General features: G+C 39.7%; 3 protein-coding genes and 1 pseudogene across 3 annotated transcripts; 1 reads left to right on the forward strand and 3 right to left on the reverse strand.

Moving 5' to 3' along the window:
• Positions 1-14,940: 14,940 nt before the first annotated feature.
• On the reverse strand, positions 14,941-408,253 carry LOC124798932 (myosin-VIIa-like). The gene is made up of 54 exons (XM_047262466.1): positions 408,243-408,253; positions 407,552-407,618; positions 407,411-407,431; positions 407,223-407,369; positions 388,561-388,745; positions 373,072-373,193; positions 367,647-367,903; positions 360,970-361,135; positions 358,395-358,525; positions 337,978-338,162; positions 331,034-331,244; positions 317,942-318,077; positions 294,525-294,769; positions 292,104-292,259; positions 283,506-283,696; positions 245,704-245,878; positions 243,695-243,747; positions 243,470-243,571; positions 243,291-243,380; positions 243,123-243,189; positions 242,978-243,037; positions 242,385-242,439; positions 242,223-242,283; positions 240,077-240,185; positions 239,845-239,938; positions 239,443-239,474; positions 239,193-239,301; positions 238,331-238,506; positions 238,047-238,123; positions 237,906-237,993; positions 237,584-237,661; positions 236,683-236,793; positions 227,621-227,764; positions 227,249-227,437; positions 216,555-216,719; positions 216,016-216,248; positions 204,166-204,412; positions 179,652-179,825; positions 177,911-178,138; positions 170,252-170,428; positions 156,303-156,420; positions 143,708-143,834; positions 137,741-137,907; positions 132,907-133,097; positions 123,723-123,835; positions 112,133-112,391; positions 92,797-92,934; positions 72,419-72,601; positions 68,847-69,048; positions 61,058-61,186; positions 34,318-34,414; positions 34,132-34,229; positions 26,837-27,006; positions 14,941-15,635 (listed from the first exon to the last, which is right to left on the reverse strand). The coding sequence occupies exons 1-54, from the start codon at positions 408,251-408,253 to the stop codon at positions 15,426-15,428; spliced, it is 7,527 nt and encodes a 2,508-aa protein (XP_047118422.1). The 3' UTR covers positions 14,941-15,425.
• A 48,946-nt stretch (positions 408,254-457,199) lies between these two features.
• On the reverse strand, positions 457,200-468,773 carry LOC124798329 (inosine triphosphate pyrophosphatase). Its single transcript, XM_047261678.1, has 3 exons — positions 468,553-468,773; positions 467,696-467,846; positions 457,200-457,803 (listed from the first exon to the last, which is right to left on the reverse strand). Exons 1-3 carry the CDS (start codon positions 468,649-468,651, stop codon positions 457,475-457,477), a joined length of 579 nt encoding a protein of 192 aa, XP_047117634.1. The 5' UTR covers positions 468,652-468,773; the 3' UTR covers positions 457,200-457,474.
• Positions 468,774-489,863: 21,090 nt separating this feature from the next.
• Positions 489,864-489,981, reverse strand: LOC124799791 (annotated as a pseudogene).
• A 4,170-nt stretch (positions 489,982-494,151) lies between these two features.
• On the forward strand, positions 494,152-559,422 carry LOC124797970 (26S proteasome regulatory subunit 10B). The gene is made up of 9 exons (XM_047261139.1): positions 494,152-494,387; positions 494,505-494,584; positions 524,425-524,464; positions 530,326-530,561; positions 532,714-532,863; positions 533,746-533,869; positions 534,025-534,125; positions 556,087-556,249; positions 559,134-559,422. Exons 1-9 carry the CDS (start codon positions 494,273-494,275, stop codon positions 559,322-559,324), a joined length of 1,200 nt encoding a protein of 399 aa, XP_047117095.1. The 5' UTR covers positions 494,152-494,272; the 3' UTR covers positions 559,325-559,422.
• Positions 559,423-575,616: the final 16,194 nt, after the last annotated feature.

The following is a 575,616-nucleotide window of genomic DNA, read 5'->3' on the forward strand; positions in this document are numbered from 1 at the left end:
ACCTTGTGCGAATGCTCTGAAAAGCTAATCATTTGCATATCACAGCATGTTCTTCCTGTCGGTTAAATTTCCCCTCTGTAGCGCGTCGTCTTCGTGGTGTAGCAATTTTAATGGCCAGTAGTGTACATTTGCTGATATTCCCTGTATATTCCATGACACCATATTTTACATTGCAGTAGACGTAAGTAACTTTAAATGGTTCCATTATTTTATAAGATATACGAGGTGCGTTTGACAAGCAATGTGACTGGCGACACTGTACATGAACCGATAACGCTGTTGCCATCCCCTCCGCACAATCTTACCTTTGGCTCTGTACCAGTACGACCTTGCTGCAGTTGCTGTACAGGTATTGAGAGCGCCTGAAGTGAAGTTGTGTTTGTCAAGTGGCTTCCAAACAGGGACCATCACAAGAGCGAGCATTCCATGACACCATACTTTACATTGCAGTAGACTTCAGTAACTTTAAATGGTTTCATTATTTTATAAGATACACGAGGTGCGATTGACAAGCAATGTGACTGGCGACACTGTACATGAACCTGGGTTTGAACTGGGGCCCTAAGGTGTGGAGTCTACTGCTCTAGCCACTAGACCACTTCACTTTTTATGTCAATGTTGACGAAACCAGTACTGTGGCGTGTAAAAAGTTACAATGAGTTTATGGCGCTCATTCTCTATCGAGGGCATGTGTATTTAGACAGCACAAGTTCACTTAAGCATACCGAGAAGAAATGAAAGAGAGACCTCCTGCACAATGACCAACCTCAAGAACGGATGACAGTGTGGAAAGAGTGAAGAGCCTTGGAAGTACATCGCCATTCTGTCACGCTGTGAAACATCTTGTAGTAACATCGGTAGCACATTACGTAGGAAATCAGCATACATTGCACCATTTAGATTGCCATCAACAAAATGGGTGCCAATTATCCTTCCTCCCATAATGCCGCACCTTACATTAACCCGCCAAGGTCGCTGATGTTCCACTTGTCGCAGCCATCGTGGATTTTCCGTTGCCCAATAGTGCATATTACGTCGGTTTACGTTACCACTGTTGGTGAATGACGCTTCGTCGCTAAATAGAACGCGCGCAAAAAAATCTGTCATCGTCCCGTAATTTCCCTTGTGCCCAGTGGCAGAACTGTACACGACGTTCAAAGTCGTCGCCATGCAATTCCTGGTGCATAGAACTATGGTACGGGTGCAATCGATATTGATGTAGCATTCTCAACACCGACGTTTTTGAGATTCCCGATTCTCGCGCTATTTGTCTGCTACTGATGTGCGGATTAGCCGCGACAGCAGCTAAAACACCAACTTGGCATCATCATTTGTTGAAGGTCGTGGTTGACGTTTCACATGTGGCTGAACACTTCCTGTTTCCTTAAATAACATAGCTATCCGACGAACGGTCCGGACGCTTGGATGATGTCCAGGATACCGAGCAACATACATAGCACACGCCCGTTGGGCATTTTGATCACAATAGCCATACATCAACACGATATCAACCTTTTCCGCAATTGGTTAACGGTCCATTTTAACACGGGTACCGGTAATATATCACGAAGCAAATACCGTCCGCACTGACGGAATGTTACGTGATACCACGTACTTATACGTTTGTGACTATTACAGCGCCATCTGTCACAAAGCGAAAAAAGGGGTCCAACTAAAACATTCATATTTCTTTACGTACTACACGAATATGTAACAAAAAATGGGAGTTCCTATTTGAAAAAAGTGCCATCTGGTTCCCCCTTCAAGCTAGACAAGTTTCGGGCTTTGTAGTTTTTTCGCTTGACGCTTATTTCGGGAGATATTTGGCCCGGTCACGATCAATGGACCACCCTGTATACCTACTGGAACACCATGTGACATGTACGTAATATATATTTAATGAAAGGGGAACATTACAAAAATATAAATTTTAGTTTGTTCAAAATTGTTACCTCTGAAAGTTCTTGACCGATTGCTTCGAAATTTTGACACAACATAGAATTCTATCACAGGCATATTTTTAGGTGTCTAATTATTTAATAAATGATTTATAATGTATTTATATGTAACTTTTACATATATTTAAAACTAAGTAAATAGAAACACGGACATTTACCAGTGGAACGTTGTGTCAAATTTTCGAAGCAATCGGTCAAAAATTTTCCGAGAATTGAGATTAGGAACATTCACGTTTTCTATATAAGTACAATCGTAGATATTCGTTTCTTCAGAATCTCAAATCTCTGGAAGTTCTTCAAGGATTGTTATATTTCATTCTAATACCCTATCTGGTATACATGTAATAAAAGTGGAAGCGTTATAAAAATTTAAATGCTGTTTTGTTCAAAATCATTAATTTCCAATAGTTCTTGACCGATTGCTTTGAAATTTTGACACAACGTTTGATTCGTGCAAACAAGAAGTTCTATTTATGTCTCGTTGGTTTATGATTAGAATACTACTACACTATCTGATTTTACAATGACAATAAACAATGCTCTTGGTCAGAAAGACGGGTAAGACGTGATGGGCAGAGGATGGGAGGCAATGTGCGTAGAAAACAGGAAAGTGGAGATGGACAGAGAGATGTGGCAGGATGAGATGAAGACAGAGGAAGGGAGAAGAAGACAGAGGGAGAATGGGGGGAGGAGATGACGGACTGAGAGAGGGAGAGAGAGAGAGCAGGAGGAGGTGGAGAGAGAGAAGGGGGGAGGAGAAGATGAACAGAGAAAGGAGAAGGTAGTGATGGAAACAGAGAGGGATAAGGAGGAGCAGATGTACATAAAAAGGGGAAGAAAAGCAGATTAGGACGTGTATCCGGTTGTGATACATACTAGAAATTTGTGCTTTCTCTTTTCTTTTTTTTCCATTTAAGCAGCCTAGGCGACAGCAAAGCATGACTGCATACAGCTAGTCCCACACATTCTTTACTATACATATTGTCATTTATTATTATTACTACTACACACATCAAAAAATGTTTTGCATCACCCTGGTTCCCACAACTCCTGAAGATAGATGTTGACTGTGGATATTATATCACAGACACAGTCCCTTTGACTGTTTGGAGATGTCACTAAATTTGCCCAAAGATGTAAACAACCTTGCATGAGCAACACCTATTAGTTGGAGGGGGTCCGAAAGCTGATCAGTTCTAGTCATTCCACCAGGAAGGAGGCACACAGCTTGTGTTGTCTTTAGTTCAACCATGCCTAGATGGTCAATACCACAGTTCGACCATGTCCGCATTGTTACTTTGTGCCAGGAAGGGCTCTCAACAAGGGGAGTGTCCAGGTGTCTCGGAGTGAAGCAAAACAATGTTGTTTGGACATGGAAGAGACACAGAGAGACAGGAACTGTTGATGACATGCCTTGCTCAGGCCACCCAAGGGCTGATTATGGCTCAGAGGAACCCTAACAGCAACGCCACCATATGCTTTTTGTTCACTGATGAGCATCACCCATGCCTTCAACCAGAAAATCGTTGGAGACGTGTTTGGAGGCAACCCGGTCAGGCTGAATGCCTTAGACACACCTTCCAGTGAGTGCAACATGGTGGAGGTTCCCTGCTGTTTTGGAGTTGCATTATGGGGGGCCAACATACACCGCTGGTGGTCATGGAAGGTGCCGTAATAGCTGTACGATATGTGAATGCCATCCTCTAACCGATAGTGCAACCATATCGGCAGCATATTGGCGAGGCATTGGTCTTCATGGACGACAGTTCGCGCCCCCATAGTGCTCTTTTTGTGAATGAGTTCCTTCAGGAACTTCACTGCTCAACTGGAGTGGCCAGCATGTACTCCAGACATGAACCGTGTCGGACATGCCTGGGATAGATTGTAAAGGGCTGTTTAAGGACAAAATGACCCACCAATCACTCTGAGGGATCTACGCTGAATCGCCATTGAGGAGTGAGATAATCTAGACCAACAGTGCCTTGATGAAGTTGTGGATAGTATGCCTCGACAAATTCAGGCATTCATCAATGCAAGAGGATGTGCTACTGGGTACTAGAGGTACTGTTGTGTAAAGCAATCTGGACCACCTCCTCTGAAGGTCTCGCTATGTGATGGTATAACATGCAATGTGTTGTTTTCATGAGCAGTAAAAACGGCAGAAATGATGTTTATGTTGATCTCTATTCCAATTTCCTGTACAGGTTCTGGAACTCTCAGAACCTAGGTTATGCAAAACTTTTTTGATATGTGTATTATATGTTGAACATGTAGCATACAATTTTAATGTTGACTCAGTTAGAAAGTCTTTGTATATATAAGAGAGAGCCTGAAGACCATAATTTTGCCAAGTGAAATATAATGCCTGACAAAAAGTGTGAAACTCCTAAAAGACACGGTCGGATGTCAATGCAACTTCGTACATGTGCATCTCATCAGTGGATATGTAAATATAAGGGGCAGTCAATGAAAATGAGACAGATAGATAAAAGTAAGTAAACTGTGTCTTATTTCAGAAGTATTAACTGCTGTGTCATTCAAGCAAGACACAGCCAGGGCAAAAGTACCACAGGCACAAAAATGCAAGCTGGTGCCAGTGCCTTAGAGACTCATCACTTGTGTGAGTTCCACCAGCGCCATGGGCGGCGGTGAGGAAGAAGATATTGACTTCACCTTGGCCAGTTGCTGGGCGAGTACAATCTGACAACGATCAGATGGCAATGGATAGATAGCAGCCTACTCAGGAGAGAGAAGAGCAGCTCTTGCCCACTTGGTTATAGATCATTATCCAGGGCTGGCTTAGACAGGGAATGTTGGAGTGTTGTAGAACTTTCGTTCTCCTATCCTTTTACCTGACCCTGGAGCATAGCTGTGTAATAGTGGCAGGGAGAAATAGTTTTAGGGGTATATTGCACCAGAAGCCGTTTCACAAACTCACAAAAGTCTGCCTACCATGACAGCAGTGGCAACTCAGCCTCAACAACAGTAGCAATGAGGCCTTTACAATAGCTGGTGAGAAGGGGTTTACAAAATTAACCATAGCTATTAATACATTTATCCCACTGTGAGATAAGATTATCAACACTTTCATGGAAAAATGTTTGAGGTTGTCTAAGAATCCATAATTGTACCCAGACATTTATGTCTTTCTCCGAATCAAATCTGACTGCCAAGAATGTCTTTCTTCAGGACACAGAAATGAAATCGCATGGGATGAGATCAAGATTGTATGGAGTATGTGTAACGGCTTCCCAACGAAACTTCTGCAGCATAGTCGAAACAACCTGCTATCAAGTCATCAAAATGCCAGCCCACATGTTGCCGAGGTTGTTTTGAGTATGCTGTGGAAGCCCTTGCGCATCCTCCATAGTCTTGATCTCTCCCCATGTGATTTTCATATTTTTGTAGCTCTGAAGAAAGACATCCACAGCCATCAATGTATACAACCATGATTATGTATGCACCCATAAACATTTCTCCATGAAGGCTTGACCGTTTTGTCTCACATTGGATAAATTTATTAACATTTATAGTGATTACTTTCTTCCCCCCATGAACCATAGACCTTGCCATTGGTGGGGAGGCTTGCATGCCTCAGAGATACAGATAGCCATACCATAGCTGCAACCACAACAGGGGGGTATCTGTTGGGAGGCCAGACAAACGTGTGGTTCCTGAAGAGGGGCAGCAGCCTTTTCAGAAGTTGCAGGGACAACAGTCTGGATGATTGACTGATCTGGCCTTGTAACACTAACCAAAACGGCCTTGCTGTGCTGGTACTGCGAACGGCTGAAAGCAAGGGGAAACTACAGCCGTAATTTTTCCCGAGGGCATGAAGCATTACTGTATGGATAAATGATGATGGCGTCCTCTTGGGTAAAATATTCCGGAGGTAAAATAGTCCCCCATTCGGATCTCCAGGCAGGGACTACTCAGGAGGAAGTCGTTATCAGAAGAAAGAAAACTGGCGTTCTACGGATCGGAGCATGGAATGTCAGATCCCTTAATCGGGCAGGTAGGTTAGAAAATTTAAAAAGGGAAATGGATAGCATAAAGTTGGATATAGTGGGAATTAGTGAAGTTTGGTGGCAGGAGGAACAAGACTTTTGGTCAGGTGAATACAGGGTTATAAATACAAAATCAAATAGGGGTAATGCAGGAGTAGGTTTAATAATGAATTAAGAAATAGGAATGCAGGTAAGCTACTACAAACAGCACAGCGAATGCATTGTTGTGGCCAAGATAGACACGAAGCCCATGCCTACGACAGTAGTACAAGTCTATATGCCAACTAGCTCTGCAGATGATGAAGAAATTGAAGAAATGTATGATGAAATAAAAGATATTATTCAGATAGTGAAGGGAGACGAAAATTTAATAGTCATGGGTGACTGGAATTCAGTAGTAGGAAAAGGGAGAGAAGGAAACGTAGTAGGTGAATATGGATTGGGGATAAGAAATGAAAGAGGAAGCCGCCTGGTGGAATTTTGCGCAGAGCACAACTTAATCATAGCTAACACTTGGTTCAAGAATCATAAAAGAAGGTTGTATACATGGAAGAAGCCTGGAGATACTGACGGGTTTCAGATAGATTACATAATGGTAAGACAGAGATTTAGGAACCAGGTTTTAAATTGTAAGACATTTCCAGGGGCAGATGTGGACTCTGACCACAATCTATTGGTTATGAACAGTAGATTAAAACTGAAGAAACTGCAAAAAGGTGGGAATTTAAGGAGATGGGACGTGGGTAAACTGAAAGAACCAGAGGTTGTACAGAGTTTCAGGGAGAGCATAAGGGAACAATTGACAAGAATGAGGGAAAGAAATACAGCAGAAGAAGAATGTGTAGCTTTGAGGGATGAAGCAGTGAAGGCAGCAGAGGATCAAGTAGGTAAAAAGCCGAGGGCTAGTAGAAATCATTGGGTGACAGAAGAAATATTGAATTTAATTGGCGAAAGGAGAAAATATAAAAATGCAGTAAATGAAGCAGGCAAGAAGGAATACAAACATCTAAAAAATGAGATCGACAGGAAGTGCAAAATGGCTAAGCAGGGATGGCTAGAGGACAAATGTAAGGATGTAGAGGCTTATCTCACTAGGGGTAAGATAGATACTGCCTACAGGAAAACTAAAGAGACCTTTGGAGAAAAGAGAACCACTTGCATGAATATCGAGAGCTCAGATGGAAACCCAGTTCCAAGCAAAGAAGGGAAAGCAGAAAGGTGGAAGAAGTATATAGAGGTTCTATACAAGGGAGATGTACTTGAGGGCAATGTTATAGAAATGGAAGAGGATGTAGATGAAGATGAAATGGAAGATATGATACTGCGTGAAGAGTTTGATAGAGCACTGAAAGACCTAAGTCGAAACAAGGCCCCGGGAGTAGACAACATTCCATTAGAACTACTGACAGCCTTGGGAGAGCCAGTCCAGACAAAACTCTACCATCTGGTGAGCAAAGTGTATGAGACAGGCGAAATACCCTCAGACTTCAAGAAGAATATAATAATTCCAATCCCAAAGAAAGCAGGTGTTGACAGATGTGAAAATTACCGAACTATCAGTTTAATAAGTCACAGCTGTAAAATACTAACGCGAATTCTTTACAGACAATTGGAAAAACTGGTAGACGCTGACCTTGGGGAAAATCAGTTTGGATTCCATAGAAATGTGGGAACACTTGAGGCAATACTGACCCTCCGACTTATTTTAGAAGCTAGATTAAGAAAAGGCAAACCTACATTTCTAGCATTTGTAGACTTAGAGAAAGCTTTTGACAATGTTGACTGGAATACTCTCTTTCAAATTCTGAAGGTGGCAGGGGTAAAATACAGGGAGCGAAAGGCTATTTACAATTTATACAGAAACCAGATGGCAGTTATAAGAGTCGATGGACATGAAAGGGAAGCAGTGGTTGGGAAGGAAGTGAGACAGGGTTGTAGCCTCTCCCCGATGTTGTTCAATCTGTATATTGAGCAAGCAGTAAAGGAAACAAAAGAAAAATTCGGAGTAGGTATTAAAATCCATGGAGAAGAAATAAAAACATTAAGGTTCACCGATGACATTATAATTCTGTCAGAGACAGCAAAGGACTTGGAAGAGCAATTGAACGGAATGGACAGTGTCTTGAAAGGAGGATATAAGATGAACATCAACAAAAGCAGAAAGAGGATAATGGAATGTAGTCAAATTACGTCGGGTGATGCTGAGGGAATTAGATTAGGAAATGAGACACTTAAAGTAGTAAAGGAGTTTTGCTATTTGGGGAGCAAAATAACTGATGATGGTCGAAGTAGAGAGGATATCAAATGTAGACTGGCAATGGCAAGAAAAGCGTTTCTGAGGTAGAGAAATTTGTTAACATCGAGTATATATTTAAGTGTCAGGAAGGCGTTTCTGAAAGTATTTGTATGGAGTGAAACATGGACAATAACTAGTTTGGACAAGAACAGAATAGAAGCTTTCAAAATGTGGCACTACAGAAGAATGCTGAAGATTAGATGGGTAGACCACATAACTAATGAGGAGGTACTGAATAGGATTGGGGAGAAGAGGAGTTTATGACACAACTTGACTAGAAGAAGGGATCTGTTGGTAGGACATGTTCTGACGCATCAAGGGATCACCAATTTAGTATTGGAGGGCAGCGTGAAGGGTAAAAATCGTAGAGGGAGACCAAGAGATGAATACACTAAGTAGATTCAGAGGGATGTAGGCTGCAGTAGGTACTGGGAGATGAAGAAGCTTGCACTGAATAGAGTAGTGTGGAGAGCTGCATTAAACCAGTCTCAGGACTGAAGACCACAAAACAACAACAATAACAACAGTGATTACTTTCAAAATAATAAACAGTTTACTTCCTTTGTTCTATCTGTTTTGTTTTCATTTGACTGCTCTTTATAATATTAGAGTAGTGATTCTCTATGACAGTTGGAATATACACCAGAGTGCATTAGTGTTTATATTCAATTATGGCACATGTATCTATGAACTACTTGGATGATGAAACTTCCTGGCAGATTAAAACTGTGTGCCAGACAGAGACTTGAACCCGGGACCTTTGCCTTTCGCGGACAAGTGCTCTACCAACTTGGTAGAGCACTTGCCCACGAAAGGCAAAAGTCCCGAGCTTGAGTCTTGGTCCGGCACACAGTTTTAATCTGCCAGGAAGTTTCATATCAGCACTCACTCCGCTGCAGAGTGAAAATCTCGTTCTGGATGCTTGGATGATGTTGAGGTACTATTAAGGCCAATAAGATCCCCAGATCTGTCCCCAAAATGGCGTGTGAGATCAGGTCAGATGGCAGCTCTGGCCTAGTGCCAGTATGTAGGACATTTAGGACTAATTACAATAGTTGTGGGCCAGCTTGCCTCGAGACAGGATACAACTGCTTTGCAACCCCTGTCCCAACCAAATCAGTGTTTGGATCCAGGTCAGAGGGGGTGTAACGTCATGCTAATAAGTGGCTTCATACTGTCAAGTTCTTTGTAAATTTGATTCAATTTTGTAATCATCGAAATAATGTCACATACCCTCACAACCCATGAACTTTCATTTAATTTCCTTTCCAACTCTGCTTCTAGACATTCCACATTTTTGTCAGGCAGTGTAATAAAGACTTTTGTTACTCTTCATATTGTCTGTTCACTTGTCTGTATGTCCCACCTAATTCTGTTTCAGTTTCATTACAGCAATTATGTTAACCATTCAGGTCTTTTTCATAACCAACAATCTATAGGAATGAATATTAACACTGAGATGTGCTACAGTTTCTAAGTGCTGTTCTAGTAATATTTTCACACTATACCCCATCATCTACAAGGACTTCAGGTTTACATAAAGCTGATTACATATTGGTATCCTGAGCCTTATATTGTCCTCACAGACAGCTCTCTGCGTGAACTACACAGCCATCTATGAACCTCGAGAACTTACAAGATACTTTAGTAAATAATAATAAAAGCATGTTTCTTCTGTACAACTTATTTTTAAAAAATTTGTAAAGACAAACATCTGCCTTGTTGAGATTGGAAGCTTTCCTTGAAATTTTTCTCATGTTTGTGGATTAAATTTGAGTTCCGCCTTCTGCCACAAACAACCTACTGGTACGGCATTTAGTTTAGTTTTTAAACAAACATATTTTGACACCTATGTGTCAGCTCCTATAGATCTCAATTCATTTCTGTAAAATATTACAAAAATTATTGTTGTTTTTCTATTTTATGGCTAAAAACTAAGGCATGTGCATTTTACTTATTTTCTTTCGATTGCTCAGCTGAAACTATATTACCGGTACTTGTGAAAAGTGAATTTCTTCAGATTGACTTATGCTATGCATTTTTAGTTTAAAAGCATGTCATTTGTAAAGTTGTCATAAAGAATTTGCTTATTTCTGAAAATACTTTTTCATCAGTAGTAGATGTATGTCCTATACTGACATATTTCATCCTGTTTTGCATCTTTGGTGTGTTTTATTTTTCTATTGCAATTGTATACACTGTTTTCCATACCATTTTATACTTCATTCTCATCTATTTTCACACAATTTTTGCACAGAAATGAGATCTGAGACATATGTGTTCCACCAGTGCAGTAGTGCTCTGTCTTACTGAAACCAGAACCGGCTGCAAATCTTTTCTCTGGAAACAGCTTTTGGGAGTCTCTCTTCTGCCTGACTATGGCACGATATTCGGTTTCCAAGTTCCCCAAATTCTAACACTGCAATGGTTTATTTTTACATTTAAACATATGTAGCCATTTCACAGAACACTAAACATGAAAGAAAATTGTTATTTTCCATCTCCAGTCCCAGAATGATTTCACAGAATACTACACATTGTTGTTTACCACCATCACTGTAGTTATTGATTCCTGCATGGAGTATATAAAAAAATTAAAAAAAACACATACATTGTAGTTCACTACACAGCACCAGTGGTGCATCGAGCAGACCCCTTTTAATTTTATTGGAGGAAAACAACATTAAAAATGGGATTTTCCATTAAAACTTATGAAATAAAATAATTACCTGTCCTACCTTTGCAGCACAGCGGTGGTGGAGGTGGTGGTGGTGGTGGTGGTGGTGATGGTGGTGAGGGGGGGGGGGGTGTTAATTTGAGTCTCTGGACAGAATTTTGAAACATATGATTCAGAGAAAACATATGTACTTTGTGCTGTGCTGTAAAATAAAAAATGAGGATTCCCATCAAAGATTTCAAAGTTGCCCCCTTCACACACACACACACACACACACACACACACACACACACACACACACAGGTTGTTGGGGAGATGAACAGATTTTAATTATAAATTATTTGGATCTGATGTGTAGTTTTTGAGATATTTCAGTGTCTTCAGATAAACTGAACACCCTGTGTATATATAGGGTGAGTCACCTAAAACTTGCACCACAAAAATTGCAGGAATGGAAAATGCTATTGGTGTGTGGGTTTTCACAAAATGGATTGGTAGTTGGGGTTCGTATTGTTAACGAATCAACAGATTGTAATAATTCTAAGAAAGTGTATTTTTTGTGCAAACATACACTTTTTAAATGGACCAATGCCTATTGGCACTAACAGAATAAAAGTAGAGTAAATTAAAATGTCAGTGGTGTCTATTACAGGATTCTAGTGTGAGTCATTTGGGAGATATCATATTTTGAAATGTTCCCACACTGACACTGGTAGAATACTTGTGGTAGTACACACTAAAGAACAACAAAAGTGCATACATTAGTTATGTGAATTCTAACCAGTAATGAGACAATTGACATTGCAGGATGTGTTCAAAGTGACTGCCAGCAGTGGTAATAGATGCTTCCAGTCTGCTATGGAATGAATGTTGCATTTCAGCAGGAATATCTGGATCAATGCTGGGCTATACAAGAAAGGACAGGAAAAGGGCAGATGACATCCGGTCTGTGACGAAGGTTGATGACATCTTAGAGACAGTAGGTTCCTTGAAATGGCAGTGGGCTGGCCACGTCGCAAGAAGAAAAGACAACAGATGGATGAAATTAGTACTGAAGTGGAGTCTGAGAGAGCACGGGAGGCCTAGAGGAAGACCACCAGACAGATGGGACAAAGACATCAAGAAGATCGCTGGTAACACCTGTCAGAGAACTGCCCAAGACCGTTCCACTTGGAGAAGACTTCTGAAAGCCTACCTGAACCCATGACTCGAAGAGGCCACATCATCTAATGATTGAATTGGCTGCTGCTGCTGCTGCTGCTGATGATGATGATGATGATCTGAGCAGGCTGCAATAATACATTCTTGCACATCATCAGGGGCCAACCAAGGTACAGATCCTCTGCATGCAATACAATGATTTGGAAAGAATTTTATGGAGACATGCTGTAGTAATTCGTGCACTATGGGCTGGACAGCCATCATGTTGGTACCATAAGTTCCTCCTTTTCCGCAGAGGAATGTCTGCTAGCATCTGTGGAGGAAGCTAGGTCTCTTAGGAGGCTGCAGTACTTGTGCGCATTCAGTGTTCCATCTATGAGAAACAGACCTATGAGCTGACAGTTCACTATTGCAAACCACATATTTACACCCAAAGAACACTGACATTCCACCTGAAGAAGCCAACAGGGAATGTCAACAGACCAACAGTGCATGTTTCGGCAGTGTACCTGACCATGATTGGTAAGATACTTGATACATCTGGAATATCCTATCTTAATAACCATGAACAGAAGTTAACATGATCCTCATAATCATTTCCATGCAGCTCTTAATGGAGAGAGGTGTGATAGGGATGGAACCTATCTTGATGAATAATGCATAGGACACTAAGCTGACTCATCCCACTTCCTCATTCAATTGCACAGGAGCTAACATGAGGATCGACTGCAACAGCAGTAAGAAAACTAATTTCCTCCACTTCTGTCGTCACTTGTTTCCTTCTATTATGCTGTCTAGGTATCACACTACCAGTTTCGCATAACTGGTTGAAGTTGATAAATAATTGCCAAGATGGTTGATATCTATTGGGGTATCTTGCCTCATACACCATACAAGAGTGAACTGTATTCTTCCTATGCTCTCCAGACACCATGAGCATGTCAGCTTTTTCTCCGTTGGTAAATCACATGATCCATTCATGGCCTGCTGCTTGGACTGTCACACACACTAACCTTCAAAAACATACATTTTTCATATTAGGTGCATTGTGCTGCCACCTCCTGCTAGGTACTCCACATCAGCAACCTCAGTACTCAGTAGACATCATGAGAGAGCAGAATGGGGTGCTCTGTGGAACTCACGGACTTCGAACGTTGTCAGGAGGCTGGGTGTCACTTGCATCATACCTCTGTATGTGAGATTTCCACACTCCTAAACATCCCTAGGTCCACTGTTTCTGATGTGATAGTGATGTGGAAACGTGAAGGGACAGGTACATCACAAAAGTGTACAGGGCAACCTCATCTGTTGACTGACACAGACCGACGACAGTTGAAGAGGGTGGTAATGTGTAATAGGCAGACATCTATCCAGACCATCACACAGGAATTCCAAACTGCATCAGGATCCACTGCAAGCACTATGAAAGTTAGGTGGCAGGTGAGAAAACTTGGATTTCATAGTCGAGCGGCAAAACAGTGGAAAAATGTTGTGTGGTGTGACGAATCATTGTACAGAATGTGGTAATTCGATGGCAGGGTGTGGGTATGGTGAATGCCCGGTGAACATCATCTGCCAGCGTTAGTAGGACCAACAGTAAAATTCGGAGGCAGTGGTGTTATGCTGTGGTCATGTTTTTCATGGAGGGAGCTTGCACCTCTTGTTGCTTTGCATGGCACTACCACAGCACAGGCTTGCATCGTCCCAGTGTTGAAGAGCAATTCGGGGATGGCGATTGCAACTTTCAACACACTCAAGCACCTGTTCATAATGCTCAGCCTATGGCAGAGTGTTTGCACGACAATAACATCTCTTTAATGGATTGGCCTGCACAGAGTCCTGACCTGAATCCTATAGAACCTCTTTGGGATGTTTTTGAATGGTGACTTAGTGCCAGGCCTCACTGACCAACATCGATACCTCTCCTCAGTGCAGCACTCTGTGAAGAATGGGCTGCCGTTCCCCAAGAAACCTTCCATAACTGACTGAATGTATGCCTGTGAGAGAGGAAGCTGTCATCAAGGCTAAGGGTGGGCCAACACCACACTGAATTCCAAAATTACTGTTGGAGGGCACCACAAACTTGTAAGCCATTTTCAGCCAGGTGTCCGGATACTTTTGATCACATAGTGTATGTCTCTGGTGCCTTTTGGTCTACAAGATGATGGGAGAACTATATTTCATGTAAAGAAAAGGAAATCAGTTTTTTGTCAAATTTGATTTATCAAGCACATAAATGGGGTTATAACTGTGATTTATTTAAAGGTGAGCAACAGAATACTGTTGTTTAATTCTATATGTATTTATTCTGCAACGCAGAGACTTGCATAACAGCCTTTTGAAAGTAATACTTCTGCTTAGTTAAATTCTGTCTTTTATAAACATATCATAAATTTGAGAAATCTCTGCTAATAAATTCTTGAGTTATTAGTTGTTCAGGCTAGAAATGCTCTTCTAGATACATTATTATAAACAATTATGTGGCATACTGCAAGAATAAATGTAAAAGTTGCTGACAGTTTTGAAAGAAGGTTTCATGTGTGAGGAACTACCACACACAGCTCTACACATTTTTAATAACAGCATATTTCAAGCAACTTATATTCCTCCATTAATGGCAGCAGAAGCCAGTGTTTATAAACATTTAACTTACTTGTCTTCTTCCAGAACAAGCAAACTTATTTATCATTAGATGGAAAAAATTAGTTTCATCACCATTAGTTATCTCATATTTCACAAAAAATATAAGAGAGAGAGCTAAATATGCATGCTATGTATGTTTTTATGGAAATACTAGAGGGATGAAATGAGAACTTCCCTTTATTTCTATATTTGACATGCTGCAAGAAATAGAACTTACAAATTTGCTATAGCCACAGGAGATGTTTACTCTCATTATGACAGACATGCTACAAAAAGGTCAACTTACTGAAGTTTTAACCACAAAAATAGAAAGCACTTAATTGCAGGCAGTCAGTAATGAGTGATGAATGTGTATGTTGATATATGGTAAGTGAGACATCTGTATACAGTAGCAATCAAATGTAGCATTGACACAACAGCAAAACTCACATATCAAATCAATCTCTGTTGTCTCACAAAGTTGATGTGGAAAACTGTGGAACTAGGAACTAGAACATGTAGGAATAATGCAAAAATCTAAATTTATGTTTTCAATACTGAGGACATGAGTGGCAGGTAATTCAAAATGTCAGTTTCCATCACAACTTACATCATATCATCATTTAAATGTAGTGATAATGAAGTATTTAATAATTTATAAATAATCTCTTTATAATTAATACAGCAGGTACTTCAATTCTGAATCAAAGTTGAGTAGCAACTCTTGTTTTCTTATGTACAGCAGACTGTATTACAGATGTGTATGAAGAGAGGAGGTCATCCATTTTGTATCCTAGAGACGTTTCACAAAGTAGCTTAGAGCCTCTGACAAGATCACCAATAGTAACATGGAAAAATGTGTTTCCAGATGACCAGTTGGATATCTGAGAATATGGATGAGTATCCAGCAAATCCTGAAAATCAAGGAAGAGTTATTTTTAGATAATCCATAAAACTTCTAAATCAAGAATTTGATACAGATTTCTTACATAAATGCTAACAGGGTAAAATAATAAAATAAGAATTTACCGTTATTTCTAAATTTGTTCCCCCATATATAATGATGACAAATGACATTTGATTATAACATGGCTAATATTTTAATTCTTACAAGATGAGAAAGAAGCCTGGAATGGATCAAATATATAAAAAATGCTGAATAACAAAAAAGAAACAGACAATAAATCATATTACAGAAAGAAGTCAAATAAGAACAGCAGGAATGGTCAATACTCAGGAATACGACAGGAATGATCCTTCAATCTTAAAAAAACTCCAGTAAACATGGGCTCTAAAATGCATGCATTAAGAGCTAGGAGTCCAAGATACTGCATTCTTTTTGGTTTCCATATTTTGAAAGGAGGTAGTAGGGACTAAAAAAAGAAAAAAAAATTCAGTAAACATGGACTCTAAAATGCTCACTTTTAAGAGCAATGTGCACTTGTTTAGTATAAGAGAAGTGTTTCAAAGTAGTAAAGATGAACAAGTACTCATAGGTCTTAAGGTATGCACTTTACAGCCCATGTTTACTGGACTTTTTTTCTTATTTTCGTCCATACTACCATCTCTTTGAATATGGAAAGCAAAGAGCCTAAGTAGAAGATACTTTTTCACGTTATCAAGGAAAGAAGTGTTCATAGTTTTCAAGGTATGCATCTTAGAGCCAATGTTTACTAGACGTTTTTGCTTCAAATGATCATTTCTGTAATATCCCTGAATATTGACCGTTACTCTTATGACACCCTTTCTTATTATTAATAAATAATATTTATGGAATATTCCATTGGTTCTTGGAGGAACATAGACAAATTGATTACTTAAATACAAAGTATTAATGTTCCACAATAATATTTATTTAATAATTCATAATGAACCAGCTTTCAGCTTCTTAGGCCATTGTCAGATTACTTTATATTAAACAGATAATTCACACAACTTCAGAAACAACTTAGAACTGTACAAAGATTTCTGTACAAAAATATGTGACGGTTTAAGACTATATGAACACAAAACACAAGCCTAATGTAATATCTAAAGAGACTCCGAACAAATAAATCTTATATTACAATATATTCAAGTATTAAAACTATGTGAATGTATAAGCCAAAAATAATCTACATGTGAGTAAGGGTACAGGATACTATGTCATATGGACAAACTGGTGAGTGAAACGAACAGAGTGAGTAAAGGGAGGAGGAGAAAGAAGTCTGTAGAATGTGAGCGTGGAACTGTTATAACAAGCATATTATCTAATGGTGAGAGAAATAATGACTGGTTGCTACTTTAATAGAGATGAGTTATTGAACTATGTTTGATCAATAAGGACCAGATCAGGACTCTACACCTACATCTACATCTACATAGATACTCCACAAGCCACCTTTGCTGAACATGCTCTGAATGGATGTCATTCATGTGATGTTCTCCATAAAGGAACTAACAGCAGAAAACTAACATTACCTCAAATTCTGACCATTAATAAACACCAAGTAAACCAGACCTGGTCCTTAATGACCAAACACAGTTCCTTTACTCACTCTTATTTAATCAGAGCCAGTTATTATTTCTCTCACCATTAGATAATAAGCATGTTACAACTGTTTCATACCCACATTTCATAGACTTATTTCCCCACTCCCTTTATTTGGTCTGTTCATTACATTCAGCAGTTTGTCCATATGACATAGTAGCCTGTGCTGTTACTCATTTGTAAAACATTTTTGGCTTACACCTTAACATAGTTTTAATAGCTGAATATATTTCAGTATAAGACTTATTTGTTCAGTCTTTTTAGGTATTACATTATGCTTGCATTGTATCGATATAGTCATCAAATGTCACATATTTTTGTACAGCAATCTTTGTACAGCTGTGAATTCTCACTTCAGTTATGTGGACTCTCTGTTTAGCATTAAATTATCTAATGATGGACTAAGAAGCCAAAAGCCAGTTCATAATGAACTATTAACTAAATATTATTGTGGAACATTAATATTTTGTATTTAAGTTATTAATACTAATAAATATTTTTTAAAGAAATTTCTGCTGTATTATAGTCAAATGGCAGAAATTTCTTTCAAAATTTTCTACATGACTGTGGTCTCCCATGAAGGAAAAAAACATTATTAATAAATAGTTGTCATTAAAATACAAGGCTACTTTTCTCAGCGCTGTGCATTACTCTGAGAAAATGCAAAGAACATTACTCATTGATTTTGAATACAAGCCACTAACTCTCTTTCAAAATTAATTTATTTAGTGCTTTTACCTACTAAAGCTGCAGCCTTGTTATCTAACGCAGGTTTATATTCACTTTTATTTTCATATTCATATTTATTATCAATCACTGACCACATACATGATATGGGCTTCATCAGATGTACACAGATAATAAGTAAATACTTTTAGACACATACGTAAGTGATAAATATACAAAATATATAACACTATTATGAGAAGGAAAGTTGCTATGCACCATATAGCAGAGTTGCTGAGTTGCAGATGGGCACAACAAAAAGACTCTCACAATTAAAGCTTTCAGCCATTAAGGCCTTCATCAACAACACACACACATACACACACTCACGCGAATGCAACTCACACACATAAATGCAGTCTCAGGCACTGAAACCACACTGTGGTTGATGTCTTGCAATATATGTGGATGACATAAACTGAATCACTTGAAAATGGCATAAAAGGCCAAAACCTGGGTCATAATTAAATAAACAACAATAGTCAAATGGCAGTGTGTTCATTTAAAAATTACTGTATGACTGTTGCTCAGCAACATCAAAAACTGTTTACAATAAACAATATTACTAACTCAGTAGAGAAATAGATGAAATATAAAATATACATAATGACAAGTTACCTACATGTAACAAAAATGGTTTCAGTACATTAATTTTGCACATTGATGTTAATTGCTACCTTTGTTACATTTCGTTTAAATACCATTTCACTGTAAAACAATTTTTTGATGAAATACTTTTATGTATTTAGATAATTTATTATACAGCTTTAATCCCTGGTATCCATACTGTTGCTTTTTCCTACAAGCTGCAAACATTCGCCAGTTCTTATGTTGTATTTGTGTATAGAGCTGTTTGGGGCAAAGTAATGTATATTTTTCCTGACATACACTAATGCCTGGAAAATATATTCACAGGGACATCGAAGATCCTTAACTCCTTAAATAGTTCAAGGTAGTCAGACCACATACTCTTTTCTTAGCAAGCAAACTTGTCAGTATGACTTTGAGGTTGTGGGATCACAGTCAGTAACTTATTTTATTACTATAACTCAAGATGTTTCCAAATGTTAGCTGTCTGTCCACACAAGAGACAGTTCCACATTCCTGTAGGTTCTCCTTTTTGATAGCATCTGTAGAACACAATGAATGAATAATATGCTGGAGATTCTTCCATCTTTTATGTGTAGATAACGTCTCAAAAACTTCAGTCTTCTTCTGGCAACAATTTTGTGCAGACTTGTAGACCAATTATTCTCAGCACTTCATAATCTGAAATTTTTTCACAACAGCTAATCTTCAAAATTCTTCTCAAGTATCATTGATAAAAAATATTGAGCTTTTGTGCTGATTTTTATGGCATTTTCCTGGTCTCACACATTCATCTGGCCATAGGCGGATGACAGAGAAATAGAGCCAAAATTCTGTGGGCATACTTATAAAGTCTAATTGCTGTAAGGATCATATTCATTGGAAGCCTGCAGAAACTTTCCCAGTTCTGTGGGTGATGTCTGCATCTACATCCCCATTATCACAGATAAGGCTGCCAAGATATGGAAACTGATCAGCATCTTATGGTGCCTTCCGTTGCACTATAACTGAGATATGAGGGTGGTTTGAAAAGTTCTCAGAATGGAATAGAAAAAAAGTACTTACATCACTGAAACTTCTTTTATTTTTCAATGTAGTCTTGTTGTAGATTAATGCACTTGGTCCAATGATGTTCCAGTGCCTTGATCCCACCTCGAAAATAAGTTTCCTCCATGCCTGCAAAATAGTTGTCAACTCCGACTCTCAATTCTTCATTTGAAGTGATTTAGCTATGGCGACAGCACATGTGTTTGGCCGCGCAATGGCTTGATGGAAGATGATTTTCTTCCTTTTCTCACGAATCTTTTGTTGCAAATTGACCAGGAGGTCAGCATAGTATTTTCCAGTAATTGTTTGCCCAGTGAGGAGATAATCTAGAATCCCCTTCGCATCCCAGAACACTGATGCCATGACCTTTCCTGCCGAAGGAATTGTCTTTGTTTTCTTTGGTGGCAGAGAATCAGCATGTTTCCACTGCTTTGATTGTTTTTTTTGTCTCTGGGGTATAGTACTGCACCGAAGTTTCATCTGTGGTCAAAAGCAGGCACAAAAAAATCTTGTTTGTTTCTCACAAAATGGGTCAAACTCTGTCCCGATATGTCCGTTCTCATGCGTTTTTGATCCAGCGTCAAGAGTTATGGCACCCATCTTGCAGATAATTTTTTCAATCCAAATTCTTCAGTTAAAATGTGATACACACTTTCAGATTACATCTGGCAAGTGTGAGCAATTTCACACTCTTCCAATCAGTGATCGTCCATGACCATTTTGTGCAATTTTGCAATGATTTCTGGTGTAGTGTCACGTCTTGGCTGACCACTGCACGGATCGTCATCTAAGCTCTCCCAACCAAATTTAAATTCATTTGTCCACTTGGCAACAGTTGAATATGAAGGAGCAGAGTCCCTCAGTGTAGTATAGAAATCAGCATGAATGCCCTTTGCTTTCATACCTTTCTTTATGAAGTACTTAATCACTACTCGAATCTTGATTTTTTCCATCTTCACAAATCACTACGCAGGAACAACAGAGCCACGTCAACACCACAGCTCTCTTCCAAGAGCACTGATGTAGCACCTATTTACAGGCAACAGTCCAGTGAATATCACGTGAACGCACTAGCACTAACCTCTCATGGCGATTCTGAGAACTTTTCACACTACCCTCATAGATACATTCCCACTTCTTATGGACATGGTTTTTTAATAACAACAGTGTAAAACATAGCTCAATCTGTGGTTTTATTTGGTGTAACACATCTGCAGAATTGTTGTTAGGACCAGGTGTCCTTCCTTTCTTGAGTTGAGAAATTGTTGTGGCCTCCTCTTCTTGCACAAATGGTTTGACTGCTATTGCTGCAGCATGGGGTGTGTATATCATCACTCTTCAATTTGTTCTGGAGTTCATCTTCCTCATCTCATATTTCTTCTGGCAATAGTGTCTCAAGTATATGTTCGGCATAATCCTTCTAATTGACTGTCATTGAGTTGTCAAATTTCTCAATGGTCGGTAGAGTTAGACTTGATTTAACTCAATTACATCAAATGATGAGCTGTAGTTGTGGAGGAAAAGGAAGTGAAAGTGCAAGGCAGTTAAAAAGTGTTATGCTGGTGTACATTTTGAAGATCATTTAGGGGTCTACCATAACCAACAATCATACTTATTTATATATGAAACAACTCACAGCAACTAACAGGGTATTTAAATATGTTGTCATTGGGTTAGCCCTTCACTTGCAATTTTGTAAGGAATGTCCCAAATGTTTAATTGTTATGGATTTTGAACATTCCAAGCTATTGTTCAGTTTTTGTCCATAAGACTCAATCCTTATTGTTGGGTAGGAATGGTTGATTTTTGTGACTTTTGAATAATCTTAACTAAGATCTCTGACATTTTATTTACATACATCCTCATTTTCTGAGGTGTTGGAAGTTGAATTTCAGGGAGGACCTTGTTCCAGTTTGTGCATTAGATGTCCAACAACAACTTCAACAGCTAGATATTTTCTCCATCAGCTGTCTCTGTTCCCTTTCCCAAAAATAATCATATTATGGTAACCTATCATTATGCTATCAAACAAAAAATTAAAATAGAAGCCACCTGTGAGTTAGCTACTTTACTGAACATTTTTATGAAATTATGATAGGTGCTGAAATGAAGTTTGCCAAAAATTCTGCACCCACAAGGTCAGCTCAACTATAAGCCAGAATCTTAAAGAGCTATAATCGCTTATGATAAAAGCTTTTACTAGAATTTTCATTTAACATGTCCTCCCGTTTGATTTTAAATTTTTCTTTTATTCTTTAAATGAATTTTACCTCATCACCGGCCTTTAGTAAATTCATATTTAATTCTCATATAATTTCAGTTTTCTTACACTGAAGTATTTAACTGATGTGATATCCATTTCATCAGTCTCTCGCAGCTTCTGGTCATTATACGCATAATGCAATGAAGTGAGACGGCAGCTTGTATAGACACACATCATGTTCACGTGAAAAAAATGAAAATTATTCCAGTAAAAGTAGCATGTGCACAAATTTTGATCATATACATAGTCTTCAACTAACAATTAAAGTTCTAATGAGTGACATGAAAAAACTTACATCTGAAAAGTGTGAACCTTCATGAAAATTGGATGTACTTTTGCGTGATAACCAAACTGTTCCAAATATGAGTATGAAAAACTAACGTCTAAAAAGTGTGAACTGTTATTACTACGAAAATCTTGTACACTTATGGATGATAGTCATACTCTCCCAAATAAGTGTACTGCATTTGCTACTGAAACAAGTGCTAATGATAAACATGAAAGTGTGAAGTATGATGGCAACAAAGTTTGTAAACAGCACAGCAGTGGAGCAGACGAAACAACGAGACACTGTGACAACAGAACCAAGAATCAATCACGAAAAAGGTACAATGTTCTTTTCTTAACAATCAACCATGGCAGAAATCTGGTGAGTATTTTACAAGACAATAATAAAGACTTCCAAGCAATGGGAATAGTAAAACTGTGTGCAAATATGAAAAATGTTACCGATGTCAACCTGCAGGAAAAAATGAAACATGAAACTGAATATGTCATGTGATAGCGGTTCCAATGATGTCACAAAAAATGAGGCACAAAATTGCATGGGTCAACAAGGAGATATGAAAAATGAATATCAAAGTCCAACAGATTTGTGCTTCATTTGGAAATCAGAATAGTTACAGGTAAAATGGACAGCAAATAATGAATAAAACAGAGCACTTAGGCGTATACTCAAATCAATCAAAATTGCAGTTTTTATAGTGAGTGAATTAGATGGGTGCAAGGAAGAGGAAGCATATGGCTACAAGCTAAGCAATTATGAATTCATAAACTTTTACTGTAGAAGGGCACATAGAGGTGGGGGGGGGGGGGGGGGGGGTATACATCTGTAGTGGAAATGATATAGCATGTGAAAAAGCCAAATAGACTGATGATATGAGTAAAGAAATGGTACTTGAGGCTGTGCAGCAATAAATTTGAAGATAGGAAACAACAGCCTGATTATAGCAGCTCTTTATAGATCACCTAGAAGCAATAGTGTAGAATTTTTCAGTTGTCTGGAAGACCTGATGGAGAAGACATCAGCATGTAAAAAACATGTGCTGTTAGAAACATCAACTTAGACTCTTTAAATAATAGCAATCATTATTTGTGTTGTGTTGACTTACTTCAGTGTTATAACTATCATCACATAAACTTAGAACCTACAAGAATAATGGTTGAAAAACAGTCATGCATTCACCACATTCTCACAGACATAACAAAGGAGGACAAATGTAACCGCTGTAGAAAACAACATATCTGAGCAGAGCCCTTATTACTGAAATTTATGTAGGTTGAAATGGCTCTGAGCACTATGGGACTTAACATCTGAGGTCACCAGTCCCCTAGAACTTAGAACTACTTAAACCTAACTAACCTAAGGACATCACACACATCCATGCCCGAGGCAGGATTAGAACCTGCGACCGTAGCAGTCGCGCGGGTCCAGACTGGAGCGCCTAGAACCGCTTGGCCAAAATTTATGTAAGGACAATAGATATAACTAAAAGTGATTCATTTATGAATAAAAGAAAATTTAATTATAATAAACTTAAGAGGGCACTAGGCAATGAATAATGGGAACCAGTTGACAATGCAACAAATGTGAGGGATAAATGAGGAAATTTCAACAAATTATCCAACAAAACTTTAAATGAAACTTGTCCTTTAGTAAAACAAGTAAACAAAGCTATTAATCACAAAGTTGAGAATTTCCCTCTAGAAATCATTGAACTGAGAGAGAACATGAGAGGCTGTTACATACTCTTTAGAGATACTAAATTACTAAACTATTTAACAAAATACAAACTGTTCAGAAAAAAATACAGTTATTCCTTCACTAACCTTAAAGCTCAGAAATATGCCTATCAAATAAGCAACTCAACCTACAGTAGTAAAATAGCCTGGAAAATACTGTATAAAGAATGTGGGTAGCAGCAATCTCACAAACATACCAGCCCACCAATGAAAGAAAATGACAATATAACAAATGATCCAAAAAAAGTGTGTGAAAATTCAAATGGATGCTTAATACATGTGGCACAAATGAAACACATGATTGGGCACCCAGTTTAAATGTTACAAAAAGTGGCCAATCTTTTTTCATCCATGGCATTACAGAGAGGGACCTCGTAGCAATCATTTCAAAATTTCAAGCTAAAATGTCTTGTGGCTGGGATGACATTTCACTTAAGTTGCTAAAGGAAAGCCAAGAAGAATTAGTGAAGCCTCTGAAAACATCTAATACATATCTCCCTCTGCTTTGGAGAATTCCCTAATCTTTTGAAAATGACTGAAATACTACTGGTGTATAAGAAGGGAATAAAAACTGACATCAAAAACTGTAGACCAATATCATTAACTTCAGAGGTTGGGAAAATATTAGAGAAAATAATATTAAATCAATCTGAGACATGTTTCATCAAACATAATCTATTTAACAATCTACAACATAATTTTAGAAAAGGAAGATCTCCACTGTAACAGCAGTAGCAACTTTTATACATGAAATATTAAAGAAGCTAGATGAAGGAGACAAGGTAGCAGACACCTTGCTGGATATGAGTAAAGCTTTTTATATCACATAACAACGAAAACAATCAATTACTGATGAAATTATTTAATTGGGTAGATAAAATATCTACTCACCAAGCGGCGGCACAACACACACAGAAAAGACTCGTGACTGGCAAGCTTTTGGGGCCAGTGGCTCCTTCTCCAGGCAGAAGAGTTGAAGGGGAAGGAAGAGTGAAGGAAAAAGACTGGAGAGGTCTAGGAAAAGAGGTAGATTTTGGGAAAGTCCCACAGATGCACAGGTTAGGAGAGACATACCATATGGGATGAGAAGGAAAGACTGATTGTTGGGGATTGTATTGGACAAGCAGGAAACAGTGTGTCAAGCTAACTTGAAAAAGGAATGAATAGTTCGTAACCAAATCAGCCCACAAGATACTTCAATGTGGTGTGCCCCAAGGAAGTATCTTGGGGTCTTTTCTGTTTCTTGTGTATTTAAATGATTTAATTGAACCCCAAAACACCAAGTTCGTAAGCTATGCTAATGACACATCTTTTGTCAGCTGGGGCCATGATATGCAAACTACTACTTACAGTCAATTATAATTTTCTGTCAGGTTATCTTACTGCAAATAAGCTATTCATAAATGGAGAGAAGACAATGGCAATGCAATTTATGTTTAGCTATAATTAGAACATAACTTTATCTACACCTCCATTGGCCCTTAGCTAACAAACGAACACAAATATTTGGGTATAATTGTTGATGAGCACCTGTCATGGAAATAACATATAGACTATATTTGCAAGGAAATCAGTACAAATGTGTATCTACTGAAAAGGGTCTCAGCCTTCCTGGACCATGATAGCTTTAGACAAATATACTTCAGAATGATACATCCAGATCTTCAGTACAGTACTGAGATATTGGATGTGGCACCAGCTATTTATACTGACAGACTCTTTAGACTCCAAAAAAGGTAGTAAGTAGCCAAGGTACACAGGAGAGAGCCCTGTGGAGAAATCTTCAGAAAATATAAAAGACTAACCATCTGCACTGTATACATACTGCAGTTAATAATGTTTGTGAAACAAAATCCAGAATATAATGTAACAAACAGTAATGTACATAGGAACAATACATGGGGAAAAAAAAGACTGCAGAGCATAGTCCACATACAATAGGAGCCGTCTTCTACAACAGACTTCTGTCTGACCTCAAGAGAGCTATGGTAATTTAAACATTTTAAAGAATAAACTTGAGCATTTATTACTAAAGAAAAGTTGTTATTCAGTAGAGGATTTCAAGCTGTAATCTCCCTTTGTGAAATAGTGTATATAGCATAAGTTTGTTTTTGCACCAAAAAGATGAAAATTTCTGACCACTATTTGTATCAATGTGGGCACTTATGTATGCTAACTAAACCTTTGTATGTGTGAACTAAAATCTATAACGATGTCCAAAAACTGGTTGTTATATGGACAGCAAACAAACAAATAAATAAACAAAGAAATCATAATGCAGAATGTAAGTGTTGGCAAAATTGAGTGAGAAGGAAAACCACAATGACAATAACTTTTTGTCTTTTCCTTTACTCATGGAAGTTCTTGGCAAACTGGAAGAAGCCTTGTAGCATGTGTTACAGCTGTGAAAATTTCACTAAAATCAAAGTGTTATTGAATGACAGAACTGATTTGAAGGAGCTTCTGCCCAATCTCAACAATGATTACATTCTTGTTGTCAGTTAGTTTAGTCTCAATACTTCATCTTTTGCTCATTTAATTAAATTAATTCTAAGCATGACTTATAACTAAATATTGTCCTTGGAAATGTAATAAACAAAACAGAAGCTCCCATAATTTTGCGTATTTCAAGAGCAATCCGTATCACAAATTTGAGCATATTGAGGCTAAAAAGTAGAAAAGAAATTGAGAGGGCTGAAAAAAACAAAACAAAAAAAAAAAAAAAAAAAAAAAACAGCAAAGCATGCAGGTTTCTTATTAGCTAATCCGAAATTCTTGCAATTCTTTTTGTTCTTTTCTTGGATTAAAAGCTTCCCTTTCTCATGTTCTGTTGACTTGATGAAGATACTTAACCTCATGCGCCAGCAAACAGTGTCTAGGTGATATTCTGTTATACCTGTAAAAAACCTATACTATGTAGAAAGTGATTCATTGCTCACCTTTGTAGTTGGATGTATAATACTAATCCCATTCTTATTTATTCCTACTATAATTACTTCAGGATACTTTGGTTCTGTGGCTTGTTTAACGTCAAAGAAAGCAGAACCAAATGTTGGCCACTTATAAATGTATGTCAGGAATGCTTGTTTTGCTGCATCAGCTGTCATACCTAGATATAAAACATGAAATAAAAATTATAGTCAGTAAGTAATGGTGTGTGTGTTTTAACATACATCTGTTAAAGCTGCTTTAAAATAACCCATGCAAAGGCATCAACTTGGTTTTCCTATTTTTTCCCTTACAGTTGCAGATTTATTCTTTAGGGAATAACAGGTTCATTGCATAGAGGCATAAATCTTTTCTGCGGGTTTCTGTTCAAGAATACCTCTTCCTATCTCTTTACAAAATAACAGGTTCATTGTACAAAGGAATAAATCTTTTCTGCTGGTTTCCATATAAGATCATCTCTTCCAACACTATCACCTTAGGAAACAATTCGTTCTCACACTACCCCTTCTTTATACTCATCATTGCTCCACATGTATGTTTTTATTGTGTACCTGTTTACAATAAATTTATTACAAATCTGATGTAACTCCCTTTTGGTGGCAGTAACACCTCTGCCAATCCCAATTAGTATTGCTATTTATTTTCCTAACAAGGAAACATCATCAACTTGAGATCACATTTTAAGGGGAAAAAAGCACACAAGCAAGACATCAGCCATAGCAATTGACCACACATGAAAATTTGGACCATAATTCTCATAGTAAGCAGTTACAACTATCTGAATATACACCGTTTAAACTTTTGCATACACTGTTTGTCATTCGCACAGCCCCTCTGGGGCCACTTAATGTCCAAGTACAAAGCACTTTGCAGTGGAGTAAGTAAGAGGTTTGTGAAATACTGTTTTGACATTGGTAACATGCTTTCTATATTGTGGCAAAGTGTGTGGTTTTTAACCTATAGCTGGTGCCAGAGATTTCTTTGGTTTGAACATTTTTATGTAGCGATGCACAAATACAGTGTAAAAGAATGAAATGAATGAGTGTGTCATTAAAAAGTAGTGTAGCACTATTTAATTATTAACATCACTTGTGTACATTATTTTCTTTGAATTTTAAAAATGCCATTGTTCAAGTGCATTTGCCAGAAATGCACTATTCTTCAAGGTGACTGGTATTATTAAATTGTAAATCGAAAATCATTATAATTATCATTAACCATAAGAATTATTCAATTGCTAAGGTTTATTCATTTTATTTATTTTGAGGCATGAATACAGCTGTAGCAGTCAACACAAGAATATTGTTAAAATGATATTGAAAGTATATGTGCATGAGGTTGAAATATTATGTCCTCTTATTACTTACTATTTTTCAAATAAAATAACATGTATGCTTGAACAAAATTTCACATTACATCTTCTCCCTCCTCTTTCCTAGCCCTCAACATCCCACGAACAGGAGAGCTCTAGTCGGCCCTCCAGTGCATAATACTTCACACTGGGGCTTTAGGCAGCTGAAGTGGGGCAGAGCGAGCGACAAAAACAAACTGCAGACATGAAAGTTTAGAAGTTGTACTTTCAGAAGGTGATAACTGCATACTGCCAGAATTATCGCCCAAATTTTCACATGGGACCGGCTACCGGGCCTGATATCTTGCTATTGTGGTGTTTTCTGCTTAAAATGTGTGGTCAGTTTGCTGATGTTCATAATTTGATGAGTTCATAATTTTTCGAGCTAATGCTCTTGCTACTTGGTCCCCATACAATGTTTTTCTTAACTGAAGTAGTTTTTCAGGAACACAGAATTGCTCATATCACCTGTCTCCCTCATTAAATGAAATAAATCTACAATGACATATGCTAGTTACAAGGCTTTAACCACCTTGTACGTAGTTCTAACAAAACTCTGAAGATTAGAAAAATTCCTCAAACATTAGAACAGACTATAATCCATCCACTCTACATTAAAGGAGATTAAAAACAGCCCAGGTAACCAGAGGTACATCTTTCTTAAACCACACATACAAGATTTTCTCAGAATTCTACAAACTTTATAGACTTTAAGAAGCCATATGAATGTGATCATAGCGCTATGGTTTTGAAGAATCTTTAAAAAAAATTGTACTCCAACCAAAATTAGTCAGGTTGATAGAACCCAGCAAAAAATGTATAGTGAAGTTCAGAGAAAAATGCTCTGAGCTGTTTCTCATAAAAGCAGCTGCAAGAAAGGGATACTGCTTGTTACTACAAGTATCCATCCATGTATTTGAATATACAGGGTGGGTCAAAAAGGACTTTGCAATTTTGAAATGATATAAAAATTTATTGAGACAACTTATAGGATAGGTAGTTGTGTCATTTTGTAGCAAACAACCTTAAGTTCGATTCATGTAGAGGATCAAATCCCATTCTGCCACCAGGAGCACCAATGTAGTGAACAGTTAAAATGTATCTAAAAACACAGATGATGTGACTTACCGAACGAAAGTGCTGGCAGGTCGATAGACACACAAACAAACACAAACATACACATGAAATTCAAGCTTTCGCAACAAACTGTTGCCTCATCAGGAAAGAGGGAAGGAGAGGGAAAGACGAAAGGATGTGGGTTTTAAGGGAGAGGGTAAGGAGTCATTCCAATCCCGGGAGCGGAAAGACTTACCTTAGGGGGAAAAAAGGACAGGTATACACTCGCACACACACACATATCCATCCGCACATACACAGTCACAAGCAGACATTTGTAAAGGCAAAGAGTTTGGGCAGAGATGTCGGTTGAGGAGGAAGTACAGAGGCAAAGATGTTGTTGAAAGACAGGTGAGGTATGAGTGGCGGCAAATTGAAATTAGCGGAGATTGAGGCCTGGCGGATAACGAGAAGAGAGGATATACTGAAGGGCAAGTTCCCATCTTCGGAGTTCTGACAGGTTGGTGTTAGTGGGAAGCATCCAGATAACCTGGACAGTGTAACACTGTGCCAAGATGTGCTGGCCGTGCACCAAGGCATGTTTAGCCACAGGGTGATCCTCATTACCAACAAACACTGTCTGCCTGTGTCCATTCATGCGAATGGACAGTTTGTTGCTGGTCATTCCCACATAGAAAGCTTCACAGTGTAGGCAGGTCAGTTGGTAAATCACGTGGGTGCTTTCACACGTGGCTCTGCCTTTGATCGTGTACACCTTCCGGGTTACAGGACTGGAGTAGGTGGTGGTGGGAGGGTGCATGGGACAGGTTTTACACCGGGGGCGGTTACAAGGGTAGGAGCCAGAGCGTAGGGAAGGTGGTTTGGGGATTTCATAGGGATGAACTAAGAGGTTACGAAGGTTAGGTGGACGGCGGAAAGACACTCTTGGTGGAGTGTGGAGGATTTCATGAAGGATGGATCTCATTTCAGGGCAGGATTTGAGGAAGTCGTATCCCTGCTGGAGAGCCACATTCAGAGTCTGATCCAGTCCCGGAAAGTATCCTGTCACAAGTGGGGCACTTTTGGGGTTCTTCTGTGGGAGGTTCTGTGTTTGAGGAGATGAGGAAGTGGCTCTGGTTATTTGCAGAGATACGTTCTGTGGGGGCTTATATCAACACCTTCAACCCATTACATGCCGTCTCCCATCCTTCATCAAAGACACCAACCACTTTCTCGAATGCCTGGAATCCCTACCCAGTCTGTTACCCCCGGAAACCATCCTTGTAACCATTGATGCCACTTCCTTATACACAAATATTCCGCACGTCCAGGGCCTCACTGCGATGGAGCACTTCCTTTCACGCCGATCACCTGCCACCCTACCAAAAACCCCTTTCCTCATTACCTTAGCCAGCTTCATCTTCACCCACAACTTCTTCACTTTCGAAGGCCAGACATACCAACAATTAAAGGGAACAGCCATGGGCACCAGGATGGCCCCCTCGTACGCCAACCTATTCATGGGTCGCTTAGAGGAAGCCTTCTTGATTACCCAGGCCTGCCAACCCAAAGTTTGGTACAGATTTATTGATGACATCTTCATGATCTGGACTCACAGTGAAGAAGAACTCCAGAATTTCCTCTCCAACCTCAACTCCTTTGGTTCCATCAGATTCACCTGGTCCTACTCCAAATCCCATGCCACTTTCCTTGACATTGACCTTCACCTGTCCAATGGCCAGCTTCACACGTCCGTCCACATCAAACCCACCAACAAGCAACAGTACCTCCATTATGACAGCTGCCACCCATTCCACATCAAACGGTCCCTTCCCTACAGCCTAGGTCTTCGTGGCAAATGAATCTGCTCCAGTCCGGAATCCCTGAACCATTACACCAACAACCTGAAAACAGCTTTCGCATCCCACAACTACCCTCCCGACCTGGTACAGAAGCAAATAACCAGAGCCACTTCCTCATCTCCTCAAACACAGAACCTCCCACAGAAGAACCCCAAAAGTGCCCCACTTGTGACAGGATACTTTCCGGGACTGGATCAGACTCTGAATGTGGCTCTCCAGCAGGGATACGACTTCCTCAAATCCTGCCCTGAAATGAGATCCATCCTTCATGAAATCCTCCACACTCCACCAAGAGTGTCTTTCCACTGTCCACCTAACCTTCGTAACCTCTTAGTTCATCCCTATGAAATCCCCAAACCACCTTCCCTACCCTCTGGCTCCTACCCTTGTAACCGCCCCCGGTGTAAAACCTGTCCCATGCACCCTCCCACCACCACCTACTCCAGTCCTGTAACCCGGAAGGTGTACACGATCAAAGGCAGAGCCACGTGTGAAAGCACCCACGTGATTTACCAACTGACCTGCCTACACTGTGAAGCTTTCTATGTGGGAATGACCAGCAACAATCTGTCCATTCGCATGAATGGACACAGGCAGACAGTGTTTGTTGGTAATGAGGATCACCCTGTGGCTAAACATGCCTTGGTGCACGGCCAGCACATCTTGGCACAGTGTTACACCATCCGGGTTATCTGGATACTTCCCACTAACACCAACCTGTCAGAACTCCGGAGATGGGAACTTGCCCTTCAGTATATCCTCTCTTCTCGTTATCCGCCAGGCCTCAATCTCCGCTAATTTCAATTTGCCGCCGCTCATACCTCACCTGTCTTTCAACAACATCTTTGCCTCTGTACTTCCGCCTCGACTGACATCTCTGCCCAAACTCTTTGCCTTTACAAATGTCTGCTTGTGTCTGTGTATGTGCGGATGGATATGTGTGTGTGTGCGAGTGTATACCTGTCCTTTTTTCACCCCTAAGGTAAGTCTTTCCGCTTCTGGGATTGGAATGACTCCTTACCCTCTCCCTTAAAACCCACATCCTTTCGTCTTTCCCTCTCCTTCCCTCTTTCCTGATGAGGCAACAGTTTGTTGCGAAAGCTTGAATTTCGTGTGTATGTTTGTGTTTGTTTGTGTGTCTATCGACCTGCCAGCACTTTCGTTCGGTAAGTCACATCATCTGTGTTTTTAGATATATTTTTCCCACGTGGAATGTTTCCCTCCATTATGAACAGTTAAAATGGTTACTTTCACTGGTATTGTGTCTCTGGATACACTCGAATACTTTGTAATTCCACAGATCAATGCAGATGACCAAGAGGGGATAGTTTACTATCAGCAGCACAGTGCACCATCTCATTTCCTCATAGAAATTTGAGGTTTCCTCGATAATCGCTTCCCAGGTCGGTGGATTGGCCTTGAAGGGAGAATCGCATGGCCAGCTCGCTCCCAAGATTTGATACCACTGGATTTCCTTCTCTGGGGTTTCATTAAAGACCAAGTGTTTCTTCATGCCCTACCAAACAATTTAGTTGACCTGAAAAGTTGGATCTACACTGCTGTTGCACAAGTTATGCCCAATTTTCTGTAATGAGTATGGGAAGAAATTGACTACTAGTGAGGTGTTTGCCACATCAAAAATAGTAGTTACACTGAACCAAAATGACAACTGACACTTTTACGTGAAACTTGAAGTTGTTTGCTACAAAATGACATATCTACTGATTCTGTAAGTTATCTCAGTAAGTTTCTTTACCATTTCAAAATTGTAAAGTCCTTTTTGACTCACCTTGTATAATGAGAGAATGGAATTGTCTGGAATTCACTAATGTCCTTGCTCTCCTGTCCAAAAATGTTCAGGAAATTACTACAGAAAATAGCACTGAAAATTTGTCTCTGAATAGCCTTCAAACACAGAAATTATGGTAACTGATCCATCACTTATAAAAATAATCACAATGGAAGAGCAGGGAATTAAAAATGTAGATAAATTTACATATTTAAGAGAAATTATAACTTAAATCTCTGTGAGGTAACAGAATAAACAAACTAACTAAAGTACAGTACATCACCAAGAAAAAATACAACAAAAAAGGCTGCTCAATAGACAAAATTAAAACACTACAAGACAGATACACAAATAAAACAGCATCCAGATGTAACCATTTTCAAAACAGCTAACACTACAGAAATATAGAGAGTACTCAAGGTAGAAACAAGGCAAATCAGAACATACATAAACAAAAAATACCAAAGAGACTAGCTTCTAATGAAACAGTGTACAAGGAAATGTAAGCAGTAATGGCCACAACAAGAAGAAACATATTATAGTTTTCTGACATCTAATCAGGGCATCTAACAACATCTGGAGGATTAATAGAGAAAGTATGAAACAGGAAAAGCAACATTAGGTGGATTATAGAAATCGAGGAAGATATGAGGAAACTACAAATTACAGTAGAAATTAGACTCCGAACCTAGGTCAACAGACAGAGCAATGGGAAGGGTGATTTCAGACAATGAAAGATAGAAGAGATCCGAGGGAATCAAGATATACCAGGTTGAAAGGAAACAGGAAAAATCTTATTATAAAATCAGCTTAAGTGATCCAGTGAAGGCCACAGAGTGAATTACAATGACTATATGCACATTAACAGGTTTCACTGCATGAACACCGGACATACTGTTCACTTAAGAGCATTTAATACCTATTGCTTACAAAACTGATTAATTCTTGACTCAGTCACTGCAAAGTATAATCAAAGTAAGCATATGTACCAGTCATTATCATAGTCAGTGCTACATCAGTGATAGCAATTCTGGAACACTGTGTGGTTGTAAGTGTACAGATCTTGTAGTATTTTAAGTATACACAAAATACTGTCATCAGTTGCAAACAAACAAGTCTTTTCTCTATCTTAGTCCACAAGAAAACTTTTCCATTCCTGAAATATTCTGTAATAATATTTGTTGAAGAAAAAGTCAATGGACTGATAAATGTACTATGCATAGTTACCAGCATTTTGTTTGTAAGCTGAGCTGATGCTCTTCTTCCAGTCACTTGCACTTTGGAGTTTGTGTAAATCATTGGGTACAAGTGTAGATAACATGTCACTGCAAATCAAGATGGTATAAATTAATGTCATCCCATACAGATTAAACTACATTGCTTAATTCCTGCTATATATTTCATGCTACTTACGGAATAAACTGAAGTTGTAGTGTATTGTCACCAAATTTAGCTCTGTATATCAGAGCAGCAAGCTTAATTGTGTCAGCCTTGGAACATTTGTGATAACCTGCAAAACAAAAAAATCGACATTAAGGATTCCTTATCATTATATGTCTAAAAATTTTGGAAATAAAATCACTGTTCATTAAATATACAGTGTCATTAGCAGAACAACTTTGTGAGGTAGGGAGGTCTGTGATGGGGACCACTCAACCTTGAGAGGCCAAATGAGGGGCTACTTGAAGAAAGGAGTGGCATCATCAGCTTCATATAACGGTAACAACGGCTGGAAGAACTGGTGACACATTGATCACATGACCCATGATCATAGATCATTCCTTTTATTGTCTTATAGGCAGCAGACCACAAATTCAAACATCCATGAGTGGTGTTTATATTTTACATTTCTCTCATTAGTAATGACCCGCAATTTGTTTAATAGTTACATTCCCGACAGAATTCATTTGTCAGCAATTTTATGGAGGAAAAATCACTTATAGAATTCACAATCTAAATTTGAAATGTGAATTTCCAAAATTAATATCAAATCTACATGCTAAAGAAGTACTTAACTGCCAAAATGGGAATAACAAAAGCACAGAAAACCAATGAACACTTGTTAAACCAGAAACATTAAGAAACTTCAGATAACTACTTCATCAAAAGAATATGATACACAGGTAACAGCAAAAACATAAAGATAATCTAAAAACAGGAAACACCAAAGAGAAGTAATGATTTTTTTTATGGATAGCTCCAGGGCATTCCCTGCACCAGCGCCTGGATCAAGCACCATCAAGGAGTCAGCAGCATGTATGATTAAGCCAACTACAAGTAGCAGAAGGAACCACAATGGAAGTTCACAAACTAATATATAATTTCAGAACAACTTAGTCCAAACATCATGTAACAATGAATCACTTTTATTTGTGCATTTAAATATCATGTCTTTAAAAACTAAAACTGATGACATGAGTATTCCTTTAGGAAAGAATAAAAACACCATATTATGTGTTTATGATTGTTGGTTAAGTGAAGGTCAGTTGGATTTGTGTGTACCACCTGGCTTTGATTTAGTCACAGACTTTTATACAAAAACACAACAGTGTGTTGGAGCTTTAATATACATTAGTAGTTACCTAGATTTGCAGTATAGTGTCTTTAACCTTGCTGATTAACATATAGGAAATGTGTTTGAAGCAGCTGCAATGCTACTTTCAACACTAAAACTTATTATAGTATCGGCATACCATACTCCAGACAGTGACAATGAATTATTTACAAAGGTCTTAGAAAAATGATCTTACACTTTGAAAAATTGAGCAAATACAGAATATTAATCTTTGGAGATATAAACATTGGTATGAGGCTATAGACATCAAAACAGCTTTATCAACAGAAAATGTTAAGATCCCATGATCCGTATTGTGTTAATAACAATCCAACAAGGTAGTCATCCTGTCTTGATAATGTCATAACCAATGTTGAAAAAGGCCTGTATGAGTTGGGCTGTTCAGTATTTACTTTCTTTTAGACCATAAAAGTACACAGTGAAAATAAAAAATTAATAAACTTATATCTGACTGCCACAAAGCAAAGCATATTAGGCTATTGGATGATGAAAATATTGACAACTACACGACACTGTTGCAGAGTATTAGATGAATTGACATCCTGCTTGAAAGTGAGAACATTGTGAATGCATTTTCAGTTTTTATCAATGTACTCACAGACCCTTTTAAGACCTGTTGCCCAAAGATTCTGAAAATAAATATGTTAACAGCCCAAAAAGATGACTCTACATCCAAGTGGTTCACACACATTCTCCAGAGGCTTAGAATATTAGTTATGATTTATTGTGATAAATATAAAAACTATGATGCCAACAAAGCTTGTTACATTAAGTTAAAGAGCAAATACACATCAGAAATCAGGTTGGCAATGTGTAAAGCAAATGACAATTACATTAGTAAGTCCCACAAGAAGTTTAAAGCTGCTTGAAATGTTTTAAAGACTGAACTGGGGAGAAGCAAGAATTATAAGTTACGACTTAATGTCGGTATCGCACCATATGAATTCAACATCTATGTTGTTAATGCTTGCGACATAAGTTCCTCTACTGCATCTGAGTCAAATAATAAATATGAACATAACCTAAAGGACATTATCTATATTCTACAACAATCTGAATTTCTTCTACATGTGAATGGAAAGAGGTTCATTTAAGTGATATCACGAAATCAACTGCAAGACGTTTATGGTTTATCTAATTTTGTAATTAAAATATAGGAGACATAATAACATACCCTCTCTATTTATTTGTAAATTGGATATTTACTGGTGGTTGTTTCCTAGCATGTTTAAAAACTACAGTGCTCATACCACTACAAAAAAAGGAGATAAGTCAAGTCCAAGTAATTGTTGACCAATTTCTCTAATACCCTTCTTATTGAAAGAAGATCCAACTCCAAATCCAAAAGCATCTATCTGCCAAGAACATTCTCAGTAATTCTCAATATGGATTCCGACCGGGCTTATCAACTGTGAAAGCAGTGGAAAATATTATTTCTTTCAGTTTGCTTGCGTTTGAATCCACACTTTCTGTAATTGTCATGCTTGTTGGCCTAAATAAAGCTTTTGACTCTGTCAGCCACAGAGTTCTATTAAAAAAGCTCTTCCCTTATGATCTCAAAGACAAAGTGCTGTCTCTGATTACATCTTATCTGAGTGAGAGAAGACAAATTGTACACATTAACAAAAACAACTCAGATATTCTGGGTGTCACACAAGATGTCTCACAATGTTCCGTAGTTGGACCTTGCTTTTTGTAATTTATATAAATGGTTTGTCCAATATGCTAGGTTAAGACCACACAAAATGCAGATGACACCACATTTGGTACAGTTGCTAGTGCCTTGGACACACTCAAGCAGAAGTGCAGAACAACTCATATTATCCAATACATGGTTCAGAAAAAATTAATTACAAATTAACCACTCTAAAACTGTAATTATCCTTTTCATCCTATGTAACAATGACAACTGTAGTGTCTCAGTAAATTTTCTTAGCATTCATCTCATTCCAAAATTAACATTGGAAACTCACACTAACTATGTATGCAAAAAGTTAGCCTGAGTCACCTATATTTTAAATAAACTTTAGATTTGTGTGAAGGACAAGCTGCTACTGAGCTCCTATTATGCCTTTTTCACAGCCACCTCACATACCCACTACTCTTATGGACAAATCCTCTGGAGCGAAAAAGAATTTTTATTTGGCGGAAAAAGGCCATTACCTGCGCTGCTTGAGTAAGAAACCATATATCACGTACAGAATACTTTCAAAAGCTCAACATACTGACAGTTGCATCATTGTTTATTCTTAACTGCTTGGTGCATATCAAGGAAAACAAAAGACAGCCATAAACTATGAGAGTCTATACATAACCAAGACACACAATAAAGGCAAATGATGGACATCCCAGTTACCAGACTTAAAAAAATAGTTACACATACATAAGGATACAATTATTTAATACTATGTTAGCTCCTACAGCATACAGTGCATCACTGAATGTCTTCAGAAATATTACAAAAAGGTGGCTTGAACAAAAAGCCTTTTATACAATGGAAGAATTTAAAATGTGCTATAAAAATGATATGATCACTATATTACTTGAGCTACTCCAAAAACATTATTTTGTCATACTGTTGTGTTTTATTTTCATACTGCTTTTATACTTAATGATTAACATGTATCAAGCTTGTCTCATTTATACTTGTTAAACTGTTTTCTTTGACATGTGTACTGTATTACACACACTGTTTTTCCTTGTCATTCTACATGATGCATTTATATTTAATGATTACTGATTGTGTCCAGTAAAAACCATATATATATTTCTTCAACATGTTAAAAATGTAGGACTTCTTATACAGCTATACAATATATGTAAAATGATGACATCAATTGCATGGGAAATACTTAAAGATGGATAAATAAATCAAATCAATACATCAATCAATAATTGTCATAAATTACAAGAAAATATAGATAGAAGTTAGAGAAGAATTCAAGGAAGGAAAAAGGAGCAAGAGAAGTTGTGTAAGAGTACAGAAAAGAACAATTGACAAAGAAACTATGGAAACTAAGACCATATGAGCAAAAAATGCCAAGTAAATACCATGTAGTACATTCCTTTCTTAAAAGTTTAACAACACTGATTTTGGAAAGGAAATCAATTTAATGTGAGCTATGAAATGAGTATCTAATTCCACACTGTTATGTGGCATGAGTTGTCAACATGGAACATTGTAGTGGAAATTGGTGCAACAGAGTTTGTAAGTTTATCAAAAGTGAAAATTTGCTTCAGAATTTGTAAAATTACAAGCAGACAGAATTTCTGGCCAGTACTTACCATCAGAAGGCAAAATTCCACGCACTGCTACAGATAAACTTATATAAACATAGAAAAATCAATGCCTAGTTTTTGGAACTGTTAGTTCCCTCCTCAGGGGCAAAAGAGTAGTAACATTCTCACACACTGGAAAGCTCCAGCATATAATTTTAATCAATGAGCAGTAAGAATAAAATAATCTTTATTTATTTTACTATAAGAATGACCCCCCTCCCCCATGAACCATGGACCTTGCCATTGGTGGGGAGGCTTGCGTGCCTCAGCGATACAGATGGCTGTACCGTAGGTGCAACCACAACAGAGGGGTATCTGTTGAGAGGCCAGACAAATGTGTGGTACCTAAAGAGGAGGCACAGCCTTTTCAGTAGTTGCAGGGGCAACAGTCTGGATGATTGCCTGATCTGGCCTTGTAACACTAACCAAAACGGCCTTGCTGTGCTGGTACCGTGAACGGCTGAAAGCAAGGGGAAACTACGGACGTAATTTTTTCCGAGGGCATGCAGCTTTACTGTATTGTTAAATGATGATGGCGTCCTCTTGGGTAGAATATACTGGAGGTAAAATAGTTCCCCATTCAGCTCTCCAGGCAGGGTCTACTCAGGCGGACGTCGTTATCAGGAGAAAGAAAACTGGCGTTCTACGGACCAGACCGTGGAATGTCAGATCCCTTAATCGGGCAGGTAGGTTAGAAAATTTAAAAAGGGAAATGGATAGGTTAAAGATAGATATAGTGGGAATTAGTGAAGTTCAGTGGCAGGACGAACAGGACTTTTGGTCAGGTGAATACAGGATTATAAACACAAAATCAAATAGGGGTAATGCAGGAGTAGGTTTAATAATGAATTAAGAAATAGGAGTGCAGGTAAGCTACTACAAACAGCATAGTGAACGCATTATTGTGGCCAAGATAGACACGAAGCCCACGCCTACTACAGTAGTACAAGTTTATATGCCAACTAGCTCTGCAGATGATGAAGAAATTGATGAAATGCATGATGAGATAAAAGAAATTATTCAGGTAGTGAAGGGAGATGAAAAATTAATAATCATGGATGACTGTTATTGGAGAGTAGGAAAATGGAGAGAAGGAAACATAGTAGGTGAATATGGATTGGGAGTAAGAAATGAAAGAGGAAGCCATCTGGTAGAATTTTGCACGGAGCATAACTTAATCATAACTTAACCATTCTTGGTTCAAGAATCATAAAATAAGGTTGTGTACATGGAAGAATCCTGGAGATACTAGAAGGTATCAGATAGACTATATAACGGTAAGGCAGAGATTTAGGAACCAGATTTTAAATTGTAAGACATTTCCAGGGGCAGATGTGGACACTGTCCACAATCTATTGGTTATGAACGGTAGATTAAAACTGAAGAAAATGCAAAAAGGTGGGAATTTTAGGAGATGGGACCTGGATAAACTGACTAAACCAGAGGTTGTTCAGAGTTTCAGGGAGAGCAGAAGGGAACAATTGACAGGAATGGGGGAAAGAAATACAGTAGAAGAAGAATGGGTAGCTCTGAGGGATGAAGTAGTGAAGGCAGCAGAGAATCAAGTAGGTAAAAAGATGAGGGCTAGTAGAAATCCATGGGTAACAGGAGAAATATTGAATTTAATTGATGAAAGGAGAAAATATAAAAATGCAGTAAATGAAGCAAGCAAAAAGGAATAAAAACGTCTCAAAAATGAGATCGACAGAAGTGCAAAATGGCTAAGCAGGGATGGCTAGAGGACAAATGTAAGGATGTAGAGGCTTATCTCACTGGGGATAAGATAGATACTGCCTACAGGAAAATTAAAGAGATCTTTGGAGAGCAGAGAACCACTTGCATGAATATCAAGAGCTCAGTCGGAAACCCACTTCTAAGCACAGAAGGGAAAACAGAAAGGTGGAAGGAGTATATAGAGGTTCTATACAAGGGAGATATGCTTGAGGGCAATGTTATAGAAATGGAAGAGGATGTAGATGAAGATGAAATGGGAGCTAGATACTGCGTGAAGAGTTTGACAGTGCACTGAAAGATCTGAGTCGAAACAAGGCCCCGGGAGTAGACAACATTCCATTAGAACTACCGACAACCTTGGGAGAGCCAGTGCAGACAAAACTCTACCATCTGGTGAGCAAAATGTATGAGACAGGCGAAATACCCTCAGACTTCAAGAAGAATATAATAACTCCAATCGCAAAGAAAGCAGGTGTTGACAGATGTGAAAATTACCGAACTATCAGTTTAATAAGTCACAGCTGCAAAATACTAATGCGAATTCTTTACAGACGAATGGAAAAACTGGTAGAAGCTGACCTCGGGGAAGATCAGTTTGGATTCCATAGAAATATTGGAACACGTAAGGCAATACTGACCTTACGACTTATCTTAGAAGAAAGATTAAGGAAAGGCAAACCAACACTTCTAGCATTTGTAGACTTTGAGAAAGCTTTTGACAATGTTGACTGGAAAACTCTCTTTCAAATTCTAAAGGTGGCAGGGGTAAAATACAGGAAGCGAAAGGCTATTTACAATTTGTACAGAAACCAGATGGCAGTTACAAGAGTTGAGGGGCATGAAGGGCAAGCAATGGTTGGGAAGGGAGTGAGACAGGGTTGTAGCCTCTCCCAGATGTTATTCAGTCTGTATATTGAGCAAGCAGTAAAGGAAACAAAAGAAAAATTCGGAGTAGGTATTAAAATCCTGGGAGAAGAAATAAAAACTTTGAGGTTCGCCGATGACATTGTAATTCTGTCAAAGACAACAAAGGACTTGGAAGAGCAGTTGAACGGAATGGACAGTGTCATGAAAGGAGAGTATAAGATGAACATCAACAAAAGCAAAACGAGGATAATGGAATGTAGAAGAATTTGCTGAGGGAATTAGATTAGGAAATGAGACACTTAAAGTAGTAAAGAAGTTTTGCTATTTGGGGAGCAAAATAACTGATGATGGTCGAAGTTGAGAAGATATAAAATGTAGACTGGCAATGGCAAGGAAAATGTTTCTGAAGAAGAGAAATTTGTTAACATCGAATATAGATTTAAGTGTCAGGAAGTCGTTTCTGAAAGTATTTGTATGGAGTGTAGCCATGTATGGAAGTGAAACATGGACAATAAATAGTTTGGACAAGAACAGAATAGAAGCTTTCGAAATGTGGTGCTACAGAAGAATGCTTAAGATTAGATGGGTAGATCACATAACTAATGAGGAGGTATTGAATAAAATTGGGGAGAAGAGGAGTTTGTGGCACAACTTGACAAGGAGAAGGGACCAGTTGGTAGGAGTCGTGTGAAGTTAGCACCCCTTTTTCGAGAAATATACATTTTTTTCACAGTTCTTGATAGATGTAGCATAGTTCTAGAGTTCTTTGTACAAAATTTCAATAGTTCTGCAGGATTTAGCGACCAAAACAACAATACTCGAAAAAATTTTCGTATCGAAAATGTTCTTTGGCAGTTTCCGCAAAATGTAAATAAGTACAAGAGTTCTGAGCACAGTTCTGAACAGAGCTCCAAGAGTTCTTTCGAAAATCCAAGTAACATTTTTTTGTGCAGCTAATAGTTTACGAGATAATTGGATTTTAATGAGAAAATCTTTTCACTTACTGTGAAGTTGGCACCCTTTTTTTCAGAAATATATATATTTTTCAGATTTCTTGATAGATATGGCATAGTTCTAGAATTCTTTGTACAAAATTTCAATAGTTCTGCAGAATTTAGCAAAAAAAACAACAAATTTCGAAAAATTTTTCGTATCGAAAACATTTTTTGTCAATTTTCGCAAAAATTAAACTTGTACAAGAGTTCTGAGGACAGTTCTGAACAGAACCCCAAGAGCTCTATCGAAAATCACTACAACATTTTTCTATGGCGATAATGGTTTGAGATAAATTGATGTAATACGTGACACACTTTCTTTACAGAAAATATAAATATATTCGTACAACAGTTCTGATGACAGTTCTGGACACCACGTGAAGAGTTCTATCGAAAATCCTAGTGAAATTTTTTAGTGCAGGTAATAGTTTAAGAGGTATTTGCAACTTAATTAAGAATTCCATAAGAGCTCCTATTGTGAAGCTGGCACCCTTTTTTTCAGAAATATATATTTTGTGCAGAGCTCTTGATAGATAAATCATAGTACTGGAGTTCTCTGTACAAAATTTCAATAGTTCAGCAGAATTTAGTGACGAAAACAACAATACTCGAAAAAATTTTCGTATCGAAAACATTCTTCGACAATTTTCGCGAATTGTAAATAAGTACAAGAGTTCTGAGCACAGTTCTGAACAGAGCTCCAAGAGTTCTTTCGAAAATCCAAGTAACATTTTTTTGTGCAGCTAATAGTTTACGAGATAATTGCATTTTAATGAGAAAATCTTTTCACTTACTGTGAAGTTGGCACCCTTTTTTTCAGAAATATATATATTTTTCAGAGTTCTTGATAGATATGGCATAGTTCTAGAGTTCTTTGTACAAAATTTCAATAGTTCTGCAGAATTTAGCGACGAAAGCAATATTCGAAAAAATTTTCGTATCGAAAACATTCTTCGTTAATTTTCGCAAATTGTAAATAAGTACAACGGTTCTGAGCACAGTTCTGAACAGAACTCCAAGAGTTCTATCGAAAACCCAAGTAACATTTTTTTGTGCAGCTAATAGTTTACGAGATAATTGCATTTTAATGAGAAAATCTTTTCACTTACTGTGAAGTTGGCACCCTTTTTTTCAGAAATATATATATTTTTCAGAGTTCTTGATAGATATGCCATAGTTCTAGAGTTCTTTGTACAAAATTTGAATAGTTCTGCTGAATTTAACGAAGAAAACAACAATACTCAAAAAAATTCGAATAGCAAACATTCGTTATTAATTTTCGCAAAAAGTAAATTCGGACAACAGTTCTGAGGGCAGTTCTGAACAGAACCCCAATAGTTCTATCGAATATCCTAATTACAATTTTTTGTGCAGCTAACATGTTACGAGATAATTGCAATTTAAGGAGGGAACCTCTTCACTTACTGTGAAGTTGGAATCCTTTTCTTCAGAAATATATATTTTTTCAGAGTTCTTGATAGAAATGTCATAGTTCTAGAGTTATTTGTACAAAATTTGAATATTCCTGCAGAATTTAGCGAGAAAAACAACAATACTCGAAAAATTTTTCTTATCGAATACATTCTTTGTCAATTTTCGCAAAAAGTAAATTCGTACAACAATTCTGAACAGAACACCAAGAGCTCTATCGAAAATCGTAATAATATCTTTTTGTGGCGATGATAGTTTATACGGTAACTGCTTTGATGTTAGACACACTTTCTCCACAGAAAAGCCGTGCGGTTAAAGGCGCTTCAGTCTGGAACCGCGTGACCGCTACGGTCGCAGGTTCGAATCCTGCCTCGGGCATGGATGTGTGTGATGTCCTTAGGTTAGTTAGGTTTAATTAGTTCTAAGTTCTAGGTGACTGATGACCTCAGAAGTTAAGTCGCATAGTGCTCAGAGCCATTTCCACAGAAAAAGTAAATTCGTTCAACAGTTTTGATGAACAGTTCTGGTTAACACCTCAAGACTTCTATCGATAATCATAATAACATTTTTTGTGGTTATAATAGTTTGTATGGTAATTGATTAATTGTGGGGCACTCTTACTAAAAAAAAAAAATTATGTCTGTTCGTATGCTCTGATGCCAGCTCTGGATAGCATTGTAAGAGTTCTATCGAAAATACTAGTAACATATTCTGTGCAGGTAATTGTTTACGTAGTAACTGCCTTTATTTAAGGAATGCTTATGAGCATTTCCCGTGAAGTTTGAACCCCTTTTACGATAAATATAAATTTTTTTCACAGTTCTTGATATATATGCAATACTTCTAGATTTCCCTGCTCAAAACACGAATGTTCTACAGAATTTCGGGAAGAAAACAATAACTCGGCAAAATTTTGGTATGGTAAAAAATTATTTGTCAGTTTGGAAAAAATAAATTTGTATAACAGTTCTGTTGGCAGTTCTGGATAGCACCGGAAGAGTTGCATTGAAAATGATAAGAACATTTTTGTGGCGATAATAGTTTATACAATATTTGTTTTAATCTGATACTCACTTTATCTAATATAGCAACATTCGTAGAATTGTTCTGATGACAGTTCTGAATATCACCCACAGATTTCTACCAAAAACTATAATAACATTATTTGTGACGATGACATTATATGAGATAATTAATGTGGGACTCACTTTTGTCATGTAAAAGTAATAAATTCGTACAAAAGATCTGATGGCATTTCTTAATACGACCCTAAGAGTTCTACCGACAACTGTAATAACATTTTTTGTGGGGATAACAGTTAATGAGATAATAGCATTTTCGAGAGACCCACTTGGTCTACATTATAATAAATTGGCACAGCCCTGTTGCTGACAGTTCTGGATAGCACCGAAAGAGTTCTTTTAAAAACCCTCATAACATTTTTATGGTGCCAGTAGATTATGAAATAGATTGTGTGTTCACTCTGCAGTGGGTGTGCGCCGATGTGAAACTTACTGGCAGATAAAAACTGTGCCGGACCGGGTCTCTAACCCCAGGCTGTGACGAAAGAATATCGTCACAATATCCTTTCGTCCAAGAGTGCTTCTGCAATTTTCGTAGGACAACTTCTACGAAATTGGGAACGCAGGAGATGAGGTATTGCTGGAAGTACAGCTATGAGGACGATCGTAAATTCTCACTTTTATTTTGGAAAACCGAAAATCGAAAACCCGGATGTATATTCTACTAAATACAAAAAGTCTAAATGTTCAGCACTATACAAATGCCAGTACACCTTCTTAAGACTGACTGTAGTAACTGTAGGTGGAAGCGTGGGATGTGCACGCTTAGATGATTCAAGGAGAGAAGGCTCGTCAGTGCAAAACAAACAGATGGCTGAGAGAGCAGATACATTCACACGCGCCACTAACCAGATGGTGTCACACCTGTCGAGAATCGCACCAGAGGTACAATGAGCTGTGGTGGAGTGCTGTTGGCGTGGTTACTATGCAACTTACTTGTTGGGCATCAATACACAGTTATATTAATGTACAATACTTGAGAAACAATGTCATTCACACACTCCGAGTTCCTTATCACTCAGTACTAGACTAAATTACCAGCCTAGTGATAAGCAGCCTGTGTACCTCACCGACTACACATCTTCGTGTTATAAGAAAAAAAGAGAAAAATACCAAGGGACACAAAATATGAATCCGGATAAACCGGAAATCCGGATTACTGAGGACCAAATAAATGAGGTTCTTATTTACAAATTTCGAACTTGTTATTAACTTTAATACTGTATCCCCTCAACATTATAACACCTCTATCAGTCATGTATTGAATTAGGATTTAAACATACTACTTAGTTCGTTTGTACGATATATTCAGTAAATATACTTACATTTCTATACATTGTAAAGACTTTTAACTCTCGCTGTAGTGTAACTCATCAAACTTCCACACTTCCTTTCTAACTAGAACAAATGTTTGCAACAATATTAACGACAGCAATTTCAAATTTATTCGTTACACACAGCACATGTTTTTATGTATCCTAGCGGCTGGTGATGTTGCCACGTAACTTTCATCCATGAGGGTCCTGGGCATATTTTTAGCTGTTAGTGGGTCCTGGATGTCATGAGAGCTCAAAACAATTACTGTTTTACGTAATAAAATTCATCTGGTTCTTCCTGATTCTAAAAATATACACTTCATGTGTGCCTTTCAATGTTGTATGATTCAGTATCGACGCTAATGCTCTCTTGATGAGATATGAGCCGATTGCTCGTTTTTATCCACTGCGCCCTTTCGAATTTCATTTCAGCGATTAATTTATTTGTTTATCAACGTAGTAAGTAGTACAAAGGTAATCCAGAATGTAAACTGCACTTAAATTCTGTTTGAACTGTTTAATAGTCAGTGTCCGCTGTCTGAACGTCAAATTTCAGATTAATAGACTGCGCCTGGTTGCGTTATTTTATAGGAATTTTATTATTGTAAGTGGGAAGTACTAGATAATGTTGAAGAAATCCAAAGCATATTGTTCGAAGAGCATAATATTATTCAAAATTTACCTGTACCAACAGGTGCAGCCAAAGCAGCATTTGTGATGCTGTAATTACCTCATAGATAACGATATTTGTCTATTGTAGTTTTGTATTCCAATCAGAATTTTGAGAGCATCAAAGCCTCATTTCAGCGTGAGAGAGCGGTAAAATTAATAGATGATATTGAATTGAAAGCCTTCATCAGTCTCTTGTTTTTAATTGTTGTTAACAAAAGTAACAGATAAAGCCTGGAAGATCTGTGTGGAACTGATGGTGATGGCATTGAAAAATTTCACCTTCCAAATGAACATAAAACGTTTCAAATTTATTCTGGAGAACCTTAGATTTTACAGTCGCGCTATTCGTGATGAAAGGAGACAATTAGACAAGCTAACAGCTATTCGGGAAATATTTACTGTGTTTGTACGCAACTACCACAAATCTTACATCCTGGGAGAAAATGTTACAGTAGACAAGAAGCTGGAAGGATTCTGTGGAAGGTACAGTTTTTGCCAATATGTATCAATCAAAACAAACGAGTATGGATTCTTAAGTGTGGATTCTTAAGTATTTTACCTGTACAATTTGGAAATATACGCTGTGTTGCAACCAGAAGGATTTACCAACTGAGCAATAAACATTTTGATGTTGTTCTGTGACTGTGTAAACCTATATATCAGTCAGGTCGAAATGTGAAAGCGGACAACTGATTTACTAGTACTGGAATGATAATAGAGCTATGAAGGGAGAATTTTTCTTTTGTTGGCATGATGAAGAAAGACAAGCGTGGAGATTTCTCTAGAGTTTGCTATCAGTAAAAGAAGGGCTGCCCACATTTCCTTTTTTGGCTTCCACAAGACTGAACTCTAGTTTCCTCCGTACCTAAAAAGGGGAAGTGAGTAATCCAGGCATCACGTTTGCATGAAGATAATTCGATAGATGCTGACATTGTAGATAAACGGAAACCATCCACCGTGAATTTTAAAATAGCGTTAAGTGTGGTATTTTCACAGCGGATAAGCCGAATGCTTTGTACAACGCTGCAAGAAATGTGCGCCGGTGGTCAATGGTTGTATTTTTGTAATGATCAGTACAGTTGGAATCTATGCACAAGTGATTTATTGTGGCAACAGTAAGAACTGTATCAGAAGGAAAGGGTTCCTGAATCAGCTTTGTTATACAATGTTGTTTTCTTCGCTAAATTCTGCATAACTATTGAAATTTTGTACAGAGAACTCTATAACTATGACATATCTATCAAGAACTCTGAAAAATATATATATTTCTGAAAAAAGGGTGCCAGCTACACAGTAGGAGCTCTTATGGGGTTCTTAATTAAGTTGCAATTACCTCTTAAACTATTACCTGCACTAAAAAATTCTACTAGGAATTTCGATAGAACTCTTCACGTGGTGTCCAGAACTGTCATCAGAACTGTTGTACGAATATATTTATATTTTCTGTAGAGAAAGTGTGCCTCACATTAAATCAATTTATCACAAACTATTATCGCCATAGAAAAATGTTATTAGGGTTTTCGATAGAGCTCTTGGGGCTCTGTTCGGAACTGTCCTCAGAACTGTTGTACAAGTTTAATTTTTGCGAAAATTGACAAAAAATGTTTTCGATAGAAAAATTTTTTCGAGTATTGTTGTTTTCTTCGCTAAATTCTGCAGAACTATTGAAATTTTGTACAAAGAACTCTAGAACTATGGCATACCTGTCAAGAACTGTGAAAGAAATATACATTTCTGAAAAAAAGGGTGCCAACTTCACAGTAAGTGAAAAGATTTTCTTCTTAAATTGCAATTATCTCGTAAACTATTAGCTGCCCAAAAAAATGTTACTTGGGTTTTCGATAGAACTCTTGGAGTTCTGTTCAGAACTGTGCTCAGAACTGTTGTACTTATTTACAATTTGCGAAAATTGACGAAGAATGTTTTCGATACGAAAATTTTTTCGAATATTGTTTTCGTCGCTAAATTCTGCAGAACTATTGAAATTTTGTACAAAGAACTCTAGAACTATGGCATATCTATCAAGAAATCTGAAAAAAGTATACATTTGTGAAAAAAAGGGTGGCAACTTCACAGTAGGTGAAAAGATTTTCTCCTTAAATTGCAATTATCTCGTAAACTATTAGCTGCACAAAAAAATGCTACTTGGGTTTTCGATAGAACTCTTGGAGTTCTGTTCAGAACTGTGCTCAGAACTGTTGTACTTATTTACAATTTGCGAAAATTGACGAAGAATGTTTTCGATACGAAAATTTTTTCGAATATTGTTTTCGTCGCTAAATTCTGCAGAACTATTGAAATTTTGTACAAAGAACTCTAGAACTATGCCATATCTATCAAGAAATCTGAAAAAAGTATACATTTGTGAAAAAAAGGGTGCCAACTTCACAGTAAGTGAAAAGATTTTCTCCTTAAATTGCAATTATCTCGTAAACTATTAGCTGCACAAAAAAATGTTACTTGGGTTTTCGATAGAACTCTTAGAGTTCTGTTCAGAACTGTGCTCAGAACTGTTGTACTTATTTACAATTTGCGAAAATTGACGAAGAATGTTTTCGATACGAAAATTTTTTCGAATATTGTTTTCGTCGCTAAATTCTGCAGAACTATTGAAATTTTGTACAAAGAACTCTAGAACTATGGCATATCTATCAAGAAATCTGAAAAAAGTATACATTTGTAAAAAAAAGGGTGCCAACTTCACAGTAAGTGAAAAGATTTGCTCTTAAATTGCAATTCTCTCGTAAACTATTAGCTGCACAAAAAAATGTTACTTGGATTTTCGAAAGAACTCTTGGAGCTCTGTTCAGAACTGTGCTCAGAACTCTTGTACTTATTTACATTTTGTGAAAATTGTCAGAGAATGTTTTCGATACGAAAATTTTTTCGAGTATTGTTGTTTTCTTCGTTACATTTTGCAGAACTATTGAAATTTTGTGGAAAGAACTCTAGAACTATGGCACATCTAACAAGAACTGTGAAAAAAATTTATATTTCTCGAAAAAGGGGTGCTAACTTCACACGACTGTTGGTAGGACATGTTCTGGGGCAGCAAGGGATCACAAATTTAGCACTGGAGGGCAGCGTGGAGGGTAAAAATGGTAGAGGGAGACCAAGAGATGAATACACTAGGCAGATTCAGAAGGATGCAGGTTGCAGTAAGTACTGGGAGATGAAGAAGCTTGCACAGGGTAGGGTAGCATGGAGAGCTGCATCAAACCAGTCTCAGGACTGAAGACCACAACAACAACAACAACAATTAGCAAATTTTTTTCATGAATAATTCTGGTTTAGTGTATAAAAAGGTAATTATATCATAGATGTTTAGAGAGAGGACTGTTGAAACATTCCGGTCTTTTAAATAATTAACAACAAAATTCTCTAGTGTAACGTATACATTTATGATGGCTCTTTTTCTTGATCTTCAGCATATGCAGATAATGTTACAGACCGTATGCAACAGAAGAGCCAAATTGGGCTTGGTGCAGCTGCTTTGCGCATCTACCATAACCATTCACGTAATGTGATTTTGTATAGGTCTTTGTGGCAATGCCTCAGACTTGCCGCAGCTCTATAGATGAATTCAGTACTACCAGCAGTCTTTTGTGCTTGGGAGTTGAAAATGGACAGCAGCACTGTCAGCTGTCAAGGTTCTCCTTTTACCATCTGAAGTATAGAGCTTCCTCAAAAAGAATGGCATATGATACCTTATTGTTCATTCAAAATAATTTTAGTATGCCATTTTTTGTGTGTCCATGTCAGTGTCACTGGGCAATATTTGCATTTCAAATGCAAAACAGCACCGTTCACTTGATAAGTATTCAGTATGCACATTTCAGTTTAAATTTATGTCTAGATCTTGTCATAGAAATTATGGTCTCAGTGATAGACCTCTTCCATAACCTTTCCCTAATCTATCCTTATTTTCTCCATGAACAAGAAACTTAAGAGTTCTTAAAGTTATCTATTTTTAAATTTATCTGTCTGTGTTACTTGTAATTTCTATCCTAGTCCTAAGTATAGACCAGAATTTATATGTGGCCAATCATACTGACAGTCCTACCAAGGGGAACAACTTGTAGATTAAAATGCCTAAACTCATGAGTCACTCTATCTTTCATTGTATTTATTTTGGCAGAATGTAACTGGATTGTTTTGAACCACACAATGCTTGGAGCATGTGCTATGAGAAACCCACTCACATTAAGGAGAGCCACTGGATATGCTTTTAGAGATAACAAAGGATGTGACAAATATAGCTCTGGAAGTGGTATGAATGATGAAAGATGATGGAGGAAAGGGTAGGGAGAGAAGGAAAGAAATGTATTCTTCACCTATGGAGTCTGATCAGAAACTAGGATTACAAGACCAATATTCTTGGAGTGCAGTAATTCTGATACACATGCTTGGCAACTGTGCAGAGTTTCAGCCACTTACCACCTACAGCATTAGTTATAGGTAATCACAAATGGTGAGTCATTTGGAAAACTGGTCTCATGAAGAATCCTGCTCAGTTATTCAATTTCTGCGGGTGAAAAAATTTAAAGCAGCAGAAATTCATTGGCCACTAGTAGAGATTTACAGAGTGACTATAATGTCTCATCACTATGTCACATTATGGTGTCAAAAGTTTGCAGGCTGTAGAGAAAACATTAGTGATGAGGGCTGCAGTGGCTGACCCAGCACGGCATCAACAAAATTAACTCAGCTGATATGGAGGAGCTGATTCAGGACATCAAGAGGAGCACCTGGGAGGCTGATGATTCACTTCAGATGAGAAGGTGAAACACTTCATGATAACATGGCTGAACATGCAAGGACAGAATTTTTACCAGAATGTTATATTCAAACTCATCCCAGAAGTGACAAATGCCTAAACCAGCTATGGAGACGATGCCAAAAAATAATCTAATGTATGTACTATCAGTTGTCTACATTCATTGTACGAAAAAAATGTATACATTTCACTGCAGGCTTTGTAACCTTAGTTTCAGTTCACCCATCATGATTTTAGCGAACAAGTACATACTGAGAAAGTTTTCTAGTTATAACAATGGAAAATATTGTACACCATATGTTGTTATAAAACCAATAAACACTTGTAAATTTACCGCTTTTATACTCTACTAAGAAAGCACATTACTCTTGAGCCAGAATATTGCAAAAAAAAGTCTCTCATTATTGTTACACTAATAAATTTACTCAAAAGAAGAAAGGAATATCATGTGAAAATAATATTTTTATCCAACACATTATATATTTAAAAGATACTAACAAGTAATAAAAGCAGAGATAGTGCTTGTAATGGTCATGTGTTATTATTATTATTATTATTATTATTATTATTATTCCTTCCTTTCCAGTGTCCTTTATCCAGCCAATGCCAGGCCAGGACTAGCATGGTGCTTCTCCAAAATCATGGAGAATCAAACACATCCACATTTAGGCTATTATTATAATGTGGTTACGAATCCGAAAGGCATTTTAAAGTTACTGCCAGCCAGCCTCCCCTCCCTTCCCCTCTAGAGAGGAATCTATATATCCCTTCTGTCTGCATCTAGTGTGACTGCATGGTCAAGTGACATTGTTTTCCAAGTTGTCTGCACATTGTGTATCTCATGTGAGAAATAGCCCAGTATTTACCTAGATGGATGTGAAAAAATGCCGAAAAACCACATTCAGGCTTGCCAGCAAAACCTGACACTACTGTTAATGTTTGGGGCAAGTTCAATCTAAGGTCAGAGTGCCTCCTTATGTCCTAGTAGCAGGTGCTTTAACTTACTCAGCTATCCAGGTAGGTATTTTTATTATTATTGTGTAATTTTGACCAACTTGGATCACTTCAAGTCTTATCACAATGAGCTTAGAAATTTGCTTTATTTTGCAACCTGAATTTCCTTATTTCTTAAGCATGTTGACCAGTCCAGGAACTATTTCATGCGGTCACAACCTTTCTTCAGAGGAGATCCCTGTCAAGCTTATCTTCAAGTTTGACGCCTAGTTCTTAGAGGTCTCCTTTGCTGCTTACAAACCTATGTATCATGATTTTGAACTTTGTAGCAAAAATCACAAAGACTTTTTAACATTCTGTTGGTCATTCATTTGAAGTGGGTATATAAGTTTACTTGTCCTTTGTGTGGTTTCAATTATATTCTCTCTTTTATAGTAATTTCTTTTTCAAAACATTTTTGTTGGATTTTCTGGCAATTGGATTTTAGAGCTGGTTTTACAACTGCTTCACAAATCTTTGTGTTTCCAATGATGATGTACATGTTTGTCAGATGCTGCAATGGTGCAATTTTAATTATAGACAGTGTTCTCAAAGGATATATGTAAGCTCAAATATACAGTGATTCTTTTAGGAGATTGATTTAGGTCATAATTGTTTCTATTAAAATTGACAACATAATGACATCATCATCAAAGGCTAGGCAATCTGCTTTGTTCTCTTCAGGTTTGGTCTCAAGTCACATTTTGTGCATTAACTGCTGCCTCCAGATCTTGTGAAGAAACATTTAAAAAGCACAGGAGAAAAGTTGTTATATGGTCTGACAACTGCTGTAACCTTAAAGTGACAGACACGTATTATAAGTGACAGACATGTATTATAAAGACATGTGTATGAAGGTAATATTAAGAGATTGGAACTTTTGTACTGTTGAGCATCTTTTCCTACCGCCATATTGGTATTTGTCTATTTGGTGCTTTATTTTGTTCTCCAAGCAAGAGAATTCTGTGTGCGAATTGTAGGAAGTAGAGCCTGCCGTAATTGGTAACATTTTTCATGGTCTTTATTGTGCAATCAATGGCTAAAGACAGTTTTCCAGAATTCACATAGTTTCCTTGCTCTAAAATTCTTCTGTTAGCTTTTTTTTATCTCTAATTAGTTTTACAGGGCTTCTTCCAAATTTCTGTGACTTCTGAATGTCACAAGGGTGCCTTATTTTCAACTGAATAATGTGGCAAATTCATCTTTGTAAGGTCAATTGGATCGCAACTCCTCAGTGTGGATTTTTCAGTCTTGGGCAATTAGAAAATTCTTAAATTAATCAATATGAATCTTATAATTTTCTTCATTTGACATTTACTATATATCATCTTTTCACTGGCTGCACCATAACCAGGGTTGTAGCCCCTGAGTTTCTTTTTGAATCATCTATAAAACTTTCTTGCTTCATTCTTCATTACATTTTTTCCCCTTATTGATTCCAAAAACTCATTTCATAGAAATGATTTTGAGTTCTAATTAATTTAGCTGTTTGAGCTCATCAGATTTTGGAAGTTCTATACTAAATGTAGTTTAATCTCTTCTTAGTAGTGTCTTTTCTTGAGAACTGTGTTATAGATATCATTTTTTTTATAGATATCATTCCATCTAACATATTCCTTGTTTCTTTTGCTTTTTTGTGTAAGTTCCTTGGTAGCATCATTAAGCATTTGCTAGTGTTATTAAAAACTATGTAATTCTTAGCTTCAGTTTGTTAATGTGATCTGTTCAGAAGTGTTACTGGTATTTTTAGGGATGAGATGAAACTTTTTGTGGGTATGCAGTGATCCAAGTCCACATTTATGTATTTTATTGTGTTTAACATTCATGACTTCAGAGCTTTCTTACTCAAAATCACAACGTGCTATTTGAAACTCACCAGTTGTTTGGACAATGGATTGTCATGTAACCTACCATATAGTTTTTAGCCAACTACAGCTTGTCTTTTTTCTATTCGCTAAAGAGATACTACAAAATAGTTAGTCAAGAACTTTTTATTTTTAAGCTCAAACACTTTGAACTCAAATATCTAAGTCAGTGCAAAGAATAGTAATAAAAATTAAAGCGTAAAGGAGTCTTCCCATGTGATCATCACCACAGAATATTGCTTCATTTCACTGTGCATTCATAGATGTTCTTCTGGTGACTCCCACACAGCCTTCCCCTCCTGCTGTAGAGTGTAGCTCCAGGAATGTAGGGGCATTTATATTTCACCTGACACCCAGCTCTCATCTGTGCTGAAGGCATTGCTTGAACTTCCTCAGCTTCCGGTGTTGGCAGTGATGGTACCACATCCCCTTGTGGTACCAAGATGGTGTCATCCATGTCCAGTAACATGGAAGATGAAACTTTGTGTTCAGCATGTACATTCCCTTTAGTTGGTGACATATGTGCATGTTTGATCCATTCCAAGGATATCACTTGGCTCTTCCCATTTCGATCTATATGCATGATATGTTCGTCCCATGAGCTCACTCTGTATGGCCCAGAATATGGGGGCTGCAGCAGTCACTTGACAGCATCTATCCATAGCATCACATGGGTACATGACATTGTGCATGAATTTAATTACTGCCCCATGTCTTGAGACATCGGATGGGCAAAGTCTGGCCATATGCTCGCGCACCGTTTGCAGCACATACAGCAATTCAGTGTGTCATGCCCCAGTTTGATCAGTGAAGAATTCTGCAGGTAGTCATAATAGTTCACCATAAACCAATTCTGCAGTGGATGTTCCTAGGGTTGGGGTTGTTTTGGGAAGGAGACCAGACAGCGAGGTCATCAGTCTCATTGGATTAGGGAAGGATGGGGAAGGAAGTCAGCCGTGCCCTTTTCAGAGGAACCATCCCGGTGTTTGCCTGGAGTGATTTCAAGGAATCACGGAAAACCTAAATCAGGATGGCCGGACGCGGGATTGAACCGTCATACTCCCGAATGTGAGTCCAGTGTCTAACCACTGCGCCACCTGGCTCGGTGGATGTTAAAACAGTATGAAGGCCCATCAAAATCAGTGGCAAACCTGACAACCAAGATTGTGCATGGCACATTAACATTGCTTTTAACGTCCTATGCCAGTGTTCCACCATTCCATTGCTTGTTGGGTGATACGCCATGGTATGATGATGGTGGAAACTGCAGATGTTGGCCAATTGTGAGAACAACATCGATTTGAACTGAAGCCGCTGGTCTGTGGTGACATGCAAATGGCAGTTGAAATGTGCATTCCACTATGAAAGAAATACTTGCGCCACTGTTTCTGGGGAAATGTCCAACAATGGAACCACCTATGCCCATCTGGTGAAGCAGTCCACTACAGTGAGGAGGCGTATTTACTCGAATCTAAGCCGCACTTTCTTTCCGGTTTTTGTAATCCAAAAAACCACCTGCGGCTTAGAATCGAGTGCAAAGCAAGCGGAAGTTCTGAAAAATGTTGGTAGGTGCCGCCACAACTAACTTCTGCCGCCGAATGTATGTAGTGCTACACAGGCATGCTGTGTAGGCAACGAGATAAATACTGGCGCCAAAACCTCTGCGTCAGTAAATAAATTTAAAAAAAAGGTGGAAGACGAGCTTTTTTCTTCTCCGCCCCGAGTTTCGACCACTGCATTTTCATACATTATCCAACGAAGTAAATACAAATTACGTATTGTTCATCTTCGAAAGTAGCAGAATTTCAATGTACTACGAAAATCTGACTGGCAAGACTGTTGCTAATAGGAACCTGATGAAATGTGAATCACATGCAGTATTCTCTTCGCCATAAGAATAATACGAATATAAACATTTTGCCATGTATTCTTTCCTGTTGTTGCTATCTCATTTAAATCCTGTCTGCCTAATAAACTACGAAACTAGAGTGAGACAACAGCAAACGCGGAAGAAAATACGTATCGTGTCCTGTTTATATTCGTATTATTTTTATGCCTAATAGTGATACAGTCATAAATGAAGCACGGCAACTGACTAGATTTTTAAATCTAAAATGACTAATTTCTGTGCAGAATTTGATTTACTAAAGAAGCGGCCGCAAAGATTTTCAAACGGAGAAAAATTTTCGCCTAACTCTCGTTCAGAACATGTTCTATAATACGCAGTCTATTATTTGGTTCTTGTTGATCATCATCAAAGAAAGCAGCAGTGTAAGTAACAACAAGTAGCAGTCACTTGCCATTGTTTCGATAATGAGACAATTCCTCTCTTTTTTTAATCGTAAGCGGCGGTAGCGCGCACAAAAGCAAGCCATGCCGCGGGCGGCGACAGGCCGTAAACACGCACTATCAGAATGCGACAAACAATGCATGACGCAGTACAGTAATGCATTTTCAGCTTAGAGTGACGTAAACATCTATAACAAAGAAAACGGCACTTACCAGATCAAAGCAAAATAAGCAATCGATTCACACCAGACGAAGCACGTGAAAAAGGAAGGGTACCCGTATAAATACGGACGGAGCGCCTGACGCATAGCAATGGCTACCTGGTAAAGCTTAACTGCTAAGCTTACGACTCGAACCAAACTATTGTAGCTGTATCGTCTTTTATTCGATCTAAATTGTGTCTCATATTACAATGGACCAACTTTGTTTCGATCTGAAGGTGCGGCCTAAAACTTTTCTCTCCCCTTGAATTTCGAGTCTCAAATTTCAGGTGCGGCTTAGATTCGGGATTTTTTTTTCCCTTGATTTCGAGTCTCATTTTTCAGGTGCGGGTTAGATTCGAGTGCGGCTTAGATTCGAGTAAATACGGTAATGGTATCCTTCCGATGGCAACAGAGGTCAAATGATGTCCAGGTGCACATGTGTGAAATGTTGTTTTGTGAGTGGGAAGTTCCTACCGCTTTGTGTACATGTCATCCAACCTTGGTCCTCTGACACTTTAAGCATGTTTTTGCCCAACTACGACAGTCCTTATTTATATTGGACCACACAAATCTGTCCACTATCAGTTTAATGCTGGCATTTATTCCCAGGTGAGCAAGCCCATGGATGCTGTCAAATAATTGTCATAGCAGTTTCTCAGGTTTTCCCTGTGATAAGTCACATCAAACTCAGAAATAATTCACCAGCAGATTGTATTTGCCGCAGACATAACCCAGATGTACTATTGCAATTAAATTCAGCAAGTTTTTGGTCTGTCTCTTGTGCAGCAGCTAACTCCTTGTAGTCAATAGTCCGTTCGATTGATTCCAACTAAGACAGGAAATTAGCCACAAAGTTCTCTGCTCCTTTTATTTGCTGCAGATCTGTCACGAATTGGGCAATGGATTCAAGTTCTCTAAATTGTTGCAGTGAGCAACCACCCTTGTCCCTACTGAAGATGAAAGTAATTGGCTTGTGATCTGTGAAAACCGTGAATGTTCTGGCTTCCACTTGTGGCCTTAAGTGCCTCACAGTTTGGTAAATTGCCAGCAATTCCCTATCATAAGCACTCCATTTAACTTGTGATAACATAAACACACAGGAGAAGAAGCCCAGGGGCTGCCAGTGGCCTTTGACATGCTGGTGTAGAGCTGCGCCAATCGCTTGCTGGCTAGCACCCACAAAAATTGTCAGTCACACCTAGGAACCTGGTGTGCCAACATCATTGCCTGACATGGACACGCCTTGATCTTATCAAGTGCCATCAGCATCTCTGGTGTCCACTGCTGACATTGTTTGCCCACTGTGTCCTTGCCACCTAGTGCTGAAGTCAAAGGTCCCTGGTTGGCAGTTGCATTAGGCAGATGTCGCCTGTAGAAATTAACTGCTCCAATAACTGGTGCAGCCAGTGATAATCAATGTGGTGAGCCATCTCTTTGATAAGGGCAAGTTTATCTTGCAGTGGGCTGATACCAGCTGCTGTCACTGAGTAGCCCAAGAATGGCACCTGACATCATCGAAGCAAACAGTTTGATTCATTGACCAAAATGCCATATGCATCAATGTATTGGTAAACAGTCTTTAGATGCAGTTCATGCAATTTCTCGGCTGCTGAAAAGAGCAGGACATCGTCCAGGTATGTGAATCAGTATGGTAAAGCTCTTAGTACTTCATCAACAAACTGCCATCCAGTTTGTGCCACAGTTTTCAAACCAAACAGCATACAGAGGTATTCGAATAAGCCAAATGGTGTCATGATAGCTGTCTTCGGTATATCAGCCGATGTGATTGGTATTTGGTGATATGCTCTCCAGCAATTAATGCCAGTACATGCATAAAATCACTAATACATTGTATTGGATAATGATTGGGAATGATTCCAGTACCGAGTGCCCAGCAGTCTCCACATGGTCTCCATGTCTTGTCTTTCTTTTTTACTAGATGAAGTGGCAACGACCACGGACTGTCGGATCTATGGATGACTCCTGAGCACAATTGTTCTTCGAATTCTGCCTTTGCTGTGGCATAATTATCAGGAGCTAACTACCATGGCTGCTAAGACACTGGTTGATCAGGTGTGGACTTGATGTAATGGACTGTATTGTGCTTAACTGCCTGTGTACACGGCACGGATTTGCAGTTTGCTACATGTGGCATCACCCTCTGTCTGTCATCAAATGTAAGCACAGAACTTCATCCTAAGGTGCCTTTGATGCACTGCATACCCCAGTGGATGCTTGACAAACCAATAGCTACTCCAACTGCATAATGAAACATGAAATCCGCACCCAATATTGTGTCTGACACATCAGCAATCATGAAAGTCCATGGTAAATGTTCTAGGAAAGCAAGGTTTACAGCTATCTGACATTTTCCATAAGTCATTATTGAAGTCTGGTTCACTGCTGTGAGTTTTGAGATGCAGGAAGTTTCACATTGCAACTTCTAACAGGCAATGCACTGATGTCTGAACCTAAGTTGATTAGATAAGTGCAGCCAGATTTAACATCCATGACAAAAAGTCAATGGGACAGTGAGGGTAAAGGAAAAAAGGAAAACTCACCATTAGTTGCCCATCCACCATTAGTTGCCCATCATCACTCTCACCTCACAGTGGTAAGCGCTGGTGCTCATACTCATGACTAGGGGCACTTATCACCGGTTGTTGTCACCATTTGGGTGAGAGTAGGGTGGTGTGCACCGTGTCATCTTGTTTCCAAAGTGACAGTGGTTCCAGCAGATAGACATGTTGCCATCTCCTTGCTCTTGTTATATGTGCCTGCCTTGCCTCTGAGCATTGTCAGTATCTGTCGCTGAAAGCTGTCAATGTGATTTCCTATCTCATCCAGTTGTTGATGTTGTAGTATCACTGCAGATTCCTGAAGGTCTGTACTGCCGCATCCGAATGTCACAGACGACAATAACATGAATCTAATGAGGCATTGGCCTTGTTAGCGACTGAGAGCAATGGTGAAACATCACATGCCTTGGAAAGAGCCGCAGCCACTCTAACTGCCTCTGGCAACTGTGCGTACCAAACATGTTGCAGTGTCATATCTGTCAACTCAGTGTCATTGACTAAGGTCCACAGGTGCTACCAAAATTCCAAAGGTGACTTATCTCCTCTCTTCCCGCCATGCAGTGCTTGTTGGATATGTTGTTCCATTGGCCGATGTAGCCTCTCAAGGATTAACTGTTTAAAATGCATATACTTCTACCTGGCATGCAGGTGGAGTATTATATCTGCACTGATCATTGGTGTTTTATTGTCAAGCACACTAACAGCAATAATAAATTTAGTATCTTTGTTTACAGTGCCATGATGCTGGAATGTCAGATTAAGCACTGTAAGCCATAATTCAGGTTTATCAGGAATGAACTGTGGTGGGTGTATTTTCATCTTGCTACTGTTATCCAACAAATGGCTGTTCCTTGATGCAGTAGAAAGGTTCAGCACAACATTTTCCTGGTTTTCAGCATTGTGTCATAAATCTTTGATGTGCTTCAACAAAGTGTCGTGCCGATCCATAGTAATCTGTGTGATGCGCGGATGTGGCGACTCCACAGTAGACAATACTGAATGGTGCTACATTTGTTCATCTACAACAGAATTCAATATACAGGGCCACCACTTTGGCCAACTACAGCTTATCTCTGTCCACTAAAGAGATTCAATGAAGTAGTTAGGCAACAACTTTTTATTTTTAAGCTCAAACAACATGAATTGAAAAATCTCTGTCAATACAAAGAATAATAATAAAAATCAAAGAGTAAAGAAGATTTTCCATGCACTTGTTGCCACAGAATAATACTGCACTTCACTGTGCATTCACAAATATTCGTGATTTTTGAAAAGGGAAACGTCTCCACCTTTACAACTGGTTCTTTTTTAAGCAGGATAACTTCTGATGATTTTCCAGTAATTCTTCTTTCACAATGAAGCAAATTCAATAAATTTACTATTTACAGTTTCCATTGTAAAAAGTAACAGCAAAATTTCTTAAATGATGTAATTGTATATGAAACACAAATATTTTTTAAAATGTTACATAACTCAACTAAAAACATATACTGTACCTCTAAGATATTTTGGTATCTCCTGAGGATAATGAAATATTGTGTCAGCATATTTGTCTTTTCCAGGGACAACATTTATCCAGAGCTTCCTCATGAAAAATATCTGATACTGAAATTGAACAGCACTCTCTGCAACAAAATCAGAAGTGTAATGATAACCAAACTGTATAATGTTATAATACTCACTCTCAAAGTCATGAAGAACAGATCTTGATCAATTACTGTGTGATATCTTGATAGTAACTTTACAGACTAGTTCACACAAAAGCTTACTCAACATAGAAAATATTATGTTCTACTGATACATCAAATATTAAATATATTCATGTCCACTGTTATAGGCTGATTTGGTATCTAATTCAATACAATTAAGTCAAGAATGCCTTGACTTAATGAAATTCAAAATTTCCTTAAAAGAAGTCATTTTTGTATGTATGGTGTTATTTTATTTTGAAATGAATCAGCTAATCAAGCTGTAGCATACTAGAGTTTTGTTATGCTTATAGCAAGTTATGATCCACCCATCAGTCTGGGACAAATATCATCTGATGATGTTCCTAATAATGTGGAGGCACAACTGTAACAAATGTAAAGGCCGCAAGCAAATTGAAAAAAGGTGCAATTTTAGTTGAACTGGCATTAGGCCATAGTCTAAGCAATTGCTGCTGAGTTTGTTTGAGTTTGAAAAGCAAATAATGAAATCTTTATAGCCTCTGGAGGCTAGTCTATCATCATAAGGATACAAAAATCAGGCACAGAACATGCCTCACACCACAGTCTAATGCCCGTAAAACTAAAATACCCATAATGTAAATACCAGCCATCAAAGTCTACACCGTATGATAAATTGGGAATATCATTACGCAAATGACAGGCCACAAGAAACTACAAGACTTAAAAATGAAAACATGAATAAAAATGTTTCCAGAATGAAATTTTCATTCTGCAGTGCTGATCTGAAACTCCTTAACAGATAAAAACTGTGTGCCAGACTGAGACTTGAACTCAGGACCTTTGCCTTTCGCGGGCAAGTGCTCTACCAACTGAACTAGCCAAACATGAATCACGACCCATCCTCACAGCTTCAATTCTGTCAGTACCTCATCTCCTACCTTCCAAACTTCACAGAAGCTCTCCTGCAGACCTTGCAGAACTAGTATTCCTGGAAGAAAGGATATTGCAGAGACATTGCTCAACTAAAGCATAGGGGACATTTCCAGAATAAGTTTTTCACTCTGCAGCAGAGTGTGCACTGATATGAAAGTAGGAGATGAGATACTGACAGAATTCAATCTATGAGGAGGGGTTTTGAGTCATCCTTGGGTAGCTCGGTCAGTAGAGCACTTGCCTGCAACATGCAAAGGTCCCAAGTTTGAGCCTTGATCCGTCACACAGTTTTAAGCTGCCAGGAAGTTTCATGAATAAAAATGTTTTAATCCATAATTCAAAGAATATGGTTGTTGTTGTTGTTGTGGTCTTCAGTCCTGAGACTGGTTTGATGCAGCTCTCCATGCTACTCTATCCTGTGCAAGCTTCTTCATCTCCCAGTACCTACTGCAACCTACATTCTTCTGAATCTGCTTGGTGTATTCATCTCTTGGTCTCCCTCTATGATTTTTACCCTCCACGCTGCCCTCCAGTACTAAATTGGTGATCCCTTGATGCCTCAGAACATGTTCTACCAACCGATCCCTTCTCCTAGTCAAGTTGTGCCACAAACTTCTCTTCTCCCAAATCCTATTCAACACCTCCTCATTAGTTATGTGATCTACCCATCTAATCTTCAGCATTCTTCTGTAGCACCACATTTCAAAAGCTATTCTCTTCTTGTCTAAACTATTTATTGTCCATGTTTCACTTCCATACATGGCCACACTCCATACAAATACTTTCAGAAATGACTTCCTGCCGCTTAAATCTATACTCGATGTTAACAAATTTCTCTTCTTCAGAAATGCTTTCCTTGCCATTGCCAGTCTACATTTTATATCCTCTCTACTTTGACCATCATCAGTTATTTTGCTCCCCAAATAGCAAAACTCCTGTACTACTTTAAGTGTCTCGTTTCCTAATCTAATACCCTCAGCATCACTGGACTTAATTCAACTACGTTCCATTATCTTCGGTTTGCTTTTGTTGATGTTCATCTTATATCCTCCTTTCAAGAAACTATCTATTCCGTTCAACTGCTCTTCCAAGTCCTTTGTTGTCTCTGACAGATTTACAATGTCATCGGTGAACCTAAAAGTTTTTATTTCTTCTCCATGGATTTTAATACCTACTCCGAATTTTTCTTTTGTTTCCTTCACTGCTTGCTCAATATACAGATTGAATAACATCGGGGAGAGGCTACAACCCAGTCTCACTCCCTTCCCAACCACTGCTTCCCTTTCATGCCCCTCGACTCTTATAACTGCCATTTGGTTTCTATACAAATTGTAAATAGCTTTTTGCTCTCTATATTTTACCCCTGCCACCTTCATAATTTGAAAGAGAGTATTCCAGTCAACATTGTCAAAAGCTTTCTCTAAGTCTACAAATGCTAGAAACGTAGGTTTGCCTTTCCTTAATCTAGCTTCTAAGATAAGTCGTAGGGTCAGTATTGCCTCACATGTTCCAATATTTCTACGGAATCCAAACTGATCTTCCCCAAGGTCGGCTTCTACTACTTCTTCCATTCGCCTGTAAAGAATACGCGTTAGTATTTTGCATCCGTGACTTATTAAACTGATTGTTCGGTAATTTTCACATCTGTCAGCACCTGCTTTCTTTGGGATCAGAATTATTATATTCTTCTTGAAGTCTGAGGGTATTTCGCCTGTCTCATACAGCTTGCTCACCAGATGGTAGAGGTTTGTCAGGACTGGCTCTCCCAAGGCCGTCAGTAGTTCTAATGGACTGTTGTCTACTCCCGGGGCCTTGTTTCGACTCAGGTCTTTCAGTGCTCTGTCAAACTCCTCACGCAGTATCATATGGTAAACTATGTGAATGAATATTTTAGCAGTAACTATTAAACTGCAAAACAACTCATAGAAACACATAGCGTGACACTGAAAAACTATGTACCTAACATAATGCTGCTGGTACCCTTCTCCAAGAAGTAAGTGAGTGGTATGACATACTAATAAAGACAGCTATATGAGCTTTCAGGGTATTTGCTGAAGGACTCCATAAGCATTACTAATCCACCTATATAAGTAGTCTTAAAGCATTCTCATGTAACATGAGAAATGATCCATTAACACTTTATTGCTGTTGAGAGCAGCTGAAACGTGTCAAAGTGAAATAAGTGATGCAAAAAACGTTGAAAATCACAGACCTGTTTCTCTGTAATCCTTATCAAAAATAAAACTCAGGTGATGGGTTACTGATTTTGAAAGAACCAGCTGCAGCAAAATGTACAGCACCCATCTCCACAAACTTGAGCAAACTGATTGACAAATAGATTACTTAGTAGTGTTTTAAAAATAATAACAATAATAGAATATAAAATTTAAAAAAAACTTTATGCACTGGAAACAAAGGGAGTATTCAATAAATGACTTCAATCTTAACTAGAAAACAGTGACAGAGTGCAATGGGTAGAGATACTTCAAATGGATCTAAATGTATACACAAACATATTTTTGGATCAAAATACATGGTCCAATCACATCACTGTGCCCATCTCCTATGTTCGATGTCAGTAAGCCAACTCACAGACAAGAAGTGACAGCACTAGCAATGGAGGGTACATAAAGCATGTAGGGTGGAAGGAGAAACAGTGCACTCGACATAATGTGAAAACAAGAATGATTTATCTGATGTCCAGCAGGGCATGATCATTGGCTTTCAAGCCGTGGGTGGAAGCATTCCCAAAATGGACAAGTTTGTAAACTGTCTGCATACTGTCATGGTTAAATTATACCATGCATGGCAGAATGATGCTATCTGAAACTGGCACCAAGGCAACTCACCATACGCCATAGACGACAGGGGTGAATGATGGCTGCTGAGGTGTGTCCGGGCAAACAGACATACAACTGTTGAGCAACTGACCACCCAAATGAACCAAGGAGCTACCAACAGTGTCTCCTCATTGCTGTTCACTGTTCCGTAAACACTGGTGCATATAGGCCTCTGCAGCATGTGCCTGGTTAGTGCATGCATGCTGTATGCTGTTCATCAGCAACAAAGGATGGAAATTGCATGCCAATATCACAACTGGACATCCACAGAGTGGTGACAGGTTGCCTTTTCAGATGAATGGTGTTTTATTCTCCACTGGACAGATGGACATTGGTGTGAGCAGCATGAAAAATCTGAAAGCAAACACCCTGCAACAGTCATCAGAAGTGGCCAGGACAGAGGGCATTCCCTGAGTACTCTTGTCTTTCTGGAAGACACAATGAATCAACATTAGTACACATTTATCCTTGGTCACCATATCTTGTTTATTCTCATCATGATGGCATCTACCAGGAGGGCAATGCAAAGTGTCACACAGCTTGCAGTCTATGTGTGTGATTCGAAGAGGACCAGGATGTGTTTATCATAGTCCCCTCTCCACCAAATTCATCATATTTAAATCCAATAAAGAATAGCACTTTGATTGAACTGTTCATGCCATGGATCCTCAATCAAGGAACCTAATAGAACTGGTCATGGCACTGGAGTTGACATGGTTCCAAATCCCTGTTCGTACCTTCCACAGGCTCACTGACTCTCTTGCTGTATGTTTCGCAGTGGTCTGCACTGCAAAAGATGATTATTCAGACTTTTGCAGGTGGCCACGTTAATACGACTGGACAGTGTATGTACAGCAGATGTCCTTGAGGGAAATGAATGTAATCCAGTATTGTTCTTAACTTACACTGATGAATTCCAAAACAAACTTACACTGATGAATTCCAAATCATGTCAGCACAGTTTGCTAATGACATTAAAATAATCACTGCTGAGTTATTAGCCATATAAAGAGAGAAGGGTGATGAAGCATTTACAGTGATAAATGAACGATCAATAAATAACAAAGTATCCTTCCATGTAAAGAATGTAAATAGCATGAACTTCTGCATAAATGAGGCTCTATAAAGAAGTAAATTAAAAATTAATGGTGATCCCACAGATCAACACAACTCTTTTTTGGATATACATTGACCATCAACTAAAATTAGATCAACAAGTCAATATGCTACTTTGGCAAATAATTTTCAAATCAGGGTATGTCCTTTGAATATTGGAACAAGTGCATGACAGTTTGTGTGGAAAAATAACATTCTTTGGCCACACAGGGTGGGCAAAATAAAACTGGCCCAGAAAATATTTATAAGACTGGTGTGGAGTTGGCTTTTGTTAATGAACAGGAGAAATGCCCATCACAGAAAATGCTGGAAGCTGTGATTTCAATGCATCAATCAGTTACTGTCAGACGTCTGCATATGTGCATCTCCATCATGCTCAGTCCTGAGCACTTCACTGTGAGTGAGTGAGTGAGAGGAACAGATGTGTTTAGTGACCAGTGGAATGCAACACAGAATTGTGTTCATAATAAATCAATGTGTGTTCTTTGTTGAATGTTATATGATGCATAGTTGTGCAAAATGTGTGCAGAACTGTTTGCACAAGAGATTAAGACTGATCTGTTTTGGCAAAACCTCCAGGAAAGCCTGAAACGCAAAATTCAGCAGCAAAATGTTTTAAAATGGGCTCTGTAGCCAATAAAACCATAACTATTTGAAAAGAGTTCAAACACCACAAAAAACTGCTGGAGTGAAGTTCTGGACCAGTTTTATCAAATGTGTCAAATGGACTTCATTGTTTTCAATTGCTTAAAACATTTGGTATTTTTGTTTTTTAACATGATTTATTTTCCAAACCATAACTGTCATAATGATTCAGCCCCTTATGTCCACCTCAACCTTTTTTCCCTTTTTCTTTTTTTTTAAGTTATCAGAGTCATATAAAATGTCCACCTTTAAAAATCTTATTAAATAGTGGTTGTTAAAGCTATTATACTCACATTACTCATACTTTAGTTGTTCCTCAGGACTAAGTATAATTTGTTTTAGTGAATATGATACAGAATATCAGGGGCAGATGGATAAGGGCATATGTGTCAGAGTTTGAGATTAGGAACCATGATTTGCATGATTTCAATGGGTAAGCACACAACTCTGAACATATGATGCAGCAAAACTGTCATGAAGTTCACAATTTCATACTTTTATGGAAAGCATGAGAAAACCAAAGTATGGCTTTTGTACACAAAAACATTGTGAGAATAGCCAAGGCATTGTGAGCTAGTGAGAACAATCCAGAACAACAACCAAGAGAGAAACCTAGATATAATAGTGAGATCAATACAGCATGAAATGAACTCAGCAAAGCAATAGGGTCAGTAATTGCAGTGTAGCTGCTTGGTGGTGGCTAGTACTGTGATTAAATAGCAAGAGATACTGCCTATCTCCATATGGCTTCAGCATAAAGTGTTTTCACTGGGCATAGTGCAAATTGGTGTTGGTACGAGTCAACCGCATGCAGCTACTCTGGCAGGTTCAGCATGTTCATTGCCATACCACCAACTGTGGGAGACACAAATGCTTGGAAACATAAGGGTCAAATGTTATGAAGTCAATGTGTTGTAGAATATCTGTGGAAGTGGTATCCAAGAACCCCTGAAACTGATTCATTATGTTTATAGATGCTAACATTAGATAGTAGGCAAGCCTGACCAATTTTAAGCTGCAAGTCATGAAAGCTGGTGGTAGGAAGCTCCACTAATGCACTATAGATTGGAAGATCTTCACATATGTATTTAGCTGCAACATGATGGAGCACCTGCTCACTTTCACCTCTTGCCCATGAAGACCTGTGTCACGAGAATGAGATGGTCCTGATTCATGCCTGGACAGTCTGTTCACCTGATCTAATGTAACTACGTTCATTCTGGTGTAGTCAAGTGAAAAGGTTTTTTTTTTTTTTTTTTTTTTTTTTTTTTTTTTTTTTTTTTTTGTAGAAGATGACCATTCAGACAGAAAAAAGAAAAATTCTTACTGCCTATGATATTGTTTGAAGAACCATAGTGGTTGAATGGATATGACAGACATTTTTGCAAAGATCTCATGCCTAAGTAGAAGCTGGGGGATGCTTCTTTGGACAAGTAATGTGAATTAAAAATTTAGTGCAAGTTTTACACACAAATAAAATTATTGTCAAAATATGTCGTTTTGATTGTTCGTTAATTAATAGTATATCTTAATTTTCTTCATAACTTGCAACTCAGTCATTCCCTGACCAAGGTTTCCTACCTCAAACTGATACATTTTCCTTTCTCAATCACCCACAGAAATCTGTATCATCATCATCATACAAACAATCTCATGTGAGATATCATTTGAGTACTACTATCAGATAAAATGCTTGTTACAGAAGACTACAGAGGAAATTCACTCAGCATTTAAAATACATATTGTCTGTTTTGTCTGGTCATCTCAGGTGTTTTTAAGTCCAGCAGTGTATGTCATTTAGTCATTTACTCTTCTTAAAAAGTATTTCCATGCCTCTCTTCTCTGTTCTGCAAGGATGAGCCTTTGTTCCAAAAAGTGATGGCTCATCTTTTCTTTGTGCATGACTATGGAGGCCTTGCTACATTTCATGCCAAAAAACAGACTTTTGTCAATAATTATGCGGTTTGAAGATGCACTTGTTACTAATTACTTATCAAAAGATGAACTTATAGGTTTTTATTTTGAATAGTAAGATGAAATTATACTTTAAGTTACACAGTAAATTATAATATAAGCCATACCATTTCTCGATGGCCGTGCCTTCCTCATCCATTGAGTTAGCTCATGTACAAAGTCAAAAAAGAAATCATTCTCAGGCACTGAGAAAACTTTATCCCAGACTTTCACAAAAAGACTGAAGCCTTCCCAGGATTGGAGTTTCAAGCGTTCTGCCACATTTCTACTGAAGTCTTCAGCGCGAGTTGTTGAATCTACTTGGAAAGCCTAGAAAAGACAGTTTTCATCACTTAAAGACAACACCTTAGATAAGCAAGCAAAACTAAAAATTAGTCACCTCCAGAAACCTTGATAGTGGTCACGGTCCATTAAGGAAGAGAGTTCACAATCTGCTTCAGTTATGCCATTACCAGCAGGGGCCACTCACTGATGAGATCCCACAGAGCTACCAAATAGCATGGATGGTGACTGCTACTCTACTTCTGGTTTATGTAATCTTCATCAGTGAGAAGTGATCAATACACTGCAGTCTACATGAGGTGACAAAAGTCGTAGGATATCTCCTAATATCATGTCAGACCTCCTTTTGCATGGTGTACTGCAGCAGCTCGATATGACACGGACTATCAAGGTGTTGGAAGTCGCTGCAGATATACTGAGCTGTGCTGCTACCTCTACAGCTGTCCCTAATTGCAAATGTGGTGCTAGCAAAGGATTTTGTGCAAGAATTGACTCTCAATTGTGTCTGACAGGGATTCATGACAGGCAGTCTTGGTGACCAAATTATTTGCTCAAATTGTCCAGAATATTCTTCAAACCAATCACAAACAATTATGGCCCACTGATATTGCACATTGCCATCCACAAAAATTCCATTGTTGTTGGGAACTTGAAGTCAATGAATTGCTGCAAATGGTCTCCAACAGGTTTACTTGGACAAGAGGCCCCAGTCCATTCCATGTAAACACAGCCCACAGCATTATGGAGCCACCACTGCTAGCAAAGTGCCTTGTTGACAACTTGGGTCATTGGCTTCATGGGGTTTGCATCACATTTGAACCCTGCCATCAGTTCTTATCAGCTGAAATTGGAATTCATCTGATTAAGCCATGGTTTTCCAATCATCTAGGGTGCAAACAATATGGCCATGAGCTCAGGAGAAGTGCTGCAGGCGATGTCGCACTGTTAGCGATGTTGTCTGCTGCCTTAACCCATTAATGCCAAATTTTGCCACATTGTCCTAACAGAGATTTGGTTGTCTGTTCCATATTGATTTGGCAGTTAATTTTACACAGTGTTGCTTGTCTATTAGCACTGATAACTCTATGCAAATGCCACTGCTCTCCGTCGTTAAGTGAAGGCTGATCACAGCGAGAGGTAATGCCTGAAATCTGGTACTCTCAGCACACTCTTGACACTGTGGATATAAGAATATTGAATTCCCTAATGAGTTCCGAAATGGAACATCCTATGGATGTTCTCAACTACCATTCTGCATTCAAAGTCTCTTAATTCCCGTTGTGCGGTGATAATCATGTCAGTAATCTCTTCACATAAATCAGCTGAGTACAAACAACAGCTCCACCAATTCACTGTCCTTTTATAACCTGTGTACATGATATTACTGTCATATGCATATATGTGCACATCACTATCTGATGACTTTTGTCACCTCTGTGTATTATCTCATCCTCCTGGGGAGACGTTTAGCAATGTTGGCAAACATGACAACAGGAAAATAGTTTTATGATCAGAATGTACAGCTAATTACAGCTCATTTTGATGTTTTCTCTCATGTTAAGCACTATTTTGCATTTTTACAGCAGATTTCACTTTGGAAAGCACAGAATTCAAACAAATGCATTATTATGTTTCCATAAAGGTTATTCAGATTAAAAAAGGTGACCACATTATGTTAAAAAGATAGATATTTTCTAAAAATGTAACTCATTACATGTTGTTATAAAATTATGGGACAGAATTAATGACCAGTACTTACATTCAGAAGGAAAAATGTTTAGCACTGCCAGCAGACATATATAAAAGTACACAAAATTATCCTAGATTTTGAAACTAGTTGCTTCCTCAGAGAGGAAACAGGGACTGGTTGGGGAAGTTAAAAATGAAGTAAAAGTCACTCATGCTCCAGGGTGGGAGGGTCCTACTTAATGTATGCACAAAGGGAACTAACTGTTCTAGAAGCTATGATGATTTTGTGTACTTTTATACAAATTTATTGGTAATGCTAAAAATTTTGCCTACTGTAGACAAGTTATGGCCACCAGTTGCACCTCATACATCATTAGCAACTGGATTTTCTTTTTGGCCTGTAGCGGATATGCTGAGTCGCAGATAGGCACAACAAAAAGACTGTCACAAAATAAGCTTTCAGCCAACAAGGCCTTTGTCAAAAATAGATCTCTCTCTCTCTCTCTCTCTCTCTCTCTCTCTCTCTCACACACACACACACACACACACACACACACACACACACACACACACACGACCGCAGCCTCTGGCAGCTGAAGCTGGATAATGAGCAGCTGCAGCAACAGCAGCAGTGTGTGATGGGAGAGGCAACTGGGTGGGGATAAAGAGGAGGCTGGAGTGGGCAGGGGGAGGGGTGGGTGACAGGGAAGTACTCCTGGGGAGTGTGCAGGGATGAGGTGGAGAGAGGGTAGGGCAGCTAGGTGCAGTCGGGAGGCTAGACAGAGGGCAGTGGAAAGAGAGGGAGGGGGGGGGGGGAGAAGGTAGTGGAAAAGGAGAGAAGTAAATAGACTGTTTGCGTTAATGGAGTAGAGGGCTGTGTAGTACTGGAATGGGAAAATGGAAAGGGCTACACAGATGAGGACAATAATGAATTAAGGTTGAAGCCAGGGGGGTTATGAGAATGTAGGATATTTTGCTACGTTCCTGAAACCCTCCTGGCCTCAACCTTCGTTAGTCATTGTCCTCACCCATACAGCCCCTTCCCTTTTCCTGGTCCAGTACTACACAGCTCTCTATTCCACCAACACACTCAGTCTTTTTACTTCTCTCCTTTTCCACAACATCCCTCCCCCCCCCCCCCCCCCAATCCCTCACGCCTGTCTCCATCTAACCCCCCAACAGCACCTAGCTGCCCTACCCTCTCTCCACCTCATCCCTGCATGCTCCCCAGCAGCACTTCACTATCCCCCATCCCTACTATGCTACCCCTCCCACTCCCTTCCCCAGCCTCCTCCTTACCTCCACCCAGTTGCTTCTCCCAACATGCACTGCTGCTGCTGCTCATAGCCTGGCTTCAAGCTGCAGGAGACTGTGGTCATGTGTGAGTGAGTTGCATTTGCACGAGTGTGTGTGTGTGTGTCATCTATTTTTGACAAGCTCATTTTGTGACAGTCATTTTGTTGTGGCTATCTGCGACTCAGCAGCTCTGCTATATAGTGAGTAGCAACCATGATTTTCATAATATTGTTACATTTGATCCTGGATTTTCCATTGTTTGAATTTTATTTTTGATATCATTATAAGTTACATAAGATAAGATCTGTAGCATTACACTTTTAATAACATTCTTTACGTTTACATATGAGGTTCCAACAAATGAACATGTTGCATGGTATAAGTTTTCATTCAAACGTGGAAGTCAGCTTACCTCATCACTGTCATCAGGGAAATATACTTTATGAAATATTCTTGTGGTCTTGTGCTGTATTGCCTCAACCTCAACCTGATGAGGAGGATGCTTCCTCTGGCCATATCTCATTGTCCTCTGTAAGCGATTTATGCAAGTTTTGGCAATTGGATGGCTCCGTGTCATTAAAAATTGCATCAGATCCTGAAACATTAAGATTTAAATATATTATATAGATCTCCTATAATATTGGGCTGATGCATAAGTTTTTAGTAGTTTCCTTAAGTGTAATAAACATGACAGATACACATAACAGAGGCTTAAGTCATCAATAATATATTCCCCTTTGCTATTTACAACAGTCTGCCAATGCTGGGGGAACTTCTACAACTGTAGAAATCACATGGTTTTGAGGTGAAGAACTCGTCGATCCATGTTTGGACCACATTTTCATCCAGAAAGGAAGTTCCTTAAAGATTGTTTGATAGAGAGTGGTAAAGGTGAAAATCTGAGGATGCAAGATCAGGCGAATAAGGTGGCTCTGGAATGACCTCCCAACCCAGCTCCTGTATAGCGTTTTTTTGTTGGTCTAGTAGAATGTGGGCAGGCATTATCTGGTTGTTAGTCTTGGACTGTGTCTGCAAGACATCTCAGTTGTGGACAATAAATGTCAGCAGTGATGGGTACACTCCGGGGAAGCAATTTGTTGTACACCACACAGTCGCTTTCCACCCGATGCATAACATTATCTTTTGTGGATGCATACAAGTCTTTAAATGGGGAGTTGGAGCTTTGTTTGGGCTCAACCATTCCTTTTTTCCCCTTACTTAGCATAAAGACACATTTCTCAACACCAGTAATGACACAGGATAGAAATGGTTGGTGTTGTTCGTGAGCCAATTGATAACAAGCAAGCAGAGATGCACATATGGCCACCCACTAATTTTTGTGATTTTGGCTTAGAGAATGCAGTTTCCATACATTGGGCAATTTTTGTATCTTCCCCATTGCATGAAAATGTCAACGATGATCACAGTTCATCAAATTTGCCAGCTCTCAAGTACACTGACTTGGATCACTGTGGATTAATGCATTTAAACAATCATCATCAAACCACAAAGATCTTTCTGAATGTGGAGAGTCACTAGCATCACAACAAACCTATTTAAAACAAAAAAACCATTTTCTTGCCTTGCTCTGTCCACTGGCATTATCCCCATACAGGGTGCAAATGTTTCTGGCTGCCTCCACTACTGTCACCCTTCCACTGAACTCAAACAGAAGAATATGTATGAAATGTTCCAATTTCTCCACTTGGGATTCCATTTTCTAACGTCCACAGCTCCACTCATTATCTCCAAAAGACAAAATGACATCATGCAAACTCAGATAGCAACAGTGAACTACAAATAAAAAATGACAATCAATAAATTAACCTGTAGCAACCAGAATACATACATATGATGACTCAACTGACTTGATGTTTTTAATCATCTGATCAGTAGGCAATATTTGCAAATGACATATATGGTATGTGATAAACTTATTTTAATTATTGATTTTAAAATCTTAGGTATCCTGCAACTATAATCAGAACTATAGTCAATGGAACACCACTCAAAACTAGTTTGTAGACAATTACATAAGAAAAAGGCAATCACTCACCTATAGTGGACTGATGTGTGGAACATCGATACACGTAACAGAAAACAGGATTCACATTATCTTATGAGCTCTCACTCTTTTTATAGTAAAAGTACACACATTCACACAAACAACCAAATAGACACTCCCATGGGCACAACAAGGTTGATTATTGAGTATTGATAGTAGTTGTATGGGCTGATGGAAGTGAGCAGGGGGTAGGGAAGGATTCAGAAGGCAAGGAGAGGGTAGCAGGTTAGAGGGAGACAAGTCTTTTCACAGATAATTCGCTGGCACTAAAACAATATGGAGTTCAGTGAACAGGGTGTACAAGATATATAGAGTGAGGGAGTGTTCTGATTTTCCCAAAACCTAGTCACAGTAGGTCTACCTCTGACCTGATTAGTTGTACTTGACTATTGAGAGCTTTGGTCTTTCTGATGTACATCTGGTTTACATATATTGAAACTGCATTATTGGGAGCTGCGGGTGTATTTAATTGTTATAAAGAAGCATAATAATTCATGAGCGAGGTGACATCTGAGACATTTATTTGCATGCCTAGTGGTCCTGGTTCTTGTGAAGTACCACACATATAACTTCTCCTTGTTTGTTTAGTTCTGAATTAATGATATTCAAGACCTTTTTTAATTACATAGTCTGTCCTCAACATACTCAGCTTAAAACCTTGATCAGTGTGGAATCTTTCTTCTAGAGAACTTTTATCAAAAATGTATCATTTCCAATGCATATTCTTTGTCCTTTCTTATTTGCACTTTCCATATTGGTGTTTACAACAGACCATTCAAATAAGTCATAGCAGCATGAAATGGAAAAATATCAATTTTGTATTTCTCATTTCAAGAAGCCTTTTCTTAAGAGAGGAGCATGTCTTTAGTTTTCTTTCTTGCAAAATCATTTGTTATTGAAAGAAAGACAGAAAAATCATTGCTCTTCAACAGCAGAATTTTTTCTCTGTTTGGAATCAAACAATTGAATTTTGCAGCTGGTTTGACTATATTCGTTATTTTATGGTTACTACCACCATGAAGTATTGTGGCTAAGTTTCAGCTGTCACTATATAAATTGTTTTTACCTACACTTATTGCTGGAAATTTTCAGCTTTTTGGCAATTTTCTCTGTGGGAGGAGTTTTGCTATATATTATTTATTGCCACTGTTTTTCTGCTGCAGCTCCCAGTGCATCAATAGTAAAATGTTTGCAGCTGATTTTGATTTATTGTTGTTTTCTGGAGAAGATTTTTTTGTCCAGCTTTGTTAACACAGTACTTTTCCTTTCTGCATTTTGGGCAATAACTATTCACTGTACTGAACATTTACACAACTGAAAGCAATTCAAATGGATTTTCATGCACAAAATTTACACTGTTTACACAATTTACCACTTTCTGAATGTTGTTTTTGTTTGTCACAGTAGCCCACATATCTGCAGGATTCCTGTTTTCTTGCACAGATTTTGATGTGTTTTGCTGTAGCATGGTTCATGATTTTGTGCTAGAAGCTTGTTTATTTCCATTTGCTGCACACTGATTGTTAATTGCAAAGTCAATAGTCATTTCATCAGTTTCCTAATTTCATCCTTACATTTTAGATAGGTTTTCATTTTGTCACTAGTATCAATGTTTTTTTCTTAGGGAAACATTGAACCTTTACACTTATTACCACTGAGCAAGCAGTCTCTTCTATGACACTCCACTTGTGTGCAGAACAGAAAGATGGCCTAACTTACACTAACAATCAGTTTAATAAAAGATAGCTGCTGTGCTGGAGAAAGAATGTCTTGTCACCATAACAAATATAATAATTTGTCATGTAAAATGATTTAGTCATTGTTGAAATAATAGACAACCCTCAAGACCTAATTTGTGGTGTAAGCATATTTAGCCATGGCCAGAAAATGACTGATACATGCCTGGGACACTTCATCTTTGAGATCTACATCTACATCTACATTGATACTCCGCAAGCCACCCAACAGTGTGTGGCGGAGGGCACTTTACGTGCCACTGTCATTACCTCCCTTTCCTGTTCCAGTCGCGTATGGTTCGCGGGAAGAACGACTGTCTGAAAGCCTCCATGCGCGCTCTAATCTCTCTAATTTTACATTCGTGATCTCCTCGGGAAGTATAAGTAGGGGGAAGCAATATATTCGATACCTCATCCAGAAACGCACCCTCTCGAAACCTGGCGAGCAAGCTACACCGCGATGCAGAGCGCCTCTCTTGCAGAGTCTGCCACTTGAGTTTATTAAACATCTCCGTAACGCTATCACGGTTACCAAATAACCCAGTGACGAAACGCGCCGCTCTTCTTTGGATCTTCTCTATCTCCTCCGTCAACCCGACCTGGTACGGATCCCACACTGATGAGCAATACTCAAGTATAGGTCGAACGAGTGTTTTGTAAGCCACCTCCTTTGTTGATGGACTACATTTTCTAAGCACTCTCCCAATGAATCTCAACCTGGTACCCACCTTACCAACAATTAGTTTTATATGATCATTCCACTTCAAATCGTTCCGTACGCATACTCCCAGATATTTTACAGAAGTAACTGCTACCAGTGTTTGTTCCGCTATCATATAATCATACAATAAAGGATCCTTCTTTCTATGTATTCGCAATACATTACATTTGTCTATGTTAAGGGTCAGTTGCCACTCCCTGCACCAAGTGCCTATCCGCTGCAGATCTTCCTGTATTTCGCTACAATTTTCTAATGCAGCAGCTTCTCTGTATACTACAGCATCATCCGCGAAAAGCCGCATGGAACTTCCGACACTATCTACTAAGTCGTTTATATATGCAGACAGAAGGCTTTTGACTTGCCACCAAGTCATCGATGAATCATAAATACTTTTTTAATAAACCTGTAGCTGCCATTGTCAACTGCCATATTCAGCAACATGTTGATAACAGCGGCCCAATAACTATGGCAAATGGTAATAGTGGGCAGATGGGGTATAGCGCAATATGAGCTGATGATTCAGTATTAGACAACAATTAACTGGTGAAAAGCTGCACTGTCCAGAATCACCCCTTGGCTATGTGGCTATGAAGTCTAGAAGTAGTTGCCACACATGTGTAACTCTGCTCATAGTACATCAAACAGAGCAGAAACTAACATGGGTGAAGGAACACTGCCATTGGATTATCAAAGTACACAGAAAGGTCAACTGGACTGTGCAGTCTCACACACATTGGTATTCACTGACAGAAGACTGAGTACATCTAAAACCACATGAGACAAGCCTGCCAACAGGGCACCATTGAGGCATGTGGTGCAGGTATTCTCATTTGAAAGATGTTTACATGGGATGAAATGGAGTGCCTGAAATGTCTGTCTTTATCTCTCACCAGTGAACAATACATGTTCTTAATGTCCAATCATGTGTATCCATTTGTTAGCCTACAGCACCAAGCAGGCAACCTATACCTTAGCAAAATACTCCCTAGCTCCCAGACTGTATCATAATGGTTTGAGGAAAATCCATGTACATGAGGTTACTTGTGTGGCCTCCTAGAGCTTCTTATCCTATTCCCATCAGCACATTTGGTATACCATTGAACTAGATGTATGCAACTCGGATCTAGTTCAAACCAGTCTTCTTGAATTCTGGGCAGTGGTTGGGTGATCATGGATCAGAAAGGCTCCTTAAGAGTTTCAATGTTTCATAGAGTTCACAATATGATATGCCACCATAATCATGATAGTGAAAACGGATAATACCTGTTATTAGATAGGTGTCTGTAGTTCAGTTGCTAATGAGTGAATGGTATAATAAAAAAGATACATAGCCATGAACATGATAGTGGAATGGGTTGCAGAAATAACAGATCAGTACAGACAGAGCAATCAAATTTGCAGTTGATCTACTCCAAAACTCAATGAAAGTTCTCTGAAATTCAAAAAATGGGCGTTCACAATCATTGATGTAAGTAAGAGTGGGTACCTGTACCTCCATAACACACAATTGGACTACATTCTAAGAGCTTTACTCATGATTGAGTCTATTAACTGTTCTATTTCATACTGATACAAATTGAAACACCCAGGTGTTTGTATAAGTTGAATAATTTTGGCTGTGGCTCATTGATATTGTAGTCATAGGCTGCTACTTTTCTATATTTTGTGAGATGTATGATTTTACATAGTTGCCAATATTCACACCACTTTGAAATCTTGTCAACATCTGGATGGATATCTGAGCTGTTTTTCACTTCCCAGAGAGTACTTCAGTACAAATAACTGGATCATCTGCAGAACAAACAGATAACATAAGTAGCAATGGCCCAACACAGTTGCCTGGGTCACACCTGGAGTTAGTTTTACTGCTGTCAATGATCTCCATCCACAATAACATGCTGTGTCCTCTCTATAAGAAATCTTCAACCAATTCATAAATTTTATTTGATACTTTATGAAGATAGTGGAACAGGAGGAGAATATTCCTGCCCTTCAGGTGGAACTAGATAAAGCAAAACAAGATCTGGAAAGTTTGAGGGAGCAGAAGGGAAATGGTGGTGGAAAGTGACAACAGGTCATAGGAGAAGTAGGAATAGGACTTTCTCAGACAGTTTTGCTGTCAATGTGGATCTGTTGTCACAGTTGGAAACTGATCAGCCACAAGTAGATTTAGGGGTAGACAGGACACAACAAACTTTCAAAAAGTCTTCAAAAATTAAGAAGTCGGGAAAAGTTGTGAAAAAGAAGAAAGTTTTGTTGTTAGCTAGTTCACATGGTAGAGGCGTTGGCCAACTACAGCATGAGCAAGGGTCAGGTTACCAGGTCACAAGTTTTTTTAAGCCTAGTGCAAGTCTGGGTCAGGTAATAGAGGGTGTGTGTTCACTTTGCAAAGACTTCACAGAGGAAGACACTGTGGTAATAGTAGGTGGGGTGGGCAACAGCATAGATAGGAACCCTAATTATTCAGTTGAGAGTGACCTGGTAAAGATAGCTTCAGCAACAAGACATGTTGGTGTTGGACGTGTGTCTGTTCTGAGGCACCATGGCCAGCCTCAATAAAACTCTTCTGTCAGTAGAGTTAATTTAGAGGTGGAACAGCTGCTTGAATCAGATATGGGGTCTCATGTCGGAGTGGTTCCTGTTGACTCTATCAGCAGGTGGGACAATACTGGGCATGGCCTTCTCCTCAACAGGAAAGGGAAGGGGAAACTGTCTGAGCTAATATCAAATAACCTATGGGGGACACTGTCACAAGTGGTAAAATACCAGTGGTTGCAAATGACAGAACAGCAGTTTTTTCAGGGTAGGGAGGGCAGAAACAAAAGATGTTCAGATACAGGCTGAAAATGACATTCACATTGATAAAACAGGCAGCCAGAAAGCAATTCATGCAGACAGCCTCTGACTGAAACCAGAGATGCTCAAAAATTGGCAGGAAAATTAGGTTCATCCAGCTGTAATTCAGCCAGTGCACAAAATCAGTTATTATTATTGCATAAGAATGTTCAAGGACTAATGGGTAAGCTTAATGACCTGCTTATTTGTGTTGAAGAATTAGAGTTGAGCAAACTAGCTGATATAAACTGCCTCTTTGAACATCACGTGACCACTGGTATAGATATGTTAAATGTTGCAGGATTCAAGTTAGATTCTTACTTCTGTAGAGATAATATGGAGAAAGGAGGAGTTGCCATAATTGTCAGAAACTGTTTTCATTTCAAGAATATTGATATTAATAACTTTTGCTCAGAGCAGCACTTAGAAGGTTGTGCAACAGAAGTAGTATTTCATGATAAGTCCTTTATAAAAATAGGTATATACAGATCAACATCAGGAAATTTTAATCTCTTTATAAAAAATCTGGAAGCTCTTTTGTCCCATCTCACAGAAAAAAAAAACAAGGAAATAGTGGTTGTTGGTGATTTTAATGTGGATTTATTGAAAAGCTCTGACAGTGAACAATTATTGCAGTAACACTATCATTCAATTTAGTCCCTACTGTGAACTTTGCAACTAGGATATGTAAATGCTCTGAGACTGCTATTGATAATATCTTTGTAAACAAATCAAGGGAAAAAAGTCATAACACAAAACCATTGGTAAATGGGCTATCTGATCACAACATGCAGCATCTTGCATTAAATGTTGAAACTTGTCAGGATAAAAAATCTATTAAATATGATTACAGGAGGGTAATAAATACATCAAAAACTGAAAAATTCAGGAAATTGCTCAAAGACATGAACTGGACAGATGTTTACAATACTTCTGACTCACCTGGAAAATACAAAGCAATCATTAACAAAGTTACCTCGACTTTCGGAAATTGTTTTCCCCTAAAGGTAACTCAAATCACACATATGTCAAAAAATAAACCATGGGTTACACAAGGAATAACAGTATCATTTGGGACAAAAAGGAGACTGTATCTACTATCTAGGAACAGCTCTGATGTTAGAATTGTAATGCATTACAAAGAATACTGCAAAATATTGAAGCAAGTACCCCAAAAATTGAAGCAGCAGATGATTACATTGGGCAATGAAATAAAAACTGTGTGGGATATAGTGAAGACAGAGACAGGTGGGGCCAAAAAGGAAGAGGAACAAATAGCTCTAAAAATAAATGAGACTTTGGCAACAAGTGCATGTAGTGTTGCAAACCTGGAATATCTGAGACCAGTCATTAAAAGTAACTTCAGTGAAATGGAAATGACACTCACATCTCCCAAAGAAGTAGCATCCAACATAAAATTCTTAAAATCTAAGTATTCTAGTGGTTATGATAACATATCAACAAAGTTAACCAAAGAGTGCTCATACGAGTTGAGTTCTATCCTAAGTTAGTTATGTAATCAATCTCTTATCAGCAGAACATTTCCAGACTGGCTAAAATTCGCTGAAGTTAAGCCTCTTTACAAGAAGGGGGATAAAGAGATCCATTAAACTAACGACCAAGTTCACTTTTGCTGGCTTTCCCAAAAATAGTTGAAAAGGTTGTGTTCAAGCATCTCCTAAAGCATCTGACTGCAGATAATATATTGTCCATGTCACACGGCTTGGATTTCTTAAGGGTTCTGATATAGAGAAAGCTATTTACACTTACAGCGAGAATGTTCTTAATTCAATAAATAATAAATTAGAGGCTATTGGCATTTTCTGTGATCTGTCAAAAGCCTTTGACTGAGTGAATCAAGCCATTCTCTTAGGTAAATTAGAATATTATGGTGTCACCAGTAGTACTGCAAAATGGATTGAGGCTTATCTAACTAACAGGAAACAAAGGATGTCATTGCGAAATACCTGTGCAGTAAGCAGTCAGTCTTCACCTGATTGGAAATTAATTACATATGGTGTTCCTCAAGGTTCCATCTTGGGTCCATTGCGTTTTCTTATGTACATTAATGACCTCTTATCTGTTACATTGCCAGATGCTAAATTTGTTTTGTTTGCAGATGATACAAACATTGCAATAAGTAGCAAGTCAAGTATAGATTTAGAAATAACTGCTAATCAAATTTTCACTGACATTAATAAAATGGTTTAAAGCTAATCCACTGTCATTAAACTTTGAAAAGACCCACTATATGCAGTTCAGAATTCGTAAGAGATTTCCTTCCAGCATGTGTATAACATATGAAGGCATGCAGTGTTAAATTTCTGGGATTACAGCTTGATAAGAAATTCAGTTTGGAAGGGCATACCACAGAATTGCTTAAGTGCCTAAACAAGTCTGTATTTGCAGTGAGAATGATGTCAGATGTAGGAGATAAAAATGTATAAAAAATTGCATACTTACTTTCATTCTATTATGTCATACAGGATCATATTTTGGGGTAACTCATCAAACCAAGCAAAAGTTTTTAATGTGTAATAAGAATCATTTGTGGTGTAAATTCAAGAACACCATGTAGAACCTTGTTCAAGTGTTCAAGGAAGTTTGTATTCTAACCACTGCTTCTTAGTATATTTAGTCCTTAATGAAATTTGTTGCAAGTAATATATCTCTATTTCCAACCAATAGCTCAATACATAGTACCAATACTAGGAATAAGAACAATCTACATAAGGACTTAAACTCACTTAACTTGGTCAATAAAGGACCCCAATAATCAGGAACACACATTTTCAATAAAAAAAATGCCAGCAGCCATTAAAAACTTGGTTTCAGATAAAGCATGATTCAAACAGAGTTTGAAAGACTTTTTGATAGCCAACTCCTTCTATTCTATAGATGAATATTTTAACAGAGACTGTTAGGCCAGTTTAAGTAAAAATATCTGTTAGATTTCAGTTTCGACAGCACTTTGTCACAACAGTTAAGATTAGGTATTATCTGTATGATAAATTTATTAATAGTGCATAACAATGTTTCATTCTGACAGTGCATTAGCTGTTACAGTTTACTGCATTGTATTCACCTATTTTGACAATCTCCGGAGAAATGATCAGAGTAGTAAGTATTATATTCAAATGTCTTATGTTTTTTACGTTATACTTTCTGACATGTTTCACACAGACAAGAATCATCTCATTTTTTTGGGTCTATGGAACTAAATCGATAGAGGTACTCAAGGTACCCTCCACCACACACCATCAGGTGGCTTGCGGAGTATGGATGTACATGTAGATGTAATCTAATTTAATTTTTTGTTAATATGAGGTCTGTCTAAAAAGTATCTGACCTTTGACTGTCCAGTGCAAAATCGAGATGATAGCAAGGCGCCACTGTACACAGAAAAGGAAGAGACCTTTATTCGCGTGCACGAGTTTTGTCCCAGCCTTCCAGCATGTCAGTCACTGCCTGTCAGTTGCTGAGTGAGGTGTTACACAACATGTTCGTCAGATTACCAATTCTCTCAAGATGACTGAACATGTTGGGCAATGATACTGCATCAAATTTTGTCAAAAGCTTGATGATTCTCAAAGCGAAACAATTCATAAGATTCAGCAGGTGTTTGGAGAAGATGCAATGGGTGTAACACAAATTAAGGAGTGGTTCAACTAATTCAAAAATGGCCGCACATCAGTGAAGAGTGACCAGTGTTCTGGCAGGCCCCAAACTGCTCGGAGTGCAGCTGTTGTTGAGAGGCTGCAAAATTTGGTGATGGCAGGTTATCGTTTCACCCTGTGGGAGATTGTTCAAGAGGTTGAAGTGAGTAAAGATTCTGCACATGCAATTTTGTGTGATGATTTGAACATGCACTGAGTGGCTGCAAAATTCATGCCCAAGTTGTCACCAGAACAAAAAGACCTCCATTTTGACATTGCACAGGACCTTATGGACACCACCAACACTGATCCTGGGTTTCTGAACACTGTTATAACTGGAGATGAGTCAGGGATGTACAGGTATGACCCAGAAACAAAGATCTTCTCTGGCAACTTTGTGACGCAGTTTGGCACAAAAGACCAGACATGTGGACAGCAAAAAACTGGCAACTGCATGACGACAACGACCCCGCACATTCATCCCACTTGATCCAAAATTTCTAGGCCAAACATGGAATTACAGCCATTTGCCAACCTCTCTCCTCTCTAGACATGGCTCCTTGTGACTTCTGGTTGTTTCCAAAATTGAAGAGCCCACTGAAAGCATCCCATTTTGATAGTAGAAAAAAGATAATGCAGAACACGATGACAGAGCTGAACACCATTCCGAAAGAAGACTTCCAGAGGTGTTTCCGGCAGTGGAAGGATCAGTGGGCTAAGTGTGTGCAAGCACAAGGGGCCAACTTTGAAGGGGATTAAGGTCCCAACCCCATCAGGTATTATAAATATTTATTCTGGCCAAAGGTCAGATACTTTCTAGACAGGCCTCATAAATGTTGGTATGGTACCAAGTCAAATGTTCCTCAGAAGTCAAGAAATATTGCATCTGTATGATAACCTTGATCCATGGATTTCTCAATGACATGCAAGGAAAAAAAATGCAAGTTGGGTTTTACAGGTCAATTTTTCAGAACCCATACTTGTTGGCAAGGTGGAGTTAATTTTATTCCACATGCTTTATTAAAATGTTTGAGCTCAGAATGTGTTCTAGTATTCTATAAGAGATATATTTCAATAAGACTGGACAGCACTTTTGCTGACCACTTATGCTACTCTTCTTGTTGATGGGTATTTCCTGGGCTTTTTTTCAAACCACTGGAATACAGAGTCTTTTGTTCAAGGGCTCTGTGGTACATTGTGTGTAAAATAAGAGGAAATTCGGCTGCAGATCCTGTATAAAATCTAATAGGCATTCCACCGGACTCTGAAGCTTTGGTCAATTTTAAAAATTTCATCTGTTTGTCAATGCCACTGACACTAATATCTAGGTCACTCAGGTACCAATGTGTCCACTCACACCTTAACTGTAATCAGTGGAAATCAGTGATTTTTCTGACCAACATTGAATATTTTGGACATGTTGTTTTGAAGGACAGCACCAAACAGATGAAACACCAAGTATCAACAATTGATAACCTCCATAAACTGTGGAAGCTGAAGTAACTCCAATTGGCTCTGGGTAAAGTCATCTATTATTCAAAATTTTCCCTAACATGGCAGATATAACTCACCATTGAATGAGTTGCAAAGGAAAGGTGTTCCTTTTGTTTGGTCAGCAGACTGCAACAGATCATTCACCAACATTGCAAAAGACACCAGCATGCCTCAGTATCTTTACACTGCACAATCAGCTCATCCTAGCAATGGATGCTTTCCATTTCTGTATTACAGCAGTGTTAGCTCACAGACATACTGATGGCTCTGAGCAGCCTCTAGCGCATGCCTCCAAAACGTTAACAGCCACTCAATGCAATTATTATCAGATCGAGGAGGCTTTAGCTATTGTGCACACTGTCCTGAAGTTCTGTGTTTTCCTCATAGCAACAAATTCCATCTCATCATGGACCATAAGCTGCTTCTGGCACTGTTTAGCCCACTGTTCCAACATCAGGACAGGACACAATGGCTCCTGCTCTAGATTTTGTTTTTGAGTGAACAGAAGTGTGAGATTCAGTATAGGTCAAAAGCAAAGCATGCTAATGCAGAGGGGTTGTTGCATCTGTGCTTGGAACCCAACACAGCCTCTGAAAAAGTCAAAGATGTCTGTTTCCAGATCGATACTCACTTGCAGCACATGGTGGACAGTCTTCCGGTGATGGCCCATCACATAGCACAGGCCACCTGGCAAGCTCCCATACTCTGACAGGTGGCCAATATTGTATATAGTGGTTAGCATGAGCACCTGCCTGCCAAGGAGTCTCATCTGCTCTGCATCTATTTTCTGCTCTGTCATCAGCTGACAGTAGGTGACAGAACTCTCATCCTTAGCACCACCCTGGATGACTCCGAGGGCGTGATCACTCTAGTCCTGTGGACATGAACCCCGACTGTCTTACATTCTAGCCACTGGAGAATTGCCCATATGACATCCACACCATTTCACCTGTACACTGCCAGTAGCTGAGTGGCCAGCATGACAGAATGTCAATCCTCAGGGCCCGGGTTCGATTCCCGTCTGGGTTGGAAATTTTTCTCCACTCAGGAACTGGGTGTTGTGTTGTCCTAATCATCATCATTTCATCCCCATTGATGCGCAAGTCACCAAAGTGGCGTCAAATCGAAAAACTTGGATCCGGCAAACAGTCTACCCGCCGGGAGGCCCGAGTCACACGACCATTCCACCTGCAATTTAATGGGTGGGTGGAGTGTGTGGTGTGCATTTTTTTAAGACATAGTTAGAAATGTGCTTGGTGGACAGTAGCAGACTCAGTGTTGCCTCTGTTTCTCAATACCTATGGACCAAACTACCAAACTCCTGCCTGGCAGAAGCCCGGTGGAGATACTCCATGGTCAACAGCCCCGGACTCTGCTGCTCCTGCTCTGACCTACACTACAGTCTGAGATGTGCTTACACCCTTGAAGATGTTGTTGTTGTTGTGGTCTTCAGTCCTGAGACTGATTTGATGCAGCTCTCCATGCTACTCTATCCTGTGCAAGCTTCTTCATCTCCCAGTACCTACTGCAACCTACATATCCTTCTGAATCTGCTTAGTGTATTCATCTCTTGGTCTCCCTCTACGATTTTTACCCTCCACGCTGCCCTCCAATGCTAAATTTGTGATCCCTTGATGCCTCAAAACATGTCCTACCAATCAATCCCTTCTTCTAGTCAAGTTGTGCCACAAACTTCTCTTCTCCCCAATCCTATTCAATACCTCCTCATTAGTTACATGATCTACCCACCTTATCTTCAGCATTCTTCTGTAGCACCACATTTCGAAAGCTTCTATTCTCTTCTTGTCCAAACTAGTTATCGTCCATGTTTCACTTCCATACATGGCTACACTCCATACAAATACTTTCACAAACGACTTCCTGACACTTAAATCTATACTCAATGTTAACAAATTTCTCTTCTTCAGAAATGATTTCCTTGCCATTGCCAGTCTACATTTGATATCCTCTTTACTTCGACCATCATCAGTTATTTTACTCCCTAAATAGCAAAACTCGTTTACTACTTTAAGTGTCTCATTTCCTAATCTAATTCCCTCAGCATCACCCGATTTAATTTGACTACATTCCATTATCCTTGTTTTGCTTTTGTTGATGTTCATCTTATACTCTCCTTTCATGACACTGTTCATTCCGTTCAACTGCTCTTCCAAGTCCTTTGTTGTCTCTGACAGAATTACAATGTCATCGGCGAACCTCAAAGTTTTTACTTCTTCTCCATGAATTTTAATACCTACTCCGAATTTTTCTTTTGTTTCCTTTACTGCTTGCTCAATATACAGATTGAATAACATCGGGGACAGGCTACAACCCTGTCTCACTCCTTTCCCAACCACTGCTTCCCTTTCATGCCCCTCGACTCTTATAACTGCCATCTGGTTTCTGTACAAATTGTAAATAGCCTTTCGCTCCCTGTATTTTACCCCTGCCACCTTCAGAATTTGAAAGAGAGTATTCCAGTTAACATTGTCAAAAGCTTTCTCTAAGTCTACAAATGTTAGAAACGTAGGTTTGCCTTTTCTTAATCTTTCTTCTAAGATAAGTCGTAAGGTTAGTATCGCCTCACGTGTTCCAACATTTCTACGGAATCCAAACTGATCTTCCCCGAGGTCCGCTTCTACCAGTTTTTCCATTCGTCTGTAAAGAATTCACGTTAGTATTTTGCAGCTGTGATTTATTAAACTGATATTTCTGTAATTTTCACATCTGTCAACACCTGCTTTCTTTGGGATTGGAATTATTATATTCTTCTTGAAGTCTGAGGGTATTTCGCCTGTCTGATACAGCTTGCTCACCAGATGGTAGAGTTTTGTCATGACTGGCTCTCCCAAGGCCATCAGTAGTTCTAATGGAATGTTGTCTATTCCCGGGGTCTTGTTTTGACTCAGGTCTTTCTGTGCTCTGTCAAACTCTTCACGCAGTATCTTATCTCCCATTTCATCTTCATCTACATCCTCTTCGATTTCCATAATATTGTCCTCAACTACATCGTCCTTGTATAAACCCTCTATATACTCCTTCCACCTTTCTGCCTTCCCTTCTTTGCTTAGAAATGGGTTGCCATCTGAGCTCTTGATATTCATACAAGTGGTTCTCTTTACTCCAAAGGTCTCTTTAATTTTCCTGTAGGGAGTATCTATGTTACCCCTATTGAGACAAGCCTCTACATCCTGCACATTTGTCCTCTAGCCATCCCTGCTTAGCCATTTTGCACTTCCTGTCGATCTCATTTTTGAGACGTTTGTATTCCTTTTTGCCTGCTTCATTTACTGCATTTTTATATTTTCTCCTTTCATCAATTAAATTCAATATTTCTTCTGTTACCCAAGGATTTCTATTAGCTCTTGTCTTTTTACCTACTTGATCGTCTGCTGCCTTCACTACTTCATCCCTCAGAGCTACCCATTCTTCTTCTACTGTATTTCTTTCCCCCATTCCTGTCAATTGTTCCCTTCTGCTCTCCCTGAAACTCTGAACAACCTCTGGTTCTTTCAGTTTATCCAGGTCCCATCTCCTTAAATTCCCACCCTTGAAGATATGCCACAGAAACCCCTATCTTGGCACATAGTTGATCTCCTGCATGGCCACTTACAACAGTGCGAGTGATGCACAGTCAGTGAAAATTCACCATGGACACCAGTAATGTCACTCTCCTGTTATCAGAGCCAGTTGCACCCTCAGTAGAGTGCCAATCTGCCACGACACCCACCCACAGCCAACACTGGCAGATGGTCCACCTGCAAGCACTGCTCTTTCCTGGGGCTGGACATGATGGGGGTGCCTTAGCTTCAGGAACTGTTGGGCACTGTCACTATCAAGATGTGGCTGCCAGCTGTGCCGTGTCTTCCACTAATGTCAGATAGCAGCCACGTGGACGCTGGTCTCCTAGACGAGCACTCATCAGCCCTCCCCCAACTGTCACTGCACTCGCTCCACGCCACTGATGGCATGATTTCCACACCACTAGCACATGTGATGTCATTGTTCCCATGCATGGCACCCTATTATCAAGCCGCCTCTGGCCATGTGCCTCACTGAGTCAGAGACAGCTGCCCAGTGGCACAACAGCAATGCCTCATCAGTTGTCATCAAGCTGAACATCATCAACATACAGCTGCTGTTCCACCATTGCTGCTGGTGCTGCCCCCAGTGCCACTGCTGCCACCATTGCCACACCACAGCCTCCTCTGAAACACCATTCTGTCTATGGTGCCACTCCTGTCTTCTCAGCCTCCTGCATTTTCCCACTGATGCTGGTGGCACCAGCTCCCCAAAGGGGGGTAGAGATGTGGAGCCTTGTTATATATGCTGTGATCATCACAATCGCAGAAATTTCATTTGATGCCACTGTGGAGAAATTGATATGAGAGGGCCTCTTTCATTTGCTGCCAGTGCCACCACTGGCTGAGTGGACATGGTGGCACACCAGCAGCACATCCCACTCTCTTCTATATTGTTCCCGCCCCATTGAGGTTCTGTCTGCCAAGTATGACTGTTCCGTAATTTATTATGGTGAACTTGCTGGTTATAGGACTTGGCCTGACTGTTTTTACCATTGTGCCTGACATGTGTGCATAAACTCTGGTGCTTAGTCACTGCAATTGTATTTACTGTATACTTGTTATTTGCAATAAAACTATAAATACCACACTTTTTGGCAATGAGGTTGGTCATTTTCTATGGGTGTTCCATGAGAACAATGGATTCAGCATTGATTCAGTTGTTGTAGTAGCAGTTGCAGCTGCTACTTGAACAGCAACAACAGCAGCTAGACTTGCTTTCTAAGTTGGTTACTTCAGTGAGTGTCTGCAGTCGCCCTTGGCACAGATAATCATGCCCCCAGCTTTTCCACCATTCCAAGAGGAGGAAGAAAAGTGGGATTCATACATGCAGTATTTACAGCAGCATTATGCCGCCTTTCATGTAGCAGACTCGGCTGTGCAATAATCATTTTTCTTGTCTTGGATTGCGCCCAAAACTGTTTTTTTCTCTCTTCAGAAATTCGTTCCATTAACAGACCCTGAGGTATTGTCATTTTCTCAGATGTGTGATTTTCTCCATGCTTATTATCATAAGCAAACCCACCTTTTTGCTCCCCATGTGGACTTTCACCAGTAGCGACTGCAATTAAGCCAGTCCTATCAGGCATGGATAGCTGATCTCCGGGGTTTAAGTCATAAGTGCAGATTTACTTGTGTTCAATGTCAACAGTACTGTGCTGACTCTCTGATACAAGACATCATTGCCACACAGTCTCAGACACTATTATGTTATGTATTTGGATTAAAGAACATGGATATATTGCTAAATTTACGTTAATGGCTGTCTGTGCTTTGTTTACATTGTTTTAAGAAATAAAACCCATTCACCTTGCCAAAAGCCAAGAAGCAATTTTTTTTTCTTTTGGTGCAAATCTGGGTTCTTAACACAGGGCCCTGCCTCTTGGATGCACACAAGATTAATAAGTTGTTGAAATACACTGTCACTCACCATGTGTGCACTAGGTTTGCTTAGTACACTTATCCAGAACAAGAGCATTTCTGACTTGCTTAAAATTTCTAAGTCCATTATCAGTTTGATCTTGTTTATGTTATCTGAGTAATCACACAGTCATAATATCTGTCAGTCATTAGTTAGTCATCATCACATTGTTCTATTCATCATGTTTATAGGTGGAATCCTACCATATACAAACAGATTTATAACACTGATACTGATATTTTATCTTTGCTACCTCTGTTGTTAAATGTAAGCAGTTATTCCATGGTCCTGTACCCTAACATGATATTAAATTTTACTTTGCATTGATGGATATTGATGTTAACAGTGATCAAAACTGGGTTAGTATTGCTGTTGTTCATGTTTACAAGGATAATGTGTCTGTAATTACTTCATTGGAAAACATTCAACCCTGAGACATAGTCACTACCAAGAGGTTGGGGCTGTGTGGCCCTATTCTACCTCTCCTAGTGCATCTCTTGCTGTTGAGCAACTGTTGTGTATACATTCTAGGTGTAGTTGAAAATAAAGTCATGATATGTTATGTATTTGGATTAAAGGATGTGGAGATATTGCTAAATTTAATTTAATGCGTGTCTGTACTGTATATACACATATGTCTTAAGAAATAAAATGGAGTGATCTCGCCAAAAGCTGAGAAGCCCCTATAGGAGCTCAATAAATCATGTAAGCTGCTGCAACATGCTGTCACTCACTGCACATATGTTAGGTTCACTTAGTGTCCAGTCAGCATAAGAACATTTCTGACTCTCATCAAATTTCTAAGTACATTTTCAGTTTAATCTTGTGTATTGGTGTCATAATTTCTACCAGTCAATAAACTAGTTAACATCTTCCCACCATATCATTCTATTCACCATATTTATAGAGGCCTCCAACCACATGCAAACAAATTTATGAAGTTGATATTGATTTTAGAGTGCTACTGGCAATGTTATATATTAGCAGTTATTCTGTGGTCCTGCAGTCTGTCATAATATTAAATTTGGCTTTGCCATAACAATAGAGAACTGTTTACAAGGAATATTGCTACTTGCTGTATAGCTGAGGGGAATTTTCACTTTCTGTATCTACAAGTAGATAATTGGATAATTTCTTGGAGTAGCTGAGCAGGTACGTTATTTGCATTTGAAGTTCAATGATTTCCATTTTCTTGTTTTATAATCAGTGGAAGGTTGTTGAAAACCTTTGCATTAAAGCACAGAAACCTTCTCAGAACCTAACACAAGGAGGCAAAGTCTGTACGAAAATTATTTTTATTTCTGATGTTATAGTTATATGAATCACAGTTCATATGGAACTGATTTTCATCTCAATAACGTACACAATTAAAATGTAATTTTAGTACAAAGTGGGGTATGAATTTCATTTTATCTGAACAAGCTTCTACAAGATATGTGTTTATATACACTATTGACTTTAACTTCACTGATAATTCCATGAAACAAAAGGTGGAAAATGTATGCAAATTGAGCCAGCACCCTGATCATAAAGACAACACGGCGAGGCATTCTTCAAGCAAAATATACTATGAGCACCATTATTGTTTTCCTATGTGTTGGCTCTATTTTAGCTTATTGTCCAGCTATACTCATTTAATGTGTGGCTATCAGTGTCAATTTATAGAACCAGGAGATCCTTTTCGCTTGTCTGAAATTGTATGAGTCCCTGTGAGATTAAAATATTAATTGAAACTTCCTGGCAGATTAAAACTATGTGCCCGACTGAGACTCGAACTCGGGACCTTTGCCTTTTGCGGGCAAGTGCTCTACCAATGGAGCTACCCAAGCATGACTCACGACCCGTCCTCACAGCTTCAATTCTGCAAGTACCTGATCTCCTACATTCCAAACTTTACAGAAGCTCTTCTGGCAGAATTGAAGCTGTGAGGACGGGTCGTGAGTCGTGCTTGGGTAGCTCCATTGGTAGAGCACTTGCCTGTGAAAGGCAAAGGTCCTGAGTTTGATCCTCAGTCCAGCACACAGTTTTCATCTGCCAGGAAGTTTCATATCAGTGCACACTCCGCTGCAGAGTGAAAATCTCATTCTGGAAGATATTGTTTGCCATTAAGCCGTTGTAGGACTGTCTAGCTATAATTTTCTAAGCCATTTCTCTGTGAGTTTTTAGTCAGCCAACAGGGGCAAGTATAATAATGAAGTGTTCAAACTACAACATACTATTGTATTCACTAATAAAGTGAGTTCCTGGGCTTAGAAACAAACGATTTCATGCAGATATTTCCACCCCCTCTGATATTTGGCTGCAAAGGCATTGGAGATGCAATGTGACTATTGATAAACACAAGTTTTTTATAGTCTGTCTCTATAAAAGTTATTTCTAATGATAGTGTATACTTCCCTAAGTTATTATCCCCATGACCCAAAGATAGCAGAGGCCTCAATTTAAGTATTTCCAAAAGTAATTGTTATCAGACAGTTAACATGCAACACAGTGACACACTACGGGATCTTAACTATACATATTTTAAAATTAATTTTGAATGTAACATTCATCAAATATTATACAAAAGCCTTATGAACTCTGATGCTGATATATGAATCGTACCACAAACTACTACCTTTTTAATTGTGAGTTTCTGCCTGATTTCTGTCCATACAATACAGAATAATTCTGCTGAGTCACTATGCTCAAATCAAACAAAAAGATGGAGATGATGAGAAGGAAGACAAAAATGCATCACAGCTCGTATACTGGAAAAATATCTACACCATATGAACTTACCTTAAGTAATATCTTGCTGCAACAGAACAAACCTGTTGCCAACCACATGAGTTCCCAACCACGTTCTTCACTCAAGCGGTTTTTATTGTCAGTCAGCTGTCGCATTATCTGACAGTAAATTTCATCCTTCAGAATATCCTAAAAAGAAAATTAGATGCATCACATACTTAAAAATAAAATGCAGAAATTATGATTATAATTAAACAGCTGAAATCTGCATCACATGTAGTATGATATTTTATGCATTTCATCCTCTATTCTGCATGATACTATCCTCTGTCTAATACTTTATTCCCCTTATCCTCACAAAAGGTGGGTCCCCTCATCCTGTGATCTGAGTGACTTATCCTTCCTTTTTAATTTTCCCCAGTCTACCACTCTCTCCACTCTTAAGAAGGAAATATTATTAGTTCCAAAATCTAGGACAGTGCATGTGTGTTTTCAAACATTATCTCTCCATGTTAAACCTATGTGTCCAGTTTACACTTAATATCCTTCTGTAACATGACATTTTAATTGCTTCCAGTTCCCTCTTTTCCATTTATCCCAAAATCCATACTTCCCTTTCACAGATTTGTGTGCCTCATGTAGACTTGCAAAACATTTTTCTCAATATTTGTTTCCAGTATACCTTTTGTTGAAGAAACTTTCTTTGAATCTGTCAACCTGCTTCAGAAATCCCACATCACTTGACCATCTTTTCACAGGGTGTCTACGACCTGGGACAACTGGGAAATCTGGGAAAAACCCAGGAATTTTTTCATCTGGGAGAATACCGGGAAAAACCTGGGAATTTTTTTGAATTCTGGGAATTTTTCATTGCTTTTGTTCTCAGTTAAATTTTTGTAATTTTGACTGGTAAGAACCAATACTCTAACAAAGGATATTACTGTATCCTGCTACTGCAGAATAATACTGCAGTAATAAAACATGAACGAGAGAAAAAACTAAAATAAAACTTAAATTGCGAAGGAAATGCGCCGTATACAGCAACAAAACACAGTGCTCATACAAGCGTCTACCAGCAGCAAAACATGTCAAAGGCTTTAGGAAGACTATGCAATGCTTCGTAACAACAAATTGCCTCCAATGAGCATGACGTCACAACTGTTAACATTAGATTTGTTTTAGCAGTTACGAGTGGGATCTCTTCCGCTTCTGGCTACAGAAACATGACGTGGCTGTTGGCTGTACTGGCGCCCCCAAGCTGCCAGACTGTACAGCAGCCCTGGATCTAGGAGACTGTGCGAGAGGGGGAGAGGGGGGGGGAGGGGGGGGGAGGGGGAGGTGGGGGGGCAAGTTCATATTATTGAGGAAAAAACCTTGTTTCACAAAGCGCAGCGTACGGTGGTCTATCGATTATTCGTATGACTTTGAAACTGTCCCTGTCGGTTTTTGAACATTATTGAACACGTTCTAAGTTGATTTATGAATGAATCATAAGTTGATTTGTGAATGCATGCATAGTGTATGTAGTGTACGCGATGTCTCTGTTGGTGGAATCCTCGTCCATCCTGCAGACAAAAGGGGCTATATGAGCTGAGCAGAGTATAGCCGAACGAAAGAAAGCCAACCACTGTCTGATTATGTGGTTGATTGGGTTTTCGAATGATGAGCATTGTTATGATTACCAGTGAAATCCATAGGTTCAGACGACAAGAGTACGAATAAACAACTAACAGGAATAACAGGTAAGAAAGATTACGTATTATCTTCTCGGTGTATCCAAGAAAATGAAATTTTGACAGAAAATTTTTGGCCAGATCGCTATACTAGCAAGGCCAGTTGTATGGTCTCCGGCTAGCAGCCGCTTTAAGGTCTATTCTGGAAGTAGAGCGGAAAACGCATTGTACGAACACGTAACAATGCCTAACCAGAGATTAATCGCGGGATAACTAAAATGGTGATTCTGGCAGAGTTAGTGAAGTTAACCGATGAATAAGCTTTGACATTGGCAGGAATAGGTACGGAATTAGTGATGACATCATTGTTTGTTAGAACGAGGAAGGAGAAGAAACGGTGACATCACTTAAATTATGGAACAATATGACGATTCCAAATTTATATAAAAACTTCGCACTACTACTTTTCGATCTCATGCTTGAGAAACTGGAGCGTATGCATGAAGTGTAAACTATTTCGTAACGCAAAGCTTTTTGCTTGTAGTTGGCCTAATAGGCATTTGATATTGGTACTTTGTGAATTATATTCTGCCGTGTTATAAAAAAGACCATTTCTGCTCATTTATTTGGCATGTGTTACAATTGTTGCAGTATTACAAAGGCCTATTTTGTTTTATCTCGCAGACAGTGACAAAATACAGATAATCAGGTCGAGAAACCACACCAGTCTTGGGCCTGTTTGTAATTACAGCTTTTTTCAGTATTAGACGATGACATTTCGATTTTCCATGCAGCAAAATGTTTGATGAACTTTGATGAGGTAACAGATCCTTTCGCAGAAAGGAAAGTATGCCGTGTAAAACTGTACCAAGATTAGAGAGAAAAAAATTCTAGGAGCTAAGGATTCAAGAAATGTGTACTGTCTTGCGTGTCTCTTCTCTTTACTGGTTTTATGTATCCTACACTTAATTTTATGTCACACAAAGCAGCAAGTTGTTAGTTAATAGGGAATAAAGAGTGCAAATTTTCTGAAGACTTTAAAAAAAAGAGGGGGGTGGGGGGCAGGATGTCAAACCGGCTGACTGGAAGCAGGAGAATATAGTTTGATGGCATCCAGTATAAAATATACATGTTTCAATTCAACAGACTGAAATACGGTGACGTGCGATAGAAGAATGCTGTGTGAAGAGGTGTGGCACTACACTTTGGCACACTTAAGATCAAATAACATGTCTTACAATTCCTCGGACACGTATGTTTCGTGTATCAGACTCTTCAGAAAGATGTGCGCTACAAAATGAACATATTTTTGAAAATTTGATTTTTTTAAGTTTTAGACGTCCTATCTCAAACGCTTGAGGGACGCCACCATCTACTATTGCCCCGGTTCAGAAATATCGTAGATACGGGTCTGATGCGCAGAGCAGTCTGAGTTATAATGGGGAAGCGAGTAGTCTCCATGTGACCCATGTTTACATTTAGTGGTTTTGCTGTTTCCTCTTTGTCTACTGCACTCACGTCAAATGAAAACAAAATTGATTTCTTTGGCCGGGAGCTATCATTCACATAATTACGGAAGGCTAAAATACATTATTAGTTTCAGATTTTATTTTATTTCCACCTTTCTGACAGTCAAGCATTAATTGCCATGCAGAACAATGAAGCTATTTTTATCGGTTTGCTGAAGAAATTTTCTTTTATTAATCTTTCCGCTGAGGCAGGCAATATATTTGAAACAAAAGGTTTAATTTCAAACTATGGGCTAGTTTCAATTGCTTGGTGCATTTCAAGTGTACGTTTTCATCTTCTAGCATGTATGGCATTACGCCATAACAAAGAACCAGACATGAGATAACAAAGTACTGGTACCCAAGGAAATTTACATCCCGAAACCATATTAGAAAGCTTAATATCAGGTCGATGCCTACTTCACTGGGAATCTGGGACTCATTTAAAAATCAGATCTTTGATGACAAGCCATTTTGAAGAATTTATAGCCCAGAAGATCACACTTTTATGTCATCATTAAAAAATTTACTGGCACATTTGTGTGATATATCTTAAAATGTAATATGTGCATAAAAGACCAACATTATATGTGAAAGCTTAGCTTCTCTTGCAGCGTATTGGCCTTAGAGACCAATATTATATGTAAAAGCTTTGTTTTTCTTGTAGCAACATTATATATATATATGTCTGCTTGTGTCTGTGTATGTGTGGATGGATATGTGTGTGTGTGCGAGTGTATACCTGTCCTTTTTTCCCCCTAAGGTAAGTCTTTCCGCTCCCGGGATTGGAATGACTCCTTACCCTCTCCCTTAAAACCCATATCCTTTTGTCTTTCCTTCTCCTTCCCTCTTTCCTGACGAGGCAACCATTGGTTGCGAAAGCTAGAATTTTGTGTGTATGTTTGTGTTTGTTTGTGTGTCTATCGACCTGCCAGCGCTTTTGTTTGGTAAGTTTCATCATCTTTCTTTTTAGATATATTTTTCCCACGTGGAATGTTTCCCTCTATTATTTTTATATATATATATATATATATATATATAGAAGGAAACATTCCACGTGGGAAAAATTATATATAAAAACAAAATGAGGTGACTTACCGAACGAACGCGCTGGCAGGTCGATAGACACACAAACAAACACAAACATACACACAAAATTTAAGCTTTAGCAACAAACTGTTGCCTCATCAGGAAAGAGGGAAGGAGAGGGGAAGACGAAAGGAAGTGGGTTTTAAGGGAGAGGGTAAGGAGTCATTCCAATCCTGGGAGTGGAAAGACTTACCTTAGGGGGAAAAAAGGACAGGTATACACTCGCACACACGCACATATCCATCCACACATACAGACACAAGCAGACATATATATATGTCTGCTTGTGTCTGTATGTGTGGATGGATATGTGCGTGTGTGCGAGTGTATACCTGTCCTTTTTTCCCCCTAAGGTAAGTCTTTCCACTCCCGGGATTGGAATGACTCCTTACCCTCTCCCTTAAAACCCACTTCCTTTCGTCTTCCCCTCTCCTTCCCTCTTTCCTGATGAGGCAACAGTTTGTTGCGAAAGCTTAAATTTTGTGTGTATGTTTGTGTGTCTATCGACCTGCCAGCGATATATATATATATATATATATATATATATATATATATATATATATAGAGAGAGAGAGAGAGAGAGAGAGAGACACACACACACACACACACACACTCCTGGAAATTGAAATAAGAACACCGTGAATTCATTGTCCCAGGAAGGGGAAACTTTATTGACACATTCCTGGGGTCAGATACATCACATGATCACACTGACAGAGCCACAGGCACATAGACACAGGCAACAGAGTATGCACAATGTCGGCACTCGTACAGTGTATATCCACCTTTCGCAGCAATGCAGGCTGCTATTCTCCCATGGAGACGATCGTAGAGATGCTGGATGTAGTCCGGTGGAACGGCTTGCCATGCCATTCCCACCTGGCGCCTCAGTTGGACCAGCGTTCGTGCTGGACGTGCAGACCGCGTGAGACGACGCTTCATCCAGTCCCAAACATGCTCAATGGGGGACAGATCTGGAGATCTTGCTGGCCAGGGTAGTTGACTTACACCTTCTAGAGCACGTTGGGTGGCAAGGGATACATGCGGACGTGCATTGTCCTGTTGGAACAGCAAGTTCCCTTGCCGGTCTAGGAATGGTAGAATGATGGGTTTGATGACGGTTTGGATGTACCGTGCACTATTCAGTGTCCCCTCGACGATCACCAGTGGTGTACGGCCAGTGTAGGAGATCGCTCCCCACACCATGATGCCGGGTGTTGGCCCTGTGTGCCTCGGTCGTATGCAGTCCTGATTGTGGCACTCACCTGCACGGCGCCAAACACGCATACGACCATCATTGGCACCAAGGCAGAAGCGACTCTCATCGCTGAAGACGACACGTCTCCATTCGTCCCTCCATTCACGCCTGTCGCGACACCACTGGAGGCGGGCTGCACGAGTTGGGGCGTGAGCGGAAGACGGCCTAACGGTGTGCGGGACCGTAGCCCAGCTTCATGGAGATGGTTGCGAATGGTCCTCGCCGATACCCCAGGAGCAACAGTGTCCCTAATTTGCTGGGAAGTGGCGGTGCGGTCACCTACGGCACTGCGTAGGATCCTACGGTCTTGGCGTGCATCCGTGCGTCGCTGCGGTCCGGTCCCAGGTCGACGGGCACGTGCACCTTCCGCCAACCACTGGCGACAACATCGATGTACTGTGGAGACCTCACGCCCCACGTGTTGAGCAATTCGGCAGTACGTCGACCCGGCCTCCCGCATGCCCACTATACGCCCTCGCTCAAAGTCCGTCAACTGCACATACGGTTCACGTCCACGCTGTCGCGGCATGCTACCAGTGTTAAAGACTGCGATGGAGCTCCGTATGCCATGGCAAACTGGCTGACACTGACGGCGGCGGTGCACAAACGCTGCGCTGCTAGCGCCATTCGACGGCCAACACCGCGGTTCCTGGTGTGTCCACTGTGCCGTGCGTGTGATCATTGCTTGTACAGCCCTCTCGCAGTGTCCGGAGCAAGTATGGTGGGTCTGACACACCGGTGTCAATGTGTTCTTTTTTCCATTTCCAGGAGTGTGTGTGTGTGTGTGTGTGTGTGTGTGTGTGTGTGTGTGTGTGTGTGTATATATATATATATATACCCATTAATGTTTCCTGTTCGTGTGTTCGCGCTACTTAACAGTGATGTTGTTTTGGCTGGCTACACCACGTGTCTGAAGCTCTGAATATCCACTGTCATCGGCTGGCGAGATCACGTGACATGAGCTATGACTGGCTTACAAATACACATTGCAATCTCAATTTCACTGCTTCGGAAAATAACATGCGGTGTTTGGTGGAATTCAAATTTATACTTTCGTAATATGAAAATATACAGCGTACATGTTACTGCTCATCAAATATCTTTCCAAAAGATGTTTTTTCCCCTGAGTTTCGTTTTCTAAAGCGCTGGGAAATTCTAAGCCCATGTATAAAACCATAACCATTCAAAAGATTGATAAGTTATACAGTTCCGAGAGAAAATATACTGTCAGTTAACAGGGAAAAACTATGTTTCCACCCGGGAGAAAGTGTATTTTTAAGCGGGATATCTGGGAGAAATCCGGGAATTTTTTTCCTTGTTTACATATACACCCTGTTTCAATAATGAGGATATGAAATCAATATTTTATACTGCAAAATTTTTCCAAACTATATTATATAAGAAAACATCATAAGATAGAAGATGGATTAACACAGACAGTTAAAACAGTTGTTAAATTAGCTTTGAAAAATGTAGCTCTACGTCATCCTGCTGTTTTAAAAATGAGTATCATGAAGCCAATCAGAAAACAGGAAGCAATGAAGGTGTCTTTAACTACAGACCAGTATCATTAACCCCCACCTTCAGTAAGATAGTTGAAAGTATTATCTTATCCTGGCTTAGTACTCACAAAAAATGAACCACTTATAGATTTCTTTACATAAGGGCTAAATGTGACCATAGCAGTTACATAGTTCTTCCAAGAATTTCCCTGTCTGTTGGACCAAAGGATGCAAACTGCACATATATCCTCATGCCTGACAAATAGTTTGACACAGTAAGCCTAGGTTACTTCTAAAGAAACTTAAGTCATATAATATAGAGACTTCATCCGTGCATCTTACATCATCATACTTTTTGATCTGTAAGCAATGCACTAAATTGATTTACAAATTTATGAAAAAATTATAAAATTTCACTCCACCAGTGAAACATTAATACAAGATATAACTAATGGCTCAATCCTTGGTCCCTTTCTCACATATATTAATGACACTGGACAACCCATTAACTCCCACATTATAAGCTATGCAAATGATGCCTCAGTCATATTCTATGGTACAGAATAGCTTTGTTAACAGAATTAAGAGAATACTTTAATGATCAGGGCCTCAAGGTAAATGTCACCAAGTCTCAGTTACTGGCAGTTATCACCATACCAATGTAAAGAACGTATGTATCATCTCAGCAACAGAAACTGGCAGCTGCAAATTTCTAGGTGTGTACACTGATGAAGTCTGTGGTGGACAAACTACATTAACTTTGCATGTGGAAAAGTCAGTGGTGGTTTATATCTCATTAGACACCTTGTAAAGATAGTTCCCAGTCAGACTTTAAAAATATTTTACTCCTTTCTTAACTGAATTGCATGGCTATACAGCTAATATCCACTTAAAAAGATTGTTGCTATCATGGAAATGAGTAATAAGACTTATACATGAGATAGGCCATACAGAACATGTCATGAGGTGTTTGTGCAGCACATATGCTTAACAATATATTCTCTATACATATTTAAATTACTTATATTTTTTTTAATAAACAAACTGAAGTTATAAAGTGCAGTGACATACTTGAGCACAACAACAGAACAAAGTATAATTACTTTTGGAGAAGAACAAAATTCAAAATGACAGACAGAAACCCATACATCAATGGTTTGTGCTATGTCTCAGCTACTCATCAATGAATTGTACACCCATGTCCCTGGATGGTTCAGCTTTGGTCATCATCTGCCTTTACCAGCAATAGGGCCTCCAGGCAGACACCAATCTGTTCTCACTGCACATGTATGTAAATATTCCAGACAGCAACCAAACAGGTTGGTAGGTTGTCCCCCAGAATCTTCAGCAGGTGCCACCTCTTGTGTGCCAGGCTCATCAACAGCACTGCATGTGCATCCATGGACACAGCACTGCTATTGTGAGCACTATTTCACCTCAGCATGACATGTGCTTGCAAGTAGGTAGCACAGTATTCATGCACATGACCATATTTATAACAGCACACAACCACAAAGAACAAAAGCGGGCCTCATAAGCTGGCGATAAGAAAAGGAATTCTGCATGTATTAGTTTCTCCATGTGCTATGTAACTGCATTTGACTTCAATTCCCCTTCCACTACAACTATGTAAACCTTTATTAAAAAATATTTTTAGCCTCTTACTTATACAACATGCAAATTCGAATTTTTCGAATATTTCAAAACATAAATTGCTATAAACCCAAAGAATAATTATAATGTAATGATCAAACAATGGAAAATCCAGGATGGAATGTAACAGTTATGAGAAGGAAAGTTGCTCCTCATCATATAGCTTTCATGAGGTTGTCTCGATACCCATACATGTCCATCTGCTCAATGCAATTTGAAATGGGACTTGTCTGACCAGGCAACATGTTTCCAATCATGAACAGTCCAATGTTGGTGCTGATCGGCCCAGGCAAGACGTAAAGCTTCGTATTGTGCAGTCATCAAGGGTACGTGGGTGGGTCTTCTGCTCTGAAAGCCCATATTGATGATGTTTTGTTGAATGGTTCACATGCTGACACTTGTTGATGGCCCAGCATTGAAATCAGCAGCAATTTGTGGGAGTGTTGCACTTCTATCACGTTGAATGACTCTTCAGCCATCATTGGTCCCATTCTTGCAGGATCTTTTTCCGGCCACAGCGATGTCAGAGATTTGATGTTATACCAAATTCCTGATATTCATAGTACACTTGTGAAATTGCCGTATGGGAAAATCCCCACTTCATCACTACCTCGGAGGTGCTGTGTCCCATTGCTCAATTTGCAACTATAATACCACATTCAAACTCACTTAAATCTTGATAACCTGCCATTATAGTAGCAATAACCAATCTAACAACTACGCCAGAAACTTGTTGTCTTATATGGGTGTTGCCAACTGCAGCACTGTATTCTGCCTGTTTAAATATCTCTGTGTGTGAATATGCATACCTATACCATTTTCTTTGGCACTTCAGTGTAAAACAACACTTTATTATTGGTAAATATATTCATTTTTCACTCTCAAAGATATGTGGATTTCAATTATTCACAATGTAAAATAATGTAATCACATTCTGAAATTATCAGAACATTCTATATGATAATTTTTCCTGCTCGTATATAGCCCTTATTGATGCCACATCCAGCAAAAGTCTCTAGAGAGTATTGCTACGACAGATGTTCCTGAATGAAATCGAAAGCAACAAGTCACACATAGCTTATTGGTCCATCACATTGAGACACAACAGCAGCACAGAGGTGTTGCTTGCTACACCTCTCTCTCTCTCTCTCTCTCTCTCTCTCTCTCTCTCTCTCTCTCTCTCTCACACACACACACACACACACACACACACACACACACACACACACACACACACACGGGTGGATGCATTTGGTGTTTGTAAGAGTGTCTAATTAAACCAAAGAAAGAGTGGAACATTGAAAATTAGTAATAACTTTCCACAGCTGGATTATGCAGCATCAATCAGCTACAGGTGATGATTCCCCATCCTCATTTTTGTTAATGCTTTTATAACTATTTTGATTACTTGTATAAAATGGAACACAATAATGAACAAGCAGAGAGGCAGTGTATTCGCATTTGGAAGTTCAGCTGATAACGAAGCTACAGAAGGCTTCAATGTAGTCCAATTGAGAACTATTAGGTTGGTGCATAAGTTCATAGTGTTTTTGTTATGGATGTTGACATTCCAGTTGCTATGGGTTTATTCTTCAATTGTCATTATTTTTAAATTTATAGTTCACTGTTGCTATTTCAGTCCACACATTGCCATTTTGTCATTTGGAAATAGTGAGTGGACCTGTGGACACTAGAAAATGGTGTGCCAAGGGAAGAAATTGGAATATTTCTGACATATTCTCCTGTTTGACTTCAGTAGAAGGATGACAGTAGCAGAGGCAGCCATAAACATTTGCACCATGTATGAGAATAATTCCATTGGACAGAAAGACAAAGAAATGGTTTTCTTGATTTGAGGATTGTTTTGACATTAGGAATTCTCTGTCCTGTGGCACACCTACCATGGAACAGTAGTGGCTGAATGTCTGGCCACAATATTCAAACACCCATGGCTCTGCACAGTAAGGTGAGGAAGCCAGCAGGGAGGCCAACAGAGGGCAATTCCAGAGGTTGCACTGACACCACAATCATTACATGCATCTGGAATCAGTATGCTCAGATTGGCACTATGTTCTGCTACTGCAGCCCAGCTCTGCAGCCAATCAAAATGAAGTAATCCTCTGTGAAGCGAGGATTTAAGCTCCCACTGAAGCAGCAGACAGCAGTGATATCACTGCCAAAAACTGATAATCATCACCAGAGTCACCGCCACCACAGCTGTCATTGTCCAGTCCACCATTCACCTCCGCTCTTCTGGCCAAGACATCGCACTAGCGAGAACTAGAAACTACCAGCTAGGCGGATCTTGACTAGGACATCATTTTGGGGATTGTAATGAGGAAATTTAACTTGAAATCACTTGTACTCATAAAAGAACAGAGCATTCACGATGACTGGACAAGTAGCATTTCAGAACTTAACTTTTATTGTTTCCGCTATATAGGGTAACGAGTGACTTCATTCTTGGCAGTGGCAAGAACAGACTTTTATGCCCTCTAAGAACTACAGACGAAGTGTTTATTTGCTGTTTAATCTGGAAGACTCTCCAAGTACGTTTAGGTTGTTTGTTCAAATCAACAGAAATTTGTGAATAAACAATTCATCAATTCAGTCGAGTGTGTGTGTCCTGTGGTGGACATAAAACTCTACATTTAGAAAGACCTTAGGGGTTTGATGAAATCTTGTAAACACATTAATCCACAATGATCCACGTCAGCATATGCAAGGACTGGGAAATAGGATGAACTGTGATCAGTCCACCATCATGCGACATTTACATGCAATGGGGAAGATTCAAAAATTGGGTGGAGTGTATGGGTACTGCAAGCTCTAAGCCAAAAATCAAAAATTCTGTGGGTGGCCTTATGTGAATCTCTCCTTGCTTGTCATCAATTGGCTCATGAGAAACACCGGCCATTCCTATCCTGTATCATTACTGGTGACAATAAATGACGTCTGCATCCTAACAAAGGAAAAGAAAGAAATTGATGGGTCCAAACAAAGCAGCAACTCCCCATACAAAGACCTCTGCTGACATTTATAGTCAACAAACTGGGACATCTTGCAGACACAATCAAAGAACAATGACCAGGAAGACTGCATGAAGTGATACTTCTTCACGATAATGCCCCTCCCCCCCCCCCCCCCCCCCCCCCAACCCCCCTCCCCGCAGTCTGCTAGACTGACAACAAACACTACACAGGAGTTGGGTTTGGAAGTCATTCTGGACCCACCTTATTCATCTAATCTAGCGCTCTTAGATTTTCACCTTCCCCGCTCTCCATCAAAGAACCTTCAAGGATCTTCGGATCTTCCCTTCTGGATGAAAATGTGTTCCAAACATAACTCAATGAGTTCTTCACCTTAGAACCACATCATTTCTACTGTTGTGGAATTGAAAAGTTACCCGAGTGATTGTAGAGTGTTGTAAATAGTAAAGAAGAATATATTATTGATCACTAAAGTCTCCATTATGTATATCTGTTATGTATATTAAACTTATGGAAAAATGCTATGAATTTATGCTCCAGCCCAGTACTTACTCGGAATGCAACCCAAGGGACAAATTAAAAAGAAAAGCACATCTCACACACCCATGAATGCCAACTCTGGCAGCTCGGGCCAGAATTCAACTATCAAGTGAGATAGAAGCACCAATCTGGAGGGAGCAGGAAAGGGATAGCAGTGTGTATGGGTGGGGGGAGAGAGGAGAGCAGTCTGAGAATGTGTGCGGGGACTAGGATGCCAACAGGTACAGGGTCAAGAGGCCATGGGGCAGAGAGGTGGGGAAAATGGAGCAAAAAAGGAGAGGAGTCGAGAAAGATTGACTGGTGCTTTGGCAGTGGGTGGCAAACAAAGAGGGTTGGAGATGAGAATGGGAAGGAGGTGATAGGACAGAGTGGGTGGAAACTGTGGCGTGGAGGGTGTGAGGACAGTATGCAACCGTAGTTTGAGACTGGGATAATTACGAGAGCAGAGAATGTGTTTTAAGGATAACTCCCATCTGTGAAGTTCAGAAAACCTGCTGGTGGAGGGGAGGATCCATATGGCTTGAGTAGTGAAGCAGCCATTAAAATCAACCTTGTTATGCTCAGCTGAACATTGTGCCACAGGGTAGTCTATTTTGTTCCTGGCCAATATAAAAAGCTGTGTAATATTTGCAAAAGAGCTGATAAATGACATGGCTGCATTTACAGGTGGCCCAGCCCCTGGTGAGGTTGAATAAACCTATGACAGGACTGGGATAGGAAGTGCTGGGTGGGTGGATTTGGCAGGTCTTGCACCTGGATCTTCTGCAGGGAAATGATGCTTGTGGCAAGGGGGTTGGATTGGAAGTGACGTAGGGATGAACTGGGATGTTGTGGAGGTTATGTGGGTGACAGAACACTACTTTAGGAGGGGTGGGAAAGATCTCTGGTAGCATGTCCCTCATTTCAGGACATGATGATAGGTAATTAAAGCCCTGGCGAAGGATGTGATTCAATTGTTCCAGTCTGGGGTGATGAAGGGGGCACTCCTTCGTGGCTAATTCTTGGGGGTGGTGGATGGATTGGGAGCATGAGGGGAAATGGTGCAGAAGATCTTTTAGCAGACTAGATCTGGGGTCTAGCACCTGTCTGTGAGACTCCCAGCATACTGGGCAAGGGAATTCTTGTCACTGAAGATACGTCATCCCTAGGTGTTCATGCAGTATGGAAGAGATTTTTTGGTGTGAAAGGGGTGATAGCAGTGGAAATACTGGTAATGTTGGTGGGTTCAATGTGGGCAGAGGTTCAGATGGAGCTATTGGAGAGGAGGAAAGATGGAGCTATTGGAGAGGAGGAAAGATGGAGCTATTGGAGAGGAGGTGGTGAATGTCTAGGAACATGGCAGACTGAATTGAGGAGGTCCAGGTGAAGCAGGTAGGAGAGAAGAAGTTGTTGATGTTGCAAAGGAATGAAGATAGGGTGTCTTGACTCAGAATCCATATCGTGAAGATAACATCAATGAACCTTAATTATGGCTTTAAGCAGAGATTGCAGGTTGTATTGAACTTCTGGGATGAGATCACTCTAGCACAGGTTACAGGCAGAGGAGTCATGTAATTGGCAGAGGCCTTCTACTAGGTAGTCACTGTAATTCATAACAACAGGGGTTGAACCTTTCTCTGCAGATAGGATGATTAGGTCAGGACTTATTTTGAGATTGTATATGGCTATTGTTTCTTCTGCTGAAAGGTTTGTGCTCTGAAGAAGAGATCTGCAGAATGATGGCAAGGCTAATTTGTAGGTAAAGACTATCTGTTGATAGTAATACAGTTGACACTGATATGTTAGGACAGGTTTGGACCAAGTAAAAATATTGATTAGATACTGTATGTGCCACAAGGGAAGTGCATGTAAAACTCGACTACAGAAACAGAAAAAATCTTTTTGAGGTGGTGCATCAGAAAACTTTACTCTTTTATCTAAGTTAATTACAAGATGAGTTGTACGACATTGAACTTGCAAAGTTCTGTACTTTAGAGGTTTCTCTGTACTTGCTATTACAACACAAATTTTTGGAAGTTCCACTATCAATTCAAACATGTTTTTAAAAGTATTAAACTATGATTTTATTTTTTCACAGCTATTCTTCTTGTCCTTGGAAAGTGCTTCATGATCCTTTCCGTAATATTTAAGGAATATAAGATATCATTTCAAAATTTTAAACCTGTCAAAATTGATATCTGTCAAATTTAACATGACAGCTTAAAAATGTAAGGACATGTTAGCTCATTGGCAAACATCACAATATAGAGACTCCATTGGCTGTCATTCTATCATTCTTTCTCTTTCAAGTACACACTCACGCGTGAACAATAATGCAGACACCTAAATATACCCATCCACAGTGACAATGACTATTTCAGTAGTTGGTCAGGCCAAACAATGACTCATATACAGACAGCATCATCACAGTGATTGGTGGGTGGCCTTTGTTGGTGGATGAATGGGAGCATGTGTAAAAGAGAGGAATATTAAAAGCTCGTAAAGTAGCTATACTGTAAAATCATATCTATGAGCCACACATAAACATAATGCAGGTGAATGGTTGAGTCATACCTGAAATCACATTGTGTTTGCTGTCACTCGCATGTCAGCACTGAGAGTTCTGACAACTGTTGGAAGTAGCCACTTGTTGTTCTAAGTTAATGAAGATGTGTGGTTTGTGTTTTGTATTGGTTTGGAAAAAGAAACGCTGTACTTATGTAAATAGTGCAATTTTTTATTTATATCTGTGAAGAGTTACCTCTGAAGTTGTAAAAACAGAAACTTAATCATCTTGTAAAGAAATGCTGCAAACTTTATCTTGGATGTAACGTTGGGAACCAAGGTAAAAGGATCAGATCACATGTGACTTTTGATGTTCCCATGATTTGGAGGGAACCAATAAACAACACAAAGAACTGCTATTTTTGTCAGAAAAAAACACACAGAATCATCACAATGAAAAAACGGAAAACTGTGCAATATTTTAATTTATCATCTGCTATAAAGGTTGTATGTCACACTAAAGAATTGCTGATACCAGTTTCTCCAGAGAATTTGACAGCAAGTGAAGATCAATACAATGACAAACATACAGAAAATAACAAAGAAGATATGCAGGCCTGTTGAACATTTCAAGGCCACTGTGAATCATATAAGTCATACTTTTTGTCTCAGAGGAATTTCAACAACACTATTTGTGATTTAAATTTGTTGAAGCAAAAGGCTCAGCTTTTAGCTTAATGATTAAAAGGATGGAATCTTCTTCTTTGCAATACAAAAATGAGTGGTTATCATGACCACAGAGCTGTCTTTTTCTGAATGTTGTTGTTGTGGTCTTCAGTCCTGAGACTGGTTTGATGCAGCTCTCCATGCTACTCTATCCTGTGCAAGCTTTTTCATCTCCCAGTATCTACTGCAACCTACATCCATCTGAATCTGTTTAGTGTATTCATCTCTTGGTATCCCTCTACGATTTTTACCCTACACGCTGCCCTCCAACCCTAAATTGGTGATCCGTTGATGCCTCAGAATATGTCCTACCAACCGATCTCTTCTTCTGGTCAAGTTGTGCCACAAACTTCTCTTCTCCCCAATCCTATTCAATACCTCCTCATTAGTTATATGATCTACCCATATAATCTTCAGCATTCTTCTGTAGCACCACATTTTGAAAGCTTCTATTCTCTTCTTGTCCAAATTAGTTATCGTCCATGTTTCACTTCCATACATGGCTACACTCCATACAAATACTTTCAGAAACGACTTCCTGACACTTACATCAATACTCGATGTTAACAAATTTCTCTTCTTCAGAAGCACTTTCCTTGCCATTGCCAGTCTACATTTGATATCCTCTCTACTTCGTCCATCATCAGTTATTTTGCTCCCCAAATAGCAAAACTCCTTTACTACTTTAAGTGCCTCATTTCCTAATCTAACTCCCTCAGCATCACCCGACTTAATTCGACTACATTCCATTATCCTCGTTTTGCATTTGTTGATGTTCATCTTATACTCTCCTTTCATGACACTGTCCATTCTGTTCAACTGCTCTTCCAAGTCCTTTGCTGTCTCTGACAGAATTACAATGTCATCTGTGAACCTCAAAGTTTTTATTTCTTCTCCATGGATTTTAATACCTACTCTGAATTTTTCTTTTGTTTCCTTCACTGCTTGCTCAGTATAGAGATTGAATAACATCGGGGATAGGCTACAACCCTGTCACACTCCCTTCCCAACCACTGCTTCCCTTTCGTGCCCCTCGACTCTTATAACTGCCATCTGGTTTCTGTATAAATTGTAAATAGCCTTTCGCTCCCTGTATTTGACCCCTGCCACCTTTAGAATTTGAAAGAGAGTATTCCAGTCAACATTGTCAAAAGCTTTCTCTAAGTCTACAAATGCCAGAAACGTAGGTTTGCCTTTCCTTCATCTAGCTTCTAAAATAAGTCGTAGGGTTAGTATTGCCTCACGTGTTCCAATATTTCTACGGAATCCAAACTAATCTTCCCCGAGGTCAGCTTCAACCAGTTTTTCCATTCGCCTGTAAAGAATACGCGTTAGTATTTTGCATCCGTGACTTATTAAACTGATTGTTCGGTAATTTTCACATCTGTCAGCACCTGCCTTCTTTGGGATCGGAATTATTATATTCTTCTTGAAGTCTGAGGGTATTTCAACTGTCTCATACATCGTGCTCACCAGATGGTAGAGTTTTGTCAGGACTGGCTGTCCCAAGGCCGTCAGTAGTTCCAATGGAATGTTGTCTACTCCCGGGGCCTTGTTTCGACTCAGGTCTTTCAGTGCTCTGTCAAACTCTTCATGCAGTATCGTATCTCCCATTTCATCTTCATCCACATCCTCCTCCATTTCCATAATATTGTCCTCAAGTACATTGCCCTTGTATAGGCCCTCTATATACTCCCTCCACCTTTCTGCTTTCCCTTCTTTGCTTAGAACTGGGTTTCCATCTGAGCTCTTGATATTCATACAAGTGGTTCTCTTATCTCCCAAAGTCTCTTTAATTTTCCTGTAGGCAGTATCTATCTTACCCCTAGTGAGATAACCCTCTACATCCTTACATTTGTCCTCTAGCCATCCCTGCTTACCCATTTTGCACTTCCTGTCGATCTCGTTTTTGAGACATTTGTATTCCTTTGTGCCTGCTTCATTTACTGAATTTTTATATTTTCTCCTTTCATCAATTAAATTCAGTACTTCTCCTGTTACCCAAGGATTTCTAATAGCCCTCGTCTTTTTACCTACTAGGTCCTCTGCTGCCTTCACTACTTCATCTCTCAAAGCTACCCATTCTTCTTCTACTGTATTTCATTCCCCCATTCCTGTCAATTGTTCCCTTCTGCTCTCCCTGAAACTCTGTACAACCTCTGGTTCTTTCAGTTTATCCAGGTCCCATCTCCTTATATTCCCACCTTTTTGCAGTTTCTTCAGTTTTAATCTACAGTTCATAACCAATAGATTGTGATCAGAGTCCACATCTGCCACTGGAAATGTCTTACAATTTAAAATCTGGTTCCTAAATCTCTGTCTTACCATTATATAATCTATCTGAAACCTTTTAGTATCTCCAGGGTTCTTCCATATATACAACCTTCTTTCATGATTCTTGAACCAAGTGTTAGCTATGATTAAGTTGTGCTCTGTGCAAAATTCTATCAGGCGGCTTCCTCTTTCATTTCTTAGCCCCAATCCATATTCACCTACTACGTTTCCTTCTCTCCCTTTTCCTACTACTGAATTCCAGTCACCCATGACTATTGAATTTTCATCTCCCTTCACTATCTGAATAATTTCTTTTATTTCATCATACATTTCTTCAATTTCTTCGTCATCTGCAGAGCTAGTTGGCATATAAACTTGTACTACTGTAGTAGGCATGGGCTTTGTGTCTATCTTGGCCACAATAATGCGTTCACTATGCTGTTTGTGGTAGCTTACCTGCACTCCTATTGTTTTATTCATTATTAAACCGACTCCTGCATTACCCCTATTTGATTTTGTATTTATAACCCTGTATTCACCTGACCAGAAGTCTTGTTCCTCCTGCCACCGAACTTCACTAATTCCCACTATATCTAACTTTAACCTATCCATTTCCCTTTTTAAATTTTCTAACCTACCTGCCCGATTCTGAATATTTCTACAAAAAAGGTGGCATGGCACTCCTCTTGTTGACCCCATAATTGTGTATCTACCTACACAGAACAATAAATTGGGCCTAGTTAAAAACGTTGTGAGAGCCATGGACAAAACTTCACATGAATTCATGTACTTGTGAGAGATGTTTCCAACAATTACTGAAGTGAAAGGAAAGGAGGACATTTTTGCAAGACAGAAAACTATAGAATTAATGCCTCATGAATATTTGCTTAATTTGCTGAGTGATGTTGAAAGAGTGGTGTGGCTATCTTTCACAAGCATCTGTGCAAACATTTTAGGCAACTGTAAAACAGAGAGTTATCACAAGATTGTACAAGAGCTACTGGGATAATACTAACATACGGTATGCAGCATATCACTTAAACTACATTTATTGAATAATCATCTGCAGTTTTCTTGGAAAATCTTAGTAGTGTTAGTGACGAACATGGATAACAGTTCCACCAGGTCATTTCTCAAATGGGAAAGTGTTACAAAGGCAAATGAAGTACCTCAAGGTTGTCTCACTACTGCTGGCTCTTATGAAGTGATGTTCCTGAAGCAATTATCAAAGAAAACCATGAAATAAATGTTTCTAGATACGATTCTTCTTCACTTTTTTTAACTCTTATATTACTCATTTAATTACTCATTTATTACATTCTTTAGTGTACCTACAGATTTTTTGCTATTTGCATTTCAAAGTGTTTTTGTGGGAGAATGTTATTTTGCCAGATACGTAGGCTGCTGCAAGCATTTGTAAAAACCATTATTACATGAAAATTGAGGCTGGTTCAGAAATTATGAAATAAGATCTGGATTCAGGGGCAATTTATCTTCCAGAATCAGTGTGTATCATTCTCAAAACTGATTTTTTAAAGAGTTTTATTGTGCAGTATACCACATTGATGGAATTTTACATCTGGAAACCCAGTGATAATACACTGAGTGACTAGCTAAATGACCAGAATGTGGAGTATTTAAAGTTACATAAAAAATGAAATTTAACTATCATTTGATGTAATATACTTACATATTTCAATGCACAGCTAAATATTTTGTCTGTGAATTCACTTCCATTGTGGGGTCTTTTGCTTGGTTGATCACCCATGTATTTGAGAATATTTGTGAAAGCTATGCATGCAGTATTGGACAGGTCACTGTTGTCAGCCACCTTCTTCAGCAATGCTAGCTTGATAGGCTCTCTGGTGTGGCGCCACAACTCCTCAATACCAACTCTGCGAGCTTCCTTAAGTGTTTGACCTTTTGGTGGTGCCACACTTTGACTTTCCCTGTGGAAAGATACTCTGTATTACAGTATTATACTTATTGTAACTAAGTCAGTTGTGATGGTGTTGATAAGTCGATTTTCTTTCAGAACCCAAATAACAAACCCACAGATAAGAAAGGAGGCTACTTAAAAAGCAATCATATACTAATAATCATAATACCATAATTACTCAGCCACCAGGGTCTATTGAACTACTTTTTAATACATATTCAATAATTGCTTCACTTACAGAAGTCAATGAAATAAATAAAAATGTAATTATTTAGTTAACAGGTTTCCAGCTTACAAGGTCATCATCATTTTCCACCAAACATATATTTACAAAGGAACATTGTTTATTTGGCCCACATTAATCCAACTTTCCAGTTATCTGGATTTATTTTTTTTGTTCCCTTCTACAATCAATGGACCAAGGCGTACTGAAGAACATCAAACATGTACACACAAGATTTTATTTATTTTTTATTTATTTATTTATTTGGTCCTGTTGATTACATATTATACAGCCAGTGTACAAGTAATATAGGACAAGTCAATTGATGCAATTACAGTAGTACATTAACATTTATACATCACATTGCACAGACATTGGTTTATTTTACAAGAACAATTATCTGCATGCAGGTATTAAAGCCTGCATTATGCCAAAAACAGTTTAAGTGATTGTTTAAAATAGTAGAATAAGTGACAGTGCATATTTTTATGCTACTGACATATATAAGGCAGTAAATTTTCTTCATGGTCATGGTTTGAATGAATACAAGTTTTAACTGCATTCCTTAAGAAGAGGTTTAAGTGAATGCTCAAGAGAGTGGGATACATGGGAGTTCACATTTTCTCATAATGAAACAGATAAATTTACATTTTATCACCACATTTTCAGTTAAACTACAAGTAACAGCATCACACTTTATCTTTAAGGAAGTGTTTTTCTTAGGCAGTTTCCCCCACTCTTGTACATCATAACTCATTCATTTTATAGAAAGTTTGTTCGATGAGAAATAATTTTAGTTTCCTTTTGAAAACCTGTACATTATTTATTTCCTTTTTCATATTGATGGGGTGTTTATTGAAGACCTTTATACCTGACTCAGTAACTCCCCTATGTACTTCAGTGAGAGATGCAGAGCCTTGAAAATTTTTCACCTGTCTTGTGTCATCGTTGTGGATGTCACAATTTTTCTGAAACAGTTCCCTGTTGTTGGCTACAAATAACATCAGCGAGTATATATACTGACCTGTGATGGTAAGTATCCTGAGAGATTTGAAGAGACCTCTGCAAGATGTCCCATTAGGGACCCCACATATTAGCCTCACTGCTCGTTTTTGTATTCTGAAGACTTTTTCAACACCTGCAGCATTTCCCCAGAAGATTATGCCATAAGAGAGAACAGAATGGAAATATGCAAAGTATGACAACAACATTATTTCTCTGTCTACTAACTGATGGAGAGCTCTTAGTGCAAAGCACGATGAGCTAAGTTTCTTGACCAGCTGATCAATTTGTTCTTTCCATCTTAGGTGACTGTCTATCTGGATACCTAGGAATTTTGTATGTGTGGTTTCATTAATTTTGTGATTGTTAACATGTATTTCAGAAGCTTTAATTTTTTTATTTTTTGTCAGAAACTGTATCATACTGGTTTTTGATATTTAAGGTTAGGCTACTTGCAGTGAACCATTTGTGTACTTGAGTAGAGACTGTCATGGCTGTATCCTGCATTGTTGAGTTGGGTCCTTTTACGAGGATACTTGTATCGTCAGCAAACCTTACTATTTTTGCTCTGTTGTTAATTGTGATTGGTAGATCATTAATGTAGATCAGGAAAATTAATGGCCCAAGAATTGAGCCCTGTGGGACTCCATACTTTATATTTCCCCCGTCTGATGTTAATGCTGTTCCTGTCCCCCTTAAGACAACCCTTTGCTTCCTGTTCTGTAAGTATGATTCTAACCAAGACAAAGATTTGTCTTTAATGCCATAATGTGGAAGCTTTTTTAAGAGTGTGTTGTGATCTACACAATCAAATGCCTTGGCAAGGTCACAAAATATCCCCACTGGATACCTTTTGTAATTTAGATCACCTATAATTTCATGTGTTAGGTTAAATATAGCTCTGTCTGTGGAGGAGCCCTTACGAAAGCCGAACTGTGTAGGAGGCAGTAAGCCATTTTGTGTAGTGTGACTACAAATCCTATCATACACTATTCCCTCAAATACCTTTGAGAATACTGGTAGCAGGGAGATGCGCCGATAGTTGGATATTTCATCCCTTGCTCCACTTTTGTGGATTGGCATCACTACTGCATGTTTTAACTGGGAACACACCAGTTTCCATAGATTTGTTACACAAATAGCACAATATATAACTGATTAAGTCTGCACATGATTTTAAAATCCTACTTGATATGCCATTGTATCCACAGGAATCTGAGTTTTTGAGTAATTTTATAGTTTTTTCAATTTCTTTAGGTGGTGTACTTCTGAAATGAAGTGCTACTTTAGATGTTATTTGCATGTGGTTAAGTAGTTCAATAGCATCTGTGTGAGCCTGTTTATTATGGTTCACTGATTTTTCAGCTACAGAGAGAAAAAAATTGTTGAAATCAGAGGCTGCAGCTTTGTGTTTATTATTGTCAGGTTTTATGTTCCTATTTGTCTCACTTTTTATGATGTGCCATATGGTTTTTATTTTATTGTTTGAATTGCTAATTTTTTTTGCATAGTGCAACTGTTTGGCCTTCTTGATTACACTTGTTAGAATTTTACAGTATTTCTTGTAATTACTTTACTGCTGGGTCTGTACTAGTCCTCTGTTGTACATTCGGATCTCTCTTTTTGTTACATGATACTTTTATGCCAGTAGTTAGCTATTCTTTCTTTTTACTACAGGTTTGTTTGATTTTGATCTGTCTTTGGGGGAAAGAAGCTTCAAAATGTTTAAGGAATAAGTTCAGGAATGAGTTGAACTTCTTATTCACTGTGTCAGCCTGGTATACTTCCTCCCATTGTTCATGGCATAAACTATTTCTGAACAAGCAAGTAGATTCAGCATTTATTGATCTAACATGTTTAACTTGGTTACAATGGCCACGTGTTGTTTTTCTGCTGGCAAATTTTAGGGTTGTCATTTGACCGTCGTGATCAGACAGACCATTTGTTACTGCCCGTGTCATCACTTCATTGTAATTTGTGGGATCTAGGAACAGATTATCAATCAGATAGCTGCAGGATAAATTAATTGAGCAAGAGGGAGAAGTTGGTGTGATGTCTGTATTGAAATTGGTAAATATCAAAGATGTGATTTTTATGATTGCATATTCTTGGGATCAAGTTACGGAACTACCGATTCTGAAGTCATGGAAAACAGTACGGAGTGCACATTGTCATTTCACTTCTGAAGTTTGTGAAGTTGTCAACTCCCCTGAATTCCTGATTGTTCAAGTGTAGGTGATAGTGATGTAGTTGACTGGTTGCACAGCGGCAGTGATGCTAGATACAGCATGATAACCGATGATGAAATTTCTATTGCCTCTTGTTGTACTACAGAGAACGACAGTTACAGTGAAGTGGACAATGCAAGTGGTGTTTCAAGGGAAGAAATAATGCATGATGTGGTGGCAATGGCACACCGAGAAAAACTAATGGTTTGTCTAGAATGTCAGCTAGAAATAGCTCCAGGTACTGAAACATCTACACAGTCCTGCTACTTCAAACACTACCGAAGCTTGAAACAGAAGAAACTTACACTCTATTTCAGTAAATAAACGTGAATACACCACAGTAGCTATAGAGTTTAAGGGCAAAAGGTTTGCATATTTGCAGCACACATTAGAATTATTGAATTTAGTAGACTCTTTCCAGATTATGTGGATTTTTGATAATCTGGATCGTGACCAGTTTCACCTAATCTGGATAAACAAGGTTCTTCAATATAGATAAAAGTTTGTGTTCAAGAACTACAATATCTAAGAAATAGAATTCAGCACTAAATACATAATTTAAAGAAACAGTTAGAAGATGAAATTGAAACAGAAGTAGAACTGAGAAAATAATGGTGGAGATGATCTGACAAATGTACTGCCATAAGAGGGAAGGATAAGGCCTCTCTCATCAGCAGTAACTATAAATATTTTAACTCCAACTGCAAGGATAGCTGTTCCTGAAGTGAAACTACAACAGAAAAAAAAACACAGAAAAAGACTACCAACCACATGAGAGTAACAGGCACAGAAAATGACACAAGTCTATCAAATGGAATCAGTGATCTCTTCATCCAGCAAAATAAAAGAAAGTTTGGTTGAAAATTGGTACAAATGTGACAGATTGGCCTAATAATATATTTCAAAATGCTATGCATAAAAATGTGAGTTTTCCAGGCCACATACCTCAGGTTATGTTGGTGACAGAAAAGTAGATTTGAGTGTACTGAATAGCCATTGGGCTAGGAACCATTTGTATACCCAACAGAAGGATCATCTTACTGTAGCTATCCTACAGTAGGCTTACAGGGTCAAAGTTTGAATACGATACATTTCCTCCAGCTTAGGCAAATAGAGGAAATCAGTTGGTTCTTTTTGCATGAAATGTGGTCTGTGGTGCCCCTTAAGAGGCCTATGATTTAGTTTATGGGTGGTTTCTGAGAAAATCCAAAACAGTGTTTTTCACCACTTTTTTCCATCAGCACTGGATATCTAAATAAATATCAGCAGCAAAGTGCTCAAATTATAATAACATATTCTCCAGGCATTTACGTAGAAGTGCCATCTTCTCATTTTCAAAAATTTTGATCTGTTATCAAAAAACATCCCAAAAAAATGATTTTTGGGTACCAAAACCAAGCTGCAGATTCCAAGACAGCTATGTTTATTTTTATCATATATGTTCCTAAGATCCCAATCACAAGCAACTTTGAACATTTTCATGATGCCTTTATCTGTTCCCAAGATACAGAGGCCCAGAGCTACCCTAGTTGCACACATAAAATCCAGTGTGAGGTGAAAACATAGTTTATAAATAGACACAGCACAGAGATAGTGTCTTCATTATCATCAGAAGGGTTATGAGAAGTCCATGTTGCAGAACTGAAGCCCATGCAAAATTTTTGTGTACTTAAAATCTGGTCTGATGTGTAAAATTAGTTTTGTGTTATTTCAATTCCATGAAAGTAAATTACCATTTTACTGACCCATAAAGTTCTTTTCATACACCTGACATGTGCAGCTGCAGCAGGGAAAAGAAGAGAACTGTGGAAAAATGCTCCTACTGGAGCACAGAAAAAGTGAATATTCTGCTGTTTAAAAGACACTGAAAGAAAAGTGGGGTACCAGCTGCCTCATTCTACCTACCTCAGCACCTTCAAAAATTTTCCCAAAAATTTTGGCATGAAAATGTATTACCACTTCTTATATGCTGACAGAGGAGACAGCAGCACTGGGAAAGAGATGGCAAAGTAATAAATACTGGAAGACAGTAGACAGTGGCTGTGATATAGAAAAACAACAAAAGTAATAAATACTGGAAGACAGTACACAGTGCTAGTGATATAGAAAGAGCAAAGGAGACAATGATGGTGTGAGAGAAAGAGAGGGACAAATTAGCCGTGGAACACAGTTTACAATGACAGAACAGTGCTAGGAAAAGTGTGAAGGAGATAGTACCAGTGGCAGAGGAATAAAGAGAAGGAGAAAGAGGAAATGGGTGAGAGCCAGTGACAGAGAGACGGAGCCAATGAAAACGACAATGAGGACAGTGTGACAGTGACAGTGAGGAGTGGTAGAAGCAGTGGGAAGGAATGGATGAGATAGTAGCAGTAAGAGACAGTGTTAGTGAGAGGAGGCAGTAGTAGCAGGACAGAACAGAGGAGACTGTGTGAGCTGAATGAGTGAGTGAGAATGCGCAAGTGGGAGTGGGAGTGAATGAGTACAAGTGGCTTACAGCGATGGACTAGTAGGTGTCGACGGACCAGTGGATGTGAGCGAGCTACAGTTAGGGGTGCTCATGGGATTGAGAGGTGGGTTTCATGTAACGTGAATATGTTCGCAAGGCAAAATTTTGGGGAAAATTTTTAATGGTGCTCAGGATGGTAAAACGAGGCAGCTGATGCCCCAATTTTCAGTCAGAGTCTTTTAAACAGGAGTATATTCCCCTTTTTTGTGCTCCAATTGGTGTATTTTTCCACTGATTATACTATTCATTAATTGTGTTGGAGTATCTGTATAACTCAAACTATATAGATAAAATTTCCTTTTTCCTTCTCATCCCATATGGTAAGCCTCCCCTGGCCCACCGTTCTGGGTGACTTTCCCAAAATCTACCCCTTTTCCTAGACCTCTCAAATCCTTTTCCTTCACCTTTCTTCCTTTCCCTTCAACTCTTCTGCCTGAAGCAGGAGCCACTGGCTCTGAAAGCTTGCCAATCACAACAGTCTTTTCTGTGTGTGTTCTGCCACTGCTTGGTGAGTAGATTTTTTATCTATCCAATCAAATAACTTTATCAAACTATAAAGAGTTGTGTGTGCCCCTTCACACATAATTTTCCATTGAAACAGTCATGAAGTGGAGCCAAAGATAACTAATGACTAAATAATTAGTTGGTGGTCATACCATACAGCATAATATTCAGTAGCCGCATCAAAGTTGGTACATGACATTCATCTGTCAGTCTTGGAACAGTAAACACCAATTTTATGACTTAAATAGAAAGTGGCCTGTCTTTCTTCCACGGAGATATGATGCAAAGGGTTGACAGCAGAAGCAACATGGTGATGGACAAGGCTATTACAAGGGTGTGATGGGCTGCTGAATATCACTGTGGGAGGGAGGGAATAATGAAGGAGGTACACTTCTCCTTTCAGAGCACCATTCACAAGGTGAACTGCCACTACCAAACAGTAGCCAAGAGTCAACTGGAGCACTTTGATGAACGCCCCCCCCCCCCCCCCCGCCACCCACCCACCCTCTCCTTGACAACAGCTCCTTTAAATTGTGCAGTTGATTCTGCCCCGTTAGTAATGATTGAAACTTGGCAATCAGGTTGCACAATGTAGGGAAGTTTAAAATTTGTCACAGTGTTGACCACCCATCTTACACCAGCAAAATGTGTGTTATTCTCCGAATATAGGTGGTTTTGAAAGCCCATGCCACAGTACGGGTCTACATTGACTCTACAACCAGATTTGGAAGTGAAACAAGCAGCTCCATGTTTTCATGGGCTTACATGAAGCTGTTTGGTCTTTTTGACATATTGCACACAAGTCAATTAAATAGTGCTGAAGCCAGTAGACGAAAGCTGATGCACACCATACATGAGAAGTACCTGGAGAGATATGTTGGAGAGAACTGACTGACAGTTTCTGAAAAATGTTTTCCTTCATTTGCAGAAATCCAGGTAAAAGTAGAATCCAAGTATTCTATCTAGCTGATCAATTTCCTGGAATTTCTGAATATGGGTTTACACTTCATAATATTTCCCCTTAACTATCATCCAGTATCATCAACCAGTGTCATTTCAAGTATTTATGGCTAGATAAACACAATGATACATGGCAATCAACAATGACTTAGATTTATATCTAGTATAAGATAAGAGTAAATCATTGTTTGGAAGCATCCTAGCCAACAGTTGTTACAGTTTGTTGTTGAAAACATCATCTCCAGAAGGCTTGGTATCATGGACCAAGAATCACAAATCACCACAATATTCATCCTTGAAACATGACAGCTTACTACAATGTTGAGGCTATCCTGCAACTATGCTACTTGATTAAAAGTATTTGGATGCTTGTCGGTGAACATTAATATGGGGTGTGCCCATCCTTTGCCTTTCTTACAATGATATCTTGAACTCTTCTGGGGACACTTTTAACAATGTGTCGGAATGCCTGTGGAAGAATCACAGCCCATTTCTCCTCAAAAGCTGAAATAACTGCATTTACGTTAGGATTCTGTGTGTGTGTGTGTGTGTGTGTGTGTGTGTGTGTGTGTGATTTTTACTCTCCATGCTGCCCTCCAATACTAAATTGGTGATCCCTTGACGCCTCAGAACATATCCTACCAACTGATCCCTTCTTCTAGTCAAGTTGTGCCACAAATTCCTCTTTTCCCCAATTCTATTCAGCACTTTCTTATTAGTTATGTGATCTACCTATCTAATCTTCAGAATTCTTCTGTAGCACCACATTTTGAAAGCTCCTATTCTCTTCTTGTCTAAACTATTTATCATCCATGTTTCACTTCCATACACGGCTACATTTCACACAAATACTTCCAGAAAAGACTTCCTGACGCTTAAATCTATACTTGAAGTTAACAAATTTCTATTCTCCAGAAATGGTTTCTTTAACATAGCCAGTCAACATTTTATATCCTCTCTACTTCGATCATCATCAGTTATTTTTCTCCCGAAATAGCAAAACTCATCTACTACTTTATGTGTCTCATTTCCTAATCTAACTCCCTCAGCATCACCTGATTTAATTTGACTACATTCTATTATTCTTGTTTTGCTTTTGCTGATGTTCATCTTATATCATCCATTCAAGACACTGTCCATTCCGTTCAACTGCCCTTCCAGGTCCTTTGCTGTCTCTGACAGAATTAGAATGTCATTGGCAAACCTCAAAGGTTTTATTTCTTCTCCATGAATTTTAATTCCTACTCCATATTTTTCTTTTGTTTCCTTTACTGCTTGCTCAATATACAGATTGAATAATTGCCACAGTATAAACCATAATTCATTACTCCAAACCATTTGTTTCCAGTCATCCACTGCCCAGTGGCATTGCTCTTTACACCACCATAAGTATCAGTTAGGACTGACTACACAGGAATGTGTGGCTGATGATGAGCTGCTCAACCATTGTACCACATTCTTTTAACCTCCCACATACAGTCACTGTGCTACCTGGACTTCCGGCAGCGTCCTTGCATTGATTTCAAGGTACTTTTTACAGTTACCCTCCTCAATGGTCAATCATACTGATCCATCACACATGAAGTCTGCCTGTTTTTGGTACAGCTGTGGTAGTTCCTTCGCATTTGCAACTTCACAATCACATCACCAAAAGTCAAATTAGGTAGCTTTAGAAGGGCTGTGAAATGACCCTGATGCAGTTGTTACACAGGTGACAACCAATGACTTGCCCATATTTGAAGTCATGGAGAAGGAGGAGGAGGAGATTAGTGTTTAACGTTCCATCAACAATGAGGTCATTTGAGACAGAGCACAAGCTCAGATTAGGGATGGATGGGGGAGGAACTTCGCTGTGCAATTTCGAAGGAATAAAGTCACTCAGCTTTTGTATTCTGTACTTATTACTTATCTAGTGACAACACAATACTCCCCACCTACTTCTATACTGGCAGGTCTGCCTCTTGTGACATCTACTGGTCAATTCCACATTACATAAGGATGTCCAGTTAAGCATGGTGAAAGAACTACACTATCTCGTCAAAAGTATGATCAATACTGTAGTTGTCCTACCATGCTTGATCTCATTTGGCCAAAGTTACAGTAATGCAGCAACACAAAAACTGACCTCATTCAACTGTCATACTGAAGGCAGCATTGCAAGGTGTACATTATATCCTTGGTGGAAGATATTGCATATAAAACTGAATGTGCTCTGCAAAATGTACCTGGAAATGTGTGGAGTGATTCAAACAGCCTAAAATGGATTAGTAGCACTAAACACACTAAAAACCCATAGAAATACTTGACATGAGGCATGGTCAGCTGTTACTAAATACAAGTAGGGGCACTTTTTACTAAAATCAGCCAACTAGCAATGAATTGTGCAAAACTGTTGTTAACCAACCAGTGAAAATTTAATCATTTCACATTATTGATTTCCTCCTAATCCTCCTCCTCCTCCTCCTCCTCCTAAAATTTCCCTCAATATGGGGGTATTTTTCTGTGTCCATGCATACATTTATTTGTTGATTTCAGGCAGTAAATTTATAAGTTATTTGTTATATTTCATCTAATTGCTACTTCAACAACTCAGTGTTCACAAATATCTCAGGAATTTTGCAATATAAACTATCCGACAAAAATAGTGAAGCATCCAGAAGGGTAGGAGGAAACATAAGGAAACTTTACAGATTGAGAGGGTATGTGATGTTTTCACAGTGATTATAATACGAAATTTATAAAGAACTTGGCAGTAAGAGCCTATTTAACAGTATGACGTCACACACAATCTAGCCTGGATGCACGCACTGATTCAGTTGGGGTGTGTGTTATAAAGCCATTATATTCTCTCTTGAGCCAAGCTGGCCCACAATTGTTGTAAATGGCCCTTGATTTTCTAGATACTGGCACTGGGATGGAGTTGTCATCTGGCATCATCCCATGCATGTTCTACGGGTCTTATTGGCCATCATAATACACACAGTTCATAGATGTATGTTTCATGTATGGATGAGTATTGCCTTGTTGGAAAAAGGCAACATGATACTGTCACATGAGAACACAGGATGTCTGTCACATACTGTTGTGCCAGCAGACTTATCTCAATCACTATTCACTGTGACCGTAAGTTCTACCCAACAGCTCCTGACACCAGAATACCAGGAATAACACTGCTGCACCTCTCCAAAACATTGGAAGAATGGGAACTCTTCTAGGACAGTGCCATACTCATAAAAATGGCCGTATGGGGTAGTGCAGAATGAGTATGCCTGCCCTCACATTTCCATGCAGTCCAATATCCGGTCACTGTTACATCCAAATGCTCCACAAGTCCTTATATTGCACAACTCAACTAGCTGGGCATATGAAGATCCACAGTAAGGCCCTTTTCAATCTCTGCCAGGTGCTGATAATACTGTCTCTCATGAATAGTGGCATCTCCATGCCCTTCCATATCCTACCAGGCCTGGTACAGACATTAGACACAAAAAAACACTAATCCACTCTGATGGCCATTCTACCTGTCACAGAGAATTGCAACTTTAATCAATTACATTCCCTCTGATGACGTGTATGTGTACGAAGTTATGTTGATACCTGACCATTTTGTCAGGCATTGTGTAGACTAATATCTATGTCCACATATACAGCTTTTTCTCTATTTTGTTAGATTATATCTGTGATAGTGATGGAGCTACAAATAGTTCTTGTTTCTCACATTGTATATACTACATATTTATCATGAGACAATATACATTTAAATAAACTTATATAAATGAAGGAAATAAAATGCACTGACATATCAGTAAATGTGCACAGAATTTTTCTTTATGTATTAAACTTCTGGAAGACAATTTGTTTTTCATTATTCCATATGCTTGGTTATGTAGTCTATTGCAAAAAAATTGGTCACCATACCTGAAATGATCTTTTGCGAACTCTTTCAGCACATACATGCGCTGACGAGTAACTGTATTAATCCGAAACTGTTGCTCTTTCATTCGCAGAACGGGATCTTTCTCAAATATAGCCTGTTCTCATTTAAAAAAAAAAAAAAAAGAAAAAGAAAAAAAAAATTAAAAAAAATAATAAAATTAAGGACTCTATGTTAGTAACAAAATATTTTCAAAACATGACATGCATATCAGTGACATTAAGGAACAATTCAAACATAATTAATGTTAGTTGTAAACTTTGTTCATATTATTAAAAACAGAATTGTTAGTAACATAGGAAACTGAAGTAGCTCAGAGAAGGTGAGGCTGACACTAAACGGAATACCCAAGAGATGCTTTCACAGTTGTTATTAGTGAGTCTAGATGGTATATTACATGAAAACATAGATTTTGTCTTTTGAACAGCATACTGTTAGAGTAGAATAAAAGAAAAGGAATGTGTGGAAAAGTGTAATAGAAAATGAAGAATCACTAAGAAGCAAGGTGATTGGAGACATTGCTAATATTTGGTTTAGGTCAGATATGCCTTTAGTTCCATGGATCCACAGTGAAGAGATCACCAATAATATGGAATATGTCATGAAATAACAAAGAAAGGTAAAGTTGTCATCAACATGAAGATTGGTTTGAACAATACAGTGGTTTACTAGGCATTCTTCAACTGAAAGTTGTATGTCAGTGTGCTCCCCAACTCTTGATCTAACATACCCAGGCAATTATAGGGGGACCTGCAGCTTACGGTAATGTGGGCTCTGAACCATTGCAATTTGACATTGTTGATTAACAAAAATTGTCAGAGATGAAAGTGGCAGATAAAAATCCCAGGACTGATAGGGGCTCAATGTTTGGATTTGTAGTCTGCTACTTTATCACTGAGGCACATAGCCATGCACAATACATATTTACAAAAGAAGGGGGATATGATAATATTACTTTTACAGATCACAAGTAAAATGGTCCACATGGATGTGAAATCAATAAAAAGTCTTAAACAAATTTGTGTTCAAGAGGTGACAACAGTCTGTCAAAAAATATGTAAATGCAAAACACATTAAAGCGCATGGCCTGTGATATGTTAAACGTACGGAAGTTTGCTTCAACAGGTATCAGTTTTTTTCATTTTAAGTTGTAGCATTCAGTTTGTCACAAAATTCAGATAAATTATTACAGATTTTGAAATAGGGAATGCATAGATAATATATTATGTGTGAAATCAAACATGGAAAATCCAGGATGGAATGTAACAATATGATGAAAAGGATAGTTGCTACTTACATTACAGTGGAGATGCTGAATTGCAGAAAGTCACAACAAAAAGACTGTCTGAAAGTTAGCTTTCAGCCAATAAAGCCTTTGTCAAAAATAGACAGACACAACCATCCCCCCCCCCCTCCCACACACACACACACACACACACACACACACACACACACACACACACACACACACACAAAGAGCCAGAGTCTGGCTCCAGCTGCCAAACTATCCTTTTCATTATATTGCTATTATATGTGAATACCGTCTAATCAAAAAGAAAAAAATAACCATTAGTAAATTTGTAAATAAATATAGGATAGGAACATTACAAAATAACTATTTTATTTTACAAAATTAATTTTCATAATTTTATGTTAATTTAGCAAGTACACAAAAATCTTAAAATCAACAAAAACGTGGAAAGGATAGATTGCTACTCACCATGTGCAGGAAACACTGTGTGAAAGACAGGTACAGTGAAAAAGACTGCTAAAATGTTTAAGCTTTTGGAAGAAGGACTTTGAATGCTAAACATTCTAGCAGTCAGTAGGTCCTCAGTGTGATGAGTAGTAATCTATCATTTTTTGTTCCATCCTGGACTTCCTACTCTTTAAAAGTAACAAGTATTATTTTATATTTACTTGAATAAATGTTTGTGTAGTATTTTCTTTGAATTCTATTCTCTTTCACTTGGTGTCATGAATTTTTGGCAGAGCTTGGCAAGCAGTGCTTCAGGTGTTCTCAGTCATCCAGGATGGTGAAGTATTCTAACATATGAACAGTCAGCACAACTGTGTGATGGCTGGTGATGTGAACGGATTGAAAAGTGAGTAAGATAGTAAAAGTTAATTCAAATGTTTGAGTTGGGGCAAAAAAAAAAAATCCTGATCCACACAAAGTTCTCACAGCAAAAATTAACCCACAAATTTTCTGCAGATAATGGATGAACTATGTTCAATAATCAATAAGAGGATCCAAAGTGACTGAAGAATGAACGAATGGCGAATCCACATGTAAGTGGCAGGTTGTTAGAGATCTATGTCCCACCACAGAACATGGGGGTTAGTTCTATAAAGCAGAACAGGCAGTGATCTGTGGTAGATCAGACTGCAGAGTGCAGTGCTGGTGCAGGCACACTTGTTTCAGAGCACACCATTCAGTGCAGATTGTTGAACAGGGGACTCTGCAGTATGTGATCCCATGTTTTCCCATGCTGATCCAACAACATTGTTAATTATGACTGCAATGGTCACAGGCTCAATGGGTATCTGTCTCCAGGTCCGATGAATCACATTTCTTCTTACACCAAGTCCATGGTTGTGTCTGGATACAACATGACCCAGGTGAACAGCTGCTCAAAACATGTACTGTGCCAGGCTGGAGGGGGCTGTATTCTGGTATGAGGAACTTCCACCCAGGTTTCCATGGGATGTGTTGTAGTAATCAAAGGCCACATATGCATCCATACATGTTTGGTGACTTCCCCAAAGGTGATGACTTCTTCCAGCAGGATAACTATTTGTGTCACAAGACAGGAATCATGATACAGTGATTTGAGAAGTGTGATAGTGTTGTCCACAAAATTTGATTAATTTGAACCCAGTGAATAAATAATGGGACATATCAGGTACCATCATGACACACACAAACTGCCGGACCATAATACAGGAACTGTGTGACCTCTGCATAGACATCTGGTGTCATATACCTCCAGAAATCTACCAAACACATCTCAAATCCTTGCAATGTGGAATCCCTGACATATTCCATTTCAAAGGTGAACCAACACGCTTTTATACATTAACTGGTTCTACTAAGAAATTTGCCAATGGTGTTGGGAGAGTTGGCCACGAATAAATCTTTTAGGTTTGTTCCTCTTAAACTGAACTTCATCAGGGGCTAAAGTTTTTATGATTGCTAGCAGTTTATTTAATACATTATTCTTATTTCTACTATTGATTTCATGAACTGAGCAGATCACAGAATGCATCAGTAGCCTGTAATATATTGTCTATGGCATTAAGTACATTCCTGCTGTAAGTGTAAATAGCCTTCTCAATACTGGAACACTTTAGAAATCCATATTGTGGTTTTCACAATCTATAAATGATTGTTAGATGACTAAAAAGGCACTTGTATAATGCCTTTCCTAAAATATTTGATAGCCTTGATCAAAGCTAAATTAGACAGATGTTTGATGGTATTTCGTTGTCTTCTCACTCACACACATGATTGACTTCAGCACGTTTCAGCCAGTTGCAAAATGTTCCAATAATAAACATCTGGTTACACTAGTAACTTAATACATTACGAAACTCAGAAGGCCACTCTATAATTAACTTTGAACTATGGAAAAGCTAATATGGAACATTGACAATGTTATGAAAGGAACAGATTACTTACCATATAGTGGAGATGCTGAGTTGCAGACAGGCACAACAAAAAGACTGCTAACCAAGTACACATTCAGCCAAAAGGCTTGTTTCTGAATGAGACAATATATACACGCACAAATACACACAAATACAGCTCACGCATTCATGACTGCTGTCTCTGGCTTCTGAGGCTGGACTGCAACCAACAGCACATGATGGGAGAAGCAATCTGGGTGGTGGGGGTAAAGAGGAGGCTGGAACAGGGAGAGAGAGGGATAGTAGGTAGGGAAAGAGAACAGTAAAGTGCTGCATCTGGGAGCATACAGGGATGAGGTGGGAGATGGTAGGGTAGCTAGATGCAATCATGTTGTTAGACAAAGGTTGGGGGAGGGTGGAGAAGGAGAGAAGGAAAAAGATGATGGGTGTGTCTGTGTAATAGAAGGATGTGTAGCTCTGGAGTGGGAACAGGGAAGGGTATAGGTGGGTGAAGGACGGTGTCTAACAAAGGTTGAAGCCAAGAAGGTTATGGGAACATAGGTGATATTACAGGGAAGTTCCCACTTGCATAATTCAGAAACACTGGTGTTGGTAGGGAGGATCCAGATGGCACAGGCCATGAAGCACCCATTGAAAAGAAGAATCTTGTGTTGGGCAGTGTGCTCAGCAACTTGATGGTCCAACAGTTTCTTGGCCACAATTTGTCAATGTCCATTTGTGCGGTCCAACAGCTTCTTGGTTGCCACGTAGAATGCAGCACAGTGGTTGCAGCTTAGCTTGTAGATCATATGGCTGGTTTCACAGGTAGCCATGCCTTTGATAGAATAGATGATGCTTGTGACCAAACTGGAGTAGATGATGGGAGGATATATGGGATCAGTCTTGCATCTAGATCTATTACATGGATATAAGCCATGAGGTAAAGGGTTGGGAACAGCAGTTGCATAGTGATGGATGAGGATATTGTGCAGGTTCAGTGGGCTGCAGAATGCCCCTGTCAGAGAAATGGGAAGGATTGTAGGTAGGATATTCCTCATTTCAGGGCAAGATAAGTGGTAGTCAAAACTCTGGCAGAGAATGTGATGCAGTTGCTCCAGTCCTGAGAGGTACTGAGTCACTAGGGGAATGCTCCTCTGTTGCCAGATGGTGGGACTGTTAGAGATGGTGAATGACTGGAGAAACTCTCCATGCCCTGAAATGAGGACTGTCGCACCCACAGTCTTACCCACCCCTCCCACAGTGGTACTCCATCACTCACTGAACTATATTCTCATCCATCCCTCCACAACCCCTGCTCCCAACCCCTTGCCTCATGGCTCATATCCCTGTCATAGATCTAGATGTAAGACCTGTCCCATACACCCTCCCACCACCACCACTCACCTCAACACGGTCACGGCATCACCTAACCCATCAAAGGCAGGGCTACCTGTGAAACTAGTAATGTGATCTACAAGCTAAGCTGCAACCACTGTGCAGTATTCTACATGAGCATGACAACCAACAAGCTGTCTGTCTGTCTGAATGGCCACCGACACACTGTGACCTAGAAACGGTTGGAACACGCATTTTTGATGACTGCTTCACAGCCTGTGGCATCTGGATCCTTCCTACCAACACCAGCTTTTTTCTGAAATACGTATGTGAGAACTCGCCCTGCAATATAACCCACATTCCTGTAACCCTTCATTAGTCACTGCCCTTCACTCACCTATCCCCTTCTGTGTTCCCACTCCAGCATTACATATGCTTCTATTCCATCAATGAACCACAGTCTTTTTACTTCTCTCCTTTTCCAACCCCCCCCCTCCCCCCGCCTTCCCCCACCCTCTGTCTAATGTCCCTAACCTCCTGACTGCCCGACTACACCTAACTGCCCTACCCTCTCCCCACTTCATCCCTGCATGACCCCACAAGCAGCACTTTACTGTCCCCCGCCTCTACCAAGCTATCCCCTCCCCCCTCCTCCCATCCCCATCCCAGCCTCCTCCGTACTCCCACAATCCAGACTGCTTATCCCATCATGAGCTGTTGCTTGCAGTCTGGCCTTGGCAGCTAGAGACAGTGGTCATGTGTGTGTGAGTAGTGTTTGGATGAGTGTGTGTGTGTGTGTGTGTGTGTGTGTGTGTGTGTGTGTGTGTGTGTTTAATTCAGAGGAAGGCCTAATTGCTTGCAGTCTGGCCTTGGCAGCTAGAGACAGTGGTCATGTGTGTGTGAGTAGTGTTTGGATGAGAGTGTGTGTGTGTGTGTGTGTGTGTGTGTGTGTGTGTGTGTGTGTTTAATTCAGAGGAAGGCCTTTTGGCTGAAAGATTACTTGTTTAGCAGTCTTTTTGTTGTACCTGTGTGTGACTCAACATCTGCACTATATGGTGAGTAGCAATCCACAACTACAATATTTGTTTTATTTTAAAGATTTAATGGTGGATATCACTCCTTCTGGTGAAGTGAGGGTCATGTTCATATTACTGAAGGCATTTGTAATGGTTGATCTTAGATATTTCATGACAACAACTAATGAACCTGACATTTCATCTTTCCAGTAACAGCTATGAAATACTTGTTAAAATGTTTTGCAACAATTCACATGAAACAGATGTTATGTAATTTACTGACTCTTGAGTATTGCTAAATCACTCAAGGACTCTTACCAGCAGGATTAATTGTGGTGATAGAAAAATCAAAAATTTTATTTTTTCATTTAACATGATTGAGGATGTGTAGAGATGCTCATCCAAAGCAAATAAGATGCTACAAGAGAGGTGTTGTGGAATATGAAAAGAATTGTTGCTCATATTTTGAGCATTTTCTTTCCAAGAAGAATCTTCTCACATATATCACATACAGTGACCACGACTATAAAATCAGAGAAATTCAACATACAGAGGGTTATGAAAAGTCATTCGCTTTGTGCACCTTTTCTGAATGGAATGGAGGGAGTAAAAATAATGGAACATGAGGCACCCTCTTTCACAAACTGTAAACTGGCTTAATGAGAACAAGTTAAATGTTTACAGTAAATGAATTCCATGTTACATATAGGAACAATGTTTTATTCTCATTCTTTACCTTCTTGGTCATAAGATGATTTTTTCCTCCTTTTTGTTTCTTGTTTGTTGTTTGAATTTCTTTTTCCTTAATCTTTTATTTTTTCCTCTTGTGCTTATTTTTTTCCTATATTCTCAGTCGCACAATTCAGTATAGCGAAGGAAGATGATGTGCAGCTATTTTTCAAAATACAGAGCTACATAAAAAAAACTACTGGCACCAACACATTCCCAGATTTCATAAAATTTATATTTTGTTTGATTTTATTTCATCACACTCTTCTTGTTAAATACTGTAACTTCAGCTTTTCTAACAGCCACTGTTCTCTTACAAGTTAACTGCCTTTTATCATATTGCACACCATCGACTCTTATAAAATTCCAATTACCTTCATTCACTGGCATCTTTTTCATTCTGGATCTTTTTCATTATTTCCCTAATGCAATTTTCGTGCATTTCTTAGTGCAACTATTCACAGGGGTTAGTTCTTATCTCTGGTTAATTTGCCAGTTCATGGATTCATAATGAAATTACGGTACTGGGAGATTGTTGTAACACTCCTAGCTCTTTACAAACAGAAACTGTCCACAGTCAGGTTATCAGAAGATGCTGCAGAAATTCAGAACTGTGTTATTGGTATTGCAACTGTCTAACATAATCATAGTTAGGTTTCCATAGTTTTGTCTTATGTCTTTGCCATCAATGGGCAAAGATACATCAATGACAATGGATATCATAGGTTTAGCAGTTTCACCGTAAGTGGTGGTAATTATGCCACACGACGACTGGCCATGTAAGTTGGATACCTATGGAACTATGACAATGGCAAAATAACAGGCCACAGAGCAGGCACAAGTCAGTTTCTCTTCTGGCACTGACCTTTAGCTGATTACCAGCTATGCTATGCCACCATCTTCTCACTACCACTCCCACTGGAACTCTGTTACAAAAGTGCTACATTCCATTGAACTATGCCAAATTTGTCATGTGGCTTTGACTCTGTTGGCAGTGTTTCACTACAGAGGATAGACGCTGAACATTCCCTCATGATATTTGTACTGTTGTGGCCTACATTATGTAGAAATATCTGAAATTGTTCATGTTATTATCAAGAGTCATTCAATATTGTGACAGACACATAACTTCTGAAACGTTAAGTGTCTGTCCCTACTACTTAACTTATTTTCTGGTGGATCTTGATTGTTACCTGATTACAAGTTTCTGGTGACTTAAGTTTTATTGATGTCTGATGGCTACTAAATACTGTAGCCATAAAAATGTTAATTTGTTTGCTGTAGGTTACAGCATTTCCGTAAATTACTTCAAGCTACTTCTGGGATGGTCCCTTTGGAAAGGAAATGATTAATATCCTTATCTGCTCCAAAAAGCTTGTGCTCCATCTCTAATGACCATGTCATCCTTGGAACATTATATCCTATCTTCCTTCCTTCCTTTCTTCTTTCCATAACACATGAACCTTAATTGTGAGACATCCCACATCATTTAGAGGCTGAAATTAAACCTGCATTCAGTTTATTATGGGTTATCACTATTTTACAATTGGGTACAAATGTTCAAAAAAAGAGTGTATACTGATAACGCATAATACTCATTTGCCAGATTGTGCTCTGTGATGCAAAACCATACTCTTGGTGCCTGCTTCATCATTACAGGCAACTTATATACTTCCCACAAGCTGTACCATAAACCTTCAAGGATGGTAACTTATTCTATGGCATGATCTTGACAAATACTACCCACCTGGTCCCAATTGTTCCTTTTGTTGTCTACCTGTTTTTCACTTCTTTCGCTCCTTCTCTCCTCATCTCTATCAAAGTGTCTGGCCATTCAGATTTCTGCTCTCATTGCAGGTGGGTCCCTCTCATCCTGGGGTCTGAGTGAAATGTCCTTCCTTTTAACCTTCCCCAAGCTACCATTCTCTTCTTTTCAATGAAGCAACTGTTAGTTCCTAAAGCTAGGTTATGTGTCACTTTTACTTTTATACATCTCCATCAGCAGCATTACATGTTTCACTTACTGAAGATAAGCACTGGACAGAAATTTTGTCTCATAATTTATTAGTTTTCTTGACTGAATGTTTCTTTTGATAGTAAAAACCTGATATGTCAGGCATTTGAATATAGACACTAACTATCCCACAAAAACCTACCCACAAAGTTTTAAGGAGCAGTATTAATTGAGGAATCCAGGAATACACTATGGCATCTATATCCTTCTCCTATGGCAAGACAAAGATAAAATTATATTATTTACAGCATGCAAAATACATTTAAGCCATCATTCTGCCTATGCTTCAAAAGCAAATTGAATGGTTGGTATCCCAATATGTGGTACAATGGGAAGTACCCTCTGTCATGTACTTCAAAGTGATTTGTAGAGTATAGATGTAGATAATGCTTTGTGGAATAATAAAAAATAACTAAAGTGAGTTAAAAGTTGCTTAACACTCACCACAATATTTGGTGCTGGCCTAACTACTGCAGGGAGCACATAAATCACTTCTGTAGGGAAATGACCCCTCTGTCCAGTCCTGGCATTGATTCCATTTCCCCACGAAGAGTTCATTATTTTATCACCATCAAACTCCTCTTCAAGAATCAAAAGATCTCCCCTCTTCAGTATTAGGAAAGAAGATCCCGAATCTTCAACAACAGAAAAACATAGAAAATGAGACCAATTTTTATTGGCTAACTTTAATTTTGAACAAATACAGACATCAAAAAATGTATTACTTTTGAATACACTGTGGGAGTATGCAGTGATCAATGTTATTATAAATATTTACTATCAAAAACAGTCTTGATCACAAATTATTTATTCCTGTGACTGGTTTCGACCACAACTGTGCTCAATTTCACACTAATAAGTAAGAACCTCTTTCTAGTGGTAAATCACTACTTTACCATCAGAAGGAGGTTCTTACTCATTAGTCTGAAGATGACCACAGTCACTGGAATAAATAATTTGTGATCAAGACTGTTTTTGATAGTAAATATCAAAAAAATGTGTTAAATAAATGAAAAATTCTGAGATTTCAGGTTTCTAGAACCTGTTGTACAAGAAAATTCAAATCCAGAGAGAAGGAGTTGCATTCTGTCACAGAAAGGGAACAACTAAGCCATGGTTCAAAAGGTAGATTGACCATAGGCATGTTTATTAATTTCTGTAGTGCAACTCTGTAGCAGAGTCATGGAAGAAAGGCAATGCCCTCATTTATGTAAACACTGCTATTTGGAGCCGTACTTTTCTTGGGCTCCTGAGTATCAGATAGCCTTTTCTCACTTGAGGCTGAATAGAAAAATACCAAGTGTCCTGTCATACCTGTGTAATGTGTGTTTCATTACCTCTGTTATGAAAGCGCAATGGAATATTTTTGGACTGGTAAAACTGGATGTGTTTGATACTATGTTGGTGTGAGTGGATGTCTGAGGAAACAATCTCTGTAAATCATTTATAGTCTGTTTCAAATAAACAGTATTAGGTTATGGGCCCAGGCCACATGTGAACTACTGCAAAATATTTGTTTTTGCTAGTGAGTAAATTATTGTAAAATAACATGAACTTGCCCATAGGTTTTTCATTTGATGAAAATGGCAGCCAGCATTGATGATTACAAAATACAAGTGAATAAACTCAAAGCACCTGACGACAGGACAAACGGGAAATGGCACATCTCAATGCTGTTGTGGGGATATGCGCTTGAACACATTGTTAACAGTACATTCAAGTGTCCTGAACTGGTTGAAGATGTGACAGTGGAAAAAAAATGCATCACATCAGCAGTGGCTGAAAGAAGATGAAAAAGTGGAAAGTTTATTAGCAGGTACACTAAGAAAATCCATTGCTGAGCTCATGTTGACATGAGCCCACACGTGAAATTTGGGATAAGTTACATGCACAATTCGAACACAACAGTATGCAATGACTGAACACATTGAAGAAATCATTCTTTCATGTTCAGCGTGATGACAAAGAGGACATTAGCAAACACATCACAAAGTTGCAGAAGCTTTTTGTGGATTTGAGCAGTGTGTTGTAGAAGCACGAGGAAAATGTTTTGTGTCAAAGAATTTTAAATGGTTGAATTTTTTCCACACTAGGCAAAGACTATGACAATTTTAAACATCTGTGGAGCTCAATCCCAACTGAAAATCAATATGTGAACCTTTTGATAGGAAAATTGTGCACGGTTAAATTCTGAAATCAAAGTATGGTTAATGAGCCACATTTGTTGTATACAGAAAAGTCAGCAAAATGAAGTTATGAAGCAAAAATTTGAAAAAGAATCTTAAGGGTGCAAAACAAAAATTTCCTTCTCAGAAATGTGAGCAAGTAGGCCATAGGGCAGCAGAGTGTCCAATGAAAAAGACGAACAACAGCATTTGCACCAATCACTCTGAAAAGCATGTTGAATTTTTGTTGCACATCTTTGGTGCCTCAGTCAATAACTGTGCTGAAGTCAACAGATGGTACAGTGACAGGGGTAATACAAATCATATCACAGCAAATGATCAATAATTTGTATAACACAGAAAATTCACTTTTCTTGAAAAGATTTCTATTGGGGAAAAAAGTGTAAATATGTTGGCTATGGACAAGGAACTGTGAAAATTCAAATGCAGTTGAATAATGAAAAAAATGCTGAACTGAGAGATATAGTTCATGTTTCTGAAGCAAGTGCTCACTTTTTCTCTGTAAAAGCAGCTGCACAAAATGGTTTTTGCACAAGATTTGATAACAAAAGTGTCAAAACTGATCATGTTTGCCATTGTCTCTGTTCTTGACATATGCATCATTAAACAGGCACAACCGCTTAAAGTGAATTTTCTGTCAGTGTTGGATATGCTGAAAGTTTATCATGAGAGGTCATCAACACAAACAACATGTGAAAAGTGTCTTGAAGCAAATGAACATCATCCTAGGTGGCAGCAAATTAGAATTCTACGACACATGTGCTTTGGGGAAAAATTCATTGATTGCCATTCAGGAAATATATCAACCACTGGTTACTTGTGAACAAATCCATGCCAATGTAAATGGACCTATCTCTATGGACGCTCTTGGAAAAGCTGGCTACTGTGTAATTTTTAAAGATGATTTTAGCGAGTTTCATAAAATTTTCTTCCTGGAGAAGAATATTGAAGTCATCACTGTCCTGGAACAGTTCTTGAATTAGGCTTAGACAAATGCTCATGCAATGAAACAGTTCAGGAGTGATGGAGGAAAAGTATTTGATAACAAGAAAGTCTCAGAATCAATGGCAAGCAGAGGCTTAGAGTATCCACCCTATGCACTACAGCAAAATGGTGTTGCAGAAAGGGAAACCTGCAGTGTATGTTAATGGGTTTAGTTGTGAGCAGCAACAGAACAGATATTGAAAAATTAATGAAAATGTTGAAGCTGGAGTTTCATACAACTAGAGGGGCACCCCACAATTTTTCACACATGAAGATACAGCAAAATGAAGACAGATTGACAACAGCGAACCAAGAGGACTATACAAAGGAGATTCTGGAAAGTTTTGGAATGGAATTTCTACTCAAATTGGGCGTGAAGAAAGTAATGTCAAAGAGATTTCAGCCAAATTTCATTACTGCAAATTTGTGTGTTGTCTGGTGTATTCAACAACAATCTCACATCCGGCTACTGCTTTCACAGTGAACAAAGTAGCTAGAATCATGGAAGATCCTACACTTCAATACTAGAATCAAGTGAAACAAATTTTTAGGTACTAGAAGCATACAAAGGATTATGGAATTATCTACAAGAACAAACAAGGTTTATAAGTCTACAGTAATGCCAGTTGCTGATGACAAGAATATAAGATGTTCAATGAGAGGTGTCATTGCAACTCTCAGCCAGGGAGCTGTATCAAGGACTAGTCAGTTCAAAAGACAGTGGCAACATCCACTAAGGGAGCGGAAATAATATCAGCAAGTGAAGCAGCAAAGGAGTTGGTCTGGCCTGAAAAGAATGCTGTATGAACTGACTGGAACTTCCTAACAAGTAAAACGGCCCACACTCTACATTGACAATACAAACAAGTGAAGATGTCTACTAACCAGTTAGCTGTTCTATTAACCAAGCCATCAGAAAAGATTTGACTCAAGATGCTGTATAAAAGAACCAGAATGCAGGAGTTTAAATCCATGTGAAATTCAGTACCCATTGTTATAGTTTTCTTTGGAGCAAGTATTAACTCAAAATGAAAAATAGACAGTGTATTGTCATATTTGTGTAATGCATTTTTGTGTCTTTGTTATGAAAGTGCAGTGTAATCTTTTTGGACTGGTAGAGCTGAAACAGTTTAGTACTACATTTTTGTGAGTGTATTTCTGCTCTGAGGAAGGCAATGGCAAACCACCTCCACTAGGACCTTGCCTAGTAAGGCAGCGCTGGTCTCCCGCGTCGCTCCCCTACGCTCTGTAAAGAAGTATGGGACTCATCATCATCATCATCATCATTTCTGAATGGTGCTATGTAAATATTTTGTAGTTTGTCTAAATAATTTACAAAGACAATTTGTGCTTTTGTACCTTTTCATGATATAGGTAGCTCATACTAGTTTATCATATTTTTCACTTCTGACGTACATGAGGTCAGCTACTGAGACAGCTCTTTGCTCTGAACTTGGATAACAACATAACATTTTTGTAAAAACTTCAGTCATGATTTACAAATGAAATGAAAATGAACTGTTTGGAAATAAGTGTACATTTTTTCTTTAAAATAAGTGAATGAAGTGAACTATAAATTCCAGTACAGTCTCAGACTTTATTTTTGTTTCAGTAGTAAAAAAGGATAAAAAGAAATTTATCTAACTAAGACAGCAGTGGAGTTTGTAAATCACAAAATTTTTATGTACACATAGCATCAAAAACTGATTGTGTATTTTTTATGTAAAAGCATAGCTTATTAAATGTGAAAAAAAAAATGATTCACATATGTACATTCCTTCACAACATTCTCCTAAGCAAATATAGATTTTTTTAGGCTCCTTCTCCCCAGACATTTTCAAAGAAGGCATATGTCATCAATGTTTATGTTTTTATACTTTTAGATTACAGCGACTGAAGTTAACTATGATTCTTCACTTTACAATGTAATGCATGTCATTGGTAAACATTAAACCCCATCCCATATGACAGTTGTGAAATATACTGATTATATCACAGTATTGTTGGATTCAAAATGAATTGTATGAAATCACGCAAAAATTTATAAATATTCAGTAAACTAATTATTTTTTCTATTTTCCTACCAAATAATGGGGACATATTCTTACCTGGGATGTAGTCCTGTGTTGCGACAACAAACTTAGATCTCTTTTTCAAGCCATCAAGTAAAAAGTTGATAACTGATTCTACTTCTGCTGATAAAGGACTCTTAAATTCAAAGCTAAGTCCTTGAGTTGTTGTTAATGTAAAATTTTGTGGTATTCCATAAATTTTTCTGTAATTGATCAATTGCAGAAATCATGGTATTTTCAAATAACAATTGCAACACTGAACTAAAAAACATCACAAGGAACACACTTCAAATAAGATTTACAACACTGAACTAAAAAACATCACAAGGAACACACTTCAAATAGAAATGCTTAATAACACACTAGACCCATAACAGTCACTATACAAAAGGGTTTTGAGCTTTATAAAATATTACCTGTTACTTTTTTTTTATTTTGTTTTTCCTCAATACATAGATATAGTTTTTGAGTGAGGAAAAGACTGTGCCCTAACTCACCACCTGTATCAGGTTCTACAGACTCTGATACATGCATATTAAAAGTAATTAATATTGTGAAGCGTTGACTTGTGTCCGTGCACTTGCGATGACCACTTTGTCCAGATGGTGCAGTGGTCAGTGCAGTGGTCAGCGCATGTGGCCAGTAAGCAGGAGACCCAGGTTCCAGTCCCAGACTGGCATGAATTTTCAACTTTCCAGATTGATTTAACTCAGTGTCCACTGGCAGCTAATGTATATGATTTCTTTGTGTCTTTTCTCACATTGTGTCATCAACCTTGAGCTGGAGCACCATTTTTTTATAACACAAGCAGGCATGCAGCACACTTTGTATACATGTAAAGAATAACTGTTTCTATTTTACCAAGGTAAACATTGCACATGCAAAATCACAGTTTAATCCTAAATAATGGAAAATCCAGGAAGGAATAATGAAAATATTATCGAAAGGCTAGATTACTACTCACCATATAGTGGAGATGCTGAGTTGCAGACAGGAACAACAAAAAGACTGTCAAACAAGTAAGCTTTTCACCAGTATCTTTATGGCAGAAAATTTTACTTGGTCACTGACCATAAACCTCTACAATCTTTGTTTATCCCTTCTCAGTCAGTCCCAACTTGCACAGCGCAAAAGCTGCAACAGTGGGCTCTTCTTTCGCCAAAACACAAATATGACATAGTATATTGATCCACTTCTAAGCATGCTAATGCAGATGCTCTTTCTTGCCTCTCTGTTGGCCCAGAGTCAATGTTTGATAAGTTCTCTGCTACTTGTTACTACATTGATGCTTTGCATAGCTTCCTGCTTAATCACCATAAAATTGACCAGGCCACAGCAGCAGACCCTAATTTGCAGATTCTGTTGCATTACATCTGACTGCATTCAACCAGACAGATTTGTAGCTCTGTGGTTCATCCATATTTTTTTGCCATTGGCATGCCCTTGCAGCCCAGCAAGGTGTCTTTTAGCTTCACACCAATAACAATCAGTCAAGTGTTGTAGTTCCCCAGGTTCTCCAGTCTGGCATGCTTTGTTTGCTACACCAAGGTCACTAAGATGTCTTTCATACCAAGTGGCTGGCGCAACATCATTGCACTTGGCGTGGCCTGGATGTGCAAATTGAACAACTGACTTCTCAGGGCCACGACTGTGCTGCACATCTGTCAACTCTGCTTTAGCCATTCTTTGAATGGCCCAAACCTCAAGCACTTTGGCAATGTTTGCACTGGGATTTTGTGGGTCCTTACTGGAATACATGTTGGCTCATTTTCATTGATGCTTTCAGCAAATTTCCCTTCATGGTTCCTACGCACTCTTCTACAGCTCATTCTACAATCCAGGCCTCATTGTTGATCTTTTGCCTCAAGGGATTTCCAGAAGTTACTGGGACTGACAATGAATCTCATTTTGCTGCTGCAAAGTTTAAACAGTTCTGCACCACCTCCGGCATCAGTGATATTGTGAGTGCATCATTCCATCCACAATCGAAGAGTGAAGCTGAGTGCTTTGTATAAACATTTAAGCAACAGACGGGCAGACATCTTGCCTCCCACACTTGGGATCAAGCTCTGTTGCTCTCCTTGTTGCATGGCTTCAGTTGCCAGAGGCTGTGGTCATGTGTGTGAGTTGCATTTGCGTGAGGCTGTGTGTGTGTTTGTTGCATGGCTTCAGATGCCAGAAACTGTGGTCATGTGTGTGTGAGTTGCATTTGCATGAGTCTGTGAGAGAGAGAGAGAGAGAGAGAGAGAGATAGAGTGTGTGTGTGTGTGTGTGTGTGTGTGTCACCTATTTTTGACAAAGGCCTTGTTGGCCGAAAGCTTATTTTCTGACAGTCTTTTTGTTGTGCCTATCTGCGACTCAACATCTTCACTATCCTTTTCATAAAACTAACAATTCAGTCTTTTACCGATTGTATGGAGGATGGAAGCACTGGTAGCAGGGCTTTCGTACAACGACAGTTGCTGAAACCGCACTGTAACCCCTCTCTCCTTACTGTTGTGTACAAAGTCGTACACAACACAGACCATTTACTATAAAGTGTGCCACAATAATTTGTTCACTGTCAGCAAATTCCTTCAAAATAAACTAAATTATAAGGAAACTAAATACCATTCATTCATATTTGGAGTACAGCTTTATTTTATAAATGAATTTCATCTTGAAAATTAAAATTTAATTAATGTGACAAGCAGACTAAAATTTTGCAATTTTCTTTTTAACATAATCCTGTCCTTATTATAAAATTTTATTAGCTGTGTCATTCTAGTTTTTTACTTATACACAGTGATTTTGCTAAATGGGGACAAACTGGAGGAAATTATCCTGAGAGGACAAGGTACAAAAAATAACATATGGACATACGGTCAGAAATGTGTTCGAAAGATGGTACACCCCCTTCAAGATGGAGAAAGAAGATCTTTGACAGTGAAACCACACAGGAAAATGCAACAGGCAACTGGAAATATTCTGACTGTACTAATGTATTAACTCTGCACGTAAGAGGGCACAGAGCTGGAGCATTGTCATGTGGTAGTCACATTATACCTCCTACAACCAAAGGCATGTCTTCCAGCAGGGGAGGCAGGGTCACCCACAGAAAGTGCAGATATGACTTGCCTGTGAGGAGGTGTGCAAGGATGTTTGGTCCCATGAGGCGATCACCAATAATTCCCGCCAACTCACTGAGGCTGAACAGGTGCTGAAGGTTCACAGCCACAACACCATTGGGATTCTCTGCAACCCCCAGGTGGTTGCTGTGGAGATTGATAATACTGTTCCTCCTAAACATGAACAGGAGACATGACAGAAATCCCAGCACCATGGTGGTCTGTGTGATGAACCAGTGAAAACCGTTGCAGCAAAGGCAAGTCTGTTGGTAATAATGTCTGCACGCACTGCAAGTGATATGGGTAGCGGCAGTTGATGTGGAGAATGTTCCACACAGTTAGGGCAGTCTGGCTTACCTCATGCTAGTGGGCCACCTGCTTGGTGCTGAGTCACCACCAAAGAACTTTTACCTGCTCCTTCAAGTGAGTGTACCTTCTGCTTCCATGTGACCTTTATTTTTCCTTATCCTGTCAGGGATCATTTCCTGCAGTTTGATCCCTTTTACCAAAATCACTGATTAACAGAAAGGAGAAACTACAGAAAAAAGCAAAAACAAAATAAATGAAGTGAAGGATCTGTGAGAACTATATCATGGGCAGTTCTTCTACCATTCTCTTGAGTAAAATTTTCTTCTGCTTCTTTTAACTGTGCTGCTTCTAGTTCTTTACTGCTAATTTGGTGAGCCTAATTCTTTCTTGCCCAGCACACACGAAACAAATCTTTGTATCAACAGAGTGAGTTTGTAGGTGACATATTTTCAACACCAGGGATGGGGTTATAATTTGTTTACCAATATTATAAATTATTATAAAAAGATGAGGGCTAGTAGAAATCCTTGGGTAACAGAAGAAATATTGAATTTAATTGATGAAAGGAGAAAATACAAAAATGCAGTAAATGAAGCAGGCAAAAAGGAATACAAACGTCTCAAAAATGAAATCGACAGGAAGTGCAAAATGGGTAAGCAGGGATGGCTAGAGGACAAATGTAAGGATGTAGAGGCTTATCTCACTAGGGGTAAGATAGATACTGCCTACAGGAAAATTAAAGAGACCTTTGGAGATAAGAGAACCACTTGTATGAACACCAAGAGCTCAGATGGAAACCCAGTTCTAAGCAAAGAAGGGAAAGCAGAGAGGTGGAAGGAGTATATAGAGGGTCTATACAAGGGCGATATACTTGAGGACCATATTATGGAAATGGAAGAGGATGTAGATGAAGATGAAATGGGAGATACGATACTGCGTGAAGAGTTTGACAGAGCACTGAAAGACCTGAGTGAAAACAAGGCCCCTGGAGTAGACAACATTCCATTGGAACTACTGACGGCCGTGGGAGAGCCAGTCCTGACAAAACTCTACCATCTGGTGAGCAAGATGTATGAAACAGGCGAAATACCCTCAGACTTCAAGAAGAATATAATAATTCCAATCCCAAAGAAAGCAGGTGTTGACAGATGTTAAAATTACCGAACAGTCAGTTTAATAAGCCACAGCTGCAAAATACTAACACGAATTCTTTACAGATGAATGGAAAAACTAGTAGAAGCCGACTTCGGGGAGGATCAGTTTGGATTCCGTAGAGATGTTGGAACACGTGAGGCAATACTGACCTTACGACTTATCTTAGAAGAAAGATTAAGGAAAGGAAAGGCAAACCTACGTTTCTAGCATTTGTAGACTTAGAGAAAGCTTTTGACAATGTTGACTGGAATACTTTCTTTCAAATTCTGAAGGTGGCAGGGGTATAATACAGGGAGCGAAAGGCTATTTACAATTTGTACAGAAACCAGATGGCAGTTATAAGAGTCGAGGGACATGAAAGGGAAGCAGTTGTTGGGAAGGGAGTAAGACAGGGTTGTAGCCTCTTCCCGATGTTATTCAATCTGTATATTGAGCAAGCAGTAAAGGAAACAAAAGAAAAATTCGGAGTAGGTATTAAAATCCATGGAGAAGAAATAAAAACTTTGAGGTTTGCCGATGACATTGTAATTCTGTCAGAGACAGCAAAGGACTTGGAAGAGCAGATGAACGGAATGGATAGCGTCTTGAAAGGAGGATATAAGATGAACATCAACAAAAGCAAAACAAGGATAATGGAATGTAGTCAAATTAAGTTGAGTGATGCTGAGGGAATCAGATTAGGAAATGAGACAGTTAAAGTAGTAAACGAGTTTTGCTATTTGGGGAGCAAAATAACTGATGATGGTCGAAGTAGAGAGGATATAAAATGTAGACTGGCAATGGCAAGGAAAGCATTTCTGAAGAAGAGAAATTTGTTAACATCGAGTATAGATTTAAGTGTCAGGAAGTCATTTCTGAAAGTATTTGTATGGAGTGTAGCCATAAATGGAAGTGAAGCATCGATGATAAATAGTTTGGACAAGAAGAGAATAGAAGCTTTTGAAATGTGGTGCTACAGAAGAATGCTGAAGATTAGATGGGTAGATCACATAACTAATGAGGAAGTACTGAATAGGATTGGGGAGAAGAGAAGTTTGTGGCACAACTTGACCAGAAGAAGGGATTGGTTGGTAGGACATGTTCTGAGGCATCAAGAGATTACCAATTTAGTATTGGAGGGCAGCGTGGAGGGTAAAAATCGTAGAGGGAGACCAAGAGATGAATACACTTATCAGATTCAGAAGGATGTAGGTTGCAGTATGTACTGGGAGATGAAGAAGCTTGCACAGGATAGAGTAGCATGGAGAGCTGCATCAAACCAGTCTCAGGACTGAAGACCACAACAACAACATTATAAAACATTACACAATTTCATCTTGCCATACCTTAACACAATTACTCTTCATACCTACCAGTGAGAAGTATTACTTGATATTATAGCTACTGTTATGAGAAACAGTCTGCTTAAAATGAGTTACATTCTGTAACTTACTTGTGGGATGTCACACTGCTGACTTCAGGGTAGGACAGCTCGAGTATTACTTCTTCTTGATCATCAATAAAATATACACCTGTCCAATTCACTGCAATTATTATATTGTTTTTGTGGAGTTCTGATCCTGAAAATAAAATTGAATTTTATGTTATTGACTTAATAAGGTTTAAAACAGAATATAACTCTTTAAAAGTAAATATGAGGGTTGCCTCTTAACTTTTTACAAATAAAAAGTAGACGGTGCTATTGAGATGTGAGATTAATATTACTTTAAAATTTGTTATTTAATATTTCCTGTTGTGGAGCAATGGCAGAACAAAAACTGAATGGGTAGTATGGTGACAGCCAGCATTCAAAGAAACAATTTTGGGGAAACTGGAATTTCATGCCAAGCTTTCAGATGGATAACATTTTTAACATTTTTGTAAAGGCCTAAATCAGCAACAATGCTTTGAATAATTTCATTCAAATTTTAGTAATCAATCACCTCCATAAATGATTGTTTACAATAATCCACAGAATTTATCATATCAGCCATTAATTACATGGAGTTTGAGCACAATTAGTCCCCATTCCAAACAACAATGAGGCTATAAACAATATGATTTAAGAAGATTGGCATGTGACTCACTGTAAGACAGAGGCATTCTTATGTGTATCAAAGACTGCAGGACATTTAGTTTTTCATGAATATTTAGCTGTGAAAAAGATCTGTTTCCAATGGATTCCAAGCACTTAAACAGAATCTCAAAAATGAGTGCATGTAAACTGGTGCAAAGAAATGCTCTAAAAATTTGACTGAGGAAATGAAAAGTTTGTATATGAGGTTCTAATAAGAGAAAAATTTGGATATATTCATATGAGTTGGTAATGGGGCAGTACTCAACTGTTTTGGTTTATCAAGAAGAACCAAAATCGATAAAAGTGTTTTACTTGCCAAGCTTTCCCAAGAAGATGATTTCTTGTTTCTTTGGTTATAATGGATGTGATGTAACCATTTATTTATAGGATCAAAGTGCAGATAATAATGAATTGTTCACAACAGTTTGTTTTTCACAATTCGTCAATGACACACAGAAAAACAACAAAAAATAATATGTCATTCCTTGTCATGAAAATGCCAACTGTCACACAGCACATCACAAACAACTGAATCTGCAATAAAATTTTCACTATGCAGTGGAGTGTGTGCTGATATGAAATTTCCTGCAAGACTAAAACTGTGTGCTGGACCAATGATCAAACTCAGGACCTTCGTCTTTTATGGGCAAGTACTCTACCAACTGAGCTACCCAAGCATGACACACAATCTCTCCTTGCAGCTTTACTTCCACCAGTACCTTGTCTCCTACCTCCCCAACTTCACTCCTGGAAGAAAGGATATTGCAGAGACAAAGCTTAGCCACAACCCAGGAAATGTTCCCAGACTAAAATTTTCACTCTGCAGTAAAGTGTGCACTGATATGAAACTTCCTGACAGATGGAAACTGTGTGCCAGACTGGGACTCAAACTCAGTACCTTTGTCTTTTGCGGGCAAGAGCTTGGGTAGCTCAGTCAGCAGTGCACTTGCCCATGAAAGGCAAAGGTCCCAAGTTCAAGACTCAGCCTGGTAGACAGTTTTCATTGAATATCTGGTGGAGGAAAACATTGAATTAATGCCTCATAGCCCATATTCACCAGATTTATCACCTAGAGACATCTTTTCATTACCTTATGTCAAGCAAACAATATGTGGATTGTGATTGTCATCAAATACAAATACAAATGTTTTATTCCACCGTTGAGCATATTTACATGCAATTGGTGTCATCAGTGTTAACACAATAATAATAACAATAATAATAATATAAACTTCAACATGACAAATTTTATTAACTACAGTATAATAATCCAATATATACAACACATATTTGTGCAAATATCAGGAACAACAAGAAGTTTCCTAACAGATCAATTACAATATAAATGAACTACATAATTCAGTGAATGACACATAAATAATCAAACAGATAATTAACAATAAATACATGAAACAGTAAAAAAATACTCGCACAGTGTGGCATATGTATAGTTTGCAGTTAATTTATAGTTCATTCTTATAAGGAAAGTGGGTCATTTCTCACATATTCATGGAACTCTCGAGCAGAGTAAATTACTTTACTTTTCATCCACCTCGAAAGGTTGAAGTAGACAGGACCAAAATATTTGTAACTGCTATGTGTCTTAGCAAGCCTAGCATATGGTATATTAATTATATGTCCACTTCTTATGTGATAGTCATAAACTGTTCTCCTTAAGTCAAATTTACTCAGTTTCTCTTCAACGAAGACAAGGCAGTTGTAAACATACAGGCCAGGTACTGTCATCATATCTAGTTTCTTAAAATAATCTTGACATGATTCATATGGGCTAAGTCCTGCTATGCACCTTATGGCTTTCTTTTGCCATTTAAACACTAATTTTGAGCCTACAGAATTGCCCCATAATAGTATTCCATAACTCAGGTGCGAATGGAAGAATACAAAATATGCAAACAACAGAAGTTCTTTACTGACACTGCTCCTAAGCTTATATAGCAGATATATGACACGTGCCAATTTGCCACACATCTTCCCTGTGTGGATATCCCAGCCAAGCTTTAGATCTATATGAAATCCTAATAATTTTACTGTTGTGTTATCATGACTGGGAGCATTCAGACTGAATACAATAGCTTCAGTTTTACTGTCATTCTTCTGCAGTACATTTGCCTCAAACCAAGTAGTGCCCCTCTCCATTGCCAAGGCCATGCTGTGTTGCACATTTTCAAGATTGGTATCACACGTGACGAGTGTTTTGTCATCAGCACATAGCACTGCATCACATGATACAACTGCAGGTACATCATTCATAAAAATAACGAAAAGGAAATGTTCAAGAACAGATAATTGAAGTACACCCTTTACAACTGGGAGACATTCTGACATTTGATTATTTACCTTAATTGTTTTCTATTCTGCATTAGGCATACTAGTGGTAGAGCTTTTTTATGAGAATGTTGTGGGAGACCATATCAAAAGCTTTCCTTAAGTCCAGATAATATCTTTATTTTCAAAACAATTGTACTGGTATATTTTTACTACCATACTCTCAACTGCTTTGACTGTAGAAAGGCCGGATCTGAAACCATACTGTGAGGAGGTGAGTATATCATTATGTTCAAAATGTTGACTCATCTGTTTATGCATGCAGCATTCTAACTTTATATATTATTTTAGTCAGTGGCATTACAATTTGATTTCTGGTATATTTAATAACATAATTTGAGAGACCATAGTAATCCTCTTCTCTAGAATTACTGAGCTTAGCTATTGATGCATAGACCATCTTCTCAGTTACACAAGTCCAGTGAAAGCTGTCTGTCTGCTTACTATTCATTTCTAGCAGCAGTACCTCTGCCTTACTCACATTCTCCATTATGCTGTTATCTGACTGAGGACTGACAAAATGTGCCGTTAGAATATCAGGTGGAATTGGAGTCTGGTACACTTTATCATTACAGTTAGTTTCTGTTTTAATAATTTCCCATGCACCTTTGCATTTATTCACTGAGTTCAGTATATATGTATCATTTGCTTTGCACTCAACTGCCTTGATTTCAGACCTGTAAATCTTTTTCACTTTCATATACATTTCTTTGTCAGCATTACTGTGCTTGCTTGGACCCATCATGGTAAAGTAGCATTATGATTCTTATTCTACTTAGATGTGGTGTATACCAGCTTTTTAGATTTTGTGGTTTGGTGTAACAATTTTGCTTTGATATTTTCTTGCAGCATTTAGGACAACATGCTTCAAAATTTTCTAGAAATTTGTTGGTAGATTCATTTGCACCTGCAGTGGTTATTATTTTATCCCATTTTATTAAATCCATTTACTTATCAACTTGTTTAGCTTTGATTCCTTAATTTGTCTTATAACTGTTCTACAGTCTGTGGAAGTTTCAGTTGCTTTACTGTTAAGAGTTTGTCTGAGCCATAGTCCCTCATGATCTGAAATACCTAGCTTGATTGTGTTGAATTTGGTTTTGTTTAGATGAAAATTACAAATTATGTTATCTAGACATGCTTCCTGTCTTGTGGGTTTGTCATTTACGCAATTGAAGCTAAGGGATCTTAATGAATTTAGCAAGTGATCAACCTTTTTATTCTTAAACATAGTGTCTATATTGATATCACCAAATATTAGTATTCTGTAATCTTTGTATTTGAGTAGTAAGAGTATCAGTTTCTCCATAAGCTCCACAAACAGGTCTTCATTGTGTTTTAGGAGGCAGTATACTGAAGCTATTATAATTTCCTGTTCTGGCAACATTACAGCTGCAGCTTCAAATTTTGCTTCTATGCACAGTCCACTTACACCCATAACTTCATACATTAGGTTCACACTATTTTTAACATATACAGATACACCACCATGTTTAACATTTGTTCCATAGTAGCTGGTTGCCAATTCATATCCAAATAGTACTCTTAATTTTAGTTCCTCATTGCTAAGTCAGTGTACATTTATTGAAATCACAGTGGAATACTGAAGTGGAATACTGAAGTTCATTAAGTTTGTTCTTAAGAGACTGCACATTAATATGTAAGAACATTACTGTTGTACTTGTCTTACTGTGGTTTTCCTGTAGCCCTTCAGCAAAAAAATCAATGAGATGGGATGGAACTGCACCTTTCCTCTTCCTCAGTATACAACCATTTGATGAGTTTTCCAATGTTGACTGCTGCTTCAGATGGCATGGTAGTGAAGTTCTTGTCTTGATAAGGGGCTAGTGGCTCCTATTACTTCTGCCACTGTTGATGCATTTTCTGTTATTGGTGTTGATTCTTTCCTTGTTGCCTGTGTTTCTGACAATAATGATTCTGGGGATACTGTTCCCATTGGTGAATGTGTCTCTTCTGCTATTGCCAATGGTGGTTGTAGTTCTGCTGTTGACTGGGATGATGATGATGATGTTGCTTGTTCCAACACTGCTGTTAATGCTGCACCTGTTTCCATTTGTGTTGATTCAGTGTGGTCTATCTTATTTTTGGAGTGTGATGGTCCAGTTTTTCCATTTCCCTGGTTTTTTGATTCTATAGAAGATTTTTCTACCACTGGCATAATGGTTACTGCTATGTTGTTTCCCATGACTACAATCTGTGTTTTGGTTGTTATTGCATACTTTAATTCTCTGCATAGTTTCTTTCTTTCTGTTTTGTTTATATGCAATCCTAATCATGTGAAATCTTTTCTTCTTAGGAATCTGTTTACATAAAGTGCTGTGGCATGACTGTATTGTTCACATGCTTTTACAATGTGCTTGTTCAGATGATATATGTTATAATTTGTCTGTACACTGTCTTGCTGGTAAGGAGCTGTACACAGTATCACCCTTGTGTGCAATGTATTCCTGATTAACTCTTCTACAGCATTTCTGAAATTATAGGTCTTCTTCCAGTTTCTGTGGGTCATTTGATCCAGCAGAGACGATTAGAGTGTCTTCTTTTCCTAGGTGTTTGATTTTGCTATGAATGTATCTAGTAACTTCATTAAACAACTGATAATTCATTTAACAGGCTTGCACAGTTTCCGCCATTTTTGTCAGCCAACATAAGAACTTTAGTTACTGGCATAGCTGTATTACATTGATTCTTGGTTTCTTTCGCTGCTAATTCCATTTCTGTTTGTGCAATATTTCCTTTTACTGGGACATGTCATGTAACACAGTTATTGGAACATTCAGCAGTGTCACTGTTTTGTTTTTCCGTTTCACCTTCCAAAGACCTTATAGCTCTTAAGATTATAGAGCTCCCTTTTTCACTCTTGAATGCATACAGTAATATATATGTGCAGTAGTGTATATATGAGGGGTATAGTCAAATGAAAATGAGACACATGGGAAGAAAATAAGTACATTGTTTATTATGAGGGTTATACAGAAAGTAGGGAATGATCAGTCACAAAATGGAAACTACAGTGAAAATCCAATGAAGTTTTGCACATGTGTGTGGGGCAGTGTCTCTAGTGTGCCCATTGATCACATTACATTGTTATTTTTAGTTCTGAGCACACAGGGAGCACATAAAGATACCTAGAACAACAGTGTCTCCTGCCAAGTGTGAGGGCCTGGTGAGAATTTTTCACCTGAAGCTATGCAGCCAACATTACATACAGTCGTGTGTTTTCTTCTTCAAGACAATTCTTAGTTGCATTCTGTAGGGGCAATGAAGATGCTCCTCCATCGTTTACAATTGGAAATGTTTGATTAACCACAATACAGCCTGTAATTGTCTCCTTCTGAATTTCATCTCTGCTCACATGAAGAAAACATTTTCGCACAGACATCAAGCTGTAGGCCAGCATAGAGAATTGGCAGAAAGCACTGGTGGCTGCCTTCAATGCAAATAAAACAGTTTTTATTTTGATTGTGGTTTCCATTTCATGTCCTATCATTCATAACTATCCGAATAGTCCTCGTATTTCAAAAGTAATCACTATAACTGTTGATACATTTATCGCACTGTGAGACAAGATGGTCAATGTCTCCATGAAAAAATTTTTGCAGTTGCCTACAGAATCATGACTGTACCCAGGTAAGCACCTCTTCATCTAAACCAAACTGATGGCCATAAATGTCTTTTTTCAAGTTTCCAAAATTATGGAAATTGCATGAGGACTGTATGGAAGATGTTGAAGGGCTTCTGAGTGAAACTTCTGCAGCATAGTCGAAACAACCTTGGAAACTTATGAGCTGCCCTTACATATCCTCCATTCAGTCCCGATCTCTCTCCATGCAATTTCCATATTTTTGGAGCCCTAATGAAAGATATTCATGGCCACTGATTTCCTTCAAATGAAGAAGTGCACACCTGGATACGATCATGGTTCTATGGGCAACCACAAACATATATCCATGAAGGCATCAACCATCTTGTCTCACAGTGTGATATGTGTGTTAACGGTTATGGTGATTACTTTTCAAATATTAAACAATTTACTTACTTTTTTCCATCTGTTTTGTTTTTATTTGACTGTCCCTTATATCAAACTAGTTTAATGTAACATTTGAATATGTATTATAACATTAATTTGTGATACCATTACATTTCTTTCTTTTAAATTAAAAGTACTGTACATTATTTCATAAAATATCATTGTTCATCTAGATTTTAATTAACCAATACATAGTCCACATGTTGTATTTCTAACAGCTTTAGAGTAATTTGGACTATCAGTAATTCAGATTTTGACACATCTTGATTAGACAGAATCAGTGAGGTTCCACTGCACTTAAATCTAACGTGTTCTGTAACCATTTCCTTGTTTCTTTTTCAAATTCGTGCTTTTACAATGATGAACCCAAACATAACAACCACTGTCTACTATGAAATTGAATGCTGCCTGGTGGCACTATGGAAACTTGACACAATAAGTAAGGTACATAAGCAAAGCAGAGATGGATGGGGAATCATCCTAGCAATGACATGGATTGCAAATGGGGAAATTGACTTACATAATGGACTTTGACCAAAGGCTGATTGTTATGACCCAGAACCTGGCAACGTGTATCTCGGAAATGGTGATACTGGTCAGATGTTCACACACTACCATTGTGAATATCTATGGGAAGTGATTGAAGGATGGTGGAATCACAAGTAGGCAACATGATGTTGGATGTGCGTGCTTCATCCTAGAATATGGAGATCCCAGTCTTGGCCACTGTGTAAAGCAGGATATGAGGCACTCTGTGGTAAATATGACAACTGAGTACAGTACTGATACAGGCACAACTGTTTCAGAACATATTGTTCAGCACAGATTGTTGAACACAGATCTTTGCAGCAAATGACCCCTATATGTTCCTATATTGACCCAGCAGCATCATAAATTACAGTTGCTCTGCGGATGGAATCAATTGATATGCATCATCTGGTTAAATGAATCACAGTTCTTCTTATACAGGATTGATAATTGTGTCCAGATAAGTTGTCATCCTGATGAACGGCTGCTTGAAACATGCACTGTACACAGATTGGCCAGTGAGCATGGTATTATGCTACAGCACAAATTCAGCTGCACCTTTATGGGATTAGTGGTAATAACTGAAGACACTTTGATAGTTATGAATTGTGTGAACATTATTGAGAACCACCAGCATCTTCCTCATCTTCATTGATGGCAATGTCACCTTGAAGCAGGTTAACTCTCCATTTCACATGGCCATAATCATGTTATAGTGGTTTGAGGAGCATGATAGTGAACTCACATTGATTTTGGGGCCACTAAATTGGCTAGTATGGATCCCATAGAATACATCTGGGACACTATTGTGTGCCTGCTTTGTGTCTTGAAACCACTGACCCATAATTTAGGGGAACTTTTTGACATGTACATAGGCACTTGGTGCCCCATATCTATGGAAACCTTGCAAAAACTTGTTGAATTCATGCCACACAGAATCACTGCTGTACTGTGTTGCAAAGTTGTACCAACACATTGTTAGGCAGGGGCTCAAAAAGTGGAAAACAGGATTCAGAGTAGTATAAGGAAGTATATAATAATTTCATCTCCAGTGTTTGCTTTGTAAGTATATTCTGACTATATTTCCTGCAAATTCTCTTTGAACATTCTGTTTCTCCCATTAACTGTGATTCTTTAGTAAATTCATTATTTTAAGGAAACTGCCTGTTTTATTGTCTATCCATCTGAGTCAGAGGAAACATTAATTATTACATGTAAATCATATGCAACAGTTGATCAAAGAACAAATTTATACACTCCTGCATGTGTTCAGACCAATTCTTTCAACACATTTTCCACTCTGGTGTGGGTATTTTTAAACCATACCTTGTAAGGCAATGAAAATCACCATCTTCTTCATCTTCAACAGTGTGAAACAAATCTCCTCTGCTGCAGTCTCTTCACTTTCCATATTTTGGGAGGAGATAGTATGGACCAAAATAAGAAAAAGTATGAAGGTGGGAGGGTGATCCAACCTGCATGGATACTGAGACAGCTATTAACGTCACTCATGTTCCAGGATGTGCAACAACAGAATAGTTGGTTGGGATTATCCACAGTTTGGCATTGGCACTTCCTGAGTTAGTTGTCATACCAATGCAGAACATTGCAAAGTAATTGGTACACAGCTCATATGTGATACAGGCACTTTCATTACATCTGACAAGTAATGCTTGAAATGGGTTCAAGTAAAAGGTAGTAGATATATGTATGTATGGGACACACCATGTAGATGGATCATCCATTCGGGAATTATCTGTAGAGTACAGGATTGGGAAATGGAAGCACCCACAGATAGACTGGAGTGTCGTATAGGCTGGATAGGCAATGGGAAATAAGAGTGGGTGATGTAAAATAACTTAGTAAGATGAGAACTCCAGGTAGGAATATCATCAATGTAGGAAAAGACAGATTGATACTTATCATAAAGAAGACAAGTTAAATTGCAGACAGGCACAATTAAAAGACAATTACATAAAGCTGTTTTACTGATGAAGGCAGTGGCTGAAAGCTTTATATAAGTGTCTTTTAATTGTGCCATATGCAACTTAACATGTCTTCTTCATGGTAGGTAGCAACATGTCTTTTCCCACATTGTTAGTAGGATGAGAGTGATATGTCCCCTAGCATGACTAGAGGTAGTTAAAGTCATGGTGAAGGATGTAGTAGGATCTTCTTATGGTTTACCTAGGGGAGTCCTAGTTGATGAGTGGTTACCAATTGTGGAATGTTTGTTGTGATTATGTAAAGGAATGTTGTGGGAGCACTGCACAGGGTTCCCTCTTCCAGTAAAAGCTCTGGCAAAGTTGTCAACATATTTGAGTAAGTCTTCATTTCTGTTATATATTCAGCAACTCACATGCCAAGACTGTAAAGAATAACTTAAAATGAGTGTCATCAAAGAGGTATATTTGCCATTACTGGATTCGATGTGGGCCGATATTTTTTATGTATCTATCAGGGAAATGGAGAGCAACATTCAGGAACGTAGTTTGTTTAGCTGAGTAGGTGTCAAAATTCCCATCTCTACCAAGTGTCCAGACCATGGAGTTATCGACAATGGATCTGAACAGGACAGCAAATATTCCTGTAGCTAGGCATTAACCAGTTGGCACCGTAAAGTGTCATAGATGTGCACATGGTGACTGCACACATTCAAAGTAGAACTTAATGACAGTCCAAAATGTGGTTGGTCAAATGGCGTACTAACAATGTGGTTAATTCATATGTACAATCACTTGCATACATACAGGTCTTGTTTGTCAAGGATGGGACAGGTAGTCAGCCTGGCCTTACAGTATGAATCATTCCAGCATTTTACTGACATAATTTAGTGAAACTGTGGAAACAGTTGGTGGGAAACTCAAAGTTCCATGGAAGCAACACTTCAAAAATGGAGTATGTATCTGTACAAGAGCATAGCATCCCCAGTGACAAACAAGAAGCCTGGTGGTAATGGGATAGGACCTGCAGGAAGGTGACGAGGGATGTGTTGGTTGTATTGGATGTAGGAAAGGAGACTGCAAACAGCAGGTGTGCAATTACAGTCTAAGACAAAAAAAGAAGGAATTAACCAAATAGGATGGAAATCAATGGATGTAATGTCCATGTACAGACAAATAAATTATTATAACTTCAGAAAAACTGGATAATTTACTCAAGAGAAAGAGCCTCACAAACTGAGCAATTAATAACACATGGATTCACCTCTGGCCCTTACGCAAGCAGTTATTCAGCTTGGCATTGATTGACAGAGTTGTTGGATGCCCACCTGAGAGATGTGATGCCAGTTCTGTCCAACTGGCATTTTAGATCATCAGTACCCTTAGCTGGTTGGATTGCTCTGCAAATAATGGTCCAAGTATCCTAAATTGGGGAGCGATCTAGTAACGTTGCTGGCCATGGTACGGTTGCATGAAGAAAAGCAATTACAGATTTCATGGCAATTACAGATTATTTGTCTATGACTAAAAATACATTTACATATGAATATATATGCAAGCACGCCCCCCCCCCCCCCCCCCCCTTCTATACACACCTTGATGGCTTGCCATGAAAGGCAACAAAATGGAGCATAGAATATTGCCGAAGTACCACTGAGCTGTAAGGCTGCCATGTATGACAACCAAAGAGGTCCTGCTATGAAAAGAAATGGCACCTTAGATCATCACTCCTGGCTGTCAGGCCATATGGAAGATAACAATCAAATTGGTACACCATCGCTGTCATCGGCACCTCCAGACACATCTTCAACGAGGAACCTCATAGACCGGAATAGTAGTGTCTTCAGTAATGATGTCCACTTTGAACAGCTCCCTGATGATCAGCAAAGACATGTCTGGAGACACCCCAGGCGGTGGTGAGATACCAACCTGACTGTCACCCTCAACGCAGCTCACAACCAGGAGTGATGGTCTGCAATGCCACTCCTTTTCACAGCAGAACCCCTTTGGTTGTCAGCTGTGACACTTTCAACAAGATAATGCCTGCTTGTCCACTGAGAGTTTCTACTGCTGGTCTTCATGCTTGCCAACCATACCTTTGTCAGCAAGGTTGCAGATCTCTCCCCAGTTCAGAACACTTGGAGCATTATGGGCAGGGCCCTGCAACCATTTCAGGATTTTAATGATCTAATGCTCCAGATGGACAGAATTTGGAATGATATCCCTCAGGAGGACATCCAACAACTCTGTCAATCAATCTTAAGCTGAGTAGCTACTTGCATTAGGGCCTGATGTGGACAACATGTTACTGAGTTGCTCAATTTGTGAAGCTCTTTCTCTACAATAAGTAATCCATTCTTTCTGAAATTGTAGCCATTTGTTTGTCTGTACATGTACTCCATGTCTACCAATTTGCATCTCACTTCGTTAATTTCTTCATGGTGTGTCTTTTTTAAGGTTCATATGATTGCTAAAAGTTCCTGTGCAACACACATTATTCATCAACAAATGAGCAATTACTTCTCTTTGTTTGCATCCTGCCTAGACTTTCTGTTAACATAATATAGATATATGTAGCATATAAAAATAACTCCAGAGGTACTGAACTGTAAGGTAAGTAACCATGCACAGCTGAATTTTTTTAAATATCCATTGTACGTAAAGTGCTCAAAGAAAATATGTCATGCAGTCTCCCTGCATGTGTTTTGAATTCTTGCCTACTGACATCCTTTCTTAGCTTTCAGTTTCTATAATTATTAGGAGAATACACTCAGTTGTCTTTAATTAGTTTGCTGTCACAGTTTTAATCTGTTTGATATATGTTGTGAAATACACAAGCAAATTAAGGAAAATACATGAGCAAGATAAAATTTAATGCATAATGAAGTGTGTGATCTTTGACATGAAACTGACAGCTGAGAGCCACAGAAAGAAGTCTCTGACACACACACACACACACACACACACACACACACACACACACACACACACACACACACATCATAACAGCCTGAAGCTGCACTAAGCAGAAATGCATTATGTTCATGATCAATACAAATCAAGAACAAACAAAAATTTATTGCAAATTTAAGTATATTCTTACCACCAACTCTCTGTGCTTGAAAGAATTTTGAAAACAGGAGTGGCCATTTTATTTTCGCAAAGGTCACAACATCTTCTTTCACTTTACTTGCTGGAACTGTGTCTTTGACGTAGTAGCTCTGAAAATTAGAAATTTATTTTGAAAAGTGGACCTTGTTTTTTATTTCAACACAAAATATGTAAAACAGAGTGAGACTGGAATGAACCTGAAGTTCCCCATGTAGCAACAACTCAATTTCCATAGCACCATTACATACTGATATACCACTGAGTTGTTGTATTGAATCATATTATTTTTTTGTTCTTTTCTTTTCTTATTTATAAGCTATATGTAAACTGAATGCGTTATAGGCTGTGTCAAATGTAAATTAATGAGTTGTTTTGTGGCAAGGATAATGTTTTGATACATCGTTAAATATCTGTATGAAACAAAGTAAGAAATATGCTCTGCAATTTATTAATTCATATATCTTCACCCTTTTGTTTCTGAAAGTGGTAGTGTACGGACATATGCTTGGATCCATCATACCAGCATTGCTAAATATGCATATTTTAACCATTCATTAAAAGTATTATAAAAAGTTATTAGAAATGGAATATTTATTTGCTTGATTATGAGGTCAACTCCTATCTGTTCATCATTTCACTTGCCATCCAGATCCTGCACCAAGAGGCTCGGTGCAGACAAGAATAATGTATCCTGAGGAGCGTTCCTGCATCGACATTGGCACAATCAAGACTAAACACAATGGAATTAATGTGAAGGTAATGACTCAGACTTGATAGGCACCTATTGAACTTGGTTTAATTATACTAAAAATATTGTGCTTCATGTGACAGATCAACAATTTAATGGGTGTGGTGATTATTTGGTACTGCACACTACTGGAGGCAACAGTACATCATTATGCAAATTATGTTCATTGACCATGAATGTAATGATGTTAAAGGTCTGTTGATATTGGTATCAGTTAAAGTTCAACCAAGATTACGCACATATTAATAAATTACCTTCAAAATTTTTTCAACTATTCTTTCCAATCAATTTTGCAGTTATTTAAGCAATTATTAATCCATTTCCATTTCTACATCCCTATTCATTGTAGATTATTTACTTCCATCTATTTATATATTCATAATTAAATTATAATTTAAATTAAATTTCATACATGTAATGATAGACTAGAATATAAAATAAGTCAGATTTTTACACAATAAAATTACTATACTTCAAGAAAGTAGAAATGTATACTGTTAAGAATAGGAGGCTTACGTGTTTCCATTCTTGAGTACAATAAACTGGAACTTAACAAGAAGCAGAGGTGAGTATAAGCACACAGCAATGAGGACAGAACATTAAATTATACTGAAACTTTATATTGGGCAAGAGGAATGCTTTGGTAGCCAACTACAAAGGAAACAGAGGAAATCCTGATCCAAATCCTGGTTGTGTCACAATTTCCACGCTCATATTGTCATGATGAAACAACAATCAAGTTCAAATCTGAAGACAAGGTCATCAATGGAGTACAGCACTTAGAACTGAAAGAACATTTATTACTGACACCAACATACAGCCAGAGCAGAACTGATCTGCTGTATGGAGAGTGCAGCTATTTACACAAATATCATACACTCCCAAATATACAAACATTGCGAACATAAAATATTTCAAGGATCTTCCAGAAATGACAAATACTAAATTATAAATAATTGCAAGTGATCAGGTGACCCACAGCATGCCAGCCTGTGATGCTAACCACTGAAGGTGCCACAGCTCATGGCAATATGAATGTAGTTTGTGTGACAAGTGTCTATTTGGTCGGACAAAATCACTAATTTTGTTTTATACTACAATTGAATATAAAAACTTTTAGATGATAACGACATTTCAGAACTTACAGTAAACTAACAGCCACAAAGTGTCAATGATACAGAAACTGTACAAATTAAAAACATGTTACTCAAACATATCAATTAATTTTCTTCATCAGCCATTTGACATTATTGCTAGATGAAGTCCTCTCATAGACCTGTCTGTGCATTGACATTTCTATATCATCAGCTTGTTCTGTGTTTTTTTTTTTTATTTTTTTTTTTTTATTATTATTTCATGGAAACCAGCAAAGTACTTCCCTGACACATCAACCATGCATACACCTGGCTACCTGTCCTATTTTCATTTCATTTTCATCACTGTCATAGTTATGTCTTCATTTCCAGTGTGTTTCTATCTCTCTCAATAATTCTCATTACAAATCTCTTCATTGTTCATTGGACAGCTCTCAGCTTGTGATTGGTTTTCACATTTAGAGTCAGTTTCTCACTGTCATCAGCTAAAACTGGTAATACTAATTGCAAACTTCATCTCTTAGGAACAATGAAAGCTTCATTTTGAAAACACTGTTCATTTACCAAACATGCTCCAGGCAATTTCTACGCTTATGTTTAGCACTTTATAAGTTCATTTAACTGTTGGCTCCAGCTGCTCTAAATATAAAAACTTGTCAACTTGATCTACAATTTCATTGTCCATCTACATTACTTTATTTTTAGTGTACTGACTGTACATTGACTTAGACTTATTGTAATTTATTTTCTGTCATTCCTCCAATCTTTCTCTATTAAGTTCTCCCATTTGCTATTGAAGTTTGTCTATTCTACGGGCAAACAGTACAACGTCACTACCAAAAAACAAGTGGATCAAATATGCTCCACTAATATGTATTCCTGATTTGTGTTCCCAGTTAAAGATCTGATAACTTTCTCCAGGACTGTAGATAACATAGGCAGAGATCCACTCATCATCCTGAGGTGGATGCTCGGGTGAGATAGACCAAACAACACCTTATAATCAGGAGTTCATTTATTCACCTCTTTACACAAGTAAGGCTTACAACAAACCGGATGGCGAAACTACACAGAGATAATGTTTTGCTTAGTTCAGAGATGATGCCCAGATTGATACTGGTGTTGACCTCATCGGCGCCACATAGCCCCCACCCCCCACCCCCGCAGTACAGAGTACTCTTGAGAGGCTGAGGGGGGGGGGGGTAACTATGGCATCGGCAGGGATGGTCCGCAAGAGCCACACCACAGTCAGCTCGACAGCGTCGTCGGGGAGCTGTGTGGGCAGATGTCGTGAAGGAAAGTCTGGCCACCGAACCTGGAAGTCGTTAAAGTGTGCTGGGCGTCGTACTGGGTGTGCTGGTCGTGCGACGACAGGTAGGCCGGCGGTTTGTGGGAGGAATGGAGTGACGATGACGATGTCTCCGGTGGGCATGGCAAACACATGAAGCATGTCCAGGTCGACGTCGGGCGGGCGGGAAACACATTTCACCCGGTGGCCGGGAATGGTGGAGGTTCTGTCATGAGCACCAGATGAAGGGAAACACATGACGAACAGTGTGTCATTGTGTAGTATTATAGAGATGTCATGGATTATGTCTGGGGATACAGGCACAAACACCTCGAGCGAGGGCACGTTCAAGAAAGGCGATGGGGGAGAGGTTGAAGGGCCCGGCGGCGAGGGCGTGATCGTAAGCAAGCTTGACGTGGGGAGCATGTGATCACTCGACGGAGTGCGTGGGACCGGAGTAGAGGGTGAGGTTGGAGAAGAGCTTGATGACTGGAGCTGGAAGTCACTCGACTGAGTGAGTAAGTCCGATGTGGAGGGAGTGGTCAGAGCGTCGCGAGCCATGACAGTGAGTGGCGTGGTCGTGGCCTGAAGGGGGGTAGAAGCGGGCTCGACATGAGCAGGCTTAAGTCTGTTGAAAGAGACTGTAACAGCTGAATCTTTTATCTGGATGTCATAGGTGTTGGCTGAGCGCTGAAGAACTCGGTACGGGCTGGTATATGGGGGTTGGAGTGGAGCACGGACAGTGTCATCTCGGAGCATGATGTACTCGCAATTGTTCAGAGATTTTGGGACATGAACCTTAGGGTGGGAATGGCTGGCGGGCAGTGGAATGTGGAGGCTGATGAAGTGGCGTCTGACACGGTCCACGAAGGAAGGTAAGTCAGACTGAGGGAGAGAAGCGGAAGGGCTCACAAATTCGCCAGCGAGAACAATGTTCTGGCCATATACGAACTCGGCTACTGTGCCTTTGAGGTCTTCCTTACAGATCACACGAATGCCGAGTAGCACAAGGGGAAGGGCCTCCATCCAAAGAGAGTCGTGGCATCGAAGAGCCGCCTAGAAAGTGCAGTCCCAGCGCTCAACTAGCCCGTTACTTTGCGGGTGATATGCTGTGGTATGCATGTGCCGGGTGCCGCAAATGTTACAAATCTCGTTGAACAGGGCCGACTCAAATTGTCTGCCCTGGTCAGTCGTGATGATAGCTGGACATCCGAAACGCGATACCCATGACTCAACGAAAGCTCGAACATCAGTTTCTGCTGTGATATTGGGGAGGGGGACAGCCTCGACCCAGCGAGTTGTTCGGTCGATAGACAAGAGAACATAACAAAAGCCGTTAGAGGGGGGGAGAGGGCTGACAGTGTCGATGTGAATGTGCTGGAAACGCCCAGGAGGGATCGAAAAGCCGCCGAGGGGGGTTGAAGTGTGCTTGTGTACTCTGCAGCATTGCCACATGACGCAGGAGCGTGCCCATTGCTGGCAGTCCTTGTTGACATTTCTCCACACAAAGTGCTCCGCTACGAGGCGGGCGGACACACAAACACCGGGGTGGGCTAAATTATGCAATGTGTTGAAGACAGCTCGACGGAGCGTGGTTGGGATGAGAGGGCGTAACGTGCTCGTACTGTCGTCGCACCAGATCTCACCAGAAATGCCAGGGAAGGTGGTGCAGACGAAGTGTAGTGAAGAGGTAGAGTCCGAAATCAGGTTTTGTTTGTCCTTGTCAGCGGGTTGGAGGTTAGGCACTTCAGAGAGGTCTAACAGTGAATGAACGGCGTCAACTTGTGAAAGGAAATCAGCAACTATATTGTCAGCACCCCTTATGTGTCTGACATCGGTGGTGAACTGAGATATGAAGTCCATGTATCTGAAACGGTGAGGAGGCGGGTCAGCTGGTGGGTTTGAAATGGCCGCAGCCAGGGATTTGTGGTCTGTTAAAACACAGAAAGGGCGTCCCTCAATGTTGGTCTTAAAATGCTTGATCGCTTCGTAGACCACGAGAAACTCCCTGTCAAAGGCGGAATATTTCCGTTGTGAATTGGTGAGCTTGCGCGAGAAGAACTGCAGAGGCGAAGTTTAGCCGTCGACTGTCTGGCTAAGGACAGTACCAACGGCAGTATCACTTGCATCTGTGGTGATGAAAAGCTGCACATTGGGATGAGGATGCACGATGGTGCAGGCCTTGGCAAGAAGATTTTTGAGGGCAGTGAAAGAGTCAGTCATAGCAGGGGTCCATGGAATGGGCCGAGATCCAGAAGTCTTGGTGCCTGCCAAGGTGTCTGTCAGTGGAGCCTGAATCTCCACAGCCCGAGGTAGATGACGGTGATAATAATTAATCGTCCCCAGAAAGTGCCGAAGCTCTTCGAATGACAAAGATCTGAGTAGGTTTAGTATTGTTTGTACTTTGTCAGGGGGTGGTGAAATGCCGTCGTCAGAGACCCGAAAACCAAGAAAAGTGACAGTGGGTTGATGTAGCTGCAATTTGTCCTGGTTGGTCTCGATGCCTGCTGCCGCGAGAGTGTCCCTAACAGTTTGCACATGTCGAATGTTGTCCTCAATGGAGGAACTGAACACAACAATGTCACCAAGATACACAAAGCAGAATTTTAGTCCGAATAGCACTTCATTGATGAAGCGTTGCCAGGTCTGGGTTGCATTTTTCAGACCGAAGGGCATGAATCGAAACTGAAATAACCCAACTGGGATGGTGATTGCTGTCTTCTCAATGTCTTCAGGACCATGGGGATCTGGTGGTAGGCCCATTTGCAATCAATGACATAGAACGTGGTCGCACCTGCGAGAGAACTGGTAAGGTTGGCAATGTTGGGTATGGGGTAGGTGTCCATAATTGTTTGTGCGTTTAGTCAACGGTAGTCTCTGCACATGCACCAGGACCCATCTTTTTGTGTGTCATATGATTGGGCGTAGACCAGCTGCTGGCAGAGGGTTCAATGATGCTGGAGCTTAGGAGTTCAGAAATCTGCTTTTTAAGGTTGGAGAGGCACTCGGGACAAAGTCGACGTGGTTTATTGGAGATCGGGGGGCCTGCTGTGAGGTGAAGCTTGTGAACCGTGCCGTTGGTTATGACAGAAATGTTGCCGGTGGCACGGGAGGCGGTTTGTTTACAATGTGAGGCAGCCGGGGCAGGCGAGGTGAGGTCGTGGTGTTCGGAGCCACTCGGCAGATCCGACGGGAGCCGAGGCGGCAATATGTCCCAGGAGTCAACGTGACAAGATGGCTGCCGGCCCAAAGCAGTGGCACCGTGGTCAGGTGTGCTCGCTAGAGCTCATGGAGCGTTAGTGAGTCCATTGTCCGAGGGCACGGCCTGTGGCAGCACAGTTGCGGGAGAAGCGCTAGGCGCGAGTGCACTGTTTGTGTTGTCAGTGGATCACACTGCAGTGTGCAGGAGCTGAATTTGCATAGTCTGAGGTGCTGTCCACGAGGGGAGGGGTAGGAGCTGTCAGTACAGGAACATGTGACACTTGTCGCGCATGTGCACTCATGTCCGGCCGAGTGTCAAATGCTACCGTGTTAGGTGGGTGTGGTCCTGTGGAACTGTCAGTACACATTATGGTAGACTTGATAGCACAGTTGCGAGGGGTAGTGGGAGGTAAGCACACGGAGGCTCGATTGCTGGGACTGCAAGCAGATTTGGCACACTTATTAACCTTGCTTTGTCCTTGCTGCTGTGTCTGTAATTCCTTTGCTGCATCGGATAGCTGGAGCCGAGTTTTGTGGAGCTGGAGGGAGAGCTCGAAGTTTTCCTTGTGTAGGCGAGCGACGTTTCCAAGCTCGACAAGGCACTTGTGCATTGTTTGTTGTAACATCGTCGACAGAGCTGAGCATGTATGGATGAGATGAGCCCGGACCAACGTGTCACGCGGGGGTTTGCTTGACGGAGCACAGGGGAAGTGAGTTTTGGATGGGTGATGAAACACGGTGTTTCACACTAGGTCCAATGAAAGTTTGTGGTGTCGCAAGAAGTCAATGCCTAGTATAGGTTCCTCAATATTGCACACTAAAAAAGTCCACTCGAGTTTGCAGTTTGGGGAGAGTGAGACGACGTAGCATTGTAGTTTAGTAGAATTCACAGCTTGCAGTGAAGTATGATGAGGGTGGATGTTCAACGATACTAAGGACGTAGGCAGCAGCGAAACATCGGCGCCAGTGTCCACTAGGAAAAAGTGTCCCGACGAAATGTCTTCAATATAAAGTCGTCCGTAATTATCCGATTGTTCCTGGACAGAATGGAGCACTGGGAGGTGCCTGTCATGTTGTGCGCAGGAGGCGACACCCGGACCTACCTGCGATTTGCATTTGGGTAGCAGCAGGGTGGGCTGCAGTTCCGTGCCGCCTCACCAAACCGTGTGTGTAAGTAACAGTATGGGTAGTGTGGCTGCATTTCCTGTGGAAAGTTCGTTGCCAGAGGCAGTGGCTGAGGTTCAGTGGCCACAGCCGTTTCGTTTGCAGGAGGGGGCCTGACCGAGGGCAGAGCCAGTGACATCCCAGCTGTTTGTATACTGCGTCCCGGAGCGAGCGGAACAGTCGGTACAGTGCGGCCCCAGCCGCATCCAGCCACAGGATGAGGAGCCTGAACCTGAGACTTGGTAGGTAGGCAGTGGTTGGCGAAATAGAGCAGTGATGCATCATGTAGTTTGTCAGCAATTGTCATTCATTGTTCGACAGGTTCAGGAGACCTCTGAGCCAGAGCAAAGCGGATGTGGGGAGGTGATTTATCTGTCCAGATGACGAGGAGAGCTGTGTCAGAGAGTAGATCGTCACTGACCAGGGCCCATAGCCATCTCCAAAGTTGTGAAGGTTTGTCATTGCCTAGTTGCTCGACATGGAGCGCTTGCCATATTGCTGTCTCAGTTGCGCATGCAAGCCAACGTAGAACTGTCTTTTCGGCTAGAGTGTACTGGGTAGCTGAGTCCAGGGCATCGACCAGGTCAGCAATCAAGTCCTCCTGGTCGTGCAGGTGGGTGATAAGCCACAGAAATCTGGTTGATTCATCGAGTTTGAAATGGTCACACACTTCGCCCACAATTTTGAACCAGGTTGTTGCCCTGTCGGGATTGAATGGCGGCAGCGTCGGTAAGTATTGTAGAACCTTCGGAAGAATAGGGTGAGTTGAATTCGTCAGGGCACTGCCTGAAACGAGCTGTTGTTGCTGCAGTATTCCAGGAGAGTGTGCCTCCAGGGTATGTGGCGACGACAGCTGGTTGGGTGGCAGCATGAAGGTGACGCGTTGTGGTTGAGCGTGATCCATCACGACGCGGAAGGCCAACGCGGGTGAGACACCGTAATGTGTCAATTGCGATTGCGGAAGTTTGACACGTTGTGGGTGTGTTCAGATTGACATGTCATGGAAGACTGACGTGGATAAAGCACTGAGATGTGCTGAGAATTGGAGCGGAAGTTCGACTGGAGCCGACGCGGGGGTGACAGGTGAGAAAAAGTTCAAAGTTTTAAAACACGTGCCAGTCCGCGGAAAACTCGACGTGCAATCAGAGTCAGCGCCACCTGTTTTGCAGGGAGGCTGTGGAGGTGCGGACTGTCCAGAAGCACAGTGAGAAAAATGATGTCCAACGATGGGCAGAATGTGTGAATGTTCACTGTTCATAGTCACTTCACTCAAAACAGTGTGCAGATAAGGTGAATGTCGTGGCACTAACCACTGAGGCATAGCAGTAGAACGGAGATGGAGGTCAGGCACAGATAACAAGCCATTGTTCCTGTTGCAGGCTGAGGTACTGAAGCAGGAAGGCATGAGCTGATGCTGAACCGAGGCAGGTGCGGGCGTGGTTGGATGCTGAGGAGGGTGACCTGTGAACAAAGTAGTTCCGGCCACGTGGCAGGAATCCACATGGTACTGCATGGATTGCAGCATGGCAAACCATTGTCCTCGCGGTGGTAGGTTATCCAACAAAGCATTTGCAGAAATCGGCATTGATCCCCCACTGCACGGAGATCCGTAAGAGGTAAATGCACCGTCAATGAGGGAGGGCACATGTGGCAGGAACAAAGGCATCTGATAGCCAGAGTCATGCACACTTCTAACCTCACTTATTGTTGCAGGCACAAAAACATCCAGTGAAATCGGCGTAATTGACAAATGAGAGGCATCGTGTTGCAGTCCTGGCGGGAGTACATCGCCCGCAACATGATGCATGTTGATCACAAAATCCGGCGTTAGGCGTTGGGCTGAAGCCATTGTTTGAATGTTGTGTTGATATAATACACGTGAAAATAACTGATGCGGAGGCTGCGGACACAGTAAAACGGCGAAAACGGAGGACGTTACAACTCAGGGTCACCAGTGAGGTGGATGCTCGGGTGAGATACACCAAGCAACACCTTATAATCAGGAGTTCATTTATTCACCTCTTTACACAAGTAAGGCTTACAACAAACTGGATAGTGGAACTACACAGAGATAATGTTTTTCTTAGTTCAGAGATGATGCCCAATTTGATACTGGTGTCGACCTCATCGGCGCCACAATCCCAATACACTGCTACTCAGCTTATAAGGGGTTTAAATTTTAGCAAGTCAAAGAACAAGGGATAAGCAAAATGATTCTACAGCTAAAAAACAAACACTCAACTGTTGGGATTGTCTTTCCAGCGCAGTAATTACAAAATTGCACAAATGCTGTGGTTAAACCAATTACACATCTCATCAGTCGTAGCATCAAGGAAGGTATGTTTCCTAATGAACTGAAAATGGGCGTTGTCAGACCAATACAAAAAGAGATCAAAGAAGAAAGCATCAAACCACAGAATAATGTCACTGATTCCTACATTTAGTAAGATTTTTGAATCAGTGATGCTAGCACAGTTTAGTATCTTTTTCACTAAAGTCAGTCTCTTGACAGATGGATTTTTGTAATGATCACACCACCCGAGCATACTGTAGGCATATTTTTAGATCTCACAAAGGCTTTCAATCTGGTCATCCATGCACTTCTCTTGCAGAAACTGAGGAAATACAATATCACACACATATCTCTTGAACTCCTATCTACTTACCTAAAAAATTGTGAACAATGCTCAGATACAAATTATCAAAATGTGATAAAAAAATCAACATTTGAGGGAATGAAATATCACACATATATCTCTTGAACTCCTATCTACTCACCTAAAAAAATTGTGAACAATGCTCAAACATAAATTGTCAAAATGGGGTGAGAAAAATCAACATTCAGTCTGTTACTAAAACAGAAATGCAGGGTGTACTGCAGGGGTCAATATCGGGACAATTTCTTTTTCTTGTGTACTAGTATGTAAATGATATTATAATTGCTAATGCTGATGACATTTCTCTACCATTTTATGGTGACAATGAGGATGATATAACATATTTTTTTACACATGGGATATCTGAAGTACCATAAGCTTAGGCCTATACCATAGTTACCGGTGTTCAAATCAGACAACTCATGTCACAGATGTGTAGGAAGTATTTGTGGCAATTCACATACAGACAATGAAGACAGTAATTTCATTGGTCTGCATTTGGATGGGAAAACCACGCTAACTACATATGCAGGAAAATAAGCAGGACATTTTAATTGCTTAGCCAACTGTCCAAAACTGTATGTAATAAAATTCTAAACACAATATACTATGGGAAGAGAATATGTCACTGAGACCCACGATCTGAGTTGGGGGACTCATGTTAGTACCTGGGAAAAAGCAAGTGAGAGGAAAAAATGAAGTACAAATTCTTACAAAATAAAATTCAAAACTATCGGAAAATTTTCTTATTAATCACCAAATATAGTGATACTATCACCTGTAATAAGTACCAATGATGTACAATGTTCTTAACTGAGAGAATATAGTTTTATGAGACATGTCCATGTTATTTTAGTGCTATGTAGGTAACATTCAGGTACAAGTAAGTACTTTCTCTACACAAATTTTTAATATTTCTTGCCATTATCTAGTACATGACAAAAACGGCAAACTACAGGTACAACTTCACTACAAGCATCTATAATGTAGAGCCATCTGGGATTTTTAGTTGCAAGGAGAATAGCAATGAATGGCAAAATATTTTTGATATCTTATGACATATATTTCTGGGCACACTTTACATTTCATGTTATAGCTTTCTTCAAACTGATACTGAACTGATTTAGTAGTCTATGTGAAGTGAGAGGGAAGGAACCAAGTTCAGTTTGTGAAGACATAATTCTTTTTCATCTGGATGGGGGGAGTGGGAAGGGGGGAGGCAACAGCTTCTCTCCACTTCCCCTTATAGGTGGTATGCCCCTGTGCAGGTGAGTGGTAACCACTTATGTGTTAGCCCATTAGAGATCAGAAAAAGCAAAGAAGGTTTAAGTTTCATTTTTCATTGAATTTTCATTAGAAGTGGAACATGAGTCCAGTTATTGCAGTATTGCCAGTTCTGTGTTAATTGGACTCATGTTCCATTTCTAATGAAAATTTCAATAAAAAGTTAAACTTAAACCTTCTTTGCTTTCTCTGAGCTGTGCTACTCCTGACTATGGATCTTCCACCTTTGCCAACTTACTCACCACATAGAGGTCACAATGATAACATTACATCAACTTAATTATTTTCAAGATTATAGCAATTATCAACTAAAAAAGACAAATGAATATTATTTTTCATGTAGTCAGCCCATTAATTGAATTAATATAATATCTCACACCATCTCCCCAAAAAATAGTTACCTCCCTGTTACATATTTCATAATGTTTTTTTTTTTTCAGAAAAAGTAAAAGGAATGTAATGAACAAATCATGAAGGGATTATAAACAAAAGAACAAAATAAGTCATCTTGGTAAGAATTTTAATAAGTAGAGCCTGGGAACCTAGATGGAGACATACCATGCTTGACAACTTTCGCCACACCAATATGAGGCCACAAGCATAAAGAAACCATTGATCTCAAGCTGACTGATTGTGAATTGAGGGTAAAAATGTGACGCAGTCACATACCATTTATAAGCAGAAAGCCCCTACTACAGTTTGAGAGTTTCTGCCAGCAGATGAGCCTCAGGTGTCGGGTCAGCCGACAGCAGAAAATAATGTGATTGTGCACTAAGAAGGACTTGCATTCTTACCTGTACGTATCTCTGGACTTTGGTAGTTAGTCTATCATGGCTTACATGTACCTATGACTCAAAGTCACTTACGTGTAATGGAAGCTGAGTGTTCAATTTGAGCAATAAGAAACAGGCTTCTTTTCATGATTCAAGTCAAAGTGATAGGCCAGGCAGGTTATTTGTTCTGGTAATATGACTATCTAGTAAGCCTCATCTATGTTCTATGCTCATTGAAATTATGGCCCAGTGTCTGTGCTCTTTGACATGTTCATGTAAACTCAGGAAGAAGCAATAAAATCAAATCAAGGTCCCAATGCAGAAGCTTGTTTCTTCATTCCTGCCTCCCTAGCCCGATACCCAAGTCTTTCTGTACTGTCTCCAACCATAGAGACCTGATAAACCTCAGTTAGACCCTGTCACCAACTTACTCCCTTGCAGAAAGCCACTCGTGCCAAAGAGTTGGTAGACCTGAAAAATCCCACATCACATCCTGTTCAACTGAGGGTTCACATAAGTATGTTACCACCCCTGTCAGGTGATGACAGGAAGGTAAGGGTTGAACATCCTACTGATGACAAGATCGTTACAGAAAAGTAACCTTCTTGGCAGTTGTTTTAATTGATTTACGGAACTCATGGAGAATCTTGATGTGAATGGTTAATTTTCAGATTACTAATGTAAATTCAGATATAGAATGACATTTATTAAAGTTATACTTCATGAATAACATACACAGGTATTTCATTCTTCTAATACTCTTACAAATTAACTGACATGTTCATTAATCCACTGTTCTAATTTTACAGTCCAAAAAGTAATGAGTCATCATTAGCAACTGTAGTCGTCATAATAAGGATCATTAATACTGGCAGTAAAACTGAACATGCATCACTGTATAAGTGATATCCATCATTCATGGAATTGTCATAATTAGTGAACACCAATATGAAAGAAATGAACTACCATATCAGAAGCCAGACACCTCAATATAGACAGGCACAGAAAAACAACAATCCTATCCTGGGTCCACAAAGAATCACAATGATAATAATGAGTAGAAAATTTGTCTTAAATTGAATTATATTTTAACAAGAATGAGGAAATGCAACAACTCATCTATAGCCATAATGCCCCCTTCCCCATTTCATGCTCTCTGTCACCCTTTTATTCCTCATTTTGCTGCTATTATGTCTCCAATCTCCTCTCCTGCGTTATTTCCCCACTCCCACTTTCTCTCATACATCTTATCCCCTCCCATTTGACATGCTCCCTCCTCTCCCATGCAACTTCCCCATTTCCAACACCTTTCATAACAATTCACCGTGATCACAGTCACATTTGGGTGTATGTAATATTGTGTATGTGTGAGGGGGGGGGGGGGGGGGGATTTGGTGAAAACTACAAAAGGAGTAAAAATCTTCTTTAAGTTTCAATAAAAGACATTTTATATGTACTATCAAACAACTGCTACACATTTTATTGCAGCTCTTTGGTGGTCTGTATAAAAATCTCTGCAAAATAAGTGATAGTTTGAAAGCTAGTAAAAGTATGAGCAATTACAATGCACCTATGCACCACACACCAATCAGCTACAAGTGCGTGGTTAACTTTCCTAGTTTTTGTTTATCTTTTCCATCCTGAAATTTTCATTATTGTAATACAGTAACATACTTCACTTAAAAAAAGTGCAGAACTAATATATACACACAGAATCAAGCCTAGAACATACCTTCTGATAAGCATCCAAAACAAGCCTTCCCCAGTGAGGGAGTATATTATCAGGGTCAATCTTCCAAATGTGAGATGGTATGTAATTGGGTAACTGTGTGGACAGAATTTTTTCATCCATATTTGTTCCATACTCAATATAATACTGTTGAGCTGCCATCATTGCTATATCACTTTCCTGCAGAAAAGATAATTAAAATTTTGAAGAAAATTATTATCATTGATCATAATGCAATTTAAAGTTTTCTTTCACAGAACCTTCAACTTTCCAGTTGATGTCACATTAGGGACAGAAGTCACTAGTTATTAAACTTATCATTTATTCACTTCATCTATCTCTTTTTTAAAAAAGTCTAGTGACTGATTGTCAGATAAACAAGATTGAATATGTTTCCAATCTAGTCTATATGCCAATTAACTGGTCAACTACATGGCGAATTTTTAGATCATCATATTTACATTATATGAGAAAAAGTCGACAAGTAAAACTGAGATTTCAAGAAGTTTCAATATACTTACAAATTATACACCAATTATAAATCACATACTGCGTAAAACCCAAGGTTCATCAACTACTGTACTGAACATAAATATTAATTTTGTAATTGAAAAAAGGAAATTTAACCTATATAGATGGTTTGAATTTATGAAGATGTTATTGTTAATCAGTGCTGTTTTTCTGGGGGAACACTGGGGGATGTGTACTACTGAACTTTTTTATCAACAAAGTAATTTTTTTACAATGTTGAGAACTTGGAAGAGTGCCAAAGATTTATTTCATGGATGTAAATTTTTTGTTCCATTTTTTCGTGCTGTTAATTGCAATACGAACGATACCAGTGCAGTTTTGGGTGGGAAAATCGATGTCATTGACTGTTTCAAGCATTTCAAAGCTGTGGCAACTATTCTCGACAATCAAATCACTGGCAGCCAGTTCTCCAAGAATGTAGTGCCCTCGCCCGCTAATAGTGGGTGATGGTAGTGCTAAACGGATATGCATACGCCTCAAATCGCATGCTTCATTTGAGGAGATATAAACTGAAGTGTTTGATATCACATTCTCTCGTATGTTTGTGTGTTTCCCGATGTTGCCTGCTTCATTTGAGCTGTAGTAAAGTCAGCTGAAGAGTCCTATACTTTTTTTTTATTTTTATTTTTTAGTTCGATATGTTGATGACGTCATGGCTAAAAGCAGATGGGTGGTATCCTATGCTTCAGTTATAACTAATTTTCACTGCATTATATCCCATATTGGAGTACCCTCAAACTTCTTTTTAGAAAAAAAGCACTGTTGTTAATGTAATGGGCAAGTATCAACTCAAACTAAAAGTATTCAGTGCACAAAAAAGTGGAGCACAGATGATACGTAGCATGCAGGTTCATCATTACACCTGTTTCACATACCTCCTTGAGGAACAATACAATTTAGTAATATTCTCACAATACAAATACAACCCCCTCCTTTTGTTTCAGAAATGTAACACATTCCAGTCACATTAATGTGACCCCCAGCCTTGTTCACTGTCATGTCATGTGGCAGCACTAGCTTTGGAGGGTATGTAAAATGTGTTGGAAAACAGTGCAGTCATTGTCGTAAATCGGAAACAGCGATTTATGTGACATCCAACAGGGCATGATCATTGGATTTTGGGCCAAGGTTGGAACAATTTCCAAAATGGCTAAGTTTATAAACTGTTCATGTGCTGCCACAGTTAAAGTACAACAATGAAAATAATGTGTTTTTGACAATCAAATTTAATTTGATAGATGAAAAGTCTACTCACCAAGCAGCGACAGGAGAACACACACATAAAAAAGGTTTTACTTATGCAAATGTTAGGAGCCAGTGGCTCCTTCTGCTGGCAGAAGGGTTGAAGGGGAAGGACGATGGATGAAGGAACAGGACTGTAGAGCTTTAAGGAAAGAGTGGAGCTCTGAAAAGTTACCCAGAATCCTAGGTCAGGGAAACTTACCAGATGAGATGAGAAGGAAAATATGGTTAAAGTATACTCTATGTGGCAAAATGGTACTATCCAAAACCAGCACCATGGCAACTGTAATGTACCATGGGCCATAGATTACAGAAGTGAACAATGGTTTCAGAGATGTGTACAGGCGAAGAGATGTGCAACTGTCGAGCAACTGATTACCCAGATGAACCAAGGAACTACCAACAGTGTCTCCTCAATGACCATTCAGCAAATATTGCTGCATTTGGGCCTCCACAGCAGGTGCTTGGTTCATGCACCCATGCTGACTCCTGTTCATTGGCAAAGATGGCTGGAATTTGCACAGCAATACTGCAAATGGACTTGCACTGAGTTTCAATGGGTGGCCTTTTCAGATGAATCATGTTTCATGCCACACTGAATTGAGAGCAAATACACTGCAACAATTATCAGAACAGTCTGGACTTAAGGAGGGAATGTTATGGTCTGGAGAATGATTTCTCAGCACTCCCTGGGGGATCTTGTCATTCTCAAAGGTACAATGGATCAACACAAGTATGCATCTATCCTTGGGGACCACATCCACCACTATACACAGTTTGTTTCTCCTCGGCACAATGACGCCTAATAGCAGGACAATGCACTGTACCACACAGCTCACAGTGTATGTGGATGGTTTGAAGAGCACTAGGATTAGTTTACCTTGCACTCCTGGCCACCAAACTTCCCAGATTTAAACTCAATTGAGAATCTGTGAGACCACCTCAATCAGGCTGTTTGTGCGATGGACCCACAACCGAGAAACCTAGTGCAGCTGGTCACAGCACTGGAGTTGGCATGCCTGTTGGTACCTTTCACAACCTCACTGTCTCTTCCTGCATGTACTGCAGTGGTCCATGCTGCAAATGCTGGTTATTCAGGCTTTTTTGACAGGCGGTCACATTAAGGTGACCAGATAGTGTATGATAAACATTGGTCTACATCTAAATCTACATCTACACTCTGTAAATCACCATGGGTTGTCTGGAAGAGAGTACATGGTAGTGTACCAGTCGTTATGGTTTCTTCCCGACCCATTCAAGTATGGAGTGTGTGAAGAATATTTGAAGCCTCTGTGCATGCAGTAATTATTCTAATCTTATCCTCACAATCTCTGTGTGAGCAATACAGGGGGTTGCAGTGTATCCCTAGAGTAATCATTTTAAGCATGGTTCTTGAAAATTTGTTAATAGACTTTCTCAGGATAGATTATGGCTTTCTTCAAGGGTTTGCCAGTTCAGTTCCTTCAGTATATATGTGACACTCTCCCATGGATTAAACAAACCAGTGACCATTCGTGTTGCTCTTCCTTGTATATGTTCAATATCCTCTGTTAATCCTATCTGGCATGGGTCCCACACACATGAGCAAAATTCTAGGATGGGCCACATGAGTGATTTATAAGCAATCTCTTTTGTGGACTGATTGCATTTTCCCAGTATTCTACCAATAAATCGAAGTCTACCACCTGCTTTACCCACGACTGAACCTATGTGGTCATTCCATTTCATATCCCTACAAAATGCTCCACCCAGGTATTTGTATGAGTTGGCCGATTCCAATTATAGTCGTTGGATACTACATTTTTTCATTTTGTGAAATGTAAAAGTTTATGTTTCTGAACATTTAGAGCAAACTGCCAATTTCTGTACCATGTTGAAATCTTATTAAGATATGACTGAATTTTTATGCAGCTTCTCTCAGATAGTACTTCATTGTAGATAAATGCATCATTTCAAAAAGCCTGACTTTACTATTAATACCGTCTGCAACATCACTGATGTACAACGTGAACAGCATGGGTCCCAACACCCTTTCCTTTGGTGCGCCTGAAGTTACTTCTAAATCTGATGATGACTCATACAAGATAACATGCTGTGTCCTCACTACCAAAAAGTTATCTTAACCAGTCATAAATTTCACTTGGTCCCCCATATGATTATATTTTGACAATAAGTGTAGGTGTGTTACTGAGTCAAATAAACACTGCTTCTACCTGGTTGCCTTGATCCAAAGCTTCCAGTATGTCCTGTGAGAAAAGTGCGAGTTAGGTTTTACATAATCGATGTTTTCAAAATCCATGCTGGCTGGCATTGAGGAGACCAGTCTGTTCCAGATACCCCATTAAGTTTGAGCTCGGAATACATTCTAAGATTCTGCAACAAACTGATGTCGAGGATATTGGACTACAGTTTTGTGGATCACTTCTACTACCCTTCTTGTAAACAGGTGTGACCTGTGCCTTCTTCCAAGAACTAGGCATGGTTTTTTGTTTGAGGATCTAAGATAGATGGTGATGGGTGAACACATCTGCAAACTTAGTATAGCATCTGACATGGATTCCATTGGGGCCTGGAGCTTTGTTCAATTTTAATGAGTCCAGAATTTTAACAATTTCAGCTGTTTCTCACCACTGCTGACATTAATACATATTTCAGTCATCTTTTCAGTGGTACAAGGAAGAAATTGGGGCACTTCTCCTCAATTTTCCTTTGTAAAGGAACATTTGAAAATGAAGTTAAGTATTTCAGCTTTTGCTTTACTACCCTCATTTTCAGTTCCTGTCTCACTCACTAGGGACTGAACACTTACTTTGGTGCCACTAACAGCCTTTACATATGACCAGAGTTTCTTTTGGTTTTGTGAAATACACTCCTGGAAATGGAAAAAAGAACACATTGACACCGGTGTGTCAGACCCACCATACTTGCTCCGGACACTGCGAGAGGGCTGTACAAGCAATGATCACACGCACGGCACAGCGGACACACCAGGAACCGCGGTGTTGGCCGTCGAATGGCGCTAGCTGCGCAGCATTTGTGCACCGCCGCCGTCAGTGTCAGCCAGTTTGCCGTGGCATACGGAGCTACATCGCAGTCTTTAACACTGGTAGCATGCCGCGACAGTGTGGACTTGAACCGTATGTGCAGTTGACGGACATTGAGCGAGGGCGTATAGTGGGCATGCGGGAGGCCGGGTGGACGTACCGCCGAATTGCTCAACACGTGGGGCGTGAGGTCTCCACAGTACATCGATGTTGTCGCCAGTGGTCGGCGGAAGGTGCACGTGCCCATCGACCTGGGACCGGACTGCAGCGACGCACGGATGCATGCCAAGACCGTAGGATCCTACGCAGTGCCGTAGGGGACCGCACCGCCACTTCCCAGCAAATTAGGGACACTGTTACTCCTGGGGTATCGGCGAGGACCATTCGCAACCGTCTCCATGAAGCTGGGCTATGGTCCCGCACACCGTTAGGCCGTCTTCCGCTCACGCCCCAACATCGTGCAGCCCGCCTCCAGTGGTGTCGCGACAGGCGTGAATGGAGGGACGAATGGAGACGTGTCATCTTCAGCGATGAGAGTCGCTTCTACCTTGGTGCCAATGATGGTCGTATGCGTGTTTGGCGCCGTGCAGGTGAGCGCCACAATCAGGACTGCATACGACCGAGGCACACAGGGCCAACACCCGGCATCATGGTGTGGGGAGCGATCTCCTACACTGGCCGTACACCACTGGTGATCGTCGAGGGGACACTGAATAGTGCACGGTACATCCAAACCGTCATCGAACCCATCGTTCTACCATTCCTAGACCGGCAAGGGAACTTGCTGTTCCAACAGGACAATGCACGTCCGCATGTATCCCATGCCACCCAACGTGCTCTAGAAGGTGGCCAGCAAGATCTCCGGATCTGTCCCCCATTGAGCATGTTTGGGACTGGATGAAGCGTCGTCTCATGCGGTCTGCACGTCCAGCACGAACGCTGGTCCAACTGAGGCGCCAGGTGGAAATGGCATGGCAAGCCATTCCACAGGACTACATCCAGCATCTCTACGATCGTCTCCATGGGAAAATAGCAGCCTGCATTGCTGCGAAAGGTGGATATACACTGTACTAGTGCCGACATTGTGCATGCTCTGTTGCCTGTGTCTATGTGCCTGTGGTTCTGTGAGTGTGATCATGTGATGTATCTGACCCCAGGAATGTGTCAATAAAGTTTCCCCTTCCTGGGACAATGAATTCACGGTGTTCTTCTTTCAATTTCCAGGAGTGTATCATTTGATAATATTCTACTATGGTAATCACTGAAGGCATCATGCATTGCTCTCTTGACAGCAAAACACATTTCATTTAACATCTCTCTATCTAAAGCCCTACACTTTGTTTTACACTTATTATGCAGTAATCCCTGTCTATTTAGCAGTTTTGTTAGAGTGACTGTATACCATAGACGTTCACTCTCATTATGAACTGTTCTACTGGCTACATATCTAACCATTGCGTGGTTGCATGGACAACTATTCTTACTTGAGCCTGAGTTCCTCTACTTGCTCCTGACCTGTGCTGAAAGTTTCGAGGTCTTCACTGAGATATGACATTACTGATTTTTTTATCTAATTTACTGAACAAAAATATATTTCTGCTTGTTTTAGTTGTCCTTTGTACCTTGGTAATCATTGTTGCCAGAACCACATCATGGTCACTGGTACCAGTTTTGAAGTGGGCATCCTCAGACAGGTCAGGTCTATTTGTTGCCATTAGATCCAATATATTTTCATCATGAATGGGATTCCTAACTACCTGTTCTAGGTAGTTTGCAGATATGACATTTATTAAAGTTTCACAGGATGTCTATGCCCACCATTAACAAAATTGTAATTTTCTCAATGAATTGTTGATAATCAAAGTCTCCAACATTGATTACAGTATGACTTGGGAATGTACATAAAGTGAACTGAGGTTTCTCTGAAGTTTTCAGTTACATCATAAGATGAGTCTGGTGGGCAATAGAAGGATTCAATAACCATTTTATGCCCACCCCTGATACTATATCTTTCCCAACAATCTCACATGTAGCTTCAATTTTTATCTTGGTGGATTTCAGTTTTTTTCTACTGCGACAAATACACTGCCTCCATTTCCCCATTGTCCTTTCCTTTCAATATACAATTAAATTTTTCCCAAAAATCTCATTGCTATCAATTTCAGGTTTCAACCATCATCAGAAGACCACTGTGATATTGTTATTTCATTTTTCAGTGGAAAATTGTGAAGTGAATAAATTTCTAGCTACCATGAAGTAAAGCTTCTAGGTACAGCTGCAGGTACATTTGTCTAAACACGAAAACTGTAAAATTATGAGAGTGAATTGCTGACCAGTATTTTTAATCGTCCCCAACCTATGTTCCTCTTCTCCCTATGGAAAGAACTAATATCTCTGAAAGCTATGATCATGCCAATGAATTTTATACGTGTCTATTGGTAGTACTAAATATTTCAACTTCAGAAGGTAAATAATTGCCCATAATCTTGTTTCATAATTTCATAATATTTGTTCAAAATCTGATAACTCTCTCTCTTTGCTTAGCTGATCACTCTTCAACACTCTTGCTTTATATCATACAGTGGGCTATTTTCATTTACCTTCTACCTTGCACTCTCTACAATTTGACATGTAATTACCTGACATATAAAGATTATCTCAACAAACTGAAAATAAAGAAAGATAGCAAAACCTTCAATCGACCAAAGATGTTAAACATGAATGAAGTACGCATAGCAGTAACATTTCCCAATTCTGTAAGTAAACAACAGGTCAATTGATGCAACTATTAGTGATTTATGAGCTCAATAAGTTCAGTAAAAGTTTCAATGATACAATATTTTACCTTGTCACACCTGTATTCCCCAAACATAGCACCACGGACCACCTGATGGTATATCAGATTTGTTGCAACACTATCATCAGCTGTATTGTGCCAGGGTGCAAATATTTCTTTGCGGAAATACAACCTCCATTGAGCATTTTTCTCTGGTACTCCCTTTTCTTTTGCATACTGTTCACATTGAGAAATGACATCCATCACATGTTCTTTGGTGCTTCCTATTGAAGTTACCTGTGGACCAAAGGCAACACAAAAATTAACAAATAAATATTTAAGGCGGTATTATAAGATTCAGGATTCTTTATTAACCAGTTACCACCTGAATGGAATAGATTCTATCATGAAATAAGCTGTGAATAGCATGAGTAACTGTTCCAACAATAACCGTTAAACATAAAGCCTACATTAATATCCATATTTTCCAAAATTTCATGTCGGCATGATTTCACTCCAAAATTTCTGTCAATTTTTGAAACAGCTGTTCCAGTGAACAATTATCAATATCAGTTTTAAAACTATTAAAATCTGTTGACTGAGTACATTGTGGTAGTTCATAATTAAGTTTTAGACAATGTTATTTGGTGAGATATGTCAGTCATGGTCACTCTATGACTTGAGAGAGCAGTGTCCACTTTGTCTTTAGTGGTATGGCTTAGGATTCTCTTCTGTTTCACAAAGTAACTTATGTTGATGTCAACATAAAGTAATATCATACAGATAAGAAGTTTCACAACAGTAGGTAGCTTTTAGGTTGCTAAAAATATGACTACAGTGCTCCTTATGATTGACTTTACACATTATTCTGACTACTGTTGTTGTATTTTCAGAATTTCACTGATTTGATAAGAATGCCTCCAAATTGGTATTCTATAAGAAATGTGTCCCGACTATGCCATTTTCAGGTGATCACTATTGATTACACCAGCCAGTTTCCACATGAGGTAACACATTCAAACTGTTCTCCCGCAGAGATGACAGGTTCCTCCCAGAGATAATACATTCATCCCAGTTTAATGTGCTGGCCGTATAGAGGCCTAATAATTTTTCTGATTTTCTTTTTACTGCTTTACTTAATCTGAGAATAAGTTCCTGTGTTATCTTTGGAGTACACAGAGACTCATTACATGAAAAGCACTTCACTGTCAAGTTCCAGTTTTGCATGATGTAATTCTATGACACAATGGTGTATAAAAACCATTGATGTGTCATCTTAGTAACATCTTTGCTCCTTTTTTGCTAGGTAAGACATAAATTGCAACTATGAGAATGAATGTCCCAAGATATGAGCTCCTCCAAACAAGAATATCTGTTTCTAACTGAGACAAAGAGTCACCCATCACTCAACTAAGACTTGATTACAGTTAGAGATAGGTTGTGTTTGACACAAGTCTCAAGTTGTGCAAGTGGAATATAAAGGGGCAACAGTCAAAAGATTTATTAAGTGTGTAACCTGTAACTAATTCAAGGATAGCAACAGTAATGCTTTTATCTTGCTGGAAACCAGACACATTGTTTGATAGGATATTAAGCAATTCAGAACAATTGCTCAGTTGAGTCTGTGAAACAGACTTCAAGATTTCTTTAAAGTTTGTAGTTTTGGGATAGATATCTTTCACCCATTTTGAAGAAATAACTTAATAAGAAAAGGGAACAGATCTCATGCAATATTCTAAGCATCTTTAAAAATAAATATAACAAAATGGATACGATAATCTTCTTCTTTACATTACAGCCTTTCACTTACCTTATCCATAACAGAAACAAAAACTGAGAAGCCAAATGTGTCAGTCAAACCAATATTTTGGCTCAGATTGTCACACAGTTCTTCTGCTGTGGTTGCTGAATCTATTTCAACATTTTTATATGAGCCATCCATAAATGTGATTTGAACAATCATAGGCTTCTTTGCTTTGGTTGCCTATAAAATAGAAAGGAATTTTACAATTAAAAATTCTGAATCCTCAATTTTCTATTATAAACTAGAGGACTGAAAATAAATGAGTAATGCCATTACAAAGATCATCTCTGGTGGCATGTCAAATCACCTTACATGCTGATGATGGTATTACTGAATCATGGAGGAAAAAAGGAAGATTAGGATTTAATGTCCTATCAATGACAGGATCATTATGGATGAAGCACAAACTTGGAATTGGGACATAAATCACATGTGCCTCTTTCAAAGGATCCATGCTGGTATTTGCCTTAAGCAATTTAGAGAAATCACAGGAAACCTAAATATGAGTACCAGATATGGATTTGAACAAAAGACTTCCTAAATATGAGTCCAATGACTTACCAGTGCACCAATTTGCTAGGTAACAAATCATGATCTGGATTCTTCAAGACACATAGAATGATTGATAGGCCATCATTTGACATGGTGCTCCACTGCAGACTGTTAACAATGGCATGTGCACAAGTCACAGGTTCCCAGATATGTGAGTGGCTTAAAGACATAGTCCTTAACAGCAAGTGTTCATCAGAGACAAGGGTATTGTTGGAAGATCCCAAAGGAAGTGTGATAGGACAGCTCTCATTTTCTATATCTATACACGATCTAACAGACAGGATGAGCAGAAATCTGTGGCTGTTGCTGATGATGCTTTGGTTTTTCAAACCAACATCTCAGTTCATGGAATAAACACTAGAAATAGGAGTAACTTTCAAAAAGATTTAAAGTCATTTACTTTGGTTCAGAAAGGTGTCCACTATTCAGCAACACACATTTTCAATAACATGCCAGTAGCCATAAAAAGTTTAACTAATAATAAAGGTCAATTTGAGAAGAGTCTAAAGGATTTATTGGTGGCAAACTCCTATCCACTGATGAATTGCTTAGCAGAACTGACTGATATGTGTGTGTTATTAATATTATCTCAGAATGTGAATACTATGTACAGTCCAACTTCTGTACACATTTTGTACAGTTATGCAGTCATTGTAAATAAGTGATATACAGCACTTTTTTATGATGAATGCCTGCAATAGCCTATGCAACTAAGTGCATTTTTTTTTTTTTACTGATTTCACATCCACAAGGGTAATCCCATTTGCAACTGGGATCTGTGGAAGCAACTTTAGCATATCCGATCTTATTTTGAAAATATTTATTGTGTATTCTTGTTTTCTGACATACTCCACATCCCAGAGGACCCTTCACTATGGATCAGTTGGAATGAAAAGTACATCTGATCTAATCTGTATGTGGATGTATCAGCATGGAGTGACTGTAGGAGGATACAAGGTGACTTTACTAAAAAATTTTAGTTGGTGTTATGAATGGCAGCTTACTCTAAATGTAGAAAAATGTAAGTTAATGCACATGAGTAGGAAAAAAATTACATATTATTTGAATATGGAATTATTAGTGTGCTGCTTAACTCAGTCATGCTGACTAAATATCTTGGTGTAGCACTGCAATGAATATCGAATGAAACAAACACATAAGGATGGTGGCAGGAAAGGTGAATGGTCTACTGCAGTTTATTGGGAGAATTTTGGGAAGGTGTGGTTCATCTGTAAGGAAAACCATGTACAGAATGTTAGTGTGACCTATTCTTGAGTATTGCTCAGACAGTCTACTATTGAAAATATTAAATTTTTATTTAGTTGAACCAATACATACATATGAAATTATCTGTATGCACCACACTAGTTTCTAATGAAAACAGATTATGTTAATAATAGAATTAATGTTGAATGATATTTTTTAAAGAAATATGCTTATTTGGAAAGTCATCCAACAACTTGAGAGTGATCTTGCTATATACACTCTTTATGTAATGCTTTTTGGCAGCAATTCTTGGTTGGCTTCCATGTTGTATGGCTGTTTTCTTAAAGAGTGTGTATTAACTGTACTGGGATAATGTCAAATTTAAAAGAGGAATAAAATCTATAAAATAAAAAACCATATGGCCTTTGTCACTTCATTTAAAGAATAGATGACTTGAAAATGAACCCAAAAATTCTTTTCGCAGATGTGTTTTCACTTAGACTACTGTTTCAAAATTGTCAAGGACTGATGGAAACACAGCTGCAGGTAGGTAGAAATAATAATAATAATAATATAGCTAACTCTGATTCTTATTTCAACTCAAGATATGAGAGCATATGTCACAAACCATGACACTGGAAATACTTTTGAGATTTGCAAAGTAATATTTTAATCATCAGTCAGCATATAATTAATATGACATGGGTTTGAACCTAGGTGACAAGAAAATCTTAAAGGCAGCTGTGTGCAGATTTTTAATTAGTATAATGCAGATAGTGAAAATAGACAAAGGCAACTGTCAAATTAAGGACAATTTTGAACTTCATTAGTGCCCTGTAAAAAGAAAAGGAAGGAATGACACTACCTGACCTGTCGTATTTACTGAGTTCCAATTAGAAATAGCTCCTACTGAAGTGATGTTTGCAGTAAACAATGTGGAAAACAGAACTCTGCCTGACTGCAACATCAATGTCTACATGAATATCTTTTTTGATGTCCTGAAGCTTTTGGGTCAGGAAGCTATAATAGTTTCCCCTTTCACAGCGAATCGGTTTCACTATCATGGAACACCGTTAAGATAAAACTTTCATGAAATCACAGTTAACATATTTATTGCTGTGAGGCTGCTGGCAGACATAGCAGAATTTCACATATGACACTGGTGGCAGCCACATACTCCATCTATTTAACACAGTTTATCTTTCGATGGTGTGTAAAGTTGCAAGAAGCAAAGGTTCATATACTGAACAAGGTATTGTACCCAATTTCCTGTACAATGGCATCAACTTAATTAATAAATACAAATTAATGCACTGTACTGGATTATATACTGTACTAAACGTTGTCGAGCATGTGGGGCCAGCAGGGACACTGTACCAGGTGTGAACCACTGCTGTGCCTGCCAGCAGCCCTGTAGCAGTTGACATGTTGAACAGAAGTCATTCCCCAATCCTCTGACTCAGTTCAACCTATTAAGCAAGCAGGATTCTGAAGTGACACCATATTCTACAACAAGTCATATGAGTGTTTTGTAATCTGTCTAATTTGTAGACCATATTTTTGACCTTTGAGAGAATATCAAGACTAAGTGTAAGGATAACTAGATCCACATCTACATATACATTTATACCCTACAAACCACAGTGGCTGAGGTTCTGGCTGTTACAGTCTTCTTTCCATTCCATCTGTATATGGAATATGAGAAGAATGCTTGATTAAATGTCTCTGTGGATTCCTCACTTAAAAGCGCTTCTTGAAAAATCTATAGGCCTTTACAAATGTCTGCTTGTGTCTGTGTATGTGTGTGTGTGTGTGTGTGTGTGTGTGTGTGTGTGTGTGTGTGTGTGTGTGTATATACCCCTTTTTTCCCCCTAAGGTAAGTCTTTCCGCTCCCGGGATTGGAATGACTCCTTACCCTCTCCCTTAAAACCCACATCCTTTCGTCTTTCCCTCTCCTTCCCTCTTTCCTGATGAGGCAACAGTTTGTTGCGAAAGCTTGAATTTCATGTGTATGTTTGTGTTTGTCTGTGTGTCTATCGACCTGCCAGCACTTTCGTTCGGTAAGTCACATCATCTGTGTTTTTTATATATATATATATAAGGTGTATGTGCGGATGGATATGAGTGTGTGTACGAGTGTATACCTGTCCTTTTTTCCCCCTAAGGTAAGTCTTTCCGTTCCCGGGATTGGAATGACTCCTTACCCTCTCCCTTAAAACCCACTTCCTTTCGTCTTTCCCTCTCCTTCCCTCTTTCCTGATGAGGCAACAGTTTGTTGCGAAAGCTTGAATTTTGTGTGTATGTTTGTGGTTGTTTGTGTGTCTGTCAACCTGCCAGCACTTTCATTTGGTAAGTCAAATATATCACTCAAAGATTGCTTGTTACATCACAAAAACACAGTACACAGTGCTGCATCTGTTTGCATAAGCTGCACATATTTTAAATAGTGAAAATGCACTTTAATTGGCACATAAGGTAAAATCTTTAATAAGACTTGGCTGTGGTAGTCAAAAAATCTTCATGCATTGCCCTTTTTACAGCTAAATGCATTTTCTTTAATATCTCTCTACCTCTATCACTATGTTTTGTTTTACAGGTATCATGTAGTACTGGCTGTTTCTACAAAAATGTATTTACAGAAACTGTACACCATGAAGAGCCCCATCATGAACTGTTCTACACAGTACATATTTACCCAGAGCTTAGTCAATTATTGTTCTAAATCTGAGCTCAGTTTCTCTACATGCTCTTGCTCAGAGACAAATATTTTGAAATCCTCCTTGAGTTATGAAACTACTGCCTCATTATCTATTTTATAGAACATGTTTATTTTTCACCTCAATTATTCAACTTTCAGTTCATCAGATTATACAAAATTTAAATGACAAAATACTGTTAACTTGTATTTTCTGTGAAATGTCAAAAGAATTTGATTTCACAGTCCTCAGCATTTTTCTACAAAATTTCAAATATCATGTCCTCAGATATATTGCTCATAACTGGTTTACATCCTATCTAACTAAAAGGATGCAGTTTGTTCCATTCAGAAACTTGGAAAGTTTGCACAATGAAACAGCATCTTCAGAAAGGGAATAGTAACTACAAGTGTAAAATATAGATTGACATTGGGTCGGTTCTTGCTATATACAAAGGAGCTTCATTGATATACCCAAGAAACAGAAATTTTTCTCTTTACTGAATATGCACATATTATGATCAGGTATAATGCAGAACCTATTTTAAATGAAAACAATATTTTCTTGAAAAGTAGCAACTGGAAATGGACTGTCACTGAATTAATATAAAACGCAATACATCCAATACAGCACTGCACAAAACCTGACCACATCAAAAAAATAATTTATGCAGCTGAATTAATAAATGAAGTTGTTGTTGTTGTCGTTGTCATTGTTGTTGTTGTTGTTGTTGTGGTCTTCAGTCCAGAGACGGGTTTGATGCAGCTCTCCATGCTACTCTATCCTGTGCAAGCTTCTTCATCTCCCAGTACCTACTGCAGCCTACATCCTTCTGAATCTGCTTAATGTATTCATCTCTTGGTCTCCTCCTATGATTTTTACCCTCCACGCTGCCCTCCAATACTAAATTAGTGATCCCTTGATGCCTCAGAACATGTCCTACCAACCGATCCCTTCTTCTAGTCAAGCTGTGCCACAAATTTCTCTTCTCTCTAATTCTGTTCAATACCTCCTCATTAGTTATGTGATCTACCCATCTAATCTTCAGCATTCTTCTGTAGTACCACATTTCGAAAGCTTCTATTCCCTTCTTGTCCAAACTATTTATCGTCCCTGTTTCACTTCCATTCATGGCTACACACCATACAAATACTTTCAGAAATGGCTTCCTGACACTTAAATCTATACTTGACGTTAACAAATTTCTCTTCTTCAGAAACGCTTTCCTTGCCATTGCCAGCCTACATTTTATATCCTCTCTACTTCAGCCATCATCAGTTATTTTGCTCCCAAAATAGCAAAACACATCTACTACTTTAAGTGTCTTATTTCCTAATCTAATACCCTCAGCATCAACTGATTTAATTCAAATACATTCCAGTATCCTCATTTTGCTTTTGTTGATGTTTATCTTGACACTGTCCATTCCGTTCAACTGCTCTTCCAGGTCCGTTGCTGCCTCTGATAGAATTACAATGTCATCAGTGAACCTCAAAGTTTTTATTTCCTCTCCATGGATTTTAATTCCTACTCCAGATTTTTCTTTTGTTTCCCGTACTGCTTGCTCAATATACAGATTGAATAAAATTGGGGACAGGCTACAACCCTGTCTCACTCCCTTCCCAATCACTGCTTCCCTTTCAGGCCCCTCAAGTCTTATAACTGCCATCTGGTTTCTGTACAAATAGTAAATAGCCTTTCGCTCCCTGTATTTTAGCCCTGCCACTTTCAGAACTTGAAAGAGAGTATTCCAGTCAAAATTGTCAAAAGCTTTCTCTAAGTCTACAAATGCTAGAAACGTAGGTTTGCCTTTCCTTAATCTATCTTCTAAGATAAGTCATAGGGTCAGTATTGCCTCATGTGTTCCAACATTTCTACAGAATCCAAACTTATCTTCCCTGAGGTTGGCTTAGTTGAGGAGTTTTTAAGATATATGGGCAAATTAGACTTAGCCTGGGAAAGAAATGAAAGGCAAGATAACACTAGAAATAGAAAATTCAGAGCTTTCAATGATCATTTCGAACATAGGGATAGGAGGGGAGATTTTAGAAATTAAAATTATAGGGGAGAGTACCAAGGGAACAGTAGATTCAGAAATGATGACAGAAGAAATGGGGACAGAAATGATAGGCACAGACCATAGAACTGAAATCTTGAACCAAGAAATAGGCAGTGAAGACAAGGTCAAGGAAATAATGGTAACAATTTTGATAACAGAAGGAATGGTCCGGAAAACAGGCCTGCCTCCTTCGGAGCCTGGCGGAGTGAGGCAAATAGAAATGGTGTTTATAATCAGGCACATTGTGGTGATTTCAGAAGGGGAAGGGGTAGAACAAACAGGTCATATCAAAACTATGTATCCAGAAGACAACCTGAAGTGAACATAATGAATTTTGATAGAGAATTTTTGGAGAATTTTTTATCTGAGAACAAAGATGAACAAAAATGGAAAAGAAAATCTGAATTTAAAATAGAGGAAAACATTTTGACAAATCTCTTTGATAGTAGTAATGTAGTAGTAGTTACTGATAGTGATGAGAACAGATCTGATGAGTATGGTTTAGTGAAAATGTTGAGTGATTGTGAAATGGGTGAAAAAACTGATACTGGTGATGTATGTATGGAAACTGATGATCAAGTACTTAGAAATGAAAGTGAGGATGACAGTGTTATTCCAGATAAAATTTCAGTATGCAATAAACAGGAAAAAGATGACGATGTAGAACAGAATGATCATAGTCTTGAAGTTGTTTGTGTATTTGAAGAAGTGTGTGAAGATGGAAAAGAATTTAGTGTTGAGAATAATATTAAGTGTGATGATAATGTTCTTGATGATAATGATGAGGTTGATGATACTATATTGCTCACAGAATTGGATGGAATGGTACATGCAGAAGTTAAGGTTGATGATTGTATGCTGAATGATTCTGGAAATTCTGATGCAAGCTTAAGTGATTATTTTGAAACAAGTAGAAAAGTACATGATAGTTTAATCTTGCCAATAGATGTTCAGTGACATTGTGTGTGAATGTAGTGGCTATAGTAAGATGTAACCATAGTAACCAAAGGTTTAAAATCATAAATGAAATTTGTCAAAATGTGTATTTAGGGAAGAAAAGTTGTTTTGCAAATTTGAAACAGGCATCTAACAGTAATTCAATCAGTGAATGTGTACAAGTGGTGGAGGAAGGGAATGTGTGTATGTTGAAATTAGTAGCTTGCAGACAGATTTGAGGGACATTTGCAAAAGTAATTACCCAGTCAGTGAAAGTGCTACAAAACCAAATGAACAACCAGCAAATAATAAACTTGTGCTGAAGAATTTATACTCTAGCTACACAGCCAAATCTGTGTTGTACACCTTGTCATGCCATGCTATGAATATTTTGATCCAGTAGTAATGAAAAAACTAATTGAAAGAAAATTACAACTCATAAGAAGTGCGATTAATGTCCACTGCTTTCTGTAAATTCAAACACTGAGAAGTGGAAAACCGGATAACTGAGCACATTTGAAGCTAATACAGTAATATATTTTTTTTTTATAGTTTACATTTATACATTTTTTTGTGAACATTCACATATTTGCCTATATTTTGTCTATTCATAGAGTGGGGGTTGAAAAGTGAATGTTTGAACATTTGTGTATGCTTTTACTTGGCATAGATTGGAGGTTGTTTAATATTTATGTAGAATAATTTGAAATTGTTGAAAACACACATCCAAATGCATACACATTTGTATATCCAAATTCCAAAAGGTTATTTGGACTCAGGAATGTTACACATCTGAAATCTTACAGACAACCTTAATTACCCATTTAGCACCATGATATTTGTTCTTTGATATTTGACACACCATTGGAAATTTATTTGATAAGCATCTTACATTACACTGTCATATCATACAGTATACATTAGCAAACCCTATGGTACATACTTTAACCCAGTGAAAGTGAAGTAACTAATAGAAAGAAATTTATTCTAATCTCTGTTATCACTGAACATTTGAATTTTTTAAATTCTTATATCCATCATGAATTACGAATTAAAAAGTGATTTGAGGAGTTGAAATAGTTGAAACTACATTCTGTGCACTGTATAGTCAAGGCAAAATCTGGGGGTGAAAATCCTCTCAGAAACATTTTTTTCAGTAATTTTGTAGTGAAATGCAATGGGTAGGGCATCTGTGGTACTTTCGTAGAGACACCATGTTGCATATGGTGCCTTACCCCAGCTAGTGACTTCAAGTTTATTTTCTGGAATCACTTCTCTTCTACTATCCTTTGCTACTGTGTACCAGTAATATAGGAACAGAGTAATTTAGTATATTGTCCATGTTGCAATCCAGTTATTGTAGGAAATGAGAGCAATCATGATAGGATCTGACTGACTGTTTGTGCAGTATGGATATTAAATATCTGATGGATGTTGTTCAAAAATATTGTTTGGTACCCTGAATAATGAATATAGCTACCAAAGCAAACCTAAACATATGTACCATAACTCCATTACACTATAACCACGTAGAGTTCCATTTTCAAAGAAGAAGGCAAGACATAAACACAATCTCCATATTTATTCTTTCATGACTATGAATTCTGATGAAACATGTAGTGACAGACATAACAGTTTTGTGAGGACAGTAAGAAAAGATGCTATTTCAAATGGTGACAACCTCAAAACATCCTGTCAAAACTTCCTCAGGAGGTTACAAGCTCTTTTTTGCAATCTGGAAGTGGCGAGTCCAAGGCTCCAAGCTGGTATGACTCTTTCTTTTTTCAAGTCACATCCTCTCTTACTTTTCTGTCCAAACTGACCCTTCTTCCACTATCCATGTTCTCCAATAGTTAGTAAGTCAATGATTGGTTGATAGAGAGAAAATGTTGTTTAAATGAATACAGCTGGTCAGAAAACGTAATAATGCAACATATGTATGATTTTTGAGGAGAGTAGGTCTGAAGTTTGCTTATGATGTCTGTGTAGTTATAGTGAAGTACTGTTACTTTACATTTTGGATATTATACTCTCATTGTGCTGATAATTTTGTGAAAAGTTGAGGAAATGTTTGAGTTGATGTGAAGTTTACTCGTGATGTCTGTACAGTTATAGTGAAATTCTATCACTTTACATCTTGGATGTGATTACAGTTAGGTTAGACTGTTTATTGTCTTCTATATGCGTTCTGATTTAAACATTAAGACTGAATAGGGATGCTAGTTTGTGCGGTTATTATACCAATTATGTGAAAGTCACTGGATACAATATCGATTAACTGTCAGATATGAAAATATTCAATGTCATGATCTTGCCTATATTATTCACTGGAACTACTGTGTACATGGCAAAGGAACATTTCTCAGAAAGGAATTTATTATGTTTATATTACTTGAATGGCTCCATCTGTGGAGTACGAAGAAAATGGAAATTTATGTTGGAGATAGTTATTGGGAAAGAAGTGTTTCTGATTCTCAGGTTTTGAGATTCCTGCAGTTTTTCTTTTAATGTTATTTCTACTGCCTCAAAGAGCACTATGGTCATCTTTTCCTGTTTATTGCATACTGAAATTTTATCTGGAATAACACTGTCATCCTCACTTTCATTTCTAAGTACTTGATCATCAGTTTCCATACATACATCACCAGTATCAGCAATGGCTTATTATAGCTGAGCAGTTTGCCAATTTGAGCAGATATTATGACAAAAGTAATATACATAACACCTTAAATCTACATCAAACAGATAGTATAATATATACTCAGTGCTGTTTTTCTGGGGGAATCCTGGGGGATGCATACCCCTAATCTTTTTCATCAACAAAGTAATTATTTTACGATGTTGAGAACTTGGAAAAGTGCCAAAGATTTATTTCACAGGCCTAAATTTTTTATTTAATTTTTTCGTGTTGGTAATTGCAATACGAACAATACCAGTGCAGTTTTTGGTGGAAAAGCGATGTCATTGTTTCAAGCATTTCAAAGCTGCTGCAACCGTTCTTGACAACTGAATCGCTGGCAGCCAGTTCGACAAGCATGTAGTGCCCTCGCCCGCTAATAGTGGGCGATGATAGTGCTAAACGGATATGCGGACGCTCAACTCCTCAAATCACTTTTTAATTCGTAATTCATGATGGATATAAGAATTTAAAAAATTCAAATATTCAGTGATAACAGAGATTAGAATAAATTTCTTTCTATTAGTTACTTCACTTTCACTGGGTTAAAGTATGTACCATAGGGTTTGCTAAAGTATGTGTGTGTGTGTGTGTGTGTGTGTGTGTGTGTGTGTGTAGGTTTCCAAATACTTTCCACAGACAAGTGTTGGCCTATAGCCTGAAACTGAAAATTGTCAATCTTAACATATGAATAGATTGTAGGATTTTAAATGGTTACATTCTTGTATGACACCAATCTAGAAACTTGTATATATTTTCTCCAACTGAAATACTTCACAGAATTAGGTTTATATCTAATGGGATGTACTTAATGAAAACCAGTTCAATTTTATGTTTTTATATCAATTGAATTCTGATGGTCATAAACAGTTCCTATGTAATAAGTAGCAAAGGCAAAGCTATGGCATGAGGATTTATATTCATGGTAAAGCTGTTGTCCTTGCAGACATCTGATTTCAGATGGAGCCTAGATCATTCAGTAATCCCTACATGATAAGGAAATGAATTAATCGTACCTACAGAATGGCTGAACTAACCATTTTTAGTCCTAACTTTTGACCCATTCAAATGTAACCTGTGATACTTCACCCATTGTCCTAACCTATGTTGAAACCTACCCTTACCTGTGTCCAATTTTCTTTGCTGTCTGATCTGATGTAGCTGCATCATGTTTAATGTAATGATGATCAACGAAAAGTCTGTCAACAGGTTGTGAAGCAGTATATGTTCTGGAAGTAATGTGCTAGTACTTAATTTATCAATGTAAATCTGATTCTATGGTTGCATGTGGCCATGTTGGCTCACAGTCTCTAGGTGGAAGATGCTGAAAATTTGGAATGACAACATTTAAGCTATGAAAACATGATATCTTTGGCAATTATTGTGGGCCGATTCCTTTATCTGTCCTTGTGGTTTCCTGACCTGAAATGTTCATGTGGGTTCAGTCACTCTAAAGTCTGAGTTCGACTTTTGGACTTTTGGTCCCTCAGGTGGTACAGTCATTATTTCTTGGTGTATTTCAACTGTTGAAAACTGACATAATTTTTCCATAAAAACTGATGTCTGAAAGGCCAACAATTACTGTTTCTTGTCCAGCATGAAATGGGAACTGGATTAATTTTCTTTTTAACATTTCATATTTGTATAGATCTGAACTTATTTTATTCCTGTGACTAGTCTTAGATTTTTTGGTATGCCTACTTGTTAGGAAAGATAGCTAAGCAGATTAAATTTTGAAAATGGATTTTGTGTATATAAAACAGGAATTTATTTGAGTATTTGATGTAGTATAAGTAGTTTCATAACAGGAATTTATTTGAGTATTTGATGTAGGATAAGTAGTTTAATTTTTTTTTTTAAGTTGTGTATGTAAGCTCTTAACTCAGAACATATTAAGTAGTAAGTAGTAAGTGAACAGAATTACAGGGACATTGGGATACCCAGGGTAAATGTGGGTGATGTAAGCCCAAAGCTATTTAAATCATTACTGTAGTAATGCAGGAGTAGGTTTAATAATGAATAAAAAAATAGGAATGCGGGTAAGCTACTGCAAACAGCATAGTGTACGCATTATTGTGGCCAACATAGACACAAAGCCCATGCCTACTACAGTAGTACAAGTTTATATGCCAACTAGCTCTGTAGATGGCAAAGAAATTGAAGAAATGTATGACGAAATAAAAGAAATTATACAGATAGTGAAGGGAGACAAAAATTTAATAGTCATGGGTAACTGGAAGTCGGTAGTAGGAAAAGGAGAGAAGGAAACATAGTAGGTGAATATGGATTGGGGATAAGAAATGAAAGAGGAAGCCGCCTGGTAGAATTTTGCACAGAGCACAACTTAATCATAGCTAACACTTGGTTCAAGAATCATGAAAGAAGGTTGTAAACATGGAAGAACCCTGGAGATACTAAAAGGTTTCAGATAGATTATATAATGGTAAGACAGAGATTTAGGAACCAGGTTTTAAATTGTAAGACATTTCCAGGGGCAGATGTGGACTCTGACCACAATCTATTGGTTATGAACGGTAGATTAAAACTGAAGAAAATGCAAAAAGGTGGGAATTTTAGGAGATGGGAGCTGGATAAACTGACTAAACCAGAGGTTGTTCAGAGTTTCAGGGAGAGCGTAAGGGAACAAATGGCAGGAATGGGGGAAAGAAATACAGTAGAAGAAGAATGGGTAGCTTTGAGGGATGAAGTAGTGAAGGCAGCAGAGGATCAAGTAGGTAAGAAGACAAGGGCTAGTAGAAATCCTTGGGTAACAGAAGAAATATTGAATTTAATTGATGAAAGGAGAAAATATAAAAATGCAGTAAATGAGCAGGCAAAAAGGAATACAAACATCTCAAAAATGAGATCGACAGGAAGTGCAAAATGGCTAAGCAGGGATGGCTACAGGGTAAATGTAAGGATGTAGAGGCTTATCTCACTAGGGGTAAGATAGATACTGCCTACAGGAAAATTAAAGAGACCTTTGGAGAAAAGAGAACCACTTGTATGAATATCAAGAGCTCAGATGGAAACCCAGTTCTAAGCAAAGAAGGGAAAGCAGAAAGGTGGAAGGAGTATATAGAGGGTCTATACAAGGGTGATGTACTTGAGGACAATATTATGGAAATGGAAGAGGATGTAGTTGAAGATGAAATGGGAGATATGATACTGTGTGAAGAGTTTGACAGAGCACTGAAAGACCTGAGTCGAAACAATGCCCCCGGAGTAGACAACATTCCATTGGAACTACTGACGGCCGTGGGAGAGCCAGTCCTGACAAAACTCTACCATCTGGTGAGCAAGATGTATGAAACAGGTGAAATACCCTCAGACTTCAAGAAGAATATAATAATTCCAATCCCAAAGAAAGCAGGTGTTGACAGATGTGAAAATTACCGAATTATCAGTTTAATAAGTCACAGCTGCAAAATACTAACGCGAATTCTTTACAGACAAATGGAAAAACTAGTAGAAGCCAACATAGGGGAAGATCAGTTTGGATTCCATAGAAATATTGGAACACGTGAGGCAATACTGACCCTACGACTTATCTTAGAAGCTAGATTAAGGAAAGGTAAACCTACGTTTCTAGCATTTGTAGACTTAGAGAAAGCTTTTGACAATGTTGACTGGAATACTCTCTTTCAAATTCTGAAGGTGGCAGGGGTAAAATACAGAGAGCGAAAGGCTATTTACAATTTGTATAGAAGCCAAATGGCAGTTATAAGAGTCGAGGGGCATGAAAGGGAAGCAGTGGTTGGGAAGGGAGTGAGACAGGGTTGTAGCCTCTCCCCGATGTTATTTAATCTGTATATTGAGCAAGCAGTAAAGGAAACAAAAGAAAAATTTGGAGTAGGTATTAAAATCCACGGAGAACTAATAAAAACTTTGAGGTTTGCCGATGACATTGTAAATCTGTCAGAGACAGCAAAGGACTTAGAAGAGCAGTTGAACGGAATGGATAGTGTCTTGAAAGGAGGATATAAGATGAACATCAACAAAAGCAAAACGAGGATTATGGAACGTAGTCGAATTAAGTCCAGTGATGCTGAGGGTATTAGATTAGGAAATGAGACACTTAAAGTAGTAAAGGAGTTTTGCATTTGGGGAGCAAAATAACTGATGATGGTCGAAGTAGAGAGGATATAAAATGTAGGCTGGCAATGGCAAGGAAAGCGTTTCTGAAGAAGAGAAATTTGTTAACATCGAGTATACACTCCTGGAAATGGAAAAAAGAACACATTGACACCGGTGTGTCAGACCCACCATACTTGCTCCGGACACTGCGAGAGGGCTGTACAAGCAATGATCACACGCACGGCACAGCGGACACACCAGGAACCGCGGTGTTGGCCGTCGAATGGCGCTAGCTGCGCAGCATTTGTGCACCGCCGCCGTCAGTGTCAGCCAGTTTGCCGTGGCATACGGAGCTCCATCGCAGTCTTTAACACTGGTAGCACGCCGCGACAGCGTGGACGTGAACCGTATGTGCAGTTGACGGACTTTGAGCGAGGGCGTATAGTGGGCATGCGGGAGGCCGGGTGGATGTACCGCCGAATTGCTCAACACGTGGGGCGTGAGGTCTCCACAGTACATCGATGTTGTCGCCAGTGGTCGGCGGAAGGTGCACGTGGCCGTCGACCTGGGACCGGACCGCAGCGACGCACGGATGCAAGCCAAGACCGTAGGATCCTACGCAGTGCCGTAGGGGACCGCACCGCCACTTCCCAGCAAATTAGGGACACTGTTGCTCCTGGGGTATCGGCGAGGACCATTCGCAACCGTCTCCATGAAGCTGGGCTACGGTCCCGCGCACCGTTAGGCCGTCTTCCGCTCACGCCCCAGCATCGTGCAGCCCGCCTCCAGTGGTGTCGCGACAGGCGTGAATGGAGCGACGAATGGAGACGTGTCGTCTTCAGCGATGAGAGTCGCTTCTGCCTTGGTGCCAATGATGGTCGTATGCGTGTTTGGCGCCGTGCAGGTGAGCGCCACAATCAGGACTGCATACGACCGAGGCACACAGGGCCAACACCCGGCATCATGGTGTGGGGAGCGATCTCCTACACTGGCCGTACACCACTGGTGATCGTCGAGGGGACACTGAATAGTGCATGGTACATCCAAACCGTCATCGAACCCATCGTTCTACCATTCCTAGACCGGCAAGGGAACTTGCTGTTCCAACAGGACAATGCACGTCCGCATGTATCCCGTGCCACCCAACGTGCTCTAGAAGGTGTAAGTCAACTACCCTGGCCAGCAAGATCTCCGGATCTGTCCCCCATTGAGCATTGTTGGGACTGGATGAAGCGTCGCCTCACGCGGTCTGCACGTCCAGCACGAACGCTGGTCCAACTGAGGCGCCAGGTGGAAATGGCATGGCAAGCCGTTCCACAGGACTACATCCAGCATCTCTACGATCGTCTCCATGGGAGAATAGCAGCCTGCATTGCTGCGAAAGGTGGATATACACTGTACTAGTGCCGACATTGTGCATGCTCTGTTGCCTGTGTCTATGTGCCTGTGGTTCTGTCAGTGTGATCATGTGATGTATCTGACCCCAGGAATGTGTCAATAAAGTTTCCCCTTCCTGGGACAATGAATTCACGGTGTTCTTATTTCAATTTCCAGGAGTGTAGATTTAAGTGTCAGGAAGTCGTTTCTGAAAGTATTTGTGTGGAGTGTAGCCGTGTATGGAAGTGAAACATGGACGATAAATAGTTTAGACAAGAAGAGAATAGAACCTTTCGAAATGTGGTGCTACAGAAGAATGCTGAAGATTAGATGGGTAGATCACATAACTAATGAGGAGGTGTTGAATAGGATTGGGGAGAGGAGAAGTTTGTGGCACAACTTGACTAGAAGAAGGGATCAGTTGGTAGGACATGTTCTGAGGCATCAAGGGATCACCAATTTAGTATTGGAGGGCAGTGTGGAGGGTAGAAATCATAGAGGGAGACCAAGATATGAATACACCAAGCAGATTCAGAAGGATGTAGGTTGCAGCAGGTACTGGGACATGAAGAAGCTTGCACAGGATAGAGTAGCATGGAGAGCTGCATCAAACCAGTCTCAGGACTGAAGACCACAACAACAACAACAACAACAACAACTGTAGTATCAAGGTAAGAATGGATGTGACATAAAAACTCTAAGTAAAAATCATTTTTAGCACTTGGATGATCAGCCCAAGGAGGCATTCCACTCTGTTTCTTTATGGATCTGAAACTTGTAGTGATTTGATGTGATATTTCTGTACCTTATTTCTATATTTTCATGTTTATGTACTAATTATGTTTGATTATGTTTAGTTAATATTTTGTCTAATCTAGTTGAACCTGGTACAAAATAATTTATGATAATTTTACATATTTGGTTGAGAACATAGTTCAAATTTCATTATGATGTATGAGTACGATTCATTCTGGAGATTAAGCAGAAATCTGATCTCATATCTTACATAAATTGCTTGTCCTTCCAATTGATTGCAAAGTGAGTACTGTTAAGTTGACCTGCCAGAAAAGGTTTTGTACAACTTTTTGTTGCACAAACCCTTTTTGGGGTGTTGAAATGTAACAGTCCATTTGAAACCAATTTAACAAACACATATTTTTCAACGATAAACAGTAATTTCTGATGTAGGGGTGCAGATAAACGTGTACTTGTGGAATGGATACAAGGAAACCAGTTATTATATTATAATTGCATTGAAGGGTGTAGGTCCAGAAATTGGTAGGAACATTCCCCGAACCATGAACCTTTTTTTAATTGATAAAAATAGTAAGAAGACTGTTAACACCACATATCTGAGTATTTATACACGGTTAAGTTATTATATACTTGAGAATTCAATTTTGTATTCATTCTATAAGAGCTATTGTAGTTGTTGAAATGTGTCATTGGTTTTAAAATGAGAGCTTTAATCGTAATTTTGTTAAATAGCCCTTTTTTAACAATAGCGAGGACAAGGATTGCTTGGAATCATATATATGTGTGTGCGAGTGTATACCTGTCCTTTTTTCCCCCTAAGGTAAGTCTTTCCACTCCCAGGATTGGAATGACTCCTTACCCTCTCCCTTAAAACCCACATCCTTTTGTCTTTCCCTCTCCTTCCCTCTTTCCTGATGAAGCAACCATTGGTTGCGAAAGCTTGAATTTTGTGTGTCTATTGACCTGCCAGCGCTTTTGTTTGGTAAGTCACATCATCTTTGTTTTTAGATAAATTAATAGTAGCTTTTTCATGATAGAAACTTTTCAATTTGAGTTTCTTATCTACTATTTCTTATCTACTGTGATCAATATACCACCTCCATTTTCCAATTGCGTACCATTTTAATACCCACTTGGATCTATGAAAAAATGTTGCTGTTGTCAATTTTGCGTCTGGGGTGGCAGATTCTGTTGCAAGAGTTCAGTCGATATGTGTTGCAGTAGCCACCGGAAAGATTGCAGTAGGTGCACACCGGCATGGCACGTCACAGACAGTAGTTGCTGCAAGTAAAGTCCTGTCCACCAGAGGGCACATGAGAATTTGGCTGCGCCCTCTGCCGGCGGAACAACAACAACTCAGGCAGCACGGGCCGTGCCCAGTCAGTTTTACATCGGGCATGCCTAGCAGACAGTTCCCGGTCTACACTATGTGAAGTGCGACGGACAATGTGAATCGTGTTAATACACAATTGGCGACGAGTAGGGTCGTTCTTTCGCGTGTTACATTGTTGTTCTTGTTTTGCAGCTTATCCACGGCGTGGAGGATTTAGTGCGGGTTTTGGTTGAGCAGCAGACGGAGCTCATGGCAACCACGAAACAAGCGCTTCTGGCATTGCTCTTCACGCAGTCTGCTCCAGCGCCGTTCCCTCCTCCATTTCCCCTGTATGACGAGATGGCGGAGGATTGGGATGCATATGAACATCGCCTTCGGCAGCATTTACAGGCATTTAATGTTGCCGATTTGGAGGTATGTCATGCTCTTTTCTTGTCTTGGATATCTCCCTCGCTGTATCAAACTTTGCAGCAGCTAGCGCCATTGCAGGAACCCTTGTCCTTGTCTTTTGATGCACTGTGTTCATTGCTGTCTTCATATTATCGCCGCCGCATGCATGATGTGGCGGCTAGGGTCGAGTTCTATCAATGCAAGAAACAGCCCCATCAGTCTTACCCGGTGTGGGCCACTACCCTGCACGGTCTTTGTCACAAGTGTCATTTTGTCACGGAGCAGTCACGAGAGTCGTATGCCCATGTTATGGTGCGAGACGTCATTGTTCGTTCGGCCCCTGATAGGGAGGTCCGGCAATGGGCCCTGCAGTTGGAAGACCCTTCCCTTGAGGAAGTCCTGTCCATTGCTCAATCTTGTGAAGTCACTCACGCCGCAGGTCAACAGTTGGAAGCATGGTGCGACGTCGCGGTTCAGGGCAGCGTGGCCGCGTCCACCGCATCTGGGGTGGACGACGTGCAAGTGGTACAATCTGGCCATTAAGGCTGCTCCCGCATGGCGCGTAAACAGAGTTCCGGCCGCCGGCCCCTGTTACCGTCCTGTGCGTCATGCTATATACATCATAATCGGTCAGAGTGCCCCCAGCATAGGGCCGTTTGTTGCAAATGCAATAAAAAAGAACACATTGCTAAAGTTTGCCGCTCAGCCTCCGAAGAATAAAAGGAAGCAGGTACAGAGGACATGGACGTTGACGTTCAGGAAGTTTTATCAGGCCAGGCTCCCGACGCATTGGCACACAAACTCTTTATCGAGGTGTCCGTTCGGTCACGCCGATTACAACTGCAAGTAGATACGGGCGCGGCAGTTTCCTTGTTGAATGCACAAACTTACTCCAACCTTGGGTTGCCCCCATTGGCGCCAGCTTACCGGCATCTCTGTGGTTATGGTAAACAGTTCATTCTCCTACTGGGTCAATTCACTATCAACGATACTTACAGTTCAGTCACTCGGCATCTTACTTTTATTGTTGTGAGTGATGCGAGCTCCACTAACCTTTTTGAACTGGATGCCTTTCAAGCTTTCAGTTTTTCTATTGCAGACAACATACGGTTGGTCTCCGAAGACATTCCCCATCAATCATTGGAATCTTTGACCTCTGACTTCAAATATATCTTTGAGGAGGGCCTGGGGCGTGTTTCAGACTTTGAAGCTCACTTAACATTGAAGGCATCAGCTTGCCCGTGTTTTCTACGTGCAAAGCAGATCCCCTTGGCTCTCCGCCCTCAGGTAAAAGCAGAGCTAGACCGGCTGACAGCCCTCGGGGTCGTTCTTCCCATTTCTTCTAGTGAGTGGGCTTCACCCCTCATTATTGTCAGGAAACCCTCGAGAAAATTACGTCTTTGTGGCGATTTCAAGGCCACCGTTAATTCCCAATTGGTGGTGGACACCTATTCGTTGCCTCGTTCTAATGAATTGTTCTCCGACTTGGCGGGAGGCCAATATTTTTCGACAATCAATCTTTCGGAGGCTTATCATCAGATACCACTTGATGATGACTCTAAACGGCTGGCAGTATATCAACACGCCGTTTGGCCTTTACCAATACCAGCAGTTGGCCTTCGGAATATCCAGTGTCCCAATGATATTTCAGCGTTATCTTGAGAACGTCATGTCAACAATCCCTCATTGTATTAATTACCTGGACGACAAAATTGTCACAGGCCGCAGCACAAAGGAACACTTGCACAACCTTCGAACCCTCTTTCTCAAATTCAGGTCCGTGGGCCTGCGTTGCAACCTATGTAAGTCAAACTTCTTCCAACCGTCCATTGAGTATGTGGGCTGCACCATCTCTCGGCATGGCATCCAGCCGCTAGAAAGTTTGGTCCAAGGTATTGTCGACCTTCCATGGCCCGCTTCACTGTAGGAGTTACAAGCTTTTTTAGGCAAGATTGCCTATTACCACTGGTTCATTCCCAGGGCTTCCACCATAGCCCACCCCCTGTACAGCCTTCAGCGCAAGGGTGTTCCTTTTGATTGGTCGTCTGCATGTGAGCGAGCATTCACCTTGTTGAAGGGCCTCCTCATGTCAGTGCCTTGTTTGGTTACTTTTGACCCCAATAAGCCGTTGGTCCTGGCTACAGATGCTTCGCAGTATGGGGTGGGGGCGGTCCTGGCCCATCGCAATGCTAATGGCTCCGAGCAGCCACTGGCATTTGCATCTAAAACTCTTAGTCCTGTGCAGGCCCATTACTCCCAGGTGGAAAAAGAGGTTTTGGCCATTGTCTACACTGTTACCAAGTTTCACCCTTTCTTGTATGGCATGAAGTTACAGTTAATCACTGACCATAAGCCATTAATATCGTTATTTGGCCCTGCCTCTCAGATTCCAGATAGAGCAGCCCACAGACTGCAGTGCTGGGCCTTGTTCCTCTCTAACTACCGTTATGACATTCATTTTCACCCTACCGGACAGCATGCCAATGCCAACGCTCTTTCCCGTCGTCCGGTGGGCCCGGATCCTAAGTTCGATCGGGAGGAGATTATGTGTTTTCATTTGGATGTGGCGTCCCACCAAGCGGTTCATGGCTTCCAGATCACTAATTCTAGAGTCACCAGGGAAACAGCAGCTGATCCGGTTCTCAGGCAAATAGTTCACCTCGTTCAGCAGGGGTGGCTGTCCTGACCTCCAGGCCGGGCCTCGGACCCTCTTCGTAATTATTTTGTTCTATGCGACCACCTCTCAGTCTTGGAAGGAGTTCTCCTTCTGACTACCGATGATACAGCTCCTCGTGTGGTTTTTCCTGCAAGTTTGCGAAGGGAGTTCCTCACGTTATTACATGAGGGGCACTGGGGTGTTTCCCATACTAAAACCTTGGCTCACAGACATGTGTACTGGCCCAGTATTCACAGAGAAATTGAGCACTTGGTGGCCGCCTGTTCCCAGTGTGCGAGCCAACAGGCATCTCCCAGGTAAGTGTTTTCTTCATGGCCGTCTGCAACCCAGGCATGGGAACGTGTTCACATAGATTTTGCGGGCCCGTTTCTCAATGGCTTTTGGCTCATTGTCATTGATGCTTATTGCCGATTCCCATATGTGGTTCGCTGCTCCTCAACTACTTCACAGGTTGCAATCCAGGCACTCACAAAAATCTTTTCTGTGGAAGGTCTGCCAGTCACCCTGGTATCGGACAATGGACCTCAGTTTATTTCACAGACCTTCCAGGATTTTTATAGGTGCTTCGGTATTTGGCACTTTTGCTCTCCCCCCTTTCATCCACAATCGAATGGGGAAGCCGAGCGCATGGTGCGCACATTTAAGACGCAGATGAAAAAGTATGTGGACGAATTTCCTGCAGAGGAGGCATTGACATTTTTCCTGATGGCATACCGGACCACACTGATGGGAGAACGCAGCCCCGCAGAGCTCCTCCATGGGCGCCAACCTAGGACTCTGCTGCACCTCCTCCGGCCTGGTCCTTGCCAGTCTTCGCAAAATGAGGTACCTGCTTTCCACCGGGTATGTTGGTCTGGGCATGTGGGTTTGGCCGCAATCCACATTGGATACCGACGGTGGTCCTGTGCAATGGCCGCCGGCTGTATACCTTGCAGGTGGGGGACCAGGAGGTACGTCGTCACCAAAATCAGCTGCGTCCACGTTTGGGCACCCACCCTCCGACACCTCAGGTGCCGGCTTCCCCATTGCTGGCACCCGTGTTTTTTTTCTCAGGGGACGCTACCGCCCCTCCCACCTGTGACTCCACCACACTGCGATGGTTCTCAGCCTTGGCGGCCTCCAGTAGCTCCAGCTCTCAGGAGCCTGGTTCACCTGTGGTCACGCCTTTCCCATCGTCCCCACCACTGGGTCTTGCCCCTCCCGAGGTGGAACGGGATCCAGAGTTCGACAGCTTGTCACTCGTTCTGTCCCGGGCTCTGTTGGTGGGACGACGGGGGCCTCTTCATGTGGGTCACTTCTAACCATATTCGAAGGTTCCAGCTCGAGGGTTGGCAGATTCCCCCGACTCCAGCATTCCCATGGATGTGGAGGTCATCGCTACTGCACGATGCTCCACCTTCCGATGCAGTGGATCACAGTGGCTTCACCCCATGAAGGAGGAGGAGTGCAGTAGCCACCAGAAAGATCGTGGGAGGCGCACAACGGCACGGTGCATCACGGACAGTAGTTGCCGCAAGTAAAGTCCTGTCCACCAGAGGGCACACGAGAATTTGCCTGCGCCCTCTGCTGGCAGAACAACAACAACTCAGGCAGCATGGGCCGTGCCCAGTCAGTTTTACATCGGGCATGCCTAGCAGACAGTTCCCGGTCTACACTATGTGAAGTGTGACGGACAACATGAATCATGTTAATACATGTGTGTTTCTAATAAACTACAAATTTTTCCTGTAGTAGCTGTCAACCTCCTGATGAGATGAAATCTTCTTAAATCTTCATTTGGTGCCAACATCTACTAAATAAATATTCTAACAACTTTGAGTTGCAATTGGAATTTGTTACAAGCTGACAGTATATCAGATAGGAGATTAGCATGCATCTGTATGTTAGACTGATGTCCAGTTTAGATTATGACATTCCACCCAATAAAAAAAAAAACTAATACAAAAAGAGTCAATACATATATTGACATTGTTGCTATACATTATGTTAGAATCATTGACATCCCATAGAGTCACATATGGCACAGCAATCTCCTTGCCCTGATGTCAAATACAGGACTACAGCTCTCATCACAGCATGAAGTCCACAAGGAATATCTCACACAAATAAATAGAATAACCACAACAGAATGCACTCTGTAATAAACCCTTAAACATAATAAAGATTTCTAGTCAACTTCACCAAAACACACGACTATGTATGCTTGTTCATTTATATGTCAAACTATAGTCTGATCACAATTACTTGATAGTTGATGTCTGTCACTTACTGCTACAGTGTTGCCACCCTGGCTGCCTGCTAATGCTCGGTTATGGGTGAGACATGAACAGGGTGAGTCACTTCACAAATGCTGTTACGCGCAACACGTAAGAATTTTGGAAGTGGCCGCTGCAAGTTATGTTGGAAATGCTCTTTATAGCTCTAAATTTAATCTCATGTCCTAAGCTAACCATAACCTCATGGTGTGCAATGTATCCAAGAAAACGACGGACAAAAATCTACAACAGAACTAAAATCACAATCACTTTGTTAACGGTGACTAAAGATAACCTCTGCAAGAAACTCAAGGTGGAAAAATTTCAGTTTCAGCTCTAAAAGCAAAATGTAATTTCTCACTGTCATTGGTTACCTGAAACTATCCTCACACAAGTTATATGAGCTGCTGAATTACCAACCAATGAGCAGTCTTCATTGGCACTTGCTTGCAGTATATAGGTGACTCAGACAGATTCCAAATGAAAAAAAATGATAGGAAAGAAAGGGCAACTAAATCAATAGAATAATGATAATGACATGGTAAAGAATTTGAAATACAAAAAATACATTTGATTCAATTACTTAAATAAAAATAATAATCAAACTCTTTTGATTAGTTTTAGAATTACATAGAATGTGCTACGTTTTGTGAGATTCAGATTAATGACCTTCTGCATATTAGGTCAATGGGTATGATCTGGATGTGGTAGCACTCTGTTATGCTGAATTTTTAACCCGTTCATTCTATTTGTAACTGTTACAAAATATCATTCTCATACATCATGCTGAGGAAGTTCATTCACCAAGAGACAAAAATACAATCTGCCAACATGGCAATTATTCTCAACTCAATTTTCTGACCTGACTATACACTTTTACAGTTGTGTATGGGAAGTAGGACTCTGAAGTGTTTGAAGTCAAAGCAATGCTCGCATTCTGTATCACTTACATTTTTCTAAGCTGAGATATAATTACCTGCTATTGTTACTCTTATGGGTGTGCAATTCTGATATTATTGTACAATTGTTATTTCTGTAATATCTTCTATATGTACCATTTTGGTTCCAGCACAAATATGTGGTCTCCATAACAATTTGATAACAGCATTTTCATACTCTTACATTTTTCATACTACTAAGGCTGCTAAGGTAACAACTCCACAATAATTTCTCATACTATACGCAACTTGTAGTATTTCAAAACTGAGATGTAAATTTATAAATTGTTAACATAATCAATTGGTTGTCCTTTTTGCATATTTTTATTCTTTTCTCTTCTTTATTTTTTAGCCATAAGCTATAGTGCAGTTGAGTTCTATTACAAAAAGCTGTTTCATCCTGCTGTTCATAAATTATTGTACAAATGGCCTCTCACTAATTACACTACTGACCCTCTACAACATCATAATCCACAAAACCAATCACTAACATTAAATGCAGCCAAGCACTGAATGATTTCTATAAATTTAAACTCAAACACTGAGCTAACAGTTTATACTAAGTAGGTAAAATGGCATATGGATATTCACCTGCATTTCAATCCAACTGGGTGGCTGTGTGCGACTGCCATTAGCAACTGTCCTGTTGAGGCGTCGTTCACAATATGGAGCATAGCCAGGAGGACCATCACGAATGAATGCCTTGAGATACATTGCAAAGTTCTCCGATGGTGGAAAGCAACCCACACAGAGAGACAGTAGCACCCATCCACGAGCATGTGATGCTTTTGTAGGATTGTTTGTAAGTTGCTTACAAATTTGACAGAAAATCTCATCCCTTTAAACATAAAATGCCAAAGAGACATAATTCAACACATCAGTTTATTTTTAGCTACAATCCCCTCCCCCTACTCTCTCTCTCTCTCTCTCTCTCTCTCTCTCTCTCACACACACACACACACACACACACACACACACACACACACACACATCCCTCATGGTCCTTAAACCCATTCTCCCACTTACTAGCAAGAAATGAACAAAAAGACAATATGTATTGCAGTCTAATTGAAATTGCTTGATAGTTAATATCTGTCACATGCTACTGCAGCACTGTTACAATAGTTGTCAGTTTCCCCTGGACTGAGACTGTAACCTGCCGGTCACTACACCTACTGCCCACAGTGAATGTAAGTCAAGCCACTACAGCAAACATAGTGTGTACTGACATTCAAATTGTGCCCTGCAACTATGCATTGTTGCCATGGCCAGCTCTACCACCAACCACTGTCACCACGTCCGCCATATGCACACAGCACTACAACCAGTGATACCTGGCATGGATATCATCTTTATAAGGGCATGCATGGGCCTCCAGGCGTTGAATTGTTAATGTGTTCAAGAAGTGTTAATTACTTTCATTGTATTCTTGTTGATGTCACTTCAAGACCCAATAAATTGTATCTCTTTCATGGCTGCATGTTCCCTTCTGTTACTAGTTAGAATACAAGTGGCAATGATGAGGGTCAAATTTTCGTGTGTTTTGGATTCTGTGGTTTTTCTGCAACAACAGCAGGCACAAACAGTCATGTTGGAACAGTTGTTGGCTGCACTGACCCAGGTTCAGCCAAGAGTTGGGCACCCTCCACTGCCCCCCCCCCTCCTCCCATCCTACCCCCATCCCTACTGTGACATCGTAGAAGACTATAAAATGGTCAACGTGGAGATCTGTAAAGTTCTTTTCTTATCATGGACACCCCCCCCCCCCCCCCTGTATGTATCACTTACTGTGCCAGTCAGCTCCTATGAAAGAAAAAATGTCACTTTTTTTGGCAATATGTGTTGTTTGCTGTCCTCCTATCACCACAAGCATATGTATGTGGTCACTGCGTATGATGAATTCTACCAATATCACAAACAGCTACAGCAAGCATATCAGGTTTGGGCAGTTGAGCTTCACAGCCTCAGCTGTAAGTGTCGCTTTGTCGTGGCTAAGTTTTAGGAGTCTGGACACCATGGCCAGAGACACAATCATTAGTTTGGCCCCAGATAAGGTGCATCAATGTGTCCTTCACGTTGAGGACCCTACATTAGAAGAGGTTTCAAATGTTGCACAGTTGTTTGAGGTCTCCTGCACTGCAGGCCACCAATTTGAGGCTTGGAGTGATGTTGCCACTGTTGACACCATGCAGCCCTGGCAATAGAGCCTAGGACACTAGGGGAAGAGGAGGTAGCCACTGTAGAAACAAGCCAACCACGCTGATTATGACTAACACATTGTCAAACACATTGTTGGAAGCAGCAGGAACAGCAAATGCCAGTTCCCTCATACCTATTTTGTTTTGTACAGCACAACAGGGCAGCCTGCACTGAGTGGTGGGTGTCTTGCCACAAATGTAAAAAAAAGGTTTCATAGCAGTGGCACGTCAACTCTACCATCAACTCCTAGACTCATCTTGGGCCAGCAATGTTATTTTCAGGTGCAAATAGAAGCTGTTGCTATTGCCTAAGTCTTGAAAAAGGCATGTGTTATTTTATGGTGCAAAATTTTATCTAACTACCAACAATACACCATTGGTTTTCCTCTTTAGCCCTTTGGCATTCTTACCAGACAAAGCCATTCATTGTCTTCAATGGTGGGCTCTGTTCTTATCATGGTACAATTATGAGATTTTTTCAGCCTGTTTTGCAACATTCAAATGCAGATGATCTGTCCTGACACCCCATGGGCCCTGAGACCTTGTATGACCAGGAGAATCTGCCCAGCAGCACCAATTTTGCCAATGTTTGCACTTGGCACATCTTTCTAGATCTGAGCATTAGTACGGCACCCTTACTGGATTTCAGCATCATCAACAGTCAGCATGGTCACCCCGTCTTCATGGTTCACACCAAAGATCAAATAGTGGCATGCCACTAGAAATGGTCCAATCCCAGGATTGGCATAGGGATCCCTCCTCAGGCCATGGGCCCAAAGCCTCATTCTTAATTGGTCCTCACCCCTCTGGCCTGGTCATGCCCACCTACCCCAGCACCTGGGGCTTCATCAGCATCAAAGACAGATTTGCTTCCTGTAGCCAGTGTGGGTACTTCTGACTGCACTGAGCAGGTGCCACTGTCAGTGGAAGCCAGTCTCCATCAAGGGCCTCTCCGCTCCAGTTCACTGTCGTCACTGTCCATGTCGGTGCCCCTTGTCATGGATTCTGATGTCCAGATAGTACCCACCCTCCTGTCATGGGTTCTGTCTACTGGTCACCCCAGGGTCCACAGACAGAAGGGGTGCCTTCGTCCCACTGGGTGCATCAGGAACTCCTTTTGCCTTTGGCTGCCACCCTGGCATAACCACAGACACTGCGGACATCTCTTTAGTAACAGCATCACAGATGGCAACACCTGATCATCTCCCCAGCAAAAGAAAAGGAGTGTAGTGACCCACCAGTTACTGCACCTACCATCCGCAGTGGACATAAGTTGGGCCAGTGAAGTAAGTGTAGTGCACACTGACATTCAAGCAGCAGACCTGCAACTATCTGAGATGGCTGCCAGGCACACCCCTGTCACCAACCACCATCACCAGGTCTGGCGTGTGTGCATAGCATTACACCAGCAACACCTGACATAGATAGTGTCTTTATAAAGGCATGCAAGCCCCTCAAGGTCCTCAGCTGTTAATGTATTCATGTGCAGTCCTTAGTATAGACTGCACACCAAACAGTGCAGCACTGCAAAATGGCATCAAGAATGTGATGACCCACTTTCTGATGGAAAGAGTGGGCAGTGCCACACCTCCAGGAAGACAGAGTTCAGCGCCCCCTGTCAACTCTGACTTTACCAGCCACCCATCACTGATCAGCCCCAGTTCGGTTGCAGACTTTGACAGCATCAGTAGTGAGTAGTAGGAAGATGATACTTATCCTGCATTCTGCAAGTAGCAATAGTAAGTAAAATATCTGCATGTAGGTGGCACAGGATGCTCATTAAGTCACCTCATAACGAGAAGTTATGACATGTTTCTTTTCTCTTTAGAAATAAAGTGTCATATAATTAGAAAGTTAAATGCATAGATCATTTTGGATTCCTGCCACAGGCCAATACAACTTCTCTCTTTTCTTGTTTGTGTTGGTGCTGCCACCCACACTAGCTGACACAACACTCCATGATCCAATAAATTGTATCTTTTTTACAGGGATGTGTTTCCTTGTGTTCCGGCTTAGAGCAATGCAGTCAGCCAGGGAGTTGTTTGCCAGCATGAAAAGAATGTGCTATAGTCTGCTGTGGCTGGCAACAGTAAACAGGCCACAGGTAGGGCTTGATAATGTATTATCCATGTATATATCACTACTAAAACATGGAAAATGAACCGACACTTTTCTGTGACAATTTGACAATTCAAGACAATGCATGCATGATGCTGAGAGCTCTTGTTGGAGGAACTGCATTCAAAGGCATAAAGGGTCAACTTTTAAAGTTATTTTAATTATACCAGAGGCAATTTTCAGCACCTGTTGAAATATACATTTTCTTTTTTTACAATAATAATTTTATACTGCAAATTACAGGATGGATTTAAATTAGAGTGAATATTAATATCTTATTGACAGCATCATAAAAGTAGCAACAACTGTTACACATATTTCTTAATTGTCAAGTCCTGTAAATGTTCCTCAGAATGTTGTAGGGCATCTGTTTATTGTCTGCATGTCTAGTGCCAGATACTCTGGTATTTTGTATGCACAAATTGTTGCTATTTTTACGAAGTTTTTAATTGTAGACAGTGCTTCTGAAGACTAAATTGGTAGGTCTATTTTGATTAGAATGGAAAGAGTTTAATAGATGGGCAAGATAATACTAATACCCTTAGTTCTATTTACAGTGGATGGCATGACTCTATGATTGTAATGCTTGTAATTCTCCAGATTGCTTTCTTTTATCACACAAACACTGTTTTGTGCCATCTGGGGTAACTCTGCTAGAGCCAGATGAGTCTTTATTTGGCAAAAAAAGCAATTAAGCAATTAGATACATATATTACCTAAGAGCAAACACACCATGCAAAATATATTTCATTGACAACAAATTAATAACTGTCCCAAGTCTATACAGGGTGTTACAAAAGGGTACAGCCAAACTTTCAGGAAATATTCCTCACACACAAATAAAGAAAAGATGTTATGTGGACATGTGTCCGGAAACACTTAATTTCCATGTTAGAGCTCATTTTAGTTTTGTCAGTATGTACTGTACTTCCTCAATTCACCGCCAGTTGGCCCAATTGAAGGAAGGTAATGTTGACTTCGGTGCTTGTGTTGACATGCAACTCATTGCTCTACAGTACTAGCATCAAGCACATCAGTACGTAGCATCAACAGGTTAGTGTTCATCACGAACGTGGTTTTGCAGTCAGTGCAATGTTTACAAATGCGGAGTTGCCATGGCGCGGTACGTTTCTATCGAGACAGATTTCCAGAACGAAGGTGTCCCGACAGGAAGACGTTCGAAGCAATTGATCGGCATCTTAGGGAGCACGGAACATTCCAGCCTACAACTCGCAACTGGGGAAGACCTAGAATGACGAGGACACCTGTAATGGACGGGGCAATTCTTTGTGCAGTTGACGATAACCCTAATGTCAGTGTCAGAGAAGTTGCTGCTGTACAAGGTAACATTGACCAGGTCACTGTATGGAGAGTGCTACGGGAGAACCAGTTGTTTCCGTACCATGTACAGCGTGTGCAGGCACTATCAGCAGCTGATTGGCCTGCGAATGGTTCATCCAACAATGTGTCAATCCTCATTTCAGTGCAAATGTTCTCTTTACGGATAAGGCTTCATTCCAACATGATCAAATTGTAAATTTTCCCAATCAACATGTGTGGGCTGGCGAGAATCCGCACGCAATTGTGCAATCACGTCATCAACACAGATTTTCTGTGAACGTTTGGGCAGGCATCGTTGGTGATGTCTTGATTGGACCCCATGTTCTTCCATCCACCCTCAATGGAGCACATTATCATGATTTCATATGGGATACTCTACCTGTGCTGCTAGAACATGTGCCTTTACAAGTATGACACAACATGTGGTTCATGCGCGATGGATTGGTAGAGGCGAACCAATTCCATGGCCTCCACACTCTCCTGACCTCAACCCTCTTGACTTTCATTTATGGGGGCATTTGAAAGCTCTTGTCTACGCAATCCTGGTACCAAATGTAGAGACTCTTCATGCTCATATTGTGGACGGCTGTGATACAATATGCCATTCTCCAGGGCTGCATCAACACATCAGGGATTCCATGCGACGGAGGGTGGATGCATGTATCCTTGCTAACGGAGGACATTTTGAACATTTCCTGTAACAAAGTGTTTGAAGTCAGGATGGTACATTCTGTTGCTGTGTGTTTCCATTCCATGATTAATGTGATTTGAAGAGAAGTAATAAAATGCGCTCTAACATGGAAAGTAAGCGTTTCTGGACCCATATCCACATAACATATTTTCTTTCTTTGTGTGTGAGGAATGTTTCCTGAAAGTTTGGCCGTACCTTTTTGTAACACCCTGTATATACCTCAACCCCTTATGTACACCAACACCAATTGGCATAAATATGTGCAAGACAGAAAGTTCATTCTTATAGAACTAGGAACAGGAAATCTTTGAATACTTCCTGGACTAGACTTACGTAAATACAAAAACAACTTTCTGCACACATGATGGTATCTTTCGAGCAAATTGCCATGGGTTTGGGGCAGTTAAAAGCTATTAAGTTGAGAAAGATTATAGAATACTGACTGAGAGATAAACCTTTCTACACTGTTCATGAATTTGTAAATAATGATGTAAGTGATCTATTAATTTCATCCCAAACGAAGTGTTGCTATCCTTATTATCTGTAATTTAATTATAAAGAAACAGCCTCCATCCATATTATTCTTAGCAGTGTGTATAGAAAAACTCTGTATAGATAGTGTAACTAAATTTAAGTGCAGAGTAATTATAGAAGTGTTCAACTGTATACTGTGGAAAACAACTTGTATTTCAAAATATATAATATTCTTGTATATGCATCACAATGTCAGAAATTTCCAGCCAACTGGTTGCTGTTACTCACTCACGTCCTATACCATTGTAGTGCCCTTAGTGGCACATTTATGTATTGTTTTAAAATTTTGACTGTACCTGTTATGTTGTTGTTGTTGTTGTGGTCTTCAGTCCTGAGACTGGTTTGATGCAGCTCTCCATGCTACTCTATCCTGTGCAAGCTTTTTCATCTCCCAGTACCTACTGCAACCTACATCCTTCTGAATCTGCTTAGTGTATTCATCTCTTGGTCTCCCTCTACGATTTTTACCCTCCACGCTGCCCTCCAATACTAAATTGGTGATCCCTTGATGCCTCAGAACATGTCCTACCAACCGATCCCTTCTTCTGGTCAAGTTGTGCCACAAACTTCTCTTCTCCCCAATCCTATTCAATACTTCCTCATTAGTTATGTGATCTACCCATCTAATCTTCAGCATTCTTCTGTAGCACCACATTTCGAAAGCTTCTATTCTCTTCTTGTCCAAACTACTTATCGTCCATGTTTCACTTCCATACATGGCTACACTCCATACAAATACTTTCAGAAATGACTTCCTGACACTTAAATCAATACTGGATGTTAACAAATTTCTCTTCTTCAGAAACGCTTTCCTTGCCATTGCCAGCCTACATTTTATATCCTCTCTACTTCGACCATCATCAGTTATTTTGCTCCCCAAATAGCAAAACTCCTTTACTACTTTAAGTGCCTCATTTCCTAATCTAATTCCCTCAGCATCACCCGACTTAATTAGACTACATTCCATTATCCTTGTTTTGCTTTTGTTGATGTTCATCTTATATCCTCCTTTCAAGACACTGTCCATTCCATTCAACTGCTCTTCCAAGTCCTTTGCTGTCTCTGACAGAATTACAATGTCATCGGCGAACCTCAAAGTTTTTATTTCTTCTCCATGAATTTTAATACCTACTCCGAATTTTTCTTTTGTTTCCTTTACTGCTTGCTCAATATACAGATTGAACAACATCGGGAAGAGGCTACAACCCTGTCTCACTCCTTTCCCAACCACTGCTTCCCTTTCATGCCCCTCGACTCTTATAACTGCCATCTGGTTTCTGTACAAATTGTAAATAGCCTTTCGCTCCCTGTATTTTACCCCTGCCACCTTTAGAATTTGAAAGAGAGTATTCCAGTCAACATTGTCAAAAGCTTTCTCTAAGTCTACAAATGCTAGAAATGTAGGTTTGCCTTTCCTTAATCTTTCTTCTAAGATAAGTTGCAAGGTCAGTATTGCCTCACGTGTTCCAGTGTTTCTACGGAATCCAAACTGATCTTCCCCGAGGTTGGCTTCTACTAGTTTTTCCATTCGTCTGTAAAGAATTCGTGTTAGTATTTTGCAGCTGTGACTTATTAAGCTGATAGTTCGGTAATTTTCACATCTGTCAACACCTGCTTTCTTTGGGATTGGAATTATTATATTCTTCTTGAAGTCTGAGGGTATTTCGCCTGTTTCATACATCTTGCTCACCAGATGGTAGAGTTTTGTCAGGACTGGCTCTCCCACGGCCGTCAGTAGTTCCAGTGGAATATTGTCTACTCCGGGGGCCTTGTTTCGACTCAGGTCTTTCAGTGCTCTGTCAAACTCTTCATGCAGTATCATATCTCCCATTTCATCTTCATCTACATCCTCTTCCATTTCCATAATATTGTCCTCAAGTACATCGCCCTTGTATAGACCCTCTATATACTCCTTCCACCTTTCTGCTTTCCCTTCTTTGCTTAGAACTGGGTTTCCATCTGAGCTCTTGATATTCATACAAGTCGTTCTCTTATCTCCAAAGGTCTCTTTAATTTTCCTGTAGGCGGTATCTATCTTACCACTAGTGAGATAGGCCTCTACATCCTTACATTTGTCCTCTAGCCATCCCTGCTTAGCCATTTTGCACTTCCTGTCGATCTCATATTTGAGACGTTTGTATTCCTTTTTGCCTGTTTCACTTACTGCAGTTTTATATTTTCTCCTTTCATCAATTAAATTCAATATTCCTTCTGTTACCCAAGGATTTCTACTAGCCCTCGTCTTTTTACCTACTTGATCCTCTGCTGCCTTCACTACTTCATCCCTCAAAGCTACCCATTCTTCTTCTACTGTATTTATTTCCCCTATTCCTGTCAATTGCTCCCTTATGCTCTCCCTGAATCTCTGTACAACCTCTGGCTCTTTTAGTTTATCCAGGTCCCATCTCCTTAAATTCCCACCTTTTTGCAGTTTCTTCAGTTTTAATCTACAGGTCATAACCAATAGATTGTGGTCAGAGTCCACATCTGCCCCTGCAAATGTCTTACAATTTAAAACCTGGTTCCTAAATCTCTGTCTTACCATTATATAATCTATCTGATACCTTTTAGTATCTCCAGGGTTCTTCCATGTATACAACCTTCTTTCATGATTCTTAAACCAAGTGTTAGTTATGATTATGTTGTGCTCTGTGCAAAATTCGACCAGGCGGCTTCCTCTTTCATTTCTGTCCCCCAATCCATATTCACCTACTATGTTTCCTTCTCTCCCTTTTCCTACATTCGAATTCCAGTCACCCATGACTATTAAATTTTCGTCTCCCTTCACAATCTGAATAATTTCTTTTATTTCATCATACATTTCTTCAATTTCTTCGTCGTCTGCACAGCTAGTTGGCATATAAACTTGTACTACTGTAGTAGGTGTGGGCTTCGTATCTATCTTGGCCACAATAATGCGTTCACTATGCTGTTTGTAGTAGCTTACCAGCATTCCTATTTTCCTATTCATTATTAAACCTACTCCTGCATTACCCCTATTTGATTTTGTGTTTATAACCCTGTAGTCACCTGACCAGAAGTCTTGTTCCTCCTGCCACCGAACTTCACTAATTCCCACTATATCTAACTTCAACCTATCCATTTCCCTTTTTAAATTTTCTAACCTACCTGCCCGATTAAGGGATCGGACATTCCACGCTCCGATCCGTAGAACGCCAGTTTTCTTTCTCCTGATAACGACATCCTCTTGAGTAGTCCCCGCCCGGAGATCCGAATGGGGGACTATTTTACCTCCGGAATATTTTACCCAAGAGGACGCCATCATCATGTAATCATACAGTAAAGCTGCATGCCCTCGGGAAAAATTACGGCTGTAGTTTCCCCTTGCTTTCAGCCGTTCGCAGTACCAGCACATCAAGGCCGTTTTGGTTATTGTTACAAGGCCAGATCAGTCAATCATCCAGACTGTTGCCCTTGCAACTACTGAAAAGGCTGCTGCCCCTCTTCAGGAACCACACGTTTGTCTGGCCTCTCAACAGATACCCCTCCGTTGTGTTATGTATTCAGGTGGAAAATGTTTTAATTGTGGTTTTAATGTTTTGACTAGAGCGATGTTACTCAAATTTCCTTTCAACCACATGTAAGGTAACAGTTTCTCCTGAAGAAGGCGCCCCTAGTTGGTGCTGAAAACTAGTTAAAGAATTTTAAATTCTATTTGCAACCAGTTGGCTGGAAATTTGTGACACTGTCCCCCGCCCAATCCCCCCACCCAGTTGGTTGGCTGGAAATTTGTGAAATTGTAATTAATTATGGTTGCTGATCACAGCCATGTTCAAAACAATGAAAAACGAGAGTTACCCCATGAACAGTTCTGTGTACTAAATGAGAATGAAATTTTGGTCTTCAGTCTGAAGATTGGTTTGATGCATCTGTCTAAACTGTGGTCTCTCCTGTGTAAGCACCTCCATCACTCTATAACTAATGCAACCTACATCCATTTGAATCTGTTTACAATAACCAATCTTTGATCTCCCTGTACTACCCACATTTCCCTCCATTAACAAAGTTATGATTCCTTATGTCTCTGACTGTGTCTTATTAACTGATCCCTTCTTTTTGTCAAGTTGTACCATAGATTTCTTTTTCTCAAATTCACTTCAGTATCTCTTCATTAGTTATCCGATCTATCCATCCAATATGTAGCATCACATTTCAAAAGCTTATACTTTCTTCTTATTTGATCTGTTTATGACCCACATTTCACTTCTGTACAATATCTTCAGAACAGACATGCTAGCATTTAAATTTATTAGCAATCGCATAATGAAGTACTTATTTTTTATTTTTGACTGTAGATTTCAGTCAAATTCAGACCATTCTTGGGCCATAAAACTGTGCATTCCACAAATGCAATGACTAACCAATTTTAAATGTTCCATTTAGGTAATTATTATTGTAGTTGAGGAATGCACAATGGAATAGTCTTTTATGGCTTGAGTATGGTCTGAATTGTATTGAAATAGATAATCAAAAACAAAAAACAAATACAGCTGTGTATTACAAAATGCAGTTCCTAACATTTATGAATGCTCTCCAACATCACCTAAACAAAATACTTATGTTTATATTTGATGTTAACAAATTTCTCTTTTAGAAAACACTTTTATTACTATTGTCAGACTGCATTTTATATCCTCATTACTTCAGCCATTAGCAATTATTTTGCTGCCCAAATAACAAATCACACCCACTGTTATTAGTGTCTCATTTCCTAATTTAATTCCTTCATTTTGCCTGATGAAATGAGACTACATTCCATTACCCTTACTTTACTTTACCTACAAAAACTCATTTTAATAGACTGACAATTCCATTCAGCTGATCTTCCAGGTTCCTTGTCATCTCTGGCAGAATTACAATGTCATCAGAAAGCTTCAGTTTCTATTTCTCCTCCCTGAACTTTAGTTCCCTTTCCAAATTTCTTCTTGAGTTCTTTTACTGCTTGCTCAATAAACAGACTGAATAACATCAGGGATAGCAACACACAAGAAAATACAGACCCTGCCAATTCTCTTAGAATACAGACAGCAGAATGGGCAAACATAAATTTAAAATATCTGTAAATGCTGTCCCACTCCCATCTCAACTATGGCTTCCCTTTCATATCCTTCAACTCCTACAACTGCAGTTGGTTTCTGTACAACTTGTTAATATTGTTTTGCTCTCTGTAGTTTAGTCCTGCTACCTTCAGAAATTCAAAGAGTGTATGTCAAAAACTTTCTCTAAATCCATATGTGCTATACATGTACTTTTACCTTTCTTCAGTCCATCTTTTAATAAAAGTTTTAAGGTCAGTACTGTCTCATGTGTTCCTGCATCTCTAATGGATGCTTCAATCTACAGATCAGGGATTATGACATCATTGTGGCTTAGCACAATGCTATATTGTGAATGTGAATGTGTGTGTGTGTGTGTGTGTGTGTGTGTGTGTGTTTTTCCAATCCTTTTCTCTCTTTTGCCAGATGAAGGAACATCCAGTTGCTAAAGCTAGCAGGTTAGCAAATATACTCTTTCATGTGAAAAGTACTTGTCACTTACCTTAGGTCAGGCCTTAAAATACCATGCCCAATAATGAAGTGCAGTTTTTCAAGATTAGTTGTACGTCTTGATTCCAGCCAGTCGCTGTAGCCGTCATCCAGGTATTCATCACTGAGTAGCCCTCGACGGACATGTGCAGCCAATTTATTAGTATTTTTCAGTGTCATGGATATCAGTTTCTTACGTTTATTTTCAGAATTATTTTTGCTCTTGAGATTCTCAGTACCAATATCCTACATGTGCATGAACAAACCAGAGTAATATGAATACTAATCTTATAGATGGAAAATGTTTTGTTAAATGAACAGATAAACAAAGTAGGTAACTGTGCTCTTTCAGTTAATTCTGGCTATGAATGACACACAAAAATTTAAAATTTCAGTTTCCATTTACTGTTCCATCATAACACATATATATTACACAATGAAGTTAGTGAGTATTCTTCCTTTAAATTTTAAATCAAGTACCAGCTCTGTTTTGTATACACTTCACATTTACACAATTATTTCTTTTGCATTTCTTTGTGTTTGATTACTAACCTGATATATTGCTTGAGCTTTTTTGTACTCTTTGCTGTTGATAAAGTTCCTTGTAAGAGTAGTGGTCACTCTTGACATAACAGGTGTATTATCTACTTCTACATTGCGTGGTTCAGGGAGATCCCCCATAAACCTCAAAATAGTAATCCAGAGGGCCTTTGCTGCCTGCAGTAAACACAGGAAACAAAATTAGACAAAACAATAATTACTGGTGCTCACATAAATGGTATATAATATAAGATTTTGCCATATCTTAGCTGGCCTTGAATAAATTGGACATAATGCGCATTACTTTGTTAGATTTCATTGCAATTGCTGAGCTTCACAGGAATCCTTGATTATTACATATAGGTACTCCTTGTTTTGGTTTTGGTCAGCATTTCACCTGTGATAAAGCTCTGCAGTACAATTTTCATAAATAGTTGTTTTCATAGCAATTGCTTCATGACTTGTAATGTCACTTTACATAAAAGTAGAAAGGTTACTGAAGTGTTTCTTGCTTCACACAAGACAAGATCAGTATCAGGGGATGTGAGCTATATGAAATAGTGAGAATAACATGTCAAAAAAAGAAGAAACAATATGAAGTACAGAGAAAAACGTTCATTGTGTTGCTAGAAATCTTGTTGCAACATATATATTAGGTGCTTTTAATTTGTTTGAGAAATGCTGGGTAAAACAAAATAAAACACCTAAAATTCAAATGAACAACTGACAGCAACTACCAGCACAACAGAGTGAATTACCGATTTAAAGTATTTTAAAGCCAGTGTTGATCAAAATATTTCTATCAGGAGCTAACTTTATGTATTTAGTAAGCTGTTTTCTCACAAGATGATTCTCACATGCTGTGCCTCAAGGCTCCATTTTGGGGCCAATCCTGTTCCTATTCCATGTTAATGACTTACCCATAAATATAAATTTCCCATCAGATCTCTTTGCAGAGGATACTTCTGTTTTAATTGAAGATGACAATGCAGAAAAAATTCTGAGCTTCATTGTAAGCACACTAAATACCTTAGAAAACAGGTTCCAGTCAAATGGATTCAAACTGAACATTGCAAAAACCCATATACTACATCACAAAACCAAACAGTCAAAATGTGTGGAACTTAAAATACAACATATCAATCAATTTATGAAAGAAGTTCACATGGTCAAATTCCTGGGGCTAAATGTGGGCAGTAACTTAAGCTGGAATACACATATTGACTTCCTATCAAATAAACTAAGCAATTTTGCATTTGCAATACAAATACTAGCAAATTCCACTGACTTGAGTACATGGAGAATTGCTTATTGTAGTTATTTTGAAGCTGTTATTAGGTATGGGATAATTTTCTGGGGAAGTCCAAGTAGTGTGTATCTTGAATACTGAAACTGCAAAAGAATTGATTAATGTAGCATAAATAATTTGTTCTTGTAATGTAAACACTAACTAATCTAGTAACTTCTTATGTATCTTGACATCATTATAAAGCCTATATCACTACATGTAGTCAATGGTAAATTAAGAATCTGAATAAATATCAACCGAGATGGTTACACCTTGGGGAAGCAATTCATAGTACACCACACCAGATGCATAACATTATCTTTTGTGAGTGCATGCAGGTATTTCTATGGTGAGTCACTGCTTTATTTGGGCTCAACCAGTCCTTTCTCTTCCATATGTTAACACAAAGACACTATTTCTCTTCACTAGTAATGATACAGGATGGGAAATGCCAGTGTTGACAATGAGTCAATTGATGATGAGCAAGCAGAGATGCACCAGCTGATTTTTGTGATTTTGGCTTAGAGCATGCAATACCTACACACCTGAGTTTTGAACCTTCCCCACTGCATGTCAATGTCACATGATGGTGGAATGATTACAGTTCATAATGATCTTCTTCAAACCTCAAAAGTGTTCCTGAATGTGAAGAGTCACTAACGTCAAAAGAAACCTCCTTAAAATGTGAAAACCATTTTATCACCATGCTCTGTCTGGTGGCATTATTCCCATACATTGCACAAATGTTTCTGAGTGTCTCTACCGCTTTCACACTTCCATTGAACTCAAACAGAAGAATATGTCGGAAATGTTCAAATTCCTCCAGGTGGCATTCCATTTTCTAGCATCCACAGCATTATTCACTATCTACAGATGACAAAATGACAATAAGTTAGCTCAAATAGCAACTGTGAACTGCAAATAAAAAATGACAATTGATAAATAAATCCATAGTAACCAGAATACCAAAATGCAAATTCAAAATGCTATGAATGCATGCACCAACCTAATACATTGCAAAACTAACTGTGGAAACATCAGTCACCTACGTGCAGTATAGAGCAATGTCCAACTTATGGACATAAGATTGGCAATGAGGATTATTGGCTTCCATTCCACAGTGCTATCTTCATGCTTCTCATGGTTGCTTCTCCATGATGCCTTCCTTTGAACTGTTGCCACCACGCTGTGGCTGTCCTCAGGCTTGTCTCTGCACAATCGTTCCTGTTCCAGACCATGCAGTGCAACATTGAGGGCATGCAGGAAAAAAGCCACACTCTCCCTGCAGTGGTCTGCACACTCAGTCATGTCCCCATCAGGGAAACCAATGCCAACGCCCACTGCTGTCCTTCGCCTGCAGCACCTCACCCATTTGGCTCACCTCCAACATTGATGCAACAGCACCGACACTCTAGGTTTTTGGCAACACCTTGGAGCCACAGTCCCCTTTCCTCATTGGCTGCAGTGTTCACTTTCACTGAGGACTCTCACAAATGAACCCTTCTTCTCATCTCGTGCAGCACTTCCACCTATCAGCTCCTTCTGCCCCTCAATCCTGCACTCGACCTTCTTTCCCTCTCATGTGTTCACTTACAGGGCCAGTTCACTATGCTATCCACAATGGGTCTTGTGCTTCTGCACGCCTTCTTTCTTCAAGAGCTTCTTCCCTGTCTCCACTGGATGCCTGGCTGGATCCTTCTACTTCCCCTTTCCTTTAAGGTTTGTCCCATTCTCAGTCATCCCAGACACCATTGTTGCAGATTTCAATACCAGCTCCAGCACCAGCAACCCTGAACCCCCTACTCTGGTTCCACTGGCCTTGGCACACATGCTCCAGTACCATCAGCATCAGTACCCCCTTTTCCTGTACCATAGTCTTCATTGGGTCCAGTAGCCCAGTCTCTGCTGGTTCCTGTGCTGCAGACACTGTCACTCTGAGTTACGAGGTAGCCTCCACAGGCTCCAGCACCATCTGCTCCACTGACACTGTCTGCTTCAATGCCACCAGCGTGTCCAGTGCCAGCCTGCTAGTCACCACCCAATCTCGCTGCGACCCTGATGCTGCTCCCATCCTCCTGCCTCAAGCATGCAGCCAGAGCTGGCCTCTGTTTCAGGGGTGGTGCCCAATGTATTCTGGCACCCATTTCTCCTGCTGTTCTGCTCTTGTTTTCCACTTCTTCCTTCCCTCTCCCCCTGGTGCTCTATATCCTCATGCCCCTCCATGAGCTCCATGCTGCCAAGCACTGTTACACAATCACCAACTGGTCCCAATGCAGATGAACTCACCTGTGGTCAATATCTTCTGCCTGTTCCTCAAGCCTTAAATTTTCTGCTCCATTCCATGATGTGTTCTTTCCTGTCTGGCTGTCGTGTTCCATGCACACTCGGTGGCGACATCATTCCCTCTGCCCCTGGCCACCTTTTTGCCAACCCACTACGTTTTCTCAATGTACACTGTGTTGATGTCGTTCCCACCATCCCTTGGGCAGCCCCTCTCCTCTCGTGTATGCTCCTTTGTGTGTTTCACATTGTGCATCTTCCTCAGCCAGCTCCACCACCACATCCACTGTAGCAGCCTTGCCTGCATTATTGGAGGGGCCCCTGTTGAGGCTAGCCTTCCTGTCTTCACCAGCCCAGTCATTGCCAGCCTGGTCACAGCTGGCCCCATCACTGCTGACACCATCCCTATCCACATCAATGCATCAACCAGCATAACTAGCCCAGTCATGACCAGCCCTGTTGTCACCAGCACTGTTCCTGCCACCACCATTTCTCCCAACACTGTGGCCAGCCCTGTGGCTGGTCTGTGCGTCCCATCAGGTGCCATCATATGCACCGTTACACACCTGCACGCTTTCTATCATTCTGTCTCAAGTACCAGCACGCAGCCCTGTGTGCTCCATCTCAGCATCCTGTGCACCTGCACCATCAGGATTTTTGCTTGTTTCCTTGTGTTCCCTGGCTGCCGTGTTGTCTGCACTCACATCTCCACCTATAGCATTTGAACCACATCTCTTTTCTCTTTCAGCAGGTATCTCTCAGGCATGCACAAGCACCTTGTGCAGACTCTCATCTTGCACTGCTCTGGCCCGGCTACCATCCCCGGCCTTCCCCAACTGGCCAATAGCAGCTTCTTATGGCACTTCCAGTGCTGCCCTCATGGTAGTTCTGTCACCCACACCTCTCCTGCCACTTTCAGGTGCCCAGCTGGCCTTACACAATGATAATCCAGAACCTCTCTTCTGTCCCAGACAGCTTCATGCTACCTGTCTCATTACTGACAGACCCTCTCTTACAATGGCTGCACCATCTGTGGGAGGAGGAATGGAGTATACACAGAGCTGGGCCCCTGCATCCTCAGCAACTGCTGAATATACAGCAAGAATAATTTGACACAGTACTGATAGGCCTAAGTGGAAACAAGGCATCTGGAGTCAACTAAAATCCCTCAGAATTACTGAGATCAGTGGCAGAGCCAGCAGTGACAAGATTATTCTAAGTGGTATGCAAGATAAATGAGAGATGCAAAATACCCTCAGACTTCAGGAAGACTGTAATAATTCCAATTCCAAAGAACGCAGGTGCTGACAAGCATGAATACTACTGAACCATCAGTTTAATAAGTCATGGCTGTACAAGATTACCATGAATTAACTAACTTTTGACAGTGTTGACTGGAGTACAATTTTTGAAATTTTGAAGGTAGCAGGGGTAAAATACAGGGAGCAAAAAAGTTATTTAAAACTTGCACAGAAACCAGACTTGAGTTATAAAAGTTTCAACATGAAACAGAAGCCATAGTTGAGAATGGGATGAGACAGGGTTGTAGCCTATCCCCAATGTTACTCAATCTCTACATTGAGCAAGCTATGAAGCAAATGAAGGAAAAATTTGGAAAGGGAATTAAAGTTCAAGGTGAAGAAATAAAAATTTTAAGATTTACCAGTGACAATTAATTCTATCAGAGATGACCCAGAACTTGAAGGTACAGTTGAATGCAACAGATAGTGCTCTGAAAACATGATGAGATGAACATAAACAAAAATAAAACAAGGTAATGGAATGCAACTGAATTATATCAGGTGATGCTGAGGGAATTAGATTAGGAAATGGGGTACTAAAGGTAGTAGATGTGTTTCATTATTTGGTCAGTATAATAACTGATGATACCTGAATTATGATGTAAAATGAAGAGTAGCAATCGGAAGAAAAGCTTTTCTGAAAATGAAGAATTTACTAACACCCAATATCAATTTAAGTTATAGGAAGTTTTCTCTGAAGATATTTGTCTGGAATGTAGCTTTGTGTAGAAGTGTAACATGGATGGTAAACAGTTCAGACAGAAAGAGAGTAAAACTTTTAAAATGTGGTCCTATAGAAGAATACTGAAGATTAGATGGATACGTAAAAAAACAAATAAGGAGGTATTAAATCAAATAGCAAAAAAATAACTTTGTGGCACAACTTCACTAAAAGAGGGGATCAGTTGAAGGACACATCCTGAGGCATCAAGGGATTGTCAGTTTGGTAACAGAAGGAAGTGTGGGAGGAAAAAAATTGTAGGGGGAGATCAGGGCTTGAATACAGTAAGCAGGCTCAAATGGATGTGAGTTTTAGTAGTTATACAGAGATGAAGAAGCTTGCACAGGATAGAGTAGTATTGAGAGCAGCATAGAAGCAGTCTTTCCACTGCAGATCAAAACAACATATAATTATCATTACATATTTCCAATTTACTATCCACATAGTCATGTTGAGTAACTAAGGATACATGGATAGTTGTATGAAGTTCCCCAAGGCCCTAATCTTGCCAGGCAAATAAATCCACGAATGAACAAATAGACTAATCTCCAATAGCTCAGGAAGTATCCTGTCAATGGATCCCTTCTTTTAACAAATTTGACTGTAACACGCTTTTGTCCACAGGTCAAATCAGCACCTGCCCATTAGTATTCTGATCTACCCAGTGAAATATGGCACTCATCTTACACAACACCTTCTCATAATTAATTCTTTGTGTTAAATGCACCATGTCTTTTTATTCATTCATCTTGCACAAAGGTTTCTCATAATTAATTCTTAATGTAAAATGCACCACACTGTCTCTTTTGACATATGTGTGGCACCAAATATGCCATATATATTTAATTCCTGATCATAGACTGCACACACTCAATGTTCACATCCTTATATTCAGATCTTGGAAGTCCTTCACCTTGACAATTTTCAAGACAAATAAGGCTGCATTTAAATTCTGTTACCTGTTTCTCACCCACTGAGAATGAAGGCACAGACTCTTTACATACCTTCATCAAATTTGTATGAATTTTTGTTGGCAATAAAATATCCAAAAGAAAGAGTTTTATGACAGCATAGTATCCTATTTTACCCATTTTAGTAAGACAAGCATTATAGAAATATTTTAAAAAGCTGCCCAATCAATATTATTCCATATATAAATTTCACACTTGACCTTTTTGCTGAACACAGTGTAACAGCAACAGTAACAACAAAATCATTGATTTCCATGTTATCTCTGTTTCAGGCCAAGAAATTGTCTCCCTGTCTTAACAAAAAAATGAGGAACCTGCTCAGATTAACAATGTAGCATAAATAGACATAGCTTGTCTCATATGAGGATTTCCTTGACATTTTCTTTGATTATCATAACTTCTAACTGAAAACAGCAGGACTGGTATTCAAATCATGCTGACCATGACCATGAGTCATGGTTTTATCACTTCACCCCTCTCTAGGGAAAGGAAGATAATGAGTATTAGAAGATTTCAACTTGATTTTGTGCCACGTATCATAACAAAATACATATACATCCACAATGGAAATTCCTGGATAGAATAATGTGTAAAATAAAGGAACAGCAACTGCTCACCTTAGCTGACCAATGTGTGGTACACAGGAATACATAAAAGAAAACAGTATTTACACTAACTTTCAGGCTCTTGATTGTTCTCTAGAAAAGCTCTAAAGCTGTTTCCTTTTGTGTGTTTCTACGCACCATGCATAAGTCAGCTATATGTAAATAGCTACTTTTCCTTTATTTTACATGAACTACATATACAGTAGATACTAAATACCTCTGAAAGACAATTAACAGAGCATTTAAAAAGTGGCTGCATACACCATGATCATATAATCCACATAGTAACAAGCTATTGTCCACTAATTTCTGATGGATTTACTGTTGTTTTCTCACTCTACTGTCACATATAACTAGCAGGAGAAAAAGCAGATGCCAGATTGAGATTAACTGGAAGAATTCTAAGGAAATATAATGCATCCACAAAGCCGTCAAACCTTCATTAGACTTATACGTGAATGTTGTTCATCAGTTAGGAATCTTGATCACTAGGATTCGATTAAATATGTATGAAAAAAGACAACATAGTTACATATAATATAGGCCTGAAAATATAAAATATGTAAAAAATATGGAGACGAAAAGCTACTATTATCAAATAAACCAGACTTTATTATACCGAAAACAAAAACAATTTTAAGCTTCTTCAGTCTCACTGGTATCATTCATACTGTTACAATACACAATCACATTTTTCTTTTTTTTTTTTTTTTTTTTTTTTTTTTTCAAAATTAAATCTAACTCTGTTTGAATGGAACAACGCTTTGTACTGACCGAAAGATCTTTCAACATTGCATGATGTGATTGGAGAAAACTTAAATTTACACAATTCTTCCACACAGCATACTGTTACATTTTGTCAGCAAATTAAAACCTTCGTTTTTCTGAAGTTCATAGTTCAATTTTTGTTTTAACAACACAGCAATGGGTCCTTCTGCTTCGCTAATTTTCATTTCTATGCCTTCAATAATCTTTACATTGTCTTTCAGTGCTACTGAAGGTTTTCACTGCCTTAATCTGACATGACAAAAAACATTAATTGCTTTTGATGTACACTAAATCACTGTGCAGAGTACGATTTTCAAACAGTTCTTCTGCATTTAAAATACAAACAGACTCATCTTCAAATTGAACAATAATTCTTTAAATGTCACTGAAATGCTCAACAGAATATTCAACTGCTTCTAGCCATATACCCCAGTAGTGGTTCTGGTGACAAAATAATATTGGGATACAGCTCTTTAATTTTTGAGGGCCTACTGGGAGCCTTCAAAAAATTTTTTTCACATTTGATATTAAACTAACAACATTTTTGTGATTTATCCTTGTGCATTCAGCTAATCTATTAATTCGAGGTGGCAAGTATGTTACATGAATCATTTTAGGGTATAAAACATTCAGGTCTTCTGCAGTTTTAGCCATATAAGGAGAAGCATCGGTAAATAACAAAAAAAACTTATTTGTCTCTGATGCCATTAGGCCATAAAACAGTCATAGCATCATTAAAGGGCTTTGATGATGTTTGGTGGTTACATTTAGAAAGTTCTTCACATGCCAACACAAAGGATTTACTCGATTTATCTTCAAACAGTCACCCAATTACTACTTTACCAATGCACCACCCTTGGGTGGCTGTAGTCTCATTGACTGTGCCCCACATATGACCATCCTGAATTACACCTCAAATCAACACCAAACAATCCTCATAAATGCAGTTGTCGTAGTTTTTTCTCTGTGCAGATTCATCACAGATATGTTTTCCTGATTGCTTCTCATGAAAGCTACTAAACACTGGGTTACTTAATTTCCATAAAGGGATACATGCACAAATCATAGCATAACACAAATCTTTCAAGAAGTTAGAACTTTGGGAGCCACTGGCTGTTACATCAGAAAAAGATTGTTGTTTGAATTCTTTCTTGTATTATTTACCTTATGTTTTGTGGTATATATGTGTTGTGAGACTAGAAACCATTGATCAGCTGACACAGATTTTTCACAAGCATTACAAAACAGTAGTTTAGCTTCTGTACCCAAAACACTTGTTTGGGAAATCTTCAACATATATTTGCAATTTAAATATAAAAATGTAGATGTGTAAATAACACAATGACACATAGCAACAAACCTCATTATTGTCAGCAGTGAATGACACAGATGTGAAGTTACACTTGGCTAGTGCACTACTTGTGGAGTGTGTGTCAGATGTTGTGCATTGAACATAAAACTCCAGTACAACAAAGAGGAAACGTTTAAAGCTGCAGTGTTCTTGTTGGCATCGCTGGCCTGAACTGCCCACTTGATTGTAAGGCCTAATTGCTTTGCATTTCATGTGAAAGACAATCGAATGACAAAACAGAAAACATCAGGGAGTAGAAAGCATGTAACATATCTATGATGAAGACAACATATAAGGTACCATCTGTAAAATTTCTTAGTGAGCCCTTACACCCTAGTCAACTGGTATACATTGAGGGTACCAACAAACAATGCCATAAAAAAATTGCTTTAGCTCCCTTAATTTAACATCCTATTCATTACTAAAAACAAGTACCACATTTGATAATAGCACATTTATAAATGTGCTTTAATGAAAACTTGTAACTTTGGTGACACATTTTCGCTACAAGAGATGACTGGCAGGGAAGGGCACGTTGACCGCAGTGGACAACATGTCAAAAACTGCTCCCCTCCCATCACTCCAAAAACATATTTTTAATATTTCACTCTCTAGAAGAATGTTTGCTTTCCTCCCTCTTCCCATAATCCCTGATAAGCAACATTATAAAAGGCTTGCAGGCTATCTGAAAGGCTAGTCTGCCTCAGATGGTGCAATTGGTGTTTTTGGCTCGTCCTTTTCCGAAGCCAGGAATCATGCTTTGGAGGGTCATTCAATGATTTTTTAAATGCTGTTAAGCTTTAAAAAGATTGGTTCTATATAACATGGTGTTGAAAATAAGGATTTATGTAATTCTGATATAACAATATGGACTAAACTTTGAAATACAGAAACTGAACGTTACATTTTCAAACTCCAAATGCCAAGATTTATGTAAAAAACTACAAAAAGATTGAAAATTACTTAAAATGGAAATATGTATTTACATATTAATTTGTGCCCTATTTATCACATAGGATCAGTACAGAATATTAAAAGAAGAGCAGTATATTTTGTTATGTGTTTGTGTAGTTAATGCGAGAGCATACTGGAAATGCTCTACCAACTTCAGTGGTTAATGTTACAATATGGACATCACACATCACAAAGAGGCACACTATCAAAGTACAGGTAACGTGTAATTTCCTTCCAGACGTATCTCACATACAGACAATGATGGTAGAATCAGAGAAAAAGTTTAAGCTTCTGCAAAGGATCAGCAGCAGTCATAAATGAAACTGGAGCAGGAGTGAACATTTGATATGATTATACCCTCTACCAAATGCTGTACTGCATCTTGTAGAATTATCATTTAAATGTTCTCCTACAACTATAAAATCTAAATATTTGTAAACACTAAATAGGATTAGTCTTTCACTTACCAGTTCATCTGCCTCCACTGGAAGTTCCAGAAGTGAATGTTTTATGGGCCTCCTCGAATACTGATATGTTATGTTTCCTTGAAAATATGTAGCAGCAAATTTTCTGAAATTGTATTCAGACAAATCTTCTTTAGGACCCTCATCTGGCTGTAGTATGTCAACTTTCCCATCAATGTGTTTATCTGTAAGCTATGCACAAAAAATTAATAAACACTTAACAATCTGAAACTTATGTTCAGCATATTAGTTAATATCCACACCACATTTTTGTCATACGTCATATAAGTATCATGAAGCTGTTATGTTTTCATTACTTATCTTCAGTTTACTATCTTCATCAAAGCATTAACATAAACAAAAAACAATTATTACCTCTTGGGTTTCTTGGTGGTCAAAGTCAAACAGCTCATCAACAATGCGACTGTATTCATTTGAGTCTTCATCAAACGCCTCAGGTTGAACTGCATGCCCATATTCTCTTGTTTGCATCTCTTCCAGGAATTCTGATAGTCGTTTCTGTTGAAATACGTTAAAACAATCAACATGTGCTACAGCAAATATTAAAAAAAAATGAGGAAGAAGATTTTTATGATTAAAAGATTTAAAATTTATGTTAGGTGCTTACTGTTGTATAGCTCATTGTGTATGACACAGAAAACATGAAAGAGGTTCTTAATGAAAGGAACTGCAGAGACTGAAATAGTCTCATTGATTATATATTTCAAAGTAAATTTTGACAATAGTAGGTATTTACTGTATATTACAGTAGTAGTAGACTGTGTAGCTCATATATTGTACATAACAACTACATATACTGATAACTTACATTTTAACAGACCTCTATCTTCTTTTGTTGTTCCATAAGGTAAGTAGGCAATGTTTGCATACATATTTACCAAAGACATAAGTTACAATGTCTACTTCCTATCCAACAACAGTTTAAGTTCACAAAGTGATATTCAATCATTTTATTTTATTTTATTTATTTATTTATAACAGAAAAAAGAAAGATGCCTTCATAGACCACAGATCTCCTACTGAAAATTCCACAATTTATCAGCTATTTCAGGTGACAGCATGACTCCTGTTTTGCTTTAATCATTTATTTTTCACAAGGAAATAAAATTTAACATAGTTGAGTGTATTCACGATCAATATTATGGTACACACAAGATGAATATATTCATCCTCACACATAATTCTAATTGCAATATTCTGAGGATTGGTTAGTTCCTATCTCAATACTGAGTTACCAGAAACTATTACTGTAAGGACACCAACAACAGAAAATAAGTAAAATATGGTGACTTCTTGGTATCTATGGCCCCCACAGCTGGCAATTAATTTTAGCAAAAGTAGCTGAATTTAGTTATTTTATAGGATACATAACTGTTCTTTTCCATTTCAAATTTTCACCAATACATACCAATAAATATATTACAGTTTCTGAAAAACATGTATATTTAAGAAAAAAGAACAAGAACAGTTACTAGCTTTCACAAAACATCATACATCATTTTCTCTTTTAACCCTTCTTCCTTTGACTTACAGTGATATGCTAATCATCTACAGACAGAAAAGTATAAAATCTATATTAGAAGCACGTCTAGGACTTTTTGTTATTAATGTCTTTGACAATAGGTGCCACTTCTTCCTAAGTTACTTGAATTACTTATCAGAGGTTTCTGCACACTTTTCTTAAATATGGGGTAGATCAATCTGTTGATGCTCTCTTAAAACCAATAAAATAAGATTATCTAATAGGAATCTCACAATCAAATGTCTTAGACAAATCATAGAAACTTTCATATCAAGTCTTTCATATCAACATTAGGACAGACCATGTCTTAAGACATTAGGGATTGCTGCCTGGAGCACTCTTGTTTATGTGTACTGTTCATGCTAACACTTTATTTGCAGCTTGCTCTCATATTTATACTCATTCAGTTAGTTTCACTTTTGAATATAAAGTTATTCAGTATCCTCTTTTTATTAAACTATTAATCAAAGTTTGAATGTCATATGATACATACTTTCATTTTACTAAGGGGCATCAAAACGAAACGAGCTGGAGGCATAATTACAGAAACCTGTATGTTAGAAGTATTGACCCTGACTGTTGAGACACTTTTCTGACTATGAGGCAAGGCGGTGATGGCTGTCTCATAAAATTCCCTGTGTTGCAATGTTAACCAGTTCCGCACATACAGCTGGACGTCGTCATATGAGGTGAAGGTTATGCTGACATTCTTTGACCAAGGTGGCCCGTTTCTGATTCCCTTCCTGCAGCTTGGGACAACAGTGAATGCCCAGACTAACTCACAAAACTTGACCACCCTTTGCCAAGTGATCAAATCAAAACAACCAGGCAGTCTCACCCATGGGGTCATTCCGTTCCACGACTATGCAAAGCCTCATACGGCCAACACAGTCATGGCACTCCTGCAGAAATTCAAATGTGAGGTTGTCAGCCACCTTCCATACAGTCCAGACCTCTCTCCCTGTGATTACATCATTTTTGGTCCCCTTAAAAAGTCTCTGAGGGGCAGACAATTCACCTCGGACGACGACGTTCAGCTGTATGTGCGGAACTGGTTAACATCGCAGCCCTGGGAATTTTATGAGACAGCCTTTCACCACCTTGTGTCACAGTGGAACAAGTGTCTCAACAGCCAGGGTCAATACTTCTAACATAAAGGTACTGTTTCTGTAATAATGCCTCCAACATGTTTCTTTTTGAACACCCATTATATGCTAACAGGTTAAATTCTTCATTGCTAGATTAACAAATTGAGATCATGAAACTAAAGAAATAAGTGACATAAAAATGAAATAGTATAAGGAATATGTAAAGATTATTATATTGCAGTTGTGAAACATCATGGGCAGTTAGCAAAGTTCCCCAGATACTGTTTTAAAGAAAAGCAAATAATTGAACCTTCCTGGAAGAATAAAACTGCATGCCATGGAGCACATGGTATTTATTTGCCAGGAACTTTTAAATAGCACACTTTCCTCTGCTGCATAAAAATTCATTCTGGAAGTAAATAATTATTTAGTGCAATGTATCTGCCCACAAAAGCTCTTCAATGTGTGAGCTGGCACAATGTAACATGAGAGAAAGAAAACCATCATGATTCATGTAGTCACTATGTAATCCTGCCCTAATGACTATATAAAATCAAGAGTTTCCTTGAAGCAGAACATCCTAGCAATAGAAATACTCATAGTTGCTAGAATTCCTTTGTTTGCTTTATCAGGATTTCTAGTTTCAATTTACAGATGTCTGTGGCACCTGCAAAACTGAATATTTTTTCAAGGCTTCCTAGTTTGATACATACAAACATAAGGAAGTTTATAGCTGCTGACAGAGTCAGAACTCTCTCAGGAGTGGTATATTTATACTTACACTATCTTTATAAGCTGTATACCTAGAAATTCTTTGAGATAATGTTTACGATGCTGTTATAACACAAAAGAATTTCTGGATCAATAAATATGCTAAAACTTTCAACACAGAAGATGTGTAGAGAAATACTGATTGCACGTATAGTGTATTAAGAGTCATTTCACATTTTTGTTTAACGGTTTGCTCTGTTGGATATCTGTGGGACAAACTTATGTGGTCAGTTAAACTGGTAAATAACCATACCAATGTTACAGCTGCGCAATTTTAAATTTCAGACACTGGAATAAGCAGACATAGCAACATAGATGAGAATGTATTATTGTTCATCTGAGAAATTTACAACTAAAATCTCAAATTTGTTTAGCTATTGTTATTCAAGAGCTTTGTGTGAGACTAAATTTTTGTTCCATTTCAGGTCTCATTCTGATGCTACCATATAAAGTGTAGTGCAGGTGAAGTTCATGGAGGTGGTACAAAACTGGTGAGTGGGAGGGGAGGGGTGTGATGTCAGGCAGAAAGTTAGGTGCATTATTAATTGTATACTGTAATAGTTGTGAAAAGCAGCTTGCTGCCTTTTGCTGTTAATTACCAGTTTAGTACTGAAATCTAAGGAAAGGTATACTAGTTACCAGCCCCCACCTACTTTTTGAAATTTATACTTCACTGACTTGTTTCTACAGATTACGTCTCAGGAATCTATGATATGAATAAATCTCTGTTAGCTGCATGGCAAGCAGCAGCTTTCGTTGTAAAACTGCATCATCAGCCATAATCTACTATAAACAGAACTCTGGGTAAATATGCCAACCTAATCATGTAAATATTTAACATCAATAGAAATAAACAGTAACTACTTAGTATAACTGAGGAGGTTGCAGAAAGCAGCAGCTTTCTTTCTAATTTACTTGATTGGGTGTAGATGGAAAAGGCATGAAGGGAATTAAAGAGGACAGCTCATTGTTAATACAGTGTACAGATAAAAATTTCTGTGATTTGCTTGTCTGTTGGTAATATATACCTAGACTCTTTCTACATCCCTTGTTGATGGGATCCATGTAACATGCTGACTGAATGAATACAATAATCTAGTCAATAATGTGCTTTTATGTGAGGAAAAGTTCCAACTCATCTGTATCTTGCTAATGCCTTTATTGTCTCAAATGACTAGTTTTGGTGGCACATTACCACATCCTCAGGCCCCACTACTGCCAAAAGAGTATTAGATTTCCTTTGCACTTTTATTGTGAAGTCCTTGTTACTAGCACATGTGGGCTAGCTTTCCTCAGGAGTCTCTACTTGACACTGTATTGTCTCCAATGCAATCAATGGATTGTGATCAAAATTGGGAATGAGTGTTTTAGAAGAAGTTCAAGAAATCTACTATCTAGGAAGTATGGCTATACAGGAAGATCAAAGCAAGGACCATATCAAAAGCTTGACAGATGAAGAATATTCTTTCAGTAAAAGAGCTCAACCAGTGTCAGATACTGATGGGAAAAAAGGAAGAATTTCTGGAAAGAGCATGTCTAGAGTACAGAATTGTACAGAAGTGAAATACTGATCATTGGTGATTCAGAAAGAAAGTGGAAGCATTTGGAAGTGGTGCTGTCATAGAATGCGAAAAATTATGTGGATAGATAAAGTACACAATGAAAAGTACAGAAGGGGCATATCAGTGGGAAAACTGCTACAGCAACCACTATAGTGAACTTGGAGATGTAGTTAAACTGTGACATTGTCTTTTTCTGTCAAAATAACATTTCCAGTGCTTTTCCTCTGACTTAAACTTGTATAATAAGAAACATAGTCAAACAACTGAAACTTCTTATTCATTGTTCAGCTGGTTACATCACTGGATGGTTTCAGTCTCCTAGACTTTCATTCTATTGTTCACGTGCTGATACTGAGAGTGGTGTTTGCCTCAGTTATGAGTACACTGTACAAAAGGGTAATAGACAGAGGATTGCATGACAAAAGGATTAAATAACTAATAAGACATTTATATAGTTTTTTTTATTTGATAAAATGTGTTCCATGCATCAACGAATATTTTTTTTTTTTTTCACGAAGCTCAACTAGTTGCAAGTACAAACTTAGAAAAATGCTATGGTGATGAACATTATATATAACTTAAATACATGCTTTCAGCAGCATGAATTGAAGTCTACATACAATAATTGGAAGTAAAATTTAAGTTACAAAGATTTTAAGCCACATCTTCTCCTTTTTTCTATATTTTTATTGAACTACAATGAAAAATACTGCTTCAATGTAGCGTTGATATTTATAGATAAATGATACTCAGATCTTAGATCTAAATAAATCATACAAATGTATTATGCACTTGCATATTGTTTTATTTGCAACAAAATTTTAACTGGTGTAAATGAGTAAACAACATTTATATTATACTGACACTTATGAAAAAATGTCATAATTGTCTACACAATTGATAATAAAGCTGTTTACACAATCACAAACAAATGAATAACAAAACTTATCACAAACAGCACCATTAATGCTGAAAGGTGCCCTTGATTCTGATAAATTTGACAAATAACACAGACATATACATTACATGAATAGTCATTGAGTATAATGAGCAAAAATTTACACTTAAATATCCACATAAATCCATAAAACATAAGATAAGGATGAGACATGAAGTTCTTTAGTCAGCAAAACAGAAATAGAGTCCACCAACACACAACATGTAAATGTATTTTCAATGACCAAATGACATCAAGCAAGATCATAAAAAATGTATCTCCATTTTGCTGTGTAGTATGTAGTAGTATGCCACATTCTACAAAATGAAGTACATAATATTGTTTGATATGTCTGCTCCAAGACAGTCATACTCTAAGAACTAAAACCTTTCAAGGTAAAGACTCCATACACCTTTAAAAAGAACTTTTACCCAATACCTGAGCTGTAGTGCTTTACAAGTTGGTTTCTGTGTATAACATATTTTGTTTACAGCCAGCCTGTGGCACTCAAAGTGTCCTATAACTTATATACTCTTTGCAGCGACAAATGTAGACTAGTAGACATGCTACAATCAACTATTCACATGTATCTAGCAATATATGCTTCGCCATGGCAGAACCTATAATACTGCAAATCATAGTTAAGATCATATCAATAAAATACAAAAAGGCTAAATTTGAATCCATCCAATAATATAACAACAGTGGTCGAGAGGAAGAAAGATTTCTACCAAAACATATTAATTTTCTGGCAACTAAATACACTCACCAGTCAAAATATGATTTAAAACAGAAGAATAACATCAAAGGTAGTGAACTGTCTTTGGAGAAAGTTCAGGTAAATAATATGTTAACATTGGGTATATCAATGTGCAATGTATAATGGAAAGAAATCAATTAAACAAAGGAAGACACACAGAAATGACACAGGAGGAATCACAACAGAATCAAAGAAATTTGGAAAAAATCTTACAACCAAGAGACAAACACAGAAAATGAGCATTTAGGGGAGACATGAGATATCATGTTGCTGTCCAGGGCAAGATCCTAGACTAGTAGATTTTGGTAGCAAAATCTGAAATTTAATGCAGGACAAAAGCAGAAAGTAAAGGTCCCAACACCACCATCTATCCATTCTTTTCTGGCCAAATGCTGGCAGTGAAAACTTCTTGCACCATCAGTGAACAAATGGGTTACTTTTGAGTCCAGCTGCACTTCAAAAGCATCTATTGATGACTTTGGCAGCAGAGATGCATAACAAACAACTACTTAACAATACTTCAGTAATTTGATCATATTGTAAGAATGGAAATTAAAAGATCTAGAAGAAAAAAGCACACTTAATTTCATTCTTTAGAAATGCTGAAGAAAAGGAGAGGTAAAATGCAATTCTCACTGTAAACATAAGCTAATTCCATAATTAACAAAAACTATATTCATTCATTGCCAAAAACTTATTTACTTATGAGGATGTAAATATTAGTAAAAAAAGAATGAATAAAGTTGTAGGGTACTCTCAATAAATAGCAAGAAGACTACTGCTCTGAATAAAAACAAAAAATAAGAGAAACTGTCAAACTAAAGGCTGTTCTCAAGAATATTTATATGTAATATTGTTAAAATTTAAATCTAAGACTTTTAGAGTATGATACAGCTTTCTGAACCTTGGGAATGGGACTTCAGACTGAAGTGTTGCAGTGACCAATTTGAAACACAAAAAAGTTTTATGATGTGGATAAAAATAAGAATCTCTTTTCAAGTTCTAAAGGTAGATAATAAAATATTTATGCAGAAGAAATGTCTGGAGGAGAAAAAGAAAAGAAATTTGAAAAGATGTGTCGAAATAAATTAAAAAACTGAGGAGTAAAGGTAACAGTGTTGCTAGCAAAGTTTTCAGTATTGTTTTTGTGCCTTTCAATGAATCAGTGCCTCTACTATTCAGTGAGTTGTTATGTTTACTCATTAAACTATTTACATTCACCCAGGAGTTTCTATTACCATAACTTTAAAGGAATCCTGAATCCAAAGCAATTGCAAGATACAGATCTTTCTGTCAGCCTTTCAGTTTCTATACCTTAACTGCATAATAATTCAATGTTCTGATAGTTATTGAATGCTACTGATGACAAATGTAAAAAGGTTCACTGTTAGTGCAATTGTGGAGATGGAAAAAATAAAAATACAATCACAGCAACTGATCAGGTTCTGAGCAAAATATTTATCTGCTGTAAATCACACAAGCTATCAGCATGTGGTATGGAAAATTCCTGGAGGGAAAGTGGCCACATACAGAGCTAAATAAAACACTAAACATCACAAAATAAAAACAGTACTATGCTTGTCATATATTTAGAATATCTCCAAGGGACATAAAACAGAAAATAGCTTGTTTAAGCTACATATAAAATATTTTCATACATCTGAAAGATAACCCACAGACATTCTTGCAATGTTCAGTGACTGCTAAGTAGGAATGAGAGGAAACACATATAACACTCCAAAAAGCATTTTTAAGTAAGATAATCACAACTGCAGTGAAAACAAAAGTTGGCTGACATGACACATTTACTACACATATTTGGTTTGAGCCAGTAACTTCAAAGCACAGAAAACTGCAGCTAAGTACATATGGATGTACAAGCAGCTTACCACAAGGCATACTTACTGCTTCAATTAAGATTTATGAGAGGATTCAAACCTGCTAAATATTCTGTATATATTTCCTCACCACTAAAATATGAAGTTTGAGTAAGTAACTCAAAAATGCTAAGCCAATGAGTTGATTGTGAAATCAGATTTTTAGGGTAGGAAAATGTATTGCAGTAACTGCCTAGACTGCTGTTAACTCCTGACTTTCATTCACCTCTCTCTTAGCCTTGTTCTCAAACCTAATTTTTCCTTTTAATCTTAAATTCTGGAGAAAGAAGGAAGGGATAGTGCAGGAGAACAATAGTCAGTAATCAACTGCTCTCAACCTAATAGGGACACTCTGTCATCAAAACAATATCTTGAGTATACTTCGTAAATTTAATTTTTTATGTTTACACATTATAAAAACTATTGTATGTCAAGAAGAAACAGTTATGTAAAATAATTACTGTACTTACTATGAAGAACTGTCACTAACTTAGTACAATATGAACTACAATAAGAACGTGAAGTTTCCATTCACAATTACAGAATTAAAGATGCTGTAAAGATTGAGGGAAGGTAAAATTACAAAACCATAGCTCATTATAAATGTTAGTTTATGGATATGTAACTACATAACTTGAGTAATAATTTAAATAAAATGCTTTTGGAATGGAAATCATAACTACAAAATAATCTCACTTCCACCAGGGAAAAAGATGTATGCCTAAAATCAGGTAAATTGTAATAAACATACGCTTTAGGTAACTGTTGTGCAGCTCTAGCATAACAACAACATTATGCACTGCAAATTGTTGAAGAGTCTCATTATAAATTTATAAATATTATTTGACACGCACACGAGGTAACGAGTAACGTGTCCTAACATGTTTAATATGTGGTACCTTATAGTTCTGTTCAGCAATGGCCTTGTAATTCTTTGTACCTGAGTTCTTCAACTGCATTTCTTCTTTCTCTCTCAGAGTGTATAATTCTTGCTGTTTCTTCTTGAACAGCTACAAATGTAAGAAAAATAAATATTAAGATAAGTAAATAATCTTCCTACACTGGAAAATCTCATTATTATTATGTGAAGTAATGGCAACATTAAACATAAAATTCTAAAGCTTCACAATACTATTTGGATAAAGGAAGGAAGAAAGATTGGATTTTAATATTCCATAAAAATGAGGTCATTACAGATTAAGTGCAAGCTCAGATCAGAAAAGCTTGGAAAAGGAAGTTGGCCACCAAACTATTTTAAAGGAAGCAATATGGTATTCACTTTAAGTGGTTTAGGAAAATCACAGGAAACTTTAAGCTGGATGACTGAATAGGTATTTGAGGCACAGTCATCTTGAATATGAGTCCACTGTCTCATCACCGTGCCAGCTAGCACATCAAGTAGAGGCATGTCATTACATGTCAATACCAAAAGTGGTAATAGGATGAAAAATACCTGAGTACCAACACAATGAAAAGAAAACAAATATTTATTGCATGATAAAACAGCCATATGGTCAAAATAGATTAAAATTAAGTACAGAAAGGAGAATGGTTTTAGGATCTAATCTGAAAATATTAATTATTAAAACACAACTTTGGAGTGGTTACAAGTTCAACAGATAAAATGAGGGATAAAAAGAAATTGGTTTGTGTGAGTGTGTAATAACTGATGTAAAGTAGTCATTGCACTCTGTGATTTCAAGCATCAATTTGTGAATGTTTGAATACAAATGGAGAGTGGACTTCACATGTCAGTCACCAACAAGCATCTGGCAACATGAATTAAATGCAAATTAAGACCACAAAAATTGTTGCAACATGGTTGTTTAGTCTCAATGGCTTTAAAAGTAGTTTACTCCAAGGATGACAACCAGTGACCTAAACAATAAATTCTGATGCACATATAGACATTCAGAACAATATTATATATAATCTGACACAATATTTGCAGGCATTTTTACCAGGGACTATAAATAAATTTTAGATAAAACTTCAGCTCAAGCCTTAATCTATTGTTATAAATGTGGCTGAAGAGTATGAGTCTACACCAACATACTGACACAAAAACTGGGTAAGGAGCTTTAAAATAGATATGACCTGTTCAGCTACCAGCGTACATTACTTGGAAATTGAACTGTTTCTCACATTCAGCAAGAATTCTTCCACTCTTAATGGAAAATGGTGTCCATGGAGACACTTTCAGAAGCTGACTGTGTAGCGATGTAATGTAAATGATTCAGAAGTCTGTAATCTGTGCCCCTACACTGAACAAAGATTGCCAAACAAACCAGTAGCTGCAATATGAATTACTTCCATCAATTCCAAAACTATACTAATTAACTGTTTAGAACATTAGAGTGTGAGTATCACCAAAAACATTGTGAAAAGAAGCAAAATAAGTAGAGCTGATCTAGCTCCACCAAAGGCCAAGAACACTCCAAAGAATACAAAAGTAAACATCCCATTTCCAGAGTGCTTCAATTACATCAAAACACTGTCCTTGACAACCTGCTTTAACTGTAAATTCTATGACATATGATGCAGCACTTCAAGAACAGGCTGCTGGAAATAGAGAGCTAAAATAGTAAACATGTATGATGCCAACTCCAAAATCCTTGTCTGATACACCAACAAAAGTTGGTAATATGGCACAATTACACATTTTAACTGTTCTACCATCATTTCTTGGTAGAATAACTTTATAAGTAAAAATCTTTCTGAATCTGATTGCATGTGTATAACATCTCCAAGCTATTCTTCAATAGTCTTGTCTTGTATTACACATGTTAACTGTCCTACCATCACTTCTTGGTAGAATAACTTCATAACTAAAATTTTTTCTTAATCAGCTTCCACATGTAACACATCTCCACGCTATTCTTCAATACCCTTGTATTAATTTTATTTTACTGTGATTGTTAATTTAATTTAATCAGATATATAGTATAGACACTGTTGTTTTAGGTTTAGTGTTAATGTTTTTCTGGTTTGTTCCCTTAATATTTATTTAGTATTTAAAGTTTAACCATTTTAAGTACATTACCACTGCACTGTCAAAGATGACATTTATTTTGTGTTGATACCTCACTCTCGATGCGTAGCAACTTTTTCAGTGTTGTTCATGAATATTGTATCCTCATTGTGATGATAGTTAAAGTCTGATGATGGCCTTGTAAGCCAAAAACTGGTTAACCCTGTAAATCAGTACTCTAGAACATACACAGCCCTGTACTTTTCATTTATAATCAGAATTCCACAATTTGTGATGGCTCGTTCATAAAAGAGAAAGAGACAGTGAACCTATCTACCACAGTATCACAGTATCTGCAAAACAGACATCAGTGTCACAAAAACAAGAGGAAACAAAACACCAAACAAAGGACTATGTACAGCAGTTCTAGTGTATTACATGTCTTAATGAGTAGAACTTCCAAAGTCATCATATCTGCAATCGAGCAACTGAACATAACCCAAAAAGACATCAGTGTTGTTCTAGACGTAGATGAGGTAAACGAGTGCTGCAGTTTAACACTTACGTGAAATCTCAAATGAAGTGGAATAGAAATTAAACATGTTACTTAAGGTTTTAAAAAAATAAGTCAGGTGTAAGAATATGTCAATGCATTCAACCATTAGCAGCTAACTATGTTTACACACACTGTAAATGAGTAAGTGCAGTTGTAATGGATGTCTAGTATTTTACAATAAAATTAGTAAGGGCATTCAATCTCTTTAATTAGTTACCATATCTGCAATATACATACTAACTAGAAGCAAAAAATGTGTAGACAATTACTGTAGTTCATTTTCTACAAACATAATTTGGTAGAAGTTACTAGCTATTCTGTAATTTCCCGTAGATGATTGAGTTATCTATAAATAAGTTTATTGTAAGACCAGTGCTTAAACATACTCAAAAAATGTGGGTCAATTCCTAAGGGACCAAATTGCTGAGGGCATCGGTCACTAGACTTACACACTGTTAAAATTAACTTATGCTAAGAACAACACATACACACCCATGCCTGAGGGAGGACTGAAACCTCCTGCAGGAAACATACTCAGCATTCTTGTTAAGGATTTGGGATGTTCACAACAGGCTCTAACAGTGAACGTAACCAACTTTATAAAATTAGATAAAGTAAATGTATTCAACTACATAATAATTAATCAAATGCAAAAAACTTAATTATTAAAAATACCTCGCAGTAATAGTGCTTGTATGTATGATATAAAACTGCTTCATAATCATAGTTGGGAATAATGGAAGTATGCTTGAGTTTGCTACAATACACTGAGGAGCAATAGCTCAAGCACAAAAGAACTTTTCAATGAATGTTTCTGTGAACTAGACTGTAAAATTATTTGTGGCTCTGAGGTCCCTATCAAATTGCATTCAATGCTGACATAAAGAAAACGACAACACATATAATGTATAGTTGCGACATTGTCAGAGAGAAGCTGAACAATGTGAATTGGTGGATGCCTGAAGACATACAAATTATATTCCAAAGTATTATTTACAAAACCATAAGAGCTCATTTTTAGTGAGGAATACAGAAATAGTCTGCAGCCTAGAGTCTAATACCCATACCGAATCATGAACACAAGATCATATTAATTACAGTGTATGCAGAGGTCAATATGTAATCATTCTTGTACACACACCATCCATAACAACACACACAAATTATTGAACAGAAGTGAAACATTTGGAAGATTTCCTTTACAACATGTTTTATAGTGTTTTGAGTATTATAGGTAAATTGCCTGAAACAAGATAAATAATAATAAGGCGTAAGTAAGCAAGCTTCCAGTAATGAGTAAATAAGCAGTAAAATAAGTATTATGTATGTATATGCATGACCATATTGTTTTATTTTTATTAAATACTAAAGTTATATTTTAAAATATGGCCATATTTCACTAATAGTGTTGTTTTGTTCACTTATATTGTACATAATTAAAAGAAGCAGCATTATAAAAAGTCACGTAAAGCAACTGAACTGGCACATGTAATGTATACATGTGGGATTTAATCTACCCATGTTAAAACAAAAGAGGTTTATAAGTCAACTTTGCTACAGTCACTTTATGACAGTTTCTGTAGGCCTGACCAACAACCAGCTGCCTACCTGTATTGCTCACCACCACTAAGTTATGAGATGTTTGGACCTCCCAATTGCAGAGTGTACTGTCGGGTACAATATGTTAATTTTCAATGCCTGTTTCATAGTTGCTGCCATATGGATCCTCCCCACCCCCAGCCCCTTCTTCAAACACAATCTTACATGAATTATGCAACTGAAATGTGTTCCTCTAACATATTCTTGAATTTTGCAATCCATTGGGACTTAATCCATGCTCCCTCTATCCACTACCTATCAATGCCTCTTCTCCACTGTCTTCTGCACCCCCCTTTTTCAACCTTCCTTTTGCCTTTCACATTAGCTGTATTTATATCCTAGACCCACTTTCCTGCACAGTATCGCAATGTATGCTAACACACAAAATGCAGTTATACTGTAAGTACTTGAATGAGCTGTCACTCTCCAAATAATCCCTCATTCAAGATGACCTATATCTACTACTCAATACTTCCTTTATGAATCCAGGTATGACTTTTCCTACATCCAAGCACAATAACAGCCACAATGGGCAGCCAGTGTAGTATAAATGTCTTTCTTCTACTATAGTTACAAGAACTACTATGAGGTAAAAACAGGCATCGGGGGGAGATACCTATTAATCTATGAGAGTCCTAACGTATGATGAATGTAGCCACATTTATGGAAGTGAAAAGAGAAGGGAGACAATGTATATTAAGTTTTCATGTCTTCAATGAAATGAAGACAACCCCAGCAGCAATTAGAGGCACATGATGCAACCAAGTGTCAAATCTGGCTTACATCAGAACATATAAAGATGGATTACAGTACATCAAAGAAACGGTCATACCTCATTTGAAGATTAGTGTCATTTTCTGAGCTATTGTGAATATATATGTGGCGGCTTTCAATCAAATCAACTGCAAGTAAGTGGTTGGTTGGCTTTCCTGATTTCCATTAGAAATGATGTGAAGAAAAGTGAAAATGCTAACAGTACTGCAAGGAAAAGTGCACAATAAGGTCATACCAAGCTCTAAGAAGATTACAATGGACCTTTGCAATCTAATGGTACATATTCATTAAGTCAGCTTCTGCTAACATCCATTCTTACAAACAGTAATGAGTTTTTGCTTTTAATAACTCATTATGATATCATGACAGAAAAGTTATATAAAACCATATAATAGAAAGTCAAACACAGATAATAACCTGTCTTCTTCATACAACAAAAATAATCAACTCGTGGAATTTATATATTCATTTTTAATATTGTAAAGGGCTCTAATAAATGAATGATAGCTGCCAGTGCAATTCTAGCATCAATAGCTTACCTTGAACATATACATTTAAAACAGAAGTTCTTGGGAATTATACATACAGATGGGACAAATCCTACATAAATTTTGTAATGTTATTGAAGCCAAATAAATACTACTACAAAAACTAATCTTACTTGAAATAATTATTTTAGATTGAAGAGAAATGTTAGTTACTTGCCTGAGATTTTTCCTTAAACATTTTGCGAGCAAGGTATCCTCGACATCTTGCCTGAAACAAATAAGAATTAATAAAACTGAAAACCATCTTTTGTACATATGAACCAAAGAATGGAAGTTGTTTGCATATTAGAGGATCAAATTCAGTTCTTCCATTTAGCTGTTATTGATGTATCTGCCAAAGACAGATCACTGTCTTGCTTCTCTCTCTCATTTCTGTTCTACATCTAGAAGTATGTACAAAGGTTTGCAATCAGTCCATTCAAACTAAATGTTACGATATACTTCAAAAATTGATGTGAGTGACAAGTTCACTCCCCAGTGTAAGTCTTTATTTTCAGTACATTAAACATATACAAAATTGACAAAACTCAATGCATAAGTTGCAAGTAGATAAACAATATGCATCATGAGTCCTGTCAACACATCAAAAGAAACTTGGAATTTGGTTAACACTTGTCACACTAGCTAGAAGTTATCACAACAGATAATCTTGTTTAAGAGTGGATATCAGCAAAAATACAAGATAAAAGATGTCAGATACTAACAACGTGTAAAGTGCAGCTAATAGCATGTTTTCATTAGTGTACACTTGAGACTGTTGATATGGATTCATAAACAGATAGCATCATTTTTATTATTAGCATGTACTGCATAGTATAAAGTCAAACCACAAACATTCTTTTCCTCATATCCCCCACCATCCTCTTTAATATGCGTTTCATTCTGTTAAACTATTATCATAGCAGCCAAATCAGTCTCATTGCCTACATTTTCATCCACATTTAAAATGCTGAATAAACTGTAAAAACATACTTTTTGCAGTAATCTGATATTTGTTTAATATCTCATGTGTCAGGTGGATAAGTCCTTTGCAGATTTGAATTTTGACGAATCACACACAAAGGAGATTCACACTTTTTGTTGTAAATAGCCACATCAACTGCCAGTAAAAATCTTTTGTCTGAAGGCTGCTTTATAAACCAGAAAATTCTGATCATAATAATTTAATAAATCATGCCTGCTAAATGTTTGTCTCTATGCCTGAATTATTTTATTATTTTAGTGTTTAAATGTGCAACCTATAAGAGTACCAAAATGTAACTGTGAAAAGAAAAACTCTGGAATCTAAATCCCAATTATAATTATTTCTCTCAATGCCTTTCCTGCATTTCATGTCTTCCCTGATTCAATATTTAGTGATTTAAGTACACACTTAATATTAGAGCAGCAACAGAGGTCAAAAGACACCTTTTAGTTCTTATTTCCACAATGACAAAATCAATTTTAAACATCTTTCCATCAACCATTTTGGTTTTTCCTCATTTCTTCTATGTTTGACAATAGTGTTCTGCAGTTCCTGAATGTTTACAATTTCATGGAAATTTCATGAAATACACCTTGAACAATGGGAGGGGCCAACTGACCCCTGGCATAACACCTTTATAGAATATTAGTGTTCTCAGGACCACTAAGGTACTTTCATTCCATTTTATTTTGGACAATAATCATTTCTTCAAATAATTTTGACACTTTATTAGAAAAGTTTCCAGGCTGGGCACTGTAACATAACTTTCCAGTCGTATTTCATGTGCTGTTCTTGTTGCTCACATCATCAGTGAGACATGTGTTTTCAGTTATGTTGTGTCAGCATGGTCTTACTAGAGAAGAGATACTGCATATTCTGGAGAACGTAAATATTGAATCAGAAGGCAGCTTATCAGATTTGGATGGTGATTTTCTGCCAGAGACAACTGACGATGAAGTGAGGAGGTGTACTACATCAGTAGACGACTCCCCATCTCAGTTCTTTCTGCAACTGTCCCAGCAGACAAATTGTGCAACGATGAAGATGATAGCTAGATATGGAACAGAATAGAAGGTTGATAACTTGGCATCACATAGTCAAAGAGTTGCTTTGAACTTCTGACAAAAAAAGTATGATATCCTGTATATGCCAAGTGGCTGACTCCATCAGTACTTATTGACTTCACTTATCAGATACCTCATCTTTGATGAGAAGTCATCCCAAACTCAAAACATTTCTGCTGACAAGTTCATTCTTATTTCTGAAATATGGAACAAGTTCATGCAAAACTGCCCACACTTTTACTGCCCTAGTGACAATACCACTGTTGATGAACAGTTACTTCCAAGCAAAGTAAGGTGCAGGTTTACCCATTTTATGTCAAACAAACCTGGCAAATATTGGCCCAAATTTTGAACAGCTGCAGACATGGCATTGCAATGCCTTCCCATACCTGTGAAAGGAAAAAGTCCAACCAGACAACCAGCCATCAGGAAAGTATGTCATTCCTTGCCTCATAGAGTCATATTTAAACCAAGGAAGGAACATAACAGCAGATAACTTCCTAACAACCCTTTGGCTTACCAAGAAACTTTAACAGAAGAAAACTTCATTAGTGGGTAGAATGAATACGATTGTTTGAAATCTCCCCAAATGTGTAAGAAGAATAATTCTGACTTACATTCCACCACCATCTGGAGGAAGACTGATAAGCCACATAGCACCCTGACAGTGCACCAAAGGAAGAAGAATAACACCATCAGTAATGTCAGCACATTAAAACCTGAAGTAGCTGTGAGTGAAGAAGGAAGAAACCTGAACTGTTACCTTTTATAATGTGACAATGTATGGTGCAGTCATTGTAGATTAAATGATTCATTAATATTCAACTCATGTCACTTGCAGGAGATGAATGATGCATATCTTTTAAAAAATCCTAGACATGATTGAAATAAACATGTGAATCATCTACAGTCATATACCCAAAAATAATCTGAAGGGATCCATTAGATGAGCTCACAAATGGGGAACAACAAAGAGTAAGACAGGAGCAAGAAAGTTAGGAGAAATAAAAAAAACAAAAAACAAAAAAACATTTCAAATTGTTTGTGCAAAGAAAAAAGACCAGTGGCAAATGAGAGAAACGCATAAATCTGCTTGCAGAAAAGTGTAAGAAAAATAACAATGTCCAGTTTAATTTCAGAGTTTCAAAACAAACAAGTGAAATAAACGAAGAAGTTAAGAACTTTGGAAGTACATCACATTTCTGGGTAGATGAACGGAAAATATATAGGTTTAACTCTAATCATGTTGTGGATTGTAAATGCGTATCTCAATTAGGTGTCAAAAGACCCCTTCCTTCCATTCTAGGGATGTCACATTTTCTATTGTTCTAGTGTTAATGAGGTAATAAAGTTAGTTTCACTGCCTTACGTTACCTTACACCAGCTGAAATGCTTCATAATTTCCAAAAGTGAAATAAAATATCAAATACTAATAGTCACTGACCTGTAATCTTGTAATATGTGTGCTAACTAATTTGAACTGATGCCTTAGTTGTCTGGAACGAATTAGTGCCTGTAATCTCAGGTATCCCTGTCTTATAGTCCTGTAGTGAATACGTGGTCCGCGTGCTCTCCAGTGCTTCTGGAATACAACTGCAGCCTTGCGTAATGCTAAGTACCTGGAATGAGGAAAACCACCATTTATTTAAGAAGAAAACAGAAAATAGTCCATTATTGTGAAAATAAACCAAAATAAAAATACAATACAGAAATACACTGCAGAAAAAAAATCACAGTAAGAAGGTGTTGTGCAGCATAAATGAAACTTGGTAGGTGTGTTTCTATATCAGAAACATGATGTCTATTCAAATTTTGTGCCAGTTGCATAAGAGTGGCGCTATTAGTGCCACTATGAGGATGAAAATCAGGTTTGTTTTAAATACATGCTGTAAAGGTCATGAGCATTAGTTATCTTTGAGATTGGATGTGGAGTTGATGTTAGCTAAGAATACCTTTAAGGTGACATAGATGCAATTATCAACACCTCACTGAGTTTGAAAGAGGCATGTAATAAGACTACAGGAAGTTGAATGTTCCGTGTGTGACATTACAGAAGGACTTGGCAGGAAAGTAGTTACTGTACATAGTTGCTAGCAGCGGTGGTCAAGAGAATGTATGGTTGCAAGAAGTAAGGGCTGTAGATGGCCACATGGCACTAGTGAGAGGGAATATCATTGTGTTCGGCGTGTGGCTCTGACACACTGAACTGCATCTGCAGCCATACTCTGAGAAGCAGTTGGCACAACAGTGACACAAATAACTGTTACAAATCAGTTATTTCATGGACAGCTCCCTGCCAGATGGCCAATAGTGTGACTCCAAACCACCACCATTTGTAAGTTCATTGGTGTCAAGCAAGAGCTCATTGGAAGGGAGGGTGGAGCTCTGTTGCATTTTCTGATGAAAGCTGGTTCTGCCCCAGTGCCAGTGATAGCCATGTGTTGATTAGGAGGAAGCCAGTTGAGGACCTGCAACTAACTTGTTTGCATGCAAGACACACTGGACCTGCACCTGGAGTTATGATATGGGGTGCAATTTTGTATGGCAGGAGCACTTTCATGGTTATCCCACACCCCTGACTGCAAAACTGTATGTCAATGTGGTGTTTTGAGCTGCTGTGCTGCCATTCATGAACAGCATTCCAGTTGGTGTTTTCCAACACGATAATGTTCGTGCACATACTGCTGGTGTAACCCAACATGCTCTACAGAGTATCAAAATATTGGCTTGGCCTTTTTGATCACCAGATCTATCTCCAATCAAGCACATATGGGACACCATCGGGCAATAACTACTCTGGTATCATCCACAAACAGCATTAACTATCCATGTATTGACCAAGTGCCACAGGCATGGAAATCCATCGCACAAACTAACATCCGGCATCTTTAAAATACAGTGCATGCAAATTTGCATGCTTGCATTCAACATTCTAGCTGTTACACTGGTTATTAATGTGCTAGCATTTCACGTTTGCCATGGCTCATCTCACACTTATATTAACCTGTGATCTTGCAATTCTAATCACTTAAATGTGTTACACAGGGAAATGATTCCCAAAATTTCATTATTCTACATTAATCATTGTTTGATGTTGCAATATTTTCCCGTCAGTGTATATTAATAAAGACTTTAAATTTATAAGAATGAAAAGTTTTCGATGGTGCTGAACAGGGTCATACAGTATTTTACGAAAGGATACACCACCATTAGACTGTATATTAACATATGCATGTGCTCGTCTTGTATTTACCTGCTTTGGGCTGATTTTACCAGGTATGATGTGCTTGCACATCAATGAGCTGTATTCCTAGAAGACATTATTTTCGTGCCACTTATGACAATGTTAAGCAAGTATGTTGAATCATGTATTTGTCATCTTGCACAGTACATAGCAAAATGATGTTAACAATATAAGAACATTGCACTTGATAATGGAGTGAAGCTGAAATCTAGACTGAACAGAAAAAATACAGTAATATGCAGACATATAGTGATCTACTCTTCCAAAAAATTATAAAAATGATTTTATGGTTTCAAAATGAATGATGGTTTCAGGACATTTCTCATTACTACCATTATATAAGTACAGCAACAATAGAATGCATTCTCACAGAAAGAATCTTTCACTCTGCAGTAGAGTGCAAACTGTTTTGACACTTTCTGGCAAAATAAAACTGTGTGCCACATTGGGACTCAAACCTGGAATCTTTCCTTTCATGGACAACACTCTTACTGGATGTGAAATATGGGTGCAGCTCACAACCTGCCCTCAAAGCTGCATACATCAACAGACTAGTGCTTCTTTCCTCCAGCAAGGTATGCAGATACCTTGTACAAAGGGGGATGCTTCCAGAATGAGATTTTCACTCTGCAGCGGAGTGTGCACTGATTTGAAACTTCCTGGCAGATTAAAACTGTGTGCCTGACCCTCAGTCTGGCACACAGTTTTAATCCGCCAGGAAGTTTCATATCAGTGCACACTCCGCTGCAGAGTGAAAATCTCATTCTGGAAACATCCCCCAGGCTGTGGCTAAGCCATGTGTCTGCAATATCCTTTCTTTCAGGAGTGCTAGTTCTGCAAGGTTTGCAGAAGAGCTTCTGTTAAGTTTGTAAGGTAGGAGACGAAGTACTGGCAGAAGTAAATCTGTGAGGACGGGGTGTGATTCATGCTTGGGTAGCTCAGTTGGTAGAGCACTTGCCCGCGAAAGGGAAAGGTCCTGAGTTCGTGTCTCAGTCCAGCACACAGTTTTAATCTGCCAGGAAGTTTCACTATGTACAAAGTTTGGAAGGTAGGCAGAAGAGGTATTGGTGGAAGTAAAGCTGTGAGGGCAGGTGATTGGATAGCTCAGCTGGTAGGAGTGTTGCCCACAAAAGCCAGGGTTCAGGCTCAAGTCTTGGTCCAGCATGTAGTTTTAATCTGCTTGGTAGTTTCAGAATGCAATCTGCTTATAAAAGATACTATTAATTTCACGGATTACGAAGTAAATGTGAACAAGAAAATAACCTGGCAACAAAGTTCTGAATAATGTATGATGTCTAAAGTTGTAAAATAAATGAGAAAGCACTACCCCACCTCCCCTCCCCTCCCCCCCCCCCCCCCCCCCCCCCCCCCCCCCCCCCCCCCCCCCCCCCCCCCCCCCCCCCACACACACACACAGATAGCTGAGCAAGTTAAAGTGCCCATTTCTGGGACACGGCACACCAGCCCTGGATAAAAACTGCCTCACAGATTAATGATGGGAGCTGGTGTGCCAGCCTGGATATGGTTATAGGCAGTTTTCCACATTCTGATTCAGTTACATGTTGAACAAACACTTTGTCGCATTTGGCTATGTGAACTACATGTAGACGAAATGGGAACATGGATTCCTCCCAAGGCTGAAGGGGGGGGGGGGGGGGGGGGGGGGAGAGGAAGCTGGCAGCAGCTATGAAATGACCTTGAGAGAGGCAAACCTATTACAAAGTAGCTTATTTGTACGTATGGTTGGTTCTTGATGATACTGAAGATGTATCATACCAATCTGGACCTGGCATTGGCTGTATAAAGGGCGCTGGAGAGGAAGGAATGATGGAAAAACACTATGAGGTAAAAAAAAAGGTGATTGGTCGCAGAAGTAACAAATATCATGGTGTCAACTACTGAACAGCAGAGAAAAAAATGTAAAGATAAAGAATGTGCGACAAAGTTTGAGATAAAGAGTGTGCAACAAACTTTGACTAGTGAAAGAATGAGTGCACCACATTTTTCACAAATTCACTGCTGGACACAGTAAGCAAAGTAACAACAGAGATGACAGGAGAAAATATGCAAAAATTCTATGAAATAAAATATTATTAGTAACACTATTTCTACTACTGTTACTATTACTAATTCTGTTAAATAAATACTATTAATACATGTTCTAGAAGGGCCGAAAAACATGCATTTGACTTATTGTAAATGCAGAATTTCTACAATGACATTATACTGGAAGATTATGCAAGTAAAAAAATTGGGACATAGAGAGACAGTATGTCCATACTGCCTGCCTACTACTGAAGTAAAAATAATACACATCTTTCGCCACCAATGGTGTGTGTCAGAGCCACATAGTTGATAACAGAAATTATACAGATTAACACCTCTGTCTCCTTATCAGCATATAATTTTGACACATATATTTTTTGAATAATATTACAATCAGTTTATCTCACAGTATATTTCTTTGTAAGCCACACTGTCACTCTTCAGTTTAAAAAATATCAGAAGACTTTTTTAGTTGCAAATACTTCAGATCTTTGCAAATGTAATGTGTTTTGAAGCATTCTGCTTAATGAATCTGACCTACTGAACTTGGTTTAACCTACAAAAGAAGTGTTAACAACTTCCTGCTGTATTTGTCGCTAGTTCCAAACTCCATGCATTCAGATTGTGGTTGATATTTAACAAACAGAAACTTAAATTACTTTACATTTAGCTCTCATTGTCAATTATCAGGCATAAATTTTAAAACATCAAGATTTCTAGGGAGTCACAACTGGAACAACATTTCTATTTGTTAGAAAGTTCCATTTCAGTGTATACTTTACTACAGAAGAAAAATTCATACCTATTCTAAAACTATTACATCCTTAATATCAAGAATACGAAAGCATCTAGGTACCCATGAAGTACTGTCAGATTCAAGTTTTAGGCAGGACATGAGGTGTACTTGATCAGATCATTTTGTCTCCACTTCATAATGGCTTTCTGTGAGACTGAAACTGGTTCTGATTTGTCAGTAAATAATAAATATTGCAACTGTTACTGTTATGTTCATCATTAAAGTCACCAATTTTGTTACTTTTGTTTCTACACACTAATTCACATATATTATTCTTCACAATGAATTTACAGGTAAATAATGATACCAAGAACTGTGCTGGCTGTAGTGTGGCATATGATTAATGTCACTGGTTGGCATACTGTAGAATGCCATCTCAACCCCACTACCAGCAATTATCTGTTATTCAGTATTTGTTCTTTCTGGAAGGTCCTTGAATTTTTTTATGTTTGTAATGGTTTCATGTTCAGGAATATTCTACATTTGCATAAACAGCAGCACTCTCTATCCAGGAGTTCAGTTCTGTTCTGCCTATACATCACTGTTCACAGTACACATTTTCTGTGTTAAGTAGTGTACTTTGTTGATGATCGTGCTTTCTGATTTTGACTTGATTGTGGTTACAGCATGACATCAATTGATGGAGACAATGAGTGCTTCAAAACCTCCACATTACAACCAGGCAAGACAGAAGTTGTCACTACATGGACAGAAACCAATATACATGTAGTACATTGCTCCCAAGACCTGTACATTTAGGGTTTCTAAGCACCAGCAAGTCAGCTGCACAATCAGTATCTGTCAGTGTTTTCTGGAGATGCTGATCACAGCCTGACAAATAGGCTCAAAGGATTCAACTGAGTCACCAAATAAAACACTTAGGATGACATAATGTGTTTGCCAAATGCTTACTTTTACTCAGATTTCACAGCCCAGCAGTGGATTAAGAACAGCGAGGAGTAGCTCATTAGCTGGAGTAAATTCCAGGTCAACTCAGGAAAACATTTGATGATAATCAGCAACAAGTCTGCTTAGTGGGAGAATAACTGAAGATCAGGGCCAAACATCATGGGGAAATGACACAGTCTAACGTACAGAATGTTTTGGCCCTATAGCACATTGTGGATCCAAATATGACAGAAGTCGACAAAATCTCACCCTTGATGGAAGGAATCGCAGACAACATGTACCAAGCTCTTCTGGGAAAGGACGTCACAACAATTGAGAAGTACATCAAGTGGTGCCATAGCATCAAGGAAATGAAGAAAAAAATCTGATGAAATAAGTATGACAAACCCCCACATGTGACACCTATGGCAGTTATGGAAGACTACTAAAACCTCAGCTCTCTCATAAGCCAAGCAGTAGGGGAAAAGAAACAGTAGTACATGGCAGCCAGAACCATCAGACCAAGCAAGCAAGAGAGAGCAGCCATGCTAATAGAAATTAACTGGCAAATAGGAAAATAATACGCTCTTTACTCCACATCCAACATAAGTCCACTTTTATCGGTTATGGCGTCCATATACCACAAATAAGATCAACTGCTAAAGATTGAAGGAATTTTAAAAAAGTGGATTGTCTACAATATGTTGTAAACTGGATGTGATTGTTGAACTAGTTCCTGCGCAAATTACTAATTTATTAAAGCTGTCAAAGAAGCAAAAAAAAATAAAAGAGTGAAATCCAGTGGAAACAGGATGATATGGATCAGTATGGTGAGTTATATGAGGACCATCCAGTTACACATTAAAAAAAAACAGCAGATGAACTTCTCCAAGTCTTAATTAGCATAGGAGAGAGAAGTGAAGAAGTTACAGAGAGTCACAATTTCATGCACTTAAGTCACAAATTTTGGCAACTAAAGAATGAACTGGATGCATATTCTAAGCCTGAGTGATATCAATGCAACATTATTCCAAAGCCACAACACACTTTTTGCAAAAGTCTGAAGCAGTTATGAACAAAAACCAGAGTAGACTTGTCGGGACACAGTTATGATTCAAGTGCCCTCAGCTACTCCCCCATACAGAGATCTCATGCAAGTTCACAACTGATGAGCTGGAGGAAGCTTTGAAAAGTGTGGGTGTAAACAAAGTGACTGGTTTTGATGAAGTGAATACAGAGTTCAATGAAAAATACAGGCCTGAAATCTAACAAGGGAACCTCCCCATCGAACCCCCTCAGATTTAGTTATAAGTTGGCACAGTGGATAGGCCTTGACAAACTGAATACAGATCAATCGAGAAAACAGGAAGAAGTTGTGTGTAACTATGAAAAAATAAGCAAAATATACAAACTGAGTAGTCCTTGCGCAACATATGTAACATGAAGGGTAATGTAAGCTAAGGAGTACCGTGGTCCCGTGGTTAGTGTGAGCAGCTGCGGAATGAGAGGTCCTTGGTTCAAGTCTTCCCTCGAGTGAAAAGTTTAATTTTTTATTTTCAGACAATTCATTTGTTGCAGTTTATGTGACAAACTCTTATGTTTTCATCACTTTTTGGAAGTGATTATCACATCCACAAGAAAACCTAAATCGGGCAAGGTAGAAGAATCTTTTTACCCATTCGCCGAGTGTACAAGTTAGGTGGGTCGACAACATATTCCTGTCATGTGATGCACATGCCGTCACCAGTGTCGTATAGAATATATCAGACATGTTTTCCTGTGGAGGAATCGGTTGACCTATGACCTTGCGATCAAATGTTTTCGGTTCCCATTGGAGAGGCACGTCCTTTCATCTACTAATCGCACGGTTTTGCGGTGCGGTCGCAAAACACAGACACTAAACTTATTACAGTGAACAGAGACGTCAATGAACAAACAGACAGATCATAACTTTGCGAAAATAAAGAAAGTAAAATTTTCATTTGAGGGAAGACTTGAACCAAAGACCTCTCGTTCCGCACCTGCTCACCCTAACCACGGGACCACGGCGCTCCTGAGCTCCCACTATCCTTGTTGTTGCATATCTTGCGCATGGACTACTCAGTTTATATATTTTGCTTATTTTTTCATAGTTCCACACAACTTCTTCCTGTTTTCTTGATTGATCTGTGTTCAGTTTTTCGAGGCCTATCCACTGTGACAACTTATAACTAAATCTGAGGGGGGTTTGATGGGGAGGTTCCCTTGTAAGCAGTGCTTGTTACAGCCATATAATATGATTCTGATTATCTGAAAACTGCCAACAAAATTAAGGGCTGCAAAAGTAATAACTGCCAAAAAACCTGACAAAGTTGGCAATGAATCATCACATTAAAGACCTATATGACTACTTAGTGTATTTTATAAACTGCTATAATGAATGTTGCTAAATCAAACCCAGTCATTAAAAGACAAAGTAATTCCACTCCAACAAGCTGGTTTTCAAAAGAATCGCAGCAGCTATGATCAGTTCAGTTATTGATTTTAACAGCCTTTATCAAAGCAGGCTACCAGCACAAACTACGGACAGCAGTAGCATTTGTTGATCTTATGGACACATTTTATACCTTACGGTGCCACAACCTGCTACTTAAATTTGCAGGGACCTTACCATGCAAAGTATTGGTTAATCTAATGGACAGCATCCCTATCAACAGGTGATTCCAAGTATCCCTTGGAGTAAAATGAAGTAGATGGCAAAGGTTGAATGATAGGTTACTGCAGGGCTCTATGCTATCACCAATCCTTTTTAACCTTTATACTGGCGATACGTCCAACATAAATGTTAAAAAGATAGAATTTCATGTTGATCTAGAACTAGCTTATCATATCAAACAGGAAACCTGACGGAGTATGAAAGAGTTTTTATGACAGATTTAAATACAATGGATAATTACTTCAAGTACTAGAGATTGAAGCCAAATCCATCTCAAAAAGAGGTAAATTCTTACCATCATAAGAACTGTGGAGCAAATCACAAATTAAATGTGATCTTTGAAAATGTCCCTCTGGAACATAGCCCACACCTAAAAACTTGGGAGTCATTTTGGACTGGATCCTTGCTTTTAAGAACCACCAAAAATATAGTAAAAAAAGTGAACACAAGAACTGATATTATTAGAGAACTAGCTCAGTCAGGATGGGGTGCAAACGCAGATACTCTTTGTACTGCTATGTTGGCGCTGGTCCACTCTTCAACATAGTACTGTGCTCCAGCATGGAAAAAACAGTGCACATGCAAGCAAAGTTGATGTTAAACTAAATCAAGCAATGAGAATAATTAGTGGCGCTACTAATCACCACGACTTCCATAGCTGCCTGTATTATATAATACTGCATCACCATCAATTAGACAATCAGAGAGTTCCAAAAGTGTATTACTTATCAAAACCTACTTCTGTGTACCCAGCTGCAGAATATACCCACCAGCAGTCTTAAATCCAATAAGCCACCATGGTCAACATGAGGTGCGATTCTTGTGTGTGATGTGTGCCAAGAATGGAAAAAGGTTTGGCATCTATACCTACATCTACATAGACACCCTGCAAATCACATTTAACTGCCTGGCAGAGGGTTCATTGAACCACCTTCATAATTCTCTATTATTCCAATCTCGTATAGTGCGCGGAAAAAATGAACACCTATATCAGAAGTTTCCTCCAGCAAATTCTCACTTTGTTACTGATCCTAACAAAACTGTGAGTTGATTTGGTCCTTCGAGGAAACTATGGACAGCTCTGATTCTGTACATGGCATGGAAGGTGTGGTATCTGTTCATATGAATGGGGATTCAGGGATGTCCTGATGTGCAACTGTGGGATTGTTGTGCAGCACCTGACTGAAGAGCATTTATTATCAAAATTTCGTGGTAGAGTCAATAAACTGCAATGAATCACATTAAAATCTGTGGATTGGTTAAGGCACCTAGATATTCAGTCACAAAATTTTTATGTTTTGGTTCACTTACACACTGCCGGAAAATTAGTACATGTAGAAAGATGACATCAATTTTGATCAAATAACATTTTGATCAGATACATTCACAGAAGCACAGCTTGCACACATGTCCACTCCATCTAGCTGCTGAGGCTGAATTGTGTATAACCTCTTTAGTCCTGCATCCATCACTTTTAGTGAATACATAATGAATTGTTCCAACTTACTCATACTGTTCTTCAATATTTGGTCATCAGTTGCCATTAGAGTGTAATTCAAGATGGTGGAACACATGGACTTACTGGTAGATTGCACAGTAAATATCAGTAAATTACCATCAGTAAATTGTCTACTATGTGAAAAAAGTGATAAAAGGTGTCAGAACACGTGTAGTGACACACAAATGGTATCATTCATGTTGCTTCACGGAAGCAAATCTTAGTAAAAATTTGTGTGATTCTGGAACTGAGTCCAAAGGTCCTGAAGCTGCCTTAGAGATGTGTAATGCAAGACTTGAAATAAGTGTGAGGGAAGAACTACAAAATGACTTAACTAAAGCCAGACAATAAGCTGAAATGCTGAAAAGTTTGATTCAGTATGTGGACATACCGACAGAGACGCAAAGCTGCGAACAGGAGTGTTTGTTTATTAGGCCTAAGAAATGCTCCCGCCCTGTGTTAAATATGAATGTTTATCATGTTCCACTAATGAACAGATATGAGGTGTTAAATTCAGACAGTCAAATGCCACAAAAAAAAATCTCAGTGCTGCAGGAAACTGCTCATACACGTCTATGGACCAAAAAAATGTCTGTGGCAAATTGTTACCATTATGTCCTGTTAAACATAAACATGGTGTTAACATAATATGTGACAACAAGGAATGGAAGACAGAAGAACAAACAGTGAAGGAAAAAGAAAAAATTTACATTCTATCAACGTGTCATGGTAAGGGATTAGCTACAATCATGTCCGATATCCAGTCAGACTATAAAGTCACTGGATTTACAAAACCTGGAACTCCCTTATGAGAAATGCTGAAAAACTGTGAAACTGCAGTAAAAAGTGTTGTGAACTGTGTCATAATTGGAGGAAGTAATGACGTGTATAAAAACGAGAGTAGCCTTACTGTAAAAGCACTGAAACAATCACTAGGAAAAATGTCACAAGCGAAAGTATTTGTATACTTGGAAGGAGAGACAGCATTGGTCATATATTTTTGTTTATTATCACAAAATCGATTTTCGGTCACTTAGAGACCATCTTCAGTGCTGTAATTATAACTTAAATTAGTAAGCACTGGTGTCAATAAGCTTACGGCTCCTTCCAAGTATACCCATTATCTGGTCGTAGTGCACAGGACATTATGGAGTCGCCAATCAATGAAAGTATTTGTCATAAGCATTCCTCACAGACATGACTTAATTCAAAACTAATTTTTTAGATAGTTAACTCATTACAACAAACCAAAAACTCAGAAAGGTCTGCAGCAGTTTTGTGCACACAACCTTCACTGAGGCAAGCAGTTCTGACAGAGGGTACTTTAAAAGACATGGACTGCATAGAAATCAGCTAGGCAAGAAAGCGCTGACCAAAGAAATTCTCCAAGCAATAAAAGTGGTAGGGGTGAGCATGCACAAAAAACTTGCACTACCTGCAATAGGTTCATTGCCAATGACAAAACAAATGGAGACTGCACCAACAGCACATGAGGAAGAAACATCTCTGGCTACGTCTCTAGAATAAATTAGGCCTACATCAGCATCAGAATGGGAACCATCATCATTACCATTGACATCATCAGAAGCAGTAGTAGATAATGTATCAACTATAGAAGCACCTTCACAAACTACAGCAGAAGTTACACCAGCAACGATAACTACATCCCCATCAAAAGGAGGGAAGACAACTACAGCAGAAGAAGCAGTATCAAGTGTTGTGCGTAAGCAGAAAACAGTGCCCCCTCTTCACCTACATGATTTTTTAGTGGAACACAGCAAGACGAAGGAGCCCATAAAATTGGTAATGTAAAAGATTTTGCAGCTCCTAACGAAACTGCTTATTCTAAAGACAATAACAATTCTGATCTTAAAATTTGCTATCTGAATGTTCAAGGAGTAAAAGACAAAGAATTTATTGTAAATAATTTTGGACTAAGGAGCAAATTTGATATTTTTTGTCTGAGAAAACACAGGGCAACAGAGAGTGAACTTACAGCTATCAAACTAGATAACTATAAAATAGTGAATGGTTACTGTATAAAAGTGCATAGAAGGAGTGGTGTGGCATTGTATACTAGCCAGTCACTCAGCCACACCATCAATAGGTTGGATCTAGACTATTTGTGTGATGAACAGAATTTTGAAACCACTGGTATTGTTTGTGATAATTTTAAGTTACTGATAATAGCCTTATACAGATCACATAAGGGTAACATTAGTGTTTTTTTTTTTTTTTTTTTTTTTTTTTTTTTAACTGAACATGCTGATAGATGTATTTAGAAAGACAAAATAGTTACATTATGACATTGTAATAGGTGGAGGTTTGAATGCAGATTTTGATGTAACAGCAGCCAAACATAGTGTTACTAAGCTCAATAATCTTCTAACACAGTACAATCTGCACTTTATCAATAATAGACCCACAAGAGGTGAAGCATGTCTTGACAATATCTTTGTCAGTTTCAATACTACAGAAGAATCATGTGATGTGACAGTATTCCCATTCTCAGACCATGATTCTGTATCATTAAATTACATAAGTAGGTTATGTGCTGATAAGTGTAACACTGATAAGTCTGTCCCAAAAATGGTAATCACTAGACCAGTCAAAAATGATAAAATTGACAGGTTTTGTAAGTCCCTTACTAATAGAGACTGGTTTGGTCAATGGTCTGGTGACACAAATTATAGTCTACGTAAAGATCTGTCAGCAAAACTAATATTTGAAAGATTTTTCTGACTGCATTCTGATAAATAAATGCAAAATAATCGACAAAGGCTCCAAAGGCAAGGGTATAAACAAACAAAACCCATGGTATACTGCAAAACTAACAAATCTGAAAAACTAAGTTGTGTTGTTGCACAGTACACATAAAAATCTGAAGACCAACCATGCCAGATCAGCCTATGTTCAATGTAGGAATAAGCACAAAAAAGCCATTGTGGAAGCCAAAAGAGCACACGATTTCAACAGTATTGAGAATTACACAAATAAATGCAAAACTGCATGTAAACTAATAAATAGAGTTACTAAAGATGAAAGAAATACAAAAATCAGTGTATGCCCTCAGAAATTCAACAAATTCTTTATTAAATCAGTACAAGAAGTAGGAAATGCTATCACCAAACGTGTCATTAGCTCATTTGAGATTCTTTCAAAAAATGTCTGTAAATCACTAGTAAATACAAGTATGTTTATCTTCTCTGAGGTCGCAACTAGTCTTGTCCTAGAAATAGTTAAACATTTGAAACCATCTGAGAGTGTAGACATATATGACACTTCTTGTAACATTCTAAAAAAAGTAATAGATAGTATTGTGTATCCTTTAACGTACTGCATAAATAAGTGTATATATGAGGGATATTTTCCTGATGAGCTAAAAGTGTCTAGGGGAGTTCCAATATATAAAAAAGGAGATATCAACTCACCTTCAAGCTACAGACCAATTTCCACAGTCCCAGCTCTCTCTAAAGTGTTTGAATGTGTAATATACCAACAGTTATACATGTACTTTGAAAATACATGAATAATTAGTGAATCACATATGGTTTTAGAAAAATCTTGTCAACTGCTGATGCTATAGACTCAGTAGTCAAACACATACATCAAGTGTTTGAGGATAAAGGATTTGCTCAAGTCACCTTTTGTGATCTAAATAAGGCTTTCAACTGTGAAGAGCATAAAATACTCCTAGAAAAAATGGAGTACTACAGCATTCGAGGTAACAGCCTTAAACTATTAAAATCATACCTACAGGATCGCAAGCAAGCTGTTTGTGCAGGTAAAGAAAAGTCCAGTATTGAATTAGTTACACTAGGTGTGCCACAGGGATCTATACTGGGGCCTTTTATGTTCCTGATAACGATTAATGATCTCCCATCATTCACCGAGTCCATGACAGTACTATATACAGATGATACAACTTTCCTCGATTGTAGTAATGATTTCAGTAGCTTCAAAGCTTGCGTTGCAGAGACAATGGCTCAAGCATCCTATTGGTTTAAAGTAAATGGCTTCCTACTGAATGATAACAAAACGCAGCAGATTGTTTTTAGTCTAAAAGACAACCCTCCATCAGATGATCCTAGTTGTGTTAAGTTTTTAGGGGTATATATAGATGAAAAATTACCCTGGGGTCAACATGTAGAATATGTTAGTGGTAAATTGTCTAGAGTGATGGTTTTGCTACAGCGACTTATGGACTGGGTACCTCAAAATTATGTCAGAATATCATATTTTGCGTTTTTCCAAAGGATCCTAACATACAGTATTATTTTATGGGGAACTTGTGTTCAGTGTGTGACGTCCTAATACTACAAAAGAAAACCATTAGGATAATTACTGGTTCTCCATATAAAGCACATTGCAAACTCTTGCTCTGTGAGCAAAAAATCATGACTGTAATAAACCTATATATTTACCATGTTTTACTCCACCCAAAAAAGAAGTTACTGGAAGCAAAACATAGAGAAAATATACATTACTACACCACAAGAAGGATTAGATGCATTTACACTCCTTACCACAGACTGTTAAAGTCACTTAACAGCTATGAACTGATGGGGCATAAATTATTTAATAAGCTTCCACAATATGTACAAGAACTGCCTGAACAAGCACTCAAACAAAAACTGTATGAATGGCTAGTTGCTCACCCATTCTATGACATACATGATTATTTAAAATGTAATATAATTTTGTAGTATTAATGACATGCTTCTTGTTTTCTTTGAATTAACAGTTATATTGCATTATTTGCCTGACACTGTCTACTGCTGTAATGGCTGAATGACAATAACATTACTATTATTATTATTATTATTATTATTATTACTATTATGCCACCTAGGGGATTGTAGATGTACTTATAAAAGTTTCAACATTGTCCACCAACAGACAGCATAGTGGCGCTCATAGCCAGAAGGCTCAGTGTGGTGCAAATGTGTGAAGCGAGCAGGCAGCCATGCCATGGAAATGCACTCGTGCTTCCCACAGACAACTAAACAAGCTTGAGAGGGATCAAATAGTGACCTTCAGAGTGGCAGAAGTGACCTTTGAGAGAAGTGCCATACAAGTTGGACATTCTGTGTCAGTCGTCAAAGATTCTGATATCAGTGGTCACATGAACCTTCTCGCATGTGTAGACAAGGTTCTGGACACCCACACAGTATTAGTCACCAGCCAAGATTGTTGCACAGATAAGAGGGTGCGTGAACCAGTTCACAGCAGTGGGACTATGGTAACGCAAACCTCTAGCCCACCTTCCACTAACATCACAACATCGATGTGCACGGCTCGACTGGTGCCATAAGAGGATCACTTGGAAGGTGGAACGGTGTGCTGTGGTCTTCAGTAATGAAGATTCTATCTGTTTACAAGTGATGGTTGTTTGTGTGTGCAGTGTAGACCTCATTAGTTCTGTCTCATAGAGTGCATTCATCCAAGATACACTGGCCCCAACCCAGGCCTAATGGTCTCGGGTGTGATAAGGTACAACTCTCACTGACCTTTTGTGTTTCTGGAGTGGACATTAACCAGTGATTGGTATATGCAGAATGTTATTATACCCATCCTTTTGTCATTCTTGCAACAAAAAGGTGATGTGTTGCTCCAACAGGATAATGCTCGCACACATATTGTCTGTGAAACATAATGTGCTCTGCAATATGGGCAGCAACTTCCCTGTCCAGTACAGTTTCCAGACTTCTTTCCAATCGAGCATGTGTGGGATATGAGGGGGTGAGAAGTGACTCATATGACTCATCAACAATAACTCTTACAGGAACAGGTCGAGCAGGTATGGCATAACGTAGACAGTATTCACAATCCATACAATCGACCAGATGCCAGAGTCAGTGCCTGCATTGCCACTCATGGAGGACCATATACTAATATCAATGCTTCAGTCTGAGTCGATCATGGTACCTCAGAATCGCCTGTGCTATTGATCTGGCCTTGTAACACTAACCAAAATGGCCTTGCTGTTCTGTTCTGGTACTGTGAATGGCTGAAAGCAAGGGGAAACTACAGCCGTAATTTTTCCTGAGGGCATGCAGCTTTACTGTATGATTAAATGATGATGGCGTCCTCTTGGGTAAAATATTCCGGAGGTAAAATAGTCCACCATTCGGATCTCCGGGTGGGGACTGCTCAAGAGGACGTTGTTATCAGGAGAAAGAAAACTGGCGTTCTATGGATCGGAGCATGGAATGTCAGATCCCTTAATCGGGCAGGTAGGTTAGAAAATTTAAAAAGGGAAATGGATAGGTTAAAGTTAGATATAGTGGGAATTACTGAAGTTCGCTGGCAGGAGGAACAAGACTTTTGGTCTGGTGAATACAGGGTTATAAATACAAAATCAAATAGGGGTAATGCAGGAGTAGGTTTAATAATGAATAAAAAAAATAGGAGTATGGGTAAGCTACTACAAACAGCATAGTGAACGCATTATTGTGGCCAAGATAGACACGAAGCACATGCCTACGACAGTAGTACAAGTCTATATGCCAACTAGCTCTGCAGATGATGAAGAAATTGATGAACTGTATGATGAGATAAAAGAAATTATTCAGGTTGTGAAGGGAGACGAAAATTTAATAGTCATGGGTGACTGGAATTCGAGAGTAGGAAAAGGGAGAGAAGGAAACATAGTAGATGAATATGGATTGGGGCTAAAAAACGAAAGAGGAAGCCGCCTGGTAGAATTTTGCGCAGAGCATAACTTAATCATAGCTAACATTTGGTTCAAGAATCATGAAAGAAGGATGTATACATGGAAGAACCTTGGAGATACTAAAAGGTATCAGATAGATTATATAATGGTAAGACAGATATTTAGGAACCAGGTTTTAAATTGTAAGACATTTCCAGGGGCAGATGTGGACTCTGACCACAATATATTGGTTACGAACTGTAGATTAAAACTGAAGAAACTGCAAAAAGGTGGGAATTTAAGGAGATGGGACCTGGATAAACTGAAAGAACCAAAGGTAGTACAGAGTTTCAGGGAGAGCATAAGGGAACAATTGACAGGAATGGGGGAAAGAAATACGGTAGAAGAAGAATGGGTAGCTTTGAGGGATGAAATAGTGAAGGCAGCAGAGGATCAAATAGGTAAAAGGACGAGGACTAGTAGAAACCCTTGGATAACAGAAGAAATATTGAATTTAATTGATGAAAGGAGAAAATATAAAAATGCAGTAAATGAAGCAGGCAAAAAGGAATACAAACGTCTCAAAAATGATATCGACAGGAAGCGCAAAATGGCTAAGCAGGGATGGCTAGAGGACAAAGGCTTATCTCACTAGGGGTAAGATAGATACTGCCTACAGGAAAATTAAAGAGACCTTTGGAGAAAGGAGAACCACATGCATGAATATCAAGAACTTTGATGGAAACCCAGTTCTAAGCAAAGAAGGGAAAGCAGAAAGGTGGAAGGAGTATACAGAGGGTCTATACAAGGGCGATGTACTTGAGGACAATATTATGGAAATGGAAGAGGATGTAGATGAAGATGAAATGGGAGATATGATATTGCGTGAAGAGTTTGACAGAGCACTGAAAGACCTGAGTCGAAACAAGGCCCCCGAAGTAGACAACATTCCATTAGAACTACTGACAGCCTTGGGAGAGCCAGTCCTGACAAAACTCTACCATCTGGTGAGCAAGATGTATGAGACAGGCGAAATACCCTCTGACTTCAAGAAGAATATAATAATTCCAATCCCAAAGAAAGCAGGTGTTGACAGATGTGAAAATTACTGAACTATCAGATTAATAAGTCACAGCTGCAAAATACTAACGCAAATTCTTTACAGATGAATGGAAAAACTGATAGATGCCAATCTCGGGGAAGATCAGTTTGGATTCTGAAGAAATGTTTGAACACGTGAGGCAATACTGACCCTACAACTTATCTTAGAAGAAAGATTAAGGAAAGGCAAACCCAAGTTTCTAGCATTTGTAGACTTAGAGAAAGCTCTTGATGATGTTGATTGGAATACTCTCCTTCAAATTCTGAAGGTGGCAGGGGTAAAATACAGAGAGCGAAAGGCTATTTACAATTTGTACAGAAAGCAGATGGCAGTTATAAGAGTCGAGGGGTATGACACGGAAGCAGTGGTTGGGAAGGGAGTGAGACAGGGTTGTAGCATATCCCCGATGGTATTCAATCTGTATATTGAGCAAGCAATCAAGAAAACAAAAGAAAAGTTCAGAGAAGGTATTAAAATCCATGGAGAAGAAATAAAAACTTTGAGGTTCACCGATGACATTGTAATTCTGTCAGAGATAGCAAAGGACTTGAAAGAGCAGTTGAACGGAATGGACAGTGTCTTGAAAGGAGGGTATAAGATGAACATCAACAATAGCAAAATGAGAATAATGGAATGTAGTCGAATTAAGTTGGGTGATGCTGAGGGAATTAGATTAGGAAATGAGACACTTAAAGTAGTAAAGGAGTTTTGCTATTTGGGGAGCAAAATAACTGATGATGGTCGAAGTATAGAGGATATCAAATGTAGACTGGCAATGGCAAGGAAAGCGTTTCTGAAGAAGAAAAATTTGTTAACATCGAGTATAGATTTAAATGTCAGAAAGGCATTTCTGAAAGTATTTGTATGGAGTGTAGCCATGTATGGAAGTGAAACGTGGACAATAAATAGCTTAGACAAGAAGAGAATAGAAGCTTTCAAAATGTGGTGCTACAGAAGAATGCTGAAGATTTGATGGGTATATCACATAACTAATGAGGAGGTATTGAATAGAATTGGGGAGAAGAGGAGCTTGTGGCACAACTTGACTAGAAGAAGGGATCGGTTGGTAGGACATGTTCTGAGACATCGAGGGATCACCAATTTAGTATTGGAGGGCAGCGTGGAGGGTAAAAATCGTAGAGGGAGACTAAGAGATGAATACACTAACCAGATTCAGAAGTATGTAGGCTGCAGTAGGTACTGGAAGATGAAGAAGCTTGTACAGGATAGAGTAGCATGGAGAGATGCATCAAACCAGTCTCAGGACTGAAGACCACAACAACAACAACATTGATCTGTAAATGTAATCATTTCGTGTACTCATGAACTCCACATGCACTGTTGCAACAATAAATCTCGAGTGAATTGTAAACCTCTAAAGGGATGTAAAATGTTTTTCCGGCAGTGTATTATAAATTTTCATCTATATTTAGCCATGGGCATGTGCAGAAATTTTTCCACAAGGAGACAAGATTCAAAATTTAACAGCTTGGATATTATTCAGTAAATCTGAAACCATCTCATGCCTCAAGAACTAAATTTTCTAGAAATACACAAAACTTACTGTATCTTAAAAGATTGATAGTTATCTACTTACTATTTTGGAGGTATATTACTTGGTACCTAATTGCCAAGCATATTTCTATAGTATACGGGAAGTACATCTTTTTATGTTATTAATATGACTACGAATGCCATCTTTAAACGATCTTAAATCACAGCGTTATCTGATTAAACCAGGGCTTCCAATGAGTTATAAAATAAAGCTATGAAATTTTCTCAAAAATAATTTACTCATACAACCACAATGTTAGGGTGAAACTGGAAATGAAAAATCTGAAATAGTAAAAAAAGCAGACTGATTGGAAAATATCGCTAAATGTAAATACAGCAAAGTTACTAAAGAACTACTTGGGCCTTAGCATGACCTTCCTCACTTGTCAGACATCACAAACAAATTCGAGAATTATGTCCAAACTTTGGTCTTCCGATTTGAGCTCCAGAGATGGTGGTCATGTTTGTGTGAGGTGTGCTTGATTGTATAAACGTGTGTGTGTTTTCTTTTCAGAAAAAGACTTTGGCCAAAAGATAAATGCATAACAAGAACGGCTGAGCAGTACCTATCTTCAGAAGATGAAATTGCAATATGCATATAAAAGTGCAATAAACTGCCTTAGTTTTTGGAACTGTTAGTTCCTTCTCCATGGATGATAGTGGGATAGGTTGGGGAAGGTTAAAAAGGATAGACAGGTCACTCAGACCTCAAGATGAAAGAGACCCACTTGCCATGTAACAATGAGGGGAGACGGTCTATCATTTTTCCATGAACTGAATGAGGTGTCCACCCCCAGTAGCTGAGTGGTCAGCATGACAGAATGTCAATCCTAAGGGCCTGGGTTCGATTCCTGGTTGGGTCGGAGATTTTCTCCGCTCAGGGACTGGGTGTTGTGTTGTCCTAACCATCATCATTTCATCCCCATCGTCACGCAAGTCACCGACGTGGTGTCAAATCAAAAGACTTGCACCAGGCAGACAGTCTACCGGACAGGAGGCCCTAGTCAAACGACATAATAACTGAATGAGGTGGCTTAATGATTAATACAGTAGACTTCTATTCAAGAAGAGCTGAGTTCAATCAAATCTCTAACTATCCTCTTCTTCCCCAAATCCTTCTCTAACTTATCTCATGTTCTGACTCTGACAAGTTGTCACACTCCCTGACAAGTTGTCACACTCCACTCTTCCTTTTTAATTACAAGAAATCAATGCAGACATACAGTTACACAAGTATGACAAATATTCTCTTACTCATACATCTAGTTTATATAATGCTGCAATAAAATGCATATGTTATTATAGCTTGTGGTACCATAGTAATAGCTAATAACAACAGTTTAATCTCTTATACAGGGACAAACCAACATTTATAGGTGTTCTATCCGTAAGCAGTACCCCCTAGAAAATCACCTGTAGCACAATACAACCAGATGGCCAGTGACCATCAAACCACAGCTTAAGCAACAATGATAAATGCTGGATTGGTGGAAGACCTCGTGTCTACTGCTGATACATATGAACATGTTTACTGGCAGGCTTCCAAAAATCTCTGCACAACATCAAGGTGTCATTGTCATCCCAAGTGGCACCACCATCACAGAACAATTTTTCTTTGTCAGTCACATGCTGCCTTGCTGGATGGTGCCTGCCATATGTTTTTCAGACCACCCAGCCATCATCAGGTTGAGGCACCAGTCTTGCTGACCACTGCCTTGTTAGGACTGTGAGATACTTCCTATTACTATGAGGGAACTTAGACTCTGTGAGAACTTTCTATTGATGGGGTGCAGTGTTAACCTTACAGTTACACGTATCAAGCAGTCACTCTTAATTTCTTGTTGTGAAGCAGCGACTCTTACTTTGTTGTGTGGTGGGTTTCTATTTTACCTGTTCTTCATATTTAACATTTGGTTATATAATAAAAGCATTATTCTTCACTAACCAGTGAAATGTCAAGTAAAGTGTGTTGTTCCCTTGCACTCATGGGCACAGAACTGGTGATGTCTGACGATAATACACATGTGACATTTTCACGTTGTGAGGTTACAAGGGATACTGTAATAGTGTAACTAATTTGCTGGATGTGGTAATGTTTACTGTGGAAGAACAGTTGGGGTGTAGCAAGCACAAGTCAATATATTTATGGAGTCACCTTCTTGATAAAGAGAGGAGGCAGCATATAACAGTTTCACATTGAATTACTTAGTTACATAATTGCCTATGTCTCAGTGCATAACTTGGTACATATGTTAATAATGTAAGGTGTGCTTGTCTTGCTAATCATTAGATTTGCTGGGTATCTGATAACTGAAATAAGAGTACTCCATAAACATAAGAACTCTTCAATGGTTCAAAACTCAAATTTAAAGCATAGTAGCAGGGAAAATATTTTGGACATTAAAGAACATGTTTTATATAAAAATGAAGTTGTAAGGATGTTTGAGATCCTCTGCATAATAAGTTATTGTCTTTTATTGTGATGGTACTGTTCAGTTTTCGATCTATGTAAAGCAAAATGAGTATTTCGTAGGCCACACCTTTTATGCAAAGACGTGATTAAACAAAAGAAGAGGGGTGAAACTGCCAAAAAGTGGAGTGCCCTTAAATATGCAAATAATCTGATGATTGTCTACAAAATAATATAAGGTATTTAGTTTTACGTATTTTAATATTGTAACATTGTAAATGCATGATGGCCATGTTTAGAAATAATATATTTGACTAATGTAGAGTCACATGACCAGACACAGAACAGAGGATAGGGGACAAAGGTCATGGTCTTTTGATCGTGGTCCATCGTTGTGGTAAGGTCGGTGCAGCTAAGAGCTGGCGACATAGTATCACGTGGCCATCAGTTTGTTTTGTGGATGTGATTTAGTAAAATAAAAACGTTTTCATTCTAAACTTTTGTCAGTGTAAATCATTTGTGAATGATCGTGATTTAGACAAATACTTGAATTCATTCACTGCTGGGCGTGAATGCAACTGTGCACAACTGAACCCCTTTTGCAGACGAGTCATGATAAAAGTTTGTGTACAAGCCCGAGTTAAGTTGCAACATTTTCTTTTTAAACTCAGACAGTACACTACTCTTGTTCATTGGTGACCGCTGTGGACCTGGCTTTCCTGCAATGCTGGCAGAACTGGTTACACCTCCAGGAACAAGTGCTACATATACAGTGGGAGCAATGCTGTGAGCAAATTGTGGAATTCAAGCCCACACATACTACACTGGTGACAGGTCAGGCATGTGGAGAGATGCTTTTTCCTCCACCATCCCCACCATCATTCCCTGGTTCCAGTGAGTCTATGGACAGTGCCTCTGGCTCTTACACATCTAGCTCCTGCACCTCTGACTCCCACAACACCAGCTCCTGCACCACCAGCAAGGCCATTGCAACCACTTCAGATAAAGCCTATCAGCCCCTGCCAGTGTCACACTGGCCCACTGCATTCTGGTAGAGCTGTTCAGTGCTCTGACAACATACTAATGACCTCTCCACCCACTGATGCTAGCCCCATCGACATCCCACTGGCCCGTCACCATCTGGCCAAGCCTGTCGGCTCCCTGCCACTGTGCCACTGGTCTGTCACTAGCCAGTTGAAACCATTGGTTCCTGCCAACTACCCACCAGTCTGCCACATGTTGATGCCAGACCCAATGATGCTGGTCTCATTGGTGCCCAGCCACATAGGCCTAGTTGTGTCCTGCATCAGCAGCAAGACCTCCAAGGACCATCAGTATCATCATACCGATGGCCTTCCCTCTGGCCTCATTTCTTCAGTTGTTGCCTTCAGCTTCCTGCAGCACTCTTCACCCTTCTCCCATGCCACATCACAAAATCCCCTTCTTCCCCAGTTAACCACAGATGTCGCACCTAGTGCACTCAAATCCAATCAGCTGAAGGCCCACCTATCTGCCTCCAGCATTTCTCATACATTTCTCAGCGGTCCTCCACCTTCTAATTGATCACTGCTGACATTTCCAAACTCTGTGTCAGTCCTTAGGTCATGTGAATGGAATCACAGCACCCTACACTTTCCGCTCAATTCCATGCATAAGCTTGTCACTTGCATAGCCCATCTACTGGAGCTCACTTCAGCAGCTCAGTTCCAGCTAACTGCCTTCAGTCATCTGACAAGCGACCACCATTGGTCAAGTCCTGTTCCCACGGGCCACAGATGTCCACAGGCAGTTGTCATCCTTGTGGTCATGCTGGGCTCTTGCGACACCCACACCAGGCCCCATTCCATATCCCCACCTCTCCTTCCTCACGCATCTGGTCTTGCTCCTACAGGGAGTGTAATATTGTCTGGTATATCTCATATACATAAAATTTTTTCAAGGATAGGGCCCTGCATGATGCAGACTTCCATCTGCCAATCTCTGGCTGGTGACACTCTCTCATAGGCACACTCTTGACTATCCCTGGACTCTGATCAAACTGGTCACCCATGGGATTCATCACTTTGTGCAAATGGCCACTGCCATCCACCAGGACACCTTCCATGGCCCCTTTGTTTGCTGGTAATAAATGCTGGGTCAGCAGAATACTCCTCATCCAAGGTACAGTTATACAAGTATAATAAATTATTCTCCTCTGTACATTTAATTTATATAATGCTGCAATAAAATATGCAGGTTATCATAATAGCTAATAATGACAGTCTAATCTCTTAAACAGAGACAAACCAACATTTATAGGTATTATATTCATATGCAGTACTCCTTAGAAAATCAGTTGTACCACAATACAATCAGATGGCCAGTGACCATCTCACCACTGCTCAACCAATGACAATAAACACTTGATTGGTGGAAGACCGCATGTCAAATGCTGATAAATATAAACATGTTTACTGGCAGGCTTACTGAAAGCTCAGCATGACACCAAGACACCAACTTTCACCACCCCAAGGTGTGCCACCATCACAGAAATATTTTCCTATGCTGGTCATGTGCCACCTGGAAACCAATAGAGTAGGCTTCCACTGGGTGTATATATAACCAGCTGAGCTCCAGTCCTTGATATTAGTCATCTCCCTGGTGGATATAGACATACCACTGCTGACTGTAGCCTCATAGGACTCTGTGTGCAGCATGCTTTCCACGCTTTCCCCTTGTGGTTACCACTTGCTACTGACCACTGCCTCATTGGATTCAACTTCTCTATTGTTGTGACAGTGCCACGACATTTAACAGTGCCGCCACAACAGTACACGCAAACGGCGATAGAGGCGCTCCGCAGCTCGGCTTAGTGCGGGAGAGCCACCTAGCTACGAACGGCGCCGGCCGCATGTCACGGCACGGCAGTCGAATAAGAGATACTGAGTTGTTATCATGTAACGAGCTATTGTTCCTAAGTGAGTGTGTTTGAATATCCACTCAATTATTGGTGATTAAAGGTTATAACACTTTTTGGTGACGAGGTGGGATATTTTCACTGTGTTGTGGATTTGTGTGTTCGTGACGTGGCAGACATGGAACAGCTTATGCAAGCGCTCATTGAATAACAAACACAGCTGACGGCTGCTATTCAGGCACAACAAACACAGCTGACGGCTGCTATTCAGGCGTTGTCGATGTCGCTTACTCATCGTCTGTCTTCCTCTTCTCCGCCTCCATTCCCTCCTTACGACGAGGCCGCTGAAGACTGGGAGGATTATGAGAAGCGTTTGCGGCAACACTTCTTGGCTTTCGGCGTTGTCGATGCTCCTATGTATAAGTCGTTATTTCTATCTTGGATTTCCCCACGGATCTATCAGCTGCTATCTCAGTTAGCTCCTCTGCAGGAACCTGCCTCTCTGTCCTTCCAAGAAATGTGTGACTTATTGTCTAACTATTACCAAAAAAACACCCACGTGGTTGCTGCCCGCATGGCGTTCTACCGGTGTCGTAAACAGCCCCATCAATGTTACCGGTCTTGGGCAGCGGAACTACACGGTCTGAGTAGGAAATGTCAGTTTGTCATGGACACTCATCATGAGTCTTATGCTGATTCAATGGTTAGGGATGCTATTCTATGGCTTGCTCCTGATAAAGAAGTTTGGCAACGTGCCCTCCAACTGCCAACCTGTCGCTGTCCGAAGTTCTAAGCATCGCTCAATCCTTTGAAGTGTCTCATGCTGCTGGTGTGCAAATAGACACATGGTGTGATGTAGGCGCTGTACAGTCAACTTTCGACACGGACAATTTACCTGTTTCACAGGAGAATGAAGATGTGGCGGCAGTTCACTCGCGTAAACAACGTTGCGTTGGGCCGCAACTCTCGCAGCAAAAACAGCAACCACAGAAGCAGGTTCGTTCCGCACTTCCTTCTTGTCCACGTTGTTTCGTACAGCATGACAGGGCCACGTGTCCAAAACGTTGGGCCACTTGTAATTCATGTAGGGAAAAAGGCCACATTGCTTCTGTGTGTCAGTCCCCTAAAGTTCCTGTCGACAAGGACGAGGCATCATACATGGATGTTAACTGTGTGCTTTCTCAAACAAATAAGTTGTTTGTTACTGCTCGCCTTCTGGATACAGACATTCACATGCAAGTGGACACTGGCTCTGCAGTAACTCTCATTAATTCTCGCACGTATTTGGAGTTGGGCTCCCCTCCCTTGTCTCCAGTTACGCGAAATCTGAGAACTTATAATAAACAGAAAATTCCTATCATTGACCAGTTTGATGCTTCCACTGCCTACAGGTCTGTTGTTAGGCCCCTCACGTTTTATGTCGTGGATCATGCGGACACTGAAAACCTGTTCGGTTATGATGCTTTCCAGTTGTTCGGATTCTCCATTGACGATGATGTGCACCTCATATCTGAGGATATTCCATATCAACAGCTGGATGGATTGTGTTCTGAATTTTCGTCCGTGTTCTCTGCTGGTCTGGGTCGTGCCAAGGATTTTGAAGCCCACATTATTCTTAAATCTACAGCTCGCCCTAAGTTTTTCCGGGCATGCCCTATTCCGGTTGCATTGTGTGCACCTGTCAAGGCTGAGATAGACAGGTTAACAGCTTCAGGGATTCTCCTTCCTGTTACCTCCAGCGAATGGGCATCACCAATCGTGGTGGTTTCTAAACCAAATGGGAGTCTGCGATTGTGTGGTGATTTTAAAGCCACTGTCAACGCTCAGTCCTCTTCCCAGTCCTGAGAAGTTATTTACCAAGCTCGCTGGGGGCCAGTTGTTTTCCAAACTTGACTTATCGGAGGCGTACCATCAGTTTCCTTTGGATGCTTCTTCCAAGGAATTTCTCCTCATCAACACTCCTTGTGGGTTGTATCAGTACCAGCGGTTACCATTTGGCGTCGCTAGCGTGCCGGCCATTTTTCAGCGGTTTTTGGAACGGCTCACGGTTTCCGTTCCTGGCTGCATAAACTATCTGGATGACATTGTCGTCACGGGGGCCTCCACTGAGGAGCGCCTTCGCAATTTGCGTTCACTGTTTTGGGTTTTGCATTCAGCTGGGTTGAGGTGCAATCTGGACAAGTCACAGTTCTTCCAACCCTCCATTGTGTATCTTGGTTTCCATTTGTCCCGTGAGGGTATACGTCCTATACATCAGCACGTTGTGGCCATTAACGCCCTACCCCGGCCGTCTACAGTCAAAGAACTTCAGCATTTCTAGGCAAGATTGCTTATTATCACAAATTCATTCCATCCGCGGCGGCGGTAGCTCATCCTCTGCATCAGCTGTTACGCAAAACTGTCCCTTTCTGTTGGTCCGACGAGTGTGAGCAGGCTTTTGTCCGCCTGAAGGCTCATTTGCAGTTGGCGCCCTGTCTTGCCACATTCCGTCCGGGTCAGCACTTGGTTCTGGTGACTGACGCATCACAGTATGGCCTAGGGGCTGTTCTCGCCCATCGGTATGAGGATGGGTCGGAACGACCCATCGCCTATGCTTCCAAGACCCTCAACGATGCGCAATGGCATTACTCTCAAATCTAAAAGGAGGCGCTCGCTATCATTTATGCTCTAAAAAAGTTCAGCATTTTTTTGTATGGTTCTAAGTTTCACCTCATCACCGACCGCAAGCCACTGGTCTCTCTGTTCAGCCCATCGGCGTCGCTTCCGGATAAGGCAGCTCACTGCCTGCAACGTTGGGCCTTATACTTGTCTCGTTTTCACTATGAGATTCACTATTGCCCCACGGCCCAGCACGCCAACGCTGACGCATTGTTGCGATTGCCGATGGGCCCCGACCCGGTTTTCAATCATGATGAACTACTCTGTTTCCACATTGATGAGGAAGAACTTCGTGCAGTCGAGGGTTTTCCCCTTACAGGTTCGCAGGTCACATCGGCTACTGCGCGGGACCCGGTCCTGCATCAGGTGATCGGTTTTGTTCAACGGGGTTGGCCGGACAGGACCAAGGGCCGGGCATCGGATCCCCTTCGCAACTACCATGCGTTGAGCCTTTGTCTGTCTGTTCATGATGGTGTTGTTCTTCTGGCCACGGATGGCGCATCTCCACGGGTCGTGGTGCCAGCCTCTCTTCACAAAGATGTTCTCAAACTGTTGCATGAAGGCCATTGGGGTATTTCTCGGACTAAGTCCCTGGCCCGCAGGCACGTTTATTGGCCCGGTATTGATTCGGACATCGCCCACATGGTTGCTGCATGTGGTCAGTGTGCTCAACAACTGGCTGCACCTCGTACAATGCCCTCTCCATGGCCTGATCTGGCGCAGCCATGGGAACGGGTGCACGCTGACTTTGGCGGCCCCTTTCTCGGTACTTATTGGCTACTGTTGATTGACGCCTTCTCGAAGTTTCCGTTTGTTGTTCGATGTCCGTCACCCACCACTGCCGCGACGACACTGGCTTTGTCCAAAATCTTTGCGCTAGAAGGTCTTCGATCCACGATCATCACGGACAATGGCCCTCAGTTCTCTTCGCAGGCCTTCCGTGATTTTTGTACTGAAGAAGGGATTCATCATGTTATAGCACCGCCCTTCCATCCGCAATCGAATGGGGAGGTCGAGCGCCTTGTACACAATTTCAAAAGCCAGATGAAAAAATTCCTTAGTGATTTTTCCACAGATGATGCTCTGCTGCAATTTCTGAGTTCTTATCGATTCATGCCTCTGGGTGATCCCAGCCCTGCTGAACTCTTGCATGGCCGCCAACCGCACACTCTACTGCACCTGCTTCACCCTGTCAGGCCTGGTGCTGTCCCCCCTAGTGCGGGAAAATACTCGGTGGGCGCCAACGTGTGGGCACGAGGGTATGGATCTCGCCCTAAATGGATTCCACGGGTGGTCAAGGCTATTTGCGGCCGCCGGCTTTGTGAAATACGTACGGACGACGGCATGGTTGTTCACCATTACGACCAGATGCGCCCACGAGTGGTGGCCACACCGGTGCCACTGCCCCTTCCTTCGCCTCCACCAGCCCGAGAAGCGAGTCCTGTCACTGCTGCCGATCTACTGTACGTGTTGATGCAGCCAACGTCGCTACTGCTTCCGGGTACGCCGGAACCAGCCCCAGTCGCAACACCGCCTTCTCCGGGACCCATCTCGCTGGAGCACACCCCCAGGTCCACGACACCTATGGATGCTGCTCCGGAGTTTTCACCCATCATCTCGTCCAGGAGGCACATTCCATTCACGAGCTTCCGTCCTGGACATTTTCGACCATACTCTCATGTCTCTCTGCGGGATCTTCTCGGGGCCTCACACGAGGCCATGGATGTTTCCGCACTGTCCATGTCTCCAAGGAAGTGAGTATTTTTTTTTTCAAGGGGGGAAAAGTGTTGTGAAGTGCCACGACACTTAACAGTGCTGCCACGACAGTATGCGCAAACGGCGATAGAGGCGCTCCGCAACTCGTCTGAGCGCGGGAACGCCACCTAGCTACGAACGGCGCCGGCTGCATGTCACGGCATGGCAGTCGAATAAGAGATACTGAGTTGTTATTATGTAACGAGCTATTGTTCCTAAGTGAGTGTGTTTGAATATCCACGCAATTATTGGTGATTAAAGGTTATAACATCTATATCCTCAACAAGCCCGTAAGGTACAAGAGCTGCTACGGCATCATTCTATGCACCCACTGCTTGCCACCAACCACGGCTTTACTGGACGCTGCCTGCTGCATGTTCCTCAAGCTGCTCAGCCATCAGCATGTGCAGACACTGCTCATTGCTGACCGCTGCCTCGTTGGAATTTGGCATTTATTGACACTGTGAGAAACTGCCTGTTCCAGTGACTGTACTAAGGCTCTGTGAGAATTTCCTATTGGTGAGATGAAGTGTTAACTTTGAAGTTGCAATTGTCAAGCAGCGATCCATTTTCTTGTTATAAAGCAGTGACTCATATTTTCTTGTGTAGACAGGTTTCCATTTACCTGTTGTTGATGTTCAGTGTTCAATGACATAATAAAAGCATTGTTCATCACTACTAATAGAAAGTCAATCAAAGTGAATTGATCCCTTGCTGTCAAGGGCATGAAAATAGGATTTGTGTATTTAGACTTGTATTTGGACTACAGTCTTTGGAATTTTGAAGGTAGCACAAATAAAACACAGGAAGCAAAAGATTATTTACCACTTGTACAGAAACTAGAGTTCAGTTACAAAGAGTCAAAGGATATGAAAGGGAAGTCATAGTTGAGAATGGGGTGAGGCAGGGTTGTAATCTGTGACTGGGCAAGCAGTAAAGAAAAACCAAGTATAAATCTGGAAAGGGAATTAAAGTTCAGAGAGAAGAAATACAAAGTTTCATATTTGCTTATGACACTGTAATTCTGTGAGAGACAGCAAATTTAAATGAAATGGATATTGCCTTAAAAAGAGGTTATAAATCACATACCAAGAAAAGAAAAAGGTGTAATGGAATATGCTCAAATTAAAACATGCAATGCTGAGGGAATTAGATTAAGAAATGAGACACTGTAAGTGGCACATGAGTTTTGCTATCTCAGCAGAAATATAATTAATGATGTCAGAAGTAGAGAGGACATAAAATGCAGCTGTCAGTAGCAAGAAAAGTATTTCTGAAAAATGGGAATTTGTGGACATCTATATTTATTATAAATTAAAGTACTTCTACATATTTTCTGTCTCTATCTGAAGGCAAATCTCAGGAAATATTGTAGGGATATTGATACAGGTTTCTCTAATAGACAGACTGGTTCATGAGCAATGTTTGTGTATAGAACATGCCAAACAAGTTATCTGGCTGTAGCACTTAGTGCTACCCATCCAGTGCCTCACCAGCTGACTAGCCTAATAAAAATTTAAGTGTAAAAGTCTTTTCTGAAGACATTTGTGTGGAACATACCTTTCTACATACATTAAATATGTATTCTAAGCTGTTCAGAGAGAAACACAATAGAAGCTTCTGAAATACAGTGCTGTAAAAGACTGCTGATGATTAAATGGATAGGTCAGTAACTAATATGGAGGAGCTGAATCAAACTGGAGAGAAAAGAAATTTATGACACAACTTGAATAAATGATGTGACCTATTGATAGGACACATACTGGGGCATCAGTAAATAGTCAGTTTGGTAATGGAGGGAAGCGTGCAGGGGTGAGATAAAAACTGTAAGGGAGGATTGTGTGCAAATACAGTAAGCAAGTTCAAATGGATGTAGATCACAGCAGTTGTCCAGAGATGAAGAGGCTTGTACAGGATAGACTAGCATGCAGGCTGAATCCAACTCGTATTTGCACTGAAGACAATGGAAACAAAAGCAACAACAATCATCTCCCAAGAACTCTGGTAATTTGCTCTCTAAGAAGCTAAAGAGGAAAGGAACAGAGCTGTCTTATTTTACTTACTTTCATTCCACTTAGCAGCCAACTCCAGTCACTACATCTTAACATGAATTTGTAGGTATTAGTCAATCTTATCAATTTTTAGTGTCTATTTTATATTGTACAACGTTTATAACTACTACTTTTGTCCAAGCACACTCAAGCAAGCTCCAAAGCCTTACCTTGCAAATTTCCTCTGGATATATGGGTTCAAAGGGGCATATCATCACCAAAAAGTGGAATAACTACTAAGAACTTTCAAAGCCATGTGAATGTGTTTTATTGATCCCAGTTATGTATAGTTATCAGATTTATGTCCACACAACTAAGGGTATTCTGTGTAACTATGCTCAAGTAAAAGACCTATATCTGTTTACAGTGAGGTGAAAAAAGTTATGGGATACCTCCTAATACATGTCGGACCTCCTTTTACCCAGCATAGTGAGCAACTTCAGGTGGTATTGTCTCAACAAATTGTTGGAGTCCCCCTGCAGAAATATTGAGCCATTCTGTCTCTATAGCTATCTGTAATCACAAAAGTGTTGCCGGAGCAGCATTTTGTGCATGAACTACCTCTTGATTATGTCCCATAAATATTCGATGGGATTCATGTCATGCAATCTGGATGGGCACTCATTTGCTGGAATTGTCCAGAATATCGTTCAAGCCAATGGCGAACAACTGTAGCCCAGTGAAATGGCGCATTGTCATCCATAAGAATCCCATCATTGTTTCTGAACATGAAGTCCATGAATGGTTGCAAATGGTGGCCAAACAAAGCCATTTCCAGTCAATGATTTGTCCAGTTGGATCAGAGGACCCAGTCCATTCCATATAAACAGCCCATACTATTATGGAGCCACCATCAGCTTGCACAGCATCTTGTTAACAATTTTGGTCCATGGCTTCATAATGTCTGTGTCACACTCAAACCATACCATCAGTTCTTACAAACTGAAACTGGGACTCACCTGAGCAGGCCACAGTTTTCCAGTCACGTAGGGTCAGCTATGAGTCCAGGAGAGGCACTACCGGTGGTTATGTGCTGTTAGCTAAGGCACTAACATTGGCTGTCTGTCACCAGAGCCCATTAATTCCACCTTTCACCACACTGTCCTAATGGATAAATTCGTCATATGTCCCACAATGATTTCTGTAGTTATTTCATGCAGAGTTGCTTGTCTGTTAGCACTGTCAACTCTACAGAAATGCCGCTGATCTCCGTTGTTAATACAAGACCCTCGGCAATAGTGTTGTCCGTGTTCAGAGATAATGCCTGACATTTGGTGTTCTTGGCACACTCTTGACACTGTGTATCTTGGAATACCGAATTCCCTAACAGTTCCCAAAATGGAATGTCACATGTGTCTTGCTCCGACCCATTTTGTGTTGAAAGTCTGTTAATTCCCAAAGTGCAATCATAACCATGTCAGACACCTTTCGCATGAATCACCTGAGTACAATTGACAGCACTGCCAATGCACTGTCCTTTTATATCTCGTGTACACCATACTACCACCATCTGTATATGTGAATATCACTATCCCATGACTTTTGTCACCTCAATGTATTTACTAGGTGAGTGTCACATGCAGATTTGTATTCATAATAGTTTTTCCATTCTTTCTCCAAGGCAGAACTATTATTCTTTCTTTCTTTTGTGCAATATGACAACGTTACATATGGTCACTGCTGTCTGTAGCTCCTGATGTATCATAAAAATTTTAAGCTATTTTCATTGTCAAATGAATGATGACAAATCAGTCAAGTTCTGTATCTGGCTATCAAGTATTTTGCTATGGAATCCTATCATAAAAAGTTCTTGGTTTATTCAGATAAAATCCCAGTCTTTTGACGGTTGCTTCCATCACTGTCATTGGACACTAGTGCTGACAATGACAAAACTGCTGAGGCTCCTACTTTTACAGGAGAGGTTATTGCTATATCAGAAATCCATGAAAAAGAGAGCAGCAAACCCCCAGGCACCTCGGGCATACATGCAGTCTACATGGCTGCTGCACACCTTGGCATCACAAGCTCTCCATGTCATACTCTCAACTGGACACCACGCAGCAGTACCAGCACTGCCAGGGGTTGTCACTTCCGAGGAACCTATTCATGTCTGCACAACATGTGACAAGAAAACAGTACCATAACTATACTCCTGAGATAAACTATAAAGGCTGGTGTATGCACTACACGAGCCAGCTCTTCCAGTTTCAAGAGTCTCTCCTGACCTCCGGGTGAGTGCTATCCATCGCATCATCTCAGGACATTCCTCAAGCCCATTGTACGGATTAATGCTGCTGTTCTCAGCTTTTATCATTGTTTCCTCTGTGGATTTATAATGCATTAAAGATAGACTTTTCTGTGCCTGAGTTGGACCTAACCAGGCCGACATTCTCAGAAATCAGATTATTTCTCTGCAAGTGTATTTCCCTATGAAGCTCCTAATGGTATTAGTACAAAGTAGAAACAGTTAGATGATTTTTAAATACCAGCTCTGTTATGCCTCTGTACCTGTACCAAGTGAGGTGCTGTATTTTGTGCCTTTGTTCTTACCGTCGACACAGACATAGTTTTGTTTGTCAATAAACTTGTTGAAACCTTATCACTTTTTTCCCTGTGTCCCTGTGAGGGCAACATCAACTGTAAAAGTGGGTGCATCACCAGTTTCAGGGTTACTGTCAGTCTGACTGTCATGAAACTAATGAGGCTCCCATTTTTATAGCCACTTTTTATAAAAGTAGGAATCTCGTCTGTTTTACAACAGTCATACTTGGCCCCCAATGATGATGATGGAGGCATTCATCAAAAGTTTGGGATTTTATGCACATTTGATGAGGCAAGTAAATGAGTACGTTTTAAGCAAGTTCTGTATCTTCTTTCCTTGGCGGGTATTTTAATATATGAGGGACTGTCATAAAGTTTTAATTAAGGCTGTGAAAAAATAAAGTTAAATAACTAATTTTTAACTACATATTTAATTTTTAGTTTGTTTGTAGTTTGGTAGACTGAAAGCCCCACACAACACTACTGTAGCATTATGCTAGATGTGGTGAAACAAAATGCTCAGCTCATGAATAAAAGAGAATATCTAACAGTAATCTGTTTTCAGCAGCAGTGAAAACATTGCTGCTGCACAAACCAATTCTGATGACTTTTTTCACCATCTACAGTGAACAGACACTCCTACAACATTTCTGCTGCTACTAAAAATGAAATTCTTAATCCCCCCCCCCCAATGAAGGGAGTAGAGGATGTTTGACATGAATTATCAAAGTGTATGGCAGACTCTCTTAATGGAATGACTGTTACAGTATCTACAGCATTCAGTTCAAGAAGCTAGCCTAACAGGTATCTGAAGATGAGACAGCATTATCCTGAAATCAATTGCATGTACACAAGATAAAATTCAAAATAAAATATAGTTGTACGGAAACTGACTCTCACTGGAATAAATAAATAACTGTTGAAAATCCAATGGACATTCCGTAATTAGCCATAAAAAGTACCACTCAATACTCCACTGTATCAATGGGCTGCAATATTTTGTTTTGATTCACTAGCGGTGTGCTATGGTACTGTGGAGCAAGTTTATTGATAGAATGCTGGGAAGCGAAATCAGTCTACAAAGAAGATTGCTTAGAAATCATGCATGTGACCATTCTAGAATATTCCTCAAGTATATGGGACCCATACTAAATAGGACAAACAGGGGATACTGAAAGTATACAGAGAAGGGCAGCACAAATTGTCATAGGTTGTTTGATCTGTGGGAGAGTGTCAAAGAGATACTGAAGGAACTGAACTGGAGCCCTTGAAGATAGACGTAAGCTATCCCAAGAAAGTATATTAACAAAGTTTCAAGAACTGGTTTTAAATGATGACTAGGAATGTACCACAAGCCCCTATGTGCCGCTCACATAGGGATTGTAGGATAAGATTAGAATAATGACTGCAATCACAGAGGCAATCCAACAATCATTCTGCCCATGTTCCATAAGTGAATGAAATAGGAAGAATCTCTAAAAACTGCTACACTGAGACATACCATCTGCCATGCATTTTATGGTGGTTTGCAGAGAATAAATATAAATGTAAAAAAAAATGTACTTCAGTGTGTACTGCCTGCAGACAACAAAAAATTAATTACATACCTTTATTTTTTGAGGCAATAAATAAAACTTACAGATTAGCCCTCATACACTTTTGGTGAGAAGTACTACTAAAATCTGCACTGAGAATATACTAAAACATGATGTCTGATTAGAGTCTTGCTTTAATAATGTTTCCTGACATAGTCACGTTTTTCAAATACATATGTTAAAGATCTGTGTCACAAACACATAAATGGAATATAAATGCAAAATATGTAAATTCACTCAAGAAATTATGGAAAAGGGAAAATATGATATGTAAGGGGGGAAAAATCATGTAGAATCATTTTCAGTAAATACCTCACATTTAAATGTGGGGTAATGTCAAATGTGATGTATCATGAGATTAATGTTCCCACCTGTCTAGAATACTTATATTCCACCATGTGTTCAATGTCACTTTTGTGTTTCTCTACCCTTCACTTCTTTTCTTTCTGATTTTTCTATTCCTTTAGCTGCTGTTTGAAATTAATATGGTACCTCAACATACCAAGCTTTTAAATATCTGTTTGTTCACCTCCATATTTCCTCCAGTAAGCACAATTTTTACTTCCTTTTTCGAAATTTGCAATCACCTCATTTTGTAAAACCTTTCCCCCTGAAGATGGATTTTTAGTCCTCAAGGCTAACAAAAGAACGAGAGGGTTTCCTACAGTCGATAGTGATAGTGTGATTTACGTTTCTGTATAAATGAAGTAGGTCCCTCCCCCCTCCTCCTCCCCCCCCCCCCTCCTTCCACCCCACCCAAAGCAAGATTTTTTCAATGTAGCAGCCCTGAGTATTTTTCAGTTTTTAATTGTGCTTCTCTGTTTCATATCCATCATTAAAGGAAAAATCATCTCTAAAGATTTCTGAAGCTAATGATCAAATGGAACAGACAGTATCTTTCAGTGTATGAACCTGTATTCCCATGAGTATGAGTCCACCAATGCAAGCAGCAGAGCTTCTGAGGACTTCGTAAGGTGCAAAAGAAGTACTGGCAGATGGATGCTGTGAGGTGGCCCATGATTTATGAAAGGTTAACCCTGTCAGCAACAGTATTGCCCATGAAAGGCAAGGGCCCAGGTTTGAGTCCTCATCCAACAATTAAGAAGTTACATCCCAGGCAATTCCAGTCAACTAAGTTTAGTATCTGAGGGTGGTTCATGTCCCCCACCTAGCCAGAATACTGATAGAGAGAACATGTCTGAGATACTCGGATCCCACAAGACAGCCCCACAGCTTGAGGCTACATGGGGTGCGGCTGCTGTGGTAAGCACGCGACGTGGTGCCACCATCTAATAACTCTTTACCAACATACCACCATGTGTTCAATGTCACTTTTGTGTTTCTCTACCCTTCACTTCTTTTCTTTCTGATTTTTCTATTCCTTTAGCTGCTGTTTGAAATTAATATGGTACCTCAACATACCAAGCTTTTAAATATCTGTTTGTTCACCTCCATATTTCCTCCAGTAAGCACAATTTTTACTTCCTTTTTCGAAATTTGCAATCACCTCATTTTGTAAAACCTTTCCCCCTGAAGATGGATTTTTAGTCCTCAAGGCTAACAAAAGAACGAGAGGGTTTCCTACAGTCGATAGTGATAGTGTGATTTACGTTTCTGTATAAATGAAGTAGGTCCCTCCCCCCTCCTCCTCCCCCCCCCCTCCTTCCACCCCACCCAAAGCAAGATTTTTTCAATGTAGCAGCCCTGAGTATTTTTCAGTTTTTAATTGTGCTTCTCTGTTTCATATCCATCATTAAAGGAAAAATCATCTCTAAAGATTTCTGAAGCTAATGATCAAATGGAACAGACAGTATCTTTCAGTGTATGAACCTGTATTCCCATGAGTATGAGTCCACCAATGCAAGCAGCAGAGCTTCTGAGGACTTCGTAAGGTGCAAAAGAAGTACTGGCAGATGGATGCTGTGAGGTGGCCCATGATTTATGAAAGATTAACCCTGTCAGCAACAGTATTGCCCATGAAAGGCAAGGGCCCAGGTTTGAGTCCTCATCCAACAATTAAGAAGTTACATCCCAGGCAATTCCAGTCAACTAAGTTTAGTATCTGAGGGTGGTTCATGTCCCCCACCTAGCCAGAATACTGATAGAGAGAACATGTCTGAGATACTCGGATCCCACAAGACAGCCCCACAGCTTGAGGCTACATGGGGTGCGGCTGCTGTGGTAAGCACGCGACGTGGTGCCACCATCTAATAACTCTTTACCAACATACCACAGTCCAGCAGCCAGCCAGATTCTTGCTAGTCTCTGAAGCCTGAGTATTGCACCATTAAATAGCACAGCATTTTGAGCTTGCCTGGTTACATTTTGAGATTTTGGTTTTCCCTTGAATTATAGTATATGTTTAGACAACTTGGTAACACCTTGGACTTGTGCCAGTTGCTTGTTCACCTTGTGATCACCATTGTCATTCACCTGCAGACCTGACTTTTCATTCCACTGGTCGCCACATTGTCACCAGCAGGAGTTGTTATAAACCATTTTTCTACCTAAGCAGAGTAGGATAGGAAACTAAGAGTAACATGTATGTCCCAGTATCTGCATCTCGAGGATAACAACAAAACGCCATGTATAGCTCATCAACAAATTAAAGGCAATCAAGACACCAAAAACTGCTTCAAGAAAACAGCTCATTGAAACTTATGATGAGAAATGATTACATTTATTTACAAATACTGTGTGCATTTCCCCTTCCATTTTCCATCTAACTCGAACACAAAAAGGGGAACCAGGAACTGATAAGTGCACTGTATACTCAGTCAGTTATAAGAATATATAAGACAAAAACAAATTGTAAAGGAATGGAAAATATACTGTATGGTAGTATTATGTAAGAGTGAATACCTTCTTCTCTGTACCCAGCCACGAACATTTCGTTGCAAGACCAGGATGCTATTTGCCAAAGCTTTCTCTCGTGCTTCTTCAAGAATACTATCATGAGCATCCTTAAGAAAAACTTTAGTGTGGCCAAGCTGATAATCTTCTTTTGTAAGAACAGCAGCACATATCTTTCCTGAAGCTGCCTTGCAGTCAGTCTACAGGACAAAAATAGCCTTGTGACTAGTAAAAAGAAAACTTAAGAAATCTTTTGTGTGTGTGTGTGTGTGTGTGTGTGTGTGTGTGTGTGTGTGTGTGTCAATTTGCATAAATAAATGTAAAATTTTATTATTATATCAGATTTTCAATTAAGATGTAAACAAAATCTAATCTGACAATATTATGAAAAGGATAGATTGCTACTCTCCCTACAGAGGACATGTGTTGAGTCATAGATAGTCACAAACAAACATACAAGCTTTCAGCCAAAAGGCCTTCTTCTAAAGTAGACAACACAGACACATTCACACAAGCACAACTCAGCATAATCACTGAGCAAAACTCAGCTCATATGTTTAGCAGTCTTTTTAGTTGTGCCTGTATGTGACTCAGTATCTCCTCTATATGCACAGTAGTAATCTATCCTTTTCATAATATTGTCATTATTCCATCCTGGATTTTCATTGCTCAAACATCTAATTTGAATTTATGGTAGAGATGCAGAATGACTTCTAATCTTTCATGCACGTAATTCATCAAATATAGACTTCTCTGTAAGACTTGTAATATTTTTAATTAGTTACGTTGTCATAAGTTCTGTCATACATTATCCTTTCAGTGACTTTTGCCAAACCTGTCAGGACTGACATAAGTCATTAACTTTATTATGTTAGGTTCCTAACAATTTCTATAATTCATTTAGCTTATGTAGTTAAAAACAGTCTTCCATGGTATAGCTTCTGGTTTTAAGAGCCACGGTTCCTTTCATATAGAGCTCTAACAATTACTAAGCTAATTATTATTATTGTTATTATTATTATTATTTCAAAACAAGCTTAAACAACTAATAACAATATTCCACTATCAGAATTGTGATATCAATATTATCACACTTGTATGAGCTTTCATTGATAATTTTACACAGCTGAATTTGTCTTAGGTTTTCAGTCCCATCAATTTTTTGAACAAAAACATTTACACCATGAATTGAATGATTTATCATAATTTTCACAATTGCAATTTTTACTTTTGAGTCATTTTCAAGTGGTTAAGGTGTCGAAAACACAACAGTTTATTAATGTTGACAACTGTTGTGTTTTCAGCATCTTAACCACATAAAAATGACTTGAAAGTAAAAATATGTAATTTTGTTTCTAGGTATTATTTCCTCAATTGACTGCTTTGCTATTTCTTGAACAACTGAATTTTCCCTCTATAATTTTCACTACCTATTACCACTTCTCTCTGGCTGCCTATCCTTTTATCTTGATATTGTTAATGTTTTGTGCTAATAAATCTGGCATGCTCCAGTCCACTAACTGAAAGTGTTCCTTATACAATGTTTAATTATGTCTTGGCCTAATTTCTTGACAATTTTACCAACTTTTGGTATACTCTCTATCCATCTGCCCCTATAGATGAATATGCTGAAGCAAGTTGTGCTCTTTTTGGAGGTTTTGTTATGAGGTGCAGTTCAAATGGTTCAAATGGCTCTGAGCACTATGGGACTTAACATCTGAGGTCATCAGTCCCCTAGACTTAGGACTACTTAAACCTAACTAACCTAAGGACATCACACACATCCACGCCCGAGGCAGGATTTGAACATGCGACCGTAGCGGTCGTGCGGTTCCAGACTGAAGCGCCTGGAACCGCTCGGCCACTCTGGTCGGCTGAGGTACAGTGCTCAAAGAAATTTTCATCACCTAGGCTGGTTATGTTAGAAGGGGAGATGGTGGCAAACATTTCCTAATCACCTGACTGTATTCTAATATCTTGCATTCAGTTCCTAATTTCTCTGTGTATCTGGAGGAAGTGACTGAATTTGACAGTATTTCTAGTGATTGAGCTATATTTCAGCACTGTATGTTACTTTTTCCCTGTCTGATACACAGGTCTGTACTCAACACAACACATTACATTTATACACATAAAACTGATTTATTTAAGAAACATAATGAAGGAAAAAGTCTGTGTGTACAACAAAAGAAAAATCTTTTCGAATTAGAGAACTGAATAACCTCTCATTCCTTCTCAGCCAACAATGACAAGTGATCCCTTATTTCTATAATATAATATGACATCAAATTTTTCACTTGAAACTGGAACAAATGCCAAACATAACAATAGCAAAATAAAAAGACACTGTCCACCAAAAAAAGTGAAGCACCCAGAACAGGAAGAGGAACTGAAATGAAGCTTACCAGGTTGAGAGAGTATCTGATATTATTTCAGTGATTGCAATATCAAGTCAAATTTACATAGAACTTCAAGTATGACCTAATTTATCAGTATGACCTTGTGCCCCCTCTGGTCCAGATATGTGGATTGTTTTGGTTGGGAAGGATGTCATAAAGCTGTTGTATCTTTCCTGGGCCATGGTGATCCACAACTGTTGTAACTGGTCCTTGATATCCTGGATTCTGTCACTGGGATAGAGTTGATATCTGCACTGGTCACACACATGTTCAGTCTGAGACAGATTTGGAGATCTTGGTGGCTACAGGAATACCTCAACATCATGCAGGTAGTGAATAGAGACACGTAGTATGTGTGGTTGAGCCCTGTCCTGTCGACAACTGGCTCCATGGCACTGTCACATGAGAGGTGAGATTTGAGGATGGAGGATGTTTGTGACACACTGTTGTGCCATCAATCACTACCAGCCACGACCTGAAGTCATACCCGATGACTCTCCACATCATGACACCAGGAGGAACAACACTATAGCGAGCTGGAGTGGCCGAGCGGTTCTAGGTGCTACAGTCTTTAACCACACGACCTCTACAGTCACAGGTTCGAATCCTGCCTCGGGTAGGGATGTGTGTGATGTCCTTAGGTTAGTTAGGTTTAAGTAGTTCTAAGTTCTAGGGCACTGATGACCACAGCAGTTAAGTCCCATAGTGCTCAGAGCCATTTGAACCATTTGCACAACACTGTACACCTCCAAAACACTGAAAGAATGGGACCTCTCCACAAGTCACTGCCACACTCACCGAATGTGACCAACCTGAGTGACACAGACTGAAATTCATTACTGAACAAAAAGCAACACCATTTACCAGAATCCATGCTTCCAGTCATGGTATCAGTCCAAAACCAGCCATTTGCATTGTGGTGTTAATGGCAGCCTATGCATGGGATGTTAATTCCCTAGTCTGGGTGCTGCTAGTCTTTGACCAATGGTGCAGGATGACACAGGCTATAGCAGGGAGTTCTTTACTTGGTCTCAAAATGCAGGCACAGATGTGAATGGGTCACAATGCACTTGGTGAATAATACAGCAATTCCCCCTTGTGGTGATCAGATGTTGTCAACTGGAACCTTGGCGACAAATTTGCCTGCTCTCATATACTCACACTATCAAACATCTAGCCTCTGTCTCATCCAAATGCCCCACAAACATTGATACTGTACAATTTGATCAGCCAGCCAAACTGATACCCACAACAAGGCCATTCCAAACTCTGCCAGGTGATGATTAGTCCCTAACACACAAATATGGAGCATCTTCATGTCCAGTTCCACCAAAATGATTGTACCCCACAACCATGATGTAATCCATGACAGAAAGATGGGCAGCATCAGTCATAATATCATCTGTCTTTTTTATTGAAATGCAGACCTTTATAGGTCTTAAATGGCTACACAGGATAATTGAAATGGCCTGGGAGTCGGGACAGGTTCCATCAGACTGGACAAAAGCAGTAATCACACCAATCTTGAAACATGGAAACAGAAAAGATTGTAACAACTACAGAGGTGTCTCTTTAATCAGCGTTGTGGGTAAAATCTTCTCACGTATTGTTGAAAGGAAAGTGTGAGTATTAGTTGAGGACCAATTGGACGAAAATCAGTGTGGGTTTAGGCCTCTTAGAGGTTGTCAGGACCAGATCTTTAGCTTACGGCAAATAATGGAGAAGTGTTATGAGTGGAACAGGGAATTGTATCTATGCTTTATAGATCTAGAAAAGGCATATGACCAGGTTCCTAGGAGGAAGTTATTGTCTGTTCTATGAGATTATGGAATAGGAGGCAAACTTTTGCAAGCAATTAAAGGTCTTTACATGGATAGTCAGGCAGCAGTTAGAGTTGACGGTAAATTGAGTTCATGGTTCAGAGTAGTTTCAAGGGTAAGACAAGGCTGCAACCTGTCTCCACTTTTGTTCATATTATTTATGGATCATATGCTGAAAACAATAGACTGGCTGTGTGAGATTAAGATTTGTGAACACAAAATAAGCAGTCTTGCATATGCTGATGACTTAGTTGTGATGGCAGATTCGATTGAAAGTTTTCAAAGTAATATTTCAGAGCTAGATCAGAAATGTAAGGACTATGGTATGAAGATTACCGTCTCCAAAACGAAAGTGATGTCAGTGGGAAAGAAATATAAACAGATTGAGTGCCAAATAGGAGGAACAAAGTTAGAACAGGTGGACGGTTTCAAGTACTTAGGATGCATATTCTCACAGGATGGCAACATAGTGAAAGAACTGGAAGCGAGGTGTAGCAAAGCTAATGCAGTGAGCATTCAGCTATGATCTACTCTCTTCTGCAAGAAGGAAGTCAGTACCAAGACTAAGTTATCTGTGCACCATTCAATCTTTCGACCAACTTTGTTGTATGGGAGCGAAAGCTGGGTGGATTCAGGTTACCTTATCAACAAGGTTGAGGTTACGGGTATGAAAGTAGCTAGGATGATTGCAGGTACTAGTAGATGGGAGCAATAGCAGGAGGGTGTCCACAATGAGGAAATCAAAGAAAAACTGGGAATGAACTCTATAGATGTAGCAGTCAGGGCGAACAGGCTTAGATGGTGGGGTAATGTTACACGCATGGGAGAAGCAAGGTTACCCAAGAGACTCATGGGTTCAGTGGTAGAGGGTAGGAGGAGTTGGGGCAGACCAAGGAGAAGGTACCTGGATTTGGTTAAGAATGATTTTGAAGTAATAGGTTTAAAATCAGAAGAGGCACCAATGTTAGCACTGAATAGAGGATCGTGGAGGAATTTTATAAGGGGGGCTATGCTCCAGACTGAACGCTGAAAGGCATAATCAGTCTTAAATGATGATGATGATGATGATGATGATGATGATGATGCAGACCTTTATTGAATGTGATGTGCTGGAAGGTTTCATGTCCTTCACAGTGATCACAAACGATCTGATACTGTTTGTACCTCTTATGCACCCCCCCCAGGCCTGGTAACAATGCAAAACATGAACAATACTAATGCACTCTTATGGCCATTCCACCTATCACAGAGAATTGCAGGTCTAATCATTTACATACCTGCCAATAGGGAGTATGAGTACAAAACTACATTGACACCCGATCATGTCTTCTACGTGCTTCATGTTTTTGGTAAGGCAGTGTAACTACAGCTAAAACAGAGCATGACATCATTACAAAAAATTGTAGAATTCTTCTTATGATTGCCCATTTCCTTATATAAAATCAAAGTTTCAATTTTTTCTATTACTCTTAAACACACACAGACTTCCAATGTTACTTTATAAGGTACTGCTATCCTTACAATGTAAATGACAAAAACATAATATTTTTTCCTAAATTTCGTTACCAAAGAAGATGAAGTAAATATTCCTGAGTTCATATCAAGAACACCTGACAATATGAGTAACTCAGAAATAGATATCCTCAGTGTAGTGAAGCAACTTAAATCATTTAATAAAGGCAAGATGTCCAGCCCATATTGTATACCAGTCTGGTTCCTTTTAGAGTATGTTGTTACTTGGCAATCATGTACAATTGGTCACTTGTTGAAAGATCTGTACCTAAGGACTGGGAAGCTGCACAAGTCATGCCAATAGCAAAGAAAGGAAATAGGAGTAATCCAGTAAATTACAGACCCATGTCACTAATATCGATTTGCAGTAGAATTTTTGAGCATATACTGTATTCAGATATTACGGGTTATCTTGAATAGAGTGATTTATTGACAAATAGCCAACACAGGTTCAGAAACTATTGACCTTGTGAAACTCAACTAGCTTTCTATTCTCATAAAGTAATGAATGCTATCAACAGGGCAAGTCAAATTGATTCCACATTTTTAGATTTCCAGAATGCTTTTGACACAGTTTGGGGCGTATTTTTCCTTCTTTCCTGCTGTTGTTTATTTTCTAAGGTTTGTGGTAGGTTCTATATCAGCACTAGCAGAAAGTTGCATCCCTGGCCAATATATCAGGGCAATATTTTCCAAACCCAATACAGTGCAAGATGAAAGTAGTATTACCTTTATCCTCTCTTCTCAGAGTGGTCCGGATCCTTCTGTGCCACTTCATGTTGATCCAACTGTGGTGAAGATCCCTGGAATGCTTCTGGAAGTTCTCTCTATTGTGCTACTAAATAAATAGCAACACTTCTCACAAACAGGGATATATTTTGTCCAACATTTTCATTATTACTTTTCGCAACACAACTAACAATTGCTATGGTAATACCACTCTCTTGCGTACATTCAAACGTCCATACAGGACCTGAGAGAAAAACCAGAAAAACAACTACCACTCTTCAATTGTTCATTATGTCCTTGTTGGTGTGTCATTAACTCCATGACCCTTGGCTTCAGGTGCTTGTTGCACCGTGGCACAAATGACTCTCGAATGACCAGTGGTTGTAATACTGTTTTTACTGGTCCCCTTCTTGCTGGCTCCACCACTGCTCCACATTCACTACATACAAGAAAGGAAAACACACAGTTTCCCTTTCCCAGTACATTTATCCTTCTTCAATTTACTCATGAGCATCTCTTGTCAACAGTTTTCCAATGGTGTGTTGGGATGTTTACAAATATCCTCACATGTGACTTCTAATAAAATTGTGTACCTACAGAGTATTGTCTTAGTTATGGAACTGGATTCATGATTTCCTGTCACAAAGGTCACAGTTCATAGTAATTGATGGAAAGTCATCCAGTAAAACATGAGTAATGTCTGGCATTCCCCAAGGAAGTGTTTTAGGTCCTCTGCTATTCCTGATTGACATAAACAATTTAGGGAACAATCTGAGCAGCCATCTTTGATTGTTTGCAGATGATATTGCGATCTTCCATCTAATAAAGTCAGCATATGAACAAAACAAATTGAAACTGATTTAGAAAAGATATATGTATGGTGCAAAAAGTGGCAGTTGACTAAATAATGAAAAGTGTGAAATCATCCACATGAGTTCTAAAAGGAATCCCTTAAATTTCGGTTGCAGGATAAAACACACAAATCTAAAGGCTTTAAATTCAACTAAATACTTTGGAATTACAATTATGAATAACTGAAACTGGAACAATCATGTAGATAATGTTGTGGTGAAAGCAAACAAAAGACAGCGATTTATTGGCAGCAGAATGCTTAGAAAATGTAGCAGATTTGTTAAAGAGACTGCTTACACTACACTTGTCTGCCCTTTTCTGGAGTATTTCTGTGAGGTGTGGCACCTGCATCAGTTAGTACTGATAGAGGACATCAAGAAAGTTCAAATACGGACAGCTCACTCTGTACCATCACAAAATGTAGGAGAGAGTACCACGGATTTGATACATGAACTGAGGTGGCAATCATTAAAGCAAAGGCAATTTTCATTGTGGCAGGATCTTCTCATGAAATTTCAATCACCAACTTTGCCTCAGAGTGAGAAAGTATTTTCTTGCCAACCACCTACGTAGGGAGGAATCATAATAAAATAGAAGTTAGAGCTTGCATGGAAAGATTTAAGTGTTTGTTTTTCCAACAATCTGTTTGCGAGTGGAACAGTAGAGAAATAGATTGAAGGTGGTTCAATGAACCTCCTGCCAGGCACTTAATTGTTAATTGCAGACTAATCATGTACTTGCAGATATAGATTCAGTTTTTATATATCCAGACAGCTGTCTTTTTTATATATAAAAGTTGTCACTTTTATCTCCACAAAATCTTTTCCACAACTGTTTATGAGCATAAAGCCCATTATATAATCATAGTGTATATACTGTTACATGAACTTGTAATAGAAATCACTACAGTTTACAGTAGTTAACATTATGCATTTATTTACAGCTCTAGAAGTACATTTAGCACTGTAAAAAAAAAAAAAAAAACCTAATACACTTGACAAATACCCTTTTCTTATTTGATTTTAATCAATTACAAAGAAAACTGCAGATTCTTTAGCAGTATCCAGTTAGCATACTTCTTACCAGCAATGGTAAAGCTGTATATGACAACTTCATTTTAACTAATTCTTTCCCTTCATGGATTATGAGAAATGCTCTCACAGGGAAGTGGAGCCACACTTGAAAGGAAGAAAATTAATCCTTACACTGATCCTGATAGAAAGCACAATAATTTCACATCATTCTAATTAGAAGTGAAGTAAGATAAAGTAATAAAATCAGAAATGGAATAATACCTTATTTGATGGTGGGATTCCTGGAGCAATAAATCTGTATCTCTCAACAAATTCTTTGAATGTATGTCTTATGGGATACCCTGCACGTCTTATTCTTGCTGTTTCCATCATACCAGAGTATCGTAGCTGACGGACAACCAGCGTTCTGTCAAATAACTGAAAGATAGGAAATAAAATAAGATGATGATCTCGAGAAGAATAATTTATGGAATTGTATTGGAATACAGATCAAATGTATCATTAGTACATAGCTCATGATAATTTTGTGTGTTACAGTCATCATAGAAAAATTGTATTTCAATTGAAAATGCTACTGCTATTAAGTGAAGTCAGTTTACTGAAACTGTAACTGCACAGTTTCACATGTTTCTGGACTGCCTAATATGCAATATATGAGACTCACACACTTAATGAAATATCATATTTGACAAATTTTAATCAAACAATTCTGTCTCTGCTATAATTCTCCAGATAAATCTAAAATTTAATTCCAATGAGTACCATAACTCAGCACCAAAGTTGATGCCCCAAACACGTAAGTGTGTAATTAAGACTGTGGGAAAGAATACAGCACATCAAAGAGCAATGACTTAGATCTTTAGGACCTGATTGAAAATCAGCAGACAGGATATAACAGGAAAAGATGGTGAGTACCACAGTAAAGGACAATTGACTGTTCATCAGTTAGATTTGGGGACATAACAAGAGCAGAATGTTATTCATTTAACGCGATAGACAAATTAATGTTGTTACAAGGGTTTTCTTTTAAAACTGGCCACCTAGATTGTTTTAATATGATGTTGCAGTACTATTTCTACGTCTCTTGTTATTGTTAAAATAGCGGCATCTCAGATATTGGCAGAACGGTTTTGGTTACAGTGAACAATAATGGAATGGTATTGTGAAAAAATGTAAATTTCATGTGAGGGTTTTTTTTAGATTATCTGTGATTTTTGTAAAGTTTTAAATCAACAACAATTCTATGAATCACTTTGTTCAACTTCTGCTAATCAAACACTTTCAGGAAAAAAAACTGTCTACAATTGCTTTGCAGACTTTCATCTGAGTTTTGATTAGTTTCATGGTAGTCAACTGAAATCAGTTACACCTTGGTCTACAGAGCATTAATACTGTGCACAACATGACTGAAGACAATTAACGTGTGACCTACTGTAAAAAAGATGAATACTCTAGACTGCAGTATATCCAATTTTATGAACAAATGTCTTACTGCACACCATTTTAAGCAAACTATAAGTGAAGACAAACTATAGTTTTTCACACATGACAGTGTTTATGACATCACATCTCCTAAACTGTGTGTCATACAATGACACAATTTTGCAGATGCATTCAGTGGTATAAGTGCATACTGCCTGCAAAAATTGTTGCAAACAGAGTCAGTAGTAAAGCAGTAATAAATTAAAATGCCATGCCTGATGTAGCAGTTCTATTGCATTATCAATGACAGTGTAGTAAGAGGAAAACTTTTTCCCTTTTGTAATTTTGTGGTGGGTGTTAGCAAGAAAAAGTTTCATAAATGTTTGCAATTATACATAAAGTTTATTGTAGCTCACTAAGTGTTCTCATTCTCAAATACTGGCTCAGTATAGTCTACATATTTGCACATTGTAAGTTCCGCTGCCTCAAGTTCCTAACTAATTCCACTTACAGTGTTAAACCTTTAACATATGATTATACCTCTTAATGAGTAGATTATGACACCACTTTCAGTTTTTAAACTGGATCAATAATTATACGAAATGCTGAAAATCAAATTTTGAAGCTGTTACATAGGCAGCCTGCCCTGCAACTCAGACAGTGCACAATGAGTGACGAACCACATACCATTTAGTAATATAGATACTTTTCTGCATAGTACACATTTCCATTGAAACAGTTTCTTCCAGAACAAGACATAAGTTGTTTATATCAAAGGGCTGTGACTAATACAATGTGAATTTGTGTGAATGAAATAGCTTGCTAGAAAATGACCTTATAATAAGAAAAATTTGTGTTTAATGTCCTGTCAACATTGAGGTCATTAGAGACAGAACACAAGCTTGGATTAAGGAAGGATGGGGAAGGAAATTGGCCATGCCCTTTCAGTGGAACTATTCATCTTAAATTATCTAGGCAAATCACAGAAAACCTGAGTCAGGATGGCCACATGGGGATTTGATCCGACTTCCTCCTGATCTCAGTCCACTATGCTAACCACCATGCTACCTCACTCAGTAATGATCTTATTAGCTATCTGATCTGAAGGAATGCCAGTGATATATAAAGATAGCTTGAAATTGTCATGATTATTTTGCTGCAGTCTACCAGTCATCTACAACAACACTTCTATTCCAGAAGCTTATTCAGAGTTACAAGTTAAACATTAAGAACAATGACTATCACATTACATCCAAATACCTTTGGCTTCTTGAATTCATTTGGTTTCATGCAGCGGACAAACCATGGATGACAACAACTCAAAGTATGCATTAAAGCTTCCAGTGATTTTCTGAACTGCACTGATAATGTAAGATTCCTTTTCCTAGTGTCATCTGTAAGGTTGAAGTCTTCAGCAAACAATGTTTTCAGGAATTTGTTACTAGAAATATACACAACTTGCTTAAGATCAGCACTGAATGTATCACGATTCTTCTCAAGAAAACCTAAAAAAAATAAAAGCCATATCACTATAAGAACTGTGTAAGCTACATGCTGTGAACAGAATTTTTTTCTTTTCTTTTTTTAACATATTAACCACTATTTACAATTTAAGTATACACAGTTCAAACAAAATATAGGCTTTCAATAAGAAAAGATCAAATGCTTACTTATTATAATATTAAATATAAGTTCAAACATACACAGAAGAGCCAAAGAAACTGGTATAGGCACGTGTATTCAAATTCAGAAATATGTAAACAGGTAGAATACAGTGCTGTGGTTGGCAATGCCTATATAAGACAACAAGTGTCTAGCACAGTTGTTAGATCAGTTATGCTGCTACAATGGCAGGTTATCAAAATTTAACTGAGTCTGAATGTGTATTATTAGTTGGCCCACAAGTGATGTGACACAGCATCTCCGAGGTAGCGATGAAGTGGGGATTTTCCCAAATGACCATTTCACGAGTATACAGTGACTATCAGGAATCTGGTAAAACATCAAATCTCTGACATAACTGCAAGAATGGGAGAAAAGACAACTGAAGAGAATCATTCAACATGACAAAAGTGGAACCATTCTGGATATTGCTGCAGATTTAAATGCTAAGCCATCAACAAGTGTCAGCATGCCAACCATTTGATGAAACATCACTGATATGGGTTTTCAGAGCCAAAGGCCCACTTGTGTACCCTTGATGAGTGCATGACACAAAGCTTTACACCCACCTGGGCCTGTCAACACTGACAAAGGACTGTTGATGACTGGAAACATGTTGCCTGGTCAGACGAGACTAACTTCAAATTGTATCGAGCAGATGGACGTGTACGGGTATGGAGACAACCTCATGAATCCATGGACCCTGCATGTCAGCAAGGGGACTGTTCAAGCTGGTGGAGGCTCTGTAAAGGTGTAGGGCATGTGCAGTTGGAGTGATATTGGACTCCTGGTACATCTAGATATGACTCTGACAGGTGACACGCACATAAGCATCCTGTCTGATTACCTGCATCCATTCATGTCCATTGTCCATCCGACAGACTTGGGCAATTCCAGTGGGACAATGTGACGCCCCACACATCCAGAATTGCTACGGAGTGGCTCCAGGAGCACTCTTCTGAGTTTAAATACTTTCGTTGGCCACAAAACTCCCCACACATGAACACTATTGAGCAAATCTTGGATGCCTTGCAATGTATTGTTCGGAAGAGATCTCCACCCCTCGTACTCTTACAGATTTATGGACAGCCCTGCAAGATTCATGGTGTCAATTCCCTCCAGCACTACTTCAGTGCAAGTCCATGCCACATCATGTTGTGGCACTTCTGCATGTTCGTGGCAGCCCTACATGATATTAGGCAGGTGGACCAATTTCTTTGGCTCTTCAGTGTAATAAAGTATATTACAGTACAGCTGAACAAATAAACTGACCATAATGCACAAATATTGCTAACAATTGAAAATAACTGATATTGTGAGTGATATACAACAGCACCAAAATAACAAGAAAGAGGTATATGAGAAAATTAGGGTACACTAGTGTCACAAAACAGCTTAAATTGCAAAAATTAAACAAGGCTCCAGTGTCCAATGGGATTCCTGTCAGATACTGTACATAATTTGCAGATGACTTGGCTCTCATTTTAACAATAGTGTACCACAGATTCCTCAAATAAAAAATTGTGCTCCGTGGTTGGAAGAAAGCACAGATCAGACACATCTACAAGAAAGGTATCTGAGTTCAAACTTAATATTGTATAGAACAGAATGACCTCCTCGACAGCAATAAGCGGGGAGTCTAGTCATGCAAAACCCAATCCAGACATTTATGACATGACATCCTGAAAATGATGGATCAAGGCAATAAGGTGGATCCAGTATATTTTTTACTCCCAAAAAACACTAACAAAAGTGCAGTTATATAGAGATACAAATGAAATTTATAACTGGAATGAAAATTTCTTAGTAGAGAGGATGCATCATGTTATCTTCAATGGACAGCCACTAACGGATGCAGAAGTAAAGTCAGGCAAATCCTGTGCTAATGTCTTGGCATCCTTATTGTTTGTGTTGAATATCAAAGCCCTAACATTATGCAGATGATGTACTTATGTATAATGAATGTTGTAGGAAAGTTCTTGCAGAATGTAAATACTTTGGGATTAAAGGAGAGCACTTACCAAAAAGCAGAAGCATTGGGTCGTTGACAGGCACTTTCAAAAGAAAGAAAACTTGTTAACTTCCAGAGTTATCCTTTGATGAGCTAAAGCAAAAAACACACACACACACACACACACACACACACACATACCTATGCCCTTACACTGTGCTGGCTGGACTAACACTGTACTTTGGCAGGTGGACTGGTTGTGGTGGGGGTGGTGTCAGGTAGGGTGGGTAAAGGGAGAGGGAGGAGAGAGGCAGGAAGAGGGATTGGAAGTGAGTGGCTAGTGGCTCGGAGGGAGACAGCCAGCTTGCCAACTAGGACTGTGGGAGGGAGGGGTGGCTGTTGCATGGGCTAGGCATGTGAAGCACAGTTGTCAGAAACGGTGGGGAGCAGTGCACGCTGAAGGAGGTGTGGGAATGTGAACTGGGAGGGAGTGTCAGGATAGAGGAAGGGGAAACTGTCAGGTGAAGTTTACATGGACAGTGGGTTACCTGAGATTGAAGTCAGGACAATTACTGGAGCAGAGAATGTGTTGTAAGGCTACATCCCATTTCCGTGGTTCAGAGAAGCTGGTGGTGGAAGCAAAGATCCAGATGTCCTAGTTTGTAAAGCAGGCACTGAAATTGATAATTTTATGCTCAAATGCATATTGTGCCACTTTGTGGTCAACTTTATTCTTGGCAACAGTTTGGCAGTGGCCATTCATTCTGGTTGATAACTGGTTGGTAGTCATACCAACATAAAAATCTGTGCACTGTTTGCAGCAGAAGTGGTATATGACATTGCTGGTTTCACAGGTGGCCCAACCTCTGATGGAGTAGGATAACCCTGTGACAGGATTGGAATATGAGGTGCTGGGTGGGTGGATAGGGCAGCTATTGCACCTTGGTCCCTGTGGCATATGGACAGACTAGCATGTTGTGTAGGTAGGGTGGGAGATGGAATACCACTTTATAACAATGAAAATAATCAATTTTTGACAATATAATGTACTTAGGTAGATAAAAAAAAATCTGTTCAAAAAGCGGCAGCAGAAGAACACACAAGTTAGAAAATGTTTTTTTTTCAGAAGGATTGGGAATGATCTTGGGGCAGGATGTGCCTCATTTCATGGCAGGATGAGCCTTGGCAGTGAATTTGCCTCACTTGTTCCAGTCCAGCACGATAACGGGTGACAAGGAGAGTGCTCCTTCGTATCTGATTCTCGAGGGTGGTGGGAGGATTGGGGATGTGTGAGAATGTGGCACAGGAAATCTGTTTGTGGACTACGTTTGAACGGGGGAAAGGGGGGGGGGGGGAGGGAGGGGGAATATGTATTACCTGCCTATGAAGATCTGCATGAGGCCTTCAGCATATTGGGCAAGGGATTTCTTGTCACAATAGACACGTCACACACAGGAGGTTAGGCTTTATGGCAGGGATTTTTTGGTGTGGTAGGGATGGCAGTTGTTGAAATGACAGTACTGTTGATGGCTACAGGGTTTAATGAGATTGTGAAGGAACCCATATGGGGTGTCACAGCCCTGTTCTCACACCCTCCAGTCAGCAGTTTCCCCTTCTTCTGCCCTGTCAACCCACCCCAACCCACCCCATGTGCTGCTCCCCACCGGGATCTATAATTGTCCATTATGTGCCGAGCCCATGTACCTGTCGCCCTTCTCTCCAGCATTCCTAGTCAACAAACTGGCTGCCTCCCTCTTACTTACTAGCCACTCACCTCCAGTGTCTCTCCTTGCCTCCTGCCTCCCTCTCCCTACTCAACACTATCCCCACTACCCCACCACAACCATTCTACATGTCCAAATACTGTGTTGGTCCAACTAACATCATATAGGGCATAAGTGCATGCGTACGTGTGTGTGTGTGTGTGTGTGTGTGTGTGTGTACTTTTTTTACTCTAACTCACTGGGTATGAAACTGCAGCCTACAGGCCGCATTTGGCTCGAATGAAGTATTTGTATGGCTTGCGGTTCTCAGCCGTGTTTTATAATAATATGCATCCAACAACTAATAGCTAAATCCAAAAGCTTCAATTAATGTTACGAGCTTTTTAAGAGTGTAATTTTTCTGCTCAGAATCAAATAAAAATTCAAAGACAGTAAGATGTGCTTAGTTTTAACCGACGGTGGCGAATTCTGCCATGAGTTAAGTAAAGTTGGTTGCTTACCTCAGGGGTTGACGGATAGGAAGTGCAGCCACTTTGGGGTTAGATGATGAGAGAGGGGGAATGTTTTCTTGTTTTTCTTCCAGTACTGACAACACACAGTTGTGAGCTGCTATGTCATAAATTTTGAAACAGAAGCAACACTGATTTGTGAACATGCAATTAAGAGATGGTCATCTTCAAATGCGGTACATATTTTTACCAATGAACATGAAATTAAATTATGGCTGTTGTAATCCAACTCAATGAGTAGAAGAAACATGACATTAAAAATGTCAGCAAACATTTGTGATCATGTCTCATATTGCATAATGCATTTAAATCATATTGCATAATGCATTTAAATAAGCACAATCACTGTTATTAATCAAATAATCATCCATTCATAGAGAAAACACAACACTTCATTAGACAATTACAGTGTCCTAACTTTGGGGCCACTAAGGGTGGCAGCAAACTGGAAGAGACAACAGACGACAGATGACAAATGGTGCAAACTTTTAATGATCAGTACCTGCGTCCGGCACTTATCGTGCCCTTACTATAGCTAGTTAGTCTACTGGGAGCTCATAACATACAAATTTATGTAGGTCACCAAACAATAATACATACCTCAAAAAAAGTTTTGCATCATCCCGGTTACCAGAACTCCTGAAGATAGACATTGGATGTGGGTATTGTATCACAGACACAGTCCTTTTGACTGTTCAGAGATGTAACTAAACCAGCCGAAACATGTAAACAATCATGCATGAGCAGCACATATTAGACAGCGGGGTCCGACAGCCAATCAGTTCGAGTCATTCCACCAGAAAAGAGGTAAAAGACTCATGTTTCATTTAGTTCAACCATGCCTAGATGGTCAACACCATGGTTTGATTGCGTCCACATTTTTACTTTGTGCCAGGAAGGACTCTCAACTAGGGAAGTGTCAAGGTGTCTCAGAGTGAACCAGCGATGTTGTTGGGACATGTACGATATACAGAGAGACAGGAACTGTCGATGACATGTCTCGCTCAGGCCACCCAAGGACTACTACTGCAGTGGATGACCGCTAGCTCCATGTTAAATAACACTTTTAGTGCAGCCACCGGATGTCATGTTACGATTAAAACTGTGCACACTACGCTGCATGATGCACAACTTCACTCCCGGCATCCATGGTGAGATCCATCTTTGCAACCACAACACCATGCCGCATGGTACAGATGGGCCCAACAACATGCCGAATGGTCTGCTCAGGATTGGCATCATGTTCTCTTCACCAATGAGCGTCGTATATGCCTTCAACCAGACAATCGTCGGAGACATGTTTGGAGGCAACCTGGTCAGGCTGAATGCCTTAGACATACTGTCCAGCAAGTGCAGCAAGGTGGAGATTCCCTACTGTTTTGTGGTGGCATTACGTGGGGCTGACATATGCTGCTGGTGGTCATGGAAGGCACTGTAACGGCAGTACAATACATGAATGCCATCCTTCGACCAATAGTGCAACCATATCGGCAGCATACTGGCGAGGCACTCATCTTCATGGACGACAATTTGCACCCCCATTGTACACATCTTGTGACTGACTTCCTTCAGGGTAATGACATCACTTGACTAGAGTGGCCAACATGTTCTCCAGACATGAACCTTATCGAACATGCCTAGGATAGATTGGAAACGGCTGTTTATAGATTATGTGACCCATCAGCTACTCTGAGGGATCTATGTCGAATTGCCATTGAGGAATGGGACAATCTGGACCAACAGTGCCTTTATGAACTTGTGGATAGTATGCCACGATGAATACAGGCATGCATCAATGCAAGAGGTAGTGCTACTAGGTATTAAAGGTATCAGTGTATACAGCAATATGGACCACCACCTCTGAAGGTCTTGCTGTATGGTGATACAGCATTCAATGTGTGGTTTTCATGAGCAATGAAAAGAGCGGAAATGATGTTTATGTTGATCTCCATTCCAATTTTCTGTACAGGTTCTGGAACTCTCGGAACCAAGGTGATGCAAAACTTTTTTTGACGTGTTTATATGCAGTCCAAGGTGCCAAGCTACAATGTCAGGATTGGCTCTTGAGCAAAAAGGTGCTCAATGCGTCTGCTTTTTGGTGATGTTAAAATATTATCTGAAAAAAGTTGCATAAAATATTCAGTCAGACCACAATATGGTTTCAAAGCAGTGTACAGGTTGGAAAGTTGCTTTAAATAGTGAAAAATGTTTACTGAATACTTCACAAAGTGCTGAAAAGTAGTTTCTAATGGCTACAATATCAGTTAGTTGCAACTGGTATCAATGTGGCAGTAAAGGACTACAAACTAGCTAGTTACTTCTGCAGATCTAAATATAAGGGTGGTGGCGTTTGTATGTATATTAAAACAGGTACTCTATCAAAGAATGTAAACAGTGAAGCTGCTACATTTCCCATAGCTAGAGAAAAAGACTTTGAAGTTACTGGTATAGTGGCAGAGGATTTTAGAGTGTTTTGTGTGTACAGGTCACCATGTGGCAATATTAGCATCTTTCTAAAAAAAGTTGCTAGCTTATTGAGAATGAATATGAAGAGAAATCTTATTATATGTGGAGACTTCAACATTGACATGGGAAAAGACACAAAAATAAGACAGGATTTTGAAGAATTGTTAATACAGCAAAACATGAAAGTGACAATAACTGCACCAACAAGAGTGACTTCACAAAGTGAGACAATTATTGACAACATAATTACTAATATGTGTAACTATGAGTCACATGTAGTTCAGACAGAAATATCTGATCATCATGGACAACTAATCAGCTTTTGCAGAAGTAATGACACAGTATCAGAACCAAAACAAACAACCAAAGAAATTAGGATCATCAGTGAACAAAATATCAACATCTTTAGAACAATGTTAAGTAAGGAAACCTGGAATGAAACCCTACAGGCCCAGAGTGTAAATGAAAAATATGATGCATTTATTTCAACAATTAAGTACCATTTTAATGTAGCATTTCCCAAAGTAAAGAGACAAGAAAGGCATCAAGATCAAACACAGTGGATTACGAGTGAAATACTAGAACAGCGAAGGAAGCTTCAGGATGTGAGACGGATGGGCGAAGCTGAAAACTATAAAATGTTAAAAAAGAAGTATAGAAAAACAATAAGAGAAGCGAAAGCAAGAGCAATTGACACCGCTATAGCGAACTCAAAAAAACAAGGCAAAGGCAGCTTGGAATGCAATCAATGCTGAAAGAAAGGAAAAAGATGGGTCAAACAAAGAAGAAGGTATTAGGTCAATTAAAGTAGACAACACAGTGGTCACAGATGGTATGGAAATAGCAAACATACTGAATAATAACTATATCAGTGTAGTAGAAAACCTAAAATTGGAAAGAAATAGTCAAAAACAGAAGGATATTAAGGTACCAAAAAGATCATGCAGTACTATGTTCTTAAGACCAGTCACGGAAGATGAATTGCGGAAAACTATACAGAAACTGAAGTCCAAGAAATCAGCTGGTGATGATGAAATATCAAATCATGTAATAAAGCTGGTATGTGAGGAGATAATAACACCACTGCTGAACATAGCAAACTGTTCTTTCAGAGATGCAATTTTTCCAGAAAAACTGAAGATAACGAAGGTAGTGCCAGTGTACCAGAAAGGGTGTAAGGATGATCCCAAAAACTACAGACCAGTTTCACTGATATCAGGTTTCTCAAAAATCCTAGAAATGCTTATGTATACCAGATTAGTTAACTATTTGGACAAACATAACAGTCTCATGACCTCACAACATGGTTTCAGAAAGGGTAAATCTACAGAATCAGCAATTCTCAGTCTAACAGAATACATTTTACAGTCCTTAGATGAGAAAAAGGTTGTCTCTGCAATGTTTCTGGATCTTTCAAAGGCATTTGACACCATTGACCATGAAATGCTGATACAAAAATTAAGCAACTATGGCATTCGGGGGCAACCAGGTGAATGGATAAAATCATACTTGTGCAACCGCAAGCAGTATGTATCATTAGGAAACTCGTACCAATCAGAAACCAAATCCATCAAATATGGAGTGCCGCAGGGTTCGGTAATGGGGCCATTGTTATTTAATGTATTTGTTAATGATATAGGTGTTGAGGAGGAAGAAAAGAAAATATTGTATGCTGATGACATGACAATACTAAATAGTGACCAAAATATGGAACAGCTTGAGAGAAGAGCATACATATCTGCAAATGTCACAGCTCAATGGCTGTTGGAAAATGAACTGGTTATAAATCTAAAAAAGACTATGTATGCAGTGTTTAAAAACAAGGAAAAGGTTGTAGACATGGATTTAGAGGTTGACGGAACAAGGCTGGAAGAAGTAGAATCTGCTAGATTCTTAGGTATTCTTGTGGATAATGAACTGAAATGGAAAAAACATATTAATAATGTCTGTAAGAAACTGAGCTCTGTCATATTCTTAATGATGCAGCTATCACAGTATTCAGACAAGAACCTTCTGTGTACAGTGTATCATGGACTTTTCGAACCACACTTACAGTATGGAGTGACGGTGTGGGGAAACTCAAACAAACAAGAGACAAAACGAGTGTTCACATTACAAAAAAAAGCAATTAGGACCATTTTAAGAAAAAAGACCTCTGAAACATGCAGAAACTGTTTCAAGAATTTAGGTATCTTAACTTTTTCATCATTATATATATACAAAACAATAATGTACATCACAAAAGGTAGTGAGGACTGGATTACAAATGCTAGTGTACACACCCACAATACAAGAAAGAAGAATGAAGTACGGAGCATACCCCACCGACTGGCAATGCTAGAAAAAGGACCCCAGTACTCTGGTATCAGACTACTAAGAAGTCTGCCCAAAACCCTGCAAGATAGTGTACTTGACAATGAATTTCCAAAGAAACTTAAAGACTATCTCATTGAAAAAGAGTTTTACAGTGTTGCAGAATACTTATGCCATTAAATTTGTATATATTGTTACTCATTATCAGTGATGTAAAAATGTAAGCTAAAGGTGTAGAAAAATAATTGATAAAGAATTTTAATACTTTGACATGTCCTATATTACACGTACATTTACTGTACACGATGTAATCTTACAGGATCAAATAAAATTCAATTCAATTCAATTCAAGCAGACTTATACAAATATTGGTTGTTAAAGTTTAAGAGAATATGAAATGTTTGTAAATCAGGTGACAGATTTCAGCTCATTGACATAATACTTGGAAAATGCAGTTAGTCTGCAAAAGATACTGCTTAAAAAACTCTTGTGCATCCCATCCTATAAGATTGCTGTCAATTTTCTGAAACCCAAACCAAATAGGACTAAGAGAAGGCGGACAGAACAAAGTGTCACAGGTCATTTGACATACTGGAGAGCATCACTGAAATCTTAACTCCAGACACCTGAAGATAAATGCCAACTAGCCTGCAAAAGCCTACTCACACAGTCTCAAGAACAAGTATTAAGTGAAGAATCTCAGAAAACACTACTATCCCCCTCCATACTGCTTTCTTCAGAACTTCAAAGACAAGATTAGACTGATTACAGAGTGTGCATAGAGAGACTTCATAAGCAAATGCAATGGGAAGAAACTCTGACATGTGGCACAATGTGAAGTACAAACAATGGAAAATTCAGGATGGAAACAATGTGAAGTACCCTCTGCCATGTATGTCATGATGGTTTTCAGAGTATGGGTGTATATATAGATGAGGTTATGAACAAACAAATTTTTCACAATAGCATGGTCCAACTGAACCACAGTCATAACACACAATCTAGTGTTCCAGCTGGACATTGGATATAAAAGACACCAAAGGAGACACAAAATCCTAGGAGTGCCATGTCAGGAGAGGCAGTGTTGGCTCTATTGATGCAACTTTGTCATTTGAAGGGATCTTTAGCTTCCCTGTCCTCACAACAGGTGGGCCATTCTCAATCTGGTGTCTGAGTGGCATACCCTCCTTCCCAAATGCATCTTTCTTTGCTCCCTGAGAAAGAACTAACATTTCCAAAAGGTAGGAACAGTTATTTTTTTCTTTTAAATACATCTATAAAGAGTACTGGGAATTTTCCTAATGAATATAAGTGTTGACTTGTGTGTCTTCCTTAATTTTACAGATTTCTCAAAATTATTATTGTTTTGACAAAAAGTAAAATAATACTAAGAAAAATCATGACTGGAATGAGTTGTCCTCTAATGTAATTACCATCTCCTTACCTACAGCTTTAAGTTTTGCTATGCTAGGTATTTTTTTTCCAATGAAGGAATAGTTTTTAAAGTTTCACAAGCTTTAAATCTATTTTCTCCTTTATATGTCCACTAATCATGTTTCTTTTGCTGTTTACTCAAGAGTCTCTTTTTCTCTTTTATTTACTGAAGAGTTCTTATCTCAGAGGTCAAATTCAAACAGTGAAATTTGTTAATCTTTAGTTTTACACAGTAGAGTATTCTCATGCCAACCTCTGTAACATATTACTCACATGTTTCAAAATGATGTACAAGCTTTTTGGAGAACAATTGCAACTTTATCAGTAGTAAAACAACGAGATATTGTCACTATTGATAGATAATTCTCTTTTTACTAATTTTTTGTATTGGTTTTACTATTTCTGGTTAATTAATTAAATGCAGCATCACCACTATTTTTTGGCATGGCTGAGTAATTGCCACTGCTGCAGGTAATGCAAAAGGCCATGGAAGAGGGTCACATCAGAGCTGGATTGACACAGTTTCAACAGGGGCTACCTGCTGATAAGCCAAGTACTTGCTCCAAGGCATCAGCTCAATTACTACATGCCACAAATGAGCAGAAGCACCAGAGACATGACAGCAATGATGTAACAGAGAGGCAGAGCCACTGTGGCCTGGATGACCTAGTAGCTTTCCATCCAAGCCAGGTTTGTTGTTGATTGTGTGATAGAAACTGATGCTGCAGCAGAACAAGGACAGGCCGAGTCTGTATAAATATTTATCATTTTTAGCCAAAGTTAGCGCAGACAATCGGCCAGCAGTCCCAAGGAGGCACCTACGATGCTCTACATGTCTACACGGATCAACATGTCACCACCTCCAGACCCTGCTGCTGCTAACTGCAGCCCTACTGCTTGTGCCAAGTCTGATGCTGTGGACTGTCTGATGCATCCTCCAATCAGCAGGTCACTTAGGGTCTGCTTCAGCTGCTGCCAGCCTCCTACCCTGGGAGTCAACTGTTTGAGCCCAGGGCTGAGCAGCCACTCAACTGTCATCGCTTTTGTGGGCAAACTCCTTGCTGCCTACCTCTACTCATGTGTGCAGACACTGACAGGCTGTCCCATCTATGCTGGTACCCCAGTATGATTTGGCATGCCTCATCACATCGTGTCTGCTGCAGTTGGGAAGCCTTTAGTCTGCAGTGTGGGCAAACTTCATGCTACTGACTGTTGGTTCTGCATCCATGCAGGCTCATTGTCATCACCATTTTAAAAGCTCCAAGGTGCTGCTGGTGGTAGCACCTCTTCACGGGCCACCTACAACTTGCGTCCTGGGGATGATGACTTCCCTAAGCAGTATCAAGACTGTTGTAGTTTACTGTGTAATAAATGACTGTACTAAGACTGGTATTTTCATATTAATATTTCAGATGACTACCAGGTATCCATCACTGTTCCACTGGTACTCCACCCACTGTGGCGTACCACCAGCTTCCTGACACTAACAATTCAGTTCCTCTACCCGCCACAGTAGTTATCCACTCCCAGCCATTAAACAAAAATCAGCAAGAGTCTGTCAAATAGTCTGATCTATGTAGCCATTGAATAATATTTTCTGTTAATAATCTCCTACCTTCTTGTGAAATTGCTATTTGCTCTGTTTGTTGGTTTCTCTCTACTTAGTTTGAGTTCCTTAGTCTATGCAAGCTCAGTGTTTTCATTCTACCTTTAAGATTATTTGTTTCATCATCTAATACTACAAAATCATTCAGATTCACATTGCTGATATTTACTTTTGTTAATGGGACCAAGCTGATTATGAAATGTATTTGCAGTTGCAAATATGAACCACCTCCAGCTGTATAATTGAATTACAACAATGAAAATTTGTGCCGGACTGTGCCTCAAACCTCGATTCCCCTATTTACGTGAGCGGTCATCTTAACCACTTTGGCTATCCATGTACAAAGCAAGGCCAGACCCAAACTACCATACATTGTCATCCATTAATGACATTGTCATCCCATAAATTAGAGCTGCTGTGAAAGACATGAAATGTATTTGCACTTGCGAATATGAGCCACCTCTAACTACAAAGGAGGAAATCCTGGATCAGGTCCGATTCAAGCACAAATCTTCATTGTCATCACTCCATAATACAGCTACAGATGGTCCATATTTGCAACTGTGAATACATTTCATGTCTTTCATAGCAGCTGTAGTTACCAAAGTGCCTGTCCCTTTGGACATGCATGCATGTCTGAAGCAACATTGCACCTTTCTTCTTCACAGCAAGGCACTGCAATTTCACATTCATAAAGATGATTATATTTCCAGCTAAATTTCTAAAGATACTTTTGATGCATTTTTAAATCCATCAGTCCACATTTGCTATATTATTGTCCTGAACTCTGTGTTAGTATGGTATGTTATTCTCAGATACTACTCACATAGGCTTATGTGCTTTTCATGGTTTAAACTCAATTCCGCACACGTTTAGTAAAACCTGACCTAGATGACTGGAGATGTGTATGTAATCATTTATAGCACCTGCTGACATCATGTTCTCTTATAGTGTTATCATATGAGCTACTGAACTGTTTATTCTGTTGTGCAAAAGACAGGATGCAATCAATGAATGCTTGCCTCCATGGAAGTCATGTAAATTGTTTGCATTCATCTCTCCAAATATGAAGACTGTTACAGTTTCATGTCCGGAGGTTAATTTTCATTTAACTCATCCAATGTATTGTATCTGCCTGGGGTATACAGCTAAGTACAATATATGTGTCTTGCAGGCTGCCGTCTCTCCATCAACAGCTCACATTGACAAAACTCACTGAGCTGTTTACCTCCTAGCTTTGCACAACTCAGGCTGCTTATGCCATAACCTTACTCAGTGCCTCTGCTGAAGGGTATTTAGGCTGCTGCCCAACTACGCATACTATGGGCTTCACACTGATCGCATCTGCAGCCCAGTGATCAGAGTTGCTTTTGCCACTGCCCTGTGCACCTGTCATCAATGCTATGTTGAACTTGCATGAGCAGCTCCCAGGTGCGATGCTTCGCTGGACTACCTCATGACACCTTCCTCTGATCGAATGCGTGCCACACTCTCAACAGATGCTGATGCCCGATGTCACCTCGCTGGATCCTATGACCAATGTTCTTTGGTATCCTTCTCCTCCACCTCCTACTATGACATTATGGAATTTGTCATTGTAGGCACATTCCATGAAACATCAAGAACTGACTTTCCTGTTCATAATTACGTAGTGCAGACTTTCATATGCAGAAACCGTATTTTGAGTTCTGTTTCTTAGTTCAATAAACAGTTGTTATTCTTCCTTGCAAATTTCAATCATTGTTCATTGCACAGCTTGGCAATGGAACTAAACAGCAGTTTCAAGAAAACTTTACAATCTCCAATGCTCTGACCTAGGTATGTGAGGAAATACTGTACTAATTCAGCCACTATCCATATGAATTATGAGCAACACTTACACACATGAGCTATGACTAGCATGTTGCTGACCAGGGCATTTGAATAAATATTATTTTGGGCTGACACTGGCACAGCTGATGAGGACTTCATAATTTCTTGTGAACATTTGGCAGTCAATTCTTATGAAAGCCATTTGCATACTTACAACACCTCTGCTACAGGTTACATCTCACATATATTGTGGACATCATTTGGGTAACAATGTGCTGGAAAGTAAGTCAGAACTGTAATCAGTGAGGTTTATAACTGAAACAGCAACCAGCCACAAGCAAGGTTTAATAAGGTTTATTTGGATCAAACCACGACCAGTTGAAACTTCTATGGTCAGAAATGTCGTTCTTAAAAAACTATTCTGGGATATTATGCTGAGGTTGAATTAATTTCTTGGTGAAACCCAGTGTTTCATCCCATCTGTAGAGGACACCTTACAGAAGCTGCAAAAGTAGAATTTGCATAGTTATGTCAGTTACTAACACACTACTACAGTCAGCAGATGCTGCCCACATGTGATTTAATTAACACCAAGAAGAATTCCAGACAGTCCTATGTGGCATGGGTAGCAGCTGACTTGCAGGGTATAGGATTAGATGTCACTTTGAGTGTAAAAAATGTAGCACATTCTATGCAGACCCTCTCATCTGTGATGTGGCGTGGCTGGCATGAGACAGCACAGTACAGACTAATGCACATTTCGATCCAACATTAGATGACGCAGCACAAATTGTAAAATCATAGGAGTGGATTGCTCCAGCACAGAATGTGTTTTTGAACTATTGACAGATGGTCAAAATTGATGAGTCACATCAGGGGAACAGCTCCCAATTGGGGCTATTCAAGCTTTAGTGAGCATGTTATTGAGTTGGTCAACTGAGTGTAACAACAGAGGCGTTGTTCTGCCATCTCGACACTGACCAGCTACAGATGGAGGCCACAGCGGACCACTTTTGGTCACGGTAGCATGAATTTCCCAATGAGTTCCCAGCGGGTGCACACATCCTCCTTCCTGTACTCGACTCATGATTGCAGGCATGGCAGTCTTGTCCAAATTGTTGGTCACTACATGAGAGGAGACAATTTCCCTTTTCCTTTGCAACTTGTCAAGCCTGCCAAACACTAGGACATTTAGAGGCTGCCTGCAGAAAATGGCAGAGAGCAGAGCCGTGGGACAATGTTCTAGTGTTCACAGTTATGTCCATAAACATGTCATCAGGCTTACAGCTGCATCATATTATGGTAGACTTGGAGGTAGCTGACTCTTGCACAAAGTTTCAATTAGCCACAGAGGCCTCAGCCAATCTGGTCAATCTAGATATTTATCACTAGCTAAGATGTCCCCCCCCTCCCCCAGCAATCTAGCACCAACTAGTATCTTACAGTGGGCAACAGATTCCTTTGTGGCCAAATACAAAAGTGTGGAATGCCAGCTCATGCTTTTGGTAGTAAATTCACAGTTGACAGAAAATATTTTCAGACTTGATGTTTTTGCTATTTGTGAAACTGAAGTAGTTGATAAAATTAATCTTGTCTCTCAGATCATGCCATTTCAGAACTTGGAGGCATTGCAGCAGTCATTCAACCTACTTTTTGGTAAGGCTCTGGGTACAGCCACCAATTTTGAGGTACATGTTACAGTGAAACTGTCAGCAGTTCCTAAGTTCTGTCTAATCCAACACATGCCGTATGCTATGCAAGATAAGGTGAAGGTGGAACTTGACATGTGAGAGAGTCTTGGGCTGGAGTCACTGGTCATGATCCAGAAACCCAATGGCAATGTTTAACTTTGTGGCAATTTTTAGCGCACAATCAATACACAAAGCATCAACTATATGGATGACATTTGAGTAACTGGCTCCACCAGAGAAAAGCATTTGTAAAATCTGCAAGCAGATTAGACAATGAGCTGCACTGCATGCTTGAGAAAGGAAGTTTTTTTGCTCCTTGAGTGTATGAGAGTTTTGTGTAATTGGCATTTTTCTCTTAAAGTTCAGAAGACAAAGTTCTTAGTGCCAATATTGCCATATATTAATAAGTAATCATGTCATTTGTTAATATTATGCCTTACCATAGGTTTCAGATGGCACACAGGCCTGGAGTTTTACATAGGATATGCTATGTTAGAGCTGATATTTTGTTTGTGTTGTATTGTTGTTTGATGTACTCTTTGGCAAAATGCAGCAGTTTGAGTTTACCAGCAAATGTTTTCACATCACATCACGTATGCCATGGAACACTGCACAGATGCTGAAGCAGCCTCTCAGAAAAGAAGAAATCGAAAATCAGCAAAGAAGAATGTCTACAAAAATTGTGTTCATGAAATGAGCTGCTAGTTTGTATGAGTTGGACTCATATACCCACAGTGAATGTAAACTTGATAAAGCTCAGACAATACATGCAAACTGTTATACTATTCAGCAAAAATTCATTGGAAGTAGTTAGAAGACAAAGAAATTAATTCAAATAATACAATGGGAAATAGTTCAAGAATAATTTTTCACAATTTTGCCACCCAGAAGTCTCTGTCTCAAATGCAGTACTTAGGGCACATGTTAAGTAAGGACAACATATTTCCAATAGTAGAGCATGTTGCAGCAATCAACAAATTGCCAGTTCCTAAGGACATTCGGTAGTTGCTATTGTTTTTATGGTAGGTAAATAACTTAATGAAATTGATTCTATGTGATGCGCAACTCTGTCATCCATCAAATGCGATTTGGAAGAAAGGAGTAAAGTTCAAGTGGTTGGAGACATGTCAGTTGTAATTACCAAAATTAAAGCAACACCTCCACTGCATTCCCTATTTGGCAATGCTCACTTCCTGTAAACCTTTAAATCTGGCCACAGGTGTGTTGCAGTTTAGCATTGGTGCCATTCTCTCTCATAAAAGTCCTGATGGCTCATAGTAGCCTACTGCATTTGCCTCAATGGCTTTGTCGGCACATGGCGAAACTACTCCCAGATCGAGAAGCAGCTAGTCACCATCATATATGGTGTGAGAAAGTTAGTTCCATGTTTTGTTGTATGGTACTAAGTTCCACCTACTTACAGAGCATAAGATGTTCATCTCTCTATTTGGTCCTCCACACCATAACAGCAAAGCATTTACAGCATTGGGGCTTATTTCTCAGTAGTTATTATTATGACACTCACTACCAGCCTACCTCCGAGCATGTGAATGCAGATGCCTTGTATCGGTTACCAGTGCATCCCTGAATGTGATTTTGACAAGTAGGATACAATTTGTTTTACACTATAACAGAATCTTCAGGGCACCCTCAACGAATTTCCAATGACAGCATGGGAAGTCACAGCAACCATGAGTGAAGATACACTCCTGTGCAGAACAATTACAACAGTCTAGCAGGTATAGTCAGAACATTTTCATGTGTTGATAGGTTTAACATTGTAGAAAGTGTATTATTGCTAGCTACAGAAGATCAGAATTGCTGCAGTGTTGTCCCACTGTCTGTGCAACAATACATACTACAGATGTTACTTGCATCCCACTGGGGGATATTTCACATGAAAGCAATGGTCCAGCGACATGTCTATTGGCCAGCAATTGATTATGTCATTGAGCTTGACGTGCATACCTGTTCAGCGTGTGCCCCATCACAAAAATTTTCTCCATGCCCATGCCAAAGCACCCATGTGAACGTGTTCATTTAGACTTTGCTCATCCCTTCTTAGGGGCCATGTAGCTGCTAGTGATGGACACCTTGTGTAATTTCCCACATGTTGCTCACACACTTCAATTCGCACCCTAGCTGCCATTTTTGCTATTGAGGGAGCACAGCACTCCCTGGTCTCTGAAAATTGTTGCCAGTTGGTATCTGAGGATTTTGTGATATTCTGCTGCCAAAATGGATTCAGCACTTGACCACCACACCTTCCCATCTGCCATCAAATGCAGAGGTTGAGCAGTTGGTCAGTACATTCAAGTCTCACTTAAAACAGTCTCAGCAGTGCTTTAATAGGATGCCCTGTCCAAGTTTCTTGTGTTGTCTCAAGCAACCCTAATCAAAAGGTGTACGGGAAGGTGTCGTCGTTGAGTGACTGTAGGAGGATAGAAGATGACTTGGACAGGATTTGTGATTGGTGTAAAGAATGGCAGCTAACTCTAAATACAGATAAATGTAAATTAATGGAGATGAATAGGAAAAAGAATCCTGTAATGTTTGAATACTCCATTAGTAGTGTAGCACTTGACACAGTCACGTCGATTAAATATTTGGGCGTAACATTGCAGAGCAATATGAAGTGGGACAAGCATGTAATAGCAGTTGTGGGGAAGGCGGATAGTCGTCTTTGGCTCGTTGGTAGAATTTTGGGAAGATGTGGTTCATCTGTAAAGGAGACCGCTTATAAAACACTAATACGACCTATTCTTGAGTACTGCTTGAGTGTTTGGGACCCCTATCAGGTCGGATTGAGGGAGGACATAGAAACAATTCAGAGGCGGGCTGCTAGATTTGTTACTGGTAGGTTTGAACATCATGCGAGTGTTACGGAAATGCTTCAGAAACTAGGGTGGGAGTCTCTTGAGGAAAGGAGGTGTTCTTTTTGTGAATCACTACTGAGGAAATTTAGAGAACCAGCATTTGAGGCCGACTGCGGTACAATTTTACTGCCGCCAACTTATATTTCATGGAAAGACCACAAAGATAAGATAAGAGAGAGTGGGGCTCATACACAGGCATATAGCCAGTCATTTTTCCCTCGTTCTGTTTGGGAGTGGAACAGGGAGAGAAGATACTAGTTGTGGTATGAGGTACCCTCTGCCATGCACCGTATGGTGGATTGCAGAGTATGTATGTAGATGCAGATGTAGATGAAGTCTGGCAGAGGCACTACACAGTCATCAGCAAGGTGGTATGTTTGAGCTGTCACATCCCATGCCTCATGCAGTCTGTCCCATGGTATCAGCCATCTGGGCACACATGTTTCTGCAGCCATCCAGCTGGCTGCAAGGAACTGTGATGGGAAATAAAGCACAACAACTTTATATTGTAACAGAGAGTCAGCAGCATCTGACACACCTTGTGAATGAATTACACCTATGTCAAACTGAGTACCGCAAGCTATGGCACACAGGGGGCCTTAGCACAGGTGAGAGGGACCACTGAACCCTCATTTCCAGCACCCAGTGACACCCACAGCCACCCATGTTTAGCTCACATCACAATTGCACCCTTTCCAGAAGACACCCCTCACCCAGAAGAATTGCTTGCCAAGTGAGTATCTGATGGAACTAGAGCACCTCCCTTCATCTATGACTCAACCTGCAGACAGTATCAACCCTACTCATCGATTCTCTGCCATTAGTCTCTGGTGGAAAATCAGCCTGTCACTGCCCCCAGCATTGCCCCTGATGTCCCAGTGTCCAAGCAGAGTGCTCTTAGGCAGAACTGCTGATGGAGATCTCTGTTGCCATTTATCCATTGACTCCATGACCGTGGCAGAGGTTGAGGCATTTTCTGCCCTACATGCCTCATAAAGAGGGTGAGGGATTTGGTACCATCACCACACTCTTGTTAGTTGGATAAGGAGTTGTTCGCAGTTGAGAGTCAAAGTGATCCACAACTCAGCTGTAAGCGGTGGGAGTGTCACACAAACTGGGCAGTGCCTTTGGTACCATAGGTTTCCTGATGCAACTTTGTGGACTCTAACCTTAGTCACATGCTAGCTTCAGCCCAAATTCTTGTTGACTAGGCTTATGCTCATTGTGTTTCATTTGTGACTTTTTTGTACTGTCACACTCAGGTAAGTCTGTAATTGTCCGTGAAATATCTTTCACACTCTTTGCTTACTGGTTACAACACTTGGTGTTTATCATGGCATCATGCATTGTGGTACTCTGCACTCATTCTGGGTATGTTAAAGGATGCAAACATCTCATTGCATGAGACGTAAGACATTATTTATGGTACTTCACCACCTTTTACTAATAGTTGACATCATCATGCTGAGCACCAAATTAAAAAGTGTACTGTCAGATCAATCTACAATATCTACAAAGTACAATTTTGGAATGCCTGCACCTGAGCCAGTGGGAGATGAGCTTCATGAAGGATCTTGTTTAGCAACACGTATGTTGGTTATAGATCAATAGGGACATGGAACACATGATCCATGATGTGGTAAATGCATACAAAAAACCAGTCCTCACCTCCACAGAGTTTTGCCCCCTGGTCAACAGCCCTTAAACTATGGGATGGTGTGTGCATGGTCTCCACAAGCCCATCCTTTACATAAATTTGGTTTCAGGGGTGGACATTGTTCCCAACTGCCTATAATTTGTAAATATGTTGTCCACCAACACTTAGGCCATCCTCAGGAGACTAACCAAGTTCTTGGATATAGAAGCCAATGACAAACAATTGTGACAGTGGTGTCAAGTCTTATTTCTGTTATTCAAATGGTTCTACTATGATTGAAAAGCCAAACAACACTCTATGGTGACACCATTCCACCCAAAGTCAATGGCAAAGCTGAACTGGTGATCATGACCTGTAAGCAACTTATGTGGATGGTCACAGGTGAAATGAAATTTCCTGTCAGTTTATAACAATGTGCTAGAGGAAGGCTCAATACAAGAACCTTCCAAACAGTGTGCTAGAGGAAGGCTCAATACAAGAACCTTCCCTTTTGCAGAATATGCTCTTACCTGGTGAGCTATCCAAGTACAACTCACAACTTGTCTTCACATCTTCAGTTTGTAAAGTAAGAGATAAGTACTGGAAGAATTATCATTGTGAGGGAACATCATGGAACAGGTCAGAATAGCTCAGTTGGTAAAACCATCACACATGAAAGACACAGTTCTTGAATCAAACCAAATCCCATATACAATTTTAAACAGCCACAAAGTTTCAAAAAGACACACTCCATTGCAGAATAAAGGTTCATTCTGGCATGGAAGAGATGCCCACAGATGCAGAGCTGGCAATAGTCTAGAGTACATAGGCAAGGGCAGTAACATGTTTAAGATTTTATCCAAGCTTTGTGACTTGTCACACAATATACATAGCCACTGCCACAGCTACTACTCTTTCCATTACAACCATCATTGCCACCTCTGCCTCTACTGTGTCTGTCACACCTGGAGTGGTCCCAACCACTGTATCCACTGGTAACATTGCTGACTCTGCCATCACCACTGCAACCACCTATGGTACTACTGCACTGACAGCTAGTTTCTTGGTGGCCCAACCAACACCAATGCAATATCTCCAATTGCTCACACTGACATGGCTCCTTCAGTTTCTACTGCCATCACCATTAGACTTCAGAAATATTAATACTGTCACCACCTGTTGTAGTGTAAATGACACAAAACTAATAGGTATCATCTGTACTCTTCAGCTAAAGATGGAAGTGACTTGGTGTCTCCATTGGACAGTTTTAACGCTGAGATCATACTAGAATCAATGGTGACATTCTCCATTCAAAAAACACAGCTCACTACTGGCAGCACAACATTTATCAGTGATGGGAAACTGTCTGGCCTGAGTCTGCGTGTGTTGCTACACTACCTCAGCTTGGGCATTAGTTTGTTGTTGACCAGTGCTTTTCAATAGATGTTATTTGAAATGCTACTTGTACAGTGGGTGATGTTTTTCTGATTTCCCAGGAACTTATCTTGGTACATTCTTAAGAGGGACATTTGTGTTGTCTATGGGATAACATGTTTGCTCTCAGATGACAAGATCTTCATAAATTGAGTACTGAACTCCAGGCCTTATTTAAATGGAAACTTTAATCCCTGTTTATTAGGTTTTATGACACCTTTATTTCAATCTACATGCATTTGATGCAAATTTGGCATGTCTTAGATGTGATAGCCTATTAGAACAGTCAATGAGAGAGAAAAGGAACATCAGTGACATATCCAATGAACGCAACTAAGCAAATTAGCTGTTGCTGAGCACTGCTTCAAACGTAATCATGAAATGAAATATGATGAGACCAGTATCAAGGTGCAAAGTTTTTGGGATAGCATAATTAAGGAGTTTATCAAAATAGAGGCACTGGAAAACCTAATAACATGGAGAGAAGTTTAAATTTACACAATGTTTGGGGTCTGGCACTCACTTTATTAAGATTTCACTGGCCTTTACAACCATCAGAGCTGGCAAATGCTGAAAGAATGTGTGATACATGGAATATCAGAACATCAAAGGGTGTAGTGGCCACTGGGAGGCGAAACTAGCTATAAATGGTGGCACAAGATCAACAGGAGTTCACAGTCTGGTCCAAACAATGAGTACACACAACAGCAAAACTCGCAGACCTGAAGAAGATGACTAGGTCAGACATTGAATTATTGTACATAAAATGGAAAAAATTCAGCTGTACACCCAGAAGTACACCATCAACCAATTAATATTTTCATAGACTTTGTATGTTTTGCAAAATCAGCTACACAGTGAGATCATTATGTAATAGAAGCATTAAAACTACATTTTTCACAAAAAATGACACTTCACTCTCATGTGAGCATAAGTCTTCATCAGGTATACATGAACCAATCCCATCATAGATGTCTAAGTTATGCTTTAAAACATCCAAAATTACTGACATACTAAACACAGGGAAAACCAGTAATGGCCTAGAAAGTTATTGCCCAACAGCACTCCTGAGTATATGTTACAAACTGCTCAAAACTGTTACATACAGCAGAACATACAAACACATTGACACAGTTATGCCTCCTGAACAAGCTTGCTTTAGAGTTAACCTCTGTTGTTGCAAACAAGTCCTAGTGTACACTGTACAGTGAATCAGAATTCCAGAAAGTCCTAAAACCAGAATTTGTCTTTGTGGGACTTGACTGCTGCTTGCGGAATGGTGTGGCTAGAGGAACTCAGGCTGAAACTAGAGCAAATTATTACTTGCTCAAAACTTACCAGATTTGGGAGAACAGAGTCACTGTATTATGAAAAAACTAATAAGTCATTCTCTAGCACAAATAGACTACGATAAGGATCCATATGAGTTTCTCTTCTAAATAACTTTTTATTTTTATTTTTTAACTGCAAACAGCACATTTTAACTGTTAATCAACATACAGAGTATTAATAAGAGATACTATAAATGCATTATGTTAACAGAATGTGATAATCTACACTCACCATTAACATCATAATACACAGTCCCTGCAAAATGGTTCAAACCAAATACTTGTTCATGTTCTGAAATAGGTTTGAGAAAATATTTGTCACTGCCATGATTTCTGTGCACTTTATTTAACATGGTTTTATCAGTTCCCTGAAACAAACACAAAAAAGAAGTAGTAAGCAAACAAGAAAAGAAAAAAAAAATCAAATTTTTTGATAATTTTAATGTATAAATAAATGGAGTGGCTTATTAAGGTGATTTCTTGGAGTCTTTCCACAGGATGAGAATCTATCAACATCTACTAGGATCAGTGAACATGAATGCATAACTGAACTAACTAAAACATTTTACATGGAGCAAAAAACCTTTGCACATCATATGAAAATTTCCCGAAGGAGTTCTGAACTAGTACAAGTGTTGCATCAACATTATGTATATTTAAGAGACTTTCATTTCAGAATGGAGATGGGTAATTTCATACACAATGATCCATGCCTGAGATAGACATGCAGTCTAAATTTGACAACGTTTAATTATTTTGCTCATTTTGTGTGTCATGGTAATGACAGTAGTAATGACGTGTGCAAAGGTAAAAAAATAGACGTCTTAGAATTTTACAAATGGTGCAGGGCCATACTAGCCTTGTCATATTAGCATGCATTTCAACACAGCAGTATTTGAGTTTTGCGAGCTACCAAACACTTTTTCCACTCTTTTAGGGATTTCTCTTTTAGCCAAATAGGCTTCAACAATGGGGGTAGGGCAGCATTTTAACAGTAATTTCTACATCAGTTTTTATGAATTCCAGTGCTATGTTGTCTAGGCCTGGAGCTATTGTATTTTTGGGCTTCTCAAAGCAAACTAATTTTGTATATTGTGGGACACAGCAGATTTATATCTTGATCATCTTTGACTTCCTCTGGAAGATTTCTCATGTGTTCCTCACAGTTGTCTACACAATTTAATAATTTGTTGAAATGCTCCTCCCACATTTGTCAGTTGTGCCTGTTGGGTTGTAATCATCATGGCATCTTTGCTCTTAACTGGTCCTTCATGTCTTAAGTTCTTCATTGACAGCCATTGGATGATATTGTACAGACCCATAATATTCTCTTGTCCTGCAGCTTCTGCTAACCATGCCTGCTCATCTGTCCATTTCCTTTTATCTCTTCTTTTCCCAGTCTTTTGTTTGCCTCAGCACACTCTTCATCTTCTGTGCTCTTGTCTTACAAAGATGTAACTTTTGTTTCAGTTCTTTCCTACAGTTAATTTTATTTCAAGTGTTATTAGAGGTCCTTCTTTCTTGTGATATGTCTTAATTCCCAGGCTGTTCTCCCCAACATCTAGATAATTGTCTCTTTAAGTTTTTGGAGAAGAGGAATTCAGTGGGGAATCCACTAACCTCTGGAGGTTTTGAACTTCACAGACAACATAGTTTTATTAGCTCAAAGGCTGACAGATATGAAGATAAATTAAAATCTTTGAAAAAAGAAGCAGAGACTGCTGGCCTCTAGGTAGATATAGGTAAAAACGGAAATGATAGTAAATTCTAGGAACATGGAAGAGCCTCTGTTTTTAAGGGAGCAACATGTAGAGAATGTCAACTCATTCTTGTATGTGGGCAGGATGGTGACAGAAGATGGTGGAGCTGGAGAAGACATGAAGAACCACTTAAATAAGGCAAATGCTTCCTTCACACAATTGTGTCCAGTATGCTGAAACAGAAGCATCACATGCAAAATAAAAATTAAAAGTTTAATACAAATGTCAAGGCTGCCATCCTGTGTCCCAGTGGAAGTTGGGAAGCAGACAAGAAGAAAACATCACAGTTACAGCGCTTTATTAAGAGGTGTCTACAGTGCATCATGAATATCTAGTATTCAGAAAAAACGCAATGAGGAGCTCTGCAGGAAAACAAATCAGATACATACAGAAGACCAGATATGTGAGAGAAAGTGGAGATGCTAGGGTGCACACTGAGAAAGCCAGATGGTGCAATCAAGAAGAAGGCATTGGAATGGAATCCTCAGGGAACAAGGAAGAGAGGCAGACCCAGGGGTACATGGATGAGGAGAGTAGTATGGTAAGTAAGGAGATTTGGCAAGAACTGGTCGAACCTGAGGGTAGTGGCCAAAGAGAAAGATTGATGACGAGTTCTTCTGGATGCCCTATGTCACCATGGGAGCTAAAGGAATTATATCAATATCTGATTTCGATTCAATCCAATGCCTGTGGTAGATCAATAAATCACCACTATTACTATTACTATTGCTGCTGCTGCTACTACTACTTCTGCTTCTGATCTGTTTTTTTAATTTAAGGTTGTCAGCTTAATAGCAATAACAATAGTACTATAAATTATTCTAGCGTAATCACAAGATAAGATACATTATTTTAAGATTATACACATGAAACATGAAATTTCATTATAAGGAAATATTTTGAGTCTCTGACTTTTGGTGCCAGTTATTACTGAAGTGATTGGTATTTCTCCCTTGACGTTGTAACAATCTAAACTAGATGCTCTCAACTCCAAATTGAATCTACCAATCTGCTAGTGTTTCTGACACTCTTTTGAACACCTTTCTGTGTTTCTTGGTTTCTGTAAGAGAGCTTGGTTTATTAATATGCATTTCAGTAACTATTACTCCTTTATCATTTTTTATATTGATAAGAATGTACAGTATGTTTTGAATCCAAGATTATGGAAACTTTAAAGAATTAGTCATACTGGTACATACACTGTTAATTTAAACACAGAAACAAATAAAACCAGGCAGAAGTAAGGCTGTGAGTACCGGGCGTGAGTCGTGCTGCGGTAGCTCAGTTGGTAGAGCACTTGCCTCGAATGGCAAAGGTCCCGAGTTCGAGTCTCAGTCGGGCACACAGTTTTAATCTGCCAGGAAGTTTCATATCAGCGCACACTCCGCTGCAGAGTGAAAATCTCATTCTCAAATAAAACCAGTTTCATAAATAATCTGTTCTGAGTCATGGTTCAGTTGACACAAGTGTTTTGACTGTAACTAATATGGAAATGGAACCTTGTGTCAAAAGCAAATATGCACAAATTATTTTAATCTCAAAATCACAACCTGGACAATTCTTAACAGAATTTCATAGAAGATATGTCCCCTAGACAGTGCTGTCAAAATTAAGTAATCATCAATTTTTCATATAGTCATTCTCTCACTCAAATATACTAATGCTGCAAAATCAGTGACGATTCACTTCAACTGCATGCTAACCTTCTTGTTTATGATAGCCATATTAATTTTGTGAGAGGTGGCTATAACATGAGCAACAAATCACATTGCTGCAATCTGTCATGCATGCAGTGTGGCACAGCAGTCAGTGTCATTGGCTGATGTGCTACAGGTTGCCAGTTTAAATATTTACTTCTTATTTAGTATTTATCATTTCTGGAATGTTCTTGAAATATCTCATATTTGTAATGTTTGTATATTCTGGGATATTCAATGCCTGTATTAATACAAGCTTTCTAAAATATTCAATGTTAGTTTAAAAACCTGCACTCTCTATCCAGGAGGTCAGTTCTGTTCTGGCTGTACACTGGTGTTCATAACAAACATGCATTAAGTGATAAGTACCGTATTTCACTGATGGCCCTGCTTTCGGATTTTGACTTGAGTGTGGTTATGATATGACTCTATTTGATGGAGATGCCAGGTACTTCAAAACATTCATATCACCATGGCTCCAATTAGGCAATGTACAAGCTGTCTCCTACAGGGACAGGAACTGGAATGTAAGCAATATATCATTCTCGTGGTCTGTATATTCAACAATTTATTTCAAGCCACCAGTAGGTCAGCTTCATATCAGGCATCCATCAGTGTTTTCCGTAGATGCTAGTCAGGAGCCAACAAAGGATTTTACTGAGTCACCAAATAAACAAATGGGATGACATAATGTGTTCCACAAATTGATGTTTTTACTTGGATGGCACAGCCCAGCAGTGGTTCAAGAACAAAAACAAACAGATCAATAGCTGGGATAAATTCAGTGCTGAAGTGAAGAAAACATTTGGCAACAACAAGCAGCAAGTCCACTTAGCGGAAGAACAACTGAAGAAAAGGACCTAGCATAATGGGGGAAAGATACAGACCTACAAACAGGATGTTTTGGCCTTATACCACATATTAAATCCAAACATGATAGAAGCTGACGAAACATTACACCTGATGAAAGGAGTTCGTAAGACATGAACAAAAGCTCTTCTGGAAAGGATTTTGCAACAACCTAGAAATTCACAAAGTGGTGCCAGCACATTGAGTAAACACTTGGATGCAAGGAGTATGACTGACTCTCAAATGAGATCCCTGTAGCAGTAGTGGAAGACTAGCACAGCCTCACATCTCTTATGCCAGGTAGTGAGAAAAGAAATACAGAATTTTAAGGCAACTAGAACTGTCAGACTGGAGTAGTCATGAATGTTTACATGATATGTCAGGACATAATAGAGACTGATGACAAAGAGATGTATTGATCTTTAGTACCAGTCTCCACCATCAGCTGGTCACACCAGGAAGAATGGACTTGGCCAACTTGGACTTATGCCACAGCCATCAAATGACAACCAGCATTTGACCAACGCAAATAATACCAACTCCTACACCAAGTATAGCACCTCAAAGAAGAACAGTCATTTGGAGGACACACGCTGGTGTGCTTTCACTGTGGATGCCCTGGACAATGTAAGCTACTGCAGAAAAAAGAGGGAGAGTTTTTGACAAGAGAGAGAGTTTTTGACAATTAAGATGCTGCCAGACTTCAACCATGACAGCAGGTCTATTCATACCAGTCAAATGCAGACAATATTAGTCAACCTGTGGGATGAAGCCCATTACCATAGCGAGGTCACTCTCCAACACACCATAGCCATTATCCATCCCCACACATAGATATCAGCCACTCGACTAGCTGTCGACATCTAAGCAAGCCAATCATCTATGGTAGTGAGGCCACCACAGATGTAAAATCTCCATGGACAACAGTCAGCAAGATGTCAGGAAATTTTATTTATGTCAAACTGACAAACAGAACAGGGAGTTCTGTGCTCATAGTTAGCAAACCAAACCTAGTACATATTCACCGCGGTGCTCGGGGCCACAGCACAGTTGCGACAACTGAGGATGGCCTTATGAGAGCCCAAAACCAGTCACAATAATAAAAGAAATTTACAACTGAAGTGGTATTTTCAACCTCTAGCATCAGTCTTCAGTCAAGATCATCAGTAATATTGTGAAGTTTTTCATTTATTACAAAAGGCTACTTAGGGTTGCAAAATAAGTCTACAGGCCAGCAGTGCTCACAAGTATTGTAGGTGGTCAAAGCGAACCTTGGATCACTGACTGTCATGAGCAGCCACAATGTATCCCAAAAGGAACATGTGCAGGAACAGCCAAAGCAGTCCTGGAAGGGCAGCTTAGTGTTATCAGCGAAGAATTGTGCTCCAATACCAAAACACAGGGAAGGAAGCTATCAAACTGCCAATAGAACTGAAGAACAATGTCGATTTGCTTCCAAATCCAGATTCCAGGGGAAGGGGGGGGGGGGGGGGGGGGACAGGCCAAGCAGCCTATTGGCCTATTGTAAAACACTGTAACAATGCTGGGAATCATCCACCACTTAGCCAGAATTCATACAGACTGTCGCCAACTAGGCAAGGGGTAGTCCAGGAGGCATTGTAAACCATGTTAGCAGTTATGGGTAGATTCAGTTTTAGTGCAGCTTCAGAGAAGTGCTTAAAAGGAAATAGCTCACAATTCAAAGTTCGAGGTGACTTACTGTACAACTAAGAAAGAGTGCTTTGCAGTTATTTGGTCCATCAACAAGTTCTGACCATATTTATTTGGCAAAGCATTCACCGCAGTGATAGAGTGCCATTCCCTATGCTGGCTGACAAGTCTGAAGGCTCTGTTGGATTGATTGGAAAGATGGGCACTGAGGTTTCAGGTGTATGATGTAACCATAGTATACAGAAACAGATGCAAACACAAGGATGCTGACTGTCTTTTAAGGAATCCTTTGGTTAAACACAGCAGCATGGATAAATCTCAGTCCCCACTGCATTAAATGCCATTGCTGTTGAACAGACAGAAGATCCATCATTGCCAAAAACCATAAAAACCTTGAAGAATGAGGAACCAACCAAAGGAGGATTCCAAGTAACAAACAGAACACTGTATAAGAGGAACTATGATCCAATGGGGCAGAAATGGTTGCTCATCATCCTAGTTCATATGCAAGTAGCAATCCTGGAGCATTTTCATCAGACACAGGTACCACTGGCCAGGTCTCTACTGGCTCATGGAACACTATGTGTGCCACTGTAAGAAATGCCAGGGTTGGATGCACATGTTGCAGTTACCTCTGGAGCATCTGGTACTCAGTTTGCCTGCGGCAGTGACATTCCACTGAACTGGAACACACCTCTTGGAGAGGTTTCTGAAGATGACAAATGAGAATTGATGGATCTGGACTGACTACCTCACTCATTATGCTGTCACTGAAGCTGTGCAGTCTGCCAAAGCTCCAGAAATTGGAAAGTTCCTTGCAGACAGTGTCATTTTGAAGTGCAGAGCACCCGATGTGATGATCTCCAACTGAGGAGAAGTTTCATAGTTGAGACTAGTACCAGAGGTAATTTCAAGTTGCAAAGCCACCCACAGGATGACAACTGCATACCGCCCACAGACAAATACTGTCACAGATTGCTTTAATAAGATGTTAGCAGATTCACTCTTAAAATACACTGATGTCAAACAGGGAGACTGGGGAACAGCACTGCCATCATGACACTCACATACAACACAGCAAAGCATAACATGACAGGATTCACAATATTCTCCCTGTTCCAAGGTTGCAAGGCTGAAACAACAATAGAAACACTGTTCCAGTTTCAACTAGGCAACCCTCAGGATAATTACACGAAGAACCTCATCACTAGGACTGAACAAGCAAGGCAGCAAGTTCACATACAGACACTGCATGCCCAGGAGATAGACAGTGAGTGCTATAATGCCAAGCACCAGTTAGTTACGTACAGCTCAAGAGACTTGGTATGGATTTTTATGCCTGTGAGAAAAGTGAGAGTTAGTAATGTGCTACTTTGGACCATATCATATCCTCTGTTCTTTTTTGGACATAACATATGAGGTCAAGAATAATGATACTTCATCAAGAAGATAAAAGTGCAGAAACCTCATCTGTGTCCTCTGTAAGAAGCCCTACTACAGTCCAGAGGCACAGATCAGTGACTGGAGTTTCATGGGAACTAAAGCCCCATTAGACAATTGCAAAGCTTTGACAGAAGGGGTCAACTTTGATGCTTATCATAGTGAAGAGGAAATACCAACATGAACAGAATGTAAGGATAGCCAGTGCCACCATACAGAGGACCATTGACAAGATCTTGATCCAGATTGCTACAGTTTGCTTCAATGAGAACTTCTGAAACAGCAGGTCACTGTTTCTTCAAGAGAGGGAGCAATGACACAAGCTGCGCTGCATGCAGAGTGGCATAGTGGTTGACATCGCTACACTCAGGGTGGGCTACAACCCTGTCTCACAAACTTCTCAACTACTTTTTCTCCTTCATGTCCTTCAGCTATGGTAGTGCCACTCTGGTTTTTGTATAAGTTGTAGATAACCTTTTGCTGCTTGTATTTTATTCCTGTTACCACCAAAATTTCAAAGATCATATTCCAGAGGACATTGTTAAAAGCTTTCTCTAAATTTATAAATGCTGTAAACAAAGGTTTGCCTTTCTTTTGAAATAAGCATTAACACATTGGAGCTGATGGATGTACTAGATACGTTCACTGTGTTTCAACCATAAATTCCGACAGACGTATGTCATACCTTCCTCACTTCCGACTTATTTATTTGTGACTTAAGCACGTGTTTTACATTTGTAAGTGGTGTGACTAATTATTTTGCTTGTCATAAGTGCATTGTTGATGGCTAGCACATGCCAGTCTCTCATGAATGGTACCAGTGTTATGTGAACTGCATGGGTGCTTGGAATATCGTTGAAGGTTGTTTTGTTCTTTATCAGCTGCCATGTTGTGCTATTGTGTGCATCCTTCCCACGTGTAAAAACATATAAATAGTGAATATGGCTACCAGATATCACTTGTCAAATTCAGAGATTTAAGAACTCTTGAATAATTGCTCAAAACTTGACGATCTTTAGAACAACATTGGCAATTTTTCAGAAAACAACAATGACTCATGTGAGCTGGAGAGCAAAACCTGTATTGCTTATAGAAACAATGGTAGTGAGCATGAAGAAGCTAATGCACAAGTTTCTAATAGTCAGGTTTGTCGTTTAGTTCAACAGCCTGCCCTTCATAATGAATGTTGTCATTTTGATGCAGTCACTCAATTACCTGTGTTTGAAGAAAAGAGTGGAATTCAGGTTCCTGTTGATACAATATCAACAGAACCAGACTGTTTGTTGCAATTTTTTGATCACAGTATGTTTCTAAAAGTAAAGTCAGAGACAAATATATATGCTAATGATATTATTTCTGAACTTTGCTGTCAGAAAAGGATCAAACCAAAATCTTTATGGAAGAAATGGAGACCAGTGAGGATACATGAAGTATATCAAGTTTTTGTAATTGTTTTGCATATGTGCGTTGTAAAGAAACCTAAACTTAGGGATTATTGGTCTGAAGACCCTGTGCTTACTTCATCATTTGCTTCTCAGCTAAAGTCATGAGACAGATTTTTTTCCATATTCAGGATGCTGCATGTAAACAATAATGTGCTATGGATACCTCTACAAGAACCAGGCCATGACCCTCTGTATAAAATAACACATGTTTGGGACTTTTTCACATAAAGATGCACAAAGTCTTTTATCCATCATGAAATATGACTGTGGATGAAGCAATATGTCCTTTTTAAGGAAGAATTGGATTCTATGTTTATATGAAATAAAAACCAGAGAAATATGGAATAAAACTGTGTGTCGTAAGTGATGCTCAAACAGATTACATGTGAAATGCTGAAGTTTATACTGGAGGAAAAGAAAATGTTGACAATTCTGTCAAATCCCTGCTGCTGAGGCTATGTTCCTCGTATTTGGGAAAAATACATGTGAAGTCCTGCATCCTTGAAGAACTATGGGAAAGAAATACATTGGGAGTTGGAACTGTGATGAAGAACAGGACAGATCTGCCTAAAGACCTAATAAATTGATAACTAAAGAAAGGAGAAATGACATTTCATTGTAAAGGACACCTTTTCTGCTTGAAATGGAAAGATAAATATGATGTACACATGTTGCCAACATAGCATAAGATGACTGCTTCACATATGAGTGTAAAATCCAGGTGTGGATATGTTGAGGTGGAAAAGCTACACGTTGTACTAGACTACAACTTGTCTAAAACACGTGTTGACAGAGGAAACCAGCTGATGGTTACTATCCCTTCCAACGAAAGACTGGAAAATGGTGAACAAAGATTTTCTTCCATATTTTTATGAGGGCAGCAGTGAATGCCAACATTATTCACAATATAAAAATATCAAAAAAGTGTACATTAGCACATTTTTCTCTATAAATTAGCAAAGCAATTGGTTCAAAAAGGAGGAGCAGAACTAAATAAAGACATACATTCAGTATCTTGAGTTGCAAGTGCAAACAGACTCACAGCATGTCATTTTCCTGAGAAACTGCCACCAACAGAAAGAAACCAAACACAGCTAGAAGATGCAAGATCTGTTGGGAAAAAGGGAAATCTCAGGAAAGGTAGGGAGCAGAGAGACCAGATACTACTGTAGGCCATGTTACACAGGCCTTCATGTTCACAAGTGTTTTGAAAGATTTCATACCTGAGTGAAGTTCTTTAATTTGTAAAAATGAGGAAAAAAACATTTCACAATAAAAAATTTTACCTATAAATGAAGCATTTAGTATTTCCTGCCGACAAGTGATTTTAAATGAATAGCCTACCATTCCGTACGACTTACAAAAATTTTGTGCCCTTCAGGGAAAATAAAAATGCTGAAAAACATTATCTTTAGAGTAATATCTACAAATCCCTGTATAATTTATTTGTGCTAAATGTATACATATTCATAAAGAGGAAGGATGGAAGGTTAAGTTGATATACTGCCTAAAGAGGTAAGTGGATTAGTAAATTTACTAAAAAATTGTAAATTGTAGCAAATTTCATCAGGGTCCAAGTATTAACTGGATTGCCAACCTGTTAGGCTCCAATGTATTAAGGTTAGAATTGCCTTATTTGCTTCTGCATTTCTCCAGACTTCCAACAGCTTTTCCATTCTTCTGTAAATAACAACATAGTCAGTTTTAATCCTTCCTCTCTCCATGTTTTTCTGACTACCACAAGTAGAATCTCACTCTATGACATGTGCTTCATTATTTACCATCAACCTGGCTTCAACTTACATTAATTCTGTTGTTGTTCTCTCTGTCACTTGTAATACGGGATTTGCAAGACCATATTGATGCCAAACATTTTGTCACATGGAATGCCTCAAAGAGGGTTGAGACAAACAAGAGAAAATTTTTGGCTGTACCAAAAAGTTTTTCATAAGACAATCCAGGTACTCCACACTGTTTTCCTCCAGACAGACTGGTCAGGAGAGGAGCTTAAGTACACAATGTATATTTTTTCCATTTTGTCAACTGTCTTTTAATCCAGTAGCTATGTTCATTTATTTGCTGTTTTCTGATGTTGTTGTGGACTCATTGCCTTTTCCTTCCTTGGATTCTGTGTCATGACAATTGGTTTCTTCTTTCTCTTTTCAACATTGTTGCCACTTCTGTCTCACTTACACTTTTAAGTATCCTACTCTTATCTCAAACTCCTCATTTTCCCTCTCTTCAGGTCTAAATTCTTAGGTTTTCAGATCTCATTTGTTGCTAAAATTTCACTGTTGATTCCAGTCCTGGTTTACATAGCTGCATCTCCACTAACCTGAGATACTATGTGACTTACATGCATACTTTTTAACTGCCTTATAGCCTCTCATACTTAGGCCTTATATGCCAGATGAAGGAAACCTGGTTACAAACTTTATTATTTGTGAGATTTTCTGTTGGCACTTGTACATGTTTCTACTTGATAAAAAGCATTTTCCACTGTCTTCATTTGATAAAAGAGTATTTGATGTTAATAAATTACTTGTAAGTTAACAAACCATACAACACCAGTTGCTCTATTTGACAAGATCCCTAAAAGTGTAGCTAACACCACACTTCAGTATCCTGCATTTTCACTAGGTTTCTCAGAAAATGATTACCTTCATTTTTTACTAGTTTTTGGCAGAGACAAGTCTGAGAAATGAAGCAATATTTTAACTAAGTTGTTCCAATGAGAGCATCTAATTTCAGTGAAAGTCTACAGCAAGGAATGACACCTGTTTCTATTAATTTAATTTTCTTTCCTATGAAATACATTAATTTGAAGAATGAATTATATGCACAAAATGTGTCAATTTGCAATACAATAAAAGGAAAATAAAAATGATCTCAAGTAACAAACATATCCTATAATCTGCAGTCTGTAAAAATTAATTGTTGGTTGACATTTCCTCCGATCAGACCTCTCAACATCATGACCAAACTGTTTGTCCTTGCCAGTCTTCCAGAACAATCAGTCAGTAAATATCCAACTGCTTGTCCAGCTTTCTTTCTTGATCTATTTGGAATTTTGGTACCCAATTCCTGAGCCCACCCCTTTTATTTTGCATTTCATCAGACATCGTAGCATACACACAATGATGGTAACGTAATGCATAGCACTAACCAAACATTACTGTATCCTTTTGCACAAGATGTGACTCTGCATCACATACTGGTGTACAATCTTTGTCATCACATAGATTGACCTACATAAGATAATCTTCCGACTTGAAGTCAAACGTTTTTAAGGCAGCAAATCACCATTGCAAAATGTTCTGGAAAGTCATAAATGTACCAGTGTTGCAGTACAGTGGTGTAGTGTAGTGGTCACAATACATACCTGATGATGGATGTGCATTCAAATCTCGCTGCATGTTTTGCAATTTTTTATTTTTAAATTTTAAATCTTATCAAAGTGACTTATTATTTTTGTTCAATATATTGCTGTAAATGCAATTCTTTTTTATTTCAAATACTTTGCCACAAAATTTTCATCAACATACTATCATTGTGTATTTTTAATTTGCTCTTAGTTTTTCTTCCTATCATTCTTTTTTTTTTTCATTTGGAATTTGCAAGTGTCGCCTATAATCTGTAAACAGGACTGCTCATTGGTTGTTACAGTAGCAGCTCAGGTAACCAATGAAAGTGAGAAATAAATACAGTTTGCTTTTAGTGCATCAACTGAAATTCTTCCATCTTAAGTTTACTCATAGAAGTCAGCTTTAATCGCCATGAACAAAGTGAGCACGATTAATAGTTCTGCCACAGATTGTTGACTGCCATTTTTTGGACACACTGCACATCATGAGGTTTTGGTTGCATTAAAACATTAGTTTAAATTCAGGACTACAATATGCTTTGTCTGCTGCTGTTCAGTCATTGCTCATTTAAAAGCAGCTACTGAAAGAGCATATCACATTCCTGTCGTGCCTCACAAAGGCCGCTTCTAACATTGCTTCACATTAAATGTTAAGTAACAGCACTTGTGAAGTGACTCATCATGTTTGTGTGTCTCTCTTAACCAATCAGTAGGCAGCAACTGATGTGGCAACAAAACAAAGTGGGAAGTGGCAGACATCAACTACTAAGTAATTTTAATCGAACTATAGTTATGTTTCTGTACAATTATGTCAGTTCTCATTCATTCTTTTATTTGTAAAGAATTACATTTAAAAAATCCATTTCTTGCCCCACTTAGTTAAGCATAAAAAAAAACCACTGTATTTCCACATGTTGGAACAATGTATGACTGCAGTACACACAGAAATGTAATCAAATATCTGTTACGAAATTTATGCATATGGTTTAACTTTATATTCTTATCACTAAAGTTATGCACTCAAACAAAATATATTACAAAAATATTGTAACTGCATTTCCCCCTGTGTATTTTAAGCTGTAATATAAATAGCCTTACCTTTGGAAATTTAGATTCTTCATCAATGAGTGCCATAATATTGATAGGTTTCATTCCAATTAGATCCAAGATCTCCTGATTGTCCACAAATTCCATGTGTTTCCAGTTTATTCCTTCTTGTGTATATTCTTCCTGCTCTAATTTAAATATGTGTCGCACAAAGAACTGTTGCAAGTTTTCATTTGCATAATTGATGCACAGCTGTTCAAAGCTGTTGAAGGAGAATATAATAGTATAATTTAGCATATTACATTGTACAAATACCTGTAACTAATTATGTATAAGGTTCAGTCAAATGAAAATGCGACACATGGAAAATGTAAGTGAACTGTTTACTGTTTCAAAAATAATCACCATAACTGTTAGTACATTTATTCCACTGTGAGACAAGACAGTAAGCACCCACATGGAAACACTTCTGCATTTGCCTACAGAGCAATGATCATACCCATATGTGCATCTCTTCACTTGAAGCAAATCAATGGCTATGAATTTTTTTCTTCAGGGCCTCAAAAATATGGAAATCTCATGAGCAGAGATTGGGACTGTATGGAAGACATGTAAGGACTTTGCAGTGAAACTCCAACAGCACATTTTAATAGACTGTACTTTGTATTCAGACAAAAGGGCATCAGCTCATTTGTCACCCAATTTGACCTCTATTTAAAATTTTTTAAGGATTTGTGTGATGTTCAGCATGATTTTAGGATGAACTTTTTAATTTGTCACCAGAATGAGAGAATCAAACCGTTTGAGATATGGTGCTACAGAAGAATGTTGAAAATTAGGTGAACTAATAAGATAAGGAATGAGAAGGTTCTCTGCAGAATCAGTGAGGAAAGGAACATATGGAAAACACTGCCAACAAGAAAGGACAGGATGATACGACATCTGTTAAGATATCAGGAAATAACCTTCATTGTACTAAAGAGAGCTATAGAGGATAAAAACAGTAGAGAGAGGCAAAGATAGAAATACATCTGGTGAAAATTGAGCATGTAGGTTTCAAGTGCTACTCTGAGATGAAAAGGTAGGCACGGGAGAGGAATTCACGGCAGGCTACATCAGACCAGTCAGGATACTGATGACTCAAAAAAAAAAAAAAAAAAAAAAAAAACTGTAATGATCAGCCACCCACATTTTCCTGTGATTCTATTTACGATTTCCTCTTGTCTTATCTATGTTTTAATTACCAATTTTATAACATCTGACCATTTTTAACATGGTCTTATGTGATGTGAGTTAATGTGATTGTGTGGGTGATTATGGGTGAGATTGTGAGAGGTTGCAAGCAAATTTATCTCGGACTGCTTTTTATTTCTTCTTTCACATTTTCTACATTCTCACCATATTTGTTTCTACTCATTTTCATATAGGTGCTGATAACCTTGTCATTGAACGTTGAGTGCCCCTAACGTGCAAAACACACACACACACACACACACACACACACACAGGCACAGGCACAAAATAATACCTATGATAACTTATTTTGCCTAGTCATAACAGGCAGAATTAGTAGCACATTCACTGCTAGACTGGAGACCATGCTGGACATGCCCCAATTACGTCTTCTGAGTAGAACAGAGGTAAGCCAGGGGCAGCCAGGTTGAAAACTGGAAAAATATTGTAAATCTTTAGGATATCCAGAATTTCACACTAATGTAGATAATGAATGTAGTAAATATAGGAATGGTCAGATAACTGCTGGCTTACTACCTAATAGCTTCCAGATACTTCAACAAACTTTTCATTGAACAATTGCAAGCAAGGAGCAATGCAATAATGAACCATGACACCATTCAAGAGACACAGCCTTGCTTGCCAATGAGCTGAAACTGGTGAAGGTGCTGGGGCCAGAGTATAAAGTGTACAAGGGAGCTTCCTCCCTAGGGAAGCTGGCTATGGCATTCCAGGTGGAGATCTGCTAATAGAGTGTGTGCGGGGACAATCTACATAGGTGCTACAAGGATAGTAGCATCTACATTCATTCAGACAGCACAGCAGCTCTGAAATTTCTATCACCCCCTGCAACAAAATCAAAGTTCATTGCAGAATAACACAAATCCCTTGTGAGGCTCAGGGAAAGTATTAGGGCAAACCTGCTGTGGGTCTGTGGTCATTCAGGTATGGCTGGCAAGCTGATAGGCTAGCCAGGACAGGGGCAATGACCCAACCTGACTGTCACTACAGCGATGACAAAATCTAAACTGTATAGTATCAGGAGGCAGAACACAGAACTTTGGACTGAGACCCAAAAACAAAAACATAGCAAGCTAATGACATCAAAAAACATGTTTTAAGAGAAGTTCTGCAATCTTGGGCTTGAATAGGAGGCAGATTAAAATTATGGTAAGTTCAATCACTGGCCACAGGAACTTCAAGAAACATCTATCCGTGATGGGTACACTGAAAAGCCCCTTCGTGTAAACTATGTGGTGTAGGAGATGAAACCCCACTACATATAATCTTCCAGTGCAAAGCACTGAAGACCAAAAGACTCAACATATTTGAGTTGCTAATTCCTGAAGAGATTGTCTCTAGCAAAGATCTGGTAAAGGGAGACCTACAACTCTTCACTGATACTGGCTGGCTTTACTTAAATGACAAGGAGAGATACTACACAATGAACTTAGTGCAGGCTAAGACCATGTTGTGTTTGTTTTTCTAATTACATAAAATCAATGGTCAAACTGGATTCTTCTGGTAATTAGCTGTGCAAGCAGCCTCTTACTAGAAACATTTAGACACAAACAATGGCACATGTAATACAGTTGGATGAGGGTTAATGCATCAGTCATTCCCAGTTGCGAGTTCCACTTTGATTTTTATTGCTGTTCTGTATTACTTCCCTCCTTTGTTGTTTGTTTGACACATTAGTTAAAGAATCTATTTCAATACAAACTTTTCTTTTTCATATTCCACTGTTACTACTCTAACTTGATTTTTACATATATCACACATTATTCAGCTGTCTCTGTACTTTATCCTCATTTTCCATAAGATTTTGAATATTATATTCCATTTGTATTGTTGGTGGCTTTCTCTGGATTCAGTAACATCATTTTTGTACCCATATTTTACAACATTATTCCTCCAAATACTAAGAAGTGATAGATATAATAATGATCATTCAGCATTTCTCATATTCATCACTGAGTAGAATCATGATAATGTTTATTTCTGTAAATCTTATCATTTCCCATGAAATTATAAATCACAAGGAAGAAAGATTCTTATCACTGGCCTACAATTGTGTGTCACCACCATGACTGTGGCTCCAAGACCTATCATGTACAATTACACCTGCAGTGATGCGCCAACATTTGAGCTGTACAACTGATTCCTCATAACTGTGTTTCCTCTTTCATACAATTTCTTGCAACTTCATCCTGTAATTTCAGTTCCCTATTTGCTAGTTCTGAATCAAAACCAACTAAGCCACTAAGTCACTTAAACACTAAAGAATGGCATCAGGAGTACTAAAAACTAATGGTAAAAGTATATAATATTAATTTAATGATATGAATATAATAGAGGGAAACATTCCATGTGGGAAAAATGTGTATGTGCGGATGGATATGTGTGTGTGTGCGAGTGTATACTTGTCCTTTTTTCCCCCTAAGGTAAGTCTTTCCGCTCCCGGGATTGGAATGACTCCTTACCCTCTCCCTTAAAACCCACATCCTTTCGTCTTTCCCTCTTCTTCCCTCTTTCCTGAAGAAGCAACCATTTGTTGTGAAAGCTTGAATTTTGTGTGTATGTTTGTGTTTGTTTGTGTGTCTATCGACCTGCCACCACTTTCGTTTGGTAAGTCACATCAACTTTGTTTTTAGATATAATCTTAATTTAATTTAGACTTGACTTAAAGAAAGGAAAAGACTAGGCCACTTTCATTGCAGAAGATGAAAATTGACTCTTTACTTTGAGTCTCTCAACATTGTGGGTACCATGAGGGCCTAACTTGAACAGCTGCCACCAACACCCTGAGTGACAGGTATGGCAGGCAACACATTTCAGGAAAACTCTGTGATAAGAGAGCCTGCACTACCTAGTCACGCCAGTGCTGTGTTTACCTTGACCATGGTGCATCAGCCTCCACTTACTGAACTGTGGTTTTCTGTTGAATTTGCTCTATGAACTGGTTGTGATACTCTGTTGTTTGATCTTCAGCTATGGACACTGACTTTGAAGTGGTTTTAGGTATGCTCCCATGGAGCCTGTGTCTGTTCACTGTAATAAAGCAGTTGTATAAACACCAATTTTACTTACTCCACACACCCTGTGATGAGATTTGAATGAGAAGTAGCAGTGTCAGTTTCATAAGCCATCTTTAACAACTGCCACATAAGTGTGTTAACTTTAAGACCTTCCAATGAATGACTACTACAGAGGCTGATGCATCAGCTATTCAGCAGGACAAGATCCCACACAGAATCTAGAGCCAATGGGTTCTCATCTTTTTTCCTCATATCAAAGGGGACAAAATGAAACACGGAACTCAAAGTTATGTATGAAATGTTTCTAAATGGTTAAACTGTATTAACAGAAGACTGACCAGAAAAATAATTATATCGCAAGGGAGAGACTTTGATAGCTAATTAGTTAAAAATCCCACATATCTTACTAAGAAGAAAAATTCTGAGTGGTCAATTGTTCAAAACAAATGGAGTTGCTAAAAAAAGTATTATGGGTGTATTCTTCAAATGAAAAATATTATTAAAGCCTAGACATATATTTGAGGGTTGGAACTTTAATAGTGGCAACTACTTATTTACAATTTATACAAAATAGATACTTGTTTCAAAGTTCTACTGTCCTTCAAAGTAGTCACCAGCACTGTGTATAAACCTATACCAGTGATGTGGAAGTCCTTCCTACAACCATGAATAACCAAATTTTTGTCTCACTTTTTCATGCTATATCTAATGCACCTGCACAAGCAATATGTAAAATGTATCTAAATGAGTCAGATTGTTATTTATGCAAAATTCCATTTAAATCTATAGTTCAGTTGGTTATATTTATCGACCTGATTCAGATGATACAATTAGTTTCACTAGAAGCTCAGTTTATTAAAAGTTATGGCTACTTGAAATTTCAGCTATAGTAAGTAATGAGGAAACACTTTGAGCTAATAGACAGAATACAATGGGCTGTTAATATTCATTCAAAACTAGATAATACACTTCAAATTATTTGTAACTAATAATCTTCCAAGGTAAGTGATACTGAAAGTTCAGAACCTCATAATTTTGATTGCCTTAATGCTTACAAGATACTTAATTTCAACACTGTACTTTTCTTACTGTATTTTTTTTTATCGGGTGAAGCATCTTACTAATTAATTAAGACATTAACTAAAATTCTGGATAATTTGTAATTATAAAATATTGTTTTCAAGATGAAAGCCATACTTGTGAGTATGGGATTTATAACTCGGTAGCTTAACAATGTTCCACATACTTTTATAATTTACTAACATTCAACATTTTTCCTATGTTCCACATACTTTTATAATTTACTAACATTCAACATTTTTCTTAAACTAGGTAACAGTAAAATCTTATGATCCACACTAAATAGCAAAATCTAATCCATCTGATTTTCAAAACATTAAGTAGTTTCAGAAACCACTGTCTTTAAATAGCTACCCCTCCTCCAAAATCGCCTGTCTGCAACTGACAAGCAACCACGTAACTTCATTGTGTCAGAAACCATCTTCAAATACAAAATGCATAACATGTATGCTGAAAGATGCTGTAACAAGAAACTGCAGATGCAATAACTATATTGACCTGTACAGGAAGCTTCACCTAATCAGACCAGTAGAAACAGGGTTAATTAGTGCCAATAGTTTTCACATTTTGCCACTCAACACTGTCACTGTGCTTGGATATTTAAGATGACTGTCCTTTTATTTGAGCAAGAATATGTTTACTGCACAAAACATTGATATCAAGAACAGTAACAAAGTGCAGTATATACTTTTCTCTTACCTGCATACAACAGAGAATTGTGAAACTTGAACTGACCATTGTGCACAAATATGTCACTAGTGAAAGAAAATGAGATGGATTTCTAACATTACATATTGTACGACATACATCACTGGAACTATCCTTTTTATCACTGACAGTTTTCAGTCTGTTACAATGATCAAGAGAAGAAGTGTCAGCTACAGAGATCAACAAAGCAGGTAAAATGGATTAGCTACAAATTATGTTGATAGTTCAAGTGGAGTGGTCTATTGCCTGACAGAACTCTGCAACAGTTCTAAAGTGAAAGTCATGAAGAGGTTTCTTCAATTTAGGAATCAAGTTGAAGTCACAAGGGCTTAAGTCTGGGGAGTATAGTGAGAGGTACAGCATTTCACAACTTGTGGCATACGCACCTGAACATTGTCCTTTAAAATCATGGGTGGATCCTACAAGAAGAGTTGCTACTTCTTTCAATAAACTAGTCACAGCTGTGTTCCAAAAATGAACAGCTCAAGTAAGAAGTGGCAACACATTCTGCAGGACCTACCCATCATTTTGCAGGACAATGCTTAGGCATGTATGGTGCAAGTTGTGGCTGGCTGTTCTCAATGGGGCTGAGATGTGCCGTACCACCTACCACCCTACCCAGACTTAAGGTCTAGTGACTTCAACTTGATTACTAAATTAAAGAAAGCACTCCACAGCATTCACTTCAGAAGTGTTGGAGAGATTCATCAGGCAACAGACTGCTCCAATCAAACTATCAACACAACTGGCAGTGCTAAGGGTGTCCTATGACTTCTACATCACTGGCAATTGGTCATACACAATGCAGGTGATTTCTTTGAAGGAGTAAAACTTTGAAACATGAGTCTGTTTTGTATAAGTTGTAAATAAGTTGTACAGGTATGTGCATTAGATCTAAAACTCCTATATAATTACATCAAATACAGATATTCTTACCTATTTGACTTAAAATTCTCAAAACCAAAAATATCAAGGACACCAATTGAATTTTTTGTTGGTATATCCTGTTTATTTACAGTGTTGTTGATTTTGTTCACAATATAGATGAAAACACGACCATAAATTCCTTTAACAAAAGCATCTCTCACTTCAGTTGCTTGTGTTTCTGAAAGTGCAGATACCTGAAAAAAAGTAAAATATGTCAGTGATCATTAGACAACAATGCAAACTCACACTTTAAAGATTTCCCAATCAATCATTTAGAGTAGTAGAAACATTTAAGAAATATAAACTAGAAACAAATTCTGCTAAGCTATTTAAGTCTAATTCCGAATGAAACAAGAAGATTTAAATACACAGCCACTCACAAACACTTTTGGAGTACCAGCATTATTGCCATTAGTGGTAAGACAGGTGATGATGAGGAGGGTGGAATGTCAGGACAGGTAAAAGATGAAAAAATACTAGGAGACATTATAGAACAATAAGAGTAAGGGAAAGCTGATACAGCAGATAGAATGAATCCAGATATAAGTAATGTCACATGTAATAGCTGACAGAGAAGGAGATGGCAAAAACTGATTGTAGAGAAGGAAAAAGAATGTGGACAAGGATCAGATTAAATAAGAAGCATATAATAAATAAAAGAAACGGAACTGTTGCAAGAATTAACAAGCTTGCAAGGATGTGGGATGAAACAGGATGCTGCAAGTTGACAACATCTTTAGTGAGGAATTAAAAAAGGCACAAAAATCCAGTTATGAGTGTAAGAAATTAGTGATTTTAATGGATTTTATTGCAAGAGATGACATTTATATAAGAAAGCACCCATCAGAGAATGATCAGTAGTACCAAAGGCTATCTACAACCACATAGTGCAACAATGATGTGATTGCATAGAGGCATGTAATAATGGAAAAAAGCAACAAGCAAGTGTGCATGCATGCCATTATTGGTAGCCACAGCAAAAGAAAGATATAGAATTTTATATTCAAATTTATCTACCTTGCAAGAAAAGCATGAAAGGATAAAGACCAAATATAGCTTTTCAAATTGTACTTGAATCAGTAGTAAATTTCAGAAATTGTGGAACTCAATATCATGGTACTGTTTCCCGTCACAGCCCAAAATAATAGATATAATTTGTCTATCAATGATTATTTCTCTCATGATTTTATTATGATACAAATTGAAAACATGACCACTGAGACTGTTGCAAAAGCATTCACCACTCAATAGTACAGCCACTTGGGAGTTCAGAGGCCATTATAAGAGAATAAGGAACAAACTTTATTTCCTGTCTGATGCTACAGGTATGTTCAGTACTTGGAACAAAGATATGGAAAACTATGCTGTTTCACTCTAAGAGTAATAGTAGTGCTGGACGGGAACATAAAACAGTAGTCAAAATGATGTTGTATTATGTGAACAGCTCGCACTCAGACTGAGATCATCTTTTGACATATGTGATTTCATCATACTATGTTAGCTAAATGATTAAAGTTTATTTGGAAGAGGTTTCAATAGAACAATGCTGCCACAACACAGAAGCTGTAGTTGAAAGAATGTCTGAATGCTGCTACAGCAAGTAGGAGATAATGTGATGTTACAACAAACCACTACAAAACTGGGCACAACTAAGAAATTCACTTGACCCTACCAATGTGTAGATGGATATGTGTGTGTGTGTGTGTGTGTGTGTGTGTGTGTGTGTGTGTGTGTGTGCGCGAGTGTATACCTGTCCTTTTTTCCCCCTAAGGTGAGTCTTTCCGCTACCCTCTCCCTTAAAACCCACATCCTTTCGTCTTTCCCTCTCCTTCCCTCTTTCCTGATGAGGCAACAGTTTGTTGCGAAAGCCTGATTTTGGGTGTATGTTTGTGTTTGTTTGTGTGTCTGTCGGCCTGCCAGCACTTTCATTTGGTAAGTCACATCATCTTTGTTTTTAGATATATTTTTCCTACGTGGAATGTTTCCCTCTATTATAACTATATATATATGTGTGTATGTTTGTGTGTCTAACGACCTGCCAGCACTTTCGTTCGGTAAGTCACATCATCTGTGTTTATATATATATACACTCCTGGAAATTGAAATAAGAACACCGTGAATTCATTGTCCCAGGAAGGGGAAACTTTATTGACACATTCCTGGGGTCAGATACATCACATAATCACACTGACAGAACCACAGGCACATAGACACAGGCAACAGAGCATGCACAATGTCGGCACTAGTACAGTGTATATCCACCTTTCGCAGCAATGCAGGCTGCTATTCTCCCATGGAGACGATCGTAGAGATGCTGGATGTAGTCCTGTGGAACGGCTTGCCATGCCATTTCCACCTGGCGCCTCAGTTGGACCAGCGTTCGTGCTGGACGTGCAGACCGCGTGAGATGACGCTTCATCCAGTCCCAAACATGCTCAATGGGGGACAGATCCGGAGATCTTGCTGGCCAGGGTAGTTGACTTACACCTTCTAGAGCACGTTGGGTGGCACGGGATACATGCGGACGTGCATTGTCCTGTTGGAACAGCAAGTTCCCTTGCCGGTCTAGGAATGGTAGAACGATGGGTTCGATGACGGTTTGGATGTACCGTGCACTATTCAGTGTCCCCTCGACGATCACCAGTGGTGTACGGCCAGTGTAGGAGATCGCTCCCCACACCATGATGCCGGGTGTTGGCCCTGTGTGCCTCGGTCGTATGCAGTCCTGATAGTGGCGTTCACCTGCACGGCGCCAAACACGCATACGACCATCATTGGCACCAAGGCAGAAGCGACTCTCATCGCTGAAGACGACACGTCTCCATTCGTCCCTCCATTCACGCCTGTCGCGACACCACTGGAGGCGGGCTGCACGATGTTGGGGCGTGAGCGGAAGACGGCCTAACGGTGTGCGGAACCGTAGCCCAGCTTCATGGAGATGGTTGCGAATGGTCCTCGCCGATATCCCAGGAGCAACAGTGTCCCTAATTTGCTGGGAAGTGGCGGTGCGGTCCCCTACGGCACTGCGTAGGATCCTACGGTCTTGGCGTGCATCCGTGCGTCGCTGCGGTCCGGTCCCAGGTCGACGGGCACGTGCACCTTCCGCCGACCACTGGCGACAACATCGATGTACTGTGGAGACCTCACGCCCCACGTGTTGAGCAATTCGGCGGTACGTCCACCCGGCCTCCCGCATGCCCATTATACGCCCTCGCTCAAAGTCCGTCAACTGCACATACGGTTCACGTCCACGTTGTCGCGGCATGCTACCAGTGTTAAAGACTGCGATGGAGCTCCGTATGCCACGGCAAACTGGCTGACACTGATGGCGGCGGTGCACAAATGCTGCGCAGCTAGCGCCATTCGCCGGCCAACACCGCGGTTCCTGGTGTGTCCGCTGTGCCGTGCGTGTGATCATTGCTTGTACAGCCCTCTCGCAGTGTCCGGAGCAAGTATGGTGGGTCTGACACACCGGTGTCAATGTGTTCTTTTTTCCATTTCCAGGAGTGTGTATATATAAATATATATATATATATATATATATATATATATATATATATATATATATATATAAACAAAGATGATGTGACTTACCATACAAAAGTGCTGGCAGGTCGATAGAAACACAAACAGACAATTTCGAAATCTTTTCTGTCGTCTTATTTTCTCTTTCTGTTCTTGCCAGTAGTTTCACTTTGTATTCACCTTCTCCTTTTTACCGTAATCTGCTATACAATTTTATCCCGCCTATGTATACTCAATAATACGTAACCCACTTCCAAACCATAACCAGAAATATTTTTTTGGCGCTTTCAACACTACCGCCGCTATAAAATCCACCGTTTCTAGTTCACAAACAGTTCCTTTCACCTTTTAAACAACCATTTCGGCTAGTTCTAATAACTTTCGCTTTATTTCCATTTCCGTTTTTCCCACATCACTGATAATCTTTAGCCGCTTCCCACGGGTTTTAACGTCATTACTTCTTCGTCAGACAATTGTTAGCCTCATTTTCATAATCTGCCACCACAAAACCACTCCTTTTAATATATTACACGCAGTTTTTTCGAAATTTTTCCGAATTTCTCCGTCCTCTAACGTGTTTTGGGGGCAACACAACCACCTAACCTTTGTGCACATCATTGTCTACCAACCCAAGTCCAACATAGCCCGGCTGTAACCAACACTTTTTCGCCTTTTTTCACACCAGATCTCCTGTTACTTTCCAGTCCACCTTTATCCCTCCCCATATATTTTTATTTTCATTTCCATTTCCTCATGTTACACTTTCCATCTTCTAATACCATGTCACCCTCACAACACCCCCACAACGACCACATTAAGTTTTATTTACATTCCCTCCGCAAACATGCCTTCGCCCTAGCCAGATTACGCTCCCATATTCTATTTTCTCTGGCTTGTCTGACATTTGGCATTACCCCCAAAGACCTCACACTTAAAGTTCCCATCTCTGGCTGCAACCCTTCTTTCCATCAGTCCCTATACCAGTTCCAAACTGAACAATCCATTGCCCTCACCCACCTAATCCTTCACCTACACATCAACTCAGCCAATGAACACACCCGTCAACTCCTATACTTAACAAAAGTCCTTAATCTTTCCTCTCCCACATCCACACCGGCTGTTCAGAGCATCCTCCTACAGGCCAATCGTAAATTAGAACAGCATGCCACCCTCCACCTCAAAAAACTATCCAATCTCCTGGTTTCCCACCTCCGCAAAGGCAACTCACTCACCCTTCACAACCTTTCCAGCAAACCTCAACCTCCTCTCATTGCACACAAACCCAATCTCTCCCATCTACTCAATCTCCCACTTCCAGCTCCACTCCCTCCAAAACCTCAAAATTCCAATCAACACCATCTGGAACCACAACACCCTAATTCAGTAGTTAACCTTTCCTCCAAACCTCTCTCCCAATCCGAAACCTTTGTCCTAGCCAAAGGCCTCACCTTCAGCCCCACTCCCAGATTCAACCAAACAGCCCTCGTCAAAGATTTACTGTCCTACACTCGTACTCTCTGCTGGAAATATCACTTTGCCTCGAAGAAAAATTATCCTAATCCTACTCCTAATGATCCAACTCCCCAAGACACCATCCAAATTGAACCCTGCCTGGAACAGTTCCATCCTCCGTCACAGCGGGACCCACCTCCTCTTCCTCAAAATCACCCTCTCCAAAACCTTCCAGGAATTTCTGACTTGCAGCCTCGCATCTCAACCCTTCTTAAAAAACCTTAATCCTACTCCCAACATCACCACTGCTGAAGCCCAAGCTATCCATGATCTGAAGGCTGACCGATCCATCGTCATTCTTCCGGTGAACAAGGGTTCCACGACCGTGGTACTTGATCGTCGGGCGTATGTGGCTGAGGGACTGCGTCAGCTTTCAGACAACACCACATACAAAGTTTGCCAAGGTAATCCCATTCCTGATGTCCAGGCGGAGCTTCAAGGAATCCTCAGAACCTTAGGCCCCCTACAAAACCTTTCACCTGACTCCATCAACCTCCTGACCCCAACGACACCCCGCACCCCTACCTTCTACCTTCTTCCTAAAATTCACAAACCCGATCTTCCCGGCCGCCCCATTGTAACTGGTTACCAAGCCCCCACAGAACGTATCTCTGCCTACGTAGATCAAAACCTTCAACCCATTACATGCAGTCTCCCATCCTTCATCAAAGACACCAACCACTTTCTCGAATGCCTGGAATCCTTACCCGATCTATTACCCCCGGAAACCATCCTTGTAACCATTGATGCCGCTTCCATATACACAAATATTCCGCACGTCCAGGGCCTCGCTGCGATGGAGTATTTCCTTTAACGCCGATCACTTGCCACCCTACCTAAAACCTCTATCCTCACCACCTTAGCCAGCTTCATCCTGATCCACAACTTCTTCACTTTTGAAGGCCAGACATACCAACAATTAAAGGGAACAGCCATGGGTACCTGGATAGCCCCCTCGTACGCCAACCTATTCATGGGTCACTTAGAGGAAGCCTTCTTGGTTACCCAGGCCTGCCAACCCAAAGTTTGGTACAGATTTATTGATGACATCTTCATGATCTGGACTCACAGTGAAGAAGAACTCCAGAAATTCCTCTCCAACCTCAATTCCTTTGGTTCCATCAGATTCACTTGGTCCTACTCCACATCCCATGCCACTTTCCTTGACGTTGACCTCCACCTGTCCGATGGCCAGCTTCACACGTCCGTCCACATCAAACCCACCAACAAGCAACAGTACCTCCATTATGACAGCTGCCACCCATTCCACATCAAACAGTCCCTTCCCTACAGCCTAGGTCTTCATGGCAACTGAATCTGCTCCAGTCCGGAAGCCCTGAACCATTACACGAAAAACCTGACAACAGCTTTCGCATCCTGCAACTACCCTCCTGACCTGGTAGAGAAGCAAATAACCACAGCCACTTCCTCATCCCCTCAAACCCAGAAACTCCCACAGAAGAACCACAAAAGTGCCCCACTTGTGACAGGATACTTTCCGGGACTGGATCAGACTCTGAATGTGGCTCTCCAGCAGGGATACGACTTCCTCAAATCCTGCCCTGAAATGAGATCCATCCATCATGAAATCTTCCCCACTCCACCAAGAGTGTCTTTCTGCCGTCCACCTAACCTTCGTAACCTCTTAGTTCATCCCTATGAAATCCCCAAACCTTCTTCCCTACCCTCCGGCTCCTACCCTTGTAACTGCCCCCGGTGTAAAACCTGTCCCATGCACCCTCCCACCACCACCTACTCCAGTCCTGTAACCAGGAATGTGTACACGATCAAAGGCAGAGCCACGTGTGAAAGCACCCACGTGATTTACCAACTGACCTGCCAAGCTGTGAAGCTTTCTATGTGGGAATGACCAGCAACAAACTGGACATTCGCATGAATGGACACAGGCTGACAGTGTTTGTTGGTAATGAGGTTCACCCTGTGGCTAAACATGGCTTGGTGCACGGCCAGCACATCTTGGCACAGTGTTACACCATCCGGGTTATCTGGATACTTCCCACTAACACCAACCTATCCGAACTCCAGAGATGGGAACTTGCTCTTCAATATATCCTCTCTTCCCGTTATCCACCAGGCCTCAACCTCCGCTAATTTCAAGTTGCCGCCACTCATACCTCACCTGTCATTCAGCAACCTCTTTGCCTCTGCACTTCTGTCTCGACTGACATCTCTGTCCGAACTATTTGCCTTTTAATATGTCTGCTTGTGTCTGTATTTGTGTGGATGGATATGTGTGTGTGTGTGGGAGTGTATATCCGTCCTTTTTTCCCCCTAAGGTAAGTCTTTCCGCTCCCGGGATTGGAATGACTCCTTACCCTCTCCTTTAAAACCCACATCCTTTCGTCTTTCCCTCTTTCCTGATGAGGCAACCGTTGGGTGCGAAAGATAGAATTTTGTGTGTATATTTGTGCGTCTATCGACGTGCCAACGCTTTCTTTTGGAAAGTCATATCATCTTTGTGAAACATTCCACGCGGGAAAAATATATTTAAAAACAAAGATGATGTGACTTACCTTACTAAAGCACTGGCGGCTCGATAGAAACACAAACAAACACATACATACACACAGAATTCTAGCTTTCGCAACCAATGGTTGCTTCGTCAGGAAAGAGGGAAGGAGAGGGAAAGACGAAAGGATGTGGGTTTTATGGGAGAGGGTAAGGAGACATTCCAATCCCGGGAGCGGAAAGACTTACCTTAGGGGGAAAAAAGGACAGGTATACACTCACACACACTCACATATCCATCCGCACATACACAGACACAAGCAGACATTTGTAAAGGCAAAGAGTTTGGCCAGAGATGTCTGTCGAGGCAGAAGTACAGAGGCAAAGATGTTGTTGAAAGACAGGTGAGGTACGAGCGGCGGCAACTTGAAATTAGCGGAGGTTGAGGGCTGGCAGATAACGAGAAGAGAGGATATACTGAAGGGCAAGTTCCCATCTCCGGAGTTCTGACAGGTTGGTGTTAGTGGGAAGTATCCAGATAACCCGGACGGTGTAACACTGTGCCAAGATGTGCTGGCCGTGCACCAAGGCATGTTTAGCCACAGCGTGATCCTCATTACCAACAAACACTGTCTGCCTGTGTCCATTCATGCGAATGGACAGTTTGTTGCTGGTCATTCCCACATAGAAAGCTTCACAGTGTAGGCAGGTCAGTTGGTAAATCACGTGGCTGCTTTCACCCGTGGCTCTGCCTTTGATCGTGTACACCTTCCGGGTTACAGGACTGGAGTAGGTGGTGGTGGGAGGGTGCATTGGACAGGTTTTACACCGGGGGCAGTTACAAGGGTAGGAGCCAGAGGGTAAGGAAGGTGGTTTGGGGATTTCATAGGGATGAACTAAGAGGTTACGAAGGTTAGGTGGATGGCGGAAAGACACTCTTGGTGGAGTGGGGAGGATTTCATGAAGGATGGATCTCATTTCAGGGCAGGATTTGGGGAAGTCGTATCCCTGCTGGAGAGCCACATTCAGAGTCTGATCCAGTCCCGGAAAGTATCCTGTCACAAGTGGGGCACTTTTGTGGTTCTTCTGTGGGAGGTTCTGGGTTTGAGGGGATGAGGAAGTGGCTCTGGTTATTTGCTTCTGTACCAGGTCGGGAGAGTAGTTGCAGGACCTGAAAGCTGTTTTCAGGTTGTTGGTGCAATGGTTCAGGGATTCCGGACTGGAGCAGATTCATTTGCCACGAAGACCTAGGCTGTAGGGAAGGGACCGTTTGATGTGGAATGGATGGCAGCTGTCATAATGGAGGTACTGTTGCTTGTTGGTGGGTTTGATGTGGATGGACGTGTGAAGCTGGCCATTGGACAGATGGAGGCCAACGTCAAGGAAAGTGGCATGGGATTTGGAGTAGGACCAGGTGAATCTGATGGAACCAAAGGAGTTGAGGTTGGAGAGGAATTTCTGGAGTTCTTCTTCACTGTGAGGCCAGATCATGAAGATGTCATCAATAAATCTGTACCAAACTTTGGGTTGGCAGGCCTGGGTAACCAAGAAGGCTTCCTCTAAGCGACCCATGAATAGGTTGGCATACGAGGGGGCCATCCTGGTACCCATGGCTGTTCCCTTTAATTGTTGGTATGTCTGGCCTTCAAAAGTGAAGAAGTTGTGGATCAGGATGAAGCTGGCTAAGGTAATGAGGATAGAGGTTTTAGGTAGGGTGGCAGGTGATCGGCATGAAAGGAAGTGCTCCATCGCAGTGAGGCCCTGGACGTGCAGAATATTTGTGTATAAGGAAGTGGCATCAATGGTTACAAGGATGGTTTCTGGGGGTAATAGATTGGGTAAGGATTCCAGGCATTCGAGAAAGTGGTTGGTGTCTTTGATGAAGGATGGGAGACTGCATGTAATGGGTTGAAGGTGTTGATCTACGTAGGCAGAGATACGTTCTGTGGGGGCTTGGTAACCAGCTACAATGGGGCGGCCGGGATGATTGGGTTTGTGAATTTTAGGAACAAGGTAGAAGGTAGGGGTTCGGGGTGTCGTTGGGGTCAGGAGGTTGATGGAGTCAGGTGAAAGGATTTGTAGGGGGCCTAAGGTTCTGAGGATTCCTTGAAGCTCCGCCTGGACATCAGAAATGGGATTACCTTGGCAAACTTTGTATGTGGTGTTGTCTGAAAGCTGACGCAGTCCCTCAGCCACATACACCCGACGATGAAGTACCACGGTCGTGGAACCCTTGTCCGCCGGAAGAATGACGATGGATCGGTCAGCCTTCAGATCACGGATAGCTTGGGCTTCAGCAGTGGTGATGTTGGGAGTAGGATTAAGGTTTTTTAAGAAGGATTGAGAAGCAAGGCTGGAAGTCAGAGATTCCTGGAAGGTTTGGAGAGGGTGATTTTGAGGAAGAGGAGATGGGTCCCGCTGTGACGGAGGATGGAACTGTTCCAGGCAGGGTTCAATTTGGATAGTGTCTTGGGGAGTTGGATCATTAGCAGTAGGATTAGGATAATTTTTCTTCGAGGCAAAGTGATATTTCCAGCAGAGAGTATGAGTGTAGGACAGTAAATCTTTGACGAGGACTGTTTGGTTGAATCTGGGAGTGGGACTGAAGGTGAGGCCTTTGGCTAGGACAAAGGTTTCGGATTGGGAGAGAGGTTTGGAGGAAAGGTTAACTACTGAATTGGGGTGTTGTGGTTCCAGATTGCGTTGATTGGAATTTTGAGGTTTTGGAGGGAGTGGAGCTGGAAGAGGGAGATTGAGTAGATCGGAGAGACTGGGTTTGTGTGCAATGAGAGGAGGTTGAGGTTTGCTGGAAAGGTTGTGAAGGGTGAGTGAGTTGCCTTTCCGGAGGTGGGAAACCAGGAGATTGGATAATTTTTTGAGGTGGATGGTGGCATGCTGTTCTATTTTGCGGTTGGCCTGTAGGAGGATGTTCTGAACAGCCAGTGTGGATGCGGGAGAGGAAAGATTGAGGACTTTTATTAACGATAGGAGTTGACGGGTGTGTTCATTGGCTGAGTTGATGTGTAGGTGAAGGATTAGGTGGGTGAGGGCAATGGATTGTTCAGTTTGGAACTGGTATAGGGACTGATGGAAAGAAGGGTTGCAGCCAGAGATGGGAACTTTAAGTGTGAGGCCTTTGGGGGTAACGCCAAATGTCAGACAAGCCTGAGAAAATAAAATATGGGAGGGTAATCTGGCCAGGGCGAAGGCATGTTTGCGAAGGGAATGTAAATAAAACTTAATGTGGACGTTGTGGGGGTGTTGTGAGGGTGACATGGTATTAGAAGGTGAAAAGTCTAACATGAGGCTGAAATGAAAATGAAATACACTCCTGGAAATGGAAAAATGAACACATTGACACCGGTGTGTCAGACCCACCATTCTTGCTCCGGACACTGCGAGAGGGCTGTACAAGCAATGATCACACGCACGGCACAGCGGACACACACCAGGAACCGCGGTGTTGGCCGTTGAATGGCGCTAGCTGCGCAGCATTTGTGCACCGCCGCCGTCAGTGTCAGCCAGTTTGCCGTGGCATACGGAGCTCCATCGCAGTCTTTAACACTGGTAGCATGCCGCGACAGCGTGGACGTGAACCGTATGTGCAGTTGACAGACTTTGAGCGAGGGCGTATAGTGGGCATGCGGGAGGCCGGGTGGACGTACCGCCGAATTGCTCAACACGTGGGGCGTGAGGTCTCCACAGTACATCGATGTTGTCGCCAGTGGTCGGCGGAAGGTGCACGTGCCCGTCGACCTGGGACCGGACCGCAGCGACGCACGGATGCACGCCAAGACCGTAGGATCCTACGCAGTGCCGTAGGGGACCACACCGCCACTTCCCAGCAAATTAGGGACACTGTTGCTCCTGGGGTATCGGCAAGGACCATTCGCAACCGTCTCCATGAAGCTGGGCTACGGTCCCGCACACCGTTAGGCCGTCTTCTGCTCATGCCCCAATATCGTGCAGCCCGCCTCCAGTGGTGTCGCGACAGGCGTGAATGGAGGGACGAATGGAGACGTGTCGTCTTCAGCGATGAGAGTCCCTTCTGCCTTGGTGCCAATGATGGTCGTATGCGTGTTTGGCGCCGTGCAGGTGAGCGCCACAATCAGGACTGCATACGACCGAGGCACACAGGGCCAACACCCGGCATCATGGTGTGGGGAGCGATCTCCTTCACTGGCCGTACACCACTGGTGATCGTCGAGGGGACACTGAATAGTGCACGGTACATCCAAACCGTCATCGAACCCATCATTCTACCATTCCTAGACCGGCAAGGGAACTTGCTGTTCCAACAGGACAATGCACGTCCGCATGTATCCCGTGCCACCCAACGTGCTCTAGAAGGTGTAAGTCAACTACCCTGGCCAGCAAGATCTCCGGATCTGTCCCCCATTGAGCATGTTTGGGACTGGATGAAGCGTCGTCTCACGCGGTCTGCACGTCCAGCACAAAGGCTGGTCCAACTGAGGCGCCAGGTGGAAATGGCATGGCAAGCCGTTCCACAGGACTACATCCAGCATCTCTACGATCGTCTCCATGGGAGAATAGCAGCCTGCATTGCTGCGAAAGGTGGATATACACTGTACTAGTGCCGACATTGTGCATGCTCTGTTGCCTGTGTCTATGTGCCTGTGGTTCTGTCAGTGTGATCATGTGATGTGTCTGACCCCGGGAATGTGTCAATAAAGTTTCCCCTTCCTGGGACAATGAATTCACGGTGTTCTTATTTCAATTTCCAGGAGTGTGTGTATATATATATATATATATATATATATATATATATATATATATATATATATATTGGGGGGAGATAAAGGTGAACTAGAAAGCAACTGGAGATCTGGTGTGAAAAAAGGCGAAAAAGTGTTGGTTAAAGCTGGGCTGTATTGATCCTGTGGTGAACTTGGGTTGGTAAACAACGATGCGCACAAAGGTTAGGTGGTTGTGTTGCCGCCAAAACACGTTAAAGGGGGGAGAAATTCGGGAAAATTTCGAAAAAAATACGTGTAAATGTATTAAAAGGAGTGCTTTTGTGGTGGCAGATTATGAGAATGAGGCTAACAATTGTCTGACAAAGAAATAATGACGTTAAAACCTGTGGGAAGCGGCTAAAAATGATCAATGATGTGTGAAAAAACGGAAATGGAAATAAAGCGAAAGTTATTAGAACTAGCCGAAATGGTTGTTTAATACGTGAAAGGAACTGTTTGTGAACTAGAAACGGTGGATTTTATAGTGGCGGTAGTGTTGAAAGTGGAAAAAAATTTTTTTGGTTATGGTTTGGAAGTGGGTTACGTATTATTGAGTATATATAGGCGGGATAAAATTGTATAGTAGATTATGGTAAAAAGGAGAAGGTGAATACAAAGTGAACCTACTGCCAAAAACAGAAATAGAAAATAAGACGACAGAAAAGATTTCGAAATGCAACAGTGACAATAACAAACGTGATTGTTGGGTTCAAATTAATGATATGAATATAATAGAGGGAAACATTCCACATGGGAAAAATATATATAAAAACAAAGATGATGCGACTTACCATACGAAAGCGCTGGCAGGTCGATGGAAACACAAACAAACACATACATACAAACAGAATTCTAGCTTTTGCGACCAATGGTTGCTTCGTCAGGAAAGAGGGAAGGAGAGGGAAAGACGGAAGGATGTGGGTTTTAAGGGAGAGGGTAAGGAGTCATTCCAATCCGGGAGCGGAAAGACTTACCTTAGGGGAAAAAAGTACGGGTATACACTCGCACACACACACATATCCATCCGCACATACACAGACACAAGCAGACATTTGTAAAGGCAAAGAGTTTGGCCAGAGATGTCTGTCAAGGCGGAAGTATAGAGGCAAAGATGTTGTTGAAAGACAGGTGAGGTATGACCGGCGGCAACTTGAAATTAGCGGAGGTTGAGGCCTGGCGGATAACGAGAACAGAGGATATACTGAAGGGCAAGTTCCCATCTCCGGAGTTCTGACAGGTTGGTGTTAGTGGGAAGCATCCAGATAACCCGGACGGTGAACACTGTGCCAAGATGTGCTGGCCGTGCACCAAGGCATGTTTAGCCACAGCGTGGTCCTCATTACCAACAAACACTGTCTGCCTGTGTCCATTCATGCGAATGGACAGTTTGTTGCTGGTCATTCCCACATAGAAAGCTTCACAGTGTAGGCAGGTCAGTTGGTAAATCACGTGGCTGCTTTCACCCGTGGCTCTGCCTTTGATCGTGTACACCTTCCGGGTTACAGGACTGGAGTAGGTGGTGGTGGGAGGGTGCATTTGACAGGTTTTACACCGGGGGCAGTTACAAGGGTAGGAGCCAGAGGGTAAGGAAGGTGGTTTGGGGATTTCATAGGGATGAACTAAGAGGTTACGAAGGTTAGGTGGATGGCGGAAAGATGCTCTTGGTGGAGTGGGGAGGATTTCATGAAGGATGGATCTCATTTCAGGGCAGGATTTGGGGAAGTCATATCCCTGCTGGAGAGCCACATTCAGAGTCTGATCCAGTCCCGGAAAGTATCCTGTCACAAGTGGGGCACTTTTGTGGTTCTTCTGTGGGAGGTTCTGGGTTTGAGGGGATGAGGAAGTGGCTCTGGTTATTTGCTTCTTTACCAGGTCGGGAGGGTAGTTGCAGGACCTGAAAGCTGTTTTCAGGTTGTTGGTGTAATAGTTCAGGGATTCCGGACTGGAGCAGATTCATTTGCCACGAAGACCTAGGCTGTAGGGAAGGGACCGTTTGATGTGGAATGGATGGCAGCTGTCATAATGGAGGTACTGTTGCTTGTTGGTGGGTTTGATGTGGATGGACGTGTGAAGCTGGCCATTGGACAGATGGAGGCCAACGTCAAGGAAAGTGGCATGGGATTTGGAGTAGGACCAGGTGAATCTGATGGAACCAAAGGAGTTGAGGTTGGAGAGGAAATTCTGGAGTTCTTCTTCACCGAGAGGCCAGATCATGAATATGTCATCAATAAATCTGTACCAAACTTTGGGTTGGCAGGCCTGGGTAACCAAGAAGGCTTCCTCTAAGCGACCCATGAATAGGTTGGTGTACGAGGGGGCCATCCTGGTACCCATGGCTGTTCCCTTTAATTGTTGGTATGTCTGGCCTTCAAAAGTGAAGAAGTTGTGGGTCAGGATGAAGCTGGCTAAGGTAATGAGGAAAGAGGTTTTAGGTAGGGTGGCAGGTGATCGGCATGAAAGGAAGTGCTCCATCACAGTGAGGCCCTGGACGTGCAGAATATTTGTATATAAGGAAGTGGCATCAATGGTTACAATGATGGTTTCCGGGGGTAATAGATTGGGTAAGGATTCCAGGCATTCGAGAAAGTGGTTGGTGTCTTTGATGAAGGATGGGAGACTGCATGTAATGGGTTGAAGGTACGTTCTGTGGGGGCTTGGTAACCAGCTACAATGGGGCGGCCGGGATGATTGGGTTTGTGAATTTTATCAACAAGGTAGATGGTAGGGGTGCAGGGTGTCGTTGGGGTCAGGAGGTTGATGGAGTCAGGTGAAAGGTTTTGTAGGGGGCCTAAGGTTCTGAGGATTCCTTGAAGCTCCGCCTGGACATCAGGAATGGGATTACCTTGGCAAACTTTGTATGTGGTGTTGTCTGAAAGCTGACGCAGTCCCTCAGCCAGATACTCCCGACGATGAAGTACCACGGTCGTGGAACCCTTGTCCGCCGGAAGAATGACGATGGATCGGTCAGCCTTCAGATCACGGATAGCCCGGGCTTCAGCAGTGTTGATGTTGGGAGTAGGATTAAGGTTTTTTAGGAAAGATTGAGAAGCAAGGCTGCAAGTCAGAAATTCCTGGAAGGTTTGGAGAGGGTGATTTTGAGGAAGAGGAGGTGGGTCCCGCTGTGACGGAGGATGGGACTGTTCCAGGCAGGGTTCAATTTGGATAGTGTCTTGGGGAGTTGGATCATTAGGAGTAGGATTAGGATCATTTTTCTTCATGGCTAAGTGATATTTCCAGCAGAGAGTACGAGTGTAGGACAGTAAATCTTTGACGAGGGCTGTTTGGTTGAATCTGGGAGTGGGACTGAAGGTGAGGCCTTTGGCTAGGACAGAGGTTTCGGATTGGGAGAGAGGTTTGGAGGAAAGGTTAACTACTGAATTGGGGTGTTGTGGTTCCAGATTGCGTTGATTGGAATTTTGAGGTTTTGGAGGGAGTGGAGCTGGAAGAGGGAGATTGAGTAGATGGAAGAGACTGGGTTTGTGCGCATTGAGAGGAGGTTGAGGTTTGCTGGATAGGTTGTGAAGGGTAATTGAGTTGCCTTTCCGGAGGTGGGAAACCAGGAGATTGGATAATTTTTTGAGGTGGAGGGTCTCATGCTGTTCTAATTTGTGGTTGGCCTGTAGGAGGATGCTCTGAACAGCCGGTGTGGATGCGGGAGAGGAAAGATTGAGGACTTTTATTAACGATAGGAGTTGACGGGTGTGTTCATTGGCTGAGTTGATGTGTAGGTGAAGGATTAGGTGGGTGAGGGCAATGGATTGTTCAGTTTGGAACTGGTATAGGGACTGATGGAAAGACACACTGGACTCGCATTCGGGAGGACGACGGTTCAATCCTGTCTCCAGCCATCCTTATTTAGGTTTTCCGTGATTTCCCTAAATCGTTTCAGGCAAATGCCGGGATGGTTCCTTTGAAAGGGCACAGCCAATTTCCTTCCCAATCCTTCCCTAACCCGAGCTTGCGCTCCGTCTCTAATGACCTCGTTGTCGACGGGATGTTAGACACTAACCACCACCACCACTGATGGAAAGAAGGGTTGCAGCCAGAGATGGGAACTTTAAGTGTGAGGCCTTTGGGGGTAACGCCAAATGTCAGACAAGCCTGAGAAAATAAAATATGGGAGGGTAATCTGGCCAGGGCGAAGGCATGTTTGCGGAGGGAATGTAAATAAAACTTAATGGGGTCGTTGTGGGGGTGTTGTGAGGGTGACATGGTATTAGAAGGTGGAAAGTCTAACATGAGGCTGAAATGAAAATGAAAAATATATATATATATATATATATATATATATAATAGAGGGAAACATTCCACGTGGGAAAAATATATCTAAAAAGAAAGATGATGAAACTTACCAAACAAAAGCGCTGGCAGGTCGATAGGCACACAAACAAACAAACAAACACACACAAAACATACACACAAAATTCTAGCTTTCGCAACCAATGGTTGCCTCGTCAGGAAAGAGGGAAGGAGAAGGAAAGACAAAAGGATATGGGTTTTAAGGGAGAGGGTAAGGAGTCATTCCAATCCCGGGAGCGGAAAGACTTACCTTAGGGGGAAAAAAGGACAGGTATACACTCGCACACACACACATATCCATCCACACATACACAGACACAAGCAGACATTTTTTTTTTTTTTTTTTTTTTTTTTTTTTTTTTTTTTTTTTTTTTTTTTTTTTTTTTTTTTTTGTCTGCTTGTGTCTGTGTATGTGTGGATGGATATGTGTGTGTGTGCGAGTGTATACCTGTCCTTTTTTCCCCCTAAGGTAAGTCTTTCCGCTCCCGGGATTGGAATGACTCCTTACCCTCTCCCTTAAAACCCATATCCTTTTGTCTTTCCTTCTCCTTCCCTCTTTCCTGACGAGGCAACCATTGGTTGCGAAAGCTAGAATTTTGTGTGTATGTTTTGTGTGTGTTTGTTTGTTTGTGTGCCTATCGACCTGCCAGCGCTTTTGTTTGGTAAGTTTCATCATCTTTCTTTTTAGATATATATATATATATATATATATATATATATATATATATATTGGGGGGAGATAAAGGTGAACTAGAAAGCAACTGGAGATCTGGTGTGAAAAAAGGCGAAAAAGTGTTGGTTAAAGCTGGGCTGTATTGATCCTGTGGTGAACTTGGGTTGGTAAACAACGATGCGCACAAAGGTTAGGTGGTTGTGTTGCCGCCAAAACACGTTAAAGGGGGGAGAAATTTGGGAAAATTTCGAAAAAAATACGTGTAAATGTATTAAAAGGAGTGGTTTTGTGGTGGCAGATTATGAGAATGAGGCTACCAATTGTCTGACGAAGAAATAATGACGTTAAAACCTGTGGGAAGCGGCTAAAAATGATCAATGATGTGTGAAAAAACGGAAATGGAAATAAAGCGAAAGTTATTAGAACTAGCCGAAATGGTTGTTTAATACGTGAAAGGAACTGTTTGTGAACTAGAAATGGTGGATTTTATAGTGGCGGTAGTGCTGAAAGCGGAAAAAAATTTTTTTGGTTATGGTTTGGAAGTGGGTTACGTATTATTTAGTATATATAGGTGGGATAAAATTGTATAGTAGATTACGGTAAAAAGGAGAAGGTGAATACAAAGGGAACCTACTGCCAAAAACAGAAATAGAAAATAAGACGACAGAAAAGATTTCGAAAGGCAACAGTGACAATAACAAACGTGATTGTTGGGTTCAAATTAATGATATGAATATAATAGAGGGAAACATTCCACACGGGAAAAATATATTTAAAAACAAAGATGATGTGACCTACCATACGAAAGCGCTGGCAGGTCGATAGAAACACAAACAAACACATACATACACACAGAATTCTAGCTTTCGCAACCAATGGTTGCTTCATCAGGAAAGAGGGAAGGAGAGGGGAAGACGAAAGGATGTGGGTTTTAAGGGAGAGGGTAAGGAGTCATTCCAATCCCGGAAGCGGAAAGACTTACCTTAGGGGGAAAAAAGGACAGGTATACACTCGCACACACACACATATCCATCCGCACATACACAGACACAAGCAGACATTTGTAAAGGCAAAGAGTTTGGCCAGAGATGTCTGTCGAGGCGGAAGTACAGAGGCAAAGATGTTGTTGAAAGACAGGTGAGGTATGAGCAGCGGCAACTTGAAATTAGCGGAGTTGAGGCCTGGCGGATAACGAGAAGAGAGGACATACTGAAGGGCAAGTTCCCATCTCCGGAGTTCTGACAGGTTGGTGTTAGTGGGAAGCATCCAGATAACCCGGACGGTGTAACACTGTGCCAAGATGTGCTGGCCGTGCACCAAGGCATGTTTAGCCACAGGGTGATCCTCATTACCAACAAACACTGTCTGCCTGAGTCCATTCATGCGAATGGACAGTTTGTTGCTGGTCATTCCCACATAGAAAGCTTCACAGTGTAGGCAGGTCAGTTGGTAAATCACGTGGGTGCTTTCACACGTGGCTCTGCCTCTGATCGTGTACGCTTTCTGGGTTACAGGACTGGAGTAGGTGGTAGTGGGAGGGTGCATGGGACAGGTTTTACACCGGGGGCGGTTACAAGGGTAGGAGCCAGAGGGTAGAGAAGAAGGTTTGGGGATTTCATAGGGATGAACTAAGAGGTTACGAAGGTTAGGTGGACGGTGGAAAGACACTCTTGGTGGAGTGGGGAGGATTTCATGAAGGATGGATCTCATTTCAGGGCAGGATTTGAGGAAGTCGTATCCCTGCTGGAGAGCCACATTCAGAGTCTGATCCAGTCCCGGAAAGTATCCTGTCACAAGTGGGGCACTTTTGTGGTTCTTCTGTGGGAGTTTCTGGGTTTGAGAGGATGAGGAAGTGGCTGTGGTTATTTGCTTCTGTACCAGGTCGAGAGGGTAGTTGCGGGATGCGAAAGCTGTTGTCAGGTTGTTGGTGTAATGGTTCAGGGATTCCGGACTGGAGCAGATTCGTTTGCCATGAAGACCTAGGCTGTAGGGAAGGGACCGTTTGATGTGGAAGGGGTGGCAGCTGTCATAATGGAGGTACTGTTGCTTGTTGGTGGGTTTGATGTGGACGGACGTGTGAATCTGGCTATTGGACAGATGGAGGTCAATGTCAAGTCCAACTCCAGTCCTATAACCTGGAAGGTGTACACGATCAAAGGCAGAGCCACGTGTGGAAGCACCCACGTGATTAACAACTGACCTGCCTACACTGTGAAGCTTTCTATGTGGGAATGACCAGCAACAAACTGTCCATTTGCATGAATGGACACAGGCAGACAGTGTTTGTTGGTAATGAGGATCACCCTGTGGCTAAACATGCCTTGGTGCACGGCCAGCACATCTTGGCACAGTGTTACACCGTTCGGGTTATCTGGATACTTCCCACTAACATAAACCTGTCAGAACTCCGAAGATGGGAACTTGCCCTTCGGTATATCCTCTCTTCTCATTATCCGCCAGGCCTCAACCTCCGCTAATTTCAAGTTGCTGCCGCTCATACCTCACCTGTCTTTCAACAACATCTTTGCCTCTGTACTTCCGCCTAGACTGACATCTCTGGCCAAACTCTTTGCCTTTACAAATGTCTGCTTGTGTCTGTGTATGTGCAGATGGATATGTGTGTGTGTGTGCGCGAGTGTATACCTGTCCTTTTTTCCCCTAAGGTAAGTCTTTCCGCTCCCGGGATTGGAATGACTCCTTACCCTCTCCCTTAAAACCCACATCCTTCCGTCTTTCCCTCTCCTTCCCTCTTTCCTGACGAAGCAACCATATAGATGATTGGGCTTACAAAACGAAAGTGCTGGCAGGTCGATAGACCCACAAACAAACACAAACATACACACAAAATTCAAGCTTTCGCAACAAACCTCATGCTGTATATATGTCCAACTCAATTGTGCATGAATCTACATTTTTAATAGTATTGGCATTATACACAGGATCAAAAAAGGCTGCAACATGCTGCCACTCATACACACCTCATGTTGGGTACAGATAATGTGTAAATGTTACAACATATTTATTTAATTTCAGAGATGTGTGTTCACAATAATATTGTAAGAGAGACTAAGGTTTAGTTCACAAGTACTCTGCAAATGTGAAAGAAATATGGAGTTTTTCAAAGTGATATACAGATAAATAGAGAACAGGAAATACAAGCAAATTCACAGCTGACAGATCTGTATACACACCACTTTTTCTCCATGAGCAAATATTGTTTTATGGGTGAGTGCTTCTATAAGTGGTTCTATTGGTACACCAAGTATGTCAGCAATTTTCTTGGCATGTACCTTATCAGGTATCTCAGATGTATCAATGTTAGCTGCAAACAAGAAAACATAACTGTAATAGAATGCCTGAAAATTCAACAAGTGCATTCATCACATACAAATAACTACATTAATTCACTAATCTACAAATAAAAGAAGATAATGAAGTAACATGCATGCAGTTTCTTCTGACCTCATGATTAGAAGATATCTCAGTCTTTATATGCCAGACATCAATCACATTCAAAATACACATCTAATGAGCGTACCTATGCTGTGAACACAGCAACTATCACAGTGAGCTTCCACAGCAGCCAAATAAAAGACTTCCTGGCATCATTCTCTTCCTCAGTTGCTGTTATCCAACTCACTTCTACATACAGACTACACAATGCTTTGATTTCATACTGTGTGTATAGTGCTGCAAATCCTGAACTTATGATTTCCATTACCACTTACTTATGTAGAACTTTCATTAGGAAATACTCATCTAGCTAAGCCATGCTTGGACTCTATTTCACTATTATGGAACAAGCCCATAATAGTTTCTATTGGTGGCTTGCATGGATATTTTGACAAGAACTATTACTGTTTGGTACAAGGACTAACTGACAATTTATGTTGATGTTACGTAAGTTATTTATGCACAATAAATGTTGTGGCCTGAAGTGAGAATCACAACAGTTAACTTATTTAGGTGATAAGCATTGAGTGAATAAGCAAAAGTATCAGAAAAAAATCAATATTATGGTTTAGTCTGTGAGGTGTGCAGAGGGACATCAACAGGAAAAGACAATGTGGATAATGTCATGGATCTAGGTTAGACATCTTCTCTGACGAACAAACTACGTCCATTACTTGCCCTTAAAAGTGGTCCCATGTATTCTATTTTCATCAGATTTATTGTAACAGGTTTAGAAGTACACGTAAGATCTCCTATAGTGTGAAACATATGTCATCATCAGAGGGTGATACCACGTAATCATCAACTGCTATAAACATTTCATTCAGTATTTTGTATTTGACTTTGTGTCCAGTTCTCTATCAGAACAGAATTGCCACAAATTGACAGACCAACAATAGCCAATATCATTTTGCTGGCCACGAAGTAGAATTCAACAGCAGGATCAGGGCGTGGTTACAACACATAGTAGATTCTCACCATATGCAAGGACTGGTCTACCATATAAATGAACTAGACAGTCATCTAGAGTGCCTGAATGTTGTGTTTGGAATAGGAGGGGGAAATCTGGATTTTTTTCCCCTCCACTTACATAGTTAACAGTTTTGCATCCAGACTAGCATGATGAAAAGTCTTTACTCTTGCGGCAACACAACAGCAGTCACATGCAGTTTTGTTCACCAGTGCCCTAAAAGCTGGTAGTGTCTTTTCATACAGCAGTAAACTTCTGTGGGTGCCAACTGCATTACTCACTTAAGGTGCCAAAACAACTAAGTCAACAGTGACTATATGCCTTGTCGCAATCAATTTTTTAACATTGTACACTTATTGCTCTAAATTCTTATCAACAGTTTTTTCTGCCTCCTTCCTCTTCTGTTAGTAGTTGCCTTCTGCCTCTGTTTTATGGAATCTGCCTATTTTTCCAAAATTCACTTGGAAAATTTTTTTATCTCATCCATTTTACTTTTTAATTAAAGTTAAGTTCTTACCACATTTTCCACAGTACTTTTTCCCATGAGTTTCTTTACTTGTCTTCATCTAAATTAATTAATTGCTTTACTATTTAGCTTTCATGTTTGAGATATTAACTGCCTGCCTCACCTTCTTACTGAACACTTTGTCAGAATGCGGCCCACCTCTGAATTGCTCTGTGGATTCATCTTCACCAACTCCCATCAGCTAATGAAATTTACTGTTCCTCCAGAAGTATTGCCATGAATAGCACTGGATGTGATAACTGCTCTCCTCCAGCCTATGGTGCAACCATACTTCAGTGCTGGTACAATGTTATTCATTGTTGTGTACAGCAAAACTGCGGAATGTTTGGCAACATGGAAGGTGTCTGTCCCCTCTGGCACCATGGGTAAACAAATCTCATCTCCATGCTTCTCTATCATTTTTTCTCATTGCACAGAGATGCCTTCCAACATGCTACATATTAATACTTTTTCTTCAATGTTCGTTTATTTTGTGTTTTTGCTGATTAAAGGTATGGGACAGTATTACCTGCCATCCCGTGTCTGTAAATATCATATTTAGTTTCTCTCCCAGTATTCTATATATGAGTTAATTTTCTGAAAAAGTAATATTTTTTTGTTTTTGAAAGGTTTTTTCTGTCCTTGATTCAATGGTTTCTGTTTCAGCTGTTAGTAAGCAAACTCTCCTTTTCTGTCTCAAAATCACACATATTTAAGTTTCTACAAGACACTTGCCGTAAATAATTAATCTTATGTAAATTCGATATTGATTTGGTTGTATTAATTACCAGGTTATTACTTCAAAGTATAGAGGAGAATTTTATAAACTGATACAAACCTATAACTCTGGCTTTGTACTTGATGTTTCCCAGGTGCAGAACCACAGCCAAAAGTTTTATAATTTCCCAGACTTCATTCTCATTAAAATTTAAGACTTTCATAGCTGCTCTGACTACAGCAAAATCTTTGGCATCATCACGGCCTTCACAAGTTAGAGTGCCTCCCTTGAAATAGTAAATAAACAACAAGAATTGGTCAAAGTCAAGAATAGATGGTGTATATGAGTTCAAGTCATAAGTTGAAGTTTTCTAGCAGGTGCAAAGGATGAGTAGTGAATAATCTTATTTTTTCCACCCTGAAACCTTAGACTATATAAATGCCTAAATCTTCACACATTAGTATTGATCAATATTCCAGACAGTATTTTTAAACATCTCCACTACACGAAAAGAGTATACAAGAAATGGGAGAAAGAAGAAGAAAATCTAATGGATAAGTAGTGAGATGGATTGCCAATAAAAAAAAGGTTTGCATAAATGTGAATAATAGTTCACGGAAAGAGTCATTCATTTTTGAAATCATGTTAGTCCTCAACAAGTAAGCAAACAAACTACAGCTGGTGATGATGTGTATACTACAACAGTAGGACTACATATTTGATTAAGAAATGAGAGTGATAAAAGATTCAACTGTTAATAAAAGGTAACAAACACAGTACATGAAGTAACTGTTACTTTTTTCCCTCTCCATCTTAAATGCATGGCAATTTAAGAGACTGTTATCATGTAACACTCTTTTAAATTGCATCTGCTTAAAAGAGGAAAACACATACACAAAAATAACCAACTACTGCAGAAGATACTATAAGAATGTATTACAAAGAAAACATGGAATATATAGGTATCTGTGATACACCATAATAATGCAAGTTAAATAATATAGAAAGAGTACAGTATATAATTTTAGTACTAGGTCATTCAGATAAATAAAATAATATGACCCATACATTTTGCCAACTTCATAATTTGATGTATGTTTCTTACATTACCAGTAACTGTAACTTAATTTGCATTGTGTTTAACTCTTCACATTGTAATAAACCACAGACAGAATTGTTCATAATAATCAGTCAGCAACAGAAACAGACATAAAAACATGGCATAATCCTAGCTTTCAGAATCAAAGTTTCCTTCATATAGCCTAACAATTTCCTCGGGCATCATGGCAATTGTCATTTCTAGCAACTCTTAAAAAGCAATATGTTATGGAAATAAATATGGTCATAGAAAGTTTGTAGTGGAATATAAGTAGTGGAAAAAGTAAAGGTGACAAGTCAACAAATAGTTGAGACACTGAGCACAAACAAGACTAAAGACGTTGCTGAGCTACTCGAAAATGTCCTCCTGCAGAGTTAACTAGTACGAATAAAACAATGGAAAGTTCAGGATGGAATACCAACAATTTAAAAAGGATAGATTGCCACTACTTATATATTTCTAGCATTCTTATTCATTGTGCCTGTCTGTGACTCAACAAATTCTCTAAGCCATGACTAGCAGTCTATCCTTTCCATAATGTTGTAACACAGAATAAACATACACACAAGAATACCTGCATGGATACATGGTCCTGGCCATTTAATTCTAACAGCATTGCAGCTCAGTTGGAATGAGAGGTTGTATCAGATAGAGGGGGTGAGGGAAGAAACAATACAGGACGGTGGAGGGAAAATTGAAGGGAAAGATGGTTGATGGGTAGGAAGATGACACTCACCATTGGATCTCCATCCAGAAACTATCTTCTCTGAACATGTAGATGTGACCTGACTGACTGGTATATGTCAGTTCAGTAGCAACTTGGTCACCAAGAATGTCAAAATGAAATGTTCATTGTAACATGAATAAATGGCACCAATGCATGGAATGGGAAACACACCTAAAATATCACAGAACCAACTCAGTGACCTACTCCTCCACATACTGCCTGTTAAATGACTCATTGATCTGTTCCCTTTTCATATTATCTTATTAGAAATACCATTTTATTTGTTTTCAGGTACTTATTAACTGGATAATTTGCATACAGCACTGTCATAATAAGCATGATCACTGTGGTACTCCATTATCTCTGCCTACCACAGAAGTCGACTTTTCTAAATGAATATACTTTCTGAAACAACAAACATACAGGTGAACATAAAGTCCGGGAACACTTCCAATTATTTACTGCACAAGAACCAAACATTGTACAGGTATCATACATATGTCATTTTGAAGAGAAACCCTGAAAGCTTGTTTTCGTGTATACTGCCATAGCGTAGTTTGTAATTTGCCGATACTCATCGCTAGTCGCAAACATGGACAGTTCAGGTGTGGAGTGAGGTTTCTATGTGTTGGGCATGTTGCAGCAATGGCTGGTGCCTCAAATGAAATTGGACTCTCCATTCATCTTTCAACGAGATGGGGCTCCACCCCATTTTCATACTGAAGTTCATGGGTACCTGAACAAGGAGCTGTGGTATCAATGGATTGACTGTGCTACAGAAGGGATGGCTGTTTCATGAAATGGCCTCTCCAATCACCAGATCTCACTCCGTGTGACTTTCTTCTGTGGGGACACATTAAAGATCTGGTGTATGTACCGCCCCTACTATGTGATGTAGCAGAGCTCCAGGAGAGAATACAGGAAGTGACTGCCACAATCGATGATGCCATGCTGGGGTGGGACAGGTATGGCAAGAATTTGATTATCATATTGACATCTGCTGAGTCACTCATGTTTCGCATATCAAATGTTTGTAAAAAAAACTTTCATGGTGTGGGTTCCTGTAGTCATGTCCTAGTTCATGAACCACGGGCAATGTATGAGTGGCCAAGTAAGTGGTCCCGACAGTCAGGATACCAGTTACTTTGGAATAAGGCTGGGCATCTCGGACATATTCTGAGTCGTGGTCACCTTTGTGCTCATACGGCAAAGACTACCAAATCCACCGGTTAGTCCCTCAGCTGTTAGGGGTAAAGCCCAATGGGACTCGGGGCAAGTAAGGCTAGCAACCTGCTTCCCTGGTACTTTAAATATGATGCTGGCAACAATCAGAGCAAAATGCCTCGGACCTTTGGAGGTGACGGAGTCCCACCTCTAACTGACAAACCAGGGACTCCTAAGATACGACTTGGCAAACAAATGGTAATGAGATGGGGAGCTATTAATATCAATGGGGGCTACTCTTGGAAGAAGGTAGAGTTGGCAGAGGCTGCAAGTAAGATGGGGCTGGACGTTTTAGCTGTTAGTGACATTCGGGTAAGGGGTGAGAAAGAAGAAGAAGTGGGAGAATACAAGGTCTACTTGTCAGGAGTCAAAGCAGGAATAGCACAATGGGGTGTAGGGCTTTACATCAGGAAAGAAATGGAACCCAGCGTAGTTGCAATAAGGTATGTAAACGAACGACTGATGTGGATAGATTTGACAGTGTCTAGCAAGAAAATTAGGATTGTGTCAGTATATTCGCATTGTGAAGGGATTGATCAAGATAAGTTTTTATGAGGCACTCAGTGATGTAGTTGTTTGAGTAAAGGACAAGGACAGTGTTCTGCTCATGGGTGATTTTAACGCCAGGATTGGAAATCGAACAGAAGGGTATGAAAAGGTTATGGATAAATTTGGAGAGGATATGGAGACCAACAGGAATGGGCAGCAACTCTTGGATTTCTGTGCCAGTATGGGCTTAGCAATCACAAACTCCTTTTTTAAACATAAGAACATTCACCGGTATACTTGGGAAAGCAGGGGAACCAGATCTGTCATTGACTATATAATAACAGATCAGGAATTCAGGAAGGCTGTGAGGGACACACGTGTATTCAGGGGATTCTTTGATGACACTGATCATTATTTAATCTGCAGTGAAATTGGGATTGCGAGGCCGAAAGTGCAGGAGGTCAGGTCCATATGTAGGAGGATAAGAGTGGAGAAACTTCAGGATAAGGAAATCAGGCACAAGTACATAACAGCGATCTCAGAAAGGTACCAGTTAGTTGAATGTAGTCAATTACAGTCATTGGAAAAGGAATGGACAAGGTACAGGGACACAGTACTAGAAGTGGCTAAAGAATGTCTTGGAACAGTAGTGTGTAAAAGTAGGAATGACACAGTCAAGGCGGCCTGTAAAAGGAAAAAGAAGGCGTATAAAAAATGGCTACATACTAGAACTCAGGTAGACAGAGAAAGTTATGTTGAAGAAAGAAACAAAGCCAAACAGATAATTGCAGCATCCAAGAAGAAATCTTGGGAAGACTTTGGGAACAGGTTGGAGACATTGGGTCAAGCTGCTGGAAAACCATTCTGGGGTGTAATTAGCAGTCTTCGAAAGGGAGGTAAGAAGGAAATGACAAGTATTTTGGACAGGTCAGGAAAACTGCTGGTGAATCCTGTGGATGCCTTGGGCAGATGGAGGGAATATTTTGAAGAGTTGCTCAATGTAGGTGAAAATAAGATCAGTAATGTTTCAGATTTCGAGGTAGAATGGGATAGGAATGATGATGGAAATAGGATCACGTTTGAGGAAGTGGAGATAATGGTCAATAGATTGCAGTGCAATAAAGCAGCTGGGGTGGATGAAATTAAGTCGGAACTCATCAAGTACAGTGGAATGTCAGGTCTTAAATGGCTACACAGGATAATTGAAATGGCCTGGGAGTCGGGACAGGTTCCATCAGACTGGGCAAAAGCAGTAATCACACCAATCTTTAAACATGGAAACAGAAAAGATTGTAACAACTACAGAGGTATCTCTTTAATCAGCGTTGTGGGTAAAATCTTCTCAGGTATTGTTGAAAGGAAAGTGCGAGTATTAGTTGAGGAGCAATTGGATGAAAATCAGTGTGGGTTTAGGCCTCTTAGAGGTTGTCAGGACCAGATCTTTAGCTTACGACAAATAATGGAGAAGTGTTATGAGTGGAACAGGGAATTGTATCTATGCTTTATAGATCTAGAAAAGACATATGACCAGGTTCCTAGGAGGAAGTTATTGTCTGTTCTACGAGATTATGGAATAGGAGGCAAACTTTTGCAAGCAATTAAAGGTCTTTACATGGATAGTCAGGCAGCAGTTAGAGTTGACGGTAAACTGAGATCATGGTTCAGAGTAGTTTCAGGGGTAAGGCAAGGCTGCAACCTGTCTCCACTGTTGTTCATATTATTTATGGATCATATGTTGAAAACAATAGACTGGCTGGGTGAGATTAAGATATGTGAACACAAAATAAGCAGTCTTGCATATGCGGATGACTTAGTTGTGAGGGCAGATTCGATTGAAAGTTTGCAGAGTAATATTTCAGAGCTAGATCAGAAATGTAAGGACTATGGTATGAAGATTAGCATCTCCAAAACGAAAGTAATGTCAGTGGGAAAGAAATATAAATGGATTGAGTGCCAAATAGGAGGAACAAAGTTAGAACAGGTGGACGGTTTCAAGTACTTAGTATGCATATCCTCACAGGATGGCAACATAGTGAAAGAACTGGAAGCGAGGTGTAGCAAGGCTAATGCAGTGAGCGCTCAGCTATGATCTACTCTCTTCTGCAAGAAGGAAGTCAGTACCAAGACTAAGTTATCTGTGCACCGTTCAATCTTTTGACCAACTTTGTTGTATGGGAGCGAAATCTGGGTGGATTCAGGTTACCTTATCAATAAGGTTGAGGTTACGGATATGAAAGTAGCTAGGATGATTGCAGGTACTAGTAGATGGGAACAATGGCAGGAGGGTGTCCACAATGAGGAAATCAAAGAAAAACTGGGAATGAACTCTATAGATGTAGCAGTCAGGGCGAACAGGCTTAGATGGTGGGGTCATATTATACGCATGGGAGAAGCAAGGTTACCCAAGAGACTCATGGGTTCAGCAGTAGAGGGTAGGAGGAGTTGGGGCACACCAAGGAGAAGGTACCTGGATTCGGTTAAGAATGATTTTGAAGTAATAGGTTTAACATCAGAAGAGGCACCAATGTTAGCACTGAATAGGGGATCATGGAGGAATTTTATAAGGGGGGCTATGCTCCAGACTGAACGCTGAAAGGCATAATCAGTCTTAAATGATGATGATGATGATGATGATGATGATGATGAAAAAACTTTGAGGGTTTCTCTTCAAAATGACATATGTATGATATCTGTACAATGTTTGGCTCTTGTGCAGTAAATAATTTAAAGTGTTCCCAGACTTTATGTACACCCTATATTTGTCATAGTTGCCATGAATTGTGATTTACATGATGCTACTATGGCCTAAAATGCTTACTATAACTGAAAACAGATGTTGAGTTAAAGTTATACATTATGTGGCCCTCCTGACAATCTCTGATCTCTGTCTATTGCTCGGGTCCCTGATCTACTTTGATAAAACAACAGATCTGATGTCTGCCTACAAGATGTGGTCATAGTCAAGTCACCATAACTCCTTTCTGCCATTCTGTCACATCCCATCTTATTACACTGATTCCATACAACCAACTGGCACATACATGCCACTTCACTGTCACAACTTATACCAGCATTGGAGGGTGACATGACTGACTGGTACAATTGCTACAACGTCTACAGTGCTGCAAAATGACCAGGGAGTGACCAGTACCACGTCCAATGAGCTTATCTACATGAATAAGCTAATCATTGCCAAAATATTCTAAGCTGAAAGAAATTTCTCTCTTTTTTAGAAAATTATTGACAACTGTTACTCACCCCTGTGAGGTAACGATAATCTGCAGGTCCTCTGAGGTCAAGGCTTATCTTCTCATCAATTGTCAAACCAGCAAGCATTTCATAAAATATGTGGTAATTACGTTCACCATTATTTTGCGAAACAATACGAGACTTTTCCAAAAGATACTGCTCAATTGCAGCACCTTCAATGACACATTCTTGGCTGAAATTGATGTTGATATATTTTCCAAATCTGGATGAATTGTCATTGCGTATCGTCTTGGCATTTCCAAAAGCTGAAATGATGATAAATTTTGATACATTAAATTTGTTATTGTCTCTGAAATTGCATTCATACCTTTAATCACACACTTGTTGTTTTAACTCTAAGAAGAGAGAAATCATGAAATAACAAATGTTTACAGCTGACCATTATAGCAAACGTATGTTATTGTCTGCAAATTTATAAAATCAATACTTTTTGTATTTCCTTTCCCTCATAAACTGTAAATTATAGTACTTGCAAGTTATTCAATTCACATGAAAAACACATGGATAAGTATTGTTTTCTTAATTTTGTACAAAGAAACTTAAGCTCTCCAGTTTGCAATCCTATGTACTATTTTTATTAATGAACACATCAGTTGGACTTTTGGAGTGCCATGACTACAAAGCAGTTGCAGTTTTGTTTTTTAGTTGCTGTTATGAAAGTTATTGAAAGTCATTGTTCCTAGGGTGTATCCCATCAAACAAGTTCCACTATTTTCATGATTTGGTAAATTTATTTTATTTTAGCTTTGTGGCTGGATGCTACCACATTCATTAGTTAACCTATGGGAAGGAAATGCTATCATCAATTGTCTGTAAATCATGTAATCTTTTTTCTATGTTATCATGTTTCAATTATTTGAATACAATATTTTCTGAGGCAGAAATAGCAATAGCCTAGCATTTGCCTAAACAAGAAACTTAGGCCAGCCAGTGCACTAAACATGTGATCATTAATCTGTCACGCAGATTCAATCCTGGTCTGCCTCACCTCTCTGTCTCACATGCTACTCTATACAAGCAGGCTGAAAGTTGTTCAAAAAGTAATGCCTTCTAATTTCTCTATCAGCTAATTAACAAGAAAACAAAATGAATTATCCATATTTGGTGTAACATTTTGGAAGTAACTTTCACTTCTCAATATAATCTCCATTATTTTAAACTGTTTTAATCCATCTTTGAAGAAAGGTATGAGAGTATGCATCCCATGTAGCAAAAATCAGTGTCTCTACTTTTCATACACTTGTCCAAAGAAAATCCAGTCACCATGTCTTCAATGTCATGAGTACAATGAGCTTTGTTAGTGGCCTGAACAGATGGTAATCTGATGGCACTATGTCTGGAATACATTGCAAAAGTGGTAAGACTTCTCCCCATTTTTGCTATCCTGAAACAGACTACGCATCATGTGTGGACCTTTATTGTCATGGACAAGTATAGGAGTTTCTAATGATGATGTTACGAAACACACTTTAACCAATATTATAAAGACAGTTTGCATTATTGTATTAAGCACTCAGGGCTTGTTTTTATGCTTTACCAGAGTCCATAATTAAAGATGAGGTGTAATCATTTGCAGTCATGTTGGACAAGGCATAAGTGGAAGAAGTTCCATGTAGACATAATATAAAAGTATACATTTGTTATGCTTATGTGAAAGCCACTTTCATGCAGGCTATGAAAAAAAATGTAAGTGAATGAGCCTTCCATGCAGACACCAACTAGAAATACATATTTTACTTATTTACATAAACCTCACAAAAATGTTTACTAAAAGCACATGATGTGTATAGGTGTAGAACTTGGTTGGGCACAACTATACACCATACTCTAATGGTGGCAGGAAAGACATCCTGTAACAGGATAAGCCCCTCAAGCATTCATTTAATAAGCAATTACATTACATTAATACTTGTTACATAGATCATGAATATGACATTTCGTAACATGTCAGTTTAATTTAAGTTTTCATTACACTTTTTTTTTTCATTCCGACTTCATCATTCATATACCTGTGAACATTTTATGACTAAAATGTAAATCACTGTGATAATATCTTTCTTCCTCAAATGTATTTTTCTTATATTTCTTTTGTTTTGTACTGCTGCTTCTGACAGTGTCAAAGATTTGTTTTGTTCATTCCACAACATACTGAGATATGAAACAGCCTTTCATATCATCAAATACAAAAATGATTAAAGCATAATGGTTTACATTTCCTGTTAAGTCTGGTGAACTGAAAGCACATAATTTGCAATCATTGTTTTTCACTCTATAGTCTTGAATACAATTTGTATGTTTACCTAGTTTCTTGAACATTCAGAGAGCTTGTAATGAGGAAAACACTAAGGAAATGTGTGTATAAAGTGGAATACACATAGCACAGTAGGAGTTGAGAAGATGTGCAAAAGTGAGAGGGACTGTATCAGAAAATGCAGCAGCCCGCAGCATCATTTTGCCACATCTCTCAGTGGTGGGTACTTAGACATGTGGGCTGACATTTGGCATTGCTTTTAGTGTTGATGCACGTATAATGATGTTCACTGTTTTACCTTTTGCTATGAGTGACATACAGAAACACAAAACATATTTAATGAATGAGCAAGAGAGAGGATTCCATATACATGAATTTTCCAAGGCGGAATTTTTCAGGGCAAGAAACAGTGCATCCATGTGGAGTTTTCTCCAATACTGGCAGCTGGTAGGAGAAATAACAGCTACAACAACAAGAGTGGAACATAGAAAGTCAGCAAATTGAAGACCCCCATAAAAAATTCTCTGAGTCTTTCTGATCAGAACACATCATACACCATGCATCTGTTTTGTAACATGCACACTCTGTACTAGCAATAGCTACAAAATCTTCTTTGAAAAGAAGAGTAATGTAAATGAAAAGCCATGGGTTACTACATGGATAAAAATATCTTGTAAACAGAAAAGGGAAATGTATCTTATACCTAGGAGGAGTAATGATCCAGAAACAGTGAAACATTATAAAAACTACTGCACTGTATTAAGAAAAGTTATTAAAAATTCCAGAAGTATGTGCATTATGTCTGAGATTAGCACATCTGATAATAAAATCAAAACAATTTGGAATATCGTTAAAAGGGAACCAGGGCAACTGAGAGCACAGGAAGACTGTATTTCTATCAGACTCAATGAAAACTTTGTTAACAAGAAGTCAGAAGTAGAAAAATTTAATAATCATTTTGTAAGTGTTGTAGAGAAAATGGGATCCAGCTATTCATTAGAAAATGCAAGGCAGTATATGGAAGAGGCAATACCTATGCAGTTTGTTAAAACTAAACTTCAACCCGCCTCTCCTACTGAAACCAGGAAAATAATAAAGTCACTCAAAAGTAAAAGCTCACATGGAATTGATGGCATTTCCAACAGAGTACTAAAAGCTTGTTCCAAACAGATAAGTAGGATTCTCAGCCACATATGTAGTAGCTCACTGAAACGGGGCATTTTTCCAGACAGACTGAAATATGCTATTGTTAAACCATAAACCATAAAAAAGGGGATAGGTTTGATGCTAACAACTACTGCCTAATCTCACTTCTGACAGCTTTATCCAAAATTCTTGAAAAAGTAATGTATTCAAGAGTGGCATCACATATTTGTAACAATAAAGTACTAACAAAATGTCAATTTAGTTTTCAGAAAGGCTTTTCAACAGAAAATGCTATATATGCTTTAACTGACCAAATATTAAATGCTTTGAATAACCAAACATCACCCATTGGGATGTTTTGTGATCTCTCAAAGGCTTTTGATTATGTGAATCATGAAAATTTAAGTATTGTGGTATGAGTGGGACAGTGAACAAACGGTTTAATTCATATTTAACTTGAAGAATGCAGAAGGTTGAAATTAACAGTACAGATAGTTTGCAAAAATTAGCAGAGTCCTCTAATTGGGGAGGTATCTAGTATGGTGTCCCACAGGATTCAGTCTTGGGTCCCTTATTGTTCTTAATATACAGTATATTAATGACTTGCCACTCTATATTCATGAAGATGCAAAACTAGTTCTTTTTGCTGATGATACAAGTATAGTAATCACACCCAACAAACAAGAATCAGTTGAGGAAATTGTAAATAATGTATTTCAGAAAATTATTAAGAGGTTCTCAGCAAATTGACCCTCACTAAATTTTGAGAAAACACAGTATATACAAGTCTGTATAGTAAATGGCATAACACCATTGATAAATATAGACTAGGAACAGAAGTCTGTTGTTAAGGCAGCGTATTCAACATTACTGGATGTGTGTACTGATGAGAAATTAAATTGGAAGAAACACATTGATGATCTACTGAAACGGTTAGGTTCAGCTACTTATGCTATTAGGGTAATTGCAAATTTTGGTGATAAGCATATCGGTTAATTAGCCTACTATGCTTATTTTCATTCATTAGTTTCACATGGCATCATATTTTGGGGTAATTCATCCTTAAGAGAAAAAGTATTCATTGCACAAAAGCATGTAATCAGAATAACAGCTGGAGCCCACCCAATATCACCTTGCAGACATTTATTTAAGGAACTCAAGATATTCACAGTACCTTCGCAATACGTATATTCACCTATAAAATTTGTTATTAATAACCCATCTCAATGCAAAAATAACAGTGAAGTCCATAGCTATAACATCTACATCTACATCTACAGCCATATTCCGCAAGCCACCTGACGGTGAGGAAAGGTTGATCTTCACTATTCCGAGTTAAAGCTGGCTTTGGCAGAGAAAGGGGTGAATGATGCTGCCACAAAAATCTTTGGTATTCACCAAATAGCATTAAAAGTCTGACAAATAGCCAACCAACATTTAAAAACAAATTAAAAGAATTTCTGAATGACAACTCCTTCTACTAAATAAATGAATTTTCAGATATGAAATAGTAACTGCAACAAGTATTAATGTTGTATGTATGTAAAAAGATCACAGGTTAGAATTTAACATCTATGACCTCCCAAAAGGAACAACCTTAGCATTTCTTGAAGCAATTTAAGGAAACCACAAAGAACCTTAACCTGGATAACTGGATGAGGATTTGAAGATTGCTCCTATTGAATACGAGTTCAAAACCTCAGTGTACCGCCTCACTTTCCAGTATATAACGAAGCAGAAGATGATGCATTACACATATAGCACTGCTTTTAATTATTGAAACTTCTTACAGAAGCATATTAAGTGAGATAACACAACACAACTGTGGAGTATAACTGCAAGGAAACACATTATAACATCTTCTTATGCAGCAAACAGAAATGCTTTGCAGTAAAGCAATATTCTGCTACTGAAATCCCGATAAACAATTACTTATTTTTAATAAAGTGTATGAATGTACAGAAATATACTGTTATACAAAAGCTATAAACAACTTTTTTTCTAGAATCTGCTTACCTTCCAACACTGGGTTTGCTTCCAAGATTTGCTGTTCAATCCAGGAATGTTTGCCACTTATAGCAGCTAGATATTGAAGAATTAATTTTGTGCTCTCTGTCTTGCCAGCACCACTTTCACCACTACAAGGAAAATGAACAAGTGAGATAAATGTAGAGCCACAGGAATATACAGAGCAAACACAGGAAATCCTATTGTCTACAAATGCTAAAACTGAAAAATGAAACTTTTTTTAATTCGTCACCTGAAATTTGGTTTTAGTGTGTTTATTTAGAGATAAAGACAACATATTTTGAATTAACTAAAATATCTGAAATACTTAACACAATGTATTTCTGACAGTCAACTGTTACTTTTCAACCAATTAGTAATCTGGAAACAGAATCATGAGTAGTATTCTTCACACACACATATCTCAATGAGCTGCCAAACTACGGGCAAAACAATAACTGCAGCCAATGCTTACATTAGCTTCCATCTGCACCTACCACAGGTAGATTGATTTAACTTAAGTGAATAATCTTTGCCCTTAATCTGAGTTTCCACAAGCAATCAAAGTGATGTCACTCAAGTAGTGTCATCAAAGATGCTTGTGGAAACATCTAAATTCCAGTCAAGTGATGCAACTTTTTGTCACACCACTAAAAGTTAAAGTTGTTATAACTTTTTGATGCCACTTGCCTTCCTCATTTAATGGACTGCCAAAAACCTGTTTACATATTTGTCAGGTATCACAACAGACAGGTAAAATTATGATTCATTGAAAACAAATTGAGACTCAGTTTGAAGCAGTGTCTTTTGTAAAGTTATGACTAATTAATAGCAGAGACGTAGTTTTCCAGTAGCTCATTTCATTCCTAAAATGGAGAAAATGAAAAAGCTGCATGTAATTAAACCTCTCATTCAGTACAATTAGCTAATTCAGATGATAATAATGATAGCATCATCTGGTTACAAAAGCCAGACTCTACATATTTAGTATAAGTTTCTGTTATTAGTGGGCACTTAATGACAGAATGAATGAGTGAATTTCTAGTTTTTAACTTGCATAAATGATGACACTTGTAATTTGTATACTGAATCTTCATGTATGTCAGCATATTCAATACTCAGTTGTATTGCACATCATTCACTTTTGAACACTAATGTTTTCTATTCCTTTTTCTTAGGTTGTAAAGCAGCATTACTGCTGTAGCCCAGGTGATGACATTCACATCCATTTATGCAATTTCGGCTGATGCCTTATTGAAAAACATGCCACACCAGTCCATGGCATCACACAGTTTGAGTCATCATGCTACTTTCTGTGGTCTTATTTTAGTGGCATATGGGAACTCAGCTTTACAAATGCTTTTCCTCGTGTCTATCAAATGTCTCTTAAGCAGGATCATTAGTTTCTGGCTCCTTCAGCATCTTTTAAGAAAGTGAAAGACATTTTTGTTGAATTTGTTGCACATGGCTCCTAATAGAAAAGTAAGAAGCAGTAAATCAAGGCAGTGCCAACAGGTGTATATATTCATGTCATGCAGTCTGGGTGACTAGAAAGGAGAATGTCATCATTTGATTCCTGATTTCAATGATTGTAGTATAGTGTTTATAGAGCAAAAAACTACCAGTTGCTTTGTTAGTCACACATAATTGTTGCACCATAAGCCTCAGCAACCATTCATGGCATATGCAAGCCAACTACCTACATAATTCTGCAGCTTGCTGCTGCTATAAAGCTCAAATAGCATTCTGCATTTTGGCATGAACGAATTACTACATGCTCTGGAACCAAGCAGAATTTCCATAGCCGACTGCATGACGGGATATAATCTCCTTTCATAACATCCCAAGCTGGATTGAGTATATATATTTCCAACTCAGCCACAGTAGTATTCCATTGCTGCTGTGCATTCAGTCACTGCAGTATAAACATACCTGTTGTCAGCTCAATATGTGGCCCATCAGTTATGGTGTCATTAACTGGGCAAAGCCACTTGTCTATGAGCCTTCAGCTAGCCCTGATGGTTCCAGGCTTTGAACTGGATTTGCTGAGATGACGCCACCTAGTCGTGCCATCTCCTCACATTCTATCTAGTCTCCGAGGATCCTGTTTTCAAGTCAGGACATTTGCACATTTGAGGCAGCCGCCTTGGACTGTGTACATTTTATATTAATCCAGCCATAAAGTTCACAGTACCAAGGAGCTGACCCCAAACTTGTGTCAGCAAGGCCACCATTGTTGCCAGCTGCTGTTATGCTGCCTCTGCATTCTGCTACCTTAGCATATTAATTAACTGCCTGCTAGCCACAGCCAACTCCCGGACTGTTCTCACTGACCTCTTGTATGAAAGCATCACATAATAAAGAATGTTATTGTTGAGTAAGCATTCATGCCTCCCTACATGCCATGGTACTGGCGAGCTTATTCCTTAGTCCCCCTGCTCCCACAGGCACACACACAAGCACTTTAGAGGCAGAAGTGACCATCCCCCATCCTGCCACATTGGTTTCATCAGCTGAAACAATGGTATCAGCATAATGATCAGAGCACAATGTGACAGCTACATTTGGTGTCACAAGAGCCAGTAGAGGGTATAAGGAATCAGTCCTCATCTAGTATGTCAGTATCCATCCTAGACACTAGTACCAATGACCCAATCTCTCCTCTTTTGAGTAAGGCAAGAGAAATTGTACTTAGAAAAGCTGTTGACAGCTGATAAGCTGGGATGTTGGTTGCAGGAACAGATTTTGCATTTGGCCAAATTATGTTATGTGGATAATGCAAAAAGGTACAGAATGTATCATGAGGAGCTAAGAAGTGCAAAAATAGTTGAAATTCTGAAAGCAAGCAAGGTACAGTAATAAAGGAGAAAAAAATAGTTCTAAGTATTATAGGGAATGGCTGAATAATGTGTCACAAAAACCAGGGCAGTCCATTGAAAACTTTGGAGACAGGACTCAAAAGGTGAATGTCAATACACACAATCTGACAGAAAACAATGATACTAACAATGTCCTTCTGCAAGAGGCACAACAGAGGGCACTGGATACATTTCTGTGTCAAGAAAAGTATGGGTAGAGATCTCTAAGAATTCAGCTGAAGCCATAGTGACTGTAATGGCCTTAGAGAAGATAGATCCACTGACTAGGCTTTGGGATAGAAAATGAATTTTCACCACATGTGTTAAATGTTACAGGTGTGGATGAATGAGCCACGTATGTAATGTATACCATGAACCACAGTGTATACATGGGGGCAAATAGGGGAACCAGGTGGGATTGCAGATGAAAGCCTAACAGGGGACATGATACATGGACACAGGATGTTAAACAACTCTGTTAAACAACAATGGCAGCTCAGAGCAGCCACATGGCATTCCTGTGAATATAAACACAGCCAAAATGAGTGCACTGGCAGAATTTTGCTTACATAGCTTAAAGTATGAAAGGAAGCACAAGATTTTATTGGACACAGGTAGGTGTCCTCATGAGGTTTAAAAGAAAGTTAGACCCACTATGATGTAAGTTAAGTGGAGTGGGTGGAAATTTGGTGCATTCCCTGGGCTCAGTAGTGTGGAGATTTTGGATTGAGGCAAAAAGTCACCAAGTTTGTATGAAAATTTGGCCTCATATAGAAAATGGTTGCTGCCTACTGTTAGGGTTAGTTTTTTTTTTTTTTTTTTTTTTTTTTTTAAAAAAAATCATGCTAAAATTGACACTGCTCGGTGCATGGTACAACTTGAAGGGACATTGTTCCATTTGGGGGAAATTGCTGACAGGATCACATTGTTGCAAGGTTCATCCCTAGAGTAAGGGGAACAAATTAGACTGCACACATGGTCACAAAGGATCATTTTGCACAAATATGTACTGTAAGGTCAGGAAAACCACAGTTGGTAAGTATTGGGACTAATCTGATGGTAAATGTATTATGTGTAGTGGTGCCACTACAGCAAACTGATGAATTGGATCAAGTATAATGTTTCATATGCAGTAGTGTTCTACACATAAAGGAGTTGACTATATGCAGGTAGTGCCTGTTGAGTGGGACAGATAATTTTAGAGTACGAACATGGAATTGTCCAAGGACTGATGGTTGCCAGTTTTAAGATTTTGGAGGGAGGTGATTTAGATAGAGCAAATTCAGACTTTAAACTTAAGCAGGCTGCTAGTTTAGTCACATTACGGGAGAAGATAGTACACATGGAAGGAGTAGAGATGATAGTAATGGAGAAGTTATTGTTAGAATATGAGAATCTGCTGAATCAACATGGGTCTTTGCCACCATTTCACCTGCAACCAGTAAGGGAATAATTTAGTAACCAACACTTATGAGATGTATTATCAATGAAAGTGCCAATCCTTGGGAAGTCTCGTGTGACTATCATGAAGAAAAGTGTAGGTAGAATGAAGGCATATTGTTTTTGTTGTGATTATTGGTATCTTAACAAACATACAGTTAGAGCTTCTTCTCCAGTTTCAAATCCACACATCAAAAAAAGTTTTGCATCACCATAGTTCCGAGAGTTCCGGGACCTGTACAGAAAATTGGAATGAAGATCAACATAAACATCATTTCCGCCCTTTTCATTGCTCATGAAAACCACACATTGCATGTTGTACCACCAAACAGCAAGACCTTCAGAGGTGGTGGTCCAGATTGCTGTACACACTGGTACCTCTAATACCCCATAGTACATCCTCTTGCATTGATGCATACCTGTATTCATCCTGGCGTACTATCCACAAGTTCATCAAGGCACTGTTGGTCCGGAGTGTCCCACTCCTCAATGGCAATTTGGTGTAGATCCCTCTGAGTGGTTGGTGGGTCGCATCATCCATAAACAGCCCTTTTCAATCTATCTCAGGCATGATCAATAGGGTTCATGTTTGGAGATCATGTTGGCCACTCTAGTCAAGTGATGTCATTATCCTGCAGGGTGTCATTCACAAGATGTGCATGATGGGGGCACGAATTGTCATCCATGAAGATGAATGCCTTGCCAGTCTGCTGCCAATATGGTTGCACTTTCAGTCGGAGGATGGCAGTCACATATCGTACAACCATTACAGCTCCTTCCATTGCCACCAGAGGCATACGTTGGCCCCACATAATGCCACCCCAAAACAACAGGGAACATCCACCTTGCTGCACTCACTGGACAGTGTGTCTAAGGCTTTCAGACTGACTGGGTTGCATCCAAACATGTCTCCGACGATTGTCTGGTTGAAGGCATATGCGACACTCAACAGTGAGGAGAACATGATGCCAATCCCGAGCAGTCCATTTGGCATGTTGTTGGGCCCATCTGTACCATGCTGCATGGTGGCATGGCTGCAAAGATGGAGCTCGCCATGGATGTTAGGAGTGAAGTTGCACATCATGCAGCCTATTGCACACAGTTTGAATCCTAACACGACGTCCTGTGGCTGCACAAAAGGCATTAGTCAACTTGGTGGTGTCGGTGTCAGGGTTCCTCCAAGCCATAATATGTAGGTAGTGGTCATCCACTGTAGTAGTGGCCCTTGGGCAGCCTGAGTGAGGCATGTCATTGACAGTTACTGTCTCTCTGTATCTTCTCCATGTCCGAACAACATGGCTTTGGTTCACTCCGAGACACCTGGACATTTCGCTTGTTGAGAGCCCTTCCTGGCACAAAGTAACAAAGTGGATTCAATTGAACCACGGTATTGACCATCTAGGCATGGTTGAACTACAGACAACACGAGCTGTGTACCTCCTTCCTGGTGGAATGACAGGAACTGACTGGCTGTCGGACCCCCTCCGTCTAATAGGCGCTGCTCATGCATGGTTGTTTACATCTTTGGGCAGGTTTAGTGACATCTCTGAACAATGAAAGGGACTGTGTCTATGATACAATATCCATAGACAACGTCTGTCTTCAAGAGTTCTGGAAACCTGGGTGATGCAAAACATTTTTTGATATGTCATAATTGAAAATTTGGATAATTTTGGGCATTGTAGATCTTTTCCTACCATGGTTCTGTGGAGCACTTATCATCAGATAGAAATAACAGCATAGCAACAGAGAATCACCCAAAGACAGCATTTACAGTCCCATCAGGACATTATCAATATTAGCATATGCCAATTGGTTTAAAAAAATGCCCTAGTGGCATTTCAGTACCTCTTAGAAGCAGTTTTGGGGAACTGAAACCCAGGCAATTTATGGCATATTTAGATGATGTAACTGTCTTTGGGAAGAACATGGAAGAGCATGTATTGTTGCTAAGGAAAGTCTTTAAGTGATTATGCATGACACACCTAACACTCAGTATAGAAAGTGTCACTTTCCACTGGAAGAAGTACAGTATTTAGGACATGAACTTAGGCTCATTGGAGAGCCCAGGATAATAAAAGCTGTGCACATTGTTTTGGTACAATGTAGAGAAAAAGAGATGCAGTCTTTCTTGGCTCTAGCAAATTATCATTGGAAGTATGTACTGAAATCACTCATCTATTGAAGAAAGGACCAAAGTTTCACTGGTCAGCAAAGCACAAAGATGTGTCCATTTGGTTGAACAAATTGTTAATAAAAGGACCAACTGGTGGAAGAAAAGTTGTGAGGGCAGGTTGTGAGTCATGCTTGGGTAGCTCAGTCAGCAGAGCACTTTACGGTGTTGGGCAAAGGTCCCATGTTTGAGCCCTGGCTGCACACAGTTTTAATCCACCAGGAAGTTTCAGATCAGTGCACATGCCACTGCAGAGAGAAGATTCATTCTGAACTGACAACCATGGAAAGAAATTTGTGCTGTAGTGTGACTTGAGCAAACAATTGCTTATGCCTCACAATGAATGAGCAGAGCAGAAAATAACTACCCTGTGGTGGAGAAAGAAATAATACGTCTTATATACAGAATGATATATTTCTGATGTTATCTTTATGACAGAAAATTTAAAGGCGCAATGGATCATGCATCACTGAAGTGGCTATTGGGTCTGAAAGATTGTTTGAGCCAGTTAACACACTGGGTAGTAAATCTCATTAATTTGATTTTTAAGCAATTCATTGATCTGGCAAATCACATGGAAATGCAGATGGGCTGAGTCGGAAAGACAGTGCAATACAACAAGTATGTTTCACCTTTGCGGAGTGGTAGAGGTGCAAGCTGCTCAAGCTGCTTACAAAGATTGCAAGCTGTTTGCAATGCAACCTTGATTCTTTGTGCACAACGGTGTGTTATGTAAACAAACAAAAGTTGGGCCTTATACTGCATTACCAGCTGCATTGCAAAATGACGTTTTAAAGCAGGTGCATGATCATGTGTTAGCAGGGCATAGAGGTTGTAGAACAGCAGAACAATATGTAGAGAAACAATACTGATAGTGAACATGTAAGCAGGGTGTAGAACAGTATGTAAAGAACTGTGTACCTCACACACACACACACACACACACACACACACACACAAAAGAGAGAGAGAGAGAGCTGAATTTAGTCATTAGTGTATTCTGTTTTCTGAGACTACTGTAGGCCAGCAAACCACTGGATATAACTGGTTTGGAAATCTTAAGTGCTTTTGGGCAGGCACAACATAGTATCAACAAGATGACACATTGGCATGAGCCATGGTTAGTAATTATTAGTTAAATTTTGGTATCTACTGCAGAGATGTTGATTATAGAACAAGCTATTAATTTCTTGTCACAGCTGATAAAGTAACTCATTTATTATTTATTATTGTTGTGTTGTGTTATCATTTATTATGAATTCCTAAATTAAGAGCATGCTTGTTAAACCTGCAAGCAAATGGCAGAATCGAACAGATTAACCAATGATACGGAAGTGCTGAGTCACTATTTCACCAGTCATTATGATGATTGGGATATGCTGCTACATTACATAGTTGGTGCATACAAATCAAAAATTCATAAGAGTTGGGGTCTATCACCGTACAAGGTTAGTGTATGGATGGAAGCTGCCACACCCATTTCACATTATGAAAACCAGAGTGCAGAAATTTGTGAAAATCTTATAGACAATATGGTGCCAAGTGCAAAAAGCAAATATGGAGGAATGACTGAGTCAATGGAATGTCCAAATTCCCTACATACTGTGGAATGTAACAAAATTATGAAAAGGGTAGTTGCTACTCACCATGTAGTGGAGATGCTGAGTCGCAGATACGCACAACAAAAAGACTATTGGAAAGTGAGCTTTTGACCAACAAGACCTTCATTTAAAATAGACAAACACACACACACACACACACACACACACACACACACACACACACACACACACACACACAAAACGGTGAGTAGTAACTATCCTTTTCATAATATTGTTTCCTACATACCTCATAGGCTAGTGAGTGATACTGATGAGCCCCGACACCCTAAAGGAAAAAACTAAAAATGTTATGCTAGTTATCAAGGTCTAGAAGACCTTGCTGGGAAATACAAAATTATGATCTCCTTCATGAACAAAAGTCATCCACATTGGGGGCACATTCAATCCTTTCAGATCTACCCGATAGCTTTACCACCACTATCAGTGTTGGTCCCAAAAAAAACGAGGAAGGGATTAAAAAAAGTGGCATGAGAAAGTGAGCAAGACATTCATAGACAGTCTATGCGTACCTTGGTATATGATCAAGAGCTAGGTGACAGAAAAGAGAGAAGGTTAAAGATACTAACAAGAGATATAAATGCTGTGAAGTACGCCTGTATTCCATGAATTCGAACTTTAGGGAAATATGTACATATTGGAACAAAGGAGACTCTGATAATTGCATTGGACAAGAAGAGTGACATACTGATTGCAGCAGAAGAGCTGTGCCAATGCCAGAGGGAACAGATTATGGTATGCCCCTCTATAGTAGTCCAAGCTGTCATTGGGACATGAGAAATGGAGCTATTGCTCGAGAGAACAGACTCAGGAAGATGTTCACTAGACATCCCTACAACCTACCTATATTTTCAGGAAGCAGGGCCCTCAGGAGTGCTCAGCAGATGGTTCAGTTGTAGCTGCCCCCACCTACTATAAGCAAGGGGAATTGGACAATCGGAGTTATCGAACAGTAGGATACTGCTAAACAGGAAACAAAGTGAATGATCATTCCAGCCTACAGTGACAATAACAGGGACTACAGCTCTGAACCCAATTTGTCCTCTGATGAATCTACCCAATAACCCTTTCAAAATAGTGCCAGCAAAGAACCTAATCTACCTGAATAATGCCTTCAATTCCACCATATTTAGCCCCTTCGACAAACTCTTAGCAGGACAGAATGGGCACATCAGTGGAGAAGAGTTGTTCCAGGATATTCAACAATACTGTAGCAGGTGAAATGAAATGAGCGTATGGCATCGTTGGCCAGGAGGCCCCATTCGGGGAAGTTCAGCCGCCAAGTGCAAGTCTTATATCATTCGATGCCACATTGGGAGATTTGCGTGCCAGTGACGGGGATGAAATGATGAAGAGGACAACACAACACCCAGTCCACAAGAGGAGAAAATCTCTAATCCTGCTGGGAATCGAAACCAGGTCCACTTTCATGGGAGGCAAGCATGGAATCACCCAGCTAAGCAGGTGAACACTGCAGCAGGTACCAGAACTGACTCATGGTAATGGGAATTTGGTCCTCAGCAACTTTCTCAGTCATGATTTTCCCTTGTACAACCTATTTCTATGATTGGCAGAGAGCCATTAACCCACCCAATCTCACAGTCCATGGTCGTCCCTTGTACAGCTTATGACTATCATTGCAGAGAGACATTAAACCAACCAGTCTCCCTTCCATTGCCTATCAGCCTGATGAATCAAGTGTACATTTTGAACAAAGTGATGAAATATCAGGGGTGTACCAGTCACAATAAACCATATGATGGAGTGTTTCAGGAAAGAGAATAGAAAATTAGTAAAGTGTAAGTAATGGTGGAACAGAAATGCTCCATATAAGCAGGGGAAAATAAATTTAGACACATTATTTTAGTAGTTCACAAGTTCAACAGCAGCCCACAACTCAGAGGACTGAATTCTCCAAGGGGAGAGGAAATGTGGCATCAGCCTCAGGCAGTCCATTGAAACCAGCCAAGGGGTGCGCAGGCCAGTAACCTACATAACTCCAAAGCTGGAGGCTGCACAACACTGCTGCAGCATTCTGCAATGAAGCATTCCATCATGAGCAGTGGATTAGACTGCTGCATGCTGTAGCAGCAGTTCCACAGCTAGCTATGTGATGAGATTCTGCTCTCACCATAAAACACCCAGCTGGAGTGAATATAAATACTCCCACAAATACTCTTCTTGGATTTGCCACCAGATCATATTGTGCAAATCCTACAATATTTCATTGACACAACTGCTTTACATCTTCAGGTGGTGGTAGATGCTTTTGTAACTGCTACAAGAAGCGACTGATGATAATCACATGACGGTATCAAAATTCATCGGACAATGAGTGGGCAATACAAGTGCACAGAAAGATGCTCACAGTTGGCAGAAAGCAGCACTCATAGTACTCCCTGCCAGGAGCTGCGGAAAGGCCTTCCATGCATGTGCTGTGGACAAAGACTGTGCTGTCGGACACTCCTGTGATTAAAAGCTGAATTAAACCTCAGCAATGCACTGCATCAAACCATGAATCAGAAGTTCTTCTGTTTTAATTTAATGGCAGCCAGTGCTGGACTCTAGGCAGCAGTGTATGCCATATGGATATGTATGGTCTCCTAAAGGTGTGTATGACAATGGTGTTCAACACAATGTTTGGAATGTCTGCCCAGTATAAGATTTCCCACAATGGCTTGGGATCTTATACACACAACATTTCTTAAGGCCAAGATCATCTTTGACTGAACAAATAAATTCCTCAATTTTGCTGGTGGCGAAAAAACACACTTGATGTCATGTCTCTTGAGGATGCTTTCTATTCTTGATGACATGCCACCAGAATAGAGCAAGAATGCTGTTGCAGTGAGTGCTTCTGCACCTTCATTTACATCCCTGCTCTGAATTTGCGTAGAATGGGATGTAATATTAGATTTTAAAACAACAGATCAGAAATAAAAAATGGAAAACACGTATAGCTTACACAGACCAATTAACTCAGAGTTACATAAAGAACTCTACAAGCAGTACAAACATAAGTACCGCAAAGAAGTCAGGAGATTAAAATCAGACAGAATCAGCCACCAGATATGAGGTTCAGATAACATTTCATAGACAAAATCAGAAACAATGAAACACAAACTAAAATTAATAATGTACAATTAACTGTGAGTAACAAAGATATCTCTGATTCTCTTCTAGTCTGCAATATTTTTAATAATTAATTCATAGATACTGTCAAAAATGATGTCTCTATGAAACATGATATACAGCACTAATTTGAGTCCTGTAACAAACAGAACTGCAGTACACTACCCACAGTAAGGCCGGTATTACACTATCAAATTTCTTTGTCAAATATCTTTGTCAAAAACCTTAGTCAAAGATATTTGATGGTGTAATAGGGAACTTTGTCAAATGTCGTCCAATATTTGATCAAATCTAGGGCCTCGCTGTAGATTTGATCAAAGAAGTCACTTGTCTTCTGTTCACTGCAGTGTGACATGTTAGATGTTACCACATGCAGCGCTAGCATCGCTGCAGTGTTCTGTCATCTGTAGTGTTTCTATAAACATTGCCGGTAAATACAATTGATGTGTGCCAACAACTACAAAATTAATAGAGATGTATGAAGCTGATGAGATGCTTTACAATGTGAGGCACCCTGAATACAAAAATAGATTAAGAAGATTGGAGACCTGACCTGACCTGACCTGACCTGACCTGACCTGACCTAACCTAACCTAACCCTCTCCTGTTACAGTGAGCCTGTCTTATGCAGATGTAGCAGTTTTTAAGTGAATATTGTGCTTTGTGATATGAGGATGCACTTCACTGAGCACATACAGAAATGTATGCTCATCCATTCTTAAGTAATAGATGTACGACTTGACATCCTCCACTATAAGCTCACGTAACAAGTTTTGTTGAATGCTTTTATCATGTCATCGTAAAACCCATGGCTTCACCCAGGTATGTTTCCTTTTTTTCCCCTGCTTCTCTTCCACATGTGCACATAGTGAAATTGTGGCACATGCAACTGCTGCAGTTAATAACAAGTTGTTGTTGTCAGCCATCTTGAACTTTGACAAAAAATATGATGACAGTGTAATACCCCTCCTAGCACTATGTCAAAGGTCTTTGTCAAATATATTTGATGGAATATTTGATCACATCTTTGATCAAATCTTTGACAAATAAATTTGATAGTGTAATACCGGCCTAAGCACATATGACATTCTTCACTTACTGATAACCTCAGAAACAAAAAATCAGCAGGATTAGATGAAATTTCTCCATATCTATTGAAGAAATGCAAACATGAACTAATGAAACCACTGGTTCATCTAATAAACAGTGTTCTTGAAGATGGTGTGTTCCCTGATAAATTGAAACTTTCTGTAGTGAAACCAATACACAAAAAGGGGGAAACAAAGCATGTACAGAACTACAGACTCATTGCCCTAATCTCAACTTTCACCAAACTGATAGACAAAATAATATTTTTTTAAAAATCTTGGAATATTATAACAATGCTGACACATTAAGTGATTTCCAGCATGGTTTCAGAGGAGGTCGAAGTATCACGTCAGCAGCAGTACAATTTGTCCATAATGTACTCGAAAAAAATAAATGAAAAATCCCAAACAGCAGGAGTATTCCTGGACCTCTCAAGGGCTTTTGATAGAGTACATCATGACATGCTCTTATAAAAAAATTGTGAAGAGTGGTGTCATTGGAAAACTCATGCAATTGCTAGAAACATATTTAAAGGATAGACAACAGTGCACAGAGATTATGTACTCTAATAGAGAAATACTGCAGAGGAGAAGGTCAAGTATAAGAACTACACATTTTAGTGTTTCTCAGGGCTCCATTTTAGGTCCAGTCCTATTCATATTCTATGTAAATGATGTCCCAAGTTCTCTTGACAATAAGTAATTGATCACTATGTATGCAGACAATACATCTTGTGTCTGGTTTGCAGACAATGAGCTCAGCCTAGTTGAAGAGATACATAACTTGATTGAAAAGGCAAGAGCTCACTTTGAAAGAGAGAACCTAAAATTAAACATAGAAAAAACTAACCAAGAGTTCCAAACAGACAAAATACTGCAATTGATGAAATTCAACCAAAAACCTGTACATATTGTAAATTCTTTGGTTTATGCATAGATGAGCAACTTTCATGGAAGCAGCAAGCTGATTATGTCTGTAAAAAAATAACATGCAGTCTATAGGTATTAAGAAGATTATCTCCATATCTTAATTCTGAAACCCTAAGGACTGTATATTACAGACTAGTGTATTCTTTCTTGTCCTATGGATTAGCACTGTGGGATGGGACATGCAAAACTAACATGAAAAGAGTTTTCATACTGCAGAGCAAGCCTTGAGGATCATAGCAAAAGTAAAACCAGGAACTTCTTACAAACCCCTATTCATTAGACACAATATTCTCACAGTTTACGCCATGTATATACTAGAAACTATAATGTTAGCAAAAATAGACACTAAGATCACAAAAAGAAACACGGATATTTACAACTATGAAACAAGGCATATGGTTAACAGAAGATTAACTTTAACAGCAAAAAGTCCCTACATCAAAGGAGCTGTTTTTAATAACTTGTTACCAAATGAAGTTAAGATATTGACAGAGGATACTTTTAAAAAGCAAGTCAAGCAGTGGCGTATCCAAAAATTCCCTTATAACTTGAATTTATCATGAATTACAATGTAATAAGAAACAAAGTAAACTAAAAAACTGTTATTGTAAAAACTTTATACTTAGTTGAAAATGCACATGCATGTAAAATTACATGTTACAACCAATAAATTGAATTGAATTGAATTGAAATGGTATGTCTATCACAATAACCATTCTGTTGGAACACTGTTCTTAGATGATGTAGTTCACCAGATAGACTATCGGCATCTGAGACCACATGTGCCTATGTACCAAAGAATATAAGACACTACTACACTGTGCAGGATGATGACCGCTTGTGGCCAGCAAATACAATTCTGTATGAGTTGGTTTGCAGTAGACACTATGTCACGGTGTACCATCAGCTTTTCTTATAACCAGACATGCAGGAATGGTAAGATTCCACCTTTCTCCACTGAACTGTATATTCATATGGAGCCAGTTAAAATGCTGGGGAGACATAGGTAATATCCCTATTCCATGGAGCCATACCACAAATGTATTGTCTACATACCATCAGAAGCAGGGACACTGGACACTTGCCAACAGTAGTGCATTTTCCTCAAAGTCTTCCATAAAATACTGTGGGGTTTGCACTATATGATCCAGTGACAAACCTGAGAAGTGTATTTGCAACAGCTCCATCAGGAAAGCCTGAAAAGTCACATCTAATTACTCACATTTCAGATGGATGTAGCACTTCCATTGGTAGGCTGCATTCAGCCAGCACAGTCCCTGAGTCAATCATCAATCAAATGTGTGGCCTAGCAGCTACAACCTGTCATCAACTGGTCTATGAGCTATCAGCTGGCCCCGAAGGATCTGCCGAGGTGAGCCACCCAGCCAGTCTCCGAGAGTTCAAATCAGGGCATCTGCACACCACTGCCAGCTGCCTTGGGCCATGGGCAGTTTACACCTGCCCAGCCATCTAAGCTATCTACACCGTGGACCTCTCACCACATGTGTCTCAAAAAGGACATTGTCATCACCAGCCACTAATCTGCTGCACAGCATACCCACTCATTGATCATTAGCTGCAGCTGGCTCCAAGACCACAGTCATGGAACTCCTGTATGGAAACACTGAGTAATAAAGATGTGGTTGTTGAGAAAGGATTCTTGATTTCACACTTGCTTCAGTCCTGGAAGATCCCATCCCATAGCTCCCCACACATGCCATTTGGAGACAGGCATGGCCACCCTGCAAAAATGATGTCAGCAGAGTGGTCAGGGGACAACTTGACCACAACACCCCAGTGTCCTACATCACAGGAATGGGGGTACCAAGGGTTCCCATTTCCAAGTGGTCCAACCAGTATAAGTCAGACAACAACTGATATGAATGAACTGAAAGAAGAAGAGGGAAAAGAAGGCTAGATAATTATCAATACCATAAAAAATGAGAAAAAGGTGAAGTACAACACACATTTACTTTTATATTAGCATATTAGAATATTAAAGCAGAATATCCCCACCACAGGTAATGACCAGAATCACTGTTGAGGATATATGTGCAGGCCAAAAACAGCAGCATACAAAGCCATTTAACCATCTACCTTTTACAAAGTATTTCCTCAGTCACAAAGAAACCAGTTTCTCTTACAAATTCTTCTACACTGAGTGACTCCTCTCCTCTAGACTCAGAAATATGTTCTTGAATCTTTCCATAGCTACACAAATTTCTCATACTTCATTACGTAAAAGTGCAATAGTTTACCTGATTACAATACATTGGTTTCGACCAAATTTTGCCATGTCAGTATAGCTACTGTCACCAATAGCAAATATATGGGGTGGCTTATCACCCACTTTCTGTCCCTTGTACTCCTTGACATAATCTCCTGTGTATATAGGTAGTGGCTGGTATGGGTTGACTGCCACAAGAATTGACCCAGTGTATGTCTGAAAAACAGAAAATTTCGTCTGTTTCAGCAACAACATAGAAAATAAACAATCCATATGCATCACTCTATGAATCACAAAAACTTGGAAAGCAAAATGAATGTGGGAGTGAGGACAACACAAAAACAGAAAAGCCAGCTAAAAGTTAATGTTGCTTTTTATTCTTTTCTGCAAATCAGAGGGAATCTTTACTGAATGATTAAAAAGTACAGCATTCCCATGTGCTCATCCTTTAGCCTCTACTATGAGCTTTCATTGGTGGCAAGTTAGTGACAACACCTTGATCTGTTCATTCACATAAAAGCTAAAGGAAAATGTCAGCCTAAAAACTATGAGAAATCCTACTGGTATGGATATATTTAAACAAAATATGAATAAATACGGGGTGGTTCAGAATGAGGAGGGAAACAACAAATGTCTCAGTTAATTAATAGAGCATTATAAAATTATAAACAGCCAACCAGTTGCAATAGATAAAGAAATTCTTTACCTAGGTTTCGACAAATATAAATTTGTCTTCTTCAGAAGATAGCAATTTTACATGAGTAAGGACTAATGTACCATCGCCGTTTTTACAATTGTCGGCATAGATCCATGTGTCAAAAATAAAATATAGCCCTAGAATTAGGGTTTGTCATGTAAACATAAAATAGCTCATGGATCTTGCAGAGCTCACAACCGACTATTTTATTTTTGATACATGGATCTATGCTGACAATTGTAAAAACGGCGATGGTACATTAGTCCTTACTAATGTAAAATTGCTACCTTCTGAAGAAGACAAATTTATATTTGTTGAAACCTAGGTAAAGAATTTCTTTATCCATTGCAACTGATCGGCTGTTTATAACTTTATTACGTGAAATCATTGCTGTTGTGTAGCTATGTTTAAAATAGAGCATTAGTTAGAAATAAATTTCAAATTCCAGTACCCAGATAGCTTGACCATAAAAGAAAGACATAAGCAAAATTATCAACAAGATTTTATACATCTGCAGACAAAGGCAGACTACGCCATACAAAGATGGAGTTCTAGGCACCAAATGTGACTCACATCCCAGTTATTCCATGAACTGCATTATCCAGAGAGAAGACTAAGTCAAAAATGTGCTTTGAACTCTCCTTAGTCAGCCTGCACTGAGTCTATACTGAAATTACTTTGTCTTTTTAGTCCCTAAACAGTCACAGCTCATTCTCAGTTTTGATCTCATTCTTTCCTCTCCAGTTATTCTTTTTGCAAATTATGCAAAATTATTATATATTTTTATTCAGTTATCTGTTTTTCCTTATTCCATCACATCCTATTTTTAGATCTATTGCTAGTCATTTTTCTGTGCATCTTTCTTGTTTCTGTTTCCACTTATTAGTTCCCATTTTTTCCACCTTGTTATTACAGATCACTTTAAGGTCCTGCATCTGCTCCTCTGTGTGCCTCCATAATCTATCTGATTAGTTCATCCCTGCAGTCACTCTGATATTCTTTCTGAAATATGTCACCACATTTTGCTAATCTCCCACATGTTTCAAAGCTAAATGAGATAAAATATGTTGTTTCATTACAGAGGAAGGATTTACAGGTGCAGTAAGTTACACCAAAAAAGGTTCTTTTTTCTTCTTACCCAGGATTTCACATTTGTGTTTATACTTTCTGAGTGAATTATGAAGACTCAGATTTAGTATTACTCTCATATTCTGCTAAATATGAGTGCCTTTTCCATTTCACATACACAAGTTTTCATATTTTCAAACTGAATGTATATAAATCTTCACACCCACAAGTTAATAATTTGTTAAAATCCTTATTTTCAATAAACAATGTGGATTATTTTCACAAGTTGATGTGAAGATTTTGGCAGTCCTTGCTTTCCCTTACTCTTTTTATGTCATAGTTAACTCTTCTGTTGGAAAGATTCCCATTCTACCAGAACTAAGTAAAGCAACAGTGAGGCAGAAAAAGGTCTTAGAAAAATAGGTCTTGTTACTCTGATGGATGTATCACTGTAAGATTCATACCTAAAGACAAGTGCCATCACACCCACATTGGGTGAGAAAGCTCCCAACACAGAAAACGCAGCATCTCTGGCCAATTGATCATGTGGGACCAGCTAGCTGGCCAATTTAAGTTGGGTGGCCATGAGCTTTCTCTCATTCTCTGTGAGTCAGTCATTACTGTGTTTAGAGATAATTGACAATCCCTAGACAATAATGCTGTATTTACAAACTGCCAGATAATGTAGCAGTCTGCTCCTATCATTGTGGAAATCGACTATGTCTGTAAGTGAAATTAGTAGAGTGCAGTTATGCTTCAGTGTCTATAAACTGATGCACTTAGTCAGCCATATGTGTGTGTGTGTGTGTGTGTGTGTGTGTGTGTGTGCTTATTTGTTTTAGTTGTAAATATTTGTCATGCGTTCTTTTTCTGATATGTCCTACATCCTGGAGGACCTCTTCACTATGGATCAACTGGAAGAGAAGTAAATCTAATCTAATGTAACCAACTATTGTCCAGCAATACATATATCAATATCACCACACTTGCATTATTACATGTCCACTGGTTTGCATTCAGTTTATCTTGAGCACACAGCAAATAAGTTGTGTGAATACTTTTAATTTTATTGTGGCCCAGGACAATTATTTTATTGCGAACTTACTGATTTTTATTTCACATTGCCGTGTACTTATGTTGCCTTAGAAAAGCGAGTCACAAAAATGTGTACTTGTAGTTTATTTAATTATTGTATCATGAGTCACTTGTATGATATATCATATGTACATGGAATGAATCAGTTCACAAGTGGATAATCATAACTTGTGTTTAAATATTCCACATGTTCAGCATCTACAAAAATATTTCATTTGATGACTGCAGTAAGTAATAAGTATTTATTCTACATATTTTGTGCATACTTGGGCCCTACTACAACTTAATTTCTCTAATATTGTCACCATATTACTTGGCTTAAATATACATTCTCTGTCTAGAAATTTCTGGGACTAAAGATATAAACAATACATATATTATATGAATCACATTCCATGTCTCCCATTGTCTCTAGGATATGAAAAGAAGGCAAAGATGTGAATTTCATTAAAGTCCAATACAACAGACTGACTTAAAATTATGAAATATTATAATAGTACAGTCCTACTATGAATGATATTATAATCAAAAATGAAAGTACTCCTCAATGAAGCACAGGGAGATGCTTTAAATTTCTCTTATACTTCTTTAAAATACCAGTAGTATTTGTAAAATGCTCTGGCATGATGCTGAATACATGTGTAGTCATATATCTGATTTCTACCTACACTATATGATCAAAAATTTCTAGTTACATCCATGCAATGAGGGATTGACCACTAGATGTCATTAGAGGTGGATCAGCCAGTGTAAAAGGAAGCGGGAAGTATTGTGTCAGTAGAGAAACAGTAACAGCAGACTGGGTCAGTCAGAACAGCTCAATGACTTCATATGTGGACTAGTCATTGGCTGTTACCTGAGTAACAAATTCATCAGGGACATTTCAATCCTTCTATAGTGTCCAAATCAACTGTTGATGTGACTGTGAAGTGGAAATGAGAAGAAACAACACCAGCTATACCTAGACCAGGCAAATCTCTTTTGCTCATGGACAGTGACCATCAAGCATTGCGGGAAGTGGTTGTAAAAACTCATATGTAATCAGCAGAAGGAATCACTTATAAGTTCCAGAGTGCTACCAGCAGACCAGCTATCACAATGATTGTATGTAGGGAGTTAAGGAGAATAGGTACAATGGTCACTCATATCTGTAGTCAGTGCTTAGTGACATTTGAGTTGGTGTAAAGATTGATGCCACTAGACAATGGATGATTGTAAATGAGCGATTAGGAGTGATGAATCATGCTACACCCTGTGGTAATCCGATGGAAGAGTTTTGGTTTGACAAATACCTGGAGAACATTACCTATCATCATGTGTAGTGCCAACAGTGAAGTCAGAGGAGCTGGTGTTATGGTGGGAGAGGGGGGGGGGGGAGGGGGTTTAAGGTGTGGGCCCCTAATTGCCCTTAAGAAAGCAAATGCAGAAGGATCTGAATATGTTTTGCAGCACAGTGTTCAGCATACAGTTCAGAGATGATGATTGTTTGGAGCAGCTTGACACTGCATGCTGTTATAAAGTAGCACCAATGAGGCACTGGTCTGTGGACAGTAATACTGCTGAAATGGACTGGCCTATGCAGGGTCCCAACCTGAAACCAAATGGAACACCTTTGAATGAGTTAGAACATTGACTTTGCTCCAGATCCCTGCATCCAACATCACTGCCTTCTCTGGTTTGTGCTCTTGAGGAAAAGTGGGCTGACATTCTCCCACAGACATTCAGACACACATTGAAAGTGTCACCAGCAGAGTTAAAGCCATCACAATGGTGTATGGTGGACTTACCCCATATCAATGTCCATTAATAAGTATCATGATATCTTTGGTCAGGTATTATATGTTAAACTCTTAATGTCCTTGAAGAGATTTCTTATAGTCTCATACCGAGTATTTCAAAATGAAGATTGGAGTTTTTCAGACTTTTAGTATTTATTATACTCAGTGTACAATTACAAACAATACATCAAATGGAAGAGCAAATTAGTCAGTTTTGTTTGTACACCTGTGTGTACGTGCATGCATTGTTTCCTGTGTCTTCCATTAGGAAGTACTAGTAGCAAAGATGTGACAAGTGAACAGAAATATTTTTGTATTTTACCATTTGCAAGGACTAAATCTGTCATTAAAATGCAATTAGCATCCTGTATTAAGTTCCATTCTAATCCTCTAAGTGATAATAACATCAGTAGGTGATATCAACAATTTGAAGGCACCAGAGAAGAGTATGGTACTACTAAGAGTGACTGAAGAACATGCTGTACAAGTGAGAAAGTCTTTCACATGTAGCTCCAAGAAATCAGTTCAGAAGGCTAGTTGCAAATTAGCAGTTCCAGTGAGATCTGTGTGGAGCCTTTTAAGGAGATGTTTACAAGTGTGTCCTTAATCCTCTGCAATTGTTACAACCTCTAAAGCCCATAGACTACAGTTTACATGCCAACTTTTCCAATGAAATGTTGCTGCATGATGATGAACATTTTCTGGATTGTGTCATCCTCAGTGATGTATCGAGACTTCCCTTACCTTTCGCTTATGTGGAGATGTGAACAAACACAATATCTGGTGGGTTAGCGAATCCCACTGAGGTGGTACAGTTGCAACGAGACTCCCTTAAATTGAATGTTTTTTGTGTCATATCCTAACAGAAATTGTATGAGCCTTCTTTTTTTTTTTTTTTTTTTGGCAAAGCAATTACAAGTGGTGTTTCTTACCTTTATGTGCTACAACCATGGCTCTTCCTCAGTTGGCAGAAACTGAATCACTGAACTTTATTTGGTAGCAAGATGGTGCACCGCCTCACTGGCATAATTCAGTATGCAACTGCTTAATCGACATTATACTTGACCACTAGATTGCCTACAAGGAGCAATATGACAGAGCTTGTTTCACATAGGCTCAACATTTGTCTGAACTGACACTATACGATTTTATCTTTTGGCATCATAAGGGATCGAGTGTATGTGCCTCCATTAACAACTAATCTACCCAACTTAAGAAAAAGAACTGAAGCAGTTATTGTAACAATTACTCCTGACACACTGATCAATGTTTGAGAATAACTCACCTATCGAATGGATGTGTGTCACGTGACAAATGGTGCTCACATTCAACACTTGTATGAAAAACTGAGTTTTTCTCTCATTTCAAGTATTATTTATAATTGTAATTTAAATGTAATAAATGCTACAAAGCCTTATAATCCCTGTATCCATTTTGAAACATCTTGTATCATGATCATGAATTGCCTTATTTCTGGAGGAAAAAAAAATTGGTAACAGCAGGCAACATTACTGAATATATGTTCTGTGAAACAGTTGTCAAATTAGCAGAGCAATTGGAGTGGTCTCTGCCCTATGAATGACAACATAAATCAGGTACTACACTTCAGTATTCTTTAGATGTTCTGTTTGTAAGCCAAGTATCCATCTACATTCCCCCCAACTAAACAAAACGAAAACAAGTAAATTATGTAACTGTCTAGTGTCCAGAAATCTACAGAATAAATTACTTTCTTCATCTAAATCGCTTATAGCTGTTCTACTCCTTACTGCAAATTTAGTTGAATTAAGGTGCCTCATTCTCTAGAACAAAGCTTTTGAATGCAGGTGTAAGATATTCATAATCCCCTGGACAGAAAGCTATCTACTTCTCGAGTTTGAGTACTTGGATGAATACATTATAGTTACAGGTGCTGGACTCCTGTGAGAAGTACAGATCTGTATTTACTGAGTCTGTTCAACTTCTAATGACAATCAGTTTGTTTTGAATCATTTTTTGGTATTTTCCATTTTTTTTTTTTTACAAGCACAAGAGCTATTTCTTAATAATATACCTGTATCATCTACAAAAAGGACAAATTTGAATCTTGTGTCAGTGCACATGGATTATCATTACAGGATTCAAATAAAATACTGGAAAAAATATTTTTATTCATTTGGAAACAATATCTGGTCTACTCAAATACTAACACAATGTTTATATTAGTTACATAATTACAGAAAATTACAGAATTCTGTTCAAAGCAGTAGAAGATAGCAGTCATGTGTGTGTGAGGTGTGCTTACTTGTGTGATTGTATGTGTTTGGGTTTTTCTTTTATGAAGAAGGCTTTGGCTGAAAGATCATGAGTAACAGTCTTTTTGTCATGCCTGTCTACAACTCATTATGTCATCTTTAGAGTAGCAATTTATACTTTTCATAGTATTGTTGATGTTCTAACCTCAACCTTCCATTGTTCAAATGTTATCTTAGAGTTTCATCTAGTTACATATATTTAGCTGTTGCTAGTGATTGCTAGGAGCCCTGATTGTTTTATTGTAGATCTTTCTGAACCTGCAACAATTCTGATGTGGACTCCTGCACTAAGCACAGGTATACCAAAATTGTCTGTTATCCTTTAGGTACACCACGGATCTCAATATGTCATTACATTTTCTTTTGATACCCTGTCATTATATGCATTTTAAATTATGATTTCACATCCAAAATTACATTATGATATCAGACTGCCAATATCCCATCAATACAGTCACAGTTCTGGCACATATACTGTGAATACGGATTTAGTTTATTGAAAGATGGTGTAGAACTGTCTCAAAAATTCTGCAGATGTTAAGAGAAAAAGCATCTGCCTGACTGCTACTATCTACTGTATTTTGGATCACGTGAACCAAAAAATCAAGAAAAGTACTGTCCTGCTGTCATATCTTGGAGATGTGTTCAACCAAAATGGAAAACAGGGAAGTTCAAGCATGTAATGCATTACAATATCTAACAGGAAATTAGCATCAGTGATATTTGTGTGTACCCTTGCACATCTTCCAGAAAATTATAGTGACTTTAACTCTCTTCAAATCAGTAAATGGCTAGAGTAGTGCATAAAACCAGAAAACTAGACACATGCTGCAGGAAGGTAATTGCAGTATATCTGTATGAAGTAGATATGGAACAACAAAGAGCTCAAGAGCTGTCTGATACATGGCACTGGAATGTTATCAGTCTTAATGGCACCAGTCTTATCATCGCTGACAACATTTCAGATGAATACACTGTCAAAGAACTTCTAGATATTTCTGTCACTCAAAATGAACATTCATTACAAAACAGTATCTGCAAACAAACTTGGAATCCAGCACCAATGAACAGGTCATGCAATATACCTCCCTGTCTGGCCTGCCCTTACCAATAATTTTCTTCACATTTCAACATCTCTGTTCTTCTACTCTTCATACTATTCATTCCCAAATGCAAAATTGGGTTTAATTCAACAGATCTGTTTCACAGAGTTTATTCCTCAGTGTCGCATTATTTTGTTTGTCGATAAGTTTGATGGTTCAAATGGCTCTGAGCACTATGCGACTAAACGTCTGAGGTCATCAGTCCCCTAGAACTTAGAACTACTTAAACCTAACTAACCTAAGGACATCACACACATCCATGCCCGAGGCAGGATTCGAACCTGCAACCCTAGCGGTCGCGTGGCTCCAGACTGTAGCGCCTAGAACTGCTTGGCCACTCCGGCCGGTGATATGTTTGAAGTGCACCAATTCTGATGCATTTCCCAGATAAATAGTAAAAATGTTGCTACATAAATCTAGCAATGGCTTTATTTTGTGAAAATCAGTGAAACAAGCCTTGCAGGATGACATATAAGTTACCCATTTTTCATTGTATGTACTCTTAAAGTTGGGATTTGACTTTTCAGACAGTTTCTTGCACTTACAAAAATGGACACAACTGTTGATTTCAGTTGGATTTGAAACAGATTTAGCTTATGCTGAAAAGATGAAAGGTAGTAATTAATTCATGTGGCTCAATGGCCTGGTGCAAGTCTTACAATTGAATGCCATTTGGATGATCTGCATGTCCCTAACCTACCCCAGTTATCCAACTGGGGAAAGGGGACCAACAGTTTAATGTGGAATCCAAGCTACATGTCATTTCTGGCAATTCCTCACATCATTGAAAGGTGAAGGATAGGTTAAAATGCAGACTGAAAAATCCATGGTCCGACCAAGATTCGATCCTGCAGTTTCTCAGGTTACTAGTAGACCACCAGACCCCACTTCCTTATGAACTATACAGTGTAACTGTATCAAATTTCAGCAAATGTTGCTAAATGCCATTTTAGTAATGTTATCAATTCAAAATTAACTCCTATCAGGCATGGTGTTCCATCAGTTGTAATAACTGCTAAATTGGTCAGAACTACATCAATGTTAGAACCCCAATAGTTCTGCGAACATGTCACTCCATCTATTTTGATCTGACACATGCAAATACTAACAACAGTTGTTACTTGAATTTTCTTCAATTGTGTCATTGATTCCAAGGAAATCTTTTTAGCAATTAGCTTGAAACAATTTTTGATAAAAATCTCTATCTGTAAATGGCCAATAACTTCTTGCTGTAAATCAATAAATTTTAAAATTTAATTCTGTTTATGAATCTTCAATGGCTTTCTGAACATCACTTGCTCATGTACCAGAACTTGTTTCAAGTATGAAATTTTCTGCTTATGTAGTTCTTCTGGTAACTGTAATATTTTTCAAGATTTCAAGAATTTTATTCACCATAGATCATTTTACAATGATATTGGCTTCTAGAATGCAGACCTTTTTAGTGACTCCTTATGTTGTGTTCCTTAAGGATGGCTATAACACTTTTGCAAATAAGGTAAACAATATTATTCTGTGTTTGCACAAAAAGTTTTTTTTCCCATCTATTCTGAAAAAGCCACTTATAGTCCTTTACTTGGATTTCCAATTTTGTTATACTTTATCTAATCTATGATCATTTCGTATCTTCTCTAGATAGTAATAATGAATCTTAGCAACAATGCCAAAGAGGAAAACAGAGTTTGGTACACAAAAAATAATACTGTACAAACTTTTTTTATCCTATTATTGACTGATAATCATGTAGTAAAAGCTCACAGGTTCACAGCAATACATGAAGAAATTGTAACTTATCTATGTCACAAAAAGTTTAATGCATTAATGAGCAGACTGATGACAAACCAACTGATGACTGACAATTGTTGTACCCTGTGAAGTGCGTGCCACTACCACCCTCACACACCCACTCACAAATCACAGAGGGGAACCCATCATGACTCAGTACCACCCAGGACTGGGCCCCAACAACCTCCCTTTATGCCCTAAAATGAGAAATACCCTCCCCACTACCCTCCCCACTCCTCCCATAGCAGTACTACACTGGCCACCCAATCTATGCATTATGCGTCATGTGCAGTTGCAGCTGCAGCACTTCTAAAGCTAAATATTGACAAAGTTGTTTGTGTACTGTATTTAGTTATTAAGTTTAGTAGTTTTCATTGTTCATCAAAATATCAATAGTGTGTTTAGATTTTGCAGCGTGCAGTTGCAGCTGTAGCTGTTCTAAAGTTAAGTACTGACAAAGATGTTTGTGCAATGAATATTTGGTCATTAAATTTGATAGTTTTCAATGGTGTTTCATGCTGTTTCTGGTGAAATAATTGTTTAATAAACTTACACCAACATGTTTTATAAAGTTGTTTGTGCATTGTAGTCATGTATTAAATTTAGTATGGTAGTTTTCAGCTGGTGTTTCTTGCTGTTTCTAGTGAAATATTTCAGTAAATACTTTCGCTCACTGTGTTTAGTTTCATAGAGTGTTCCAGTGGATGCTTGAGTTCTTGGTTTTAGACAAATTTTGTGACATTTTTGTGGTATTGGTATTAACAGTTGCTTTCTTAGTACACCAGCTTATTTCATTCTCACTGTTGTTAGTTCTTTAAATTGCTCTACTGTGGTAGCTGAACTTAGGTAACATAGACAATTGGTTTTTTCAGTAATCATTAACATTTTACCATAGGTTAGAAGTGTGGGCTATGTCGTAGGTTTGTGAGTAGTGGGTTACAGTGTGGGATTTGTTCAAAGTATTTTCAATTTTTTTTTTTTTTGGGGGGGGGGGGGGAGAATGCAGTAAGGAAGCCACTGGGCATTCTGGTGAGATCCTCTCCTGAAAATGCGGAATTTCTAGCAGAAATAAGTTAAAAAAGAAGTGCAAAGGAGGAACTGGATAGGATGATGAGGGAGAAGAGTGCTGAGGAATGAGAACTGGCAGCTGGTAAGAAGGCTGCTAGGAAGGAGGAGACTGTCAGACAGTTGTCTTTATGTATCACCAATAGATCTGACCAACTGTCAGTGTTTAGTGGAAAGGAGCCTCTTGTAGCTGAGGTGTAGGACACGTGCAGCAGACCTCAGTAGTTAAGGAACCTAAAACAGTTGCAGCTTCTGATAGAAAGAAAAAAGTTCTGCAGTTAGGTAGTTCACATGGCAGAGCTGTAGGACAGCAGTTGAAGGAAAAGTTGGGGAGTGACTACAAAGTCACCAGCATTGTGAAGCATAGTATAGGGTGGGTTCAGGTGACTGTTCACTTACGAGAGTTATGTAGGAATTTTATGAAAGTAGATCAGGCGGTGATTGTGGGTGGAGTTGGGAATAGTCTGGACAGAGATGGGGTATGATGTAGGTGGTGACCTGGGAAAGATAGTACTCAAACTGGTGGCATGAATGTGCACTTCATGCAACTGTTTCAGTGTCTTGATCAGCCTCAGCTTAATATTGCTGTTAGGTGATTAATACAGGGCTTTAGAAGGCACTGATGGCACAGGGCCTGGCTCACATTGCAGTGATGCCAGTTGAGTCTGTCAATAAATTAGCTTCCACTAGGCATGACCTGTACCTCAATAGGATATGGAGGTGCAGTTGGTAAAGCTTATAGGTGACAGTGTAGTGGCAGGTGGTGGGATCACTCATGTGAAAATCCCTATAGTAGTTGGTGTTAGAGCTGCATCTTTTTTAGATTGAATTCAGTTGATGGGTATCCCTGCTTAAAGGAAGTGTTTCTAACAAGGGAACTACCTTCAAAGAAGGTCAAATATCCAAACAGTGAAGGAATTAGCATATTTCATCAAAATATAAGAGGTATTAAAAGAAAGTCAGTGAACTGCTTTTTATAGATACTGACTCTGATGTTATTGATATATCAGAGCACCACTTAAATACTGTGACAGTTCAGAGGCTTCCTTTACCAGGATGGGTGTTTTTCAAGGAGTTCTTTGCAGAATGGGGGAGCGGCCTTGTACATAAAAAACAGTATTCCATTTGAGTCCATAGATGCATCAAAGGACTGCACTGGACAGATATGTGAATGTTGTGCAGGGGTACTTGAATTTAGTGAAACTAAACTTTTAATGATAGTTATTTATACCTGCCCTAACTCTGACTTCAGGGCATTTTTGCTCATGTTATAGAGGGTTATTGGTTTGCTTTACAGGAAATAACAAAAGTCAATTGTATGTTGTGACTTCAGTATTAATTTTATATGTGACTGTGCAAGAAAAAGGATGTTGGAAGATCTCCTAAATGAATATAATCTGATACAGACTGTAATTTTTCCAATTAGGGTGCAGAGGAACAGTACACAACCATAGACATTATTTTTATTAATTCTTCATTACTAGATAGGCATTCTGTAAGTGAAAGGGTGAATGACCTTTCAGACCATGGAGCATAAATTTTAACAATAAAAGGTTTTTGTACTAAAACAAATATTATATATAGTAACAAACTATAAAAAAGTGAATCCAATGGCAGTAGAGAGCTTTTAAAACCCCATCAAGGAACAAGAGTGGCAGGATGTTTATATGGCTGATAAGATCGATGACAAATACAATACTTTTCTTAACACATTTCTCATGCTCTTTGAAAGTGACTTTTGATTAGAATGTTCAAAAGAGGGTACTAGCAGTGAAAGGCAGCCTGGGCGGCTGACTAGTGTGGTAAGGATATCATGCAGAACAAAGTGGGAATTAGATTAAAATGTTACAAATAGTCACAATCAAGCCGCAGTTGATCATTACAAACAGTACTGTAAGGTCCTTTAAAAATGTTATTAGGAAGACAAAGAGTATGTGGTATACAAACAGAATAGCTAATTCACATGACAAAAGTAAAACAATGAAGGAAGTGTCTGACCAGCAGCACAGGGTTAAGGACATAAAATAAGTACATAGTAAAAATGTATCTGTCCCTGATAAGTCAGTTACATATATAGTATTTAATAATCACATCCTGAACATAGTTGGTGAATTAAATAAGAACTTAGTTTCTACAGGGAATCATGTAACTTTCTTGGAAAATGGCTTTCCAAGATTGATATCTGAAACACTGCTCCACGATACAGACAAGGGGAAGATTGAGTCAATAATAAATCACTGAAAGCTAAGGACTCTCATCGATATGATGAAGTATCAATCAGAATACCAAAGAACTGTGTTGCTCAAGTTAACCAAGTAATTTAGTAATTTTTCCTTTAGGAATAGTCAGTTTCCTGAATGATTAGAGTACTCAGTAGCATAATCACTACACAAAAAGAGAGAAAGCAATAATGTAGACAATTTTAGACCTATTTCTATGTCATCAGTGTTTGCTTAAGTCACTAAAAAGTCTGTGAATGTAAGGGTAATTGATTATTTCATTTCAAATAATTTGCTGGAAAATGTACAATTTGGTTTTAGAAGTGGTTTAACAACCAGACATGCTATATTCTCTTTTCTTTGTGAGGTACTGGATGGATTAACCAAAAGGTTTTGAATGCTAGGCATCCTTTTTTTTTAACTAAGGCATTTCATTGAATTGATCACAAAATATTGTTCCAGAAGGTGGACCATCATGGAATATGGGCAACGCCTCACAATTGGTTCACCTCTTACTTTAAGAACAGATAGCAAAAAGTCTTTCTCTACAGCACTGAGAATAAATAATGTGGGGTCCAAATGGGGCACGGTTATATGGGGGGGGGGGGGGGGCGGCAGGGATAAGTGCTGGGGCCATTCCTGTGCCTTATTTATATGAATGATATGCCTCCTAGTATTACAGGTGATTCTAAAACATTTCTGTTTGCTGATGACTCTAGCTCGGTAATAAAGAATGTTGTGCACTATGTTGGCACTTTTTCAAATAGTGCAGTTCAAGATATAAGTTCATGGCTTGTAGAAAATAAACTAATGGCAAATCACAGTAAGACTCAGTTTTTACAGTTTTTAACACACAGTTCAACAAAACCTGACATTCTAATTGCACATAATGGGCATATGATTAGAGAGACTGAGCAATTAAAATTTTAAGGTTTTCATATAGATAGTAAATTGTCATCAAAGGCCCATGTTGAGGATGTTGTTCAGAGGCTTAATGCCGCCATTTTTACTATTAGAATAACATCTGAAGTAAGTGATAGTTCGAAACAAAAAGTAGTCTAGTTTGCCTGTTTTCATTTACTTATGATACATGGTATTATATTTTGAAGTAACTCTTCCCATTCTCAAAGGGTATTTTTGGCACACAAATGGGGGATTTGAGCAATAAGTGGTGTAAGTTCACAAACCTCTTGTCAACCCCTGTTCATTATTCTTGGTATTCTGACATTGGCCTCTCAATATATATTTTCTTTAATGTCATTTCTTGTTAACAATATTAGCTTCCCCCCTCCACCCCCTGCTGCATCAATTTTCAATAAGCTACCACAAAAAATCAAAAATCTTAGCAGTAATGCATGCACTTTCAAATCAAAACTGATGAGTTTTCCCATGGGTCACTCCTTCCATTCTGTCAAGGAGTTCTTTGGAAAATTAAGCTAATTCCAGTGTTACATTGTTGTTTGTGTTTATATAAACTTATCACTTGTCATCTTTTTAGAATTCATAAACATTTTATTTTATCTATTATTACTTTTGTGTTGTAATTTCATGTATTGCCTCATTCCATGATCATAGAGATTTGTTCCTCAGTTTGGTAATGTGGAACTAGATGTGTAAAATAAAAATAAAAAATCCTAGTTCAACCTTATTCTACCCCCACTCCCAACCCCACGCTCCAAGGCTCACATCCTTGCAAGACATAGGGGCAAGACCTGTCCCAAACATTCTCCCACTACCACCTATTCTAGTCCTGTCACATGAATCTTATCTCGTCAAAGGCAGGGCCAACTCTGAATGTAGTCATGCAATCAAATAACTTAGTTCCAATAGTGTGCTGCATTTTACTTGGGCATGACCACTAATATGGTGGTGGTTTGCATGAATGGCTACTGCCAAACTGTGGCCAAGAGATAGCTGGACCATCTACTTACTGAGCATGCCACTCAACACAATATACTTGACTTCCATGACTGCTTTGTAGGTTGTGGCATTAGTATTTGCCTCACCAACACCAACTTCTCTGAACTGTGCAGGTGGGAATTCTCCTTGCAACACATCTTTCATTCCCTTAACCCCTCTGGCCTCAGCCTTTGCTAGTTCCTGTTCTTCACCTGCCTAACCCCTTCCTGCTCCCACAGCAGCCCTGCACATGCCTCCTCTACTGTCAGTGCACCTGCACAGGCCCTTCTACCCCTTCTACTTCTCTCTTCTCCCCTTTGCCCCCACCCCTCCCTCCCCCAAGCACAGCACCTAGCAGCCCACTATCCTGTCCCCAGTATGAACCTGCAAGCTCTTAGAGGCACCAATATCATCTTCCTCCACCTGTATCCTGCTAGCCCTTCTTAGTGTCTGGAGATTTCAGTGGCCATGTATGTGTGAATTAAGCTTGTGTGAATGTATGCATGTTTTTGTTTTATCTAGTGTGATGTAGGACTTAGTCAAATGGCTTACAATACTTAGCAATCTTTTTTCAATGTGTCTGTCTCACACTCAGTGCCTCCTCTATGTGATGATTTATATTGCCAAATATTAGTGTAAGTGACATTCAGAAAAAGCTGTAATCACTAAACTTAAACTAAACAAGGCTTGATGGAGCCTCTGTCAGAGTCTATACAAAATTTGCAACTGGGTTAGTCCTCCTTCTAACTATAACATAACACACATCCCTCAGACAGACAACTGTGCACAGTGGTTGAAAGAAAGCAAATCTATAACAAGGCTATCAGCAGTGATCCAAAAAACTACCATCCAATATCACTGACATCCATCTCTTGTAGAATCTTTGAACATACTCTGAGGTCAAACATAATGAGGTATCTTGAACAAAATTACCTCTACACCAACCATCATCGATTCTGAAAATACTGGTCATGTGAGATTCAATTTGGGCTTTTTTTAAAATCATATCATGAAAGCCAAGTATTAGGGCAAGCAGGTAAATGCAGTACATTTTGACTTACTAAAAGTATTTGATTCAATACTAGACAATAATCACTAAAGAACAAACAAAATATCTGACTCCAATGAGGATTTTTCGGTAGGGAGGCTGCAGCATTTTATCTTTGATGAAAAGTCATCAACAGAAGTTGAAGTAAGTTCATGTGTTCCACAGTGAAGTGTGTTAGAAGTCTTACTGCCTATGTCATATATTAATGATGTGCAGGCAATATTAATAGTAACCTCATCTGTAATGAACAACAATCTGAAAAAAACATACAGTCAAACCTTCATCATGTTTGAAAGCAGTGCAAAGATTGGTAACTTACTTTAGATGTTCAGAAACTGTAAAACTCTGCACTTCACAAAATGCAAAGTCATAGTATCCTACAACCACAATAATGTGGGGATTAATTATGTGCTTTCGGGTGCTCTGTTCAGTTCTTGTTTCAATGCTACCCACAATATTTTGATCACCAATGCAGTCATCTTCTTGCCATCTCCTTCATGTTCTGTAAGTTTTGCTGTAATGCCTACTTGCTGCCTGGGCTGCAACCAGACTGAACTATTCTTGGTTTCATGTAGTTGTCTATAGATGAGCTCGATTCCGGATGCCCACTATGTCCTTTGTTGCTCTTCTGTTTTTCAAAGCTTGCATTGATATTCCAAGAAGCACAAATTCTCTAGGGGGTTTTCCAGCTCTGTTGGATGTGAAGTCCACCAAGATTTTAATAAATTTGGTGCTGGACCCCAAGCTTTGTTTAAATTGAAACCTCTGTCTCTGTTTATTAGGTTTTCTGACATCTTCATTTTGACAGACTCCTTAATTATGCTGCCCCAGAAATGTAAGACCTCACCAGCCATAGCATCCACCAGAGCTGGAGAACTGAAAGAATTTGCATTTCATGGAACATCAGTGTGAAGTCTAAAATACAGAAGAGCATCAAAGGGTAATGTGAGTGTCAGGAGTCAAATTCGGCTGTAAATAGCAGTGTGAGACAACAATTCACAGTGTAGTTGGAGACCAGGCAGCACCTGATGACTGGATTGATCATCAAAGTATTTTGCATAAAATGGAAACAAAAACTCAGCAGAACACCCAGAACACTATTAATCAATCACATCAAGAAAACCTTAGAGAAGATAATTTGTTGGGATATGAAATGAAATTGTCACATTGGTTTCAGCATAGGTGAACCAGGTGGCAAACTTCATTTCATTAGCAGGATACTGGGAAAATGCAGTCAGTCTAAAAAACTATCACACATCCTGTCTTGGAATATTTCTCAAGTGTGTAGGAACCATGCCTAATATGGCTAAAAGGGGATATACCTAAAAGGGTTCATACAAATTAGGGTAGCATGAGTGGTCAAGGTTTTAGGAGAGTATCACAGAAATGCTCAAAAATTTGAATTGGCAAATACTTGAAATTACATACAAACTATGGTAGGTAAGCATACTTACAAAGTTTCAAGAACCAGTACTAACTATAGTATTTTGGAATATACCACAGCCTCGTATGTATCACTTCCATAGGACCATAAATACAAGGTCAGGCTAATTACAGTGAACACAGAAGCATTTCAATTGCTACTCTTCCTGCACTCCTTACACGAATGGAATGAGAAGAAACCTTGATGTTGGGTTCAATGGAAAGTACTCTATTCCATCCACTTCACAGGGGTTTGGAGAGCATAGGTGCCTTGTAATCAATCTGCACAATCTCATTAATGAGATGAGAAGAAAATAATAAAATGGCAGTAACAGTGAAATTGTAATTGTGACTGCTAAGTCATGCACAAATCTTCTGCACAGCAGAAAAGAAAAGAAGAAAACCCACAATGACAGATTCTATATGCCACATTTCTTTCATATGTCAATGATATAATGATCTTAAGGCATATTTTTGAAGCTGGAATTTGAATTGCAGCAAATGGAGTCAAGAATTGATGAGAGTTGTAAGATATTCAATGAGAACCATGTAATTTATATTTAAGGAAAACAGTTACTCCTCTCAGAATTTAAAACTAGCCAAGGTCTATTTACCTAGTGCAGTACAAAAATTTCCACTCACATAAACATTTAAACTTGGTTTGTTCCCTATTTAATACCCAAAGAAACAAACAAGTTCTAAAAGACTGAAATTCAGAATTAAGTTTAAAATTAATTTGTTTACTTTTCAATGGTAACCATTTTATGACAGTGCCTACATTTCATTATTTTTCATTCATGAATGTTATATACATAGTTCCTGTTTACCAGCTATCAAATTTAAGAATCTTTTTGCTCTTACATTCCTTCCCAACACCCATAATTATATATTTTATTATAGAAAGACATTTCATCTCTTAAGAAAGGAAAACACAGATAATTGAACTATAAAATTAATATTAGGCGTGCCAGCATAGCAAAGCTTATAATGCAGTATATTACAAATTTCATGTAAAATTAAACTAAATGACTAAGAATGATATTTGTGCATCAGAGATGAGACAGGAGCAGATGCAACCAAAATTTGCTCTTATGAACAAAATGAACTTGAAACAGTATTGTTAACTGTAGCATAATTTATTTTCAATTTCATGACCACCACCTTCATACATCCTTTCACAACTTGCTAAGCTTAACATGTACATAACAGTAGATACTTACATAAATAAGATTTTCATTATATCTGATGTGCAGATTCCTCAATATAGTGTGCTCATGTAAATCAACAAGTGTGATCATATCTTCTACACCTCGTACAGATGTTTCATGCATAGTCTTGATGATTTGGTCATTTGATACGACCATTTGCTGAAACACACAAATCAGCTTAATATTAGTTCACAACATACTAAATGAAAAATCCAGACATCCTGCACAGAACAATTTTGCATATGAACAGTGAAATTTAATTATTGAAACATAATACTTAACAAAATAAATTTTATCTGCAGTCAATGTATTCATCCAAAAAACATTCTATAGCTACAAACAATATGAAAATCAATGTATTTGTGTAAGACAGATGTCACATAAATCCCACAAATGACTAGTGAACTCCTATTTAGTTAACATTTCAAAAAATTCTACAACAGTAAAAAAATATTTGTAAACAACATAAGAATTTTATATCATGTCTTTTTAAAGTTACAGAAGACATCAATCACAGCAAGAACTAATTTTTGCAAGAGTAGGGAAGATCGGATTAATAGAAGAGACAGACTAGACCCAACAAAGTGGAGCATGTTTCATCATGGGATCATTTAGTCAGCATGAAAGAACTGGAAAGATGCTCAACAAACTCTAGTGACAGAATTTACAAGGCAGGCTTTGTACATCATGGAAAGGTTTATTATTAAAATTCTGGAAGGTTACATTCTGGAAAGACTTGAGCAACATATTACTTGCTCCTATATATATACCACAAAATACAACATTGCTGAAGTCTGAGAAATTAGAGCTAGTATGGAGACTTACTGACAATCCTTCTTCCCACGCAATATTTTCAAATGGAAAAGGAAAGGGGAGATCAGATAATGAACTGAACTGAATTGAACTGAAATGAACGAAACTGAATTGATTTATTTGCCTGTAAACAACTGTTGTGTTTTGTAAGCATTGTCAATGGACGCATAATTATACAGACATGAACATATAAAAACATTATTACATAATATAGCTTACCTTGATCTCATCACATAATTAGTTTTGTTACAACACAGATTATGTAGAGTACAGATTAGATTGTATCCCATAAATTACTGTTTTTTTCCAATCATATTCATGATAAAAGATTGTCTTTTTTTCATTATGTATATAAATTCATTGGTGTTATAGAATGATTTGTCTTTCAACCATGTCCCAACCACTATTTTAAATTTATTTTCATGTGTTACTGTCGTGTCAGATGGTACATCGTTGAAAAATATTTTGCCAGCATTTATAGAATTATTTTGAACTTTAGTTAAACAAATCCAAGGGATATTCAGTAAGTCCCCGTCTAGTTTCTTATGAGTGTACATCATACATGTGGACATTCTGTTTGGCATCAGTAAATACTTTGAGTATGCATAGACTGGGAACTATAAGGATTCTGTGCTCAATAAAGTACTGTCACAGCAAGATGTTATACTGCTTAAACCAAAAATACATCTAATGGCTTTCTTCTGTCAGAGGAAAACCTCTTTCTCTCTCTCTCTCTCTCTCTCTCTCTCTCTCTCTCTCTCTCTCTCTCTCTCTCTGGCAGAGTTTCCTCAAAAAAGTATTCCATAATGCAAATGTGTATGAAAAAAGGCACAGTATGCCTTAAGTGCAAACTCATTGCTCACATAGTCCTTCAGTATCCTAAGGAGGTATAGAACTCTTGTCAACTTACTGGAGGCATTTTCCTGTGTGGATATTCCACCATAATTCACTATCAAAATATATACCTAGCGATTTTACATAATGCTTAAGTTCATTTTGTCTGTTTTTAATATCTCTAAAGGAATAAAGGATGTGTTCAGTTTTATTTTTATTTTATGTCAACCCATTTTCATGGAACCACTGAGCAGCCTTTCATATCACAGAGCTGTTCTTTTGTTTGACAACACTCACATCATTACATGAGGTGACAAAAGTTCAGCCATCAATATACATCAAGGATTTATAAGGTAATATGTTGAGCAGGTCATTCACATGGACAATAAATAACAAAGGTCCTTGTGGGACTCCAAATTTTACCTCGAGAAGGTCAGATTTTTTTATTTACAACTTTTTGGTTTCTGTTTGTCAAATATGATTTCAGCAGTGCCAGCTCTATTTTAGTTATTCCATGTATTTCAAGTTTCTTAATTAAATTCAATGTAAGATAGATTTACTAGAGAGGTATACGTGTGCTCCCTATTTTCAAAACCATGTAGTACTGATATTAAAACTTCTTGAACTGTCTTAGTTGTTGACAGTCCACTTCAGAACGAGTATTGGGCCTTGTTAAGTAGGGTGTAACACTCAAAAAATCATTTAATTCATCTTTCATTACAGTTTCAATTATTTTTGATATTATTGGTACCATTGCTATAGATCTGTAATCTTGGGGCGAATTTATGTCCACTTTTTTTGTATATAGTTAAGACAATTGTCAGTTTTGAGCAGTCCAGAAATGTTCCCTATTTATAAGATTATACATTGGAATGCATCCAGTATCTTTTATTTTCTTTAGGAAAAACTGGAGAAACCATATATGTCTTCAGTTCTGGAGTTGCTCAGTGATCTGACTGCACCCAGGACTGAGAAATGTAGTTATCAGTGACTTTTTTCTTTGCAGAAATGATATCTTTTCTGTAAAGCTTTTTAAATTTGGTGTATAAATGTCTATCCTTGTTATTAGTGCAAGAATTGTCATAATAAATTTTTAACAGAATTCTTAAATTATTCAAGTAAGGTGTATACCAGTCAGTTACATTTGTCTTCTGTTTTTTCCTTGCATTTAATCCATTGTGTTGCTGATGACACAACCATTATGATTAACAAAACACTCAACTGCCATCTAGAGAACACTGTATTCAAATAAGCTCTAGATTTGTTCACTTCAAATGGTTTGTCACTCAATGTTAATAGGACCCATTTCATTCAGTTTCAGACAGCAAATAAAAAACAGGAACATATTGAAATAAAATATGGTGACAAAGAAATATTGAGAGTTGAGTCTTCCGAATTCTGGGGATTACACATAAATAACAATCTAAACTGGTCAGTTCACATCAACGACCTATGTAAAAGACTGAATACAGTACCATTTGCCACTCGCTCAATTTCACCTCTTTCTGACTTGAAAACAATTAAGGCTGCATACCTAGAATATTTCCAGTCATGTATGACATATGTCATCATATTTTGGGGTAAACAGTCATGAGCAAACAAAGTCTTTACTGCACAGAAAAGAGTAATCAGAATTATGGCTAGAGTGCACCCAGATGCTCTTCAAACAGCTCAGGATCCTCACCATGCCATCTCATTTCATTTTTCACTAATGTGCTTTGTGAACAATAACCATACAATATACAAAACAAACAGTGAATATTATGATCATGATACAAGATGTAAATATGATCTTCACAAAGATATAAAAAATCTCCCACTAATCCAAACCCTGGTAATCCGAATGTTCGGTTAATCCAAACATGAAAAATGTTAGTTTGAGTATGAAAAACTGTGCAATAAACAGCTGTACTTACACACTATTTTAATTTACACAGTACAGTAAACATTTATTAGAAAAACTGAGAAGAAAACATTATGTTTAAACAATGCATAACAATGATAGAAAAGCTGTCAAACTTACTAAAATACAGTGAACATTTTATCTCACTTTTTAGATGACAAAAACTCAGTCATTGTTTCTTGGCGTAATGAAGACAGTCTGTTATATGATGCATAGTTGCATCATCGTCTCATAAACATCAAATCAGCAGATGTAGCAGTGGGCTGTTGCTCCAAATATGTAGTGCGAGCTCAAGGTCTTCTGCTGTGTCACTGTGTGACACCAGCTCTCCTTTGTCGCTTTCAGGCTGATTGTCACTTCTGCCACAATAGTTCTCTTCTTCCTGGTCTTGAGTCACAGCAGCAACTAAATCAGCATCAGTAAGGTTCTCCACACATACCCCATCCACTGCCATCCACTCATCTACGTCTCCTTCACTAGCTTCTTTACATCCAGGGATTGTCTCTATCATTTGTAGTAGATTTTCCTATTCATTTTCAACTAGGTTGTCTGAAATTCAAGATATGTCCACAGTTTTCTCCGGAATTTTCTCAGATTATTTTCTGAAATATTTTGGCATGCCTCAGCGGCCCAATAAACAACATCTTTCACATTGGTCTTTTTTATTTTGTCCACTAAAGGAATGCTATCGTCTTGGATCAGCATTCTTAAACATTGTTTTCTGTAAATCAGTTTTAATGTTTGCAGTATGCCCTGGTAGAAGTGGTGTAACATTTGGCAGCAAAAACTTCACTACAATTTCTCCATCACATAATTCCTCAGTGCTGGGGTGAGATGGCGCGTTATCAGTCAAAAGGATTGCACAGGGAGATAAATTATTTTCCTTAGAAAACCGTAGAACAGAGGGAACAAACTGGCCGTGAAACCATTCTTTGAATAGCTTACCATCCATCTATGCTTTTTCTGGTTGCGATAATATATGGGCAGGGACTTCATGTTGCAGTTTTTAAAAGCTCTGGGTCTAGCATATTTGCTGATCAGCATTACAGGCAGCTTGTGATCACTAGCAGCATTGCTGCATGCTAATAAAGTCACATGATCTCTGCACATTTTAAAACTAGGGGCATGGTCTTCTGCTTTTGATGCCAGGCTTTTTGTTGGCAATGCCCTAAAATTCAGGCCAGTCTTGTCAGCATAATAAATTTGTTGGGGAGAATACTTTCTCTCTTTTATCATTTTTTCAAACTCACCCAAGTATTCCTTTGCTGCATCACAGTCTGAAGAAAGCTTCTCTCCAGTAATCATTAGCTGACAGATTCCATGATGTTTTTTTAATCTGTCCAACCAACCCGTAGTCACACTAAAACACTCATCACCATTCATTAACATGTTCAGGTAAACAGCCTTCTGCTGAACCAGTGCTCCACTCAAAGGAGTTCCCCTTTCTCTTTCCAGTGTAAACCAAAGGAAAAGAGCTTCATCCACTTTATCGTACTGGGACTGTTTCAAAGTCTGCAGAATTTCGAGTGTTTTTCCCAAAGAAGTTGCACAGGACTGTTCAAGCTTCACTCGGTTCTTCTTCCAGTCACAAATAGTTGCTTTACCAACACCCAGTTCCATTGCCAGTTTAGATACATTCTCACTATTGTCTATCCACTTCAAAGCATTCAGTTTTTCTTTGAGAGTTACATTGTATGTTTCTGTTTACTCATGACGAAAATACGTACACCACTACACCTGAACAAATGCAATGCAACTGATACGCGTGCCAGCAATTGATAACTAACATCACCAAGCGCTTTGTGAGCCAACTGGCAGTGCACTGACCTCAGACACTACAAAGGTCTCAACAATGCACAACAACAAGGGCAGGGAGTGAGAGTGAGCCATTGTTCCCACACTTGTTCCCATTTGTTACCATGGTGTACCTACTTATCTGCTTGGTATACTTCATTCTAGAAACTCATCACTGTAATTCTGGCTAATCCATACAAATCAGTAATCCGAACAAGGTTCGGTCCCAATTAGTTCAGATTAATGGGACTCTACTGTACTTTGGTACCAGAAGTACTCTCTGACACACTCCTTGAGGTGTCTGGTGGAGTAATGATGCTGATGCAGATGAGGTACAGCTCTGTGCAAAGATAGAGTGACACATTGCCTGTCATGTTAAGCAGTGTCATGTCTGCATACACTCCACTCTCACATGATGAATGTTTTATTAGCAGTCTAGGTTTTTAAAGCTAAGATTTTTCCAAATTGAGCTACTTGATTTAGTTTGTTGGTACTGAACTGCCTGTGAAAAAAAGAAGAAAGACAGGGTCTGACTCATTTGTATTCAGATTTTTGGTGTTGAAAATACTTCTCCTGATGTTAGTCCAAGATTGAAAGATTTTGTTTCAGGAGCACGATATTCATGTTTTTCCATGAGCTTCAGAAATGTTAAGAAAATGTGTAAAATTTTCCTGGATGGTAAAGCTAGCTTTTACTTGCCAAGAAGTGGGTTATTGCTTTACATTATCCATGTGAATAACATAATTTGGGAATACAATGTAACAAACTTCATAAAAGGATGAGAGATAATAAATAACAATGTCAGCAGCCACTGTATAATCTCTTTTGTTGTTATTAAACAAACATTATTTCATTAATTCTAAATAACTGACCATAAACAACTTAACAGTGGAAATTGCTTCACAAAATCAGTTTAGTTTCCAATGTATATCTGCTAGCCACTCCAGTCATTGTCTATATCCCTTGCACTTCTTGATCCCCTTTTCGGTACCTATCATTGGTTTGAGTTCATCATCCATTCTCTCTCTCTCTCTCTCTCTCTCTCTCTCTCTATCTCTATCTATCTGTCTCGTGGTTCTTTGTGTCCTGGGCCACTTCTTGTACACTATTTGCTCTCTCTCTCTCTCTCTCTCTCTCTCTCTCTATATATATATATATATATATATATATATATATATATATATATATATATATATATCTCCAGTTCCTGTTTAAGTGATTTCCATTTCAGCTACACTACTCTTAATATGCCCTTTCCTTATATCTTGGTTGCGAACTGTTTTCTCTGTTGCTTCTAATTTCTGTGCTGTCTTTTTTGTCTTCCTGCAGCAATCCATTGGTGATTTCCTTCTTATATTGAGATCTGTTCCATCTATGCAACTAATGTTTATTGCCGTATGTGTTTTGCTTTTTGTATCTTCGTTGGCCTTAATGCAAGTGTCTTTTTATACATATAATAAACATATTATGTGGTAGATACAATATGTTACTATGTTACATTGTAACTACCACATAATAAATTTATTACATGTATAAAAAGAAACATATGTTACCCACCACAAATGTAATATAATAACATTTTGTAACCACCACATAATACATCTATTACATGTCTAAAAAGGAACATGTATTAAAGGCCATTGAAAACGCTTCACAAATAAATGAAGTTAAATGCATATGGCAATAAACGAACTGCCTTCCATTTAGTTGCATAGACGGAACATACCTCTATGAATTTTGAAGCAACTGAGGAATGATGGAAAACAGAAAAAAATTATGATGAATGATTAAACAAATATTTTTATCAAAAGCAAAATTCACTTGAGAAACTATAAAATTGAGACACAACTTATGGCCAGTTATTACCTTCAAAAGGCTAAATTCTTATTACTGTCAATAGACATACATAAAAGTATAAGAAAATATTCTAGCTTACAGAACTGTTACTTCTTTCCTTGAAGGAGGAAGAGGTATAGGTTGGAGAATGTTAAAAAGGAAATGTTAAAATGATAGTGACTGACATCTTGTGAGGACAAGAAGAGCTGTGAAATGGATTCTAGGAGCAGTAGTTATTTATTTTTATTTATTTATTTATTTATTTATTTCTTGTTCCGTAGATCCAGTTAGTGAGTCAATCACAAGGATATGGAACGTGTCAAATTGTACAGGTTTCAATTTAAACTTACAATAAATACAAGGGCAATTCAATGGAAAATTGTACATAGTTTAAGTAAGACATACTATAAATAAAGTAACAGATACAATGTCAGCTAGATAACATAACTACCATTTGACAGAAAAAGGAGTTTCAAATAAAGGTTAAAGATAAGAGCACAAAGTTAAATCAGATATTAGACCTACAAGAGTAAATACATGTACAGCCAATCTGTTGTTACAAAAAGTGCGCTAATGCCCAAATGCACAATAAAATCAATTGAACTACTTCTAGACACAATAAGTTTAGTGATGGTATACATTTTCTTTCAGGTATTCATCCACAGTATAATACGATTTCTCTGTCAGGTAATCTTTGAGAACTTGTTTAAATTTTGGCAGTTCTGTATGAACACATTTGATATGTAGTGGTAGAGCATTGAACAGCTTAATGCTGGAGTAGTAAACTCCTTTTTGTACCAGAGTGAGACGTTTCATTTCTAAATGTAGATTGTTTTTGTTTCTGGTATTATAACCATGGAATTTACTGTTGTCTTGGTAGATGGAATAATTTTTGCACACAAAGGTCAGCAAGGAAAAAATATACTGTGAGGCAGTTGTTAGGATACCTATCTTCCGAAACAAGTGCCTGCAAGAGTGTCTTTGATGGACCCCACACATTATTCTGATTGCTTTTTTTTGGATGGTGAAAACTTTTTTTGCAAGTGGTTGGTTCCCCCAGAATATGATAGCATATGACATCAATGAGTGGAAGTAGCCAAAGTAGGCAACCTTAATAGTGTCAACTTCAGCCACTGAAGAAATTACCCGTAATGCAAATGTTGCCGAGCTAAGTTTTTTACATAGATGAAGAATGTGAACCGACCAATTACATTTACTGTCTATGTAAGCACCCAGGAATTTTGTGTCTTCAACTTTCTGTATTGGTTGATCTCTACATTTTATGTTAATTTCATCGGGATTACTTTGTGATGTATGGAACCTCATATAATGAGTTTTATCTGCATTGAGCGAGAGACCATTTGAGGGGAACCAATTTAAGATGTCATTAAAAACAGTATTTGTAGTTTTTTCAAGATCATGATCAATCAAATCATCAATTAGAATTGTGGTATCATCGGCAAACAGGGTAAATTTGCTGTTTGTCTCAGAACAAAGAGGAAGATCATTAATAAAGATGAGGAAAAGCAGTGGGCCCAAAACGGAGCCTTGAGGCACACCACACGTTATCGTGCCCCATTCAGACGAGGCAGGTTCTCCAGAAGAGCCATTTAGCATTACAGTCTGCTTCCGATCCTGTAGATATGATTGTAGCCACAAGCCAACAGTACCACCTAAACCATAGTATTCTGCCTTTTTCCAAAGAATCTGGTGGTTTACACAGTCAAAGGCTTTCGTAAGATCACAAAAAATACCCACTGGAGACATTTTTTTGTTAATGGCTTCCAAAACTTGGTTGCTGAAAGAGAATATTGCCTGTTCAGTACAAAGACCGGCACGAAACCCAAACTGATTTTTGCTTAAGATACTGTGGATGTTGAGATGGTCTACAATCCTCCTGTGCATGAGTTTTTCTAGAATTTTCGAGAAGGTAGTTAATAGGGATATTGGGCGATAGTTTGTAACAATGCTTTTATCCCCTTTTTTAAAGAGAGGAATCACTACAGCCAACTTAAGTCTGTCAGGGACAATCCCATCTTTAGGGATGCATTGAATATGTTGCATAAGACGGGACTAACAAATTTATAACAGTGTTTCAGTATTTTACTAGAAATATTGTCCACACCAGCAGAATTTTTATTTTTTAATGATCTAATTACTCTTATGACTTCGCTTACAGTAACTGGAGGTAAGGATAACTGTGGGATTCTGTTGCTAATAGCTTTCTGTAAGAGGGACAATGATTCTTCCATAGAACCATTACAGCCTGTCTTCTCTGCTGCTCTCAAAAAGTGGTTATTAAATATTTCTGCAACCAACTCAGGTTTCTTTATGATACTGTCCCCTGTATTAATCTCTACCTGAGACATGTTCCCTGTTGTCCTGCCAGTTTCCCTCTTTATTACATTCCATATAGTTTTAATTTTATTTTCTGAGCTTTCAATTTCTGATTTTATGCACATACTTTTAGATTTATTTATAACCTTCTTGAGAATGCTACAGTAAAGTTTGTAGTGTTGTCGTTTCTTTGGATCATTACAAGTCCTGAGAGAACTGTATAACATCCTCTTTGTTCTACAAGATGTTATTATCCCTGTAGTGATCCAAGACTTCTTGGCATTGCCTATATGACTATTTCTAACTACTTTTTTGGGAAAGATGGACTCAAATACAGACAGGAATTCATTTAAAAATGAATTGTACTTTTTGTTTACATCTGTTTCCCTATAAACTCGGCTCCAGTCTATCTCTTTTAGGCTATCATTGAATTTTTTAAGGCCCTGTTCATTTATTATTCTAAAAGATTTCCAAGAATGCTCGGAACTGTTGCACACACTGATGTAATTGAGCCTAAGCAATTGACCACCATGATCAGAAAGGCCAGTGATTGGATGTACAGTGATCTCATTCCATGTAGACTTATCTATAAATATATTATCTATCATACTTTTACTGTTAACAGTAATCCTAGTTGGGAAATCTACTATTGCCATCAGATTATAAGACTCCATTAAATGTACTAAATCAGCTTTACTATTGCTCTCATTTAGGAAATCAACATTAAAGTCACCAGTAATTATCAAGTTCTTGGACTTTGAGTACAGAATGGATAATAAAGAATCTAAGTGCTTAAGAAATACATTCAAATTCCCTGAGGGAGATCTATACAGTGCTAACACTACAGCCGTGAAGTCATTTACAGTAATCTCAACACCACATACTTCAATTTGTTGCTCTATACAATGGCTCTTTAAATCTAATGCATTGTAAGATATGTTGTTTTTTACATAAATTACCACTCCACCTTTTTCCATGATGGTTCTAGAGTAATGCGTTGCCTGACAGTAACCACTTAGTTGCAACCTTTCAATATCCTTCACATGATGTTCACTAAAACATAATACATCAGTATCTTTTATTCCTTGTGGTTCCTCTAACAGAACAGTAATGTCATTTACTTTATTACCAAGTCCTCCCACATTCTGGTGAAAAATCGTCATTTCTTTGGAATTAGAGACAGATCTAAACTTTTGCCTAAAAAATTATCGGTAGCTACAGACACAGTACAGCAGTAGTTGAAATGTGAAGTTGAAACCAGTAATAAACTATCACGATCATACCAGAAAAGCAACTTAATGCTTCAACACTGAACAAGCAGTTAACTACCAACCAACCTTGTAAAGTATATAAAGGTACTAGTAGGTCATAGTGAGTGAACACTCAAACATGAACATAAAATGGATGAAAGTTCTTGGCAAATTTGCCACATCAAATATGAACTTCAGAACTTTTTATCCAAAGATTCTGTCACAAAATACTTTGTAGCCATCAACATAAAACAACTGAATCCTTAAGTATTTGCTACAGGACAGTTTGTCAGCATGTTGAACTTACACTACAACATCATAAATGATATTGGATCACAATAAATCATTGTCAGTCAGTGACAGTGCTGAGTTCACCAACAGGTACATAACAAAAACTGCTTGATTATGAAGCAACTGACCACTCAGTACAACAACAGTCAACACACAATGTGGCACAATGCATCCCCTGATATATCTGGTGCTGAGGTAGTTTGAAGAACTCAGACAAACTTCTGTCATCTGGAGTGGTCCTCAAACTCACAAGATTTCAATATCATTGAACCTCTGTAGTGCTTTATTAGGCATGGTCTTATTCAGAGATGGTGTATATGCCCTCACCTTCCTTCGATATTTAAACTGATGTGCACATCCAGTAATAAGAAAAACTATAGTTTAATGTGGACACCAAACCATAGTGCAATTTGGCATTCTTCATATTTCCAAATCATCGTCAGACATGTAAGAAGCAATAAATAACAGGAAAACATCCTAGAAATACTTGAAGATCATACCCCAAATCTTTAGATTAGGTGTTTGTGCCACCAAGACACATATAGTCACTCAATATCTCCTCCAACCTTCAAACCAATACTGAAGTCAATAAGATGCACAACGTGTTTAATTGCAACAAAATTATTACCGGCATGTATCATGAGCCTGGCAGGGAAAATTGTTACTGTACGTAATTTCTGAGGCGACTATACATCACATCAAGCAGACACTCATACTTTAGTTATCAAACAGAGTAAATGTATGTAATTTTAATATAGTAATTTCAACATCAGTTTCACTCAAAAGCAGAATATTGTAGAAAATTATAAATGCAACCCCTCAAACAGTTGTAATAATGGAAGATAAAAATGGCAATGGAAAACCTAGAATGAAAGATAAATATGTGTATGAGGACCACTGTTCACTGAATAAAAATGGCATCATGCAGTGGACAGAAACATTGAAAAAGGTGTTCTTCTATAAAAAGTCCTTTGCCAGACAGATAATAAATGAAGAGCACAAATACAGTCAGCCTCTCAGCTAGCACTGCAGCCCAATTTAGAGAGTATCAGGGAGTTGATGGTGCACCAGAGTACAGGGAGAGAGTGGCCTTGTATGTGTGAAGTATATGGGCTTCTTAGGGTTCTCCTGAACAACTTTTCCTGAGGGTCAACAACTAATCAGTCTTTTCTATGGATCAACATCTCATCTGTTCAGAGTTTAGCAGTCTAGCCTCATATACAATAACAAGGGGAATAGATCCCACCCTGGTAGTGCAATATTATGTTCATTATGTCAAAAATGGATTTATTTTTCAACTTGGTTACATTTTAAACCAATGCACTTCATCTTTTCTCCAGTTAGTAGATTCGACTATAAGAGCCAAAGGACATGAAAGGGAGGCCATAGCTGGCAAGGGAGTATTATGAGTCTACCCCCCTTATTACTCAAACACTACGTTGAGAAAGCAGTAAAGGAAATAAGAAAGAAAATTTGAAAAGGGAGTTAAAGTTCAGGGAGAAGAAATAAAAACTTACAGCTTGACTCTGTTGGAGAAAGACAAGAAATTACTTGGAAGCTCATTTAAATGGAATGGATATTGTCTTGAAAAGAGATAATAGTACAAATCTCAACAAAAGCAAAACAAGGTTAAAGGAATTTAATCATATTAAATCAGGTGATACTGCAGAAATTAAATTAAAGACATATACATTAAAAGTAGACATAATTTGTTATTTTGGCAGCAAAAGACTGATGGTTTCCAAAGCACAGAGGATATACAATGCAGACTGGTAACAGTGAGAGACATGCTTTCTAAAAAGGGAAATATTTTAACATTGAAATAGATTTAAGTGTTAGAAAGATCTTTCTGCAACTATTTTTCTTGAGTGCAGCCTTTGTAATGTTTGCTGGGGTCAATCACTATAGTGATTTTTGGAGTCAATGACGACATTGATTACACTCCTTCTCCTGTTTGGTGAACTATGTTGATCCCCAAACATCTATTTATTATTATTGTGAATGAAGTTTCTTCCACTATTAATTTACGAGGTCAGTTTGCTGGAACTTGAACATTATTTGTTCACATACATCAACTTTCCCACATACAAACACTTACAAACAAACATCTGTTGTTAATAAAATGTGCCAAAATGTAATTCAGTAAAATCGTGAAACAGAGTGGTGCTTAAGTTGTCCGTTTCACACTGAAGACTGAAGTGTACTGCCCTTTTGTTTGCTAAGCCCATTACACAGCACTTCTGGTGTCAACAATAATGTTACATTCATAATCTGCAGGGTACTGTACCCTTATACCCATAACAGAGGTAAAACATGGGTAATAAACAGTGCAAGCAAGAAAATAATAGAATTTTTTGAAATGTGTTGCTACAGAAGAATGTTGACGATCATATGGACAGATAGGACAACTAATGAAGAGGTACTGAGGTGAACAGGGGAAAAAAAGAAATTTTTGGCACAACTTGACAAAAAGAAAGGATCTCTCAACAGGATGTGTCCTGGAGCTAAAGGTGTGTATTGTAGAGGGAGACTAAGGCTTAATTACAGTAAGTATGTTTAAACTGAACTGAAGAGTATGTAGATTGCAATAGTTATGCAGAGATTCCAATACTTGCAAAGGATAGACTGTCATTGGGAGTTGCACCAAACCAGTCTTTAGACAGAATACACAACAACAACAACAACTACAGATTTCATCTTTTGTAAGGTCTGCAAAATGACTTTACCTATGGATGCCAATATCTCTTCACCGGATCACAATGTTTACTTTGGATATGGGAGTAGACACAATTAAAACATAATATTTTAGATACAAGGAACAGTAGACAAAGTATGCCATACTACAGAAAAAAAATACCAGGAATTTATGCAAACCGAAAAACTATTTTTAAACATGTTTGCTCTAATAAACAGCATCAGAAACACAGTTAAACAATTATTAGTCTGTAAATTATCTTCTTCTGTATTTCCAGCACCGTGCTTAGTAGTCCCTTCTTCCCTCCTCTGGAAGTTGGTTTCCAAATCAAGACGATGTATTTAGCACCAATCCCAGTTTAAAATTTACCTTTGTTCTGTGAATTTGCTCGAGTATTACTTCATCATACACCAGCATCCAGTGATGAGATGTTCCTTCAATTTTCTTTTGAAGGTGTTTGGTTCCTTCATGTTCTTTATGTCAAGTGGCAGTCTGTTACAAAATAAGCTTCATGTTTCCCATGTCAGAAATTTGTCCATCTCTATTCCCAGAAAACTATTAAAGTCCACTTCTTCTGTGTCTGCATCCTCAATGCTTGGAACAAAATCCTCTGAGCTGACAGTTATGTTTGAAATATTTTACATGTTTTTTTGTCCTATTGATCAATATGCTATTTTCTCTAAAACATCTTTCTGCCACGTGCATGTTCTGTTTTTCTATACCAGTAAAGTTGTGCTGCCAGCATACAGAATCACCTTCCCATTACTGCAGTGGATATATCATTTATGTACAAGATGAAGAGCAGTGGTACTAGCACTGACCCCTAAGCTACTTCATATTTCATCTCTAATAAATCAAAGTGGACATTTTTCTCAGTATTTCCAAATTTATGTTTTATTTTAGAACATTGCTACCTGCTGTCTGCATATGTTTTTCTTTTTATAATATCCACAGCTTTCCCACTTATGCCAAGTAATGCAATTTCTCTGGAAAAATTCTATATCAGACACAATTAAAAGCTTTAGGAAGACCTAAGTATAAACCAGATACTTTCCTCTGATCATCCAGGGCATCGATAATGTTTGTCACATACTTCACCACAGCAGTCTTTATGTACCTCCCCTTTCTGAACCCATGGTGTGCTTTGTTTAAGATGTTTTGTTTCTAAAGAAAGTTTTTCTATATAGCTGGTTTGTTATGTCAGTGGTAAAGTGCCAGACCACAAATCCAAATGTATTGGGTTTGATCCCTAGTCAACCCTAGCTCTTTCACTTTTGGCAATGTTTGTTGATGTGAAAACTGATATGATGCACAGTGACTCAGGTACCATATTAAACTATACCGACCACACACTTTTACTGTGATCGATGGCAATTGGCTGACTTCAAGCCACTCTGGAATGTTTGCGGTCGCTTCCAACATTAGCTATATAACAGTATTGTATACTGTAACAATAAGCAGCATCAGGAATATAGTGTTCACCATGTGCACTGTTGTGCTTAGTGATTGTTAATGTTATTTACAAAAGTGAGTGAAGGGGTTGTACCTGTTCCTTGTAGAGTCTTGTCATCAACTTTCATGTCACTTCTGCAACAGATTAACCTGTTGCACATTCATTTCTTTTACAAGTTGCAAACTGGCTACTCTGGGAAAAGGAGGCAGAGCTTATCTCAGCAGTCAATGTGCTATGAGCTGATCCCATGCTTCCACTCTCAGCATACTCCACTCAGGGGCCAAGTAAAGGTATACGCTCTGTAGGTCCCCCTGTAACTGGCTATATAAGTCAGTTCAGAGACCAGAGACAGGTGACTACATACCACTTTCAAAAGGACCCTGCCTAGTAAAGCTTAGATTGATGACCGCTTTACTTTACTTACTATAAAGTTTATTATTCTGTCTGTTCACAGTATTTCATAGATGGAATAGTTGTGATAGTTCTGGGTCAATAATTTTCTGGATCTCCTTTATACTCTCCTTTAAATACTGTTACTGTCCTGCTCCTTCTAAAGCATTTTGGCAATACTCCTCCTTTCATTGCTAAATTTATCAATAATGTCAGAGACTTTGCAATATATTTAAGACAGTGTTTAAGAATTTCTGCCAATATGCCATCCATCGAAACTGTTGTATTTTTATTTTTTAGTGGTTCAAGTATTTTCCATTTTCAATTCATTTATTGAGAGAATGAATTTTTTGGTTCTATATAATCTCCCAACCATGCTCTTTGGGCCTTTCTATGCACCTAGTGCTTCCTGAGCTGCTGCTTCAATACTTTCTTCAATTTCTCCCAAGCCGGATCTACATAATCCTCTGCACTAATGATTTGCTCTCTCACTTTCTCTGCTAGTCACTTCCGATATAAAATTTTGTAGATTCATTCCATAATGACTGTGTATTATATTTTTCTTCTTTTAAGGTTGATTCTTTAGCAATCTTGTTCCTTCCTATATGCAATCTGATTTTTGCCATCAATAGGCTGTGATCACTCCTTATGTCAGCAGTTTGAAGTCCTAACATCTAGCACTGACCAAGGATTTATATTGCTCTTTATGGTCGTAGAAGGTGTTATTTATTCTCAGTTCATTGCCTGAACATAAGCTAATCGTAATTTCACCATTATCATTTACAAAATTTTCATTAAATCGCTGTTTAAATTCAGAGATGGCACTATTTTCAGCTCGAACATTAAATTCTCCCATTATGACAGCAAGTTCATTTCAAGATATCAGATTGATAACATCTTGTAACTGCTCACAGGAGGCCTCTATTTTCATTCTGCCGGGTGATCAAAAAGTCAGTATAAATTTGAAAACTTAATAAACCACGGAATAATGTAGATAGAGAGGTAAAAATTGACACACGTGCTTGGAATGACATGGGGTTTTATTAGAACCACCACATATGACTAACCGCGTGAAAGATCTCTTGCGCACGTCGTTTGATGATGATCGTGTGCTCAGCTGCCACTTTTGTCATGCTTGGCCTCCCAGGTCCCCAGACCTCAATCCATGCGATTATTGGCTTTGGGGTTACCTGAAGTCACAAGTGTTTCATGATCGACCGACATCTCTAGGGATGCTGAAAGACAACGTCCGACGCCAATACCTCAGCACAACTCCGGACATGCTTTACAGTGCTGTTCACAACATTATTCCTCGACTACAGCTATTGTTGAGGAATGATGGTGGACATATTGAGCATTTCCTGTAAAGAACATCATCTTTGCTTTGTCTTACTTTGTTATGCTAACTATTGCTATTCTGATCAGATGAAGCACCATCTGTCAGACATTTTTTGAACTTTTGTATTTTGTATTTGTATAAAACCCCATATCATTCCAAGCATGTGGGTCAATTTGTACCTCTCTATCTACATTGTTCCGTGATTTATTCAGTTTTCAAATTTATACTGACTTTTTGATCATCCGGTAAACTTACAATCCTCTAGGCTGTACAGGGAAATAATGTTCAATTGGTGATGAGCCACTTTCAGTTTTAGTAAAGCTATTCTCTCAGAGATGAGTTCATTTCTTCCTTTTTTTAAATTCCCTGGTGATCCATTTCTAATTTGATTTACCACTAATAGTTCTGCATACTTTAGGACAATCTACATTTATGTAGTGCCTTAATATATCACAGAAAGATTCTCAGCTCTTTTCTACACTGTCCGTATTTAAACATAATCAATTTTAGTAAAATTTCTATCCTACTCAAATTATCATGTTTAGTTTGTCTAAATTCATTCACTATGTTGTCCTCATCTTTAATACAGTTTCACAGTTCAATTGTTTGTCCAGAATGGTCAGTAACAACAGTATTTACATCCTGAAGTGTTTGTCTGTCTGTAGACACATTTGACAAAACGTGATCTGTTAATGTGCTTGGTGTCTCTGTAAATTTTGCTGGATTTTGTACATGAATTGTATATCTCCACAATATCATGAAAACTTCTTGTATAACCACTGTCTGTCTTTATATCTATATTTTACTCATGCTATTACTACAAAAGCATATTTCTCTGTGACTAAATGCAGTAGCAGCATTCCAGGGAAAAGCTTTCAGTGCTTGAGCTTGCTGATCTATATATTCCAACTACAAGGTTGCCACCTCCCACCCTCCCCCCTTCCTGAACTTCATTTGTCAGGAAGTGTCAGTGACAGTAAGTCTTTTCTGAAAGAATTTGTATTGAGTGTAGGCATACATGGAAGTGAAATATGGACAATAAATAGTTTAGACAAGAAGAGAATAGAACCTTTTGAAATGTGGTACTACAGAAGAATGCTGAAGGTTAGATGGGTAGATCACATTACTAATGAGGAGGTACTGAACAGAATTGAGGAGAAGAGGAATTTGTGGCACAACTCGACTAGAAGAAGTGATCGGTTGGTAGGACATGTTCTGAGGCATCAAAGGATCACCAGTTTAGTACTGGAGGGCTTTGTGGAGAGTAAAACTCGTAGAGGGAGACCAAGAGATGAATACACTAATCAGATTCAAAGGATGTAGGTTGCAGTAGTTACTTGGAGATGAAGAAGCTTGTACACGATAGAGTAGTATGGAGAGCTGCATCAAACCAGTCTCTGGACTGAAGACCACAACAACAACAAGACTGAAGTCTTACTTTTAGTGTTACCACTATGTTTCATAATACTTCCAGGAATCTGCAATACCAGAATCCAGATTCTCAACAAATAGTTCCATTTAGCTTTGATTTCTTGAGATTTCCTATCACCTGTAGTAAAGATTTGAGAAAATCTAATTAGTCTGCTAATAACACACAATGCTTACACTAAATGGTTTTTTTTTTTTTTTCTAGATTGTGCATATTGTATATGTGGATAAATATTTTGGAGGAAATGTTTGTCTTATTAGAGAAATGTTTAATTATACCCGTGACCATCAGCCATGCATCATCTATGTAGATGAGATTGACACTTTGATAACTGTCTAACATTTATGAAATACTACATACACTACTACACACACCTCCAATCCTGCCAACACACCTGCATAGCCTTTTTCCCTTCCCCCTTCCCTCTTTCCACAAGAGAGCCTCACAATGCTGCACCTGACAGCCCTTTCCTGACCCTACCAGTTCTTACATGCTCCCATAGGCAGCATTTGCATCTTACCCCACCATGCCTCTTCCGTATCCCCACTATCGACCCCAGCTATATTGCAGAGTTGCAGTTATACCTTAGCACACAAAGACATACAGCAGTGGCCATGTGTGTCTGAGCTGTATTTATATGAATGTGTATGACTTTTCTGATGAAGAATTTAGTCCAAAAGCTGAATATTTCCAACATTATTTTTCCTTGTGCCTGTCTGTAGCTCAATGCCTCCTCTGTGGGGTGAATAGCAATTTATCCTTTCCATATTGTTATTTATGAAATACTGATAGATATATCTGTCGCATACATTGAGTAGTCAACAGGCACACACACACGAGCATGCACTTGGACATGTGCACACACACATACAGTTTTACTTTCTTAGGAAGTTTTAAAAAATGCACACTCCAATGCACCATAAAATATTCATTCATGAAAAAACTTTCAATAGTAATGAAGCAGCACAGTGTGTAACCACATTACGCAGTACCCTCTGATCGAGCATGCTCACCAAGAAAAGAGTTATTCATGGGTGGGAATGAGGTAATCATGGGAAGAAGATTGTGAGAGGAGGAGAACTGGGTAAAAATGAATAGGCTCTTCTCGTCAGACATTAGAAACTCAACTGGTAACCAACTTTCCAGTGTGTACTCAGTTTCTCCCATCTTCTTTCAATTTATATTTAGTTGTTGCACTGTTGCTGTATCCTCTGTTTTCATTGGGTTCACATTTTACTTCTTCTGGTGCTTCACACCAGTGTTTTACTCTCTTTTCCTGTCTGTATGTCTTTACTTTTTCGCATTCCTCTCATTTTTCATCTTAGCAGCAATATTCTAATCTTTGATACTGCAGTACTTGTGTTACTCTAATTATGATACAAAGTCCCTTTGGACATGCATGCATGCATTCATGCATAAGATAAATGGGAAATCTGGGTTCGAGTCCCAGTCTGGCACAAATTTTCATTGTCGTCATTCTGTTCTACAGCTGATTGTAGTCCTTCTTTGCAATTCCAGATTCATTTGATATTCTAATCTGTTTTCTAACTTCACTGTAATCACATTAATTAATTGTAGGAATAATACCACCATGCCTTGGTCTGACCCAGATTCAGCATTAACTTGCAATGTACCTTGGACTGCTGTTCTAGGTGATGTACGCATGTTTTTATCTTACAACACCTACCTATTCACAGCTCTTCTTCACTTCAGAATTAGTTCCCATTTTATAAAACTTCAAGAGTTTCCATACTGTTGTTTATTTTATTGTGCTGTGTCATGTCATGTTAAGCATAGCTTTATTTCCCATATTTAGAGCACAACATCCAATGCTCAAGACTTTCAGGTTTTTAATTACTTTGTTGTGTTGTGTTGTGTAAACACAGCTATATGTTCTAACTGTAGTGCCCGATACCAAACGCTTCTTCTTCTTCGTCTTCTTCTTTTTCTGGTTCCTATCTGTTCTGAATGTTGGCAACCATCTTGACAGTGCTTTCCATGTCACTTGCAGCTCTAAATAGCTCTATAGATACCTAATGCTACATAAGACAAACGAGGCACCCTATGTATGTTCATGTTCTGTGGATCTCATCATGGAGGAGGACCTTCAGAACTGAGTAAAGGTACCCATCAACACAGAGAAACAGCTGTTAGAAACTAATTATGTACACTATTTTAATAATTAACAGTCTTTAAATGTCACTGAAGGGACAATGGTGAAGTAAAAAACCATCTCAACATGAGAGCTGTTTGTTATAGTCAGGAAATCTGTGCAGTACGTTAACCAATGATGACACAACAGCAAGGCCCAAAAGACAAAATTAATTGAGTTGGGTGCTTAATGACATGAAACATGTACTACCTGGTGCTTATAATTTTTGTGTTTTTTTTTTTTTTGTGTGTGTGTGTGTGTGTGTGTGTGTGTGTGTGTGTGTGTTATGAAAATTAAATTAAGGTAATTATTGAAGTTAGACTTGCACAACAGATTCTCACTGAATAAAAGTTTGTTAGAGTTTAATGTTTCAGGGCACTAAGAGGAAAGGTTGGTATCAGGCAAGTGATGATGCTGCAGCAATGCTGAAGTGGATGTTGCTCCACTGGCATGTAGCATGTACCTTCATAGGTCACCTGTTAACAATTTCAGTTTTTTTCCATCAACTGCACATCCACCCCAACATAGGTCAGCTTTAGGGTGAAAAATTTTTATAACGATGTGAATGACAAAGTTGTGATCTCCATGACCTATGACAGACAACATTCAACTGTCATATCTATTATATCCTCCATCACTGAAATATCCTGAATCTCATACTCTGGAATTTAGCTTATAATTAGCTTCAGTTCATTAGGCAGCATACATCTGTGCTTTGCAGAGTACAGATGTAGATGTAGACCTCACAAAAAAATTATGATGTGGAATGTGGAGACTGAATAAAAAAGATTGCTGATATATATAACATGCCCAATGAACAAAAAATTGCATGTGTAATTGGTTTTCTGCAGGTTTGTTAATTTTTATATACATAAAATAAACTTGCAGCAGAAACATTAGCTTCTGCTATTGTAAAACAAGCAGAAACATTATAGGAGGAAAACGTAAGTTGTTCCTTACAATTACTGAAAAGCTCTGCCATATTCATTATATATGTATCGACATATTTCCTCTTGTAGATAAAAACTTGAGGAGGTAAATTATTTACATTGTTCCAATACTAGACATTTGCTTCAGACTATCTGCCTTTCTACTGACAGGTCATGATGGAGTGATGAATATTATGATTACCATTGTACAGCCTTCAACACATAGAACATGAAGAAACATGACACTAATTACTTTATGTAGAGAAAGAAAGACTGTGTTTAGCATCCTGTTGACGGCAAGGTTATTATATGGAGCACATGCTCAGATTGGATAAGGAAATTGTCAGAAAGAAGTTAACTACAAAGTGACAGGTTTTTCTTTGTTAGATGCAGAATCTTTACTGCCAATGAATTTCTGGTACTTTCTGTGAGGTGCCACAAACTAATTGTTACAAATTTCTCACCAAAAGTGGCCTGACTTTTATTTATTTATTCATATTTGTTACTATTCTGAAATTTTCTAAATCACCTGCTATAACAGTTGTGGTTTGTAACTACTTTACTTGAAACAAAACACTTACCTTTCCACTATCATCTTGAACCTTAACCTTGTTTCCTTCTGTTGATAGTACTTTAACACCAATGGGAACGTCAAATTCTCCTTTCCCCTCAGGTCTAATCCATAAATGACTAGTCTGAAAAATTATCAACATTTGTTAGTTTACACACAATCCAGATAAGCATTACTCAAAATTTTATTGTGTATAAAAGAGAGGTATTCCATATCTAGCATTCAAGATAATAGTGTTAACATATCCCTTCAGTATGAAACCAACTCTGCTCCTAATTCAATCTAGGCCTGTGGTAAAATTTACAGATAATTTACTAAATAACATGCTAAATACTAAATAACATACTAAACATACTAAATAACATACTAAACATACTAAACATAAACATAACATACTAAATAACATATGAGCATTAGTGATATAGCTTACCGATACAGTAAAATTTGCCATGATGTAAAGTTTTCACAATAAACTTAAAATCAACATTAATGATACATTATAAATGATGTACTACATGTCATCCACAAGGAAATATCCTGACGCAAGTGATAACAGTGTAAGCATCTGATACTTTGTCTGTTAAATACGTCTTATCTTCCCTAATGATAAAGTGAGATAACTTTATCTCCTGTCTATACTGCTCAACCACTATCAAAGGTATGTGACATGGGATAGGCATCACAAATGTTTTTGATATGATATGAACGCAATTTCCTCAGTGCAATATCCTATACACATGCATAGTGTATTTTTTCAAACAATATTTCCTAGCCTGGGATAAAATAAAATAATTAAATCAAAGAAAAAATGTGTTGAATAATATAATTGTATAATATAAAGCTAATAAATTACAAACAAATTTAATTAATACTTAATGCACGAAGACAAAAATCTCTCAGAGCAAAGTTCATTGTGTCCCTAGTCTCAGTCTGGAGGTAACGCAAATATTTAAGCTCTTTTACTGTATCCTACCAATAAAAATGGAATTACACAATTATGTAGCAAAACCAAAATTTTACTTTGGTTTTTAGAATAGTCCTAAACATACCTAAATAATATATCACTTCACTGTCAGGCGTATTCCATGGAAAGTAAAAATGGTAAGTAAAGATCCTGTTATAAAAAGTGTAAGAGTTTCTCAATAACACTGGAACAAAATTTATTACGCAACATCAATACATCACTGAAAAATACATCTGTCACACAACACCTTTTCCATAACTTCAGACCTACTGACAAGATTAATTTTGTATTTTTAAACAAAGCTTTCCGAATAACTCACAACAAGCAGTATGTTTATGCTCTTTCTATCCAAGGTCATTAGTCAAAACATCATGTTCATCAAAGCAGAACATACAACAACTACAGCAAAAGCATGCAAGTGGATATATTCATATCTACAAGGTGAAGAACAACTAGTAGAACTCACATAAGAATGGTGTACCACTAAATTCCATAACAAAGCAAATTTTCCTGCTTTTTGTAAGTGATCCACAACCAATTAGTCCCTACTGTAAGTACATTAAGCTTTCAGAAGATAAAAACTTGCTAATAAAAAGACCAGTGAAGTCCTTAGGATGGAATCAGGAAATTTGTATCACATATTATTAATTTGCATTCTGGGAACACGGTAGTAATTTTTTTAAAAAAAGTCAGTTATTTGAAAAGATACAAAATAAATGCCCATTAATCTGCACTACTGTATAAAGACAAGTTGTTTAACGTTGTTATCAAATATTTCGAATACTTCTTGACTGATTTACTTTAAATTTCTACAGGGTAATCTACTGAAACAAAGGCTATATTTCTTTAAATATATATAATACTGGTATACAGATAAAAATGAATAATTGAAAATAATGAATTTTTGAAAATATGAATAAATAAATAAATATATAATGTATAAAGGGGAAATGTTACCAAAAATATTGAAAAGTTCATGACCGATTTACTTCCATTTTTATACAAAGTACTCCAATGAACATTTGGGAGGGCATAGACTATACGTTTTTGTTTATATACAAAATATATGCAACATATGAAAATACATGTAATATACTAAGGGGAAACAATGTTAGCAGAAACATCAAAAAATTATTGACCAATTTGACTCAATTTTTTACACAATACTCTAAAGAACATTCAGACTTCCATAGCATATATATTTTTTAATATGTAAAATAAGTAAATATATAAGTAATATATGAATGGGGAACGTCGCTAGCGAAAGGCTCAAAAAGTTGTTGACCAATTTACTTGATATTTTTACATGATACTGTATTGAACATGCAGACAGGTATACACTATACATTTTTCACTATACATTTTTAATCTGTATATGTGCGGATGGATATGTGTGTGTGTGTGTGTGTGTGTGTGTGTGTGTGCGCGCGCGAGTGTATACCTGTCCTTTTTTCCCCTTAAGGTAAGCCTTTAGGCTCCCAGGATTGGAATGACTCCTTACCGTCTCCCTTAAAACCCACATCCTTTCGTCTTTGCCTCTCCTTGCCTCTTTCCTGATGAAGCAACCTTGGGTTGCGAAAGCTTGAAATTTGTGTGTGTGTTTGTGTGTTTATTGTCTCTATCAAGAGAGAGAGGGGGGGGGGGGGGGGGGGACATTCCACGTAAGAAAAATATATCTAAAAACAAAGATGCTGTAACTTTATAGAGACAATAAACACACAAACACACACACAAATTTCAAGCTTTTATTTATATATATTTTTAAGCAGAAAAGTTGTTACCAAAAATACAGAATAGTTTTACTTCCAATATTCCCATGTTACACTAATGAACATTCAGGCAGAAACAGACTATAAATTTTTATAACATACATAAAATATATATAACATATAAATATACATGTAATATACACTGGTGTCTAAAACTAAAGCAAACAGAAATTTTGCAAGGTTGCATTAATTTTGCCAGAAAAAAGTGTAAACAGATAATAGCAAAGCAGAAACAACATAAAGAACACAGAACAAAAATAACTGCAACATGCATAACACAGACAAAAATGTTCTTCATTTTTTCCAACTTCACGGATTTGCACACACATTCCAACAATTGGAGAATGTGCTCAGCATGGGGTGTTACCACATCTGGCTGCAATACAGGCCTGCGACCGACGAGGCATGCTGTGAGTGATGTCACCTTCTAATTTTGAATCAATAATGCCCATTCTTCCTGCAGAGTTGCTTGCAAGTCTTGGAGAGTGGTTAGTGGATGCTGACGTGATGCAACCTGTCTTCCTAGCACATCCTAGACATGTTCTATGGGATTCAAAATGGCTGAACAAGCAGTCTGTACCATGCGTGTAGTATCTTCCATTTCCAAGAAAACATCAACCGCCTGTGTTGTATGAGGTCGAGCATTATTGTCCATCAATACAAAATCTAGGCCCACACCACCTTGTGAGGACCACACATGAGGTCCCAAGATCTTGTCAAAATACCTGACAGCAGTTATACCTTGCCAGTTCACCCATACAGTCTTGTGAAGAGGTGTTCGAGTGGTCAACATAATCCCTGCCCAAAATATTAAGAACCCTCCCTGATATTGGTCTCTTTCCGCAATGTATGGATTCCAAAATCATATTCCACGTTCCTTCCAGATGCAAAATTGTTGAGAATCATTCTCCAGAAAAAATCAGAACTCATCTGTGAAAAGAACATTGACCCACTGTTCTCCTGCCCAGGTGGCATGTTGACGACTCCATTCTAGACGTTCCCTTCTGTGAAGACACATCAGAAGTACAAATACAGGAAGGTCTCCAACAATGAAGGCTACCCTCCCAAAGCCTTCTGTACACTGCTTGCCTTGATACAACACGTTCAGTGGATGCTGCGAGGTCAGATGCCAGTTGCCAGGCAGCACAAAGGCAGTACTGTCATGCCCTTTTGCCAAATAACGGTCCTCTCCTTTTGATATCAAATGTGGTCGACAATGCCCTGGTCTTCAGGATACTGATTCCCTTTCTATGAATTGTCGCCACATCCAAGAAATAACAGAACGATTCACATTAAGCCTTCGGGCCACATCAGTTTGTGACTGTCCTGTTTCCATTCTTCTTATGGCCCTCCACTGTAGTGTTTGGTAGGCCATACTGCACTGTATGTTTCTGTATACACAGCAATTGTGGATATGGGACTACCCAGCAAACACTACCCTATCTGATAGCTGCCCTGACATCATCACTGATGTAGTTATCCATTGACTGGAATGCCATCTTCAGTGATTAACATGATTGTATGGACATCTGTTGACATTTTGTATTATTATACCATTAATTAGACACAACAAGGGAAATTAACAGTTTGTTGCTTTAATTTTGGACACCAGTGTTGAAACGACAATGCCTATTTTCTTCCCCATCCTTGACACCGTCCGAGCTTGTGCTACTTCTCTAATGACCTCGATGCCAACAGAATATGAAAACCAGTCGTTCTTCTTTCCCATAAAGGGGAAACATTGAGAGGATGTTGGAGGAGGAGATGGGCAGCAAGGGGAGGAAGAGGAAACGAACAGAGAGAGTAGGGAGAACGGGATTAAGACCTATATCTAATACCCATACATATTTAGCAATAGCAAAGCATTGTCGGATTTGCTGGTATGACCATACAATTATTCACCAGAATTGCTGAGAATCAAAGTGGTATCACTGTGGAAGGAGGAGATGTAAGACAGATCCAACATACAAAATAAAATAGCAAGACCTGCTGTTAACAGCACACTTTCTTTTATTTCAAAAGCAATGTCAACATTAATTCAGGGGATTAAAACAGAAAAATACTGTTTGTGGGAAGTGTACCTTTGTCTGTTATTCACAACAAATGATTAAAAGAAACAATAAAGATAGAGTACAGTACAATACATATATGAAGACAAGTCACTGCTCACCATATAGATGTCACATTGAGCAACAGACAGTCAGACAGGAAGATTTGATTATTAACTGAGCTTTCATATAAAGTTGTTCTTCAGAATTAAGAATGACAGGACAGAAGCATCAGGAAGATTTTTTTTTATTTACCTGTAGACAACTGTTGTGTTGTATAGGCATCGTCAGATGGTTATACAGATGATTATACATAAGGTCAGTAGTCACATAGTTATACAGATTGTGGTACAAATGATTACACAAAAGTTAACATATGGTATATGATTATACAAAAGGTCAGTATGGTTGTATGACATAAATTACAGATTCTTTGATCACAATCACATTTATAATAATAGATAATCATTTTTTTTTCATTATGTAGGAATTCACTTATGCTACAGAATGATTTCTCTTTCAACCATGTCTCTACCACCATTTTAAATCTATTCTCATGCAATTCCCTCATTCCATGTGATGTATTGTTATAAAATGTTTTGCCAGCATGTAAAAAATTATTTTGGATTTTACTCAAATGTGTCCAAGGAATGTCTAATAAGTTCCTATTTCTAGTTTCATATCAGTGCACATCTGACCTGCTTTCATACATGTGGGCACTCTCTTTGGCATGCATAAGTGCTTTAAGTATGTATAGACTGGGAACTGTAAGAATTTTGTGCTCAATGAAGTACTGTCTGCAAGAAGTTAAATTACTCACACCAAAAATACATCTAATGGCTTTCTTCTGCCAGAGGAAAACATGTTTTGCCCCAGCAGAGTTTCCTCAAAGAAGTATTCCATAATGCAGATGAGTATGAAAATAGGCATGGTATGCCATAAGTATGCACTCCTTACTGACACAATCCTTCAGTTTCCTACGGAGATATATAACTCTTGCCAACTTACTGCACAGCTTTTCTGTGTGGGTATTCCAGCACAATTTGGTATCAAGATAAATGCCTAGCAATTTTACTGAATGTCTGAGTTCATTAGGTCCATCATTAATATCTCTAAGGGAAAAGAGGATGTGTTCAGTTTTATTTTTATTTAATGACAGCCTTATTTTTATTTAATGAGAGCCTTATTTTTATTTAATGACAGACTTATTTTTATTTAATGACAGCCTATTTTCATGGAACCAGTGGTGGTATTATGCAGGGAGGCATGTTAGAAAATACTATAGAAGGACACTGTAGACTCTGGACTGTACAATAGAGACAATGACAGAAAAAAAGGTACACTCAGATAGCATATCAGGCACAGTGTGAAATCAATATGGGATTAGGAGGGTGAAACTGAATTGAAATAGGAGTGAGGATCAAGATGATTTGCACGGCTGTAACCAGCAGAGACTGAGCCAAGGAATAACAATATAAAATAAAAAACACTCAACATTCAATAAACATTCAACTTATTACAAAAATTTTAACAACTACAAAATTCAAGAATGGTTGTGTGTGTGTGTGGGGGGGGGGGGGGGCAAAGGAGAGCTAAGAGAAATACAGAAGAGGAAAGAACTATGCAGACATGCTGATAATATAAGGGCATGTGCAGGGCTGGAATGGGAGCAGGGAAGAGGTTAAGCAGGTGATTGACAGAGACTAGCAAAGGTTGAGGACAGGGGTGTCATGTGTCATGGGAATGAATGATATGCTGCAAGCAGTTATCAAATTATACAATTTAGAAAAGCTGGCATTGGTGGGAAGAATCTAGATAGCACAGTCTATGAAGCAGTCATTGAAGCTAAACACATCACATGGGGTGACGTGTTCAACAACTGCATTACCCATCTGTCCCTTGGCTACATTTTGGCAGTGACCATTCATGTGGACAGACAGCTTGCTAGTAATCATGGCCACATCGTAGGCAACACAGACGATGGAGCTAAGCTGGCAGATCCCATATTTCCAAAGTGTCTCACAGGGGCCTTCACAGACCAAAATTTACCCTTTCAACCTTGTTCAGAAACACATCTCCTTTGCTTTGTCTCCCCAGACACCTACCATTCCCCCCACAAACCCACTGTCTGGATCATGTTCTCTATTAGGGTTTAAAGTACCTCTTTTTGTGCCCCGAAATAAGAAATATTCTCCCAACTATCCTCATCACCCATCCAACAGAGGTATTCCAACACCCACCCAACACAAACAATATCCTTGTCCATTTACAGGGTGTTTCAAAAATGACCGGTATATTTGAAACGGCAATAAAAACTAAACAAGCAGCGATAGAAATACACCGTTTGTTGCAATATGCTTGGGACAACAGTACATTTTCAGGCAGACAAACTTTCAAAATTACAGTAGTTACAATTTTCAACAACAGATGGCGCTGCGGTCTGGGAAACTCTATAGTACGATATTTTCCACATATCCACCATGCGTAGCAATAATATGGCGTAGTCTCTGAATGAAATTACCCGAAACCTTTGACAACGTGTCTGGCGGAATGGCTTCACATGCAGATGAGATGTACTGCTTCAGCTGTTCAATGGTTTCTGGATTCTGGCGGTACACCTGGTCTTTCAAGTGTCCCCACAGAAAGAAGTCACAGAGGTTCATGTCTGGCGAATAGGGAGGCCAATCCATGCCGCCTCCTGTATGTTTCAGATAGCCCAAAGCAATCACACAATCATCGAAATATTCATTCAGGAAATTAAAGACGTCGGCCGTGCGATGTGGCCGGGCACCATCTTGCATAAACCACGAGGTGTTCACAGTGTCGTCTAAGGCAGTTTGTACCGCCACAAATTCATGAAGAATGTCCAGATAGCGTGATGCAGTAATCGTTTCGGATCTGAAAAATGGGCCAATGATTCCTTTGGAAGAAATGGCGGCCCAGACCAGTACTTTTTGAGGATGCAGGGACGATGGAACTGCAACATGGGGCTTTTCGGTTCCCCATATGCGCCAGTTCTGTTTATTAACGAAGCCGTCCAGGTAAAAATAAGCTTCGTCAGTAAACCAAATGCTGCCCACATGCATATCGCCGTCATCAATCCTGTGCACTATATCGTTAGCGAATGTCTCTCGTGCAGCAATGGTAGCGGCGCTGAGGGGTTGCCGCGTTTGAATTTTGTATGGATAGAGGTGTAAACTCTGGCGCATGAGGCAATATGTGGACGTTGGCGTCATTTGGACCGCAGCTGCAACACGGCGAACGGAAACCCGAGGCCACTGTTGGATCACCTGCTGCACTAGCTGCGCGTTGCCCTCTGTGGTTGCCATACGCGGTCGCCCTACCTTTCCAGCACGTTCATCCGTCACGTTCCCAGTCCGTTGAAATTTTTCAAACAGATCCTTTATTGTATTGCTTTTCGGTCCTTTGGTTACATTAAACCTCCGTTGAAAACTTCGTCTTGTTGCAACAACACTGTGTTCTAGGCGGTGGAATTCCAACACCAGAAAAATCCTCTGTTCTAAGGAATAAACCATGTTGTCTACAGCACACGTGCACGTTGTGAACAGCACACGCTTACAGCAGAAAGACGACGTACAGAATGGCGCACCCACAGACTGCATTGTCTTCTATATCTTTCGCATCACTTGCAGCACCATCTGTTGTTGAAAATTATAACTACTGTAATTTCGAAAGTTTGTCCGCCTGAAAATGTACTGTTGTCCCAAGCATATTGCAACAAACGGTGTATTTCTATCGCTGCTCGTTTAGGTTTTATTGCCGTTTCAAATATACCGGTCATTTTTGAAACACCCTGTATATTCCACCATGTTTTTAATTTCTTGCCCCATGGCTCATATCCCTGCAGTAGACCTAGATGCAAGACCATCCCATATATTCTCCCAGTACAACCTACTCCAGTCCTGTCACAGTTATCTCCTAGTCCATCAAAGGTAGGGCCACTAGTGAAAATTTTACTCCTCCATCTAACTCTAATCCACCACCAATGCCCCCAACCATCCTCCATTAACTTTCCTCAATATACTAGCCTCAATACTTGCCTCAAGATCATTCCCCAAATCCCTAAACATGGAAAACAACCATCTATTCGCAAAATAACTACATCCAACACCCAAAAACTGATCCTGACTTATAATCCTACCTGCTGACAAAGGCTCCATCACTGTGGTCATGACCTGCAGTGTTAACCTGGCAGAAAGACTCTGTCATCTGTCAGATCCATCCACATACAAGTCCTCCACAGTGGCCTCACTCCATAAATCCTGCAGGATCTCCAGCACTCCTCCAATCCCTAGGACCACCCCAGAATCTCTTTCCTTAGTTTATCTCCCTTCTAACTCCTCCATTCCTACCTTATAAATGTTTCCTGTAGTACATAAATCCAGCCACCCAGGATGTCCCCTTGTGGCACCCCACAGAGAAACATTTCACTCTTGCAACCAGCACCTTCTGCCAATTACCCATAACCTAACTTCCTATATAAGAAGACAACAACTATATCCTCCACCAGCTCTCCATAATTCCTGTCCATTTCCCATCCAGCACCCTGCTCTTCAGTGACAATGCCAACCCTCTTTACACTCACATCCAAAATGCCCATGGTCTTGCAACAACTGCTTCACAGCCTGTTCCATCTGGATTTATCCAACTAACACCAGATTTTGTGAACTGCACGTATGCAAATTCTCTTTGCAACATATGCTTCATTCCTCTAACCTCTTCCCCCGCCCCACCCCCCCCCCCACCCCCCAACCAGAACCACAACTTTTTCTAGTCCTTGTCCTCCACACATCTACCCCCTATCCCACTTCCACTTCAGCCCCACACATGCCTTCCATTCTGGTAACACACCTGCACATTCCTTTCCCTTTCTCTGCTCTCTCCTCTGCTGTTTGGCATCCACCTCCCTTTTCCCAGTACAGCCCCCCCAACACTGCACTTGGCAGCCCACTATCTTGTCCCCTACCATGTTCCTGCACCCTCCCACAGGCAGCTCTTGCATCTTCACCCATCCCTACAGTGCTATCCCTCCCCCTACCCTTCCCACACCTTTTTTGTATCACTACCCATTCCAGTAAAGATCACTGCTTACTCCAGATGCAGTCACAGTCAGACCTTAGTGCCTGGGTATGACTGTGGCCAAGTATTTGTGAATTATGCACATGTGAATGTGTGTGTTTTGTTTTGTCTATGTCTATGTCTGATAAAGAGCTTAGTCCATTAACTAACAGTATCTAGCAGCCTTTTTTCAATGCGACTGTCAGCTGCTTAATGCCTCCTGTATATGGTGAGTAGTAATCTATATTGTTGTTACAGCACAACAGGCAGTCAACATCCTATTGGGTAATGTAGTTTGGTTTTCTGTTATATCTGTGAATAGCCAGATACCAGCATGCACGTCAGAAGAACAGGAGAGAAACGATGATGACGCAAGGCAGGAAGACCGCCTGTGAACAGGATTAAAATCCATGCCAGAGTCGAGAAAAAAGGCTGGCCAAATGAAGCACCCAACACAAAAGAGGAAGCCAATGCCAACCTATGCAACAACAAAGTGCAACAAACTTTTGACACAATGCTGTCAGCAGGTCAAGTGTGAACCACAATCCAAATCAAGAACAACAAGGAAAACCAGTACCAAAGCAAAGTCATCGACAAGTAGTCAGTAGTACAATAAAGATAGTAACAAATGCTATCAGACAAAGTATATGACTAACTGAGCAGTTAGGGTGTGGCAGTATTTACACCAGCCGCGAGGGACACTATTTTCCATATGTAGGTGGGACTGTATGATAAAGTGCTTAATCATTGTAGTGGTTTTAATTTCTTTTGAGTTGTTACCAACCTTAGTCCAGCATACACTGGCATGTTCGCACTTTCCTGTGTGGTCTTCTACGAGGGTCGGTCAAAAAGTAATGCCTCCCATTTTTTTTCTACTTAAAGAAATTAAGTTAAGTGAAAAATTTGAATTTGGCGCCATTCCTCAAACCTTCTTCTGCAATCCACTGCAGTAGTAACTTTCTGTGTCAACAGGTGGCAGCACAGCAGAAGTTTGTAAGACGGCCGACATCGATGTTCGTTTGAGACAGCGTTGTGTGATTGAATTCTTGAATGCAGAAGGTGAAACGCCCATACGCATTCATGAAAGACTGAAGAAGGTGTATGGTGTTGTGACAGTGGATGTCAGCACTGTTAGACGATGGGTTCGTCGTTGTAAGGAAGCTGAAGGGCAAACACCGTTGACTGACGAAAAGCGGAGCGGCAGGCCGGTGAGTGCAGTGACTCCACACAACATTCAGCAAGTTGATGACATCATTCGTGGTGACCGTCGGGTGACTGTAGATGAAGTGTGTCGCATTATTTCTCTTAGTAAAGGCAGTGTGATCACGATTATTAAACAATTGGGGTACTCAAAAGTTTGTGCACGGTGGGTTCCAAGAATGTTAACCGATCAGAATAAAGAGGCGAGGAAAACAATAGCCTCCCAACACTTGCAGCGCTTCCGTTTGGAGGGAGATGAGTTTCTGAAAAAAATTGTGACCGGGGACGAAACATGGGTGCATTTTTTTGAACCCGAATCAAAGAGGCAGTCAATGGAGTGGCGTCACACAAGCTCGCCGAGGAAGAAAAAATTCAAAACTGTGCGATCGGCAGGGAAAGTTATGGCAACAGTTTTCTGGGATACAGAGGGTGTGATTCTGGTTGATTTTTTAGAGCAGGGATGCACAATAAATTCTGTTCAATACGTCACAACCCTCAACAAACTTAAAGCACGTCTTCAGCGAGTTCGCCCAACAAAATCAATGGCAGATGTTCTTCTTTTGCATGACAATGCAAGACCACACACCAGTCGTCACACCTCTGACGAGATTGTCAAAATTGGATGGGAAGTTTTGCCTCATCCCCCATACAGCCCTGACCTGGCACCATCAGACTTCCATCTGTTCGGGCCACTAAAAGAAGCTCATCGTGGGATTCATTTTGAAGATGAGGAGGCCGTCAAAACATCCGTGCGTCAATGGCTTAGGAAGCAGAGCTGTGATTTTTACCGTGCTGGGATACATGCCCTTGTTCAAAGGTGGACCAAAACTGTAGAGATGGGCGGAGATTACATTGAAAAATGACAAAATGATCCTCAATGTTGTGGTTTTCAACCTATGTAATTGCATTTAAATTTCCTGACAATTAAACGTAGAAAAAAAAATAGGAGGCATTACTTTTTGACTGACCCTCGTAGTGCTGAGTTTTGTTTCGCGCGCAAGGAATATTGAACAACGAGTGTATGAGATGGGAAAGACTAGGGGGAGCGGGCAGAAGGTGGGGGGGGGGGGGGGGGGGTCCTCTGGCATAGGAGACTTGGTCTTTCTTCAAAAGAGCATCATGTTGGTAAAAAACAGCTTGTTACTACAGAGGTATAGTCCATAAATTGTCAGGCAATATACACTGTACCTTTAGCTCTGTCTATTCTGAGATTACCGGTTTCTTGTTATGTAGATGTTGGCCTGTTCAAAACATCTCTTACATGTTCATTGTAGCCCACAGAGCCTCAATTTCTTAGACAAATTGCTATTTATGTTTCATTGGAGTTCACTTGCTGGTGAGATTTTTCCTATCATTTTCTTACCATGAGAGCTGGGAATATGGAACAGTCAGTTTCTCTCTCTGAAGCACACTTAAAATTTTTTAAGGAGAGTGTTATCATGAGTTCACAATAAAACCCCCTACCTAATAATTTAGTCACAATAATGTAAGGAAAAGATAGATTGCCACTTAAAATAAAGATGACATGTTAAGTTGCAGACAGGCACAATTAAAAGACACTTACATGTAAGTTTTCTGCCACAGTTAGTAGCACTCTATCACCCTTTTTCTTGTGTTGATGATTATCAACTGGAAGTTGTCATTCTTCAATTTAGTTACAAGGGTAGATGCATAACAGAACATGTAACATTTTCCTATTGACATCTAAAGCATAGAGGAAAATCAGCTGACAAACCAGTCATCTTGTCATGATGTATAATTCACTCACTTAAAATGTAGAATACACATTTGAATGGCTAAAGGATCACACATTGGTGCATTCTCTCACCAGTAAAGGGACAGTTTCCTGTTTGATGGGGCATTAACATTACTTCCTGTTGCTTCAGTGGCCAGGAGGAGGATTGTAGAAGACAGATTGTAGCCTTAACTAGCTGTGACTTGTTATCCCTTACTTCTAGCCACTCTTCCTCCCATGGGCACATAGACATAGTTTGAGTGCTTAGCTAAAATAATACAAAATATTGATTTAAAAGTGTAATCTGGGGCAAGTTCTCTTTGTAATTCAGTAACTTTTAAATTACTCTTGGCCTCTTTAACAACCACAATGCTGACTGATTCCAACCTCATTCTAAGACAGATTTTTATTTTGTTTTTAATAGGTGTTGCTGTGCATACCATGCATTCAGCACAATATTGCAGAACATCTCCTGATTTTTTTTTCATTTTTTTTATTTTATTTTTTTTTTTTTTTTAAGAGAGAAAAGAAAAGGCTGTGTTGGGGAATAAACTCTGTTATATGTGCTTGTTACAGTCACTTGAAAAACCCATTGTGATTTGATAAGCTGTAGTTTCTTGTGTAAAGATAATGAAAATACCTGTGGGAAACTGGTGTTTCAGTTTACTTACACAAAGTTACTTGCTGATTTTAATACCATTCACAAGGGAAGAAACTAACATCTGATGAGTTGCAGAAACATGTTGAGAAGCATCCGATGCCACACCCATGGAGGTGACCAGCAAAGTTATCTTGACAGAAGCACACCCTTGTGATGCACGTTGTGAGCTATCTGCCACATGTCACATATACAATCCATAGGCCACAATCTTGCTGGAATGTTAAAGAAGGATGGGGAGCAAGTCCTAGATTACAGTAGTTGCAGTCTCTTTACTGTCATGTTTCTTCCTACTCTTCTTTCCATGTCTTAGGTGTTCTCATTTAAGATCAGGGATATGGACAAACGTATTGAAGTCAGGGGAGCAACAGTATGAGATGGCAGAGATTGTCGTACAGTCAATAAGTGTATGAATGGCATGTCATGATAAGCTGCTCCCAGACTAAATCTGTTTCTCTTTAGTCTCAACACAGAGGCTAAAACTTTACTCAAATGCCCTAACTAGTAACCAGATCCTGCCATAGTGGACAATATCAGTGGCTTTAATATCTGAATATCTTTCTGACCTGTAACTGAGTCAGGACTGGGCTAAAGCCTTGTCAAACACAAGTGGACACTCTCTGTCTATTCCCCCTGCTACAGCACTTTAATATGTTCTATGTACTATTTGTGCACTTCCTGAAGACTGAATTTAATGATACATGAATCAAATCTCAGCATTAACAGACCACTCAGAATGGTGACAACAATGACATTGTGCACTGCATTGTATGCTGGGCTAAGGATGGTATTGATTTGAAACAAGTGAATATCAGTCCAAAGTTGTACACAGTCTCACGACTTCTTTCGATTCCACTACTCCCATCAGCCATTATGCCAAGCATCTTCTTAGAGTGCATGAATAGTATCTAAGCCTTCTGCCGTGATGATTCTCATGTGTGGAAACCACATCAGTTTGTAATCTAAGGGGCTTTATCTCTCTCTCTCTCTCTCTCTCTCTCTCTCTCTCTCTCTCTCTCTCTCTCTCTCTCTTACACACACACACACACACACACACACACACACACACACACACAAACGAAAATACTTTCCTTCATTCGGAGTTCAGATAATGTTTAAAATTAACACTACTGTTTTCCTGAAAGAAAAATTAAAAACCCTTGGTATCAGCCTACTTCTCTGATCTCTTAATCTTTTCACAGCTACTAGGGCTAAGCGTCCTGCCTGCCTGACTGACTAACAGGGCTGAACGAATCATTTGCTCCACTGGCAGGTGGGAAGCACAGTGCAACAACTGCTGCAGGCTACACCTCCTGTAAGCTAATCAGACATCCCACAGTGCGTAGAATCACTCTTCAATATTACTCTTAACAAAATCAGTATCATTAGTTGCAGTTGCTGATAGCCACAAAAGAGAACTTCAAAACCAATCCAAGCTTTCTGTTAATTTTATCCTCAGCTGGGAAAAATTTATATTAGGAGAATGACTAGACCGTTTTTATTTGTGACTGGAAATTTCTGTAACTTGAGGTTCATGCTACCAATACATGTGCCTATAACATAATATAATGCCACTAATATTGGACAAATAGATTTCAGGTATATAGTTTTAAGGTGAACAGTTCCTAGTGAAGGTACCAAAACTCAGAGCATCTTCTGTTCTGTGTACCAGTGAGTGTTCCTTAGAAACTGCTTGTATCTGCTGCGCTGTCTGCCTTTTGCAATGCGTAGTACATCAGTTCTATAGGATAATTCATGCCCCTTTATAGACACACACACACACACACACACACACACACACACACACACACTTCATAGACTAGGAAATCAAATTACATTTATTTGGCCATACACACAGTTTTCTGTCTTGAGAAACTGCACTTATCTGATGCACTGTTCTTCTTTTGTAACACTGATTGGTCAATTCATTAGGATAAATCACGCCCTACAGATTATATATATGTTTGTGTCATTTGTCTTCTATACATTAGGAAATCAAAATATATCTATTAAATTGATTCATAAGCAGAAAGAAACCAGGAGCACGTGAAAGCTGTAGCACTTTCTGAAGAAGAGCAGATAATGATAGAATTGGCATGAGTTTTGAAATGCGGACAACAGCAAGTCGCCATTCTATTTGTGCACATTTATCTGTTCCCACAGCCAGGAATACACAAATGGCTTTAGCCATCAGGCCTTCCTACTCACCAAGTGTAAATGAATGCCTGCAGCCATTTAGACATTCTACCATCCGGGCGTACATGTACGCCCGTAGCCCTCTAGGAAAAGGGTTAATAATGAGCTTCAACTGACTGGTGGTGGTTACAAAGTTGTTGATGGAGCAGGAAATAGCAAAATCATCCACAAATAGTGAACACTGCACAGAAGTCCTCACCACAGACTTTATAGAATTAATCACTACAGCAAATGAACTGGAAGGATGGTCTTGTGAAGTGGAGTTGACCTTGGAACCCCCACTTGCTGAGCTATTGTCAGGTGTAGGAGTCCAAGTAGCATCATACACTTTCCATTTTCAGTGTTGCCTGCCCACAATGGTATCAGAGTCAATAGCCAAATTATATCTTCCAAATGTACATTGTTACAGTTTCATTACGAGAAAATGTGAACTTCCATGTATCCCACTCTCCTGAGCATTCACTTAAACCTCTTCTTAAGGAATGCAGTTAAAACTTGTATTCACTTAAACCATGACTATGAAGAAAATTTACTTCCTTATATACGTCAGTAGCATAAAAATATGCACCGTCACTTATTCTACTATTTTAAACAATCACTTAAACTGTTTTTGGCATAATGCAGGCTTTAATACTGCATGCAAGTAATTGTTCTTGTGAAATAAACCAATGTCTGTGCAATGTTAATGTACTACTGTAATTGCATCAATTGACTTGTCCTATATTACTTGTACGCTGGCTGTATAAAATGTAATCAACAGGACCAAATAAATAAATAAAATAAAAAATAAATAAATAAAAGCATCTGCAAAGCTTCTTTGTCTCTAGGAACCTGGTTAATCCACTTAAGAGTCTTCACTGTGCAGCTAATAACCACAGCACTCCAATAACTACTTGGGTAGTATGGTCACTTGCTGGTTTCAGGAAAAAAAGCAGAAATTGTCCTACCAGGAAGAGTATTTGGAGCTCTGAACAGAGCAGACTCTAGCTATAATATAGATAATGAGCCTTTGTACTCTTCTTCATTGTTAGAATCTCTTTGCAGTTATGCAAATTTTGATCCAGAGTGACGATCACAAAAGCATAATGTTCTGCCATTGGCGAAGCAATGTGTGCATTACTTCTGTGTAGGCTCACATCTCGATGCAGCTGATATTTGAGATATATATATAGCATGTTAGAAATCCTCTTAACACATTCAGGGCACAACACTGCCCAGATTCGCAGCTGATACTGCAGGCCATTGGCGGCCACACACTGCCCTATATTTAGTATGGTATATAGTGCAGGATTGTGCATTAACTTTTTTTTTTTTGCCCCCCCCCCCCCTCCCTTCCTCCCTTAACTGAGTTTATGCCATTGTGCATGAAACCATGTTCAGTATCCTGTTCAATGCTTTCAATTTTGTTTTTGCAACTGTACCTTCAACTGAGTGTTTATTGCTAATTGTTATGAAAATTTAATGTCACTCTACATCCATTATAAAGTTGACTGGTAACTTATATTTTTGTATGAACAGACTCAACTGGTGGAAGGTACAGGGAGAATTGTTTTGTTTTAGGGTGCAACAACATGTCAGAACGTTAAGACGAAAATGGAGTTAAAAGTGCCAACATGTTAAGCCCAATTGACGGGAGAAAAAAAGAGCTAAGAACAGGGACTTCCCTTGAAGAAAGGTCCACAAAATGCGTTGCAGAGACAACGCAGGTTCTCAAATAAAGATTAAATGTCCTTCGCCATATTGCTACCGCAGATAAAAAGTAAAACACAGGTGACAGCCCGTGCATCATTCATTAAAATAGCCACTAACTCAGGTAGCAAACATACATCATAACATAAGTGGTTTAAGAAAGTGCATACAGTCAGGAAATGGCAAACCTTCAAAGGTTGATGACAATGAGCACAAAGTGGTGAGGGATCACCAGTTAACAAATGGCAATAGCTAAAACGACAGTGCCCCCTATGCAACCTAGCTAAAATGATCTCCTAGCAGTTAGAGGGCCAAGAGGAGGTCAGCCAAGCCGCTGGGAGATGAGATGCTTTGTTCCCCAGAGGTTGTACCCATGAAGGTAAGACTAGTGGTGATGCTCTAGTGACACCACCTGCTGACAGACAGCGCCACAGAGATCATCGGAAGGAATGGAAAACTCACAGGCCAAGGTAGAAGGATTGCAGCCTTGGCAGCAGTGTCAGCAGCCTCACTTCCCTTCAGAACGATGTGACCACAAAGGTCACAGTGGCTCCATCAAGAATGAGCAAGTGGAAGACTTCTTGGACCTGATGCACTACGGGATAGACTGTGTACAGCACACAAAGGCTCTGAAGGGCACTGAGAGAATTGGAGCAGGTGACACAATTGAAAAGCCTGTGTCGACAGATGTACTGTGTGGCCTGATAGAGGGTGAAGATCTCTGCTGTAAATACTGAGCAGTGTTCCGGAAGCCAATACCAAAAATTGACGGTGCCACTGACAAATGCTCACCCAACACCATGGCCAGTCTGAGAGCTATCAGTGTACACAAAGGTACTATTGTTAAGTGCCATGCAAACAACAGAGCAAATCTGTAGTGGTTTCCTTAGGAAGCAAATGTTAACACAGGCCACCATATGAAGCCAAGTTGGTGAAAGGTTTCACATCCACTGGGAAAGTGGCAGGGAGTGTGAAGTTAAGCTGCTGGAACAACAGCCAAAAGCGAATTCTGGGAGATAACAGACAAGAAGCACATTCCCCATACTGGCAGTCAAAGGAGTCATCGAAGAAGGAGGCTTAGGGTGGGTGGCTAGGCATGGCAGATGAACAGCATGAGTATCTGCTGAGTAGAACATCATGCCAGTATGACAGCAACAGTTCAGAAGCTTCTGCATGGAGACTCAAGTGGGCTAGTGTAAAAGGAGCCAGTGGTCAAACGGATTCTATGATGGTGGATCATATTTAGATGGCATAAGATGGATTGATGTGCAGTTACATAAACAAAATACCAACAGTCTAGTTTCAAACTAGCAAGGGGTCGGTACAAACAGAGGAGAGCGACCTGATCTGCTCCCCAGAAAGTACTGCTTAGGACACGTAGGATACTGAGGCACCGCATACAACAGGTGGGCAGGTAAGACACGTGGGAGGGCCAAGAAAGCTCCCTATCAAGCATGAGCCCAAGGAATCTCATAGTTTCAGCAAATGGAAGAGCAACAGGCCCAAAATGTAAAGATGTTGGAAGATACCCATTGTGCCACTAGAAAGTCCCATAAACAGTTTTGTCAGTGGAAAAGGAAAAGCCATTCTCGATGCTCCAAAAGTAAAGATGATATAGACATCACTGAAGATTGCACTCAAGGAAGCAAGTCCATGAAGAACTGCAACAGATTGCAAAATCATCGACAAAAGGGGAGCCAGAGATGCCTGCTGGTAGACAGGCCATAATAGTGTTTATAACTACAGTAAAGAGGATGATGCTCAGGACAGAGCCCTGAGACACCCCATTTTCCCAGATACAGGTGTCCAGCAAGGCAGACCCTCATGGACCTTGAAAACTCTGTCTGAAAGCCCTGAAGCAAACAGGGCAGGCGGCCTCAGAAGCCCTATGTGTAGACAGTACGGATGGTATCAGTCCTCTAATAGGTGTAGTAGGCTTTATCCAAATCAGGAAATAGCCACAGTCTGGTATTTCTGCAGAAAACCATTGATGACGTGGGCTGACAACATGACAAGATGGCCAACAGCAGTACGGCGTGCTCTATATCCACATTGTGCAGTGGTAACTAAATTGCAAGACTCGAGCCACTATACCAGCCGGATATGAATCACACATTTCATCACCTTGCAAACATAGCTGGTGAGAGAAATGGAAGGAAGGTCTTTGTTCTTGCCAGGATTACATATGGGTATGACAGCAGATTCACACCAGCATCTGGGAAACATGCCATCTGCCGAGATGTGATTGTACGTATGAAGGAGAAAGTACTTGCCCGCAAGAGAAAAGTGCTGCAACATCTGAATGTCAACATTGTCTGGCCCTGTGGCGGAAGACTGGGATGAAGTGAGAGCTTGATCTAGCTCCCGCATAGTAAAGGTGGCATTGTAGCATTCATGATTCTGAGAAGAGAGGGGTATCACCCAAGCCTCCTCCACTCGTTCCTGATGGAGGAAGGCAGACCGATAGTGGGTAGAGCCCGAAATCCCCACAAAATAGTGTCTTAAGGTGTTGGCGATAGCAATAGGGTCTGCAATGACATCATCAGCTATGGTCAGATCGGTAATTTGGGAACGGACCTTGGTCCCAGAGATCCACCGAAGGTTAGCCCACATGACAGAAGAGGGAGTGGAACTGTTAAAGAAGTAGTAAATGAAATCCAGCTAGCTTTTTCCCTGTCCTGAAGAATGCAACAACACTGTGTGCGCAATGAATACAGTTTGCCATTGTAAGGTGACAGTTAAAAATATGGAGATGGTGTCTTCAAATGCGAATTGCATCATGGCACACCTCAGTCCACCAAGGGAATGGGATACAGCGCAGTAAAGATGAAGTGCAAGGAATGAAACATTCTGCAGTGGTAATAAGGTTAATGTTTGTAACATATTATGCCTGATCATCACAACTGGAGAAATATTGTTCAGCAGAGGTTGCTAGGGAAGAGTAAAGCCTCCAGTCAGCCTTAGAAAACTACCAGTTGGGGTTACACGTAGGTGGAGTAGGAGTCAGCAAACGGATAGCACACGGGAAATAGTCACTCGAGTACATGTCAGGGAGAATAGACCATGTGAGATGACAGGCAAGCTGGGCAGTGCAGAATGAGAAATCAAAATGGGAATAGGTGTTCGTGGAGTCTGAAAGGGATGTGAGTGCTCGTGTTAAGACAGATGAGGTTGAGTTGATTGAGAAGTTATGCCAAGAGGTCACCTCTCGGACAGTTTCTGGAAGAGCTCCAAAGGGGATGGTTTGCATTAAAGTCACCAAGTAGCATAAAGGGATGAGGGAGTTGATCAATAAGCTGGAGGAAGTCTTCCCTGGTGAAACTGAATCACAGCGGGATGTAGACATTACAAAGAGAAAAGGTGAAGTGAGGAAGGAAAATGCGGACTGCAAAAGCTTGCAGCCAGGTGTTCAGTGAGATGGTTTGGCTATGAGTATCATCCTGAATGAGCAGCATGACTCCCCCATGATATGGAATATCAACCTCGAGCAGAAGGTCAAAACGGACCAGAAGAAAATGTGAGAGGTCAAAGCAGTCACGAGGATGCATTTTGTTTCTTGGCGGTAGAAAACAAGTGGACACTCAGATTCCAAGAGCAGCCGTAATTTCTACATGTTGGATCTAATGCCACGAACATTCCATTTGAGGAGAGTCATGATGGGTAAAGGGCAGGAGGGAAAAAATGAATAGTCATCACCTCAGCGGCTGCCGAGTGCCAGCCTTCGAAGACTCACTGCCTCAGGGCACAGAGGCTGGACAATCTTGAACAATGAGATTAACAGGCGCATCAGCACTCTCACTGGGTTGGCCTACAGATTCCAGTGCAGAAAAATGGTTGGGGGTGTGCACCGCCAAAATGCTGGTTGCCTGCGTGTGGGTAGCATGCGATGACGCCATGAAAGAGGATCTCCAAGTTAGCGAATGAGAAGACCATTTGCATTTGTTTGATTTCTTGGAGCATTTGCAGGTGGCAGATGAAGACTCATATGTTTGTTGGCTGGAGGGACTTAAAAAGTCTTCATGGGAGTATTCATTCTGTCCTTTCCAGCCTGCCAGTTGTGCAGCAGGTGATTTTTCTGCCAGACACGAAGATGTGGTGACTTGCTGCACAGCTGGAGGAGGAGGAGATGGGGTGCTTCCATGACACTGGGCAATTTTACAACCATGATGCTGAATTTGAGGTTACAAGTCAGAGTGGCTGTGACCTTCATAGAGTGAGATGTAGCAAGAACAGAACTGTAAGTACCACATAGTAAAACACAGAGCTTTCTAGTAGCCAACAACTTCCGAGCAGCAGGGTAAGACACTTTTTCCTTCACCTGGATGGCCCGCTCATTGAGATACAAAGGACAATCTTAGGATGAGGCTGATTTGTCTCCATTGCAACCGATATAGCAGGGAGGTGAAGACGGGAAATCGCCCTCATGAGCATCCCTACCCAAGTAACACATTTGACAGTGTTTTGACAGGACATTTGAGTGTGGTTGTAATGTTGACACTAGTAGCAGCGCATGGGGTTTGGAATGTACGGTTGGACTGTGACGACTTCATAGCCTGCTTTGATCTTTGATGGAAGTGTTACTCTATCAAACATGAGAAAAAGACTGCATACAGGCAATAAGGTTGAATCAACCTTTCTCATTACCCAATGGACTGTAGCAATGCTCTGATCAGAGAGAGGCAAGTTTCTATTTCTCCCTTAGTCAGACCCATCAAGCAGCCTAGTGTAAATAACACCATGTGAGGAATTCAGCATTCAATGGGCCTCAACATGAACGGGATAGGTGGAGTAGCGAAGCAGCAAGCATTTGTTGGACTTGTGAATCACAATTCGTCTCCAAAACCAAAGCACCATTACACAAACGAGAGCAGGATTTAACAGGGCTGGATTGGCAACTGCCTCAACACCTTTCTGAATTATAAATGGATTAACCACACCAAAGGCCTGAACTTCTTCAGTATGTGAAACCATGAGGAACCGATGTGCAGCTGATAGTGTCTTGGAATCTTTATCCTCATTCCATTTACATTTAGAAGACGTAGACTGAGATGGTGATTGATTCACTGTGAGAAAAATCCCCCACGATTGCCAGCATCTCTGATGGTGTGCTCCTTCCAACCTTCCAACATGGGGGGGGGGGGGGGGGGGCACCTTCAGCAGAGGGGGTCTCACCCACCATAGGTGATTGTTCACACTTCAGGTCACATCTCTCGAACTCCTGACAGAGGGACCAGTTGACCATAGGTAATTGTTCACACCTCAGGTCACATCTACCGAACTCCTGACATAGGGACCAATTGGCAATTTGAGAAGGTAACAGCTCAGGCACTCACCCCTCCCTGAGCCTGGCCTGTACCAGAGAGTATGTGCGAACCCTACATGTCGATCCAGGGCTGGGAATTACGCATTACCCAGTGACCCATTATGCATCAGACGCATGGGCTGGCCTTCAGGAGTGCACAGGGAGTAAGAAGAAACAAAGAGAAACCTCAAATGTTGATGGGGAGGAAGGATAGGAGATGGAGAATGAAGAAAGAAAGAAGGTAAGAAAGAGAGAAACAACAGTGGAGGGACTGTTCTGATATCAGGATACTGAAAATTCAGAACACATTCCCAAAAATATCTCAGGTATGTTACCCTAGGGAGAGGAAAAAGAACAAAAGGATAGACAAGCTGCATGGAAGGGGAAAGGTGCTGCAAAGGCTGGGGCCCCATGGTAGCCAAGCAGGAACTCACCCTAGAGTGTGAGCACCTGAGGATGGGGGGGGGGGGGGGGGGGGGGGGGAGTTCAGTAAGAATACTGTCAGCTTTCTCTTGTTATATACTGGGATTTCTATTACTTGCAAAACAGTGAGAGAGAAACAGTTAAGGCACACTGTTAATCATGATTTAGCTCTCTCACTAGTGTGGTCATCCTTGTGGAGGGTGAAGTCCCTTATCACGCTGGCATCACGGAGTTTGCAATGGGTCTCCTACGGACACAAAGAGGTTCTACCTGTGTCAGGGTCCTGAGCATTTAATACCATTTATGTTTCACTGTGAAATTAGCACAATACTTCTGGTAAGGGTTACTTTGGTTTGCTACTTTACTTTCTGCCTAATTGATGCAACTGTGGTAACAGGGACAGGGTTTTACAAACTTTTTGGTGATCCCTGCAGGATTATTCATAAGTAGCTCAGGGGTTTCAGAAGACAACTGTGAGGAAACTACAATACAAACAGAAAAAGACACATATCAGTGGATAATGCATCTCGCTAAATTTCGATTCATAATATGTTCCATGGTATAGTCGCACTTGGGAGCAGGGGTGCCAGAACGTGTAGACATATCATCCGCTCCATACTGTTGCATCAAATTTATTTTACACCTGCAGATAGGCACCCCTATGAACAGATTTGCAAAGTGGGCTGCTGTTGCATTTTCCTGGGCTATTCAGGACAATGACTTCAATGAACTGCATACACATTTGCCACGTAACAAATGTTGCCCATATTGAGCACCTGCAAAGCGAGTTAAATATTGGAGATATGCTCTGTTCATTGACATGTGTCTACTTTCTGTATGCCTTGCAGTTTTTGTGCAGTCACCTTCTGAAACCACAGAGGAACTGTATACCTCAATCCCACTAGTATCACTTGAGCTGACTTCAGTGACACCAATATTCTGCTATCAGATGGTTGTTAACGAGATCTCTTTGGTATGTGGCTCACTTTTTCAACAGTCTTAACCTCTTGTGAGGTAGACAGAGTACTTCTAGAGAAGCACATATCGTTCTTACCTCTTTGTGGTAATGAATGACTTTGCAAGCTATTTTATTTTACTGTAGTTGATGCCTACTTGGAGGAGTCTGTGACCTTGTCAATAAGAACCTTTGTTTGCATGTGTAGAGGGACACCACTTAACCCTCCAGCAGGCGCACCATTTTTTATAACATGACTGGGTTTGCAGCATACCTTATACACATGAAAAGAATAGCTGCCTTTAAGTTACTGAGGTAAACACACATGACCAAAATTACAGTTTAAACTTCATTTAATTAAACAATGATACAATAAACTTAGATTATATGAGCTTTACCATTATTTGATTAAACAATAATACAATAAACTTTCACTATACTAATATGTTGTCGCGTACAAGTGTTAACACAATAACAACCCACTGAAAGCATTAAACAGCGTAGTTACATCAGATCCCGCCCAACTGCTTATTCGACTGCTAATTATCTCTTAAACAACTGTCTCATTGTGGGATTGTGCCGCTAGCTCGGAATTGGGTCATTTTCTTGCATGGACTGCAAATTTTTTTCTCACCTAACTTGCTTTTTATTTTGTATTATTGCTGCTCATTTTAGCGTATGTTAGCTGAAGCAATAATGAATGAATAGGTACTGGCATTCAATTGTAAAACAATAATGGAATGGTACAAGACAATGTTATTTGTGGTTGGTGCACTTTACACACAGGCGCACCCACTCAAGAGTTAATACTAATTTTGAAAGAATCTGTACTAACGAATTCACTTTGGATAACGATTTCCTGACTGCTGAAGTGACAGACAATCAGAAGTTAAGCTGTTGCACTTTATACAAATTATTTGCATCTGGGTAGAACATTCGGTAATTTCAGTTTGTTTCATTTTAATCATTGATATAGAATGGAGTACACATTGAACAGACAACAATGCTCACCAGATAATTAATACAACACAGTGGCACGATATGCATTTAGCTCCAGCTTCATGTATAGATTTACTGCATTTCCTCTAAGCTGCCAGTCAATTGCATGCCATGAAGGTAGGATCAAAATGTTGGTATTTATAGCAGCTGATGGCAAAGGAATGCACAGACACATTTCAACAAGAAGTCTGACATATTTTGGTAGCATCTGCAAAATTGGACGAAAGTAAGAAGGTAACCATATTTCCCAGTACCCCATTCACTAGTTTCGTTCTATTCCTGACACTCCTTGCTCCATCATTTATCTTTAAGCATATTAATGTTGATTGACATTAAACCATAGACTTCACTGTCATTTAAAGGTCTTATATTTTTCATGTTGTATGACTGTACCCTCCACAAGTGTTTGCTACAGTGTGTATGATGCCAGACATGCTGAAACCATTTCAGCCAGTAGAGAATCATTATGTTGATCCAGTCATAGCCCCTAATACTATTCTAGTGATCTGGGTAGTTAAGTCAATATTGTCATTCCCTGCTATACACAATGTTCTTCCATCAAATCTCGTGGTGGCTGTTGAAATGTAGCGGAGGGGATGGGGGGAGGGGGGGGGGGGGGTCTCTCTCTCTCTCTCTCTCTCTCTCTCTCTCTCTCTCTCTCTCTCTCTCTCTGTGTGTGTGTGTGTGTGTGTGTGTGTGTGTGATGGAAAAAAACACATTCTGGAGCTTTTCAAATAATCAGGCTCACTGACTTTTGCAGTTCATAATCTGCAGATGCTAGAGGCAAAAAAATCAATAACTTAACATAATTTGAACATTATGACAAGTTAAAATTGCTAACAAATATATATTAATAATTTTTATTCATGTAGAATGTGCTGGGTTAAATCAGCTTTTAATAAAAATGCTTTCACTGACTAAATTAATGTCATAAAAACATCATGTGGTACTTATCCACTATCATCTTTAAGACAACTCTTTAATGAACTAATTAAAGCTGACCTCAACTCTAATGTTGGTTCCCATGGATTTCTTTTATTTACAAATTATGGCATATGTTGTGTGTACAGACAAAAGAATTATTTCCTGTTGTTAATTTAAGTGCGTCTAACATTTATGTACACTCATCTCTCTTATAGAAATTAAATATGTTTTATGTAACTCACTAAATGCCATGTCTTTTTTGTGGGGAGAGGGGGGGGGGGGGGGGGGATTGAACAGCTCACAGCATCGTGAAATGATTTTGTAGGCGCTGAGGACCTACATCAGTATGGCTGGAAAGACATTTCAGTCGCAATTCTCCTGATTAGCAGCCCAATTGCCACTGCACCAGGAAAATGCGCTATGAGAACTCGCCTTATGACCTAGGAAAATACTTAATTTTAGAAAAAAAGAAAAGTTAAATAAAAAAGCCAGTCAAGGAGTCAGCTCCCTGACAGACAACAAGTACACTATTTTTATGCCTGTCTCACCTCCCCTCACGCAGACACACTATGGTACTGTACATTTTTAGATGCAACAGTCAGAAGACGTGCTTTGCTGGCAGATGTAGAGTTACCAAAGTAGTAGCATAATATGTTTGGTTTTCAATGAAGACATAGCATTGCAGCACATAATAATAATAATAATAACAATAATAATAATAATAACAATAATAATAGAAGGCTTTCCAAGCATAACTAGGGACTGGCCAAAAAACAAAAACTTTCTAATTCATATGTTACTGTTTTTCTTCTTTATCCGCCAGACCTCAACCTCCGCTAATTTCAAGTTGCCGCCACTCATACCTCACCTGTCTGTCTTTCAACAACATCTTTGCCTCTGTACTTCGGCCTCGACTGACATCTCTGCCGAAACTCTTTGCCTTTACAAATGTCTGCTTGTATCTGTGTATGTGTGGTTGGATAAGGGTGTGTGTGCGCGAGTGTATACCTGTCCTTTTTTCCCCCTAAGGTAAGTCTTTCCACTCCCGGGATTGGAATGACTCCTTACCCTCTCCCTTAAAACCCACATCCTTTCGTCTTTCCCTCTCCTTCCCTCTTTCCTGATGAGGCAACAGTTTGTTGCGAAAGCTTGAATTTTGTGTGTATGTTTGTGTTTGTTTGTGTGTCTGTCGACCTGCCAGCACTTTCATTTGGTAAGTCACATCATCTTTGTTTTTAAGATATATTTTTCCTACGTTGAATGTTTCCCTCTATTATAACCATATATATATATATATATATATATATATATATATATATATATATATATATATATGTGTGTGTGTGTGTGTGTGTGTGTGTGTGTGTGTGTGTGTGTGTGTGTGTGTGTTTGACAAAGGTCTTACTGGCTGAAAGCTTTATTTGTGACAGTCTTTTTGTTGTGCCTATCTCCGCTATATGGTGAGTGGCAACTTTCCTTTTCATATATAATTCCATCCTGGTTTTCCATTGTTTGATTTTATTTTGATAATCATCATTATAAATCTATGACACTCAGGTCAAGAAGGAGGAAAAAAAGAAACATGTGAATACAGGATCATAAGTAGGTCAAAAATGGAAAATGTTTTCACTGAATAAATACTGAAAGGGAAACAATTAGTAAATGACTATAATGAGAACAGTAATAGATAAAAGGTAATGCTTTTTAATGAAAATGATAAAAAATGTTGTCTTATAGTGTAAAAGCAAACTGCCAGAGACTGATGCAGTATAAAAGTGAGTGACAAACTAGATTATAGTTGTATGTTACTTAAGCCTCTAAAACTGTCCAAGGTTTGTCTAGTTTACGAACCAGATATTCTAGTTGACTGCGATCACTATTGGCCACTACCTTCTGCCATCTCAACTCTCTATTTGCACTAGTAAGTTTCAGCAAGTTAAAGAAAAAGGGGGCACTACGTTGTAATGCTAATATCAGTTTTTCTTGTTCATTACAAAATATACCATAGTACTAAAATGACTTTGTATCAGACTCTTTTTTCAGAATGTTTATTTGTTGTCCACTGAGAATTTATTACAGTATCCAAAATAACTGTCTGCACAACCAATAATTTCCACATATAAAGATGAGATCTCTGGGCTGTTGCTCCACGTAATATCCAGTAACACAAAAAACATCTAAACTTGAAACGACATCAAAAGTGCAACAAGAACAACTTACATTCCACTATAAACAAGGATTTTATATTTTTCACAAGTCTGTAAGAGGTAATCAAAGGCAAACTGAATAATAATCACAATTAAATCATCATTTATTACTTTCAAAATAATTTTTGAGTTCACCCAGTGCTTTACTTCTGTGGGATATTTGATTTTTCACATCTTTTGGCAATTCAGCATATGTTTTTTCATATCCATCTGGCTGGAAACAGGGATCCCAGCCAAAGTCTCTTGGTCCCCTAGGGCTCACTATTGTACCAAATGTCTTCCCTCTAAAAAGAATGACATCATCATTTTCACCTCCTGGTGAAAATGCAAATGTGCATACAGCATACGCAGTTTTATCTTCCCAACCAGCCAGGAGGCGGTGTAAACCTTCAGGTCCAAGTTTATCTAAAAACCATTTTATGTATGGTCCTAAAACATAAGAAAGTAGAAAAAATTAATAGATTGATGACAAATTTGTACTGAAAGTTGGTACAACATAACATTTTCACAAAGGCACTGTTAAAAGACTTAATCATGTGAGCAAATTATAAAAACAGTCTGGAAAATCTGATTTTTTTTATAAAAAAAAAAACCATACCCACATGAGATTACAAGTCGGACACAACACAAAATTTCTCTTCCTTGTTACTCAGTTTGATTTCCTTGCTACTCAGTTTATTGGTCATTTTAACAACTCCACAGAGCTGCTTAAAACAGTTTTACTTTAGTTTGATGGTAAGGCCATTAGGTGGGATTCCATGAGCCAAGCAACAACGCAGGAAATGTATGTGGGGCTGGGCTCTGGCTAGGGGTAAGGAGACTTTTCTGTATTGAAGCAGATGGAAGGAGCAAGCATCCATGGTGTGGAAAATGCAAAAAATTATGTAAATAATGTAGAATAACATCCAAAAAATTTCGAAAAAATACCCTCAAATACATGTGAAAATATAATAAAAAGAATGAGATGGATGCAAAAGGGGGAAACAAGATGAAATCTGAGGGAGTCGACAATAGCGAAACGCAAAAACTCGCTAAAATTGGTGAGAAGTCACAAGGATCAAAGTAAAGAATAACTAATAAAATGGTTAGCGGGTCTGAGGGTGGATACATGTGAAGAAGGAGGACGGCAGATGGGACTGGATGGTGGAATTAGTGGGTGCATACTGGGATAGAACAGAGAAAGTGTAGGGGGTAAAGAGGGGTTTGTAGGATGAGATACAATATCGTGTGGCACTGGAAAGGTGCAAGAGTAAACCTGTAAAAATACGTGAAATGACTCAGGGACAGAGATCAATTTGAAAGTATAGGATTAATTATATTGGCGGGAGTAAGGTAGGACATAAGATGCTGCACCAGCCATCAGCGTGGCTTTGTAGCCATCTGTTGTCCGCGGCAGAGACAGGTGACACAGTGTCGCTCGTAAGTAGAGCATGCAGTGCAGTTTGTAAGGCAAGAAGAGAAACACAGGAGAGACAAGAGAGAGGACGAACATTGAATATAGTGATGCAAAAGTAAATAGTAACAAAGGAAAACAACACTGGGTTAGATTTGAAGAAAAGCCATCAGGCAAAAATCGAACAATAGAAAATCCAGGATGGAATGTAACAATATCATGAAAAGGAAAGTTGCTACTCACCATATAGGGGAGATGCTGAGTCACAGATTCACAGATACCACACGCGCCCACACACACACACACACATACACACACACACACACACACACACACACACACACACACAGATGCACTCATGCAAACGCAACTTTCACACACGACTACAGTATGGTCGGGATGGTGTACAGTGAAGTGATGCAGGTTGGGTGGCAGGCACGGGTGAAGTGGGGAGGGGGAGGGGGGGAAGGGGGGAGGGGAAGTAGTGGCAAAGGAGAGAAGTACAGCCTAGCCACCCACGGTGGTCGCATCTGCGGTGACGAGCAGTTCTTCTTAAAATATACCGAGAGTCTGACTGAAACCTTCACTGAACATAATTATCCTCCAAACCTTGTACAAAAACAAATCTCCCGTGCCTTATCTTTCCAGTCTCCCACCACCTCCCAAGGCCCCACCATCCAGCCGCAGAGAAGCACTCCCCTTGTAACTCAGTACCACCAGGACTGGAGCAACTGAATTTTACTCTCGGCCAGCATTTCAATTACCTCTTGTTGTGCCCCGAAATGAGAAAAGTCTTGCCCACTATCCTTCCCAACCCTCCCACAGTGGTATTCTGCCGTCCACAGATCCTACACAATATACTCGTCCATTCTTACACAACCCCTGCTCCCACCAATCCCTTACCTCATGGCTCATACCCCTGTATTACAGACCTAGATGCAAGATCTGTCCCATACATCCCCCCCCCCCCCCACCACCACTACCTACTCCAGTCCAGTCACTAACATCACCTATCCCATCAAAGGCAGGGCTACCTGTGAAACTAGTCATGTGGTCTACAAGCCAATCTACAACCACTGTGCTGCATTCTATGTACGCATGACAACCAGCAAGCCGTCTGTCCGCATGAATGGCCACCGACAAACTGTGGCCAAGAGACAAGTGGACCACCCTGTTGCCGAACACGCTCCCAAACATGATATCCTTCATTTCGATGACTGCTTCATAGCCTGTGCCATATGGATCCTTCCCACCAACACCAGTTTTTCTGAATTGCGCAAGTGGGAACTTTTCCTGCAATAAAATCCTACATTTCTGTAACCCTCCTGGCCTCAACCTACATTAGTAGCTGCCCTCACCCATCCAGTGCCTTCCCTGCTCCCATTCCAGCACTATACAGCCATCATTGCACCACCATACCCAGTCTTTTTTTTATTTATTCTATATATATATATATACCGAACGAAAGCACTGGCAGGTCGATAGGCACACAAACAAACACAAACATACACACAAAATTCAAGCTTTCACAACAAACTGTTGCCTCATCAGGAAAGAGGGAAAGACGAAAGGATGTGGGTTTTAAGGGAGAAGGTAAGGAGTCATTCCAATCCCGGGAGCGGAAAGACTTACCTTAGGGGGAAAAAAGGACGGGTATACACTCGCACACGCACACGCACACACACACACACACACACACACACACACACACACACACACACATATATAAACAAAGAAGTTATGACTTACCAAATGAAAGTGATGGCAGGTCGACAGACACACAAACATACACACAAAATTCAAGCTTTTGCAACAAACTGTTGCCTCATCAGGAAAGAGGGAAGGAGAGGGAAAGACGAAAGGATGTGGGTCTTAAGGGAGAGGGTAAGGAGTCATTCCAATCCCGGGAGCGGAAAGACTTACCTTAGGGGGAAAAAAGGATGGGTATACACTCGCACACACACACATATCGATCCACGTGGATGGATATGTGTGTGTGTGTGTGTGTGCGTGTGTGCGAGTGTATACCCATCCTTTTTTCCCCCTAAGGTAAGTCTTTCCGCTCCCGGGATTGGAATGACTCCTTACCCTCTCCCTTAAGACCCACATCCTTTCGTCTTTCCCTCTCCTTCCCTCTTTCCTGATGAGGCAACAGTTTGTTGTGAAAGCTTGAATTTTGTGTGTATGTTTGTGTGTCTGTCGACCTGCCAGCACTTTCATTTGGTAAGTCACAACTTCTTTGTTTTTAGATATATTTTTCCTACGTGGAATGTTTCCCTCTATATATATATATATATTATAAAAAAAACAAAAATGATGTGACTTACCAAATGAAAGTGCTGGCAGGTCGACAGACACACAAACAAACACAAACAGACACACAAAATTCAAGCTTTCACAACAAACTGTTGCCTCATCAGGAAAGAGGGAAGGAGAGGGAAAGACGAAAGGATGTGGGTTTTAAGGGAGAGGGTAAGGAGTCATTCCAATCCCGGGAGCGGAAAGACTTACCTTAGGGGGAAAAAAGGACGGGTATACACTCGCGCGCACACACACACACACATCCATCCACACATATACAGACACAAGCAGACATTTGGTCTTTAAATATGTCTGCTTGTGTCTGTATATGTGTGGATGGATAAGTGTGTGTGTGCGAGTGTATACCCGTCCTTTTTTCCCCCTAAGGTAAGTCTTTCCACTCCCGGGATTGGAATGACTCCTTACCCTCTCCCTTAAAACCCACATCCTTTCGTCTTTCCCTCTCCTTTCCAATCCCGGGAGCGGAAAGACTTACCTTAAGGGGAAAAAAGGACGGGTATACACTCGCACACACACACATATCCATCCACACATATACAGACACAAGCAGACATTTGGTCTTTAAATATGTCTGCTTGTGTCTGTATATGTGTGGATGGATATGTGTGTGTGTGCGAGTGTATACCTGTCCTTTTTTCCCCCCTAAGGTAAGTCTTTCCGCTCCCGGGATTGGAATGACTCCTTACCCTCTCCCTTAAAACCCACATCCTTTCGTCTTTCCCTCTCCTTCCCTCTTTCCTGATGAGACAACAGTTTGTTGCGAAAGCTTGAATTTTGTGTGTATGTTTGTGTTTGTTTGTGTGTCTGTCGACCTTCCAGCACTTTCATTTGGTAAGTCACATCATCTTTGTTTTTAGATATATTTTTCCTACGTGGAATGTTTCCCTCTATTATAACTATATGTATATATACTTAGTTTGTATGATTCAGAAAAATTCAAGGTAGAAGAGATACTATTTGCATGTGACCAAATCTGCAATTCAAGTCAGATAACTTTTGGATTCCTGTTGCCATTGTGTGAATGTTGAGATCAGCTTTTCACACAATGCACACTTATGGTTCTATCATCACCCCATAGAAAATAGTTGGAAGGATATAAAACTAAGTACTTGTAGCATAAGCCAGTTATTCTGTCAATAAAACTCAACAGTGTGACAACTAATTAATATTAGAAATTACAAAGAAAGTCTAGGCAAGTTTCAGTTTTGAAAGAGGCACAAGAGTATTATCATTAAGAAACAAGAAGTGGTAAATAAATACAGATTTGTAACTCAGAGAGAAAACTTATGAATCTTTGTTGTTGAAAAGTAACAAACACCAGATGAATTATTGTCAACATTTTCACAATTTTCACTGACAAAATAACGATGTGCTGCTAGATCGCAACATACTTTACTATCGCAGGAATGTGCCTCAAAGTTCAGTGTGTTAAATACAGTGTTAGTATAAATAGCATATAACAGTTTAACGAGACCAGTACTTAATTATTAAAATAAAATAATTCTTTTTACAGCTGATATCACTAGCATAACTAAGATACAAATTTACAGGATACTATAGCAAAATGCAAAATGACTCTTGAGTCTATCATTTAGTGGCTTGAACCAACAGGCTAACTACAATAGGTATTCTGTATATACAAAATACTACTTTTTACATCAGAAAATAAGATCAATTCATTAAAAATTAGTAGTTCCAGAGGAGTGGTCTGCTGCCTAACAGATTTCGGTAACAGTTCTGAAGCGAATGCCATGAAGTGTCTCTTTCAATTTATGAATGAAGCTGAAGTCACAAGGGCTTAAGTCTGGGGAGTGTAGTGGGCAGTACAGCACTTCCCAGCCCAATCGATCAAACAAATCAGACACAACTTGTGCCATATGCAACTGAGCATTGTCCTGCAAAATGATGGGCAGGCTCCGCAGAAAATGCCTCTGCTTCTTTCTCTAAGCTGGTCACAGGCTGTGTTCCAAAAATGAACAGCTTTGAGAAAGAAGTGGCAACACTTTCTGCAGGACCCACCCATCATCTTGCAGGAAAATGCACAGGTGCATATGGCTCAAGTTGTGACTAATTTGTTCGGTTAGTGGGGCTGGGAAGTGAAGTGCCACCCACCACACTCCCCTTATGACTTCAACTTAATTCTTAAATTGAAGGAAGCACTTCATGGCATTCACTTTAGAACTGTTATGGATATTTGTCAGGCATTAGACCACCCCACTCAAACTATAAACACAAATGATGCTAAAAAGTGTATGGTACGGCTTCCACGTCGCTTGCTACAGGTTATACACAATGATGATGACTACTTTGCAGGACACAAACTGAGTTCCAACCCTCGTATATACTGGAGCAATATAATACAAATATTACACTTCTGTTATTAAAAGGAAAGTTGCTTCTCACCATATAGCAGAGATGGTGAGTCACAGATAGGCACAACAAAAAAGACTCTCACAATTAAAGCTTTCAGCTATTGACCTTCGTCAACCCCCCCCCCCCCGACACACACACACACACACACACACACACACACACACAAAAAAAACTGCAGTCTTAGGCAACTGAAAGCAAACAGCACAAGTGAATGGTGGGAGTGGCAACTGGGTGGGAGTGGGGAGAGTGGTGGACAGTGAAGTGCTGCAGGTTAGACGGAGGGCAGAGGAGAGGTGGAGAAAGGGGGGGGGGGGGGGAGGAAGTAATGGAAAAGGAGAGAAATACAAGGACTGGGTGTGTGGTGGAATGACAGCTGTGTAGTTCTGGAATAGAACAGGGAAAGGGCTGAATGGATGAGGACAGTGACTAACAAAGGTTGAGGCCAGGAGGGTTATAGGAACGTAGTATGTATTGCAGGGAAAGTTCCCATACGCCCAATTCAGAAAAGCTGATGTTGGTGGGAAGGATACGTATGGCACACACTGTGACACAGTGATTGAAATAAAACAATATTATGTTTGGCAGTGTGTTCAGCAACAGGGTGGTCCACTTGTTTCTTGGCCACAGTTTGTCAGTGACCATTCATGCTGGTTGTCATGCCTACATAGAATGCAGCACAATGGTTGCAACTTAGCTTGTAGACCACATGACTGGTTTCACAGGTAGCCCTGCCTTTGATGGGCTAGGTGATGTTAGTGACCAGACATGAGAAGGTGGTGGAGGGAGGATCTATGAGACAGGTCTTGCATCTAGGTCTATTACAGGGGTCAGAGCCATGGGGTAAGGGATTGGGAGCAGGGGTTGTGTAAGGATGGATGAGTATATCGTGTAAGTTTGGTGGACGGCAGAATACCACTGCGGGATGGGTGGGAAGGATAGTAGGCAGGACATTTCTCATTTCAGGTTATGACGAGAGGTAATCTAAACCCTGGCGGAGAATGTAATTCAATTGCTCCAGTCCTGGGCGGGGACTGCTCCTCTGTGGCCGGAAGGTAGGATTTCGGGAGCTGGTGAGAGACTGGAAAGATAAGGCACGGGAGATTTGTTTTTGTACAAGGTTGGGAGGATAATTATGGTCAGTGAAGGCTCCAGTGAGATACTTTGTATATTTTGAGAGGGACTGTCAGTCACTGCAGATGTGGTGACCACAGATGGCTAGACTGTACAGAAGGGTCTTCTTGGTCTGGAATGGCTGGCAGCTGTCGAAGTGGAGGTATTGCTGGTGGTTAGTAGGCTTGATATGGACGGAGGTACAGATGTAAGCATCTTCAAGGAGGAGGACAACATCTACGAAAGTGGCTTGTTGGGTTGAATAGGACTAGGTGAAGCAAATGGGGGAGAAGCTGTTGAGGTTCTGGAGAAAGGTGGATACAGTGTCCTCACCTTCGATCCAGATCGAGGGTGAACAGAGAGAGCAGAACTGCACTGAGCAAAGCAGAAGGAAGCAAATGCCTCTGCGCAACAGTAACTCAAGAGGGGTACTACTAAATATACACAAGAATTGGCTGAGGTACCAATACAGCCACAACTTTTTAGTGACCAAATGATTTTTATGTTCTATCTAACAGATGAGTTGGCGAAACTGATGTCTGGTAGCAGAGAGTGCATTGCCTCTATATGTAAGTTTATTGGACCTGCTTTCAATGAGTCACTTTTTGCTTTTCAGCTACTGTTAAAAAAATTCATTGAATTCAGTAGAAAATGATTTGAATTTCACACCTTTCTTGCTGCTATTGCTATCTGGCATTTCAATTCCATATGCCTTGCCAAATTTATTTGTTTCATACCATTTACTTGTTCAAAACTGTCATCATCTTGTTCTTTGAATTTTTACACAGTACATGGCTTTTTCCTTTTCTATGACTTGATGAATAATTTTACATTACAGCTTATAGTGAATTTTTAAATCTAGGTTGGAGCTAGTCCTTTGCATTAAGTAAAATCCTCTCTTCCTAGCACAAGATATTTTGACAGATGTTAGCCACCCTTTTTCCTCGGCTTCCACTGTATATGCATCTGACCTGTTGTAAAGGGAATGTTGATTTATAATATTCAAGAATTTTTTTGGAGAAGAAGTTTCTTATCTAACAAATATCCTTGGTAGGCTATTACATATTTCTGGGACTTCCAGATGATGTTTTGTTATGCATAGCGCATCCACAGAAACTCCTTTAGAGTTTTCAGTGTCCTGCACTGGTATGAGAAGCTAGTTTTTCTTATTGAATGAGCTCATATTCTGATGGAAAAATTAAAATGTATTATGACTGTTAACATTCGAACTGTCCAAATTGTCGTCTTTTGTGTCTCCATTTATTATTGCAACCATGTGTAAAATTTCATCTTCACTCAAAACATCCAGACTGATCAGCCTTGGTCAATATGTAAAACTTTCCCCTCACATTTTATCTCTGGTGCAGGAGACATGCTTGGAGGTGAAGTATCAAACTACATTTATTTGGCAGCTTTGCTTTGTGGGCATTTATCATGAAAAAGGACTAATTAAAATATTGAAAACCACATGGATTAGACAGTGTTCTAGTTACCGAGAAAGTTCTTGGAAATTAGATGTGGTCATATTCTCTTATCCAAAACATTCAGATGTAGACTATCCCATGTATGGTGCCGCCATGCGAGAGGCAACAGAAATCACAAAAATGTGTGATCACCTCAATCTACTGAGGGACGCTAAAAGTATTACATTACAAGTTCAACGGAATACTTCATCCACGGCTTGTTACATCACTCAATGCATGATAAAATCTTTGTATCTGTGTGAGGAGCATTCCCAGCAATGTACCTCATGTCATCCCCAACTGTGTAACTGAGGTTACCGTCCATTACCCCCAATAAACACTACATGATCTTCCTTACCAAGATGCCTTTCCAGATAACCTATGTCACAGGTGATTTTCCTTATCAAGATGCTTTTCCAGAGAACCTAAATCACAGGCGAAATCCCTGAGCCCTTCGCTTGGCATAAAAATAATGATTACATAATGTTACGTGGAAAAAGTGAGTTACAAAATTAACCATAACAACATTAAGGGAAAAGACCGAGAGGGTTGACATGATGATAAGCTGCTGGACATTAGGACAGGTAAATGACTGGACCACGAACAAACTTTACAGATAAGGAAAGAGGTTCATGAGATGCTAAATTTAGTTTAGATGGCCCTAACAGCTTCACTATTCTGGAGACAGTAGACAGATGTGTGCAGACAATGCAAGTAGTTTGGGAACACTCTAATAACACAGAGAAAAATGTGCAAGATAATGTTAGAAGTAGTCAGAGGGTTAAAAGGGCAAAGAATGTCCTCAGGCCAGAATGCATTCTGATCTGAGCTGCTGGAATTGGCGGCCATGTGTGCGTGAGGTGTGTTTGCTTGTGTGAATGAATGGTGTGACAAAGGCTGTGGCTGAAAACTTGTGTGTAAGTTTATTTTAATTGTGGCTGTGTGCAACTTAACATGTCATCTTTACAGTAAGTAGCATTCTATCTTTTACTATATTGTTGATATTCCAACCTGGAGTTTCCATCATTTGATAACAAAATTAAGTAGGTCTATACAGATAGTTTCACTAGTGAGTTTAAGAGAGATTCTAAAGTGGTACAATTTCTTTAATAACACAAGTGAATAGTATTTGTAAATGTCAATGTCTCTAAAACCCTATCCTGAAATAAAATGGAAGAAAAGGATCAAACAAGGTTTCCCTGAGCACTGTTCTTTTGACCAATCCAGAAATGTGAAATTTACAGCCATTTTATGTCTATACAAAAGGCAGGTTCCAGTAATTATAACAGGAAACCTTGATATCACTAACAACGGTGTTTATTGGATCACAAAGATGGCAGTTTACAGTAACTTCAGCTTTCTATTACTGCATTATTTTATCTGTTCCATGTACCTGAAAGTTTTTCTTAATATTAGTACTACAAAACACATGCAGTTGAAAGGATAAATGAAGATATACACGTTCCTCACAATTTGGCAGTTATTCAGGACCTGTCAACAAACATGCAAAGAATGTGGAGAAATTACAGTATGAGACAAATATCATACATAATAACCAAACTACTGAAAATAATTACCAGTAAAGGATAGAAATAACCCTCACTTATAGTGAATCTTGCATGTCAGATTTTTTTATGGGTAATGAAAGTGTTTTACAAACCAGGTAGTCCACCCAAAGCATTGAAACACAGACAAGTATCCTCGATCATTACTGGACCTCTCACAATTGCTGCTGCTGCCTTGCACTTGTTTATGCATATTTCATCTACTTCACCTTGATACTCAGGCAAATCAATTTTCTGACTTGCAAGCTGTAATAATCAGAAGGTAAAGTAAATTAAAATTATTGTAAAAAGTGACAACAGACGTACAGTAACAAGTAAGAATTCATTCTATAAATAAACTGCCTAACACAGTAGATGCATTAGGTTATCTCTTTATTTTCTGGTTATACCATACATATTAACGGTGAATGTGGTATAAGCTATTAATCTACATACTTTATCTCAACAACTACTTTATTTCCCTGAGGAGTGGTGGTTTAAGTTGTCCTCATATAAGTATGCATAAAGAGGTGCATTTTAAGTTGTTATTATGTTCAGTGCTCACAACGCTGAGATAACTTGCGATGCGGTTCTTTATACTGAATGCCAATGCAATATACAATGCATATAACTAATATACCTAATCTGAATACGAGAAAAGGCAAGTTATAATAGAGGAATCATATGGCAGTACTGCAGTAGTAAAATACGAAGTCTTGAACGGCGGCATGTCAACAGTAAGTGTAAAATTTCACAGCTCGGCAAACAAAATTTTGTTTGGAATGTCTGAATGAATTTTTATCAATCATTAAATTCGGAAGCTAAAAAGGGTGGGAATTATTTTGGATTCCGAACTGTCATGTGCGCTACTGAGTGGAAATCCCGATCATAAACCTCGCATGATTAACTCTACATGGACTAACTAGGTACTGTATACCATAACCTAGTAAGCAAAATCATAGTTTCAACTTGCCTCGTACGGTAAACTTTTACCAAGAATTGCTACAACTTCCTCTAACTTCTTAGCGTTACCCGTAACAAACACTAGTGAACGAGACATACTCTTGGACATGGACAACTGTCATCCAGTCTCACGATCTGTAGGTTCTGTACTGCACAACAACCTATATATGCGTACCAGTAAGTACGAATATGTCGAAGTACAGATTTTAGTTTATTTGCTGAACTTAATAATTGTTTCATCTCATTGTGACCAAGAGACGAACTACTGTCGTTACCTCAATGTGGAAATTTCGTTTTCTTTTAAATTGTGTTCGTTTCACTTGCTTTCTGCTAGTGTTCACACATTTGTAATCGTTGTAGCGAGTACTTCTGTCACAGTAAAGCTGAAATATATGTGTTGGAAAGCATTTCTATAGTCTAACGCAAATAGTAATTCAGCAAAAAATATAATATTGTTCGAATGTGAATAAAATAAATAAATAAAAATCAAAAACGGAACATTTACCAGTAATTGTTAAAAAATACAGTTCGTAGCCGCAACAATTTATCATCCCATTGCTTTCTACATGTACAGACCAAATGATCTCTATATAGGCGTCACTGAATAGACCTTAATACTGTGGTGTCACCGTCAGACACCACACTTGCTAGGTGGTAGCCTTTAAATCGGCCGCGGTCCATTACTATACGTCGGACCCGCGTGTCGCCACTGTCAGTAATTGCAGACCGAGCGCCACCACACGGCAGGTCTAGAGAGACGTACTAGCACTCGCCCAGTTGTACAGCCGACGTAGCTAGCTACAGTTCACTGACCAATACGCTCTCATTTGCCGAGACGATAGTTAGAATAGCCTTCAGCTACATTTGCTACGACCTAGCAAGGCGCCGTATTCAATTGATATTGAGATTCTATTAATGTATCATCAAGAGCGATGTTCTACAAATGTGGATTAAAGTTAAGTATTCCAGAAGCTACGTACTTTTCTTTATAGCATTCATTACGTATCCTGTTTCAGACCTCACGCCAGCCGGCGTGAGTTCAAGCGCGTGCCTTTCGGCTTCCTCTCATTGTGTCTAGGCTGTCTTGTCTAGACACAACATATACTACAATAACATTTGAGCCCAAGGGTTTTGTCTCAAGCCACTCATTGACGTGGGGAGAAGTTGCTACGTCGCTCGCCGTTTCTTCTCACGCGTTCTTCGAGTTCTTTCGTAGATTCGTCTTTATTGGCGCCTGTGGTGATTCGTTGCCGTTTCTGCTCGCTGACCAAGAAGTCGTCGACGCCGCATGCAGATATCAACGAATTCGGAGACGTTTCGCGACTTCGTTTGCCTTCGTCGCTCGCAGCTGGGACAACGAACAATACGGCACCAGTCTCATTATTATCATCTAGCGAAATGCAGGAGTCAAATGCTGCCTCCGCTATCAGCAAACTGTTGTGTAGCCATCTCATTCACCATGAGTCCATCGACACTTCTTCTCAACCGTTCTCACGTGACTGTAACCTGTTGTGTTGTAATTCATCTCAGTCTTCTTCTCATGACATCACTCATCATGATTTTGAAGCTCTTGATCATCCTCAGCATGCATCTACTTAACAGGGACATATCCCCCACCCCCCTTCCCTTTGTCACCTCCAACAACAGGGACCACTCCGGCCCAGTGCCCATGGTGCAGCCCAGTAACCCATGCCCAAGAATAACAGGTCCCGAAGTTGGTTGGAAACGCAACAGTGTTAACAACATCAAGCTGGTAACCACCCAGCCTGGTAATGCTGCTCCTATCTCTTCCACCTCCCGTAGGAAATCCGCCAAGTAGTTGAAGGATATAGATACCCCCTACTCCCAGGACTCCAGGAATCATAAGAGGCAATTAAATGCCACTAATTCTGAAACAACAGATGCCATGGCTTCCGATTACAAATGATATGCTTTGGGTATTGACGTGTTGAAGATGGCTTTTCCCAAGTGCTCCTTGCCCCCACGTGATGACAGAGAAGATTATGTTGTCTACATGGAGGAATACTATGAGAGCATGGTCCCAAACCAGACCAGATTTGTGGGCATCCCAGTGAATGTCACCGAAGCTCCTATTTCACTAAAACCACATTGCACCCAACCAACACCTCATGTGCTGCCAATCATTGTCTATGACTCAGTCAAATGCATCAATGAATCAAGGGCCCTTTCATTGTCAAATTTACATGCCAATACAGGATAGAAAGCATCAAGAATGAATTCAAAAAGCCCGCCAACTATCAACTTATGCTTAGACCTCTGCAGGCAAGGAAAATTCTGGATCATACTTAAGAGTTAGACCCAAAAAAGATACTGAAGATGGTCGTGCAAAATATGCTGCCCAACACACCAAGCTCTGAGGTCAAGGAGGCCCTTGAAGGTAAGGGCTACAGTGTACAGTTTGTCATTATAATGCATTAGGATTAGCATTATGAGGAGAGAAATCTTGCTGAAGACAAGATGCCCCTTTTTGTGGTGACTCTAGTCAGCAACAACCATCATTGAGGTCTACAACATTACATCTCTTCTCCTCAGGAAAGTCACTATAGAATCGTATTGCAATGAGCTGACATCACCCTGTGTTTCAGCTGTCGGTCTTATGGGCAAGGATCATGGAACAGCAACCACACGACATATTGCGTCAAATGCGCCGGTGACCATCGCACTTGCTTTGCACAAAAGAGTTACGTCAAGTGCCAAACTGTTGTAAGTGCAATCAGGCACACCCATCTAGCTACAGAAAATGTGAGACATGCCAAAAGCTTCTGGCAGCTTTAAAACCCAAGTTTAGACAGGGTGTTGACATCTCTTTACAACCTGTTGTACCATCTACCACATTCGCAATTTTTACAATACTCCAGAAATCTCACACTTAGCAAGACATTCCTTTGGACCAGCAGCCAACCACAGTCATTCAACAAGGCAACCATCCCACTCAATCCTACCCTTCAGCTTCAGGTCTAGTCACTGTGTGGCCAGTGACTAATCCCACACTTCAAGCTACTCCTCCTGCTCCTCCTTGTCCCCCTCCTTTTTTGCTTCCCTTTTCCAGCTATCTCAGCACATCATCAACCTGGTTGTGTTGCTACAATAACTCATTCTTGTCAAGCTATGCAACATGGTGGGAACAACCACACAGCAGACAAATACAGTACCAGATGCTCTGATACAATAACTCATTCTTGTCAAGCTATGCAACATGGTGGGAACAACCACACAGTAGACAAATACAGTACCAGATGCTCTGACAAGCTCATGATCATTGTGCTGGCGTTTATCAATTATATCCATAGCCTCTAATCACACAGAGCCCCTCCATATATTAAAGTGGGATGCCAACGGCCTTTTAAGGCAAAGACAGTGTTTTGAAGAATTCTTGGAGTGCAATAGCATTGACACATCTTAATCCCCAACAGTCCTTCATTATCTGTAACTATCACTTACATAGTACAGATTGAGAAAGTCGGTCATCAGGCGGAATCTCCACTCTAGCCGAGCATGACATTCTGCATACCATTCAGCGAGTGTCTCCACACGATGTATAGAAGCCATGGTGATCGACATGCAGGTCCAACAGCAAACAGTCACTCTAGCCACATTCTACCATCCTACAGATCGCACCCACCCTCATACTGATTTGGAAATGCAACTCTCACACTTCAGCTATCAAATACTCTGGCAGCCATCTCAACTTGAAGTATGAACACTTAGGGCTGCCATTCGAGAAAGGAGACTTTTTACATCACACAAGATCAACCAACTCACTACCACAATACTGCTCTCATCAGCCCAATATACTGGATACCTTTGTAGCTAGGAACATTCCATGGGTCCATCACACAATAGTGTTTAACAGTCTGTGTTCTGATGACAAGCATGTCGTTCTGGAACTCCTTGATGACAGGCCTCATCTGCACCTACATCCACCCTTCACACTTGGAGACAGATTTGGTCTGTTATCAGAATCTCATGGATTTGCATGTTAGTCACCTGCTGCCCATCACTGAGTTTTCACATTCACTTTGTTCGTGTGTTTCCATCGAACTATCCATTCATGTGGCAAGTGCTCATCTTTGGGAAAAGTATAATAACTAACTTTTCTCGTCTTTCGAGTAGTATTAATCCATTATGCCACGGCGCAATTACAGAGACCATTGCTCATTACTGACACAAAACGAGTTATTTTTCTTGGATGCATACCATTACTTCTGTGTTCTGCTGAATGTATAGCCAAGACAGTCCTCAAAGTTGCACCAAGGCGCGCAAGTACGTCTGGGCATTTTTTGTTTGCCAGGGGCTGAAATTACCTACCTCTTTTTTTATATTCCTTGATGTGGACACCAGTGTTCCTTATGGAGGCATCATACATTGAAGTGCGAAGGTCATGGGACACCACCTAATACAGTGTCAGACTTCCTTTTGCCCTTTGTAGTGAAGCAACTCTCGGTGGCATGGACTCAACAAGTTGTTGGAAGTTTCCTGCAGATATATTGAGCCATGCTGCCTCTACAGTCGTCCGTAAGTGCAAAAGTGCTGCCAGTGAAGGATTTTGTGCACGAATTACGACTCGATTATGCCCCATAAATACTCAGTGGGATTCATGCCAGTCGATCATGGTGTTCAAATCATTCGCTCGAATTGTTCACAATGTTATGACATGGTTTATAGTCATCCATAAAAATTCCATCGTTGTTTGGGAACAAAAAGTCCATGAATGGCTGTAAATAGTCTCCAAGTAGTCGAATATGAACATTCCCAGTCAATGGTGGTTTCAGTTGGACATGAAGACCAATTTCATTCCATGTAAACATTCCCCACACCATTATGGAACCACCAACAGCTTACACAGTGGCTTGTTGACAACTTGGGTCTATGTCTTCGTAGGGTCTGCATCACACTCGAACATATCATCAGTTCTTACCAACAGAAATCGGGACTCATCTGACACCAGGCCACCGTTTTCCAGTCATCTGAGGTCCAACAGATATGGTCACAAGCCCAGTAAAGTAGCTGCTAACAGATACGTTCATTGTATGTCCAACATTGATACCTGTGTTGCTTTTCTGTTAGCACTGACAACTCTGAATAATGCTGCTACTCTTGGTAATTAAATGAGGGCTCTCGGTCATGGCGTTGTCCATGGTGAGAAGTAATGCCTGAAATTTTGTATTCTCGGCACACTCTTGACACTGTAGATCTTGGAATACTGAATTCCCTAATTTTTTCCGAAATAGAATGTCCCATGTGTCTAGCTCCAGCTACCATTCCATGTTCAGTGTTTGTTAATTCCCATTGTGTGGCCATAGTCACGTCCAAAACCTTTTTGCTTGAATCATCTGAGTACAAATGACAGCTCCACCAATGCACTGCCATTTACACCTTGTCTATGCAATACTGCTGCCATCTGTATATGAGCACATCGCTATCCCATGACTTTTGCTACCTCAGTGTATTGGGGGGTAGAGCAGAGGACACAGTGTAATGTCACTATGGAAGAAATCAGTAACTTACAGAAATTATTATCTTTCTGAAGCTAGTTTGAGTGAGAAATTATCTTTTTAAACTAAAAACAAAGTGTTGATTATACATAAGGATGTCATGAAAAGTTTGTTAACAACAAGTCAGAAGTAGAAAACACTTTTAACAATCATTTTTTAAGTGTTGTAGAGAAAACAGGATCAAGCTATTCATTAGAAAATGCAAGTCAGTACATGCAATAGGCAGTACCTATGCAATTTGATAAAATTGAAATTCAGCCTACCTCTCCTACTGAAATTAGGAAAATAATAAATTCACTCAAAAGTAAAAGCTCACATGAAATCGAGGGCATTTCCAACAAAGCAAATTAAAAGAATTTCTGAATGACAACTCTTTCTACTCAATAGATGTATTATTAGATGTGAAGTAGACACTGTAAAAAAATGAATTAATCAATTTGTGTAAAGAGAATTTATGTTAAAGTGACACATTCCACATCATTACGAAATGTCATATGGAACAAGGATTAATGTATGTATGTATGTATCATTCAGTTACTTTGAGAAGAACGACACACATTCAAATAGGTTATGGTACCTGGTAAACATAAAAAATTTGCAAGAAAATGTGAGGCAACACTACCACAAGCATGTCATGGCTATCAGGTCTACTAATGAACAGTTACATGTGTTGTGCATATTACTGGTGCTATCTTTATGTAGAGAAATTTGTGTAGATACATAAATATGAAAATAGCTCCAGTTGCAAATAATTAGGGTCGATAATATTTAAAAATAGAGTAAACTTAGTATTTATGACATTTTAATTTTAACATATCATATATATGTTTAATTATTACAATAAACACGTCAAATGGAAGCCATGCACTGTAACATATGAAAATCGATAGTAGCTGATTACATGCTAATTTATCCCTTGTCATGTGCCTTCAGTATGTATACTGCTAGCTGGTGAAGCAAACTGACCAAGAAGACCTCCCCCCCCCCCCCAACACACACACACTTTTATTAACAATAACATTGTGCTAAATTGACGGGAAGGCAGGGAAGGATAACATAATATTTTTAGCTTAACATAGAACATTACGTTCTCCAGATATTTTGGGGAGAGCAGACATTTGTTAATGAAAAGGCCTGTTTTTCCTTTCAATGTAGGACACAATTTTCTGGTTGTATCTTTAGTCAAAAAAATCATATACATTGCAGCGAGAATGAATCATCCATCTTGCTTTCACTGCTTCAACCAAACTAATATTTCAAACGACAGGACGATAAGGATTATCCAAAAGCTCACAATGAAGAAAATTCCAGATAAAACTCAAATTTTTATTTCACTGTGCATTTTTAAGTAAAAAAACAGTACTTTCAAATTTATAATTCCATCAAGTTAATAATGGTGCTTGTTTGCACTTCTAAGAAATAGCAATGAAACTACTATGGAAGCTTTAAATGATTATTCTTGGGATATACTGCAACCCCCCATGTATCACTCACAAGGGGATCATGAGTAAAAGTTTAGAATAATTACTGCATACACCAGGCATTCAAACAATCATTCTTCCCACACTCAATGTGCAAATGGAACAGAAAGAAACCCGAATAACTGCTACAATGGGATGTACCCTCTGCCATGCACCTCACAGTGGTCCGCAGAGTACAGATGTAGATGTAATTTAACCATTCCATCAATTCTGTTACATTTATTGCGACATTTTACACTTAATGTAGCATTTTTGGTAAATGTTAGTACATGAACTGATGACAGGCATCTTCTCTCTCAACTTCTTCATATATGAAGGGAGAAGAATATTTCATATAGGCCTACCATATAATCACACAGAAATTAAAATTACTAAAAAAACATTTGTAGCAAGCGGATTTTATTAATAATAAAAGTTACAATTACATAAAACCTCTCTTGCAATTTCAGTCTCTCTTTCTGTAACTGATAATTTGCTATAGTATCTTCAATTGTACTGCCTGTTTCCTGTTACAGATGACATTTCTTTCTCAAACACTAAAGTGGTTGAAAATATAAATAAGAAACTTCAATATTTCACAACTAACAATGTACAAATCAAGACAGAAGTTGAACTAGCCTAGGCAAATTCCATCTTTGTTTGGGAACATAAAGCCTATACTGTCATCAACACATCTACATATCAACTGATCTAAAGTGTTACAATTGATTTTTTTTTTCAGTGACAATTTTGCAACTGGCATACACTAAGCTATGAAACCTAGATTGTATTTCATAGTATTCCTATTGACAAAGTTGCACTTGCAGCTATAACATTGGCATAACACACTCAATTAATGTGTCAGGAATGACATCTGCTGTCTTCAAATGTCTTGTTTATATTTCACTGGTTGCATTACAAAGTACCAAAAAGTACAAATTCATGTTGTCAACATATGACAAGCCAGGACAGTACTGATAACCGACAGAATCTGAAAATACATAGTTGTAAACAGGATTGCTATACATAAATTTCTGATCCTCCACAATTTAATTCAGGACACAATTTCTCCACCATTAATTTGGTGCCCTCATAAACTAACAACATCTCAGGCTACACAAGTGGTGGTAGAAGATCACATATTAGTAGCTTACATTCAACAAACTAAAATAAACAGCTGTGTTGTGTCAGAAACATAGATGCATTAGAACTGGGCACAGTTGATTAATTTCCTCACCTTCATTTCTGTCTGCTTCGGTTACTATCCTTGCTTTTGGACATTACCATTTATTAGAGGCTAGTTGTGATTGATTTGAGATGTCAAATTTCATAGGACTTTCACATAATTTTAACAGTCTTCTTATACCAGGTCCCTTCAACACGAATTGTGAATCAGAAAACACATTGTATCTCAGCTGTAATTAGTTTAACTGGTTAGTCAATATACCTCACATGACTTGGAAAGTGTAGTTTGTTTCCATTTGACCCTCCCACATTTTTCGAACCATTTTGTTCTCCAATATTTGTCTATAGTAAATCTGAACAACCTGATCGAGTTGCTGCTAGAATTTGTTGGCGTACAATACCCCATTTCGGAATTTTCTCACCACGATCTTATTTTTTGGCGACGAATACTATATGAATACAGTCTGCTACAGCCACATTAAAGACCTAAAATGGCTGCCATCTCAAAGGATTATGGTCATATGACAACACCTATCTTATACAGACCCTGACAAAATCTGCTGCCATCCTGCCATCTATAGATCCAAGCTAGAACTATTAATGTAAGAACAGATGGTCTCTTAATAAAAACCACTATAATATAATGAAGACCAGTTCATGCTGGATGACAATGGATTTCCATTGATCAGATTGGGATCTCACCATCAAATGACAGTGTGTTCGCACTATAGACAGAACGTCAACATTACGTGACCTCATTTAGTTCAGTACCAAACAGCAAAAGTGAGGTTATGAGATACCACTCATCTTTAAAAAATCGGAATACGTAGCTCTAAATACATGATGGCGTGAATAATCCATCCTTTGTATTAATAAAGGAACTGGCAATGATAGTAGATGTTAGAAGTATCCAAAGTAAAAATCATAATGGATGGACTTCACAGAGATTTTTGGTAAATTTTCCAATCTCCTGTGAGGTGAAATAATGTAAAATTGTTCAAACATTTGAAATCATTGTTTTTTTACATATTTTTCTTTCTGGGGAACAAATAACATTGCTAAACAATATTTTTCTACATGTATTATGTTCACATTTTCACTGCTATAGTTGTTTTAATGTAAACTGTTTAATGTATTTACGTTTATTATTTATGCACAGTGTCTTTTTTGTCTAAATGTTGTGAAACCTAAATAGTTTTTCACTTTCAAACAGTTGGCCTAGGTTCGAAATAACGCTTGTAGGGAAAATATCCAAGTCGTCATGCTATCTTCACAATGTATCATGAAGACTAAGCAAACAATAAAGTAAACATTAAGAAAATTCCAAATCCAGCTCTATATCATAAATGACTGCAACAAGAACAGGTAAACTTCCAAAGTGTTTGATGTTAATTGCTTTACTTCTTATAGAGAACTTTTATTTTTATAACATAAGAGAGCGAGAAATTAAAAGAGAATCAGTAAGATTAGTTTAAAGAAATGTTTGTATTGTTCTAAGAAAAACATTGCAACAGTCAAAATGCAACTTTACTGTATTTCTGGAGACAATATAAGTTAGTTATCCTTAGTAAATATTTGGAAACTGCTTGATTACTGTCATTTGATTACAAGCTATTGCGAATGTCTGTATTGGAGGGGGAGATTAGACTATAACTTCCTATCAACAACGAGGTTATTCGAGTGGAACAGAAGCTTGGATTACGGAAGGCTGGGGAAGGAAATCGGCGATGCCCTTTTCAAAGGAACTATCCAGATGTTTGCCTCAAGCGATTTAGGGAAATCATGGAAAACCTAAATCTGGATGGGCGGATGAGAATTTGAACCATCATCCTCTCAAATGTAAGTCCAGTGTACTAAAACTGCAGCGCTGTGCTCATTGTTTGTGTTTGGAGCAATACCAGTGGATAATGACTCCTTCTCCAGGAAGCACAGTATGTATCACTGTCCTTCAGCTTGACTGAGTGTGGCTGTAAGTGGTAGGTCTAGGACCCTTGTACAGGAGTGGCAGGAAACAAGGAGAACTTTGTATATTACATCTATCCCCCCAAGTGTGAGATGCTATCTTCCACTGAAACTGATACTTAGCCTGTGTGACAAACTTCACCTCTTGAGAAGCCTGCTGTGACTCATGTTGGGAAAAGCAAATGCAAAAGGAAACTGTTAATCCTTAGTGGTTTGAATGTATGGCGAATAATGGTATACCCGTGGGAAGAGGCAGAAAAGGATGGGAAACATTGTCTTGTGCATTCTGTGTCCACACCAGATATAAGATGTTGAAGAGGATATTCCTGCAGCTGTTGAGATATACAATGTATCAGGCTGTAGAATGAGTGCCTGTTGGAACGAATGCTGTCTCTCATCTGTCCCTGAATTCATAATTGGATCGTTCCAGTGACCAGCAAGGAAGGTTGAGAGGACCAGCCTTGCTAATGGAGATATAAAATAGCTCATAGTCTACAACACTGTCGCCGCAATTAGCTATGCTCTCGTCATTCTTAGTTGAGTAGAAGAACTGAAACAGAAACTTCAAAGGTTCTACAACAAGTTAGGCTGTAACCTCTAAAATGAGTACTAGATTGTACCTGGTTCCATCTAACGACCATCTGACTCATCTCAAAATGTAAGCTAAAAGTTTCAAGAAAACCTAAGCTCACTACCATACATATTTCCAAATGATACTGGCAGTAATGCAGGAAATTTTAATCATCCAGTGACTGGCTGGGATAACAACAGTACTGGACATGACAAGACATCCTGCAAAACTGTACTAAAAGGCTTATCTGAATATTTTCTATAAGAGATTATTCACAAGTCCACTCATGATGGAAAAGTGTTAGATCTAGGATGACCAGGTTGTAACTGGTATCAGTGATCATGAGGCATTTGTAGCAACTGTGATTACCAAGGTACTAAGTGTAACTAAAACAAGTTCAAAGACGTACATCTTCAGTAAACCAAATAAAGAGATATTTCAAGAAGGAGATTGAAATATTTAACTCTGGGCAGAAACTCATAGAAGAACTGTGGCTGAAATTTAGAGGAATGGTAATCTCATACTGAATAGATATGAACCTGTAGGGCAGCCTGTGATAGAAAGAACCCTCCATCGTGCACTGTCTCTGTAAATAAACCTCTAAAAATAGAGTAACTTCTCCACAACAGAAGTAAAACAAACTATAGGGGTATAGACAGAGACATGCTAAAGGAAACATGTTCCGCTGTCAAAAGAGCAAAGCATGAAGCCTTCAATGATTCCCATCACATGATCTTGTAGATAGACTTATCTCAAAAGCAAAATAAATCCTCATCCAATGAAAAGGCTATTACCTGCAGCAAATCTAGTGTCCAGATACTCCTAGATGAAATAGAAAATTAAACTGTGGGCAGTGTAGCAAAAGCAGAAAGCCTGAAACATGTTTTCAAATATTCTTTTACAAAGGAAAACCCAGGAATGCTGCCCCATTTTAATTCTTCCACATATGTATAGAGGTGTGATTTAGACATTTGTGTCAGTGATATTGAGAAACATCCTAAATCGCTAAAATTAGACAAAAAATCAGACAGAGACAGAACCCCTTGCAAGGGTTCAGACATTGATACCAATACAGTTCCATCATATCAAATCTTGCTCTTACTCATCTTTGCTGTCTGTAGTTCACAAGTTGTGTAGGGGTGTTCACATGGAGGTATAATTAGAGGAGATTGAGCTACAGCCTTAAGGTGTATGTTACTATGAAGCTGGCACCGCCATGTTAGTTTGTCCAAACCATTGACAGACGATTGCTTCTCGTTCTTGATTTATGTGATATGAATGCACATTTGTTTCAAGTAGAGTATTTTACAGTGCTTTTGTGAATAATACAGTACCAGGACGGTATTTTCAGATGATTTTCTGGTCTTAAGTGCCTATATGATCCAGCAACACGACGCATTTCGCCTCGTTAGCGTAACTTTATTTTTGTCGTACATTTGGAATAACCAAGAAGAGCACTACATGACGTGAAAAGACTGCTCTCGTAATCCAACATTTTCAGTAACACAGACAGACGAAATTGATGATCGGTCGATGTCCTCTTCCTGAAAACCATGACAACATATTTTGGTATGTTTGATTGGTTTCCAATATTGTTTTCCATAGAGCGTTCACAAGAGAGAGCTTTTCGAGTTGGAGTGATAGGAAATCTAAAATCAAATGACAGAAATAAAACATTACAGTGAAAGTAACCAGCGCAACTAAAATCCGGTATTTAAAACACAATATCACTTGAATAAGGCTACTTTTGAATGAAATGTGATTCCTTTACACTTTAGACCATGATCAGAAGGACTAGTACACCTGTAAAGATGGCATTATGTATCAAAATACTTGTACTAGAAGCCAATGTTTGGCCACTGCGACAAGGCGGACATCAGCTTCCAGTGTGTGATGTCGTGACAATTCCGCTTTTTATACCTTCGTGGATGTGCTGTAGCCCAAGTATAGGAACTCCTTTGGCGCCAGCCAATTTGGCTTGTGGCAGTTGGTCTGAGGGAGTCGGTAGAATGAGTTGGAGACGAGAAAAGTGTGTACAATCGCGCATCACAATGCAGAAAGTAGGTACGAACATCAGTGATTTTTGATTCGCCTTAATTTTGAATGACGTGAGTCAACATACAATATTTCATGGCGACTTGAGTATATCGGAAATGCAATGATTAACAACAGTGAAGTTGTGGAAACGTGTGACTGCTAAAGTGCTGCAAATGAACTTTGGACGCTTTCTACGAACTTAAAGAGTGATAAATACAGTGTCTAGTACAAACTGTTCCGATTTTAGGAACTTTCTCATCATTATTTTATGTTTTTCTGACTTAGTTATGTGGAGTAGCGAGAATAGGGGTCTGATAGGCCATCTGTCCCTTAAGCCGGGTTCACACATGCATCTAATGTGGCGCCACAACTTGTGGCTTTCTGTAGTGGTATTTGAGCTAGCGTTCACACAGGGTGCCAAAAATTCTACATAGTTGCACAACTGTCCCTTAAGCCGAGTCAACTGAAATCTTATGAGTGGATATGAATATTATAATGTCGGTTATGGCCTTTTAGTGCTGTAACAATATTTAAATACAAGAAAGACTAACCCAAATGTTGCATCCAAAAACAGATTTCTCACAGGGATAAATCAGAGGGCCACAAACACGTTTATAATGGAAATAGCATTCGGAGACGAAAATGCTGTCTGCAGTGGCAAACTAACCAACAGCTCATATGTAATGATCAAAAATGGCTCTGAGCACTATGGGACTTAACATCTGAGGTCATCGGTCCTGCAGAACTTAGAACTACTTAAACCTAACTAACCTAAGGACATCACACACATCCATGCCCGAGCCAGAATTCGAACCTGCGACTGTAGTGGTCGCGTGGTTCCAGACTGTAGCGCCTAGAACCGCTCGGCCACATCGGCCGGCATGTAATTATCATCTGCAGACACAGCACTCCTACAAAATTTTAGAATCTTGTGGTATTCGTTGATGTAGGAATTTTAAATAACTAATTTTCAGTTTAACAGCTATCACATCACATTTTAGAGTTATTTCCCGCATATAGTCCCCAATATATATAATGTTTGCTCACATAGATCACGAAGTTTATACGTTTCGCTGTTTTGATTGCATATATTAAGTTTATTTATTTACTTATCCAAAAATCTTTTGCTATTGTGGGTGTACATCATTAGTTTGCAGATACGCCCCCCCCCCCACCCTCCCACACACACACACTGTTTTCACAGAAAATCAAACATAGGTTGCTGTTTTAGTAGTTCCAGAAAATGCAAAAATATGCCTGCCGACCATTGTTTTCACTTTTTCCAGAAATAAGGTAAAAACACACTCAAATCGAATGGAGTACAGCTGAAATCACTCTGCGATAACTGCAACAGAATGCTCTTGTTTCGAAATACTGCCACCAGGGAACAGTGATGGTAGGAAAGTGGCGCAATAAAGTACTGCTAAACCGAACTTTTTGTAGCATGGTAAAAGTTGTGTCTCTTAAGGTGTGCTACTAAAAACTGGGAAATCACACATGCAACTGCTGTATGCCATTAGCTGTGGTGACAATTTTGTTGGGTGTGTAAGCCCAGATTTAGTGACACAGTTAGGAACTTTACTGTTGTGATACATGTACCAATTGGAATAGAGCTACCCGCAAATACAGCCTGGATAAAAGACCCTATGGCAAATCAATATGACAGCAAAGTAAAGAACTACTGCAGAACCAACATTAGCTTACTACTGGCGAGGAGTTTTACCCTATTAGATGCTATACGTAATAAGAGAGTGATTCACTTCCTCTTTTAACCATAATAGACACAGATATCTCAAGAAAATCTTTGTCTAGTACTTGGAAAAATGTATAGGTCACACTTGTCACAAGAAGTGTAACAGAACTCATACAAAAAAGTACCATCTAGTATCTTTGACACCCATCTGCTGAAAAAAACTTTGAATGTGTTCTGAGTTCAGACATAACTAGGTATAGCAAACAAAATTAGCTCCTCAGTGCCTAAAAGGCTGGACTCAAATAACATTGGTCCTATGAAACCGAACTTACAACTTTCACAAATGACATTTAGCTACGGACGAAGACAGCCAGGGAGATGCAATATTTCTAGACTTCTAAAATGGAGAAATAACTTTGAGATATTTAATTTGAGGATCCATTCTGCCATGCACCACATAGAGTGCAAAGACTGAATAACTGTTGTGTTTTGGCGCCAAGTGAAGTACAGGGAACAAGATGTTCGAATCTGGGATATATAGTGATCCATATTAATTGCTAGTAAAGTAGTGGGCTATGATTTGGAGAAAAGCAATCTAACTGCCTATTTCCAAGACAGGGGCGTGGCTTCAGGATGAATTAGAAACTGTGATTGGGTGGTAAAATAATGAGCTGTGATTCGGAGAACAAAAGATGTGAAGCTTGGCTTAGAAGCTCTCTCTGACAGATCCATTCCCCAGAAAGAGGCTTGGCTTAGGGAAGCATTGGAGAGGGGAGGGGAATGAGAGGAGATCTCTCAGGCACTTGTCCTTTCTGGGACTAGCTATGTGGATTTGTGCATTTCTTTTCTACTGAAGGTCATAGCAAGACTTTGATTCTGTGCTTTGGAAACTGACAAACTGTGATTTCCTGCAAGATACTTTTATCTGTAATACAATTTCTGCACTATTAAGGTTCGCAAAAACATTTCATTAACTGACCACTTGTAACTTATACAAAGGTTTGAGCTATTTCTAAACAAACGATTTCAGTGATAATTCCTGAAACTGAGAAATACTTAAGGAGGTTCTTAGGTGTTATGTGACGGTAAAATTACGTTAAATAAGTCCTTTGCATTGTATTTTATAAAAGTGTTTTTGCACAACTTTACTTAAAACGATTATACACGAATTAATATCAACAGAGTCAACAAATTCAGATTCCCAGAATCCACTAGAGCTGAGCTCATGTTTACTGAATTTGTAGTTTTTGCTTACTCAGTGGCCTTCATTTAAATTTGTAGTAGTATGTTGAGGAGCACCATCATTCCCATCTTTTCTTTTGTCCATAAATCAAAATCCTCAGTTTTTGTGTTATTAAGTCGGTAGACTCCTTCTCCTCCATTTTCCTACTCGAGATTCATCTTATTCTTAGCGGTAATATGACTGGAGGCCATTAATCTTATGTCTAAATGTCATCGAGCCATACTTGGCTACTTGGCGCTCAGGCCATCACTTCTGAAATTTTTAATCAAATAATTATAAGAAGCGGTGTTTCATATGACTTCTCTCTGTTTGTGATCTACGAATTTCAGTGGCTTTTCTAGGGAGTCAACAGACATCATTCTACAGAAAGCACCTTAAGGTATAAACTCAACTCGCTACACAACAAAATGCACATTGGGTCCAAAGTGCCTGTCATCTGTTTAACAGTATTACAGATTCTCTGGAAGCAGTACAACGTGATGAACTTTTAACAGACCCATTAGAATCAGATCATCTACCAATTTTGCTGACAGTCAACAAAATTGTGATAATGCAAGAAGGCTAACCGTGATACAGATGGAATATTTAAAAAGCTCATTGGGAAATGTACGTTATCTTAAAACATCTCTAAAATTGAGAATTTGTCAAATGTGATAACTTCGTGTGCCGACTTAAGAACTGCAATACTGGGTGCAACAGATCGTTCAGTCTCAAGGGAAAGGCAGTAATCTAGAATAAGAGGTCATCTTCTTCCTGTTGGACTTCAGCTAGTTCTAAAGAAATTGCCATTGGAAGACTTACACTTCATATGTGCAGGAGAAATCCTTCTCTAGATACATATCTTAAATTTTATAAAACACAGATGCAACCTGAATCATTTTAAAACAAAAAAAGAAATTCTGTGAGAACGTGAATAAGTTAACAAATATCTGAGATGTAGCAGTGTGACAAGAATCTATGAAGCAGGTTTTCGCCAGCTGGTAATATTTACATATAGATATATGACTTTTGCTTAGAAGCATTCATGGATAGACTGAGACCACTGAAAACGCCACTAAGAGTGTCCAGTAAAGCAGTCCCTCATTTCAAAATAAATATCTAGGAAACTAAGATCAATAGACGAGTGCGACAAAAGATATGTTTATTATGAAATCTGTAAAAATTTTATGCACAAGATTTCAAATACGTCGAGAAACTGTTAACGGATAGTGCCAAACATTGCGCAACTCATACAGTATCAGAGTGCATAAATAAACTCGTCCTCTGCAAGCAACCTGTGAACCACATCACAATCTTTTCGAAATATCCATCACGCACAGAACAGAATAGATGCAAACGGATCATGCAATTTGCAGTCACATCCTATGATGTCTCAACGGAAATAATTTCAGATGCCACACCGATCGCCGATTCAAGCTCGTCCATCTTGGTAGGATGGTTCCGGTAGACAATGTCTTAAAATGTGCACCATAAAAAATGATCAGTGGTTCTCAGCAAACGGACTCTCTTTAAATTTTGATAAAACACAGTATATACAGTTCCATACAGTAAATGGCACAACTCCAGTAATAAATATAGACTTTGAACAGAATCTGTAGCTAAGGTAGAATTTTCAAAATTTTTAGGTGTGTCCATTGATGAGAGGTTAAACTGGAAGCAACACATTGATGGTCTGCTGAAACGTCTGAGTTCAGCTACGTATGCTATTAGGGTAATTGCAAATTTTGGTGATAAGAATCTCAGTAAATTAGCTTACTATGCCTACTTTCATTCACTGCTTTCGTATGGCATCATATTCTGGGGTAAGTCATCGTTGAGTAGAAAAGTATTCATTGCTCAAAAACGTGTAATCAGAGTAATTGCTGGAGCCCACCCACAGTCATCCTGCAGACATCTATTTAAGGATCTAGGGATCCTCACAGTAACCTCACAGTATATATATTCACTTATGAAATCATGAAATTTGTTGTTAATAATCCAACCCAGTTCAAAACTAATAGCAGTGTGCATAGCTATAACACCAGGAGAAAGGATGATCTTCACTATGCAGGGTTAAATCTGACTTTGGCACAGAAAGGGGTAAATTATGCTGCCACAAACGTCTTTGGTCACCTACCAAACAGCATCTAAAGCCTGACAGATAGCCAACTAACATTTAAAAATAAATTAAAGAATTTCTAGATGACAACTCCTTCTACTCATTGGCTGAATTTTTAGATATAAATTAAGGGGATAAAAAATAATTTAAAAAACTTAAACATTAGTGTCATGCAATATTTTGTGTAATATAATATATTGTGCAGACATCTTTTATTAACCTGACACGTTCCACATCATTACGAAGTGTCGTATTCATGATCTATGGAACAAGTATTAATCTAATCTAATTTAATCAGAATGAGTCAGATAGACTGAATATGGAGGCCAAACCATCCCCTCATCAGTAAATTTGCAATAATCCAACGCAAAGACTCTATTTCCAAAGAATTCATAAAAAAAACGAATCACTTGTTTGGTGTGAGTTTGTCTGGCCCCATCTTACATAAACCAGTCAGCGTCTGGTCGATCCTCCAACATTAACTGTGTGGCAACAAATTGTTCCAAAACTCCAACGTAAGGTACACTAGTGATCGTTTCTCTCTCGAAAAAAGGGCCAATAATGCCTCTGCTGCATACCACAGCCCAAACAGTAACTTTGTGCGAATGCAGTGGTTTCACTTTACACAAGTGGGGTTTTTGGAACCCCAGTATCGCTACTTTTGCTTATTCACGACTCCATTCAGATGGAAGTGTGCTTCATTTTGTGAACTACATGCAGGAATATTCAAATCCTTCATTATCAATCATTGTGAGACTATGGTTTGCAAAATCATCCCTTTGTCACACAACTCGTATAGGAGTGGTCTGGCGGCTTTGGATTTTTAACAGAATTGTGTAGTACCAGTGTCAGTACTTTCTGCATGCTGGAACGTTCCAGACCAGTCTATGGTGCAGTTCTTCAGATGGATTATTTTCAGGAGTAACTACTATTTGCATGGGGCCAACACTTCCCGCTAGGTCGTTAATGGTGCTGCTTGTCCATTGGAATTTAACGATGAGCTTGCGAATATTTTTCGCATATTGTCTTTTTGGAACTTAAATTGTGTTTGAAAACTACACCTTGTTGCCCTAGGACTGTGTTCTTGCCTGTGGTATTCCAGTACTAGAAAAATACGTTGTTCAATGGAAAACACTATTTCAACATCTTCCTTCAGTACGCTAACCTTCTTTCACATTTCAATGATGGAGCTGGTCGCTCTGAACTGCGGTGCACTAATTATAGGCACTATGTATTACGATTACAGAGCCGTCTGTTAGCAGCGTTTCGAATTATTTCTAAACTTCTGTTTAAAAGTGTTACAGCTTTCACAATAAATATGCCATTTGTTGCATTCGTCTATCGATCTTAGTTTTCGAGATATTTAATTTTGAAATCAGCGAGTCATTTGCTGGACGCTCTGTACCTTATAAAATACCAATTTCTGGCCACTCAGATCACTTTCTAAGGCAAACATTTCGATACAAAGTATGCTACTGATTCTTCCCTGAGGACAGATATCATATACTACTCATCGATATGTTGTATGATTAATTTAACTCAAATATGTTTATAATACAATATGGGTGAAATGGGTGAAGGAAGAATGGAGTCCTAATAGGACAACTCAAATTATAGTACCAGTCGCAAAACCCAATGTTATTCCTCTCTATGAAAAGTCATGTAGCATCATAATCTTTCATCCAAAAAACATTTGATCACATGATTAAAAATGCATAGCAATGGGAGCTTGAACTGAGAAAATAGCTCCCAAAATTACAATTTGGTTTTCACAAGGGAAAGGGAACAGTACACAAATTCATCATTTTATCAACTGACCGATTTATAAGAAGAAGAAAATCCTCTCAATTCTGTTTGCAGAAATTTCTGAAGCTTATGAAAATGTATTAATATCATTTCTACTTCAAATATTATTATGTATAGGTATTTCTTCCAGTTTTGTGGCAGCAATCAAATCTTTTTAAATTAAAGGAAAATCTTTCTTTGGCACAGTAATAAACTACATGATCCAAGAACTATACGAAAAGGCTCACCCCAAGGGACTGTTTTAAGACCTTTGCTTTATGTAGTCTACATCTAATATCTGGAAACTATTTTTTTCTCCATCAAGAAGCTGCATAAATATTCAGTCAGATCTTGATAAGAATTCAAAGTTGCGCAAAAATTGGAAACTTGCTTTAAATGTTCAGAAATGTAAAACAGTGCACTTCACAAAACGAAAAGACATAGTATCCTATAACATAAGTGAGTCAATGTTGGAATTGGCCAACTCATCCAAATACCTGGGCTTAACACCTTGTAGGGATATGAAACTGAATGATCGCATAGGCTCAATCATGGGTAAAGGAGGTGGTAGACTTCGGTTTATTGGTAGGATACTGGGGAAGTGCAATCAATCTACAAAGCAGATCACTTAAAAATCACTCGTGGAACCAGTTCTAGAATATTGCTCAAGTGTGTTGGACCCGTATCAAATAGGACTAACAGAGAATATTGAAGGGATAGAGAGAAGGGCAGCATGTATGGTCACAGCTTTGTTTGTTCTGTGAGAGAGTGTCGCAGATATACTAAAGAAACTGAACTGGAAGACTCTTGAAAATAAACGTTAACTATCCCAATAAAGTCTACTAATGAAGCTTCAAGAACTTGCTTTACATGATGACTCTAGGGATATACTACAGTTCCCTACATGTCATTCACTTAGGGATCGAGAGGTTAAGATTAGAATAATTACAGCATGCACAGAAGCATTCAAATAATCATTCTTTCTGCACTCCATACGTGAACTGAAGGGGAAGAACCTCTAACAACTAATACAACAGGATGTACCTTCTGCCATGCATATCATGGTGGTTTGCAAAGTATACATTGCAGAGCGCAAATGTAAATTGAGCATGTCATAAATCTAAATTCAAATCAATTTCCTTGAAGGCCTTTATTGTTATTATCAGAGATTCAGTGTCATGGCAACGGAAGTGTTTTGAGTATTTCTTTTCAATTCCTATTCAACTGCAAATTTACCACTATTATGACTCATTATTGTAACTTGACAAGGCACTTTTCCTTTACTTGGAACAAGGCTATTATGAACTGAACTTTCAAGTTTCATCTAAGGAAATAGTTCCCAGTCCGGGGGTAATTAACCCATGTATGGATTATGGGAAAAGGGATTTGAAAATGACAAGATAAATATTTTTTAAAACATTAAATTAGCTTTTAAGATTATTCTGGAATATAGTATTGGATAAAGCAGAGGTTTCGGCTCTCCGAATAGTCACTGTAGCTAATGAAGAAAAAATTGAACAATAAGGTTTTTATAAGAATACATAGATATAAAAGATAAAAACGTTCTTGTATGTACTCCATCTTCAGGCCACAAGTGGTCTACCAGGACCATCCGAAGCAGTGTGATCCTCAGTGGTGGATGCAGATAGGAGGGATGTGGGATCAGCACACCGCTCTCCCGGTCATAAGATGTTATTCTTTACCAAAGCCGCTACTATTCGATCGAGTAGCTCCCCAATTGGCATCACGAGGCTGAGTACACCCTGAAAAATGGCAACAGTGCATGGCAGCCCGGATGGTCACCCATCCAAGTGCCGACCACGCCCAACAGCGCGTAACTTCGGTGATCCCATGGGAACCGGTGTATCCACTGTGGCAAGGCCATTGCCCGTTCTTATATGCCTTCTTGAAATAATTTCTTATACCTCTTCAATGGTGCTGTGAACGTTGGTGTTTCCCTCCATTATTACTGGTGTGCCTTGCAGGTCCTCACAATCGTCCAAACATTTATTACAATGGATTTTCAGGGACTAATAAATAAATATTCAAACATATTTTTAAAACTGACTTTAATATATTTTCACCCACAACCTTTACATAATACAGTCATTATGTTAATAAAATTTGGCATGCGTACATTTTTACACATGGATCTAGTCTCTTTCAGGTCTCAACACAGACAGACAGCTACTAATCAATTAGTGCACACTGAGTCGCTCATTAATAAGCATCGCTATCCTCGCTGTCTTTTATTGTTGTCACAGATGTTATCGTTATATAGGTATAGAAGTCAGGAGGCGCGTCTTTTGATCAACTTAAAGATTATGCCACAACGTTCGGATAACACAAAATAAGTACTGAAATTGTTTGCATATGGTCAGATACTACGAAATTAGCGAACAAAATTGAGACTGTTGCAAAATAAAATAGCAATCTCGATCAAACCTTTCTAATCATGTCAGTGTGGTAGAAAAAAACGTCATTATATTAGTTGGTGGTCTTGAAACTTTTTGTTAATTGGAATACAGATTTAACTGGGACCAATAACGAACTTGATATGAAGTTTTCTAGTATGAACGTGCAGGTTTGCCAAAAGTGTCAGACATTCAAAAGGAACAAAAAGAAGGTAGTAGAGATGCAAGAAGCCTTGCAAAATGAGCACAAATATCTGACCGAATTGGTCACGACTGAGCAAAGAAATATAGCCGAATTTGTATCAACTAGCGAAGAATTGCCGGAGGATGTCCATAAACTCACGCAAGATGTTGATCTTTTCAAGCTGAGTGATACGTTTGTAACATACGAATGTGAAGAGCTTACGTAGGATGTAAAGAAATTAAACGAAAGAGCCGAAGTAGGAATACTCGACAGCGATATCACGCTCACAGAAAAGTGTATCCAGCAGCACAGGACTCTTGTGGAGGCTGTAGAGAAAATGACTAGTGAGTGTGAAAGAAAAACGCTTGCAAAAATTGACAATGACATGAAAACGATAGAAGATAATATTCATTTTGAGCTAATAAGCGAAAAGGATACTTCAAACGGCCCATCTGTAGCTACAAACCAGAACCAGTCAGCTATAGAAAATAATCACGTTAACTCGGTTTCAAAACGATCAGAGTGTGATACAAGCGAACCGGAATAATTTGCAAATAATTACTCAGCGCTGTCAAACACCGCCATGCCGTCAACGAAAAGGCGCAGAACGAAATCACAGTCGGATGAAATAGCACAAGGAATATCGTCAGTCCTTATTGATCAAGGTTTGCTCAAACGCAGACCATTTCCGATCTTTCCGCATGAATCGAAAAAGTGGTATTTGTGTGAGCATTTATGAGCATATCTCTCAAATCGGGAATAATAGAAATGTCAGGAAACAGCAGCTTTATATCTACAAGTGGTACGAAGACTGGAAATATCTCCAAAAGAAAGTACATCGAAGTGAGGTTCTTACAATGTTCCTATATGACTATCACAGCTCTTATCACGATATTCCTGTAACATACGTCGACTATTCCAGCATAGGAAAAGGATATGGGCAGTTTTATCCTAAATCGCACCTGGCGGAAAAGTGGGAAGGGTATCTTAAACTATATACAGATGGCTCAAAAATGGGGACGGAAAATCATGTCCGATGTGCTTTCTTCTGTCCAGAATCTGGAGAAGAAAGGAAGTTTCAACTACCAGGTGATTCTTCCATATTTCTTGCTGAAACTTTCACTATTATAGAGGCAATCAAATATGCAAGATCTCTCAAAATACCCTAGGCAGTAATAATCACTGACTCTCAAAGCGATCTGAAATCCATTGAATTGGTACAAAAGAACTAGTAAATACACCCTCGACATACTTGATCATTACCACAAAGCTAGGAGTACTGACCAAATTATAGAATTTGTATGGGTCAAATCACATTCCGGCATTCTATACAATGACAAAGCAGATCAACTAGCGAGAGATGCGATTAACAGTGGAAGACCTATGGACATTAAGCTCCCATACATATAATACCTCCTAAAAGTAAAAAACAAGCGATTCTCTCATGGTAGGAAGAAAGGAATGAAAGCCAACAAACAACAGGTAAAAACTATGTACGTATACAGACTTTCATACCAAGACAGACATGGTTTGCAAACATCAAACATTCAAGGAAAATTATAACGTCCATTGTGAGAATGCGTCTCAATCATGGATCTTTCCGTGACCACTTACATAGAATCGATCTATCGGAAACACCCTACTGTCAATGTGAAGAGGAAACAATTGGTGATGCAAATCACATATTATTTCAGTGTAGACGCTACGAGAAAAGCAGAGTTAACTTTTTAGAGAAGCTCTTAAGACTTGGTCACTTCCAGCCGCTTTGCACGATCCCAATTCTCTGAGACACAACCAGGAGTACATACAATGCCATATCTTGGTTTCTTGCGAAAGAAGACATAAAAATCTAAAATGAATTGAACTTAACTAAAGAACTTAATTAACAAATAAATTTTTAGTAGTCAACTGTGTTTTGTAATCTGGTTACAATAATTTTTATCTGAAAACATATGAGTGTAAGCCCAAAGCAGTGTGTATGACAATGAAAAGATGTTACCTTATTATGTGTGTCAGTACATTTATTTGTGATGGCTAAAAAGTTTGTATGCATTAAAAAAGAAAGGTAATTTATGTGTGTGGAGAGACAGCTAAATGTCACTAAAGCCCAGTCCACACGCAACGAGCTGTCTGCGCAGACATCGGCGCAGATGTCTGTAAATGCAAAAGATCGCTGCAAATGTGGCGTGTTCACACGACACAAAACCCAATCTACTACTCGCCCGCCATCTGTCGGTGTAGAAAAGAAATATCAGTGGCAAGCGACTACGCTCCCCATAAACGTCAAAAATTTAATTCAGTTATTTTGAAATACAGAAATGGAGGAAGTTCTTTTGTGGTCTGTGTTCGCAACCTGTGTTGCAAAAAACATTCAGACCAACCGCAGGAAACAGAGAAAGCGGTAAAAATGGTGTAGACAGTGGCTGCTAAAGCGAAAGCAGTTTTCTCACGTAAATTTACTGCGAGAGCTGCAGGGCGAACTTAACGACTGGCGAAATTATTTGCGGATGGATGTCGAAACTTATAATTATCTCTTAAAGCTTGTAATGCCTCATATTATGAGAAAAAATACTTGTATGAGAAGGGCAATTTCTCCTCATGAACGGCTGGCGGTAACATTAAGATTCCTAGCAACAGGAAGGAGCTACAAGGTTTTGGAATTTTCAACTGCAATATCAAAACAAGTGTTGAGTGAAATAATACCCAACACATGTGAAGCTATTTACGCTGTCCTGAAGAATGAGTTCATGAAGGCAAGTCAAGTAAATTAAGTCTGCCAAGTTACAGATAATATTTTTGGTGTTGTAGACTTGTTTGAAACACGGTAGGCCTATATTATTAGAGATTATATACCTACATGGCCAATGAACTATGGTTTACTTTGTTTCTGAGTAGGCATTTTCAGTTCGCTACTGTGTAGAAGCAACCTGTTACAAACTTTTGTTACACGATACAAAACTCCACTCTGAATTCTAGACAGAGTTCGCAACAATTTTTTTTTATTATTATTGTTACTGTTTCTCTGTTTGCCGAGGCGTCAACTGCCCGCAATTTTTCAATTAGAGCATTGTATGCTGCTGTCTTTTTTTGTGTCGGTCACTATATTCTTTACTTTTAATCTCACACAAACATGGGTGGTTTCTATATATTTCAATGAATTCGCTTACAAACTCTCGAGAACACTGACGAGTATCAGCCATTTTAATGCCCTGTGCGTACAAATACTGAGCAAACAGCAGTTTCGAGCCAGATTTGCGGCGATCTCCTGTTCACACGCTCCATCTTGTCTGCGCAGATGTGGTTTGAACCCACAGATTTGAGAGGTTTCGCTCAAACCTCCAACTCCAACTTCCAGGTTTGCACACACCTCAGGTTGGTGCAAATCTTCTGTACACACGCAACGATCTGTCTGCGCAGATGTGATGTGCGCAGACATTTGCGCAGACAGATCGTTGCGTGTGGACGGGCCTTAACTCGTAGTCATGGAGGTATGCTCGTAGTCATCCATTTGTTTACATATATCTTTGGAAGCGTACGAGAGTTTGTGTGGAAAACTAGTTGATTGTCAATTGTACGAAGAAAATGGCTAAAGGAAACGTTGGGGCAGTAGTGACAGATCCTGCAAGAGAAAAAGCACTACATGACTACAGAAAGAAATTGCTTGAGCACAAAGAAGTGGAAGGCCGTCTAAAGGAAAGTAAGTAAGGTTAAAGGATACTGCTGATTCACCGCACCTTCCTTAGCTACCACGATGTTGAACAGCAGCAAACCATATTATTAATTACTTACACAAAGTTTTTATTTAATTTTACAGTGCGAGAACAGCTGAAGGAACTGACTAAGCAATATGACAAGTCAGAAAACGACCTGAAAGCATTACAGAGTGTTGGACAGGTAGGCAAATGACTATTTTGTATTGCATTTTTTCGTAGTTATCGTTATTTTAGCACAAAGTGTAATCGGCGTATTAATATTGCTGTGTCTCAGTGTAGTGTATAGTCAAAGAAAGACCGCACAGAACTAGGCTACTACGTAACATAAAATATTGAAACTGACGAAACTTCATTTGTATCCTAGCATATCTGTTATATCAAGAAAAGTAAAGTACTCGCGATAACATTTCACAGTTCGCAATGTGTCGTCGTATCTATTTCGAATGTACAGAAGCCATGAAGGAGTAGTTTAATCATGTTGTGTCGCAAGGCCATGTTTGATAAAGGTGTATCAGCTGTGTTTGATCTATTAGTACTGAAAATTAGCATTGTTTCTGCATACGCAGGAACTTGTGTTAACCCCGAAATGACTTCGTTTCTTTCTGGGGTTCATACATCAATTTTCTGATGTATGCCATCAGCTTACCTGCTACCATACCAAGTGCTTTCAACAATTTTATGGTGATTCCTCACCCTGGAGTTTTAATATACATGGAACGCTATGTAACTCAAATACCATATTTCTCGATACATGACGCTTCTTTGGACGTATCTAACGGTCGTCTTTAATTTCACCACATCATTGGGAGCAACATCCTTTCAGATGACTTGGAACACAGAAGTGGTTTCCAACAAGGTAGTGTTCGAAATGTGATGCTGTTCTTAATATCTGTTAATAGTATAATGTCCACATAGACTGAACAGATGCAGATAAGCCTTAGCATTTGAGAATTCTCTCTGGTGTAAACAGTAGGTGAATACAAACTGCATTAAGTCATGCTTGGGTTGCAGTCATTAGTGTTTGCATATGTTCCAATTGTTGTCAGTCCTTTGGCAAACCACTAAAGAGAGTTCATAGCTTCTCTGTGCCAGTGCAAGCAATACAGAAATCTTTCTTATGCCAACTTGTCTACTTTGGTTTAATGTGAGTTGCAAGGGCAGTGAATTGATCTGAAGAGAATGTAATGTTGCTAATCGAAGAATATAAACATTGCAGATGCTTTTGAAATCCAAGAGATCTAAAGCACAATGCCAATGGGAAAGAAATAGTGGTAGAAAATTGCTAAAGCACTCGAAAGGTCCAACTAGGGACTTGAGAATGGTTGTAAATTCATTAGAAGCTTACATCAGGTGGGAGCAGAATGAATAAACACAAGCTTTGTATTTATCTTTATTAGAAAGGAAAAGCACAACAAATTTTCTTGAATAATAATAAGTGCAGGTATGTTTTTATTATACTGATTAAGGTTGAAAAATACACAAAAGACCTGATAATTCTCAATGTTTACATTCATGGTGGCTGCATTTTCATGGCTGGTGAAAAATTGTTGGACTTTTTGACGATAAACAAAAGTGGTTTACCTGGTATCATGCTATCTCCCCCACTAACAAATTATAAAGCAGATTTTATCAAGTAGGGTGTGTGACTGATCATATGTATATTTTATTAATCATATTTTATTGGTACTGTCTTCTTTGTATGTATTCTATTAAAACCCTCGAAATTCATTGCGTGTCACTATTGACAATCGGATACAGCAGCCTTTGAAATGTGAAACAATCACTACTGATAATGTAAATGCCTCCAGTTGCTAACAACCAGTGTGTACACTGATCAGCGAGTATATAATGACCACCGACCTACTATTGATATAAATCCATCCAGGCGATAGCAGCGTCACCTGGTGAGGAGTAACTGCTGGCCAGACAGCATGGTGCTTCTAATATCAGTAAATGTGCAGACCGTGTGTTAAAGGGGAAGGTGCGCTATATATGAGTCTGAGCGAGGGCAGGTTGTGATGGCCTAGAGGCTCAGCATGAGCATTTCGGAAACTGCATGACTTGGTGGGTGTTCAAGTAGTTCTGTGGTGAGTGTCTTCAACACATAGTGAAACCACATCCAGACATCGTAGGGTTTGGCATCTGCACCTAATTACAGATGTTGGACATTGTAGCCTGGGCAGACTGGTAAAATAGGACAGGTGGCAAACTGTGGTGGAACTAACATCAGACTTTAATGGTGGGCAGAGTACTGAATACCCTCAATAATGGGGCTCTGCTGCTGACGCCCCACGCATGTGCCAACATTATCACATCAATTACTATGACTGAAAGGGGCACATGACCATCGGCTCTGACGCTACCACAGTGGCAGAGCATAGCATAGTCTGATGAATCCCAATACCTTCTTCATCATGCCACTGAGCGGGTGTAAGTCTGCCCAGGGGAATAGCTATTTGACAGCATCACTACGAGACAGAGGCAAGCTGGCAGCAGCTCCATTACACTGTGGGGAACATTCACTTGGTCATCCATGGATCCAGTAGAGCTCGTGCAAGGCACCACGATGGCCAAGGAATATTGTACTCTGGTTGCAGACCATGTACACCCCCTTCATGACAATCATGTTTCCTGGCTGCAGTGTCATTTTTCATCAAGATAATATGTCAGTCAGTCACAAGGCCAGGGGTGGGCTATAGTTGATAAAGGGACACAGTGGTGAGTTCCAGCTGATGTTCTGGCCCCCCCAACTCGCCAGATCTGAACCGAATCGAACACATCTGGGATGTGATTGAATGTGGCAACAGAGCCCATCATCTGCCTCCCCAGAATTTACAGGAATTAGATGACTTGTGTGTGCAGCTCTGATGCCAACTCCCTCCAACGACCCACCTAGGCCTAATTGCTTCTGCGCCAAGAAATGCGTCATTGCTGTTATCCATGCCAAAGGTGCACATATCGGCTATTACATAGGTGGTTATAATGTTCTGGCTGGTCGGTGTAAATTTTAGCGTGTCTTTAGTTTATACTGGTCATTGGTAATTAATGTTGTCCTTTTAAATTTGCTCCTTCATATGTAATGAGAAGCCAAGGAAAAATGTCAGTTGACATTTGTGTAAAATTTTGGAGTACCACTGAAGAAAGCTAAAGCTGCAATGAAGTGTTAAGTGAATTACCTGCATGCATATCACACTTCCAGACAAATACAGAGACTTTAACAAAAACTGTGTTCACCGTGCAAAATAATCCTGTCTTAGCATCCATAATGGCTATAACAGAATAATGTTGTACCCTATGTGCCAGTTACTAGCACCAAAGAACACTATCACAACGTTCATTGGCTATGCTTGTGATATAGCTCCAGTGTAAATTTCCAACCAATTATTTCTGCACAGTTCAGGAGTTTGCTAGCCGTTTTACCTGAAGACACTTGCTGTAGTCCAGCCTAAAAGAATTGGACTGGCAATAGGGAATTTCAGAACTAGCTCCATTTCTATCTCTGTGTGGCTACCGTTGGTACAACTAGCAAATGAAATTTACAGTACTGTGCAGTCCTTGGTATCTATTATCATTGCTTTCTTCCAAAAATGGATTTAGTTAACACAGGTGTTTCCTATACCGAGGTTGGGGTTAGAGGCTGGCTTAGCTTCTTAGAAACCCAGATTATCAAGACTGCTAAATCTGAGTACAGGAGAGTATTCAATCAACCAAAAATTGAGTGTTTTAGAAAACTGCTCAAAGATATGAACTGGAAAGATTTTTATAGTGCTCATGACATGAGTGAAAAATATAACACATTCATGAACAATGTCAGTACCATGTTTGAAAACTGTTTTCCTCTAAAAGTTATTCAAATTAAACAGAAGTCTATAATAAAACCATGGATCACACAAGGAATAAAGATTTCCCGTAAGACAAAAAGGAAAATGTATCTGTCGACCAAGAATAGCTCCAATGCTGATGATTTAGCTAAATACAAGGAATACTGTAAAATATTTAAAAAAAGTAATTCAGACATCTAAACAAATGCAGTACGAGAAGATAGCAATGTTGGGGAACAAAATAAAAACAATATGGGATATAGTGAAAGAGGAGACTGGTAGAATCAGAAAGGAACAGGAGCAAATAGCACTAAGGATAGATGACACATTAGTAACCGATGGGCATAGTGTGGCAAATCCATTTAACAAGCACTTTATATCTGTTACTGATAGAATGGGATTGTCAGGATCGGTAAATAATGCCCGTGAATATCTGAAAGTAGCCTTTACAAATCGCTTCAGGTGCATGAATATGTCACTCACTTCACCAAAAGAAATAACTTCCATAATAAAATCTTTAAAAACAAAGCATTCTAGTGGTTACGATGAAATATCATCAAAGTTAATTAAGGCATGTTCTTGTGAGTTTAGTACAATTCTAAGTTACTTGTGTAACCAGTCAATTATAACTGGGACATTTCCTGACTGGCTGAAATATGCAGATGTTAAGCCTCTATTCAAGAAAGGGGATAAAGAGATGCCATCAAACTACAGACCAATTTCACTTTTGCCAGCATTCTCAAAAATTTTAGAAAAAGTAATGTACAGGCAGCTTCTCAACCATCTGACCACAAATAACATATTATCAAGAACACAGTTTGGATTTCTGAAGGGTTCTGATATCGAAAAGGCTATTTACACCTACAGTGAAAATGTACTTAATTCATTAAATAATAAGTTACAAGCAGCAGGTATTTTCTGTGATTTGTGAAAGGCATTCGATTGTGTAAACCACAACATCCTTTTAAATAAATTAGAATTCTATGGTGTCACGGGCAGTGCTGCAAAATGGTTCAAGTCATACCTCGCTAACAGGAAACAAAGGGTGTCAGTGCAAGGGACTAGTGTATTAAGTCACAGTCATCATCAGAATGGGAAAAAAATTACATGTGGTGTCCCACAAGGATCCATCTCAGGGCCATTGCTTTTTCTTGTGTACATTAATGATCTCTCATCAGTTACACTGCCAGAAGCAGGGTTCGTTTTGTTTGCAGATGACACAAGTATTGCAATAAATAGTATGTCGAGTGTAGTTCTAGAAAGATCTGCTAATGATATTTTCGTGGATAATAATAAATGGTTTAAAGCCAACTCACTGACATTAAGCTTCGAAAAGACTCACTATATGCAATTCAGAACCTGTAAGAGGTTTCCACCCAGCATATGCATAAAGTACGAAGAAAAGCAGATAGAAGAGGTTGACAGTCTTAAATTCCTGGGATTACAACTTGATAATAAATTCAGTTGGGAGGAGCACACCACAGAACTGCAGAAACGCCTTAACAAGTCTGTATTTGCAATTAGAGTGTTAGCAGATATAGGCGACATAAAAGTGGAAAAGCTTGCATGCTTTGCCTACTTTCATTCCATAATTTCATATGGTATAATATTTTGGGGTAACTCTTCAAGTCAAACGAAAGTTTTCAGAGTCCAGAAGCGTGTAATACGTATTATTTGTGGAGTAAATTCACGGACGTCTTGTAGAAACCTCTTCAAAGAACTGGGTATACTAACTACTGCCTCTCAGTATATTTACTCCTTAATGAAATTTGTCCTAAATAATATCTCTTTTTCCAACAAACAGCTCAGTTCATACATACAATACCAGGAACAAAAATGATCTGCACAAGGACTTAAAAGCACTTACTTTAGATCAAAAAGGGGTCCACTACTCAGGAACATTCATCTTCAATAATTTGCCAGCAAACATAAAAAATTTAGTTACAAATAAAGATCAGTTTAAAAGGAGCCTGAAAGACTTACTAGTGGCCAACTCCTCCTACTCCATTGGCGAATTTTTTAATAGAAACAAATGATGCATTGTATATATTCATACTATTAGTATCGTTATTTCAGCGTAAAAAAAATAAAAAATAAGTGACATGTTCCACATCCACGAGGATCTCCTCAACACGGATCTATGGAACGAAAAACTAATCTAATCAGAATTATTTTAGATCAGACTTTTTTTTAGTAAGGAAAGCAATCAATGGAGTTTCTAAGTGATCATTGTAAGATATTTTAGAAAACCACTGTGATTTTAGCGTAGTATGCAGTGATGAATCCAGGCAAAGGGTCACACTTGACAGCTCTGAATTTCTTCATAAAGTGCCCTCAGAAACTGCCCACCAGAAAACATCCACAGTGCATAGTCCAAAACTAAATGTAGCCCTGAGAGTACTGGAGGCATGATTTGGAGAGTACTGAGTAGCTTCTGAGGGAGACTTTCTAATTCGTGCTGTTCTGCCATGAGATATATTGCTGCTGCATCAGTTTTTCATTAGGATTTTGGGAGGAATAATGACTGTAAATGACAGCAAGCTGGTGAAATCAACAATCTAACTATGTTTTCGGTTTTTGCACAAAGGTACAAGAAAAAAGTTCTACTGATCCATTACGTTAAATACTCGCCCTCCCCTCACCTCCCACAATGGTATTCAAAAGTCCTTTGTGGTTATAATGTGTGACAGCAAGGGGCACCAAGCCATTGCAGCAATTCCTGTGTGTTGCAGTTTTATTCCCTGTCTATTTCTTTCCCTTTGACTGCATACCTTCAACAGATGCCCCATTCAGTGGCAAGTCAGTATATCTCCAGTCTTTGCTCTCAGTTACTCAGTATCTCCCCCCCCCCCCCCCCCCCCAGTCACCTTTGTACAACAACCATACTGCACCAATCAGTTTCATGCAGTGTAATCACCCTCTATTATCAGAACAGAATTCACACTGAAAGACTCTCTGATGTGGTGTTTATAGCGGTCTTTAAGGGACCACTTCTTGTGGCAAAATACCACTTAATATCATGGTGGAAGCAGTGACATTATGCATATGAACAAATACATAGTTCACCCTTTGCAGCATCTCTCCCCCTCCCTTGAGGAAGAAGTGAAATATGGTGAAATCATTGATTTGATCTCCTAGGTACCCCCATCATTTCTTTAATGCTCAGAACACTTTATGGGTCATCTCTGAGGCCCCTAACCAGGGTAACTTTTTTTAGTAGAGTATGGGTTTTTAAATCTTAGCTTTTGTGTTCGAAATAAAGGCTCCCAACACTCATTTCATTGTAGCAGACACACAACTTTCAACCATCAGCCTTGCAGTCTGCTCCTAGGTTTTCTGTTTTATTCCTTCAGTCAGTCAGGACTCTTTTGTGTGTGTGTGTGTGTGTGTGTGTGTGTGTGTGTGTGTGTGTGTGATGAGCATGGAGCCCCAAGCTATTGCAGCACCTGCTTTCTTCCTTGTGTTGCATTGCCCCATCTCAGTCTATTTTTACCTCTCTTTCTTGTGGTTTCAACCTTTGATGTTGATCCAGCTATTTCCTAGGTTCTGCTTTCTTTAATTGATGCCTTTGTTTATTTTTCCTGTATCACTTTTTGGCTGAAGTAATTTTTGTCCCCATATGTGTTTGCCCCCCCCCCCCATTTTCAAAATTTTCCCCATAGCTTGGATTGACTGGAGAACAACACCTTAAATAGTGTCTACTGCCTACAAGGGTACTGACCCTGTGCACACAATAACTATGTAAATTCATGTATATGTGTAAAAGCCAAAGTGGTAGCAAATCTGACGTGGTGGATCACAACACTCTCACTGGTCACTTCTGCTGGGGGGAGAGACCATAGACAGCCACACTTTCCGCACGCTAGGCCTGCCAATCCATCGCCCGACCAGTCTCTTATTCCGCTCAAATGAGGCAACTTTCCAAGCTGTGCTCTCGGCAGCTTGCCCGCGCAACTTTATGTGGCCCACATTGTCATTCGCCCCATTTTGCCTGGGTATGTGTGAACCACAACTCTTATCCCGTGCTTGTAACAGTTGTCCTGTCATGGTCTGTTTAACTAGAGGAGTGTTAACGCATTTTTTCGACGCCGCCTTCCTTAGCTGCGTCTTTTTGAGGCAGTTCTGCTGACTAAGAGTACAAAGCCTTATGCCAGATGCCCAGTTCATCCCCCCGGTTTCAGCAATTGGAATAGTGTGTGCAGTTAGTGCAAATAGTGCAGTGCAGTGCATGCCACGACTACCAGTCCGATTTATATTACTGTCCTATCCCCAGCCGTTTTGGCACTCCTTTGCCACCAAGTGTGCCATTGAAGTGGTTTTTCCCACAATGCCAAACAAAGTTCACAAGCCACAGATAGTCTGTCTGGTCCAGACCTTCCTCAATTAAGAGGTATTAGCATGTTTCGCATGTTACTGTAGTCATTAGCTTTTTTTATTAGTATGTTAGAACCAGTTTGTGCTGCTTCTCCAGTTCGCCCATTCATGTAGTGCCATTTTCTTAACTAGCACACCACGTGGGCATGTATGCCACTTAAAGTGTATAGAAGGAAACATAATTCGTTCTTTGAGCCCTTTCATTAGAGCCTACGATGACACATTTCTGATGCCTGAGCAGCTAGTTCCCTCATGTGCCAGGGAATAGAAGCCCATCTTCCTGGGACATCAATGCTCCCGGCAACACCTGTTGTCTGATGACCTTTGCTGCAGCTGGGTGCCTTTCATGGGGAGAGCACATGAAACATATCACACTGAACCAGCATAATAGCCATTCTGGTTCAGCCACCTCAGCAAACAACTCTAGATATTTCAACATGGATAACAAATCTACTGCTTTGTGTGCACTGGCTACCTCATGGGAAGGGGGACCAGCCAGACAACTGGGAGGGGAACAATTTATCCTATACCTAGTGTGTACCAGAACAGATGAGGATACTTTTTTGGTGATAAAACTTTTTTGTGGAAAATATAGACGAAAAATTTGGAGAACTTGACATATTGAGAAAAGTGCACAATGAGTCACTACTGATTAAGGCCTCTTCTGCTGCACAGTCTAAAGGTCTTCAGGCTTGTGAGTGTCTCACATAAAACTTTGAATTTGGTGTAATGAGAGCTTCCACAGAGGCCGCACACTGAAGACAGACAAGGAACTACAAGCTAATCTCAAATGGCAAGGTGTACATTTTGTCTGACACATACAAGAAGGTGCCAAGGGTAACCACACTTTCATCTTAGCCTTTGAAGGAAATGCGCTCCCAGAAAATGTTGTGTTGTACAGGAGTGACGTGAAACCTTATGTCTCACTGCCCATGAGATGTTTCCAACAGCATGGCAGACCCAAAATGTTGAAACTACAGACACACTCCACGAAGGCCATCCCTATAAACAACCACCTTTGTGTGCCAGTTGTACTGAACACTGTCTTCCACATTCACTGGTTCGCCCAATAATGAGAACGAAAAGAAAATACCAGAAAATGTCATTAGGCCGCCTGTTATAAGCTAAGGTAAGAAAAAGACGTGTACTCCTGGATCGTATCGATATGGTGACCAATTATTCAAAACTCACTGTCACCCCCCACCCATCCACGCCAACAGTTCAGTTTTTTTCCAACCCTGCCCTCTACTCTGATGGTTCCTGTGCCATCATATTTGGGAACCATTACCCACAGCATCCTTTTCCAGCAGCTTCTGGTGACAGGGCTCCCTCTCAGCCCCTCTCCCTGGAAACCCACAATCCAGAGACCTGCCACCAACCAGTGGTTGATGGAGCTGTGACCTATTGTTCCCATGGCTGCCAGCACTTCATCCATCCCCACGCCTGAAGGAGGAGAACAATAATAGATAGAAAGCTATTTTGGTGAACCTGAAGGCACCAGATCCCACCATGCCATAGGATTCGTCAGCCAGTTTCATTGATGTCCCGCCTGCATTGTTGACAGACAGGCAGTGGTCTTGAGCTGTGATTGGTGCCCCTGGTCCCATCACTCTTAACCAAGACAACTTCACTGTGATGGTCCATTGGATCTGTGATGGATCCTACTGTCACCTGGCAGAACTACAACTGATTTCCTGTTATTCTGCAGTCTGTCGGCCTCCGAGAAGCTCACTTCACTGATGACCATTTTCCAATGCTTCGTGGTTGCCATGGATTCTAATGGAATCCCTCTCAGGGGCTCAGCATTTGTTCATTAGGTATGGGCTTAGCGACCCCAGGTTGCTGAGCTGGGGTCTGGTAAGCACTGCCCGTACTCTGTTACCATAAGCTCTGGGCATGATTCAGTAACCACGTTGCGACATGGTGGTGGAATGTTGTGTGTTTCAGAGAATGGGAATCTTTTCTTCACTGCCTGGGCCATGAGGGAGGTACACACTTTTTTTTAAATTATGAATTTGGCCAGCTATGGACCGCATACAACTTAAGACTTATGGTGTTTCTTTTTCTTCCCAGTACTTCTTCATTTTCTCGCCAACTGCTCGTCTCTGCTCATCTGTCCACACTCTCTTGGGTCGAGGTTTTGGCGCATCTTCTTCATAGTTTGCATTTTCTATAAGTAGCCTAAAGTTATTCCTGTCACGTATTATTTCTTCTGTAACACCTATTTTGTTGGCGTCTTTCTTCACTGCTTCTATCCATCCTACGGTGTTTTTCAGCTTACTAACGTAATTAAAAATTTTCTTTGTAATTCGTGTTTCTTCCATTCTTTTTAAATGTCCATAAAATTTTAGCCGTCTCTTCCTCATTGTATCTGTGATCTTTTCTGTATTTTTGTATAGGTCTTCATTCCTCCTTTTAATCCACCTGTTTTCCTTGTTTTTCTCAGGACTTAGAATTTTTCTTAATATTTTTCTCTCTCTTTTTTCTAGTTCTCTTAATTCGCCTTTCTTATTCAATGTTAGGCACTCTGATCCATATGTTGCTTGTGTCCTAATAACTGAATTATAATGTTTAATCTTTGCTTGTATGGATACTGATTTTTTATTGTAGTAGTTTTGTGTTAATTTATATGCAAATTCCAACTTTTTTATTCTTTCTTTATTTGTTGTGTTATCCAGTCCATTGGCTTGGATCCACTCCCCCAGGTATTTGAATCTATCAACTCTTTTAATTTTTCCATACTTTGTTTTCATAAACTTTTCTGTATTATGTTTGTGTTCTATATACTCGGTTTTTTCGTAGGATATTTTTAGCCCAGTCTTTTCAGCAATCTTGTGTAACATATCAAGCATAACTGTTGCGTCTGTTTGGTTTTCAGTTATCAATGCCATATCATCTGCAAAGGCTAAATATTTTACTTCAAATTTGTTCTTTCCTTGGCCCGTGCTTATACCCTTTGTGCCTCTGTTTTTTAATGTGTTTTCCCATGTTTTTACTACTTTATCTAAAACCAAGTTAAAGAGAATTGGGGACAGTCCGTCACCTTGTCGAACTCCTGTTTTGATTTTGAATGGTTCAGAAATTTCGCCTTGAAACTTAATTCTTGATGTTGTGAGTGTTTGTTCAACAAGTCTTCTGGTGTTTTCATCTATCCCTGATTCATAAAGTATCTGGAATAGTGTTTGTCTCTCAACTGAGTCGTAGGCCTTCTTGAAGTCTACGAAAGTAACTACTGTATTTTTATTTTGTATAGCTCTCACTCTCAAAATTGTTTTTAAATTAAGAATCTGTTCTGCACATATCTACCTTTTCTAAATCCTGCTTGATAATCTCCTATATTAGGTCCTGCTTGTTCCTCTATTCTATTTAAAAGTGCTTTAGAAAGTATTTTGTATGTCACTGGTAACAAGGATATGCCCCTGTAGTTGTTGGTGTCTGTTTTATCTCCTTTTTTATGGAGAGGGCGGATCAATGCTTGTTTCCAGTCACTGGGTATGATTCCTTTTGTCCAAATGTCTGTAATTACTTTGTGAATTTTCTGACTTGCGGATAAGCCCCCTAGTTTCCACATTTCTGCCACTATCCCATCCTCACCTGGTGCTTTGTTATTCTTCAGTGCTTTGATAATCTTTTCTATACACCTTTATATAATAATAAACCTCAAACTCAGTGTGTGCTATGTAATGATAAAGTGAATGGCTGTTGAGATAAGTCTCTAGTGGCAACCCCTGGGGCACCTACCCCCCCCCCCCCACCACCTTCCCCTCCCCTGTTGTATGAGGCATGCTCAAGCATACAGGGCTCTCCCTGGTACAGTGTCTGTTTCCCGAGTGTCTCGTTGGATCCCTATGGAACAGACTCGTCAAACTACTACTACTACTACTACTACTACTACTACTACTACTGACAGGGCAGGTGTGCCATCAGGTAGCACCTACATCCACTCATCAGCGAGAGCTTAGTTCTCCCAATAAGTACTCTCAGAATCATGGTAACAGGGCATTAGTGTGCCATAACACTTTCATTGTAATCAAGAGAACAGGGGGGAAACTTTGAGTATTCACAAGGCATTGGATGGTATTGCTGGATTCCTAAAAAGTGTCAAATGACTTCCTAATGGAGCACTTCTAGTGGAAACTGCTACTCCAAACCAAGTAACCAGGCTTCTGGTACATAAGGTGTTAGGTGACTCCCAGTCAATGCTGAGTTGCATAACACCCTTAACTTTCGTAGGGCATGGATACTTGCTCCAATATAATGGAGATGGACCCTGTGGAGTTATGTAAAAAATGGAAAAATGTTGGTGTCACGGAAGTGCAGAACTATATGAAAAGTGTCAGTGGCACATTGGAAAAATCTGCAACGTTTATTCTGTTGTTTAGCACTCCAGAATTACCGGGAAACATCCTTGCTGGCCGTATCTGTCTTAAGGTTCCCCTGTTTGTTCCTAACCAAATTTGATGCTTCAAATGCCAAAGATTTGGCCGTGCTATATTGGATGTAATAGAAAGGCTACACTTGGAAACTGTGGAGGCTCAGCTCACGAATCAGGCAATTCTTGTACACTTTCTCTGAACTGTATAAAATGCTCTGGGAGTCGCCCCATATTGAGCAGAAAGTGTGAGGTTTACAACAAGGAAGGGAAATTTCGAAAGTTGAAAGTTTAGAGACACGCAACCTATGGTGAAGCTAAAAAAACTTTAAGAGCTATGCAACCTCCAGTTTTTGCTACTTCTACTTGCTACATCGGTCCTTAAGAAGCCAGTCACCAAGTATGATGCTGCCACAAAAACTCAGACCACAGATTAAAGTATGAGCACATGCACTTGTCAGAGTACTTGAGGGGGAAACACTACACTTGACCCAGAAATCATTTGGAAGCCGTCAGTGGTGGCCTTATAACACAAGCCACATACTGCTGCTCATCATCAGAAGTGTAATAAGCCATCCCCTAAACCCAAGCAACCAACTCCTTCCATAAGTAAGGAAAAACATCCTTCAAGAAGTAGTTCAAAGTCAAAGAAAGTGGCAGTTAAACCTTCGGATTGCTGAACTCTCTCCCTCTCAGATGGGGACTTTACTCTTGAGTACATGGGTTTCCAATTGGAGGAACCAGAGAGCCCTGACCTCCCTGGTAAATCACCACTCTTGAGAGAGAAAGAAAAGACTTATAATCACTAATCAGTGTCTCCCACTGGCTCCCACAGGGATTTTCGTGTTGCAGTGGAATTTAAATGGGTACTGATCACATTTGGAAGAATTACAGCTCCTCGTCCAGGAGAAACCATTCTGCATCTGCTTACAAGAAACTCATTTTAAAAATCTCTGCATTAAGGTGTTACCACCCTTACAGGAAGCAAGGTTTTACTGGAGACAGGGCTAAAGGTGAAGTGGCTGTTTTCATTGATGACTGATGTCCCTCTTTCCATGGCCATACAAGCAGTTGCCATGCAAGTTCTAGCACATCACAGTGTGTTCTTTATATATTCCGCCTCATGATACATTGGCTGCAGATGCTCTGGCATAACTCTTCTGGGCACTCCCATGCACATTCCTCCTTGTGGGGGACTTCAATGCACACAACACACTGTGGGGCTTATCTGTCACATTCTCCAGGGGTTGAATTAACGAGCGACTTGTCCATTCTGAGAATATCTGCCTTTTTAACTCTGGTCAGATGATGCACTTCTCTACAGCTATAGGGTCTTTTTCAGCCATGGACCTTTGTTTCTGCACCCCAGCTATTGCCAACTCAGTTTAGTAGAAAGTGGCTACATATTTACATTCTAGTGACTACTTCCCAGTGTGGATTTGTCTGCCGACTCAGATAGTGCTCAACAGGAGATCACGAAGCTGGATGATTCAAAGGGCAAATTGGTTGCTATGCAGTCGACAGGCTGTTTTTGAACAAAAGGATTGTGCACAGGAGATGGTGACAGACATCACATGTGAGATCCAACGGGCTGCCGCAGAGTCCATCCTCCAGTCTAGCAACCTCCTCAGTTGATGACCTGTACCTTGGTCAAATGATGACTGCAGATTGGCAATCAGAGCTAGACGAATAGCTCTGTGGAACTTCAAATACTATCCAACTACATAAAACTTTCATGCCTTCAGATCTGCGGGAGCACATGTGAGGCGAGTGATAAAAGAATGGAAGAGGGATCCTGGGAAGGAATTCAAGACTTCCATTAATGAGTCTACTTCCACTTTGCAAATTTGGGAATAAATAAGGTTGATTTCAGGAAAGAGCAATACCTGTCTCCTTATGGCCTTGTCAAGAAATAGGGTCCTGATGGATGTGTCTAAAGACTTGTCTCACATTTTAACAGAACATTTTTTTTACAGTCACTGCATCGTCCAGACAAATTCCTGCCTTTCAGGTGTTCTCTAGGACTGTAGAGATGGCAAAGCTCCATTTCTTCTCGCATAATGAGGAAGTCTACAACCTTCCATTCTCTGTGTGGGAACTGGAATCGGTTCTTTCTGTGGCCAGAGACATTGCTCCAGGACCTGAGATTCATTATGCCATGCTTCATCATCTCTGCCATGGACTGAAAGGACAGCTCCTCTCTTGTTTTTATCAGATCTGGTTTGATGGACAGTACCCCACAACTTGGAAGGAGGCAATATTAATTCCATTCTGGAAACCAGGCAAGGACTGTAGCACCCCTGACAGTTACCAGAGTGTAAGGCTTACCAGTTGTGTGGGTAAGACTCTTGAACGCATTGTCAGCTGCCACCTTGTCTGGGTTCTCGAACCCCGATGTCACTTGAGCCTCTCCCAGTGTGGTTTCAGGAGCTATCATTCCACCCTTGACAGCTTAATTCTACTGGAGTCTGCCTTGCACTGAAACCATTTGGTTTGTGTGTTTTTTGACCTTGAAAAAGCTTACGACACTACTTGAAGGTACATCCTTTGCCAACTTTGTGAATGGGGATTACCATCTGCTGCTTCTTATCCAATCCTTCCTCGAGGACTGGCATTGGTGATGTCTTGTGTGACTGTTATGCTCAAGAGAATGAGGTCCCCCATGGAAGTGTACTCAGTGTTTCATTGTTTGCTACTGTTATCAGTGGCATTTCCTCCACAGTCAGGAGCCCTGTCAAATGCTCTTTGATTGTGGATGTCTTTGCAATCTTCTACTCTTCCTCTGATTGTACAACGATGAGGCAGCTACAGCTGACCATTAGGAGGCTGGAAACCTGCATCAGGACAACTGGTTTTCAGCTCTCACTGACCCCCCCCCCCCCCCGTCTCTCTCTCTCTCTCTCTCTCTCTCTCTCTCTCTCTCTCTCTCTCTCTCTCTCACACACACACACACACACACACACACACACACACACAGTCGCGCTGACCACTCAGCTATCGGGGGCAGTCTATAGTGCTAATAACATAAATGTAATGCTTTTCTCAACACATTTCTCACACTTTTCCATTAGAATGTTTAAAGCAAGGTACTGACCCTAACTGGCTACCCTTATGCCTGACTAGTGAGATGATGTAGAACAGAAAGGGAATTGTATCAAAACATTAAAAATAGCTACAATCAAGATGCTGTAGGCCTTTACAAACGGGGCTGTAAGTCGCTTAAAATGTTGAAGTTGAAAAGCATGTGGTATGCAAATAGAATAGTTAATTATCAAGATAAAATTAATACAATGTGGTCAATTGTGAAGGAACTATCTGGTCAACAGTGCAAGGTTGAGGACATAAAGTCAGTACATAGTAAAAAAATTTTTGTTACTGACATGTCAAATATATGCACAATATTTAACAGTCAGTTTCTGAATACAGAAATTGACTAAAATAAAAACTTGGTCTCTACAGTGAATCATTTAACTTTAATAGAAAATTGCTTCACAAGACTGCTACTTGAAATTCACTTCAGTGATACAAGAGGGAGACTGAGCCAGTAATTAAATCGCTGAAGTCTTAGGGCTCTCATGAATAAGATGGGTTATCTAGCAGAATACTAAGGCACTGTGCTACATGCATATATGCTAACTCAGTAATTTGCAACATTTGTAATTTTTCCGTCTGAAACGGTCAGTTTCACCACTTCTGTGCCACTGTTGCTTGTCATTGCCAACCATCTGGTGATGCACTTTGCCCAAGCATTGGTGTATATAAACCACACCCAACCATACCCATGTTCCCCATCTTCACAAAAAGTGAACAGGTTGGTGTCTCTCTAACACTTGAAATCATGTAACAACAACATTTTTCTGAGTGTGAGCGCCCCCCCCCCCCCCCCCCAATTCATCTGCTACCAGCACATTTACAATGTGCTGAAACACAACTCTGGTTCGTGATTGAATACATAATCAAATGTTACACCATCTACATGTAAAATGCGAGCATTGCTTCCATGCTATTTTCAACACTAGCTGGAGGGTGAGTCCCCTTCCTAGTAGAGGTTAAGTACAGTTATCCCGGTTTTGAAAGAAGAGAAACCCCTCAAGAAGGGGATGACTACAGATCGATCTGTGTTAATGACCTTTGCAAATGGCTGGAGTGCATGTTAAGCTAATCACTGTGGTGGGTTCCTGAAATAAAAGACCTCTTATCTAACTCACAGTGTGGATTTCAGGAGAGCTGGCCTACTAGTGATCACTTACTTCACTAGGAGCTTGCTATCAGAACGGCTTGTACCCATTGCCAACATCTCATCACTGTCTTCTTTTACATGTGTAAAACCTGTGAGATCTCATGGTGTCACCATTTCTCACCACCTTACATGAATGGGGCTTCTGTGGCGCACTCCAGATTTTCATCCAAAATTTGCTGTCTCGGCAATCCTTCTGATACCAAACCAGTAATGCCTACATTGATTCCCACACACAGGAAAATGGAATCCCACTAGGGTCTCTTCAAGTGTCACCATCTTCTTAATAGTGGTCAGTGTACTCCATAGGCAATGTATAGTCTCATCGTCCTTATACGTGATGATTTTGGTATCTATTATAGTTCTTTCAACATCAAGAGCCACTGTAAGATAACTACAGGATGCTGTAACAAAAGCAGAATATGTACACACAGCTTCAGATTTACCGCTATTGAAACTTCTGTCATGAATTTTTGCTGACAAGAACTGCTCATCCGCACCCAGATCTCTACTTCAAAATGAGCGCTTCATGTGGTCAACACATATTGCTTCTTAGGACCCATATTTGATGACAGGTTAACTTGGTTATCCCCAGACGGCTTAATTGGACATGCCATTTAAAACATAATGTTCTGAGATGATGTCTCAATACCAGTTCCTGGGGTGTGGACCATTCCACTACTTTGCTACTCTCCAAAGCCAGGCCTGTGGCTCAGCAGGATCATTGGCACTGCAACTCCTCGACTGGATTCACCATTGAGGGATCAGGTATAAACCTGGTGTCTTTTGTATGAGCCCTTTGGACAGTCTCTTGGTAGTCAGGGATTTCCCCTGTATGAATCAGATGCCACTAATTACTCCTCAACTATGCCATACGTGTTCGAAGACAACCAGAATATCCCAATCAACACCTTCTGTTTCCTGGTATGCAAGCAAAACTTCCAGAAACAATCTTGGTCTGGAATCACAGTATTGGTCCCATCAGTTTTGACTTTTGCGTACCTGCTCTCACTGTGCTACTCATAACACACCAATGATACATGTCTGATCCACAAATTAACATGGATCTTTCTCTCAACCCAAAGGATGTGATAAAAATCCTCAGTTTTCCGCTGATTGTTCCTCTCAGTACTTAGTGGATAGTTGAACGTAGGGCAGGCTACACCTCTGTGTATAATGGCACCAGTGAACAACACACTCTGCCTGTTAGATGCAGTGTCTTTCTGGTGGAATTGTTGCCATTTGCCCATGCTTTGCACTACATCTGAGACCAGTTACATAAGTTTTTCCTAAACTACAGTGACTCTGAGCAGCCTACAGACTACAGCCCCATTTTTCCTGGCCTCCATTTGTAACACAAATACATGCTCTCCTTGTAGGCTGGATCCTGAGGAATGAACTTGCAGATGTAGCTCACCAAGTAAACTATCAGGAAGAATGCTCTGGAAATAAAAATACCAATATCAGTCACATGAACACATACCACTGACTCTTAGCAATGTGGAACAGTGAACTGTGTCATGCCCATGACTAGAACCAATAAGTTATGGACTATAAAGATATCTACAACTGTGTGATGGTTTTCTCTTCAACCATCTTTTCATTAATCCACATCCTCTGCTGCCTCTGTCTTGGTCATACCATTCTGACTCTCAGATACATTCTGCAGCAAGCCGGCTGAGTCACCACCCAAAATCGTAGCTGATAATGTGTAGGCAGCGAATCAGATTTTAAATTTCATCAGAGTGGATTGTATACTTTTATTCATTGTTGTGGCTCTGTTGCCTGCTAGATGGCCATCACCTGCTGCAGCATTTTTAGCCCTGAGGAACTTCTAACTGGTTCAAACAGCGATGTCCCAACTCCAGTTTTAATATTATCCTGACAAGAAGTCACCATGGATGGGACTGACTTTTGAAACAATCTGTATTGTGATCTATGGTCCTAAGTATCATGTCCTCCAGTCATTCATCAAAGTGGATCCTAGTTTCCCCTCACTGTTCGTTCAGCATATGAGAGGATACCCAAAAAAGACCAGAATAATGTTACCATGGGCAGAGCTTATGTAGTACGCACTTCCGCCACTACGTGTGTGTAGCGCAACTCGTAGCCAGATCAGTACCACATGTGTTGTTGACATGGCTTGTTCTGTTCATCTGCAGTGATTGTTTTTCCTGGTACTGTTTTGTTCTTGTTTTGTCTTTTATGATGGCAAGTTTAAGTGAACATTTTGCAGCTGTGAAATTTTGTTTTCTACTTGGTAAAAATGCTGCTAAACTGTTTTAATGTTAAAAACAGTTCACCAAGATGTCGCCATTGGAAATACTCAAGTGTACGAGTGGTTTGCTCAATTTAAAAATGGCAATGTGTTGAGTGATGATGAACCTTGTTCTGGACATCCATCAACTACCTGAATCGACGAAAATATTGAAAAAATTCGAGAGCTTGCGGTCACATACCACTGACAACTGAACAACTGTCAGAGATTAGTGGGTTATCTTGGAGCTTGGTGATTGTCAAAAGTGACCTAATTGTGGTGGACAGTTGACTGGTTCTACCACCATGACAACACACCTGAACACACAGCTGTCTCTGTTAGACAATTTTTGGCTAAAAATGGCATGGTCCTGCTGCCCCACTCACCTTTCTTGGCTGACCTAGCTCCATGTGACTTTTTCTTATTTCCATGCATGAAAGAGGATAAATTTGACAACATTGAAGTCATGAAAAAAATGAGGTAGGAGCTGTTAGCTGTTTCTAAAGATGACTACAAAAAATGTTTCGAACAGTGGAAGCACCAGTGGGACAAATGTGTTAGTTGTAATGGAGAGTATTTTGAAGGGGATAGCATTGTTTGGTAAACAGTTTGAAAATATAGCTTTTAAAAAATAATCCTTTTTTTTACTCCCATGTATCTATTTCAGAATAAAATTCTGTCATCAGGTGCAAATATATTTTCATTTCACATATTAAAAATGTATTTTCCACCGATGACTGAATTTTTATCTGAAATATGTATGTAGAACGAACAGTGAGGGGAAACGAGGCCCCACTTTGATGAATGGGCACAAAAGGACTAAGTCCTTGAGCCAATCTAGGTAGCATTGGAGCAGGGAGATCCCAGTTTGCAATAAGTTGCCCCACGCCACATTTTTTACCTAGTGGCCCTTAGCTGCTACAGTAAGGGATTTGTGGCCTGCAATTCAAGCAAGTATCTATACTCTTGCTCTAGACCCTTAAAAGTAATAAATTATGCAGAACAGCGGAGAACATAATGGTTGCTGGTTCAAATTCCATCAAGTGCTCTGAGAATTTTTATTTTAAAATCTTTATCAGAATGACTTTTAAAATTATTTTTATTCAATTAATTGGTTTAAATGTAATTTTTTTATTGGTATTCCTTTGTCATATGATTTTAATCACTGTATTAACTTTCCATTTGCTCTCATTTTTTTCTTCATGACGTTTTTTCATTTGTATGTGTTGAAGTCAATTTAATTTCTTCCATTGTATCATCTTATATTTTCACCCATTTTCCTGCATTCATTATTTCTATTCCTCATTTTGCTTGAATTTTGTTTTATTTGTACTCCCTGCTTTCGTTTAAATATTCATCTGTGTTATTTTGCCTATAGTGCAACAAGAATTTATGTTTTAAGTGTTTCTGTGACCATTCCTTACCATAAAAATGTATTCTTGTATTGAAAAATAAGTTTTTAACACAATTGTACAACTAATATAAATAGATTATTTCGTCTTTTGCTTTTAATGGATAAATCAGTGTTTACAAACTTTTAAATATTACAAAAGATAAATAACTAAATAACAATAGCTATAGCACGTGGACAAATATCAAAATGAAAAAAGAATGACAAGAAGGAAAAATGATGACAGGCTCGTGGGTGTGGTACTGGGAACCCTAACCTACATCAGTGAATAAATGGTTTCAAAGAGGCAGTCCCACGTCTTGGAACCTTTCCTTGTGAGTTTTAGTTTCTTCTTAAAAATGTATTAGTGCTTCTCTTATTCAATAGCTGACTTCTACTACATCTATATAGATACTCAGCAAGCTACTGTACGGTGACCCCCCCCCCCTGCGGGTTCGGGGGTAATAATAGGCCCGCGGTATTCCTGCTTGTCGTAAGAGTCGACTAAAAGGAGTCTCAAACGTTTCGGCCTTATGTGATGGTCCCCCGTCGGGTTTGACCTCCATATCTCAAAATTTTTCCGAAGAGTGAGCTGACTGGGGAAGGGCGCCTTACTTGGTGCATTGTGTCCATCTTGCACTGGGAACTTTCGCCAGCTTATTCGTCGTTGCATTGCAGTCCTGGGCATGGATACGTTCCTGCGTGCACTTTCCGCCATGCAATGTGCAGTGCCACTTTCTGCACCGACGGCCATCATGGACTACATGTCACCTAAAATCCAGCACGGTAGCCAGTGCGTTGTGGTGCGGCCGCCATGTACCCTGTTGGTTGTGACCCCCTGAAAACACAGGGTTCGCTCTATTGATGCCTGCACCGTTAACTCCCCACGTATGCCAAGGAGTAGATGCCCATCTCCCTGGGGCATCAGGACTCCTGGCAATGGCCATCCTGCCAGGTGGCCTTTGATGTGGCTGGGTGGCGCCCGTGGGGAGGGCCCTTGGTCGGAGTAGGTGGCATGAGGGTGGATGACACGCAATGAAGCGTGGCACATCTTCTCTTGCTGGTGGCCAGCCACCAGCAGTCTCTAAGCGTTCAAAAGCTCACTTTAAGGCTAATGTGTATGACCCCAAATCGTTCCATTCCCTGGCCACACCATGGGAGGAACTAAAGGCTATGAATGACAGCGAAAGGTATTCGCCCCGGTATCTCATCTGTACCAGAGCTGATGGGGAATCCTTTGTGTCCGTGAAGCCTCAGTTCTTTGTAGAACATTTAGAGGACAAGTTCGGGTAGGTGGAGGGCTTGTCCAAAATGTGGTCAGGGTCAGTCTTAATAAAAACAGCATCCTCTGGCCAGTCACAAGCCTTGCTTGCTTGTATGAAGCTGGGGGATATTTCTGTTACTATCACCCCGCATAAAAGCTTAAATATGGTCCAGGGCATTATTTTCCACAGATATCTTTTACAGTCTGATGACGAGCTGCGTGCCAACTTAGAGCGACGAGGTGTCCATTTCGTCCGGCGCGTCCACTGGGGTCCGAGGGATCACCAAGTTGCCACCGGTGCCTTCATCTTGGCCTTCGAGGGTGACACATTACCTCATAAGGTCAAGGTGATGGTGTACCATTGTGATGTCAAGCCATATATCCCTCCCCCGATGCAGTGCTTCAAGTGTTGGAAGTTCGGCCATATGTCTTCCCACTGTGCTTCCAGCCTCATATGTCGCGATTGTGGTCGACCATCCCATCCTGATACTCCATGTGCCCCGCCTCCCATCTGTGTCAACTGCAGAGAGCACCATCCCCCTTGCTCGCCGGACTGTCCGATTCTGCAGAAGGAAAGGAAAATAATGGAAATAAAGACTCTGGACAGACTGACCTACACAGAGGCTAAGCGGAAATTTGACCGGCTTCATCCCGTGCACATGACAGTTTTCTTATGCCGCCACTGTCACTCCTGCTACAGTTAAATCAGCTGCAACACTTTGTCAGCTCTGAGTCGAAGGACCACACCTGTCCCCTTGATGGTGGGGGGCACTTCATTCCCTGTTGCTCCTGCTCCACCTACTTCAGGAGCAAACCCCCCCCCCCCCCCCCCCCCCAACCATCGGGGACATCAGTTCCCCCTTCCCAGCTGGAGAAGCATAAGACTTCTTCGGCTCCTCTCGTTAGGAAGGGGTCCTTTGGGGACCTCCCTTCGCAAGTTCAGACCAGCAGAAACGCGGATGCCTGCAAGTGGCTGAAACAACCACCGGTCGCTGGTCATAGGGCCTCACAGTCATCGTCCGTCCCTGAGACTGACCCAGGGAAGTGCTCCCAGCCTGAACCACCGAAGGCACAGCGAGAGAAGCAGAAAAAGAAAAAGGTTCCCAAGAATCCCGACATTGCGGTGGCACCCGTTCCACCATTTCCTACAAGCTCCGCATCTGAGGACAAGGTTGAGATTCTTGCGTCTGCTGAAGACCTGGATCTCGCCGGTCCCTCAGACGCCATGGTTGTCACTCGCATGGGTACTGAATCGGTGGCAGCGAGTGAACAAGCAGAGTAAACTGCTTTCCCAGTCCCTTCACGCCTTTCTCAGCCATGGACAATACCATCCTCCAGTGGAACTGCAGCAGTTTCTTCCACCATCTAGCTGAGCTCAGACAGCTTATCAGCCTTCACCCTTTCTTCTGCATTGCTCTTCAGGAAACTTGGTTTCCAACAATGCGAACCCCCGCCCTTCGTGGCTATCGGGGTTGTTATAAGAACTGGGCAGCTTATGAAAGGGTATCTGGTGGCGTCTGCATCTATGTCCTTCACCCTCTTCACAGCGAGTCTGTCCCTCTACAAAAGACCTTTAGAGGCTGTCGCTGTTTGGGTGTGGATGCCACAGGCTGTTACTGTCTGCAGTCTCTATCTTCCACCGGATGATGATGTCCCGCAGCATGTCCTGGCGGCACCGATAGCCCAATTGCTGCCACCTTTCCTGTTACTGGGCGACTTCAACGCCCATAACCCTTTGTGGGGTGGGTCAGTGGCAACTGGTCGAGGCGCCACCGTTGAGAACGTATTGGCACAGCTTGACCTCTCCCTTCACACATTTCTGTATGGCACATGGCACGTACTCTGCCATCGACCTTTCATTCTGCAGCCCTAGCCTCTTACCGTATGTTCAATGGAGTGTGCATGACGGCCTGTGTGGTAGTGACCACTTTCCGATCTTTCTGTCACTACCACAGCGTCAGTCTTCTGGGCGCCCTTGCAGGTGGGCTATGAATAAGGCTGACTGGAACTTATTCTCCTCCACTGCCGCTATTGAACCTGTTTCTCATGAAGCTATTGATGCGGTGGTTCACTCAGCCACCACTGGCATCGTTACTACCACAGAATCTGCCATTCCCAGTTCTTCTGGGTCCCTCGGCAGAGGACTGTGCCTTGGTGGTCGCCAGCGATCGCCGAGGCGATTAAAGATCACAGGCGGGCGCTCCATCATCACAAGCGGCATCCATCTTTAGAAATCCTCATCGCCTTTAAACGGTTCCGTGCGCAGGCCCGCCGCATCATTCGCCAACACAAGCAGGAGTGCTGGGAATGGTATGTTTCCACCATTGTCCTCCATGTCTCTCCATCGCAGGTCTGGGCAAAGATTAGAGGCCTATATGGCTATTGCACCCCTGTCGGCATCCCTGCGCTCTCATTGAATGGGGCAATTTGTACTGACTCCGACATAATTGCCAACTGCTTAGCAGACCATTTTGCTCTCAGTTCCGCATCTGTGAATTACCCACTGGCTTTCCCCTCTATTCAAGAGCGGTTGGAACATCAGAGCCTTTAGTTTCACACGCACCATCCTGAATCCTACAATGTCCCATTCAGTGAGTGGGAATTCCACAGTGCCCTAGCCGCTTGCCCTGAAATAGCTCCTGGGCCAGATCGCATCCACTATCAGATGCTGAAACACCTCTCAGTGGACTGCCAGCGACGCCTCCTCGACCTTTACAACTGTATTTGGGTTGAGGGGGTGTTTCTGTCGCAATGGTGGGAAGGTATTGTTATCCCCGTTTTGAAACCTGGCAAGAACCCATTGGAGGTGCACAGCTACAGCTGCATTAGCCTCACCATCGTTCTGTGCAAGTTGCTCGAACGCATGGTGAGCCGGCAGTTGAGTTGGGTACTCGAGTCTCGGGGCCTTCTTAGCTCCGTCTCAGGGTGGGTTCCGTAAAGGCCGCTCTGCCGCCGACAATCTGGTGAGCCTGGAGTCACCTATCCGTACGGCCTTTGCCCGCCGTCAGCACCTCGTCGCTGTCTTTTTCGACATGCGGAAGGCATAAGATATGACATGGCGCCATCACATCCTGTCTACGCTTCATGGTTGGGGTCTTCGGGGTCCACTGCCGATTTTCATCCAAAATTTTCTGTCGAATCCCACCTTCCGTGTGCAAGTCGCGGCCCCCCATAGTTCCTCCCGAGTTCAGGAGAACGGGTTGCCACAGGGACCTGTTTTAAGTGTTTGGCTGTTTTTAATTGCAATTAACGGGCTTGCTGCGGCGGTGGGAACGTCTCTCAGCGTCCTTGTATGCTGATGACTTCTGCCTCTACTATAGCTCCATTGGCATTGCAGCTGTTGAACATCAGCTGCAGGGCACTATCCGTAAGGCGCAGTCTTGGGCTGTCGAGCATGGCTTCCAGTTTTCAGCTGCCAAGACCTGCATTATGCATTTCTGCCGGCGACACAGTTCACCCTGAGCCGCAGCTTTATCTTGCTGGCGAACTTGTTGCTGTGGTGGAGACACATCGCTTTTTGGGTGTGGTTTTTGATGCCCGGTTGACTTGGCTCCCACATATTCGGCAGCTTAAGCAGATGTGTTGGCGGAATCTTAATGCTCTGCAGTGCTTGAGCCACACCAGGTGGGGCGCCGTCCGCTATACCCTCATACGGCTCTACCAGGCATTAATTCAGTCCCGTCTGGATTATGGGAGCCTGTCTTACGGTTCAGTGTCCCCATCTGCATTGTGGGTGCTGGACCCAATCCTTCACAGCGGGATCCGACTTGTGACTGGTGCTTTCAGGACCAGTGCTGTTGACAGCATACTTGTGGAGGCTGGTGTCCCTCGACTGCGGTTACGGCGCCAACGTCTACTGGCCGCTTATGCTACGCATGTTTGTAGCTTGCTCGGGCATCCTATTTATCATCTCCTGTTCCCGCAATCGGTTGTCCATCTCCCAGAACTTCGGCCCCGGTCGGGTTGTACGATCACGGTCCGCGTCAGGGAGCTTCTCTCCGAGCTTGGGGGTTTTCCCTCTTCCACCTCCTTTCCGAGCCCCTCTGCATACAGCCTCGTGGTGTGTGCCCCGCACTTACTTTTGGCTAGAATTGGCACAGGGCCCGAAGGACTCAGTCCCTCTGGAGGCCTTCCGCCGCCGCTTTTATTCCATCCTAACCACCTACCAGGGCTCTGGCGTGTTATACACTGACGGTTCGATGGTTGCTGGTCGTGTTGTTTATGCTCTAACTCTAGGGGACCATTACAAACAACGATCCTTGCCAGCTGGCTGCAGCAGTTTTCACTGCTGAGCTGGTAACCATCGTTCGTGCCCTAGAGTATATCCGCTCCTGCTCAGGTGAGTCCTTTGTTATCTGTAGCGACTCCCTGAGCAGTTTACGAGCTATCGGCCAGTGTTTCCCCCACTCTCATCTGGTGATAACTGTCCAGGGGTCCCTCCATGCTCTTGCCCGTTGCGGCCGCTCTGTGGTCTTTGTGTGGTCCCCAGGCCATGTTGGCATACCCGGCAATGAACATGTTGACCACCTGGCCAAACAGGCCACCAGTGCACCAACTCTGGACATTGGCCTCCGGGAGACTGATTTGCAAGCAGTCTTATGCTGCAAAGTTTTCGCGCTATGGGAAGCTGAATGGCACAACCTGACCACACCAAACAAACTCGTCCTATCAAGGAGACGACGGATGTGTGGCGTTCCTCCATGCGAGCCACTCGTAGTGACTCAGTTGCCCTTTGTCGGCTCCATATTGGACACACCCGGCTGACGCACAGCTATTTACTGCGTCATGAGGACCCGCCTCTATGTCGCTGTGGGGCGGCCTTGACGGTGGTCCACATTTTGTTGGCCTGTCCCCTTTTAACTATGCTCAGGCAGACATTGGCACTGCCTGATAGGCTCCCTGCCCTTTTAACTGCTGACTCTGCTATGGCAGGCTTAGTTTTTCATTTTATTCAGGCAGGGGGTTTTTATAACTTAATCTGAGTGTTTGTTATGTTTTTTTGTTTTGAGTCTGGCCTTTGGTCTAGGATTTTAGACTGAGTTTTAGTGTGTTTCTCGGTGGTTGGCTTTTCTGTTTTCTCTCTATGTTCAGCCAACCACTGTCACACTCTGTGATTTTAATTTGTTTCGTCTGATCTCTGTCTGAATCTTTATTGTCCTGTATCGTCTGCCGTCTTTTCTGTTGTTTGTTTTTTATTCTCTGTGGGTGTTTTTCGTTTTTGGAAAAAGGGACCGATGACCGTAGCAGTCTGGTCCCTTTCATCCCACAAACCAACCAACCACTGTACGGTGCGTGGCGGAGGGTACCCTGTACCACTACTAGTCATTTCCTTTCCTGTTCCGCACACAGATAGTGAGGGAAAAAACGACTGTCTGTATGCCTTCGTAAGAGCCCTAATTTCTCATATCTTATCTTCATGGTCCTTATGCGCAATCTATGTTGGCGGCAGTAAAATCATTCGGCAGTCAGCTTCAACTGCCGGTTCTCTAAATTTTCTCAATGGTGTTACTTGAAAAGAACATCGCCTTCACTCCATGGATTCCCATTTGAGTTGCTGAAGCATCTCTGTAACACTTTTGTGTTATTCAAACTTATTGGTAACAAATCTAGCAGCCCACCTCTGATTCGCTTTGATGTCCTCCTTCAAACTGACCTGGTACGGATCCCAAACACTCAAGCAGTATTCAAGAATAGGTCGCACCACTGTCCTGTATGTGGTATCCTTTACAGATGAACTTCCTAGAATTCTTCTGATAAACCAAAGTCGACCATTCACCTTCGTTACCGCAGTCCTCACATGCTTGTTCCATTTCATATTGTTTTGCCCAGATATTTAAACAATGTGATTACGTCAAGCAGTACACTACTAATGTTGAAACCAAACAGTACAGGTCTGTTTTTCATACTCATCCGCATTAACTTAAGTTTTCCCTCATTAAGAGCTAGATACCATTCATGACACAAATTAGAAATTTTGTCAAAGTCATCTTGTATCATCCTACAGTCACTCAACTTTGACTTCACACCATACACGACAGCATCACCAGGAAACAACTGCAGATTGCTGCCCACCCTGTCTGCCAAATTGTTTATGTATATAGAGAACAGCAGCAGTCCTATCACACATCCTTGGGGCACTCATGATGATACCCTTGCCTCTGAACACTTGCTCTCGAGGAAACGTACAGGGTTCTGTTATTTAAGAAGTCTTCGAGCCACTCAAATAGCTGTGAACTTATTCCATATGCTCATACCTTCATTAAGAAGCTGCAATGTGGCACTGTGTCAAACGCTCTCTGGAAATCTAGAAATATGGGGTCTGCCTGTTGCCCTTCATCCATAGTTCACAGTATTTCATGTGAGGAAAGGGAAAGCTGAGTTTTGCACGAGTGATGCTTTCTAAAACCCTGTTGATTCCTAAACTTCTCTGTCTCAAGAAAGTTTATTATATTCAAACTCAGAATGTGTTCAAGAATTCTGCAGCAAACCAAAGTTAGTGATATTGGTTTATAATTTTGCAGGTCCGTACTTTTTCCCTTCTTATGCACAGAAGACACCTGTGCTTTTTTCCAGTCACTTGGGATTTTGTGTTGGGCGAGAGATTCATGGTAAATGGAAGCTATATAAGCGGCCAATGCCATAGAGTAATATTTGTAAAACTGGGTTGGTATTCCAACTCTATTAATGTGCAACAGTGGGCGGGGAGCCTGGTCTCTAGGGGTGCCCTACCGCCACATGACGACGGTGGGTCTCAGATTGCTCCCAGCTGATGTCTACTGTACCATATTATGTCTTACCCCCTGACTCATTCAACAATTTAGTCTTAACATGTCTTATGACCATTCTCTGTATTTCCTTTTGCCCACTTTGTTTGTGGTTTAAAATTGAGTGACTTCCTCCCATGTTTCTGACATGCCCAGTATAGAAGTGCTGCTGACCATAGTAGTTTGTTCCCTTAATATTCCATAATCCATCCACCCATGTAGGTAATTTTTCTCTGGTACGTGGCCTTCTACTGTGGTGAGAGGACCCACCGGTTTCTGATGCATGTGGCATATGTATTTCATTATGCCTCATTTTAATGGAGTACATGTTACATTCTGAGCTGTTAATGGTTGCCCTGCCTTCTGATTTAATGGAAGAGATTAATCTAGTTTTTATAATTCAGTGAACTGTCCAGACTTGGATCTAAACAAATAGCATTGGTATTGCAGTGAGTTGCAACTGTTTGCTTAAAGAATAGTAATCAGCCAAATAGGTGTACGTGCTGTAGTTTTTAGTCTCTCTCTCTCTCTCTCTCTCTCTCTCTCTCTCTCTCTCTCTCTGTCAAAATCCATATTAACATTTGGCTTAAATGTGATACTGGCTTCTCTTCTCTGAGTGTAGTACAAGGGCTAGGTTTCAGAATGAAATTTCACTCTTCAGCGTAGAGTGCACTGATATGAAAATATGAAACTTTGTGGTAGATTAAAACTGCTTGCCTTTTGCAGCAAGTGCTCTACTGTCTGAGTTATGCAAACCCGACTCATAATCCATCCTCACACTTTTATTTCATCCACTACCTCATCCCCTACCTTCCAAACTTCACAAAAGGTAGGAGATGAGGTACTGACGGAAGTAAAGCTATGAGGACAGGTCGTGAGTATTGTTTGGGTAGCTCAACTAGTAGAGCACTTGCTCGTGAAAGGCAAAGGTCCTGAGTTGGAGTCTTGGTCCGGTATGCACTTGTAATCTGGCAGAAAATTTCAGGTCTAGGTTTGCTTGAAAGATGTTTTTTTTTTTTTTTTTTTTTGCAGTGAAGTGCTGAACTCACTGAATATGAGATCTTGTTTGTGTAAACAGGCTAATAACAGCGTACGATGGGGTCCAAAATAAATATTGGTTCCATTTTAACACACATCATTATGATAAGTGAATTATGCTTTATCATTGGTTCAACCATTTACAGTTTTCAGTAGATTGCTGTACCCAACTCTAATTTTGAACTGAGCCTGTTTCTGCAAACATATGATTCATGTTTAATATAATGTCCTCCATAAGAACTCATATCACAAGGTAAAGTATTTTGGTGCATGTACCATCGGCCTGCATCAACAAAATATTTGAGGAAGGAGGTGTGTGTGTGTGTGTGTGTGTGTGTGTGTGTGTGTGTGTGTGTGTGTGTGTGTAAAAGGGGAGGGAGAGAGAGAGAAGAGAGAGAGAGAGAGAGAGAGAGAGAGAGACTACTGCTGCTGGAAAGCCTTTCATCATTACCTGCAGTAGCATTTTGCTTCAATAACTACTAATAATAAAAATTTCATTTGCAGATTGTTGGTGAAGTTCTTAAGCAGCTAACCGAGGAAAAATGTAAGTTTGTATGTTCATGTTGCATTCAACTACTTTGATTTAATTATATTTTCATTGTTTCTCTGAGGAGCACATCTCTAGTGACCCTGTGCAAAAAGCTTTTTGTTTCTAAAATAATACTTCCTTTAAATGTCATTGGCAAGAAATGTAATTTTAGTTCGATATTAATGCCAGTAACAATAAAAGAAGGGAAGGATCAAAGATGGACAGGACATATAGGCGTGCTGTAAAAGGAAAGAAAATATGGAAAGTTAAGGGGGTGAAAATGAGATACACTGGGGCAAGAACTTGACAGAGCACTAAGAGACCTAAATTGAAAGTAGGCTTCGGGAGTTGAGACATTCTCTCAGAATTATTTAGATCTTTGGAGAAACCAGTACTGTTCCACCTAGTGCATTGATTAAATGAGATGGGCAAAATACCCTCAGACTTTTAAAAAATAAAATAATTCCAGTACACTGAGGTTGCAAAAGTCATGGGATATCACCCTAGCGCTCTGCCTCTATATCTGTCCATAATTGCAAAAGTGTTGCAGTGCAGGAATTTATGCACAAACTGACCTCTTGATTATGTCCCATATATGGTTGATGAGATTCATCTTGGGTAATCTGAGTGCCCAAATCATTCACTCGAATTGTCCTGAATGTTCTTCAAACCAGTCGCAAACAGTTGTGATCTGGTGACATGGTGCATTGTCACCCATAAAAATTCCATCGTTGTTTGTGAGAATGAAGTCCATGAATGGCTGGCTGCAAATGGTCTCTGAGTAACCAAACACAGCCATTCCCAGTCCATTCCATGTAAACACAGCCCTCATAATTATGGAGCCACCACCAGCTTGCACAGTGCCTTGTTGACAACTTGTGTCCGTGGCTTCGGGGGTCAATGCCACACTTCAACTGTACCATCGACTCTTACTAACTGAATTCAGGGCTCACGCGACCAGGCCACAGTTTTCCAGTCATCTAGGGTCGAACTGAGGATCATGAGCCCAGGAGAGGAGCTGAAGGTGATTTACTATTTGGAAAGGCACTCAAATTGGTTGTCTACTGCCATAGCCCGTTAACACTAAATTTTGCCACACTGTCATAATGATTATGTTCATTGCATGTCCCACATTGATTTCTGCAGTTATTTCACAATATGTTGCTTGTCTGTTAGCACTGACAACGTAATGCAAACGCTGCTGCTCTCCGTCATTAAGTGAAGGCCACCGGCTATTGCATGGTCTGTGGTGAGATGTTGTTTTTGTTGTTGTTGTGGTCTTCAGTCCAGAGACTGGTTTGATGCACCTCTCCATTCTACTCTATCCTGTGCAAACTTCATCTCCCAGTACCTACTGCAACCTATATCCTTCTGAATCTGTTTAGTGTATTCATCTCTTGGTCTCCCTCTACAATTTTTACCCTCCACGTTGCCCTCCAATACTAAATTGGTGATCCCTTGATGCCTCAGAATATGCCCTACCAACTGATCCCTTTTTCTAGTCAAGTTGTGCCACAAATTTCTCTTCTCTCAAATTCTATTCACTACCTCTTCATTAGTCATGTGATCTACCCATCTAATCTTCAGCATTCTTCTGTAGCACCACATTTCGAAAGCTTCTATTCTCTTCTTGTCTAAACTATTTATCATCCGTGTTTCACTTCCATACATGGCTACACTCCATACAAATACTTTCAAAAATGACTTCCTGACACTTAAATCTATACTTGATGTTAACAAATTTCTCTTCTTCAGAAACACTTTCCTTGCCATTGCCAGTCTACATTTTATATCCCCTCTACTTCAACCATCATCAGTTATTTTGCTCCCCAAAAAGCAAAACTCATTTACTACTTCAAGCGTCTCATTTCCTAATCTAATTCCCGCAGCATCACCTGATTTAATTCGACTACATTCCATTATCCTTGTTTTGCTTTTGTTGATGTTCATCTTATATCCTCCATTCAAGACACTGTCCATTCCGTTCAGCTGATCTTCCAGGTACTTTGCTCTGTCTGACAGAATTACAATGTCATCGGCGAACCTCAAAGTTTTATTTCTTCTCCATGGATTTTAATACATACTCTGAATTTTTCTTTTGTTTCCTTTACTCTTGCTCAATATACAGATTGAATAACGTTGGGGATAGGCTACAACCCTGTCTCACTCCCTTCCCAACCACTGCTTCCCTTTCATGCCCCTCGGCTCATATAACTGCCATGTGGTTTCTGTACAAATTGTAAATAGCCATTCGCTCCCTGTATTTTATCCCTGCCACCTTCAGAGTTTGAAAGAGAGTAATCCAGTCAACATTGTCAAAAGCTTTCTCTAAGTCTACAAATGCTAGAAAAGTAGGTTTGCCTTTCCTTTCCTTAATCTATCTTCTAAGATAAGTCGTAGGGTCAGTATTGCCTCATGTGTTCCAACATTTCTACGGAATCCAAACTGATCTTCCCCAAGGTTGGCTTCTACCAGTTTTTCCATTCATCTGTAAAGAATTGTGTTAGTGTTTTGCTGCTGTGACTTATTAAACTGATAGTTTGGTAATTTTCAAATCTGTCAACACCTGCTTTCTTTGGGATTGGATTTATTATATTCTTCTTGAAGTCTGATGGTATTTCGCCTGTCTCATACGTCTTGCTGACTAGATGGCACAGTTTTGTTAGGCCTGGCTCTCCCAAGGCTGTCAGTAGTACTAATGAAATGTTGTCTACTCCCGTGGCCTTGTTTCGACTTAGGTCATTCAGTGCTCTGTCGAACTCTTCACGCAGTATTGTACCTCCTGTTTCATCTTCATCTACATTCTCTTCCATTTCCATAAAATCGTCCTCAAATATTGCCCTTGTATAGACCCTCTATATGCTCCTTCCACCTTTCTGCCTTCCCGTCTTTACTTAGAACTGGGTTTCCATATGAGCTCTTGATATTCATGCAAGTGGTTCTCTTTTCTCCAAAAGGCTCTTTAATTTTCCTGTAGGCAGTATCTATCTTACCCCTAGTGATATTACTGATATGCACTTCTACATCCTTACATTTGTCCTCTAGCCATCCCTGCTTAGCCATTTTGCACTTCCTGTTGATCTCATTTTTGAGACGTTTGTATTCCTTTTTGCCTGCTCCATTTACTGCATTTTCGTATTTTCTCCTTTCATCAATTAAATTCAATATTTCTTCTGTTACCCAAGGATTTCTATTAGCCCTTATCTTTTTAATGTTCTTTCAGTTTATACAGGTCCCATCTCCTCAAATTCCCATTCTTTTGCAGTTTCTTCAGTTTTAATCTATAATTCATAACCAATAGATTCTGGTCAGAGTCCACATCTGCCCCTGGAAATGTCGTACAATTTAAAACCTGGTTCCTGAATCTCTGTCTTACCAGTATATCATCTATCTGAGACCTTCCAGTATCTCCAGGCTTCTTCCATATATACAACCTTCTTTCATGATTCTTGAACCTAGTGTTAGCTATGATTAAGTTATGCTCTGTGCAGAATTCTACCAGGCGGCTTCCTCTTTCATTCCTTACTCCCATTCCATATTCACCTACTACATTTCCTTCTCTTCCTTTTCCTACTATCGAGTTCCAGTCACCCGTGGCTGTTAAATTTTCATCTCCCTTCACTATCTGAATAATTTCTTTTATCTCGTTATACATTTCATCAATCTCTTCGTCATCTGCAGAGCTAGTTGGCATATAAACTTGTACTACTGTGGTAGATGTGGGCTTCGTATCTATTTTGGCTACAATAATGCGCTCACTATGCTGTTTGTAGTAGCTTACCCACATTCCTATTTTTTTATTCATTATCAAGCCTACTCCCGCATTACCCCTATTTGATTTTGTATTTATAACCCTGTATTCACTTGACCAGAAGTCTTGTTCCTCCTGCCACTGAACTTCACTAATTCCAACATTAACCTATCCATTTCCGTTTTTAAATTTTCTAACCTACCTGCCCGATTAAGGGATCTGACATTCCACACTCCGATCCTTAGAATGCCAGTTTTCTTTCTCCTGATAACAACGTCCTCCTGAGTAGTAGTCCCCCCCCCCCCCCCAACCCCTTCTCTGTATACTCTAGACTGTGAATCTCAGAAGATTGGTTTCCCTAATTATTTCCAAAATGGAATGTCCTATTCGTCTAGCTCCAATTATCATTCCACAATCAGTCAGTTAATTCCCATCGTGCAGTCATAATATGTTGGAAATCTTCTAACATGAATCAGCTGAGTACAAATGACAACTTCGCTAATGCAATGCCCTTTTATACCCTGCATATGCGATACTACTGCCATCTGTAAATGTGCGTATCACTATCCCATGACTTCTGTAATTTCAGTGTGTTAAAGAATACAGATGTTAGCATAACTGAGTCATCATTTAACAGTCATGTATGTGGAACACTAAAACAAATTATCTACAGAGGAATGGAAAGATTGGTAAAAGCTGGCTTGTGGGAAGGTCAGTTTGAGCTCCAGAGTAACGAAGGAATATGGAAGGCAATTCTGACCAGATGACTACATTTATTGCATTCGTAGATCTAGAAAAAGCTTTTGGAAATGTTGACTGCAATATAAACTTTCTATTTCTGAGATAATAGGGATGAGACTTGGAGAAAATGGCTATGTAAAACTTAAAAGGAAACTGGACAGCAGTTATAAGAGTTGAACATGAAAGGGGAGCTGTAGTTGAGAAGACTCAATCAGGATTGAGCCACTTCCTTGCATTATTCAGTCAGTAATGGACATCAAGGAGAAATTTTGAAAGGGAATTAAATTTCAGGGGAAGAAATAAAAACTTTGAGATTTGTGTATGACATTTTGATTCTGGCAATGATAGAAAAGGACTCGAAATGAGTAGTTTACTGAAGTGGGTTACAGGAAGAACATCAAGAAAATGAAACAAGGGTAAGGGAGAGTAGTTGCATTAAATCAAGCAACACTCACTGAGTCACTAAAAGTGATAGATGAGTTTTCTATGTGGTCAGGAAAGCAACTGATCATGATATAAGTAAAGAAGATATAAAAGTCAGATCAGCAATAGCAAGAAAAATTTTTCTGAACTAGAAATTTAACATTGAATATAATTAAAATGTTAGGAAGTCTTTTTCTGAAAGTATGTGTCGGGAGTGTAGCTTTGTGTGGAAGTGGTATGTAGATGCTGAACAATACAGAGAACAGAAGCTTTTGAAATATAGCGCTATAGAAGAATGAAGAAGACAAGGTTTGTGAACCTGCTAACTAATGAAGAGAGCTGAATCAAAGATTTGTGACACATCGTGACTAAACAGAGAATTTGATTGGTAGGACACATCCTTGGGCATCAAAGGATAGTTAATATGATAGTGGAGGAAACTCTGCGAGTTAAAATAATTGGAGACTATAGGTTAGACTGAAGTAAACTATTTCAAATGGATGTAGGTTACAGCAACTTAACAGAGATAAAGAGACTTGGTAAAGGTAGACTAGCATGGAGAGCTGCATCAAACTAGTCTTTGGACTGAAGACCAAAACAACAATATTAATGCCTTTGACTGTTGTTGGTGATTCACTCTTGATTAGTTGCAGTTGTTACCTCCCCCACCACTCCCCAATTTCTATTTTTCCTTGTCCACTGTCTTATCGCACTTTAAAAGTAGTGCATTGTAGTTGTATTTTAGTTGTAGTTTTTGCTTTTATCAGTATCAACCAAAAGTCACTTCAACATTACAATAAATGTAGGAAAGCTATTGCTACACTTGAGTTTAATGTTGTATTTAGTAACCATCTGAAATACACAAAAAATGTACTACTTTATTTACGTATACAGAAATAGATTATGGAAGTCTTTGATATAGTTGTTTGTTTCATTGTGCTCAAGCAGTTTCTTTTAACAGTTATAGTGAAAGCAACAAATGGCCCTCGATATGTAGTGGGCTGCAGAAGACAGCTAGACAAAGCTCGCCTAAAGTCAGGTACGCGAGTAGCACTGGACATGACAACACTTACAATTATGCGTTACTTGCCAAGAGAAGTTGATCCATTAGTGTACAACATGTCACATGAAGATCCAGGAGAAGTTACATATTCTGCAATTGGTGGTCTCAGTGAGCAAATAAGAGAACTAAGAGAGGTATGGCTGATAAATACTGATATATTAATCGTAAAGTAGAAGCAGATTTAGAATTAAAACATTATTGTAAATGAAACAATTACTAATAAACTTACAAGTTATATTTTTTCATGTATATCACATTGAAAGTTGACCGACAGTGCTTCAATTGTCTATTTGATGTAGCAATATTCTAAGTAGTAACTTATACATAATCTTCCCTTAGCCGTCAAATGACTTTACCTGATGACTGAATTCTAAAGAACAAAATCGTTTCTCATTTCATATACATGAACAATAAAATTGTGTGCATGTAGAGTGTTATAAAGATTTATTTTATGTCATTAAGTAGTTAATATCTATTTTTGTGGCACAATATATATTTCTGTTTTTGATTTTATACCGTCTTGGGGGATACAATTGCTAAACAATTTGCGTTGGAGCTCTCCTTTCCCACAAATCTCTGGATCTGATAGACGACCACTTTCAGAACTAAAATGATACACTGAATTAAACAGAAGCTTCTTTATTGTCTTAAAATTTATATTATGAATGCATTTGTAAGGCACATGGCAGGACCTTTCAGTATTGTTTGCCTATCTTCTTGTTGTGAATTTGATGATTAGAAATTGTCTCACTGCAGAAAATTGTAAAGCTGTTTCTCCTTTGACATTGCACAAATGTAGAACAAACAGATAAAGAGGAGTGATTGTGAAACATGTAATCGACTAAAATTACTCACCAATGAAAAGGCAATTGGATCTGACAGTTTACCTTAACAACTCTATTTGTAAATTACATGGGAGAAGTGACTTCTTTTTAGCAACAGTTTATTGTAAGTCTTGGAGCAGTGAAGCATTCCAATTGGTTAAAGTGGAGGTCAATTCTGCTTACTAGAATAATAGTCAGAAAGATTTGTATAAGTATAGGTCTCTGTATTGCTGACATCAATGTGTTCTGTAATTATGTAATATGAATTGTGATTCTGTGTTGAAAGCTTTTTGCAGATAGAAAAGCTCCTCTGCAGGAATCAAAATGGATTTAGCAGAAAGCATCTCCCTCTGTTTATCCGTGAGATTTAGAAGATTGTAGGTAATGGCATGCAGATTGATGGCTGTCAGCAGAAGAGGAAAACAAAATAGCCTCAGGGATAGGGAGAGGGAGATAGGCCAGGAAGAGAATGAGGGTATGCTGGAAGGTCAGATAGCATGCTCTGGGCAAACCACCTCACCTAACCAAAAGTAATAGTTTCAGGAAGACTTTACCTAGTTTTTCAAGGGGCGTTAAGGTCTGTAGTTCATGCCAGGTCACACTTCACTGCAGAGTGAAAAAATCTCCGTGGTTACACTACTTATTATGCAGTGTCATTCCTCAGTTTACAAAACATTGCTTTTTTGTGCTTTTTTAATCAGGTAAATAACTTCAACTTGAAGTTCATTTCATTATGGGAACCTTGATAATATAAGTGCCAGATACATGTTATAATAATCATAACTTTTCAGAAAGTGTTTAGATACTGAAATGATTATATTACAAACTAGAGGTAAATACAAGGAATTCTTATATGGTGTTATAATACACACATGATAATTATTTCTCACTTTTATGACATTTGTGATCTGTTCATCTATATTTATATTTACATCTGCATGGATATTCTGCAAATCACACTTAAGTGCCTGGTAGATGGTCTATCAAACCATCTTTACAATAATTCTCTAATATTCCAATCACAAACACCACGCGGAAAAAACGAGCACCTTCATCTTTCCGTGTGAGCTCTGATTTCCCTTATTGTATTTGATGATCGTTTCTCCTAATGAAGTTCGGCGTCAATAAAATATTTTGGCATTCGGAGGAGAAAGTTGATGATTAAAATTTTGTGAGAAGATTCTGCTGCAGTGAAAACCGCCTTTGTTATAATGATGTCCATTCCAAATCCTGTATCATGGCCATGACACTATCTCCCCTATTTCGCGATAAGACAAAACATGCTGCTCTTTGTTGAACTTCCTCAATGTACTCCGTTAATCCTATCCAGTAAGGATCCCACACCGAGCAACACTACTCCAGATGAAGATTGACAAATGTAGTGTAGGCATGAGTTATGACCTCTTTAGATTGTATTTGAAATTGTGTACTATGTACATTTGCTTATGTGTTCTCATTGCAGGTAATTGAACTACCACTGTTAAATCCAGAGCTGTTCCAGAGAGTTGGCATCACCCCACCTAAAGGTTGTCTTCTTTATGGACCTCCAGGCACAGGAAAAACTCTTCTTGCACGTGCAGTAGCAAGTCAGTTAGATGCCAATTTTTTAAAGGTAGGTCATTTCACTAACCTGGGGCAGCAATGTTGAAAATACTGGAATGGAATATATTCAGTGGAATGAGTGTAAGGGAACTCCTCATTCTAGAGAGAAAGCAATTTGTATTAGTGTAAATAAATACTGAGATGATTATTTTTAATGGCTGTGTTGTTTTTGTCTAATTATCATCAAATTTAATGGGTTCTGTAGCTAATTAAGGCATTTTCAATAAAGTGCTAATAGTTCTGCAAAGGGAATCAACATTTCTGTCACCTTCAGAAATGTAGCAAAGTAAGACAGTGGAAGGGAAAGGGAGTGACTTAGAGAGAGAATGGACAGCAACTATGCATTACCTCCTGTGTCAGGGTCAAAATAAATCAAAATGCAATAAATAATTTCAAAGCACACTATCCAACTATACGGAATGTAGTACATAAATGTACCATTGGAGGTTGATGAGAGAAAAATTTTATTGAACTCTGATGGTATTTCAGGAGTATGAAGTGGGATAACTGACACCAGCCAGTCGTAAATGTACTGTTTCAGAAAAGAATGAATAATAATATTTATTCACATTATCTGTGTGCCTTTCACTACACTGAGATACAGAATGTCACATTAGCTGGGAGGTTGTCTTGAACACAGTAGTGATCTATTTGCTGCTGTTTTATAGGTTTTGGGTGGGAATTGGCAAAATGTTGGGAGTATTAATCTGGTATGAAATTAGGTGAGTGAAGCAGTTGTTATCATAATGACATAGAATGTGAATAATTCACTACTTGGTATTAAGGGGTCTGATTTGTTTGCATAAAAAGGAAATACACAAGTTCTCAGTATCTAATTTGACTGCTAATAACACTTACTGCTTAAATTAATTGGCATATTTTTTGTTTCTAGGTTGTCTCTAGTGCTATTGTGGATAAATATATTGGAGAAAGTGCTCGTCTGATTAGAGAAATGTTTAATTATGCTCGTGATCATCAGCCATGTATCATCTTTATGGATGAAATTGATGCTATTGGTAACTATCTGATGTTCGTGAAATACTAGAGGATATAGCTATCAAAATATTTAAATAATTAACCTATCATAGACAACTGAAACAGCTGTAGTAAATAAAAATAAAATAATTTTGAATATAAAAATTTTGGGTAAATAGTAACATATTTCATTCAGGTGGTAGAAGGTTCTCAGAAGGAACATCAGCAGATAGAGAAATCCAAAGAACTTTGATGGAGCTTCTTAACCAGATGGATGGCTTTGATTCCCTGGGTCAGGTATGTTTATGTTAAGTAACTGCATCCTTTACAGTTAATAAGACTCTTAAGCATTAAGATAAGCGAAAAAGTAATTTTACTCTTTAAATACATCTGTCATATTAGTGGGATATGGATAATTGTAGAAAGTACACTAGGTGACTGATAGTTGAAGTATGTTAATAGAATGTCTACTATGTTAATTTTGGTGACTGAAGCTCAATGGCTGTTATCAGAAGATCCAAATTTTCCTTTATCTCTGTAGATGATACACTGAGGAATAAAGAAAATAGAAGGATACAAGAATAAAACATAGTTCTAGTCTTTGGATGAAAAGGCTGTCAGTGAAATATTTGAACTTAAACAAATAGTTCCTAGGAAAATGGGTTGTAATTAAATTTTGACAAGATTTGGTACATGCAGTGCAGTAGTTCTCTACAAGCTATAAAATTAGTATATTCATACAGTGAGGTGAAAGATGTAGATAGTGTTATGTTATTTGGACTATAGATAGATCAGAACCATAACTGGAAAACCCACATGCTAGAATTTGTGAAGTGTCTAAGCTCAGCTACACTTTCAGCATTTGCAGTTAATGCTATAGCTCATGTAAAATGAAGAAACTAGTGTAGTTAGCATATTTCATTGACCAATGAGTTTTGGAATCGTTTTTCGGGAAACTCAACTTATAGGACTAATAAAGGGTCTTTCATTAATCCTTTAACTGCCGTGGTTGAGTTAATTGCTCATGCCCTGCCATTCCACATGTGCTGAGGACTTGTTTAAAACTGACCCCCTAGGTTTTCGCGAAGCCCTGTTGACATGTTTACGCATCCTATTCTGCCGTCCTCTCACTGCTACAGATAAGTTATTTCTGTATCTCGGTGAATAAAAACATTTTGAGTATTTTATCAAACATCACATGTGCCTCTTTGCATGCTATCATTTGCAAAAAAAAACCTGGTTGATATCCTGAACAGTTTATGAAATATGATGACAGTTAAGACAATGATTCGTGATGCACTAGGATGGAAATGGGCGCCTTGCATGTGTCCGTTCATCAGATATAAAAATCAGCAACTCAAGACTGAAGTGAGATATCATTCTGCTCTAAATTTCAAGTAAATTTTGAATATATTACCTACATTTCATAAACTGCAATGTATGAGCTAAAATCTGTTATGCGCGAAGTTTACGTTATTACCTCTGCAAACTCTAAAGTATCATTCAGTGTTTCACTTAATATGATGCAGCGCAGCAATATATCATATAACGAAAAGAAATTCAATCCTTTATTGAGGGAAGGTGTTAGAGTGTAAGATGTGCAAAAATCGAATTTTTTTCACCTAATTGTTTTCTTAAAATCGGAAGAGAAGTATCTCATAGTGGCCACATTATCAGCATTTTGCGAGCAGTAAAGCCATAACAAAGTTGCACTTGGCGCAGAATGCAGAGAGCAAGTCTGTAGCAGTGAAAGGATTAAGAATGATACTCCGCTGCCGAGTGAAAATCTCATTCAAGAATGATACTTTTTAAAATTTGAAAAAGCAATAAACCACACAATGCATAAAAGTGAATGGTACTTTATTTGAAGCATAGACATTGCAGTTATGTTGTGAACAAAATATCATTTGGAAATGTCCACCATAGCTTTGAACATGACACATGCAATGTCTCCAATTGTTAGTCACTCTGTCCAACATTAGTGGTTTTAGCCTGTCGAATGTTCGCCTCGAAATGTTCCAAAGTTCATGGCTTGTCGGGATAGACCTGGGCTTTGATGCTACCCCAAAGAAGGAAAAAAAATCCATGGATGTTAAATTACCTGACCGGGCAGTCAATGCACAGATCCATGCTTGAGATGATCTGGTTGCCAAACTTTTCTCTCAGCAAATTGAGCATAACATCAGCTGTGTGGCATGCTGTGCCATGCTGCTGGAACCACATGTTTTCAATACCTGCGGTCTCAGTATCTGGCCACAGAAACTCACATAACATGGATCTGTAGCTGTTGCCGTTGACAGTAGTGGTTTTTCTCTCATTATCTCGAAAGAAATAATGTCTGGTGATGCCCCTGCATCATAAACCGTGCCACATGGTGAGTTTTTCTGAATGCAGTAGTACTTCATGGTCCACTTGTGGGTTCTTCTCTCTCTCTCTCTCTCTCTCTCTCTCTCTCTCTCTCTCTCTCTCTCTAATAACAACAATTTTTGTCATTGAGACAGCCACTAAGACAAAAATGTGCCTCATTTGAGATGATTTTTCCATTGAAATCTGTATCAGCTTCCACTGCTGTATGTCCCAGTCATCGAACTTGCGACACAATCTGTGATCGTTTGGTTTTAACTTTTGAGTCGATACAACTTTATACAGATGCGAGCCTAAATCCTTTTGTAAGATTCAACAAGTTGTCTCAGATAGCCACAACTCTGAGATCATCTTGAAACGGATACTTTTGGCTTTGTCTCAATACTGGTTGCTATTATTGTGTGCTTTACTTTGTGGCTTGATGGCTTTGGTCATGTAGAGTGAAATCCCATTCAAAATTGGCCTCTGTGTGGCACATCGCTGAATAGAGGAATGGGGTTTGTGACCCAATTCTCTGCTGACAAACGACGAGCACCCACAACTTAGCTGCCACTTTGGCATAGTTTTCTAATGAGTTATAAAAATTCAGAAAAAGTGAGTTACTGCACGAAGAAACTGCAAATTTTACTCGGTATTTTCACACCTGGAAGCACACAAAAAATACCTTAGAAACTGGAAATTACAATTTTAAAAAGCATCACTCTTAATGAAAGACCCTTTATTTTCAGAACACGGAAGCATGTCGTAAGAAACACACAAACGTCCATACTTGGCAAACCAGTGTGACAAGCCTGGTAGTTGGTACTTACCATTAACCACATACAGTGAAACCCCACTTTTGCACTTTTCAAGGGACGTCAAAAAATGGTGTAAAATGCGCGAAACTGTAAAATGTGGTAAATAACATTTTAAGCTCTAAAAGTTATGTATAGGATACCCCCTTGCATGTTCAAACTTTGTGGATGATATAAAGGGGATGGAACTTAAATAGTGGCAACTATTTATTCACAACCGATACAAGAGTTACATGTTTGCACCTGTTACTGTCCTTCAAAGTAGCCACCAGCGTTGTGTAGAACCCATTGCCAGGCGAAGTATACCGTTAGCAGAGACTATTATGTTGATCGTGCAAATGGAGCTGTCTAAAGTTATGGTGATTCTCATGTACGACTGTGATGGTGTTATCCTAACGCATTACGTTCGGGGACTGATGACCTCAGATGTTAAGTGCTTAGAACCATTTTGAGCATTACGTTCCTCCACAGCAAACTGTCAATGCACAATATTACTGTTCATTTTTGGAGCATCACCTGCAACCAGCTTTGCGAAAGAAGCGGCGACACACTCTGTGCAACCCACCCATCATTTTGCAGGACAGTGCGCGGGTGCATACAGTGCAAGCTGTGGCTGCTCTGTTCGGTCGATGGGACTGGGAAGTACTGTACCATCCACCGTACTCCCCGGATTTAAGTCCTTGTGACTTTGATTTGATTCCGAAGATGAAGGAACCACTTCGTGGCATTCACTTCAGAACTCTTCCAGAGATTCGACATGCAGTAGACCGCTCCATTTACACCATCAACAGAACAGGCTCTGCTAACGGTATACTACGCCTTCCATATCACTGGCAATGGGTTCTACACAATGCTGGTGACTACTTTGAAGGACAGTAACAGGTGCAAACATGTAACTCTTTTGTATCAGTTGTGAATAAATAGTTGCCACTATTTAAGTTGCAACCCTCGTATGTACATAACAGCCATCCAAAGACTTGTCAGGGGCTAGTTTATCATGTAATAAAGGTTTATTACCCAATAAAAACCTCTGATATAACTGGAACTGATAAGTGTCTGGGAAGGAGGAATGTTTGACTCAATTTCATACATCATAATCAATGTTTTTGAAAGCCTGCAGCTGTCATTCATTATTTAAGTAATGAAATACTGCACTAGTTACGTATTTTTTCATGCTTTGCATGGCGCATTTCAAGAATTTTTTTTCACATTGTCAAGTGCAAATATGTAGATACATATCTTGTGTTGTTTGCATTTTTGTTCTCTCTCTCTCTCTCTCTCTCTCTCTCTCTCTACTGTAATAGTCTTTTTGAGGTTACCAGGTACTGTGCCACTTTAGTTATGCAGAAAACCACACACACACACACACACACACACACACACACACACACACACACAATTATCACTCACATTGTTTGTTTGTGTAACATCGCAAAAAATACATACGTAAATACTGCTCTTGAGAACAAGAATAAATTCAGCATGAAAAAAAATATGTAACCGGCACTGAGTTTATACTAAAAATGTTTGGGTGACGCAAAAATGAATGACAGTGTCAACTAGTGCTACAAGTGGCCAAATGCCAAAACATGCTAAATATGTTTTGACAAAGGTATCACGATCACAACAATCGTGAAAGTGTGTTTGCACAGTATAGGCAATTTGGATGTGGCTGTGATTGGTCATAATTAGTGTTTGTATCGATACGCACTTAAAACCCATGAAATATGCGCCAAAACTCCTCAAAATATGCAGTTAAAATATGCTCTTACTGCCAGTATATGCCTTTAAATATGCAGCTAAAATTCTTTAATTATGCATTTCTCTTAGATAAATTCTTTAAAATATGCATCTTACGTGGGAAAATTAATGAATACCCATCAAATATTTTCAATAATGGCTATAATTCAATGAATAAAATGAAGTACAACATAGGTACTTGCATGATAAGTTTGGTGAATTCTAAAAATTAGTTTGTTTGGACTACCAACATTTTTTTCCATATTCTCTACATAAAAATTTTGCTGTGGTCAGATAACATTATTTTCAGTCTCTCACCAATCGGACCTGGCCAACTCTTGCTCTGTGTCCGGAGTCCTTCGACGAGAGCCACTGCCTTAGTATCTTCCATGTTAGGAGTCTCAAGTTTCTCATTTAGGTCTGGAAGGCCACCCAATTGCGCTCAGATGGAAGATAGGCTGTGTAACACGCTGGAATTCTTGAGGGTGTCCTTGGCTTTTCGTATGGCTAAATTTTCGCTATCTTCAAAGCCCTTTAGGGCCTGGAACAAGAAAGTAGTAATCTAGTGAATGTCGGTTTCAAGCTGAAAACTGCTGTACAGAGAAATAAGCTTAATATTGGAATTATATGTTGTGTTTGTTTTCTTTGTTTATTCAATTTATCCAGAAATACATATGCACCCATACCTCTTCAACTTTTCTGTGGTTGTCTGCAAAATAGTTTGCAGCTGAAATCCATGTTCCCCACCTCGTCAAGACTGGCTCAGGTAGCAGAGGACAGTCAGCGAGAGAAGTCTTGTAAGCTCTCACTCTACTTGGTGCCTTGATGAAAACCTTCTTTGCCGAAGATATAAGGCTGTTGACCTCTGGCAATGTGGTTCTGACCTCTTCAGCAACTCGATGGATGCCATGACCCAGACACATGAGGTGAATAATTTTAGGGTAAAACACATGGATACACTCTGCGGCCTTCAGCATATATGCAGCACTGTCCATCACAATGGCCAAAACCTTGTTCTCCCCACATTTTTGATCTTCCTTTCTCCATAGCACATTTGAAAGAAAATCAAAGGATTTTACAATTTTTTTTATTATTTTATTATTGGCTCGGTACATAATGTGAAAAACTAATTATTGGCTCGGGATATGATGTGAAAAACTGTGCTCTTATATTACCTACATTTACTTTAAACTATTCAATATTGGCGAAACTTGCACAATGCTTCCTGCATTGTACATGCAGTCATGGTGTGTATCGTTTGTTCCACGTCTTTGCACAGTATGAGGTGTCTTCATCCAGCCTTGTAAGCAGAGAGTTTTCCAACTATGGTGTGCACCATATACCGACAGCAAGAATCAGTGATTTCGTCAATGAATAGCCAGACTGGGGAATGGCCAATGTCTTCCTAATATTCTCCAATGTCTGTAATAGAGAAACTAAATTAAAAAAATACATATAAACATGTGGACACCACACAGGAGACATACACATGAAAACAGACTATATCCATTTTAGCTCCTACCTATATTTTGACTGTCTTCTTATGTATATACATTGACCAAAATAATAGTCATTTAATTTGCACAAAAAGTTATATTCTTTAAAAATAAATTTAGTTTCTTTTTTGGCAGTGAACGTTCAGAGACAGACTCTCTTCTTCTGAAGTCCTTTCTTCATTTGTCTTTTCCTTTCTTGAAAAACTTCACATACTTTAAGGTTTTTTTTTTTTATTTTATTACAAGTAACAATGTTCATTTTACAAAAATAAACATTTAAACAAATTTTAAATTTATTTTTGGAGTTTTTTAAATTAATGACTATTATTTTGGCCCATGTATAAACCAAATTATATCCATTGATTTTCACATACCTATGTTCATAGAAATTACCAAAAACCCTTTTCATACAATGGGTACACATAGTTCTTTCTGAGCGTTGACTCGTGAGGAATATCTTTTCCTGTGTATTTTTCAAGAAAGCCCTTAATCCTTCATTCTCCAACTTAGTGAAGGAGATGTTTGCTTTTATTAACCCAGATAGTCCTGAATTATTTGTTTTTCAAAATTGATTTATATATCATCTACATTCATTCACAAGATTGTAAGGAAGAAAGTAAAAACAATTTTGAGTATTTATTTTTATTTAGTATTTCCAAAAATGGGCGTCCTTCCAGAAGGACGTCAGGACAATAAGGGAACATGTTTTTAAAGTATACGACATTGCACAATTAACTTGTTTTGGTTTTTATACTTTCAAATAAACATAAATAAATTTGAATTATGGGCTAAAACAGCTAATAAATACAAAAAACAAAGAAAATGACCTATACACATATTTTATGCACTAGTATGATAAGACAAAAAGAAACAAACATGAAGGGGTTCATCACAATTTACACACTTCGACATTTCAGCTGCTTCTTCTTTTTTGTTATCTCGTCCGTTGGTAATTCAGCAACATAATGTTCTCTTCCATCAAATCTAGAATCTAGTTTTGCCCTCTTACTAGGACGTCCTCTGCTGGTAGCGACTCTTGGGTCACTTTCAAGAATTGCAGTGACAATTCGACAACGAAATGTCAGATGATCTTGTAAAGATCCCAGGCATTTTGCTCTACAATGTCTATAAAATGTGCAATGATGGGGAAATTCCACTTTTTCCAGGGAAATTCCACTTTTTCCCTCTTATAGAGCGTCTATATAGGGATCCATTTTGGTCATACTCCCATATGAGTATTGTAGGAGTGTAATAAGTTAGGTTGAAGCACGCTAATTCTTTTCTTTTGTTCCCTGGAAAATCTTGCTACAGACCGTAGTGGTTGCACTCTGTCAAAGTTGCTGGCTACAGTAACAACATTGTTGTCATTCCAACGTACAATGGAAATCCTGGATGCTGAGTCAGAACAAATTTCATATGATCCTCTATTTTCTTTTATCATTTATCATTTTATCTACAAATGATAGAGTACAATTCTTAACTCTGTTTCCCCTTATTGTTCCTGTTGCTTCCACGCCCCTCTCTTTTAGGTCATGTAGCGCAGTAGCTTTGAGCTGACTTGCTGGTAATTTATCTACACTTGGATTTTCTTCAGCACCCGAATATTCATCTGTTACGTCATCAGTTGAATTTAGAGGAGGGTGTAATGTTACATTCACACCAGTATTAGGTATTTCCTCATCTTTTGATTCTAACATGTCCAAAAGTTCCATAAGTGTACAATGTTTTCTGTGAATACAAAATGACAACATATTACCCTGACGTCCTTCTGGAAGGACGGTTGAAAACATTATTTAATTACAACTGACAGAAACTTTCAATCGTAATATGAGTCCATAAATAATATAGGTTAATGCTTTAAGATATTATATGACAAGTTTCAGAATTATTGACGCAATATGATAGAAAATATACGTACCCATCGATGACAAGGTCAGTCAGTTCGTCCATGGTAAAGTTGGCCCTATTTTCAAGACATAGTTTCTCACTCACTATGAACGACAACGTCAAACTGACTGTCGCAGTGCGCAACTGACCCTGCATACTTCATATAACAATGCCTCACAGTACGTTGAAACCATGCGTTATTCGCAAAAATAAATAATTTGAGCAGTGAGTTACGTCGTCCTTCCAGAAGGACGTCAGGGTTATCTGTGTTAAAGCCTCACAAAGATCTTCATTGAACTCATTTTTGTCGTCTATATGCTTCAAAAATGAGATGATCAGTGGTTGCTGTGAAGTTTTAACAATGTCTTGGATACGTTGTTCTGGTGCTGAGATGTCTTTTTATGCTGATCCAGTTGAAATTTTTTCTCATCCCTGACCTAAAGCGTTGGAGAAGGGAATAAATATCAATAAGTACATACAATTGTACAAAAATGTAAGAACAGTTTGTACCGGCGAGATGATCACTCAAAAAAGTGAATTAAGACTACAAATTGGAACTTCTATCCTCTCACAACATTTAACATTTTTTTTATTTGCAATAATGCTGAAGGTAATTCCTAAACGATTTTATCTTTTCTTTTCTTTTGTACATAGAAAACATGCGCACAAATTTACGAATGAATTTAATAATTGTTTAATTTCTTGGAAAAATTATCGAAAAAGAAAAAAAGTTAAACTTACCTCTTTTTCACATAGCTATATTATTTTTCCATCCATTATAAAAGCACAATTGCTCCCGATCCATTTCCGTAAATTATTGGTTGTTGGCCGGGGCGTATTCGTAACTTGAAGAAGGTAGCATAGTGTCAATGTGAATAGCACGGAAACATACGCAAGAATGATTCATATTTCAAAATGCCAACAATAACGAGTAGGGCAACACAAATACTGGAGCACGTGTCTACTCTGATAATCCATCTTGCAACATTGAACCATCACAAGTCCTTAGCATCCTTATCAGAGAGACTACCTAAGTGGAAAAGCAAGACTGTGTCCCTCCATAAGCTACCCACGTTTACCTGAAAGGCTTTTATTCTGATGGATCATCCCGTATTATCTCATTTTGGAAATTTATTGGTCTAATATTCTGAGAGGTTCTTGGGTTGCCAGGGAACTAAATTAACCTCAATATGACCTCTAAATATCAAAAATATGCACCTTTATGGACGTTTCCTCTAAATATGACAATAGTATGCTCAAACGCTAAAAATACGCAAATATCTGCAATTTAAATTTGAATTTAATATATCATAATTTGTGAAGACACAACACCAGGTACCGTAAGAAAATGATATGCAAAATCCGAACTCTAGTCATGATATCTTTATTCAAACAAACCTAGTTACTCCCATCAGCCACCATGCCAAGTAGAGCTTGGTAGCTGCGGCAGATATGGTACAAATTGTTCAAACTTTTACACATTTACCGTTTCAAATCCCTGGTGTCAAGAAACTTAACCACATAATATTTGTAAACACTACTGGATGGCCATCATCATGCCAGAGTAATTTTTTTTCTGCACAAACAGTTTTTTGTAATGTGTAAATCGCAGGAAAATTATAAATATGTTGACGCAAAATCGGGTGCAAATTAATATTTTGGACATAGGAAATTTGACAGGAATGAAAAAAATTTTGTAAACGGCAAGAAAACGTTAATTCCAGGAATGTAAAACTGGGGTTATACTGTATAAGATTTTTTGTGTAAAAGGGAAATTCAGTTGAGTGCTTTATGCATTATGAGATAAAATTGTTGGCCAGTGCTTACCTTCAGAAGACTGGTGATTGACAGGTACAAAAGGGCGACACTACCTAGAATTTGGAGCTAATAGTTCCCTTGTAGGGGAGAAGAGGTGGGGGGAGGAGGGCTATGTTGGGAAATGTTAAAAAAGGAGGGTAGGTCACTCTGATCCCATGATGACAGAGAACCCAACATAACTCCCTTGCCAACAAGGGAAATGTTGCTTCCGAAAGCAGCTTTGTGTGTCTCTTATAATTATATTTGTGTCCATCAGTGTTACTATACATTTAGTCTCCTGGATGTAAGTACTAGCAAGCAGTCCTATCTCATAATTTATTAGATTCTTTCCGTGCTCCATTTGCGTATGGAATTATGCAGTGAGGTACAAGTCGTTGGATACCTCCTAATATCGTGTCGTAGCTCCTTTTGCCTGGCGTAGCGCAGCAGCTCGACGTGCCATGGACTCAAGCCTTTAAAGGCCCCGTACAGAAATACTGAGCCATGCTACCTCTATAGCCATCCATAATTGTGGAAGTGTTGCTGGTGCAGGAATTTTGTACTCAAACAACCTCTCAATTATCTCCCTTATATGTCCAATGGGATTAATATAGGGCAATCTGAGTGACCAAACTGTTAGTTCAAATTGTTCAGAATGTTCTTCACACCAATCGCGAACAGTTGTGGCCCAGTGATGAGGCACATTGTCATACTTAAAAATTCCATTGTGGTTTGGGAACATGAATTCCATGAATGGTTGCAGGTGGTCTCTAAGTACCCAAACATAAACATTTCCAATCTTTGATCAGTTCAGTTGGACCACAGGACCTAGTCCACTCCATGTACACACAGCCTACACCATTATAATGCCACTGCCAGCTTGCATAGTATCTTGTTGGCAACTTGGGCTTGTGGCTTCACGGAATCTGCACCACACTTGAACCCTACCATCAGCTCTTTCCAACTGAAATCGGGTCACATCTGACCAGACCATAGTTTTCCAGTCATCGAGGATCCAACTGATATGGTCACGAGCCCAGGCGAGGTGTTGCAGGCAATGTCGTGCTGTTAGCAGAGGCACTTGTGTCGTTTGTCTGCTGCCATAGCCCATTAACACCAAATTTCTCTGCACTGCCCTAACGGATACATTCATTGTACATCCCACATTGATTTCTGTGGTAATTTCATACGGTGTTGGTTGTCTGTTAGCACTGACAACTCTATGCAAACACCCCTTCTCTCAGTCCTTAAGTAATGATTGTTGGCTACTGCATTGTCAGTGGTGTGGGGTAGTGCCTGAAATTTGGTATTCAGAGTACACTCTTGATCCTGTGGATCACAGAATATTTAAGTTCTTATTGATTTCCGAAATGGAATTACCCATGCGTCTAGGTCCAACGACTATTATGCATCAAAAGTCTGTTAATTCCCATTGTGCAGCCATGATCACATTGGAAACCTTTTCATGTGAATCACTTGAGTCCAAATGACAGTTATGCCAATGCACTGCTCTTTTATACCTTGTGTGCACCATACTACCACCTTGTATGTATATGTGTGTCACTAGCCCATGACTTGTCACCTCTGTAAATACTATAATTATCTCAAAATTGTCTTCACAGTCCCTAAGGGACCAGCATATGGTGGGTCATAGTGTATTCCTAAACTTCTCACTTAATGCTGGTTTCAGAAACTTCATAAGTCTGTAGATGTCTATGGATAATTGGTGTTTACCTTCAAGTGTCTGCCATTTTGAGTTTCCAGCATTTCCATCAGGTTCTTCCGTGAGTCCAACAAACCTGTGAATGTTTCTGCAGCAGTTCTTTGAATACATTCAACATTGCCTATTAATAGTATTTGACATGGCTGCTACACATTTAAGCAGTATTCTAAGATAGCCTGCAGAGTGTATTGAAAGCAATCTCCTTTGCAGATGGATAGCATTTTGCCAGTATGCTATCAGTGAAGTTGAGTATGTCGCCAGCCTTTCTCACAGTTGAGCCTACATGATAATTTCATGTCATATCTACAAATTGCTCCACCCAGGCATTTGTATAAGTTAAATGATTACAATTGTCTCATTGATAATGTAGGCATAGGATACAGCATTTCTGTACTTTCTGAAGCGCACAATTTTACATTTCAGAACATGTAAAACATTTCATGATTGCAACATTTTTAAATCTTATCAAGATCTGACTGACTGTTTGTGCATTTTTTTCAGAAATTAATTAGACAACTATGCCATATGCAAAAAGCCTGAAGTTACTATTAAATTGCCTGCCATATCATTGAAATATATGAACAGTGATGGTCCCTATGCAGATTACAGGGGAATGCATGACATTAATTATACACCTGTCATCTAAGATAACAGGCTGTGTTCATCAAAAACTCCTCAGATCTCTCTCAAATTTATTCATCCCCCTGATGACCCCCCATGGGGTCCACAACTCTTTTGTGGACACGTGCGTAGCGAGCACGGGACCCCGAGCTAATGTGGCCCTCCTTCCTTTCCGGGCTGCATACCTTCCCTTCCCTTTCCGCATCCTTCCCCGTCCCCCATCTTCGCCCCCCCCCCCCTCACCTCTGGCTCTTTCCTTCCCTTTCTCCCCCTCTGGGAGTATGGTTTGTGCCTACGTCCGGAGACGGACGCCCGAAACTGTTCCAATTTCCTTGCTTTCTACACTTGCAAGTCCTCGTCCTTCCTCTGTCCTTCCCTTTTTCCTTTCCTCTTCTCCTTGCCCTTTTCTCCGCTGCGGCGTTTGAGACCCCCTCTTCTTTCCTTTCCCTTTCTCTTTTTTCCTCCCTGTGCGTGTCTGAAGGCCGACCCACGCACTTCCATGCGTAGCCGGTGACGGGGTAACGCGTAATTCCCCGCCCCGGGTAGACAGGTAGGACACGTACGTACCCCCTGGTAACGGCCAGGCCCAGGGAGGGGTGATTACCCGAGCTGATACCTTCCGCAAGTGCCGATTGGTCCCTCCGTCCGTTTGTCGGGAGGTGTGACCTGAGGTGTGAACAATCACCTAAGGCGGGTGTGCCCTCGGTGAGGGCCCCACAAGGGAGGAGCGCGCCATCGGAGACGCCGGTAATCATGGGGGATTCTTCCGCAATGGTTTCCTCACCTTCCACTATGTCTGCTCACAAACGTAAGTTCACTGAGTCTCAGCCACAGACGGTTCTTCCATCGTTGCCACAGTTCCTTGTTGTTTCTCGGGCTGACGAAGGTCACGACTTCTCCACGGTCAACCCTTTCATTATTCAGAAAGGTGTGGACGCAATTGCAGGTCCTGTAAAGTCTTGTTCCAGATTACGGAATGGCACCCTGTTGTTAGAAACACACAGTGCCCTCCAGGCTCAAAAATTGCTGCGTACTTCTCTGCTCCACACCTTCCCTGTCCGGGTGGAACCGCACCGTACCTTAAATTCCTCGCGTGGAGTCGTCTATACACGCTCCCTCGATGGATTGTCTGACGAAGAAATTCAGCGCTACCTGTCTGACCAGGGCGTAACGGCTGTTCATCAGGTTATGAAAAGGGTTGACACGAACATCATTCCAACCCGCACTGTCTTCTTGACATTTGACAAAGTTCAACTCCCATCGAAAATCAAAGCAGGCTATGAGATAATTTCCATTCGCCCTTACGTCCCAAACCCTACGCGTTGCTATCGATGTCAGCGGTTCAATCACACCAGCCAGTCCTGTTCCAATCCGGCCAAATGTGTTACGTGTGGCAAGGATGCCCATGAGGGTGCTTGTCCCCCTCCATCCCCTCGCTGCATCAACTGTATGGGTGACCACGCTGCTTCCTCTCGAGATTGCCCCGTTTTTAAGGACGAAAAGCTCATTCAGGAAATAAGAGTGAAGGAAAAGGTGTCGACCTTTGCTGCTCAAAAATTATTCGCCAGTCGACAGCCCACCGTGCCTCAGACAGGAAAATACAGCACTGTCCTTGCTTCTCCTCGGCCAACAAAGGAGGCGGCCACGCAGACTTGCGACCTCACCCTTAGTACCACGGTCGTCAGATCGGCCAGTGCAAAGATCGCCCGTTCAACCTCACCACTTTCGCCTGCCCACTCTATGGCTCACCCTTCATCGGGTTCTGCTAAATCTCGAGCCCAAAAGTCAGACGCCAAGTCTTCGAAAAAAGAGCATACTCGTGAAGAGTTCTTACGTACCGCAACTTCACAATCATCGGTTCCTCCTTCATCTAAACATCATACTTCCAAGAAGGCTACGAAGAAACACAGTTCCTCTCCTTCTCCGCCAAGGCGTGTCCCATCTACAGCACCACCTGGCGGAAATCGCCCTCGGCCGTCTTCTGTGTCGCCGAGGCGCACTGCTGGTGGCCGGTCAAGCGGCCGATCGCTGGTGGCAGGAGCTGCTCCTGACCAACCTATGGATCAGGATCTTCTGCCTTCGACTGAATGCCATTCCATGCTGTCGGTTGCAAGCTCTGAGCAGTCGTTGAGTTGACAGCACCCTTGGTCACATTCCTCCATTTTCTGTTCACCTTATGTCCATTATCCACTGGAATATCCGCGGCATTCGAGCCAATCGGGATGAATTGTCGATCCTCTTACGATACTACTCTCCGGTCATCTTCTGTCTTCAGGAAACAAAGCTGCGTCCCCATGACCGCTTTGTTCTCCCTCATTTTCAGTCCGTCCGATATGATCTCCCCTCTGTTGAAGGCACTCCAGCCCATAGAGGACTCATGATTCTTCTCCATGATACTATCCATTATCACCCAATCCCCTTAAACAGTTCCTTCCAAGCTGTCGCCATCCGTCTTTCCCTTTCTGGATACACGTTCTCTCTTTGTACGGTATACATTCCATCGTCCACACCAATGGCACGAGCTGATCTCCTTCATCTTCTTGGTCAGCTTCCACCCCCTATTTGCTGGTTGGTGACTTAAATGCCCACCACCCGCTTTGGGGATCTCCACATGCTTGTCCCCGTGGCTCACGATTGTTAGATGTCTTCCACCAAGCGGATCTAGTTTGCCTCAACACTGGGGTCCCCACATTTTTGTCTGCCTCCACGACAAATTTATCTCATTTGGACCTTGCGGTCGGTACTGTTCCGCTAGCTCGGCGCTTCGAATGGTTCGCCCTTGATGATACACACTCGAGTGACCACTTTCCATGTGTTCTTAGACTGCAGCCTCAACTGCCATATATGCGCTCGCGACGCTGGAAGTTTGCCCAAGCCGATTGGACACTTTTTTCGTCTCTAGCGACATTCGATGACCGTCGCTTTCCCAGCGTCGACGATGAGGTCACACATTTTACCGACGTTATTCTTACAGCTGCGGAACGTTCAATACCACGCACATCCGAATTGCCCCGGCACCCCCCAGTTCCTTGGTGGAACAAGGCATGCCATGACGCAATACGTGAGCGGCGACGTGCTCTTCGCATTTTCCATCACCATCCAACTTTGGCCAACTGTATCCGATATAAGCAGCTCCGTGCGCGATGCCGTCGCACCATCCGCGATAGCAAGAAGGCAAGCTGGAAATTCTTTATTAGCTCATTTAACACCTTCACTCCCTCCTCGGAAGTTTGGAGTCGGCTTCGACGGTTCTCAGGTGCGCCTAGTTTCTCCCCGGTCTCTGGGCTCACTGTCGCGCATGATACCTTAGTGGACCCCGTCGCAATTTCTAACTCATTGGGTCAGCACTTTGCTGAGATTTCGAGCTCTTCAAATTACCCGCCAGCGTTTCTCCCGAAGAAACGTGCAGCGGAAGTGCGACCTCTTGCTTTCTCCTCTCAAAATCACGAAAGCTACAATACTGTTTTCTCCATGCGGGAACTCCAACATGCCCTCTCTTCTTCTCGCTCCTCCGCGTCGGGACCGGATGGTATCCATGTCCAAATGTTGCTGCATTTATCAACCCATAGTCTGCGTTACCTCCTTCGCCTTTATAATCGAATTTGGACCGACAGTACCTTTCCCAGACGATGGCGGGAAGCTATTGTCGTTCCCGTTCCGAAACCTGGAAAGGACAAACATCTCCCCTCTAGCTATCGCCCCATTTCTCTAACGAGTAGTGTCTGTAAGGTTTTGGAGGCTGGAATCCCGCAGTCTTTTAACACCAGCCCAATGCGGATTCCGAAAGCATCGTTCTGCAGTTGACCATCTTGTTGCTCTCTCCACTTGTATCATGAACAATTTTCTCCGGAAATGCCAAACGGTAGCAATATTTTTTGATCTGGAGAGAGCATACGATACCTGTTGGAGGACAGGCATCCTCCGCACACTGTTCTCTTGGGGCTTTCGGGGCCGGATGCCCCTTTTTCTTCGCGAATTTATGGCAGAGCGCACATTTAGGGTGCGGGTGAACACTACTCTCTCCCGTACTTTCTCCCAAGAAAACGGGGTACCCCAGGGCTCCGTGCTGAGTGTTGTACTGTTTGCGATCGCCATAAATCCAATTATGGATTGTCTCCTTCCTGATGTCTCGGGCTCCCTCTTTGTGGACGATTTTGCAATCTACTACAGCTCTCAACGGACCAGCCTTCTTGAGAGACGTCTTCAAGGATGTCTCGATCACCTCCACTCGTGGAGCATCGAAACCGGCTTCCGTTTCTCACCCAGTAAGACCGTTTGTGTTAATTTTTGGCGACGTAAGGAGTTTCTTCCGCCCTCCTTACATCTCGGTCCTGTCAACCTTCCGTTTTCCGACGTCGCTAAATTCTTGGGTCTTATGTTTGACAGAAAACTGTGCTGGTCCTCCCACGTTTCCTATCTTTCGGCTCGCTGTCTGCGTTCCCTTAACACCCTCCGTGTCCTGAATGGTACCTCCTGGGGAGCAGACAGAGTGGTCCTTCTCCGCCTCTATAGCACCTTAGTGCGCTCGAAATTGGATTATGGAAGCATAGTCTACTCCTCTGCTCGGCCGTCTATTCTTCGGCGTCTCGACTCTATCCACCACCGTGGATTACGTTTAGTGTCTGGAGCTTTTTACACCAGCCCTGTGGAAAGCCTTTATGCTGAGACTGCTGAACCTCCGCTGTCCAATCGGCGGGCAGTCCTTCTGAGTCGTTATGCTAGCCATCTGTCTTCTATGCCTGCTAATCCAGCCCATGACCTTTTTTTCGACGCCTCCTTTGATGTCGGGTATGCAGGCCGCTCCTCCTCCCTACTACCCCCGGGGGTCCGCTTCAGTCAACTGCTCCATTCTCTTTCCTTCCGCTTTCCTAAAACCTTCTTGACAACTTGGGGTACAGCACCGCCTTGGCTCCGTCCCCGGATCTACTTGCTCCGTGACCTATGTCAATTTGCCAAGGATGGTACCCCTACACTTGTTTACCGTCGGGCATTTGCTGCTCTATGTGCACAAATGACGGACGCCACATTTATTTACACCGACGGCTCGAAATCATCGTTAGGTGTAGGGAGTGCCTATATTGTTGGCGACACCCCAAATCACTTTCGGCTTCCCGACCAGTGTTCGGTTTATACTGCGGAGCTTTACGTTGTTCTCCAGGCTGTCCACTACATCCGCCGCCATCAGCGGATACAGTACGTAATCTGCTCAGATTCTCTCAGCTCTCTCCTCAGTCTCCAAGCTCTTTACCCTGTGCACCCTCTGGTCCACCGGATTCAGGACTGTCTGCGCTTGCTCCACCTGGGGGGCGTCTCGGTGGCGTTTCTCTGGCTCCCAGGACACGCTGGTATCTGTGGGAATGAGGCGGCCGATATAGCGGCCAAGGCTGCAGTCTCTCTTCCTGAGCGGTTTATGTCGCCAAGTTGTTCATTTATGGCATGCGCATTGGTCAACACTTCCCCATAATAAATTGCGGGAAGTGAAAGCCCTTCCTTGCGCTTGGACCTCTTCCTCCCAAACGCGTCGTCGGGAGGAGGTAATTTTAGCTAGACTCCGGATAGGGCACTGTCTTTTTAGCCATAGACATCTTTTAAGCGGCGATCCTCCCCCACTCTGTCCCCACTGCTCTCAGCTGTGGACGGTCAGACACCTTTTAATTGAATGCCCCTATTTTAATCCGTTACGCTCCCGTCTACATCTATCGCCTGATCTATCGTCGATTTTAGCAGATGACACGCGCTCAGCCGACCGCGTTCTCCAGTTTATTAGTGACAGTGAAATGACGTCAGTCATTTGAAGCTATTTTGGGGACAACCAACCCCTTTCTGTAGTGGATTTTTAAGCATTCCTTCTGCTTTTAGTTTCTCAAATTTTATGACTTTGTTCCCATTGCTGCTGGTTTTAAATTTCGGTTTTTTCCTGTTTCCTAAGTCACGGGCTGGGCGCTAATGACCATAGCAGTTTTGTGCCCTAAAAACCACAAACCAAAAAAAAAAATCCCCTGATGACCATAGTTTAATTAACAACAGTATAGTACTAAGTCAAATCCTTTCAAAAGTTAAGAAACACCACAGCAACCTGGCTGCCTTGATCCATGACTTTCAGGATGTAATGTTTGCAAAGCACGAATTGAGTTTCACATGTACAATATTTTCAGAATCCATGCTTGTTGGCATTGAGGAGGTCATTGTGTTTGAGACACCTCATTACATTTGATTTCAGAATACATTGTAAGACTTTTCAGCAGACGGATATCGGTGTCATAGGAGGGTAGTATTGAGGACCACTTCTGCTACCTTCTTGTAGCTGGGTGTGACTTACTCTTTCTTCCAACTACTATTATTTTATTTGATTAATTGACAGAGTATTCTATTTAAAATTAGGCTAACTCACCTGCAAATTTTGTATAACATCTGATATGGATTCCATGAGGCACCTGGAGCTTTGTTCAGTTTTAGCAATTTTATCTGTTTCGCAACACCACTGACAGTAATATCTGTATTACTCATCTTTGCACTGGTGCAAGAATTGAACTGGAGCAGTTCTTGTGAAAATACCATTATTGCCTTTGCTTTGTTATCTCCAATCTCAGTTTGTGTATCAGCCAAGAGTATTTGGACACATTAACATTGGTGCCACTGACAGCCTTTACATATCAACCGAAATTCTTGGAGTTTTTTGAGAGTTATTGTGACAAAGATTCTGCCATAGGACTAAATATTTCAAGTTCCTCATTGAGGTAGACATTGCTGCACCTTTATCCAGTGTACTAAAATCTAAATCTTTTTACAGTATTTTGGTTCAGTATAGACGTCCTCAGAGAGGTCAAATCTATATACCGTTAGATCTAATGTACTGGGTGTTTCATCACAGTGGATACAAACTTTCAGGAAAGATAGAGTGCACCTAGATGATGGAAAATTACGTAGCAATGGATGGTTGGAAACACTTTCTTAGCACGGTAGTGATGACGTGAATCAGTAGGAAGGAAGGATACAAGCAGGGTAAGAAAATATGTTTATTATGTAAGAACAAAAGCAGACAACAATAACTATCAAAGAAAGTGTTCGAAATTACGACTCTGAACCTTGATGCAGGCCTCACATTTCTGGTGCAAGAAATATCTGATCGCCTGGAAAATGCTGAGCATGCCCCAGACTTCCCCAGCAGTTGCCATGATGCATGCAACAAGTTCCTCAGCACTGTTAATGGAGGTTTAATACACTAGTGTCTTGACATATCCCCAGAGGAAGTAGTTAAGGCAAGTGAGGTCTGGCGGTTTTGCTGGCCATTACACTGGAGCATCCTGGCGGATCCAATGTTGATGATACATTGCATTCGGATGACAATGCACATCAAGACTGTGGTATGTGGGGGACCATCATGCTGTAATCATATCGCAGAATGCATTGCAGCAGGTATGTGTGCATCGTCCAATAGCTGAAGCAATACTTGCTGAAGAAAGATGAGATAGGTTCCACGTGACAAATGCTGGGCACAAAGCACAGCCCAACTAGATGGTCAATATAATACTGGTCTATACAGTAACTGAAAATTGTCTGTGGACTGCACAATTCTTGTTGCGTCATATGCACATGGGTGTTGTGGAAGTTGGACATCTACACCCCCCCCCCCCCCCCCCCCCCTGCACTTGCATCATTGCGTCACCTCATCAGTGAAATAAATGGTGGCTGGAAAATGGAGATCTGTTGTATGCATCTTTAAATACCGCCGTGCAATTGCGACTTGTGGAGCAAAATGGTTTTCATCCAGTAGCTGCAGATGCAGGGTCTGTTAAGCTACAATAATTGCAAGTGCTCTTTAATAACTGCAGTAATTAACCTTGAAGAGACTAGTTTCTCTTATAACAAAAGAAAAGCCTGGCATTAAATTTCCTGACTTCGTGAACTTAGTTGGAACTTTGATTCTCGAACTTTCTTTGTTTTAGAGGCTGTGTTCTCTAACAAGCTCAAAAATTGAGCAATTTATGATGAATGCACCTGAGACAACATACTGCTATTGGAGGAGGAGAACATAGTATGGTATAACAGTTCCAGTCATTGCAAAACACTATTACACCACAGCAGTTGCCTTCAAGAGATTTGTTTGTGTTGCAATCCTACACTTTCAAACACTTCCGTAGAACAAACTGGTTTAACAAGCAAAAAAAAGTGGATATATTCTATTGATTTCATAAATAGCTACACTACAATTAAGGGGAAATGATTTTCAAACCAGATATTGCTGCTGAATTTTGTAGAATACAGAACTGTAACTCACAGTAGTCGATTTACTATGTAATATGTTATGCACAACACTCTAAAAACCCCAAAAATATGTAGAAATATACCTTCATTCACAAAGATGTACTTTAAAAGTAACTGGAAGGATTGTCTGCAGGACACTAATGCCAAAATTGTTTAAAGCACAAATTTAGATTACAGCTAATGCTACAGTACGAAACATGTAAGTAGATTTTAGTATTAAAAAATAGACAATTTATCATGACACATGCACAAGTTTTGATTCAGTCAACTTATATAGCTCATTTAAATTTAATCTAAAATGTTGGAGTCTAGACCATCTATAAATGAAACTTACACACTTCATCACTATATTGCAACATCTGCCAAAGACGTCTTAGTGCAGTTTGAGAAATACAACTAACATAATTTAAAGGGTTGTGGTGTAAGACAGTCATATCCAACTGGCAGAAAAGTTCGGTGATAATGTTGCACACTCAGATGAAATTGTATTACAGGAAGTACACTCATTTCAGAGTGGAAGTTGTGTAGAAAGCATCACTATAGATTTTTCTAGCATTTCTTATTGACTTCAAATAATTTAACGGTTAAAGATAACTATTAACTGAATAGTAGATGGGCTGATAAGTTTAAAGGCACATAGACAAAAGTATTTTAGCTTTGGACAAATACACACACACACACACACACACACACACACACACACACACACACACACACACTCTCTCTCTCTCTCTCTCTCTCTCTCTCTCTCTCTCTCTCTCTCTCTCTCTCTCTCTCTCTTCTGTGCAACTACATTATCCCTGCACATTGTTATTTGCATCATACTAGGACTTTCCATTACCATATTTAAAGCTTACTAGTGTTACAACAGTGTAAGATCTGAGATTGAATAACAAGTGTATAAATTAGGTTACTTTTCACTACATACAGGAGGCCTTAAGTGGCAGGTAGTCACATTTAGTTCGATAATGTCCAGTAGTCTAACTTTAAGGTGCCTTTCTGCCACTCAAAACATGTATGTGGTGACTGGCAATCTACCCAATTTACAATGTGTACTGTTATTCCACTTGTCTGACAAGATTTATTTCCTCTGGTTACTTTTACACTGTTAGAACAAGTTTGTTTTTCTACATTTTCTAATGTGCTTAAACATTCAAAACGCTTGTTGACTGTAATTTTTGTGGCGTAACTACTAGCTTTACTTTACTTTAGTTTTTCAGTAATATATTAGTCTGTTATATACATAATATTGCATACATTTTATTTTTAAAAAATTCTTTGTAAAACTTATACGCATCACACATGTCAGTATTTCTGTATTTATAGTGTTGGCTTTTCATTGTCACTCAAGAATTTTCACATGTAGTCAACATAGCAGAACCGTGTTTACTTTAACATAACAGTTTTAAGTCATGCCAAAAAGCTTATCTCATCTATTAGTTCAGTTTTCGTGAACTTTCATAAGTGTACCACCTATATCCATTGAAGTATAAGAGTAGTTTAAGATGCAGATGTAAGAATACTTCTTTTAAATATAACACTAAAGTAATGCTTGCCAATTTTTGTTACAGGTGAAAATAATTATGGCCACCAACCGTCCAGATACTCTCGACCCTGCCCTGCTAAGGCCAGGCCGCCTTGACAGAAAGATTGAGATTCCTCTTCCTAATGAACAGGCACGCCTTGAAATTCTTAAGATACATGCTGGACCAATTGCAAAACATGGTGAAATTGGTCAGTGTTTCTTAGCTGTATTATATATCACCTAGTTTATTCCATATGGATGTCTACATAAGGATGTCATTCATGTGCATTACTTCTTTACTAGTTGTCTGTATATTCTGTGAATTTTTGCACTTTCATTTATTTTTGAACCCATCTTGTTCAAGGGAAAAGACAAGGATTCTATGAAAATCACCTTGGCTGTGGGCTATTCAAACAGATTTTACTATTCCACATATACGAGTGGCACATACTTATTAAAGACCACATTCTGTGCAAATATGAGTTACAAAGTAACTTAAATATACAGAGGACATTTAGCAATGGTTTTGTCATTTCTTATTGAAGAGTTCATTTCGTTTGTCATCACTTAGTTGTGGTAATAATACACTGGGTTTATATCAAGGTTGAATCAGACATATTGATTACAGTAGTAAAACTGCCTTAAGTAACTCTAGATATTTCTATATCACAATCTGATCGTGTTGGTGATGAGTGTTTATGCAGATCATTATGCATGACCCATATTAGAGCTATTGCTGTCTTTCATTGTGTAGTATTTTATGTAGGCCCATTACATTATGAATATATTTTGTGTTTCTGTGCACACTAAATTACAAGATGTTAGTCGACTTGTTTACATGTAAATCATGCCAACATAATTTTCATGTCTCCCTTCTGGCTTTTACACTATTGTTTTAATAACAAAACAGGCACTCTGGATGGAACATTGTTGTAATAAGTCACAAAGTTTATTTTACATTACAAATATAGTACTAAGAGATTTTGTAAAATTTGTTGAGTCCAGTATATTTTTGTTGTGAAGTATCTGGATTTTTGTATTGGTTGATAACATTTATTTTCCGGAGCAAATATACAGTCCAATACTTCAATGTAACCGATGTGTGGCAAAATGATCAATGTGCTGCGCATCACTTGGAGTCAGTTGTGACATTTTTTGATAGGGCTTTGTGTTGACACTACTTATCAAAGATTCATGAAGAGATTTTTCTTCCAAATGACAATGCCGAACTCTTGCCTCCATTTTGCAAGTCATAAAAACTTGAATTTATATTACAACAAGAATACTTCTACTATACACTCTTGAAGGTACTGGGGCTTTCTATAAGTCCGTGCATTATTAGATTTTCAAACTTGTTCCTTATGACATAAAATAATGTTGCTGGCATTCTAATTTCTATGAATAGCGTAATTACTATGGTATAAATGTTGCTATAATTCTACTTTCAAGAGTGTGCGTGTTTAGTATTCTCTATGGTGGGTAAAATAAAACTGGCCTGGAAAATATTTGCAAAAGGATATCACAGGGTTGTCCCTTGTTAATGAACAACACAGCAGATGCTGGAAATGGTCACTGTCGACATTGATGCAGTGCCGTGTGCTCAATTTATCAATCTGCGAGACACATGTAGCAACTCTGCATGAGGGATAGCAGCAGATGCATTTCGAATGTTCTGATGTACCTCTTCAGTGTGTGAGGATTATTTTAGTATGTCTGATGGTTCAGTTTGCCACACAAGTAAAAATCTCAGGGCCAAATAGTTCTCTTCACCTTGTGCAGTCACGACGAGGTTGTCAAGGCTGGGTGTGCTTCTGCTCCATCTTGCTGAAAATATCTGCACTATCATGCATCTTCTGTAAAGTGATCCCCATATAGAGTAAACTGATTCTGAACATTCCAGTTAGCATTAACGGTATGGTGAAAGAATCACGTTGCACTGCAAAGCAACAGCTCTTTGTAATAGCGATGGGGATTTTCTGATGCGTAATGGCACATGTTTTGGGAGTTCACCTACCCTGATAGGCTGAACCAGGCCTCATCTTAAGATATGAAAAACTGATTCCACTTCACTCAGAAACTGTAGTCAGAGCTCAAGACAGAAAAGATCGTCTGGACGCTTTTTACTTGTGCATGACATTAAATTTCTAAGTATGCAGATGCAGGTTGTTTTTTGATCATTGTTCAGTGTAAGAATCTTTTAATTCCCACTTGCACAGATAAACTGTGTTGAGATTTCATCAGACTTTGTTCCAGGCTTCCCTTCACTTGAGCTGTTTTCTGGTGTTTGAAGTCTTTTTGGTCAGTTGCAGTTTTTATTCATTGCAGAGCTTGTTTCACACCATTGTGTTTATAAGTTTTGCATTGCAGACATTTTTTGTAGGTCTTGACAAAATATTTCTAGTCTTAAACTATTGTATAGATAGTTCCACACACATTTTCCACAAATTGTGCATAACTCCTGACAGTGAACACGAACTGATTTATCGTGAGCACCATTTTGTGTAGCATTCAGCTGATCACTAAACATGTTTGCTACTCTCACTCAGTCGTATGCGATTATGCATTGTGAGAAATTCAAACATAACTTGCAACAATAATTGTATGTTGCTATGGCATTGGAGATTGCAGCATTAGAGAGTAGATGATATCCATTAAAATCTGCCCTCAGCAATCCATTCTCATGATAGTTTATCTGTTTTTCAGTTTCAAATTCAGCACTCTGCAGCTTCTACACTAGATGTCACGGTTGGTCAGTGAAATCAAAACATTCCAGTTCATTGTTTCTCATTTATTACTGTCACACTTCTGAAACATCATGGGCGTGTACCAGCACCTCCTTCCCCCTTCCCCAAGAAATCTTAAGCAGGTGCTTCAGAAGTACTGAAATGTTTAAGGATCTTGATCTAATGGTGTCATTAATTATGTAGCAAATAGCAGTACCAGTTGTCTCTTGTAGTATGATTATCTAATAAACAGTTTGTTTTACACTGGCCTTCGCTGTATGTCCCACTTATAAGGAAAAACAGATAAAGTATTTTAAAATATATCACCACATAAGAAAAACTATTAATACATAAAATTTTTATGTTCTAGATTATGAAGCAGTGGTGAAGTTATCTGATGGTTTCAATGGAGCAGATCTGCGGAATGTATGTACAGAAGCTGGTCTTTTTGCTATCAGAGCTGAACGAGAATATGTTATACAGGAGGACTTCATGAAAGCTGTGAGGAAAGTAGCAGATAACAAAAAGCTGGAATCAAAGTTGGACTATAAGCCTGTGTGATTTTTTATTCAATACAATTATTCTGCTTACTGTGTGTTAGCATTTTTTTTCCAGATTTTGTGTTCAAATACAATGAAAAAGTAAAACTTTTAACCACGTACCTTGTGATTAATCTCCCATGTTGTTCCTTCAGGTGATTTTGTTTGCCTTTTTTGTTACAGTGCAGATGTTTCACATTCAATAAATTATTATTTTTTATTAAATTCAAATAATATTTGTCATTATTCTGTTTTATACACATCAAAGCAACACAGTACATGATATCTATATAAGAACCAACTGATACATAACTCAATTAATTATATAAGTTGAACTAAAACTTAGACAATACCCTGCACGATTTACTCCGGTTAGATAAAAAGTTCTTTCTTGGTTAATTTTTTTTTTTTGGTAACATTTCAGAGGCCTTGTTATTTAGCAGTACTGTCATTACTTTACTGTCTTTGTACATCCAGGTAAGAAGTAGAAAAAAGTATAATGATGGCTGTGCATAAATTCCAAATACTGCAAAATGCAAAGAGAACGCAGTCATAGCTGACATTAATGATATTATTGTCAAAATGAGTCCCTTGGGAATACCAAAAAATGTTTTAAATAAGGAACAATTGTTTACTTGAATTTTATAATCTGTTTTTTATGCCCAAAGATATTTCGTGCTGTGTCAAAGGAAAATTCAGTCGAGAAAACCAATTAATTATGAGACAGTTACTGGCCAGTGCCAGTTTAGTAATGCCAATCAGCATATAAAAGTGATTACATTATCCGATTATAATAGAGGGAAACATTCCACGTAGGAAAAATATATCTAAAAACAAAGATGATGTGACTTACCAAATGAAAGTGCTGGCAGGTCGACAGACACACAAACAAACACAAACATACACACAAAATTCAAGCTTTCGCAACAAACTGTTGCCTCATCAGGAAAGAGGGAAGGAGAGGGAAAGACGAAAGGATGTGGGTTTTAAGGGAGAGGGTAAGGAGTCATTCCAATCCCGGGAGCGGAAAGACTTACCTTAGGGGGGAAAAAAGGACGGGTATACACTCGCGCACACACACACACACACATATCCATCCACACATATACAGACACAAGCAGACATATTTGAAGACAAAGAGTTTGGGCAGAGATGTCAGTCGAGGCAGGAGTGCAGGGGCAAAGATGTTGTTGAATGACAGGTGAGGTATGAGTGGCGGCAACTTGAAATTAGCGGAGATTGAGGCCTGGTGGATAACGGGAAGAGAGGATATATTGAAGAGCAAGTTCCCATCTCCGGAGTTCGGATAGGTTGGTGTTAGTGGGAAGTATCCAGATAACCCGGATGGTGTAACACTGTGCCAAGATGTGCTGGCCGTGCACCAAGGCATGTTTAGCCACAGGGTGATCTTCATTACCAACAAACACTGTCTGCCTGTGTCCATTCATGCGAATGGACAGTTTGTTACTGGTCATTCCCACAGAGAATGTGTCACAGTGTAGGCAGGTCAGTTGGTAGATCACGTGGGTGCTCTCACACGTGGCTCTGCCTTTGATCGTGTACACCTTCCGGGTTACAGGACTGGAGTAGGTGGTGGTGGTGGGAGGGTGCATGGGACAGGTTTTACACCGGGGGCGGTTACAAGGATAGGAGCCAGAGGGTAGGGAGAGTGGTTTGGGGATTTCATAGGGATGAACTAACAGGTTACGAAGGTTAGGTGGACGGCAGAAAGACACTCTTGGTGGAGTGGAGAGGATTTCATGAAGGATGGATCTCATTTCAGGGCAGGATTTGAGGAAGTCGTATCCCTGCTGGAGAGCCACATTCAGAGTCTGGTCCAGTCCCGGAAAGTATCCTGTCACAAGTGGGGCACTTTTGTGGTTCTTCTGTGGGAGATTCTGGGTTCGAGGGGATGAGGAAATGGCTCTGGTTATTTGCTTCTGTACCAGGTCGGGAGGGTAGTTGCGAGATGCGAAAGCTGTTGTCAGGTTGTTGGTGTAATGGTTCAGGGATTCCGGACTGGAGCAGATTCGTTTACCACGAAGACCTAGGCTGTAGGGAAGGGACCGTTTGATGTGGAATGGGTGGCAGCTGTCATAATGGAGGTACTGTTGCTTGTTGGTGGGTTTGATGTGGACGGACGTGTGAAGCTGGCCATTGGACAGATGGAGGTCAACGTCAAGTCCAACTCCAGTCCTATAACCTGGAAGGTGTACACGATCAAAGGCAGAGCCACGTGTGGAAGCACCCACGTGATTTACCAACTGACCTGCCTACACTGTGAAGCTTTCTATGTGGGAATGAACAGCAACAAACTGTCCATTCGCATGAATGGACACAGGCTGACAGTGTTTGTTGGTAATGAGGATCACCCTGTGGCTAAACATGCCTTGGTGCACGGCCAGCACATCTTGGCACAGTGTTACACCGTCCGGGTTATCTGGATACTTCCCACTAACACCAACCTATCCGAACTCCGGAGATGGGAACTTGCTCTTCAATATATCCTCTCTTCCCGTTATCCACCAGGCCTCAATCTCCGCTAATTTCAAGTTGCCGCCACTCATACCTCACCTGTCATTCAACAACATCTTTGCCCCTGCACTCCTGCCTCGACTGACATCTCTGCCCAAACTCTGTCTTCAAATATGTCTGCTTGTGTCTGTATATGTGTGGATGGATATGTGTGTGTGTGTGTGTGTGTGTGTGTGTGTGTGTGTGTGTGTGTGTGTGTGTGTGTGTGTGTGCGCGAGTGTATACCCGTCCTTTTTTCCCCCTAAGGTAAGTCTTTCCGCTCCCGGGATTGGAATGACTCCTTACCCTCTCCCTTAAAACCCACATCCTTTCGTCTTTCCCTCTCCTTCCCTCTTTCCTGATGAGGCAACAGTTTGTTGCGAAAGCTTGAATTTTGTGTGTATGTTTGTGTTTGTTTGTGTGTCTGTCAACCTGCCAGCACTTTCATTTGGTAAGTCACATCATCTTTGTTTTTAGATATATTTGATTACATTATCCTATTTTTTGGAACTATAAATTCCGTCTTTGGGGAGGAAAAGGGGATAATGCAGGGCAAATTAAAAGGCATGCCACTCAAATCATAGGTTGAGAAGAAGCAGAACAAGGGTAGTGTCTGTATCGGCAGTATTAAACATTATACTTCCTGAAGGTAAATCTTGGCCAGCAATCCTGTCTCATACTTAATACCTAGTGCTGTGAATTTTACTTGTGGAATAAAACACTTGTCAACCAAAAAATTTTATCCCATATAAATTAATGTAAAATATGATAATGTGTTCCATATAAAAAAGTACTAAAATCTTTAACTTATTCGTGTCATTTATTCAAAGAAAATTATTTTCATGATACATAACTAATTCTTTTTTACTAGGAAGCTATCTAATCATTTGTTTCTGCTAATGCTTCAACACTTAGCAAAAATGCAATGCAGCATTATCGTCAAATTTGTAGCGTGCTTAGCCACTGTGTTGTTGGAATGATTTTTTTTCGTTGCGTGATGAAACCGATTTCCACGCTTTGAGCATTTCTCTTATTGTTCCAGATTGCTGCTTTGCTGTTACTGCCGTCTCCTCTTCCTCTTCCACCTCTTTTTCTGAAGAACTCCTCTCCATAACTTGCTGCTGTGAAACACACTGCAACTCCATAAGTTCTTCATTTCTTGGCTCTGATCTTCCACAAGTTCATTGTTATCCCCTTCTAGTCCCATGCTCTTGGCCAAAGACACAATCTTGTTGACTACAGGCTGACTCAAATGCCTCAGTCACACTTGACAACGCACTCTGGCCAAAGCTTGTTCCAAGCAGAAGGTATAGTTCTCTTTGTAACCCCTTCCAATGCCTTTTCGATAATCTTGATGCAGGCAACGATGTCGAAGTGATATTTTCAGAACACTGAGAGTGAGATGGGTAGCTTCAGTCAACTCAAAGCAATGTTCTAAGAGTGCTTTAGTGTGAAATAATCTGCCGGTCCATAGGCAGGAGTATGGAGTTGTGTTGGGAGGCAGATAATTCCTCAGAATCTACGCTCATCTTGAAGTTGCTGATGATGTTCTCTGCTGCCTTTGTCTCTGAGCTGGCTGCTTCGTCGTGCCTCATAATGCTGTGGATGCCAGTTCTTCTCTTAAACTTCTCGAACCACCCACAGCTTTCTTGAAATGCTTCTGCCCCTGATGATCCTTGCAGCTTATCAACGAGGTCAGCAAAAATCATTACTGACATCTCACAAATGATGTTCCCATTAATAGTGTCACCTTGCAATTGCTCTTCATTTAACCATATAAGGAGCAACCTTTCGACACTGTCCAGAATTCGAAACCATTGTTTAGACACTCCTGTCACTCCCTTTAAAGCGTCTATCTCCTTAATCTTGTTCTTGAGAATAGTGCAACTAATTGATGTAGACCGATTGTATGTGCGTGCTAAATCAGCAGTGCTTACACAACATTCAAGTTTTTCAGTGATTTTGTGTTTAATTTCTAATGTCATTTTCTTTCATTATGGTAGTCTTTTTGCGGTTTTATCTACAGGGACATTTCTACGAAGGTTATTAAAATTTGCACAAAAAAACGCTATGTGATTACAAGCTGCACTAAGATGGCAGCAGAAAGAGCGCTAAATCCAAACTGCTATGTCCCCCCTGCGGGTCCGGGGTAAGAATAGGCCCGAGGTATTCCTGCCTGTCGTAAGAGGCTACTAAAAGGAGTTTCAACCGTTTCGGCCTTCTATGTGATGGTCCCCCTTGGGGTTTGACCTCCATTTTTCAAAATTCTACAGAAGTACGAGCCTTTTGGGGAAGGACACCTTACATGGTGTACCACTGGTCCTAAGTGCACTAAGACCTTGGCACTCAGCATTGCACCGGCGTTGTAACCATTCCCACTATTCCTCAAATTGGGCCTAAACGCCTGATGGGTTGTCCAAGTTACGCCCATAGTGCATCTCCATCTGCACCAGCGATCATGATGGACTTTCCATGGCACCAGAAATCCAGCACGGTAGCCAGCCCGTTGTGGTGGGGTCGTCATGTACCCTCTAGGTTGTAGCCCCCTGACAACACAGGGATCGTACTGCCGATACCTGAGCTGCACCCTCCCCACGTTGGCCAAGGAGTAGATGCATCAGGACTCCCGGCAATGGTCATCCTGCCAGGTGGCCCTTGCTGCGGCAGGGTGGCGCCCGTGGGGAGAGCCCCTGGTCAGAGTGGGTGGTATCGGGGCGGACGTTTCGCAGATGAAACGTCAACACGTATCAGGTCGCTCTGCGGCCGAGTCTTTCAAAAGAAAAGGTACCGTTTCTAGTTCTGGTTCTCCTGCCCTTTCCCCCTTGGCCACTCCATGGGAGGAGGGACAGGCCCGCCGGCTTGGGGCAAAGTACTTCCCCCGCTATTTGGTCTGTTCTCGAACCGATGGGGGGACGTTCGCCACCTCCAAGCCCATGTTCTTTGTTCAGCAAATTGAGGACGTCTTCGGGGAAATCGAGGCTCTCAGCAAGATGCGATCAGGGTCCGTTCTTATCAAGACCACCTCTGCCACACAGTCGGCGGCACTCCAGGCGTGCGACCGCCTAGGGGACATCCCAGTATCCATTGTCCCACATCTGGCACTAAATAGGACACAGGGGGTTATTTTTCATTGTGACCTCCTGCTACAATCTGATGAGGAGCTCAGGGCCAACCTGGAGCGCCGCGGCGTGCATTTCGTCCGGCGAGTCCAGCGCGGCCCCAAAGACCGTCGCATCGACACCGGGGCCTTTATCCTCGCCTTCGAGGGGGACGTTCTCCCGGAGAAGGTAAAGGTGATGTGCTACCGGTGCGACGTGCGACCTTACGTCCCGCCTCCTATGCGCTGTTTTAGGTGTTTGCGCTTTGGGCACATGTCTTCCCGGTGTGAGGCTGAGCCCCTTTGTGGCGATTGTGGACGTCCTCTTCGTGAGGAACATACATGCACCCCACCACCTCGGTGCGTAAATTGTCCTGGCGTCCACTCGCCTAGATCCTCAGACTGCCCCGCCTATCAGAAGGAGAAGAAGATACAAGAAATCAAAACTTTGGATCGGCTCTCTTATTCTGAGGCCCGGAAGAAGTACGACCGCCTCCATCCCGTGTCATTGACCACTTCGTTCGCCTCAATTGTGTCCACTCCTTCCGCGGTATCCTCACCCCTCTCCTGTCCCCCCTCCGCCTCCTCTGCCCATCAGGGAGCTCTGCCTCCGCCTCCCAAATCCCTCCCTTCCAAATCCTCCTCCCCCGTGGCCCCCATCCCCTCTGCCCCAGGGGCCACCCTTCCTCCTCCTCCTCCTCCTCCTCCTCCCCCCCCCCCCCCCACGCCACCTGAGAAGCGATCCTCTTCTCAGGCGTCCATTGGGGCAACGTTCCGGACCCCAGCTTCCGAGGTCCGGCGTTCCAAAACGGACCCCGCGCGTGAGGACCTTCTTTGGGTCCAGCCCACCATCCCTGTGCCTCCTCGGCCTTCAAAGAAGGCCTCCAAGAAGAAGTCTCTATCCCCCTCTCCACCCCGGCGCGTTTCGTCTGACGCTCCATCCGTGAGTCGCTGCTCCCGGCCGTCCTCAGTTTCGCCGGGACGCTCTGCTGCCAGGCGCTCCGCCGGCCTTTCGTCGGCAAATGATGCGGCCCCTCCTACACAACCAGGGACAGCGGCCGCGGCTGGTGACGAGTCGATGGAACCGGATCCGCCTCCCGTCGGTTGTAGCGTTGTTCCGTCGTAACCTGGCCCTCCACGGCCGTCGAGGTGACCGGCTCTTCCCTCGTCTCGTTCCCCCAACCTTTTGACTAGCGATGGCGTTGTTTCATTGGAACATAAGAGGTATTCGATCTAATCGGGAGGAATTACAACTGCTCCTCCGCCTGCACTGTCCGCTCGTCCTTGGTCTCCAGGAAACCAAGTTGCGCCCGACTGACCGTATTGCCTTTACCCACTATACCTCGGAGCGGTATGACCTCACCCCTGTGGACGGTATCCCAGCTCATGGTGGCGTCATGTTGCTCGTTTGGGACGATGTTTATTACCATCCCATCCCATTGACCACTACACTCCACCGTCATCTGCTGTTAGTCGGGCTGACATGATGCACCTGATCGTTCAGCTTCCCCCGCCGTTCTTATTGTTTGGCGACTTCAATGCCCATCATCCCCTTTGGGGCTCTCCTGCATCCTGTCCAAGAGGCTCAATCTTGGCGGATGTCTTCAACCATCTCAATCTTGTCTGCCTCAATACCGGCGCCCCGACTTTCCTCTCGGACTCTACTCATACCTACTCCCACTTGGACCTCTCGATCTGTTCTACCACTCTTGCCTGTCGGTTCGAGTGGTATGTCCTTTCTGACACCTATTCGAGCGACCACTTCCCGTGTCGTTCGTCTCCTGCACTACACCCCATCCCCACGTCCTTCGAGCTGGAACATACTGAAAGCTGACTGGGGACTTTACTCCTCCCTGGCGACCTTTCCGGACCACGATTTTCCCAGTTGTGACAGTCAGGTCGAATACCTCACAGCTGTTATAATCAATGCTGCCGAACGTTCCATTCCTCGTACTACTTCTTCTTCACGTCGCGTTTCTGTCCCCTGGTGGAACGAGGCTTGTAGGGACGCTATCCGTGCTCGACGACGTGCTTTACGCACCTTTCGCCGCCATCCTACGTTGGCGAATTGTATTGAATACAAACGACTCCGAGCGCAATGCCGTAGAGTCATCAAAGACAGCAAAAAAGCTTGTTGGGCCTCTTTCACCAGCTCCTTTAACAGTTTTACTCCCTCTTCTGTCGTATGGGGTAGCCTGCGCCGGCTGTCGGGCATTAAGGCCCATTCCTCAGTACCTGGCCTGACCTCAGGTAATGAGGTCCTTGTTGATCCTGTGGCTGTCTCCAACGCCTTTGGCCGCTTTTTCGCGGAGGTTTCAAGCTCCGCCCATTGCCATCCTGCCTTCCTTCCCAGGAAAGAGGCAGAAGAGGCTCGGCGACCTTCCTTCCACTCGCTGAATCTGGAAACTTATAATGTTCCCTTTACTATGCGGGAACTCGAACGTGCTCTTGCGCTGTCCCGATCCTCTGCTCCGGGGCCAGATGCCATTCACGTTCAGATGCTGGCACACCTTTCTCCGGCGGGCAAAAGCTTCCTTCTTCGTACCTACAACCGCGTCTGGACCGAAGGTCACGTCCCCATGCGTTGGCGTGATGCCGTTGTTGTTCCTATACCCAAACCCGGGAAGGATAGACACCTTCCTTCTAGTTACCGCCCCATTTCTCTTACAAGCTGTGTCTGTAAGGTGATGGAGCGCATGGTTAATGCTCGGTTAGTCTGGATTCTTGAATCTCGACGACTACTTACTAATGTCCAATGTGGCTTTCGTCGCCGCCGCTCCACTGTTGACCACCTTGTGACCTTGTCGACATTCATCATGGACAACTTTTTGCGAAGGCGCCAAACGGTAGCCGTGTTCTTCGACTTGGAGAAGGCTTATGATACCTGTTGGAGAGGAGGTATCCTCCGCACTATGCACAGGTGGGGCCTACACGGTCGCCTGCCCCTTTTTATTGATTCCTTTTTAACGGATCGAAAGTTTAGGGTACGTGTGGGTTCCGTATTGTCCGACGTCTTCCTCCAGGAGAACGGAGTGCCTCAGGGCTCCGTCTTGAGTGTAGCCCTTTTTGCCATCGCGATCAATCCAATTATGGATTGCATTCCACCTAATGTCTCGGGCTCTCTCTTCGTCGATGACTTCGCGATCTACTGCAGTGCCCAGAGAACATGCCTCCTGGAGCGCTGCCTTCAGCATTGTCTAGACAGCCTCTACTCATGGAGCGTGGCAAATGGCTTCCGGTTCTCTGAAGAGAAGACGGTTTGTATCAACTTTTGGCGATATAAAGCGTTCCTTCCGCCATCCTTACATCTCGGTCCCGTTGTTCTCCCATTCGTGGACACAACTAAGTTTCTAGGGCTCACGTTGGACAGGAAACTGTGTTGGTCTCCACATGTCTGTTATTTGGCGGCCCGTTGTACACGTTCCCTTAATGTCCTCAGAGTTCTTAGCGGTTCATCTTGGGGAGCGGATCGCACTGTCCTGTCCTGCTTCGCTTGTATCGGTCCATAGTCCGATCGAAGCTGCATTATGGGAGCTTCGTCTACTCGTCCGCTCGGCCATCCCTCTTACGCCGGCTCAACTCCATCCACCATCGGGGGATACGTCTTGCGACCGGAGCCTTCTACACTAGTCCTGTCGAGAGTCTTTATGCTGAAGCTGCCGAGTTACCATTGACCTACCGGCGCGACATACTGCTGTGTCGGTATGCCTGCCGGCTGTTGTCTATGCCCGACCACCCCTCTTACGAGTCCTTCTTCGCCGATTCTCTCGACCGTCAGTACGGGTTGTATGTGTCTGCCCTGCTGCCCCCCGGAGTCCGCTTCCGTCGCCTGCTTCGACAATTGGATTTTGCCCTCCCTACCACCTTCAGAGAGGGTGAGAGCCCGACACCACCTTGGCTCCAGGCTCCGGTTCCTATTTATCTCGACCTCAGCTCACTCCCGAAGGAGGGTACTCCGGCTGCAGTGTATTGCTCACGGTTTGTCGAACTTCGTGCTTGACTTGCCGGTCACACCTTTATTTACACCGATGGCTCCAAAACTGACGACGGTGTCGGCTGTGCCTTTGTCGTCGGGGCCGCCACCTTTAAATACCGGCTCCTCGACCAATGTTCCAGCTTTACGGCCGAGCTTTTTGCTCTCCATCAGGCCGTTCAGTATGCCCGCCGCCACCGCCATTCATTGTATGTACTTTGCTCTGACTCACTCAGTGCTCTTCAGAGCCTTGTAGCTCCCTATCCGGTCCATCCCTTGATTCAACGGATACAGCAGTCCCTCCATTCTTTCGCTGATAATGGTGGTTCTGTCAGCTTTCTGTAGGTTCCCGGACATGTAGGAGTGCCTGGGAATGAGGCTGCGGATGCTGCAGCCAAGGCTGCAGTCCTCCTGCCTCGGCCAGCCTCCCATTGTGTCCCGTCATCTGACGTTCGTGGGGATGTATGTAAGAGGCTTGTGTCGTTGTGGTGGGATGCTTGGTCATCCCTCCAAGGAAACAAGCTCCGGGCAGTTAAACCGCTCCCAACTGCTTGGACAACATCCTCCCGATCATCTCGGTGCGAGGAGGTCCTTCTGACCAGGTTGCGGATTGGGCATTGCCGGTTTAGCCACCGCTACCTGCTCTCCGGTGACCCAGCCCCGCAGTGCCCTTGTGGTCAGGAATTAACAGTGTGCCATGTTTTATTGTCGTGTCCCCGTTTTAGTCAATTTCGTGTTATCCTGTCCCTGCCATCTACTTTACCGGATGTTTTAGCTGATGACGCTCGAGCAGCTGCTCGTATTCTGCGTTTTATAACTTTAACTGGCTTGTCCAAAGACATTTAACCTTTTTACTTATTTTATCCGCATCTTTGTCAGGTCCTTCTGATGTCCCCCCATCCCCTTGAGTTTTAGCAGGTTCCATGTGCTCTAACACCAGTGACTGGGCGCTAATGACCTCAGCAGTTGAGCGCCCTTAAACCCTACCAAAAAAAAAAAAAAAACTGCTATGTGTACTAAAGACACTGTTCATATGCTGCTGCCAACAATGAAGGGTGTTCATATTGTTGAATGTTTCCTCTGCTGCACACGAACGGCTGGTGACGTCACACTAAATTGTCTTCACACATTATGCGAAACATCGCTCGTTAAGTGTCATTTTCTTAAGGTTTGTTTTGCTCGATTTGCAGATTACATGTTACGGGAGGTGCTTATTAACCAAGATTCCACTACAGTTCAAATTTTCATTATGTTAAGATCTTCTTTGCTTTCTGATATTAATGATAGTGTTCAAACGAGATATACAGATGAAAATTCCGTTCAGCTGTCTTTATTGTGCATAATAAAAACTGGAAAACTGATTTTTTATTTAAATACATAAGAAAAAATGATTTATTTTCTTAAATTATTCATTGACACACTATCCTTGCTCATCCACTACTTACCTGTGCCTGTGCACATCTGGCTCGTCAAATGTAAATACTTTGTTTACAGTTATTAGTTCAAACTGCCGCTGTAGTTACTGTGCTGACATCGCTTAAATGCCAGGAATGAAATCTGTCCTGGAACTTTTGGGATGGACAGTGGCCGGCCGCGGTGGTCTAGCGGTTCTAGGCGCTCAGTCCGGAACCGCGGGACTGCTACGGTCGCAGGTTCGAATCCTGCCTCGGGCATGGATGTGTGTGATGTCCTTAGGTTAGTTAGGTTTAAGTAGTTCTAAGTTCTAGGGGACTGATGACCACAGATGTTAAGTCCCACAGTGCTCAGAGCCATTTTTGATGGACAGTGCATACAGTGGTGTAAGTTATGGTCCCCTGCAAGTCATTCACAGGGTTCGGCCTTCTTTGTGACTAATTGCCCCCCCACAAAAAAAAACAGAATTTCTCGTGAACTACTAGAGCCTTAAAAGTAGTGTCAAGTTACAGAATGGTACAATAGTGCAGGGATTAAGTTATTTGGTTGGTATGCTGAAGTTGAGTTAATATGCTGTTATCCCACTTCCCCAATCTTTATTGAAGTGATTGTATCCATTATTGTTATTGAATTCTTTTGTTGAAACACAATAACTTATTTGTAACTCATGTCACATCAGTTTAATCATCATATTAAGTTATTTGCTTGTTCTCATTTTTGTCTATGTGATTTTAATTATTTTTAGTTATCTCTTGCAATATTTAAAAGTTTAATACTGATACAACAGTTTAAAAAGATGAAATAATCTAGTTGTATTGCTTGTGCAATGGTGTCAAAAATTTAGTTTTCATTATGAGATGTAATCATTGTACTAATGTTTGAACATAAATTGTTGTTGCATCCTGGACAAAATAACGCAGACAAAGATTTTAATGAAAGAGTGCAGAGGTAATGGAGGACAGAAATATGAAATGATTTAAAGATTTGAAATGAAATAAATACATAAAAATAATTAAAATATCTTTGTCAGTGATTCTAACTTGAAAAATGAGGGGAAATAGAAATGTAAATATGGTGAGTTAAAGCAAAGTTTTAGAAATGAAAAAAATGTTTAAATATAATTAATTAAAATATAACTTATGACCCAATTATTTTGATAAGACGGGACTCAAACCCATAACCTTTAGCTTACCAGTCAAGTAACTTTGGTACTGCTGTTCTGCAATTTAAGGCTACTTTAAAGGCTGTAGTAGATAGCAAAAAATTCTGAAACTATTTTTTGTCAGTTAATCACAAATGACAACTACTGTGAATGGCTACAGAGTGCCTGATACCAGGTATCCTACCCTTCCATCATATATGTGGTTTGAAAAGTTGATGCCATCCCAAGGGATCACCCCTTATAAGTCTTCAGCTAATTGTGCAAATGTGCATGCGCATCATGCCCCCCCCCCCCCCCTCGGCACGCGCGCGCACAGTTATCCAAGCTTTCTAAAATGTATTTCCTTCCTCAGAGAGAAAAAAGGAAATGGTAGAAAAAGAGGAGCGGGTCTCTCACAGGGTAAGCCCCTCGCACCCCCCACAGATTTAGTGGTAACATGGTCGTTAGAAAACTGAACACAGATCAAGCATGAAAACAGGAAGAAGGTGCACTGGACTGTGAAAAACAAAATAGAAATGTTGAATGCTCCAAGCTCAACAAATGAAACATAGAGTAGAGTACAAGTGCTGTGATGTGGTTAAGTGGTCATGGTGTGGGACTGCAAAGCGGGCGAGCCAGGTTGTAAACCCCCTCATGCTATTTATTTATTTATTTATTTTTTCCACAATTTTATGAAATGTCCAACCAGTCATTGAAATGTTTCTTCTTTCTGTAGTCTTGGCAGTTGTCATACTATATGTTGGTTATAGAATATGTCTTGTGGTAAGACTACATTACCACCACAAGTAAATGTGATGAATAGTGAGAACAGGTGAGATACCATGCAGGCATGTCACAGAAAAGGAAACAACATATAAACCAATGTGAACTATGTTACAACAATGGAATTGAAGAGTCAAAAGTTCCAAAACAGAATGCAACTTCAAAAATGTTAAAAACATATGTTTTGACAGAACACAGAGAAACTGTGTGATTGTGAAAGTGTTGCATTTATTTGTTGCAGCTTATGTGACGAACTATTGTTTTCATCATTTCCTTGGGAGCGATCACATCCACATTCATACGAACACCTAAATCGGGCAAGGAGGCACGTCTCACTCACTCACGTACAAATTAGATCCTTTCATATGACACACATACTGTCACTAATGCTGTGTATGGCACACTGGACATGTTTTCCGGCGGAGGATTCGGTTGACTTGTAACCTTGTCATCAAATGTTTGCAGTTCCCTTACAGAAGCCACTTCCTTTTGACTCTTAATAGAGTAGTTGTGTAGAATCAACTTTCATTACAGGTCCCTTCCTTATGCCTTGCTGTTGCAAACGGATGTTACACCACAATGCAGACAAAGACTTTACTCAATATCGCACTTGTTAAGCTTAGACTGTTCACTATTTCCATTATTATTATTATTATTATTTCCCCACAGTTCAGTACACCTTCTTCCTGTTTTCATGCTTGATCTGTGTTAAGTTTTTTGATGGACTGTCCACTGGGGCCTCTTACCACTAAATCTGAGGGAGGTGTGATGGGGAGTTTCCCTTGAAAGCGACCCACCTTTAGTGAGGATAGGGGAGAATCTCAAACTAAGATCATAATGACCTGCCTCTCATTTTGAAGCTACCCCTCTTTTCTCCCTGCATGTGGAGCTAACAGTTCCAAAAGCTAGGTAAACTTTTCTACTTTCATAAATGCACATTGTTAGTACTTTAAATTTTGCTTTTTTAAGGTAAATGCTGGACTGCCTTTCAATCTCCCTGCAATTTTTCAGTGTTCTCGACTAAAGTTTCTTCTAAATACAATGTACTGGAAACATAATTTGTGAGGGGGAAAACTTAAAACTTCTGCAACAAGTGATCACCATTGTAAAAAGGTTGGTGGAAAAGCATTCCAATGGTGTCCATGCAGTAGGTAAGCTTCACTTACAAAAAAAGAACTGTGGGGGGGGGGGGGGAGATTTTGGTAATTTCCCACTTTCCTACCATCATATTTGTTTAAATCCTTTGTTTCCTAATAAGGCAATTTTGGGAATAATTCTGCTGAGTGTATGTCACCAGCATCACATAGCTTTCGACATGCAGATTTTTTGAGTGTTGTGATGCATCTCGTGTAGAAAATGGTTAGCCAAAAACTATCCTCTGTCAACATCTGCATATGTGAATATGCAGAACCGTTTTGGATGATGTGAAGGCAGGTAACAGTAGGGTAAATGCCACACAACTCACTGATGCAAATCCATGTGATCTCTCCTAATTGTCATTAAGCAAGGGGAAAAAAGCGTGTACTTTTTGCAATTATTAAAATATGGGCATAACACAGTAAACAAATGAGAATAACTTAAAATAATAAAAAACATCAGCTATAGTCCATGAATGAAGTTTTTTGTAGCACACACAGAAAAGTCACCATACGAAGACAGCAAAATACATAGGTTATAAGAAATTATGGCAGCACTCTCCATTTGTAGCTGTATCAACTTCTGTAGCAAGGTCTCTTTCACCATGAAGAGTATAGACCATTTTAAAAGTCAGGATTTTGTATTGGAAACGGCTGCTCTTCACTTCGACAACCACATCGTTACATGAAACTGGCATTGCTTGATGCATTTACCAAGTAAGGAGAAGGAATTTTACATACAAGTTAGTTTCTGAAGTAAAACAGAAAAGGTGCATGAATCATGTAAGTACAAAATAGGCCAAAATTGACTGGGTATTTCACATGAAGGACAAATGCTGTGTCCTGCAGTGTGTGGGGACCAATATCACAAAGGTAGCCTGTACATGCTGGATATGTTTGTGAGGATCACTCCAAAAGAAATAAGTACACACTATTAAAAAAATCCAACTTTTGTTCTACACCCTCTCTGTTCAGCAATCATAAAAACATTCTTCCCAGTTATATTTAAATTTAATTTAACATGTTTCTGCAAGCTGTGCCCTCAAAGCCCTCCATTAATATGACTGCTGCACTTGGTGTTTTTCTAAAGCAATGTGCTGTTAATACAGTTCCAGTGTTGTGAGAAAGAGATAGTGACAAGTACTCGCAAGAGACTGAAGAATGTGTATGGTGATGACGACATTGCAGTTTTTTCCATCACTCGACAAGCAAATTATATGGTGAAAGTGGGCATGCCAATATTCAGAACCTCCAACACAGCAAGCAGACCAAGCACTGCACAGACTTCTGAAAATGTCCGGCATATTCTCAATCTGATTTCGGCTGACAAATGTGTAACAGTGAGCGCAGAATACTGAGACTTTTTTAAGTTGAAAAGGTTTTGCACCAGGCGGATCTCAAGTATCCTGACAGAAGCAGACAAACATGGACGGCAGTTTGCACTAAACTTTTGGAACAGTGTGAGAATTCTGGAGGTGACTTCATTTCCAGAATTGTGATGGGTGATGAAACATGGTTCCGCCACTTTGAATCAGAGATGAAAAGGCAAGTAATAGAAGATATCCTGCCAACTCGCTGAAGAAGAAGAAGAAGAAGAAGAAGAAGAAGAAGAAGAAATTCAAAGATGCTTCTTCAGCAAGAACAGTAACTGCTACTATGTTTTATCAGAAGGCCTGTTGCTTGTGGACATCATGCCACAAGGAACCTCTTATCAATTCTAATGTGCAAGTGGCATCCCTTAAAAAATTCCACATCAGTAAAATTACAATGTTTTGCTATTGCATAATAATGCCTGGTTACGCCTGTGACAAAATCGCCACTGATACCACAAAGCTTGGTTGGACAATGTTGCAAAACCCATCCTATAGCACTGATCTGGCACTGTGTGATTACCACCTCTTCGGTAAACTCATGAAATCATTTTGCGGAATGAGATTTGAAGATGACCCTTGTGAAGGCTGACTGAAAACATGCATATCCTGACTTCTTCTGTACAATTATACAGGCCTTTGATTCCTGGATGTGTAAGGTAGTTGAAAGGGACAAAGATAATGGAGAAAAATGACATTCTGTCACCCAAGAATATATTAACAAACCATAAAAATGTCAATGGTATTGAAAATAAATGTAATGTTAAAAAAATAAATTGTCCATTTCTTTTAGTGTGAACACCCATTCATTGGACATTGCAGGTAGCATTGCTAGACATCAATACCGCACATGATTATTGCAGCCTGTGCTTGAGGTAGAGGTTGAG

The sequence above is a fragment of the Schistocerca piceifrons genome, chromosome 5 (genome assembly GCF_021461385.2).
Source record: "Schistocerca piceifrons isolate TAMUIC-IGC-003096 chromosome 5, iqSchPice1.1, whole genome shotgun sequence".
Taxonomy (NCBI): domain Eukaryota; kingdom Metazoa; phylum Arthropoda; class Insecta; order Orthoptera; family Acrididae; genus Schistocerca; species Schistocerca piceifrons.

Excerpts from the sequence above, each read along its gene's own strand:
- LOC124798932 (XM_047262466.1), bottom strand. Across the intron at positions 367,904-373,071 it reads AGCAAACCCAGTGTTGGAAG|CTTTTGGAAATGCCAAGACG; the intron begins GTAAGCAGATTC and ends TCATCATTTCAG. Across the intron at positions 237,994-238,046 it reads TTTGGCAATCTTTGTTCAGT|TCAGCTTCTGAAAGTGTCTC; the intron begins GTAGGGGCACAG and ends ATCGCTACACAG.
- LOC124798329 (XM_047261678.1), bottom strand. The coding sequence starts at position 468,651 with ATGTCCAAGAGTATGTCTCGTTCACTAGTGTTTGTTACGGGTAACGCT. Across the intron at positions 467,847-468,552 it reads GTAAAAGTTTACCGTACGAG|CTTGCAAGTCAGAAAATTGA; the intron begins GCAAGTTGAAAC and ends TGATTATTACAG. Across the intron at positions 457,804-467,695 it reads TGCTTTGGGTGGACTACCTG|GACCATACATAAAATGGTTT; the intron begins GTTTGTAAAACA and ends CTTATGTTTTAG.
- LOC124797970 (XM_047261139.1), top strand. The coding sequence starts at position 494,273 with ATGGCTAAAGGAAACGTTGGGGCAGTAGTGACAGATCCTGCAAGAGAA. Across the intron at positions 524,465-530,325 it reads GCAGCTAACCGAGGAAAAAT|TTATAGTGAAAGCAACAAAT; the intron begins GTAAGTTTGTAT and ends TTCTTTTAACAG. Across the intron at positions 533,870-534,024 it reads GGATGAAATTGATGCTATTG|GTGGTAGAAGGTTCTCAGAA; the intron begins GTAACTATCTGA and ends TATTTCATTCAG.